General features: G+C 42.6%; 2 protein-coding genes and 1 long non-coding RNA gene across 13 annotated transcripts; 2 read left to right on the top strand and 1 right to left on the bottom strand.

The window, feature by feature from the left end:
• Positions 1–210,530: 210,530 nt before the first annotated feature.
• LOC106603640 (neural cell adhesion molecule 1) lies at positions 210,531–516,471 on the top strand. Of its 11 annotated transcripts, XM_045717229.2 has the most exons (21): positions 210,531–210,846; positions 445,046–445,120; positions 445,848–446,057; positions 446,518–446,661; positions 448,051–448,188; positions 448,570–448,687; positions 453,171–453,331; positions 454,024–454,166; positions 461,454–461,483; positions 466,185–466,335; positions 468,342–468,526; positions 469,157–469,253; positions 470,263–470,430; positions 476,013–476,138; positions 484,776–484,823; positions 491,664–491,788; positions 492,203–492,383; positions 502,205–502,412; positions 502,612–502,725; positions 503,272–503,829; positions 513,046–516,471. In XM_045717229.2, the coding sequence occupies exons 1-21, from the start codon at positions 210,795–210,797 to the stop codon at positions 513,173–513,175; spliced, it is 3,162 nt and encodes a 1,053-aa protein (XP_045573185.1). In that variant the 5' UTR covers positions 210,531–210,794; the 3' UTR covers positions 513,176–516,471. The 11 variants fall into 11 exon arrangements, with proteins under 11 accessions (XP_045573185.1, XP_045573187.1, XP_082830802.1 ...); XM_045717231.2 differs by lacking the exon at positions 484,776–484,823 and having other exon boundaries at positions 210,533–210,846; XM_082974676.1 differs by lacking the exon at positions 461,454–461,483 and having other exon boundaries at positions 210,534–210,846.
• Positions 311,381–313,937, bottom strand: LOC123742493 (uncharacterized). Its single transcript, XR_006769661.2, has 2 exons — positions 312,092–313,937; positions 311,381–311,787 (listed from the first exon to the last, which is right to left on the bottom strand). It is a non-coding gene; the product is annotated as an uncharacterized LOC123742493 (long non-coding RNA).
• A 7,622-nt stretch (positions 516,472–524,093) lies between the features above and the next one.
• LOC145878524 (uncharacterized) lies at positions 524,094–552,736 on the top strand. The gene is made up of 4 exons (XM_082973818.1): positions 524,094–524,110; positions 524,455–524,505; positions 525,511–526,561; positions 552,539–552,736. Exons 1-4 carry the CDS (start codon positions 524,094–524,096, stop codon positions 552,734–552,736), a joined length of 1,317 nt encoding a protein of 438 aa, XP_082829944.1.
• The last annotated feature ends 23,980 nt before the right edge of the window (positions 552,737–576,716 follow it).

Below are 576,716 nucleotides of genomic sequence, written 5' to 3'. Positions count from 1 at the left end.
GCAAAGCAGAATTAAAACATTTTAATATGAGGCAAACTCCCAGCAGATCTCCAAGTTCAATCAGTATATCCTTTGGCGTGTTAATGTGTTGATATCCTTCGTGTCCATAGCCAGAATTATTTTGTGGTGCATGGTGATTGAACAGGTTTCCAGTTATATTCATTAGCGGTGTAGGGAGGGTGAAGTCTGTCAATTCAAAAATAATAATTATACAGATGAATAACAAAACGTCAACACGACAGTATTCATACCTTGTTTTTTTTGTGGTAAATTAATAAAAAATAAAAACCTTCACTTTTGACAACGGTTTTCATACATATACCTTGTCCATAATGTAGAGACCTCCAGGATCTTCATTGAAGAGGTCAGGGAGGAGGAAGATGGTTGCTGTGACTGAGTCCTATAAGGTTTTTGAGAAACCATTTTTGAGAAACCATAATTATCAATTTTGTACTTCACACTTTTTTTTCTTAAAACTTCTTAAAGCATTGTTGGTTAAGGGCATGAAAGTAAGCATTTCACTGTAAGGTCTACACCTGTTGTATTCGGCGCATGTGACAAATAAACATTTTATTTGAAATATGGAATATTTAGTTATGCCACTGCCTGTCAGCTGACTTGTTATACATATTGTGGTGATAGAACTCAACTGTAACGGTGTTACATCTGTGTGGTGTTTGAAATGTGGTGAACAGACATGACGCCATCAAATCCTAGCTCTACTGCCTCTGCCTGTGTATTTGTTAGAGGAGGAGACACTGACATCACCATTAATTTTGTTTGCCTATGCGTCTGACTAGTCGTTAGCAATTTTGGGGCATGATGAAGTGAAGCTACCATTATCCTACCTTATATGCTTTTGATAGATGGCAATGATTTCTCAAGTGCCACCGTTTTTGGCAAAACCTCATATGGTTGAAAATGCATGACAATCTGCTGTCAAAGAGATCTGCTCCATAGTTAACATATTTTTCTCTCTTAAATGTTGAATTTTCAATCAGTGTTACACAATTTTGAAAGACTGGAAAATGTTATGGGTTTCTATTGGGTAGATGATTGCATGGATCTGTGCAGGACACTATTTTAAATCAAGTGAACTAGAAATGGAAAATTACCAATTATCATTCTTATGACAACACTGAAATGGCTGGATACCAAAGTTGGAAATTCCATCAGTCTGCATGGCTTTTGTAACCTAGATACGTAAAGAGAGGCATTTCCAACTACTTATCTTGAGCTCCTCGTCAGAATTGTCCTCAACTGGAAAATAACTCAGCCAAGACAAGGTTCCACCTGGCTGGCTCTTGATGGCTGTATTACTGAAAATGATCCATTGCATTCGATTTGCTGACAAGGTTCTCAGACCCTTTGTGCACTGCGAAATTACCTCTTATTGCTCGGTCACATCTACTGCTGGCCAGCACATCTCACTGTTGCTTGCTCCCCCAAAAATATCCCTTTTCAGTCTGTCAGTGAGATATGTGCAGTCTTAAGGTGACAGCATATCAAGCCTAGTGATGAAACCAGGGAGAGGGTATGAACAGTCCCGTTGCAGAAGCACTGTGTTCTAATCATTGCGCCAAGCGTTGCATTTCAAATGTCTTCAAATTATATGTGATTGCATTATTTCAGATCGAGCCTCTATAAATTACATAGTGGGATTATTTGCCTAAATTAGCACTTCCACTGTAACGGAGGGAGTAGACCAAGGCGCAGCGTGTTGAGTGCTCATCAGGTATTTATTGTACTGAGAACACATAAACAAAGAAACCAAAACGACAGCCAAACAGTTCTGTCAGGTAAGCAACACTAAACAGAAATTAACCACCCACAAAACCCAAAGGAAAACAGGCTACCTAAGTATGGCTCCCAATCAGAGACAACGATAGACAGCTGTCCCTGATTGAGAGCCATACCCGGCCAAAACAAAGAAATACACAAAACATAGAAAACGGAACATAGAATGCCCACCCTATTAACACCCTGGCCTAACCAAAAACCTCTATGGCCAGGCGTGACAGTACCCCCCTCAAAGGTGCGAACTCCGGCCGCAAAACCTGACTCTAAAGGGGAGGGTCCGGGTGGGCCTTCCTTACGGCGGTGGCTCTGGTGCGGGACATGGACCCCGCTCCACCTTCGGCTTAGCCCACTTAGGTGGCGCCTCTGGAGTGGGGACCCTCGCCACCAACCCCGGACTGGGGACCCTCGCAGCGGGCTCCGGACAGGCAGGCGACTCTGGCGGCTCCGGACAGGCGTGCGACTCTGGCGGCTCCGGACAGGCGTGCGACTCTGGCGGCTCCGGACAGGCGTCAGGCACAGGACTCACCAGGCTGGGGAGACATGCAGGAGGCCTGGCTCTGGGAGCAGGCACAGGACTCACCAAGCTGAGGAGACTTGCAGGAGGCCTGGTTCTGGGCGCAGGCACAGGACTCACCAGGCTGGCGAGACTTGCAGGAGGCCTGGCTCTGGGCGCAGGCACAAGACTCACCAGGCTGGGGAGACTTGCAGGAGGCCTGTCTCTGGGCGCAGGCACAGGACTCACCAGGCTGGGGAGACATGCAGGAGGCCTGGCTCTGGGAGCAGGCACCGGATAGACCGGGTCCTGGAGACGCACTGGAGGTCGGGAGCTCACGGCCTGCACAACCCATCCTGGCTGAGTTGTCACTGTAGCCCGGCACGGGCGAAGCGCTGGCACAGGGCGAACTGGGCTGTGCTGGAGAATGATGGCTGCCGTGCGTAGAGCAGGCACAGGGTAGGCTGGACCTAGGAGACGCATTGGTGGCCAGATGTGCTGCGCCGGCGCACTTCTCCCTGGCTGAGTGCCAACTCTAGCACGGCATCGCTGAGGAGCCCGTATCGACCGCACCGGGCTATAGCTGCGCACTGGTGACACAGTGCGTAACTCAGCATAACAGGGTGCCTGCTTGATCCGTTGCTCCCCATAATAAGCACGGGGAGTTGGCTCAGGTCTTCAACCTGACTTACCCCAACTCCCCGTGTGCCCACCCCCAATTTTTTTGGGGGGGGCTGCCTCTCAGGCTCCTGTAGCTGATTTGCCTGTTCCTCCCAGTATCGCCGTTCCGCCTTCGCTGCCTCGATCTCCCACTGCGGGTGGCGATACTCCCCAGGCGTTGTCCAGGGTCCCTTTCCATCCAAAATCATCTCCCAAGTCCAGGTGTCCATAACCCTCTGTTGCTCCATACCACGCTGCTTGGTCTTCTTGTGGTGGGTGGTTCTGTAACGGCCATCAAAGGGAGTAGACCAAGGCGCAGCGTGTTGAGTGCTCATCATGTATTTATTGTACTGAGAACACATAAACAAAGAAACCAAAACAACAGCCAAACAGTTCTGTCAGGTAAGTAACACCAAACAGAAATTAACCACCCACAAAACAGGCTACCTAAGTATGGCTCTCAATCAGAGACAACGATAGACAACTGTCCCTGATTGAGAGCCATACCCGGCCAAAACATAGAAAACAGAACATAGAATGCCCACCCTATTCACACCCTGGCCTAACCAAAATAGAGAACAAAAACCTCTCTATGGCCAGGGCGTGACATCCACGATGTGAAGACATTTCACAATGTTTTTTTTTAGCTAGCGCTACATTTGTTGATATGCAGCCAGCCATTTGGAATTGATTAGTGGTGCTCGATTTGTAGATGAGACGGTAGGATGTTAAACTATTGAACTTGAAACTAAAGCACTCCAGTATCTGTGAATGATAACAAGTTGTGAAGTAGTGATCCTGTGATATGCTATAGCTTACATCCTAAGTGGATTTGTCCTACAAGGGGTGTGTGACTTGAACTGTAAGTGATTTGAGCCTAGTTATCCTCCTAAATTCACCGCAGTAGCTCAAAAGGTTCCCAACCTCCCATACTGTGTTATGGTCTTGAATGCAGAAGAGGCCATTTTCCCCCACTGCCTGTTTGAAATTTCAATGATTGACCGTGCCATTGAATGAAACTGCCATTATCTGGCCAGTCACACATGTAAAATGTTGATATCGACAATTGAATATCCATAGTACTTAGCTAAATTTTGTCCAAAAAAACTCTTATCTAAGCCTATATGGAGATGGTCAAACCCCTAACAACAAACAGCTTGAACATGAACAGAGGCGTTCTCTTCCGTAGCTGCTCTGGTCTATCCGCATGCATAGATACTAATTCATGAATCCAATTATATTCCTTTATTTAGAGATACATAATGGAACTATAGGGAACAATTAATTATTTCAGAAGCAGAAGAAAAACTTGAAACAACATTGCATACAAACTAATGTTGCGCACAGAAGTTATTGGAAAAAAACTGTAATGCCTAAATGTTTACCAGAATCATCTTGATGTTGTCAGTTCACAATGGGTACAGTATGGGGCACTTGATGCTATAACAGTGATTTGCAATACTATGAAACATGTTATCATTAACGTATCTCTCAACTGTTCATTGTCAGAGGACATAGTGTACCTTCAATTAGCACAGAGACTATAGGATCTTGTCATACTGTGATACACTTCTGAAGTGTCGGCGAGCTGGGACTTCGATCTGTCACTCTCATCATATGGCCACGCCCCCTAACAATGGATTGGGCGCTAAACTTGTCAGAGAAGATCAAGAGAGAAGAATATTTTCTATTAGCTTCTGAATACCAAACATATTTGGCATAGATATTAGAACTGCCTGTGGTCGTGTGCTTTTATACCAGGTACATGGTGATTACATAAGTAATTCCCCTGTAGTTAACCTGGAATAACACCACTGATGTAATGCATTTGTCTTTTGTGGAGGCCAATGAAGGTCATGGACTGGTGCATGAGCCAGGCTTGGATGAATATGGGGTTGGAGAGGAACCTGGGCTGATAGTACTGTAATAGTATGTGGCGAGGTTTCTCCGTGGTTCTAGGTTATTCTTTAAACCTGGCCTTTGAGGCAGACACATCATATATGAAGACACCACACTGCTCTGACTTCCAAAAATAGTGTATTCTAAACCTCCAGCCCCAGCCATCCTGTACCTGACACTGCAGGGTATTGGAAAGAGAAGAGAGCATCAGTATTTCATCAGGCAGCCATGCACAATAGGATCTGAATTCAGTTAGGGGAAAGCACACTGTCTGTAGACAAGATGACAGCCAGGGAGCACGGCGCTGTGTTTACACTCGGCAAAGGTGAAGAAGTATCACTTTGAGGTTTTCCCTGAGAGCAAAAAGGTCAAATATACCCTTCACTCTCAAGGAGAAAATATACTATACTTGAGACATTTTATTAACTCCGTATTTTGATAAGCCTACAGTACCACACAAACACTGTTCCCTGGATATTGCTGTTGAGTTGAGCTTTTTTCAGGAAAATGTCATCTTAACTTCAAAGTTTGCATTTTCACATTTTAAGTAAGAAGACGCAATCTTAAACAAAGGCATTTGGGAATAAATGAAAACTGACTAAACGGGTATGTGACGTATGAGTTATTTAAAAGGAAAATCTGGCATTCAACTCTATTTTCCAGAGTGTACAGTAATACCGCAACGTGCCTCCAGTCTTCTATTGCTACATCTGGAAAGTATAAACTCCTGGGGTAGCATGCCTCAGTGGAGAGCCTTCTAAATACTTCCTAATGTGCGTATGAGACATATGTCAGAAGCGCGTGATAGGAATGTGTCGAGGAATCCCACAGCAGAGTGTCATACTGTGCCGAAACACTTCAGACAGACACAGAAAGCTGTGACTCCATCTTTCCATGGATGGATTACCAAGTTATGGAAACGACATGATACCAACGTATACGCTCATTCCTTCAGCCTTTTGCATCCCTTTACTGCTATGCCACGTTGTACTGTATTTCTCCTCCTGTACATTGATAAGCAGAGATGGTGAAAGTTGGAAACAGGAAAATTCTCCAACGAGATGCTGTGTGTGTTTGTGGCCAGTGGGGAGCAGTCTTCCCTCTGTACTGTAACATTGTGGAACATACTCTTTTTCCTTCACTGAAGAGGATCCTTTCAGTGTTTCCATGTACCATCATCACTTTCAGAGATGTCTTGTCTGTTCTGTCAGCAGTTTAATTGACTGACTCGGGCACACCCACCGACATCCAAGAGAATTGAATCTGAAGAATAGCTACTGTAAATTCTCAAACCATTTCAATGCATGGACAAGTAGTCAGCTACTACATATACTGCATTTAACAGCATTTTATAAGTAAGGAAGAGCCGTTTGAGACTAATGCTTAAAGTGATAGACTCCCTGGCAGAGCACTTCAACCTTTCAATTTAAAGGAACTTCATCCATGAACGAGGCAGTCTGGTCTGGGCACAGTAATGATCCAACTGGATTAGTCTGCCACAATTCCTTGTCTCACTAAATGCATCACAACAGCTATGTTAACATTATAGCATATCTGATGACTGATCTTGTCACACCCTGATCTTATTCACCTGTCTTTGTGATTGTCTCCACCCATCTTCCCCATTATCCCCTGTGTATTTATACCCGTGTTCTCTGTTTGTCTGTTTGTTTTATTCATTCAGACCTACCACCGTTTTTCCCTTTGCTTCTGTCCTATCTATAGTGCCTGTTTTCATGGATTTGACCTTTCTGCGTGCAATGAGCCTGCCTATAATCCTGTACCTTTGCCCCACTACTCTGGATTAGCGACCTCTGCCTGACCTGAGCCTGCCTGCCGTCCTGTACCTTTGCCTACCCTTGTTTGATTTAATAAACTTTGTTACTTCGACATTGTCTGCACCTGGGTATTACCTTCAAACCTGCCAGATCTAAGGGATACGGTACATCCTAGCTAACTTGAAGGAAACCCCCAGAGTGTCTATTCTGTTTCACAGTGGACATTCTCCCATTGTGATGCACCGAATCCTTAGGTCTGCAATATGGCGGTGAGCAGTGGTGGAAAAAGTACCCAATTAACACACTTGAGTAAGGGTAAAGATACCTTAATTTAAAATGAGTAAATTAAAAGTGAATGTCACCCAGTAAAATACTACATGAGTAAAATAATTCACGCAGTCTCCTGTGCAGCAGGTAGCCTAGTGGTTAGAGCGTTGGGCTAGTAACCAAAAGGTTGCTAGATTGAATCCCTGAGGCAGTTAACCCACTGATCCTAGGATGTCATTGTAAATAAGAATTTGTTCTAAACTGACTTGCCTAGTTAAATTAATTAAGGTAAAAACATATATATTCAGTTGAAGTTAAAAGTTTACATACACCTTAGCCAAATACATTTAAACTCAGTTTTTCACAATTCCTGACATTTAATCGTAGTAAAAATTCTCTGTTTTAGGTCAGTTAGGATCACCACTTTATTTTAAGAATGTGAAATGTTAGAATAATAGTAGAGAGAATGATTTATTTCAGCTTTTATTTCTTTCATCACATTCCCAGTGGGTCAGAAGTTTACATACACTCAATTAGTATTTGGTAGCACTGCCTTTAAATTGTTTAACTTGGGTCAAACGTTTGAGGTAGCCTTCCACAAGCTTCCGACAATAAGTTGGGTGAATTTCGGCCCATTCCTTATGACAGAGCTGGTGTAACTGAGTCAGGTTTGTAGGCCTTGTTGCTCGCACACGCTTTTTCAGTTCTGCCCACAAATTTTCTATGGGATTGAGGTCAGGGCTTTGTGATGGTCACTCCAATACCTTGACTCTGTTGTCCTTAAGCCATTTTGCCACAACTTTGGAAGTCCCATGTGCGACCAAGCTTTAACTTCCTGACTGATGTCTTGAGATTGCTTCAATATATCCACATAATTTTCCTACCTCATGATGCCATCTATTTTGTGAAGTGCACCAGCCCCTCCTGCAGCAAAGCACCCCCACAACATGATGCTGCCACCCCCGTGATTCACGGTTGGGATGGCGTTCTTCGGTTTGCAAGCCCCCCCCTTCTATTTTTGTTCTACTTTTGTTTCATCAGACCAGAGGACATTTCTCCAAAAAGTACGATCTTTGTCCCCATGTGCAGTTGAAAACTGTAGTCTGGCTTTTTTATGGCGGTTTTGGAGCAGTGGCTTCTTCCTTGCTGAGCGGCCTTTCAGGTTATGTCGATATAGGACTTGTTTTACTGTGGATATAGATACTTTTGTACCTGTTTCCTCCAGCATCTTCACAAGGTCCTTTACTGTTGTTCTGGGATTGATTTGCACTTTTCGCACCAAAGTACGCTCATCTCTAGGAGACAGAACGTGTCGACTTCCTGAGCGGTATGACGGCTGCGTGGTCCCATGGTGTTTATACTTGCATACTATTGTTTGTACAGATGAACATGGTACCTTCAGTGGAGGTCTCCACTTTATTTTCTGAGGTCTTGGTTGATTTTCCCATGATGTCAAGCAAAGAGGCACTGAGTTTGAAGGTAGGCCTTGAAATACATCCACAGGTACACCTCCAATTGACTCAAATGATGTCAATTAGCCTATCAGAAGCTTCTAAAGCCATGACATTTTCTGGAATTTTCCAAGCTGTTTAAAGGCACAGTCAACTTAGTGTATGTAAACTTCTGACCCACTGGAATTGTGATACAGTGACTTATAAGTGAAATAATCTGTCTGTAAACAATTGTTGGAATAATGACTTGTGTCATGTACGAAGTAGATGTTCTAACCGACTTGTCAAAATTATAGTTTGTTAACAATAATTTTGTGGAGTGGTTGAAAAACGAGTTTTAATGACCGCAACCTAAGTGTATGTAACCTTCTGACTTCAACTGTATAGATAATAATATGCGCATACCATATGCACCAGGAACAGAGGCGTGCTACAAAACAGTGAAAAATGAAAATATAATGAATCTGATGTATGAGGTGTCTTTGTACAGCCCAATTGCAATATAGTTTGGCTGTTAGGAATGTTTTGAGACATTTCATTTTCATAATATTTCTTGATAGCGGTGTTCAAGGTGGGCAAGGTCTACTGACTGATATTGAGCTCTCCAAACAAATCCAATTATTTAATTTAGAGGGGAGGAAACCACTTTGCTAACAAGTGATTATCTTTCCTCCTCTTTCCTTCCATGCTTGGCTGCATAACGGTGTAATAATCCTTTTACCTTGCCCATATTAGTTTACTCGCCATGTGCCTTTTAGAGACCTTTAAAATGGGACCGTCTAAGCTTACTATAGGTGGAAAGTGAACATTTTCATAATCTAAAAAATATACCAAAATTCTCGTCAAGCCACAGAAAGACGGAAAAATACCCAATTTTGCGTGAAATAAATTACATTTAGCAAAATTGTTTGGGGTCCCCAGCTCTCGATTGTCTATGGAGCTCGGAGCAGAAATGTGTTTACGTGAGAATTATCCTGCACACCAAATTTCATATTTATGTAGTAGTCAAAAGTTTGGTCGCACCTGCTCATTCAATGGTTTTTCTTTATTTTTACTATTTTCTACATTGTACAATAATAGTGAAGTCATCAGAATTATGATATAACCTGTATGGAATCATGTAGTAACCCACAAAATATTTAATATTTCAGATTCTTCAAAGTAGCAACTCTTTGCCTTGATGGCAGATTTGCACACTCTTGGCATTCTCTCAACCAGCTTCATGAGGTAGTCACCTGGAATGCATTTCAATTAACAGGTGTGCCTTGTTAAAAGTTAATTTGTGGAATTTCTTTCCTTCTTAATGCATTTTAGCCAATCAGTTGTGTTGGTATACAGAAGATATACCTATTTGGTAAAAGACCAAGTCCATATTATGGCAAGAACAGCTCAAATAAGCAAAGAGAAATGGCAGTAAGACATGAAGGTCAGTCATTCCGGGAAATGTAAAGAACTTTGAAAGTTTCTTAAAGTGCAGCTGCAAAAACCATCAAGCGCTATGATGAAACTGGATCTCATGAGGACTGTCACAGGAAAGGAAGACCCAGGCGTACCTCTTCTGCAGAAGATAAGTTCATTAGAGTTAACTGCATCTCAGATTGCAGCCTAAATAAATGCTTCACAGAGTTCAAGTGACAGACACATCAACTAATCAGAGGAGACTGCGTGAATCAGGCCTTCATGGTCGAATTGCTTCAAAGAAACCACTACTAAAGGACACCAATAATAAGAAGAGACTTGCTTGGGCCAACAAACACGAGCAATGGACATTAGACCGGTGGAAATCTGTCCTTTGGTCTGATGAGTCCAAATCTGAGATTTTGGGTTCCAACCGCCGTGTCTTTGTGAGACGCAGAGTAGGTGAACGGATGATCTCTGCATGTGTGGTTCCCACCATGAAGCATGGAGGAGGAGGTGTGATCATGTGGGGATGCTTTGCTGGTGACACTGTCAATAATTTACTTAGAATTCAAGGCACACTTAACCAGCATAGCTACCACAGCATTCTGCAGCGATACGCCATCCCATCTGGTTTGCGCTTAGTGGGACTATCATTTGTTTTTCAAAAGGACAATGACCCAACACACCTCCAGGCTGTGTAAGTGCTATTTGACCAAGAAGGAGAGAGATGGAGTGCTGCATCATATGACCTGGCCTCCACAATCACCCGATCTCAATCCAATTGAGATGGTTTCGGATGAGTTGGACCGCAGAGTGAAGGAAAAGCAGCCAACATGTGCTCAGCATATGTGGGAACTCCTTCAAGACTGTTGGAAAAGCATTCCAGGTGAAGCTGGTTGAGGGAATGCCAAGAGTGTGCAAAGCTCATCAAGGCAAAGGGTGGCTACTTTGAAGAATCTCAAATCTCAAATATATTTTCATTTGTTTAACACTTTTTTGGTTACTACATGGGTGTACTCAGTCTACTGTTGTCCAAATTGTGGTTTCCATACTGTGGTTTAAGGGCCTTTGTCTGAGCGTTGGTTGGCTTAAACATAATATTGCAAAAGAGAGCAACAGCATGAAATGTTCTTTCTCACAGGGAAAAGAGAATGTGGATCTGTAGTGTCTTTTTTTCTTAATTACACAGTGTGGGAAGGCTCTTTAAAATATAATCAAATTGAATTGGCAGTGCTGGGTGGTAGTTTCATAGAGAAACTGTGGTTTACATTCTGTGTACCAGAGGAGAGCGGTGTATTGTTGAGCACAGCACACTGAGTTAAGAGAGTTGAGATCAGGGACTGAGTGAACAGTGTTTTTCGAGTGCATTGGGTCTGTCTTCTTCAGGGGTCCGCAAATTGTTTCTTTTTTTTTTTAAAGTGGATTTATTTTGGGGATTTCAATATTTTTATGAGTATCACAAGCAACAACAAAATAAGCATATTTTTAATGACATACAGTAGAAAAGAGCAGAATATCTTATTTCTAATTTTGTGAACTCTTAATATGGAGCAAATTATCCTCACTGGCGCTAATTGCGCTCACTGGAGTATCTGAACTCCTGTAGGCTTTGAAAAAGCACCAGCAATAAGCTTTCTTGACTTGGACTTACATTTTTGCCAGCACATGGCTAACCTTTGTTTACCAGCTAAACAGCTGATACTAGCAAAAACGTGTTTGGAGTTACAGCTAATAGGCTATGTTAGTGGTGAAACTGTAGGGAGGTCAAAATAATGAAAAACTCGGCTCGTGAGACCACTTGGAAATTAATCTTAATCACCAAAGCTTTATTCAAACATCAAGTTTGGGAGCAGCAAAACAGTGAGCAGTCATCTCCTTTTTATCTTTGTAGGCTATTGTACATTAATATATCCAGCTCCTGTTATTTGGACTCTTTCAGCTCCGGACAGGCGGGCGACTCTGGCAGCTCCGGACAGGGAATGCGCACTGGAGGCCTGATGCGTGGGACTGGCTTTGGAGGTGCCAGACTGGTAACACGCACCTCAGGGCTAGTGCGAGGAGCAGGAACAGGACGTACTGGACTGGGCAGGCGCACTGGAGGCCTGATGCGTGGGACTGGCTTTGGAGGCGCCAGACTAGTAACACGCACCACAGGGCTAGTGCGATGAGCAGGAACAGGACGTACTGGACTGGGCAGGCGAACTGGAGGCCTGATGCGTGGGACTGGCTTTGGAGGCGCCAGACTAGTAACACGCACCTCAGGGCTAGTGCGAGGAGCAGGAACAGGACGTACCGGGCTATGGAGGCGTACCGGAGATCTGGAGCTCACCGTCCTGGCTGGATGGTCACTATAGCCCGGCAAGGGCAGAGCGCTGGCACAGGGCGAACTGGGCTGTGCTGGGGAATGATGGCCGCCTTGCGTAGAGCAGGCGCAGGGTAGGCTGGACCTAGGAGACGCACTGGTGGCCAGATGTGCTGCACCGGCACACTTCTCCCTGGCTGAGTGCCAACTCTAGCACGGCAACGCTGAGGAACCCGTATCGACTGCACCGCGCTATAGCTGCGTACTGGTGACACAGTGCGTAACTCAGGATAACAGGGTGCCTGCTTGATCCGTCGCTCCCCATAATAAGCACGGGGAGTTGGCTCAGGTCTCCAACCTGACTTACCAACTCCCCATGTGCCCCCCAAAAAAAGTTTTGGGAGGGGCTGCCTCTCAGGCTCCTGTAGCTCCCTTAACTTGTCCTCCCAAAATTGACGTTCCGACTTCCATGTCCATCCTTCTCCCCGGTGCTCCAATCCATGCTGCTTGGTCTTCTTTTGGTGGGTGGTTCTGTAATGGCCATCGAAAGGAGTAGACCAAGGCGCAGCGTGGTGAGTGCTCATTATTAACTTTTAATAAAACAAGAAAATGAACGACAGCTAAACAGTTCTGTCAGGAACATGAACTAAACAGAAAGTAACCACCCACACAACCCAAAGGAAAACAGGCTGCCTAAGTATGGCTCCCAATCAGAGACAACGATATAATGCTGTCCCTGATTGAGAACCATACTCGGTCAAAACATAGAAAAAAGGACATAGAATGCCCACCCTAGTCACACCCTGGCCTAACCAAAATAGAGAATAAAACCCTCTCTATGGCCAGGGCGTGACAATTGCGTTCGGTTTGTTAAAATAGAGCCCAAGAATTTTAGGGATCCTGGGCTGGGATCCCTAAGCAAGAAAAGTTTGAAGACCCCATGTTGAAAAAGTCATTCTCATCTTGCCATATGGGTAGATTGGAGCCAAGGAAGCTTGCCGATCTTAATTTGATTTGAACTAATTACTTGATGTTTTGGGTGATTTTAATGACTTAGAAAAGCAGCGGATCTCGTCCTAATATGTGGGTATTACTGCTAATTGCACTTGGCCTTGTGTTAAACATTCCTCGTTTCCTGAACTATTATGTACTTAATGTTGCTATTTTGTATCATATAAAATGTTTAATGACAGAATCTCATGCGTATGGATAATTTCATAATTTATAATATTAATCCATCATGACGTTACAATGTTAGCTCACAAACTATCCTTTTGCAACTTTCAGCACATTCAAACACATGCATAGCTCAATGTGGGGCAGTTATTAAGAATTGTTGTGTGTGTTGTTATGCCTATGCCATACTATGCTTTTAAAGATCAATGAGAATTGGTGGGTTTGGTCAGAGAGGAAGAGGTGAAGCGAGAGGTTTGACTCTGCCACCACATCTGTCTGCGCAAAAAGCATTAACCAGCTGTCACAACGTCCACAGAAGGTGGCGCCTCTCCCCAGTCGGGTGGTGCTCGGCGGTAGTCGTCGCCGGCCTACTAGCTGCCACCTAGTAGTAGGCCGGCACGAAGGGAAATATTGTAATTTCCTTATTACGCTGCGTGTTTTAGGCATTAGGGTTGCCGGGCTGCGTCCCGTCCCTTAGTATTTTTGGAGCCGTTCTCCTATTGTATTATTGTGCACCCTGCCTTGTTGCGGCATTTTTTCAAGGACATCAGTCTCCTGCGCCTGACTTCACCCCTCCTGCTATCGAAGTGTTTCGTGACACCAGTGAAAGATGGGGTCAATGAGAAAGTGTCGAATGTGGTCAACATAACATTAAATTGCTAAGTTGCTACGTGAGACTTAAATAAAAAAATTTAACTAGGCAAATCAGTTAAGAACAAATTCTTATTTACAGTGACGGCCTACATGGTATTTCTAAATTGTATTTCCATGTCTAGTCCTCAATTCAAAATGTATTTATAATATACAACATTGAAAATTGAACTTAAAAAAACGTTGTTTTTCAGCTAACCTAAAACAATGAGATGGGGGGCTGGATGTCCTCAGTATTTGCAATGTACTCAAAGTGGAGTATATCATACGAAGAAGGAGAAAGCAACAAAAAGCATGAAACTTGCAAAAGCCCAAGTAATGGTCCAGAGTCTTGAACCTAGTGTCCATATTTCTGAATCTCCCACTCCGTCTTTTTGATCAAATAAAAGTTTCAGAATGTTTAGGGTGTTACGAATGTACTGTTATAAGTGGACTAGTGGCATTCCGGTAACTGTGAGAGAAATTCTGTCTAGAATGTTCCCGCCTGATCACACCTTCTCTTGCTTGCCTTCTGCCATTGCTGATATTTATTCCGCAATGGCAGTATATATCTTGGCAGTATATAGATACTCTTTGGTTTGGTTGAGTTTGAATCTTCGTAGGACACTCCCCTTGAGATGAGACAGTTTCCCTGAAGGTCAGACATATTAATCAAGCCCTGTCAGGAGTATCACACAAGCCATGATGCTCAGAGTGATCTCTCTATTCAGCATGTAATGATTGGAAGTTGTTGTTAAGAAACGTGCTGATGATGGGGATGATAATGACAACATTGTTTTACGTGATAATAATGAAGACGATCGAGATGATGATTTTGGCTGTGGTGGTGGGTATGACGATAAGGGTGAAAGTGAGGATGATGATCATGTTGATGACAGAAAAGCATAGTGTGTGTGATACAAACACCTCGATACAATAAAGACATACAGCCAATCTGAAATATGGTTAGTCCCCACTGCTTAGTTATTTTTGGAGGACTGTGGGTTGTCTAGCCTTGGACAAGCTATACATCATGCCCAGTGGCTTGGACACAGGGTGCTCGACAACAAAAAAACAGTTTGTGTCACCAACTCGGTTGGATTTCAGCAACACTGTGCACTTGCAGCAATGATACTTCTCATTCCTCTCTCTGTACAGCCCTACAAATAATCTGCGTCAATACAGCGACAGCAACCTGAAAGCAGCAGCTGCTTTCTTGTATCCTATAACACAGACTACTCGCATTTGAGGGTGTCGTACATCACATAAATGGTGGCATGGATCTCTTATGAGTTTGTCAGCTTGTTGGTGTTTTGAAGTAGATGACCTTGGCATCTTCAATGAAGCAGAGAGACACCTCTTTGCTCACCTATGATGAGAAATACAGATGACTATGTCTGACAAAGGACTTAAATGTCAACAGGTTAAAGAAACAAATGTAGCAAATACTTATAAGCCACTGTTTAAAAAGAGGGTGCATTACTTGTAATTGTTATTGTTGAACTTTAGGAGACATTTCAATGTTTTGAAGCACCTTCATACTATTAATTAATGTGTAGAGTCATACAAATGCACCCTTGAGTATTACTTTTGGCATTGTGTGCATTTTGTATTTATTTCTAGTTCATTATGTGGATTCATATTTTGGCTAAGACAAGGAATGAATTGTAATTGCTTAGAGGCAGGGGTTTATTGATTTCTAACAACAGCACGGTTGACTCCTTTTAATACACAGTTTGGGGTTAGCTCCAGCAGAAATGGCTTTATTGTATTTCAATAAGAATGCGTAGTTGAATTTGAATAGCAAAATCTCCTGCTCTCGACTACTGAAAGCACTGACACCTGTTGTGGTGAGTGTATGAGGTCTCTAAAAGGCTGCTATAGTAAATTAGGCCAACATTTCTCCTCTGCACTGAATGTTGCTCTCACCATCGGGTTATTTTAGTGCAGTGAAAAATGGATAAGCACAAAAGAAGTGAACACATTTTCTTGGTTTTAAAATATTGCAGGAGAACAAATAAGCATGCACTGTTTAATTCAATTAAAATATATCTCTGTAATTATTATCTCCATTGTCTGTTTCAATGAAATGCTTAATTATCACAATCAAAATATCTTACATCTTAGACTTCCTACAAACAAACCCCTTTGGGGTGGTAGGCTAGAACAGCTTTGCTTCTGGGCTTCCTCACATCATTCCAACACAGTTTAATTTCGTATAACCGCTCATCTAAAAATAATAGTTTATTGCATATTTGTTCCTCTGTCCTATTCAGTGTTACCATATTAAGACCGAAACTTGCACAATGATGGATTCCCCACCATGTTGCCGTTTTGTCTGGTGGGCTCAGAAAATTGAAAAGGAGCGACATGGCCAATTGTTCGAATGAATGTGAACTGTTTAAGAACAGCTGGAAGAGGGTTTGTCTGATAGGGGTTTGGAGGCCCATGCTCAGTAATGTATGGCTCCAAACAGTCATGCGAAAAGAGACCTCTGTTCTGTGGAGCTAATGGATATTTCATTTTCCCTCATTACACTGAAATGTTCTGTTAGTCCATGCTGGCTGCTTAATCACTTTCTATCAGAGTCCATTTGGAATGGCGGTCCCCACTTTGTCCCCGTCCCCACCCACTCAGACAGACGCTCACACAGCCACTTCCCAGGGAACCGGCCTAATGTTGTTTCAACCATTCTGTGCAAGCCACATTGACTCATTAAAAGGACTGAATTCATCAGTCACTTGGTTTGATGGATTGAGAACAGCCATGCAGAGAATTCAGTGTGCTCCTGTGACACAGGAAGTAAATTCAGACCAAGCCAATGGGTGTCATTGGCTGAATTGTGGCGGACCTCGTCAAAATACTTTTTAAAGAGCATGACCAGGAAATTGCTTTAACCAAAATGATATGTATTTTATTTAACCTTTATTTAACAGTTAAGAACAAATTCTTATTTACAATGACGGCCTACCCCGGCAAAATCCTAACCCGGACAACGCTGGGCCAATTGTGCGCTGCCCTATGGGACTCCCAATCACGTCCGGTTGTGATACAGCCTGGTATCAAACCAGGGTCTGTAGTGACGCCTCTAGCACTGAGATGCAGTGCCTTAGACCGCTGCGCCACTCAGGAGCCCATTTGAGCCTATTACTGTGTCATTTGCCGCCCGCAAAATGTGATCATTCCACTCCAGCTTCCAGCTCCCCCTTCACAGCCACAGGGCGTGACAGTTTTGAAGGAGACATCGGACTAAATAATATGGATTACCAATTAATTTCACGTTGATGGCAGTGTAGGTGAAATAAATGACCTTGTTAGCTAGTGTTTAGACTTAAAGTCAGGTTAAAGTGCATGCATGATCAAGTCATATTTAAGTCAGTTAATATTAAAATCAGTCTTTGACTCGAAAATGAATACATGAACAGTGCAAATATCAGGCTGAGGGATATTACAAGCTTTCCAGCATTTTCGAGTTTGTCCTTTTCATTATATTCTCCTCTGGCCTTTAAGCACTGATATCAACCTGCACTCTGCAATGAGGTTGATAACATGTAGCATAAGAACGTCTTCATCCAGTCATCCCAGTATTCTCTGAACTTTTGATTTGCCTGGGCTGTCTCGTCATTGCTGATGATCAGGCCTACTACTGTCATGTCGTCAGTGAACTTGATGATGGAGTTGGAACTGTGTGAGGCCACACAGTCGTGGGTATACAGAGAATACATTTTTACATTTTAGTCATTTAGCAGACGCTCTTATCCAGAGCGACTTACAGTAGTGAATGCATACATTTCATACATTTTTTTCTCCGTACTCATCCCCCGTGGGAATTGAACCCACAACCCTGGCGTTGCAAACACCATGCTCTACCAACTGAGCCACACGGGACCATGGAGGGGGAGGGGACTGAGGATGCACCGTTGTGGGGCCCCTGTGTTAAGGATCAGTGTGGAGGATGTAATGATACCTAACTTCACCACCTGTGGGCAGCCCGTCAGGAAGTCCAGGACACAGTTACATAAGGAGGAGTTCAGACCCAGGGCTGTGAGCTTTGTAATGAGCTTATAGGGCACTATGGTATTGAAGGCCGAGCTGTAGTGGATGAACAGCATCCTCACATATGCATTCCTTTTGTCCAGGTGGGTAAGGGCAGTGTGCAGTGCAATGGCGATTGCGTCGCTTGTGCATCTGTCAGGGCGGAAGGCGAATTGGAAAGCGTTCGAGTGTGTCGGAGAGGAAGAAGGTGATTTGGTCTCTTGAAGCAATTCATGATGACGAAAGTGAGTGCTACTGGTCGGTAGTCATTCAGTTCAGTTACTTTCCCTTTCTTGGGCACAGGGATGATAGTGGACATCTTGAAGCAGGTGGGTATAGAGGCCTGAGCTAGGGAGTGATTGAAAATGTCAGTGAACACAACAGCCAGCTGATCTGCACATGTTCTGAGAGCACGGCTTTTTGTTATCTGGGCCGGCAGCCTTGCGAGGGTTAACACATTTGAATGACTTACATACGTCCTCAGCGGAGACTGTGTGTGTAGCCCACGTTGTCATCGGGGGCTCTCCTCAGCAGCTCAGAGTCATTGTGCTCGAATCTTTAGAAAAAGGTGTACAGTGTCTGATCTTGTTTCACCATTTCCCCCAGATGCACGCCGCAGCGGCTCTGCTGGTAAAACCACAGCTTGGCACTTTAATTGTGAAACTCACAGATACTTTTTGAAATGAAAGTACCGTTGTGCTCCTGCGTCACAGTCTGCCGTGTGTGGCAGTGTGAGGCGTCACCATTAAAAGGAGCCCGAGATGGAATGAATCGTATTAGCAAGACAATTAATTTGTGATTAATACTCTTTTATTCAAAGAGCCAAAGGGATTAGGGGAAATTATACCATTATGCTGGGGGAAAAAATGTCTCAATTTTGACAAATGGGCAGATAAGAGATTTCCCTTCCAGCCACACCTCAGGACACTCGGTTGCAGGCAACGTGGGGGATTCACCACAGGTTCTCACATTTCTCCTGGAAGTCCTGGTTTATTGTTGTTAGTGGAAAGCCAAAGCAATGACACATGTTTGTGTTTATTGTCAGCTGGCTCATATAAAAAAATGGGCTACACAGTAAAACTATGGTAGTTATAACTGGAGTGAGGGACAATGCATGAGCAAGCAAGGGGGGTGCAGCAACATGGTGCTTGTAGACTGCTAAAATATGAGAGGGAGAGGGAACTTTGTACTAAGATTTTTATTTGTAATTATCAGTGGATTAAGTGTGTTAAGTAGCAGCCCAATCGGCTACCTTCACTTTTACTAAACTGCACAGGTGTCTAGTTCAGAAGGACATTATGAGAAGGGGTGAAGTAGAGAGATTCTACATTTACATCATTTAGCAGACACTCTTATCCAGAGTGGCTTACATCAGCAATTAGGGTTAAGTGCCTTGCTGAAGGGCACATAAAAAAAAGTCACCTCGGGGATTCGAACCAGCAACCTTTCAGTTACTGGCACAATGCTTTTAAACGTTACCTCAAGACTTACCTTTCCATTTCCTATATAAGCTGTATTACCCAAAGTGTACAGTATTTCCACTTAAGAATAATTCTCAAAAACAAAATCAGTTTATTCAAACAAATGGCTATGGTTTCATGTGCCGTTCACATGCTCCATCACTCCATTAAGCAAATTAAATAAAGGTCATCTCTATTCACTGAGCGATGATTGAATGCGCGATAAAAATTATATTAGGTCGGCATAAATTGTGAAGGTTCTTAAGTAGGGAAGCATTCACACTGCCATTAATAAAGGTCAGTTAATTTGATGGAAAGTACTAATGTCGCCCTAAATTCTCAGTGTGGAGTCATGGCTCTGCGTTTGCTAGTCCTAAGTGTCTGTGCCCACTCAGATGTAGATCTACTGAGAATTTCAAATGTTGTTTTGGTGTGCATTAAGATAAGTCAGAGAACGAATGTTTCAAATGTTAAGAATTGGCTATAATGGAGACAATCAGGGATAATGTGCACTTGAACAACTGCGGGTGGTGAAATGTATGCTGAACAAAAATATAGAACGCAACATGCAATTTTACTGACTTATAATTAATGTAAGGAAATCAGTCAATTGAAATAAATTCATTAGGCCCTAATCTATGGAAGTGGAGGGCCTGGGATGGCGTAGTTACACGTGGTCTGCGGTTGTGAGCCGGTTGGACATACTGCCAAGTTCTAAAACAATTTGGGGGTTGCGGGTTTATGGTAGAGAAATTAACATAAAATTCTCTGGCAACAGTTCTGGTGGACATTCCTGCAGTCAGCATGCCAATTGCATCTGTCACATTGTGCTGTGTGACAAAACTGCACATTTTAGAGTGGCCTTTTATTGCCCCCAGAACAAGGTGCACCTGTGTAATGATCATGCTGTTTAAAATCAGCTTTCAGGTAAGACCCAAGTGCAGACTGTTGAAGACAATGTTTATTGCAACAGGGGCAGGCAAACGACATGTCAAGGCAGGCAGGATGTCACGGGTGTCGTACGGATTAGAACAAACTGCAGCGGGAATATGTATACTCATCTTTATTAAAAGAAGGAAAAACAAAAGAAACACATATACAAAACAACACTAAACAGGCCTGTCAGGTGCACAGACACAAAACAGGAGACAAACTACCCACAAACCCCCATAGTACAAACACCCCTATAATCAGAGGCAACGAGGAACAGCTGCCTCCAATTAAAGGTCAATCAACAAACATAGATGTACAAAAACTAGACTGAACATAGAAAAACACTAACCTAGAACATAGACCAAAAATCCCAAAACACTCTAAACAAACACCTCCTGCCACGTCCTGACCAAACTACAATAACAAATAACCCCTTTACTGGTCAGGACGTGACACAGGAGTCAATAATCCAGAGTAGCGGCAAAGGTACAGGACGGCAGGCAGGCTCAGGTCAGGCAGAGGTTTGTAATCCAGAGGTGGAGCAAAGGTACAGGACGGCAGGCAGGTTCACAGACAGGCAGGCGGGTACAGGGTCAGGACAGGCACAGGTCAAAAACCAGGAGGACGATGAAAAACAGCGACTAGGGAAACCCAGGAGCTGAGACAAACTGCTTGTAAGCTTCAACAAACAAGACGAACTGGCAACAGACAGACAGAAAACACAGGTATAAATACCCAGGGGATAATGGGGAAGATGGGGGACACCTGGAGGGGGGTGGAGACAAGCACAAGGACAGGTGAAACAGATCAGGGTGTGACAAGCTTCTTGATATGCCACACCGGTCAGGTGGATGGATTTTCTTCACAAAAGAGAAATGCTCACTAACAGGGATGTAAACAAATTTGTACACAACATTTTAGAGAAATAAGCTTTTCGTGTGAATGGAACATTTCTGGGATCTTTTATTTTAGCTCATGAAACATGGGACCAACACTTTACATTATTTTTGTTCAGTGTATAATTGGCAGTGCTCTTCGAGGGTCATGTGGTGAAACCACTCAAGTGGTTAATACCACAGGTAAATATTTTTTATGAACTGAAGAAGAAAAAAAGTTCCTTACCAATGTTTTCAGGGCAAATGAGTGTGTTCAGATATTGTAAAGTTCTATGTTTAAAAGCAGCAGTGGAGAAATTAAAGTTAGAAGTTCTAGACCAATTCTAAATGCTCTGTTGAAACTGGGAACTCGGTCGACTGTTCATGGGTAAGAGCTCTAGACATTATTGGAGATTAATCTTTCCTCAATCTCTTTCGAGATGCATGTTTCATAGAGGTTAGGTCTACCTTTAACCCACACACAGTCTGTGGTAATAGTTCAGTCAAAAGGAAGTTCAGAAAAACCTTGGATTATTTCTAAACAGACGCCTCACAAGTCCTCAACCGTCAGCTTCATTAAATAATAACCGCAAAACACCGGTCTCAACATCAACAGTGAAGAGGCGACTCCGGGATGCTGGCCTTCTAGGCGGAGTTCCTAAGGCTTTTTCTTTGCAACTCGCCCTAGAAGGCCAGCATCCTGGAGTCGCCTCTTCACTGTTGACGTGGAGACTGGTGTTTTGCGGGTTCTATTTAATGAAGCTGCCAGTTGAGGACTTGTGAGGAGTCTGTTTCTCAAACTAGACACTAATGTACTTGTCCTTTTGCTCAGTTGTGCACCGGGGCCTCCCACTCCTCTTTCTATTCTGGTTAGAGCTGTTCTGTGAAGGGAGTAGTACACAGCATTGTACGAGATCTTCAGTTTCTTGGCAATTTCTTGCATTGAATAGCCTTCATTTTTCAGAACAAGAATAGACTGATGAGTTTCAAAAGAAAGTTATTTGTTTCTGGCCATTTCGAGCCTGTAATCGAACCCACAAATGCTGATGCTCCAGATACTCAACTAGTCTAAAGAAGGCCAGTTTTAAGCTGTGCTAACATAATTGCAAAAGTGTTTTCTCATGATCAATTAGCCTTTTAAAATGATAAACTTGGATTAGCTAACACAACGTGTCATTGGAACACAGGAGTGATGGTTGCTGATAATGGGCCTCTGTACACCTATGTAGATATTCCATACAACAAATCAGCTGTATCCAGCTACAAAAGTCATTTACATTTACAACATTAACAATGTCTACACTGTATTTATGATCAATTTGATGTTATTTTAAAAACAAGGACATTCCTATGTGACCCCCAATCTTTTGAACGGTACACCTACTCATTTAACATGTTTTATATTTGAGATTCTTCAAAGTAGCCATCCGTTAACTTGATGACAGCTTTGCACACTCTTGGCATTCTCTCAACCAGCTTCATGAGGTAGTCACCTGGAATGCATTTAAATTAGCAAGTGTGCTTTGTTAAAAGTTAATTTGTGGAATCTCTTTGCTTAATGTTTGAGCCAATCAGTTGTGTTGTGACAAGGTAGGGGTGGTATACAGAAGATAGCCATATTTGGTAAAAGACCACGTCCATATTATGGCAAGAACAGCTCAAATAAGCAAAGAGATATGACTGTCCATCATTACTGTAAGACATGAAGGTCAGTCAAAGCGGAACATTTCAAGAACTTTTAAAGTTTCTTCAAGTGCAGTCACAAAAACCATCAAGCGCTATGATGAAACTGGCTCTCATGAGGACAACCACAGGAAGGAAGACCCAGAGTTGCCTCTGCTGCAGAGGTTAGGTTCATTAGAGTTACCAATCTCAGAAATTGCAGCCCAAATAAATGCTTCAGAGTTCAAGTAACAGACACATCTCAACATTAACTGTTCAGAGAAGACTACATGAATCAGGCCTTCATGGTCGAATTGCTGCAAAGAAACCACTACTAAAGGACACCAATAATAAGAAGAGACTTGCTTGGTCCAAGAAACATGAGTAATGGACATTAGACCGGTGGAAATCTGTCCTTTGGTCTGATGAGTCCAAATTTGAGATTTTTGGTTCCAACCGCCATGTCTTTGTGAGACAAAGAGTAGGTGAATGGATGATCTCCGCATGTGTGGTTCCCACCATGCAGCATGCAGGAGGAGGTGTGATGGTGTGGGGGTGCTTTGCTTGTGACACTGTCAGTGATTTATTTAGAATTCAATGCACACTTAACCACCATGGCAACTGTGAGAGAAATATTACGTATTTACCTGCTTGGTTTTATTAAAGGGATGGTTCCACTCTAGCTCCCTGCAGCTGGTCTGGGCGTATCATCGAGGACATGGGGTGACTCGGGTTAGAGAGAGTTTTATTAACAGAACAGACCTGTTATCATCTTTGCTTCTGAGAAGCTAAGCCACGGGTGGGTAAACAACACCCTGTGCACATAACCACAAGATGAACCCGAGGTGGTTTGTGATGCCCCTAGCTGCCGGGAGGGATTTGAACCAGCCATGACTAAGCATTTTTAGGTCTACATTAAAAGACCGCAGTTTTTTCCGATATGGTTGGCCTCTCAACGATCACCAGCTCCAAAATTGCAGTAATGAATCGATATTAAATATAGGTGATTGTTTGAAGAAATTGAAAGTCTCTTCTCCCTTACTTGATTATAATTTCCACGACACTACCACAGCATTCTGCAGCGGTACGCCATCCCATCTGGTTTGCTCTTAATGGGACTATTATTTGTTTTTCAACAGGATAATGACCCAACACAACTCCAGGCTGTAAGGGCTATTTGACTAAGAAGGAGAGAGATGGAGTGCTTCATCAGATGACCTGGCCTCCACAATCACCCGACCACAATCCAATTGAGATGGTTTGGGATGAGTTGGACCGCAGAGTGAAGTAAAAGCAGCCAACAAGTGCTCAGCATATGTGGGAACTCCTTCAAGACCGTTGGAAAATAATTTCAGGTGAAGCTGGTTGAGAGAATGCCAAAAATGTGCAAAGCTGTCATCAAGGCAAAGGGTGGCTACTTTGAAAAATAAAAAAATATAAAATATATTTTGATTTGTTTAACCTCTATGGGCTAGGTGGGACGCTTGCTCAACAGCCAGTTGAATCCTGTGGCGCATTATTCAAATCCTTAGATATGCTATTACTTCAATTTTTCAAAAATATGACTATTTTACACCATTTTAAAGATAAGACTCTCGTTAATCTAACCACACTGTCCGATTTCAAAAAGGCTTTACAACGAAAGCAAAACATTAGATTATGTCAGCAGAATACCCAGCCACAAATAGACACCCATTTTTCAAGCTAGCATATAATGTCACATAAACCCAAACCACAGCTAAATGTAGCACTAACCTTTGATGATCTTCATCAGATGACAACCCTAGGACATTATGTTATACAATACATGCATGTTTTGTTCAATCAAGTTCATATTTATATCAAAAACCAGCTTTTTACATTAGCATGTGACTAGCATGTGACTAGCATTCCCACCGAACACTGCCGGTGAATTTACTAAATTACTCACGATAAACGTTCACAAAAAGCATAACAATTATTTTAAGAATTATAGATACAGAACTCCTCTATGCACTCGATATGTCCGATTTTAAAATAGCTTTTCGGTGAAAGCACATTTTGCAATATTCTCAGTAGATAGCCCGGCATCACAGGGCTAGCTATTTAGACACCCAGCAGGTTTAGCACTCATCAAAGTCAGATTTACTATAAGAAAATTTTTATTACCTTTGTTGTCTTCGTCAGAATGCACTCCCAGGACTTCTACTTCAATAACAAATGTTGGTTTGGTCCAAAATAATCCATCGTTATATCCAAACAGGGGCGTTTTGTTCGTGCGTTCTAGACACTATCCTAAAGGCTAAATAAGGGTGACGAGCATGGCGCAATTCATGACAAAAGAATTCTAAATATTCCATTACCGTACTTCGAAGCATGTCAACCGCTGTTTAAAATCAATTTGTATGCCATTGTTCTCATAAAAAAGCGATAATATTCCGACCGGGAATCTGCGTTTAGATAAACAGACAAAGGAAAAGAAAGCATTCGGGCGAAGCGGGCACGCGCCTAAGCCCATAGTACTCTGAGTGGCCACTTGCCAAAAGCGATAAAGTGTTTCAGCCAGAGCCTGCCTCGATATCGTTCAACTTTTTCCCGGGCTCTGAGACCCTATGGAAGACGTAGGAAGTGTCACGTTATTGCACAGATCCTGAGTCTTCAATAGAAAGAGCCAAGATGAAACACTACTTCTCAGACAGGCCACTTCCTGCTTGAAATCTTCTCAGGTTTTGTCCTGCCATAGGAGTTCTGTTATACTCACAGACACCATTCAAACAGTTTTAGAAACCTTAGGGTGTTTTCTATCCAAAGCCAATAATTATATGCATATTCTAGTTACTGGGCAGGAGTAGTAACCAGATTAAATCGGGTACGTTTTTTATCCAGCCGTGTCAATACTGCCCCCTAGCCCTAACAGGTTAACACTTTTTTGGTTACTAGATGATTCCATATGTGTTACTTAATAGTGTTGATGTCTTCACTATTATTGTACAGTGTATAAAATAGTAAAAATCAAGAAAAACCCTTGAACGAGTAGGTGTGTCCAAACCTTTGACTGATACTGTATGTATTTAGGTTTTTCTCATTCCCTTTCGACAATGGGAGACAGCAAAAATGTACAGTATGTCAGTCACTATGAGAGGACTCTCATTCTCTTTTGTTAGTGGAGCACAAAAGGAAATAGTGTTTTTGTTCCTCCATTGTGCAGAATTACTTAGGCTGTGATGTAAGCACTCTCTGTAATACGTGTGGTTGCTCTGCGATGTTAACCCCAGGTTATCTCAGCAGACATAATTTTACAAATGTTATTGTTCTCTACAAGACCCTGATTTCACAAGGTCTCCCTGTGCGCTGTTTAACACTGGGATTTGCAGCTTAAACATCTATTTCTGTTTCAAAGGTTGAGCGGAGAAAACAGGGATTAGTGTGATATAAAACAGTGTGGCTCATCAGTTCAGCTTATCTCTTCTCAGGCTACCTTCAGAGGTGCCCCTAAGGGCCAAACTCGCCCAGCCTCAAGCATGGTCTTCGCCAAAATAACCAACACTATTTAGATTGGCCTGAAATGTATGGGGCAGTATTTTGACTGAATAGCACTTTTGTTGAAGGGGCGCTGTATAATGGCTGTCTTTATTAGCAAAACACCTTCATAAGGAGTATGGATAGAAAATTGTCTGACAATTGTGAATTCTTCTTGGGCTAGCAATTGTATACTCCAGGCTTCTCTAGGTGATGTGAAAAATGTTGTGTATTAATGTGCTTATGGAAGTGACGCTGTTGTTATGGAGCACTGTTGGTATGGAGCACCAGTCTCAAAGTCAACAGTGAAGAGGCGACTCCAGGATGCTGGCCTTCTAGGCAGAGTTGCAAAGAAAAAGCCATATCTCAGACTGGCCAGTAAGAAGACAAGATTAGGATGGGCAAAAGAACACAGACACTGGACAGATGAACTCTGCCTAGAAGGCGAGCATCCCAGAGTCGCCTCTTCACTGTTGACGTGGAGTCTGGTGTTTTGCGGGTACTATTTAATGAAGCTGCCAGTTGAGGACTTGTGAGGCGTCTGTTTCTCAAACTAGACACTCTAATGTACTTGTCCTCTTGCTCAGTTGTGCACTGGGGCCTCCCACTCCTCATTCTATTCTGGTTAAAGCCAGTTTGTGCCGTTCTGTGAAGGGAGTAGTACACAGCGTTATACGAGATCTTCAGTTTCTTGGCAATTTCTCACATTGAATAGCCTTCATTTCTCAGAAGAAGAATAGACTGACGAGTTTCAGGAGAAAGTTATTTGTTTCTGGACATTTTGAGCCTGTAATCGAACCCACAAATGCTGATGCTCCAGATACTCAACTAGTCTAAAGAAGGCCAGTTGTATTGCTTCTTTAATCACGACAACAGTTTTCACCTGTGCTAACATAATTGCAAAGGGGTTTTCTAATGATCAACTTGGTTCTTAACCTATATATGTTTTACGGGCACAGTGTGCTTTACATTAGTTATCTTGTTGTTATTAGTCCCAACCTTCAGCTCCATTCAACCCCTCCCATCTATGTCACGCCCTGACCGTAGAGATCCTTAGTATTCTCTATGTTTGGTTAGGTCAGGGTGTGACTCGGGTGGGCAAGTCTATGTTTTCTGTTTCTTTGTTTGTGGGCTGAGTGTGGTTCCCAAACTGAGGCAGCTGTCTATCGTTGTCTCAGAACGATTGGGAATCATACTTAGGCAGCCTGTTTTCCACCTGTATTTGTGGGAGTTTATTTTCTGTTTAGTGTCTGTGCCTGACGGAACTGTTCGCTTTCGTTTTGTTGCTTTTGGTTATTCTTGTTTGAGTGTTTCTTGAAATAAAGTATCATGAACACTTACCACGCTGCGCCTTGGTCCACTTCTCCTTCTAACAACAAGCGTTACAATCTATCTATTTGCCATATATTTTTCAACTGTGCTGTCATGTTTCACAAAAGTTCTGAACTTTTCTATTCTCATGGTTTCAACAGTTTGTAAATACATTTTTTTGCTCTAAGTATTATTATATTATTGATTGATTGCAGGGTTAGCTTCAGGTAAATATTACAATTCCTCAGCCATTCCAGTACCTGTGACCAAAAACAAGCTACTTATGGACAGTACCAAAACAAATGATTTTGCCTCTTCGCAGCAAAATCTGCAGAGCTGGGAAGGTTGTATCCCCCATATAAATAACATTATGTTGTATGCAAGAATTCTGTATAATAATTTAAATTGAAAAATTCAATGTTTTGATTCCGGCATTGTTTTGCGTATCAGTTCATAAACCATGTGCCATGGAATCAGTACATCGAAAATCACTTCCCAACTATTATGCAATCTGTTTGGCACGGCTGTCAATTTTTTGGTCCTTAAATGAAACTGGTATACTTTTTTATTTATCACACTTTTCTTTCAACAATTATGGTCTTTAATCAGGGCTGACAGACAAGTTCCTTTCTTTTTACCCCTTCCACTTTCCTCTTCCATTTTTGCGGTAATGCTGCAATTAGTTGGTTGTAATTTTGGGTAGAGCAGACATTTCCATATGATTTAGTTAGCTGCATGTATGACATAACTCCACCAGTAGTATTTATGAAGATAATCCCCTTTTTTTATTTATTTTTTATCAATTAGTATATTTGAATTTAACCACAATATTTGTTGTATTATTTGTTCTGTATTTTTCGGTGAATTAAATTGAAATTGCAACCATCTTTCTATGGCTTGTTTTAAAAATAGCGATATTTGGGGGATGATTTCCTTTTCAAAAAACTGAAAGTGAGAGGTTGTAATCTTAAGAAAGGACTTTTCCCCTTTATTGAGCATACTGTAGGGTGAGACATTCTTACTAATTTGCTAGTATGTAAGACTGAAGCCTTTAGTGAGAGGTCTAATGCCTTAATATTTAATCATTTCTGCCCTCCGAATTCATATTCATTATATAAATAGGCCCGTTTAATTTTGTCTGGCTTGCCGTTCCAAATAAAATTGAACATTTTATATTGGACAACCTTGTTTTACTCCTCTTGACAGTTAACCATTTTCAGAGAAGTAGCCATTATAAGAGATTCTCCACAATTGAAATGTTTCAGGCATTTATATATAAACTCTATGAATAGCAGGCCTGGTTTCCCAGATGTTTCATAGTGTTCTATTGTTTCCAGTACAGGCCTTATATTATCTCCAATATATCGTCCATGTAAAAAACCTGTCTGATTAGAATGAATAATGTCCGGCAATACCTTTTAAATTCTATGCGGTATAGATTTTTCTAGAATTTTGCATTACGAGACTGAAGTGTAAGGGGCCTTTCAAAATATAATTTGGTGAATCATAGGTGACTCCGTCATTTGTATCAAGTTTCAATAAATTATTTTTGGTAACATTTCTATGTTGAAGATTAAAAAATAATTTGGTGCATTTTTCCCCATATTCCATCCAGTTTGCTTTATTATTATAATACATTACACTTTATCTTTGTTGAATAAGTTCCTCCATTTCTTTTTTTTCCCCCTCTAACTTATTCTGTGGCTCCATTATTCACTTTGTATTGCTATCTATCTGTTCTGTTAGATCTTCTATTTCCTTTGTTAGTATGGACTCCTAATTTGCTTTTGTTTTAAAGTTGAGTACTGAATTGCATGGCCTCTAAAGGCACATAAAAAAAATGTCCCATACAATAAGTGGATTTGCTGTACTTACTGTATGTTATGTCGAAAAATTTCAGTTATAAATTCCTTTGTCCTAGTTAAAAACAAGTTATCGTCAAATAGGCTTTGATTAAATTTCCAATATCCTCGCCCTCGCCCACGGGTAATGTATATGCCAATTATCTGATGGTCCGAACACATTCTATCCCCCTATCAACACTTTTTTCACTTTTGGTGCCAACGAGAACAACATAACAAAGAAGTCAAGACGACTAGCTTGATTGAGATAAATCTTTATGTGGTAAAATTGTATCATGTGCCATCATCCAAATACAACTTTTCTGTATTGCCGTTGAAGCACTTCTCCAAGAATATACCAGAACATGGCTGGACCAATGTTTTGTGACTAACATATTTATTGTGATTTAGCACTGCTGTCAAAACTGTTGACGTTCCCATATCTTATATCAACCTGTGAAGTGAATACATTTTGTTAATGCCCCTTATTTAATTTCCCCATTTAATGATTCACACCAACATCTGACTCAGCTTTGGATGCTGAACTGAAGCTTTAGACTGTAAACAACAGAGTGATAATTTCCCAAAGCTATTGTTTGTCTCACTAGCCTTGCACTGTACTGAACTGTATAACAGTAGAGTTGTCAAGGAAGTGTGGAAATAATGCTGTGTTGAGGGATATCATATTGTATGTTATGTAATGTGATGACTCCGTTGTCCCAGTCACCAGTCATTTATATGTCATCATGGCCAAGTGGATCAGTTCTGATGGCCAGGATGATCTGCTGGAACTTTATGCGGTATGTGAGGGACAGTGTAAAACGTTTGGCCTGCAGCTCCTGTGAGACAGCAGTCCTGTCAAACTCTGGGGGAATGGATTCCTTAGTTAGATGCCGTTTATACACCCAGGTATCAAAAATTCACTGCAAAATGTAAGTTATCTAGATTTGCTACAAGGAAAATCGCCTGATCACAAATTGGAATATCTGCAGAGAAATCTGTCTTCCTGAAATGACCTTGTTTGAAATATTCGCCACGTTGAGACGAATTGTAGTGTAGATAAGGTAATCAGGAAAGATGTACGTAGATTTGCTACTTTGCAATAATGTTGAGAGCCCATTTGCGTGCCAGAACGCATTGCGCTATTGAACATGTCACCTATTGACCTATCACACTGTCACATCCTATTAGTTCAGACAAATCCTCTTAAAGGTTTTACAACCTTTGTGTAGCTTTCACTGTAGACTATGAATTGAGTGTGGAGATGGCACAAACTACTCGATTTAGACACTTGAGGGCCATTACCCAACAGCATGTTCACTAGTGCCCTGTAAATTGTTAATCCTTGGGCTACTGGAGAGAGTGGATAAAGTGTTGCTAATTGAATGTTAATGGAGCTCAATGGTTGTTAGGTACTGGCGTAGAAGCCTGTTAGCACGGTGACCCTTAAGGTAAAGAAGGACTCAAGGACAGGGTTCTAGAAGGGAGGAGGAGGCATGATCCACCTGTTCATTTTGTCTGTCTCTAATGCTCAATAAGCTTAGAAAGAGTCATTCTTTGAAGATCAAGATTTATACACCTAGATAGTGGTTGTGAGATAAAATGTATTTCCAGTTTATACCTTTTAAATCCTTCCATCTCTTATGTTTACTTTTTGGTCATATTATAACATTTCCTCAGTGGTCTATGCACATGGGAAAAAAAGCACATTAACGCATCTTTGTCAAAGTTGAACTATCTTACACAGATATTTTCTTCTTATGAATGAGACTGAGGACTCATGGTCTACACAGAGACAGCCAGAGATGGGCACAGTCCATGCACATGTCAGTGTCACAGCCATGGCCTTCGTTTCTGTGGAGACACAGGGCCCGGGTGTTTGTGACCTCCATCCCCACTCAGCAGCCTTGTATAGCGACTCAGTTACTATGATTGATTTACGACCTCCCAAGACTCTAAACACTCCCTGTCTGAGAAAAGGGTGGCCTCTGTCCAAGGCAGCACCAGATACCGTACTGCTGGCAGCAGCATCACCCACTCAGATGTGGTGACAGCAATGCTGTTGCCAGTTATTACAACACCTCAAAAAGCACTTTATGAAGAAGTATGGGGGTGATTAAGAAGGGTGCAGCTGTAGCATGTTATAATGTGGTGTAGTCACCCACTGTGCCTATGGTACTGTTTCATTTTTGGGCCATGGAACAGTAGGGCAGACAAAGGAAGAAGGATTAAATATTTTAGCTGTGTGCTTTTATAAGGTACTGTGGGACATCCCTCCCTTTTGAAAGATCACTACTTTTCTTAGAACTGATGAATATAACTTCTCCATACAGTGTCATAAGATACTAAATGACACAAACCATGTGTTAAAATACTGTAAAGCGAAATATGATTAACTTTACAAGGTGTCTTTTTGGTAGCTTACGTTTGTCTCAAATGTGGCCAAGATCATGTCACTGTAAGAGAGTGGAGTTTATTGTCAAATTAACATGGCAAATAGACCCATTTCTGGGCCATGTTATGAAAAGTTGGGCATGCCGTTTGGAATCAGAAAACTCTTTGTTTACCTAGCAGTGGATACGATCACATGTAACTTCAAATACAGCTCATGCATGTTAACAAACACGTAATCAAATGGTTATTGCCTACAACATCGCAGATGTCATCAGAGGATTGATTACCTAGCAAGCCAGCGAGGCAAAGTCAGTTGAAGTCAGAGGTTTACATACAGTTAGGTTGGAGTCATTAAAACTTGTTTTTCAACCACTCCACAAATTTCTTGTTGACAAACTATAGTTTTGGCAAGTCGGTTAGGACATCTACTTTGTGCATGTCACGACTTCCACCGAAGTCGGCTCCTCTCCTTGTTCTGGCGGGGTTCGGCGATCGACGTCATCGGCTTTCTAGCCATCGCCACTCCATTTCTCATTGGTTTTGTCTTGTTCCATTACACACCTGGTTTTCATTCCATAATCACTGCATGTATTTAGTTCTCTGTTCCCCTCCATGTCTTTGTGTGTAATTGTTATGTGGATATTGTCAGGCGCTATACTTTTGCTATGTTATTGTTTTAATGTGCTGTAATTTTTGGACCAGAATTAAAGTGCGCCTGTTTACTACACTCTGCTCTCCTGCACCTGACTTCGCCTCGCGTACACACCCCTAACAGAATTACACACCCCACCATGGAGTCAGCAGGAGCAGGGACCCCGGTTAGAGGAGTCGAGGAGTGCGTCCAGGAACATTCTGCTATGTTACATCATCTTGGTACCATGATGGATCGCGTTGTCTAGACTATGGACCGCTGGGAGAGACAGGAAGTCTCCCCAGTGCCTCGACCAGCGCAACCGGGTTTACCTCTACCCGTCCCGTCCGGAACCAGTCCCAGTGGGATGTGTCTCTCTCTTCCCAGGGAGAATGATGGGACGGCAGCACAGTGCCAGGGATTCCTTTCACAACTGGACCTCTACCTGGCCACTGTTCACCTAGCTCCCTCGGAAAGGGAGAGAGTGTCTGCCCTCGTCTCATGCCTCTCGGGGAGAGCTCTGGAGTGGGCAAATGCCATGTGGGGAGAAGAAGACGCGGCGTTGGACCACTTCGGGGAGTTCACCCGTCGCTTCCGGGCCATCTTTGACCATCCACCCGAAGGTAGAGCTATGGGGGAACGGCTCTTTCATTTGAGGCAGGGGACGAGGAGCGCCATAGAATTCGCCCTGGAATTCCGGACCTTGGCCGCCGGAGCAGGCTGGAACGACAGGGCCCTCATCGACCACTATAGGTGCAGCCTGCACGAGGACGTCCGACGTAAGCTGGCCTGCAGGGATGCCACCATCTCCTTCGACCAACTGGTGGATTTGTCCATCCGGTTGGATAACCTGCTGGTTACCCGCGGACGTCCAGAGGGGGCTCTGTTGGTGCCATCTTCCAGCACCCCCGTTCCGGTGCCCATGGAGTTGGGAGGGGCTGCGCGTAGGGAGACTGGAGGAGGAGCCATCACGTGCACCATCTGTGGCCGCAGAGGGCACACTGCTGGTCGGTGCCGTGTTGGTTCCTCTGGGAGTAGAGGCAACAGGCAGGGCACTCTGGCGTCACCCCAGGTGAGTCTGCACCACACTCATCCAGAGTTCTCTGTTGACCACCTGTTTGTCTCCCTGATTTTTCCCCGCATTCCCAGCATAAGGCGCTCGTCAATTCAGGCGCAGCTGGGAATTTTATCGACAGAGCGTTAGCCCTTAGTTTAGGGATCCCCATTATTCCTGTAGTTAGACCTTTCCCGGTTCACGCTCTGGATAGTCGACCATTAGGGTCCGGGCTAATCAGGGAAGCCACCATCTCCTTGGGCATGGTGACGCAGGGGAGTCACGAGGAGAGAATCCGTCTCTTCCTCATTGACTCTCCTGCATTTCCCGTGGTTAGCTCAACATAACCCCACTATCTCCTGGCAACAAAGGGCTCTTACGGGGTGGTCGCGAGAGTGCTCGGGGAGGTGTGTAGGGGTTTCCGTTGGTGCTACCACGGTGGAAAGTCCAGACCAGGTCTCCACCGTGCACATCCCCCCAGAATATGACGATTTGGCTCTCGCCTTCTGTAAAAAGAAGGCGACTCAATTACCACCTTATCGACGGGGGGATTGTGCGATACATCTCCTGGTAGAGCTGCGCTTCCCAGGAGTCATGTGTATCCCCTGTCGCAAGCGGAGATGGTGGCTATGGAGACATATGTCTCTGAATCCCTGCGTCAGGGGTACATTAGGTCATCCACTTCACCCGCCTCATTGAGTTTATTTTTTGTGAAGAAGAAGGATGGAGGTCTACACCCGTGCATTGACTATAGAGGTCTAAATCAAATCACAGTGAGGTATAGTTACCCGCTACCTCTTATCGCCACGGCGATTGAGTCAATGCATGGGGCGTGCTTCTTCACGAAACTGGATCTCGGGAGTGCGTATAACCTGGTGCGTATCCGGGAGGGGGACGAGTGGAAGACAGCGTTTAGTACCACCTCAGGGCATTATGAGTACCTCGTCATGCCGTACAGGTTGATGAATGCTCCATCAGTTTTCCAATCCTTTGTAGACAAGACTTTCAGGGACCTGCATGGGCAGGGTGTAGTGGTGTATATCGATGACATTCTGATATACTCCTCTACATGCGCTGAGCATGTGTCCTTGGTACGCAAGGTACTTGGACGACTGTTGGAGCATGACCTGTACGTCAAGGCCAAGAAATGCCTGTTTTTCAGCAGGTCGTCTCATTCCCAGGGTATCGCATTTCCACATCAGGGGTGGAGATGGAGAGTGACTGCATTGCAGCCGTGCGTAATTGGCCGACTCCCACCACGGTAAAGGAGGTGCAGCGATTTTTATGGTTTGCCAATTACTACCAGAGATTTATCTGGGGTTTTGGCCAGGTGGCTGCTTCCATTACCTCACTACTGAAGGGGGGTCCCGTACGGTTGCAGTGGTCGGCTGAGGTGGACAGGGCTTTTGGGCAGCTAATAGCTCTGTTTACTTCGGCTCCCGTGCTGGCCCATCCGGATCCCTCTTTGGCGTTCATAGTGGAGGTGGACGCGTCTGAGGCTGGGATAGGAGCCGTGCTCTCACAGCGCTCGGGCACGCCACCAAAACTCCGCCCCTGTGCTTTCTTCTCGAAGAAGCTCAGCCCAGCGGAGCATAACTATGATGTGTGGGACTGGGAGCTGTTGGCTGTGGTTAAAGCGTTGAAGGCATGGAGACATTGGCTTGAGGGAGCTAAACACCCTTTTCTCATCTGGACTGACCACCTCAACCTGGAGTACATCCGGGCAGCGAGGAGACTGAATTCTCGTCATGCAAGGTGGGCCATGTTCTCTACCCATTTTGTGTTTCTCCATTTCCGGAGACCTTCTCCCCTACCTCACCTCGCTCATCAACTCATCCTTGACAGCTGGCTACGTCCCTTCCGTCTTCAAGAGAGCGAGAGTTGCACCCCTTCTGAAAAAACCTACACTCGATCCCTCCGATGTCAACAACTACAGACCACTATCCCTTCTTTCTTTTCTCTCCAAAACTCTTGAACGTGCCGTCCTTGGCCAGCTCTCCTGCTATCTCTCTCAGAATGACCTTCTTGTCCTAATCAGTCAGGTTTCAAGACTGGGCATTCAACTGAGACTGCTCTTCTCTGTGTCACGGAGGCTCTCCGCACTGCTAAAGCTAACTCTCTCTCCTCTGCTCTCATCCTTCTAGACCTATCTGCTGCCTTTGATACTGTGAACCATCAGATCCTCCTCTCCACCCTCTCCGAGTTGGGCATCTCCGGCGCGGCCCACGGTTGGATTGCGTCCTACCTGACAGGTCGCTCCTACCAGGTGGCGTGGCGAGAATCTGTCTCCGCACCATGCGCTCTCACCACTGGTGTCCCCCAGGGCTCTGTTCTAGGCCCTCTCCTATTCTCGCTATACACCAAGTCACTTGGCTCTGTCATATCCTCACATGGTCTCTCCTATCATTGCTATGCAGACGACACACAATTAATCTTCTCCTTTCCCCCTTCTGATAACCAGGCAGCGAATCGCATCTCTGCATGTCTGTCAGACATATCAGTGTGGATGACGGATCACCACCTCAAGCTGAACCTCGGCAAGACGGAGCTGCTCTTCCTCCCGGGGAAGGACTGCCCGTTCCATGATCTCGCCATCACGGTTGACAACTCCATTGTGTCCTCCTCCCAGAGTGCTAAGAACCTTGGCGTGATCCTGGACAACACCCTGTCGTTCTCCACTAACATCAAGGCGGTGACCCGATCCTGTAGGTTCATGCTCTACAACATTCGCAGAGTACGACCCTGCCTCACACAGGAAGCGGCGCAGGTCCTAATCCAGGCACTTGTCATCTCCCGTCTGGATTACTGCAACTCGCTGTTGGCTGGGCTCCCTGCCTGTGCCATTAAACCCCTACAACTCATCCAGAACGCCGCAGCCCGTCTGGTGTTCAACCTTCCCAAGTTCTCTCACGTCACCCCGCTCCTCTGCTCTCTCCACTGGCTTCCAGTTGAAGCTCGCATCCGCTACAAGACCATGGTGATTGCCTACGGAGCTGTGAAGGGAACGGCACCTCCATACCTTCAGGCTCTGATCAGGCCCTACACCCAAACAAGGGCACTGTGTTCATCCACCTCTGGCCTGCTGGCCCCCCTACCTCTGAGGAAGCACAGTTCCCGCTCAGCCCAGTCAAAACTGTTCGCTGCTCTGGCACCCCAATGGTGGAACAAGCTCCCTCACGATGCCAGGACAGAGGAGTCAATCACCACCTTCCGGAGACACCTGAAACCCCACCTCTTTAACCTCTATGGGACCGGCGGGACGAATTCGTCCCACCTACGTAACAGCCACTGCCAGCCTGTGGCGCGATTTTCAAAATCTTCAAAATCCTATTACTTCAATTTCTCAAACATATGACTATTTTACAGCCATTTAAAGATAAGACTCTCGTTAATCTAACCACACTGTCCGATTTCAAAAAGGCTTTACAACGAAAGCAAAACATTAGATTATGTCAGCAGAGTACCAAGCCAGAAATAATCAGACACCCATTTTTCAAGCCAGCATATAATGTCACCAAAACCCAGAAGACAGCTAAATGCAGCACTCACCTTTGATGATCTTCATCAGATGACAACCCTAGGACATTATGTTATACAATACATGCATGTTTTGTTCAATCAAGTTCATATTTATATCAAAAACCAGCTTTTTACATTAGCATGTGACGTTCAGAACTAGCATACCCCCCGCAAACTTACGGGGAATTCGCTAACATTTTACTAAATTACTCACGATAAACGTTCACAAAAAGCATAACAATTATTTTAAGAATTATAGATACAGACCTCCTCTATGCACTCGATATGTCCGATTTTAAAATAGCTTTTTGGTGAAAGCACATTTTGCAATATTCTAAGTACATAGCCCAGGCATCACGGGCTCGCTATTTAGACACCCGGCAAGTTTAGCACTCACCATAATCATATTTACTATTATAAAAATGTCATTACCTTTTGTTGTCTTCGTCAGAATGCACACCCAGGACGTCTACTTCAATAACAAATGTTGGTTTGGTCCAAAATAATCCATCGTTATATCCGAATAGCGGCGTTTTGTTCGTGCGTTCCAGACACTATCCGAAATAGTAAAGAAGTGTCGCGCGCTTGGCGCAATTCCTGACAATAAAATTCAAAGTATTCCATTGCCGTACGTCGAAGCATGTCAACCGCTGTTTAAAATCAATTTTTACGTCATTTTTCTCGTAGAAAAGCGATAATATTCCGACAGGGAATCTCCTTTTCGGCAAACAGAGGAAAAAATCCCAAAGGCGGGGGCGGTCGGGGTCACGCGCATAAGCTAGTGTCTCTTGATGGGCCACTTGAGAAAGGCGATAATGTGTTTCAGCCTGGGGCTGGAATGACGACATTCTCTTTTTTCCCGGGCTATGAGAGCCTATGGAAGACGTGGGAAGTGTCACGTTAGAGCAGAGATCCTTAGTAAATGATAGAGATGGCAAAGAAGTTCCAGAAATGGTCAGACAGGCCACTTCCTGTAAAGGAATCTCTCAGGTTTTGACCTGCCATTTGAGTTCTGTTATACTCACAGACACCATTCAAACAGTTTTAGAAAATTTAGGGTGTTTTCTATCCATATGTAATAAGTATATGCATATTCTAGTTACTGAGTAGGAGTGGTAACCAGATTAAATCGGGTATGTTTTTTATCCAGCCGTGTCAATGCTGCCCCCTAGCCCTAACAGGTTAAGGAATACCTAGGATAGGATAAAGTAATCCTTCTAACCCCCCCCCCCTTAAAAGATTTAGATGCACTATTGTAAAGTGGTTGTTCCACTGGATATCATAAGGTGAATGCACCAATTTGTAAGTCACTCTGGATAAGAGCGTCTGCTAAATGACTTAAATGTAAATGTAAATGTGTTTACCCTGTCCTTCAGATCAGGTTCCCAGAATACGAAGGCAGACGCACTGTCCCGGCTGTATGACACAGAGGAGCGGCCCATGGATCAGACTCCCATACTCCCGCTCTCTTGCCTGGTAGCGCCGGTCATGTGGGAGCTGGACGCAGATATTGAGCAGGTGTTGCATACAGAGCCTGCTCCCCCACAGTGTCCTGTCGGGCGTATGTATGTTCTGTCTGCTGTCCGTGACCAGTTGATCTATTGGGCCCACACGTCACCCTCCTCTGGTCATCCGGGGATCGGTCGGACAGTGCGCTGTCTGACTGGGAAGTACTGGTGGCCCACCTTTGCTAAAGACGTGAGGGTTTATGTTTCCTTCTGCTCGGTGTGTGCCCAGCGTAAGGCTCCGAGACACCTGCCCAGAGGGAAGCTACACCCCTTACCCGTTCCATAACGACCTTGGTCACACCTGTCTGTGGATTTTTTTACCAATCTACCTCTTTCACTGGTCGTTGTGGATTGTTTCTCTAAGTCCTGTCGTCTCCTCCCTCTGCCCGGGCTACCTACGGCCCTACAGACTGCAGAAGCCCTGTTTACTCATGTCTTCGGGCACTACGGGGTGCCTGAGGATATAGTGTCTGATCGGGGTCCCCAATTCACATCGAGAGTCTGGAAGGCATTCATGGAACGTCTGGGGGTCTCGATCAGCCTTACTTTGGGATTTCACCCCGAGAGTAACGGACAGGTAGAGAGGGTCAACCAGGATGTGGGCAGGTTTCTGCGGTCCTATTGCCAGGACCGGCTGGGGGGGAGTGGGCAGCGTTCGTGCCATGGGCCGAGATGGCACACAACTCGCTTCACCACTCCTCCACTAACCTCTCCCCCTTTCAGTGCATATTGGGGTACCAGCCGGTTCTGATGCCGTGACATCAGGGTCAGACCGAGGCTCCTGCATTGGACGACTGGGTCAGGCGTGCGGAGGAGACATGGGAGGCCGCCAATGTTCACCTCCAGCGAGCCGCGCTTCGCCAAAAGAACAGCGCGGACCGTCACCGCAGTGAGACCCCGGGACCGGGTCTGGCTCTCGACCCGTTACCTGCCCCTCCGCCTGCCCTGTCGGAAGCTGGGTCCGCGGTTTGTGGGGCCATTCAAAGTCCTGAGGAGGGTGAACGAGGTGTGTTACAGATTACAGCTTCCCTCTGATTACCGTATTAACCCCTCGTTCCATGTGTCTCTCCTCAGGCCGGTGGTGGCTGGTCCACTCCAGGAATCTGAGGTGCGGGAGGTCCCTCCGCCCCTTCTGGACATCGAGGGGGCCCCGGCGTACTCCGTTCGTTCCATCCTGAATTCGAGGCGTCGGGCAGGGGGCCTTCAGTACCTCGTGGAGTGGGAGGGGTACGGTCCGGAGGAGAGGTGCTGGGTTCCGGTTGCGGATGTTTTGGACCCCGAACTGCTGCGGGAGTTTCACCGTCGCCGGCCGGATTGCCCTGCGCCTCGCCCTCCGGTGTCGGCGCGCCGCTGGAGCCTCGCGTCATGGGGGGGGGGGCACTGTCACAACTTCCACCGAAGTCGGCTCCTCTCCTTGTTCGGGCGGCGTTCGGCGATCGACGTCACCGGCTTTCTAGCCATCAACGCTCCATTTCTCATATGTCCATTGGTTTTGTCTTGTTCCATTACACACCTGGTTTTCATTCCATAATCACTGCATGTATTTAGTCCTCTGTTCCCCTCCATATCTTTTTGTAATTGCTTATTGTTATGTGGATATTGTCAGGCACTATACTTTTGCTATGTTATGTGTTTTTGGCACGTTATTGTTTTTATGTGCTGTCATTTTTGGACCCGAATTAAAGTGCGCCTGTTTACTACACTCTACTCTCCTGCACCTGCCTTTGCCTCCCGTACACACCCCTAACAGTGCATGGCACAAGTCATTTTTCCAACAATTGTTTACAGATTATTTCACTTATAATTCACTGAATCACAATTCCAGTGGGTCAGAAGTTCACAAACACTAAGGTGACTGTGCCTTTAAACAGCTTGGAAAATTCCAGAAAATGATGTCATGACTTTAGAAGCTTCTGATAGGCTAATTGATGTAATTTGAGTCAATTGGAGGTGTACCTGTGGATGTATTTCAAGGCCTACCTTCAAACTCAGTGCCTCATTGCTTGACATTATGGGAAAATCAAAAGAAATCAGCCAAGACCTCAGAAAAAATTGTAGACCTCCACAAGTCTAGTTCATCCTTAGGTGCAATTTCCAAATGCCTGAAGGTACCACCTTCATCTGTACAAACAATAGTACGCAAGTATAAAACACCATGGGACCACGCAGCCGTCATTCCGCTCAGGAAGGAGACGCGTTCTGTCTCCTAGAGATGAACGTACTTTGGTGCGAAAAGTGCAAATCAATCCCAGAACAACAGCAAAGGACCTTGTGAAGATGCTGGGGGAAACAGGTACAAAAGTATCTATATCCACAGTAAAACGAGTCCTATATCAACATAACCTGAAAGGCCGTTCAGCAAGGAAGAAGCCACTGCTCAAAAATTGCCATAAAAAAGCCAGACTACGGTTTGCAACTGCACATGGGGACAAAGATTGTATTTTTGGAGAAATGTCCTCTGGTCTGATGAAACAAAAATAGAACTGTTTGGCCATAATGACCATCGTTATGTTTGGAGGAAAAAAGGGGAGGCTTGCAAGCCGAAGAACACCATCCCAACCGTGAAGCACTGGGGTGGCAGCATCATGTTATGGGGTTGCTTTGCTGCAGGAGGGACTGGTGCACTTCACAAAATAGATGGCATCATGAGGTAGGAAAATTATGTGGATATATTGAAGGAACATCTCAGGACATCAGTCAGGAAGTTAAAGCTTAGTCGCAAATGGGTCTTCCAAGTGGACAATGACCCCAAGCATACTTCCAAAGTTGTGGCAAACTGGCTTAAGGACAACAAAGTCAAGATATTGGAGTGGCCATCACAAAGCCCTGACCTCAATCCCATAGAAAATTTGTGGGCAGGCGGAACTGAAAAGCTGTGTGCGAGCAAGGAGGCCTACAAAATTGACTCAGTTACACCAGCTCTGTCAGGAGGCATGGGCCAAAATTCACCCAACTTATTGTGGGAAGCTTGTGGAATGCTACCCAAAACATTTGAGCCAAGTTAACAATTTAAAGGCAATGCTACCAAGTACTAATTGAGTGTATGTAAACATCTGACCCACTGGGAATGTGATGAAATAAATAAAACTGAAATAAATCATTCTCTCTACTATTATTCTGACATTTCACATTCTTAAAATAAAGTGGTGATCCTAACTGACCTAAGACAGGGAATTTTTACTAGGATTAAATGTCAGCAATTGTGAAACTTTTGTTCCGACTTCAACTGTATATGTAAAATATCACAAATAGAGCTAGATAAAGCCAGAAGAATAATATACTTGTTGAACAATAATAAACAGTTTTCTCCCTTCAGTCTAAGTTTGTTAACGTCCCGACTTTAGCATTAGCTATCCTGTAACAGAGCTTTTTTGGTGCGGGATGCACGCGCACCGCTCGAATATGACGTTTGCATGTAACCAAAGAAATTATCTGTAAGCCCATGAATTTCATCCACTCCACATAATTGAAATAAAACCAATATAAGGTCAAGGGTTAATAGAATGCAGTAGAAAACAGTTATTTGTTTGTGCAAAGGAACTCCAATTATCATATACCCCCGCTCCAGAACAGCCTGAATTAATCTTGGCATGGATTCTACAAGGTGTCGAAAGCATTCCAAAGTGATGCTGGCCCAAGTTGACTCCAATGCTTCAAACAGTTGTATCAAGTTGGCTGGATGTCCTTTGGGTGGTAGACCATTTTTGTTACACATGGGAAACTGTTGATGGTGAAAAACCCAGCAGCGTGCTGTTCTTGACACAAACCAGTGCGCCTGTAACTAATCCGCTCAGGAACATTCAATGTCGTCTTGGTAAGCAACTTAAGTGTATATTTGACCTTTAGGTTATTGTCCTGCTGAAAGGAAAGGAAAGTAGAATTAACCAGGTTTTCCTCTAGGATTTTGCCTGTGTTTAGTTTTATTCAGTTTATTTTTATCCTAAAAAACTCTAGTCCTTGCCGATGACATGCATACCCATAACATGATGCAGACACCACCATGCTTGAAAATATGAAGTGGTAATCAGTGATGTGTTGTGTTGGATTTGCCCCAAACATAACTCTTTATATTCAGGACATAAAGCAAATTTCTTTGCCACATTTCTTACAGTTTTACTTTAGTGCCTTATTGCAAGTAGCCTAAATGCTTAGAGCGTTAGGCCAGTAACCGGAAGGTTGCTGAATTTAATCCAGAGCTGACAAGGAAAAAAATCAGTTGTTCTGCCCCCGAGCAAGGCAGTTAACCCACTGTTCCCCGGGCACCGAAGATGTTGATTAAGGCAGCCCCCGCACCTCTCTGACTCAGAGGGGTTGGGTTAAATGCGGAAGACACATTTCAGTTGGACAACTGACTAGGTACCCCCTTTCCAAACAGGATGCATTATTTTAAACATTTTTATTCTGAACTGAACCTTCTTGGAATTCACTTTTCACCTTTCACTTAGTCATTTAGGTTAGTATTGTGGAGTAACTACAATGTTGTTGATCTCTCCTCAGTTGTTTCCTATCACAGCCATTAAAGGGATACTTCGGGATTTTGGCTATGAGGCCTTTTGTCAAGTTCCTCAAAATCAGATTAACTCATGAATACCTATTTAATGTCTCTGTGTCCAGTATGAAGAAAGTTAGAGGTAGTTAGCATAATGGCTGGAGGTCTATGGGTATTTGCTAGCATGACTCTGGGGAAGTAGGTAAAGGGCCTCATTGCCAAAATCCCGAAGTTTCCCTTTAAAGTCACCATTGGCCTCATGGTGAAATCCCTGAGTGGTTTCCTTCCTCTCAGGCAACTGAGTTAGGAAGGACGCCTGTCTCTTTGTAGTGACTGGGTATATTGATACACTATCCAAAGTGTAATTAATAACTTCACCATGCTCAAAGGGATATTCAGTGTCTGCTTTTTTTATTTGTGCCCATCTACCAATAAGCGCCCTTCTTTGCAAGGCATTAGAAAACCTCCCTGGTCTTTATGGTTGAATCTGTGTTTGAAATTCACTGCTCGACTGAGGGAACTTACAGATAATTGTATGTGTGGGGTACAGAGATGAGGTAGTCATGTTAAACACTATTATTACACACAGAGTGAGGCCATTCAACTTATTATGTCAAATCAAAGCAAATGTTATTAGTCACATGCGCCGAATACAGCAGGTGGTAATCAGTGAAATGCTTACCTACGAGCCTCTAACCAACAGTGCAGTTTAAAAAAAAAATACAGATAAGAATGAGAGATAAAAGTAACAAGTAATTAAAGAGCAGCAGTAAAAAAATAACAATATATACAGGGGGATGCCGGTACAATGTATGGGGGCACCGCTTAGTTGAGGTAGAATGTACATGTAGGTAGACTTATTAAAGTGACTATGCATAGATGACAACAGAGAGCGGCAGTGGTGTGGGGAGGGGGGGCAATGCAAATAGTCTGGGTAGCCATTTGACTAAATGTTCAGGAGTCTTATGGCTTGGGGGTAGAAGCTGTTTAGAAGCCTCTTGGACCTAGACTTGGCACTCCGGTACTGCTTGCCGTGTGGTTGCAGAGAGAACAGTCTATGACTGGGGTGGCAGGAGTCTTGACTCGTTAAGCAAATGTTTACTTATTTAGGCTTGCCATAACAAAGGGGTTGAATACTTTGACATTATGGGCTATTGTGTGTATGCCAGGGACTCAATCTCATTTTAAATTCAACAAAATGTGAAAAAAGTCAAGGGGTGTGAATACTTTCTGAAGGCACTGTAGAATACCAAATACTCTACATTATTCCTCACACACGTCCTTCAGTTTTTGTAAATACTTTTCTAATATTGATTGATCATTAGCAATCAAATACATTTATAAAGCCCTTTTTACATCAACTGTTGTCACAAAAGTGCTTATACAGAAACCGAGCCGAAAACCCCAAAGAGCAAGCAAATGCAGATGTAGAAGCATGGTGGCTAGGAAAAACTCCCTAGAAAGGCAGGAACCGGGGTGGCCAGTCCTCTTCTGGCTGTGCCAGGTGGAGTTAAGAGTACATGGCCATTAAGGCCAGATCGTTGATCAGTTTAATTAGTGATGGGTGAAAAATGTATACAGTTGAGTATAGCGATATTCTCTTTGACGATATTATATAGATATTCTGACTCGGTAGTTAACGTTTGCTTGTCAGCTGTACCTGCGCCAAAACTCTGGTATTTTTCATCCTATAGCTTGTTCCCCATCTTTTTAAATAGTGAGTCAACATGTTTCCAGCACTTTCATATCCATGACTGTTTTTCTCTTGTCACTCTGCAGCAGACAAATAGTGAGCATATTGTTTGGAACATAAAATCGCAGTATCGAATGTTAATACATATAGAATCGTGATACATATATACTGAGTGTAAGCTATGATCCCTTATTGATGTCACCTGTTAAATCCACTTCAATCAGTGTAGATGAAGGGGACGAGACAGGTTAAAGAAGGATGTTTAAGCCTTGAGACGATTGACACATGGATTGTGTATTTGTCACGGGTGTGGTTGTGCAGAGAGGACCAAGGCGCAGCGGGTTGCATGTTCATCATTATTATTTATTAAGTAAATGTGAACATGGGAAAACCAATAAACAAAGAGCACGACGGACGACAGTTTCACAGGCTACGACAACTAGCAGTGCGAAATACAACTACCCACAATTAACAACCCCAAACACATACCTATATATAGGACTCTCAATCAGAGGAAAATAGAAACACCTGCCTCCAATTGAGAGTCCACACCCAAACCTAAACATAGAAAAACTAAACTAGACAGAACGTAGAAAATACAACCTAAAACATACCCAACACCCAGAACTAATAAATCACACACCCTAAACACAACCAACCACCCCGAACCAACCAAAACAAATACCCTCTGCCACGTCCTGACCAAACTACAATACAAATAATACCTAAACTGGTCAGGACGTGACAGTATTTGTGCCATTCAGAGTGTGAATAGGCACAACAGAATATTTATGTGCCTTTGAACGGGGTATGGTAGTAGGTGTCAGGTGCACAGGTTTGAGCGTCAAGAAATGCACCACTGCTGGGTTTTTCACGCTCAACAGTTCCATGTGTATATCAATAATGTTCCACCGCCCAAAGGACATCCATCCAACTTGACACAACTGTGGGAAGCATTGGTGCCAACATGGGCCAGCAGCCCTGTGGAACGCTTTTAACACCTTGTAGAGTCCATGCCAAGACAAATTGAGGCTGTTCTGAGGGCAAAGGGGGGTGCAACTTCATATTAGGAAGGTGTTCCTAAAGTTTTGTACACTCAGTGTAGAATCACAATACATATTGTATCAGCACCTAGCATAAGTACCGTGCTAATATTGTATCGTGATGTCCTTGTCATTTCCCAGCCCTAAGTTTCATACTCCTTTTGTATGCACCATCTATCCCTAAGGGCCATTGAAAAGAAATCCCATTCTTAATATTGCATTTTAAGCTGGCAGTACTGTTTCTCTGTGCAGTAGATGCATATCATGAATAGCAATGGCTGTTTTTTTATCTGCCTTTTTTCAAAAGCACCACTCTACTCAGGAGAGTATGGCCTTGTCTGTTTATTGCATAATGTATGGAATTTATAATCCAGCATATAAAAAAGCTTGACAGACAGGACTGTATTTTCAGTCTCGGTGCCTCCAGTGTAACTGATTTTCTGACAAGATTTATTTGATCACTGGAGGGAGACAAGCCGATGCTGTCTCATGACCAAGGTCAAGCCCTGTCAATACTGATTGTTAAGGCAGGGGTTGGAGTGTCTGTCTCTCTCTCTCCTCCCCCCTCCCCGCAGATGGATTTTCAAGAAAAGTTAAAACCTTGCTCAGGGTACAACTAAGTGTTTAGTAGGAATTCACTGTGTTTGGCATCCAAGGCTGCCTTCCTGTATGCCATAACGTTGGAAATTAGCACATCGATTCAACCAGGATCACTTACTTAAAGCACTTGACCTTTTTTGTTTCTTGAAAGTGATGGTAAACTGTATTAAGGTAAACTGTATTAAGTACATGCGAAAGGCGAGAGCATGCACTTCAGTTGATTTGGTCCTAAGATGAAGACGTTTACTGCTTGGAAGAAGTGAGGAAAACCGTGTTCACAGCATAGTGACTTATTTCCTCCCGTTTGAGTTACTGGTTACAGCAAGGTTAATAGAATAGCTAATAATAATAAAAAATACAGCACTAAGCACGCAATCTTAGTTCAAATAAGTTTTATATTCATGCAGGTGCACAGGCTGAACGAACAATGTTTGACATAATGTATTGTGACACCTGCTTTTGACTTTTAGTACATCTACATTTTTTGTACTGGCCCCCCGTGGGAATCGAACCCACAACCCTGGCGTTGCACACACCATGCTGGCATTGCAAACACCATGCTCTACCAACTGAGCCACAGGGAAGACTAGTACCATTATTACTGTCACGTCCTGACCAGTAAGGGATCATTTTGTTATTATAGTATGGTCAGGGTGTGGCAGGGGGTGTTTGTTTTGGGTTTAGATCTATTCTATTTCTATGTTTAGTATCTAGTTTTTCTATTTCTATGTTTGGTTTTGGTAATGACCTCCAATTAGAGGCAGCTGGTCGTGGTTACCTCTAATTGGAGGCCATATTTAGTTGTGTTTGTTTCACTTGTGTTTTGTGGGTGGTTACTTTCTGTTTAGTTAAAACCGGTTTGGGCTAGGGGGCAGTATTTGCATGGCCGGATAAAAAACGTACCCGATTTAAACTGGTTACTACTCTTGCCCAGAAACGAGAATATGCATAGAAAACACTCTAAAGTTTCTAAAACTGTTTGAATGGTGTCTGTGAGTAGAACAGAACTCATATGGCAGGCCAAAACCTGAGAAGATTCCATACAGGAAGTGCCCTGTCTGACAATTTGTTGTCCCTCTGTTGCATCTCTATCAAAAATACAGCATCTGTGCTGTAACGTGACACTTTCTAAGGCTTTCATTGGCTCTCTAAAGCCACCAGAAAGTGGAATGGGGTGTCTGCTGTCTCTGGGCAAAGTACAACAGCTCTGTTTGTGAGTGGTCAGCCTGGGGACAGTGAGATTGAGATGCGCGTTCACGAGAATTCTAAAAAATTTTCTTTCAGCCTTTGAATGAATACAACGTTGACCGGTCGGAATATTATCGCTATTTTATGAGAAAAATAGCATAAAAATTTATTTTAAACAGCGTTTGACATGCTTCTAAGTACGGTAATGGAATATTCTTTTTTTTTTGTCACGAAATCGCTCGCGTGTTCCCCTTCGGATAGTGACCTGAACGCACGAACAAAACGGAGCTATTTCAATATAACTATGGATTATTTGGAACCAAAACAACATTTGTTGTTGAAGTAGAAGTCCTGGGAGTGCATTCTGATGAAGAACAGCAAAGGTAATCCAATTTTTCTAATAGTAATTCTGAGTTTAGTGAGTCCCAAACTTGGTGGGTGTCAAAGTAGCTAGCTGTGATGGCCGAGCTATGTACTCAGAATATTGCAAAATGTGCTTTTGCCGAAAAGCTATTTTAAAATCTGACACCGCGATTGCATAAAGGAGTTCTGTATCTATAATTCTTAAAATAATTGTTATGTATTTTGTGAACGTTTATCATGAGTAATTTAGTAAATTCACCGGAAGTTTTTGGTGGGTATGCTAGTTCTGAACATCACATGCTAATGTAAAAAGCTGTTTTTTGACATAAATATGAACTTGATTGAACAAAACATGCATGTATTGTATAACATAATGTCCTAGGAGTGTCATCTGATGAAGATCATCAAAGGTTAGTGCTGCATTTAGCTGTGGTTTTGGTTTTTGTGACATATATGCTTGCTTGGAAAATGGCTGTGTGATTAATTTTGGCAGGGTACTCTCCTGACATAATCTAATGTTTTGCTTTCGCTGTAAAGCCTTTTTGAAATCGGACAATGTGGTTAGATTAACGAGAGTCTTGTCTTTAAAATGGTGTTAAATCTTTGAGAAATTGAAGTTAGAGCATTTTTGAGGTATTTGTATTTCGCGCCACGCGATTCCACTAGCCCAGGGAAGTTAATGTTCCTGACAGAACTGTTTGGCTGTTGTTCGTTTTTTCTTTGTTTATTGTGTTCTCAGTAATAAATATTTAATGATGAGCACTCAACGCTGCGCCTTGGTCTACTCCTTCAGGCGGACGTTACAATTACCTTATATTATTAATCTATATGAACTGTTGAGCATGATGAGCACTCAACGCTGCGCCTTGGTCTACTCCTTCAGACGGACGTTACAATTACCTTATATTATTAATCTATATAAACTGTTGAGCAAAAGAAAAACCCATTTCAGGTGAAGAGGGCATCGTGTTCAGTGGCTGGGTATCCAGATTTCCTTTGATCTTTATCATTTTTTCTCTTTTCGCATATCCAAAGTGCTTTAATGACAGTCAACACTGATAGGTTTGTGGCAAGGCCTCCATTTTTTGGGGATACCCCTACCCGAGGTAGAATAAAACACAACTAATGTCTTCCATTTATGAAATGGATGGTTGTGTAACAATATTTGACTGCAAAAGTGGTTACATTTATAGATATTGTGCAGAATAATGCCTCGCTGGAGGGGGAATGGGCCACATAAACTCTTGTAGCGCAACACCGCAAGCTCTGAAATTGCTAAAATGTGGAATACAAGTAGTCAGTTGTCTGCTGTATATACACAAACAAACAACATTAGGTATGTTAATGCATATTGGAAATATAGACCTGTAAACACAGATACAAAAGGCGAAAACAACAACTGTGAATATTTATGATGAATGTAAGCTTTACTTTTTGGTAGCTGATTAATAGACAACTTTCCAAGTCAAACTTGCTCTCATTCAGTGCAGTATGGTCCTGCCTAACAAACATACAGTTACACGTCTTTTGATGTTGTGGCTATTGTAATCAGCTCTAAGGAAAACAACAGGAAACAAAGTTCTTTGAAGAATTTTGTATCTTTAGCCTCTGATCTTGCAATTTAGTCAGGGGGCCACCACAGATTATCTTTCAGGCCACTTTTTTTGGCCTCAAATCCAATATGACTGCCATTTGATGGAGGTCAAATCACATGTAAATATGAATTTTGTTGATTTTTTTCAGAATAATGTACAACACTCATGCCCATAAAGACTGTTTTGGTGTGAATACAATTGTATTCTGAATCCAATATGGCCAACATAATTAATCTCACACACCTTTTGCCTACATATAAACTGCCCTGTTTTATTTTGTATTGTCTTACCCTTTTAAAGACAGAATATCATACAGCTCTTGGTATAACCAGGACTATGAGTGGTACTGCCATGCCTCTGTTGTGTTTGAATAGCTGAAGCCAACTAGCTTTTCAACGTGTGTTCATGTTTTTCACGAAAGAAGCACATAGAAGCATAACCAAGTTAAAGGAAAGCAATCTGTAATACAACAGTCAGTCACTTGTAACGTATACTGTATGTAAAGCTCTAACATTTCTCTTTTCCCCACTGAAACTAAGTGTGCAAGGTTGATTCAAAGTCTTGGAGGTGACCAAGGCATGAGTGTGTCCTAATGGTAAGTATCCAGTAGTGGTTGTAGTTCTGGGGCCTGACCAGGTTGCACAGCTAACTGATCATTCTGGACAAGCTGCAGTGACAAAGGCAGTATCCGTATGACTGGTCGGGTATTCAAGGCTGTGCGGTGACCAGTTTTACAACAGTTGGGTGCAGGCACTTAGCTGATGCAGCTTGCATGCCAACGAGAAACGTTGACTAACTGGAATGTTATCTCAGCCTTAATGCTGAGAATACTCCAGAAGTGGAATGTTGGTTGTCTGGTTATGAGGGAGAGTCTGGGAAAGGGATGTCACAAACAGACATGCCCTTAGATCTTTCCAATACCTAATTTATATTGAAAGTGGCAAAAAGTCCTGCTGGTCACATCCTATATATTCCTTTATATTCCTTTGGAAGTCGGGTAGGATGAATATTTGGCAGATATTTACTGTGGGTAGTTGCCTTTGATTACGGTTTGGGGCAGGCCCAGCAGGAGATGAGGAAAGTGACAGAAGTTGTGAGAGTGACCTCAGGTTACCTAGAGATTGTAGGTCATAGACTACAACTAGGAAGTGTTGATTATGAGGGAAGTAGCATAGCTCCACGCATCCATCTATCTATCTATCTATCTATCTATCTATCTATCTATCTATCTATCTATCTATCTATCTATCTATCTATATATATATATATATATATATATATATATATATATATATATATATTTGAAGATGATCCCTGGGCTTTGATGGAAAGTAAAGGGGTTGCAGAGGTGGTGGAACTGATCAAGCATGGTGCACAAAAAACATTATCTTGGCAGCAGCTAATGGGGATCCTAATAAATACTAAATACTAAAATACTAAATATCTCAGTCAGTCCCCAGCCGCCATACACGATCACATACAGCATCTTTGTTTAAGTTTGACTATCCTAAGGGGCCTCTTGTTTGACGTTGATGACATTATGTCCTTATAGGGATGCTGGGATTACTGAACAGTTTCCCAAACTAATGCATGAATCACCACTGCATGAGAGCTCATTTTTCACATACGAGTTCATCTCAGGTGTCACATGGCTGGCAAGCTATGGGTGGTAGCAAAATAGGTACATATGAGGGCAATGCACGCCAGCAATTTCCAGATGGCATTTTGGCTGTTGAATGGCCTCCTGGCATGTGGCAGTCCACTTACATGGTGTCTCTGTCTTTATTAACAGCCAGAGGTGGACTGATGGTGGAGTGGGCCTATCGAGGACAGTTCCTCTGAGATTCAGGATGGCATTGAAATTGGAGAGGTGTGTTGGTTCAATGTGGTGAACACCTGTCTTGTGAGCTTGTCATCATATGTGGTTGCATCCTCCCAATACACCATAATGTCACCAAGTCAACATATACGACAACTCCATGGCAGATTCAAGATGGCATTGACATCGGATAGACACAATTCCTATGACGTGTTAAGGACCACTAAGATGATGGCATTTCTTGTCAATGCGTTTCAGGTTGTGTTGGTTTATTGTTGTGGACACTTACCTTATGCGCTTGTGTGCTTGGTTACGTCCACTATGGGGATTTTTCAGTAGCATATTGTGAAATAATAATGTAATGAAACAGAATCATTAAAAGCTTTAAAGGAACCTGTAAGCACACCTGTATAGCATAAGAAAAACCAATATACAAAAGAAACAGACACACATTGTAATCCAGATGCATGCCTGGATAAGAAATGTCATAATCAATATAATGAATGTTCTTGTAACTATAGCCTGGTGGTCGCTGATATAATCTATATAATGAATGTACTTGTGACTGCAGCCTGGTAGGGGCCCCTATTATTTTTTAACCAAACTGTCACAGTTGCGCCACAAATATAATCGGTCCAGTGATTTGTAGAGTGTTAAATGATTTGTTGAGGCGGGAAAAAGCCAGCCTCAAAGAAGAACTTAGGGTGGGAAAACAATAGTGGTGTGAAGCCAAAAAGAGTTGATCATTAACATAAAGAGGAGTAACCATGTATGTGATGTAAGGATGAAAACTGTATAAAAGGCGTGTGCCGAGGCTGGGAAGAGTTGATCGATGGACCAGCTCGGTGTGTTACTTTGTTATAAAATCTATTTGAATTCACAAGTTCCGGTATCTTAGAAATATTATTGGACCAATACTCCTACGAAACCACCCCAACACCATAATGTCACCAAGTCAACATATACATATATTTCTCTTTTAAGAAATGTGTGCCAGCTCAACCCAAACAGCATAAGAGTGCACCGGAACATACCAATGCAATGAGCCAGCGGAAGGTCATTTTTAATTCAGGCAGTCGTATTGGACTAGCAATGAATCAAACCTTACTTCTAAATAATGAGGTGACTTAATTAAGAGCCCATTCCTGGAGACACAAGTTATACCACAGTTGGTATACCGCAAGTTGTAGAGCTAGGGAGAGGGTGTCCAGGGTTCTTTTTCTTTTCGTTGGAGCCTCCGAGTTGCCTCATTGATCCTCAAAGAGGCTTGTGACTTGGATTACTTACCTTTTCTATTTCCAGACAATGGTGTTTGAGTGTAATTATGGAAGGGTCAAAAATAGTTGAATTACACAAAACTAGTATTGAATACAGTTCATAAGTACAGTACACAAATCTGAAAGATGTCTCTCATTTAAAACATGTATACAGGGGATTAAACCACGATTTAATGGTATTGTGGCAGCAATATAGGATTTTTGACTACATAATGTATTTGGAGTCAAATCTCCAAATATATGGGGCTGAAAAAATAAATGTTCGTAGGCTGAACATATAAAATCCACAGAGGAACATTTTACTGAAAATAAATCACTATTTTCACTCAGCCCACTTGTTCCCTTAGAACTGATTAGATTATAATAGCCATAACATCAAAAACTGTGTAACTTTATGTATGTTTGTTAGGCAGGACCATATAGCACTGAAAGAGAGTACATTTGACTTGGAAAGTTGTCTATTAACCAGCTACCAAAACGTAAAGCTTACGCTCATCATAAATATTAATAGTTTATATCTCCGCCTACTGTATCACTGTGTTTACAGGTCTATATTTCCAAGATGCATTAAGATATCGTAATTATGTTTCTTTGTTTATGTAGGGTAGACAATTTCCTACTTGTATTCAACATTTTAGCAATATCCGAGCTTAAAATACCCAGGGATTATTCTGCACTTTTTTAGTTTAGGGGTGGTTTACAATATATACCCAATTTAACCACTTTTACAGTAGAATATTTCTATCTGGAACCAACAAGCTTTCTTCAAAGATTTTCCTATGGGGACAGCTGAAGAACCCTTTTAGGTTCTAATCAGCACCTTTTTCTATGATCCACTGTTACACAGCATTGGGCTGTAGCCTATCCCACAATCCCTCCTCCCCCGGCTCCTGAGAAAGCATGGTTCACTCCATTCCACATTATCAGCAGGGAATAATCAACAGAATTTATTTGCAATGCAGAGATCAATGTGGCACCTCTTGGCTGTAATAAAGGACACTGTGGGGGGTGGATATTGGCCTCACACCAAATGCCCCCCCCCCGCACCCAGATTACCCACTGTAGTCATCGATAAACTGAATGGATAGCTTGGCTGCAGGTTCGCGGCTTGACACAGTGAACTGTAAGTGTATTGGATGCTCAAAGGGAATTGTAAGAGGGGGAGAAAAGCTTTAGCCACAGAATACACACCCATTAGTTCCCTTGATCCTTACAGTATGGAGGATTCCAAACACTGATGTACAAGCCATGCACACATGTTCTCTAATTAATGATATGTGCTTATAGGCTTCCCCTAGCACGTAAAAGCTGTCAAATGATGCAAGTGACATGTTTGTTTTAATGTTTATTTGTAAAGGTTTCATTGGTTTACAGTGTTCCCCAGTGAACTATCTATTTTTTTCTATTAGAATAGTTTTTCTTGATGGCTTGAACAGTGATTATAAATTGAAGTGGTCCTTTAAGTACTGTACATCTCTGTTTTGGATTTTAATTCTCTGTTTTGGATCTTAACAAATTGTGTTAGGTGCAGCATTACTCAATGTTTATAAAGTTAATATAGAGTCTGGTGAATCTTGAATATGAAATCTCCTCTATGCATTCATTACATTTCTATCTGCAATATTAAAAAGCACTACATTGCGTTGTAAACCAACAAGGTATAATATGGAGACATCAAAAGAGAGAGCAGTCCATATCATTTGTTAGGCGATTGCACCTTTGCCCCAAGTGCAAATATTGATACATAGTTCCTAGCCGAGCGCAAAAACTCCAAACTTAATATTTAGCCATAAACAAGATAATTAATTCTTATGATTCAACCTGCATAGCGCAAACAATACTGGTCGAAGTCTTGTATTATAGAACCTAATGCAGCGGCATGATTTGTCATATCGATTTCGCCACCAAACTCTCTGCCTTGATTTATGACAAAAACAAAGGAGAGGCACACTGCGGTTGCACCCAGCATAAGGAGTGCACTGCACACACACAAACTTTATAAAGCTCTACTCGCCTTCAAGGTTAATAGACCTCAAATCATACAGCGCAGAGAGGGTGGCACTCGCAAAGAGCCAAGTGAAGTGGTTGTCAGGATGGAAATGAAAGAAGTTAGCTACAGTGGTCTGCTCATTATTCCAAGGTATTGACTATTACAGGCATGCGTGTAAAGTAGTGAAACACATTTAGTATGCGTGCCTGACCCACTGCAGATGTTGAAACAAAAAAATACCTATGATTCTGAAAATCCCATAGGCTGTATGTTTAATAGCCTCTCCTTATAATCAGAGTAAATCAAATATTGTTAGATAATAAACATACCTATACACCGCCATTCCATAAATTGTACAGTGCTGAAAATTATTTGATATTCATACATGTGTAAGATGTAAGGATATGCCATTTGGAGGTTTTCCATGTGCTATCAATCATCAAATGTTAGCCCATTGAAAGCTTGTTGATGCAAAGCGCAAGGGAACTACCATTGGCTAACCTTGTACATGACATTTACGTTAGTTCCTTCACATGTTGGCGTCATTATGTTGATGATGATGAAGTGTTGACAATGAGGAACAAAAGTCAGGCAGAATCTCCAGTGGAAATGTTCTGTCATTGGCGCTTCATCATTTCATTAACACATAATTATCAAGTCCCATTTCCTCAGTGTCAATGGAGCAGCAACAGTTCAATTATTCCAACAGACAATGCACAGAAAGTGATAATTGCATGTGGGGTGATAGCATTGCTCTGATACATACATGACTGAACCATAGTGAATGGGAAAGAGACACACTAAAGCCAGAATTCAACCCATCCTCAAACACTGCCTGGCGTAGGTGTGATGTATTGGGTCATCCACGCCACCCTCTGTAGAGCCTTCCGGTTGAGGGCAGTGCAATTGCCGTACCAGACAGTGATGCAGCTGGTCAAAAATGTTGTAGAACTTCCTGAGGATCCGAGGGCCCCACGCCAAATTTATTTTGGCGCCTGAGGTTGAAGAGGTGCTGTTGCGACCTCTTCTCCATGGTGGTGGTGTGATTGGTCCATGTCAGGTCCTCTCCACTGCAGCACTGTCGATGACAAGTGGCGGGGCACTTCAAATGTTGATAAGACAAACTAATATTCGGTCATGTAACCTTGCAAGGGGTTCACTGTTGAGGAACATTCTCAGTTTGGATGGGATGCGGTGGTGCAATTATTTATTTAACCCAGAAATTAAGGGATACTTTTAATCTCATCTACCCATCTGCGCAACATGCAACACAGTAGATAGAAAATACATTTTCCAAGCAATTTATTCAGCTTTTGTGTATACATGTATTCTGCTGGACGATTTAGCATAGGTAGTTAACTTGCTAGCATTTGCCAGCTAGCTAGCATTTTACAGCAGTGTCGACTAGCTAGTTAACTGTAGTTAGCTAAAGTCCAGGATGGCACATCAATGCGAGCTGTGGCAAGAAGGTTTGCTGTGTCTGTTAGCGTAGTGTCCAGAGCATGGAGGCGCTACCAAGAGACAGGCCAGTACATCAGGAGACGTGGAGGAGGCCGTAGGAGGGCAACAACCCAGCAGCAGGACCGCTACCTCCGCCTTTGTGCAAGGAGGAGCAGGAGGAGCACTGCCAGAGCCCTGCAAAATGACCTCCAGCAGGCCACAAATGTGCATGTGTCTGCTCAAACGGTCAGAAACAGACTCCATGAGGGTGGTATGAGGGCCCGACGTCCACAGGTGGGGGTTGTGTTTACAGCCCAACACCGTGCAGGACGTTTGGCATTTGCCAGAGAACACCAAGATTGGCAAATTCACCACTGGCGCCCTGTGCTCTTCACAGATGAAAGCAGGTTCACACTGAGCACGTGACAGACGTGACAGAGTCTGGAGACGCCGTGGAGAACGTTCTGCTGCCTGCAACATCCTCCAGCATGACCGGTTTGGCGGTGGGTCAGTCATGGTGTGGGGTGGCATTTCTTTGGGGGGCCGCACAGCCCTCCATGTGCTCGCCAGAGGTAGCCTGACTGCCATTAGGTACCGAGATGAGATCCTCAGACCCCTTGTGAGACCATATGCTGGTGCGGTTGGCCCTGGGTTCCTCCTAACGCAAGACAATGCTAGACCTCATGTGGCTGGAGTGTGTCAGCAGTTCCTGCAAGAGGAAGGCATTGATGCTATGGACTGGCCCGCCCGTTCCCCAGACCTGAATCCAATTGAGCACATCTGGGACATCATGTCTCGCTCCATCCACCAACGCCACGTTGCACCACAGACTGTCCAGGAGTTGGCGGATGCTTTAGTCCAGGTCTGGGAGGAGATCCCTCAGGAGACCATCCGCCACCTCATCAGGAGCATGCCCAGGCATTGTAGGGAGGTCATACAGGCACGTGGAGGCCACACACACTACTGAGCCTCATTTTGACTTGTTTTAAAACCTGTTAGGGCTAGGGGGCAGTATTGACACGGCTGGATAAAAAACATACCCGATTTAATCTGGTTACCACTCCTACCCAGTAACTAGAATATGCATATACTTATTACATATGGATAGAAAACACCCTAAAGTTTCTAAAACTGTTTGAATGGTGTCTGTGAGTATAACAGAACTCAAATGGCAGGTCAAAACCTGAGAGATTCCTTTACAGGAAGTGGCCTGTCTGACCATTTCTTGAACTTCTTTTCCATCTCTATCTTTTACTAAGGATCTCTGCTCTAACGTGACACTTCCCACGTCGTCCATAGGCGCTCAGAGCCCGGGAAAAAACAGAATGTCGTCATTCCAGCCCCAGGCTGAAACACATTATCGCCTTTCTCAAGTGGTCGATCAAGGGACTCTGGGCTTATGCGCGTGACCCGACCGCCCCTGCCTTTGTGATTTTTTCCTCTGTTTGCCGAAAAGGAGATTCCCTGTCGGAATATTATCGCTTTTCTACGAGAAAAATGGCATAAAAATTGATTTTAAACAGCGGTTGACATGCTTCGAAGTACGGTAATGGAATATTTCGAATTTTATTGTCACGAATTGCGCCATGCGCGCGACACTTCTTTACCATTTCGGATAGTGTCTGGAACGCACGAACAAAACGCCGCTATTCGGATATAACGATGGATTATTTTGGACCAAACCAACATTTGTTATTGAAGTAGACGTCCTGGGAGTGCATTCTGACGAAGACAACAAAAGGTAATCAAACTTTTATAATAGTAAATATGATTATGGTGAGTGCTAAACTTGCCGGGTGTCTAAATAGCGAGCCCGTGATGCCTGGGCTATGTACTTAGAATATTGCAAAATGTGCTTTCACCAAAAAGCTATTTTAAAATCGGACATATCGAGTGCATAGAGGAGGTCTGTATCTATAATTCTTAAAATAATTGTTATGCTTTTTGTGAACGTTTATCGTGAGTAATTTAGTAAAATGTTAGCGAATTCCCCGGAAGTTTGCGAGGGGTATGCTAGTTCTGAACGTCACATCCTAATGTAAAAAGCTGTTTTTTGATATAAATATGAACTTGATTGAACAAAACATGCATGTATTGTATAACATAATGTCCTAGGGTTGTCATCTGATGAAGATCATCAAAGGTGAGTGCTGCATTTAGCTGTCTTCTGGGTTTTGGTGACATTATATGCTGGCTTGAAAAATGGGTGTCTGATTATTTCTGGCTTGGTACTCTGCTGACATAATCTAATGTTTTGCTTTCGTTGTAAAGCCTTTTTGAAATCGGACAGTGTGGTTAGATTAACGAGAGTCTTGTCTTTAAATAGCTGTAAAATAGTCATATGTTTGAGAAATTGAAGTAATAGGATTTTTAAGGTTTTGAAAATCGCGCCACAGGCTGCAAGTGGCTGTTACGTAGGTGGGACGCCAGCGTCCCACCTAGCCCATAGAGGTTAAACAACACATCCTAGATCTGAATGAAAGAAATAATCTTATTAAATACTTTTTTCTTTACATAGTTGAATGTGCTGACAACAAAATCACACAAAAATAATCAATGGAAATCCAATTTATCAACCCATGGAGGTCTGGATTTGGAGTCACACTCAAAATTAAAGTGGAAAACCACACTACAGGCTGATCCAACTTTGATGTAATGTCCTTAAGTGTTCCCTTTATTTTTTTGAGCAGTGTATATAGGCCTGTTCAGCATTGATAAGAGTAAATTACAGGGTTAGTTCAGCAAAATTACAAATGGATAGATTTGTTTATTTACCTATAAAGCAGTTTAGGGACAAGGAGTGAGTATAATCCACATATTTGTTTTCTTAAACTAGCCACTGCCACCGACCGCTAATACTAAAAACCCATGTAACTCAAGGTCCCCTAGTTATAGTAATATGCTTCAATCATACCTAAAGTTTCAAAGTTTGAGCCATGCAATCCCTTTCAAAGATTATTCTGACAATAATTATATCCTCACATACTTGTTTACGGCATAGAGTAGTAGCTAGTCTAGTTGGTTTGTGGCATGTAGTTTAGGATAATCTTTTTATATTCTTAATCACTGCCCCTCTTAAAGATTTTTTGTTAGCTCTCTTTCCCATCCTTGTTTTCAAAGGTCAAAAAATGGCTATCCTCATCAGAGGGAAGACATAATTTTTTATCCACAAAGGGGTTTCAAGTCATTTCAAAGGGTAAGCATCAATAATAACATTAATTTAAATATCATGCATCTAATTGAAGTTGCTAACAAGAATATCCAAGCAGTCATATTTCTAAAGTCAAGGACACATTTGATGTGAACTTTCAAAAATAGAAAGTACAAGAAAATTAAGAGATTCCCAGGGACTTGTGTGTGGGAAAACTGGTGAGGAGGAAACACTGGGGACAATCTGTGAAAAAATTAAATCAACACAGTGATTAATACATTTACTCAGCAAAGAGCTTAGGCCTTATCTCACAGGGTGTCGTAGGGTAAAGACCAAGACGCAGCGGGAAAATATATACTCATCAGATTTTTATTTGGTGAAGAAGGAAAACACAAATAAACGTATACAAACCGCAAATGAACTGGACAGTCTTGTCAGTCACACAGCTAAACAAGCACAATCTCCCACAAACTAACAGGTGAAAACAGGCGACCTAAGTATGACTCTCAATCAGCAACAACGATGTACAGCTGTTCCTGATTGAGAGCCACACCAGGCCAACACAGAAATACAACACTAGACCAGCCCCCTAGAAATACAATACAAGAACATACCCAACAACCCGGAACACCTAAATCAAACACCCCATCTTACATAAATACATATCTAATAAACCCCGAACCACTTAAATCAAATACCCTTTCTACATAGATACACCACTAAACCCAGAAACACTCTACACAAAATAACCCTCTATATAAACACATAACCAAAAACATGTACAACAAATACCCTCTGCCACATCCTGACCAAACTACAATAACAAATAGGCCCTTTACTGGTCAGGACGTGACACAGGGTGACGTTTACACTGAGTGTACATAACATTAAGAACAACTTCCTAGTATTGATTTGCACTCCCTTTTGCCCTCAGAACAGCCTCAATTCATTGGGGTATGTACTCTACAAGGTGTCAAAAGCATTCCACAGGGATGCTGGCCCATGTTGACTAAAATGCTTCCCACAGTTGTGTCAAGTTGGCTGGATGTCCTTCGGGTGGTGGATAATTTCTGATACACGCGGGAAACTGCTGATCATGAAAAACAGCGGTGTAGTTCTTGACACACTCAAACCAGTGCACCCTGGCACCTACTACCATATCCCGTTCAAAGGCACTTAAATATGTTGTCTTGCCCATTCACCCTCTGAATGGCACACATACATAATCCATGACTCAATTGTCTTAAGGCTTAAAAATCCTTCTTTAACCTGTCTCCTCTTCATCTACACTGTTTGAAGTGGATTTAACAAGTGACATCAATAAGGGATCATAGGCTACACCTGGTCAGTCTATGTCATGGAAAGAGCAGGCGTTCCTAATGTTTTGTACACTCAGTGTATGTCTGAGCCCCTGTGAAGTGCTCAGATTTTCCCCTAACAAAATACAGGTTCAATATGTGGTCATTACCATAAATAAACATGGGCGGTATTTTACTTTATATCATTATGTGTAACTGAAAAAGTTATTTTTGCAGTTGTACCCATTTGACAATACAATGGTCAGTGGTCCCTTTCGTAGGCCCCCACCCAACCCCACTCCCACCCTTATCTAGGGATTGAAATATGTTTACTTACAACTACTGGACAGTTTTTGAAATATAAAAATGTGTTCTGAAAAATGCTTGAAAGGAATTACGCCTATGCAAAACACTTTTCTGGCATATATTCCAGCCTAGTGTCCAGTTATGGTGGTTTTGAAGTTTGGAAAGCCTTTTGCCTCGATCCATCTGGATGTCGTTTTCTCTCAGAGAACTACAGACCCACAATTCATCCCCTCAAAAGCTACCTCCCAAATTGACCATTTTTGATTCACAGTGCCATTGACTTTGAGGTTACATTTCATGTTGGTTGGGTTCTGGGATACTGGCTCTACCATATAGCTGAAACAGGAGGTTTGTGGAACCTTAATTGGGGAGGACAGGCCTATGGTAATGGCTGGAGGGGAATAAGTGGAATGGTATGAAATACATCGAAGATATGGTTTCCATGTGTTTGATGCATTCCATTTGCTCCATTCCAGCCATTATTATGAGCCATCCTCCCCACAGCAGCCTCCTATGGTAGCTGAAATGTCTAAGGTATTTGCACCAAACTATCATTTTAATAACATATTGCTCAATGACAACCAGGACTTCAGTCTTCTTCAATCCCTTCACATTGCGTATTTTTTAATACATCTGTATGGAAATTATATTTTTTGACAAATAAATGCCATGGACATTTGTCATTATGTGTGTCTCATCATTTGACCTCTTATTAGGATTAGTTCTCGTCGAGTCAGAATGAGGCGATTGTGGCTTTTTCACTAGATATCAATTTTAATTCAAGGTTACTTTATTTAGATTTGTGGTGACAGTTTTGCCTTTAAATTGTAAACAACCTGCTGAAAATTACATGTCTGCCACACTGGCGAGGTTTGGTCATGCATTTTATAGTGTCTGGTTTCTCTTAATCTCTGTCTGGGTTCTCGTCATTTTTTTTGTATCCGGCCTTTTGCACTTTCAACGATCCTCATTATATGTTTCTATCAAGGTTAACCGAAAGCCACTGATTATTTCCACCTGCTAGCTCTTTTGGCATGGGGGACTCAGGTTTCAGGGTTTGAACTTGTGTGTGGACTGTGAATAAGTGGTTGATGAAGTGAACCCTAACCCTTTGGTGTCTCTTTTTTGAAAAATAACTTCATATGGGCCTGCTACAGTTCTACCATCCTCAGCATGCATGTTCCTTCTTCTGGAAGTAGGAAGACAGGAAGCCTGTCAAGATAGTGGGGTGAAAGTTTTGTTACTTTCAGTTTATACAGATTAGAAAGGGGCTTTTGGTGTTTTATTCCTGTTTGAAATAATACCAAATAAGTATCAAGTGTTCTTTTCTTATCTCATGAAATGCATTTGGTTAATTGAGAGGTGAGAGGTAAAAACTGCATCAATAGATAAAATCAGTGGCGGTTCCAGCTTGTATGGCTCCCTAGGCAAACCCCACCTTCAGCCCCCTCCCCCCAAAAATAAATAATCATAATGTCACGTCCTGACCATAGTAAGATGTTATTTTCTATGGTAGATTAGGTCAGGGCGTGTTTTGTGTTTTTCTATGTTTTGTATTCTATGTTTAAGTTCTAGTTTTCTATTTCTATGTTGTTGTTTTTTGGGATGATCTAGAGGCAGCTGGTCCTCGTTGTCTCTAAATGGAGATCATACTTAAGTAGGTTTTTTTTTTCCACCTGTGTTTGTGTGTAGTTCTCTTCTGTTTGGTCTATGTACCTGACAGAACTGTGCGCTTTTGTTTTTTGTCTTTGTTATTTATCCTTTAGTGTTTTGAGTTTTGTGTGTTAAATAATCATCATGAGCAATCAACACGCTGCGCTTTGGTCCCCTCTCTACGACAGCCGTTACACATAACCTTTAACTATATAAATATATACAAAAATAAGACTCGTAAATATCAAAAAGAAGTAACAAAGACAAATGTTGATTTGACACTCAAGCATCAATGCATTACCCTTCCCAACACTGTCAACCAAGAGTCAAGACTAAACCAATTCACCTTGGTAGTGTGCAGACTGGTTTTATATTATTCTGAACGATTTCGCACAAACCAGAAAAATGCAACAATATGTCTGTGAAACTATATATTCACAGTATTATGAATGAATTGTGGTTTATTTGGTAGCATTTCGTAGTGTGACTGATTTTACTAATTGCATTAGTACTGTACAAAGTTAGAGGTGCGCTATTTGATAGATTCCCCACTCCCCCTACCTCGGGCTTCCAGTGGGGAGACCTGAGGTCAACCTACCCCCACAGTCCCACACGGTGACATGATATCATTGACGTGATGTGCAAATGAGCGATAGAAAACCGATTGCGCAAATGTCACCATTCCAAATTGTTTGTGCGGGCACCCCGTGCCGCCCCCGGCAAGATGCCGCCCTGGGTGGCTGCCAATGTCGCCTATACCTAAATCCGCCACTGGAGAAAATAATCACATCTGCAAATCAAAATGGCAGGGCTAAACCTTTCTCCATCTTGACTTCACTCCAGCCCTTGGCTTGGATGCCCTATATCTCACTCGCTCGGTTTATGGCAAGTTCTTCTAGGACGATGGCAGTCTGAAGACAGCAGTGCAGAATGACTCAAGACAAAAACGTAATATTCAATATCTGTAAATCTGACTAAATATTAACACTTCACTCCACATACTCGATAACTGGATACTGGATAACAAAACAAATTATAAGGCTAGAGAAATGTATCTACCAATATTACCAACACAGTCAACACCAAAACATGTCGGAGAGTAAGCATGGAGAACCAATCCCCAAATGAAAATGAGACTCCTCGACTGACACAGACGATGCTTTTCACCACCTGGTATGGTAAGTGTAGAAACCGACTTGCTAAAGTCGATAAATTGTCGATTGGGAATACTTGAACTAATCAGTAAATCTATAAAGGAGTAGAGGGCGAGGGAGATGAATGATAAAAAAGCTGCGACAACGGAGAAAGAAACAAACAAGCTAAAAGGTACAGTAATTACTATTGAAACAGATGTTAAAGATCTTAAAAAAGAGAACATGTTTCTGAGAGAAGCCTTACTTGAAATACAGACTAGATCTATATAAACTAAAATCCAGGACGTACTGGTATTAAAGAGAATGAGGGTGAAGATCCAGAACGGCGCAAAGTGCTGTACCCTCTCTTTAAAGTGAATAGACTAAAAGGGAAACGTGTAGCTCTCGTAGTTGATAAATTGTACATTGATAACAAACTGTTCCGAGTCACCAAGACCAATCCATGGTTTTTCTAAATAATACAAAAGGTTCCCATAGAGGAGTCGAATAATGGAACACCCAATACTATCCATGGTAGAGATTGTAATAAAAAACAGGAAAACAATAAAATACAACAATTAATAAAGAAATAATACTTCAAATACACTATACCGTTCAAGATAGGGAATGTTGTAAAATAATTAGTATTCGACTTTATATTTATAGTATTTATAAAAAGATAAAAGACAACATTATAATAAAAGACAATTATTGAAAAACTACATCTTCATATATAAGGAACTGGAACACAAAAGTACTCAAAAGCCCAAAATTAGGTAGGAATCAACATGGTAGAGATAAAAACAGAGGACATAGAAGGAACAGTACGTGGGTATGTGCGGGTGTACATGTGGGGGGAGTGTGGTTGTGATGGAAGATGGGGTGTGTGATTTTGTGATTGGAAAAGTATGGTGAGTTAAGTGAGTGAAAAAGGAAAATGGTTACAAATGCCAGAGCCCATGTGTATCTGCGAGCAGGAGTTGTGACAGAGAGTATTCCATGTTGTGAAGATATTGGATATACATTATAAAATAAATTAAACATTATTTATTTATTGTCCTACCATGATGGAAGGGTCCCCAACCCTAGACACCCACCTGATCGAACCACACACTAAGGATAAATCCTTATCTGTTTTATAGGCCTACTGCAATTAGAAAAGTGTTACCAAGATTATACAATTCCCAAAATTCTAACCTCTGTTGTCATTGGTAATGGTGAGAGGTTAGCATGTATTGATGTAGCCTCTAACTTTCTCACACATCATTATTCAGGATTTTTGTTAATCAGGATTAATTTAGAAGTGTTCAGAAAGAAAATTACTCCTGTCTATATAAAGCGCTTATATTATATAAAGTGCTTTCATTTCTAAACAGTAAAACAGATATGTATGAGAAACACCCTAAAATAAAAGGTACTGTCACCTCATATGAAACATTTGATCTAAAATCCAAAATGCTGGAGTATAGAGACAAATAAAACATGTAGCTTCAATGTCCAAAAACAGTACATATTGAGGAGAGTGTAGTTTGCAAATCGCTCATACACTCTTTTTCTAGCTATCGTAGCACTCTCACTAAAGGCTTCAGTCATACAAAAGCTATACTTCAATCCAAACTGGTTCTCTAGCAGATTCGTAAGAATGGCTCACCCCATGTTCAACAATGGCCTTTTTCCTTTTATTCAGATTATAACCTCTCACTTTCGATTATTTGAAAATGAAATAATCTCTAAAATAACGCTTTTTTAAAACAAGCCATAAAACTTGGTTGCAATTTCAGTTTAATCCACCAGAAAAGACAGAACAAATATTACAACAAATTCTGTGGGTAGACACAACTATACAAATTGATTTTAAAAAATTAAGATATTATCTTTGTAAATTATATCATAAATAAGACTGGCAGAGTTATGTCACACATGAAGCTAACAAAATATGGAAATGTCTGCTCTATCCAAAATTACAACCAACTAACTGCAGCATTATAGCAAAAATGGAAGAGGCAAGTGGAAGGGGGAGGAAACTAGGCATATGTCGCGGGTCACTACTTTACAGGAGAGCCATTTCAACGTAAACTTTAAAAAAAGATTTGTTTTTGGGCAGAAATGCCTTCTCGAACATGTGACCTTTCATCTGCCTTAATAACAAACTTGTATGCCATCTGTAAATACGAATAAAATTGTTCAATTACGAGCCTAGTTGGTTTAGCCACAGACAAAGCCAGCAACCTTCCTGCTGGCCATGATTGGCTGAGATAATGAGTGGGCTGGACATGCCGAAAGATGAGTTTGGATTGGTCATCCATATAGCATATTTGGTTAAAGAAAATTATGATAAATAAAAAAGTAGACTAGTTTAATTTAAGGCCCAAAAAATTGACAGCTGTGCCATACAGATTGCAAAATAGTTGGGAAGAGATTTTCGATGTACCGATTCCATGGCACATGGTTTATGAACTGATACACAAAAGTTTTTCAATTTAGATTATTATCTAAAATTCTTGCAACCAATAGAATTTTATATAAACTCAGCAAAAAAAGAAACATCCCTTTTTCAGGACCCTGTCTTTCAAAGATCATTTGTAAAAATCCAAATAACTTTACAGATCTTCATTGTAAAGGGTTTATACACGGTTCCCTATGATTGTTCAATAAACAATTAATGCACCCGTGGAACGGTCGTTAAGACACTAACAGCTTACAGATGGTAGGCAATTAAGGTCACAGTTATGAAAACTTAGGACACTAAAGAGGCCTTTCTACTGACTCTGAAAAACACCAAAAGAAAGATGCCCAGGGTCCCTGCTCGTCCGTGTGAACGTGCCTTAGGCATGCTGCAAGGAGGCATGAGGACTGCAGATGTGGCCAGAGTAATAAATTACGATGTCCGTACTGTGAGACGCCTAAGACAGTGCTACAGGGAGACAGGAGGGACAGCTGATCATCCTCGCGGTGGCAGACCACGTGAAACAACACCTGCACAGGATCGGTACATCCGAACATTACACCTGCGGGACAGGTACAGGATGGCAACAACAACAACTGCCCGAGTTACACCAGGAACGCACAATCCCTCCATTAGTGTTCAGACTGTCCGCAATAGGCTGAGAGAGGCTGGACTGTTGTAAGGCAGGTCCTCACCAGACATCACTGGCAACAACGTCGCCTATGGACACAAACCCATTGTCGCTGGACCAGACAGGACTTGCAAAAAGTGCTCTTCACTGACGAGTCATGGTTTTGTCTTACCAGGGGTGATGGTCGGATTCGTGTTTATCGAAGGAATGGAAATGAGCGTTACACTAAGGCCTGTACTCTGGAGCGGGATCAATTTGGAGGTGGAGGGTCCGTCATGGTCTGGGGCGATGTGTCACAGAATCATCGGACTGAGCTTGTTGTCATTTCAGGCAAACTCAATGCTGTGCGTTACAGGGAAGACATCCTCCTCCCTCATGTGGTACCCTTCCAGCAGGCTCATCCTGAGATGACCCTCCAGCATGACAATGCCACCAGCCATACTGCTCGTACTGTACTTGATTTCCTGCTAGACAGGTATGTCAGTGTTCTGCCATGGCCAGCGAAGAGCCCGGATCTCAATCCCATTGAGCACGTCTGGGACCTGTTGGATCGGAGGGTGAGGGCTAGGGCCATTCCCCTCAGAAATGTCCGGGAACTTGCAGGTGCCTTGGTGGAAGAGTGGGGTAACATCTCACAGCAAGAACTGGCAAATCTGGTGCAGTCCATGACAAGGAGATACACTGCAGTACTTAATGCAGCTGGTGGCCACACCAGATACTGACTGTACTTTTGATTTTGACCCCCCCCCCTTTGTTCAGGGACACATTATTCAATTTCTGTTAGTCACATGTCTGTGGAACTTGATCAGTTTGTCTCAGTTGTTGTAACGGTCGTCGTACGTCACGGACCAAGGCGCAGCGGGTTGAGTGCTCATTATGACTTTTATTGAACACAAACGAAACAAGAAAACGATCGAACGCACAGTAATGCACAAACACAACCTCCCACAAAGGGACAGGTGAAACAGGGCTACCTAAGTATGACTCTCAATCAGCAACAACGATGTACAGCTGTTCCTGATTGAGAGCCTTACCAGGCCAACACAAAGAAATACACAACATAGAAATACAAAACAAGAACATTACCCAAAAACCCCGGAACACATAAATCAAACACCCCTCTTACATAAATACATATCCCATTAAACCCCGAACCACATAAAACAAATACCCCCTGCCACGTCCTGACCAAACTACAATAACCCCTTATACTGGTCAGGACGTGACAGTTGTTGAATCTTGTTATGTTCATACAAATATTTACACATGTTAAGTTTGCTGAAAATAAACGCAGTTGACAATGAGAGGACGTTTCTTTTTTTGCTGAGTTTATATATTCTAGGTGTCACCAGTTTTCTCCATCTTGTCCCATATGTAAATATCCAAATAAACAGTCCTCTTGGGTAATATTTCTGTAAATACAGCCTTTAGCCACTTTTCCCTAGATATTGAATGCAAGCTGCCATGAAGAGGCCAATCCTTTTTTTTATGGATATACTGAAAACCAGCAAGGGATATTCATTAACAAAGAGATAGCAAAGACATGCTCTAGTATCAGGATTTTCTCTGATTTGTCAGTTACTAATGGCATCCTATTTAATACTTGATTTTGAGTGTGAATTAAGTTGTCATTACGATGGAATTCCCCTGTCACATCCTGACCAGTAAAGGGGTTATTTGTTATTGTAAGTTTGGTCAGGACGTGGCAGGGGGTGTTTGTTTTAGGTGTTTCGGGTTTTTTTGGTTAATGTTCTATGTTAGTCTATTTCTATGTCTGTGTCTAGTTATTCTATTTCTATGTTTAGTTTATTGGGTTGACATTCAATTGGATGCAGCTGTTCCTCGTTGCATCTAATTGAAGGTCCTATTTAGTAGGGGTGTTTTTCTATGGGTTTTTGTGGGTAGTTGTTCCATGTGTAGCTGTGTCTCTCACAGGACTGGTTTTTCATCGTTGTTTTTGGTTTTCTTCGTAATAAAGAAGATGAGTTTACACATTCCCGCTGCGCCTTGGTCTAATCAGTATGACGAACGTGACATCCCCACAACCAATCTACATACCCCTGGCTAGTTCTGAATGCACTACTGGTCTTTCAGGTAGCCAGCAGGTGTGAGCTTGAATCTTTTTTCTCTGCAGGAGAAGTGTATGTGTGTGTGTGTGTGTGTGTGTGTCGGCAATCTAAAACAGATTACTTGCCAGTAGACACCCACTGGGCACACCACGTAATGTGGAGAATTGGGTAATATTTGATAGATACGTTGATCAATGAGAACCTTTTTTCACCCGCTCAAAAAGACAGACAATTTGTTGAATGATCAATGTGTTATCACTATTCTTTCAACCATCTAAAAGCACAGCCAAATTCCAATGGAAAATCAATGTTTGATTTTTGGTGTAGTTTTCACCTAAAGGATTTATCACTGCGCTTTCACCCATTTAAAAGCACACAAAAGGTCAATTGGGAATACAATGTCAGATATTTTGTTTATTTATACAACAACTTAATGTGTTATCATTGTGCTTAATCTAATACCACAACCAAATTACCTGGATTGCAGTTAGTTCTGTGCAGCTGATTATAGAAATAGTGAAGATTTCCACAGACCTGCGGCCCTGAACACTTTCTATGATTACATTTATTCTTACAGTAAACTCAATGTGGTCTTGGATGTGTTACACATTTTAAGGTTGAATAAATACTGTTACATTAAGGGAGTATGCGAGTGTGCTTTGGCTCCTTTGGCTCCGGCTTACCTCTAGAAAAACTGTTGTGTGCCCGAACAGCCTAAAAAACCCTCACCGAAGTCCAAAACGAACAAAAACATCACAAAATGTAGTCAAAATATACAGTGCCAGTCAAAAGTTTGGACACACCTACTCATTCAAGGGTTTTTCTTTATTTTTACTATTTTCTACATTATAGAATAATAGTGAAGACATCAACACTATGAAATAACGTAGTAACGCAAAAAGTGTTAGATTCTTTAAAGTAACCACCCTTTGCCTTGATGACAGCTTTGCACACTCTTGGCATTCTCTCTACCAGCTTCATGAGGAATGCTTTTCCAATAGTCTTGAAGGAGTTCCCACATATGCTGAGCACTTGTTGGCTGCTTTTCCTTCACTCTGCAGTCCAACTCATCCCAAACCATTTCAATTAGGTTGAGGTCTGGTGATAGTGGAGGCCAGGTCATCTGATGCAGCACTCCATTCTCCTTCTTGGTCAAATAGCCCTTACACAGCCTGGAGGTGTGTTTTGGGTCATTGTCCTGTTGAAAAACAAACTATAATCCCACTAAGCGCAAACCAGATGGGATGGCGTATCGCTGCAGAATACTGTGGTAACAATGCTGGTTAAGTGTGCCTTCAATTCTAAATAAATCACAGACAGTGTCACCAGCACATCACCCCTACACCATCACACCGCCTACCTCCATGCGTCACGGTGGGAATCACACATGCAGAGATCATCTGTTCACCTACTCTTTATCTCACAAAGACGCATCAGAGTCGGTCGGTCTAATGTCCATTGCTCGAGTTTCTTGGCCCAAGCAAGTCTCTTTTTCTTATTGGTGTCCTTTAGTAGTGATTTCTTTGTAGAAATTCGACCATGTCAGCTTCATTAAATAGTACCCGTAAATACCAGTCTCCACGTCAACAGTGAAGAGGCGACTCCGGGATGCTGGCCTTCTAGGCAGTGTCATGACGTTGGCCTGTGGGTAAGGTTTTTGACCCCCCCCCCATAAATACCTTTCTCCCTTCCCCTCTCTGAATCTACTGAAGGACTTGAATAGCCTGTGTTAAATATAGAGAGTCTGGGAACATCAAACAAATGGGGAAAGGTACCAAATATTTTGTTAATAAAACCAGTTGGAAATATGCTTGGGAACGTAATGAGTATGTATGTCAGTTCGGTTGTCATCTGAGACATTATGACTGATGACAGGACGACATAAACTGTACCTGAGAAAAGTATACGCCCTCTAGTTATCAGAGTCACATGGAATTGTTATGCAATTGAAATGTTTGATATTGAAAATGTTTGTTAGGAGATGAAATTTAATTTTAGCTTCCGAATGAGAGATTTGGGTTTTCATAAGGAAAGTGCCCTGCTCGATCAGTGGCCCAACCCTGTGAAGAGACAGGGGTTATAAACGATGAAACACCTCCCTCCCCCTCTCCACTATATAAGCCTTTGACGAAAAGATAACCAGTGGTTCCAGTACGGGAGGTCTGCAGCCTCTACATTAGAAGGACACACATGTCAAGTACAGAACTAAGCCAACCTCGGCGTGAGCTCTGGTATGAACTGGTATGAACTTTGAGCTTATTCACTACAGAAGTGCTACTACCTAGCCGTTGAGTTAGCAGCGGCCGCTGTAACGTGGGCTAGGAAAGGATGGACGACGGATCCAGTCTAACAGACGGACGAAGATACCACCACGTATCCAATTTACCACCAGAGACATTCTTGCGAGGACAGGAAGGTCTGTTGGCCAACCCGGCCAGCATCTACCGAAGCGCAGCTCAGAGTAAATATTTATTGCATTTTCCTTTTCCAAATGGGCGGCAATTTAGAATGCATAAGATAATGTATTTACGATAGCATAGCTGCTGTTTCTCTGTTCCTAAATCTTCCCGCTCTTTCATTCAAGCCCAACCCCCTTTCCTTTGTGTAACCAGCCGTCATATCTGTTCCGTCTACCGGGACGTTTTCTGTATGACATCATTGTATTCTGTGTATTTGTAATTCTGTGTGATTAGTTAGGTATTTAGTAAATAAATAATTAAACCCAATTTTGTATTGCTGATTCAACTTGTTAGCCAGGGTTCTAGAAGATAGCCAAGAATTTACAACTTTCATTATGAGACTGAAAATAAGACAAGGGTTAATATTGACTGCTATCGATGTAAAATATTACAAAGTATTTTAAGAGTTTATTCGGAAGATAACAGCTCTATAAATGTTCTTCCGTGGTGCCCCGACTTTCTAGTTAATTACATTTACATGATTAGCTTAATCAGGTAATATTAATTACAGAGAAATCATTTTATAAGTTAGCATGTCATATCACTTAATCCGACATAGCCAAAGACACGACAGCAGAGTTGCAAAGAAAAAGCCATATCTCAGACTGGCCAATAAGAAGAAAAGATTAAGATGGGCAAAAGAACACAGACACTGGACAGAGGAACTCTGCCTAGAAGGCCAGCATCCCGGGGTCGCCTCTTCACTGTTGACGTTGAGACTGGTGTTTTGCGAGTACTATTTAATGAAGTTGCGATGGTCGAATTGCTACAAAGAAACCACTACTAAAGGACGCAATTTAATAATTAAAGAAGCTGACAATTGAGGACTTGTGAGACGTCTGTTTCTCAAACTAGACACTAATGTACTTGTCCTCTTGCTCAGTTGTGCACTGGGGCCTCCCACTCCTATTTCTATTCTGGTTAGAGCCACTTTGCGCAGTTCTATGAAGGGAGTAGTACACGGCGTCGTATGAGATTTTCCGTTTCTTGGCAATTTCTCGCATGGAATAGCCTTCATTTCTCAGAACAAGAATAGACTGACAAGTTTCAGAAGTTATTTGTTTCTGGACATTTTGAGCCTGTAATCAAACCCACAAATGCTGATGTTCCAGATACTCAACTAGTCTAAAGAAGGCCAGTTTTATGCTTCTTTAATCATAACAACAGTTTTCAGCTGTGCAAACATAATTGCAAAAGGCTTTTCTAATGATCAATTAGCCTTTGAAAATGATAAACTTGGATTAGCTAACACAACGTACCATTGGAACACAGGAGTGATGGTTACTGATAATGCGCCTCTGTACGCCCATGTAGATTTTCCATTTACGTCTACACTGTATTTCTGATCAATGTTATGTTATTTTAATGGACAAAAAATGTGATTTTCTTTGAAGAACAAGGAAATGTCTAAGTGACCCCAAACTTTTGAACCGTAGTGTATATATTTTTTATTTACTAAAAATGTGTCTCAGCCCCACCTGCCCTGAATGACTGATCGCCACTGGTTATTTCATAGTTTTGATGTCTTCACTATTATTCTACAATGTAGATGTAACGAGTGTGCTGAGAGTCGGGAAGCAAGTTCAGGGAGTGAGTGTTTTAATAAATAAATGTAACATAATACAAAACAAGAAACCACGAACAACGCACAGACATGAAAAAGAAACAATGACGCCTGGGGAAGGAACCAACGGGAGTGACATATATAGGGCAGGTAATCAAGGAAGTGATGGAGTCCTGCTGAGTCTGACAACGCGTGTGTCCATAACAATGGTGACAGTTGTGCGCCATAACGAGGAGCCTGGTGACTTAGAGGCCGGAGAGGGAGCACACGTGACAGTAGAAAATAGTTTTAAAAAATAAAGAAAAACCCTTGAATGAGTAGGTGTGTCCAAACTTTTGACTGGTATTGTTTGTGCAACCTCTTTCGAAGTATTTCGGCTGGGAAGCATGCGGATGCCTTTAGTTTGTAAGATAGCTTTAACATTAGGATACTTACCATACTGCAAAAGTGATATTTAATTGTATTTGTGTCACATGGATGATGCTGGAGAGACAAAGCAGGTACGGGGAGTCATTTAGTATAGAACGGACATGGAACGAGACAGGAACAGAGTCAGCAAATGAGTAATACAGACAAAAAAACAATTAATGCAGCAGCGGGGAACAGAGTAAGGGAACTGACAAATATAGGGGAGGTAATAAACAGGTGATGAGTGAGTCCAGTATCGCTGATGCGCGTGACGAGGGAAGGCAGGTGCGCGTAATAGATGGCAGGAGTGCACAATGCAGGGCAGCCTGGCGCCCTCAAGCGCCGGGGGTGGGGGCGAGGAGAGGGAGCAGACGTGACAGTTTGGTTGTCAACGCAACCAACCAAATATCAATGTTTGAAGGAGTATCTTTTGCTTGGATAGGTCCATCTCTGCCACTGAGTCTAAAAAGTTGAAGATCTGACATTGTTTTAAAAGGTACAAATTCAACATATTTTACACAAGGTTTATCTATGTTATAAAATTGGTTACTATTATGACAAATCCTGGGGTTTAAATTTTACCGTCAAAATAAGAGTAGATTACTTTTTTTTTTAAATCCAAATCATTTTCCATGTCAAAATACATTGACAAATTACGTTGAAACAACATTGATCTAACCAGTTTGTGCCAAATGGGCAGCAATTTCCCTTTCCAGCATTGCATTTTCTCCAAACTTACTCCGCTTTTGACAGGTTTCAGCTTTATCACACTGTCTTTGAGTCATCTACTATCTCACTTTTATGTATTTCCAGTCGATGCTCCCACAGAATATTAGATGCATTGCCTCTCAGCTCTGCTCCATCAACCACTGTGAGAACCTATGCAGAGGCACAACTTGCATATTTTAAACTTGATAAACAGAATGTATGTTAGAATTCATTATTCCACCACTAAGCAATATCTGAAACAATTAGTTTGTTTTTGTAAAATACACTTTGAGAGAAAAAAATTATAATTCTGGTATTTTCTTTGCCCACATCTGACTACTCTTTCAGAGGCAAATGGTTTACGGAAGGTCTCTTAATGAGACAATGTGTTGTATTGAGAAACTGACATTTCTGAGGTCCCAACCCAGCTTTTACTGAAAACAATCTGCCCTCATGACTGGCTTTTCTTTTTAAAGGAAATAAATCTCTAATATTTTTCTGTGACAACTGTTTAACCTTAGGAGTGCCTTTTTTCTTTATCATTATAAATGGTTCAACCAAGATTACATGTGAACACAATTATATAACTACATTTAAATGTGTTTCAAGAGTTTATTTCCAAAATGCTATATCCACCAATTTTTCACCAGAAATGATTGATTATGGGTGCCTTTGTGTGTGTGTAAAATATGACTGTTTTCAGATTTTTCATTCACAGAGCTTAGATGTGAATTAATACGTTTTTTTGCTAAACTCTATCTGAGAGTGAGGTGGATATGTAGCATTCTCAGCAGGTCCCTTGATTTCCATGGAAGCATCACTTATCAGCAGAGGTTGAACCAGTTCAGGGAACAAAAACCGAAAACCGGACAATATCACATTTTTTTGAGGAACAGAATCAGAACTGAGAACTAAAGTGATCTAGATGTAAACTGTTGTGGAACCGTTATTTTGAAAGTATGAGAACCGGTTAATAACGTTCTTTCACATTCCTGACATTTTTTCCCCAGTCCCACAAAAAAACGCAACAAAGCACCTATGCAAAGCCCTTACTCTGTCACTCAGAAAGTTATTCCAGTGTCTGCCTGCTAGCCTGTTGGGGCTAGGGGGCAGTATTGAGAATTTTGAAAAAAATTTGCCCATTTTTAACTGCCACCTACACCAACTCAGAAGCTAGGATATGCATATTATTACCAGATTTGGATAGAAAACACTCTGAATTTTCTAAAACTGTTTGAATGGTGTCTGTAAGTATAACAAAACTCATATGGCAGGCGAAAACCTGAGAGAAAAAAATAATTTTGTGGCTGTACTATTTTTTTTTATCATTGTTTCATAGATACCACAGTGAGAAAGGATTCATTTCGCAACTCCTACGGCTTCCACTAGATGTGAGCGATCTTTATAAAGTTGTTTGAAGCGTCTATGATCAACAGAGACCGGATGACAAGGAAGGGAAGTTGACCTCCCTGGGATGTCGTCACTTCATTAGTGGCTGCACCTACGCAATCATGTGATGCGATACATTTTTCAAAGACGTTTTTCAAGACACAGGAGAGGTCGGGTTGAAACATTACTGATGTTTCACGTTAAAAATGGCTCTAAAGATTGATGCTAAACAACGTTTGACATGTTTGAACGAACGTAAATAGATTATTTTTTTTACTTTTCGCCGTGACTTCCCCCCCCCCCGCGCTACTTTTTAGTAGCCTACCGAAGCGCTAACAACTTGGAGTTATTTGGACATCAATTATGAACTTTGTTGAAAGAAACCACATTTGTAGTGGACCTGGGATTCCTGGAAGTGCCAATGGATGAAGATAATCAAAGGTAAGGGAATATTGACAATAGTAATTTTGATATTACATGGTTACAAGATGGTGCTAACCTGTATAGCCTAGCCTATTGTTCTTAGCACAGCACCCGGTTTATTGCAAATTGTGATTTCCCAGTAAAGTTATTTTGAAATCTGGCAATGCAGTAGCATTTACGAAATGTTAAACTATGAATATTTGAATGACAATATTATAATTTACCAATGTTATCGAATAGTAATTTTGTAATTTGTAACGTTGTTCACCGGAAGCATTTGAGAGAAGAAAAAAATCTGATTTTCACCGCTTCGGTAAAATGCTGTTTTTGGATATAAATATGAACTTGATGGAACAAAAATTGCATGTATTGTGTAACATAATGTCTTAGGAGTGTCAAAGGTTAGTGCATAATTCTAGCTGGTTTCTGCTTTTGGTGACGCCTGACCTTGAATTGAAAATGGATGTTTGTACTTTTGTGGCTATGTACTGTCCTAACATAATCTAACTTTATGCTTTTGCCGTAAAGCCTCTTTGAAAATCGAACAATGTGGTTAGATTAAGGAGATGTTTATCTTTTAAATTGTGTAAAATAGTTGATTGTTTGAGAAATTTAAATTATTAGATTTTTGATGTTTTGAATTTCCAGCCTTGTTAGCAATCCCGACTCGGGTTCATTGCTAACCTGTAGCCCCAACAGGCTAGCTGAAAATCTTTTACAGTGTGCATGTGCAGGCTACCTGCACCTCCCCCTCCGAAGCATAGGCTACTGTAGCCTACTGACATTACAAGCATGATTCAGAAATTAGGGAGAGATTTTTAATTAGAGAACAATGGATTCACTTTTTCAATGTTAGTTAAGGATACTATAGTTATTACATTTCACATTGGATTTATTAACTACAAACAGGTAAGACCTGTATATATTTTTATTCTGGTGCCATTCTGCACATGCAGGCTTGTTAGCTCGCTAGCTAGCTCTGGTCCAACGTTCAGCCCACTCTCTGAAGTTTAAATACACTCAAAGTTCCATCATAGAAGCCGCTCCTCCGTAGGTATAATTCTGTGAGCCTAATTCAGAAAATGCATGTCATAACAAGATACCCAGTGCTTCAAGCCAAGCCTCCTCCCCTACCCTCTCTCGCTCTCTCCCCTCCTGCAAAATTTGAGTAGCATCTCACGCCCTACACTTGTCTGGCCAATTCCTGTAGGCTAAACAACTATAGCTTGCCCGCTCCATAGCAAGATCAAGCTGCTCTATGAAGTAATTTAATGTTGTGTTAAATACATTTTGAAAGGATTTCAGAGGTTTAAAAGGAACAGAAAGGAATGTTATGAAGTGTAACTTTTTGGGGGTTTGAATCGGTTCAGAACTTTATTTTGCTGGTTGGAACAGCAAAATAAAATAATGTTTCTGTTCAGAGCGAACCGATTGGAAAATCATTTCGGTTCCAGCCCCTGCTTATCAGACATCTTAAATTGAAGTGGACATCCCACAATGTGCCCCATAATGACAATACAGCAAACATCGGTGGCTGCAATAAAACATTTTATTTAAACATTATTTAACTAGGCAAGTCAGTTAAGAACAAAAACGTATTTACAATGACAGCCTACAAGGGAACAGTGGGTTAACTGCCTTGTTCAGGGACAGAATGACAGATTCAGTTTGGGAATTTGATGCAGCAGCCTTTTGGTTACTGGCCCTACGCTCTAACCACTAGGCTACCTGTCACCCCTGAAACATGTGTCATAGGTGGGATCAGCACCACCAATGCGTAAAGGGTTAATTGGGGGACTGGTTTCAATTGGATGAAGATTTTAACCTTTGACTCTCTTTGACTTAAGGAAATTCACTCTGTGTGGAGATGGGGTTGGGTTGCTTTGTCCAATCAATACCCCGAGGGGCTGTAACTTAGTTTGTAGCCCATTCCAATATTTAAGCAATGTGCTTCTTTCTTATGGCATTTCGTAAACACACTAAATAAAATGTTAGAGAAAGACCAAATACACTCGATTCCAAGTCAGATGTCACCTTGAGGCCGTTATGGCCCTCATTTTTGCTGTCTGAATAGAGGGTCCGTCATAAATTCCACAGTGATCAAATGCGTATTTTATTCTTCTGCGCTTCACAGCCTATTCAAGGTTTTATTGCCTACAAGATCCACATCACAGCCGAGGGGGTCATTACAAATGAACTTGCAATAACAGATAGATATTTCAATGAGGATGTTTGCCATTGTAACTGTAATTTGAGAATAACAAAGGCTCAAATGCCCAGAAAGTTGGGGATATAATTACTGAGCGAAGATTTCTTGTAATCTGAGACTGTAAATCTTCAACTACAAAAAAAATCCAGTTTGCCACTTATCATATTCAATCGTTATTTTTTTATATATTTTAAAACTTTTTTTAATTAAAAAAAATATATATTTTTTTAGGGGTGGATCAGCTTAATATTGCTTCCATCAATGTAATTGTCTGCATCATTTCCAATCCCCCATATATTTTTGGGGTAAATATATATATCCATACACGCATGCATACATACATATAAACATATAGACTTTTTAAAGAATATACCTTTATTATTATTTACATCATTTAGCAGACACTCTTATCCAGAGCAACTTACAGTAGTGAATGCATACATTTCATACTTTTTTTAATTTTTCTTTCCCGTACTGGCCCCCCGTGGGAATCGAACCCACAACCCTGGCGTTGCAAACACCATGCTCTACCAACTGAGCTACAGGGAAGGCCTACCACCAATCCCCCAATTGAAGTAAACTAATAAACACTTCGGCTTTTACCTTCCATTTATTCATCTTATACACATTTTACAGACAGTCTATTTTACAATAGTTCTTTTTTTGTTTGTTTTTAGTCCTTCCTCTATGTCTGATGTCCATCCAGTTTGATTTCTATTTGTAACTGTGCTATATCACAAAAGTTCTGAACCTATATACATTTTACAGACCTCGTATGTTTTACATTGTTTATCTTGTTATTAGTCCCACCCTTCAGCTCCATTCAACCCCTCCCATCTATCTCTCAACATCATCCATTTCAGATTTCTATTTGCCATATATTTTTCAACTGTGCTGTGATGCTCACAAAACAATTGAATTTCTATTCTCATAGCTTCTACAGATTAAAAATAAACATTTTTGTTACAATAATTATTATATTATTGATTGGTTGACTATGGTTTTTCAAATCACCCAGTATTGCTATCTGCAGCGTTAGTTCTAGGCAAATGTTGCAATTCTTCAGCCATTCCTGGACCTGTGACCAAAAACGAGCTACATATGGACAGTACCAAAATAAATGATCTAATGACTCTGCCTCCGCACAGCAGAATCTGCAGAGCTGGGAAGATTGTATCCCCCATATATATAACATTCTATTAGTTGCAAGAATTTTGTATAGTAATTTAAATGGAAAAATTCAAAGTTTTGAATCCGGCGTTGTTTTGCGTATCAATTCATAAACCATGTGCCATGGAATGGGTACATCGAAAATCTCTTCCCAACTATTTTGCAATTTATATGGCACGGCTGTCAGTTTTTTGGTCCTTAAATGAAATTGGTATATGTTTTATCACACTTTTCTTTAACCATTTATGTTCTTTAATACGATATTCAATCGTTATTAGTTATTAAATTTAGGTCCAGTACAGACTCTTTGGCTCAACAATATGACACTGGGATTGGAGCACTAGTGGACTCACGCTGGTGAGATGAGGTCAGTTATTTGAGACATCTCAGAGATTTAAAAGGACACCAAGCTAAATATTGTCACCAAGATTCACAATATTCAACCTCAGCTGGAGGCAAATAAATCTCTTAAATTAAATATTCAAACAACAATGGGAGGGTAAACAGCCACTGGTTTTCACCAATGGGAAGCCAAAAAAGCGATAGATGTGTGTCTGTTGGGATTTTTTTATTACTCAGTATTCACTGTGATGACTGGCACACAACCTGCATTTCAAATTCTGCTTTGGGATATTTCCATGCTGTGTTTTCGCTGTCATCATTGTGTTATTCCCTGGAGCCCTACCACCAGTCACACAGTAAACAGGTCTGTCCAACAACAGTTGGTGGCCCGATTATTATCTTGGCAGCCATAAGGTTTTGAGATAATGAGAATTAAGATGACGGTAATTCTCTCGCTCTCATCACAAGCCCTGTAGCAGGTTTTAGCTCTGAACCGTCTGAACGTCCACAGAGGTTTAGGCCTGTATATCATTCCCAACCTTAGCAATTCACTGATAACGTAAGGTGGGTCTTCACTGTATATGGTAAAATACTTCACTGAAGAATGTTAAACCCTGCCATGGCCAAGTCATTATAGTGGCAGGTTTAGGGAAGAGGCCAGGGCCATGATGAGTTCACGACTGATAAATCTCAGACATTAATGACGATAACCCCATATGACCTCCAGCTGTGTCAGTACAATATCCTGCAGTATAATGTTAAGTAGGTTGTGAGGTCAAGGTCTTTGAGAGGGTCAGATGTTTTTTCTAAATTGCAAAACCTCTTGATTTTCCTTAGACCTTAGAGTCAAAGTCATATTCAATATGTTTTGAACAAAAATAAGGTGATCTGCTCCATTTAATCCTCTTGCTGAACTGTCAGCTTTTCTGTAACATAGCTATCAGGTTTGCCTTGTAACCAGTATGTGAGCCAATTCCAAATCATTTCTGCAAGGCATTCAAGTGTAAATAGAACTGATGTTCACCTCAAACATTTTGAGTGACACAATTGCTAGGGACTTTCAGAGTAGCCTTCATGCCAATTAAATCTGAAAAGTTTAACACTGTAATCCTTTTAACCTTGCATGAAATCCAAGCAGACAGTGCAAGTTATAGCCTTGATTCCAAAAATGGAAATGTTCTGTTCATGAGCTGCGGGTCCCCATACTTGTGCAGCGGGTTGGGGGTCAATTAAAATTCAATGAAATTGCATTTGGCCTTTATTTTTTAATGAGGATTTCTTTAAGTGTTGAATTGACCAAGACTCTGAAGGCCGGGTCCATCTTAACCTGCATACGTATCACAGCAGCTAGGACATACAGTACCTCTTGGGTATACAGTGCATTCGGAAATGTTGTTACGTTACAGCCTTACAGTTACGTTACAAAATTGATTGAATACTTGTTTTCGCTAATCAATCTACACACAATACCCCACAATGACAAAGTATAAACAGGTTTTTAGACATTTTTGCAAATTTATTAAAAGTAAAAAACAGAAATATGAAACTCGAAATTGAGCTCAGGTGCATCCTGTTTCCATTTGATCATCCTTGAGATGTTTCTACAACTCGATTGGAGTCCACCTGTGGTAAATTCAATTGATTGGACATGATTTGGAAAGGCATACACCGGTCTATGTAAGGTCCCACAGTTGACAGTGCATGTCAGAGCAAAACCAAGCCACGAGGTCGAAGGAATTGTAAGTGCAGCTCCGAGACAGGATTGTGTCGAGGTACAGATCTGGGGAAGGGTACCAATAAATGTCTGCAGACTTGAAGGTCCGCGAGAACACATCGGCCTACATCATTCTTAAATGGAAGAAGTTTGGAACCACAAACACTCTTCCTAGAACTGGCCACCTGGCCAAACTGAGCAATCAGGGGGGGCCTTGGTCAAGGAGGTGACCAAGAACCCAATGGTCACTCTGACAGAGCTCCAGAGTTCCTATGTGGAGATGGGAGAACATTCCAGATGGACAACCATCTCTGCCGCACTCCACCATCTCTGCCGCACTCCACCAATCAGGCCTGAACCTGATTGGTGAACCTACTCCAGAGCGCTCAGGACCTCAGACTGGGGTAAAGGTTCACCTTCCAACAGGACAACGACCGAAAGCACACAGCCAAAACAGCGCAGGAGTGGCTTTGGGACAATTCTCTGAATGTCTTTGAGTGGCCCAGCCAGAGCCCAGACTTGAACCCGATCGAACATCTCTCCAGAGACCTGAAAATAGCTGTGTAGCGATGCTCCCCATCCAACCTGACAGAGCTTGAGGGGATCTGCAGAGAATAATGTGAGAAAGTCCCCAAATACATTTATTGGTGTGTCAGTGTCCCTAGTGAATGCACTAAATTAATGGTTTGTTTCTTCCAGCATATAGACTAAAATGAATATTAATTGTGGCGGGATTAAGCTTGTTTTCACTATCATTCAATAAAATGTGTGAATATTTTGTAAAGGACTAGATAGAAAATTCTGGAACTTGAATAGCTCATCCAATATTCTTGCACAATGGCAGCTGAATCTGTTGAGAGTTGGATGGTAGGCCTACAAATCAAATCAAATTTATTTGTCACATACACATGGTTAGCAGGTGTTAATGCAAGTGTAGCGAAATGCTTGTGCTTCTAGTTCCGACCATGCAGTAATATCACCTAACAATTTCACAACAACTACCTTACACATACAAGTGTAAAGGAATGAATACGAATATGTACATAAAAATACACTGCTCAAAAAAATAAAGGGAACACTTAAACAACACAATGTAACTCCAAGTCAATCACACTTCTGTGAAATCAAACGCAACACTGATTGACAATAAATTTCACATGCTGTTGTGCAAATGGAATAGACAACAGGTGGAAATTATAGGCAATTAGCAAGACACCCCCAATAAAGGAGTGGTTCTGCAGGTGGTGACCACAGACCACTTCTCAGTTCCTATGCTTCCTGGCTGATGTTTTGGTCACTTTTGAATGCTGGCGGTGCTTTCACTCTAGTGGTAGCATGAGATGGAGTCTACAACCCACACAAGTGGCTCAGGTAGTGCAGCTCATCCAGGATGGCACATCAATGCGAGCTGTGGCAAGAAGGTTTGCTGTGTCTGTCAGCGTAGTGTCCAGAGCATGGAGGCGCTACCAGGAGACAGGCCAGTATATCAGGAGACGTGGAGGAGGCCGTAGGAGGGCAACAACCCAGCAGCAGGACCGCTACCTCCGCCTTTGTGCAAGGAGGAGCAGGAGGAGCACTGCCAGAGCCCTGCAAAATGACCTCCAGCAGGCCACAAATGTGCATGTGTCTGCTCAAACGGTCAGAAACAGACTCCATGAGGGTGGTATGAGGGCCCGACGTCCACAGGTTGGGGTTGTGCTTACAGCCCAACACCGTGCAGGACGTTTGGCATTTGCCAGAGAACACCAAGATTGGCAAATTCGCCACTGGCGCCCTGTGCTCTTCACAGATGAAAGCAGGTTCACACTGAGCACATGTGACAGACGTGACAGAGTCTGGAGACGCCGTGGAGAACGTTCTGCTGCCTGCAACATCCTCCAGCATGACCGGTTTGGCGGTGGGTCAGTCATGGTATGGGGTGGCATTTCTTTGGGGGGCCGCACAGCCCTCCATGTGCTCGCCAGAGGTAGCCTGACTGCCATTAGGTACCGAGATGAGATCCTCAGACCCCTTGTGAGACCATATGCTGGCCCTGGGTTCCTCCTAATGCAAGACAATGCTAGACCTCATGTGGCTGGAGTGTGTCAGCAGTTCCTGCAAGAGGAAGGCATTGATGCTATGGACTGGCCTGCCCGTTCCCCAGACCTGAATCCAATTGAGCACATCTGGGACATCATGTCTCGCTCCATCCACCAACGCCACGTTGCACCACAGACTGTCCAGGAGTTGGCGGATGCTTTAGTCCAGGTCTGGGAGGAGATCCCTCAGGAGACCATCCGCCACCTCATCCGCACATTCAACTATGTAAAGAAAAAAGTATTTAATAAGATTATTTCATTCATTCAGATCTAGGATGTGTTATTTTAGTGTTCCCTTTATTTTTCTGAGCAGTGTATATAAATGAGTGATGGCCGAACGACATAGGCAAGATGCAGTAGATGGTATAGGGTTCAGTATATACATATGAGATGAGTAATGTAGGGTATGAAAACATGATATAAAGTGGCATTGTTTAAAGTGGCTAGTGATACATTTAATTACATCAAGATGGCATAGCGTACAGTATATACATATGAGATGAGTAATGTAGGGTAAGTAAACATATATATATATATAAGGTGGCTAGTGACAAATTGATTACATAAATGTTTCCATCCTCCTAAGGTTGAAGAGGCGCTGCTGCGCCTTCACCACGCTGTCTGTGTGGGTGGACCATTTTAGTTTGTCCGTGATATGTACGCCGAGGAACTTAAAACTCTCCACCACTGTCCCGTCAATGTAGATAGGGGGCTGCTCCCTCTGCTGTTTCCTGAAGTCCACGATCATCTCCTTTGTTTTTTTGACATTGAGTGTGAGGTTATTTTCCTAACACCACACTCTGAGGGCCCTCACCTCCTCCCTGTAGGCCGTCTCGTCGTTGTTGGTAATCAAGCCTACCACTGTAGTGTCATCTACATAGCTGCCTGCACAGTGCACACCCAATTCACATGTGATAGATTGTAAATAACCACTTGAGGAAGGCACTAGAGGTACATATTTCAAATGGTGGTGTCGGTATTGGGTGTCATCAGTTCAGAGCGAGTTAAAATAATGAATGCAGTGCAATATAGGAGCGTTAAAGCAGATGCTGATGTGGAGTGGTACAATGACTCGAGTCAAATCCCACTGGGACAGTTTAGTATGACAAATAGGTTGGATGAAAACATGACTCTTTTTTAAGGCGTCAACTTCAATCAGCATTCTGTTTATGTTCAGTGGAGAAAACTGTAGCAAATGGTTTTGAAATGTATGTATGATACACAATTAACTAAAGCATATCATAGTAGGCACAAATATGGTTGAGTCAACGTTGTTTCAACATAATTTGTCCACATATTGTGATGTGGAATCTACATTTAAAATACATTGGACTTAAAAAAAAGTTATCAATGTAAACTGTTATTATATCTTCTTTAAGAAATATTTTGGCTGGGCAGCACCTACTACTGGAGAATTGATCTATCTACAGATACCATTTGGTCTCCCATCCAGTGTTTTAACCAAGCCCATCGCTGCACAGCTATGATATATGTTACTGACTATTACCAATGTGCTATTGTGAGATGTGCTATCATTAAAAAGTCAAAAAATGTACTGTTGCTATTGAAGTAATTCCAAAGGGTAGGTTTAACCGAGCAAATTAAATGTAACCATACTCAATCATTCATATATTGTCAATGATGCTATTTAGGACTATATAGGCATTTGCAAAGTCATCAACAGCTATTGTTTCAATTCAACCCAGGATTCACATAGTCCTAGGGTTTCAAGCTCTGGTTGATTAAAAATGTAACGATATTTAGTGATATTGAATTGTGTTTGGTTGTCAACACAACCAAATATCAACATTTGAAGGAGACGTATCTTCTGTGCCACTGACTTAGTTTGGCTTTAACTCCAGTTTGTCTACAAATAAAAAATGTATATGTTGGATACATGTCTCCATCTCAACCAGAAATCTAAGTTAAATAATAGGGCTAAATAAAAAATATTGATTTGATTTAGTCATATTTTTTAACTTTGATTTTGGTTGAGATGGAGATGTGAATCCAGCATATCGATTATGAATTTGTAGACAAACTGGAATTAAAGCCAGACAGTGGCAAGCGAAAGATAAATCTCCTTCAAATGTTGATATTTGGATGCGATGACAACCAAACACAATATAACTCTATCACTTCTGGAATACAATAAATAGCCTATTAAGTTGTCGACAAGTTAACAAATTATACTCAAGTCTCCAACTCAACCAAGAGTAAAAGAATGGGCATAAGCCAGTTGCTCAAATGGAACTATCCAAGCAGTACATACATGGTGTTCAACCTTCCCATGTCACCCTGCTCCTCCGCACACTACACTGGCTTGCAGTAGAAGCTCACATTCACTACAAGACCATGGTGCTTGCCTACGGAGCAACAAGAGGAACTGCCCCTCCCTACCTTCAGGCTATGCTCAAACCCTACACCCCAACCCGAGCACACCGTTCTGCCACTTCTGGTCTATTGACCCTCCCACCCCTATGGGAGGGCAGCTCCCACTCAGCACAGTTCAAGCTCTTCTCTGTCCTGGCACTCCAATAGTGGAACCCTCTTCCCCTTGAAGCTAGGACAGCAGAGTCCCTGCCCATCTTCTGAAAACATCTGAAACCCTACCTCTTCAAAGCGTATGTTAAATAATCCCGCAGCCTCCTCACCCCAAAATCTTTTCATGAACTAACACTCGACCCTCATTTTATTCCCACTTACTAGCTCTGACTTTGCTGATAGCTACTTTTTTGAGGAAAAATGTGGTTGTCCTATCTTAAGATGAATGCACTAACTGCAAGTTGCTCTGGATAAGAGTGTCTGCTAAATTACTAAAATGTAAATATAAAATCTCCTTTAAAATGTTAATATTTGGTTGCATTGTCAACCAAACACAATTCAATATTACTTTTGTAATACAATAAATAGCCACAAGGCTATCTTACAAACTAATGTAACATTCAACCTTAAAAGGAGTATCACACTGTTACTATAAATGTATTTTTATGTAATAGGTCGTCGCAGGTCTGTGGAGATCTTCACAATTGCTGTAATAATCTCGAACGGCATTGATCACTTGCAACATGTACTTTTAATGTAATCTCAACTGAAATCCAGGTTGTTTGGTTCTGCTATTACATGAATCACAGTGATAAGTAACATGTTAATCTGTTGTATAAATAAGAAAAATATCTGACATTGTATTCCCATTTGAACTTTGCTGTGGTTGAAAGCTCTGTTATAGACATTTGGGTGACAACTAAACCAAAAATCAGACATTGTTTTTCATTGGAATTTGGTTGTGCATTTAGATGAATGCCTAGTGATAATACATTGGCAGTCTTTTTGAGTGGGTGAATATAGGTTGTAATCTCATCGATCAACGTCTCATCCAAATGATCCATGTTGAAATGACATTGTGTGCCCAGTGGAACTAGTCTATAATCCCAAAGTTTTTTAAAATAGATTGTGTAGCTTATTTAATTTACTTTAAGACGATTTTACATTAAATGAAAAATGATAACATCGGGAGACTAACTTGCATTGGTTTTTGGATGAAAATGCTAAAACGTTTGGAGACAGTGGCTAGGTTAACAAAACCAAAGCATGGATTGCTGTTTTACCTAGTCTAGAGACTGCTTATCTCTCATTTACAAAGGATTTAACATAAATGGTATCAAAGCAGCTGCCAAAAGACTGTACAATGTGTCAACAAACAAGCAACAATTTCCCACAGCCTCCTCACCCTAAAATCTTTTCATGAACTAACACTCGCCCCTCACTTTATTCCCACTTAGTAGCTCTGGACACTTTTGAAGGTAGATATGACATCATTAGCAATATGAGATCATCATAGACAGCAGGATGACTTCCTGCTCACAGACATGAACAACATGACTTAAATCTGCCCCAAAAACTTTTTAGGAGATAGACTTTGCTTGCTAGCAAAGAGTGGTGAGCAGCTAATTAATGGTCAATAGCTAGATTTTTTTGCCTCAGTTAGCCAAGATGGTTAGCTATCTATGCTATCTATCCAAGGTTGTTTAAATATACACTCCCCTTCATATCTATTTGGACAGTGAAGCAAACATAAAACGTGGCTCTATACTTGTCACACCCTGATCTGTTTCACCTGTCTTTGTCTCCACCCCCCTCCAGGTGTCGCCCATCTTCCCCATTATCCCCTGTGTATTTATACCTGTGTTCTCTGTTTGTCTGTTGCCAGTTCATTTTGTTCATAGACCCTACCAGCATTTTGTTTCCCTGCTCCCGCTTGTTCCTGTTTTCTAGTTTCCCGGTTCTGACCGTTTAGCCTGCCCTGACCCTAAACCTGCCTGTCGTCCTGTATCTTTTCCCCACTACTCTGGATTACTGACCTCTGCCTGACCTGACCCTGAGCCCACTTGCTGTCCTGTACCTTACACCCTCTCTGAATTATTGACCCTTGCCTGCCTTGGCCTGTCGTTTGCCTGCCCCTGTTTGAGAAATAAACGTTTGTTTCTTCAACACTGTCTGCATCTGGGTCAAACCTTAAAACGTGATAATACTCCAGCATTTTAGATTAGGTGACAAATAGCTTTTATTTGTGGGTATTTTCATACATACCTGTTTTACTGTTTAGAAATAAAAGCACTATATGCATTTAATCCCCCCATTTGAAGAGGTCATACAGAGAGAACATCTGTCTGAAATTCAAATCATCTTACAGTTAACACCTTATGACACGGTCATAACCGGCTTTTTCTTTGCAACTCTGCCTACGGAGGCCAGCATCCCGGACTCACCTCTTCACTCTTGATGTTGAGACTGGTGTTTTGCGGGTACTATTTAATGAAGCTGCCAGTTGAGGACTTGTGAGGTGTCTGTATCTCAAACTAGACACGTCCTCTTTCTCAGTTGTGCACTGACAAAAGGACATTTCTAAGTGACCCCAAACTTTTGAACTGTAGTTATTATTGCGTTATTTTAAGGTTGGTTATGACACCTACAAAACCTACCACAAAAGGCAAACATTACATTAAACGTTTATATTCCTGTACTCCTTCAAACATTCAACCTCCAGCTGTGAACCCCCTCTAGCACCAGGGTCAGCGCAATCTCAAACTATACGATACATTTATTAAACATAATAATGAGTGTGAGTTTTTGTCACAACCCAGATCGTGAGAAGCGACAAAGAGCTCTTATAGGACCAGGGCACAAATAATAATAATCAAGAATTTTGCTCTTAATTTACGTATAAAACCGTATTTGTTCATCAGAAATTGTAAATAACTCACCACAGGTTAATGAGAAGGATGGGCTTAAAAGGATGCACATAACTCTGCAATGTTTGGTTGTGTTGGAGGGAGTCGCAGTCTTAAATCATTTCCCACACACAGTCTGTGCCTGTATTTAGTTTTCATGCTAGTGAGGGCCCAGAATCCACTCTCACGTAGGTATGTGGTTGCAAAGGGCATCAGCATCTTAACAGCCGATTTGCCAAGGCAGGATACTCTGAGAGCAGCCCTATCCAGAAATCTGCAGTGGCTTTTGATTAAATTACATTTTCACAGAACCGCTTGTTGCAATTTCGATGAGGCTCTCTTGTTCAGATATCGGTAAGTGGACTGGAGGCAGGGCATGAAAGGGATAATGAATCCAGTTGTTTGTGTCATCCACTTTCGGGAAAGTACCTGTGTAATTGCGCACCCAGCTCACTCAGGTGCTTCGCTATATCACATTTGACATTGTCCATGAGCTTGAGTTCATTAGCACACAAAAAAAACATACAATGATGGAAAGACCAGTGTGTTGTCCTTGTTAATGCAGACAGAGAAGAGCTCCAACTTCTTAATCATAGCCTCAATTTTGTCCCGCACATTGAATATAGTTGCGGGGAGTCCCTGTAATCCTAGATTCAGATCATTCAGGCGAGAAAAAACATCACTCAGATAGGCCAGTTGTGTGAGAAACTCGTCATCATGCAAGCAAGCGGTCAGACAAGTGAAAATTCTGGTCAGTAAAGAAAACTTTAAGCTCGTCTCTCAATTCAGAAAAACATCCCTTGATAACCAGCACACTTCTCTGTTGTAAAAGCGTTACATGGTCGCTGCCCATATCATTGCATAATGCAGAAAATACACGAGAGTTCAGGGGCCTTGCTTTAACAAAGTTAACCATTTTCACTGTAGTGTTCAAAATGTCTTTCCCTTGGCAGCAAGTGCCTCTCGGTGGATAATGCAGTGTACCCGCGTTACCACTCCACTATGTCTCCCTGTCATGGCTTTTGCACCATCAGTACAGATACCAACACATCTTGAACACCAAAGTCCATTTGATGTCACAAAGCTGTCCAGTACTTTAAAAATGTCCTCTCATGTTGTCCTGGTTTCCAGTGGTTTGCAGAAGAGGATGTCTTCCTTAATTGACCCCCCTCCATAAACGTATCGGACATATACCAGGAGCTGTGCCAGGCCCGCCACGTCTGTTGACTCATCAAGCTGTAACGCAGAGAATTCACTGGCTTGTATGCGAAGCAGTAACTTTTTTTTTAAACATCTCCTGCCATGTCACTGATGTGTCGTGAAAGTGTTGTTTGGTGAAGAAATTGTCTGTATAGTTTTTTGGGCCTTTTCCCCCAGCATTGTCCCAGCCATATCCGCAGCAGCAGGAAGAATGAAGTCCTCAACAATAGTATGGGGCTTGCCTGTCCTAGCTACTTGGTAGCTCACCATATAAAACATATCTGTTGCTTTTATACATGTCTTACTACTCGAAAGTCGTCTTTATTCTCACTCCAAAAACTCTGTGACTTATTTTTCAAATTGGCATGTTTAGTTTCTAAATGTCTGCGCAAGAGTGAAGGTTTCATCGAGTTGTGAGATAGTACTTTTGCACATATAACACACCATTGCTGAGGAAAGGCAGTACTCCCAAAATAAGTGAACCCCAAATCAATGTAGTTCTCATCATATTTGCACCTCTTCAAAGGTCCAACGTCACTGTTTGTTGTTCAATGCTTTCCCAGGTAAGGGGGCAGTAGCTCTTCAGCTGCATCAGATTCACAACTGTCAGTGTCCATGCTAGCTGAGCTAGCAACAAATGTAGAATTACTGATGCTAGTATTGGATGTGCTCGTGGAAGCAGAACAACTTGTGTTGTCGACAGGTTCAGGTGTAGTACTGCTGTTAGTAGCAGTACTACCAGTAGAGCTGGTATGTGTCTCTATGTCTCTTTTTTTAATCATCTATTTTCAAGCAAACGTAATGAGCAGCAGCTACGATTGGCTACATACGAACTGTTAGTAGAATTTCCGCACGAGAGTAACGGTTAATGTGATTGGATGTTAATTTGACTAGGCTACCTGTATTTGCCACTTTGCAGTGAAACAAGACTTCTCAGAAAAATCTTGCTAACACTTTGCATGACACCCAGTGTAATTTTTGTGATAATGCCCTCGAAGCCGGTGTTTGGAGGATATATTGGCACGGTTTCCCGACCCTCGACTCTGTCAAGGGCCTAACAACACCCATGCCTACACACCAGCCACTTGGGCATTATCACTTCAATGACACTGGGTGTCAAGCAAAGTGTTACCGAGATTAAACAATCCCAAAAATCCTAACCTCCCTTGTTATTGGTAATGGTGAGAGGTTGGCATGTTTTGATGTAACCCCTGTAACATCATTATTCATAATTTTTCTTAAACATGGCATTTTCAGGATTAATTTAGAAATGTTCAGAAATAAAATTACTTACATTATTTAAGGTGCTTTCATTTCTAAACAGATATGTATGAACGTACCCTAAAATTAAAGGGGACATTATGTACTGTCGCCTTATGAAACATTTGATCTCAAATCCAACATGGAGTATAGAGACAAATAAAACATGTAGCTTCAATGTCCAAGTACAGTACATATCTCGAAGAGTGTAGTTAGCAAATCGCTCATACACTCTTTTGCTATCTATCGCAGCACTCTCACTAAAGACTTCAGTCACACAAAAGCTATACTTCAATCCAAACTGGTTCTCTAGCTGATTAGTAAGAATGGCTCACCCCGTGTTCAACAATGGCCTTTTCCCCTTTATTCAGATTACAACCTCTCACTTTCGATTATTTGAAAATGAAATAATCTACCAAAATATACCTTTTTTTAAAACAAGCCATAGAAAGTTGGTTGCAATTTCAATTTAATCCACCAGAAAAGACAGAACACATATGACAACAAATATTATTGTTCAACTAAAATACAATAATATAATGGTATAATCTTTGTAAATTATATCATAAATAGGACTGGTGGAGTTATGTCACACATGCAGCTAACAAAAATACAACCAGCTAATTGCAGCATTACCGCAAAAATGGAAGAGGCAGGTGGAAGGGGGAGAAAGTAAAAGGAACTTGTCGCATGTGTCGTAGTGGAGAGAATACCAAGGCGCAGCGGGAATGTGGATACTCATCGTTCTTTAATGAAAAAACACGCAAAGCATCCACAGGGAAAACAATACTCAGGATGACAGGAACAGTTTGCAGGCATACAAACACAGTGCAAAAACAATTACCCACAAACACACCCTACTAATATAGGACTCCAAATCAAAGGCAACTCAACACACCTGCCTTCAATTGGGAGTCCCACCCCAATTAACTCTACATAGAAAACCAAAGCTAGACAGAACGTAGACACACATACCAAAAACACAAAGACCTCTGCCACGCCCTGACCAAAACTAATACAATTACTCCCTCTGCTGGTCAGGATGTGACAGAACTTGTCAGTTGGCCCTGCATTAAAGACCAAAATTGGTTAAAGAAAGAAAAATACATTGTAATAAATAAAAAAGTAGACCAGTTTCATTTAAGGACTAAAAATGTACAGCTGTGCCATACAGATTGAAAAATAGTTGGGAAGAGATTTGCGATGTACCGATTCCATGGCACATGGTTTATGAACTGATACACAAAACAACTCTGGATTCAAAACTTAAGAGTTTTTCAATTTAGATTATTATACAAAATTCTTGAAACCAATATAATGTTTTATTTATATATACTTTATATTTATATATTTATATATTTATATATATATTTATATATATTTATATATTTATATATATTTATATATTTATATATATTTATATATATATATATTTATATTTATATATATATATTTATATATATATTTATATATATATATTTATATATATATTTATATATATATAAATATATATATATATATTTATATATTTATATATATTTATATATTTATATATATTTATATATATTTATATATATAGATACATAGATACATACAACTGTCCCAGCTCTGCAGATTTTGCTGCGAAGAGACAGAATCATTAGATCATTTGCTTTGTGCTGTCCATTTGTAGCTTGTTTTTGGGATGCAGGTTCAGGAATTCCTGAAGAAATGTAACAACATTTACCTGGAATTCACTCTCCAAATAGCACACTGGGTGATCTGAAAAGTCATAGTCAATCGATCAATAATATAGTAATACTCTTTGCAAAAAAATGTATGTTTAATTCACAATTTGTAACTAGGAGAATAAAAAGGTTCAGAACTTTTGTGAAACATCACAGCACAGTTGAAAAATATATGGCAAATAGAAATCAAAACTAGATGGTGTTCAGAGATAGATGGGAGGGGTTGAGGGTAGCAGAAGGATGGGACTAAAAACAAACAAAAGATAACTAATGTAAAATATACTGTGTCCGTAAAATGTATATGTATAAGCTGGAAGTAGAAGCTTAAGGGTTGTTGTCCATTAGTTTACTCCAATTAGGGGAGTGGTGGTAGGGTTATGGGAAAATAATAAAGGGGGGAGAATAAATAAATAAATATATATATATATATATATATATAAATATATATATATATATATATTTATATATATAAATATATATATATATATATTTATATATATATATATATATTTATATATATATATATATATATTTATATATATATATATATAAATATATATATTTATATATATAATATATATATTTATATATATAAATATATATATTTATATATATAATATATATATTTATATATATATATATATAATATATATATTTATATATATAATATATTTATATTTATATATTTATATATAGATATTTATATAGATATTTATATATAAATATATAAATATAAATTATATATATTTATATTTATATATTTATATATAGATATTTATATAGATATTTATATATAAATATATAAATATATTATATATATATTTATATATAGATATTTATATAGATATTTATATATAAATATATAAATATATTATATATATTATATATAAATATATATATTATATATATTTATATATATATAATATATATATTTATATATATATATATTTATATATATATAATATATATATTTATATATTTATATATATATATAATATATATATAATTTATTTATTTATATATATAAATATATTATATATATATAAATATAATATATATATTTATATATATATATATATATATAAATATAATATATATATTTATATATATATATATAATATATTTATATTTATATATATATATATAATATATTTATATTTATATATAAATATATAAATATAAATATATTATATATATATAAATATATATATTATATATAAATATATATATTATATATATTTATATATATATTATATATATTTATATATATATATATAATATATATATTTATATATATATATATAATATATATATTTATATATATATAATATATATATTTATATATATATAATATATATATTTATATATTTATATATATATAATATATATATTTATAATATATATATTTATTTATTTATATATCCGCAAAAATATTTTGGGGATTGGAAATGATACAGACAATTGCATTGATTGAAGTCACCATCTATTTGCAATATTAAAGCTGATCAACCCCATACATTTTTTGGTTATTATTATTAAAAAAGCACCAGTCTCCAGAAATGGCAAGGCGTCTCCAGCTTTTTATTAAGATATTGTGACGCACCTTCCATTTACTTTGTGTATTTGTGCCCTTCTTTGAGGCATGTCCACATTAGGAAGAGCCAATAGTGGCAATAAGTTTGGAATTATTTTATTGTGACTAGGAAGTCTCCCGGGCTGTTTGATGATAAACTGTAAGATGGTTGGAATTTTCTGTACCAAATCAAGTAATACCTGAATCTGGTAGAAATACTTAATATTGTGCTTCAAAAATAAACATACTTTACCATACTGAACTTACAGTATTTCATTATACTAGAAGATTTGAAACTCAGATTAAAGCCCTGCATGAGGGAATTACCTCAGACGACAAAAGACAAACAATTAGAACATGGCATAAGTTGAAGTAATTTGATTGCACAGTACATATTTAAATGTCAACTAATAGGAAGCCTTGCTTCTTATTATCCACTGTGGACAGCACTCCTTGAAATGTTACATTAATGACAACCAAAAAATGTCATGTAAAATCTAAAAGTACTATGCAGTAACATGAAAGTATTGCAAATAAAACTGAGTGTGCGCATTGCTGGTCAGAAGAATGAGAAAAATGAGATGGTGAATAACAAGGCATACTGTACCAACTAATTAGAGTAGAAGACTCACATCTCCTATTTAAGGAAAAGTCAATAGGCTACATTATATAGTTATGAAATTAAACTCCCATTAGTAGGACTCTGAGGTGTATTGTATTTTACTTGATTGAACATTTTGGGAAAAGATGAGCTGTGAATCATAAACATGCCCACTGTGGCTACTCTCTGATCGAGTTAATCAATTGATATGAATTAAACATAGATCCCGCTTTGCTGGCATTAAAATGATGATTTCCATCACAGAGTCCACTGTTTTCATATTCTACCTTTTCACCTTGTGCTTTATGGGATTTAGCTGTGCAGTTTGAATGCACTGATGGTGAAAATTATGCACTGATAAAATAGTTTCTAAATGACCTATTCTGTACATGTAGTTTGTGGTCGCTGAACAGCCGCACTACAAACAGACCTTAGTGTTTCGTTGTTTTGCCTACCTCCAGACATCGAGGCACAGGGTAAATTGATTGTGGTCTGCACACAAGCCATGGTTATAATACCTTGATTGCACAGTACAACATATTTTTTCTATATTATTATTTGCTTTCCCCATCACAAAAGTATAGCATTTGTAAGACATTTGCCAAGTGCTTTGGTGTCTATCTCTGTCACTGAATCACACAATATGTCTGATGTGGTTGTTGTTTTGTTCAGGAGGAGCTCATTAGGGAGGTTGCTATTTATTCCGCAGTGACAGTTGAAACTACTCATCCCCCTACTGTGTCTGTCACAAGTTCTTCTGATATTCATAACACAGAGATCCAGCACCGTGTAGCCTAGAGGGGGCTATACAAGTTTCATTTTCTTGTTGTTTTGACAGTTCATGATAATATACTGCATAGATACTGTATATACACTGAGTGTACAAAACATCTTTCCATGACAGACTGACCAGGTGAATCCAGGTGAATGCTATGATCCTTTATTGATGTCACTTGTTAAATCCACTTCAATCAGTTTAGAAGAAGAGGAGGAGACAGGTTAAGAAGGATTGTTAAGCTTTGAGACAATTGAGACATGGATTGTCTGTGTGCCATTCAGAAGGTGAATGGGCAAGAGAAAAGATTTAAGTGCCTTTATTTATTTATAGGGGACAAGGCACATCAATATAACAATAATGCAACATCCATGTAAATGTGCCGGGGTTAGCCGAAAGCTAATTTACATTACATCCAATAATATATCATTCTAAACGACAACAACAACACTGTCATCAACTCTCGTCTTACATATGAGGAACCACAGATAACTCATGTGTACAGGTTTGGATAGATTTTAGTCATGTTTTCAATTCAAATTTAAAAGTACAATAATCAGTGCAGCTTCTCAAGTCCATGGGCATTGCATTCCAGTATTTTATAGCTCTAACAGAGAAGACCGATTGGCCGATTTTACTGTGTCGAAAAGGGCCGACGCAATCCCCTCTAGTTACTGCCCTTGTTATCCTGGAGATGCTTTTCTTGAACATGATATGCCGACATAGGGGTGGAGGGGCAAGACCATGCAGGATCTTAAAGACAAGGCTTGCATCTACATTCTCCTTAAAGCTAAATTATGTTTGTAAATGATATGACAATGGTGGTAACTGTTTGGTTTGTTATAAAATCTGAAGTGTTTGTTTGTAGAGTGATTTAATTGGTTTCAGAATAGTAGCTCCTGCTTGTGAGCAGCATGTGAGAAAATCATAGCCCTCTGAACGGGGTATGGTAGTGGGTGCCAAGCGCACCGGTTTGTTTCAAGAACTGCACACTGCTGGGTTTATCACGCTCAACAGTTTCCCGTGTGTATCAAGAATGGTCCATCAGCCAACTTGACACAACTGTGGGAAGCATTGGAGTCAGCATGGGCCAGCATCCCTGTGGAACGCTTTTAACACCTTGTAGAGTCCATGCCAAGACAAATTGAGGCTGTTCTGAGGGCAAAAAGGGGGTGCAACTTCATATTAGGAAGGTGTTCATTAGGAAGATGTGCCATTTAGCTGATGCTTTAATCCAAAGCGACTTCGAGTCATACGTGCAGTGACCCCAGCGGGAATTGAACCCACACTCTTGGCATTGCAACATGTCATCAGAGGGATTAAAGCAAACACACTGAATGATTATACAACTGTCAGAGCACTTGTCAGAATGTTAACCACTGTGTTAGGCAACTTTGATTTTTTTGTAATTAGTTTCTTGCAACTCGGAAGGATACAGCGAATGTGGAATTGCAACTGATATTATAGAAGAGACATGGCAAAGGTGGCATGAAGGTAGTTGACAAACCTCTGTCCATGATGACAAGTCAAGGTTGGAGCATTCAACCCAGCATTTCTCATTGGGGACTACTTTGTCTTACTATGGCCTTGATATTGACACAGGGAAACATCCCACTGGGCACAAACTTGTTGAATCAACGTTGTCAACGAATGGTTGAATCAATTTGTCAACATTTTGTGACATGGAAAATACATTGGATTTGAAATAATGTCATCAACCAGTAGTGTTTTCATCTCATTTCAACCAGCGTTGTAAACATTATAATGAGGGTAAAATTCTAATGTAAATACATTGACTTAACCTGACTAACAGTTACATCAGTCTAATTTCAACATAATCATCAGAACTATGTATATATTGGAATTGAAAATTATACGTAGAAATGTAAAAAATATTTATCATCCTATATTCAATATATACACTGAGTATACCAAACATTATGAACACCTTCCTAATATTGAGTTGCGACCCCCCCCCAGAACAGCCTCAATTCGCTGGGATATGGACTCTACAAGGTGTGGAAAGCATTCAACAGGGATGCCCATGTTCACTCCAATGCCTCCCACAGTTGTGTCCAGTTGGCTGGATGTTGTTTGGGTTGTGGACCATTCTTGATATACATGGGAAACTGTTGAGTGTGAAAAACCCAGCAGCGTTGCAGTTCTTGACACTAACCGATGCACCTGGCACCTACTACCATACCCCATTCCAAGGCACTCTTTTCTCTTGCCCATTCACCTTGTCAGTCTATGGCATGTAAAGAGCAGGTGTTCTTAATGTTTTGTATACTCAGGGGTTGAAATTATGTTGAATTTCATGTATGATTAGACATACGGTATGATATTTTAACTTGTTTCAATGTTGACAGTAAAATGGTATGTTTTAAATCAACGTAATTTTTTCAACGTCATGCCATCAACCTAAATAAAGCAGAATATTGAAATAAAATGTCAAAACCACAGTCCCACGTTTCCTTCCTGAACAGGCATTACTAATCAAATAACAATTTCAACCACCCAATATACTGTATATTGAATAAAAAATATTTTACATTTGTGGAATTTTCAACACAGTTCCAACACATACAATGCATTTGGAAAGTATTCAGACCTCTTGACTTTTTCCACATTTTGTTACGTTACAGCCTTAGTATAAAATGTATTAAATGAACTGTTTTCCTCAGCAATCTACACACAATACCGCATAATGACAAATCAAAAACAGGTTTAGACATTTTTGCACATTTATTAAAAATAAACTGAAATACCTTATTTACATAAGTATTCATACCCTGTACTGTAAGACTCTAAACTGAGCTCAGTTGCATCCTTTTTCCATTGATCGTCCTTGAGATGTTTCTACAACTTGATTAAATTGATTGGGACATGATTTGGAAAGCCACACACCTGTCTATATAAGGTCCCACAGTTGACAGTGCATGTCAGAGCAAAAAACAAGCCATGAGGTTGAAGGAATTGTCTAACATTTCCACAGCATTGAAGGTCCCCAAGAACACAGTGGCCACCATCATTCTTAAATTGAATACGTTTTGAACCAGCAAGACTCTTCCTAGAGCTGGCCGCCCGGAGTTTGAGCAGCCGCATGGAGTTTGCCAAAAGGCACCTAAAGGACTCTCAGACCATGACAAACAAGATTCTTGAACTCCTTGGCCTGAATGCCAAGCGTCACGTCTGGAGGAAACCTTGCACCATCCCTACAGTGAAACACGGGGGTGGCAGAATCATGCTGTGTGGATGTTTTTCAGCAGCAGGTACTGGGAGACTAGTCAGGATCAAGGGAAAGATGAATGGAGCAAAGTACAGAGAGATCATTGATGAAACCCTGCTCCAGGGTGCTCAGGACCTCAGACTGGGGTGAATGTTTACCTTCCAACAGGACAACGACTCCAAGCACACAGCCAAGACAACGGAGGACAAGTCTCTGAATGTCCTTGAGTGGCCCAGCCAGAGTCCAGACTTGGACCTGATCGAACATCTCTGTAGAGACCTGAAAATAACTGTGCAGTGATGCTCCCCATCCAACCTAACAAAGCTTGAGAGGATCTGCAGAGAAGAATGGGAGAAACTCCCCAAATACAGGTGTGCCAAGCTTGTAGCGTCATACCCAAAATGACTCAAGGCTGAAATCGCTGCCAAAGGTGTTTCATCAAATCAAATTTTATTGGTCACATACACATGGTTAGCAAATGTTAATGCAAGTGTAGCGAAATGCTTGTGCTTCTAGTTCCGACCACGCAGTAATATCCAACAAGTAATCTAACAATTTCACAACAACTATCTTTTACACACAAGTGTAAAGAAATGAATAAGAATATGTACAAAGTACTGAGTAAAGTGTCTGAATACTTATGTAAATGTGATATCAGATTTTTATTAAATTAGCTAAGATGACTAAAAACCTGTTTTTGCTTTGTCATTATGGGGTTATTGTGTGTAGATCGATGAGGGGGGGGGGAAACAATTTAATCAATTGTAGAATAAGGCTTTAACATAACAATATTTTGAAAAAGTCAAGGGGTCTGAATACTTTCCGAATGCACAAGTTGATCATTGTTGATTAGTCAGGTTAAGTCAATGTATTTAAGTTTGTTTTACCCTATTTTAAATGTTTACAATGCTGGTTGAAATTAGATGAAAAAATAAACGTTTTCAGATCTAATGTATTTTCCACGTTGATTACACATAACAATAAATTGACAAATTACTTTGAAACGTTGATTGAACCAGTTTGTGCCCAGTGGGATAGCCCCTAGCACAAAGCACCCCAGGAGGGCTTGGGAAGGTTCCTGTCAAACTCTGACTATATACCGTCCTGGATGCTGTAATGGTTCATAGGCCACATACTACAGAGAGTCACCAGAGACAATGATTAGAAAAGGGTAGGAGAGAGCATACTCCAAGGCCATATCGTATTTCATTGATTTACTATAAACTACGGTTCTTCACATGCCTGGCACTGGGAATCGATGTTTCAATTACTGTTTTTTGTCCCAGTTGTCTCAGATAAAACGTGATGCAACACTTTAATAGAGTTAATAAGTGTATGCTAAATACACTTGGTGCTTGTGGAGATATCTCAGTCAATAAAAAGATCAACCACCAATCACTTGAGTTGATTAAAGTAGCATACCGTTATTCAAAGTGTCATCTAAAAGATACAAACTTGGGGTTACCCCAGACCATACCTTTTGACCATTATATATCAGTATCGCCTTTCTCTGGGGATCACCTTTCAAAAATAGAGGCACTTTTAGGCTCCTAAACCCATATTAATGATATATGCTACTGTGATACCGTCAGCCATACCTCTGCTCCAGATGGATTTTTAACAGACAACACTTACTATGTCTCTGAGATTTATCTCAGCTAGCATACTTCCCGTTCCTGTGAAATGAATACTCAGGTTATTAGGTGCAGTAATAAATTGCTTAGGCTGAGAGATCCTCTGTAATGGAAGGCATGGTCCAATATACTTAATGGTTTACAGATGTAAAATGTTGGTCTTTAAAGCCCTAAGATGGACTTGGAGGCAAACAAAAAGAGTTGAGTGCACTTTTGGAGCCAACGTTGTGAAGTTTCACAGCTTGGATTAATGAATCGCTCTCTCCCTCATCAACTTCTCATTCAGTCCCTCTCCAACTTCCAACACTAAAATGGCTGGCTGTCAACTATACATTTCTTGTTAGGTCTTAACCCCCGTAACATAATTAAAATTAACATTTTTACAGCACAAAGTCATGAAATTAATACATTTAATAACACTTTTCAATTTCAACATAAGCTCCATCGCTCCCTCACTTTAATTATTTAAAAAAGTAATATCAAACAAACAATGAGCCACATGCTATTACTTCAATCAGCACATTCTGTAGCTTAATTTCCATGAACTGTGAGTTCAGTTCATATGTAATTTCCAAAGTGAATAAAGACTTTTATAATGTGACTTCAGAATTACTGATACGGAAAGTCAGGAAGTAAAAAATATAAAATAATGGTTCCACTTATCCAGGGGAAAGAAGGAATTTCTACTCCTGAGCCCACTGTGGTGTCTATATATCAGTTCCAATATTCAGCAGTCAATGCTGGAGAAGAAGGAAACAGCATCCACTCAATGGAACGAGACACTAGATCATGGAGAATAACATATCCCCCCCAAAAAATCTCAAAAGCCATATCTGCATTGAGAACAGATTGGATTTGGATGCCCACTTATGTTGAATCCCCAAAGAGAGCCACAGACAGTGAATGGTAACGGATTTCATTCAGAATGTCTAACTTGGGAACATTTATGGGAAATTACAGCAGCTCTATTCAGCCTGCCAGCCATATTCAACGAAACTAACTGCAGGTGGAGCGGATTATAAGACCCCAAGTCATTTAGCAATGCGACAACGTCAACAACAATGGACCCAAACAGAATAAATCTCACTTTTCTCCCAGTTCGCAAATATTGTCAAATTACTGGTTGATCACTAAAGTGTGGTGCAATAATTCACAATTCGCTTAATGTACCAGGGTGCTCTGAGAGGTCGCACTGATTGTCATTCCAGTGCGCCGCACACATTGCTTTCAGTCCAGCATCTGGCCATTGATTTTGAGGAACCTGTATTTGACCTTTTCCCTGGATGCAAACTTGCCCGACTGTTTCCAAGCTCTATAAGTGACAGGCGGAAGGCGAGAGTTGCTGACACAATGAGCCTCTTCAGGATATCAATGGACCTGGCTTACCTCAGATTGACAGAGTACCTGTCTCTTCCTCTCTCTCTCCTGCTTTATTTCCCCTCCTCCCCCTCTCTGTCTCTGTCTCTGTCTCCTGATTTTTTTCTCTCATCCTCCTCCTTGTCTTTTTTTGGCTAAGGCCCCTCTGTGTAATGGAGTGAGCTGCGGCTGCACTCCAATCACCTCCCCTTAATCCCAACTTCACACCACAATCCAGGGGCTCACTGTCACAGCCAACCCTCTCTACAAGCAATGACTCCCTCCCAACCCCCATCCTCCTCTCGCTTCTGACTCCTGCACAGCCTGCTTGCACCTGGTTTATTCCATGTCACCCTTATGATTTGTCACATACTGTATACTGCGACATACTCTTCTGTCTGTATACCCTGCTGTATCTCTCACACCTACTGTAACAACATCACACTAACAGACAACACACATGTGCGCGCACACACACACACACACACACACACACACCATACTGCTATACAATTTCTGACACACTTCTCCTCAGCCTCACACACTATTCCCTATCACACCAGTCACATGATGACACACACTTACACACTTCCCAACCTTCAGCTCTGTGTGTTTCATCACCCCTCCCTCCCGCCGTCCCTCCCTGCCTCACAGAGCTCCAGCGAGTGAGCAGGTTGTTTACTGCGGCTTGCCGAACTTTCACCGGCTGAGTCTGCAGGGACTGTGCAGTAAATATGGTGACAGACAGAATACAGGCCTCATGTCTCATCACATCCCCGGACAGCTCGGAGCTAGGAAGAGGAGAATAGTAGGAAGGGGGCAGGAGTACAAGGCAGAGAGTGAACTAACTGGATGTGAAGCCATTCCCCTCAGGAGGGGTTGTGTGCTGAGCCCGTGGTGCTCTCCTACAGCCGGCACAGCATGTACCGCCACTGATAGTTTTTAAATTGATATGATATCTAATGCATTATGAAAACGCTCAGCAGAACTGCTTGCTTTTCTCGCTGGGACACCACAGTAATATGAATTATGGTAAACACATTAGCCTTGATTGGTGGAACAAAAAAGATGTAAAATCTTTTGGATTTGTGCTGACGTGCTCTGACAGAGAGGACGGGAGAAAAAAGAGAACTCTGTATAAGGAGCTGCCCACTCTCTCCTTAAACTCTGATTGTAAACAAAGGGAGCGTGATGGACTATAAAGTATGTCCATGCAGAGCCCGTTTGTCTAATTTTGTAATGGTATTTTGGCAGTGACCCCAGTGGATAGGCTATATTTGTGATGTTGTTTCCCATAACAGAAAGTAGGTAGTCACATAGTTAACATGATTGATAATGGTGCAGGAACAGCAACAACAAAAAATTCTGTCAACATACTTAGCCAGGGTTAGAATGGAAAAATACTCCTTCAAATTGGTAGCCTGAGAAGGGAGACACACCAGACTATCTGTGGCCGATTCACTGTACAATCAACCAAAATACCACGAGACTGGAAGGCCAAAACCTAGGACATGAGTGTACTTACGTGGCCCTAACTGTAATTATATCGTTAAACCATTGACCATGAAATATGAGTTTTCACTTTAAGTCGTCTCATTGGGGGAAAATGCTCAGAGTGGAATGTCAGTAGGAAACGGCAGTAAATAAACACGTTGTCAACAAAAACATAAACAAGTGCTGGAGGGAAACTAGACTGAAGGCAGGGTCAATGGTCAAAAAGGGAAATCGAAGGGTCAGTGCAGTACAGTTGATAGTGTATATTACAGAAAGCATGGTATAGTCTCTAGTATCCTGCCAAATGTTCTTCTTCAAGTTATAGGTGAAATAACTCAAAATTGGCTTTTGAATTCTCAGACTGCAGCGCATACTCAGAGCACCAAATAAGAAGAGTTTAGCTCCAGACTTGGCTTAACTTAATATGCTCAATTATTCTTCAGCAGCCCAGGCCTAAATATGATGTACAGCAGCATCTCTCTGTATGATGAGGCAAAGAGTATGAGAGGGCTGAGCATTTGGATCTGTCAGTGTTATTTCCATGCCCCTGGGCACTGTGCATATGGCAGGCAGCATTCAGAGCTTTCCGGTAAACCGAATCCTATGTTTGATATGCCAGGCTTACTGCAACTCATCTCCGCAATATCCTCCAAAGCTGAGATCAGTACAGCATAGCCCCCATCTGCTCCACACGCTCCCAGCCTCCCAGCTAGAGTAGGGTACAAGTCCAGTTCAACTTTGTTGCATTGCATTATTTGGGAAGCGTTCCTTCTAAAGTAAAGGGAAAGAAAGCATTGGGTGGGTTAGCGCTAGTGTTTAGTGTTTTAATGCATATTCATAGTGATAGCCTTGCTTATTTTTCGCTTCTTTAGCTCGGAACTTTAAATATGCACATCAGCCAACTCTCATCGACTAGGCCCCTGCCATGCATACCAGAGACTTGGATGTGATCCAAGCCACTCTGTGCCAACAACGTACAAAAGTTATTGTTGTGAATTTCCTCCCTCTCAGACTGAAATAGGTTTGTTTTGATTCGCTTTTCATCATATTTATTGTATTTTTATTTACAAGCACCCTATAAAACTGCGTATGCATATACACAAAAAACACTGTTGGTTTGACAAGTGGCAATGAATCACTCATATTGATTAGGACACAACTAAGAAACCACACATAAACTGGAAATATTGTTTACATCACTGGTTAAAGGACAATCTGCTTCGGGGGGGGGGGTCGCCAAAGAGAAACGCAACACTTATTTGTCAATCACTCATATCGATATCACGTTGAAATAAATAGAACAAGAGGGTCAGGTTACACATCCTGTTCAAACAAACTCTACTGAAAAAACACAGAATCGGGGAATAATATGTATATCATTGGTAAGACGATAACTTTTAGAAGAGAGCCAGCTGAATTTTGGATTCTTGCATTTTGTTTCAACTAGGTCACCAACGCACAAAAGTAAATGCAACACAATTTTGATAATCACTCATATCATTGTCACATTGAAATCAATAGAACGGGGGCAAACGTTTGGGTTGTTTAAACTAACAGTATTCAAAGGCCACACTGAATCTGATAAAATGTTTTATATCACTGGCTAGAAGAGACTTTGCTTAAGACAGTAGTCTACATTTTGTCGGATGGAGATTCTGGGAAGAAACAAATCAGTTTCTTTGTTATTTAACTTAAACTAATCACGACCAGACATAGGATATCAACACTGACATGGGTTAGATGTTATTGGAGTAATAGTTTGACTCTCAAATCAATATATTGGTGTGAGGCCAGTGACTTTGATAGAGAGAACGCCCAAAATTCTCTGTACCATTTGTTAGAAAATGATTGCAGAGTTCTGCGACCCCAGTGCATATGATAAAATCAACAGTACAAAACCAAATATATTGATATTTTTTAAGCAATTGATATGGTGTCATCGTGCTGACAAACTTTTATATAAAAATCACCAATCTGATGTGTAATTGCCCCCAATTCGATGTGGTCAAAATGTCAGCTTGTGAAATGCAGTTACACATACTGTCCACAGCAAGGAAAGTAGCGTAATATACATTAAATATAGCAAAATAATTATTGATTTTAATTTAGGATGATAGTAAATGAGGCAAACTCACAGATCTTTACAATAATCACATTTATTTCTCACTAGTTTAACCATTTAGAAAGTAAAAAAATACTCAAGCAGAATTTAACCAGAGATTCTAGGAACAGTGCCCATAGTAGTCCACCCTATCACCAGGTTGCGACGATAATACATTTGGTAAACATCCCGAAACGTTATTCCAATGCAATACACATTTAAGAGAAGGCATTGAATGACCACTGTGGCGCTACCTGGAGAGAACATGCCTCATGAGGATATGATGATGAAATAGCAAAACAAACCCACACATCTCTCTCTTGGCCCCCAGGATTACCTACCTTGTGTGTGTGGAGAAAGTGTTCGTGCACCTCTAAACGAAGCAATAAGGCAGTTTTTCTCAGTATCAGGATGAAATGCAATTCATGCTAGCCTGATCCATCATAACGCTAGTAGTAGAAGTCAGGAAGTTTACTTGATTTGTGTCAGAGAAAACTAAAGTACGAAGCGCCTAATTCAGATTGTGCTACAATACCACCCACACATAGTTAGGAATTTCATCAAGTCCAGTGTTACACATTTCCAATTTCCACACAGATACATACATGTGTTTGTTTAACAGAGGATCTCCAGAGTCACCCTGTTTTGGGGCTACATGAACAAGAATGTAATAACACTTTCATTGACACTATAAGCATTCATGAATGCTGTCTGAACCCTTAAGAAGCTTTATAAAGGATTGAGCACTTAAACGTTAATGTTACACTTGAGAATGTATTCTATAGCTATCACATATGAATGTGTTTCATTGTTCTTCTGTGGGCTCTGAGGCATCACCTGACTCAAAAAGTGAACATTTTGGACTGGACTGGCCTTGTGCCAACGGTGAAAAACTACATGGCAGGAACAAAAGCCATTGGTAGAGAGTGAAACGAAATTCTAGGCTTTGGAGTCATTTTGAAAGCATGGGGGCAGGGGAGGGAATGGCAGGAAGTAAGAGGAGCTAGCCCTAGTGCACAATCAAATCAAAGTGATATTGAATTTGTTCGTGAATAAGTCCATTATCTCTCCCTTTTCAAACCCCTTTTCTCAGTCAGTCCCGCTCTCATATGTCTTTCTTGAGTTGAAAGGCTCCTAAAGAGTATAATTTTCCACTCAGCGGTAGAGTCTTCCATCCTCTACCTGCCTTCCGCTTTGGTTGAAAAGAACCCAGGAGGTGATGCCTGCGGTGTGTGCCAAAACCCTGACACCACTTATACTTGTTTCACACTACTGAGCTTAACTGAGCTTTACTGGTTAAGTTATCCACCCTCAATATGGTATCTTTAGAATATGTCAAAAATAGTGACATAACCATTGTAGTTATACACTCCCCTACATCTTTATTTGGACAGTGAAGCTAACATGTTTAATTTGGCTCTATACTCCAGCATTTTGGATTTGAGATAAAATGTTTTATATGAGGGCACAGTGCAGAATGTCACCTTTTATTTGAGGGTATTTTGATACATATATATTTCACCATTTAGAAATGAAATCCCTTTATGTATCTAGTCCACCCATTTTAAGGTCTTATAAGTATTCACTTATAGTATTGTAGCAGGTTCAAGGGGTGGGGTTTCCATGTCACCAAGTTCAATAACCAAACACGCACGCGAACCACAACTAGAATACAAATAGGTTATTTATTAGGGAGATTTGCAAACTGTGGGAAAGGGAGGAATTCAGCAATCAGTTTACAGTCTACAATCCGTTGTGGTTGTTGTTGTCCATTCCGTAGGGGTAATCCTAAAACTCAGGTCCTCAGACAAACCGGTTTGGGACACAGTAGGGGTAATCAGACAGTCTAGGTCACAACAGGTAATCACACAGCTAATTCTCTCTCTTCTCACACTCTACATAACACACATTTCCCTCTGTCTTCTTCCTGTTTCTGCAGCCCGCTTCCTCTTTTATCCCCAAGCACTCCATGGCTTAATGAACAACAGGCTTGCCTTGTTGGGGCAGGAAGTTCATATAAGGCTCTGGGGTGGAGCCAGCGGGCTGCAAGATATCTCCCTTCAATCACCACTCCCCTTACCTCTCCCTGCCATGTGCCACAGTATATTCAATTTAGTCAAAAGTGTAATATTTTGTCCCATATTCCAAGCTCTTGTTAGATGCATTTGCAGTTTGTTTTGGTTGTGTTTCAGAAAAATGTTGTGTCCAATTGAAATGAATGGTAAATAATGTATTGTGTCATGTTGGAGTCAATTTAATTGTAAATAAGAAAATAATATGAATGTGAAAGTTAGAGGCATAAATATCATACCCCCCCCAAAAATGATAACCTCCCCTGTTATTGGTAATTATGAGGTTAGCATGTTTTGGAGGCATGATCTTTCTGCATCTGTAACATTCTCACTCATCATTATCCACAATTCATTCATGATTATCCAATCATTGTAGCATTCACATTAATGTAGAAATGTTCAAAATCATATGATTTGTTTATTGACAATAAAAGTGACTCCAAAATGACACAATACATGATTTACCAAATCAAATCAAATTTTATTGGTCACATACACATGATTAGCAGATGTTAATGCGAGTGTAGCGAAATGCTTGTGCTTCTAGTTCCGACCATGCAGTAATATCTAACAAGTAATCTAACAATTTCACAACAACTACCTTATAAACACAAGTGAAAAGGAATGAATAAGAATATGTAAATATAAATATATGGATGAGCGGCATAGGCAAGATGCAGTAGATGGTATAGAGTACAGTATATACATATGAGATGAGTAATGTAGCGTAGGTTCCGGAACTCCAATTTGAGCAGCAGCAGCTGAAAAATGAGCTCCTACAAATATTGAAATTTACATGGTTTTTAGAGTGAAGTACATCGGAAAAAAGCAAAAGAAAACTGCAAGACTGAATAGGAGAAAAAACAAGCAACAAACAAAGATAGGCTTTTGAAAAATAACTATTTTTCATAAAATTGTAGTAATCTTAGCTAGCTGAATTGTTTACCAGTTGCTAAGCAGTTGCTAGGGACTCTTTTGGAAGAAGCTAGCTAGCTAACGAAGAACAACAAAGAATATCTAGTTAACAGAAGAAAAGAAAGAGAAAATCAGGACATCAAAGTGAAACAGTTCTCTAAAGACACAAGAGACAATAATACAAGAAACAACACTTCTGTAGCTTGTCAACTATGTGTCTGTCTATCCCTGTTCTCTCCCCTCTGCACAGGCCATACAAACGCTTCACACCGCGTGGCCGCTGCCACTCTAACCTGGTGGTCCCAGCGCGCACGACCCACGTGGAGTTCCAGGTCTCCGGCAGCCTCTGGAACTGCCGGTCTGCAGCCAACAAGGCTGAGTTCATCTCAGCCTATGCTACCCTCCAGTCCCTAGACTTCCTGGCGCTGACGGAAACATGGATTACCACAGATAACACTGCTACTCCTACTGCTCTCTCTTCGTCTGCCCACGTGTTCTCGCATACCCCTAGAGCATCGAGCAAGCGGGGTGGTGGCACTGGAATCCTCATCTCTCCCAAGTGGACATTCTCTCTTTCTCCCCTGACCCATCTGTCTATCTCCTCATTTGAATTCCATGCTGTCACAGTTACCAGCCCTTTCAAGCTTAACATCCTTATCATTTATCGCCCTCCAGGTTCCCTTGGAGAGTTCATCAATGAGCTTGACGCCTTGATAAGTTCCTTTCCTGAGGATGGCTCACCTCTCACAGTTCTGGGTGACTTTAACCTGTTAGGGCTAGGGGGCAGTATTGACACGGCTGGATAAAAAACATACCCGATTTAATCTGGTTACCACTCCTACCCAGTAACTAGAATATGCATATACTTATTACATATGGATAGAAAACACCCTAAATTTTCTAAAACTGTTTGAATGGTGTCTGTGAGTATAACAGAACTCAAATGGCAGGTCAAAACCTGAGAGATTCCTTTACAGGAAGTGGCCTGTCTGACCATTTCTTGAACTTCTTTTCCATCTCTATCATTTACTAAGGATCTCTGCTCTAACGTGACACTTCCCACGTCGTCCATAGGCGCTCAGAGCCCGGGAAAAAACAGAATGTCGTCATTCCAGCCCCAGGCTGAAACACATTATCGCCTTTCTCAAGTGGCCGATCAAGGGACACTGGGCTTAGGCGCGTGACCCCGACCGCACCCGCCTTTGGGATTTTTTCCTCTGTTTGCCGAAAAGGAGATTCCCTGTCGGAATATTATCGCTTTTCTACGAGAAAAATGTCGTAAAAATTGATTTTAAACAGCGGTTGACATGCTTCGAAGTACGGTAATGGAATATTTAGAATTTTATTGTCACGAATTGCGCCATGCGCGCGACACTTCTTTACTATTTCGGATAGTGTCTGGAACGCACAAACAAAACGCCGCTATTCGGATATAACGATGGATTATTTTGGACCAAACCAACATTTGTTATTGAAGTAGCAGTCCTGGGTGTGCATTCTGACGAAGACAACAAAAGGTAATCAAACTTTTATAATAGTAAATATGATTATCGTGAGTGCTAAACTTGCCGGGTGTCTAAATAGCGAGCCCGTGATGCCTGGGCTATGTACTTAGAATATTGCAAAATGTGCTTTCACCAAAAAGCTATTTTAAAATCGGACATATCGAGTGCATAGAGGAGGTCTGTATCTATAATTCTTAAAATAATTGTTATGCTTTTTGTGAACGTTTATCGTGAGTAATTTAGTAAAATGTTAGCGAATTCCCCGGAAGTTTGCGGGGGGTATGCTAGTTCTGAACGTCACATGCTAATGTAAAAAGCTGGTTTTTGATATAAATATGAACTTGATTGAACAAAACATGCATGTATTGTATAACATAATGTCCTAGGGTTGTCATCTGATGAAGATCATCAAAGGTGAGTGCTGCATTTAGCTGTCTTCTGGGTTTTGGTGACATTATATGCTGGCTTGAAAAATGGGTGTCTGATTATTTCTGGCTTGGTACTCTGCTGACATAATCTAATGTTTTGCTTTCGTTGTAAAGCCTTTTTGAAATCGGACAGTGTGGTTAGATTAACGAGAGTCTTGTCTTTAAATAGCTGTAAAATAGTCATATGTTTGAGAAATTGAAGTAATAGGATTTTTAACGTTTTGAAAATCGCGCCACAGGCTGCCAGTGGCTGTTACGCAGGTGGGACGCAATTGTCCCACCTAGCCCATAGAGGTTAACCTCCCCACGTCTACCTTTGACTCATTCCTCTCTGCCTCCTTCTTTCCACTCCTCTCCTCTTTTGACCTCACCCTCTCACCTTCCCCCCCCTACTCACAAGGCAGGCAATACGCTTGACCTCATCTTTACTAGATGCTGTTCTTCCACTAATCTCATTGCAACTCCCCTCCAAATCTCCGACCACTACCTTGTATCCTTTTCCCTCTTGCTCTCATCCAACACTTCTCACTCTGCCCCTACTCGGATGGTATTGCGCCGTCCCAACCTTCGCTCTCTCTCTCCCGCTACTCTCTCCTCTTCCATCCTATCATCTCTTCCCTCTGCTCAAACCTTCTCCAACCTATCTCCTGATTCTGCCTCCTCAACCCTCCTCTCCTCCCTTTCTGCATCCTTTGATTTTCTCTGTCCCCTATCCTCCAGGCCGGCTCGGTCCTCCCCTCCTGCTCCGTGGCTCGACGACTCACTGCGAGCTCACAGAACAGGGCTCCGGGCAGCCGAGCGGAAATGGAGGAAAACTCGCCTCCCTGCGGACCTGGCATCCTTTCACTCCCTCCTCTCTACATTCTCCTCTTCTGTCTCTGCTGCTAAAGCCACTTTCTACCACTCTAAATTCCAAGCATCTGCCTCTAACCCTAGGAAGCTCTTTGCTACCTTCTCCTCCCTCCTGAATCCTCCTCCCCCTCCCCCCCCCTCCCTCTCTGCGGATGACTTCGTCAACCATTTTGAAAAGAAGGTTGACGATATCCGATCCTCGTTTGCTAAGTCAAACGACACCGCTGGTCCTGCTCACACTGCCCTACCCTGTGCTTTGACCTCTGTCTCCCCTCTCTCTCCGGATTAAATCTCGCGTCTTGTGACAGCCGGCCGCCCAACAACCTGCCCCCTTGACCTTATCCCCTCCTCTCTTCTCCAGACCATTTCCGGAGACCTTCTCCCCTTCCTCACCTCGCTCATCAACTCATCCTTGACCGCTGGCTACGTCCCTTCCGTCTTCAAGAGAGCGGGAGTTGCACCCCTTCTGAAAAAACCTACACTCGATCCCTCCGATGTCAACAACTACAGACCACTATCCCTTCTTTCTTTTCTCTCCAAAACTCTTGAACGTGCCGTCCTTGGCCAGCTCTCCTGCTATCTCTCTCAGAATGACCTTCTTGATCCTAATCAGTCAGGTTTCAAGACTGGGCATTCAACTGAGACTGCTCTTCTCTGTGTCACGGAGGCTCTCCGCACTGCTAAAGCTAACTCTCTCTCCTCTGCTCTCATCCTTCTAGACCTATCTGCTGCCTTTGATACTGTGAACCATCAGATCCTCCTCTCCACCCTCTCCGAGTTGGGCATCTACGGCGCGGCCCACGCTTGGATTGCGTCCTACCTGACAGGTCGCTCCTACCAGGTGGCGTGGCGAGAATCTGTCTCCGCACCATGCGCTCTCACCACTGGTGTCCCCCAGGGCTCTGTTCTAGGCCCTCTCCTATTCTCGCTATACACCAAGTCACTTGGCTCTGTCATATCCTCACATGGTCTCTCCTATCTTTGCTATGCAGACGACACACAATTAATCTTCTCCTTTCCCCCTTCTGATAACCAGGCGGCGAATCGCATCTCTGCATGTCTGTCAGACATATCAGTGTGGATGACGGATCACCACCTCAAGCTGAACCTCGGCAAGACGGAGCTGCTCTTCCTCCCGGGGAAGGACTGCCCGTTCCATGATCTCGCCATCACGGTTGACAACTCCCTTGTGTCCTCCTCCCAGAGTGCTAAGAACCTTGGCGTGATCCTGGACAACACCCTGTCGTTCTCCACTAACATCAAGGCGGTGACCCGATCCTGTAGGTTCATGCTCTACAACATTCGCAGAGTACGACCCTGCCTCACACAGGAAGCGGCGCAGGTCCTAATCCAGGCACTTGTCATCTCCCGTCTGGATTACTGCAACTCGCTGTTGGCTGGGCTCCCTGCCTGTGCCATTAAACCCCTACAACTCATCCAGAACGCCGCAGCCCGTCTGGTGTTCAACCTTCCCAAATTCTCTCACGTCACCCCGCTCCTCCGCTCTCTCCACTGGCTTCCAGTTGAAGCTCGCATCCGCTACAAGACCATGTTGATTGCCTACAGAGCTGTGAAGGGAACGGCACCTCCATACCTTCAGGCTCTGATCAGGCCCTACACCCAAACAAGGGCACTGCGTTCATCCACCTCTGGACTGCTGGCCCCCCTACATCTGAGGAAGCACAGTTCCCGCTCAGCCCAGTCAAAACTGTTCGCGATAGTCGTTTAGCTCAGTTACCTTAACTTTCTTGGGAACAGGAACAATGGTGGCCCTCTTGAAGCATGTGGGAACAGCAGACTGGGATAGGGATTGATTGAATATGTCCGTAAACAGACCAGCCAGCTGGTCTGCGCATGCTCTGAGGACACGGCTAGGGTTGGCGCCTGGGCTGGCAGCCTTGCGAGGGTTAACACGTTTAAATGTTTTACTCACGTTGGCTGTGGTGAAGGAGAGTCCGCAGGTTTTGGTAGCGGGCCGTGTCGGTGGCACTGTATTGTCCTCAAAGTGAGCAAAGAAGTTGTTTAGTTGGTCTGGGAGCAAGATATCGGGGTCTGCGACGGGTCTTGGTTTTCTTTTTGTAGTCCGTGATTGACTGTAGACCCTGCCACATACCTCTCGTGTCTGAGCCGTTGAATTGCGACTCTACTTTGTACACTGTTTGTATTCGGTCATGTTTCCGGTCGCCTAGCCCTGATTAAAAGCAGTGGTTCGCGCGAATGCTGCCATCAATCCACGGTTTCTGGTTGGGGAAGGTTTTAATTGTCACCAATCACCGATGCATTTGCTAATAAACTCGCTCACCGAATCAGAGTATACATCAATGTTGTTGTTCGATGCTATCCGGAACATATCCCAGTCCACGTGATCGAAGCAATCTTGAAGCGCGGAATCAGATTTGTCGGACCAGCATTGAACAGACCTGAGCGCCTGTACATGACTGATTATAATCGAAGAGAATTCTCTAGGTAGATAATGCGGTCGGCATTTGATTGTAAGGAATTCTAGGTCAGGTGAACAAAAGGACTTGAGTTCCTGTATGTTGTTATGATCACACCACGACTCGTTAATCATAAGGCATACATACACCCCCGCCCTTCTTACCAGAGAGATGTTTGTTTCTGTCGGCGCAATGCGTGAAGAAACCAGGTGGCTGTACCGACTCTGATAACGTATCCCGAGTGAGCCATGTTTCCGTGAAACAGAGAATGTTACAAACTCTGATGTTTCTCTGGAAGGCAACCCTTGTTCGGATTTTGTCTACCTTGTTGTCAAGAGACTGGACATTGACTAGTAGTATACTCGGGAGCGGTGTGCCCGTCTACGGAGCCTGACCAGAAGACCGCTCCGTCTGCCCCTTCTGTGACGCCATTGTTTTGGGTCGCATGCTGGGATCCGATCCATTGTCCTGGGTGGTGGACCAAACAGAGGATCCACTTCAGGAAAGTTGTATTCCTGGTCGTAATGTTGGTAAGTTGACGTTGCTCTTATATCCAATAGTTCCTCCCGGCTGTATGTTATAAGACTTCCTGGGGTAACAGGTAGAGCAACTAGTGTTGAGCTGCCTTTTAGTAACCCATGGTTCAGTGTTTGGGCTCGTCTCAGTCATTTACTTTGGTAAATAAATACCAGGGCTGAGATGTGTTAGCCAGAAGGGCTGGTGTCAGTTAGCTTTATCGATAGCGATAAGCGGCATGTCATACATTACGCCCCATTCAAACATTGTATGTCCTTAATTAGATCTATGCCCCATTCCAACAACTTCTTGTCAGTAGGAGTGAGTCATGTAGATCACACACACCCTCACTACTCACATAAAACTCACAACTATGTACAAGTAAATATACTTTTGTCATTGCTGTGCAGTTTTTAAGGGGTGGTTGAGTTTGAGATGGACAGGGCTCAAATCAAAGGTGGTTTGTGGATTGCATAACTGTCAAGATTGCTTTGTGATAACTCACTGAGTGTATAAGGATTTGTATGTGCTCATTTCTAAAACCACTCGTTTTGGACTGCACATAAACTGGTTAGAATGTGTTCTTCATAAGGAGAGTGTCTTCTTCCCACAAAAACAGACTTCCTAAAGGAGGTTTGGACATTTTGGCATCAACGATGACTGCCGAGACCACATTTTGGAGCTGTCTGTTTTAAAAGCAAATGCAGTTCGCTGTTTTAGTGCTAATGATAGTCTTTGCCTTGTGTGCAAACTGCCATTACACTCCAAACAGTGCTGTTTGTCCTTGGTTGAGCGTAATTTATTGTGAAATGAGAGACAGATTGTGTTCTCCCCTCATCAACGATGGTCATTCAGAGTTTATCATAATTTGAGTTAATAGTGACAATTTGGCACACAAAAACAAACCCACACACTCTCTGGTGCTGGCCAAAAACAGAACTGTGTTCAAATCCCTTTGCCTTTCCATTCCACTATAGATACACATATTTTATAGCGAGAAATGCCAGGAAATTCTACATTATTTATGTTGCCTTTACCTTATCAGATCATAGCCTTTTATAATTTACATTTCATTTAATATGACAGGAAGAAAGTTGTAGGTCCATTCTTGAGTATTCCAAGGATTAGAAGGCCAAAAACTTACAGAAAGCTCTGTCATTCATATCTGCATAATCAGAGGTTTAGAATGTCTAATTGAATGAGATATATTATTTGTTGCTGATAGTGACTCATGCTTGACCTATGAGTGTTTGCTGAGGGGAAATGTTTTATGAATCAGCCCCCACTGCACTTTAAATCGTCAGTCTGGATAGCTCTAGCAGATTAATGGGACTATGATGGCGTTAGACCAGGTCCATGTGCAGGGAAGAAGAATTTTCCCCAAGTCGTTTCCAGCTCCGCTGTTACGGCACAGTGATCACACCTGGCAAATATTTACTGTGATTGAGGAGTTTTTCCCGCCTTGGATGAGTGAGAAAATCACACCTACAGTCCTAGAAAAAATTGTTTCAAATGGGTTCTTCGGTTGCCCCCATAGAATAACTATTTTTGGTTCCAGGTCGAACCCTTTTGGGTTCCATGTAGAACCCTTTCTAAAGAGGGTTCTACATTGAACCCAAAAGGGTTCTTCAAAGGGTTATCCTATGGGGACAGCAGAAGAACCCTTTAAGATTCTAGATAGCACATTATTTTCTAAGAGTGTAGTAGTGGAAAGTTAAAAACTTCTTTCAGGTGTCTGAAAGTCACACACAATGGATTCCTGAATGTTTGCTCAGGCCCATTAAGTGTAAAACTTCAACTGACCACAGTGTCAACATTCTTAACTTTCTTAGATAAATAGCCCCCAATGGAAATAGTTGGTTCTGGAGCAAAAATATATTCCACTCTCTGGTCTCAAGGTATTATTCAATTTCATAAAGGATATAGCTACATTTATGTCTAAGAGCTTACGTAAGTTGCAGTAAGAACCTAAGTAGTCACCAAGTTATGGGGATAACACTAGAATATGGTCATTACTGCACTATGAGATAGCATGTTTGAATTTCAGGGGTAGTTGTCTAAAAATGCATAATTTCTTAATCTCTTACTAGTCTGCTTTTGATTGAGTGTGGTCCATTGGTCCTCCCGATAACGGCATAGCACAGGGACCTAGTCCCGTATGACGGTGGAAAAGGTTTTTTTGCCCCACAAGAAACAAATCAATAACCAAATTGATGTGCCTCGTGCACTTATTCGAACAAATCTGCCGATGCCATATTAATTGGGACCACATCCAAGCCCCTATAGTTCCCCTCAAGGCTACCTTTCACCACCAATTAGACATAATGACTTAGAGTGCATTAATGAAAATCAAAAGAACAAAGACAGATGGAATACGTCAGAACTGTCATTAAGTTGGGAAGGAACTCCAGAGACTTAAGTCTTTGCTGTCTTTTTCCTTTGTTATAAATGCCTATTGAAATGCTGGCTATGGTGAATGTGTTCATTATTAGCTGTTAAGACAATGCACCGAAATCAGTCAATTTTAATACTCTTACATGGTTATCAGTTTCAGTTATCAAAACCTTTGAGTGGATTTATGAAATCACTTTGAACAGTCAACAAGGCTTTCACTCTTCGATACTCCACAATAATACGCCTGTGGGTGTATGTGGAGTATGCTCAATACATTTCACTACACTTCACTACTGTCTTCAAGACATTATACAAACAAATCATACACTGGGCAGCTTGCTTCACCAACAGAGAGAAAATAGCTTTTCTGATTTCCTATACCCCCCAGTATAACAGTCTCCAGAATTGTACATTGTGAATAAATAGTCATCCATTCTCAAAAATGAAATTCATGACACCTTGGTGGCCGCAACAGACGTGATGTGCACACTGCAATCATTCACAGACAAATGTTCAGTGGCATTCACTTCAAATCTAATGAAGCTACAAATCAGAAATCATGCTTTAGTTCATCACTAATAACAGCTGTTGCCATTCTAACCGAATTGTATCACAGGGGATTAAGGATAATGTTTTTGACTCATCGAATCAGCAGCAAACACGAAAATCACTACCATTACACAAACCAAGGTTAATTTTAAGAAGGGGCATATTATCTATCTTTCTGTTGGTTGTAGGCCATAATTCCTCTCGTTACAGAAATGGACATATATATATTTCTGCAGCCAGATAAACGTATTTAGGGAGCTGTTTCAGACTGTTGCCTCTGATATTTCCATACATCAGATAAAAATGTCCCCTGAAGGATAAGGAGCCTGATGCTATGATATGAAATGCCTGTAAGCCCACTGCATGCTTGGGGATAGCGTCCAACTTATACATATTTCAAATACTGAACATGCCATGCTATACAGGCTTCTGTAAAAATAATATGCTAATGCATGCCACTGCTTGGCTTTGATTTATGGTACGGGGAAAATTGTACCACCACACATTATCATTCAGACGTTACAGTCAACAACTTAATATTCTCTCAACAGTAACCCCTCCATCAGCCAACCTGGCTATACTATTAACAGTGTGCAATACCTTGTGCTTGCTAATGTTCAATGAATAGGGAAAGGCTATGAGTTTGACAGGTCTTTGCCGGGTGTTTCTCCCATTGACAATCAACCAATGGCTAGCTGAATGCAAGGGGGAGATGGAGATACTAACTTGAAGCAGTGCTTTAGAAGTGTTGAAGTGTGCTGCTTCTACTTGCTAGATATAGACGTCAATGTTCCTAATTTGTAGGTTGTTACTACAGTATATGTCTCTTGGACCTTCACAACCCTTAAATATTTCCCAACACTTGTTTGACCTCACCCAATCCCTTGCTTGAACTCACCTTAGTCCTTGTTTAAAACCTCACCCCAGTCCTTGTTTAAAACCTCACCCAATCCCTTGTTTGACCTCACCCCAGTCCTTGTTTAAAACCTCACCCAATCCCTTGTTTGACCCTACCCCAGTTCTTGTTTAAAACCTTACCCCAGTCCTTGTTTAAGACCTCACCCAATCCCTTGTTTAAGACCTCACCCCAGTCCTTGTTTAAAACCTCACCCAATCCCTTGTTTGACCTCACCCCAGTCCTTGTTTAAAACCTCACCCAATCCCTTGTTTAAGACCTCACCCAATCCCTTGTTTGACCTCACCTTAGTCCTTGTTTAAGACCTCACCCCAGTCCTTGTTTAAGACCTCACCCAATCCCTTGTTTAAGACCTCACCCAATCCCTTGTTTAAGACCTCACCCTTGCCCTCGTTTAAGACCTCACCCTTGCCCTCGTTTAAGACCTCACCCTTGCCCTCGTTTAAGACCTCACCCTTGCCCTCGTTTAAGACCTCACCTTTGCCCTCGTTTAAGACCTCACCCTAGTCCTTGTTTAAGACCTCACCCTTGCCCTTGTTTAAGACCTCACCCTAGTCCTTGTTTAAGACCCCACCCTAGTCCTTGTTTAAGACCTCACCCTAGTCCTTGTTTAAGAGCTTGCCCTTGTTTAAGACCTCACCCTAGCACTTGTTTAAGACCTTGCCCTTGTTTAAGACCTCACCCTAGCACTTGTTTTCCAGGAAAAGCAGAGATTCAGATTCAGCCCCCTTTGCTATCCGACACCATAATGAACCTACCGATGATATTAAGAGGTGAAGGAAGGGGATTAATCATTCATGAATTACTCCCCAATGATAATGGCTTCCTGAAGACTGTCATTAAATACTTTAATGGTGACTTTGGCCATTGACGTCCTCGAGATACTGCAGCATGGCAAGTTTTAGCATAGCTTCATTTAAAAGCGATGCCCTTTGCTCCACTAAGAGCAAAAATGAATAGTTCCAGTTGTCAAATTAAAAGCGTTGGTTGAAATTTGAACGTCATATCTTGTGTAGGGTCTGTGATAGTCATTGTACACATTTTGCAACTGAATTAGCTTATTCTTGATTTGATCAAATTAGCTCTTCTACGTTACAATTAATGTATTGGTACAGTTTTATAACACTTATTTATTGCTACTAAATATCTGGTGGCCATCTGATCGTGGACTGAATTTATGTAATGCATTTTTTGGGGGTTCTTTCTTACTGCATAAGCACATCCGTGATCTATCCATTTTAGCGTTATTAGTTGACAATCCTAATTGTATTCATTTGAAATTAGTCATTTCTTTTCAAGGTCATCAATCTGTCTGGTAACCAAATTTAAATTACAATATTCAAATCTGGCTAAAATGAGAATTAGATTATGAAAGCAGGAAAGGCATACAATCTAGCATTTAAATAAATAATTATCGCTCTCTGTCACTCTTAACTTTGCAATCTGGAAAAACAAAGTTAACAGAAGGGAAAAATCTATAAGTATCCCACGGAGAGACACAAGGAAACCCAATAGTAATTTACTTTGACCCAGCCTCCCCTCACTAACTTTGCCCTAATCAGAGTATTGCGGGGCCTCTCCTGGCGTGTGTCCATTTCGGCCCCACACCAGCACTGATGGAGGGGACCCCAGAGGGACTCGCAACCTGAGACATCTGGAAGGGGAGGAGGAGGATGGTGTTTCGGAAGAGGGGGTAACAGACTCCCACTCGGCCTCCCTGACAGCCCATTGACAAGATGCAGCTGCTGGGTAGACTCTCCTGCTGCTCTGCTGCTCTGGGGGCTACTGTTGCGCACGTGCCTGAAGTCAAGAGTCCTCTGTTCCATACTTCCTGGCCCGCTAAGATTCCCTGCATTCCACTTTGTCTTTCTCTCCATTCATGAAATCAAAATAACATAATAAAAAAATAAAACTCTCACTAACACCATTTTGCTCTAGCCTCACAAGACTCCTCTGAAGGTCCCCGGTGTAGTATCGGTGATCTATAGCTTTCTATATTAGTGACTATGCTGTTACTAAGCAGTAATGTATTACGGCAGTGTTCTGTTACGACACCTAATAAGATGTGCACATGCGCACTATTGGGCCAGGGGCTGTACTAAACAACATTAAACTGTACTCCGTCTCTTGCCTGTTGATATTCTCCACAACACAAATATTACACCCGGTACCAGTTTTAAAAAAAATGAATGGAAGTATATATGGAGATATTTTAGGTACTAAACTATGGGAATAAATACATGTACATTTAAATAAAAAAAATCCCTCAGATATAGGACAGACACTTCAGAACAAACTTCCTTTAGATTTTTTGGGGGACTATCTATTGGCTAACAGCAGTAACGCCAAATTCAATATTTCATCCAATAATTTTTAAAGTATTTTTTTTTATACCGTAAGGCAGAGATCATCAACTAGGTTCAGCCACGGTCCAATTTTTTCTTGACCAAATGGTCTGGGGGCCGAAACATAATTACAAATCATTTGTAAACTACAATTTGACAGCAAGAATCCCAAACAGATCATTTAAAACCTTGCTAACATTTTCATACGATCACGTTTCTCTCTATTATGGATGTGAATACTTGGGAACATATTTCCAAAATTAAAACCACTTAGAGCTGATTTCCTGGTGTTTTTACAGTCTTTTTTGCTCAGAAAAGATGGGGGGCCAAATAAAACCACTCGCGGACCGCCAGTTGGGGAACCCTGCCTTAAGAGGTCTTAAAATTCTAAATCAAATAGCTAAACTATCCTTGGTATGACCATATTAAAACATTTCCAGATGTTGTCTTAGAACCCCGGCTAAGACAGAGCTTAGAATCTAGACGGTTAAACATATTGAAGAGTAATAATAGGGGTTAAACTTTGTGCGTCCCCTCTCTGACCCACGCAGCTCAAAAGAACACACAAGAAGTGGTACCTCCACAGTACAGAACTCCAATTTCACTTTATGGAACTTGAAATGAGATCCCACTCAGTGCTATTTTTTCTCCTTAGTTCAAGTAGTCAAGTCATCTGTCAGATGCCTCTCACTTTAATTTCCTGCTTAGTAAGAGCAGTCCACTGGAGAGTTGCTCGAACCAGCAGCCCAGAGTTAATTTATGTATTATGTAAAATGGTCCTTTTCCCTCTCTGTGCCACAGTTCCTGCATGTCACATTTGAGTCTTTGATTCATTCTTTGTCTCCGTCCGAGGCCTGTGCAGTGCCATTCCTCCTGTGTGCTTGGCAGCCTTCGACATCCATCTTATTTGTACATGCATTAATCACCTTGCAGTAAAGTGGGCACCTTTTCAATGGAAGAGGGCCACAGCCACTCACCTCCATGGTAGTTAGTTTATTTTCTGTTTGTTCATTCTGAGTTTCTTTTGGAATGCGTAACAACCTAATGTGTCTATAGTTGCACCATAATATGTTTTTCTCAAGGGTTAAAGGCATTCAAGAGGTTATGGATATACCCCATTGAAGTCTCCAATATTACATTTTAATTTTTCTACTAGTGTTCAATGATATTCTCCTGCTGTATTACTCTGTAAATGCCTGGGTGAAAGTTAGCCGGAATAGTCTGGTACAGAGCGCAACATGCAACAATTTCAAAATACTGAGTTATAGTTCATAAGGAAATCAGTCAATTGAAATAAATTAATTCGGCCCTAATCTATGGATTTCAAATGACTGGGAATACAGATATGCATCTGTTGGTCACAGATATCTTTTTTAAAAAAGGTAGAGGGCCTCCCGAGTGGCACAGCGGTCTAAGGCACTGCATCGCAGACACGAGTTTGTTCCCAGGCTGTGTCACAACCGGCCGTGACCGGGAGTCCCATAGGGCGGCGCACAATTGGCCCAGCATCGTCCGGGTTAGCGGAGGGTTTGGTAAGGGGGTGCTTTACTTGGCTCACCGCGCTCTAGCGACTCCTTGTGGCGGGCCGGGCACCTGCAGGTTGACTTCGGTCGTCAGATGGACATTGTTTCCTCCGACACATTGGTGCGGCTGGCTTCCGGGTTAAGCAGGCGGGTGTTAAGAAGAGCGGTTTGGCGGGTCATGTTTCGGAGGACGCATGACTAAACCTTTGCCTCTCCTGAACCTGTTGGGGAGTTGCAGCGATGAGACAAGATCGCAATTGGATATCATGAAATTGGGGAGATCAAGGGGGGTAAAATACACACACAAAAAAATGGGGGCTCGTGCAGCATCTCCTTTGCATACAGTTGATCAGGTTGTTGATTGTGGCCTGTGGAATGTTGTCCCACTACTCTTCAATGGCTGTGCTAAGTTGCTGGATATTGACAGGAACTGGAACACGCTGTCATACACGTCGACCCAGAGCATCCCAAACATGCTCAGTGGGTGACAGTTCTGGTGAGTATGCAGGCCATGTAATAACTGAGACATGTTCAGCTTCCAGGAATTGTGTACAGAGCCTTGCGACATGGGGCCGTGCATTTTCATGCTGAAACATGAGGCGGCATGACAATTGGCCTCATCACGGTATCTCTGTGCATTCAAATTGCTATCGATAAAATGCAATTGTTTTCTTTGTCCGTTGCTTATGCCTGCCCATACCATAACCCCACTCTGTTTGCAACGTTGACATCAGCAAAACGCTCGCCCACATGACACCAGCGTTTGTGAGGCCGGTTGGACAACGTTGGAGGGGCAGTTTATAGTAGAGAAATGAACAATGAATTATCTGGCAACAGCTCTGGTGGACATTCCTGCAGTCAGCATGTCAATTGCACACTCCCTCAAAACTTGAGAAATCTGTGGCATTGTGTCGTGTGACAAAACCGCACATTTTAGAGTGGCCTTTTATTGTCCCCAGCACAAGCTGCACCTGTGTAATGATCATGCTGTTTAATCAGCTGCTTGATATGCCACAGCTGTCAGGTGTATGGATTATCTTGGCAAAGGAAAAACATTCACTCACAGGGATGTAAACAAATTCGTGCACAAAATTAGATAAATAAGCTTTCTGTGAGTATGAAACATTTATGGGATCTTTTATTTCAGTTTATGAAACATGGGACCAACACTTTACATGTTGAGTTTATATATATTTTTTCAGTGTAGTATTCTAGACAAGCATTAAGTAATAACAGAAGAGAAGCTGCATGAAGAAGCTGCATTTTTTTCCCACACACCCTGTCATTCAACTGTCCCTGAGTAACGTGCTGTAGGTAGCCTACATGAGCCTTTGAAGTAATTGTTTGACAAATCAGATAAAAACATCATGACTCGTTGGTGTTCATGCCACATTAGAAGTTAGACTAATACATTTTAAAAGTTAAACAACAAATCTTTACTATTAGGCCCACAGAGATCCTATTCAATTAATAGGGATTCTAAAGTGCCTTCAGAAAGTATTCACCCCCTTGACTTTTTCCACATTTTGTTGTGTTACAGCCTGAATTTAAAGGGGATTACATTTTGTTTTTTTTGTCACTGGCATACACACAATACCCCATAATGTTTACAAACTAATAACAAATGAAAAGATGAAATGTCTTGAGTAAATAAGTATTCAACCCCTTTGTTATAGCAAGCCTAAACATTTGCTTAACAAGTCACAAGTTGCATGGATCTTTCCTCATCTCTGTACCCCACACATACAAGTATCTGTAAGGTCCCTCAGTCGCGCAATAAATGACAGATTCAACCACAAAGACCAGGGAGGTTTTAAATGCCTCGCACAAAAGGCCACCTATTGGTATAGAGGTTAAAAAAAAGCAGACATTTAATATCCCTTTGAGCATGGTGAAGTTATTAATTACTCATTGGATGGTGTATTAATACACCCAATCACGACAAAGATACAGGCATCCTTCCTAACTCAGTTGCCGGAGAGGAAGGAAACCACTCAGGGTATTCACCATGAGGCCAATGGTGACTTTAAAACTGAATTTTACTCCACAATACTAACCTCATTGACAGTGAAAATAAGGAAACTTGTACAGAACAAAAATATTCCAAAACATGCATCCTAAGGCACTAAAGTAATACTCTAAAAAATGTGACAAAGCAGTTGTACTTTTTTTCCTGAATACAAAATGTTACGTTTGGGGCAAATCCAATACAACACATTACTGAGTACAACTCTCCATATTTTCAAGTATAGTTGTGGCTGAATCATGTTATGGGTATGCTGGTAATCGTTAAGGACTGGGTAGGTTTTCAGGATAAAAAAAATACAGAATGGAGCTAAGCACAGGCAAAATCCTAGAGGAAAACCTGGTTCAGTCTGCTTTCCAACAGACATTGGGAAATGAATTCACCTTTCATCAGGACAATAACCTAAAAATCAAGGCCAAATCTACAGTTGCTTACCAAGACTGTGAAAGTTCCTGAGTGGCCGAGTTACAGTTTTGAGTTAAATCTACTTGAAAATCTATGGCAAGACCTGAAAATGATTGTCTAGCAATGATCAACAACCAATATGACATCGCTTGAAGAATTTTGAAAAGAATAATGGAAAAATGTCTTAGAGACTTACCCAGAAAGACTCAGATCTGTAATCGCTGCCTAAGGTGCTTCTACAAAGTATTGACGTTGGGTGGGGTGTGAATACTTATGTAAATTCAACATTTCTGTATATAATTTTCAATAAATTTGCAAAAAAAAATCTAAAAACATGTTTTTGCTTTGTCATTATGGGGTATTGTGTGCAGATGAGTGAGAAACTATCAATTTAATAAATGTATTATTCTGACTAACACAAGAAAATGTGGGATAATTCAAGGGGTATGAATACTTTCTGAATGCACTGTATATGTAATTCTATGATTAAGCCCATAAAAAAAATATTTATAAAAGCTCATGCACACATAGGAGGTCCCCGTACCTTGAAGAAATTAAATCTACTTTCACCCCTGTGTAAATGTGAAGATCACTTTTACTCAATGCTCATACAAAAGTTATTTACAGTACTGCAATGTTGTCGTCAGAGAGCCAGCAATGCAAACATTACTACCACCATTGACAAATGCAATTTCACAACTACAATCACAGCACTGTAAGGGACAGTAGGCCACAGAAGTGCTTTCATTCATTGTTTCCCTTTCATGGGCAGAGTAGCATTCCTATTAATTCACTGTTTGTCTGACAGAAAGAGTCCTCTGCCTGGAACTTTTTGAAGTCTGTGTATGACCTCACATAATATGGAGAGCATCGTTGAAGAGAGACGGGCCTTAACATTCCAGAAATTACCCCCTTGACAAACTGCACAATTAAATACAGGTTTCAAGCAACATTAAATCCACTCACCACAACTCCTGCTTGGGTTGAGCTCTAGTTTTCCTTATGCTGAAGGTGTATTTTTTATTAATTCACCATGACACCCCATTTTATTTTAACATACGAATGATAGAGACTTTACCAAATTGACTTTCGGGGATGGAACAACAACTAAAATGTAAATGTGTCCCAAACTTAAACTGTTGTAAAACATGGGTTAGGATAGTTCTTGTGCATGTTGGGTTTGTAATAGCTTTAGGGCCTAAACTGTTGCACTGTACATTTTTGGGGGGAGCTCAAGAACATTTCCGATAAGCAATACTATCTACAGTATACAAAGTTTTCATTTAGAAAAAGTCCGGAAAAGGTTTCAAGCAAAATACCAATGGTTTTGTTTAAATGTTATTCTTCAACCTTGTGGGGTTGTCCCTCACAAACAAACAAAAATGCAGATTCCTGAACTATAGAATAGGGTGTACCTATTAGGAAAGCCTCAGAGTTCCTGGAGATAAGTTTAGATCTCACATACTGTCTTGAATAATTTTGTGGATATTACACAGTTGTAGGCCTATGCACTAAAGTAGTGACTGACAACTGTTGCTTTGCCAGAACTTTAACAGGCACACAGAAGCAGTACACTGGTTCGCTAACTCCTGGGAGATCTACATGATCCAACCTACTGTAGCGACCCATCTGGAAGCACTTCCCCATTTCCCCTGCTGGAGTTTCAGATCCCAGTCACGGTGGGTCATCGGAGTATGATTTATGTTCGCACATGTGAACGCTTTCCAGCTTCAGCTGCGGCCATCAGACTTTCAAATCTGACAGCCAGCTCTTTTGGTCCTGAAATGTGGTAAAAACAGATCTAGAAAGATAAGAGAGAGACAAAGAATGAGGGAGGGAGGGAAGGAAAAAGAGTGAAGGGGGGCAGTAGTTTGTCATGGGGGGGCACATGTGACAGGATAGACAAGATGTATTGGATGGGAAGGGGAAGGAGGGAGGGAATGCTGTCAGATGGTTCTGATTTCACAGCTCAGTGAGCAGTCTCTCTGCAAACACACAGAGCCAGATCTGTTGTGAGGCAAGGCGGAGAGAAATAACAGTCCCTCCATAATTCATTCTAATTACCTCCGCTGTCAGACCTGGTTACTTATCAGTACAGTGAAAGCTTATTATTCCCCCCCTTTTACTTTTATCCCTAGTTCCCAGCAGTGTGTTGATAGTCACTTTTAACACTCCTTATATCTCTTTTCAAAAGTGCCTTGCTCATTCCCCCTCATTCCTCATGCTGAACACTAGTTCAGTTTGACAGGTAATTAGAATGGTTCATTTGAGCAATGTGTTGTTACATTCCCCCTAAAATGTGTTTTAAATGGAAATGTCGTCAATTTAGCATTGTGGGAAAGGTAATTACTGATTTAAAAGATGTTATGGAACTTAACACAGAGCTTGCAGGTGGATCAAGGATCATTGTTTGACTGAATGATATGCATGATTTACTGTTCGAAATCTGACGTTAATTTAGAGAAATTGTAATGGGGTCTAGGATTAGCCTACAGTGTTTAAATTCAACAAACAATGTTTGACCACATTACCTTACTGCTCGATTTAGTCATTAGCACAGCCAGGAGACCTGCTCCACGGACCCTAAAAAACACAGCTAAGCACACTCAATAGCTTACATTTTACATGTTTATATTTTAGTCATTCAGCAGACACTCTTATCCAAAGCGACTTACAGGAGCAATTAGGGTTAAGTGCCTCGTTCAAGGGAACATCGACTGATTTTTCACCTAGTTGGCTCGGGGATTCTAACCAACGACCTTTCGGATTCCAGCCCAATGGCCTTAACCTCTAGGTTACCAACCTGTTGCCATATACTGCAGCATAAATGAGAGCATAAATTGTAAACTGCAGATAAATACTGAATGAAAATCAATACCTTACATTGAGGACCGTTGAATGTGGATAGCCTTCAATTACAGTAGCTAACTGGACCAGTTTCAAGATGCTGACAAGACCATTATATTTTGAAAAGCAAAAACAATTTCAAGTGTTTTAATGCAATATGAACAAGGGGCATCTGATGGAGTAAGATAAAAGACACTTATGCCATGCACCTGTACTCCCACGGCAGAAACTATTTCATCTGGGTCTGTTTATGAAGGAGCACTTTAAAAGAGAGCGCAGGTGTTGCACAGTCAGTGACGCCAACTCTATCTGAGAGGGCAAACTGCGAAGATACACAATTCTGAGCTGCGTTTCAAACTCATAAAAGAAACACTCTCGTCCACTTACCCTCACCTTCTGCCCTTGGGGGAATCCCCATCACCATCTAGGATGTTGGTCCAAACGATTAGCCAAACAAGTGAAGTTCACAACGTAAGCCCTTCAGCCCTCGTTTTTGATTGAGTTTGCGAGTGTACAATTATGTTCACTTCGGGGCCTGAAACGCCCCATAATTCAATTTGCAATGATTGTACATCTGCAAAGAAAAGTAAGCCGAAACTTAAAATCTTATGTCAATATGGATAAGTCAACATATAAGTATAAGTAAAAACTAATGTGAAAAGGTTCAAAATTGTGCTACTAATGCACATGACGGCACAAGCACGTCTCGTAAAAGTAATGATCTTTTTGTTTGGTTAGCTTTTGGAAATTGTAGAAATAAAACATTTTCCTTCTTCAGAAGTTCCAGCTAGGCAGGCTAATGTTAGTGAGCTAATTAATTAGCTAGCTATCATACAGTAGGCGTATATTAATAATGATATAGTTAATATAAGTACACATGCAATCATAGTTGACTGTAGCGCATATAAAGCACCCACAAACTACCGGTGGCTGAAAACGCACTCATCACTGAATGAACGAGTGACGAATTTCCAGGCAAGGGCGGTCCATTTAAAAATCATTCCTTCCTTCTTAGGCCCTTGCCCTGCAAGGGTATACTCTTCAGAGGTCATGATATCAATCAAATCAATCAAATTTATTTTTATATAGCCCTTCGTACATCAGCTGATATTCTCAAAGTGCTGTACAGAAACCCAGCCTAAAACCCCAAACAGCAAGCAAAGCATGTGAAAGAAGCACGGTGGCTAGGAAAAACTCCCTAGGAAAAACTCCCTAGAAAGGCCAAAAACCTAGGAAGAAACCTAGAGAGGAACCAGGCTATGAGGGGTGGCCAGTCCTCTTCTGGCTGTGCAGGGTGCATATTATAACAGAATATGGTCAAGATGTTAAAATGTTAAAATGTTCATAAATGACCAGCATGGTCAAATAATAATAATCATAGTAGTTGTCGAGGGTGCAACAAGCACGTCCGGTGAACAGGTCAGGGTTCCATAGCCGCAGGCAGAACAGTTGAAACTGGAGCAGCAGCACGGCCAGGTGGACTGGGGACAGCAAGGAGTCATCATACCAGGTAGTCCTGAGGCATGGTCCTAGGGCTCAGGTCCTCCGAGAGAAAGACAGAAAGAGAGAAAGAGAGAATTAGAGAGAGCATATTTAAATACACACAGGACACCGGATAAGACAAGAGAAATACTCCAGATGTAACAGACTGACCCTAGCCCCCCGACACATAAACTACTGCAGCATAAATACTGGAGGCTGAGACAGGAGGGATCAGAAGACACTGTGGCCCCATCCGATGATACCCCCGGACAGGGCCAAACAGGCAGGATATAACCCCACCCACTTTGCCAAAGCACAGCCCCCACACCACTAGAGGGATGTCTCCAACCACCAACTTACCGTCCTAAGACAAGGCCGAGTATAGCCCACAACGATCTCCGCCATGGCACAACCCAAAGGGGGGGCGCCAACCCAGACAGGAAGACCACGTCAGTGACTCAACCCACTCAAGTGACGCACCCCTCCCATGGACGGCATGGAGGAACACCAGTAGGCCAGTGACTCAGCCCCTGTAAAAGGGTTAGAGGCAGAGAATCCCAGTGGAAAGAGGGGAACCGGCAAGGCAGAGACAGCAAGGGCGGTTCGTTGCTCCAGCCTTTCCGTTCACCTTCACACTCCTGGGCCAGACTATACTTAATCATAGGACCTACTGAAGAGATAAGTCTTCAGTAAAGACTTAAAGGTTGAGACTGAGTCTGCGTCTCTCACATTGGTAGGCAGACCATTCCATAAAAATGGAGCTCTATAGGAGAAAGCCCTACCTCCAGCCGTTTGCTTAGAAATTCTAGGGACAATTAGGAGGCCTGCGTCTTGTGACCGTAGCGTACGTGTAGGTATGTACGGCAGGACCAAATCGGAAAGATAGGTAGGAGCAAGCCCATGTAATGCTTTGTAGGTTAGCAGTAAAACCTTGAAATCAGCCCTTGCCTTAACAGGAAGCCAGTGTAGGGAGGCTAGCACTGGAGTAATATGATCACATTTTTTGGTTCTAGTCAGGATTCTAGCAGCCGTATTTAGCACTAACTGAAGTTTATTTAGTGCTTTATCCGGGTAGCCGGAAAGTAGAGCATTGCAGTAGTCCAGCCTAGAAGTAACAAAAGCATGGATTAATTTTTCTGCGTCATTTTTGGACAGAAAATTTCTGATTTTTGCAATGTTACGTAGATGGAAAAAATCTGTCCTTGAAACAGTCTTGATATGTTCTTCAAAAGAGAGATCAGGGTCCAGAGTAACGCCGAGGTCCTTCACAGTTTTATTTGAGACGACTGTACAACCATCCAGATTAATTGTCAGATTCAACAGAAGATCTCTTTGTTTCTTGGGACCTAGAACAAGCATCTCTGTTTTGTCCGAGTTTAAAAGTAGAAAGTTTGCAGCCATCCACTTCTTTATGTCTGAAACACAGGCTTCTAGCGAGGGCAATTTTGGGGCTTCACCATGTTTCATTGAAATGTACAGCTGTGTGTCGTCCGCATAGCAGTGAAATTTAACATTATGTTTTCGAATGACATCCCCAAGAGGTAAAATATATAGTGAAAACAATAGTGGTCCTAAAACGGAACCTTGAGGAACACCGAAATTTACAATTGATTTGTCAGAGGACAAACCATTCACAGAGACAAACTGATATCTTTCCGACAGATAAGGTCTAAACCAGGCCAGAACTTGTCCATGTAGACCAATTTGGGTTTCCAATCTCTCCAAAAGAATGTGGTGATCGATGGTATCAAAAGCGGCACTAAGATCTAGGAGCACGAGGACAGATGCAGAGCCTCGGTCTGACGTCATTAAAAGGTCATTTACCACCTTCACAAGTGCAGTCTCAGTGCTATGATGGGGTCTAAAACCAGACTGAAGCGTTTCGTATACATTGTTTGTCTTCAGGAAGGCAGTGAGTTGCTGTGCAACAGCTTTTTCTAAAATTTTTGAGAGGAATGGAAGATTCGATATAGGCCGATAGTTTTTTATAATTTCTGGATCAAGATTCGGCTTTTTCAAGAGAGGCTTTATTACTGCCACTTTTAGTGAGCTTGGTACACATCCGGTGGATAGAGAGCCGTTTATTATGTTCAACATAGGAGGGCCAAGCACAGGAAGCAGCTCTTTCAGTAGTTTACTTGGAATAGGGTCCAGTATGCAGCTTGAGGGTTTGGAGGCCATGATTATTTTCATCATTGCGTCAAGAGATATAGTACTAAAACACTTTAGTATCTCCCTTGATCCTAGGTCCTGGCAGAGTTGTGTAGACTCAGGACAATGGAGCTTTGGAGGAATACCCAGATTTAAAGAGGAGTCTGTAATTTGCTTTCTAATGATCATGATCTTTTCCTCAAAGAAGTTCATAAATGTATTACTGCTGAAGTGAAAGCCATCCTCCATTTGCGAAGGCTGCTTTTTAGTTAGCTTTGCGACAGTATCAAAAAGAAATTTCGGATTGTTCTTATTTTCCTCAATTAAGTTGGAAAAATAGGATGATCGAGCAGCAGTAAGGGCTCTTCGATACTGCACGGTAGTGTCTTTCCAAGCTAGTCGGAAGACTTCCAGTTTGGTGTGGCGCCATTTCCGTTCCAATTTTCTGGAAGCTTTCTTCAGAGCTCGTGTATTTTCTGTATACCAGGGAGCTAGTTTCTTATGACAGATGTTTTTAGTTTTTAGGGGTGCAACTGCATCTAGGGTATTGCGCAAGGTTAAATTGAGTTTCTCGGTTAGGTGGTTAACTGATTTTTGTCCTCTGACGTCCTTGGGTAGGCAGAGGCAGTCTGGAAGGGCATCAAGGAATCTTTGGGTTGTCTGAGAATTTATAGCACGACTTTTAATGCTCCTTGGTTGGGGTCTGAGCAGATTATTTGTTGCAATTGCAAACGTAATAAAATGGTGGTCCGATAGTCCAGGATTATGAGGAAAAACATTTAGATCCACAACATTTATTCCATGGGACAAAACTAGGTCCAGAGTATGACTGTGGCAGTGAGTAGGTCCAGAGACATGTTGGACAAAACCCACTGAGTCGATAATGGCTCCGAAAGCCTTTTGGAGTGGGTCTGTGGACTTTTCCATGTGAATGTTAAAGTCACCAAAAATTAGAATATTATCTGCTATGACTACAAGATCCGATGGGAACTCAGTGAGGAACACTGCATATGGCCCAGGAGGCCTGTAAACAGTAGCTATAAAAAGTGATTGAGTAGGCTGCATAGATTTCATGACTAGAAGCTCAAAAGACGAAAACGTCATTTTTTTTTTTGTAAATTGAAATTTGCTATCGTAAATGTTAGCAACACCTCCGCCTTTGCCGGATGCACGGGGGGTATGGTCACTAGTGTAACCAGGGGGTGAGGCCTCATTTAACACAGTAAATTCATCAGGCTTAAGCCATGTTTCAGTCAGGCCAATCACATCAAGATTATTATCAGTGATTAGTTCATTGACTATAACTGCCTTGGAAGTGAGGGATCTAACATTAAGTAACCCAATTTTGAGATGTGAGGTATCACAATCTCTTTCAATAATGGCAGGAATGGAGGAGGTCTTTATACTAGTGAGATTGCTAAAGCGAACACCGCCATTTTTAATTTTGCCCAACCTAGATCGAGGCACAGACACGGTCTCAATGGGGAAAGCTGAGCTGACTACGCTGACTGTGCTAGTGGCAGACTCCACTAAGCTGGCAGGCTGGCTAACAGCCTGCTGCCTGGCCTGCACCCTATTTCATTGTGGAGCTAGAGGAGTTAGAGCCCTGTCTATGTTCGTAGATAAGATGAGAGCACCCCTCCAGCTAGGATGGAGTCCGTCACTCCTCAACAGGCCAGGCTTGGTCCTGTTTGTGGGTGAGTCCCAGAAAGAGGGCCAATTATCTACAAATTCTATCTTTTGGGAGGGGCAGAAAACAGTTTTCAACCAGCGATTGAGTTGTGAGACTCTGCTGTAGAGCTCATCACTCCCCCTAACTGGGAGGGGGCCAGAGACAATTAATCGATGCCGACACATCTTTCTAGCTGATTTACACGCTGAAGCTATGTTGCGCTTGGTGACCTCTGACTGTTTCATCCTAACATCGTTGGTGGCGACGTGGATAACAATATCTCTATACTCTCTACACTCGCCAGTTTTAGCTTTAGCCAGCACCGTCTTTAGATTAGCCTTAACGTCGGTAGCCCTGCCCCCTGGTAAACAGTGTATGATCGCTGGATGATTAGTTTTAAGTCTAATACTGCGGGTAATGGAGTCGCCAATGACTAGGGTTTTCAATTTGTCAGAGCTAATGGTGGGAGCCGTCGGCGTCTCAGACCCCACAACGGGAGGAGTAGAGACCAGAGAAGTCTCGGCCTCCGACTCCGACTCGCTTAATGGGGAGAACCGGTTGAAAGTTTCTGTCGGCTGAATAAGCGACACCGGTTGAGCATTCCTACAGCGTTTCTCTCCAGAAGCCATGAGAAAGATGTCCGGCTGCGGGGACCGTGCGAGGGGGTTTATACTAACGTTACTATCTGTACTTACTGGTGGCACAGACGCTGTTTCATCCTTTCCTACACTGAAATTACCCTTGCCTAACGATCGCGTCTGAAGCTGGGCTTGCAGCACAGCTATCCTTGCCGTAAGGCGATCGTTCTCCTGTATATTATAAGTACAACGACTGCAATTAGAAGGCATCATGTTAATGTTACTTAGCTTCGGCTGTTTGAAGTCCTGACGAACCATGTCCAGATAAAACCTCCGGGGTGAAAAAGTTGAATGAAAAAAGTTGAGTGAGGGAAAAAGTAAAAATATACGGTAATGAAAAAGTAAAAAACCGTCAGGTAGCAAAGTAAGATCGTCTACAAAACGCACAGCAGCGTAAACAAGTCTGCAAGTTGTGACCGGAAACAGGAATGGCCGACACTGACACTGAACACAAGGGGTGCTGGACCATGCTGGATATGTCACCAGAAGTGTCCACTTAAGTAGAGGGCTGAGGGGATAGGGTGTCTTATAAGTGTTTGGAATTCAACTGGAGTCTCATGAAGTATTATTACCCACAGCACTCTGGGGGATGGAGTGTACATAGAAATAGAATGAATAGAACGGACTTGGAACATTTAACCCTGGCAATTGGACTGGTAAACTCATAATGGCTGCCTGTTATTATGATGCAATAATTTCCATGGTAATGTAGAATGTTCATCCAAAAGATGTTAACCGTTGTGACTCATGCAATAGACCCAGTCGGTATTAGATAGGACGTCGCGACCCTGCCAGCCTGTGGGGAAAACAACCCGTGGTTACATAGGTTACCCCATTGGCTCACAGCAAAAACTATTTTTGTTGTTTGCTTGTTTTAGTCAATTACAAAACCACATTTATGAAAAGTACAACCTGTCTAAAGATTACTTTTCAACATTGCCGGCTCCCTAGCATTCCCACTACTTAGAAAAAAGGCATTTTCATCACGATGCTAGCAGCCACTTGAGTGAGGAAGTGCTAGCTAGCTATCGACCGGAACATTAAGCTAGCCAAGACTGACAACACAAACAAATGGACTATACATCTACAAGAAGTGAGTGGAATTACAAAGAGACTGTACTAAACAAGTTAATAGTCTTACCTGTTATTAAATGTTTTCCACACACATAGCTACCTGTAGCCTACTTGGACACCACGTCCCCACATGTCCCACTGCCACACTGAATAGCCTGAAGCCACAGGGCTCTTCTCTCACACTCTATTTCCCTACATGGGAGTGTTGCGAACCGTAAATGTGGATGTTTTACCTGGCTACATTTACATTGAACAACACAACATCTTTTTGGCGTTTTGTTATTTCTGTATAACAAAAAATCAACGACATAGTTGCCTCTTTTACAATGGGGGTCAATAGGAAATAATGTTGGTTTTCCCCAATTTGTGGGCGTGGTCTAGGGGAATTATTTATTATTAAATGTATACCGACTGGGACTATAGAATGTATTTTTTTGTAATGTCAGTCGAGTTGAATCAACAAATCACAGCACATATTGAAGAGTATATGTCCTGCCCTGATCCTACGGGTACGCTCGCAATGGCCACCAGTCCACCCATTATCATTGACTTGAATGGGGAATCCCATTCTATATCTATGGGAGGGTATCCATAAAGCTGTAGCTGCAACTGCCTCCTAGGGTCTACCACACACATCTTAACTAGGCTACTGTCAATGAATCTCGATTAGCAGCTTTGGAATGTGTGGGGAGGCTGGAATCAGTTGGGTTTGAAAAATCATTGGAGATTCAAAAAACAATATTTCTCACTGAATGAGAGGAGACTATTCTGTGCAAAATACCTCTGTCGTATGGGCCATATACTTTGAGTTGAGTCCATGTCTGATGAACGTGTGAAGCTGTATGACAGGCCTGCTTCAATCCAAATTAAGGCCCTCATTGTGGGATAACCACTAGGGCCATTTCCAAAGCAGTGCACCAGAATCATTGAGTGTTTAAGACAATTTGTTACATGCAAGCCCCCAACTGTACGCTGAAACATGCAAGTGTGCCAATTCTACTTAAACTCATTGGGTCTGCCAATTCAATTAAGGTATTCACAGTTTAAGAATTTGAAGAATGCCTTGGAATGTTTCAAATATGAGGTCTTCAACATGTTTTAAAATCTCATATTTGTTTTGATGTAGTATCCATAGATGCAGCAGGGGAATTTGTGAAAAGGATGGGCAGGTGCAGACCCTGGACCTTTAACCTCAAGCCAAGCTGGAGCGTAAATAAATTATTCTCATCTCTCTCTTGGAGACTGGACCCCATACCACTTGAGCGAAATGAGTGCCAGATCAAAAATAAGGCTTATGGTTATAGTAAAATACAACAATACAGAATAACTTTGGTTGCAGAAAGATGATGTACTTTCTAGTGTGCCAGGAGACAAGTTTGCCCTGTCTGATGTATCAATGTAAAAAGCCTATTTCACAAAGATTTATTGGTTTTAGAAAATGCATCTCTCCAAGTCTCCACTGAGCATTACTAGGCTTCTGTCCTTCATGATTTTACAAGATAGAGTCGATATAATTTTTTGAAGTTTGAAGACTTCCTTTGTTCTTTGATAAAGGAAGAGAAAATCTGAAAATAATGTAATGATAATGTTCCAGGCTATGCAAAGGTTCAAAGTCCTGCGCCTCAAAGTAAAAAACACTGTGATGTCTTTTTATCTAACATAAGGCTCTTGAAACCCTTTTATGTGGCGACTCCAGAAGCAAGGCCCTTTTCCAGTAATCTATTCCATGTCCTCTAGGTGTGCACTGATTGCAGAATATCTTCTTATCAGACGTGGCATGTAACAGACAATGTTTTCAGCTCCTGGATACTGCTGGATCAGGCCAATTCCAAAAATTGGAGGCAAAATTGTTTGAGCTCGTGTTTTGTATCAAAGGATACACATCTTTTGGACAAAGCCATGCTTACAGACATCCCACTGGTCACACCACATAATTTCAACATGGATAATTGGGTAATATTTGGTTGAGACGTTGATCAATGAGATTAAAACCCACTCAAAAATATATTTACCCACTCAACCAAATTCTAATGGAAAAACTAAATCTGATTTCTGGTTTAGTTCTCACCCAAATGTCTATCACTGCGCTTTCAACCATTTAAAAGCACAGTAAAGTTCCAATGGGAATACAATGTCAGATATTTTGTTTATTTATACAACAGATTGTGTTATCACTGTGCCTCATCTAAAAGGCTTTTAGATTTGGATTTTAAAGAACCGATTTTAGCATTAAAAGACAAAAAAAAACAGCCAATCATGTCAGGTCCAGTAACATCGTTGGGCCGCGGGTGTGAAAGAGTCAGCAGAATGCTGGCATTACAGATCTGGCTAAAAGACTACTATAGCTCTGCTGGCGTCACTTTTATAGACAACTTTGCACCTTCTGGAAACAGAAGATACTATACAGCAGTGGTTCCCAAACTTTTTATAGTCCCGTACCCCTTCAAACATTCAACCTCCCACTGTGTTCCCCCTCTAGCATCAGGGTCAGCGCACTCTCAAATGTTGGTTTTAGCGATCATTGTAAGCCTGCCATCATTGTAAGCCTGCCACGCACACATATGATACATAAGAATGAGTGTTAGTTATTGTCACAACCCGGCTCGTGGGAAGTGATAAAGAGCTCTTATAGGACCAGGGCACAAATAATAATATAATAATAATCAATCATTTTTTCTCTTTGTTTAACCATCTTACATATAAAACCTTATTTGTTCATTGAAAATTGTGAATAACTTACCACATGCTAATGAGAAGGGTGTGCTTGAAAGGATGCACATAACTCTGCAATGTTGGGTTGTATTGGAGAGTCTCAATCTTAAATAATTTTCCATACACAGTCTGAGAATCCACTCTCACATAGGTACGTGGTTGCAAAGGACATCAGTGTCTTAACAGCACGATTTGCCAAGGCAGGATACTCTAAGCGCAGCCCAAACCATAAATCTGGCAGTGGCATCTGATTAAATAGAGGCAAGGCATGAAAGGGATAACGAATCCAGTTGTTAGTCATCCGTTTCGGGAAAGTACCTGCGTAATTGCGCACCCAGCTTCACTATATCACATTTGACATTGTCCGTAAGCTTGAGTTCATTAGCACACAAAAAACCATACAATGATAGAAAGACCTGTGTGTTGTCCTTGCTAATGCAGACAGAGAAGAGCTCCAACTTCTTAATCATAGCCTCAATTTCATCCCGCACATTGAATATACACTGCTCCAAAAAATAAAGGGAACACTAAAATAACACATCCTAGATCTGAATGAATGAAATAATCTTATTAAATACTTTTTTCTTTACATAGTTGAATGTGCTGACAACAAAATCACACAAAAATAATCAATGGAAATCCAATTTATCAACCCATGGAGGTCTGGATTTGGAGTCACACTCAAAATTAAAGTGGAAAACCACACTACAGGCTGATCCAACTTTGATGTAATGTCCTTAAAACAAGTCAAGATGAGGCTCAGTAGTGTGTGTGGCCTCCACGTGCCTGTATGACCTCCCTACAACGCCTGGGCATGCTCCAGATGAGGTGGCGGATGGTCTCCTGAGGGATCTCCTCCCAGACCTGGACTAAAGCATCCGCCAACTCCTGGACAGTCTGTGGTGCAACGTGGCGTTGGTGGATGGAGCGAGACATGATGTCCCAGATGTGCTCAATTGGATTCAGGTCTGGGGAACGGGCGGGCCAGTCCATAGCATCAATGCCTTCCTCTTGCAGGAACTGCTGACACAGTCCAGCCACATGAGGTCTAGCATTGTCTTGCATTAGGAGGAACCCAGGGCCAGCATATGGTCTCACAAGGGGTCTGAGGATCTCATCTCGGTACCTAATGGCAGTCAGGCTACCTCTGGCGAGCACATGGAGGGCTGTGCGGCCCCCCAAAGAAATGCCACCCCACACCATGACTGACCCACCGTCAAACCGGTCATGCTGGAGGATGTTGCAGGCAGCAGAACGTTCTCCACGGTGTCTCCAGACTCTGTCACGTCTGTCACATGTGCGCAGTGTGAACCTGCTTTCATCTGTGAAGAGCACAGGGCGCCAGTGGCGAATTTGCCAATCTTGGTGTTCTCTGGCAAATGCCAAACGTCCTGCACGGTGTTGGGCTGTAAGCACAACCCCAACCTGTGAACGTCGGGCGCTCATACCACTCTCAGGGAGTCTGTTTCTGACCGTTTGAGCAGACACATGCACATTTGTGGCCTGCTGGAGGTCATTTTGCAGGGCTCTGGCAGTGCTCCTCCTGCTCCTCCTTGCACAAAGGCGGAGGTAGCGGTCCTGCTGCTGGGTTGTTGCCCTCCTACGGCCTCCTCCATGTCTCCTGATGTACTGGCCTGTCTCCTGGTAGCGCCTCCATGCTCTGGACACTACGCTGACAGACACAGCGAACCTTCTTGCCACAGCTCACATTGATGTGCCATCCTGGATGAGCTGCACTACCTGAGCCACTTGTGTGGGTTGTAGACACCGTCTCATGCTACCACTAGAGTGAAAGCACCGCCAGCATTCAAAAGTGACCAAAACATCAGCCAGGAAGCATAGGAACTGAGAAGTGGTCTGTGGTCACCACCTGCAGAACCACTCCTTTATTGGCGGTGTCTTGCTAATTGCCTATAATTTCCACCTGTTGTCTATTCCATTTGCACAACAGCATGTGAAATGTATTGTCAATCAGTGTTGCTTCCTAAGTGGACAGTTTGATTTCACAGAAGTGTGATTGACTTGGAGTTACATTGTGTTGTTTAAGTGTTCCCTTTATTTTTTTGAGCAGTGTATATAGGCGAAATTGCATCATTGATAATATATGAATGATAGAGTATGGTCACATTTCATTTGCTCTGTTAAACCTACCCTTTGGAATGACTTCAATAGCAACAGTGAATCGATCGAAACAGTGGCGATCTCTCAACTTTCATTCTCACGATAGCACATAAGCACAATGCTAATAGTCAGTGAGAAATAGCATTGCTAAACAGGGCTGGGCTTGGTATAAACCTTGGAGTGGAGACCAGGAGGCACTGCCCAGCAAATTTGTATTTATTAATTGATACTAGATACAACCTTGAAGATCTGATGTTGTTTTAAAGGTACAAATTCAACATATTTTATACAAGGGTTGTCTATGTTGAAATTTGGGTACCATGATGACATATTCCTGTGGTTGAAATTTCACCCTCAAACAATAGTTTACGTTGTTGACTTTTGTTAAAATCCAGTGTATTTTCCTCGTAGATTCCACATCACCATACGTTGACGAATTACATTTAAACAATGTTGATTCAATCAGTTTGTGCCCAGTGGGATTGTTCTGTGAAATAAAACAATTTTGAGTGACATCAATAATACAAAGAAGAAGATAAAGCGCCGTAACATGACAATTTTTATTCAGTGTGATGTAGAAGTGTTTAAGAACAGAGCCTTTTTTAATAAATTTTTTATTTCACCTTTATTTAATTAACCAGGTAAGCTAGTTGAGAACAAGTTCTCATTTACAACTGTGACCTGGCCAAGATAAAGCAAAGCAGTGCGACACAAACAACAACACAGAGTTGCATACAGTAATAACACAATAGAAAAAAGTTTATATACAGTGTGTGCAAATTGCGTGAGGAGGTAAGGCAATAAATAGGCCATAGTAGCGAAGTAATTACAATTTAGCAAATTAACACTGGAGTGATAGATGAGCAGATGATGATGTGCAAGTAGAAATACTGGTGTGCAAAAGAGCAGAAAAGTAAATAAAAACAATATGGGGATGCGGTAGGTAGATTGGGTGGGCTATTTACTGATGGACTACGTACATCTGCAGCGATCGGTAAGCTGCTCAGATAGCTCATGTTTAAAGATAGTGAGGGAAATATAAGTCTCCAGCTTCAGCGATTTTTGCTATTCGTTCCAGTCACTGGTGGCAGAGAACTAGAAGGAAAGGCGGCCAAAGTAGGTGTTGGCTTTGGGGATGACTAGTGAGATATACCTGCTGGAGTGCGTGCTACGGGTGGGTGTTGTTATCGTGACCAGTGAGCTGAGATAAGGCGGAGCTTTACCTAGTATAGACTTATAGATGACCTGGAGCCAGTGGGTCTGGCGACGAATATGTAGCGAGGGCCAGTCGACTAGAGCATAAAAGTTGCAGTGGTGGGTGGTACAGTGGGGGGGAAAAGTATTTGATCCCCTGCTGATTTTGTACATTTGCCCACTGACAAAGAAAGGATCAGTCTATAATTTTAATGGTAGGTTTATTTGAACAGTGAGAGACAGAATAACAACAAAAATATCCAGAAAAACGCATGTCAGAAATGTTATAAATTGATTTGCATTTTAATGAGGGAAATAAGTATTTGACCCCCTCTCAATCAAAAAGATTTCTGGCTCCCAGGTGTCTTTTATACAGGTAATGAGCTGAGATTAGGAGCACACTCTTAAAGGGAGTGCTCCTAACCGCAGCTTGTTACCTGTAAAAAAGACACCTGTCCACAGGAGCAATCAATCAATCAGATTCCAAACTCTCCACCATGGCCAAGACCAAAGAGCTCTCCAAGGATGTCAGGGACAAGATTGTAGACCTACACAAGGCTGGAATGGTCTACAAGACCATCGCCAAGCAGCTTGGTGAGAAGGTGACAACATTTGGTGCGATTATTCACAAATGGAAGAAACACAAAAGAACTGTCAATCTCCCTCGGCCTGGGGCTCCATGCAAGATCTCACCTCGTGGAGTTGCAATGATCATGAGAACGGTGAGGAATCAGGCCAGAACTACACGGGAGGATCTTGTCAATTATCTCAAGGCAGCTGGGACCATAGTCACCAAGAAAACAATTGGTAACACACTACGCCGTGAAGAACTGAAATTCTGCAGCGCCGGCAAGGTCCCCCTGCTCAAGAATACATATACATGCCCGTCTGAAGTTTGCCAATGAACATCTGAATGACTCAGAGGACAACTGGTGAAAGTGTTGTGGTCAGATGAGACCAAAATGGAGCTCTTTGACATCAACTCAACTCGCCGTGTTTGGAGGAGGAGGAATACTGCCTATGACCCCAAGAACACCATCTCCACCGTCAAACATGGAGGTGGAAACATTATGCTTTGTGGGTGTTTTTCTGCTAAGGGGACAGGACAACTTCACCACATCAAAGGGACGATGGACGTGTTCATGTACCGTCAAATCTTGGGTGAGAACCTCCTTCCCTCAGCCAGGGCATTGAAAATGGGTCGTGGATGGGTATTCCAGCATGACAATAACCCAAAACACACGGCCAAGGCAACAAAGGAGTGGCTCAAGAAGAAGCACATTAAGGTCCTGGAGTGGCCTAGCCAGTCGCCAGACCTTAATTCCATAGAAAATCTGTGGAGGGAGCTGAAGGTTCGAGTTGCCAAACGTCAGCCTCAAAACCTTAATGACTTGGAGAAGATCTGCAAAGAGGAGTGGGACAAAATCCCTCCTGAGATGTGTGCAAACCTGGTGGCCAACTACAAGAAACGTCTGACCTCTGATTGCCAACAAGGGTTTTGCCACCAAGTACTAAGTCATGTTTTGCAGAGGGGTCAAATACTTATTTCCCTCATTAAAATCATTTTATAGAATTTTTTACATGTGTTTTTTTGGATTTTTTTGGTTGTTATTCTGTCTGTCACTGTTCAAATAAACCTACAATTAAAATTATAGACTGATCATTTCTTTGTAAGTGGGCAAACGTACAAAATCAGCAGGGGATCAAATACTATTTCCCCCCACTGTATAAGGGGCTTTGGTGACAAAACGGATGGCACTGGGATAGACTGCATCCAGTTTGCTGAGTAGAGTATTGGAAGCTATTTTGTAAATGACATCGGCGAAGTCGAGGATCAGTAGGATAGTCAGTTTTACGAGGGTATGTTTGGCGGCGTGAGTGAAGGAGGCTTTGTTGCGAAAATAGGAAGGCCGATTCTAGATTTAATTTTGGATTGGAGATGTTTAATATGAGTCTGGAAGGAGAGATTACAGTCTAGCCAGACACCTAGGTATTTGTAGTTGTCCACATATTCTAAGTCAGAACCATCCAGAGTAGTGACGCAAGTAGGGCGGGCGGCGAACGATTGAAAAGCATGCATTTGGTTTTACTAGCGTTTAAGAGCAGTTGAATGCCACGGAAGGAGTGTTATATGGCATTGAATCTCGTTTGGAGGTTGGTTAACACAGTGTCCAAAGAAGGGCCAGATGTATACAGAATGGTGTCGTCTGCGTAGAGGTGGATCAGGGAATCACCCGCAGCAAGAGCGACATCGTTGATATATACAGAGAAAAGAGTCGGCCCGAGAATTGAACCCTGTGGTACCACCATAGATACTGCCAGAGGTCCAGACAACAGACCCTCCGATTTGACACACTGAACTCTGTCTGAGAAGTAGTTGGTAAACCAGGCGAGACAGGCACTCAACTGATTATCCCTTAATGTCATGCCCTGGCCATAGAGAGGGTTTTATTCTCTATTTTGGTTAGGCCAGGGTGTGACTAGGTTGGGCATTCTATGTCCTTCTTTCTATGTTTTGTGTATTTCTTTGTTTTGGCCGGGTATGGTTCTCAATCAGGGACAGCTGTATATCGTTGTCTCTGATTGGGAGCCATACTTAGGCAGCCTGTTTTCCTTTGGGTTTTGTGGGTGGTTACTTTCTGTTTAGTTCATGTTCCTGACAGAACTGTTAAGCTGTCGTTCGTTTTCTTGTTTTGTTGAAAGTGTTCTATTAAAAGTTAATGATGAGCACTCACCACGCTGCGCCTTGGTCTACTCCTTTCGACAGCCGTTACAGAACCACCCACCAAAAGAAGACCAAGCAGCGTGGATTGGAGCACCGGGGAGAAGGATGGACATGGAAGTCGGAACGTCGATTCTGGGAGGACAAGTTAAGGGAGCTACAGGAGCCTGAGAGGCAGCCCCCCCAATAATTGGGGGGGGGGGGGGGGCACACGGGGAGTTGGGGTAAGTCAGGTTGGAGACCTGAGCCAACTCCCCGTGCTTATTATGGGAAGCGATAGATCAAGCAGGCACCCTGGTATGCAGAGTTACGCACTGTGTCACCAGTGCGCAGCTATAGCCCGGTGCGGTCGATACGGGCTCCTCGGCATTGCCGTGCTAGAGTTGGCACTCAGCCAGGGAGAAGTGCGCCGGTGCAGCCCATCTGGCCACCAGTGCATCTCCTAGGTCCAGCCTACCCTGCGCCTGCTCTACGCACGGCAGCCATCATTCCCCAGCACAGCCCAGTTCGCCCTGTGCCAGCGCTCCGCCCGTGCCGGGCTATAGTGACCATCCAGCCAGGATGGTGTGTGCCAGCCCTGAGCTCCAGATCTCCGGTACGCCTCCATAGCCCAGTACGTTCTGTTACTGCTCCTCGCACTAGCCCTGAGGTGCGTGTTACTAGTCTTGCGCCTCCAAAGCCAGTACCACGCATCAGGCCTCCAGTGCGCCTGTCCAGCCCAGTACGTCCTGTTCCTGCGTGTTACTAGTCTGGCGCCTCCAAAGCCAGTCCCACACATCAGGCCTCCAGTGCGCCTGCCCAGTCCAGTACGTCCTGTTCCTGCTCCTCGCACTAGCCCTGAGGTGCGTGTTACCAGTCTGGCACCTCCAAAGCCAGTCCCACGCATCAGGCCTCCAGTGCGCATTGCCTGTCCGGCGCTGCCAGAGTCGCCCGCCTGTCCGGAGCTGCCCGCCTGTCCGGAGCTGCCCGCCTGTCCGGAGCTGCCCGCCTGTCCGGAGCTGCCCGAGCGCACGCCTCTCCGGAGCTGCCAGAGTCGCCCGCCTGTCCGGAGCTGCCAGAGTCGCCCGCCTGTCCGGAGCTGCCAGAGTCGCCCGCCTGTCCGGAGCTGCCAGAGTCGCCCGCCTGTCCGGAGCTGCCAGAGTCGCCCGCCTGTCCGGAGCTGCCAGAGTCGCCCGCCTGTCCGGAGCTGCCAGAGTCGCCCGCCTGTCCGGAGCTGCCAGAGTCGCCCGCCTGTCCGGAGGTGCCAGAGTCGCCCGCCTGTCCGGAGTCGCCCGCCTGTCCGGAGCTGCCCGCCTGTCCGGAGCTGCCAGAGCTGCCCGCCAGTCCGGAGCTGCCAGAGTCGCCCGCCAGTCCGGAGCTGCCAGAGTCGCCCGCCAGTCCGGAGCTGCCAGAGTCGCCCGCCAGTCCGGAGCTGCCAGAGTCGCCCGCCAGTCCGGAGCTGCCAGAGTCGCCCGCCAGTCCTGAGCTGACAGAGTTGCCCACCTGTCCAGGGCCCGCTGCAATGGTCCCCAGTCCAGGGTCAGCGGCGAGGGTCCCACTCCAGAGGCGCCACCTAAGTGGGCCAAGCCGAAGGTGGAGCGGGGTCCACGTCCCGCACCAGACCCGCCGCCGTAAGGAAAGCCCACCCGGACCCTCCCCTTTAGAGTCAGGTTTTGCGGCCGGAGTCCGTACCTTTGGAGGGGGGGGGGGGTACTGTCATGCCCTGTCCATAGAGAGGGTTTTATTCTCTATTTTGGTTAGGCTAGGGTGTGACTAGGGTGGGCATTCTATGTCCTTTTTTTCTATGTTTTGTGTATTTCTTTGTTTTGGCCGGGTATGGTTCTCAATCAGGCACAGCTGTATATCGTTGTCTCTGATTGGGAGCCATACTTAGGCAGCCTGTTTTCCTTTGGGTTTTGTGGGTGGTTGCTTTCTGTTTAGTTCATGTTCCTGACAGAACTGTTTAGTTGTCGTTCGTTTTCTTGCTTTGTTGAAAGTGTTCTATTAAAAGTTAATGATGAGCACTCACCACGCTGCGCCTTGTTCTACTCCTTTCGACGGCCGTTACACTTAACTAATTAAAACCTCCAAGATGGGATGTCTGAGACTGCACCTAAATAAAGAGAGAGAACTTCTCGGAGACTGGATATAACACAAATGATGGAGGGAGGAAGAGAGAACTTTGTAAGGATATCCGTCCCTGTCACAGATACACAGCTCTTTTAGGGATTCACAATGCACCGCACCAATGTGTCTGAATGTCAACTAGCCAGATGTCCTGCCTCAGCCCAGATGCCACAACAGACAGATACCCTTGTATCTTTCAAAGTGTCTGATGAGGAGACATTGGGTACAATGTTTATGTGCTTCAAGATGGCAGCTGAAATATTGGGACTTTTTATTGTATTCTTTTGTCATTCTTTTGAGCAGTCCAGTTTATGTGTGGGAATATAGTCCTCAGAACCAGACAGTCACCTTCCATCCCAAAGGCTCAGAACGTCCCCTGGTAATACTTAACAATTGCAGATGACATGCCAGTTGTAGTTTAAAATCAAACATAAGGCCTAGAAGTCTAAAGCATTTTCAGTCTTACTATACTAAAACATTTTCAGTCTTACTATACCACAAAAAATGCAGAGGGGCGATTTCAAAAGTAGGGTGTGTTGTGGGGGGATTTGACAAGGAAATCAAATAAAATCACTCAAGCTCTCAAAAAGAGTCTCCCCCCATTTTACATCAGTGCTGTATACATCATGCCCTGTTCTCCCCTCGTATTAAGTGTGCCTAACTTACTGCTCTGCTGATTGTCAGGATGCTCTATTTAAAGAGCTGAGAGTTAGTGTGTGCGACAAAATCAAAGATGTTTTTCTCCAACTGTAATCCAGTTTTTGGAGCTAGCAGTTTATATGATGACTGACCCAGCTGCTTCATCATGTTATTGTCATCATAAAAGATCTGTACCCTGCTGAATAACAGTAAAACACCTCCTCCTCATTCCCAAACCTTTTATCGGGCTCTATGTGTGGCAAAATACTTTAAAATGAGAACCACTCGTGTTTTTTTAATGCAAAATATCCCTGTCCTTTTGTGAAAACCATAACCATGTTTGGAGCCATGCTCAATGAAATATCTGGGGACAGCACATAGAGCCACACTTGAAATCTCTCAATTCTAATTTTGTGTTTGTTTAATTCAACTGTAAAAGTGAATAACTATGCTAGGTACAGTACAAAAGCTCTGTGAGCTTCAGGCGAGTTCAAGCAGGCAGAGAAGGGAGTGAAAATAACCTCTTCAAAGCAAACAGCCTTATTTAGACAATAACTTAACAAGGTCCAGATTGGCCAAAGGTTGTCAATTTGAAGTGTTAAGGCAAATTCATCAATCTCTCTCTGTCTCTCGGTTGCCAGGTCTATAGGTGTCACATTATCAGCACGGTGTTGACAAGCAATGCATTAACATAGTTTTCCTAGCAAAGTAATTGGCTTGACCTGTACCTTGCTGCTCGTTGGCCATGTTTGTTTTTACGGAACATGTCAATTTTGGGGGGGAAGGTCGGGTCATGTCGTTCGCCTTGTACCAGGAAGAAGAAGGGCAAGGGTCGATGTGGGGGAGTTGCCCAAACCTAAAAAGACTTTCATTTAAATGTGTCTATTCTTCTTTTGAACATTCCCTAAGGGGGGGATTGAACAGTGCACTTTATTATTTGTGTTGATCCTCTGGGAATGCTGACAATATTGTGGCCAAGCTAACTCCACATACAGATTATGACAGTAAGGTCTATGGATTGAATAAACCAGTGCCTCTGTATACAAGCATAATGCAGTTCTCAGGATTATTGGTGTTGTATGATTCTATTCTATTCATTCTATCAAAAAGGAAATCATTATTATCTGTCAGGGACCAGATCCCTCATTCAGCTTGGTTTGATTTATATGGCCATGAAGCAGGAGTGTTATGTAAGATGATCACTGGTAAATTGTCACTTCCATTTATCTCATCTTCTGTAAAGGAAAGTTACATTCTCTTGAATTGAACTGATAATTGTGGTTGTGTTATATCTCAACGTTTATTGTGTTGTTTCATTACAGTATGACATCACCAGATGTTGTCAACCAAATACACCATTCCTTAGAATCAGTGGTGTAAAGTACTACTAAAGTTGTTATTTTGGGGTATTTGTACTTTACTATTTATATTTTTGACACTTTTACTTTACTACATTCCTAAAGAAAATATTGTACTTTTTACTCCATACATTTTCTATCACGACTCAGGATATCAAATCAAAGTGTATTTGTCACGTGCGGCGAATACAGCAGGTATTTACAGTGAAATGCTTACTTACAAGCCTTAACCAACAATGCAATTTTTAAGTAAAAAAATAAGTATTGGGTAAACAATAGATAAATAAAGATAATTGTTTTTTTTAAGTAAAATGACAGTGAAAATAACAGTAGTGGGGCTATATACAGGTTGTACAGGTACAGAGTCACCGGTTAGTCGGGCACCCCCCCTTGTGTCCTCTATACCTACGTCTCTTTCTCTTGCCAATGACAGGGATTTCGGCCTTGTCGGGTTTCTGAAGTATATCCTGTGCATCTTGCTTGTTGAAGAAAAAAATATTTGTCTAATCCGAGGTGATTGATCGCTGTCCTGATATACAGAAGCTCTTTTTTGCTGTAAGATACGGTGGCAGAAACATTATGTACAAAATAAGTTGCAAAAAAACACACATAATAGCACCTTTGGTTAGGCGCCCGTAAAATGGCTGACAATTCTTCAGGCGCCATCTTGTCATATGACCGAGATGCAGACACAGGACGCGGATAGTACAGTTCTCAGATGATGTATTGTAAACACGGGGCAGGCAAAGGGCAGGTCGAGGACAGGCACGGGTTCGTGATCAGGTCAGAGTCAGGCAGGTACAGGACGGCAGGCAGGCTTGGGGTCAGGGCAGGCAGAGGTTCATAATTAGGTCAGAATCAGGCAGGTACAGGACGGCAGGCAGGCTCAGGGTCAGGGCAGGCAGAATAGTCAGAACTGGGAAAACAGAACTTGAGAAAAAGGAAGACGGGAAAGCACGCTGGTAAGACCTGACAAGACCTGGAGGGGGGTGGAGACGAGTACAAAGACAGGTGAAACAGATCATGGTGTGACATTTTCACTGACAACCCAAACCCAAAGTACTCGTTACATTTTGAATGCTTAGTAGAACAGGAACATTTTGAAATGTATGCCCTTATCAAGAGAATACATGGTCATCCCTACTGCCTATGGTCTGGCGGACTCACTCAACACAAATGCATCTTTTGTAAATAATGTCTGAGTGTTGGTGTGCCTGTGGCTATCAGTACATTTTAAAAACAAGAAAATGGTGCTGTTGCTTTGATTAATATAAGGAATTAAGTATATTTTAGCATTTACATTTACTCTTGATACTTATTTAAAACCAAATATTTTTAGACTTTTACTCAAGCAGTATTTTACTGGGTGACTTTCACTTTTACTTGATTAACTTTCTATTATGGTATCTATACTTTTACTCAAGTATGACAATCGGGTCCTTTTCCCAAAGTTCCAGAGATATTCTCTGTAACTTTGGTGACTACTAAGTATCCAAGATGGCGTAGCAGTGCAGACGTGGTTTGTCGTCCTCCCGTTTAGTTTTTGTATTTGTCGTCTTTTTTGTATATTTATTTTCAATCTCTTTTCTATTTTTAAATTAAATATACCTTCTGGTAAACCGCCTCACTCAATGTGACACAGATCCGCAATATTATTTTTTAGACCTTATAGCCAGAACCTCCATCAGCAGCTAGCCATCAGAAGCTAACCAGCTAATTAGCTACTAGCTATTTAGTCATTGTTAGCCACTGCTAGCAGCCTTAACCTTCTGCACAGGCACAAACCGCTTTTTTTAGCCTAGATAAAACCTACCAGCCTCGGAATGTTTTTTTCCACTACAACGCCGGATTCCTGCCGTAAACCCTGGACCATTACCCCTGATCATCACAGCTAGCTAGCTGCCACCGAGTGACCCAGCCCCGAAGCTAGCCCTGAGCCAGGCCCACCTCCCGGACTACTCTGATCACCCGGCTACCCAGCCGATGCCTCCCAGACACGGCTAGAATCCACTACTCCACCGGATACTTTCCGTAAGCTCTGGACCTTTGAAGCGGATCATCGCTGCTAGCTAGCTGCTACCGAGTGGCTAATTCCCCTGCCCCGAAGCTAGCACCAGTTAGCCGCGAGTCAGACGCATCTCCCGGCTAGCAAATTAAATTAATACCTCTCTTGCCATCTGGCCCGGACCCTTTGTCAACACTGCACCCCGCCGTACCACCACGACTGGTCCGCAGACGTAATTCCATCCGCTGTGCCCTCAACCGGCCGATGCCGGACGTCGGAGCAGACGCTTCTACTTACCCCGGCCTGCTAACTTTAAACGCCGCGGCTTCCCTGCTCCATCTATTGCTGTTCACTGGACAATATGATCACTTGGCTACATAGCTGATGCCTGCTGGACTGCTCATTTATCACGGTACTCCATTTTGTTTATTTTTTATTGTTTGTTTATCTGTCGGCCCTAGCCCCAAACTCAGGCCCTGTGTGTAGTTAACCGACCCTCTCTGCCAATTCATTGCCATTTGAGCTGTTATTGTTGTCTTAGCTGATTAGCTGTTGTTGTCTTACCTGTTGTCTTAGCTAGCTCTCCCAATCAACACCTGTGATTGCTTTATGCCTCGCTTTATGTCTCTCTCAAATGTCAATATGCCTTTTCCTCCTTTGTCCCACCCCAAACACATGCGGTGACCTCACCCAGTATAACCAGCACGTCCAGAGATGCAACCTCTCTTATCATCACTCAGTACCTGGGCTTACGTCCACTGTACCCACACCCCACCATACCCCTGTCTGCACATTGTGCCCTGAATCTATTCTACCATGCCCAGAATCTGTTCCTTTTATTCTCTGTCCCCAACACACTACACGGCCAGTTTTGATAGCCTTTAGCCGTACTCTCATCCTACTCCTCTGTTCCTCGGGTGATGTAGAGGTTAACCCAGGCCCTGCATGTCCCCAGGCACTCTCATTTGTTGACTTCTGTTATCGAAAAAGCCTTGGTTTCATGCATGTTAACATCAGAAGCCTCCTCTCTAAGTTTGTTTTAATCACTGCTTTAGCACACTCCGCCAACCCTGATCTCCTTGCCGTGTCTGAATCCTGGATTAGGAAGGCCACCAAAAATTCTGAGATTCCCATACCAACTACAACATTTTCCGTCAAGATAGAACTGCCAAAGGGGGAGGAGTTGCAAAGTTCTGTCATACTTTCCAGGTCTATGCTTCAATTTTTTTAAATGAATCTCTCCAGAAATAAGTCTCTCACTGTTGCCGCCTGTTATAGACCCCCCTCAGCTCCCAGCTGTGCCCTGGACACCATATGTGAATTGATTGCCTCTCATCTATCTTCAGAGTTTGTTCTGTTAGGTGACCTAAACTGGGATATGCTTAACACCCCAGCAGTCCTACAATCTAAGCTAGATGCCCTCAATCTCATACAAATCATCAAGGAACCCACCAGGTACAACCCTAAATCTGTAAATATGGGCACCCTCATAGATATTATCCTGAACAACTTGCCCTCCAAATACACCTCTGCTGTTTTCAACCAGGATCTCAGCGATCACTGCCTCATTGCCTGCATGCATAATGGTCATCCCCCTCTTCAAAGGGGGAGATACTGTAGACCCAAACTGTTATAGACCTATATCCTGCCTCTCTAAAGTCTTCGAAAGCCAAGTTAATAAACAGATCACTGACCATTTCGAATCCCACCATACCTTCTCCGCTGTACAATCCAAGCTGGTCACGGGTGCACCTCGTGACGGGTTTCCGGCTGGTCACGGGTTTCCGAGCTGGTCACGGGTGCACCTCAGCCACGCTCAAGGTACTAAACGATATCATAACCGCCATCGATAAAAGACAGTACTGTGCAGCCGTCTTCATCAACCTGGCCAAGGCTTTCGACTCTGTCAATCACCGTATTCTTATCGGCAGACTCAATAGCCTTGGTTTCTCAAATGACTGCCTCGCCTGGTTCACCAACTACGTCGCAGACAGAGTCCAGTGTGTCAAATCGGAGGGCCTGTTGTCCGGACCTCTGGCAGTCTCTATGGGGGTGCCACAGGGTTCAATTCTCGGGCCGACTCTTTTCTCTGTATATATCAATGATGTCGCTCTTGCTGTGGGTGATTCCCTGATCCACCTCTACGCAGACGACACCATTCTGTATACATCTGGCCCTTCTTTGGACACTGTGTTAACTAACCTCCAAATGAGCTTCGATGCCATACAACACTCCTTCCGTGGCCTTCAACTGCTCTTAAACGCTAGTAAAACCAAATGCAGGCTTTTCAACCGTTCACTGCACACACCCGCCCGCCCGACTAGCATCACTACCCTGGATGGTTCTGACTTAGAATATTTGGACAACTACAAATACCTAGGTGTCTGGCTAGACTGTAAACTTTCCTTCTAGACTCACATTAAACATCTCCAATCCAAAATGAAATCTAGAATCGGCTTTCTATTTCGCAGCAAAGCCTCCTTCACTCACGCCGCCAAACTTACCCTAGTTAAACTGACTATCCTACCGATCCTCGACTTCGGCGATGTCATCTTCAAAATTGCTTCCAATACTCTACTCAGCAAACTGGATGCAGTCCATCACAGTGCCATCCGTTTTGTTACGAAAGCCCCTTATACCACCCACCACTGCGACCTGTGTGCTCTAGTCGGCTGGCCCTCGCTACATTTTCGTTGCCAGACCCACTGGCTTCAGGTCATCTATAAGTCTATGCTAGGTAAAGCTCCGCCTTATCTCAGCTCACTGGTCACGATAACAACACCCACCCGTAGCACGCACTCCAGCAGGTATATCTCACTGGTCATCCCCAAAGCCAACACCTCCTTTGGCCGCATTTCCTTCCAGTTCTCTGCTACCAGTGACTGGAACGAATTGCAAAAATCGCTGAAGCAGGAGACATATTTCCCTCACTAACTTTAAACATCAGCTATCTGAGCAGCTAACCGATCGCTGCAGCTGTACGTAGTCCATCTAAATAGCCCACACAATCTACTTACCTCATCCCCATATTGTTTTTATTTACCTTTCTGCTCTTTTGCACACCAGTATCTCTACTTGCACATCATCATCTGCTCATTTATCACTCCAGTGTTAATCTGCTAAATTGTAATGACTTCGCTGCTATGGCCTATTTATTGCCTACCTCCTCACGCCATTTGCACACACTGTATATAGACTTTCTTTTTTCTATTGTGTTATTGACTGTACGCTTGTTTATTCCTTGTGTAACTCTGTGTTGTTGTTTGTGTCGCACTGCTTTGCTTTATCTTGGCCAGGTCAGAGTTGTAAATGAGAACTTGTTCTCAATTAGCTTACCAGGTTAAATAAAGGTGAAATAAAAAATACAACTTTTTTTTTCAACCTCCCGCTTTTGGCTGGATGTGTCAATTTGTAGTTCATACTTGCATAATCTATCTACTTTCAGAACTACTGGTTAAAAAGTATACAAAAGGTACCTGAGATTCTCTTTATGTTTAGTGGCTGTATTCCTGCATTCTTGAACAGATTAAGAGGCATTAAATGCCGTTATGAATTATGCCTCCATACTGTAACAGCCTAAAAGGAAGTTTGAGCAGCTGGCTAATGGGCGTCATCATGAGTTACATATTTTCACACATCTCCTTTGACCTGTTGTTGCACTACTCCTTACCTCCATCTTCCCACGAATGAAGGCCCTTGACCCCTCCATCATTAGTAATATTGCACAACCGACAAAGGCCCATTTGTTTTGTGCCGAGCAACACTCGGGACAATTTCACTCTTCGCACAAATGGTATGAAAACACCAGCTACAATTATGTGTGACGGAGTGCACAAGCAATTTATCACTAAGTCCAAAACTAGAGCCAGTCTCTTTTGTATTTTACTAGAGGCTTGTTGCTAATCATGTGTTTTTCAAAGGAATACCACAATATGCATTCCATGCATTTCTCACCTTTACAATATCTGGCATAAACAAATTGGAAAAGCATAAACATGAAAGTGAGAAGGCGAATGGAGTATGTTCAAAGCGAATTTCCATGTACATGCTTGGATGAAAGTGGTGAAGGGGATGGAAATATTCCTATCTATCGACATAGACTGACTCCAGTGTGTAGCAGAAGAAGAGGAAGATTCAGGTACATGTTAACAAAGGGTGCTCTTCAGCTTCAGTATAGAACGTATGATGCTACTGTAGATTATCGCCTTTGGTTTCCGTTCTCCGAGGCCTTGGCTCGGTCAAATGGAGAAGAAGAGCTAGGTAACTAGTGCCTAGTTACGAGGCGGCACAGAGATATGGAAGAAGGCTATCGTTCATTAACAGCTCCTCACCAGTTCACCCCGGCTGGCTTCGGGCCACCAAATTTCCCCTTGCTGAGAAACTGAATCAGGCATATGCAAAACCATTGTTTTCCTGTTGGGATTGGGGGGGGGGGGGGGGGGGGGGTTAGGGTTCCTTGAAAGTTTTCCTGGAAGGTTTTATTAACTTTCTGAGAATGGAAATTATAAGTGTGTTTTGTTCATTTTTGAATAACTTATTTCAAACTTTCACTGAATGTTTCAATAAGACTTTATAATAACATCATGAGGAAGCCTGCAGAAAACGTAATGCTGAAGTACTGAAATTCCCATGAATTCCCATTTTAGCCACACCCGTTGCTGACAGGTGTATAAAATCGAGCACAGAGACATGCAATCTCCATAGGATTTACAATGTCAGTAGAATGGCCTTACTGAAGAGCTCAGTGACTTTCAATGTTGCACAGTCATAGGATTCCACCTTTCCAACAAGTCAGTTCGTCAAATTTCTGCCCTGCTAAAGCTACCCCAGTCAACCCGAAGTGCTGTTATTGTGAAGTAGAAACTGGTAGGGCACACAAGCAAACAGAACGGGACCGCCAAGTACTGAAACGCGTAGTGCGTAAAGATTGTCTGTCCTCGGTTGTAACGCTCACTACCAAGTTCCAAACTTCCTCTGGAAGCAACGTCAGCACAATAACTGTTCGTCGGGAGCTTCATTAAATGGGTTTCCATGGCCGAGCAGCCGCACACAAGCCTAAGATCACCAGCGTAATGCCAAGCGTCGCTGGAGTGGTGGATTCTGCAGCAGCGGAAACGTGTTCTGTGGGGAGTGATGAATAACGGTTCACAATCTGGCAGTCGGCTGGATGAATCTGGGTTTGGCGGATGCCAGGAGAACGCAACCTGCCCGAATGCATAGTGCCAACTGTAAAGTTTGGTGCAGGAGGAATAATGTTCTGGGGCTGTTTTTCATGGTTCGGCCTAGGCCCCTTCATTCCAATGAAGGGAAATGTTAATGCTACACCACACAAGTATGTTCTAGACGATTTTGTGCTTTCAACTTTGTTGCAACAGTTTGGGAATGCCCTTTCCCTGTTTCAGCATGACAATGCCCCCTGCACAAAGAGAGGTCCATACAGAAATGGTTTGTAGAGATTGGTGTGTAAGAACTTGACTGGCCTGCAAGAGGAGCCCTGACCTCAACCCCATCGAAAAACATCTGGGATAAATTGGAACGCTGAATGCGAGCCAGGTCTAATCGCTCAACATCAGTGCCCAACCTCACAAATGCTCTTGTGGCTGAATGGAAGCAAGTCCATGCAGCAATGTTCCAACATCTAGTGGAAAGCCTACCCAGAAGAGTGGAGGTTGTCTTCCCTGTGGCTCAGTTGGTAGAGCATGGTGTTTGCAACGCCAGCGTGGTGTGTGCAATGCCAGGGTTTTGGGTTCGATTCCCACGGGGGGCCAGTACAAAAAAATGCATTAAATTAAATGTATGAAATGTATGCATTCACTACTGTAAGTCACTCTGGATAAGAGCGTCTGCTAAATGACTAAAATGTAAATGTATAGAAGAAAGGGGGGACCAACTCCATATTAATGCCCATGATTTTGGAATGAGATGTTCGACAAGCAGGTGTTCACATACTTTGGTCATGCAGTGTATACTGGTGTGTATAGACAGTATGGAGAGCAGGAACATGCCCCCCCACAGCATTCTGCAGTGCTGCGCCATCCCATCTGGTTTGCACTTAGTGGGACTATAATTTGTTTTTCAACAGGACAATGACCAGAAATACACCTCCAGGCTGTGTAAGGGCTATTTGACCAAGAAGGAGAGTGATGTAGTGCTGCATCAGATGACCTGGCCTCCACAATCACCCGACCTCAACCCAATTGAGATGGTTTGGGATGAGTTGGACTGCAGAGTGAAGTAAAAGCAGCCAACAAGTGCTCAGTATATGTGGAAACTCCTTCAAGACTGTTGGAAAAGCATTCCAGGTGACTACGTTATGAAGCTGGTTGAGAGAATGCCAAGAGTGTGCAAAGCTGTCATCAAGGCAAAGGGTGGCTACCTTGAAGAATCTTAAATATATGTGTCCATATGTGTTATTTAATCGTTTTGATGCCTTCACTATTATTCCACAATTTAGAAAATATAAAAAACATTGAAAAACCTTTGAATGAGTAGGTGTCCAAACTTTTGACTGGTACTGTATATGTCCCCCCCCCCCCCCCCCCCCCCCCAGTTCTAAAACCAAAGTTGTGCCCCTTGATGGACAGTATATGAATAGAAAAGGTGTGTACAGCAGTAGTCATATTGGATGAGCTATGACTTGAATACAGTATATACATATAAAGTAGGTAAAAAAGTATGCAAACATTATTAAAGTGGAGGCCGTCTAGGCCGTCGAGTAATGACTGTTTAACTGTCTGATGGCCCCGGAGATACAAGCTGTTTTTCAGTCTCTTGGTCACAGCTTTGATGCACCTGTACTGTCTCAGCCTTCTAGATGGTAGTGGCATGAACAGGCCATGGCTTGGGTGGCTGGGGTCCTTGATGATCTTCTTTGCCTTCCTGTGACACAGGGTGCTGTAGATGTCCATGAGGGCAGGCAGTGTGCCCCCAGTGAGGCGTTGAGTTTGACCGCACAACCCTCTGGAGAACCCTGCGGTTGCGGGCGTTGCAGTTGTCATACCAGGCGGTGATACAGCCCGACAGAATGCTCTCGATGGTGCATCTGTAGAAGTTTGTGAGGGTCTTACTTGCTGACTACACCGGGCACGCATGTTGATTTTGTCCATCCACACGGGACTCGCAGGTTGAAATATCAAAACGAACTCTGAACCAACTATATTATTTTGGGGACAGGTCGAAGCACATGAAACATTCATGGACATTTACTAGCTAGCTTGCTGTTGCAAGCTAATTTGTCCTGCGATATAAACATGGGGTTGTTATTTTACCTGAAATGCACAAGGTAATTTTTTTCATGGATCTTTGTAGAATTTTGACCCATTCTTAGTCACACAAAATCCTGTGTTCTTTACTCCAATAATTAATCCACAGATAAAAGCGGAAACGTAGTTAGTTTCTAGTAATCTCTCCTCCTTCAGACTTCTTCTTCTGTGGACTTTATATGGCGGTTGGCAACCAACTTTAAGGTGCATTACCACCACCAACTGGACTGGAGTGTGGACCTCAGTTCAGTTTTCAATCACCCACCTGAGTATATGCTGCTAAAAATCAATGAGGAGATGGGAGAGGCAGTTTGTATGAAATTATTGAACAACATGTGCGTGTTCATTTATTTTGCACCACTCGTGCACACAACAGGGGCGGGGTGGTCAGCATGTTAGGGCCAAGCCAAATTTCTTCAACCTCCTTAGGTTGGAGAGGCGCTGTTGCGTCTTCTTCACCACGCTGTCGGTGTGGAGGAACCATTTCAGGTCCTCAGTGATGTGCAAGCCGAGGAACTTGAAGCTTTTCACCCTCTCCACTGCGGTCCCGTCAATGTGGATGTGGGCCGGCTATCTCCTGTAGTCCGCGATCAGCTCCTTTGTTTGTTTTTCTTACGTTGAAGGAAAGGTTATTTTGTTGGCACCACTCCCCCAGGGCTCTCACCTCTTCCCTGTAGGCTGTCTCGTCATTGTTGTGTCGTCAGCAAACTTGGTGATTAAGTTGGAGACATGCGTAGCCACGCAGTCATGGGTGATCATAGGAGGGGGCAAGGTGGTGGTGATATGATCCTTAACTAGCCTCTCAAACCCCTTCATGATGACAGAAGTGAGTGCTACGGGGCGATAGTCATTTAGTTCAGTTACCTTCGCTTTCTTGGGTACAGGAACAATGGTGGACATCTTGAAGCAAGTGGGGACAACAGACAGGAATAGGGAGAGATTGAATATGTTCGTAAACACTCCAGCCAGCTGGTCTGCACATACTCTGAGGACACGCTTGGGATGTAATCTGGGCCGGCAGCCTTGCGAGAGGTAACATGATTGAATGTCTTACTCACGAGATCAGGAGCACACAGTCCTTGTGAGCGGCAGGGGCCCAGGTCGGCGGCTCTATTTTGTTTTCCTCGAATGGGGCAAAGAACGTGTTTAGCTGTCCGGAAGTGAGGTGTCAGTGAATGCGATGTAGCGATAATCCGTGATTGTCTGGAGTTCCTGCCACATTTGTCTCGTGTCTGAGCCATTGAATTGCGACTCCACTTTGTCCCTGTACTGTCATTTTGACCTGACACTGGCACTGAGTGAAGCCTGTGTGTCTATGTATGCTGAAGTCTCAACATTATACACATCAGCTACCACAGCAATTGAAATCACTGCAATAATTAAAGAGCTGCAGACAGTTTTAGAATGGGTGGCAAGTAATAAGCTATTTCTAAATATTTCAAACTAAAAGCATTGTATTTGGGACAAATCATTTACTAAACCCTAAACCTGAACTAAATATTGTAATGAATAATGTGGAAATTTAGCAAGTTGAGGAGACTAAACTGCTTGGTGTAACCCTGGATTATAAACTGTCAAGGTCGAAACATATTGATGCAACGGTAGCGAAGATGGGGAGTGGTCTGTCCATAATAAAGCACTGCTCTGCTTTCTTGACATTGCTATCAACAAAACAAGTCCTACATGCCCTAGTTTTGTCACACCTGGACTACTTCGCAGTCAAATTACAGAACAGAGCAGCACAGCTGGCCCTTAAATGTACAAGACAGTTAACATCAATGACATGCATGTCAATCTCTTCTGGATCAAAGTAGAGGACAGATTGACTGCATCACTACTGGTCTTTGTGAGAGGTATTGACATGTTGAAAGCACCAAGTTGTCTGTTCAAACGACTAGCACACAGCTCAGACACCCATGCATACCCCACAAGACATGCCACCAGGGGTTTCTTTACAGTCCCCAAGTCCAGAACAGACTCTGGAAAACGCACAGTACTAGACAGAGCCATAACTACATGGAACTTTTCTACATCAATGTAATGGCGGTTGTCAGGAATGGACCAAGGCACAGCGGGTTGAGTGCTCATAATTAACTTTAATGAAAACACTTACACAAACAAAACAAAACGATGGACGACGAATACAGACTTGACGGCAAAAGACAGCAATTCAAGAGACATCCTCCCACAAATTACAAACACACCCTAATATATAGGACTCTCAATCAAAGGCATCTAGACAACACCTGCCTTCAATTGAGAGTCCACACCCCAATTAACTAAACATAGAAACAGACTAACTAGAAAGAACATAGACTAACAGAGCAGTGACCAAAAAACCCCGGAATACATAAATCAACTACACTCTACATAATACACACACCCCGAACCACATAAAGCAAATACCCTCTGCCACGTCCTGACCAGCCTACACTAACAAAATAACCCTCATACTGGTCAGAACGTGACATTACCCCCCCCCCCCAAAAGGTGCAGACCCTGGATGCACCTCACACACAAAAAAATAAAATAACCCCCAAAACACTAATAAATCCCCAAAAGTACATGGGAGGGAAGGGAGGGTGGCCACCGTCACCAACGGTGCTCCTGCAACACACCACCCCCTAACCCCAATACTCCCCCCTCAGGAGGTGGCTCAGGAGCCGGACGCAGACCCCACTCCACCACTGGCTCACTCCCCTCATAAACTGTCTCTACAGTGATGTCCCTCTCTGTCGACCCCGGACTGTAGGACGACTCTAGGAGCTCTGGACTGTAGGACGACTCTAGGAGCTCTGGACTGTAGGACGACTCTAGGAGCTCTGGACTGTAGGACGACTCTAGGAGCTCTGGACTGTAGGACGACTCACTTGGTTCTGAACAGTGGGCCGTCTCACTTGGTTCCGAACAGTGGGCCGTCTCTCTCCGGGGCACTGTCGCCGGAAGTTCTGGATGAGGCACTGTCGCCGGAAGTTCTGGACGAGGCACTGTTGCTGGAAGTTCTGGACGAGGCACTGTTGCCGGAAGGCCTGGTGCGTGGGGCTGGCTTAGGACGTGCCAGACTAAGGACACGCACCACATGGCTAGTACGAGGAACATGGACAGGACGTGCTGGACTGGGCTGACGCACTGAAGCCTGGTGCGTGGTGCTGGTAATGGAGGTACCATACTGGAGACACGCACCCTAGGGCTAGTGCGAGGAGCGGGAACAGGACGTAGTGGACTGGGCTGACGCACTGAAAGCCTAGTGCGTGGTGCTGGTACTGGATATGCCAGACTGGAAACACACACCTTAGGGCTAGTGCGTGGAGCGGGAACAGGACGTACTGGACTGGGCTGACGCACTGGAAGCCTGATGCGTGGTGCTGGTACCGGATATGCCAGACTGGAAACACACACCTTAGGGCTAGTGCGTGGAGCGGGAACAGGACGGGTTGGACTGGGCTGACGCACTGGAAGCCTGGTGCGTGGTGCTGGTACTGGATATGCCAGACTGGAAACACACACCTTAGGGCTAGTGCGTGGAGCGGGAACAGGACGGGTTGGACTGGGCTGACGCACTGGAAGCCTGGTGCGTGGTGCTGGTACTGGATATGCCAGCCTGGAAACACACACCTCACGGTTAGTGCGAGGAGCGGGAACAGGATATATTGGACTGTGAAGGCGCACTGGCGGTCTCGAGCGCAGTACTGGCTCCACCCTTCCTGGCTGGATGCCCCCTTTCCCCTGACAAATGCGGGGCGCAGGTACTGCGCACACCGGCCTGTGAATACTAGGCCTCGACGCCGTGCACCTCACTCCAACGCACGGGACCTGACTAATAATAGTCTGCCCCCAATAAGCACGGGGATTTCGCTTGCGGCTCAATCCTGGCCCTGCCAAACTACCCGTGTGCCCCCAAAAAATGTTTTTATTGGGGCTGCCTCTCCGGCTTAAACGCCAGTCGTGTTCCCCTGTAGCGTTCCCGGTCTTCGCTCCATTTTCTCCATGGGCCCTCTCCGGCCATAATCTGTTCCCATGTCCATTTCTCCCGTTGGTCCAACTCAAATTCCCTTTGCTCCTCAAAGTCCACCTGTTGCTCCTTCCTCCGCTGCTTGGTCCGGATTTGGTGGGAGGTTCTGTAACGGCGGTCGTCAGGAATGGACCAAGGCGCAGCGGGTTGAGTGCTCATAATTAACTTTAATGAAACCACTTACACAAACAAATCAAAACGATGGACGATGAATACAGACTTGATGGCAAAAGACAGCAATTCAATAGACATCCTCCCACAAATTACAATCACACCCGAATATATAGGACTCTCAATCAAAGGCAACTAGACAACACCTGCCTTCAATTGAGAGTCCACACCCCAATTAACTAAACATAGAAACAGACTAACTAGAAAGAACATAGACTAACAGAGCAGTGACCAAAAAACCCCGGAATACATAAATCAACTACCCTCTACACAATACACACACCCCGAACCACATAAAGCAAATACCCTCTGCCACGTCCTGACCAGCCTACACTAACAAAATAACCCTCATACTGGTCAGAACGTGACAATCAAGTAACTCTTGCAAGCAGTAAAATCAGATTTTTAAAAAATCAATAAACCTACAACCTTAAGTAATAACTCAGACTGTGAAGAGACACACACCACACACACACCACACACACACTGCTAGCACACCTATGTATGGTGGAATTATAAATGTTGTTTTGTAGATATGTAGTGGTGTAATAATGTTATATGCACTGTTTTATTTTTGTTTTTTCCTTCATTGGAGTGGACCCCTGGAAGAGTAGGCAGCAGCTAATGGTGATCCTTGATAAATAAAAAAACAAAAAACAATGTTATAAGTCAGAAGTAGGTATTGGTCTGAAGTTCACATGAGCACCACAATGCTTAGTCCACCCATGCTCTACCAAGTTTTTCCAGCACACAGCTTTGACCTACTACAGTAGCTATGTTGGTCTATTGTACTTCAAACAATGTGTATGCAGGTTGCTTAGTATTAAAATCTTTTCAAACAGCCTAATTCATAAATATTTGCTTGTTTTATAGACTTTAAAAAGCCTTTGGTTCCATATGGCATGAAGGTATGTTCTTAAAACTTCTTCAAAATGGTGTAGGAGGCAAGGTCTATGGTATTATTATTGTGATCTACACTGAGTGTACAAAATATTATGAACCTGCTTTTTCCATGACATAGACTGACTAGGTGAATCCAGGTGAAAGCTATGATCCTTTTTTGATTTCACCTGTTAAATCCACTTCAATCAGTTTAGATGAAAAGGAGGAGACAGGTTACATACAGATGTTTAAGCCTAGAGACAATTGAAACATGGATTGTGTATGTGTGCCATTCAGAGCATGAATGGGCAAGATCAAATATTTAAGTGCCTTTTGAACGGGGTATGGTAGTAGGTGCCAGGTGCACCTACTACCATGTGTGTATCAAGAATGTGTGTATCAAGAATGGTCCACCACCCAAAGGACATCCAACCAACTTGACACAACTGTGGGAAGCAATGGAGTCAACATGGGCCAGCATTCCTGTGGAACGCTTTTGACACCTTGTAGTCCATGCCCCGGCGAATTAAGGCTTTTCTGAGGGCAAAATGGGATGCAACTCAATATTATGAAGGTCTTGCTAATGTTTTGTACACTCAGTGTATACGGAAAACAAATGTGTAAAAGTTGACAACAAAAGAACACAATTCTTAAGTCAGGACAGAAGAGTAAGACAAGGTTACAATATTAGTCCAACCTTATTCCATATTTATATAAATGGATTGGCTAACATATTAGAAAAATCTACATCTCTGGGACTAACCCTAAATAAAGTTTATTTTATATGCCGATGACTTATTAATGTTGTCACCAACAGTACAGGGGCTACAACAAAGCCTGTCCTTGCTATAACAGTATTGTAAGGACTGGGCACTATCCATTAACATAGAAAAAACTATGTAATCGTCTTTCAGAAAAAGTCCAGATCTCAGGATAGTAGATACCATTTCACCATAGGAGAAACAACTCTGAAACACACTATACTTACCTTGGTCTGACTACAAGTTAATCTGGGCAGTTTGACATGGCCATAAAGTCTCTAAAAGATAAAGCACGCACAGGATATTTTGCAATTGGAAAGAACCTGTATAAATTTAATGTGGCAGTAAAATGTGGGGGCCCTTTACAATTTAAAATATACATCATGGGATAAAAGCCCCACCAAAATTGTAGACCTGGATGTTTTGTTAAATGTTCTAGGTGTGCACAGAAATGCCCCAAACCTACCCTGTAGAGCAGAACTTGGGAGATTCCCCCTCCCACTCCAAATTGAAAAAAGATCCACCAACTTCTGGACTCACCTTACACACTGTGATCCAGAATATTATCATCACAAGGCTTTCTTATGCAAACACCACAACCCAGAGAATGACCCATTACAGCAACTGGCCCAAAAGCACCAGCTAAATTCAAACCTTCAACCACAAATAAGAAAATTCAAACAAATAGAAATCACCAAAATACATACGTTAATTATCAGCCAAACAAAATGTAATTTAATCAATGTTAAATGTTACAAAACTCTAAAGATATATCAAAATGCAACAAAATACAACACATTGTCAAACTCAAATAATTCAGACAAAGGAAGACTTTAGCAAAGTACAGACTCAGAGACCATAGCCTGGCAACAGAGATAGGACGCCATAGAAAAACATGGAAGGTCGGAAAATAAAGACTATGTAAGCTCTGTGGGTCGGGTGAAGTAGAGAATGAGCAGCACATCCTACTGCACTGCCCAAAATACACTGCTCAAAAAAATACAGGGAACACTTAAACAACACATCCTAGATCTGAATGAAAGAAATAATCTTATTAAATACTTTTTTCTTTACATAGTTGAATGTGCTGACAACAAAATCACACAAAAATAATCAATGGAAATCCAATTTATCAACCCATGGAGGTCTGGATTTAGAGTCACGCTCAAAATTAAAGTGGAAAACCACATTACAGGCTGATCCAACATTGATGTAATGTCCTTAAAACAAGTCAAAATGAGGCTCAAGAGTGTGTGTGGCCTCCACGTGCCTGTATGACCTCCCTACAACGCATGGGCATGCTCCTGATGAGGTGGCGGATGGTCTCCTGAGGGATCTCCTCCCAGACCTGGACTAAAGCATCCGCCAACTCCTGGACAGTCTGTGGTGCAACGTGGCGTTGGTGGATGGAGCGAGACATGATGTCCCAGATGTGCTCAATTGGATTCAGGTCTGGGGAACGGGCAGGCCAGTCCATAGCATCAATGCCTTCCTCTTGTAGGAACTGCTGACACACTCCAGCCACATGAGGTCTAGCATTGTCTTGCATTAGGAGGAAGCCAGGGCCAACCGCACCAGCATATGGTCTCACAAGGGGTCTGAGGATCTCATCTCGGTACCTAATGGCAGTCAGGCTACCTTTGGCGAGCACATGGAGGGCTGTGCGGCCCCCCAAAGAAATGCCACCCCACACCATGACTGACCCACCACCAAACCGGTCATGCTGGAGGATGTTGCAGGCAGCAGAACGTTCTCCACGGCGTCTCCAGACTCTGTCACGTCTGTCACATGCTCAGTGTGAACCTGCTTTCATCTGTGAAGAGCACAGGGCGCCAGTGGCGAATTTGCCAATCTTGGTGTTCTCTGGCAAATGCCAAACGTCCTGCACGGTGTTGGGCTGTAAGCACAACCCCCACCTGTGGACGTTGGGCCCTCATGGAGTCTGTTTCTAACCGTTTGAGCAGACACATGCACATTTGTGGCCTGCTGGAGGTCATTTTGAAGGGCTCTGGCAGTGCTTCTCCTGCTCCTCCTTGCACAAAGGCGGAGGTAGCGGTCCTGCTGCTGGGTTGTTGCCCTCCTACGGCCTCCTCCACGTCTCCTGATGTACTGGCCTGTCTCCTGGTAGCGCCTCCATGCTCTGGATTCTAAGCTGACAGACACAGCAAACCTATCTTGCCACAGCTCGCATTGATGTGCCATCCTGGATGAGCTGCACTACCTGAGCCACTTGTGTGGGTTGTAGACACCGTCTCATGCTACCACTAGAGTGAAAGCACCGCCAGCCTTCAAAAGTGACCAAAACATCAGCCAGGAAGCATAGGAACTGAGAAGTGGTCTGTGCTCCCCACCTGCAGAACCACTCCTTTATTGGGGGTGTCTTGTTAATTGCCTATAATTTCCACCTGTTGTCTATTCCATTTGCACAACAGCATGTGAAATGTATTGTCAATCAGTGTTGCTTCCTAAGTGGACAGTTTGATTTCACAGAAGTGTGATTGACTTGGAGTTACATTGTGTTGTTTAAGTGTTCCCTTTATTTTTTTGAGCAGTGTATGACTTAATAAGAGGTATTTATCTCCTGAAATTTAAAGAAAGAATTTCAGGATTTCTTATACTGCTGTCACAGTATCCACAGAAAATGGTGCCCCTCCTTGGCCGAGCGGCGCTCGCCGGTCTACTAGCTGACGCCGATCTGTGTTTCTGTGTTCATTGTGTTTTGTCTGTCTAGGTCCGCACCCGTTGTCATTTCTGTCATTAGTGGGGGGGTATTTAGTTTGTTCCTTTGGGGTTGTGTGTTGTGCGGGATTGTTTGTTTGTCACGGGTTTACGCTGTGGCCGTTTCTTCTCTATCGTTTTTATATTGGAGGATTTATTTTCTCGCCGGGCTGTGCCCCGTGCGTGATTTTCCCTTGGTGGATTACCTGTTTCCCTTTTGGGTATTGTGCACTCCCAGTGCCTTTTGATCACCTAGTGTTTGGGTGTTAATAAACTTCGAGCTACTGGATGATATCTCCTGCATTTGACTCTACTCCTTCCTCCTGCCCTAAGTACCCGTGACAGAATCCCGCACCACCAATTATTATGGAGTCAGCAGGACCCGAAGCAACTTCAGTAGCTGAGCAGGTGTCGCAGCACGCCAGCCTCCTCCACCGCCTAGGCTCGGCGATGGACCAAGTACTGACCCGACTGGAGAGCTGGGAGAGAGGTACCTCCTCCACCAGACCAGCTCCAGTGGCTCAGCTGGCGCCCCTACCGACACCCCCTGAAGTGGGCTCGAGTGGGATTCGGAATACGCCACCGAGGGAATTTGATGGGACGGCCGCTGGGTGTAAGGGGTTCTTACTCCAAATCGAACTGTACCTGGCGACCGTCCGCCCCTCTCCCTCCGACGAGGAGAAAGTGAGCGTCCTCGTCTCCTGTCTTACGGGTAGAGCCCCGGAATGGGCCAACGCGGTTTGGGAGGGCCCAGACTCGGCTCGGGACGAATACCCGGAGTTCACCCGTCGCTTCCGGGCGGTATTCGATCATCCCCCGGAGGGCAAGGCGGCGGGTGAGAGACTGTTTCATTTGAGACAGGGGACGAGGAGCGCTCAGGGCTTCGCCTTGGAGTTCCAGACTCTCGCCGCGGGATCGGGGTGGAATGAGCGGGCCCTGATGGATCACTATCGCTGCAGTCTAAATGAGGATGTCCGTCGGGAGCTGGCTTGTAGGGACCACGGCATCACCCTCGACCAGCTGGTGGATTTATCCATCAGGCTGGACCACCTACTGGCTACCCGGGGACGTTCTAGTCGGGGTCTGTTCATTCCACCTCCCAGCCCTCCTGCTCCACTGCCCATGGAGATAGGAGGAGCTGCTCCGAGGAAGACCGGAGGGGGGGGCCTCTCCTGCACCCACTGTGGATGCAGAGGACACACTGCGGACCGGTGCTGGAGGGGTCCCCCCAGGAGTCCAGAGGGCAGGCAGAGCACTACATCAACCCCCCAGGTGAGTCAGCACCAGACACACCCAGAGCCTCCTGTCGACCACATGTACACTTCTGTTTGTTTTCCCGATTTTTTTTCCCCTCACTCCCAGTATAAGGCACTAGTCGATTCAGGTGCAGCTGGGAGTTTTATGGACCGTGGGGTCGCTAATAGGTTAGGGATTCCCCTGGTTCAGCTGGACCACCCCTTCCCTGTGCACGCCCTAGATAGTCGACCGCTAGGGTCCGGCCAAGTGGGGGAGGTTACTGTGCCACTGGTTATGACGATGTGGGGGGGTCATGTGGAACGTATCAGCCTATACCTCATCGACTCCCCGGCGTTTCCGGTGGTACTGGGACTCCCCTGGCTAGCCACTCACAACCCTCAGATTTCGTGGAGACAGAGGGCTCTTAAAGGGTGGTCAAGGGAGTGCTCAGGTAGGTATGTAGGAGTTTCCATCGGTGCAACCACGGTGGAGAGTCCAGACCAAGTCTCTACCGTGCACATTCCTTCTGAATATGCCGATTTGGCTATCGCCTTCAGTAAAACGAAGGCGACTCAATTACCACCCCATCGACAGGGGGATTGTGCGATAAATCTCCAAGCTGACGCGGTCCTTCCTAGGAGTCATGTGTATCCTCTGTCTCAGGAGGAGACGGTGGCTATGGAGACATACGTCACGGAGTCCTTGAGACAGGGATACATACGGCCATCTAAATCACCCATCTCCTCGAGTTTCTTTTTTGTGAAGAAGAAGGGGGGAGGCCTGCGCCCGTGCATTGACTATAGAGGTCTAAATTCCATCACAGTGGGGTTCAGTTACCCACTACCTCTCATTGCTACGGCAGTGGAGTCATTCCACGGGGCACGCTTCTTCACCAAACTAGATCTCAGGAGTGCGTATAATCTGGTGCGTATACGAGGGGGAGACGAGTGGAAAACCGCATTTAGTACCACATCTGGCCATTATGAGTACCTCGTCATGCCGTATGGGTTAAAAAATGCTCCCGCTGTCTTCCAATCCTTTGTGGACGAGGTTCTCCGAGACATGCTCGGACAGGGGGTGGTGGTGTACATCGATGACATCTTGATCTACTCCGCCACCCGTGCCGAGCATGTGGCTTTGGTGCGCAGAGTGCTTGGGCGGCTGCTGGAGCATAACCTATACGTCAAGGCTGAGAAATGTGAGTTCTCCAAACGAGCCGTCTCTTTCCTAGGATATCGCATTTCCACCACAGGGGTGGTGATGGAATGTGACCGCGTTACGGCTGTGCATAATTGGCCTACCCCTACCATGGTGAAGGAGGTGCAACGGTTTTTGGGGTTCGCCAATTATTACCGGAGGTTTATCCGGGGTTTTGGTCAGGTGGCAGCTCCCATTACCTCACTGCTGAAGGGGGGTCCGGTGCGGCTGCGGTGGTCGGCGGAGGCGGACAGGGCCTTCCGTCATCTGAAGGTTCTGTTTACTGACGCTCCGGTGCTGGCAGATCCGGATCCCTCTTTGCCATTCGTGGTGGAGGTGGACGCGTCCGAAGCTGGGGTAGGAGCAGTTCTGTCACAGCGTTCGGGCGCTCCTCTGAAGCTCCGCCCCTGCGCTTTCTTTTCTAGGAAGCTAAGCCCGGCGGAGCGCAACTACGATGTGGGGGACAGGGAGTTGTTAGCTGTGGTCAAGGCTTTGACAGTGTGGAGACATTGGCTTGAGGGGGCACGTCACCCTTTTCTCATCTGGACCGACCACCGTAACCTGGAGTACATCCGGGCAGCGAGGAGACTGAATCCTCGTCAAGCCAGGTGGGCTATGTTCGTTACTAGGTTTCAGTTCACCCTTTCATACATTCCGGGTTCTCGGAACCGGAAGGCCGACGCACTGTCGCGTCTCTATGACACCGAGGAGAGGACCATCGATCCCGCTCCCATACTCCCTGCGTCCTGTCTAGTGGCGCCGGTAGTATGGGAGGTGGATGCGGACATCGAGCGGGCGGTTCAGTCAGAACCCATTCCGCCTCAATGTCCCGCGGGTCTGAGGTTCGTTCCGCTTGGTGTTCGCGATCGCCTGATCCGATGGGCCCACACTTTACCCTCCTCGGGTCATCCTGGGGTGGAACGGACAGTGCGAGGCCTGAAAGGGAAGTACTGGTGGCCCACCTTGGCTGAGGATGTAAGACACTGTCTCTTCCTGTTCGGTGTGCGCCCAGTGCAAGGCTCCTAGGTACCTGCCTCGAGGGAAACTACAGCCCCTCCCCGTTCCACAGCGACCTTGGTCTCACCTCTCGGTGGATTTCCTAACTGATCTCCCGCCATCTCAGGGGAACACAACGATCCTGGTTGTTGTGGATCGGTTCTTGAAGTCCTGCCGTCTGCTCCCGTTGCCCGGTCTTCCTACGGCCCTACAGACCGCGGAGGCCCTATTCACCCATGTCTTCCGGCACTACGGGGTGCCCGAGGACATCGTATCTGATCTGGGTCCCCAGTTCACCTCCAGAGTGTGGAGGTCGTTTATGGAGAGGCTGGGGTTCTCGGTCAGCCTGACCTCGGGTTTCCACCCCGAGAGTAATGGGCAGGTAGAACGCATCAACCAGGATGTGGGCAGGTTTCTGCGGTCATATTGCCAGGACCGGCCAGGGGAGTGGTCGAGGTTCGTGCCATGGGCCGAGATGGCCCAGAACTCTCAACGCCACTCCTCCACTAACTTGTCACCTTTTCAAGTTGTATTAGGTTATCAGCCGGTCCTGGTGCCTTGGCAGCAGAGCCAGACGGAGGCCCCTGCGGTGGAGGAATGGGTACAGCGCTCTCAGGAGACCTGGAGGGCTGTCCAGGAGTGCCTGAAGCGGGCTATCGGGCGACAGAAGGAGAGCGCTGACCGCCGCCGCAGTGAGGCTCCCGTATACAATCCAGGGGATAGAGTCTGGCTCTCGACCCTCCGCCTGCCCCTCCGCCTGCCCTGCCGGAAGCTGGGTCCGCTATTTGTGGGGCTGTTCAAAGTCCTAAGGAGAATAAACGAGGTGTGTTATAGGTTACAACTCCCTTCATATTACCGCATTAACCCCTCGTTTCATGTGTCTCTCCTCAGGCCGGTGGTAGCTGGTCCACTGCAGGACGCTGAGGTGCGGGAGGTCCCTCCGCCCCCCCTGGACATCGGGCCATCCTGGACTCCCGACGTCGGGTAAGGGGGCCTGCAGTACCTCGTGGACTGGGAGGGGTACGGCCCGGAGGAGAGGTGCGGGGTTCCGGTGGAGGACATTTTGGATCCCACTATGCTCCAGGAGTTCCATCGTCTCCGTCCGGACCGGCCGGCGCCTCAGCCTCCGGGTCGTCCCCGAGGCTGGCGTCGGCGCGCTGCGGGAGCCGCGCGTCAGGGGAGGGGTACTGTCACAGTATCCACAGAAAATGGTGCCCCTCCTCGGCCGGGCGGCGCTCGCCGGTCGTCGTCGCCAGTCTACTAGCTGCCGCCGATCTGTGTTCATTGTGTTTTTTCTGTCTTGGTCCGCACCTGTTGTCATTTCTGTCATTAGTGGGGGGGTATTTAGTTTGTTCCTTTGGGGTTGTGTGTTGTGCGGGATTGTTTGTTTGTCAGCGGGTTTACGCTGTGGCCGTTTCTTCTCTATCGTTTTTATATTGGAGGATTTATTTTCTCACCGGGCTGCGCCCCATGCGTGATTTTCCCTTGGTGGATTACCTGTTTCCCTTTTGGGTATTGTGCACTCCCAGTGCCTTTTGATCACCTAGTGTTTGGGTGTGAATAAACTTCGAGCTACTGGACGATATCTCCTGCATTTGATTCTACTCCTTCCTCCTGCCCTAAGTACCCGTGACAACTGCATGTTGAGGAGAATGTCTGCATTTTGTTAGGAGAAAATGTAGAGACAGTAGATCTTTCTGCAGATTATGTCCTGGCCTGTCATAATATACGTAATAGAGAAAATATCTCCCGACATGTCATACACATGAGCCTTTGTAGATTTAATTCCTCATTTGTTGCTGTTTGTTTACTTTCGTGTATTATTTTTCATGTATATATAAATCATTGTTTTTGTTAATTAATATATATTATTATTGTTGCTCAAACATATTGTTAATTTATGTAACACTTCATATACATTGCTTTGGCAACAGTGGCAACCACCCATTTATGCCAATAAAGCATTTATTGAATAGCCGCAACATTAAGCCATTGATCTATTATTGATCAATATCAACAACAAAAAATCCTGTTGAATCAGCATCAAGGGCAATTGTTTTCTTAGTGATCAAACCTTTCAGCTTTTCCCACTGCAAATCTCTATAATGCAGTAGTGCACTTTCACATCAAATCAAAAGGTGCTTGATGTTTGGGAATTCATATTTTTAATAGAGCTGTGCTAAGCTCAACTCAATGGCTTTCATCGAGGTGTTTGGTTCTGCCGCTGCAGAGCGTCAATGTACTGTAACAACCGAACACATAGGTACACGCACGCAGGTATAGTCGTGGCCAAAGGTTTTGAGAATGACACAAATATTAATTTCCACAAAGTTTGCTGCTTCAGTGTCTTTAATATTTTTATCAGATGTTACTATGGAATACTGAAGTATAATTACAAGCATTTCATAAGTGTCAAAGGCTTTTATTGACAATTACATGCAGTTGATGCAAAGAGTCAATATTTGCAGTGTTGACCCTTCTTTTTCAAGACCTCTGCAATCCCCCCTGGCATGCTGTCAATTAACTTCTGGGCCACATCCTGACTGATGGCAGCCCATTCTTGCATAATCAATGCTTGGAGTTTGTCAGAATTTGTGGGGTTTTGTTTGTCCACCCGCCTCTGGAGGATTGACCACAAGTTCTCAATGGGATTAAGGTCTGGGGAGTTTCCTGGCCATGGACCCAAAATATTGATGTTTTGTTCCCCGAGCCACTTAGTTATCACTTTTGCCTTATGGCAAGGTGCTCCATCATGCTGTAAAAGGCATTGTTCATCACCAAACTGTTCCTGGATGGTTGGGAGAAGTTGCTCTCGGAGGATGTGTTGGTACCATTCTTTATTCATGGCTGTGTTCTTAGGCAAAATTGTGAGTGAGCCCACTCCCTTGGCTGAGAAGCAACCCCACACATGAATGGTCTCAGGATGCTTTACTGTTGGTTGCGCTGACTGATGGTAGCGCTCACCTTGTCTTCTCCAGACAAGATTTTTTCCGGATGCCCCAAACAATTGGAAAGGGGATTCATCAGAGAAAATTACTTTACCCCAGTCCTCAGCAGTCCAATCCCTGTACCTTTTGCAGAAAATCAGTCTGTCCCTGATGTTTTTCCTGGAGAAAAGTGGCTTCTTTGCCGCCCTTCTTGACACCAGGCCATCCTCAAAGTCTTTGCCTCACTGTATGTGCAGATGCACTCACACCTGCCTGCTGCCATTCCTGAGTAAGCTCTGTACTGGTGGTGCCCTGATCCCGCATTTCAATCAACTTTAGAAGACGGTCCTGGCGCTTGCTGGACTTTCTTAGGCGTCCTGAAGCCTTCTTCACAACAATTGAACCGCTCTCCTTGAAGTTCTTGACGATCCAATAAATGGTTGATTTAGGTGCAATCTTACTGGCAGCAATATCCTTGCCTGTGAAGTCCTTTTTGTGCAAAGCAATGATGACGGCACATGTTTCTTTGCAGGTAACCATGGTTGACAGAGGAAGAACAATGATTCCAAGCACCACCCTCCTTTTGAATCTTCCAGTCTGTTATAACTCAATCAGCATGACAGAGTGATCTCCAGCCTTGTCCTCGTCAACACTCACACACGTGTTAACGAGAGAATCACTGACATGATGTCAGCTGGTCCTTTTGTGGCAGGGCTGAAATGCAGTGGAAATGTTTTTGGGGGATTCAGTTCATTTGCATGGCAAAGAGGGACTTTGCAATTGATTGCAATTCCTCTGATTAATATTCTGGGGTGTATGCAAATTGCCATCATACAAACTGAGGCAGCAGACTTTGTGAAAATTAATATTTGTGTCATTCTCAAAACTTTTGGCCACAACTGTACACCCCAAAAAATTTGTATTCCATAAAAAGACCCACACTTTTAGAAAACAAAGGGTTATTTGGGGTTCTATATAGAAGCTTTTGGTTCTTTGGACGAGATTAAAGAACTCTTTACTAAAAAAGGTTCTATATACACTGAGTGTACAAAACATTTTATACTAATATTGAGTTGAACCCCCCCCCCCCCCCCCTTGCCCTCAGAACAGCCTCAATTCATTGGGGCATGGACTCTACAAGGTGTCGAAAGCGTTCCACAGGGATGCTGGCCCATGTTGACTCCAATGCTTCACACAGATGTGTTAATTTGGCTGGATGTCCTTTGGGTGGTGGACCATTCTTGATGCACACGGAAACTGTTGAGTGTGAAAAACCCAGCAGCGTTGCAGTTCATGACACAAACCGGTGCACCTGGCACATACAACCATAACCCGTTCAAGGCTCTTAAATCTTTTGTCTTGCCAATTCAATCTCTGTATGGCACACATACACAATCCATGTCTCAAGGCTTAAAATCCTTCTTTAACCTGTCTCCTCCCGTACAATGATTAAAGTGGATTAAAGTGACATCAATAAGGAATCATAGCTTTCGTCTGGACTCACCTGGCAAGCCTATGTCATGGAAAGAGTTCATAATGTTTTGTATACTCAGTATATACACTGAACAAAAATATAAACGCAACATGCAACAATTTCAAAAAGGAAATCAGTCAATTGAGATAAATTCCTTAGGCCCTAATCTATGGATTTCACATGACTGGGAATACAGATATGCATCTGTTGGTCACAGATACCTTAAAAAAATAGGTAGGGGCATGGACCAGAAAACCAGGCAGTATCTGGTGTGACCACCATTTGCCTCATGCATCTCCTTCGCATAGAGTTTATCAGGCTGTTGATTGTGGCCTGTGGAATGTTGTCCAACTCCTCTTCAATGACAATACAAAGTTGCTGGATATTGGCGGGAACTGGAACACACTGTTGATCCAGAGTGTCCCAAATAAGTTCAATGGGTGACATGTCTGGTGAGTATGCAGGCCATGGAAAAACTGGGACATTTCCAGCTTCCAGGAATTGTGAACAGATCCTTGCTGTCACCTGATAATGGCGCCGGGGGAGATGACTACCGTTTTACGATCCCTTAACCAATTGTGCTATTGTGTGTGTTTTTCACGTTATTTGCAACTTATTTTGTACATAATGTTTCTGCCACCGTGTCTTATGACTGAAAAGAGCTTCTAGATATCAGGACAGCAATTACTCACTCCGTACTGGAGCAATGCTTTTTCCTTAACGAGTCGGACGGGAAGGATTTACTTCAGATGCCCGACAAGGCCCTCATCCCCGTCATTCGCAGGAGAAAGACACAGAGATATCGGGGACGAAGGTCTGGGTACCTTGTAAGGATCCGACGGCGAGTGTGTAATCTCCCTTTATTATCGGTCCTATTAGTCAACGTACAATCAATGGAAAAAAATAGACAAACTACGATCATGTATATCCTACCAAGGGACATTTAAAAACTGTAATATCTTATGTTTCACCGAGTCGTGGCTGAATGATGACATGATTAAACAGCTGGCGGGTTTTACACGTTTTCTTCCGTATAGAACAGCGGCCTCTGGTAAGACAAGGGGTGGCGGTCTATGTATATTTGTAAACAAGAGCTGGTGCATGAAATCAAAAGAAGTCTTGAGGTTTTGCTCGCCTGAGGTAGAGTATTTCATGATAAGCTGTAGACAACACTATTTACCTAGAGAGTTTATCTATATTCTTCGTAGCTGTCTATTTACCACCACAAACCGATGCTGCAAACAGGAAAATGCTCATCCAAAGGCGGAAAACGCTCATCCAAAGGCGGCGCTCCTAGTAGCTGGGGACTTTAACGCAGGGAAACTTAAATCCGTTTTGGCTAGTATCTACCAGCATGTTAAATGTGCAACCAGAGGGGGAAAAAAACTCTAGACCACCTTTACTCTACAAAAAGAGACGCGTACAAAGCTCTCCCTCGCCCTCCACTTGGCAAATCTGACCATAATTCTATCCTCTTAATTCCTGCTTACAAGCAAAAACTAAAGCGGGAAGCACCAGTGACTCGGTCAATAAAAAGTGGTCAGATGAAGCAGATGCTAAGCTAGAGGACTGTTCGCTGCCGCGCGGATTCTTCCAGTCACTGGCTTCAGCAATAAATGAAGTCGTGCCCACAGTGACCGTACGTACATACCCCAACCAGAAGCCATGGATTACAGGCAACATCCTCACTGAGATAAAGGGAAGAGCTGCCACTTTCAAGGAGCAGGACTCTAATCCGGACGCTTATAAGAAATCCCACTATGCCCTCCGGCGAACCATCAAACAGGCAAAGCACCAATACAGGACTAAGACTGAATCATACTACACCGGCTCCGACACTCGTCGGATGTGGCAGGGCTTGCAAATTATTACAGACTACAAAGCGAAGCACAGCCGCGAGCTGCCCAGTGACACGAGCCTACCAGACAAGCTAAATGACTTCTATGCTCGCTTCGAGGCAAGTAACACTGAAACCTGCATTAGGCCATCAGCTGTTCCGAACGACTGTGATCACACTCTCTGTAGCCGATGTGAGTAAGACCTTTAAACAGGTCACCATTCACAAGGCCGCAGGGCCAGACGGATTACCAAGACGTGTACTCCGAGCATGCGCTGACCAACTGGCAAGTGTCTTCACTGACATTTTCAACCTGTCCGTGACTGAGTCTGTAATACCAACATGTTTAAAGCAGACCACCATAGTCCCTGTGCCTAAGATCACTAAGGTAACCTGCCTAAATGACTACCGACCCGTAGCACTCATGTCTGTAGTCATGAATCGCTTTGAAAGGCTGGTCATGGCTCACATCAACACCATTATCCCAGAAACCCTAGATCCACTCCAATTTGTATACCACCCAAATAGATCCACAGATGATCCACTCTCTATTACACTCAACACTGCCCTTTCCCAGCTGGACAAAAGGAACACCTATGTGAGAATGCTATTCATTGACTACAGCTTAGCGTTCAACACCATAGTGCCCTCGAAGCTCATCACTAAGCTAAGGACCCTAGGCCTAAACACCTCCCTCTGCACCTGGATCCTGGACTTCCTGACGGGCCGCCCCCAGGTGGTAAGGGTAGGTAACAACACATCCGCCACACTGATCCTCAACACGGTGGCCCCTCAGGGGTGCGATCTCAGTCCCCTTCTGTACTCCTCGTTCACTCATGACTGCATGGCCAGGCACGACTCCAACACCATCATCAAGTTTGCCGATGACACAACAGTGGTAGGCCTGATCACCGACAACGATGAGACAGCCTATAGGGAGGAGGTCGGAGACCTGGCCGTGTGGTGCCAGGACAACAACCTCTCCCTCAACATGATCAAGATAAAGATGATTGAGGACTGAGCACGTCCCCATTCGCATCAATGGGGCTGCAGTGGAGCAGGTTGAGAGCTTCAACTTCCTTGGTGTCCACATCACCAACAAACTATCATGGTCCAAACACACTAAGACAGTAGTGAAGAGGGCATGAAAAAGCCTATTCCCCCTCAGGAGACTGAAAAGACTTGGCATGGGTCCTCAGATCCTCAAAAGGTTCTACAGCTGCACCATCGAGAGCATCCTGACTGGTTGCATCACTGCCTTGCATGGCAACTGCTCGGCCTCCGACCGCAAGGCACTACAGAGGGTCTAGGTCTAAAAGGCTTTTTAACAGCTTCTACCCCTAAGCCGTAAGACTCCTGAACAGCTAATCAAAGGGCTTTCCAGACCCGTCTTTTATGCTGCTGCTGCTCTCTGTTTATTATCTATGCATAGTCACTTTCATTCTACCTACATTTTACCTCAATTACCTCGACTAACCGGTGCCCTAACACATTGACTCTGTAACGGTACCCCCATATATAGCCTCGCTATTGTTATTTTGCTGCGACTGCTTAATTATTTGTAACTTTTTATTTTTATTGTCATCTATTTTTTTACTGAACACGTAACACAAACTGCATTGTTAGTTTTGGGCTTGTAAGTAAGCATTTCACTGTAAGGTCTACACCTGTTGTATTCGGCGCATCTGACAAATACAATTTGATATGGACGGCAGCGGATGAAAGGCACACCAATGAGCCTCAGGATCTCGTCACGGTATCTCTGTGCATTCAAATTGCCATTGATTAAATGCAATTGTGTTCATTGTCCGTAGCTTATGCCTGCCCATACCATAACCTCAGTCACCATAGGGCACTCAGTTCACAACGTTGAGATCAGCAAACCCGCCTGCCCACACTCCGCCATCCACGTTGTCTGCCATTTGCCTGGTACAGTTGAAACCGGGATTTGTCCATGAAGAGCACATTTCTCCAGCGTGTCAGTGGCCATCAACCATGAGCATTTGCCCACTGAAGTCGGTTACAACGCCGAACTGCATTAAGGTCAAGACCCTGGTGAGGACAACGAGCAAGCAGATTAGCTTCCCTGAGATGGTTTCTGAGAGTTTGTGCAGAAATTCTTTGGTTGTGCAAGCACACAGTTTCATCAGCTGTCTGGGTGGGTGGTTTCAGATGATCCCTCAGGTGAAGAAGCCGGATGTGGAGATCCTGGGCTGGCGTGGTTACACGTGGTCTGCGTTTGTGAGGCCAGTATAGTCAAATTTCTGGGATCTTTTATTTCAGCTCATGAAACATGGGAACAACACTTTACATTTTGTGTTTATATTTTTGTTCATTATAAGTTAAAAAAAATGATGTTCTTTGGCTCACATAATGTATTATTCGGTTTCCCAAAAGGATCTTAAGGCTAAGTTTTGTAGGTGCATCGTTAAATCTCAGAGCTGTTTCCCAAAACCAGTTACTAAAGTTTCACTTGAAAACACTTGTTATTTACCGACTGCCTCACACCACTCGTAAAACAGATAACTGTCTCTTTAGATGCATTTTTGCCCTTCCACTTCACTTTATAAAAATAATAAAATCAAGATGTTTCTTTGTCTGTCGATAATTTCCGAACTAAGTTGACTACAATAAAAAAGTTTCCAATGACTTTCCAAGACCCCTTACCTTTTTCCACATTTTGTTACGTTACAGCCCTATTCTACAATGTATTCATATTTTTTTCTCTCAACAATCTACACCGCATAATGACAAAGTGAAAACAGGTTTTTAAAAATTGTTGCAAATGTATTGAAAATAAAAACAGATACCTTATTTACATAAGTATTCAGACACTTTGCTATGAGACTCAAAATTGAGCTCAGGTGCATCCTGTTTCCATTGATCCTCATTGAGATGTTTCTACAACTTGATTAGAGTCCACCTGTGGTAAATTCAATTGATTGGACATGATTGGAAAGGCAAACCTGTAGAGCTCTGAGACAGGATTGTGTCTAGGCACAGATCTGGGGAAGGGTACCAAAAAATGTCTGCCGCTTTGAAGGTCCCCAAGAACACAGTGGCCTCCATTATTCTTTAATGGAAGAAGTTTGGAACCACCAAGACTCCTCCGAGAGCTGGCCACCCGGACAAACTGCTCAATCGGGGGAGAAGGGCCTTGATCAGGGAGGTGACCAAGAACCCGATGGTCACTCTGACAGAGCTCCAGAGTTCCTCTGTAGAGATGGGAGAACCTTCCAGAAGGGCAACCATCTCTGCCGCACTCCACCAATCAGGCCTTTATGGTAGAGGGGCCAGACTGAAACCACTCCTCAGTAAAAAGGCACAGGACAGCCTGCTTAGAGTTTGCCAAAAGGTACCTAAAGGACTCAGACCATGAGAAAAAAGATTCTCTGGTCTGATGAAACCAAGATTGAACTCTTTGGCCTGAATACCAAGTGTCACGTCTGGTGGAAACCTGGGACCATCCCTACAGTGAAGCATGGTGGTGGCAGCATCATGCTGTGGGGATGTTTTTCAGCAGCAGGGACTGGGAGACTAGTCAGGATTGAGGGAAAGATGAACAGTGATATCCTTGATGACAACGTGCTCCAGAGTGCTCAGGACCTCAATATTAGGAAGGTGTTCTTATATTTTGTACACTCAGTGTATTTAAATCATATTGAAATACATTTCATGTTAAATCAATTGAGTTCTATTTTGCTATTTGTAGGCTACTGTAATTTTTGCCAAAATGTCATGATGTTTAGGCCTAACAACATGTGTGCAGTGATCAGTGGCATGTATTCATGGATGCCAAGGGAAGCCAGGGTTCCCCAAATATTTGATCAATTAAAAAAATATTTATCTTACATCACTCTGAAAACACTCTGTGTTTTCATAATTTTCGGTCAATTTGCAAGTGGCTGAATCACACCGGAGACATCATCTGAGCCCCCCTCTGTCTGGAACAAAAGAATTTGACATGTTGCCGCCGTAGCATTTGATTGATTGATGCCAGCAAGCATTTGGCCTACCTTGATAAAAAAATTATAATAATCAGCTCAACTATGGGTTGTCCTGGGGGCCAGTTTGGATTTGGCTTCACACCAATCAGATCATATCCTGAGCAAAATGTCATCACTGTCAGAAAAACGTGTCTCTTTCTGGTTTGCTTGTGTTGATGTCCTGCAGTAGCTAGCTTGCTAAATCGGCACTTTCTTGAGCCATGGATGGAAATGGTGATTTGGACTTGTGGTTTTGACTTATCTGTACAGGCCAATGATTATGACGGTTATTCTGATCTAACCAGAAATTCATACCGTATATTGTGCCACAGGCCTGAGAAGATTGAAGTTCAATATGTACCCTAGATGTAGCCTAGTAGGCTCACATTAACTAGCTAGCTAACTTAGTTGGTTCATTGTTGCCTGTCAAATAGAGTTGGCCAGAAGGCTAAACTGATAAACCTAATCTCTATCAAATAAAAAGATGGTAGAGCTGCAAAAGTACTTCTGTGCAAGGGTGTTTATTTACATAGTGAATCCAGAAGAAAAACAACAGTACTGCCACCAAAAGTATACATACATTATGGGACTGCTAAAAACAATGCTGCCCCATCAACAGCTCAATCCAAAATGGTCCCTCCTTTGAACTGAAAGAGAGGCTCCTTTTGTAGGTGAGAACATACCAAACACTAATTAATTAAGCAATTACCATCATCAAAGGCTACATTTTCCACTCAGATAAACATAATTAATTATATATATTGCACCTTTGCAATCCGTTTCTCATGATACAATATAACACATTTACAAAATCCCATCCCTACTGACATGGTGTCTTCCAATATGCCCAGTCACATGAATGAGCCATTCGGGACAGGCACTACAAAGCCAGCCCAATTGCTGTAGCTCAGGTCCTTATCCCAGCATACCCGGAAGCTACAGAGACGGAGAGAGAGGAACAAAACATTTTCTTTTCATGCCTTGTGATGGACACAGAACCTGAAGGCCTGGAGCTCCAGATACCACCTGGTCACGCGAGAATTCCGGTCCTTCATGATCCAGGTCAGGGCTCTGTGGTCCGTGTGCAGGTCAAATTCTTGGCCAAGAAGGTAGTACCGGAGGCTATCTAGTGCCCACTTTATAGCCAGGCACTCCTTCTCAATTGTCGAATACCTGGTTTCCCTGGGCAACAGCTTTCGACTCAGGTACAGCACGGGGAGCTCTTCTCCTGGCTCCCCTTTGGCCAGTACAGCTCCAATTCCCACAGCCGAAGCGTCCAGCTGTACACGAAACCTTTTCTGAAAATCAGGGCTCTGGAGAACGGGATGAGCACAGGTGTTTTCAGCATCATGAAAGCTTCCTCACACTCCTCAGTCCACTTCACAGGGTTTCTGGCCACATTTGAAGTGAGGTTGGTCAGAGGGACAGCGATGGTCGAGAACTGCGGTACCACCCTGCCAGACCTAGGAAGGACTTCACCTGTGTTTTGGTTCTAGGTTGAGGGTTGTTCCTGATGGACTCCACTTTGTCCACCTGAGGCCGAACTTCACCCTTCACCAGCTAGTAACCCAGGTACTTTGTCTCCTGTTTCGCCCACTCACACTTCAGGAGGTTGGGCGTGAGGCCCGCATCGTAGATCTTCCCCAGGACTCTGCTAATATGCTGTATGTGCTCCTCCCAGGAGTGGCTGTAGATCACCACGTTGTCCAAGTAGGCAGCAAAGCAATCGTTACAGTCCTGGAAGACCTTGTCCATCAGCCTCTGGAAAGTCGCAGGGGCCCCATGAAGGTTAAACAACATAACCTTGAACTGGAACAGGCCCATCGGCGTCATGCAAGGAAATTAGGCTAGCAAACTAGGTAGTCTATTAAAACTGAAAGTGTACAGAGCCATAGACCACTTTGCCAACATGATAGAGATGAGAACGGCATTCAACTAGTCTATAAGTAGAGTGTGTCCCTAAAAGTTGTTTTACTTGCGCGAGCATGCAAGCACACACACGCACATACAGATAGAAATCAGTACCATAGACAGCCACATAATATTTAGCAACATTGATTGGACTAAATTGTTTTTGGTATCTTTAAGTTTGTTATCATTGTGTTCAACTAAGCATATATAGCTTTGTTGATTTGATGATGTTAAAATGTTTAAGTTGAAAAGGTGCTGGAATAGCAGAGGTAGTGCTCCTGTTGTCTTTGTGTTGACTTGCCTTAACTCTGTGGTTCTAAATCAGTAGTTTAGTAAACTGTTGAAAACATTAACTTGCTAGACCATGCTGCAGGTCATAGAACTGTTTGTTACATGCAATATCTGCTTTGTGGACTTCACTGGACAGATGTTGCTCTCCGGTTTTGTGATGAAACAAACATATGTGTAGTTTATGTTATTCTGCCATTGTGTGACTTGTCTTTTTGTTGTCACGGCCTTATTGTATATATATATATATATATATATATATATATATATATATATATATATATATATATATATATCTCCTTGGCGTATGAACGAATGGGTTATAGAGCAAACAACGCAAATATCACAGCATAGGTTGTAATATGGATCTTCTTACTGGCTTTGCTTGGCTTCCCGAATATTACATTTAGTGCATAGCCTAAGCATTAGTATACGCCACCTCAATATTTGCAGCCACAGGTGATAATGCTTTCAAGAAGTTGATCCATCTTCAGTATCTAATGTTAAGGTACAATTTGAATGGAGAATGCTGATCTGAGAGCCACGCTACCTTTCTTTCGATCCTATCAGTATCGACACGTGCTCTAACGGTGCACTTATTAAAGGTTCTCCCTACATGGTATTTTGGGAAACGCATGTGAGTTCTTCGCCCGTTATAGAAACGATGCTTCGTTAAAACAATCGTAAGGTTAAGTTCCATCGCTATCGGGAAACCGGACCCTGGCTATTACTTCATAGACATGGCTATTTGCATTTATGCAAAGCATATGGATTCTCCCTTTAAAGAGGGGAAGAGGACGAATATCAAAGGCTACTTTACATTGAGCTCATACCAGTTCCTGTAAGTGACTCTCAAAGTACTGAATAAGTTGGCTGAGTGAATATTTGGAAAGAAATCGCCCCAAAATCCTGGGTAGTCCCCCCAGACCCCCACCAGTTTTTTTTCTAAATGATGGCTACTTCATACTAAGTGGACCTACGCTGACATCTTTTGGACGTCTGTTTTTTTATCACGCCACTTCAATACAAGTGACTTTTCGTAGCAGGTTAGAAGAGCATTTTGAAAACATAGACGTCTATGTTTGGTTCAGATTTGGTCCAATCCAGACTGGCCTAGATTTTGCCCAAACATAGACATCTATAATTGGTTTAGATTTGGTCCAGACTACAACAAATCTGAACCAATCATAGACATCTGTATTTCACCAGTTTGGACAGCACAGTACAGTATTGTAATGGTTCTCAAACATCTCCGTGGGACCCCAGACCATTCCATGTACAGTAATTGATCTATGCCAGAGCTAGCACACCTGATTTACCTCTTCAACTAATCCTCAAGTTCTTGAATAGCTAGTTCAGAGCTACTGCAAAACTGTGAGATGTCTGAGGGGTTCCCGAGGAAAGGTTTGAGAATCACTGCAGTTGAGCAGTAAAAGAAAGTTGAGAAAGTATTTAACATTTATTCAGAACCGAAAATGAACCTGATTTCAACGTCAGACAAATACGTATTTTCAGTGTTGTAAAGTACAGTACTTAAGTAGTACTTTAAAGTATTTTTATGTAAGTAGTTTTTTGGGGTATCTGTACTTCACTGTACTCTCCTCCACCCGTTACGGGGTCTGAGACGCCAACGCCTCTCACCATTAGCTCTGACAAATTGAACACCCTAGTCATTGGCGACTCAATTACCCGTAGTATTAGACTTGAAAAGAATCATCCAGTGATCATACACTGTTTACCAGGGGGCAGGGCTACCGACGTTAAGGCTAATTTGAAGATGGTGCCGGATAAGGCTAAAACTGGCAATTGTAGAGTATAGGAATATTGTTATCCACGTCGGCACCAACAATGTTAGGATGAAACAGTCAGAGGTCACCAAGTGCAACATAGCTTCAGCGTGTAAATAAGCTAGAAAGATGTTGGCATCGAGTAATTGTCTCGGGCCCGCTCCCAGTTAGGGGGAGTGATGAGCTCTACATTAGAGTTTCACAACTCAATCACTGGTTGAAAACGGTTTTCTGCCCCTCCCAAAAGATAGAATTTGTAGATAATTGGCCCTCTTTCTGGAACTCACCCACAAACAGGACCAAGCCTGGCCTGCTGAGGAGTGACGGCCTCCATCCTAGCTGGAGGGGGTGCTCTCATCTTATCTATGAACATAGACAGGGCTTTAACTCCTCTAGCTCCACAATGCGATAGGGTGCAGGCCAGGCAGCAGGCTGTTAGCCAACCTGCCAGCTCAGTGGAGTCTGCCACTAGCATAGTCAGTGTAGTCAGCTCAGCTATCCCCATTGAGACCATGTCTGTGCCTCGATCTAGGTTAGGCAAAACTTAACATGGCAGTATTCGCCTTAGCAATCTCACTGGAATAAAGACCTCCTCCATTCCTGTCATTATTGCAAGAGATTGTGATATCTCACATCTCAAAATAGGGCTACTTAATGTCAGATCCCTCACTTCCAAGGCAGTTACAGTCAATGAACTAATCACTGATCATAATCTTGATATGATTGGCCTGACTGAAACAAGGCTGAAGCCTAATGAATTTACTGTGTTAAATGAGGCCTCTCCTCCTGGTTATACTAGCGACCATATCCCCCGCGCATCCCGCAAAGGCGGAGGTGTTGCTAACATTTACGACAGCAAATTTCAATTCACAAAAACAAAATGACTGCATTTTTGTCTTTTGAGCTTCTAGTCATGAAATCTATGCAGCCTACCCAATCACTTTTTATAGCTACTGTTTATAGGCCTCCTGGGCCGTATACAGCGTTCCTCACCGAGTTCCCTGAATTCCTATTGGATCTTGTAGTCATGGCAGATAATATTCAAATTTTTGGTGACTTTAATATTCACATGAAAAAGTCCACAGACCCACTCCAAAAAGCTTTCAGAGCTATCATCGACTCAGTGGGTTTTGTCAAACATGTCTCCGGACCTACTCACTGCCACAGTCATACTCTGGACCTAGTTTTGTCTCGTGGAATAAATATTGTGGATCTTAAAGTTTTTCAGAATAATCCTGGACTATCGGACCACCGTTATATTACGTTTGCAATCACAACAAAAAAACAGCTCAGACCCAAACCAAGGATCATCAAAAGCCGTGCTAAAAACTCTCAGACAACACAAAGATTCCTAGATGCCCTTCCAGACTCCCTCCACCTATCCAAGGATGTCAGAGTACAAAAATTGGTTAACCACCTAACTGGAATTAAATTTAACCTTGCACAATACCCTAGATGCAGTCGCACCCTAAAAACAAAAAACATTTGTCAAAAGAAACTAGCTTCTTGGTATACAGAAAATATCCGAGTCGTGAAGCAAGTTTCCAGAAAATTGGAACAGAAATGGCACTCCACCAAACTGGAAGTCTTCCGACTAGCTTGGAAAGACAGTACCGTGCAGTATCTAAAAGCCCTCACTGCTGTTAGATCATCCTATTTTTCCAACTTAATTGAGGAGAATAAGAACAATCCAAATGTATTTTTGATACTGTCTCAAAGCTAACTAAAAAGCAGCATTCCCCAAGAGAGGATGGCTCTCACTTTAGCAGTGATAAATTCATTAACTTCTTTGACGAAAATATCATGATCATTAGAAAGCAAATTACAGACTCCTCTTTAAATCTGCGTATTTCTCCAAAGTTCAGTTGTCCTGAGTCTGCACAACACTGCCAGAACCTAGGATCAAGGGAGACACTCAAGTTAACATAAATCTCTTGACACATTGACAAAAATAGTATTGGCCTCTACACCTTCAAGCTGTATACGGGACCCTATTCCAACTAAACTACTGAAAGAGCTGCTTCCTGTGCTTGGCCCTCCTGTGTTGAATATAATAAACGGTTCCCTATCCACTGGAAGTGTACCAAACTCACTAAAAGTGGCAGTAATAAAGCCTCTCGAAAAAGCCAAACCTTGACCCAGAAATCATAAAAAACTATCTGCCTATATCGAATCTCCCATTCCTCTCAAACATTTTTGAAAAAGCTGTTGCGCAGCAACTCACTATCTTCCTGAAGACAAACAATGTATACGAAACGCTTCGTCTGGTTTTAGACCCAATCACAGCACTGAGACTGCACTCATGAAGGTGGCAAATTACCTTAATGGCGTCAGACCAAGGCTCTGCATCTGTCCTCGTGCTCCTAGACCTTAGTGCTGCTTTTGATACCATCGATCACCACATTATTTTGGAGAGATTGGAAACCCAAATTGGTCTACACTGACAAGTTCTGGCCTGGTTTAGATCTTATCTGTAGGAAAGATATCAGTTTGTCTCTGTGGATGGTTTGTCTTCTGACAAATCAACTGTACATTTCGGTGTTCCTCAAAGTTCAGTTTTAGGACCACTAGTGTTTTCAACATATATTTTACCTCTTGGTGATGTCATTCGGAAACATGTTAACTTTCACTGCTATGCGGACAATACACAGCTGTACATTTCCATGAAACATGGTGAAGACCCAAAATTTCCCTCCCTGGAAGCCTGTGTTTCAGACATAAGGAAGTGGATAGCGCCCCCCCCCCTCCCCCCGGGTTGTGCCGTGGGGGAGATCTTCGTGGGCTATACTCAGCCTTGTCTCAGGATGGTAAGTTGGTGGTTGAAGATATCCCTCTAGTGGTGTGGGGGCTGTGCTTTGGAAAAGTGGGTGGGGTTATATCCTGCCCGTTTGGCCCTGTCTGGGGGTATCGTCGGATGGGGCCACAGTGTCTCCCGACCCCTCCTGTCTCAGCCTCCAGTATTTATGCTGCAATAGTTTGTGTCGGGGGGCTTTGGTCAGTCTGTTATATCTGGAGTATTTCTCATGTCTTATCCGGTGTCCTGTGTGAATTTAATATGCTCCCTCCAATTCTCTTTTTCTCTCCTTCTTTTTCTCTCTCTCTTCTCTCAGAGGTCCTGAGCCCTAGGACCGTGCCTCAGGACTACCTGGCCTGATGACTCATTGCTGTCCCCAGTCCACCTGGTCATGCTGCTGCTCCAGTTTCAACTGTTCTGCCTGCGGCTATGGAACCTTGACCTGTTCACTGGACGTGCTACCTTGTCCCGGACCTGCTGTTTTGGACTCTCTCTATCGCACCTGCTCTCTCTAACTCTGAATGATCGGCTATGAAAAGACAACTGACAATTACTCATGAGGTTCCGACCTGTTGCACCCTCTTCGACCACTGTGATTATTATTATCTGACCTTGCTGGTCATCAATGAAGATTTGAACATCTTGGCCATGTTCTGTTATAATCTCCACCCGGCACAGCCAGAAGAGGACTGGCCACCCCTCATAGCCTGGTTCCTCTCTAGGTTTATTCCGAAGGTTGTGGCCTTTCTAGGGAGTTATTCAGAGCCACCGTGCTTCTACATCTGCATTGCTTGCTGTTTGGGGGTTAAGGCTGGATTTCTGTTCAGCACTGTGACATCGGCTATTGAAAAAAGGGCTTTATAAATACATTTGACTGATTGTAGCCTGTCATGCCGGTGGAAAATGCAGTATACAGTGCTCTCAATCAAATGAAGGAAAATCTGCTTTCAATGCAGCGCGAGTCTAACAATCTCATTTTGGGGGTTGTCATCTGATTACCTTGACAACTTATTGAGGGCCGCAGACATAAACAGGATAATTTCAACTGCGGACGTGAGCTATCTGTAAAGGGGAGGACGCAATATGATTGTAGAGCATCCAATACACAATATTGCCATGGCAACAACTGGATCCTCCTTCAATAGTTAATATGAATTCCTTTGTGTAGCTCATGCTCTCGTCAAAGGTGGGGTTAAATGCCCACAATGAAATGGGCTCTTTATCTGCTGAAATGGAAGGAGACAATGTCTGGATGAGCTGTATGGGAAATTTCATTCATTCAGATTCTAAGGTCAATGAAGAAACCAAAATGTTCTCTTTTTTTAGGCCCTGGGTGTAACAACACACTCACCCTCACAGATAAAAACAAAAGTTGACAGTTGGAAAATCACATGATTTCCCATGAAATATGAAAACTTGTTTTTGGGATACTTCACGTGATCACATTTTCACATGTGTAGTTTCATGTTATCACATGTTGCCTGCTTAATGCAGGGGCTCACTGGGCCCAGGCCCGTATAGGCCCCAAGAGGCACTTCTGTGAAATCAAACTGTCCACTTAGGAAGCAATACTGATTGACAATAAATTTCACATGCTGTTGTGCAAATGGAATAGACAACAGGTGGAAATTATAGGCAATAAGCAAGACACCCCCAAGTAAGGAGTGGTTCTGCAGGTGGTGACCATAGACCACTTCTCAGTTCCTATGCTTCCTGGCTGATGTTTTGGTCACTTTTGAATGCTGGCGGTGCTTTCACTCTAGTGGTAGCATGAGATGGAGTCTACAACCCACACATGTGGCTCAGGTAATGCAGCTCATCCAGGATGGCACATCAATGCGAGCTGTGGCAAGAAGGTTTGCTGTGTCTGTCAGCGTAGTGTCCAGAGTATGGAGGCGCTACCAGGAGACAGGCCAGTACATCAGGAGACGTGGAGGAGGCCGTAGGAGGGCAACAACCCAGCAGCAGGACCGCTACCTCCGCCTTTGTGCAAGGAGGATCAGGATGAGCACTGCCAGAGCCCTGCAAAATGACCTCCAGCAGGCCACAAATGTGCATGTGTCTGCTCAAACGGTCAGAAACAGACTCCATGAGGGTGGTATGAGGGCCCAACGTCCACAGGTGGGGGTTGTGCTTACAGCTCAACACCGTGCAGGACGTTTGGCATTTGCCAGAGAACACCAAGATTGGCAAATTCGCCACTGGCGCCCTGTGCTCTTCACAGATGAAAGCAGGTTCACACTGAGCACATGTGACAGACGTGACAGAGTCTGGAGACGCCGTGGAGAACGTTCTGCTGCCTGCAACATGACCGGTTTGGCGGTGGGTCAGTCATGGTGTGGGGTGGCATTTCTTTGGGGGGCCGCACAGCCCTCCATGTGCTCGCCAGAGGTAGCCTGACTGCCATTAGGTACCGAGATGAGATCCTCAGACCCTTGTGAGACCATATGCTGGTGTGGTTGGCCCTGGGTTCCTCCTAATGCAAGACAATGCTAGACCTCATGTGGCTGGAGTGTGTCAGCAGTTCCTGCAAGAGGAAGGCATTGATGCTATGGACTGGCCCGCCCGTTCCCCAGACCTGAATCCAATTGAGCACATCTGGGACATCATGTCTCGCTCCATCCACCAACGCCACGTTGCACCACAGACTGTCCAGGAGTTGGCGGATGCTTTAGTCCAGGTCTGGGAGGAGATCCCTCAGGAGACCATCCGCCACCTCATCAAGAGCATGCCCAGGCGTTGTAGGGAGGTCATACAGGCACGTGGAGGCCACACACACTACTGAGCCTCATTTTGACTTGTTTTAAGGACATTACATCTAAGTTGGATCAGCCTGTAGTGTAGTTTTCCACTTTCATTTTGAGTGTGACTCCAAATCCAGACCTCCATGGGTTGATAAATTGGATTTCCATTGATTATTTTTGTGTGATTTTGTTGTCAGCACATTCAACTATGTAAAGAAAAAAGTATTTAATAAGATTATTTCATTCATTCAGATCTAGGATGTGTTATTTTAGTGTTCCCTTTATTTTTTTGAGCAGTATATATATATATATATATATATATATATATGTATATATATATATTCACTGTATATTTATCTTTTTTTTTACTGCAACCGCCAACCACAGGAGGATTTAGGAGCCCGCTGTCAATGAGTGTAGACAACCTGCATAATAAATAAATGTTACTGGCCAATTGTGTGTCAGGGGCTGGGCCCAAGCCCATACATGGCCCAAGAGGCAAAGTAATTCATATAAAAAGTAGTCTTTTATCCAAACTCAGGAGACCGCTCTCAATGTTAAAAAAAATCAACAGAGCATAATTTGGTCACAAAGAATCAACAGTTTCTAAAAAAGAACTGGACTACATTTTATCACAAGCACATACAGGTATCTGCCAAAATAAAGGAAAACCAACATAGTGTCTTAAAAGGGTGTTTGGCTATCAGGAGCTGCCAGAACAGCTTCAATGCGTCTTGGCATAGACTCTACTAGTGGACCTAAATGCACCCCACACCATAACATATTATTTGTATCCCTCATTTACTCAAGTGTTTCCTTTATTTTGGCTGTTACCCACAGTCGGGAAGGCCTCAATTTGGCCAGCATGAGTGCCAAATATACAGCTTGTCGCATCTTGGCCATAGACATAATTCATTGAAGGATTTTGGAGCCTCTTACCCTGTCAATTTGAGTATTCAACTCATCAGTGCTCTAGTAATGGCTGCCAGTCCTGATTTGAATTGGAACTGCCATTTTGCCTTTTTGCAAATGTCAAAATACAACTGTGAGAAAAACGTAGAGTTTAGAAAGAAAATTCCTACTGCTGAAAAGAGAAGAGTAATATGTCAATAGAATTAGTAGAAAAAAATTAATCTCAAAAACTCCCAATTTTTTGTGAACGGTAACACTGTTTTTCAAAGTAGCTCACCTTGAGATATACTATTGTCAAGACGAACGCATCGCCCATCACCGTGTGTAGTAGCCTATATATGGCTTCATCTTCATCATTAGGTGAGTCGGTGTGACACTGGAAATTGTATTTAGTAGCCTACTGTAGCATACTTTATAAATATATATATATATATATTGCTCAAAAAAATAAAGGGAACACTTAAACAACACATCCTAGATCTGAATAAAAGAAATAATCTTATTAAGTACTTTTTTCTTTACATAGTTGAATGTGCTGACAACAAAATCACACAAAAATAATCAATGGAAATCCAATTTATCAACCCATGGAGGTCTGGATTTGGAGTCACACTCAAAATTAAAGTGGAAAGCCACACTACAGGCTGATCCAACTTTGATGTAATGTCCTTAAAACAAGTCAAAATTAGGCTCAGTAGTGTGTGTGGCCTTCACGTGCCTGTATGACCTCCCTACAATGCCTGGGCATACTCCTGATGAGGTGGCGGATGGTCTCCTGAGGGATCTCCTCCCAGACCTGGACTAAAGCATCCGCCAACTCCTGGACAGTCTGTGGTGCAACGTGGCGTTGGTGGATGGAGCGAGACATGATGTCCCAGATGTGCTCAATTGGATTCAGGTCTGGGGAACGGTCCATAGCATCAATGCCTTCCTCTTGCAGGAACTGCTGACACACTCCAGCCACATGAGGTCTAGCATTGTCTTGCATTAGGAGGAACCCAGGGCCAACCGCACCAGCATATGGTCTCACAAGGGGTCTGAGGATCTCATCTCGGTACCTAATGGCAGTCAGGCTACCTCTGGCGCGCACATGGAAGGCTGTGCGGCCCCCCAAAGAAATGCCACCCCACACCATGACTGACCCAGTGCCAAACCGGTCATGCTGGAGGATGTTGCAGGCAGCAGAACGTTCTCCACGGCGTCTCCAGACTCTGTCACGTCTGTCACATGCTCAGTGTGAACCTGCTTTCATCTGTGAAGAGCACAGGGCGCCAGTGGCGAATTTGCCAATCTTGGTGTTCTCTAGCAAATGCCAAACGTCCTGCACGGTGTTGGGCTGTAAGCACAACCCCCACCTGTGGATGTCGGGCCCTCATACCACCCTCATGGAGTCTGTTTCTGACCGTTTGAGCAGACACATGCACATTTGTGGCCTGCTGGAAGTCATTTTGCAGGGCTCTGGCAGTGCTTCTCCTGCTCCTCCTTGCACAAAGGCGGAGGTAGCGGTCCTGCTGCTGGTTTGTTGCCCTCCTACGGCCCGCTCCACGTCTCCTGATGTACTGGCCTGTCTCCTGGTAGCGCCTCCATGCTCTGGACACTACGCTGACAGACACAGCAAACCTTCTTGCCACAGCTCGCATTGATGTGCCATCCTGGATGAGCTGCATTACCTGAGCCCCTTGTGTGGGTTGTAGACTCCGTCTCATGCTACCACTAGAGTGAAAGCACCGCCAGCATTCAAAAGTGACCAAAACATCAGCCAGGAAGCATAGGAACTGAGAAGTGGTCTGTGGTCCCCACCTGCAGAACCACTCCTTTATTGGAGGTGTCTTGCTAATTGCCTATAATTTCCACCTGTTGTCTATTCCATTTGCACAACAGCATGTGAAATGTATTGTCAATCAGTGTTGCTTCCTAAGTGGACAGTTTGATTTCACAGAAGTGTGATTGACTTGGAGTTACATAGTGTTGTTTAAGTGTTTCCTTTATTTTTTTGAGCAGTGTATATATATATATATATATATATATATATATATATACACACACACACACACACACACACTGTATATACAGTTGAAGTCAGAAGTTTACATACACCTTAGCTAAATACATTTAAACTCAGTTTCACAATTCCTGACAGTTAATCCTAGTAAAAAATTCCCTGTCTTAGGTTAGTTAGGATCACCACTTTATTTTAAGAATGTGAAATTTCAGAATAATAGTAGAGAGAATGATTTATTTCAGCTTTTATTTCTTTCATCACATTCCCAGTGGGTCAGAAGTTGACATACACTCAATTAGTATTTGGTAGCATTGCCTTTAAATTGTTTAACTTGGGTCAAACGTTTTGGGTAGCCTTGCACATGCATCCCACAATAAATTGGGTGAATTTTGGCCCATTCCTCCTGACAGAGCTGGTGTTACTGAGTCAGGTTTGTAGGCCTCCCTGCTCGCACACGCCTTTTCAGTTCTGCCCACACATTTTCTATAGGATTGAGGTCAGGGCTTTGTGATGGCCGCTCCAATACCTTGACTTTGTTGTCCTTAAGCCATTTTGCCACAACTTTGGAAGTATGCTTGGGGTCATTGTCCATTTGGAAGACCCATTTGCGACCAAGCTTTAACTTCCTGACTGATGTCTTGAGATGTTGCTTCAATATATCCACATAATTTTGCCTCCTCATGATGCCATCTATTTTGTGAAGTGCACCAGTCCCTCCTGCAACAAAGCACCCCCACAACATTATGCTACACCCCCGTGCTTCACGGTTGGGATGGTGTTCTCGGCTTGCACTTTTTCCTCCTAACATAACTATGGTGATTATGGCCAAACAGTTCTATTTTTGTTTCATCAGACCAGAGGACATTTCTCCAAAAAGTACAATCTTTGTCCCAATGTGCAGTTGCAAACCGTAGTCTGGCTTTTTTTATAGTGGTTTTTGAGCAGTGGCTTCTTCCTTGCTGAGCGGCCTTTCAGCTTATGTCAATATAGGACTCGTTTTACTGTGGATATAGATACTTTTGTACCTATTTCCTCCAGCATCTTCACAAGGTCCTTTGCTGTTGTTCTAGGATTGATTTGCACTTTCGCACCAAAGTACGTTCATCTCTAGGAGACAGAACGCGTCTCCTTCATGAGCGATATGACGGCTGCGTGGTCCCATGGTGTTAAACTTCTCTGGGATATGTGGGACGCTAGTGTCCCACCTCGACAACAGCCAGTGAAATTGCAGGGCGCCAAATTCAAAACAACATAAATCTCATAATTAAAATTCCTCAAACAAACAAGTATTATACACCATTTTAAAGATAAACGTCTTGTTAATCCAGTCACAGTGTCTGATTTCAAAAAGGCTTTACGGCAAAAGCATACCATACGATTATGTTAGGTCAGCGCCTAGTCACAATAAAACATACAGCCATTTTCCAGCCAAAGAGAGTTGTCACAAAAAGCAGAAATGGAGATAAATTTAATCACTAACCTTTGATGATCTTCAGATGGCACTCATAGCACTTCATGTTACACAATATATGTATGTTTTGTTCGATAAAGTTCATATTTATATACAAAAATCTCCGTTTTCATTGGCGCGTTATGTTCAGTAATGTTTTGCCTCTAAAAAAAACATCCAGTGAGAGAGCCACATATACAGTATCTCATAAAAGTGAGTACACCCCTCACATTTTTGTAAATATTTGAGTATATCTTTTCATGTGACAACACTGAAGAAATGACACTTTGCTACAATAAAGTAGTGAGTGTACAGCTTGTATAACAGTGTAAATTTGCTGTCCCCTCAATAACAACACACAGCCATTAATCTCTAAACCGCTGGCAACAAAAGTGAGTACACACCTAAGTGAAAATATACAAATTGGGACCAAAGTGTCAATATTTTGTGTGGCCACCATCGTTTTCCAGCACTGCCTTAACCCTCTTGGGCATGGAGTTCACCAGAGCTTCACAGGTTGCCACTGGAGTCCTCTTCCACTCCTCCATGACGACATCATGGTGCTGGTGGATGTTAGAGACCTTGCACTCCTCCACCTTCCATTTGAGGATGCCCCACAGATGTTCAGTAGGGTTTAGGTCTGGAGACATGCTTGGCCAGTCCATCACCTTTACCCTCAGCTTCTTTAGCAAGGCAGTGGTTGTCTTGGAGGTGTGTTTGGGGTCGTTATCATGTTGGAATACTGCCCTGCGGCCCAGTCTCCGAAGGGAGGGGTCATGCTCTGCTTCAGTATGTCACAGTACATGTTGGCATTCATGGTTCCCTCAATGAACTGTAGCTCCCCAGTGCTGGCAGCACTCATGCAGCCCCAGACCATGACACTCCCACCACCATGCTTGACTGTAGGCAAGACACACTTGTCTTTGTACTCCTCACCTGGTTGCCGCCACACACGCTTGACACCATCTGAACCAAATAAGTTTCTTGGTCTCATCAGACCACAGGACATGGTTCCAGTAATCCATGTCCTTAGTCTGCTTGTCTTCAGCAAACTGTTTGCGGGCTTTCTTGTGCATCATCTTTAGAAGAGGCTTCCTTCTGGGACGACAGCTATGCAGACCAATTTGATGCAGTGTGCGGTGTATGGTCTGAGCACTGATAGGCTGACCCCCCACCCCTTCAACCTCTCCAGCAATGCTGGCAGCACTCATACGTCTATTTCCCAAAGACAGCCTGTGGATATGACGCTGAGCACATGCACTCAACTTCCTTGGTCGACTATGGCGAGGCCTGTTCTGAGTGGAACCTGTCCTGTTAAACCGCTGTATGGTCTTGGCCACTGTGCTGCAGCTCAGTTTCAGGGTCTTGGCAATCTTCTTATAGCCCAGGCCATCTTTATGTAGAGCAACAATTCTTTTTTTTCAGATCCTCAGAGTTCTTTTCCATGAGGTGCCATGTTGAACGTCCAATGACCAGTCAGTATGAGGGAGTGTGAGATCGATGACACCAAATTTAACACACCTGCTCTCCATTCACACCTGAGACCTTGTAACACTAACGAGTCACATGACACCGGGGAGGGAAAATGGCTAATTGGGCCCAATTTGGACATTTTCACTTAGGGGTGTACTCACTTCTGTTGCCAGCGGTGTAGACATTAATGGCTGTGTGTTGTGTTATTTTGAGGGGACAGCTATTTTACACTGTTATACAAGCTGTACACTCACTACTTTACATTGTAGCAAAGTGTCATTTCTTCAGTGTTGTCACATGAAAAGATATACTCAAATATTTACAAAAATGTGAGGGGTGTACTCACTTTTGTGAGATACTGTATATATACATACACAGTATATATATACTGCTCAAAAAAATAAAGGGAACACTTAAATAACACATCCTAGATCTGAATGAAAGAAATAATCTTATTAAATACTTTTTTCTTTACATAGTTGAATGTGCTGACAACAAAATCACACAAAAATAATCAATGGAAATCCAATTTATCAACCCATGGAGGTCTGGATTTGGAGTCACACTCAAAATTAAAGTGGAAAACCACACTACAGGCTGATCCAACTTTGATGTAATGTCCTTAAAACAAGTCAAAATGAGGCTCAGTAGTGTGTGTGGCCTCCACGTGCCTGTATGACCTCCCTACAACGCCTGGGCATGCTCCTGATGAGGTGGCGGATCGTTTCCTGAGGGATCTCCTCCCAGACCTGGACTAAAGCATCCGCCAACTCCTGGACAGTCTGTGGTGCAACGTGGCGTTGGTGGATGGAGCGAGACATGATGTCCCAGATGTGCTCAATTGGATTCAGGTCTGGGGAACGGGCGGGCCAGTCCATAGCATCAATGCCTTCCTCTTGCAGGAACTGCTGACACACTCCAGCCACATGAGGTCTAGCATTGTCTTGCGTTAGGAGGAACCCAGGGCCAACCGCACCAGCATATGGTCTCACAAGGGGTCTGAGGATCTCATCTCGGTACCTAATGGCAGTCAGGCTACCTCTGGTGAGCACATGGAGGGCTGTGCGGCCCCCCAAAGAAATGCCACCCCACACCATGACTGACCCACCGCCAAACCGGTCATGCTGGAGGATGTTGCAGGCAGCAGAACGTTCTCCATGGCTTCTCCAGACTCTGTCACGTCTGTCACGTGCTCAGTGTGAACCTGCTTTCATCTGTGAAGAGCACAGGGCGCCAGTGGCGAATTTGCCAATCTTGGTGTTCTCTGGCAAATGCCAAAAGTCCTACACGGTGTTGGGCTGTAAGCACAACCCCCACCTGTGGACGTCGGGCCCTCATACCACCCTCATGGAGTCTGTTTCTGACCATTTGAGCAGACACATGCACATTTGTGGCCTGCTGGAGGTCATTTTGCAGGGCTCTGGCAGTGCTTCTCCTGCTCCTCCTTGCACAAAGGCGGAGGTAGCGGCCCTGCTGCTGGATTGGTGTCCTCCTACGGCCTCCTCCACGTCTCCTGATGTACTGGCCTGTCTCTTGGTAGCGCCTCCATGCTCTGGACACTACGCTGACAGACACAGCAAACCTTCTTGCCACAGCTCGCATTGATGTGCCATCCTGGATGAGCTGCACTACCTGAGCCACTTGTGTGGGTTGTAGACTTTGTCTCATGCTACCACTAGAGTGAAAGCACCGCCAGCATTCAAAAGTGACCAAAACATCAGCCAGGAAGCATAGGAACTGAGAAGTGGTCTGTGGTCACCACCTGCAGAACCACTCCTTTATTGGGGGTGTCTTGCTAATTGCCTATAATTTCCACCTGTTGTCTATTCCATTTGCACAACAGCATGTGAAATGTATTGTCAATCAGTGTTGCTTCCTAAGTGGACAGTTTGATTTCACAGAAGTGTGATTGACTTGGAGTTACATTGTGTTGTTTAAGTGTTCCCTTTATTTTTTTGAGCAGTGTATATATATACACACACACACACACACACACACACACACACACACACACACACACACACACACACACACACACACACACACCTTAAAACAATGAGAATAAGAAACAAAAGTTAAAGAGCAGCAGTAAAATAACAATAGCGAGGCTTGGCGCTCCGGTACCACTTGCCATGCGGTAGCAGAGAGAACAGTCTATGACTAGGGTGGCTGGAGTGTCTGACCATTTTTAGGGCCTTCCTCTAACACCGCCTGGTGTAGAGGTCCTGGATGGCAGGAAGCTTGGCCCCAGTGATGTACTGGGCCATATACGCATAACCATCTGTAGTGCCTTGCGGTCAGAGGCCGAGCAGTTGCCATGCCAGGCAGTGACACAACCGGTCAGGATGCTCTCGATGGTGCAGCTGTAGAACCTTTTGAGGATCTGAGGACCCATGCCAAGTCTTTTCAGTTTCCTGAGGAGGAATAGGTTTTGTCGTGCCCTCTTCACGAATGTCTTGGTGTGCTTGAACCATGTTAGTTTGTTGGTGATATGGACACCAAGGAAGTTGAAGCTCTCAACCTGCTCCACTACAGCCCCGTCGATGAGAATGGGGGTGTGCTCGGTCCTCCTTTTCCTGTAATCCATAATCAACTCCTTTGTCTTGATCACGTTGAGGGAAAAGTTGTCCTGGCACCACACGGCCCGGTCTCTGGTTTCCTCCATATAGGTTGTCTCATTGTTGTCGGTGATCAGGCCTACCACTGTTGTGTCATCGGCAAATTTAATGATGGTGTTGGAGTCGTGCCTGGCCGTGCAGTAATGAGTGAACAGGGAGAACAGGAGGGGACTGAGTACGCACCCCTGAGGGGCCACCGTGTTGAGAATCAGTGTGGCGGATGTGTTGCTACCTACCCTTACCACCTGGGGGCGGCCCGTCAGGAAGTCCAGGATCCAGTTGCAGAGGGAGGTGTTTAGTCCCAGTGTCCTACGCTTAGTGATGAGCTTCGAGGGAACTATGGTGTTGAATGCTGAGCTGTAGTCAATGGATAGCATTCTGAAATAGGTGTTCCTTTTGTCCAGGTGGGAAAGGGCAGTGTGGAGTGCAATTGAGATTGCATCATCTGTGGATCTGTTAGGGCGGTATGCAAATTGGGGTGGGTCTAGGGGTTCTGGGATAATGGTGTTGATGTGAGCCATGACCAGCCTTTCAAAGCACTTCATGGCTTCAGACGTGAGTGTTTCGGGTCAGTAGTCATTTAGGCAGGTTACCTTAGTGTTCTTGGGCACAGGGACTATGGGGGTCTGCTTGAAACATATTGACATTACAGACTCAGAAAGGGAGAGGTTGAAAATGTCAGTGAAGACACTTGCCAGTTGGTCAGTGCATGCTCGGAGTACACGTCTTGGTAATCCGTCTGGCTCATCGGCCTTGTGAATGTTGACCTGTTTAAAGGTCTTACTCACATCGGCTGCAGAGAGCGTGATCACACAGTTGTCCGGAACAGCTAACGCTCTCATGCACATTTCAGTGTTACTTGCCTCGAAGTGAGCATTGAAGTAATTTAGCTCGTCTGGTAGGCTCGTGACACTGAGCAGCTCTCAGCTGTGCTTCCCTTTGTTGTCTGTAAAAGTTTTCAAGCCCTGCCACATCCGACAAGCGTCGGAGCCGGTGTAGTACAATTTGATCTTAGTCCTGTATTGATGCTTTGCCTGTTTGATGGTTCTTCGGAGCACAGCGCGATTTCTTATAAGCTTCCGGGTTAGACTTCCGCGCCTTGAAAGTGGCAGCTCTACCCTTTATCTCAGTGCGGATGTTGCCTGTAATCCATGGCTTCTGGTTGGGGTATGTAGGTTCGGTCACTGTGGGGACGACGTCATCGATGCATTTATTGATGAAGCCAGTGATTGATGTGGTGTACTCCTCAATGCCATCGGAAAGATCCTGGAACATAGTCCAGTCTATGCTAGCAAAACAGTCCTGTAGCTTTGCATCTGCTTCATCTGACCACTTCTTTATTGACCGAGTCACTGGTGCCTCCTGCTTTCATTTTTGCTTGTAAGCAGGAATCAAGAGGATAGAATTATGGTCAGATTTGCCAAATGGAGGGCAAGGGAGAGCTTTGTACGTGTCTCTGGGTGGAGTGTAAGGGTGGACTAGAGTTGTTTTCCCTCTGGTTGCACATGTGACATGCTGGTGGAAATTTGGTAAAACAGTTTCCCTGCATTAAAGTCTGTATTGCAGTACTGCCGGTCATTTTGTGTCTACCTGTCCCTTCAAGAGACCTAGCTCATTCGTTGGAGTGAGTACTCTGGTGGGTCTTAAAGATAATTTTTCTTCTCCCCTTACTCGCCCCCCTCTCCATGCCATCCTGCTGTGGTGCAATGAGTCTAGGTCTCTCCAGGTACTCATCGACTCGGGGGCCGATGTGAGTCTTATGGACGTTCCCCTGGCTTCTGAGCTGGGCATCCCCACTCAACCCTTCTCCATTCCCATGGATGTTAGAGCACTGGATGGGTGCTCTATAAGCCAGGTCACCCACCATACCAACCCCCTCAACCTACGAGTGTCAGGGAACCACAGCTAGACAATCCAATTCCTGCTAGTTGAGTCTCTGCAGGTTCCTGTGTTATTGGGATTCTCTTGCCTCCAGCGACACAATCCCTCTATTGACTGGGCTACTGGTGCCATCGTGGGCTGGAACCCATCCTGTCATTGCCTGAAGTCAGCTCTGCCTGCCCCGGGACATCTTCCTGGGGGCTTGGAAATTGCCCCAGACCTCTCCACCAGCCCCGCAGAGTACCAGGACCTCTGGGAGGGGTTCAGCAAGGTCCGGGCCACTTCGCTTCTGCAGAACCGAATGGTATCCAAGAATGTCAAGCCAGATGCGCTGGCACGCCCGCAGCTACACCCCCGGAAGCCAAGGCGTTTTCCCCCGCTCCAAGATCATTAACCCCTCTGCTGTTCGTCCTCTTTTGCTCTGTACCTTCCGTATTCTTCCTACCTTTCCTGTGTCTAGAATTAAAGCTATGTCTTACAGCCCTTTGTCTCCAGTTTCCTGACCCTGAACCTGCCTGCCGTCCTGTAACTTTGCCCCACTACTCTGGATTATCAACCCCTGGCTGCCTTGACCTGTCGTTTGCCTGCCCCGTTGCTGTAATAAACATTGTTACAGTCTGCATTTGGGTCTTACCTGAAACGTGATAGTCAGACTCGTTACAGGAAAAAGCTTCTACCAGTTCGTGGTGAGTAATCGCTGTTCTGATGTCCAGAAGTTATTTTCGGTCATAAGAGATGTAGCAGCAACATTATGTACAAAATAAGTTTTAAAAAAAAGTTACAAACAATGCAAAAAAACGAACTAATAACACAGTTGGTTAGGAGCACGTAAAACGTCAGCCATCCTCTCCGGTGCAATTCTATGTGTGTTGCTTCATTGGCCTGGGCTATTGTTTGTTTGAATTCAAGACCAAATTGATCTCAGTTTGTCAGTTTCAGAGTAGCCGTTCATTTTGGTAATTTGTATGGTATTAAAAAACATTAAGCTAATGTCTTTTGTCATGTAAATGACGTAGAATTGCATGAAATGCATTTTTAAAAGGCAAATAAAAAATCTGACCCTGCTCACAGATTTTCCTCAACTGTAGTCTATGCCACATTTACATTTACGTCATTTAGCAGACGGTCTTATCCAGAGCAACTTACAAATTGGTGCATTCACCTTATGATATTGTCACGTCCTGACCAGCAGAGGGTGTTGTTGTGTAGTTTTTGGTCAGGACGTGGCAGAGTATGTCTGTGTATGTGTGTTCTGGGTGTTGTGTTTCTGTGTGGCTCCCGATCAGGGACAGCTGGTTATCGTTGTTCCTGATTGGGAGTCATATAATTAGGAGTATGTTTGTCACTTGGGTTTGTGGGTGGTTGAGTTAACACTGCTATTCGTTTGTTCGTAAGTAGCCTGTTAGCATGTCGTGAGTGCTTATTGTTTTTCTGTGTATACTTTACTTATATATATTAAAAAGATGAGTATCCACATTCCGCATGCAGTTTGGTCTCTTCAACACGGCTTCAACATTTGTTACAGAACCACCCACCAAAACAAGACCAAGCAGCGGAAGAAGGAGAAGAGGAACGCTGAGTATATGGACTATGCTGAGAGAATGGACTTTGACATGGACAATCGCGAGCAGTGGAGTTGGGAACAGATTCTGGCCGGAGAGGGCCCGTGGAAGAAGGCTGGTGTGGACCAGGAACGCTACCGGGGGACACGTCTGGCGAGGAAGCCGGAGAGGCACCCCCAAGAGAATTTTTTGGGGGGGGCATACGGGTAGTTTGGCTAGGCCTAAGAAGAGCCATAAGCCAGCTACCCGTGAGTATATGGAGGAGCGTATGAGGTGGAGGGCGCTGTGTTTCGCTGAAGTGCGCACTCTCGCCCATACGCACGCATAGTCCAGTGCGCGCCATTCCAGCCCGTCGCAGATGCCGTGCTAGAGTGGGCATCCAGCCTGGTAGGAGGATGCCTGCGCAGCTCGTCTGGTCGCCGGTACGCCTCCTAGGACCAGGCTACCCTACTCCCGCTCTACGCACGGCAACCATCAGGCCCCTCACAGCCCAATTCGCCCTGTACCAGCACCCCGCTCGTACAGGGCTGCTAGATCCATCCAGCCAGGATGGGTTGTGCAGGCGGTGCGGTCAAGGCCACCTGTGCACCTCCATGGCCCAGTCTTTCCGGTTCCCGCCTCTCGTGCTAACCCGGAAGTGAGTTCCTCCAGTCTGGCACGACCAGTACCAGCAACCCGGACCAAGCTTCCCATGAGTCGGCCTAGTCCTATTCAGCCTGTTCCCGCTCCTCGCACTAGCCCTAGGGTGCGTGTCTTCAGCCTGGTACCACCTCTACCAGCCCCACGCACCAGGCTTCCAGTGCGTCGGCCCAGCCTCAAGAGCCCGGCACCAGTGTGCAGTCCAGAGTATCCGGCACCGGTGTGCAGTCCAGAGTATCCGGCACCAGTGTGCAGTCCAGAGTATCCGGCACCAGTGTGCAGTCCAGAGTATCCGGCACCAGTGTGCAGTCCAGAGTATCCGGCACCAGTGTGCAGTCCAGAGTATCCGGCACCAGTGTGCAGTCTGCATGCGACTCGGAACCGAGGGAGTCTGCCTGTGACCCGGAACCGAAGGGGTCTGCCTACGATGCGGAAATAAATATAATTAACTGTGAACTAAAAGAATCTGCCTATGACCCAGAACCCAATGAGTCTGCCTACAGCGTTAACCGGAGGGAGTATGCCTACGACCTGGAATGGAAAGAGTCTGCCCATGAGCCACAACGGAGTGAGTCTATCTACGACCCGGACCCCAATGAGTCTGCTTACAACCTGGAGGGCAGGAGGCCGGAACCAGAGCCACCTCCAGGATAGGTGGGTTGGGGAGGGGGGGGGGGTGTTGACAGCAGCCACCCTCCCTTCCCTCCCTTATTGTTTAGGGGGGTATTTGTATTTTGTTTTTGTTGTGGTTTTGGGGGATTTTGTGGTTTCTTTTTTAGGTGCATTCGGGGTATGCACCTTTGGGGGGGGTACTGTCACGTCCTGACCAGCAGAGGGTGTTGTTGTGTAGTTTTTGGTCAGGACGTGGCAGAGTATGTGTGTGTTCTGGGTGTTGTGTTTCTATGCGGGTCTGTGTGGCTCCCGATCGGGGACAGCTGGTTATCGTTGTTCCTGATTGGGAGTCGTATAATTAGGAGTATGTTTGTCACTTGGGTTTGTGGGTGGTTGAGTTAACACTGCTATTCGTTTTTTCGTAAGTAGCCTGTTAGCCTGTCGTGAGTGTTTATTGTTTCTGTGTATACTTTACTTATATATATTAAAAAGATGAGTATCCACATTCCGCATGCAGTTTGGTCTCTTCAACACGGCTTCAACATTTGTGACAGATATCCAGTGGAACAACCACTTTACAATAGTACATCTATAACATCTCTAATGTTATTATGGTTTTATTATAATGGGGGGCTATTAAAAAAACAAAGCCCCAGGGCCTTTGATTTCTGAATCCGTCCCTAGCTTTACATGTCACATATCTCTTTAACTTCACATAAAATCACCTGATCACGTGTTTTTTCTAAAAGGGCAGACCAAGCCTAGTTGAACTCCTTTCCCCTCCCTTTGTGAGATTGTGACCACTGGAACTTTTTGAAATTATACTTCTATCAACATTCCTTCTCTTCAAATGGTATAACTTCAAAAACGTAATTTGTTCCATTTTGGTGTGTAAATGCCCTTCAGGAGCAAAGTTCCCTGGGGTGTCGATTGAGTAACTATTGCCTTAATCCTTCACACCCTCATTGAACAACCAATCTTTATCAAAGACAATGTGGAGGGGAGGACGTGGAAAGGCTGAAAGAGGAGTGCTCAGGAAACCCATTTGTGTGACGGTATCTAAACAAAATTATGCATACCTTCAGACAAATGGATTTCCTGATCACTCCTCTTTCAGCCTCTCCAAGTCCTCCACGTCACATTGTCTTTGATAACGAATGGTTGTTTGAGGGTGTGAAGGAGTAGAGCAAGAGGTACTCAATTGACACCCCAGATAACTTTGCTTCTGAATGGCACTAACTGACTGCACGGCCAGGCACGAATCCAACACCATCATTAAATTTGCCAATGACACAACAGTGGTAGGCCTGATCACTGACAACAGTGAGACAGCCTACAGGGAGGAGGTCAGAGACCTGGCCGTGTGGCGCCAGGACAACAACCTCTCCCTCAACGTGATCAAGACAAAAAAATGTAAAATATAGTGAAGAGGGCATGAAAAAGCCTATTCACCCTCAGGAGACTGAAAAGACTTGGCATGGGTACTCAGATCCTCAAAAAGTTCTACAGCTGCACCGTTGAGAGCATCCTGACTGGTTGCATCACCGTCTGGTATGGCAACTGCTTGGCCTCCGACCGCAAGGAACTACAAAGGGTCCAGTACATCACTGGGGCCAAGCGAACTCCTGCCATCCAGGACCTCTATACCAGGCGGTGTGAGAGGAAGGCCCTAAAATTTGTCAATGACTCCAGCCACCCTAGTCCATAGACTGTTCTCTCTGTATTTGGTGCATGTGACAAATACAATTTGATTTGTTTTTGAAACTATACCACATGAAGAAAAAGAATGCTGATAGAAGTACAATTTCAAAAAGTTCCAGTGTTCTAAAAACACATGTTTACATGTGATCACATGTGATGTTAATGTGATATGTAAAACAACATGCGCTAACATAAAACTACACGTGAATATATGTGACCACATGAAGTGTTCCAAAAACAAATTTTCACATGATTTCACATGTGACTTTTCTGTAAGGGTGAGTATGTTACACCCAGGGCCTAAAAAACTTCAAATGTTGATTCTTCATTGTTCTTAGAATGTGAACCAGGAAATTCCCACATACAGCTCATCCAGACACATTGTCTCCTTCCATTTCAGCAGATAAAGCAATGACCTCAGTGCTTACTCTGCTTGATTACATAAGTGCCCATTTCACTGTGGGCATTTAATATCACCTTTGACGAGGGCATGGGCTACCCAAATAAATCTACACTGAGTATACCAAACATTAGGAACACCTCCCTAATATTGAGTTGCACCCTCCCTTTTGCCCTCAGAACAGCCTCAATTCGTCGGGACATGGACTCTACAAGATGCCAAGAGCATTCAACAGGGATGCTGGCCCATGTTGACTCTAATGCTTCCCACAGTTGTGTCAAGTTGGCTGGATGTCCTATGGGTGGTGGACCATACTTGATACAAACAGAAAACTGTTGAATGTGAAAAACCCAGCAGTGTTGCTGTTCTTGACACAAACCGGTGCGCCTGGCACCTACTACCATACCCCGTTCAAAGGCAGTTAAATCTTTTGTCTTACCCATTCACCCTCTGAATGGCACATATACACAATCCATGTCTTAATTGTCTCAAGGCTACAAAATACTTCTTTAACCCGTCTCCTCTCTTTCATCTACACAGATTGAAATGGATTTAACAAGTGACATCAATAAGGGATCATAGTTTACGTCTGGATTCACTTGGTCAGTCTGTCATGGAAAGAGCAGGTGTTCTCAATGTTTTGTATATTCAATGTATAACTACTGCTGTACACAGATATTTTTTCTTCCACTTTGACTTCAGAGAATATTGTGTAAATCGTTGACAAAAACATCACGTAAATCCATTTTAATCCCACTTTGTAACAACATGTTTAAAAAATCAAGGGGTATGAATATTTTCTGAAGGAACTGATTATATACCCACTCCGGACTCTGACATTGCTCGTTCTGATTTTTTTTTTAACTTTTTGATATTTGTTATGTTCCCCAGTAAGAAAAACAAAAATTGTTGCTTAAACTGAAGGGGGAACTAACAGACACACTAACCACAACCAAAATAGGTGGGGTTTTAGGAGGGGTTCTGAACGACACTCATGGGGGTGTCCACTGAATGTTGACTAGTAACAACAACTGGAACCTAAAAGACACCCACCATGAGCGCCCACAAAAGAAAAACCCACACCAAATTTAAAGAAATTTAAAGCAAACCAAAAAGTGGAGCAAAACGAAACAGGGAAAATCAGATAAAGGATAGTTTTTCTAGAAATCAAATAGGGAGTGCCAACTAAACGTGCTAACCCTCCATATTACTCAAGCCCTGGGCCAGCCACTCTTAAATATCACCTGGGCCAGCACAGGTGAAACGCCTTCTTACTAACGAGATGGACAAGCCAGCATAGGTGGAACACATACTGACTAACGAGATGACACCAATCGGTGAGCCCCATGTGCTAACATGCTAACGTCCGACCTCAAAATATACATTGAAAAACCAAAGCCTGTAACAGATTATTATGTGTGTATTGTTATTGTATTGCTAGCTAGATATTACTTCACTGTTGGAACTAGAAACTTAAGCATTTCGCTGCACCTGTGAAAGCATCTGCAAAAATGTTTATAATATTTGTTACATTTTGTCGCTGTTTAACATATTCAAATAAACTGATCAAGAACTTAACGCATCTCTTCTTGCAGAACTTTGTGTTGTTCTGACATTTCGTCTTGTCATTTAAGTCTTCACAACTGAAGAATGTCGTATTTGAAGAGACACATTGGTATTTCGTTACCAGCCATACAAACCTCCCTCAAACATTTGCAAAAACAATTTTTAGCTTCCCAGAATTTTGAGTTACGTGCAACAGAGCATTTCCAGAGGTATCTAGCATGGTAGACACCTCTGGAAATGCTCCGTTGCCTGTCATTCAGAATTCTGCTCAAATATTCTGGGAAGTAAGAAACTGTTATTGCAAATGGTTGAGGGAGGCTGGTATGGCTGGTAACGAAATACCAATTTGTCTCCAACTAGTACATGCTTCACTTGTGTAAGATGAAGTGTGAGAACAACACAAAGTTTATATTCCAGTAAACTGCGGGACCGTGGATGCATCTCTATATAAAACTTCAGGATATTGAATGTAGCCTACAGTAGGCCTAAATGGATATTAAAAGACACATTGCATGTTCTAGATCAGTTTATTTGAATACATTATACAGTGACTAAATTTAACAAATATTATCAACAGAAAATATAAAATTAATCAAACATTTTGATTTGGTAGGACTTGGCTCTCAGAAGGTATTTTTGTTCTTAATGCAGAATGATTAAGAGCTGGTGTGGTCCAGAAATACCCACCTCTCACAGACATATAGCTAGACAAGTCAGCTAAGATTTCTCTTTAAGATTTGCACCCCCCCAATTAACAGAGGGTCCCACTTTAAAATAAGTGTCATGAAAATCTGCAAAGAATAACAATGTTTATATGTAACAATGTTTACCGACATTGTAATTACATTGTACAAGATGGCGCTGAAAAACATGGCTGACGTTTTACATTCTCCCAACCAATTGCTCAATTTTGTTTAGTTTTTTTTGCGTTTTGTGTAACATAATTTTTAACTTCTTGTGTACATAATGTTGCTGCTACCGTTTCTTATGACTGAAAATAACTTCTGCACATTAGAAAAGCGATTACTCACCGCGGACTGGAAGAAACTTTTTCCTTTAACGAGTCCGACGAGAAGGATATTCTACTTTCACTGGAACAGGCCCAGATCCACGCCTTTTGCGTGAAGAAAAGAAGCTGGAAAAGGGGACGCAGATCGGGGATCCTTCTGTGAAGCCAGAGGCAAGCGAATAAACTCCCAATGCCTTACATTCTCCTTGCTAACGTGCAATCATTAGAAAATAAAATTGATGACCAACTATTAAGATTATCCTAGCAACGGGACATTAAAAACTGTAACATCTTATGTTTCACCGAGACGTGGCTGAATGAAGAAACGGACAATATAGAGCAGGCGGGATCTTCCATGCACTGGCAGAACAGAGACGCTACCTCTGGTAAGACAAGGGGTGGAGGTGTGTGTATTTTTGTCAATAACAGCTGAGGCACGATGTCTAATATTAAAGAAGTCTTGAGGTATTGCTTGCCTGAGGTAGAGTACCTTATGATAAGCTGTCGGCTCACCCAGAAGCGTCCCTCCTAGAGGCCGGGGACTTTAATGCAGGCAAACTTAAATCAGTTTTACAACATTTTTACCAGCATGTCACATGTGCAACCAGGGGGGAATAAATCCTAGACCACCTTTACTCCACATACAGAGATACATACAAAGCTCACCCCACCCTCCATTTGGTAAATCGGACCACAATTCTATCCTCCTGATCCCTGCATACAAGCAAAAACTAAAGCAGGAAGCACCAGTGACTCGCTCAATACGGAAGTGGTCGGATGACGGGGATGCTACACTACAGGACTGTTTTGCTAGCACAGACTGGAATATGTTCCGGGATTCATCCAATGGCATTGAGAAATACACCACCTCAGTCATCGGCTTCATCAATAAGTGCATCAATGATGTCGTCCCCACAGTGACTGTATGTACATATCCCAACCAGAAGCCATGGATTACAGGCAACATCCGCATCGAGCTAAAGGGTAGAGCTGCCGCTTTCAAGGAGCGGGAGACTAATCCGGACGCTTATAAGAAATCCCGCTATGCCCTCAGACGAACCATCAAACAAGCAAAGTGTCAATACAGGATTAAGATTGAATCCTACAACACCGGCTCTGACGCTCGTCGGATATGGCAGGGCTTGAAAACTATTATGGACTACAAAGGGAAATCCAGACGCGAGCTGCCCAGTGACGCGAGCCTACCAGATGAGCTAAATGCCTTTTATGCTCGCTTCGAGGCAAGCAACACTGAAGCATGCACGAGAGCACCAGCTGTTCTGGATGACTGTGTGATAACATCTCTCGGTAGCCGATGTGAACAAAACCTTTAGAGGTCAACATCCACAAAGCCGCTGGGCCAGACGGATTACCAGGACATGTACTCAGAGCATTCGCGGACCAACTGTCAAGTGTCTTCACTGACATTTTCAACCTCTCCCTGACTGAGTCTGTAATACCTACATGTTTCAAGCAGACCACCATAGTCCCTGTGCCCAAGGAAGCGAAGGTAACCTGCCTAAATGATTACCGCCCCGTGCCACTCACGTCGGTAGCCATGAAGTGCTTTGAAAAGCTGGTCATGGCTCACATCAACAGCATCCTCCCGGACACCCTAGACCCGCCCCAACAGATCCACAGATGACGTAATCTCAATCGCACTCCACACCGCCCTTTCTCACCTGGACAAAAGGAACACCTATGTGAATGCTGTTCATCGACTACAGCTCAGCGTTCAACACCATATTGCCCACGACTCTCTGGAACTAAACACCTTCCTCCGCAACTGGATCCTGGACTTCCTGACGGGCCGCCCCCAGGTGGTAAGAGTAGGCAACAACACGTCTGCCACGCTGATCCTTAACACTGGGGCCCCTCAGGGGTGAAACTTAGTCCCCTCCTGTATTCCCTGTTCACCCACAACTGCGTGGCCAAACATGACTCCAACACCATCATTAAGTTTGCTGACGACACAACAGTGGTTGGTCTGATCACCGACAACGATGAGATGGCCTATAGGGAGGAGGACAGAGAACTAGAAGTGTGGTGCTAGGACAACAACCTCTCCCTCAATGTGAGCAAGACAAAGGAGCTGATCGTGGAATACAAGAAAAGGTGGGCCGAACAGGCCCCCATTAATATCGACGGGACTGTAGTGGAGCGGGTCGAGAGTTTCAAGTTCCTTGGTGTCCACATCACCAACAAAATATCATGGTCCAAACATACTAAGACAGTCGTGAAGAGAGCACGACAAAACCTTTTCCCCATCAGGAGAGATTTGGCATGGGCCCCCAGATCCTCAAAAGGTTCTACAGCTGCACCATTGAGAGCATCCTGACTGGTTGCATCACCGCCTGGTATGGCAACTGCTCGGCATCTGACCGTAAGGCGCTACAGAGGGTAGTGCGAACGGCCCAGTACATCACTGGGGCCAAGCTTCCTGCCATCCAGGACCTATATAATAAGCGGTGTCAGAGGAAAGCCCATAAAATTGTCAGAGACTCCAGTCACCCAAGTTATAGACTGTTTTCTCTGCTACCGCACGGCAAGCGGTACCGGAGCGCCATGTCGAGGACCAAAAGGCTCCTCAACAGCTTCTACCCCCAAGCCATTAGACTGCTGAACAATTCATAAAAATCACCACTGGACAATTTACATTGACTCCCTGTTACTCGCTGTTTGTTTGTTACCTATGCATAGTCACTTCGTCCCCACCTACATATACAGATTACTTCAACTAGCCTGTACCCTTGCACACTGACTCGGTACCGATGCCCCCTGTATAAAGCCTTGTTATTGTTATTCTTATTGTGTTACTTTTTATTATTACTTTTTATTTTAGCCTACTTGGTAAATATTTTCTTCTCCTTGAACTGCACTGTTGGTTAAGGGCTTGTAAGTAAGCATTTCACGGTAAAGTCTACACTTATTGTATTCGGCGCATGTGGCAAATAAAGTTAGATTTGATTAGATTTGAACGACGATATTAATACATTGGTATTATGGACACATTGTAAAGTTGGACCAATTTTGATGCACTTCCACAAGGCGACCAGTGGGGGCATCAGTTCCTATCTTTTTGGGCAACACCCGCAAGAAAAGTTCTGATGCATCAGCCACAGCATGAAGCCACCTGGCCTTCGAACCCACATAGAAATATGAGTATTGTCTAACAGTTCCCAATTTCTTCATACACACCACCTTAGTCTAGTTAAGTTGCGTCACAACAGACGCTGGTTCGATTCCAGGCTGTATCACAACTGGCCGTGATTGGGAGTCCCATAGGGCGGCGCACAATTGGCCCAGCGTCGCCCGGGTTAGGGTTTGGCCGGGTAGGCCGTCATTGTAACTGTAACTGACTTGCCTAGTTAAATAAAGGTTAAATAAATAAAAAAATTAAGTTGATAATCTTTCAATGATTATAAAGCTTAGCTTAGTATGGACCTGGTAATATGGCAGGAGTTTAGCATCAGTTAATGCAGGTTTTTAATCAGCTTTGCTCTTCCCATTTGGGATTTACTTAATAAAGTACTACAAATGTGTGACAGATCTGCATTAACTGGACAGGTGTTGGGCTCCATGAATAAGCATTTAAGGTCAGCTATTTCAGTATTGTCTCTTGCAAATGGGAATTTAATTACAGCTGATAGATCTTACAGTAAGACAAACTGAGATTCTTTATGATTGTGGATTTTATATGTTTTGGACCATGTACTGTGGTCTACATGTTCATGCATAAGTAGGCCTTTTCACCTTTTTCAATCAGATATTAACCATAGGAGCAAGTTCCATTGATCAAATGGATATCACTTGTGTGAATATGGAATATGAGAATGTCTGCTCATGACAGATAGCTGTTGAAGGCATGAAATGGTGTTAAATATATATGGTGTAAAATGCTAAGTAGCCTATTAATCAAATGGCCATAGAAATGCAACTCTCGGTTTTCTATGGACAACGGTTTTCTATGGACAACCTCATGTTGCACCTGCTAATGAATTGTCTGCTCTAGTCGTCCTGAAACATAACATTAAATGTGGTTTGCACTTGGCATAAAGGGAGGCGTGCAACTTGTGTGATTTTTGTGTAGTCCGTTACTGCTAAAAGGAATTGGAAACTATAAAAATATGCAGTTTAGTTAGAGGGGACTTGACGCAGTGCAGAGGATGCCCTATTTTCCCGGGAAGCATTTTAGGCTATTAATTAGGTCGCCGAGTGTCGTCGTGACCAGATGGTGACTGAGCGTCCTAAATAAAATACGGACTTGTTTAAGATTCATGCATTTATGGACTGAGCAGGTACCACAGTGTGGTTAAATTAGGTGCTAAATACAAAACGTGTGAACCAATAAGGAAAGCTGCACAAGGAATACATCCATGAATTTTCATCATGAGAAAGGTGAACTGGTAATTTGGCGAGTCACATGGTGATAAACAGTAGGTGGAGACAATGCACAATTGCGCAAAACTGCACATCTCAGCAGGTGCGGATGTAGACTTACATTTTTTTCATGGTTGAAAATAACCAGGCAAAATATTTTTGGTTAAAGATCTTCTCAAAATGCACTTCTGTTTTGTAAGGCTCAATACAGTTTTCGTGAGATTCCTAATCCGAATTATTCACAAACTCCATGACAAGATTTTCCTAACACACCATCTGCCTTCTCTGTGCAGCCGCAGTGGAGAACGACTAACTGAGCGCACTAGTTTGTGCCTGCATCCCATTGCCCCCATCGAGCGTGTGAGCGCAAACGCTTTGCCCTGGCGGATTAATTCGTGTTGTGTGTGCTACGGCTGCTGCTTGTCACTCATTCTTCGAGCTACTCGCGTGCGTTCCAGGGTAGCTGCAAGGACCAATTATAATATTGCTATCACAATACAATAGTTGGAAAACAAATATTTATTCAGAACACAGAAATCGTCCAGCCAAGTCTGTCTATCTATTCTTCAAGGAGAATAATTTTGTGATATTGCAATGCTTCAAACAATGGATCAGATCTGGGCATTACTCTTCTTTGGCTATGCAGGTAAGATTATGTTTTTATAAAAAAAATCAAATGTTTTATTGGAGATGGCCACCTTTATTCATTGAAAAATGAAAGTTTTCTATTAATTCTGAAAGTTCTGTGTTTTGTTCACTTTATAGTAGCATCCGTATCTCATCCGTGCTAACCGCGTCTCATATGTGTTTCAATGGACAGTTAGTTATATCATATTGGAGCTGTTGCCTTGGATATAGGAAGGACACAGAGGCAATGGAAACATGATTTTCCCATATATGAGAGAAACGGGATAGTAGGGTATGTTCTCTCAATAATGGCTGTGGTAACATGAAGGGAAATTAACTATATTCTTTGGCTTATTTCATCGCGTTATAGACTAAATCCCGAATAGGCTACTGTCCGAGGCACGACTATCAGCGTAATAAGAGAATATCACTTGTCCTTTAATTGAGCTGTATTCCTCGTGATTTGGGCTCTCTAGACTAGACATGGTTTGTTAGGAGCAGTTTGACAACCTGTTTTTCCTAACCCTGAGCTTTGTTGTTGCTGAGGAGTGGGTTAAGCTCCAAGGGGAAGATGGGTGCATTTGGTCTTGGGGAAGCAAGCATTTCATTGGTGCACCTTTGTGTCAGCAAAATCCCCCAAGAGTTTAATTTTGAATGTGTTAGATTTGATGCCTGTCACATTGAATTTATGAGAAACATATAACCATTTACAGTAGTCTAATAAAATGAGTTGGGTAGCTTTTTAGGCATTAAATATAGATGTTGAGGTCTCGCATATATTGTGCTCAAACGTTGGTTGCTAATGGGGATGCTTTGTTTCGGTCCTCAAACGTATGCACATGCAAAACATTTTTTAGAACGCGCTAGCTACGACATTTCTTAGTGGATTATAGTATTCTAGGTTAAACGTGAAAGCCTAATGTCTTATTTTGTTTTCAATGACAAGTGTTTAAGGGAGTTTTTGTTTTTATAAATTCATACGTACATGTACAAAGCGTACAAAACAAGACAGTGAGGTGATTGAAAATATCCCGAGGCTGATTGTCAGTTGCAGCTTTCAATATGATAGGCTACATTGTATTTGATCAATAGAGCTCCGTGCTGACAGACCGTGCATGCTTGTAACGTGAGCCACATAGTAGCATAGTTAGCTACATCAATACATTTTACATTATACATGCATTTGATGGACCTAGCAAGCCCTTCCAGTCAGGGTTATATGACACTTCTGTATTTGCGTCTGAGAATTTTTGTCTCCCCCGAATTGGCCTATTGATTTTTGGAGAGAAAACAGAAACCCATGGCTTGTACAGTGTTTTTCTTTCTGTCTATGGAGAATATATGCTACTATTATCAGTAGCCGGGTGTGGGTAAAATCACTGGGGAAGGCCCCCCCCCCCCCCCCCCAAAAAAGAAATGTACCTATGTGTTGTGATAATTGCGTTGTTTGCTCAATAACCTGTTAAATTCCTATGCTTTGCGACAGTGATATATAGGCCTAAAGTCTGAGACAATAAGAATACAGTGTCAGAATAAATTCAACCACACCTTTGTTTTGTCACAAAACCGGATAGCAACCTCTGTATGGTGAAGTCTACAAAGCATACTGCATGTACAGTAACATGCTGACCAAACCACAAGCGTGCGTGCATCTGCGTGCCCAAGTTGATTTTGTTCACCCACATCAGAAGCGATCAGGACACACAGGTTGAAATGTCAAAACAAACTGTGAACCAATTATATTAATTTGGGGACAGGTCAAAAAGCAATTAAACATTTATGGCAATTTAACTAGCTAGCTTGCTGTTGCTAGATAATTTGTCCTGGTATATATTTGGGTTGTTATTTTACCTGAAATGCACAAGGTCCTCTACTTGGACAACTAATCCACAGATAAACCGAATTTGTTTCTCCTCATCTCTCCTCCTTCCTTCAGGCTTCTTTTTCTTCTTTGGCCTTTATATGGCAGTCGGCAACCAACTTTACAGCATTACTACAACCGACCGGAGTGTGGACCTAAGTTCTTTCAGTCACTCATGTGGGTATATGCTCCTAAAAACCAATGAGGAGATGGGAGAGGCTGGACTTGCAGCACGTTGAGAGTCACAAATAGAACCAATTTCTATTTTAGCGCCTGGCCACGCAGACGCTCGCGAGCAGTGTGGGTGCAATGATTGAATAGCATGTATGTGTACATTTATTTTGCAATGCTTGCGCATGTGACGCGAGCGGTGTGGTCAGCTTTAGAGGTCGACCGATTATGATTTTTCAACGCCGATACCGATTATTGGAGGACCAAAAAAAGCAGACGATTTTTATATATATATTTGTAATAATGACAATTACAACAATACTGAATGAGCACTTTTATTTTAACTTAATATAATAGATAAATACAAATCTATTTAGTCTCAAATAAATAATGAAACATGTTCAATTTGGTTTAAATAATGCAAAAACACAGTGTTGGAGAAGAAAGTAAAAGTGCAATATGTGCCATGTAAAAAAGCTAACGTTTATGATCCTTGCTCAGAACATGAGAACATATGAAAGCTGGTGGTTCACCGTTACCACCGCTCAGTCAGACTGCTCTATCAAATATCAAATCATATACTTTATTAAAATATAATAAACACACAGATATAAATATTGCTGTTACATTGCACAACCTTTAATGTTATGTCATAATTATGTAAAATTCTGGCAAATTAATTATGGTCTTTATTAGGAAGAAATGGTCTTCACACAGTTCGCAACGAGCCTGGCGGCCCAAACTGCTGCATATACCCTGACTCTGCTTGCACAGAACGCAAGAGAAGTGACAATTTCCCTAGTTAATATTGCCTGCTAACATGAATTTATTTCAACTAAATATGAAGGTTTAATAAAATATACTTGTGTATTGATTTTAAGAAAGGCATTGATGTTTATGGTTAGGCACATTGGTGTAACGACAGTGCTTTTTTCGTGAATGTGCTTGTTAAGTCATCACCTCTTTGGCGAAGTAGGCTGTGATTCGATGATAAATGAACAGTTTCTCTGTCAATGACGTTTGGTCTGAGGGTTTTGATTGGAGTGACGCCAAATCCAAGCTGGTTTCCCTTGACAATTTTTTTGGTGCTCCAGGACCGTTCACAGTTGAGCTTGCTCAGTTTAGCTCGACGCTGATTGGCAAATGTTTTATATTGTTTTTGTCAAGGGAGGCCAGATGCTCGCTGGCTTCCTCTGCATTCAATACTACGGGTGGCAGCAATGTCATACTCGTTTGGACCAGACAGTATCAAGAGAGACAGAGGGGCGCTGTTGCGCTCACTCGGGTGCTTTCACCGGTGAGATACATTCAGCCTCTTCAGAATTGAAGGAAAATTATGAAACAGAGAGACGAAAGTTAAAGATGTTTTTACATTTTTTGGGGGTTGGGAAGCCTGGCTTGCTTTGGCAGCCATGAATAAACGCCACTGACTATTTATGTAAAGATCTAAAGAAATGTCTCAGTGGTCATTGTGAATTCCATGGTAAACAATTATATCCAATCAGAGAGTGCTGTCCTCAGGCAGGAGGACACCCCTCCTCGCTCTCTCTGAAAAACATGCACATGCAGATACACATTCCATAAAACTAATTGTTAAGAATAGGCCTACATGTGTGTTTTTGCATAAAGATGAGAATGAGTATGTTTTTTTTATTGACAAACAAAAAACTATTTTGTCTTTGGTTGAGCTAGGGAGGTGACATTGATGTCAGGGAGGTTTAGGAGAAGGGTAGCTCCAGTGAAAATGTGAGGAAGAAAATGGTCATGAGGACTAAGCAACAGTAGGGGGAATATTAAGAGCTCCTCAAAATCAGTAGCCTACTCCAGTGTTCACGAGAAATACCCAGATTCAGTTCATTTTGAGGAGGGAAAGTGCAATGGACTAGAGAGAGAGAATTTAACAATTGTGAATAACTAAGTCCTACTCCATTGAAAGGGAGTTGCGTGGCGCAGCGGTCTAAAGCACTGCATCTCATTGCAAGAGGCTTCACTACAGTCCCTGGTTCAAATCCAGGCTGTATCACATCTGGCTGTGATTGGGAGTCCCATAGGGCGGCGCACAATTGGCCCAGCGTCATCCGGTTTTGGCCGGGGTAGGCCGTCGTTGTAAATAAGGATTTGTTCTTAACTGACTTGCCTGGTTAAATACATTTTTAAAAAGGATCACATTATTTGATTGGCCTGTGAGGTGTTAGTCCTAAGCAAGTAACGACAGTAATATGCTGTTAGAAAGCAGATTTGAAAAATTGTACAGGAACAATGTAATTAAAAATATTCAGTTCCAGTTCGCTGATAATTACATTCCGATGCCAGTGACTAACAAGGAACCATGGCCAACATCCAAGAAAATGCCCAAATCACCGCTAGATTCTTTGCTGGATGAAATGATATATATTGTTTGAGAAAGAAACTAATTGAATATGAAAAGTGGCTTATATTTTACGACTGGCTTGACTAAAAGGCAGCAAGACAAAGGCTTTGGCTGGTTGGGGGAGTATTAACAGTAACTAGTTCTGTGGAATGGAGGTGCATCATCACATCTGTTGCCATCAGTCTGAAGCCAGAGAGCACATAGGAGATCCAACTAGACAGACAGGGAGCTGTTGCTGGTTACATTTCATTCTCTGACTCAGTCAAGTGACAAGCACATTTGAGAATCACTGCCATTCTTCCCTCTTTTTCTTACATCACATTTGTCTCTCGGAAGCTGTTTTAAGGAGGTTTTGTAGTTGGCTCCTGTCACGGTTGGAATATTGCATTGGGGCTGTGTGATTTGTGACAGACGGTAGTGGTGCAAAAACTGTGCCTGTGCTGTTGTCTGGTGTTGTTGTCTGGTGTTGACATGTTATGACCCTTACCATTAAGTGCACATGTGACTGCCAGCCAAACGATGGCTCCCGCCACACATTCCCATCACATTGGTGGCATTCTCTCGGAAGCCCCTGGCTCTGGTGCTTTTTGGCAGGTTCAGGTCCCCATCAATGTCAAAAAAGTAAATCCAGGAGAGAACAAACTTCAGGGAGTTCTTTAAAATTAAGCAAATAAAAAATGGGGAGTGCAAAGACTTTGCAAAAAGCATGTTGTTTTTGTGTTCGGAGTAGAGTTTACCTCAAGAAGAGGGTGAAGTTTAAGATTAGTCAACAGTTGGACAGAAAATAAACAATTCCAAGATGGTTAACATCTGGGATTTCAACTTCTGTGGCAAGTTCAAAGCCACTATGGAAATATGATTCCCTTTTTTGAGGGGGAAACTGTAAAAAGCAGCTTAACAAGGGAAAATTATAAGGCTTTTGGTCTGTTGCTTGGAATGAGATATGAATAAAACATCAAGCTTCAAACCCTGCCCCGTTCCTGTTGGATGAGAGGCATAGCGTTTAAAGGGATATACACACAAGGTTTTAGACTAATCTGTAATGTACATAATAATAATAATATACAGCATTGTGTGTACCAAAGTGGAGGTAAATTGTACTTTAAATTTGGCATAACATTGATAGTCTTCAACGTAGCTCTACTCTTGTTTGTAATGATTGGCTAGGTCTGTGTGTATGAAGTACAGGTCATTCATCCTGTATGTAATACAAATCTGCTCTTTTTTGTGGGCCCAATAAGGGGTTAACCACTCACTACCTCTTTTAAAGTTTATCATTCCTTCTGGCAGCTCACCTGCAGTCCTCCTGACTTCAATTGGAAAGGCTATTCGTATTTTGTCTGCATGATACGTTGATAATGAAGGGGATGTGCTTTTTTACTGATTGGTTCTCCTCTGTCTTTCTCACTTCAACACCCACATGGAAAACCACACACAGTCCCTGAGCGCCGCCTCCTTCCAAACAATGTGAGGTCTCAACACCCCAGGATAGATTATTTTTTTAAGATAACCAATCAAAGCTCAGCACATTTCTGCACGATTCTGCATTTACAATGGCCTCCTGTCCAGACCAGTGTGTCACAGCTCTCCCTCGCTGTAAGTCGAGTCAGATTCTCGCAGCAGATTCTGTGGTCAATGCTGATTTTGTTCACCAAGACGTTGGAGAACCCCTGTGTGTCTAGGATTGTTCAAAAGACTGTGTGAATGTGGAGATGGGCGGCAATTCAATTTAGTGAGCCAAAATGTGATTTTCTGTGGTTCATTGATAAGCCTCATTTGGAAGAATTGATTTCATCCCAAGGATGACTGTTCTTCATGGAACATAAACTTAAGAGAGCCCCTTTGAACCAATCCAGTCAAAAGTATATTTAATTCTTGAGTAAGACCTTAGCAAGTGCATTAATAGACTGAAAGTGGAAAGGCTTAAATTATTTGCTCAATGGGCAGGCTTAAAGGTGATATGATTTAACTACAAAACAGAAATCTCATGGGTGAGTCATTTGTTGCTGCGCCACTTCCATTTGCTGAAGCCTGATGAAGACATTGTAGATTTTATCCTGAAGACTCTTCACTATGTGTTCAAGTCTATAGTATTTATGTGGCTGTAGTGCAGTTGTAGGTCTGCATGTTGCATTGGAATAGTGGGATAGATTTTGGGGGCTGAATAACCTGTATTATGTGCCAAAGATTCTCAATGCTGTTGTGACGTGACTTAACATTAATCTTAGGGCTGTTATTTATCTAACCAACTAACTATGTTTAATTGTTACCCGATTTAAATTAAATTGTAACAATTAACTCATTAGGATCTGGGGCACCACAAGAGTGTTTCTTTAAAGAGTTACCATCTCCCGATATTAAACTCTAAAAGGTCTTTACCTATCACATCTATAAACAGTCAATTTATGCCTCCCGAGTGGTGCAGTGGTCTAAGGCACTGCAGTGCTAGCTGTGCCACTAGAGATTCTGGGTTTGAGTCCAGGCTCTGTTGCAGCCGGCCACGACCGGGAGACCCATGGGGTGGCGCACAATTGTCCCAGCGTCGTCCGGGTTAGGGGAGGGTTTGGCCGGCAGGGATGTCCTTGTCCCATTGCGCACTAGTGACTCCTGTGGCGGGCCGGGCGCAGTGCATGCAGACACGGTCGCCAGGTGCATGGTGTTTCCTCTGGCACATTGGTGTGGTTGACTTCCGGGTTAAGTGGGCATTGTGTCAAGAAGCAGTGCGGCTTGGTTGTGTTTGAGGACACATGACTCTCGACCTTCGCCTCTCCCGAGTCCGTACAGGAGTTGCAGCAATGAGACAAGACTGGAACTACCAATTGGATACCATGAAAAAGGGGTAAAAACAACAACAAAAACTGTCAATTTATTAAATCAGAACCTCGTATCATATCATCCTTCTGAACAGTCTTAACCTCCTTACATCTGCAAAAGCCTTACTTATGATTCAGTACTACACAAATTGGTTTAATGATTTATTTACTAGCTAATTAAATGGTAATACAGGATAAATATACACATTTAATACGTTAAAAACAGGTCCCTAGTAGAATGACACAACATGGCTGCTTGTTACAAAAGAGATGGAGAGGGGGGCAGAGAGGGACAGAGACATAATACTTTGGTACATTTAGAAACTTCTCTCACTTACAGTAATCATATACTTTGCACACGAACCGCCGCCCTGTTTGAGTAAGAAATCATAAATGTATTTACGTGACATGTCTTGGTTCACCGGATCTCTCTCGGTGGACCGGGCCACCTTATAATGGGATTCGGGCCTTTTTGCGGCACGCCTGTAAGGCTCTGATTGTCAAAAATGGTTTCGACAAGTTTCATACCGTTTTCCTTTGTAGTTGTCCGGTGACTTGTCGTGTAGTCCTGAGCAGAACTACAGAGTTTATTTTCCATCCATTCGCTCCTGAAGATGTTTCTTTGAAGATAGGCCAGCCAGCCGGGTCGATGGTTCCCAGTGGGATGATGAGAGTAACGTAATGCGATGGTTTGAGCAGAGTAGTAAGAGGGTCCTACTTAAATTATCTTTCGAAGATACTAAACTTAGGACTGCTAATCAGCCTTACCAGTGATTGTCCAGGAGGTGAGTTTATTGTCTCTACCTCGTGTTGAGATTCAGAGTTCAAACCACTTTTTTAGCGTGCAGCTGAAGCATTACGCTTTTCTGGTCTGATATGTTAATTCTTAACCCATAATTTGATACAGTTTGTTTGAAAGGGTGGTTCCGTCATGCTGACATGCTCTCTGACCTCACTCAGGGGCGTGACTTGTCACTGTGCAAAGTGTATGTAAAACAATGATCTCTTATTGCTCCTAAAATCATATCCCTCTCTTAACAAAAACACTTTCATAATTTTTCATATTACATGCATAATGCATCTGATGGAAACTTCATACATGTAGTGGGTATACTTTCCAAGTTACAGTATTTCCTTTAAAAAATGTTTAATGACATCACAAAATAACAAATTTACATTTACATTTAAGTCATTTAGCAGACGCTCTTATCCAGAGCGACTTACAAATTGGTGCATTCACCTTATGATATCCAGTGGAACAACCACTTTACAATAGTGCATCTAAATCTTTTAAGGGGGGGGGGGGGGGGTAGAAGGATTACTTTATCCTATCCCAGGTATTCCTTAAAGAGGTGGGGTTTCAGGTGTCTCCGGAAGGTGGTGATTGACTCCGTTGTCCTGGCGTCGTGAGGGAGCTTGTTCCACCATTGGGGTGCCAGAGCAGCGAACAGTTTTGACTGGGCTGAGCGGGAACTGTGCTTCCTCAGAGGTAGGGAGGCGAGCAGGCCAGAGGTGGATGAACGCAGTGCCCTTGTTTGGGTGTAGGGCCTGATCAGAGCCTGAAGGTACGGAGGTGCCGTTCCCCTCACAGCTCCGTAGGCAAGCACCATGGTCTTGTAGCGGATGCGAGCTTCGACTGGAAGCGAGTGGAGAGAGCGGAGGAGCGGGGTGACGTTTTCCCTAACCACAAATAAAATGACATTAGTGTTCTATAGATTGCCTCTGACCATTCCCCACGATCTGTGTTAGAATTATTGTTCCAGGATTCACTTTTGAACGTGTTAGTGTTTCAGCATGAAAAGTCTCTTGAAACAAAGCCACATTAGAGACCTGAATCGTCTCTCCTTGATTTACAACAGGGGGTGAGTTGAGAGGGGGTCTGGTTGAAGTTATTCTTTGCAAACCTGATCTGACCTATTTGGATCCTCACAGGACAGTCATGACAATGCCATGGTTTTACTGTCTCATATTAAGATCAGTGAGTTAACGTGGAATAATTGTCAAAACCAAATGGTTTCATATTTCACTTATTGAATTAACCCATTGCAGTTGAAAGACCAAAGGGATGAAAAATCCAAAATGACTCCACTGGCAGCTTGCACTGTATTTTTTTTATTGCTGACTGTTTGATAAGGATGGGCCGTCTTTGCATATTAATCAATCCATGAATAGGGACCCAGACTGATTTCCATTGTGTAAGCTCTGAAGACATTTTATAGAGTATTGGAGGGAGAAGAGAAAGGGGTTTTGGTTTGCTGAAAAGCAACCTCCCTCTCCCCTCGCCCACCCTGGTCTCTGAATGGATTTTTTTCCTCATTGTAGTGGAAAGGCCTTCGAAAGTCGAGAGGCGACCCTGTATGGCACCCCCTCACGCACGCACGCACGCACACACACACACACACACGCCTACTAAAACCTGCTAACCACATCCCCAAGACATATACACACACACCCATACACACACATGGTCTTGTTTTACTAACCTTGTGAGGACACAATTGATTCCCATTCAAAATCTTATTTTCCCTAACCACTAAACTTAACCCTAACCTTAACCCCTAACCCCAAAATCTAACCCTAACCTTTACACCACAATTCTTATCTTAACACAAATTCTTACCATAAAACTCAACCCCCTAGAAATAGCATTTTTCCTTGTTGGGACCGGCAAAATATCCCCAGTTGGTCTAATTTTTGTTTGTTTACTATTTTTGTGGGGACTTCTGGTCTCCACAAATATAGTTAAACATGTCCACACAGATAGACACACAACACACACATTCATTCTTGGTATGGCTGTTGGAAGGGACAGATATAAAGGACTGGGGCATGTGTTGTATTGTCCCCCAAGCCCAGGGAGTGACTCATCACTCTGTTGTAATGCCTAGCAATTGTTCTTAGCTCATCCTGTGGGTTAGATGCACGCCTGCTGATTGGCTAGGTTGGTTTTGCAGGTGCTATAGATGTTGCTGCAGCATCTTTTGTGTGAAGCAAAGAAAACATGGCCTCCTGTGGGAGAGAAGAATATGGCAAGATATGTGCTAGTCTGAAATTTTTACCTTAGTAAATTGGTGCTGCTGTCTCCACACCCTAGGCACAGGCAATGTAGGTGTCTCAATGTTGATGCAAGACTATTCTTAGGTCAGAAATAACTGTTTGCTATGTGATCCATGATAGACAGGGTTGGGTAGGTTACTTCCCTGTAGCTCAGTTGGTAGAGCATGGTGTTTGCAACACCAGGGTTGTGGGTTCGATTCCCACGGGGGGCCAGCACAGAAAAAAAATGTATGAAATGTATGCATTCACTACTGTAAGTTGCTCTGGATAAGAGCATCTGCTAAATGACTAAAATGTAAATGTAATTCGTTAGTTATTAGTTAACCTGTCCAAAATTGTAATCAGTAACATAACTTTTGGATTACCCAAACTCATTAACATAATCTGATTACTTACGTTTAGATTACTTTCCTCTTCATTAGAAGAAGACAAAAATGAATATTACCAATTAAATGACATCTATTGCAGGATAAATCAATGTTTTAGTTTACATAAGTGGCCATAAATTGATGTTCTTCACATAAAGATATAGCATAATTGTAGTCAGATTTCCAGTCATTCCAATTAATTTAATTAATTCTCTGTGATCTTCAAGAATATAAACATGACTTGGAAATATAGAAATATATAGATAGCCAAATAGTTTCTGGTTTATGGTCTGGTAAAAAAAAGGAATTATTAGCCTACTGTTTTTTATGATTTTGTTGTCATGGAGGACTGATTAGGCTTTGAAAAATAAATGCTGCTTTAATGGAATGGTAGGCTTTGAGCACTACTGAAAAGTGCTAGTCGCATGTGTAAAATGAATGCCATATGCTGCATTTGCTATAGGTCTATTGTTTTTGTTGGTGACATGTTGATGTCTCGTTAATTTGCAGCTGTTTAAGTCTATCAAAAGTGTGCGGGTTTCAGCATATATAATTTTTGGTTGTTGTTAATCAGCACGAATTAGATTGAGCATGAAAATCCCTACTCATGGTCTTCCTAAATTAAACTTGTTTTTGACACTATGGAGCACAATACCACTGAGAAGTTTGGAAGGGAGGAAGTCCCTCAAGCTTTTATTCCATAGGCTGGGATCTGCACTATCCAGCTGTTGCAAGAGCATATTTTACACTGGCTGTCCACTGGTTGCAATACACATATACACTGAATATACAAAACATTAGAAACACCTACTCTTTCCATGACAGACTGACCAGGTGAATCCAGGTGAAAGCTATGATCCCTTATTGATGTCACTTGTTAAATCCACTTCAATCAATGTAGATGAAGGGAAGGAGACAGGTTAAAGAAGAATTTTTAAGCCTTGAGACAGTTGAGACATGGATTGTGTATGTGTGCCATTCAAAGGGTGAATGGGCAAGACAAAATAAGTGCCTTTGAACAGGGTATGGTAGTAGGTGCACCGGTTTGTGTCAAGAACAACAATACATCCGCCACGCTGTCCCTCAACACTGGGGCACCTCAGGGGTGCGTGCTTAGTCCCCTCCTGTACTCCATGTTCACCCATGACTGCGTGGCTGCGCACGACTCCAACACCATCATTAAGTTTGCTGACTTCACAGCGGTAGTAGGCCTGATCACTGACGACAATGAGACGGCCTATAGCAGCGGATCCCTAACTGGAGATAGCAACTCCACGTGGCCTGATATGAAAATGAGGTCACGGGAGTTTCCAAAATCCTGAAGAAAAATAAAATATATAGATTATTATATCGTCTTTGTATCTCAATCATAGTAATTTGGTTAACCTTAAAAATCTAAATGAAAATGATAAAAATCTAAAAGATAAAATTCAACCAAAGAGCGCTCTTAGATCATGGGAAAAGGCCACACTTGACCGTTGCACTTGAATTATTCCTACGGTGAATGGCTAGGCCAGCTACGCTATGAAACCACTATTGCAGAGACTTTTATATTACCGGCTGCAATTGATATGGTGAAATAATGTTTGGGGAGGAAGAGGCACAAAAACTCACATCAATACCTTTGTCACATAACACTGTTAAACAGATAATTTATGCTATTGCTAGCAATCAAGAGGAAACTGACTGAATGACTCAAACTCCCCTGCAGATGCTCTCCAAATGGACGTTAGCTGTGAGGGCCGAGTTGCCCATGCATTGACTTTTGTTTGCTATACATGTCATGAGGACATATTGTTCTGTCTCACAATTCCCAAGTATGAAACGGCACAGGGGATGTTTAGTATGCTGCGTGACTATATTGACGAAAAACAGATTCCATGGGATAGAATTATGGGCTTTTGCACAGATGGGGCTCCATCTATGGCGGGACAGTGGGCACTCTAGTTATGAATGTGTCTCCCTCTGCCATATGGACACATTGTATGATACACTGAGATCAACTGGCAGCAAAAGAGCTGAGCACAGAACTCGGCGATATACTGCAGCAGGTAACTTCGATTGTAAACTACATCAAACCATATCCACACGCCTGTTTGTAAAACTATGTGGAGATATGGGATCAGAGCATGAAAATGTTCTATTTCATACCGAGGCTTGGTGGTTATCAAGGGGTAGTGTTGGAAAGATTTGTCGCATTGAGAAAGAAGCTGTTGTCATTCACAATGGATGTTAAAAAAAATTGAAAAAAAAGAAACTGCCTTGGTTGACTTTCTGTGTAACATAAAGAAAATGTGTCCTAGCCTACGTAGCAGACATATTTGGGAAACTGAACAAACTGAATGCAAGCATGCAGGGGAAAAACAAAAACATTCTACAAATGAATGAGTGACCAAATCAGTGGATTCAGAGGAAACAATTCTTATTAGAGAGAGTCTTTCGAAAGTGAACCATGCCTCCTTCCCTCGGCTGTGCATGTTTCTAACAGAAAACAACATCAGTAAGTGTCCCACATGAGTGACGACTGCTCACCTCCATCGCTTGGAAGAGCACTTTGGGACCTACTTCCCAATCCGTTTGACTGTGATCCTGGCTCAGATGACATGCCGGTAAGTGAAATCAAACAGCTGATCGAGCTGTCATGTGACTGATTGCTTTCACGGGTCACTATGGAGGAGTTTTGGTTCCTGACTCAAAGGGAATACCCTGCCGTCTCCCTCTAAGCATTAATGCCATGTTCAAAACACAAAACAACTGGGAACTCGGAAATCTTTGATTTCTGACTAGTGAGTTCAAGACAACTTGGAATAAAATAATAATAAAAACAAGCTCAGACTGGGAAAAATAAGGTCATATCTGTGTGAAGCTGGATTCAGTGCTCTCATCTCCATTAAACCAAATGTCGATCCAGGTTGGATGTGACAGCAGAGATGAGGTGTGCACTGTCAACCACGCCCCATGACTTTGAGAAGCTCTGACGCTACATGCATCATGCACACCCATCTCATTAGTGGTGGTGACTCACAACTGCAAGTTGTCTGACATAATGTATGTGATGGTGAGTTAAGAAGAGAATCAGTGGTTTTCAATTGACTGCCATAGCCTCCAATAAAAAAAGTTAACTCTGGCTGTTAATTACATACTTTTGTTCACATGGTTGGGGTTGTGAGAATTTTCAAATATCTAAATGGCGTCATGGGCCCAGAAAGTTTGGGAACCCCTGGCTCATCACATACACTGCTGCTACTGTTTATTATCTATCCTGTTGTCTAGTCACTTTATCCCTACCTATATGTATAAATATACCTCAATTATCTTGTATCCCAGCACATCGACTACGTACTGGTACCCCGTGTAAATATAGCCAAGTTATCGTTACTCATTGTGTATTTATTCCTTGTGTTATTATTTTATATTTTTCTCTGCATTGATGGGAAAGGCCTTTTATTCGTCGCATGCTTCGTAAACAACAGGTGAAGACTAGCAATGAAATGCTTATTTACGGCCCCTTTCCAACAATGCAGAGAGAAAATAAAGGAATAATAGAAAAGTAATAACATGTATTAATAACACAGGGTTCTAATACTGAGTCAATGTGCAGGGGTGCGAGGTAATTGAGGGAGATACAGTACCTTCAGAAAGTATTCACACCCGTTGAATTTTTCCACATTTTGTTATGTTACATCCTGAATTTAAAATGGATTGAGATTGTGTGCCACTGATCTACACACAATACCCCACAACGTCAAAGTGTAATTTTGTTTTTAGATATTACAAATGAATACAGAATGTAAAGCTGAAATGGCTTGAGTCAATAAATATTCAACCTCTTTGTTATGGCAAGCCTAAATAAGTTCAGGAGTAAATAATTTCTTAACAAGTCACATATTATTAAGTTGCATGGACACACTCTGTGTGCAATAATAGTGGTTAACATGTTTTATGATTACCCCATCAATGTACCCTACACATACAAGTATCTCTAATATCCCTCAGTCGGGTAGTGAATTTCAAGCACAGATTCAACCACAAAGACCATGGAGTTTTCCCAATGCCTTGCAAAGAAGGGCACCTATTGGTGGATGGGTAAAATTAAAAAAGGAGACACTGAATATCCCTTTGAGCATGGTGAAATTAATTATGTTTTGGATGGTGTATCAATACACCCAGTCACAACAAAGATACAGGCGTCCTAGTTACAGAGTTTCATGGCAGTGATAGGAAAGCATTGAGGATGGATCAATAACATTGTAGTTGCTCCACAATACTAACCTAAAAGACAGAATACAAATATTCCAAAACATGATCCTGTTTGCAATAATGCACTAAAGTAATACTGCAAAAAAATTTGGCAATGCATCTCAGTGCTAGAGGTGTCACTACAGACCCTGGTTCAATTCCAGGCTGTATCACAACCGGATGTGATTGGGAGTCCCGTAGGGCGGTGCACAATTGGCCCAGCGTCGTCCGGGTTAGGGTTTGGCCGGGGTAGGCCGTCATTCTAAATAAGAATTTGTTCTTAACTGACTTGCCTTGTTAAAAAAAAAAAAAAAATAAAAAAATATGGTAGGCTACATTAAACGTCACCCAAGGCTCCTCTGTTTTCAACTGGCATGTTTTTTGGGGAGTCTTGCTAGGTTCTCTTTCAGAGCACAAGATGAGCAGAGGAGTTGAAAAACAGACAAACAGCGAACCCAAAAGTAATCACTGAGGCAACTAGAACAGAGAAATAATAATGGGGTCTTCCATTTTATGACAGAAATATGGTTTGTTAAAGCATAATGAAATGAATATTGAGTTTGTGTCTGCAGGCAACAATTTGGATCGCCTGGATATATCCAAGCCAAAATGTGAAAGCAGCTAAATTAATTTAAGATGGAAGAGATAATGCTTCCAGAGCCACCCTTTTACTTATTTTGCCGTCACGTGGAACATTATCGGAAGGCTTGGCAAGGATACTGAATTTATTCCTAGTCGTCCCCATACTGTTTATGCCCCTTAAATTCAAAAGCATCATCTAAATCAAACCAAATGTATTTATAAAGCCCTTCGTACATCAGCTGATATCTCAAAGTGCTGTACAGAAACCCAGCTTAAAACCCCAAACAGCATGCAATGCAGGTGTAGAAGCACGGTGGCTAGGAAAAACTCCCTAGAAAGGCCAGAACCTAGGAAGAAACCTAGAGAGGAACCAGGCTATGAGTGGTGGCCAGTCCTCTTCTGGCTGTGCCGGGTGGAGATTATAACAGACAATTAGACATTTGCTGTCAGTGTGGCATTGCTGTGATGTTCAATCTATGCATCGCTGTGTCAATGTCCTATGTTTTTTAAGGTAAACATTTTTTGCAGCAAAGAAAAGAGGTGAAAGACAAAACAGCACAGATAAAAAATAAACTGTGCAAGCCAAGATCATGTTAGCCGAGGCCAAACATTAGATTTACAGTGGTGGGGGTGGTATTGGGTGGCAGAGGCGCTCCTGCTGTCCATACGTAAATCCAATTTGGACGCCTTAATCATCTCTGTTTGGCTGAGATGAATGGTGGTGTTGTGTTCGGGGGTAGTAGGTGGTTAGTAGATTGATGTTAGATTTCCTGAGAGAGATTTGTAATGTGCCTCCAGTCCCAAAGAATTGTTCCGGAGCCACACTACATTTCAACCAAAGTCTGGGAGGAGTCATTTTTTATTTCTAAGATCTTGTGACCAATTTCTTTTACAAGGTGTGTCTTTGCAGCCAACTTGCAGAAAAAAATTACAAATTTGGAAAGATAAAAAAACTGTGTTGCTACTCCACCAATTATATTCAATCATATAATATGAGGATTACTTTGAAACAGCGTGAGACTTTCCCCCATTTGACCCCAATCTAAAGACCCTGAAGTAGGGCTTCTCATTATGTTGTTCATGGTCAAGCCACTCGGCTTCACAATAATCGGGAAGCCCGTGATTTATTAGGGTTATGCACTAAAAACAATAAAGAAAATCACTTAAAGAAAAACCCTGCTGGGGGAAGAGAGAGACAAACAAAGGTAAAGGGGTGAGGTGGGGGGAAGGGGTGGAGAAAGAGAGAGTGAGGGCACAATGGAGAGTGTCATCAGGGAGGGGCTGCTGGGTCGTTGAGCGAGCGCGCGGCTGAATTGATTGTTGTCAATTGCTGTGTTTGCGCATATCATATGTAATATGCCTCACTCAATGGGTTGTTAAGGCTTTTTTTCTCAGTATAACCACAAATCCATTTATATAATCCTGGACCATGACCAATCTCAGGCCTATTAAGATGCCTACTCTTTCATGTTCCCTATATTAACTTGACCACATTTATGCATTTGAATAAAGTAAATGGTATAATGAACAAAGCTGGTAATTAAAGACAAACATAGGGACTGTAGTGTGTGTGTGTGTGTGTGTGTGTGTGTGTGTGTGTGTGTGTGTGTGTGTGTGTGTGTGTGTGTGTGTATATATATATATATTTTGGGGAAAAAATGTATGTATTATATATATATATATATATATATATTTGGGGGAAAATATATATATATACATATACACACACACACACATTTCTTTTCCAAATGAAGAAACGAGATCTCACAGCCCTTACTTCAATTATGATTACAGAGGTGTCAAGTAAATGAATAGCAAAAAATTGTTCAGACGGGACGCTCAGGCATCGAATCTAAACCACCAAACTCACTTGGCTGGAATTTAATGATTCATTATCCTCGGATTACACCACAGTAGAGCTGCTCAGATGACTGACAGCTGTCTCGTTTCATCTACAGTGGCTGCTGTGTAAGTGGTGCTTTGCTGTTCAGTTAGCCATTGCAGCAAGGTTCTGCATCTGCACACAGAATAAGTCCACTAAGTGGACTGACAATGTTGTATTTTATGAAATAGTATGTTTAGCTCCAGGAAAACTACACTATTTTCCCCCAATATATTAATGTTCCGAAACATGTACTGTAAGAGAGATATTATGTAGCAACAGTATGTGCATCATATATCTAGGTGCCGGAATAATGAAGGTTGTCACGTTCGTCGTATGAAGGATACCAAGTTGCAGCGTGATGCAGCGTGCAGGCTCCGGACTGGAGACCGTCGCTGCAGGCTCCGTGCCATGGACCATCACTGGAGGCTTCGTGCCATGGATCATCACTACAGGCTCCGGGCCATGGATCATCACTGGAGGCTTCGTGCCATGGATCATCACTGGAGGCTTCGTGCCATGGATCATCACTGGAGGCTTCGTGCCATGGATCATCACTGGAGGCTTCGTGCCATGGATCATCACTGGAGGCTTCGGACCATGGATCATCACTGGAGGCTTCGTATGTGGAGCCGGAACAGGTCTCACCGGACTGGGGAGACGCACTGGAGGCCGGGTGCGTGGAGCTGGCGCAGGATATCCTGAAACGAGGACGCGTACTGGAGACCAGGAGCGCTGAGCCGGCACAATCCGTCCTGGCTGAATGCTCACTTTAGCACGGCAAATGCGGGGCGCAGGCAACGAGCTCACCGGGCTGTGAATGTGTACTGGAGACACAGTGTGCATCACCGCATAACACGGTGCCTGACTGGTCACATGCTCCCCACGGTATGCACGGGGATTTGGCTCAGGTCTCAAGCCTGACTCCGCCAATCTCCCCGTGTGCCCCCCCCCCAAAAAATGTTTTTGGAGCTGCCTCTTGGGCTTCCGTCGTTGCCGTGACTCCCGATCTCAACGCCATTCATCTCTCGCTGCCTCCATCTGCTCCCTTGACCGGCAATATTCCCCAATACGCGTCCAGGGTCCTTTGCCTTCCAGGATCTCCTCCCATGTCCAACTATCCTGGCCACGCTGCTTGGTCTGTTTTTGGTGGGATGTTCTGTCACGTTCGTCGTAATGAAGGAGACCAAGGTGCAGTGTGGTTGGCGAACATTTTTCCCTCCTTTTATTAAAATGAACACCGTCAAAATAACAAAATACAAAAACACGAACGTAAAGTCTTGCAGGCTTCTAAGCAGCTATACAAAAACAACATCCCACAATCACAGGTGGGAAAAGGGCTGCCTAAGTATGATCCCCAATCAGAGACAACGGTAGACAGCTGCCTCTGATTGGGAATCATACCCGGCCAACAAAGAAATACAAAATCTAGAATGTTCCCACCCGAGTCACACCCTGACCTAACCAAACATTGAGAATAATAAGGATCTCTACGGTCAGGGCGTGACAAAGGTATCGTATTGACACCATGCGCTTATATCTTGCGGAGTTTAATCATCTTTCTACACTCAGTCGCACTAGATATTACACCGAACTTGGTTAATATGCTTATGGCACTTTCCCCACTGCACTAAAAACTGCTATGGTGAAACCCCTTCGGAAGAAAAGTAATCTAGAGTCTTCAGCTCTTATACATTTTTGGCCAATCTCCAACCTTCCATTTCTATTTGTATTTATTATGGATCCCCATTAGCTGCTGCCAAAGCAGTGTGTTGCTTCACAGTCCCCGCTGTTCCATAAGGTTTTTTTTTTAATCTGTTTTTTAAAATCTAATTTTACTACTTGCGTCAGTTACTTGATGTGGAATAGAGTTCCATGTAGTCATGGCTCTATGTAGTACTGTGTGCCTCCCATATTCTGTTCTGGACTTAGGGACTGTGAAGAGACCTCTGGTGGCATGTCTTGTGGGGTATGCATGGGTGTCCGAGCTGTGTGCCAGTAGTTTAGACAGACCTCTTGGTGCATTCAACATGTCAATACCTCTCATAAATACAAGTAGTGATGAAGTCAATCTCTCCTCCACTTTCAGCCAGAAGAGATTGACATGCATATTATTAATATTAGCTCTCTGTGTACATGCAAGGGCCACTTAAAAAATAAAGGAGAGCCACACACTCTAGGAGCTCAGAGGCAAAGATTGTTATGTCCAAAGTTTCGACAGACAAGCTGTCTCCATCAGGGTATAATGACAAACACTGTGGGGTGACTCATTTATATAGTGTCAAAAGACACACACAGGTGTCTGTAACCATGGCCGGGTGTGGCCTGATATCATTGGTTAATTCTCATATATTAAAATACCATACAAAATACATAAATGGATAGCGTACGATCATAGATACAATTTGGCTACATAAGCCTACAAACATTTACAATAGCAAAATCACAATAATCACAAGAATGGCTTCAGATCAAAGTCTAAATCGGTGTACGTTTCTTTCACCTCTAGATTACATCCATGGGCCAGCCATGCTACCCTGTTCTGAGCCAATTACAAATTTCGTAGATCCTTTTTTGTGGTACCTGACCACACGACTGAACAGTAGTCAAGGTGTGACAAAACTAGGGCCTGTAGGACCTGCCTTGTTGATAGTGTTGTTAAGAAGGCAGAGCATCGCTTTATTATAGACAGACTTCTCCCCATCTTAGCTACTACTGTATCAATATATTTTGACCATGACCGTTTACAATCTAGTGTTACTCCAAGCAGTTTAGTCATCTCAACTTGCTCAATTTCCACATTATTTATTACAAGATTTAGTTGAGGTTTAGGGTTTAGTGAATATTTTGTATGAAATACAATGCTTTTAGTTTTAGAAATATTTAGGGCCACCCACTCTGAAACTAACTGCAGCTCTTTGTTGAGTGTTGCAGTCATTTCAGTCGCTGTAGTAGCTGACATGTATAGTGTTGAGTCATGCGCATACATAGAAACTCTGGCTTTACTCAAAGTCAGCGGCATTATTTAAAAAAATTAAAAGCAAGGGGCTACCGTGGGGAATTCCTGACTCTAACTGGATTATATTTGATAGGCTTCCATTAAAGAACACCCTCTGTGTTCTGTTAGACAATTAAGTCTTTATCCACATTATAGCAGGGGGTGTAAAGCAATAACACATACGTTTTTCCAGCACCAGACTATGATCAATAATGTCAAAAGCTGCACTGAAGTCTAACAAGACAGCCCCCACAATCCTTTTATCATCAATTTCTCTCATCCAATCATCAGTCATTTGTGTAAGTGCTGTGCTTGCTGAGTGTCCTTCCCTATAAGCATGCTCAAATTCTGTTGTCAATTTGTTTACTGTAAAATAGCATTGTATCTGGTCAAACACCATTTTTTCCAGAAGTTTACTAAGGGTTGGTAACAGGCTGATTGGTCGGCTATTTGAGCCAGTAAAGGGGCTTTACTATTCTTAGGTAGCGGAATGACTTCAGCTTCCCTCCAGGCCTGAGGGCACACACTCTATAGTAGACTTAAATTCAAGATGTGGCAAATATGAGTGTCAATATCGTCTGCTATTTTCCTCAGTAATTTTACATCCAGATTGTCAGACCCTGGTGGCTTGTCATTGTTGATAGACAACAATAATGTTTTTACCTCTTCCACACTGACTTTACGGAATTCAAAAGTACAGTTCTTGTCTTTCATAATTTGGTTCGATATACTTGGATGTGTAGTGTCAGCATTTGTTGCTGGCATGTCATCCCTAAGTTTGCTAATCTTGCCAATGAAAAAGTCATTAAAGTAGTTTGCGATATCAGTGGGCTTTGTGATGAATGAGCCATCTGATTCAATAAATGAAGAAGGGTTGGTTTTTTTCCACAAAATTTCAGTTAAGGAAACTGTGGACATATTTAAAAGAGATCTTAAAAACATATTTTTAGCTTTGCTTTTCCTTAGGATGCTTTTTAGTTGTTCAGTTTGTCATTGTTTGTTGTGTTGTAAATATTTCAGCTTTTATTTTCATAGTTTTTTATTCGTTTTTTTCCTGTAAAGCACATTCCCTGGCATTCCATGTCTGAAACGTGCAGTGTAAATAAAGCGTGATTAATGTTATAAATATGCTGTTGAGTAGTGGTAAGAAACATGGGAAACACCAGTGATCTTCCCTTCAGGACATCATAGCATAATAGTCCATAATTTACTGTTGAACACAAGTATCAATATGCACCAAGCATTATTCTTAAGTGACAAATGCACTCCCTAAATTCCTCCCCTTCTCTTAGCCCCTTTAATATCACTTCACTATCAATTTACTCTAACCCGAGTTGTCTGAAGGCCCTCCAAGAACCTGTTTAGCTTTTAATTGAATTTCAGTATCAATTTCTTCCATGCCAAGGAGCCTCACCGGCAGAGAGGCAGACCTGACATTTGCCACTTGCTTGAAATGGGAATAAAGGACTGAGCAGTACAGAGAACAATGTTATTCTTGCTCTTCATAATTCCCCACTACAGGGAATTAGCAACTGGCCCAGTTATCCTTTATCGACACAATCAATCCACCTCTTCAGCAGACCTGCAGAGGCACACCTCTGATTGTACCTGCCACTCTGATTGTTTCCGGTGCCTATACATGTCCAAACCCTTCTTTATCAGAAAGCACTTCACTCTACCTATTCTACATTACATTTGTGTTTGCCCAAAAAACTTTGAATCATTGTGGCCAACCATGTTTTTCAATAGGGTGCTTCGAGCTCTCAGTTCTGGTTGCAAAGTTAGAGTCTCGTAAGCTGCTGCCTACGAACATAGAGCTTGCCAAAATCTGGGCAGATTAAAAGGTGATGACCTCGATGTGCGTTGCCAAATTGTCGTAATATTTGGGGTCATTAATCTAGCCGCTAGCTGCAAACAAGTCGGCCATTTTATCTCCCACCACCTCTTCATCGCTCACCCAATTCTCTTGGCTGGGAAGGCGATAAGATGAGCAGGGAGGCAGGTGCAGATGTGCTGCACCTTCAGAGAGTGGAGGATACCTTCAAGAGCTACCGGCTCCCAAGGAGTTTAACGGATTACAGTGATTAGCAGAAAAAATTGTCAGCACCACCTTGTCTGTGAAAAAGGATGCAGTGCTTTGACAAAATGTAGCTGAGAAATAGGCCTACTTTGGATAATCATTTGGCCAAAATAACCCTTTAAAGGTTCGATGTCACTTGGCACCTACGCACAAGAATAAAGTAGTGGACTTCTTCGGGTTGCTTTTTTTTACTCAAGCAAAGCCCTCATTCCTCTACATAACTTGCGACAGACTGGTTATAGAGAGAATATCAATGGAGATCGTTGCTGGGCCGGAGCCTCTGAGGAAAGACATCTGTTTACATTGGAGGAACAAAGGGGATGTCAGGCAAAATATGATTGATAGTGCCCCGCAATATGGACAGCCAGTTGGCCTGCACTCTGAAGTCAATGGTTGGTGTTAAGGGGTCACCCTTTTACCAAAGCCAAGAAGGCCTCCTTCAGTTTCTCAGTTTATGGGCCCAGGCCCAAAGATTTCAGATGTTCTTGGCATGGCTCATTTGCTTTCTTGCGTCATTGACGTTGTAGTGAATCTGCACATTAACGAGATTGGCTCAATAACATGATCCATATGGATATATTATAGTCCTCGCCCGGCAGTGTGGCTTTCAAATTATTTGTTAGATACTTTATATTCATAATTCTTCTTATTGACATCTTCATGGTGTCAAGGGTTTTCAATCCATGCATACATACCCTCATCTACCCTAAAAATGGCCAACTGGGGCCAGTGACGCACAGTGGATCTCCCATGAAGATAAGTGTTTGTTGAATGATACAGCAGTTGAACATTAATTAGACACCGTTGAACATCATATCCAGTATATCTCTCCTGAAGTAGTGTAAACAGTGGAGAGGGGGTGGGAAGCAACAGAGCAATACTTTGTGAAAGGTACCGTGGTAAGTGTTTCTGTTACGGGACTTGAAACGGTAGCAATTAGCATAAATCGTGTCTCAATTGTTTAGCCCTAATATATTTAAACCCCGTCTGCAATAGCTTCTGTTTGAAAGTCAATAAAATAATTGTAGTTCACACTTCTAAACATACTGTATATCACCTCGGCGGAAATGGTTATCTGGAGTCTGGTATCGCTTTTTAACAGTGGTATGAAGTACTGAAGTAAAAATACTTTAAAGTACTACTTATGTAGTTTTTGGGAGTATCTGTACTTAGTATTCATATTTTTGACAACTTTTACTTTCACTTCACTACATTCCGAAAGAAAATATTGTACTTTTTACAAACATTTTCCCTGAAAAACCGAAGTGCTCATTACATTTTCAATGCTTAGCAGAACAGGACAATTTTCAAATGTGCGCACTTATCAAGAGAATACATGGTCATCCCTACTGCCTATGGTCTGGCGGACTCACTAAACACAAATGCATATTTTGTAAATAATGTTGGAGTGTGCCCCTGGCTATCCGTACATTTTAAAAACAAGAAAATGGTGCCTTTTGCTTTGCTTAATATATGGAATTTGGAATTATTTATACTTTTACTTTTGATACTTAAGTATATTTTAGCAATTAAATTTACTCTTGATACTTAAGTATATTTAAAACCAAATACTTTTAGACTTTTACTCAAGTAGTATTTTACTGGGTGACTTTCACTTTTACTTGATTCACTTTCTATTAAGGTATCAATACTTTTACTCAAGTATCACAATTGGGTCATTTTTCAACCACTGCCTTTTAATGGGGTTGCAGTGTGTCAGGCTTGGTCCAGTTGGAGAAAATCAATCACGATTGACAGCTGTTTAAAGCTAAACCATTTAATCTGGATTCAGGAAGCCCCTAAAACGGCTGCAGGACACATTGTTTCTCTTTATGGTGCTGGAGGCTCCTCATTTGTCAACCTACAGCAAGGATCAACTAGATTCAGCAGCTGGGTCAATTTTTTTCTTGAGCGGATGGTCGGTGGACTGGAACATAATTACAAATCATTTGTAGACTGCAATTTGACTGCAAGAATCCCAAACAAATATAATATTTTACTAAAATGTAATCATTTCAAACCTCTATTGGAGTTGATTTTCCTGGTGTTTTTAGTCTTATGTGCAACTATGACATTTGTTTTAAAAATTATATTTCTTATTTATATATATATATATATTTTTTTTTAAATATTTATTTTTTCTTTTTTCTCCCCAATTGGTAGTTAGTGCCCCTGTCTCATCGCTGCAACTCCCATACGGACTTGGGAGAGGCGAAGGTCGAGAGCCATGCGTCCCCTGAACCACATCCCAACCCAAACCATTCTGCTTCTTGACACAATGCCCACTTAACCTGGAAGCCAGCCGCACCAATGCGTCGGAGGAAACACAGTGCACTTGGCGACCGTGTCAGCGTGCACTGTGCCTCGCCCGCCACAGGAGTCGCTAGAGCGCGATGGGACAAGGACATCCCTGCCGGCCAAACCCTCCCCTAACCCGGACGACGCTGGGCCAATTGTGCACCGTCCCATGGGTCTCCCGGTCACGGCCGGCTGCGACAGCCTGGAGTCAAACCCAGAATCTGTAGTGGCACAACTAGCACTGCGATGCAGTGTCTTAGACCACTGCGCCACTCAAGAGGCCCAACATTGATATTTTTTTAACCTGTTAGGGCTAGGGGGCAGTATTGACACGGCTGGATAAAAAACGTACCCGATTTAATCTGGTTACTACTCCTGCCCAGTAACTAGAATATGCATATAATTATTGGCTTTGGATAGAAAACACCGTAAAGTTTCTAAAACTGTTTGAATGGTGTCTGTGAGTATAACAGAACTCATATGGCAGGCCAAAACCTGAGAAGATTCCATGCAGGAAGTGGCCTGTCTGACAAGTTGTGTTTCATCTGGGCTCTTTTTATTGAAGATTTAGGATCTTTGCAATAACGTGACACTTCCTACGGCTCCCATAGGCTCTCAGAGCCCGGGAAAAAGCTGAAGGATATCGAGGCAGGCTCTGGCTGAAACACATTATCGCGTTTGGCAAGATGCCGCTCAGAGTACTGTGGGCTTAGGCGCGTGCCCGAGTCGACCGAATGCTTTATTTTCTTTCCTCTGTTTACCTAAATGCAGATTCCCGGTCGAAATATTATCGCTTTTTTACGAGAAAAATTGCATAAAAATGGATTTTAAACAGCGGTTGACATGCTTCGAAGTACGGTAATGGAATATTTAGAATTCTTTTGTCACGAATTGCGCCATGCTCGTCACCCTTATTTACCCTTTCGGATAGTGTCTTGAACGCATGAACAAAACGCCGCTGTTTGGATATAACTATGGATTATTTTGAACCAAACCAACATTTGTTATTGAAGTAGAAGTCCTGGGAGTGCATTCTGACGAAGACTGCAAAGGTAATAACATTTTTCTTATAGTAAATGTGACTTTTCTGAGTGCTACATTTGCTGGGTGTCTAAATAGCTAGCCCTGTGATGCCGGGCTATCTACTGAGAATATTGCAAAATGTGCTTTCACCGAAAAGCTATTTTAAAATCGGGCATAGAGGAGTTCTGTATCTATAATTCTTAAAATAATTGTTATGCTTTTTGTGAACGTTTATCGTGAGTAATTTAGTAAATTCACCGGCAGTGTTCGGTGGGAATGCTAGTCACATGCTAGTCACATGCTAATGTAAAAAGCTGGTTTTTGATATAAATATGAACTTGATTGAACAAAACATGCATGTATTGTATAACATAATGTCCTAGGGTTGTCATCTGATGAAGATCATCAAAGGTTAGTGCTGCATTTAGCTGTGGTTTGGGTTTATGTGACATTATATGCTAGCTTGAAAAATGGGTGTCTGATTATTTCTGGCTGGGTACTCTGCTGACATAATCTAATGTTTTGCTTTCGTTGTAAAGCCTTTTTGAAATCGGACAGTGTGGTTAGATTAACGAGAGTCTTGTCTTTAAAATGGTGTAAAATAGTCATGTTTGAAAAATTGAAGTTTTTGCATTTCTAAGGTTTTTGAATAACGCGCCACGGGATTACACTGGCTGTTACGTAGGTGGGACGATTTGGTGCCACCTATCCTAGAGAGGTTAAAATAAAACAGATATTTATTTTTGCTCAGAAAACTTGGGTGGCAAATAAAACAACCCGCGGGCCAAACTCTGTCCCCTCGCAAGATATTCTACAGTATCTTGTGAGAGGACAGATGGTGGGTTGTGGGCAATATGTGGGCAGTGTCATCATAGACAAACCACTGGGATTGTTTTGTGTTAGTCACCCTCCCTTTGGACCAGAATGTCAAACTTTGAGTCCTCTGTCAAACGATCTCATATCTTTTCACCTGGCTTCCAAGTGACAGCATTATCGCATCATGCATCTTCCTAACATTTTCAGACACATTACCGGTTGTATTGCAGAAACGCATGATCTTACACTCTTATCGTCACATTATCACTGCTAATTGATAGGGCTGTCAATAGGCATTGATATCTCACTTATCTTCTGACCCATTGTCAATTTAAAGACCAACTTGAAATGCCACGTCAGGGGAATTTTCCACCATTTAATTCACAGAAACTATTTTCTCCCTTTTATACGACAGCTTTATGAAGCATACCATCTTCCATGAAGGCCAAGCAACACTCTTAAAGCCTAGTATTGAGTCATACTCCACTGTGTCATCAGGTCCAATGCATTTTAATGGCATAGTGCATCAATTGGATACCATACCAGACACTGTGTTCCATAGAAACATCTGGGACTGTTGACCCCCAGGTTCTGGGCAATTCTTAGAAATGGGTACCAGAAAAGGCATTCCTCATTAATCACTGTGTCAGATTTACCCTGGGCAAATTATAACCAGAAATATCCCCAAAGTGTCATGAGGTAAAAAGGATGGTGTACATGAGAAATAGACTACCAGTAAATGAGAGATGAAGAAAGAAAGAAAGAAAGAAAGAAAGAAAGAAAGAAAGAAAGAAAGAAAGAAAGAAAGAAAGAAAGAGAAAGAAAGAAAGAAAGAAAGAAAGAAAGAAAGAAGGAAGGAGGGAGGGAGGGAGGAGGGAGGGAGGGAGGGAGGGAGGGAGGGAGGGAGGGAGGGAGGGAGGGAGGGAGAAAGAGAGAGTTGCTGGGGCTGAAAATGAGGCCGGATTTCTCGCTGGTGAGAATGAACTGGTTGTTAGCTATGCAGGATGCAGGAGACTGGGGCAGATGCAGTAGGCAGACATGGCCAGGTTCCCAAGGACATGGCCTTTTTGGAGGCTCTTCTCATTAGAGGAACAGCGCCTATTGTTTATGGACCTTAATGAGGTTTGCCGCGACCAGGGAGAAAAACAAAGACGTCGCCATCGTTCAGAATATAACATGTCTACTCTTCCAGAGAGGAGAGAGCTCCAAATCTCACCCCTTCCCCCCTCCTTTTGTGTTGACGCAGACAGGCACCTCATGGGTCTGAAGACTGCTCTTTTTCTCTCTATTTCATTCTTTCTCATTACCGTTATTGGGGAAGACAGTCTCAGGGTACCATTTTTCCTAGGACATTGAAGAGCCTTAATTAGTTCATTCCCCAAAATGGTAGTTCTTGCTAGTTCAATGGTTTTTAATGCCTCTGGAGAGCCAATCATTTCAAATTCCCTCCTACAGACAGAACCGTTAACACAAACAATATAATATACATCTCAAGTTAATACGGAGGCACCGTCTCAAGTGGTCACGTTCAGTCTGTGCAATGCATTTATTTATATAATCTGTGCCCTTTTCTTAGACAGATTCAGTTCAATGCACGGTGCACACAGACTTCTGTCTCTTAACACTAGTAGGGACACAGAGAAATAAAAATACAGCAGTTAGCGTGGCAATACATATGGAAGGGAAGTAGGGGAGCCTGCGGTGGGATCTGCATGAATGCCCCAGGGGCTCTTCCTTTGCACAACATTTATCGCTGTCATCTTCATTCTTGATTTGCAGTATTCAAAACTGGTTAAACTAAATGAGGGATTCTTGTGGGAGGGGCAGTCGGATGTAGAGAATGGGGTATACAGAGAGCAAGGTTAAAAGCTAATTAAATAAATTCCTAGATGAAACTACTGTTTATATTCCTTTTTTGTAACTGCAGACAAACTTTGCACACAGGACTATTAGCATGGGTTGTTGTAACTTTAATTTTCATGGGTTAATGCAACTTTCTGGGGTGTAGCTACAATTCAAGGGACACTCAAGTCTCTGCTATCAGTTGGATTTCCTTTGAAAATTAAATCATGTGAAGCATAGAATTATGTTAGTCTAATTGAATGGGAAATCTAGTTTGTAGGCTGGCCGTTGGTGGTGCTTCCTGTAACCCTGCCCTGCTTGTGGATGGGAGGTATTTCTGTAATCATATTCAGTTTCTGGGCAATGCTGTGAATGGCTTTGTAAGGGGGGGGGGGGGGGGGGGGGGGGGGGGTGAAAGCCCTGTGTCCATGGGAGCCTGGGCCAGGCCTATCGATGCAGCTGTGTTTGAACAGCCAGATTACACTTCGATCACAGGCCCCAGGGACCCTGTGTGTGATACAGGCTGAAGTAAAGAAATAACTTTATACATTTCCCTTCTTGAATATTTCAACAGTGAGGGAGTTGGCATAGCCCCAATTATCTTCAGAGAGTCAGGGGCAACAGGGTAGTCTGAATGAATGATAATTACACCAGTAAACCTTGTCTCTGAGAGATGAGGAAAGTCTGCAGTAAAGAATGCACATTGCAATGACTTTAAGATGTAAGGGCCAACTGAGCAAGGACCCAATCTAGGAAATGCCCACTAGCTTTTTGTTTATTGATATCTCTCACCACCCTTACTTTGGATGCTCCAGGAGGGATTTTAAACTAACAGCAGCTCACTGCACCATAACATCATTAAATGCTGACCTTTATTTCATTCATGGTTGGGGATGGCTGTGGTGGTGTGAGGGGATGGGGGTGGTGGGACAGGTTTTGGGGAAGGGGTGGTCGTCTGTACCGGCGTGTGTGGGTCATAGAGAGTTTGTGGCCCAGGCTCTAATGCCTGCTCTATATTTGACATGCTATTAGGCACATTTACGCTGTGCCTCCTCATCAGTGTCAAAACGAGGGGCCCATTATCTGCATGGCACTTACGCCACATCAGCTGCCAGTTTGCCTGTGGGCAAAAGGGTGTGCAAAGCAGGGGTCTGTTACTTCTGAGTGACTCGCTATTCTTGTAGCCTAGTAGCTGCTATCCCAGTGCATCATACAGTAAGCAACATACTGTATCTACTGCCTCTATTCACCTTTTGCTGCACCAAGCTATTAGGTATGGTCAGCACGGTAACAGTTTTCTGTCAAACCTTAGACAGCTGTCAAGTCACTTGTCAAGAAAACCAGTTGTCACTGTGTAAATATGTTTTATAATGGCACAGATTATAGGTCAACCACTGTATTTTCCCTCCAACAAAATCCTTGAAGTCTCTACTGTGATAATTCCTTGAGTGTGTTACAGTATTCACATTCAGAGACAAGTCTGTAGAAAAGGTGCTGTGCTTATGTGATTATGATTATTGGAAGGTATGAATGGGTACCACAGCATGGAATGGATCTTGTGATTTTGTTCAAATAAGCGATGGGTAAACAGATGAGTCACACATCCAAATAATCTGTTGTGAATTATCAGAGAAGCCGGTAAACAAAACCCAATTAGATATAAAAAAAACATCACCTGAGGGGACACCCCCAGTTCCCTGTGGGCTGTAGAACGGTGGCACCAGCTATCCCGCTGAGATACCAGGCGGTGGCGACAATGGTGTGCCCATGTCTGGCGAACACTGCGATCCACTTGTATGATGATTAATGAAGAAAACATGAATAATAAATACAGAACCCGGTATCCCCTGTGCTGATTGTGGCATTTAGTCTGGCTGGGGCTATGGATGCCCCCATCAGCCCATTCAGCAGGGACTGCCAGTGCCAGACTGGCGTCATGCTGGGAGGCAGGGTGTGACCACCATGGGGGTGGCTGGTTCCCTCTAGTCAGGTGAGGGTGGCAGATGGCGAGGCACGCTGTAGCCCCCCTGTGGTTAGCAGAGTGGGAGAGACAGCCTGAGCCAAGCTGATGGCCGCCCCTGGGAGCCCATCTTCTGCTTGGCCTCACCCGAGACACTGAGCCAGCCTGGCAGATTCGTGCCGAAAGGGGGCTGGAGGTGACACTAAGCCAAGAGACAAAAACAGTGCGAACAAAGGACCATACACTTAAGCACACACACTCTTGAGCCAGCACTTGTTGACATCTCAGTCGACCAGACAGGTCCTACAGGTCCTAGTTTTGTCGCACCTTGACTACTGCCCAGCTGTGTGGTTATGTGCGGCAAAGAGGGACATAGGTAAATTGAAGTTGGTCCAGAACAAAGCAGCACATATTGCACTTGATGTACACGGAGGCCAAGTGTCAGTAACATGCATGTCAGTCTCTCCTGGCTCAAAGTTAAGGAGAGATTGACTGCATCTCTATTGGTCTTTGTGCGAGGTGTTGATGTGTTGAAGGTACTGAACTGTTCAAGCATTTGGCACACAGTTCAGACACTCATTGGTACAACACAAGACATGCAACATGCAGAGGTCTCTTCACAGTCCCCAGGTCCAGAACAGAGGCTGGGAAACACACAGTATTAAATAGAGCCATGACTACATGGAACTCTCTGCCACCATCTAGCAATAAAACCAGATTCAAAAACCAGATGAAAGAACACCTTACTGCATGCACAAAGGGGACTGTGAGGAGACACAGCCATTTTATATACACTATATATATACAACTATGTCGACACCACTTCAAATTAGTGGATTTGGTTATTTCAGCCACACTCGTTGTTGACAGGTGTATACAATCGAGCACACGGCCGTGCAATCTCCATTGACCAACATTGGCAGTAGAATGGCCTTACTGGAGAGCTCAGTTACTTTCAACGTGGCACCGTCATAGGATGCCACCTTTCCAACAAGTCAGTTCGACAAATATCTGCCCTGCTAGAGCTGTCCTGGTCAACTGTAGGTGCTGTTATTGTGAAGTGGAAATCTCTAGGAGAAACAACGGCTCAGCCACAAAGGGGTATACCACACCAGCTCACAGAACGGGACCGCTGATTGCTGAAGCGCAGGTAAAAATCGTCTATCCTCTGTTGATTGCTGAAGCACGGAGCAGGTAAAAATTGTATCCTCGGTTGCAACACTCACTACCGAGTTCCAAACTGCATCTGGGAGTAACGTCAGCACAAGAACTGTTCGTCGAGAGGTTAATGAAATGGGTTTCCATGGCCGAGCAGCTGCACACAAGCCTAAGATCACCATGCGCTATGCCAAGCATCGGCTGGAATGGTATATAGCTTGAAGACATTGGACTCTGGAGCAGTGGAAACTTTTCTGGAGTGATGAATCACACTTCACCATCTGGCATCCGATGGAGAAATCTGGGTTTGGCGGATGCCAGGAGAACGCTACCTGGCAAAATGCATAGTGCCAACTGTAAAGTTTGGTGGAGGAGGAGTAATTGTTTGGGGCTGTTTTTCATGGTTTGGGCTACACCCCTTAGTGCCAGTGAAGGGATATTTTAACGCTGCAGCATATAATGACGTTCTAGACGGTTCTGTGCTTCCAACTTTGTAGCAACATCATTTCCTGTTTCAGCATGACAATGCCCCCTGTGCACAAAGCGAAGTCCGTACAGAAATGGTTTGTCGAGATCAGTGTGGAAGACTTTGACTGGCCTGCACAGAGCCCTGATCTCAACCCCATCGACCATCTTTGGGATGAATTGGAACGCCGACTGCGAGCCAGGCCTAATCACCCAACTTCAATTATGCTCTTGTGGCTGAAAGGAAGCAAGTTCCTGCAGCAATGTTCCAAAATCTAGTGGAAACCTTTCCAAAAGAGTGAATGCTGTGATAGCAGCAAAGGGGGGACCAACTCTACAGTGGAGGAAAAAAGTATTTGATCCCCTGCTGATTTTGTATGTTTGCCCACAGCAGTGGTAGATCTGATCACCGACAACGACAAGACAGCCTATAGGGAGGAGGTCAGAGACCTGGCCATGTGGTGCCAGGACAACAACCTCTCCCTCAACGTGATCAAGACAAAGGAGATGATTGCGGACTACAGGAAAAGGAGGACCAAGCACATCCCATTCTCATCGATGGGGCTGTAGTGGAGCAGGTTGAGAGCTTCAAGTTCCTTGTTGTCCACATCACCAACAAACTAACATGGTCCAAGCACACCAAGACAGTCGTGAAGAGAGCACGACAATTCCCCCTCAGGAAAATGAAAATATTTGTCATGGGTCCTCAGATCCTCAAAAAGGTTCTACAGCTGGTATGGCAACTGCTCGGCCTCCGACCGCAAGGCACTACAGAGGGGAGTGCGTACGGCCCAGTCCATCACCGGGGCCAAGCTTCCTGCCATCCAGGACCTCTATACCAGGTGGTGTCAGAGGAAGGCCATAAAATTGTCAAAGACTCCAGCCACCCTAGTCATACATAGACTGTTCTCTCTGGTACAGCAAGCGGTACCAGAGCGCCAAGTCTAGGACCATGAGGCTTTTAAACAGCTTCTACCCCCAAGCCATAAGACTCTTGAACATCTAATCAAATGGCTACCCAGACTATATACATTGCCCCCTTCTTTTACACTGCTGCTACTCTCTGTTATTATCTATGCACAGTCACTTTAATAACTCTACCTACATGTACAGTGAGGGAAAAAAGTGTTTGATCCCCTGCTGATTTTGTATGTTTGCCCACTGACAAAGAAATGATCAGTCTATTATTTTAATAGTAGGTTTATTTGAACAGTGAGAGACAGAATAACAACCAAAAAATCCAGAAAAACGCATGTCAAAAATGTTATAAAATGATTTGCATTTTAATGAGGGAAATAAGTATTTGACCCCTCTGCAAAACATGACTTAGTACTTGGTGGCAAAACCCCTGTTGGCAATCACAGAGGTCAGACGTTTCTTGTAGTTGGCCACCAGGTTTGCACACATCTCAGGAGGGATTTTGTCCCACTCATCTTTGCAGATCTTCTCCAAGTCATTAAGGTTTCGAGGCTGACGTTTGGCAACTCGAACCTTCAGCTCCCTCCACAGATTTTCTATGGGATTAAGGTCTGGAGACTGGCTAGGCCACTCCAGGACCTTAATGTGCTTCTTCTTGAGCCACTCCTTTGTTGCCTTGGCCGTGTGTTTTGGGTTATTGTCATGCTGGAATACCCATCCACGACCCATTTTCAATGCCCTGGCTGAGGGAAGGAGGTTCTCACCCAAGATTTGACGATACATGGCCGCGTCCATCGTCCCTTTGATGCGGTGAAGTTGTCCTGTCCCCTTAGCAGAAAAACACCCCCAAAGCATAATGTTTCCACCTCCATTTTTGACGGTGGAGATGGTGTTCTTGGGGTCATAGGCAGCATTCCTCCTCCTCCAAACACGGCGAGTTGAGTTGATGTCAAAGAGCTCTATTTTGGTCTCATCTGACCACAACACTTTCACAAGTTGTCCTCTGAGTCATTCAGATGTTCATTGGCAAACTTCAGACGGGCATGTATATGTATTCTTGAGAAGGGGGACCTTGCGGGCGCTGCAGGATTTCAGTCCTTCACGGCGTAGTGTGTTACCAATTGTTTTCTTGGTGACTATGGTCCCAGCTGCCTTGAGATCATTGACAAGATCCTCCCGTGTAGTTCTGGGCTGATTCCGCACCGTTCTCATGATCATTGCAACTCCACGAGGTGAGATCTTGCATGGAGCCCCAGGCTGAGGGAGATTGACAGTTCTTTTGTGTTTCTTCCATTTGCGAATAATCACACCAACTGTTGTCACCTTCTCACCAAGCTGCTTGGCGATGGTCTTGTAGCCCATTCCAGCCTTGTGTAGGTCTACAATCTTGTCCCTGACATCCTTGGAGAGCTCTTTGGTCTTGGCCATGGTGGAGAGTTTGGAATCTGATTGATTGATTGATTGCTTCTGTGGACAGGTGTCTTTTTTACAGGTAACAAGCTGCGGTTAGGAGCACTCCCTTTAAGTGTGTGCTCCTATTCTCAGCTCGTTACCTGTATAAAAGACACCTGGGAGCCAGCAATCTTTCTGATTGAGAGGGGGTCAAATACTTATTTCCCTCATTAAAATGCAAATCAATTTATAACATTTCAAACATGCGTTTTTCTGGATATTTTTGTTGTTATTCTGTCTCTCACTGTTCAAATAAACCTACCATTAAAATTATAGACTGATCCTTTCTTTTTTTTCTTCATCAATATACACCATACCCCATAATGACAAAGCAAAAACTGGGTTTTAGAAATGTTCGCAAATGTATTACAAATAACAAAACAAAATTCCTTATCTACATAAATATTCAGACACTTTGCTATGAGACTTGAAATTGAGCTCAGGTGCATCCTGTTTCCATTGATCATCCTTAGAATGTTTCTACAACTTGATTGGAGTCCACCTGTGAAAAACTCAATTGATTGAACATGATTTGGAAAGGCACACACCTGTCTATATAAGGTCCCAGAGTTGACAGTGCATGTCAGAGCAAAAACCAAGCCATGAGGTCAAAGGAATTGTCTGTAGAGCTTCGAGACAGGATTGTGTCGAGGCACAGATCTGGGGAAGGGTACCAAAACATTTCTGCAGCATTGAAGGTCCCCAAGAATGCAGTGGCCTCCGTCATTCTTAAATTGAAACATTTTGTAACCACCAAGACTCTTCCTAGAGCTGGCCGCCCGGACAAACTGATCAATCGGGGGAGAAGGGCTTTGGTCAGGGAGGTGACCAAGAACCCAATGGTCACTTTAACAGAGCTCCAGAGTTTCTCTGTGGAGATGGGAGAACCTTCCAGAAGGACAACCATCTATGCAGCTCTCTGCCATTCAGGCCTTTATGGTAGGGTGGCCAGACAGAAGCCACTCCTCAGTAAAAGTGACACGACAATCCCGCTTGGCGTTTGCCAAAAGGCACATAAAGGACTCTCAGGCCATGAGAAGCAATATTCTCTGGTCTGATAAAACTAAGATTCAACACTTTGGCCTGAATGCCAAGTGTCACTTCTGGAGGACCATCCCTACATTGAAGCATGGTGGAGGCAGCATCATGCCGTGCAGATGTTTTTCAGTGGCAGGGACTGGGAGACTAGTCAGGATCAAGGGGAAAGATGAACAGAGCAAGGTGCAGAGAGATCCTTGATGGAAATCTGCTCCAGAGCGCTCAGGACCTCAGACTGGGGTAATGGTTCAACTTCCAACAGGACAACGACCCTAAGCACACAGCCAAGAGAATGCATGAGTGGCTTTGGGACAAGTCTCAATGTCCTTGAGTGGCCCAGCCAGAGCCCGGACTTGATCCCGATCGAACATCTCTGGAGAGACCTGAAAATAGCTGTGCAGCGACACTCCCCATCCAACCTGACATACCTTGAGAGGATCTACAGAGAAGAATGGGAGAAACTCCCCAAATACAAGTGTGCCAAGCTTGTAGCATCATACTAAAGGCTGTAATCGCTGCCAAAGGTGCTTCAACAAAGTACTGAGTAAAGGGTCTGAATACTTAGGTTAATGTGATATTTTTTATTTTTTTTAATTACTATTAGCAAAAATGTCAAAACCTGCTTTTGCTTTGTCATTTTAGAATAAGGCTGTAACGTAACACCGTGGAAAAAGTCAAGGGGTCTGAATACTTTCCAAAGGCACTGTATCTACCAGCTAAGCCTCCGTACCCCTTGCTGTAGTACTGAGTCAGAGTAAAAATACTTTCCTGTCATCAGTCTAAAGTGGAAGCTTGCTGCTAAGAATCACTAATGCAGGGGTGAGTCTTGAATCAGCCTTGCTGACTGAACTAAGAGGTGTTTCACTGGGACCGTCTGTCTTCGAGGCTGTGCACATTGTGCTTGTTAGCCCTGTCTGCACACACTAACCTGTTAATAATGTGCTGATGTCATGGGCCTCTAGCCCTCTCCGCCCTTCCTCTCTGTCAGATTCTGTCTTCTCTAGTCGACCATTCCTAGTGAGTCGACAATTCCTTGTGAGGGACTATGATCACAAAGGGATGTGATACTAGCCAAAAGCTTCCATTGGGGGAACCTGACCCATACTTCTAGCACCATTGGTGATGACTTTTGCTGAATGTTTCTATTCTGTAAGTTTAAAGTCAGTCAGGGGTAGACCAGTGATCGTGTCTTTAACCCTTGGCTATTATGAAGGTGTGATATCCCAAGCTTACAATCAATACATTGTAGTCCCATTTTATCACCCATCTCTCTAAAGGCAGACAATAAGCTTGATAAGATTAGGCGTGGCTCGCAGTCCACTAGAGGCCTCCATGCATCAGCTCCCCCTCCTCCGGAAGATCCCAAAATAGCCCCAAGGAGAGAACCCAGAAATGTGTCAAGGTTTGCTAGTGGAAACGGCTGATCTTACTGAGATTAATCTACGTGACTACTCTTTGTTCGGGGGAGATGTGATAAATCATGAGAGAGTGAAATATGGCACTCTGGGTATTTGTGTGGGCTTCAGTGCAGTTTGTCTCCCCTTTCCTCTAAATGAAAGTGTGAGTCATCACAGTTTATTCTGTTGGGAAGAGGGCATTTTGACAATTGCAATAGTGCTTATTTATAGTCATATTAATCTTCATGCATGATAGGCTGTGACATTTCTCTATTTTCCCAATGTAGGCCCTTGCCTTCAGTAAGCCAGAATGATAATATGAATAATGATATTAGTAGTAGTAGTAGTAGTAGTACTAATCATATCATTTTAAGATACTTATATCCACTGATCTGACTAAGATATGACTCAAATGCACATGGTAATGATCATTATCTAAGTCCCTAGATGCCTGGCTGCCTTCAACCGTGTGTGTGTGTGTGTGTGTGTGTGTGTGGTCTTGTTATCCTATCCTCGTGTGAACCTGAAATCCCCAAAGTCCCGACAAGGATAGTAAAACAAGAAATTGTCCCTCCTGGGGACATTTCCCACGTCCCCACAAGGACAAAAGCAATTTTAAGCTTAAGGGTTAGACGTTTGGGTTAAGGTGAAGGGTTAGGGAAAAATTGGATTTTGAATGGAAATAAATTGTGGGTCCCAACGAGGATAGAAAAACGTGTGTGTGAAAGTGTGCGCAAGTGTGTTCAAGTGTGTGCGTACATGAGATGACTGATTCCCGGACAGCTCACACAATTGTTTTTACTGTTTACTCTCCTGGCTCCAGGGGAACATGTGTCATTTTGGCTGAGATGCTGGACAATGTGTTAAAGTAGCAGCTGTATAGTGGATTTATTTTCACTCCAGTCCCAGATTGGATTTCAGTAAGAGGCTAGTAAGGGAGGCTATGACTGAGATACTTCAGTAGTATGTTCTATCAAGGGACAATTATACTGTAGAGTGAGAAACAGTAATTGGATCTGTTTTTTTTTTACATTTATCTTTTATCTTTTGCTCTTATCTTTTTATGAAACACTTTTGGAACACATTAAATCCAGTTATGGATTGCTTATCCGTAATCAAATGGCATGTTATGACAATAGACCAAAACATTTGATTCTCACTGAACTTGGGTAGCATGCAGAGATTTAAGAGTTGTCCTTTCAAACCCCTTTTGCTCCAAACCTTTGAATACCAGACCAGAGAGTGAGAGAACCCTCTCATCTGGTATTCCCCGTACTAATAGTCTTTTTTACAGCCCTCGTGCTACTTTGCACTTCGGACACTGATCTGTCACTCCAAATTGCTACTGACATTACAGCGAAGCCCTACTGGGTTACCTCTCCCCGGTATACCCCTAATGATATTTTCATGCCTGTTATTCTCTTTATGGCCAGATGTATTTAGAGTTTCCAGTGCATTGGGATTTGGAGTCTTCCAGCAGATGAAGAGAGTACAGTAGACCCCATTATACTCAGCTAAAAGGAATGCTATTATTTAACTTTTCGCGCTCAGCAAGCAGAAATAATGCAGAACATTATTTATTTACTTTTTGGTGGGTGGAATAAACCCATCCCAGCCCTCCATCCCGTCCACCCCAAACAGTTTTAACCATTTAGGATGCCCAGACAGTGGCACTGTGTGTTGCTGTCACACTGGCTTACAGTAATTGCTTTTTCTCCAGCATCACCCTGTACTGCGTAGAGCTGATCCCTGAGTATAAATCGCCTGAACTGGTGACACAGTCACTCTAGTTGGGAAGGATAACAGCTAGTCCTATTCCATTAAACATGCATCGGGAAAAGCCCTCGTCCCTTCAAAGAGAAGATCAAAAGCAACATTTATGCTGCACCTGTCTGCAATAGTTATACATATATTTTTATATTCCAATATCTTCCCTCTACTGTTTTTTTTTCTCCATAAAAATATAGTGAATAGCCAATGATGGCCTAATGGGTGGACTGGCGGCCAATGCGAGTGTACCCATAGATGCAAAGCAGGAAATATAAGCTAGGTTCAAAATATACAGGTTAAGACAAGAGGAGTCTAATATCCAGTTAATCTTTGTGCCACTATTCAATAAAGGACCAGCTTCCACATTCGTAATGACTGGGAGTGAATGGTAGCAGCACAGACAGTTCGCCATCAAAGTGAAAAATAAACACAATCGTAGTGAATTTCAGCTAACTACTAATTGAACACATAGCCTAACTGCTTTACTGTCATTTTATTCATTGAGACGTTTTTAAAATAATGTAGACACTTTATTACTGGATACCCTGACTGCTGGTCACGTTTTCAATGCTAATCCTGTAGAATCCAGCAAGGGAGCTGGTCCCATGAATTTGTTTATTTACGAAAGGTTCCTTATGGAATTATTACATTGTTGACTAGTGGCCTCATGGGTGGAATGTTATAAATACTTTTCATAATTAATAAACATCATGTTTTTTTTTTTTTTTTACAAATTCCGGTCTTTCTATGTCAAACAGTTGTTATATTTCAGTCATCTGTGATGTGTATATAAAGTGTACTATTAGGATGCAAACAAAAAATGTAATACATTTCAACTCTATATCTGACATGATACAGGTGTCTTCTTTTTTTAAGCACAGCTATGTGTGTGAGGTGTATAGTTTTGTTTCAAAGTAGATTTAAGACCAAGAAACACTCTATTTGACCCTGATTTAGCCCACTACAGTAAAAGGTTAACCTTCTCATCTTCAACCTAGAATAAAAGCAATAAGTAAAAACAGGAAGTGTACCCATCAATATGTGTTGTGATTTGTTGAATCAACTCAACTGACATTACAAAAAAATATATTCCATTGCATGAGCCATCGGTTAAAGATGCAATATGCAGTAATCACTCTCCATTTCCTAGTTTAATTTTTTTTTGAATAGTTTGCCTAATTTCTGTTTGTGACAAAACAAGCAACGAAAGTGTAGAGAATCATTTTACAATCTAAGACGCTGTGAAATATATTTTCAACAACTACAAATATTATATTTTTAGCTGTTTGAAGCTGGTGTACAAAAGCAAAACTAAAATACGCAAAAACTAAACCAATGAACGGAAGTATAGAAATAGCGAGCAGATCCTCTGTTTATTAGACTTGAGTTCAATGAGTGACAGATCTATAACTCACAATTCTATGTGAATTTGGTCAAGTTGCCCAAAAAGTTACGTATTGTAGTTTTAACATTGTTCATTCAAATTTTCTTCCTGGAAATTATTGCATGAGTGTACCCATGAGTTTACTTACCAGTCAAATTGCCATGGTTAGAAGTTCCAAGCCCGTTCTATTCATTCTATTTCTATGTTTTTACTCCCCTCATCTCGGACTAACTGATTTGAAACAGCCTAGTTTGCTAATCACAATTGTAATGAAGAAATCTAATTTACAGAAATGTAATCTACGTCCAAACGTACCTGCCAATTCTTGCTTTAGCATTTAGATGTATTCATTATGATTTATTTCATTCTAATCAATTTGGCTAATGCCATTCTAACACTACATGTGACTTTACTGAGTGAAACATTGTGATGTGGTGAGAAAGGTTGAATTTGCCCATAAGGGGGTGGGGTGGTGGGAGGGTAGATTACATTTCTGTGAATTAGATTTCTTCATTACAATTGTGAATAGCAAACTAGACTGTTTCAAATCAGTAAGTCCGAGATGAGGGGAGTAAAAACACAGAAATAGAATGAATAGAACGGGCTTGGAACCTCTAACCATGGCAATTTGACTGTTGGTGGTCAGAACCATAGAAGTCCCTGAATGAGGGGCATGCGTTAAGATCTAAGAGTGTTAATGTTGAGGAAGGGGGTTTACTCCTACTCCTTCCCATGTGAATTGTCGTTGCAGGAGTTACATTTATCAGTGGAATGCCCCATTGGTATATTTATACTGTACTTCTGGCTAGAAAATGCAGCAAGTCTTCTGTTTCTTTTGTTAAGTGTCTTTCAATGCTTATAGCCTAGACTTTTTGTTGTGTCAGGGCTTTTTAGCATGCAGTGTTTATATAGTAGAATACAGTGTTGAAATCGGTCTACCCATTATCGCCCTTGATATCTCTGTGTGTGTCTTTTAAGAGTTTCTGGCAAAAGGCAGCGCTATGAGATTTCACAAAAACATATAAATGGTCTCATCTTAGATAGTTTTTTGGGTAGAGTCCCAAAACAATTCACAGTGGGCTGCCTGAAATGCCCCATAGCCCCACACTTTGAGCTAGTGATGGTGAAGATCTTGACGACTCGCAAAGAATGCTAATGGAAAAGCAATTACCGCTAAAGGGCAGATTGAACATGATACCTGTCAATATACTGTAGCTGGTCTCATGCTGCTTGTCAAAGCAGACCGGTCTTTGCTCATGTTATTTGCAGTAACTCATAGATGGGTAATAGGCCTCCCTTATCTGTGTTTTTCAGCATTTACAGTAGTGTTGTGGACAAATGGCATAAGGATGCCTTTGAGATGCAGGACAACAAAGGCACTATTGAGAAGTCGTCGTAAGCCCTAGCAAGCCAGAGAAATGGACAGGGTCTGTGTAGCTGTTGTGGAGACCACTGATGGTTGCCAGTTGGACTCTGGACCATCTTGGACATGTTTCTTTCAATGTTCACATTTTTGTTTGTCAACAGCTGTTCATGTCTGGTTTGTGAACGTGGTTGGCTCAACACTGTTAGACACCACCACTGGCAGACAAAGAGAGCACCTATGGTCTCCAAAGAATAGTCGAGCAGACACTGAATGCTAGTTCTTGTTCCTTGTTTATTACTGCGAATTGGAGCAGAGCTAGTTCAAATTTGGATTGATTCCCTAAATTTAGGCCATGCCAACTATAATCATTCATGCATAAAGTGAAATGTCTCCAATTTGACAACCAGGGAAATTGTGTGTTCCATTGACTGGTCTTTCCGGCTACATTCATGAATATTCCCATTTGTAGACTTCAATGTTCCCTGTTCTGATTTCTGTATCTGCTGAATGCTCAGAATAGAAGAAACTTGACTATCACCATAGCTCTACTACGACAGCTGTACTATGATTGAAATTCAAGAGGTGAAATCTGGTTTAGACTAGTTTTGAGGGGTTCTCAAGGCCATAAAATATATCTTGGAGCCTAATGCCTGCTGCCGCTTGCTTCATTCTCACTTCAGCCCACTAAGTGTGATTGAGTGTGTCTTCATGCCTGACCTGTGTGCTGTTGACTCTGCAGCAGGGAAAGGACTGTGGGGAGAAGGGAAGCCGGGGCGAAAAGAAGAAACAGCCCACCGGAACTTTCTTAGTCACTGCAAATCATGTGTTTGCTCCCCAGAAAGCATTCAGAGGGAACTGCTCATCCCTTGGCTTGGTGCCCACGGGGGCTCTGAGAGCCTGCGGGGGGTCTGGGACAGTCTGCGGTCTCCGCTCTCCACAGGAAGTCAAAGAGCCAGAGAAGCACTAGGTAAAGGAGGGAGCATTCTTTGTGTGACATTTTTGGCCCAGAGTGCAAGCCCATACACCCACCAACATTCAGACTCGCCTCCTATGGGCTGGACTCATCTCTGGGGCAGGATAGTCATTGAGAGCCTCAGCGATTATAATAGGCAGTTATAAGTTCAGAGGTCAATCTTACAGATCCACCTGTACCCGAGACCCGATCCAGGACCGAAGTGGGTCCGGATCCAGAATTTGAATTAATGTCACGAGCCTGATATGATTGTCCTGGGTCTCGGGTACAGTACCAGTCAAAAGTTTGGACACCTACTCATTCAAGGGTTTTTCTTCGTTTTTACTATTTTTTTACATTGTAGAATAATAGTGAAGACATCAAGAGTGTGCAAAGCTGTCATCAAGGCAAAGGGTGGCTACTTTTAAGAATGTTTTTGGTTACTTCATGATTCCATATGTGTTATTTCATAGTTTTGATGTTTTAACTATTATTCTACAATGTAGAAAATAGTAAAAACAAAGAAAATCCCTGGAATGAGTATGTGTGTGCAAACTTTTGACTGGTACTGTATGTGTAATGTTAACTGACTTGTACAGAAGGACCCGTACAGATCCGACCTCGACTGCTGCAGTAAAGAGAGATTGTATAATTTGTGCTGCTGCTCTTTGATTTTCATGAGAGTGGCACGTGGAGCTTGTTGTTGTTGTTGACCAACCATAAGTCAGCAAAGTGGCAATAGGCTACAGTCATAGAGCCTCCATGTGGGGAAAGTGTTAGGAGATATCAAATCAATGAATGATGGAATTAGAAGTTAAAGGAGAAGGATAGGCTACAATGACCAAGAGCCAACAGGTAGGCTGCTAAATTATATTCTGAATGGAGTTGTTGTTTCTAACTGTGTAGGACGGGAAAGCGCATACAGCCTCAATAAGCCTTGCTAGCTAGGTAGCTTAACTAGCTTCTGCCGGTTTGATGCAGTCAGGTACTACGTAATCATATTGGATGATAAATAACCAAGTTATGGCAGCTATTATTCTACTATACTGTGAGTCGCCTTGGTTGGTTGCTATCTCTCGTCTCTCCTTCCTGTTGTCCTTGCCCTGCTGCAGGGCCGTGTCACTCGCTCACACTCACAGTAGCCTACACACACAGCATGGCCCCTGCTAGAGCATCACCTCTAACTCCTCTCCCTTATGCTTAATCAGCTTTGGTTAATAACGTAGCTTAAAAATATACTTTTCTGCTACTTCGCTCACTTGGTCTGGATCCGATAAGGTCTATACGGAACTGGTCTATTTGTCTTCGGGTCCATTCAGAACCTCTATGTCAGACCCATCGTAATTACACAGAAACCCTGCCCAACTTCGCTCCAGGAGGCAATCTAAGCTGAGTGACCTCTCAGAGCCGCCCTCCTTTCTGTAAACACTGCGGGAATTTGGGGAAACAATCCTTATCTGACCCCCCTCTGTAAGGGACCAGAGGGACACCTTCATAGCATATCAGCGCTTCCACAAAATTCATTAACTTTACCATGGTATCAAAGGCTGACTTCATGACATTTGATATTGAACTATGCATCTGGACGTATTTCAAGCCTGCACCCCCATATATCCTGGTAGTGAGTGTAATTTGTTCCCAGTCGTTGTTTACATGCATCACGGAGAGGCCCAGTACTAAAGTTTGACAGTCAGGCCAGGTTGTTGGCCTTGTTGTTGGCCAACTTCAGTACTCTCAGCACAAGTAGTTCACTCTTAACGGCAAGTAATAGCAAGCACTTTTCAAGGTCGTGATCTGTACTGAGGAGTAATTCTAGTCTGTATGGATGACAGGAGTCAGCGAGTGTTATTGGACTGCAGCCTTTTGGGGAGTTAATTTCTGACTATTGGAATGCAGTCAGTCTAATCACTAAGGCTGCAATCGTGAACTGTCACAATGATTACTGAACATGTGGAGATTGAGAACACATACATACACTGAGCGATCTTGTTTGTTTGATCTAAAGTAACAACACGTTATATGACGTGAGTTTCCCAGAAATATTGTACGTCAGAGCTGATCCCATTCACTTTACAATGTCCTGTGTAGCTCCCAAGCTTGGTGTACTGCAGATCTCCAATCCTGATTTGTTCGACGTCATGTTAACCAAGTCATCATCAATTTTGCTTGGTCAAGCTCTGATCACATGATCTTTTGCTGGGGGATTATAGGGGAGCTAAACTCTAGATTTTCCATCTTCTGTGGCTCAAATGAATCAGGGTAAAACTCTAGCGTGGAGCTTAACTTTTCCCTTGCTCTCGCCCTGCGTACCCAATGTGCTTTGCCTAATTTAGTCCTAGTTATCATCACACTATGGACACTATCAGATCCCATATGAGACATATGTTGATCAATCAATCAATCAATCAATCAATCAATCAATCAAGGTGTCCAAATACTGTCTTCGATGCAATTAAATGCTATATTTATTAGGTTAACGAAAGAAAACACACAGACACACACACACACACACACACACACACACACACACACACACACACACGGATCATAGCTTGATCACCTTGTTGCATGAGAATTTAAAACTTGTAGTGTATTTGAGGTATAAAAAGGGTTCTGAAGTTTGTAAGTACCACTTTGAAATTTCAGGCTAGATTTTCCACTACGAAAAATATATCAACCCCTACAAAATGTTCCATTATTAATTATAATCCACATAATTAGCATTTCCTGTTGCTGCAGGATTATTTTCCTGCTGTAGCAAACTGGCTTAAATTAAGATCCTACACCTGTACACACACACAGCAAATTCCCTCCCTCCCACACAGACAGACACACCCACACAAACACAAATTGAATAAATACCTAGTGCCTTGTATCTCACGGACCCAGTCCCTTTTCATGTGAGGGAGCTCCCAAAGAACATATAAAAATGTAAGCTCACTTATCTCTTGCATATCCTAATGAGGGAATGCGTTAACTCATGTCAGGTTCATCAGACTCATTTAATAGCCTTGTTTTCAGGAGGGCTTGAAGCTAGTGCTAATGGACTGACAGCTATGTCCCACTTCCTTTATCTTTTAATGAACCACACTGTCACGGTCAGCTCGGGTTAATAATGGAGGCCAGTTGTTGTTATTGGTCAACTGCTAGTCATAGCGGTGCCACCGACTACATGCCTGAAGCAGTGCAGTGTTTATTTGTGAGCGGCTATTGTGAGACCTTATCTTCAGCTTTCCCCCATGACACTACTGTACGCACACACACCACACACACACACACACACACACACACACACACACACACACACACACAATTTCTGCCTTAACACGTCACGGCTCACTGTGAAGGTTAACGTCTTTAGCCTTGCATTGGGACTCGGTTTATTAGAGTCTTGGTGGCTCTGAATCGATACATTAGTACCCTTTTAAGAGAGCAGTGGGAGGCAAACTCAGGCCAGGGCCAAATCCAGGGGGACACCACGAGACCAACCACCTTATCAGCTTTTTCTCTTCTCTGATTGATCATCCCCTCATCTCATTAGTCCGTACGAGAGACACTGACATGAAAGGTACCAGAGAAGACAACAAAGTATCACTCGTTTATATTGAAATATTTATTTGCGGCCTGAAGTTTAACACCCCTCTGTACTCCTCCTAGTCCAAAACGCAACATCTGAAAGCATTTATATTTATTTTCTTCTAATATTATTATATAATACATAACAATGCGAGTGTGGATGCCGTTGAATGGTACAGTTGATTGCATTCTTGTGCCGTAAGGAGCAAAAGCTCATTGCATGTGTTGAATCTAACGGTATTTTCTTTGGCATCTGTTGACTGCAAAGCTGTAGGGCTATCGCCGAATCAGTAGTATGTTTCAGTTTTACTGGCTCATGTTCAGCAGGGCCGTTTATTTACAATATCCTGAGAGGGGGATCTGAGAAGAGGAACATCTGTGAGTGATTGAGATGAAAAAATGTAAAAAAGATGACAGGAGCCTCTAAAGTGCTGCATGCACAGACATTACGCATCATAGACCCTTCGCGGTGTGAGGAGCATCCGTATAAATAAACTACCGTTCAGCCTGACAGTAATGAGCCTTAAGTAATCGCAATAGGCTACTGTGACGAAGGTTGAAAGTAGAAGCAAAAAAACAAGTTACAGCTAACGTCTCTTAAGGTTAATTTAAACAAGTTTTAAATCCCTGCTCTATCCACCCATACATAACCTCACCTCAGGCAGACAGATTGTTGGATTCAGAAGTCAGCCACACTGCTATCTTTGGCAATATAAATCAGCTCAGAGTTCTGGACCACTTTCAGAGGGCTTTGATTGGCTGCTGGACTTTGTAAACTCGCAGGGCCGTTCACCTTTGGGAGAAAGTTGGACAGGCGGCAGCCAACATTGAAATGATGATAATAGAAGAGAAGAGGGCGAGAGGGATGATTTAGCTAGCCTAACCAAGGTGGAAGGCACAAGATGGTTTAGAAGTGATAAGCCCAGGGAGATAGCACTCTTGTTTACCAGAGGGATAGAGATATGGTGAGAGGCTTAAGGAAGGGTAGGAAGATGAAGGGATTGAGTGGCAATCTTCAGATCAACAAGGTTGTGGAGACTATGAGAATTAACCCACAATGGGTTTGGAGAGAAATAAAGGGTAGTGTGCAGAGGCTTATTATTTGAGCCGACGGCCCCCTCATCCGCCACTTGTTTCAAATTTTCGCCTAAAATTACATACCCAAATCTAACTGCCTGTAGCTCAGGCCATGAAGCAAGGATATGAAAATTATTGGTACCATTTGAAAGGAAACACTATGAGGTTTGAGGAAATGTGAAAGGAATGTAGGAGAATATTACACAATAGATCTGGTAAAACATAATACAAAGAAAAAAACAACCGTTCTTTAAACATTTTTTGTACCATCATCTTTGAAATGCAAGAGAAAGGCCATAATGTATTATTCCAGCCCAAGTGCAATTTAGATTTTGGCCACTATATGACAGCAGTGTATGTGCAAAGTTTTAGATTTAATCCAATGAACCGTTGTATTTCTGTTCAAAATGTTGTATCAAGACTGCCCAAATGTGCCTAATTTGTTTATTAATAACTTTTGATGTTCAAAATGGTGCACTCTTCAAACAATAGCATGGTATTCTTTCACTGTAATAGCTACTGTAAATTGCACAGTGCAGTTAGATTAACAAGAATTTAAGTTTTCTGCCAATATCAGATATGTCTATGTCCTGGGAAATGTTCTTGTTACTTACAACCTCATGCTAATCGCATTAACTTACATTAGCTCAACCGTCCCGTGGATGGGACACCGATCCGAAATAAGTTTTAGTGTCCTACCAGAAGAAGCCTGACTTTGTTTGATAATTTCTTGTTGTCCTCTGCTGATTGTTCTGTTTTCATTTCCAAAGTGGAGAATGTATCGCAGGTGATGAGCTTGATTCAATCTAATTCACTGTTTCCCTACACATGAGCCACACCTCTCCTGGATAGAGAACTGTTGGGGTCGTTAAAGACTTCCTCAATAAAAAGTTGTGGCTCTCAGTACCATCATACAAAAAAATTGCCTCGCCTAATAACAGTAGGTCGGAAATGGGACCTTTAAATCTGAGTTCTCCATCTTGCCGTAGCAGATATTGCTTGTCTGCCTCCACCAGCTACTTTTGTGACAACAGGGCATTTGTCACCGCACAAACCTGTTAAAACAGGGTGCACCAAGCGTGCACTTTTAGAATGACACAGCATTAAATGTGTGACAGGTGTATTGAAGAGGCAATGTTATCGCGACAGGGTTCAGAACCGTATTCTTTGTTACATGACAGGTGACTGATGGGAATCACAACTATCTCTCGTCTGTCTTGGGTGAAATGTATTTTTATTCTGAATACAGCCCACGTCTAGTATTTCTGTCCACGGCAATTGAGATATGAGGGGTTTTTCATTTTGAGTATTGACAAAGCCCATGTGTTCCCTGCCGTAGCCCAGCAGTGGGGTAACATGCATGGGCACCCCTTCGCTTTGTAATTTGGTATTTGGCCGGTGTTGACATTAGCTCTATCACTGTAAGCCAAGCTCCTCACCCAAACAAACTATAAAAGAGCTGAGTAAATGGTCGCTTTCATTTGCCAGAGAAGCAAAGGTGTCGTTTTGCCTTCTAAAGTTTTCGCAAATTTGAAACTGCTGCTGTTTGTTTTCTCAAGTCATTCAATTCCTGCATGTTACAGAGTCCCGAATAAAAGCTCATCAATTATGTGAACAAGTACAATAGGAGGGCAATAGTACAGCAGGCGGGATAGCAGCAGCAATGCTGTCCTCCATAAAGCACATTGGAAAACCAAGTACATTGGAAAGATGCATGTCTGCTGGCTGAATAGATGCTGAACCCAGTCTATCATAATAAAACTGGACTCCATAGAATGGAGTTCGATGAGGAAATAGACTGGCCTCTTAAAGAGCGGCGTGTGTATAGGGCCTGCAGATCAGTGGCCTGGGAGTCAAGAGTACCAGGGCCTGGATGAACCACAGATAAGGAGTTAATGATGATGGTTACAATTAAATTCAGCAGCGAGCGAAACAAAAGATAGCAGGGGTGATAGTGTTTCCCATTAGGGGTCTGACAGGCTGTCAGCAATGATTGTCTGTGCACAGGTTGAAGGGCAAAATGCACTGTCATATTGATAAAAGTAATTGCGTTTTCTGTAATCTCTGAAACGCTCGAGGTTCGGATTAGCATATTTTTCTAAATGGCCTGATACTTCAGACACACATTAATTGGTGTAGGCTTGATAGCTCTCTTTCTCTCTCTCTCTACAAGATGCAGGATCTCAGGTGTGCCAGCTTGCGAGGTAACAAAAATAACCCCAAAAACAAACCTTGTCAATTTGAATAAGAGGACATAAGTCATTTTGAGGGAAGTTGTTAAATCTCGGGAAAAGTTGATTTGTTCCCAGCGGAACGCAAGAGAAGATTGGCACATGCGAAACATTGAAAAAAATCTAGGACTCAGCACAAGGATTAGCATGCCAATTAGATTTTGCAAACATATAAACCACATCTGTCATTACCAGCCAGTGTTTTCCAGGCAAAAACACTCAATTCTGGTACATTTCTTTCTCCACTAACCAGTTTGTTTAAAAAAGTTTTTAAAGTCTTTATATTTCATTGGCCGCCTTACTTTCCCTGGCAGTCTAGAACTTCTTTGTTACCCAGAGCTCATACATTATGGATGTTGTAGGGCGCTCCACTCACTTTGTAGCAGGAGGATTCTGTGTTGTAAAGGGTTATTAAATAAAAATGTCACTGAAGGAAACATGAGATCCCAATGGAATATGCCGAAAATGCCTCACCAGATATAGGCTTAGGCCTACTACCAGGTTTTTGTTAATTTATGGTCAGAACTATTATCAATATTTCACAATTGTCAATGGCAATAATGTCACATTATGGCACTCATGCAGGAAAATCATTGCTTTTTTATGCTATGTTGTTTACTAAGGTTCTGTGAGCTGTTAGCCAGTGTGCTTTTGGCTTGGCTTGAAGCGTTTTAGCTTACCTTACCTCAACCTGTCAGGGGGAGTGCTAGTAATGATGAAGAGGGGCCTCAGTGGGCCAGTGGTGTCTGTCTGATTTTAAGTGTGGGTTAGTCGAAGCAGGGCTCTTATCTGTTTGTAACTGCTTCTTTGGAATGACTATCTCACCTGTCTAGCCCCTTTGAACAGTTCTTTTGGCACAACCACAATTTTGCAGGAACATATTAAGCAGTCAAAGACAGGTTCATCGAGAGGCTGCAGATTGCCATTGTTGACACAAAAAATAGTTAACTCCAGATGCTGAGATTGTCCAGAAATAGAACTCTCTGAAGAACACTGTTTACATTTTTATTCCCTTTAATACAATATCATGATTCCATTCAAGGTTTGTTGTTTCCTCAGCTGTTGTGTTTTTGTTGTGGGTAAATCTGTCTCAGTATTGTTATTATTCCCGTATTCCTACAAAAACTCTACTCTAAATGGTTTAGCTGGGTCTTTAATGTTATTTCTCCACAATAAAATGTCCGCTTACTTGCAGAGTCTGTTAATATTTTTGAGTGCAGTGCTGTAGAGAGACATATTAATGTTGAGCTTTTTTATCCAATTATTAGGAATAGCACTTTTCTTCAAATCAAAAACATTTTGGCTTCTTTCTCAGTGGACAAATATCTCAGATGTAAGAGTGGCTCTTATAGAGATGTCCCGCCTCTGAACAACACCACCACTACCACCAACCTGCCTGGTCAAGCCTTTCCTCTGTTCAGCCTATTCTTACACAGCCTCACACCCACTGGATTCCCCTGAGATATTTTATTGATATGTAAGCCTCCAGCTGAATCGTGATGATTGTTTTCATCCCATCCCCTCTGCCCCCTCTACCCTACTTCATTCTTAGCCCCAACTTGTATTACTGTGTGGTAAACAAAGACCACATGGATCCCCTATCTCCTCCTCCAACCTCCACTACCCACACATCTTGTAGAATAACTGGTACCAGCTGCCAAGTAACATTGGCCCAGGTTTCTGTTGTGGAAGTGCATCCCGAGACGGTACAAAGTTTATGCGTCCTCACTGCTAATCAACCCCAGCCAGACAGTGTGTGTATGTACCTGTTGCAGTCTCCAAGGCCAGTCCTGTCGGGGTTCAGTGGATGGCATAAGCTATTTCGAGGAGTGAGGCAGCTCTTGCGGGCGACACCGAAACAAATCCCTGCTCTTTGGCACTCCACTGCGCCTGCTGCAATATGAGATTGCATTAAGTGAGCAGTATCCCAGAGCATACAGCGCTCTCCATGAATCTAGGTTGATGGGTAGAGAGCGAACCACTGTAAGAGACTGAGACCTGCTACAACCCACCAGGAGGTCAGAAGGATGTACATGAAACATCGATTACATCAGCTTAGCTGAAACAAACTGCTGAATGAGGACAACACAAGTGGGAGAAAGAGAGAGAGGATCAAGTGTCTGCATAGCTGCTGTAAGTAGGGTGGGGGTGGAGGTGCTGCGATAGGGGGATGCAGAAGAAATAAATGCTCCCGTTGAAGACGTCTATATCAGTCCGCTAATACAGCCTAGTAAAGGCCCAGTGCACTACTTTAGTCAATTGTTTTTAACTAAATGTATTTGAGTGTTTATCAGCATTTGTAACTTGAGTCTGATATTATCTGTACAAAACAGTTCATCTGACAATACTTGTGGAATATAAAAATACTTGCTTGATATACAGTTTCTTGAAATACAACTTATTTCTATGTGAAAACTGAAATCGTCTATTCATTCCTTTTCCATTTTAGTAGACACTCTTATACAGAGCAACTTACAGTTGTGAGTGCATACATTTTCACACTGGTCCCCTGTAGAAATGGAACCCACAACCCTGGCATTGCAAGCACCAAGCTCTACCAACTGAGCCACATCATCACATTACATCACCACATTACATCATCACATCATCACATTACATCATCACAAACCACTTGATGTCTCAATGTACTCAGTTGCTGTATTGGTCATTGATTTCCTTCATACTGATGGAAAGTCTACAGGTACAAACCTAGATGACCAGCCTATGTACAACACAGTAATGTGTAAGGATAGTAAATGACTAGTGCACAAACATGTTTTTTTCCCCCATGTTATTTGTTCAAGAAAAATATTAAATTTGATGTGGATGTTTTGTGTCTTTGCCCATAACTTTGCACTTTTTGATGTAAATGTTTGAGGACAGGGTTTTGTTCTATCTGGATTCCATTAGAAAGGGGCAGGGCAACAACTCTTACAATTCCAAAAATTTAATCCTACAAGACACTGTTCTTAATTACACTACCTTTTTTGCCAAAGCATAGATGCTGCAAAAAAAAAGAAGTTGCCCCTGCTACAGATGTCCATATAGGTCCGCTAATACTGGTAAAGGCCCAGTGCACTACTTTTGTGGAAAAATAATATTTCACCCCTAAAAAATGTGATGTAATAAAAAAAAAATATTCCGATTTTTTTAGGGGGTGCTACAGCTAAAATGTCAATAGCCCCCCGCATTGTGAGTGGGAAATATGCTGAGTGTTGTCGGCCGACACTGAGAAGAGCCCCTTAGATTTTACAGTGTTCATTATCATTAGTCAGAGATATGGAGAAGTGCACAGCTGCCTCTTGCCATGGTTTTGAATCTCAATGGCAGTCCCCTTTTTGCCAAAATATTCCAAATGCATTCCCTGGCTAAAAGGGAGTACAAGATCAAAATGTTGCTAAATTTGAGCTTTAAATGCTACGGTCCCAGTGCTGGCAGCATTGGGCTGGCAATGTGCAATCAAGACAGCGGGCGGTCTTTTAAAAGCACTTTACAGTGAATACCAATGAACTGCATGTGTCAGTTTATGCGTCCATCGTTAAATAACTGTTTTTGCTTGGCCCTTTGTACCTCTATATCCCGGCAAGCACTTGAATAAGATGTACTACCTGCCACTTATAACCTTGAACTGAAAATATGTTTTTGCAGAGATACAGTCAACCCTGGCATTTGCCACAGGCCTTCACGTGTGCAAATTCCTATGTGTCCGATTGGCTCGTCAGCTGAATATTCACTGTGAATCTGAAGTTTATTAGAGGATGAATGAGCGAGTGTTCTATGGTGTTGCTGGAATTTAGGAAGTGGTCTGGAATGGTCCAGACTATTGGCTAAGGGGCCTAAATTCATGCCTTTTCCTGCCTTTAATAAAGATCTCCAGTGCTCTTCTGCAGAGCCTATTTGGAGCTTTGGGTTTTTGGAATAATTTTAAAGAATTTATCAATTAACAATAAACTAAACCAGACAGTAGAATTCCAATCTGAGGAAAAATCTACAGCTGTGTTTCTCACTCCTTTTTGTGTAATAAAGTGACCATTGCACAAAAGATAATGAGAGCTATTTTCGAATGACGTTCACAGTGAAATTTTGCGAATGCTGACCCAAAGTCTGTTGTAGAGCAGGATATTGAAATCTCTCGCTTATTGCTGTGTGGGGATCCCTGATTATAGTGTGACCTCGCCGCTGAAAGGATGCCATGTAACCTGAGATAGCGTTAATCTCTTAAACCAACACAAATTAAATTACCGACAAGCAAACACAATGATGCTTTAGCTGCAGTGATTTTACCAATTGTAGATGGTATATCCATGACAATACCCTTAAAAGACACACCGTTGTAATTCAGATACGGTTCGCCATGTCTTTCTCCACTGCGTCGCAACAAATGTGAGAGTATGATTAACCTTGGGCACGTAGTCTCGATTCACCTCTGTTATTTCTCACATGATGATGAACAATCACAAGATATGAGGACAGTCACATGAAGGTGAAAACAAAGTTCTGAAGAACTTCAGCTTATTGGCTGATGTCTCAATTAGCCATTAGTCTCAGGTACAGAAGCCTTTTCAAAAGCTTCTTAGGAAGTTTTCTCATGAAGATGACAGGTGAACTTTGTTGTTAATGGTACTGTAGACTTTCTGACCATGACTATCTTTTAGAAACTTTTCCATTACTGCACACCCAAAATCAATGTATGTTTTACAACCAGTATGTTACCATGAAAATCATAAACCGATGACTAATTCAGTTTTTGGTCTTCTCTCTCTTTTCTCCTCTCCTCCACATCCTCTGGTGTATTAATGGTGTTTTCTTGGTATTCTGTCTCCTTCTTAAGGTAAGCCATTTTATTATTTACTAGTAACTTTTAAACTTTTCATCTAGGCTATTGCTTAGGTTGATCATACTATTTCTACTTCTTTCACATTACTCCTACTTTTAAAATCAATTATGCAGAAAACTCCTTGAAACATACTATTAAGTAATGCAAATGACCCAGCCACACCCAAGCGAAATGGCACCCAGAAATAACCCAGACATACTGACAAATGGTTCAAATCACAAGATATACACCAATGTCATTGGTAACACTTCTCTTCCTCTATCTTCTTTTCCACAAAACATAGAAACGCTCCATTTTCACATATGCTGATGTTGGGTTGGTGCTGGAAATGATGAATATGAAGTTCACGATGAAATTCCCCTTTAACACCCATGAACCTTGCAAGCTTTTTGAGTTTTTTTTTCATCTTAATGCTCCAAATCTGGTTGCTATTAATTAGCTCAGCAAGACCCTCTGGACGTCGTCCATGCGCTGCCTTTCCTTTCTGCTCACTCCACTCCACCATTCACCATTGCACATTTCTCGAGAGGGGCCTCTGGCCTACTCCAATGTTCATTTTGGCACTCTTTTTTTAGATTTAGTCTAGTCTTAGTAATTTTGTCTTACTCACATTTTGTCATTTGAATAATGATTTAGTCTAGTTATTGTCAAAATGACAAAAACATTGGGCTATTTTAGTAAATAAATCCTCTTTTTAGTCACATTTTAGTCACATCACGTTTGTATTGCCTCGAGTCCTGGTCCAAGTGCTGAAGTCTGAGTCACTGGGTCCACATTAGCTTAAAGTTTTACACAGTCAGATATAGTGTAGTGGCAAGAGGAATTTAGCCTTTCCCTTTTCTTTTCCTTCTATGCCACCAAATGTTTGCATATAGGCTACTACCAATGTCACCTGGGCCACATTCCGTTGCAAAACATTCTTGGAACGTTGCAGATTCAACATGTCAAAGAGGCATGTTTGTTCTACATAGCATATTTCTATCTGAACGTTCCAAAACGTTGCGTCCTGCTGAACGCGCCCCAGGTAGTTAACTATAGCTAGCTAATGAGGTAAAATGACCGAACAAGGTGTAGCCTAAACAAACGCTTAACTGTCCGGTCCGCAAGTAGCCTAGTTTTAGAACAGCATGCGATATGCTTTATGAATGTAAAATGCGGCACGATAGAAAGAAAAAAAACGTAGGGTCATTATGGGTCATATCTTTTGAATGGTAATCTTTCAAGCCGTTTTCTATGAGGAAAAGAGGGAGATTTGACTACGTAGGCTACAGAACCTGGCTATGAAATGCAGTGGGGAATGTGGGAGGGTTGAGCGAGACTACAAATTCAAAGATACCATACTTTTTTATTCTCAAGAGAGAGAAACTTAGCTAGACTGTTGTTTTACGATTGAACTCGATGCTACACTGAAAAAAAATATATAACACAACATGTAAAGTGTTGGTCCCATGTTTCATGAGATGAAATAAAAGATCCCAGAAATGTTCCATATGCACAAAAAGCATGCAACTGGAATGTCCACCAGAGCTGTTTCCAGATAATTGAATGTTCATTTCTCTACCCTAATGGTGTTTTAGAGAATTTGGCAATACGTCCAATCGGCCTCACAACCGCAGACCACCTGTAAACACGCCAGCCCAGGACTTCCACATCCAGCTTCTTCCCCTGCGGGATCGTCTTAGACCAGCCACCTGGACAGCTGATAAAACTGGTTTGCACAACCAAAGAATTTCTGCACAAACTGTCAGAAACTGTCTCAGGGAAGCTCATTCGTCCTTACCAGGGTCTTGACCTGACTGCAGCTTGGCGTTGTAACTGACTTCAGTGGACAAATGTTCACCTTTGATGGCCACTGGCACGCTGGAGAAGTGTGCTCTTCACTGATGAATCCCGGTTTCAACTGTACCAGGCAGATGGCAGGCAGCGTGTATGGTGTCGTGTGGGTGAGCTTTTTGCTTATGTCAACGTTGTGAATGGTATAGGCAGGCATAAGCTACGGACAATGAACACAATTGCATTTTATCAATGACAATTTGAATGCACAGTGATACCATGGCGAGATCCCGAGGCACATTGTTGTGCCATTTAATCCGCTGCCACCACCTCATGTTTCAGCATGATAATGCACAGCCCCATGATCTGTACAGAATTCCTGGAAGCTGAAAATATCCCAGTTCTTCGATGCCTGCATACTCACCAGACATGTCACCCATTGAGCATGTTTGGGATGCTCTGGATTGACATGTACGACAGCGTGTTCCAGTTCCCGCCAGTATCTAGCAACTTCATACAGCCATTGAAGAGGAGTGGGACAACATTTCACGGGCCACAATTAACAGCCTGTTCAACTCTATGTGAAGGAGATGTGTCACGCTTCATGAGGCAAATGGTGGTCACACACACTGGTTTTCTGATCCACTCCCCTACCATTTTTAAAGGTATCTGTGACTAAAATATCCATATCTGTATTCCCAGTCATGTGAAATTCATAGATTAGTGCCTACCGTAAATTCCGGACTATAAGCCGCAACTTTTTTCCCAGGCTTTTAACCTCACGGCTTAAACAATGACACGGCTAATATATGGATTTTTCCCACTTTCAAAAAAAACAAAAAAAAAAAAACACATTCTGTGACGTGCTCAGTTTTTTGACGGCATGAAGCTTTCATTAGACCAATGAAATTACCGAACGGGTTAAGGTCAAACAACTTTTTTGTTTACTGTTTAGATTAAATCGAGCACTCTTAAACTTCCCATCATTCTGATTACGGTAGTCATTTTGTCACCCTCATCATGGCAAAGACACGGAGAAATGCATATGATGCAGCTTTCAAGTTGAAGGCGATTGATCTGGCTGTTGGAAAAGGAAATAGAGCTGCTGCACGGGAGCTTGGTCTTAATGACGTTGAAACAGCAGCGTGAGGAATTGACTCAGTGCAAAAAGACAACTAAAGCTTACTGCTAATTTTTTATTTTTTGTTACAAGCCGTGTTTCGTTAAAGCCTATTTATTTTTGTTACAAGCCGTGTTTCGTTAAAGCCTGTGTAAAGTTTATTTGTTTCAATGTACCGGTAGGCACCTGCGGCTTATAGACATGTGCGGCTTATTTATGTTCAAAATAATATATTTTTTTTAATTCAGTGGGTGCGGCTTATATTCAGGTGTGCTTAATAATCCGGAAATTACGGTAATTAATTTATTTCAGTTGATACATTTCCTGTAACTCAGTAAAATCGTTTTTCAATTTCGTAAAGCAGCTTGTGTTTCTTAACCAGGCAAAGGGTAGCAAACTGCTGCTAATATTTATTGTGCTTTTCACTGAAAAGCTCTCAATTTCTCCGAAACGTATTGTCCAGTCCCCTTAGTAGTCAGATTGTAGTCACAGAGGTAATTTTGTCTCGTTTCAGTCAACTGAAAAATCCTTTTATTTTAGTTTTCATTTTTTCTGGGTCTATTTAGGCAGTTATAGTTTCGTCAATTGCCACAGAAAAATGTGTGTTTGACGAATATTTGAGTCCCTATTGTTGTTGACGAAAGGAACACTGGCCTACACACTGTCTGTGTGGTATGGGGCCTTGTTCTGGGCCATAGGCGGTGGCCACTGTATTCTTCTCTATCAGCAAGGTTATGCACTGTCTAGCTCTGTCCATAACGATCAAGTTTCACCCCCAGAATGTATCATGTCTTCTTCGCTCGTGCAGGGCAGCTTTTTTTTTCTCCCCATTTTCAGCTCTCATTCTGGGGACTTCCAACAGCTATAAATATGGGTAACATAAAATCAGCCTTGCGTGTTTTTAATTGCTTCATAATGAAATGTTTTAACAAACGTGCCTTAATGCTCAAATCCACTAGTTACTCCTAATTTCACCTTGCGTATATACATAGCAAGTGATTTGTAGCTTTGATGATTTTCAAGTGCAGTGGTAACGGAATACTTACTTCCCCACATAAAGTTAGTGTAGGTTAAAAACCTGTTACTGTTGTTGAGTGGACATTGTATTGGATGGTGGCGAGACCAGACTGAGTTAATAAACAGGAGCAGAGGGGAGTGGCGACCCGGGGATAGCATTTCTGTCTGATGTCGCTAGCTGGACTTGGCTAAGTGTCTCTGGGACCGCAGAGATCCAAAGATCCCTCTAGCCTGGGTGGTGTTGTGTTGATACCAGGCCCAAGGAGAGAGAATCCACACGATGGGTGGGTTCTCCATAGACACCCAGTGCTCAAACGATATCCGGCCCCCTGGTAGTCTTCTTAATGTGGGTAATAATCCTAGATCCTATAATAACCCAGCTCAGGGTGTGAGGAAGTTGGCCTCGATCTGTAATTGGCTCACAGCCAACATGTTTGTTTGTGTTGGGACACACACACACAATAAAGCTGATTGGAACACAGATGGTAACCTTGGTTACAAAACATAGGGCAAGCGTTGTATAAATCCAATACATTAATATTATTGGATTTATTGTACACATTCATGAGTATGACAGTCGCTCAGTTAACTGAAAATGTCTGGTTTCATAAGAAAAGTATTGGAAGACACTTTTGAGAAAAACAATCATGGTATCAGTAACTGAGGCCTAGGTGAGCTGGCAGGTATGTTTATTGTTTTTCTTAGTGTGGGATCTCTTTAATTAGGCTAGCGCCAGGATGGGAGGCTCCTGGTACATTTTTACATTTTAGTCATTTAGCAGACACTCTTATCCAGAGCGACTTACAGTAGTGAATGCATATATTTCATACATTTTTTTCTCCATACTGGTCCCCCGTGGGAATCGAACCCACAACCCTGGCGTTGCAAACACCATGCTCTACCAACTGAGCCACACGGGACTGGTACAGCAGGAGGTATCATCACAGAGATGTCTGTTTGCCTTGTCAGCTTCCTGCTGGGACACTACTTTAGACATGTAAAATGCACTGTTACAGGATTGGAGGATATTCTGGACATGATAAAATTGCTAAGAGAGCATCCGAGGCGCCGAGAGCTAACCTAAAAATATGGAGAAAAATGCTCTAAAATGTTTTTAACAGCATGGCACTTTTCCCTTTTATTTTGACTCCAGTAAAAAATGCATTATTTAACAGCTTTGACAGCTGATTTATCTTTAGGAAAGGAATATAGTCATGGTCTGAAGTGGGGTAAAATGTATTTAAAAAAACACTGACTTCCTAGTAAAATATGGATTGTCTGTTCATGGCCAGTGTCTCCCCTCAGTTGTTAATTTATTTAATCCGTGCTTCTCTGCCTCCACAACACCACCGGAAATGAGAAACATACCCCTGGCTGTTCACCTCTCTCTCCCTCCCTATCTCTCTCTTTTAAAAAAAATTATACTTTTGGACTCGATTGTCCCTTAAGTGTGAACTTGAAGTGCTCAGAACTGCCAAATCAAGGTGAGGTTGAAGGTCTCGGAGAACCACGAGACAATTCACCCCCTCCGCCGGTGTGTCAGAGCTGCGAGCTAAGCCTCGTCTGTGTCAGAAGGTATGGAAGAGCTGCGAGCTAAGCCTCGTCTGTGTCAGAAGGTATGGAAGAGCTGCGAGCTAAGCCTCGTCTGTGTCAGAAGGTATGGGAGAGCTGCGAGCTAAGTCTCGTCTGTGTCAGAAGGTATGGGAGAGCTGCGAGCTAAGTCTCGTCTGTGTCAGAAGGTATGGGAGAGCTGCGAGCTAAGTCTCGTCGGTGTCAGAAGGTATGGGAGAGCTGCGAGCTAAGTCTCGTCTGTGTCAGAAGGTATGGGAGAGCTGCGAGCTAAGTCTCGTCGGTGTCAGAAGGTATGGGAGAGCTGCGAGCTAAGTCTCGTCGGTGTCAGAAGGTATGGGAGAGCTGGCGTAGGATGCCAGAGAGTAAGCGCTGAGGATGTTTTCCCTGCTCCACATTCCCAGCGAAAACGCTCCGCTCTACTTACGGCCCGCCCCGTCTATTTCTGTAAGCCCTCTCCTGATTGGCCACTTGGGAGGGATCGGTGTCGGTAAACAGGTTGTAGCACATGGAATTCCCTGCCATCTGTCGTCCATTTGAGACGGCTGCAAAGCAGGTCGACCCCCTTTGCAGCTCTGTTTGGTAATGACTCCCCGCCCCTAAAGACATCCCGACAATTTCCAAGATACTCCCTCAGGGTTGGCACACCCTGGCAGCCAGTGAAGGCCCCAAAATGGAGGTCAAACATGCAAAGACCTTGTGGTAAGGCCTGGGGGTTTTGGTGACATGAGGAACAGGACGGTTTCAAAGCCAACCACACTACTCGCACTCCAAAAAAAGGCAACACAGGGATGCTGCCTTCAAAATTATCCTGGAGCAGCCACAATTACAACCTTTAGAGTGAGAGGGGAGGAGAGCAGAGAGGGGAAGAGAATTTAAAAAAAAAAGAGGTCATATGAATGTGGGTGAGTCAGGGATTTGACTGGTGTTGTGCAGGCTTTCATCTTCGGGGCTATTTTGAGAGCATGTCATTACACACTGAGGGCAGAGTATGCCGTTTGAAAAAATATAAAATATATAATAATTGTTGCAATCAAGTTGTGAACACATTGTCTTCCCATATACATAAAACAATGTTTCATAACAGTCTATCCCATTAATTAATTGTGAGTTAATTGTTTTACAGATGATGCATTAATATCTCTTGAGCTTGAGCTGACGTTGGCATTTTTTATCTCCTGGAACTTGTAATGTACTTATGTACTGTTAACTTAATATAAGCCAATATCTTCCCTGCAACGCTGTATATCATAACAACCATAATCACTGAGGCTCAGCCCTTTTCTCTTTCTGGCTACAAAGGGAATCGTCTTGAACCGGTTCTAATCGGGGCTGACAGTACAGGATACGGAGCTGTTAATGTTCCGAAAAACCAAATGTAATTGTGTCCGTCTCTCTAAATAGATTACAGCTTTGGTGAACCCTACATGTCTGGGTTGTCAAACTGAAAAAGAAAACACGTTCAAAGGGCGATTGAAAAGCAAGCTTACTCGTTAAAAATGAGGTCTAATCACCTCTAATGAAATGTCCTCCATTGTAAACATGGATGGTGTAAATTGTAGTAGAGCACAGGTCAGGATGACTATCTATTCCAATGTCTGTTGACCGAGTGATACAGAGAGAGAGGGAGTGGGATGAGAGAGAGGGAGTGGGATGAGAGAAAGAGGGAGAGCGAGACAGAGCTTCTTTAGCTGTCAAGACATTGCAGATCCAACTACTTGGAGGTTGCTCTGAGTGTGTTGCAGCCAGGCAGGTTTAATTGCATTGAGGCTAATATCAGCTTAATGGAAAGCATCTGCAGAGAGGGCTGACAGACACAGAGCTGATTGACATGAACTATTTGGTCACAGGAACGCCTGCTAACAATAACATGCACGTCTTCATCTCGGACTGCCAAGGGTGAGCAGCTCAGTCAATATACCCAGGCTCTACATCACATAGAGAGTGAACACTTTCTTGGAAAGAGAAGGACTGGAAGCCAAGGAAAGCTTCCATCTCCAGCTGCTTTCCAGTGCCCCCCCCCCTCACACTTAACTTGACTGTTTATGAGATTCTCAATAAGCATTTACTCTCCGTTGCTTTCTTGTTCTCTCTCTCATTCTCTTACTGACTTATTTCATGATTCCTCTGAGCCATTTGGTGTTGTGTACACTGAAGTGATAGAACTAGGGTTGCGAAATACTGGTAACTTACCCAAAATTCCCAGGTTTCCAGAAATCATGGTTGGAAGATTCCCAGAGTCAGGAAAGAAATATGCAGGAAATCCGGAATCCTCAAACCAGGATTTCTGGAAAACCAGGGAATTTTGGGAATGTTCCCGAAATTGTGCAAACCTTGTTCCACCACTTCAGTGTACACAACACCAAATGGCTCAGAGGAATCATACATTAAGAGAGTTAGTGAGAGAACAAGAAAGCAATGGAGATCAAATGCATATTGAGAATCTGATAAACAGTCAAGTTATTTTGCAACCTTATGTAGAACATTTGAGCTCATCAAAGATATGGGCTGTTGTGGAATAAACCAAGTCTGTTGATCCACAAGCACAGTATGGGATTGAAAGCCCACCCACCCTTGAACAGCCTGGTAACAGCCTGAAGTTCTTACGTCGACACTTTCTACACATTTGTTGCTTGGGTTCCCGTGAAAACAAAAGACAGCGTAGAAACAAAAACAGAACAGACCTACAGCACTGGGGTAAGCAAGCCAATCTGCCTCTTGAAGAAGTTTCAGTATAGCAGAGGCTGGCAGGGGCTGAGGTGATCACTGAAGCCATATGCCTCAGCCAGGCAGGACAGGTGGAGATCATTGCGTTCAGGGAGCCTCTCGGCTGTCATTTTATGTCTGTGCTTCAGAGAGAGAGTAGTGGGAGTAGATGGGCCCCATCCATCCCATTCAACACTCCCACCCTGCATCTAATCAGATCCCTGCCTGAGCGTCACCGAAACTCGATTAAAGGTTTGGCTCTGGCTTTTTAATGGCTTTTCTGTCACTTACCGAGTCGTCCCTGTAAAACTATCACCCACCGTAATGTTTATTTATATGTTTATTGCTACTGCTTTGATCCATTAAGGCACCCCTCTCTCATTCTCCTTCCACCCCCCCACTCTCTTAACAATTTCTGCCCATAAACCGGCACACCATGACTGGGCAGTGGACTATGGGAGAGCTGTGTAATCGTAAGAGGGAGCCAGGATTCTTTTAAGAAGATTCTTAGGTGCCTGAGTGTCATTGTTGTGGAATTACCCGTACAATTGTTCTTTTGAAAATGGGGGTGAGCCCATGCCTGCTTCCACTGCAGGCAGTTATCAGGCAGCTATGATGTGCATCCCTAGTTTTACCCTCTCCTGGGTTTGTTCTTCCTGTCTAGACATTGTTGTGTGCCAGACAATGACCATTGAGTATTACAGCACATTTTATGAGGACCATTTATTGAATTGCATCAGCTATTCATCTGTCCAACAAATAAATGCACATGTTCTTGGCTCTATTGAATCGAGACCCTGATTTTTGGAGGGTTATTTTGTGAAGAGGATATGTTTTCAATCCCACCACTGTAATAAACATATCAAAGATGTTTCAGACTGCCTTTGGTGTTAGACAATAAAGTACAGCAAATGAAAACAACACTTGTGTTATATTTCAGTTGTATTTTCAGGGTTAACCCCTCCCTTGACATGTACCAACACACGGGTGTGAACATTCTACAGTGGTCCCTGCAGCGTACGCTCAAACTGCTGTGATTAGAACACTTATTTAGAACATCCAGTTTCGATTGACGCAACAGTCAGTGTTTGAGCTGGCCACACTGTTTTGTCACAGAAACATTTTGCACAAACGCAGTCCTTACAACGTTATGTCCTGAATGTGACCAGTTTATTTTTGGTTGCAATGTTCAGGCATTCACAGAAGTATCAACAGCATAACCCAATCATCCAAACTGTAAAATGTAGGCTACATTAGTCCTAACGCTGACTGAGGAAAGATAGAGGTAACATATTTATCTAACTCTCGGCTGACATAAACCATAATATGAATTAGCTAAAAGCAATTACTATTTTCAATTCATCACATCACGGGTGAGCTCACCATTGATTGAAATAATTAAGTAAAACACTTTAAAAAATCTAAAGTAATCCGACAATGGGTAGTTTGCACGCCGCTATGTTAGTTTTTTTCCTGTCAACCAAAGATAAGAAAAGGAGAAGATGAATTTATTGTGTTTGCAGTATGCATGTTGATGGGGGTGTGTCGTCAACCATCATTCACTTCTGGAAGTTTACTCTAAAGATGGGAAACAACCCTTCACCTAATTTTGTTATAACATTTTTGGTCTGACAGACATTTTCGTGATACCCAAAATGCATTGTATAATGTCAACAAACATGGCGCCACACATAGCTGGCAAATATCTTAGCATTAGCTCATCATAATCAGTTCAACCTTTGAAAAAGTATTTTACACACATCATACGTGTCCATTACAATCTATGCAAGAATCAGAATGCATGATTTGTCACCAGTACTTGAAAACGTGAAAAGCTGTAAATATATTATGCTCCATACGTACATACGGTATGCTACAGTAGAAATGACAACAAGATATAGAAAATAAGGCACTTACTTTGATAGGAACACACATTTGTAAGGAAAACAACAACAAAGGCAATGCGAGTGCCAGCCAGAAAATGTGCCAGAAAATGTGCCAGAAGAAGTTTGTGCATTACTGCGTAAATGTCTGTGTAATTGATCCACGGAAACACTGGGGAAGTGCTTTGGCTGTCGTGGAGAGAGAAGTTTGTCCGGCTCAGTAAAGCATCAAACATAAATTCTGGCATCTGCGCATAAAGAAATTCACACTGGGGCGACCGTTAGATATATTTGGAACTCACACGTGAAAAGTTGAAATTATTTAATCTGTTTCCGTATTAAGTTGATTGACAGGCACTGTGGCTTTAACTGTTTTAATGCTGATGAGCTCGACAATTGGGACATTACGCCAAGAAATGCAATACCCATAAAAAAAGTAGCCTCACTAGATGTTTTTATTTCAGGGGAGTACATGCAATGATTTGCTGTCATAACTAGGCCTACAGTAAGACATTTCAGCCCATTACACATAATGGCTCAAAGATTAAGTTAATAAAATGTATTGTAATGACATCACCACACAGGATTTGGAGCAGCTATGAGACCAGGTGGCATAACGATGGAAATCGCTGTGCAGACGTCTAGTTTGTCTGCTACTGTATTCCCAAAAGCTTGAACTGTCGGTGAAGTGCTCTATTCCAGATTTGTTTTGGAACTGCTTCATCTTTCAGCTGTCAATAAATGACTGCTATGTAAATAGAATAATCTCTTGCCAATTTTCACTTCTGCTCCTGTTAGCTAAGTGTTTCCAGTTGAGGTTTGAAGGGACAGTCAACTGTCCACTTGTGATTGTGCTCAGACAATGTGCACTGCAGGCAGATTATATTTAAACCAGTGGTGTAATTAAGTAAAAATCATTTAAAGTACTACGTAAATTGTTTTTGGGGGTATCTGTACAGTACTTTACTTTACTATTTATATTTTTGATTACTTTTACTTTTACTTCAGTACATTCCTAAATAAAATAATGTACTCATCTTCCTTACATTTTCCCTGACACCCAAAAGTACTGAAAATGGTCCAATTCACGCAAAATGATTTCATCCCTTCGTCCTCTGATTTGGCAGACTCACTAAAAACAAATGCTTAATTCGTAAATTATGTCAGTGTTGGAGTGTGCCCCTGACTATTCGTAAATAAAAAAAAAGAAAATTGTGCCATCTGGTTTGCCTAATATAACGATTTTGAAATTATTTAGACTTCACCTTTTGACACTTCAGTATATTTTTGAAATTACATTTACTTTTGATACTTAAGTATATTAAAAAGCAAATACTTTAAAAAATACTTTTACTCATGTAGTATTTTACTGGGGGACTTTAACTTTTACTTGAGTCATTTTCTGTTAATGTATCTTTACTTTTACTCAAGTATGACAAATTGGTACTTTTTCCACCACTGATTTAAACCCTGTGGTACTGTAGATGTTGAGACTTATGATTTCAGTGACTGTATTACTGGCAGTTGTGGTCCGCTAATTTTCAAGGTAATCTGAGCAACCAACATATTGCCTGGAATTGAGGCTTCTGGGATGTGGGGAGAGGTCATTAGCGTTTATCCGTTGTTTCAGGCTTCTTACGTCAAGATGTTGTAGGATATTGGATGTAACCTTGTTTCTTTACTAGAACACTTACATGATAGATGGAATAAATCAGAGAAGAGGGAAGAGCATGTTGAATGCATGCCAAGAAAGAAGAGCAAATACTGTATCTACTCTTGGTGGGTGTTGGTTGTCATGGCTAAAACACACAACAGTTAATGAGGAGGGAAGGAATGGTCAGCTTATCGGCTCTAGTGTGTGTGCTGTGTGTTTGAACAGCTTTATAGACTCAGCTCTCATCGGAGGACCTTGCCAGTGAACGACTGTCTGGCCAGAGTGAAAATAGTGTCACATACTGTAGTCTTAACCTCCCTGGGCACCTAGTAAACAGCCAGTGGAATTGCGTGGCGCGAAATACAAATACCTCATAAATGCTATAACTTCAATTTCTCAAACATATGACTATTTTACAGCATTTTAAAGACAAGACTCTCGTTAATCTAACCACACTGTCCGATTTCAAAAAGGCTTTACAGCGAAAGCAAAACATTAGATTATGTCAGGAGAGTACCCTGCCAAAAATAATCACACAGCCATTTTCAAAGCATGCATATATGTCACAAAAACCAAAACCACAGCTAAATGCAGCACTAACCTTTGATGATCTTCATCAGATGACACTCCTAGGACATTATGTTATACAATACATGCATGTTTTGTTCAATCAAGTTCATATTTATATCAAAAACCAGCTTTTTACATTAGCATGTGATGTTCAGAACTAGCATACCCACCGCAAACTTCCGGTGAATTTACTTAATTACTCACGATTAACGTTCACCAAATACATAACAATTATTTTAAGAATTATAGATACAGAACTCCTTTATGCAATCGCGGTGTCAGATTTTAAAATAGCTTATCGGCGAAAGCACATTTTGCAATATTCTGAGTAGATAGCCCGGCCATCACGGCTAGCTAATTTGACACCCACCAAGTTTGGCCCTCACCAAACTCAGATTTACTATAAGAAAAATTTGATTACCTTTGCTGTTCTTCGTCAGAATGCACTCCCAGGACTTCAACAACAAATGTTGTTTTGGTTCGAAATAATCCATAGTTATATTGAAATAGCTCCGTTTTGTTTGTGCGTTGAGGTCCCTATCCGAAGGGTGACGCGCGGGCGCATTTCGTGACAAAAAATTTCAAAATATTCCATTACCGTACTTTGAAGCATGTCAAACGCTGTTTAAAATCTATTTTTATGCGATTTTTCTCGTAAAATAGCGATAATATTCCAACCGGGCGACGTTATATTAATTCATAGACTGAAAGAAAAACATGGAGTCCTCTCGTGGACGCGCACTGCAGTGTCAGTGTTCTCAGCCTGACCACTCACAAAATGCCTGCTTTTTTTCGCCCAGAGACTGCAGAGACGTCATTCCACTTTCTGGCGCCTTCTGAGAGCCAATGGAAGCCTTAGAAAATGTCACATTACAGCAGAGATGCTGTATTTTTGATAGAGATGCCCTAGAAGTAGAACAAATTGTCAGACAGGGCACTTCCTGTATGGAATCTTCTCAGGTTTTGGCCTGCCATATGAGTTCTGTTATACTCACAGACACCATTCAAACAGTTTTAGAAACTGTAGAGTGCTTTCTATCCAAATCTACTAATTATATGCATATTCTCGTTTCTGGGCAAGAGTAGTAACCAGATTAAATCGGTACGTTTTTTATCCGGCCGTGCAAATACTGCCCCCTAGCCCCAACAGGTTTTAAGTCAACTGACTCGTTTCCTATTACCAAGGCTGGGTATGGCGGTCTTCACATACTGAGGAATGAAGCATGTACTCTGTACTTGAGATTCATGGTCTGTTGCTGAAACATCTCTAGGTCAAACATCCAACTAGGCTTTGAAGTGTATCAGTTAATAATTAGTTCACAATCCTTAAGTAAGAAGATTGCGAAATCCCATGTATTCCATGTTGGGGCACATTTACACAATTTTGTTCATTGAGCCCATCTAATGAATGATCATAAAACCATATTTGCGATCGTGGCACTGTTATTTGTGCGAAAGGTGAGGAGCCATTCACAGCACTGTAAAAAAAAAGAGATGTTGATTCAACTTACAGTTGAACCAGCTGCAATAAGACTGAGTTTGCTCAACAAAATAGCATTGAATAGGATTGTGAGTTTGCTCAACATTTGGGCATATACTGTAGCTGAACCAACGTAAATTCAGAAATGTAATTTTATGTTCACTCAACTTGAATTCTAGGTTCAACTTGAGAATTTACTCTACCTTATTTGCATATTGCCCAGTGTCCTTTGCCTTTCGAGTTAATTGTAGTTACCACCCATTACTATTTGTAGCGTTTACCAAGTGAGTGTCTAAGGCTGCATTTACACATGCAGCCCAATTCTAATATTTTGTTCACCAATCAGATCACCTCTGAAAAAGATCTGATTTGAAAAGATTTCATTTGATTGGTCAAAAGACCAAATAGTGGAAAACAGATTTGAATTGGGCTGCCTGAAACAGCCATCTCAGTAATGGGTGCAATAAGTCCAACTACTAACAGGTTGGATTGGTTTAGAAAAATGTATGTTATTTATGTTTGTGTTTGTGTAGCATAATATTAATCAAACAATCAATGTACATGCAAAAACACAGGTATTGAAACAAACAATTCTGAAAATCAACCTGCTACAGAGCATGCTGTGAAATATGATAATGATGAGCGTGGTTTTGAGCAAACATGAATTTGTCATTTTATTCAACAAGATGGTTCGAATGCAGCTCACTTCGAGCTGAGTTTGTTGAGTAAACTAACACATTATCTAAAATTCTTCTCCTTTTGAAGTCCACTCAACTCACAGAATAACGCTAAGTAAGTTGGCTTTTTTACAGTGTGAGAGGGTTCTGACTTTTTTGCAGCAGGTTAGGAGAATTTACACAGCAGGTTAGGAGAATTCATGTGGCAGGTTAGAAGACTTAGGTTAAGGTTAGAGATAGGGTTAGCAAAATGCTCTCCTAACCTGCTATGAAAAGTCACGTCCGGTCATAGCTGTACTTCCTCTAGTCACAACTGTGTGAGACGCCTCCTCAGAATGCAACAAATAAGTATTCCCTTAATTTATGTTTCTACGCCATGCTGTCCTATTCTAATAGGACCATTTAATCGCTTTGATCCTCGAAAGGCAATCTACAAAGACCTGTCAGCACCCCTAAACCTGCTTATTCAAGGGGAACATCCTCACACGCAGAAAGGCCCTTTTGACTGTTCTAAAGTACCATTAATTTGTGAAAGCAGTGTTTTCTTTCTTTTTCCCCGCTGTCAATATATTTATTTATATTCCCAGCGGCAGTTGACATATGAGTCTGTCTAATAGGCAGGGGGACGGGGGGAAGAGGTTAAAACACCTCAGACAGTGAGATTGGGTTAAGCCGAAATAATTGTATGCATAAACATTAGGCCAAAAGCTGCTCATTGACTGCTGAATGTGCTTTCATTAGCATGAGTCATGCGTTGCCTTGAACACATTCGGGTAACAGAACTCAGTTTGCTGAGCTAGGGATTAAAAAGAGAGAACTAACAGGTTGGTAAAGCCAAAAAAAGACACCTAATTAGACTTCTGGATCTCAATCAGAGTGTATTAAATGAGCTGGCTATGTGGTTTACCTTAACTAACTCTAAACAGAGACCCAGAGGCTTAGAGAGGTGAAGGTCACAGCCTTTTAGCTCCTCATCACTTCTCTATTGCTCGGGCTGGGTCGAACCAGAGGATTTAACAACCAACTCGGAGACCATACTGTGAAGAACTTTGTTAGAACTCAACAGGTAGGATCAGGTCCTTGTTGACAGTATTATTAGTGCTCCCTGCACACTCGCAAGCTTTAGAAGATAACTACCTTCTTAAGCAAATGTAATTTGTCAAATTATCCGATAACATTAACCCACATTTTCAGAGTTGAAGGCACTCCAAAGAACAATAGCAAATTCCTTTAGTCATGAATCAGCTATTGCTACTGAGGACAGATGGATAATTTTCCTGGATTGTTTTCCACAAATACACATTTTTTAAGTCTCAGCACAGTTCGACTCCAGTGGTCATCTGCGTCGTGTTTTTTTTCCTGCTGTGGTCTCAGACTTGGCAGTGAATAGATTTCCCTCATGTGCTCTATTAAAAAGACATTCAAATGCCTTTTCCCCCCTTCTTGGCTCGGTGAACAAAGCAAAATAAACCTTAGCTTCACCAAACTTGAAGTTTCCCAGGAGTTCAGGCTTGATAGTGTATCTGATAAACATTTAAAAAGTTGAACCGAGCTCCCGCACAGACACTCTTTTTTTCCTGAGGAGAGAAGAAAACAAAATGAAATGACAATACTTTGCTACAGGCCCTAATTGATGTCTTTATCTCTTTCCTTCAGCTCGTTAGTAATTATAAAACCAGTCAGAAATAAAGTGAAAACTGTGGAGAAGTTAGCTTTTTCTGGTATTGTTATTGAAATGTGCATCTTTTCAAATGCTTGTGTATATATCCATCCCTTAAGCACTTCTCAGTAATGAAAGAAATTGGTTTGACACTAGTAGACATGCTTCCTCTTCACTAAGTGACAGACTGCATATTGATTGATGAAGGGAAATGGTCAATCCAATTAGAGTTGGATTGGTTTAACATCAGCGTGATTGAATCAAAAGTATTTCAGCTTTCTCATCGATCCTGCCAGAACTTAGGCCTCGTAGCTGTACATATCTAGAATGCCACGCCCTCTTTACAGAATATATGTAGTGCACTCCAAGGCCCTCATTAATGTGATCAGTGGTGCACAGCAGACTTCCGGAGGTACAATACATGTGGATAAGAGCCCGGGGTAAATTGCATTTGGCCTGCCTGTACTGTTTAAAGTAACTGTCCACTGAAAATCTCAATTTTAAATCCATATTCTGTTCATTTATACCCATATAATGTTTTTGACTCGTCCTATACTCATATTTGTGGCTAAAGTATAAATTGGAGAAAAACACTTCAAACACTTTTTGTATTTCAAACAAAAATTGTATTTCCTCAGAGGAGGATATGTTGGCCAATCAGCGGTCTAGAGGAGGATGAGTTGGCCAATCATTGGTCTACTCGCATTAATAATTTGAATGACCGGGATACTCCCACACAATTCCAGCACAGAAAAGCTGCTTTTTAACATACTTAATTACCATTTTTGAAAGGAAAACTATTTCACTCATATTGTAAGTAATTATAGGTCATATTTCATAGAAATCTGGAAACACTGGACAGTTACTGTAGATCAGAATGCACCCTGACAGAGGATTATGTCACCCAGTTTTTTCGATACGGTTGCTGTGACCACTTACAAGAAAAAGAAGAGTAATCGCCAATGTGTTTGGAATTTTTTTGTGAGAATGATCAGGTGATGTTATTGCTCTGTTCTCAAGTTAATTCATAAAAATAGTTCCTTGGCTGCACCCGCCATTTGTGTTGCAGTTGTTCCCTCACAAAGAACATATTGTTCTGAGGTTCCACTCGCCGCTGAGTTTTTGTTATTGTGTTACATAAGTGGCATAGCCAAGTCAAGGCTATTCTGTTCTCTTTCATGTCCACATTTGAGCTGGCTGGACTTCTGTGTTCACACTGGCCAGTTGCCTCCTACAAACACCCTTACCCCCCACATACAAGCACCTCCTCGAAACATGTGTTGGAGAACAAGGTTACATTATCGAGCTGTACACCTTTGGAGAGCCAGAAACTCGAAAGAAACCTGCCTCGGGTGCATAATTAATTTTGAACTTTAGTTGGGGACAGCTTATAGCTCTGTAGCATATTGCTTAGCTCAACAAAGTGGCTCTAAGTTTGTCCTTCATTCTCTCCCTCCTGTCAATTTTAATACGGCCTGTCTTTTTGCGTCGGAAGCCTTGTGTCCAGTTCTACTTCATTGGCTTTTCCCTCCGTTTTGGTAAAAATAACCTTTATTTCGGTAATGATAATAAGCTAATTCTAATGTATAGTCAATGAGTGTGCTGTGCTGGTAACTTTAATTATTTACTAGGAGCACTGCTTATACCTATTGTGTAGATTTTTTGTAAATCTTTGTTTTAAGTTATTTGATTAAGTATATGTTGTCAAGAAATATGGGTGTATAAACCCCATTTAATTTACTTAAAGCCACAATCTTGAGTTTGTGTTTCAGCAAAGAGCTACTCCTCCATGTTTACTTGTTTTAGCACTTACCTATACTGTTGTTTTGATATCCCAATACAGTTTTTGGTCCACATCCCAAATACATAGATACTTTAAGGGCATATCATGTTATGACATTTGCCCATAGGATTCCATTCAATTTAGAAATGCATCTAAAATACCTTACACATATCCATGTCCCACCAAAAACGTTGGAGAAATAACGTTTTCAAAATAAAAGTCCACTTTTTAATTACAGTACTTATACTTTTGCTAAAATAAGGAGTATTTTAGTAAATTTCATTAGGATCAGTGATTTTAGTTTTATGCAAGTCATTTGGGATTAACACACGACACAGTTTGATGATGTATTGGGTTAGTGCATCTCTAATAGAGGTCAGTACAATTTTTCAATTGGAAAGTATGCAACACTCATTACCGAAACATGCGTTCACATCTCAGAAACCTGCTTATTACGTAATGCACCAATATTTAGGAAATATACAACTTAATCTGATAGTGTGCCTCTTGTTTAACCAAATATGTGTACATAAAAATAGCATGTATATCCAAGTAATTATGACAAAAAACGAGATTCAGAAAAAGGTTGTGTAATGAGAGAAATTACAAAATACATTGAAATAATTACATTTTGATGATATTTGTTTTCAGTGTTACATATAACTCCGGCCTTTTCATTAGGTGAGCAACGTAAAAAATATAAAAAATCGATTTGTTTACTTTTTGGACTTATAAACTGTTTGCGGTAATGAGAATTTTTGCAGTGGAAATTGTGGTAAATGCATAATATCTGATCAATAAACATTAACAATAATTATGAAATAAATTCAGATCCTAATCATAGTGATCCAAGAGGAATTATGGTGGAAAGTTTTATTTAAACATGTTTTTTTTTGTTGTCAAGTTCCAGTTTCGTGAGAATCGCCCGGGTGGGTTTTGCACCCATTATATATGGCCTCTCATATATAGTCGTATTCTAACCCTGTTTGTTACAGGGTAATAGTCGCAGAGACCAGCTGCATCTGCTACACACTCCCCCTTTTTAAGAGTGTCCTTTATGGTAGAAGACTTCTCTTCATTTATGGCTCTTGGCTGGCCTCTTAAGTAGCATATGAACCTGAGAAGAGTAGACACAGAGACGTGGGGAGTTTGTGTCATCTCACGCCCCCTGTGGATTTAAAAGCCTTCCTTAGCTCTCTGGTGCAGACGGACACATAAGTGGTCAGTTCCACCAGCCTAGTATGGCTCGGTCACCCAGCTCTATATTAGCATCTGATTCACGCTGCTCCTCGCCACCCATTTACACCCGCAACAGATGTTTTATTAGGCCTTTACATATTTTATGGCCTCATTTGGGTCATTTTGGTACTATTTGCCAGTCCAGAGTCCAAGGGGGCTTTATTTGGCCTCCTTTGTGCCTGAGTTAAAAAACAAAAAGAAGACCTTAAACAAACCCCATTTGGAAGGCTTTAACTCACAGCCTGCATGCTGATAAAAAATAATAATTTCAATTTTTTTTAAAGCCATGACCCTGACCATCAGAACCGTTTATTGGAATGATTTCAAGCCATCCCTGAAGTGTTTGTTTCCATGCAAATTCACATTTCTGCGTGTGGAGAGAAAATATGCTCACCTCGGTTCATTTGTTTTTAATATCACAGGTTATGGTCTGCTAAGCTAGGCTAATGCTGGTGAGCTATAGATTTTTGTCAGTATGCAGATGAAGTGAGTATTTGCACTCCACATGAGCTCATAACAGAGCCATATCTCCTTGATATCGATTAACCATTTTTAGAGAGCCATTCTTTTTCCCTCAACTTTCAGAAGTAGAATTTTGGTAGTATGATATTTAGTAGTATGCTATTTCCATCCCCAACCACATCTAGCTGGGATACCAAAGTGGAAAATTACATTGCGGGCCTGTTCTGTCACCATCAAATTGGACATCACTGACGAATGACATCATTCCAAAGCAGCGTTGGTTTGCGTATCCTTGGGCCATTGTACATAGTGCACGGTTTGTTATAACACTCAATGCTTGTACAAATGCCTTTCAAACTAGCATGTCATTCCCCACAGACAGAATGAATGGGGATCTGTTTAGGAGTCAATCTTTGTTTGCATAGCTAGATTGCAACTGTAATGCTGGTCATTTTGCAAATTTGTTTGAAGAATAACATAAATTATACTCAAGGGTATTTCACAATGATGATATGGAATGCAATATTCAGCAGCAATAGTGCAGAGATGTTTTCTACTGCTTCTGTGACCTGACTCAGTTAATGGTTTCATATGTTAAGTTGAGATTTTTTTTTTTTTTTTTTTACCTTGTGCCCCCGCCAGGCTTTGACATACAGAATTCTGACTGCAGTCAACGTCTGCTCGAATGGAGGCCACCAGCAGCAGACTACAGAAATGCAAGAAGCCCCCATTTGATCTTTAACTATGGGGGATATTGCTTGCTAAGCTTTTTTACATCTCCTTCAGTCTCCTCGACTTTACAGCTGTGCACACTTAACCGGATCTTGACGTCATCTTCCAGACCGCACAGAAGTGGTTTTACATCACTGAGAAGAATCGTACTGGAATAAACGCATCAGACCCTGTGATAGTGTGAAGACTTTAACAGACAACACTGTGGAAATGAAATATGTGCCTGCTCCATTGTGCTTGGGGGGACTTCAAACGACAGACCTATAATCATTTCTCCAGTGCTTTACAGCGCAATGGGTTGACTGTCCCAGGTTCTGCCATGCTGCCCACACTCTAGTCCTAGCCTGCCAGCCAGGCAGCCCTCGGTCCTCCTCTCCCACATATAGGCCAGAGCCAGAGACCTCATGGAGTTTGTAGAGTTTAGTGGAGCGAGGGGTCAGGCAGGGAAAGGGTGGAGGAGGTGGGGAAGGAAGGGGGGTCCCTCCAGTCCCCTTGAAAACAAGTGCTTCCTCCTAACATCTGTCTAGACAGAATTAACATTCCGGGGAGTCGGGCCCTGATATGAAGGAGTGTCATCTGGAATATATGTGCACGTCTCACATGATCTAATTCGGATTTGAGGCTCCATTTCTGCCCCGTTGGATAGCTATAGGCCGTGGCTATTTCAAAGGTGTATATTCGCTTGATTGATAAAAAAATGCTCTGACTAGGGCGCCTTGCATTCTTGCAGAGCTGTTTGTCAGTTTAAATCTGCCGATCTCCCCCTCCTGTAGTTTTTATTCCTCCCACCACCTCATATGATATAGTCAGTCTACAAGGATCAATAACTTTGAATCATTAAAATCTCCCCTTAAAAAGTATTTACAGAATAGAATGCTTAAGAAAACAGATTATTTTAAAGATTAGATTAAGTGGCTGTAAAGCAAATGTTACTATAATCTCCCGATATAGACTTCCAAGGAGAGTTGGTTGTGTTGAGACTTCCAGGGGCACAATTTCACGCTGCCCTTCCTTATGAGACATTTTAAAACAATAACAAATAAAGACACAGGAGAAGCAGTTATCGTGAAGTGGAAATGTCTAGGAGCAACAACGGCTCAGCCTCAAAGTGGCCGAAGATCACCATGCGCAATGCCAAGCGTCGGCTGGAGTGGTGTAAAGCTCGCCGCCATTGGACTCTGGAGCAGTGGAAACGCATTCTCTGGAGTGATAAATCACGCTTCATCATCTGGCAGTCCGACTGACAAATCTGGGTTTGGCGGATGCCAGGAGAATGCTACCTGGAGGAATAATGGTCTGGGTCTGTTTTTCATGGTTCGGGCTAGGCCCCTTAGTTCCAGTAAAGGGAAATCTCAACGCTACAGCATACAATGGCATTCTAGACGATTCTGTGCTTCCAACTTTGTGGCAACAGTTTGGGTAAGGCCCTTTCCTGTTTCAGCATGACAATGCCCCGGTGCACAAAGTGAGGTCCATACAGAAATGGTTTGTCGAGATCGGTGTGGGAGCACTTGACTGGTCTGCACAGTGCCCTGACCTCAACCCCATCAAACACCTTTGAGATGAATTGGAACGCCAACTGCAAGCCTGGCCTAATCGCTTAACATCAGTGCCCCACCTCACTAATGCTCTTGTGGCTGAATAGAAGCAAGTTCCCGTAGCAATGTTTCAACATCTAGTGGAAAGCCTTCCCAGAAGGGTAGAGGCTGTTATAGCAGCAAAGGGGGGACCAACTTCATATTAATGCGCGTTATCTTGGAATGAGATGTTCGACGAGCAGGTATCCATATACTTTTGGTCATGTAGTGTATAATGTCACCTCAGAGGAGAGAGGGAGGGGGGTGCCACTGTTCTACCATGGTGGAATTTGTCATTTCAGAATTGTCAAGAGAACAAAATGGTGGGCCTACATACACAGTGAAGGCAACAGAATTTAAATCCTTGTTCCACATTTTCATGAATAGCCAGTCAATATTACAGTATTGTGTAGGATTGCAATTGCCGGTCCCCACACAGATCACAATTGCGTCGGGCAGACCGTGTCAATGGACGGTGGACCTTTGAAGCATGGCATGCGTGAATGTGGGCCGCAACCCCACAATACCGAATGTAATGATATGTTAGTGGAATCGGCTAGAAAGCTTTGCAGCACCTCAGTGAGCACATACAGTGAACACACTGGGGTTCACTATAACTCTCATACCGTTGTTGGGCCAGCAATTTTTTTACATGCAAAGCCTGACAGTTGGAGGGAGAGAAGGTGTATTTTACAGTGGCAATTGGCTGAATGGCTGGCTGAACATGTTAACAATGAATTCCATCATGGCTTCTCATTCCACCGTCATCTACAGGACTCAAGATAAGGTACAGTTACTGTTCCCTGGGGCTGCTGAATCCTCTGACTCATTGTGATTGGCTGTGTTTGGACCCTGAGCTACGTGCAAATGCAGATTTTATGTAGCATGTAATTAAGGGACTGCTTAAGCATGGACATTCGAGCATTCAGCATTCAAGGCCGGGAGCGGTCAGTGAATCGCAATAGTTCCGCGAGGACAGCCTTACCTCTCTCCCAAAACACAATCCGCTGTGAAAAAGCCTGTCGGGGAACTGGCTGCCATTATCATAGTCGTCTCAGCTAAACGGAATGCGATTTATGTCTGTCAGCTTCTTTCTCTTCTCCATACAGGACTCTTCAGAAGACAGCCCCTAACATGGCTGAGGATGTGCACAGTCTGGCAATGGAAAGGTGCCTAAGCTGTGTGAATGGTCTTTTGGTCTAAATACATAGTCATCTATTGCGCTTCTTGATGTGGTGCGCATTGAAAGTGCTGTGATATGGAAGAAGGAAGACAGATCCAGAATGTGAAAGGACATCAATGCAAATCAGTGGAGTCTCTTCAGAGGATACATAGGGTAGCACCATGGTGTAGCCGGAGGACGGCTAGCTTCCATCCTCCTCTGGGTACATTGACTTCAATACAAAACCGAGGAGGCTCATGGTTCTCACCCCCTTCCATAGACTCACACAGTAATTATGACAACTTCCGGAAGGTGTCCTCCAACCAACATGAACTGACATGATGTCCACCCAATCAAAGGATCAGAGAATGAATATAGTACTGAAAGCATAAGCTACAGCTAGCTAGCACTGCAGTGCATAAAATGTGGTGCGTAGTTGACTCGGAGAGAAAGACAATACTTGAACATTTTTTAAGAAATAGAGAGAGATTTTGCTATAAATCGAAAATATGAGCTATGCCATGACCTTTCTATCAAGAAAGGCATGTTTGAGATTAACCCTTGATGCTGTAGTTGCATGTCACAAAACGAGGGTTTCCCTAAGCCCCCTCATAACAGTGAAGAACCGGATGTAGAAGTAAAAAAACGAACAAATCAGAATTTGACCTTTTGCTGTCGATAAGCTACAGTATCTGTCACGCCACGAGAGTCCACGAGACTAGCATCAGTGCACACGACTGGCCGCAGCAGTGCCGCCAACAGATTAACAGGCTCGCCCGGGGAATTGATGCAATTTCCCTACAAGTCTAACCCTGGTTAATAGGTGCTTATGAAGGCTCTGAAGGGTGATGATACTGACAAATAATCTAGACTTACTGATGACAAGGAGGCTATTTTGAGAGTTTGAAAACAATCAGTTTGACATTTTCCAGATTGTTTTCCCATTGGTCTATCCTGTTAGCATTTGCTACTTATGGTAAACATACAAAGAACATGATACAGTTGGTTCAAAGAGTTTCAGTAACTCCTGAGTTATGAGCTAATCCTTTACACAGTGTTCTCTTACTCTCCCTGTCTACATAGCTGCTTCATATTCTGCTCATTTATTCTGGGGATAGATCTCAAGTATCTGAGTCATGACACCAGGGGTAACTTGCACAATAAAGGCAGCAATTGAACCTGTGAACTCTGCTACCACACACCGCATTCCTAACCTAAATCCACAGGGGAGAAATTTCTCAGAAGAGCCCTCTACACAATGAGCCATGGCAGCAGAACAATATTTATGTGTGTCTAACCCCATACTGAATACTTGATACATACAGCCATACTCTGACCCCTTGACATTTATCTGGGGTATTAGGTAAAATCAATATTTGGCTTTCAAATAACAATTTTTAACATCCACAGAGAATGTTCCCTATTGCTTTATTTTCGTAAGATAATATATATTTCTGGTGGGCGCATTCCACGGAGTAAAAACAGCAGAGCTTTAGGAAATTCTGATTTTAATCAAGGCTAAGAAACCCTTGGATAACTTTAAATCCAACCTGACTCAATGCAAGCTTTGACCAGACAGCTTTGTTTAGTATGAAAGTATTTTTACTGAAGGAATGCACTATAACATTTCTCTGACTTCGGCTCGCAGTGAAGTCTCCATTGAGGCGAGATTTCTAATTGCCTTAAACTCAAAGACCTCTTTTACTAAAGATGTGTTCAACCAATCAACTTTGTGGGTTGTTTCCAAGCGTATGTAAGCATTGTATTGCTTTGTAACTTTCTGTTTAGAGTTAACAGTTTACTGAATGCCTCTGGTATTGGAAGCCAAATATATGTGGTAGAATGTTGTCTTCTCTCCCAAATGGAAATTGATCATCATTACATTGTGGTTGGTCTCTGCTGTTGTTGTTTTTTGAAACTGTTCCATTGGATCTCCACTCTGCTACAACCTTCATCTATTTTTGTCCTGTGTATTGGGCAATATCTCACTGTTCACTCCTTAATTAAAGTCACACAAACCAAATGCCAATGCTCTTACCAGCATCGGTGTTATTGACCAGAAAACATGGTTTTCATTTTGGCGGGAAAATGCCTTCCATAAATTGTACTCTTGTCAGATGTCTTTGCCTTCTAATCATAGCTGATTTTAAGCTCGTCCATAATATTTTAGGATTCTGCCTCATCACATTGCCAGAGGATGGCTAAGTAGACCAGTTAAGCCAGTATTTGCCACCTCAGTGCTTGGCTTTTGATCAGTCAGTCCTCGTGCCCTCCTGCAACATGGTTTGTATTATTACTGCAGTGTTTAAGGAGACCAGAGATAAACGCACTACTGTTAGCATTCAAAATAGCGCACACATGCCAGTATTCATAAAACTTGGCTATGAAGAAACGTTGAATAAACATGGCTGTCTTTTGTTAGCCTCTAAACCCCTTCAGTAGAAGGATCAGAGATGGTGTACATATAAATCCAGACACAATGTGGATTATTGCTTTCAGGAGGGTTGTAAGAAAGAGACTGACTCAAAATACGTACTGAAGCTTTAAATCTACTCGTTAATGAGATGGAAGAGTGTGAGGAGAAATTAAAGAAAAATATACTATCTTTTAGAGAAAGTCAACCTTTGTTAGTGCTATGTTTTTGTTTAGCATGTCTCCCTTATGGCCCCCGTATTGAAATCATTCATTTTCACACATTGTATATCCCCCTTTAAATATCCACTGCATGCTTTTGACAATTTAGACTCGGTGCCATTGTGTGTGCTCTTGTGAGTGCTAATAATCAGCCATTAATGGTGCTCTGAGGCCAGTAGCCATGCAAATTTATATGTATTAAATATACGCCTTTTCGTCTTGGTGTGCGCTAATGGGCTTGTGAGGCAGTGACTTTTTCCCCCTCTTTTTTTCCCTCCTCTTTCTTTGACCTTTCACATGGAGTTTTCTAGAAGAGCCCTATAAGAACTAATTTGCATAAAATCTCCCACTTGTTCAATAGCCAGGCCTCCCTGATTTATGGTGGCCATTTAGAAAGGTGTCATATTAAATATACCCCATAAAGTTCCCATGCTATGTCATAGGGCAAGGGGGCAACGCTGAGAGAAATAAACTGATTTGTGTAGATAAAGATTACTCAGAGGAGTCATTTGAAGGTTAAAGACTACGTCATAATTATATATCATTTGATAGAGATGGAAACTCGAGTCTGAGACTCGGACTCGAGTCGCACTTAAGTGGCAAAGAAAATGACTTGCAACTTGACTTAGACTCGTGATCAGTAGACTTGACTTGGGCTAGACGAGAGACTTGTGAACAAGTCAGTACTGGGATAAGTTTTAGTTGTGCATTCTACAGCGAATCTGCAGTATAATGCCAGTGGCAAAAAACTAAATGCTGTTTGCAAAACTTGTGGAATTAACATTAAAGATGCTGGCGAAACTACATCTAACCTCATCCGACATTTGAAAATTCACCGCGAAAGGTCAGTTAGGTTAGCTAGCTAATCACGTTACAATGTGATTAGACTAATAACAGCTTGCTTAGCAGATGCCAGCTTGATATAGCTAGCTTGTGTGTCATCTTTTAGTTAACTGGAAATGTATTACTGTCGAATATTTCTTGAAAGGTTAAGAGGTGGGTTGTCAGATAGCTAGGCCTACTTGTTAGCAGAGATTATTAAGGTGCATCTCGGCAATATGCATATCACTCTGAGATATAATATACCGTAAATTCCGGACTATAAGCCGCAACTTTTTTCCCAGGCTTTGAACCTCGCAGCTTAAACAATGACGCGGCTAATATATGGATTTTTCCCGCTTTACATTTTTTTTTTCTCCCAAAAAACACATTCTGTGACGTGCTCAGTTTTTTGGCGGCATGAAGCTTTCATTAGACCAATGAAATTGCCGAACGGGTTACGGTCAAACAACTTTTTTGTTTACTGTTTAGATTAAATCGAGCGCTCTCAAACTTCACATCATTCTGATTACGGTAGTCATTTTGTCACCCTCATCATGGCAAAGACACGGAGAAATGCATATGATGCAGCTTTCAAGTTGAAGGCGATTGATCTGGCTGTTGGAAAAGGAAATAGAGCTGCTGCACGGGAGCTTGGTCTTAATGAGTCGATGATAAGACGTTGGAAACAGCAGCGTGAGGAATTGACTCAGTGCAAAAAGACAACTAAAGCTTACTGCTAATTTTTTATTTTTTGTTACAAGCCATGTTTCGTTAAAGCCTATTTATTTTTGTTACAAGCCGTGTTTCGTTAAAGCCTATTTATTTTTGTTACAAGCCGTGTTTCGTTAAAGCCTGTGTAAAGTTCATTTGTTTCAATGTACCGATAGGCACCTGCAGCTTATAGACATGTGCGGCTTATTTATGTTCAAAATAATGTTTTTTTTATTTTTTATTCAGTGGGTGCGGCTTATATTCAGGTGCGCGTAATAGTCCGGAAATTACGGTACTTTCTGTTGTAGCCTGGTCCTAGGAAGTAACTTAGTATAAAATGAGAGTTCAAAGCATGCAACTTCTTGGACATTTCTGCAGAAAAATCCCATAGACCATATATATTTGTTTGTGTCCTTGTAATTCCATCTCCAGTCAGCAACAACTATCCATCATGTTGTTCATCTGCAGGTTCACTGAATTCTGCAAAGCAAAGGTGGCCAGCGCAGGGACAGAAGGACAGGGCAGCATCGACTCATTCTTGACCACCACAGGTGTCCATGTGTACAGACAGTGCCACCCCAGGTAGAAGACCATAACATAGGCTATACTGCAAGACCTGATCATTTCCTAGAAAACCCTCACTTTAGGTATTTCATGTTAGTGGTAGATGACAAATATAGACCAGTAAGTAGGCCCACGTTGACCAGGTGCCTGCATGACTTAACACTGAACAAAGAGGCTACAATCAAAAGTGCCCTAGAGAAGACAGAATCAGTGTCTGTCACTGTAGATATATGGACTGACAAGACCATGAGAGGCTTTATGGGAGTAACGGCCCATTATATGGTCCACAGAAGAGAAAAAAACTCCCAGACGAGTCAGTTATGTTGAGCTGTGTTAGATTCACAGGGTCACACACTGGGGGAAAGGAGTCAGTTCTGTTGAGCTGTGATAGATTCACAGGGTCACACACTGGGGGAAAGTAGTCAGTTATGTTGAGTTGTGATAGATTCACAGGGTCACACACTGGGGGAAAGGAGTCAGTTATGTTGAGCTGTGATAGATTCACAGGGTCACACACTGGGGGAAAGGAGTCAGTTATGTTGAGCTGTGATAGATTCACAGGGTCACACACTGGGGGAAAGGAGTCAGTTCTGTTGAGCTGTGATAGATTCACAGGGTCACACACTGGGGGAAAGGAGTCAGTTATGTTGAGCTGTGATAGATTCACAGGGTCACACACTGGGGGAAAGGAGTCAGTTCTGTTGAGCTGTGATAGATTCACAGGGTCACACACTGGGGAAATAATCAGTAATACATTTGAAGTAATATGTGATAATTTTGGCATAAAACAAATTAGATTGTATCATATGTGATAATGCTGCAAATATGAAAAAGGCCTTCACAGTTTGTTTCCCCAAAGCAAGCAATGATAATGATGATGATGATGTGGATAACCCCAGCCTATGGGAAGTATTTGGTGAAGAGTACATTGCTGATGTAGAAGTATCTAAACCAACTGCAGGCAACAGCGCTTGCAGTGCTTTGTCCCGTTCATTACAACTGGTGATTAGAGATGGACTAAAGGAAACAAAAGTCATAAACAGTGTGATGGCTAAGGTAATTAAACAGCTTACTACATACTACCTGTGCTCTGAAAGAAGCATTTGAAGATGAGTTCGGAGCCAATCGTAGTATCCCTGCTGCTTTAACATCCTCCGGCTTGTTAAAGCAGTCACCAATCTGAATCAACAAGGACACAAGGAGCTCTGCTTATCACCAAGGGAATGGAGCCAGCTATTGGAGCTAGTGTTCATTTTGGACCCTTTTGTCCAGGCCTCCGACCTTACTCAGGGGGAGAAAGTGGTGACTCTCAGTGCTGCCCTTCCTTGTGTACTGTCACTAAACTATTATCTGCAAAGTATACTGAGCACAAGTCGTCACCTAGTCAGTCTAGTAAAAGCACTGCAGCAGTCACTCAAACGCCAATTCCAGGGGTTGTTTGTGAATGTCAGAATGGAGCACTCGGATGAACAGGCAACAAAACGTTCATTTGGTGACAAAGTATACATAATGGCTGCACTGCACTCTTTCTGCCTGTTCTGGCTTGATCATGATGTCCTCATACCACATGAAGATAAAGCTGAATTGAAGGAGAGTCTGGTAGGTACAATGCATTGCAACATGCAACATTTTCTATGTCACTTGCATTCAAATAATGTTATTTTTTTTCATGTACTGTTATATTCTTGAATATTACCCTTCACTTCATTCTGTCACACAAACAAACTATCATATACATCATTTTCAAAAAAAATAATTCAGACCAAGTTTTGGCTGATGCACGGAAAGTCACCGTTACGGAGAGCAGTAGTGGAGAAGAAGAACCACCACCTGCCAAAACCTCAAGACTGTTCTCTGACTACCGCAACAAGATCAGCAAGAAGAAAGGAGACAAAGTCATGTCAGAGCAGAGATTATTTGCTACATTGAAGTATCTTCTGATGAAAATTAAGTTAATTGCCTGGATTTTTGGAGAATCCATGCAAAAGACTTTCCAAGGCTCAAGCAGGTAGCAATGACAGTGTTGGCTGTACCTGCCACCAGTGCCTCAGTGTTTGGCGTGTTTAGTCATGGAGGCCTCATCATGCGCCCTCATCGTGCCAGGCTCAGTGCAAGAACGCTGACAAACTTGATCTTTCTGAAATGTAACCTGTCTGCAACATAAATGTTCTCTGTCTTAGAGCACAAGACGTAATTTGCTACTTGTTACAGGAAATTGTATTTCTGTTAAGTGTCCAGGTCAGTAAGTATATTTTAGGGATAAAGGTCATTACATTTGATATATAGGACACTTTAGTAGTGCAGTTATTGAACAGTTTGTTGTCATTAATCTTCCCTCACCAAAGATTTTCTGTTTGTGTGACAGAATGAAGTGAAGGGTAATATTTTGTGGCAGACATTGTGTCTGCCACAAAATACCATGCGCTTTAAAAGGTTATGTTAGCTTTTTTTCATATCCGGTACAATGACTTTTATTAATGTAAACTGTCTACATTTTAAAAGGAAATGTATTTTGATGTAAATAGTTCCTGATGCGTTTTCTTTCATTCAAGTATGGACGAATGAACAAGGGAGTCTTTTCAAATAACTTACAATGTTAATAGACCTAACCCACAGCAGGCAGAAAGCCATTGCCAAAAGGGACTTGAGACTTGACTTAGACTTGGCCCTAAAAGACTTGAGACTTGACTTGGACTCTACCTCAAAGACTTGTGAACATCTGTCATTTGAATCCATTGAGTGGATAGGCCTACCCATGTCAATTTATTTGAAGCATTATCTTCCATTTACTCTATAAGGAATACCCTATGTGTGTATGTTGTCTTAATATAGCCACCATACTGTATGACCATGTTGGTCACATTGACTTTGTTCATAATTCCCAGTCTTTAGTCACAAAGTTGGTTGTTTATCAGCTGGAGGGATCAAATAACCCCACAATTCCAACAAATGTCATGGGAATACTCAGACATTTTGTGTCTTGTCCTGGACTTGTAGACATGTATGTGGTGTGAGTTGAGGTAATGTTGGCTGGTTTCGGAGCTAATGCTGAGCGGGGCCAGTGTGTGGCACATGCTCCCAAAGACAAAAGGAAATCAGTGAAACTCCTGTGGCAGATCTGTAGAAAGAAATGTAATACAACTCCACTCTCCCCTCTGGCCCTATTCATTTCACACTTGATAGCCTGCCGCCGTAACATGTGACCTAATCCTCCCCAACCTTCAACTTCAGGTATCAATGGCTTATAAGTTTTGTCAGGGCTCCAAACTCCGTTCCGCCTTCGCCGAAGGTCTTTCACATCAAATGCTGTCATTTGTGGGGAGGTGTCGACCGGGACGCTTCAGTGAGCTCAATAACACCTAATGACTTAATTACCCTACACTCTGTCATGTTATTTACTGTCCAAATGTGTGAAGAGGCAGAACAACTCTTCACTCAGTAAGGATACTGCAATCTTGCCTCACTGGTGGCTCTTTAGCTAATGCTAATGCATGGTGTATAGGTTAAAGATGTTTTTTGGCACTTATCTACTTTTTATCTCTTCTCTTTCTCCCATGATGCTGTGCTGAATTTGGCTGTACTTTTCTTCGCCATGTTAAGGCATGAGACCTATTCTCTTAAAGATAATTAAATAAACATGCAAGGTGTTCCTTGCAGTCAAACACAACAGTTAATGAGATCCAGTGCCACAACTCTGCATGGATGCATTATAGCCTATTGATTAGCAACTCATCTTAAGATCATAATTTGATCATGAGTTATACACATCCTATTGTGAAGACCATCCTTGATAATGTCAACATAACATACCCCAGCTTATCATTCATCATATGAAGATCGCTATGACATTCAAGACATAGAAGGTATGTCAGATAAGACGGAGGAAATAGCCTTCTGCCTTTGCCCTCATCACAGGTTCAGTAGCAATGTCAACTCTGAGTTCAGTTCTGGGGTTAGCTTTACAAGGCTCCTTGAACGTCCTCCTGTAGGCTCCAGGGAAGGTTTGATGTTCAAAGGATCCCCCTGAAGCCAACTTCTATACTTCCACAGAAATAAGGATAACATTTCCTCTTTTATTTTGTTTTTCTACCAATCACACTTGCCTCGTATTCTCCCGGGGCACTAATAGAAAGTGTTAAGTGGACACTGGGTTTTTAATTTATCTGGATACTGCTTTATGTACTTGCAAATCTCCTGGGAAAGTGGAAATCTCCACTGTTGAAAAACAGGCATGTGTGTCTGTGACAGCCAGTGTGTTTGTGTGTCCATCCATTCAATCCCGATAAGTGGAAGTGAGAACTTCAACAGAGGTTTTTGCTCAGGGCTATATCCATTGTCATCAGAGAGAAGCCACACATGGTGTCGGAGCGAAGGCCATTTTTCCAACATTGTTTCAGCTCCGGCAATGCAGCCAGATAGAAGCGCCTTTTACCAGAGCTATGTCCGTAGACTTGTTCACTGCATCACAGATGCATTTTTTCTAATGCTCCTTTATGTCTCCACAATCACTGAATACAAAGACATTTGTGCTACCAATGTCCAAAATGAAAGGAAACACTGACATAGTGTCTTAATAGGGCGTTGGGCTGCCAGAACAGCTTCAATGCTCCTTGGCATAGATTCTACATGTTCTAAGTGTCTGGAAGTCTATTGGAAGGAGGTGACACCATTCTTCCACAAGAAATTCAGTAGTTATTGATGGAAAACATTGTCTCAGGCACTCCAGAATATTGCAGAAGTGTTTAGTGGGGTTGAGATCTGGTGACTAAGACATACACACACCCTTTACACCCCCTATGCTCCTTTGACACCTCTTTCAAAGTCACTGACTTCTCTTCTTCTAGCCATGGTAGCCAAAATAATGGGCAATCAGGCATTTTTATACATGACCCTAAGAATGATGGGATGTTAATTAGTTTAATTAACTGAAGAATAGAGGTCGACCGACTAATTAGGGCCGATTTTCAAGTTTTCATAATTATCGGTAATCGGCATTTTTGGACACTGATTGTGGCCGATTTTTATTTTATTTTATTATTATTATTTTACTTTATTTAACTAGGCAAGCCAGTTAAGAACAAATTCTTATTTTCAATGATGGCCTAGGAACGGTGGGATAACTGACTTGATCAAGGGCAGAAAGACAGATTTTTACCTTGTCAGCTCAGGGATTCGATCTTGCAACCTTTCGGTTACTAGTCCAACGCTCTAACCACCTGCCTTACATTGCACTCCACGTGGAGCCTGCGTGGCAGGCTGACTACCTGTTACGCGAGTGCAGCAAGAAGCCAAGGTAAGTTGCTAGCTAGCATTAAACTTAACTTGTAAAAAACAATCAATCTTAACATAATCACTAGTTAACTACACATGGTTGATGATATTACTAGTTTATCTAGCGTGTCCTGCGTTGCATATAATCGATGCGGTGTCTGTTAATTTATCATTGAATCACAGCCTACTTCACCAAACGGGTGATGATTTAACAAGCGCAATCGTGAAAAAAAGCACGGTCGTTGCACCAATGTGTACCTAACCATAAACATCAATGCCTTTCTTTAAAATCAATACACAAGTATATATTTTTAAACCTGCATATTTAGTTAATATTGCCTGCTAACATGAATTTCTTTTAACTAGGGAAATTGTGTCACTTCTCTTGCGTTCCGTGCAAGCAGTCAGGGTATATGCAGCAGTTTGGGCCGCCTGGCTCGTTGCAAACTGTGTGAAGACCATTTATTTCTAACAAAGACCGTAATTAATTTGCCAGAATTGTACATAATTATGACATAACATTGAAGGTTGTGCAATGTAACAGCAATATTTAGACTTAGGGATGTTGTTTCTGAAATGATAGTTTCCGGATTTGACCATATTAATGACCTAAGGCTCGTATTTCTGTGTGTTATTATGTTATAATTAAGTCTATGATTTGATATAGCAGTCTGACTGTGTGATGGTAGGCAGCAGCAGGCGCATAAGCATTCATTCAAACAGCACTTTTGTGCGTTTGCCAGCAGCTCTTCGCTGTGCTTCAAGCATTGAGCTGTTTATGACTTTAAGCCTATCAACTCCCGAGATTAGGCTGGTGTAACCAATGTGAAATGGCTAGCTAGTTAGCGGTGTGCGTGCTAATAGCGTTTCAATCGGTGACGTCACTCGCTCTGAGACCTTGGAGTAGTTGTTCCCCGGCTGTTGTCAATGTGTTCTTGGTTCGAACCCAGGTAGGGGCGAGGAGAGGGACGGAAGCTATACTGTTACACTGGCAATACTAAAGTGCCTATAAGAACATCCAATAGTCAAAGGTATAGGAAATACAAATGGTATAGAGAGAAATAGTCCTATAATTCCTATAATAACTACAACCTAAAACTTCTTACCTGGGAATATTGAAGACTCATGTTAAAAGGAACCACCAGCTTTCATATGTTCTCATGTTCTGAGCAAGGAACTTAAACGTTTGCTTTTTTACATGGCACATATAGCAGTTTTACTTTCTTATTCAACACTGTGTTTTTGCATTATTTAAACCAAATTGAACATGTTTCATTATTTATTTGAGGCTAAATTGATTTTATTTATGTATTATATTAAGTTCAAATAAAAGTGTTCATTCAGTATTGTTGTAATTGTCATTGTTACAATTTTATTTATTTATTTTTTTTAAAAGTTTTTAATCGGACGATTAATCGGTATCGGCTTTTTTTTTGGTCCTCCAATAATCGGAAATGGTATCGGCGTTGAAAAATCATAATCAGTCGACCTCTACTCAGGAACCACACCTGTGTGGAAGCACCTGCTTTCAATATACTGTACTTCGTATCCGTCATTTACTCAACTGTTTCCTTTAGTCAGTTACCTGTATTTCCCTGTCTTTCCCTGTTGCTCACTGTTCTCTCCAGTTTTTCTCCTCTATGGGATGGTACTGTGAATAGGCTTAGGCCTAGTCTTGTGTGGATTGACAGTAGTGTACAGAAATAAAGATGTGAACATAATGAATTGAACAAAAGCAAACAGACAGTTGGTTAATTGGTACTCTCAGTCATGTGATAGGTGGGAGCTTATGGCTCACTAGTCTAAAGTGGCTTCCTCTCCTTGTCTCCCCTTACTTTCATCCCTTTTTTCGCATCAGCTCAGACTAAGGTGACTAAGGAGACTATTGACTTCTTTCCTTTCACTTTCAGGGTTCTCTGCCTTGCCACCCTTAGCCATGCTAGTCACGTTTCCAAGGAGCTGATAGGACAGGAATTTGAAATGTTGAAACGGCACTGATATATTTATTTATTACTGTCACTTTTTTAGTCGTGAAGATTTGTGACAGGGCATTTGCAACATTATTGAGGGTGTTTGCCCAGGCAGGCTAGGGGCCTCGGCAGAGGATGTCGCCAGTGAAAAGGCTCCAGGTTCTCTCATTACTCCTGAATGGTTAAAATTGCAGGGGAGTGGGAAGTTTGACGAGACAAGATTGCTACTGCTACTACCAAGGAAAGATTCCTCAGAAGAGGAGGTGATGGGAGGGGGTACACACATTGCCTCTAGTAATGTTTTGTGGCTAATCATAGTGTAGGAAGGTGAGAGAGCAACACTGCAAGTGTCAGGGACATCTCTTGTCATCAAGGGCCTGTTATATCTCACTGAGCCACCATTTTGGATGATGAAGAGGAGCAGGCTTGTGTCCTAGTGACAAAATAACAAATCTGGGCTGGCTCAACTGTACTACAGTACAAAAGCACAGCTCTCTGTACTGTAGCATTTGTCACTTCATGTAAGCTATCAAGTACCTTATCCCTGACCTTGTGGAAGCATTCACCATCTTTCTGAGGTACTGTGGAACAGAGGCACGGGCCAGAGGACATGTGGAATGCAAATGTCTGCAGCGCCGGAACCTCCAGTCTCCTCTGGTCTCTGAAAAACAATAGGCCAATTCTTTGTTAGACATATTGAGCATTGTCCCTCTCTATCTCTCATCTCCACCCCTCCCCTCATAAAAGATCTCCACTTACCCGCTGTTGTAGTGGATGATGGGACCTCATTGCGGATGTTAATAGTCTATTGTTGAGCGTGATGTAGTGTCTGCTCAAGAGGGGGAGAGTGGTGGGGAAATGAGCCAGTCAGACATAGACAGTGGTGGACAATGAATGGTGAGGGAAGGGGCAATGTGGACTCAGAGCATTTTGTATTATTCGGTATGTAAATCTGAGATACTCCATTTACTTTACAGTGTATTCTGAAAGTATTCAGACCTGTTCCCTTTTTCCAAATGTGGTACGTTACAGCCTCATTTTAAAATGTATTAAATAAATCATTTTCCTCAACACAATACCTACCCATAATGACAAAGCAAAAACTGGATTTTAGAAATACTTTCAAATGTGTTAAAACTAATAAACAGAGATACCTTATTTACATATGTATTCAGACCCTTTGCTATGAGAATCGAAATTCAGCTCAGGTGCATCCTGTTTCCATTGATCATCATTGAAATGTTTCTACAACTTGATTGAAGTCCACCTGTGTTGAATTCAATTGACTGGACATGATTTGGAAAGGCACACACCTGTCCATATAAGGTCCCAGAGTTGACAGTGCGTGTCAGAGCAAAAACCAAGCCATGGGTCAAAGGAATTGTCTGTAGAGCGCCGAGACAGGATTGTGTCGAGGCACAGATCTGGGGAAGGGTACCAAAATATTTCTCCAGCATTGAAGGTCCGTAAGAACACAGTGGTGTCAGGAGTGTGCGTACTTCTGGTGAAGTCAGGTGCAGGAGAGCAGAGAATTGTGAACAGGCACACAATTTATTTTGGCAGGAGAAAGATTACAGACGGACGCAGCTGTGTCAAAAACCTCCAGCCAACAAGGCAAAGTGTAAAGCGCGCAAAAACAGTCACAAAACATCAATGTTTAACAATTCAAACAAGCTTTGTGAAAATAACACGGAAATAACGACCGCCAGCCTGGCGCGTTACAGAACACATAACACACAAACAATATCACACAAAGACATGAGGAGGAACAGGGGAATAAATACATGCAGTGTGATTGGGAAATGTAAACCAGGTGTGTAAAACAAGACAATACAAATGGATAAATGAAAAATGGAGCGGCGATGGCTAGAAATGCCGAATGCCGCCCGAACAAGGAGAGGAGCCGACTTCGGCGGAAGTTGTGACAAGTGGCCTCCATCATTCTTAAATGGAAGAAGTTTGGAACCACCAAGACTCTTCCTAGAGCTGGCCACCTGGCAAAACTGAGCAATCAGAGGAGAAGGGTCTTGGTCAGGGAGGTGACCAAGAACCCAATTGTCACTCTGACAGAGCTCCAGGGGTTCCTCTGTGGAGATGGGAGAACCTTCCAGAAGGACAACCATCTCAGCACTCCACCAATCAGGCCTTTATGGTACAATGGCCAGACGGAAGCCACTCCTCAGTAAAAGGCACATGACAGCCTTCTTGTAGTTTGCCAAAAGGCACCTAAAGAACTCACCTGCTCCAGAGCACTCAGGACCTCAGACTGGGGTGAAGGTTCACCTTCCAACAGGACAACGTCCCTAAGCACACAGCCAAGACAAGACAGGAATGGCTTCGGGACAAGCTCTGAATGTCCTTGAGTGGCCCAGCCAGAGCCCGGACTTGAACCCAATCGAACATCACTGGAAAGACCTGAAAAAAGCTGTGCAGCGACATTCCCCATCCAACCTGAAGAATGGGAGAAACTCCCCAAGCTTGTAGCGTCATACCCAAGAAGACTCGGCGCTAATCGCTGCCAAGGGTGCTTCAACAAAGTACTGAGTAAAGGGTCTGAATACTTACAGTTGAAGTCGGAAGTTTACATAAACCTTAGCCAAATACATTTAAACTCAGTTTTATACAATTCCTGACATTTAATCCTAGTAAAGATTCCCTGTCTTAGGTCAGTTACGATCACCACTTTATTTTAAGAATGTGAAATGTCAGAATAATAGTAGAGAGAATGATTTATTTCAGCTTTTATTTCTTTCATCACATTCCCAGTGGGTCAGAAGTTTACATACACTCAATATAGTAATAGTATTTGGTAGCATTGCCTTTAAATAGTTTAATTTTGGTCAAACGTTTCGGTTAGCCTTGCACAAGCTTCCCACAATAAGTTGGGTGAATTTTGGCCCATTCTTACTGACAGAGCTGGTGTAACTGAGTCAGGTTGTAGGCCTCCTTGCTCGCACACGCTTTTTCAGTTCTGCCCACACATTTTCTATAGGATTGAGGTCAGGGCTTTGTGATGGCCACTCCAATACCTTAACTTTGTTGTCCTTGAGCCATTTTGCCACAACTTTGGATGTATGCTTGGGGTCATTGTCCAGTTGGAAGACCCATTTGCGACCAAGCTTTAACTTCCTGACTGATGTCTTCAGATGTTGCTTCAATATATTCACATAATTTAGCCTCCTCATGATGCCATCTATTTTGTGAAGTGCACCAGTCCCTCCTGCAGAAAAGCACTCCCACAACATGATGCTGCCACCCCCGTGCTTCACGGTTGGGATGGTGTTCTTCGGCTTGCAAGCTTCCCACTTTTTCCTCCTAACATAACGATGGTCATTATGGCCAAACAGTTATATTTCTGTTTCATCAGACCAGAGGACATTTCTCCAAAAAGTACGATCTTTGTCCCCATGTGCAGTTGCAAACCGTAGTCTGGCATTTTTATGGCGGTTTAGGAGCAGTGGCCTTTTACTTGCTGAGCGGCCTTTCAAGTTATGTCGATATAGGACTCGTTTTACTGTGGATATAGATACTTTTGTACCTGTTTCCTCCAACATCTTCACAAGGTCCTTTGCTATTGTTCTGGAATTGATTTTCACTTTTCGCACCAAAGTACGTTCATCTCTAGGAGACAGAAAACGTCTCCTTCCTGAGCGGTATGATGGCTGCATGGTCCCATAGTGTTTATACTTGCATACTATTGTTTGTACAGCTGAACGTGGTACCTTCAGGCGTTTGGAAATTGCTCCCAAGGATGAACCAGACTTGTGGAGGTCTACAATTTTTTCTGAGGTCTTGGCTGATTTCTTTTGATTTTCCCATGATGTCAAGCAAAGAGGCACTAAGTTTGAAGGTAGGCCTTGAAATACATCCACAGGTACACCTCCAATTGACTCAAATGATGTCAATTAGCCTATCAGAAGCTTCTAAAGCCATGACATCATTTTCTGGAATTTTAAGGCACTGTTTAAAGGCACAGTCAACTTAGTGTATGTAAACCTCTGACCCACTGGAATTGTGATACATAAGTGAAATCATCTGTCTGTAAACAATTGTTGGAAAAATGACTTGTGTCATCCACAAAGTAGATGTCCTAACTGACTTGCCAAAACTATAGTTTGTTAACAAAAATGTGTGGAGTGGTTGAAAAAAATGTAAACTTCCGACTTCAACTGTATGTACATATGCTCATTCACCCCTATATGACTAATAAGGAGAGTGATAGAGTGCTGCATCAGATGACTTGGCCTCCACAATCACCCGACTTCAGCCCAATTGAGATGGTCTTGGATGAGTTAGACCGTAGAGTGAAGGAAAAGCAGCCAACAAGTGCTCAGCATATGTGGGAACTCCTTCAAGGCTGTAGAAAAGCATTCCTGGTGACTACCTCATGAAGCTGGTTGAGAGAATGCTAAATGTGTGCAAAGCTGTCATCAAGGAAAAGGGTGGCTATTTTGAAGAATTTTAAATCTAAAATATATTTGATTTGCTTAACGCTTTTTGGGTTACTACATGATTCCATGTGTTATTTCATAGTTTTTATGTCTTCATTGTTCTTCTACACTGTAGAAAATAGTAAAAACAAAGAAAAACCCTTGAATGAGTAGGTGTGTCCAAACTTTTGACTGGTACTGATCATCCCCACACCATCCTCCCCTGTATCTGGGCATCCAGACTGTCTTACGATGCATATGTGCTTCCCCCCTCCTCTCCCCTACTCCCCTTCTCCATATAACAATCACTCGCTTCCACCATTACAGTTACCATCAAGAACTATCCTGGGCGTCTGAGAAGAGGATAATCCATTAGACAATAGAGTGGAAGGAGAGAGCGGGACAAAGAAGTCTGTTATGCAATAATAATGAATTAAGCACTTTGTAAGGGGGGCTTTCCGCCCTCGCCCCCCTGTCAAACTCCTATGGAGCCAATTCAATTGTTTCATTGTCTAGACTGGCAGTGGTAGTGGGGAGAGCGGGACAGCTTTGGCTTCCTGAATGGAACATACTATACAGTAGTGTAGCGCACAATGTGACAACAGTCCAAAAGTCTAACTTGACAGGGATCTGGAAAATCACCTTGATGGCTCTACTAATGATGATGCTGAACTCCTCAGCGCAGGAGCTTATATTGCGGCTGCTTGTCAACCAGATTAGTGCTCCCAGCCCTCCTGGGATGTGATTTTAGAAGTATATAGGACACCTCTCTGTTCCTCCCAGTAGGGAAATATACAGTACATGTCGAGAAATGACATGTAGGCCGATATTGGTTATCATCCTTTGTGGATTTCCATCTCAGACAACTGCCACAGGGCCACCTGATGCTACAGTGATGCCACTGTGGTACAGCATGGATTCATTTGGAGTTATGAGTTGGAGTTATTCCAGAGAAAAGGCTTGCTGAATGATGACTCAAAGTTTTCTGTTGTTTGCACATCTCTTCCCAGTACTATCCCGATAAAAACCACAATAACATTAAATATTACATTTACTACAGTAGATAATCAAGTAAAATGTACTATCTACAGAATACTGAACAAAAATATAAATGCAACATGCAACAACTTAAAAGATTTTACTGAGTTACAGTTCATATGAGGAAATCAGTCAATTGAAATAAATTTATTAGGCCCTAATCTATAGATTTCACAACTGGGAAAACAGATATGCATCAGTTGGTTACAGATACCTTAAAGAAATGGGCCTCACAATGAGCCTCAGGATCTCGTTGCGGTATTTTTGTGCATTCTAATTGCCAATCGTTAAAATGCATTTGTGTTTGTTATCCGTAGCTTATGCCTGCCCATACCGTAACCCCACCGCCACCATGAGTCACTCTGTTCACAACGTTTACATCAGAAAACCACTCACCAACACAACGCGATTGTGAGGCCGGTTGGACGTCCTGCTAAGTTCTCTGAAACGACGTTGGAGGCGGCTCATGGTAGAGAAATTAACCTTAAATTCTCTGCAACAGCTCTGGTGAACATTGCTGCAGTCAGCATGCCGATTGCACACTCCCTCTAAGCTTGAGACATCTGTGGCATTGTGTTGTGTGACAAAACTGCACATTTTAGAGTGGCCTTTTCTTGTCCCCAGCACAAGGTGCACCTGTGTAATGATCATGCCGTTTAATCAGCTTCTTGATATGCCACACATGTCATGTGGATGGATTATCTTGGCAAAGAAGAAATGCTCACTAACAAGAATGTAAACAAATGTGTGCATAACATTTTAGAGAAATAAGCTTTTGGTGCATATGGAACATTTCTGGGATCTTTTATTTCAGATCATGAAACATGGACCAATTACATGTTGTGTTTATATTTTTGTTCTGTGTATTTACTTTGAGTGGAATTTAATGCCATTGCGGTAAGAGATTTTTTTGGACTGCAGCCAGAATAAATGTTCCAGTGGAAATGGAATATAGTATCAGATTTATCCAACCAGATAAACAATAACTCAGTTCATCATTGCACTCCCATTTAAAGCTTTGCAGGCCATGCATTCCACCGGTTTGTGTGTCTTTCTAAACACAGAATAAACAGAGTAATTTAATGAGAATTACAAGTTTTTATGACCTAGTAAGAGATGCTCCATTTATGTATTGCAAATTTTCCCATATAGCCTCAAACAATACACTTAGAATGTTAATTTCCTATTAAAAATGTTCCCAATAAATAAATACAAATAATTATAACTTAAAACCTTTTGAGCTGACAAAACTCCTTGTCCCTGAAATCGCGTACTAGGCAGTTTAAATAACCTCCCCAAAATCTAGTCTGACATTGTGTTTCCGCTCGCTGCTGTGCGTCCAGTGGTGTGTATTATCTAGTGGATGTAAGCGGTACTACACAACCTAGTTTTCCTAAGAGTCCCTGCTAAATTTTCATTGGCTAAGAGAGGCTCGTGATGTCAACAGCTATTGACTGAGTTCCATGTGAGGTAGATTGAATGAACTGCAAGATACTGTTTTACTTGTCTGATCATGGAGAATCCAAAAACATGTATAGACTCTGTAGGACTTGACATCAGCCCCCCAGACCTCTTAAAAGGTAAAATACAAGAACATTTTCAATAAATATGTGTTTGTTTGTCTAATATGGACACAAATTGTACCAAACGAAGCGCTTGGGCCTTGTGAGTTGTATGTTGTATAATTAGTCCGTGTCCGACAGAGGGGGCCAATGCTACAGTGAAATTAATGGATCTAGTACCCCCCCAACAACAAAAAAGTATATATATATTTACAATAAAAAAAGATTTTTAGGATATATTTGAGCCTGTGCTGTACCAATTCTGTAAGACACACACAAATATGGACAAGTCCATTGTTTTTACATCTCCCAAGCTTTCTGTGGATATAATGGTTTACTTGTCTATTCTTCATGGCCCTCTCTATACTTTCTTTTATACGGGCATAGCAAATATAAGAGAAAATCACTCGAAGGCATTAAATTTCAAAGGTCAGTCAGTGTGTTTTTGATGCCGTTTGACAACAGTGTCTAGAAATTCGCTACCTGCAGCCGACATTAGGACTCGGACTAAACAAGCTGGCTTGACATTTTCATCAGCCAGCCGTGATGGATGGCTTTGAAAGGCCATGCCCTCCAACATATGTGGGCTAGAGTAATATGTGGGCTAGAGTAATATGTGGGCTAGAGTAATATGTGGGCTAGAGTCATTGGAGAAGCTGCTACACCTTTGAAACTCATAGCCTACAATGAGGAATGTGTTCATTTTATTTAGACCTACAATTTGGCAACCCCATGCTATCTTGATTTTTAAAAGCATGGTGTTGAAATTAAAGCTAAGGAAAATCTTACATCACTCATGTCACTGCAACAGCTTTTTGAAACCAGGAACATCCAGATTCTTTCTTTGTTTTGCCACAGCTGTCTTGGTAGGCGATTCAGTTTGCCAGGTCATAAATTAACGCCTGTGTGCAATGAATCCATTTCAGCCAGGCAGACCCAGCATCCCCCTGCTGCCGTGACTGTCCAAAAGAAAGAGTGTATTTGTAAACTCTCAAATCCCCTTTGATGGGATGCAGAAGTGCGAGCACAACTGAGAGGTTTGAGCCTGCTTGCTCTGTCTTTCTCTCTCTGTCCCTTTTTCTCTCTCTGTCCCCCCTCTCTCTCAGCTGGTGTTTGGGATCAGCAAGGCATTTTGGCAACCCGACCATGACTATACTTCACGTTAATAAAAGGATCAGTTGAAAGTATAGTGGGAGCCATGCAGGATAAGATTTGTCCAACTACCCTGTCACCTTGTCCTTTCCCTGCTGCCTTGCCTTCCTCGCCCTGCTTCAGAGAGTATATACCAGGCTCCCGGAGAGGACCATTTATAATGATTAAGCTCTCTTATATTCAAAGTTCACTGGAAAGATTCTTACTTTGTGTATGTCTAGCTTCTTGGAATTAATACATAAATGATACTAGTCTTATCTCCTGATCGAACTGACCTCCAAGCAGCAAGTTTCTACTGGCTCAGGGGCGGCGCGACCTATTCCGCTCCACCCAACTGTGTATCCGGCATGATATGTTTCAGTTGGCAATATGATTTTGAACTAGTTATGTTGTCATTGCACAAGGGCTCTGTAAACCTACTCAGTCCTTCCTTTGTAAAACACATGGTAACATGACTGATTCATGTTCAGATAAAGTCATCCGAGTCAGACACTGTGTAACCTTAGAGGTGGAGTCATCACTACTGTATATCCCACAGGTATCCTCTTACTCTCGAAGCCTATTGCGGAACAGAGAGCGTCTCGACCCAATTAGTCTTCCTCCATCACATAGGCCCCACATTGTTTTTTGTTAAACAGGTCCTGTAAAACTATCCACACACTTTTCATCGCAGCTTAATTGTGGTAAAAAGAGCTCGCCTTAGTTTCCCCCCTATGTGCCAAGGGAGGTGTTGAGTGCTGGAAGTGAACGTATACAAACCCATCCATTAGATGGGCGGGCAAGGGATGAGGGTGGGGGCTGGGGCCTGCTTTCCTCCTCTTCTCCTTCTCTTATTGTTCTCTTCTACTCCCTTCGATCTGAGCATGGCACGATTTACTTCTGCCTGGCCATCACAGTAGTCACCACACTGGTCTCACCGTCTGTATGTGTAGGGAAATGATCTTAATGAAAGGCACTCGCCTTCCCATGACGAGTTCATGTTATTAGAAGTGTACTGTACTTAAAGGGAGCGAGAATATTCCATTTCCGACCCTAACTCCAGAAATCCATCAGCATGAAACGGGAAACTCTGTGTTATTGCTGATGTTAAATTAGTAGGTGTTCCTGAATTTTGTAACATTGCGAGTTACATTACGTTGATGAACAGTTTGGCATGACCAAAATTAGAAAGGAAATATATTGCCTAGGCAAGTCTGAAACAGCCGTTATTTTGGGGGGCTGTGCAAAATCACAGCTAATATCTTCCTTGTTCAAACAAGATGTAAGGACATGTACCGGTAATTTATCAGACCGGTAAATCAGTCAGTGTTTCAACCTTGTGAGAAATCTTATTAACCTAGATGCTACCTGACACCATCCTTGTCACCATGCCCGCCCGGGTGCTTCGGCAAGTTAAGAACCCCTCACTCTTGTCGAGCCCTACCTTTCCTTCGCACCCAGCGGCTCTCCAAATCCGTAGCCTTTGAAATGTTTCATTACAATATCCCTCTCATTTATACACTCCACTTAGTCTGGTAGCGTTCAGCAAAATACTGTTTCGTCGCTCTCCCCACCTCACACGGCCTCTATTGAAAACCAATTCCGTTGACACACACACTAAAGTCACTGTTGTTGAAAAAGCAGAATAAGGCTCAACAATAGAGAACGATCATCTTTGTTTATGTCTGCTGAGTGTAAGATGAGCAAGGGTGTAGGATGATACTGTAGCACAAAGGCTGGTTGGCAAAAGGTAGGATTAGTGACAGTAGTAATAATTCCTAGGTACTTTCAGTGCCTATTTCGGGCTCTATAATGTCACTGTTCCAATCTTTGACCTTTTGACTGTTACCTTGGTACATTGACAAAAGCACAAGTTAAAAGGTCTTTCTCTAGTACTTTGGAAAAAGTGCCCTTTGAAAAATAAATAACATTGGACATGTTTTAACCTCTGATAATACAATATGTACTGTATATCCTAATTATGCCAAAACTGACAAATGATCACCCAGAACACAAGAAGTGCGGCCAGAGTTGGATGCTTGGTGTGTGAATGATATGTCACCAAATAATAAGTCTGGTGAAAAACGGCCTACCATTCTCTGAAGTCAGCACTGCCCCCGTTGTTATTCAGCTAGTGTGTTTCCGACTCTCTTAGTTGCAAAATATGTTGCCATGGCAACCAGCGCAGACTCCTGTTGCTGATGTTGATCAAAACTGTTGATGGAAATCTGTGTGTACGAGAGGTGAGCGATTCTGTTCTTTTATGGTCTAGGTCAAGCCTGTAGGAGGCCCATCGAAACCACTTTGCTTGCCAATGATCCAAGACGATTGATGTCCCCAATAATCTCGAATTAGAGTTCCATAACAAAAACGTCTGTGCAAAAATTATCAGATCATTAGCACTTGAAAAGAAGACAACTCTTGAAAAAAAGTATTTTCTTTCCAGGAAGCCTGTTCTTTCCAGGACAAAAAAGCTTCTGATGCAACAGCAACAACACTAAAAAAGAGAGCCTACACCTGGAAGTATTTGAAGTCTCGAATACAGTATACATTTGCATGTGTGAGATGTTTTCGAGATGGTCTCTTGTAGAGTGCCCTAGTTATGTTCCCTAACCTGTCTGCAGCTAATTCAGAGTCTCTCGTAAACGGAGTGTAATTTTTTACGAGCTTTAATTTGTTGTGTCTGCACCTATTAGCTGGTGACAAATCGGAATGCGTTTTGTCCAATGAGACTGGATTGGTCTAATTTATGCCATTAGAGGCCAATGAAACCTGAGAGCTGACACCGGGTCAGTGGAATTCAAACCAGACCTCTGGGCTGCTTCAGGTTCTAGCTGTGGCTCTCTGTCTCTCGTACCGTCGAGTGGAGAGGTTTCTATTAATTCAGCCCATTTACCTCTAATGCCAGCTTGGTATGTTTTATCAGTCACCAGGACAGCTTCATGTCGAGAGCCATGTGAGTTTTTAATACAGGCATTCGGAGCATCAGCTTTCCAACAAAGCCGTAGCCATGGCCCTATAACCATTGGCAGATGGTTTATTTTTAAAGTGACAGACGGGGGAAGATTGACACGAATATGGTGAACCACAGTCTATTCTGTTACTCATTTAGTTTAGACATCCTGTCTGGAGCATTTGATTGTGTATTTCTAAGGGGTGGTCGTATTCGCTATGTGCTATTTTGGAATCACTTCCTCCATTGAAATACTTTTTTCTACGTAAAGTAATTTGCTTATTAAATTATAGCTACAAACTACTGTCCGTAGGTACACTGTCTAAATGTAATACTATAATTACTAGGTAGGATGTCTACCTAGTGTGTATCGATTTGGCCTAGAGGTAAAAAGTAATGCTAAAAACGGAACCGACTGAACTCAAATCAAATCAAAGTTTATTGGTCTCATACACAGTTCAGCAGATGTTATAGGAGGTAAAATGTCAAAACAAGAACACAAATTATCAAAAACAAGAAATCAAGAATGAATCCAATTAACAACCCAAATAACTCAATCAGTAATCTAAATGCCATCTATGCGTATATACACCAAAAATATATACGAAGAATGATACTGTATGTACAGCAGTAGATATATTACAGTGACGCATGTCAAGAATCCAGTATAGAAGTATGCGGTACTCTGAAAGTTTCTGGGTAGATTCAGTAATTGAGCTCGACCCATCAGGGTGTTTTGGAGGCCTCTGTAGGGTTTCATGGGGGGACTATAAATGGTGGTGTCTGTGTTGGGAGGGCAAGCCAGCAGCTCAGCTAGTCCTCTCCTGCCTGGATCAATGGGAACAGGGCAGCATAAGCTCATTAATGGATCACCGCTAGCTACCTCACTCTGCCTCACATCACCCCATTATCTGCTCTGTCAGATCAGTCAATAGCTACTGATTCCCCGGCAGAGGCACACTGATTCCCCCCCCCCCCTCCCCTCCCCCTCCCTCCCCACACACACACACGTTTATGAACAAGCCACTTGAAAAACATTGAAATTACTTTTGGACTAAATTAGCAGAATTTGCAGCACTGTACTGACTAGCTGCAGTTGACTTTGTCTTTTAGTTAGGGAACAATGCATTACCTATAAAGGTGCTATGAAGTACGTATGAAGTGACTGGTTTGTCAACTGCCATTTCTCTCTGAGGTTGCATGAACTTCATAACCTTGGTTATGCCATTTGAAGTTGCTTGAGGTTGCTTGAACCGCTCTTCAGTTTCTCCTACACCTGCATGGAAGAAGAAGAAGAGGGAGAGTTAAGAGTGACAATATCCAAGATGGTAGCAGTATCAGAATGTTAACCTTTCTGGCGCAGGCGTTCCGCTAGTGACCCACCTCGACAACATCCGGTGAAATTGCAGAGCGCCAAATTCAAAATACAGAAATAGTCATAATAAACATTCATATAAAATACAAAGTGTTATACACCGGCTTAAAGATTAACTTCTTGTTAATCCAGCCGCTTTGTCAGGTTTCAAAAAGGCTTTACGGCGAAAGCATACCATGCGATTTATCTGTGGACAGCGCCCTGCTTTCAAAAGCATACAAACATTTTACAACCAAGTAAAGGAATTACAAAAGTCAGAAATAGCGATCAAATGAATCACTTACCTTTGAAGATATTAATATGGTTGCAGTCACAAGAGTCCCAGCTACACAATAAATGTTTGTTTTGTTCGATAAAGTTCCTCTTTATATCTCAAAAACTCTTTTGTTGGCGCGTTTTGTTCAGTAATCCGCTGGCTCAAAGGCGGTCAACACATGCAGACGAATACATCCTAATAGTACCAGTAAAGTTCGTCAAAACATGTCAAACAATGTTTATAATTAATCCTCAGGTTGTCAATTGTCTAAATAATCAATAATATTTCAACCGGACAATAGCATCTTCAATAGAAAGGAAAAACAACGAAGGGTGCGCACTGGGTCATGCGCCAAACGAGCTCTGCATTCTTCCTCAGTCCACACACAGAAAGGTCTCATTCTTCTTCATTTTTCAGAAAACAAGCCTGAAACAATGTCTAAAGACTGTTGACATCTAGTGGAAGCCATAGGAACTGCAATCCGGGTCCTAACCCATTAGAAACTCTATAGGCATTCAATTGAAAATACCCACTTCCTGGATGGATTTTCCTCTGGTTTTTGTCTGCCATATCAGTTCTGTTATAAACACAGTCATTATTTTAACAATTTTGTAAACTTTAGAGTGTTTTCTATCCAAATCTACCAATTATATGCATATCCTAGCTTCTGGGCCTGAGTAACAGGCAGTTTACTTTGGGCAAGCTTCTCATCCAGATGTCGAAATACTGCCCCCAAACCATAAGAAGTTTTAATGAAGTCGTTATTCCCCTTTACCCCCTTTACCCTCTGTATAATGTCCCCCACTTAGCATCCTTCCATACAGCAGTGGGACACCCCAGTGTGGTGGGGTCAGTCCAGAGAGTAGGCACCTAACAAAACAGGCAAAAACCCCACCACCAACAACACAGCCATGACAGAGACTATACCAGGCAGTTTGAAACCAACGCTGAATAAGGTTTCTGCTTGCTTGCTTCATCTTCATCTCAGCTCAGTCTAGCAGAAACCCTTCTGCTGATTCATGGCCGTGGATAAGCCAAGACAGCATTGTTCTACTCCCATTTGCATTGATAAAATTTATAGAGGTATGGAAATTGAACAATTCTTTGCATGGAGAGGGTGGGAAATAAGTACAGTTGAAGTCGGTAGTTTACAAACACCTTAGCCAAATACATTTAAACTCAGTTTTTCACAATTCCTGACATTTAATCATAGTAAAAATTCCCTGTCTAATGTCAGTTAGGATCACCACTTTATTTTAAGAATGTGAAATGTCAGAATAATAGTAGAGAAAATGCTTTATTTCAGCTTTTATTTATTTCATCACATTCCCAGTGGGTCAGAAGTTTACATACACTCAATTAGTATTTGGTAGCATTGCCTTTAAATTGTTTAACCTCTCTGGGGTATGTGGGATGCTAGCAAATACTAATTTGCCGCCCTGCTATTTCACTGGCTGTTGAATAGTGTGTCCCACCCGCGGGACACACTATTCAACAGCCAGTGAAATAGCAGGGCGGCAAATTCAAAACAACAAAAATCTCATAATTCAAATTTCTCAAACATACAACAATTATACCCCATTTTAAAGGCTTTACGGTGAAAGCATAACATTAGATTATGTTAGGACAGCGCTGAGACAAGAAAAACCACACAGCCATTTTCCAAGCAAGGAGAGGCGTCACAAAAACCAGAAATACAGCTAAAATGAATTACTAACCTTTGACGATCTTCATCAGATGACACTCCCAGGACTCAATGTTACACAATACATGTATGTTTTGTTCGATAAAGTTCATATTTATATCCAAAAACCATTTTACATTGGCGCGTGATGTTCAGAAAATGTTTTGCCTCCCAAAACCTCCGGTGAATGAGCACATCAATTTACAAAAATACTCATCATAAACGTTGCTAAAATTTACAACAGTTATTGAAAGAATTATAGATACACTTCTCCTTAATGCAACCGCTGTGTCAGATTTCAAAATAGCTTTACGGCGAAAGCACATTGTTCCATATTCTGAGTACAGCGCTCAGCCATCAAAGCAAGCTATACAGTTACCCGCCAAGTTCTGGAGTCAACAAAACTCAGAAATAGTATTATAAATCTTCACTTACCTTTGCTGATCTTTGTCGGAATGCACTCCCAGGACTCCCACTTCCACAAGAAATGTTCGTTTTGTTCGATAAACTCCATATTTATGTCCAAATACCTCAATTTTGTTCGCGCGTTCAGATCACTATTCCAAAGGCATAATGCGCAAGAGCAAAACCAGAGACGAAAAGTCAAAAAGTTCCATTACCGTTCGTAGAAACATGTCAAACGATGTTTACAATCAATCCTTAGGGTCTTTTTATCATAAATATTCAATAATATTCCAACCGGACAATAGCGTATTCATTACAGAAGAAAAAGAAGGAACGGCGCGCCTGTGTGACTGCGCAGTAAACAACTCATTGGTCTCAGGCAGTAATCTTGTTGAGTCAGCTCTTATTCTCTCCCCAGTAACAGTAGAAGCATGAAACAAGGTTCTAAAGACTTGACATCTATTGGAAGCCTTAGGAAGTGCAAAATGAACCCTAAGTCACTGTATACTGTATAGGCAATCACTTGAAAAACTACAAACCTCAGATTTCCACACTTCCTGGTTGGATTTTTCTCAGGTTTTTGCCTGCCATATGAGTTCTGTTATACTCACAGACATCATTCAAACAGTTTTAGAAACGTCAGCGTGTTGTCTATCCAAATCTACTAATGATATACATATCCTACCTTCTGAGCCTGAGTAGCAGGCAGTTTACTACGGGTACGCCTTTCATCCGGACGTCAAAATACTGCCCCCTACCCTAGAGAAGTTAACTTGGGTCAACCGTTTCAGGTAGCCTTCCACAAGCTTCCCACAATAAGTTGGGTGAATTGTGGCCCATTCCTCCTGACAGAACTGGTGTAACTCAGTCAGGTTTGTAGGCCTCCTTTCTCGCACACGCTTTTCAGTTCTGCCCACACATTTTCTATAGGGTTGAGGTCAGGGCTTTGTGATGGTGTCACGCCTGTTCGAATGATCGGACCAAAATGCAGCGTCGGTTTCGTCCCACATATTTATTGGACAGTGAAACTTAATGCAATACAAATTAAACTGAAGGAACAAAACAACAAACCGTGACACAGGAGGAACAAACACACTCACAAAATATAATCACCCACAAAACACAAGTGGGACAAACATCAACTTAAATATGGCTTCCAATTAGAGACAACGACAACCGGGTGCCTCTAATTGGAGGTCGTGCCAAACAAAACCCAACCTAGAAATGCAAAACTAGAAACTAAACATAGAAATACAAAAACAGACAAACACCCCCCCGTCACGCCCTGACCTACTCTACCATAGAAAATAACAACTTACTATGGTCAGGACGTGACAGATGGCCACTCCAATACCTTGACTTGTTGTCCTTAACCTCTTACATCTAGACGTTCCGCTAGCGGAACACCTGCTCCAATATCCAATGATGGGCGTGGCGCGAAATACAAATTCCTCTAAAATCCGAAAACTTCAATTTTTCAAACATATGACTATTTTACAGCATTTTAAAGACAAGACTCTCGTTAATCTAACCACACTGTCCAATTTCAAAAAGGCTTTACAACGAAAGCAAAACATTAGATTATGTCAGCAGAGTACCCAGCCAGAAATAATCAGACACCCATTTTTCAAGCTAGCATATAATGTCACAAAAAACAAAACCACAGCTAAATGCAGCACTAACCTTTGATGATCTTCATCATATGACAACCCTAGGACATTATGTTACACAATGCATGCATGTTTTGTTCAATCAAGTTCATATTTATATCAAAAACCAGCTTTTTTACATTAGCATGTGACGTTCAGAACTAGCATACCCCCCGCAAACATCCGGTGAATTTACTAAATTACTCACGATAAACGTTCACAAAAAGCATAACAATTATTTTAAGAATTATAGATACAGAACTCCTCTATGCACTCGATATGTCCGATTTTAAAATAGCTTTTCGGTGAAAGCACATTTTGCAATATTCTCAGTAGATAGCCCAGCCATCACGGCTAGCCATTTAGACACCGACCAAGTTTAGCCCTGATCAAACTCCGATTTACTATTACAAAAGTTTCATTACCTTTGTTGTCTTCGTCAGAATGCACTCCCAGGACTGCTACTTCAATAACAAATGTTGGTTTGGTCCAAAATAATCCATCGTTATATCCAAATTGCGGCGTTTTGCTTGTGCGTTCCAAGACACTATCCGAAATGGTAAATCAGGGTCGCGAGCATGGCGCAATTCGTGACAAAAGATTTCTAAATATTCCATTACCGTACTTCGAAGCATGTCAACCGCTGTTTAAAATCCATTTTTATGCCATTTTTCTTGTAAAAAAGCGATAATATTCCGACCGGGAATCTCCGTTTAGCTAAACAGAGGAAAGAAAACAAAGCTTTCGGTCGACGCGGGCACGAGCCTGAGTCTCACAGTACTGTAACCAGCCACTACCCAAACGCGCTACTTTGTTTCAGCCAGAGCCTGCAAAGCCACGATTCAGCATTTTGCCACCTTCTGAGAGTCCATGTGAGCCGTAGAAAGTGTCACGTAAGAGCAGAGATCCCCTGTAATAGATGGAGATAATCAACAAGGCCAAGAAATGGTCAGACAGGGTACTTCCTGTACAGAATCTTCTCAGGTTTTGGCCTGCCAAATGAGTTCTGTTATACTCACAGACACCATTCAAACAGTTTTAGAAACTTTGGAGTGTTTTCTATCCAAAGCTAATAATTATATGCATATTCTAGTTTCTGGGCAGGAGTACAAATCAGATTAAATCGGGTACGTTTTTTTATCCGTCCGTGAAAATACTGCCCCCTAGCCATAACAGGTTAAGCCATTTTGCCACAACTTTGGAAGTATGCTTGGGGTCATTGTCCAGTTGGAAGACCCATTTGCGACCAAGCTTTAACTTCCTGACTGATGTCTTGAGAGGTTGCTTTAATATATCCACATAATTTAGCCTCCTCATGATGCCATCTATTTCTAGTGCACCAGTCCCTCCTGCAGCAAAGCACCCCCTCAACATGATGCTACCAACCCCGTGCTTCACGGTTGTGATGGTGTTTTTCGGCTCTCAAGCCTCCCCCTTTTTCCTCCAAACATAACGATGGTCATTATGGCCAAACAGTTCTATTTTTGTTTCGTCAGAGACAGAGGACATTTCTCCAAAAAGTACAATATTTGTCCCTATGTGGTGTTGTAAACTGTAGTCTGGCTTTTTTATGGCGTTTTGGAACATTGGCTTCTTCCTTGCTGAGCGGCCTTTCAGGTTATGTCGATTTAGGACTCGTTTTACTGTGGATATAGATACTGGAGGAAACAGGTACAAAAGTATCTTCACAAGGTCCTTTGCTGTTGTTCTGGGATTGATTTGCACTTTTCACACCAAAGTACGTTCATCTCTCAGGAAGGAGATGCGTCCTGTCTGCTAGAGGTATGACGGCTGTGCAGTCCCATGGTGTTTATACTTGCGTACTATTGTTTGTACAGATGAACGTGGTACCTTCAGCCGTTTGGAAATTGCTCCCAAGGATGAACCGGACTTGTGGAGGTCTTGGCTGATTTATTTTGATTTTTCCATGATGTCAAGCAAAGAGTCACTAAGTTTAAAGGTAGGCCTTGAAATACATCCACAGGTACACCTCCAATTGACTCAAATGATGTCAATTAGCCTATCAGAAACTTCTAAAGCCATGACATCATTTTCTGGAATTTTCCGAGCTGTTTAAATGCACAGTCAACTTAGTGTATGTAAACCTCTGACCCACTGGAATTGTGAATTGAATTAATGAATTAGTGAATTAATTATAAGTGAAATAATCTGTTTGTAAACAATTGTTGTAAAGATGACTTGTCATGCACAAAGTAGATGTCCTAACCGACTTGCCAAACTATAGTTTGTTAACAAAAATGTGTGGAGTTGTTGAAAAATGAGTTTTAATGGTGTTACTTAAGTGTATGTAAACTTCCGACTTCAACTGTATATAGATTTGTAGAGATATGGGAACGGAAATACTCTTGTCAGGGCGATGATGAAAATATAATGATCTGATACGACAAAGTTGAAATTAAATGCTTTCACGTATTTTTTGTCCAAAGTCGTGCAGGTCAAGCTTCTGTGGCAAGTTAATAATGCTTTGATTTTGCTCCTGACCGAAAACACCCTTTATCAATCAGGCCCCTGTTTGATTTGCTTTTAGCACTCTTTGAAAACATTACCATCCTATGACAAACCGCCCCAAAACAGGGATCTCAAGTCGAGCAGAAAATGTGGAGTTGCGAAACAATGGCGCCTGTGTGGGGAGATTTTAACAGTGGGCTGATTGGCGCCCTCAAGGTTTAAATCCACTGACCACTAATGAAAACAGCCAAACAGTATGTTTATTTCCCAGCTCACATATAGTAGTTGTCTACTGAGCTGTGTGTGTGTGTGGGAGACAAACTCTTCTACCCGGCCCAAGCCACATCGGTATGAAGGTCAAATAGTCCTTCTGAAAAAAGCACTCAGTTTTTTGAAAGACTGTTTAATTTAATTTTTTTTATCTCCCTGATTCAAACATAAATGGAGATCAGAGTCACTACTGTAGCCCAACTAGAACCCAATTTATTCCTCCCATTTAATGCATAGGAGATTAGGATTAGGAGTCAGGACACCTTAAACAGCATGGAGGGTACTAACAGGGACAGTTAATGATGTTTGTGAACTTCTATTGCACTCACATCTGGCCCAGAAATGAACGTGTGTATGGTGTGTGTAGAACCATGTTTTAGGGGGCTTTGTGGGGTGAGACTTCAGAAGGGGGCTGCTCTAGCTTTTGAAGTTATGCCAGAAGAAATGTGAAAGCACAGGTAAAGTAGCCATGCAAAAGGAAGGATTCATCCCATACAATGCATCAGTGTTAATGTAGGAAGAAGACATAGCAAACATAAAGGAACACTGGCATGCTAACACAAGCTGACTATTGTGGTATGTCAACCATGACTGGTTCATGTATGTAGTGTTTATTAATTGAAGTGTATGAGCGAAGAAGACAGGGCTCAAGCTATTTGCTGCAAATCATTACTGTATAAGGAGAACATCTCTTTCTCTCTTGCTATCTATATCTCTTTCTCTTCCTGTCTCCCTTCTCTGTCCCTCCAAAAATATTTCTACAGAGGCCCTGAAGCTCCCAAATGTAGTGCTCCAGATCTGATGCAATCTGTCTAAATCATCCCTCTATTAATTCAGCGATGCAATATTTTATTTATAGGCCACGTAGCTCTCAATATATGTTGGTAAATTGTGGCACTTTTCAAATAGAAGCCATGTCGCTTTTATGGAAAACTATTTTCAAGAACAGGACATTTCAAGCCTTGAGGTGTTACACTCAGAGCACAGAGAAAAATGTGGCATTTTCCATTTGAGTTGTATTAAAAGGTATTCTGCTATTGTGCCAAACAGAGGCACACACCATTGACCATCCCAGTCTACCACCACATGTACTTTGAATATGTACAGTTTGAATATGGAGCAATCCAGATCAATATTTTTCATTAGCAGCTGCGCTGAGATTGGATTGCTGTGTATGGGTCACAGATGGGCTGTGGCACACAATAACTTAGTTAATGATTATACTACACACTCTGGCTGTTCTGTTCTCACACAGCAGAGAGCCTGAGCACTGAGAGGTGCTGCTTAGCTTGTTAGCTCCAGTTTCCTCTTCTTTGCCCATGTTATCCTTCCAGGAAAAGGAAGCAATAAGCACGCTCTTTCTGTTGTATACTGTACATAACAGCCTTTTACTATTACAGGAAATCAGAGAATGTTCCCATGTGCTGGTGCTGGAACAGAGTGGTCAATTAACTGCCATGAGCTAAAGTGGACAGTGTGCTCGCTACGCACTGTAACCAGGAGGGGTTCCAGGGAATGAGAGCAGCTGCCCCGCTGCTGGCACAGAATATACTATTTTAATGTGATCACACAGCCCCATGCCGATTTACCTTGTACTAATCCAAACATATATGGGAGTAACCCCCTCCCCCCACACACCAACTCTGCAAAGTTTATAATACTCTAATTAAACAACATTCGCCCAAGGTTATACATTTACGGAGTAGCATATTAACAGGCAGGTGGAAAAGCGGGACGATCTGCTAATCCTCTCCTCTAATATGCGATCACAATGAATTAACCGCATACTGGAAGAGTTGCATTAGTCTTAAAAGCAACTTTGTGCACTTTAAAAGCAGTAAATCAACTTTTAACTTGTATATATTTTTGCCACGTCTATGAATTAACGGGGCAGGATGTTGCTTGCACGGCTCTTTCCTAGGGCGGAGGATAAGTTAGAGACGCTGTCTGAAGTCCGTATAAGGCTGCAGGAGAAGAAAACAGTCTTATTGAACAACTTTTATATATTTCCAGGACTGCCCTGCAGCCAGAGGAAAGCCAATGAGACGATGACGAACCTCTAATCCGGCCCAATGGGCATTAATAAAATGTAGTGGAAGTCAACAAACTTTTCTGGCCAGAAATCTTCACAGAGGATGTTATCATCTCCCTGCAGAGGTTAAGACAGAGATTATCCAGTATTTATTTAACCTTTATTTAACTAGGCAAGTCAGTTAAGAACAAATTCTTATTTTACAATGACAGCCTACCCCTTCCAAACCCTCCCCTAACCCGGATGACGCTGGGTCAATTGTGCGCCGCCCCTATGGGACTCCTGATCACAGCCGGTTGTGATACAGAGCCAGGGTCTGTAGTGACGTCTCTGGCACTGAGACAGTGCATTAGAACGCTCCGCCACTCGGGAGCCCTCTAAGGAGAGGAGAAACCCATACTTCAGAATTGATTTGTTTTGTTTTGATATTTCACAGACAAAATAGATGAGCAATTACAATGTAAAGATGTGTTGGTGTCCCTAGGTCTACCTACAGTCTTAGTTACGGCAGATGATTGACAGTAGTATCAATTTCCTGTTTGTCATGTTTTCTACAGCCTGCTGTGTGAACATGTTGGAGATATAATGCTATCAACATGTTATGTTTGTGATTGTATTGTCTATCTGCATTGAGGGAACTATCCTCTGTCATCACCATTTCCACTACAGTGATTGTGTAGGTCAGTAGTGCTTTGCTTGAGACTGGGGACTGTTTTGCCACGCTTGCTATCAAAGCTCTATATATTGTATTGGATACACTACGGGACACTACATGGATAAGCCATCATATCTGCAGTTGGGTGATTGAAGCTGACTTAGATGTCAAGTGAATTCTAATGCCGTCTTATTCCAAACAGGTGTATCTGGCACCTCTGGGGGACACATTCAATTGCATAAAACACATAATGATAAAAGTTAGTGTGAAAGTTGAGATGTCGAAGAGAATAATGTAACTCAACGCCAGACCATTCTAATTTGTTATGGGAATATATGCTTACATTTCAACCCCTGAAAGATCTACTTTAATGTAAAGTATAGCCTATTACATGTATTGTGATCGTAGGCCTATATTCAAATCTCTCACTTACAAACAGCGAGAGACAATCCAATTAAACGTGTTTATTCTGGAGCATTGACAGTGGAATTTATTGTATTAATGTGGCTAATCTGAAATATGCTGTCAAGAAGGAAAGACTTGGGTGTATGTAATCGGGTGTAAGTAATGTGATGAATAGTTAAATCTGAGTATGGAGGTGCCACTGGGTACGTCCATCCATAAACTCCAGAGAAGAGGAAGAATGACATGGGGACGGGATCATTAAAATATCTCTAGAGTGTGAACCGCCTCGGCGAATGAACCGCAAGACTCTTTTCAGAAGCAGTGTGCTTGTGTAAATGAATGTTGGCATTTGCTGACAATGGAAAAATCACCTAACGTCGGATACATGGGGCTGTCCTGAGAAAAGAGGTTTGCAATTGGGATTCAGCAGTGCCAGCAGCAGTGACAACACACAGTGCTCATCGCCAAATAACGCATCATTGTCTCCCTCTCTCTCCTCCATTCTCACCAGTTGTCAATTACATTTTCCAAAGTTTGTCGCTGAAACATGCACTTCCTTCCAACATCTCTTTTTGAAATATAATGTCTACCCCCTCCAATCCACCTTTTATTTCAGGAGAGATGTGCTTTGGGTTGAGACGCCACATAGCTAATACCTCCATCTGTTAAAATAAAGTTCCTGGAGTTTTTTTATTTTCTCCCTCCAGACTTCTGTTGCTCAAATACCCGTATATAGAAAAAGCAGCTGCGCCTAATTAGAAAAAAACGTGTGAAATTTAGGAAAGTATAGGCTGAGAGAACAAGAGACAAACAATGCCTTTTATCAGCCGGGCATAAGTACGGGGAGGATAATGTATTCTGTTTGCAATCCCGCTTGTCTGTCGAGAATGAAGTGAATGCCCCTGTTCTGTTGTGGGCTCCCCCATTTTATTTTTCAAACCTCGAGCAGGATGGTCTTTGTTTCCTGCTGCAAGATCCACATGGAGCCCATGTGAGGTATGCTGTTTATTCACCACATCTGGAGGGCCCCCCCCCCCCCCCCACAAAAAAAAAACTCTTAACTCTTAACCTGACGCTGGCAAACAAGTCTTGGAGTGTGAAGTCTGTTAGCGATCCAATAATTTTTGTGCTTAAGAATATTTGACAAACCTAGGTGATAATGTATCTTGAGCTTCCCAGCATTATTCGGCTGTTAATGTTTTTCAAGATCCAAGTAATTAGCGTCAAGTTATTTTGCTTGGCATGGGTCATTTTAGATCATACCTCATAATAAATAATTAACTGATGTGTGGTCTTTGATCTCTTCTCTCACTTTCTCCAGTGTGGCGTCAATGCACATTCTCATTTTACGCCAACAGAGAGCAAGGAACGCCATAGGCTTCAAATAACTCAAGGCCTTTAGGTCCTAGTCATAACACTGTCAGAATCATTACATGTCTGGACCAAAGGAAATTAGTTTTGACCAGTGCAGGGCTCTACGCTGATCTTTTTTACAAGAAGCACGTTTGCACCTACAGTAAGTTGAAAAATGTAGGCGCAGATAAAAATGTAGGAGTACAATGAAAAATATTTCAGGTAATAAAGTTACAGTGCCTTCAAAAAGTATTCACACCCCTTGACTTTTTCCACATTTTGTGGTACACCTTGAATTTAAAATGGATTAAACTGAGATTATGTGTCACTGGCCTATACACAATACCCCATAATGTGGAATTAAGTAGACATTTTTACAAATTAAAAAAAGCTGAAATGTTGTGAGTCAATAAGTATTCAACCCCTTTGTAATGGCAAGCCTAAATACGTTCAGGAGTAACAATGTGCTTAACAAGTCACATTTATAAGTTGCATGGACTCACTCTGTGTGCAGTAATAGGGTTCAACATGATTTTTGAATGACTACCTCCTCTCTGTTTCCCACAGAGATAATTACACTTTGGATGGTGTATGAATACACCCAGTCACTACAAAAATACAGCTGTCCTTCCTAACTCAGTTGCCATAGATGAAGGAAACTTCTCAAGGATTTCACCATAAGGCCAATGGTGACATTAAAACCGTTAGTTTAATGGCTGTGATAGGAGAAAACTGAGGATGGATCAACAACATTGTAGTTACTCCACAATACTAACCTACATGACAGTGTAAAAGAAGAAAGCCTGTACAGAATAAAAATAATCCAAAACATGCATCTTGTTTGCAATAAATCACTAAAGTAAAATGCAAAAAAAGTGGCAAAGAAATTAACTTTATGTCCTGAATACAAAACATTATGTTTGGGGCAAATCCAACACAACACATCACTGAGTACTATTCTTCATTTTCAAGCATGGTCGTGGTTGCATCATGTTATGGGTATGCCTGTCATCGGCAAGGACTAGGGTTTTTTTTTTGGATAAAAAGAAACGGAATAGAGCACAGGCAAAGTACTAGAGGAAAACCTGGTTTAGTCTTCTTTCCAACAGACACTGGGAGACAAATTCACCTTTCAACAGGACAATAACCTACAGCATAAGGCCAGATATACAGTGGAGTTGCTTACTAAGACAACACTGAATGTTTGAGTGGCCTAGTAACAGTTTTGACTTACATCAGCTTGAAAATCTATGGCAAGACTTAAATGGCTGTCTAGCTTTTATCAACAACCAACCTGACATAACTTGAAGAATTTTTGTAATATTTTTGCAAATATTGTACAATCCAGATGTGCAAAGCGCTTAGAGATTTACCCAGAAAGACTCACAGCTGTAATCGCTGCCAAAGGTGATTCTAACATGCATTGAGTCATTGGGGTTGAATACTTATGTAATCAAGATATATTAGTGTTTTATTTTTCATAATTTCTTTACAAATGTTAGTATTTTTTTCACACTTTGACATTGCAGAGTATTTTGTGTAGATCGTTGACGAAAAATTACAATTAAATCCATTTTAATCCCACCAAACACAACAAAATTTGAAAAATGTTAAGGGGTGTAAATACTTTCTGAAGGCATGTACTGTAGAGTGCTTAATTTCCAGGTCGCACAGCTAAGTATTTAGGCACATATGCGAGTAAAATGGTTGCACTGTAGAGCCCTGCTGTTGAGTGCTTATGTTTAATTTTTCTGCCACTGGCAAAGGCATTGTGAAGATGCAGGAAGCCCTTTAAAGCCTGAAACATAGCACCCGTGACAGTACGTTGGACCACAAAAATTCCATAACTGTATTCAAGATGAAATAATTACGCATATATTACTAAAAACACCTAATGCAATCAGGATTCCCCCATACTCAGTTTTGCTGTGTGGGCTTTTCCACTCAGAGAGCGCAAGCAAGCGCTTTTGGGAAATATGAGCAGGCCAAGTGGTGACCAAAGCTGCGAGATCTCTGAGTCAAAGGCAGTGCCCTCATCCTTCAGCAATGTGAAACTGCATGAGCCAAAGCTGTCAGGGCCTTGCTCTATAAAGAGCCATTAGAATCAGCAAGTCTAACATTTTGGGCGCTACTGCTTACGAGAGTTGAATGGGAGTGCAGCTCTTATAGGAAATGGTCTCATCACAGAAATGGTTGCCTCAGTTCAGCTATAAATTGGAAGCAGATTCAGACCACTTGAGCTAGTTGTCAACATCAGACATCAAGCCTTGTCATTTGGAGAAGGCTACACACAGCCTTTGCCGATGGAGACTTTTGGCTGACATATCACCCTGCCCATCCTATATAGTTGGCAGTGCATTTGGAAGAAAAAAGATCATAGTCATTTTACCAGCCAACCTTTGGCGGTTTAGAATCGGAGTCAACTCATTTGTCTCCCCTGACTTATGTAATCGATATGCAACGACTTGTGTCATGGGCTTGTTGAAGCCGGCGGTAAAGATAAAGTATCGTTGCTCCTGTTCCCCATCACTATTGGGCTTTAAAATCTGATATGCCGATGTCAGAGGATGTTTACTGTACTCTGACAAGACTTCGGGGCTGTCAAAGTGTGCATTGCGAGTTGTTTTCCAATTAGTTTTCATATTCATTTATTTATAAACCTCATTTGAAATTCAAATGAGGCCTGGTGCACAATCAAGCTATAATCAGAGCCAGCAGACTGACTTTGAAAACTCCTCTGCTTTATTGTGAAATATGTCCCATTCCCCCAACTCGTCCCACAATTGACAAGGCAGTGTTTGAATCCAGACATATTGCCTAGTCAACAGAGGGCTCAAGATGTATTATCTGGTCCTTGAATGAGCATGTTCTCCCAGTCACACTTTGTCTTGATGGCAGTACACTGCATTTAAACTGTAATGGTTTCCACCTTCATTCGTCAAAATTACACTCTCTCTCCATCACCCCTAATATTAGCCTCTGCATCAGCTTGAAGCTAACGGCTAACTTGTTCAATTAACGGTGATGAGTTAAGAGAGAGAGAAAAGATGTCAGTGAATGAATATTCGTCTTGGGGATACAGTTGTGGAGGGAGGTGATATTCTAGAGGGAAACCAATAAACTGAAATGTCTGTATTACTGAAGCTATTGGTTTATTGGTGCAAGTTTTTTCTCAAGGTTCTTCAAGTATTGTTAATCTTTAACTGTTCCTCTCGTGGCTGGAAAATCCTTGTATGACATGTTTACATCCTCCTACGCTGGCTTGATGTGACTACACTTTCCATGTTTACTGGAAAACCCTCATTAATGAGACGCTAGTATGAAGGAGGTTCTTAGCATAATGCATATTCAAGGATTTCCATTTCTAGGTGACTTGCAGTGGACGTGTTGTCGTCAGAGAACAAGCATGTTATCGTTGAGGGGGGAGTTACAGCCATGGGCAATTGCACTGCAGTCAGACAAATGTATATTTTGAAAAAGGGCTTGTCTTCCTCCGTTTGGCACAAGCATCAGTCTGTGTTCTAGGACCATCCTCCTAGTTTCTTGATCTATCGGGGGAATCTTAGGACAGTTTGCTGTTCTTTGTCCAGGCCCCAACAAAAGGCAGTGAGTGAGATGGTCCAAGAGGACCCAGAGGAAGTGATGACCATGGAAGTGTTTGGCAGTGGTCTGTGGTGAATAAAAGGCCCCCGCTGACTCTGTCCCATCTCAGGCAGAAGTGAAGGGCACTATATCTTTTTCATGGCGGACAGGCTTGGCAGGGGTGTGGTGGAAAGGGGGAGAGAGGGAGGGAGAGGGCGATAACATGTTTTCATCTATTGATTTCTCTGATTTGAACATATTGTCTCTTTGGACTTTCTGTGACATGCATGGTTGAGGGGGTATAAGTGTACACATAAAACAATGTAGGTGTGATCCCTCCAAGTCATGACACTCCACACTTTGACTCAATAAGGAAGGCAACGTGATGATAGGATACTCATTGATTCGTTCAAGCACCTTCCCCTAATTTTCACCAGGAATAATTAGCTCTGTTGCCATGGTCGTGTCACGAGGCCTTACCGGTTTGTGACTGAAGTAGCACAATGACATCAGCTCCGGTGTCACTGGGGGCTCCAGGGTCCAATGAAGGCCTTTGTTTTTCCAGCGTTCATTAGTGCCGTGGGTGGCACTCTATGTCCCTGAAGGACTCGCACGGTTGCTTTTCTGTCTCTGGGTGATTATGGAGAAAGTGCATGTTTTCTTCCAGGGGATTTGAGACTACCTGATGCCATACTTCAGTAAGAATCGGAGCTCCAATGACAAGGGGACCGGGGAAGCAAGGCTGTTCCTTGGTTGTCAGTCAAAAGACGTGTTACGATGTGAGAAACATATGTTTGCTCGGTTGCATTCATGCTGTATCTGTAGAGAGGGTCTATCGCCGGCGCAGTGCACCGTGTTACATAAATATTCCCCGGTGGCGCCAACATGATTTATTGCTCAATGTGTATGCCACACCTTCCACAGCTCATGAATCTCTCCGCCAAATATCTGCCAGAGTATTTAAAGACAAACCCTCTCCCTCTCTTCCTCCAATAGAGTCAGTGCATTGGCCCCATATGTCATCTGTTACAGAAATTAAACTTGTTGCACCACTGGTTCTGTCCATTTAACCAAAACAATGTTATTGTCCTTGGTACATGGCACTTTATTTTTGAAAAATGACAACAGATAGCATGGCACTCAATTCCAAATATTCTCCACCAGTCCTGTGTGTGTGTTGTCAGAGGGGGACCAACCCCCTCCCCGTGCTCCACCCCCCTCTCTTCCCTAAGAGACAATTGGGAGCAGGAGTGTGGAGAGACAAAGGGAAGTAAATCACAGGAGGGGGCTGGCTGTCTCGGGGGCTCCTGGGGGGATGACAGACACTACACAGTACCACAGAGCCATGTAATGGAGTCCACTGGACGCCAGATGTGAGAGCTGGAGAGAGGATGTGACCTCTGCGCATGTTAAACAAGTCTGCGTGTGTCTCGTGTGTGAGTGAGGCAGTGTGTGTGAGAGTGAGGGAGTGTGTGTGCGTGTGTTTATCTGTTTGTAAGCACTTCTGCTTAATTGTGCATTGTATATGTGGGCAGGGTTTTAGCTGGTGTCTGAGTGAGTGGGTCAAGTGTCTATGTGTGGCTGTCCATGTGGCTGTCCATGTGGCTATGTTTGCCAGGCTGTGTGTGTGAGAATGAGTGTGTATGTCCTGGGACTGGACCCTGACCATAAAATACAATCTGTATCCTATTGACACATGAATGAATGGAAAATAATCCTATAGAATATGGAAATCATCATCCTGCAAAATAGTGTCCCAAGCACAATGAGTTGAATTAAAGACACATGCGGTTGGCTGGGAGCTCAGTGCTAGTGTGGTAATACGCTAAGGTTAGCCTAGCGCTATAGCTTACTACAAGATCTACGCTAATGCAAGCTTCAGAGTGTTGCAATGTCGTTTTTCTTCACAATACGCTCCGGCATTCAACATACTTTTTTACTACCTGAAAATTGAGACGCCGTATCATTCCTTCCGCAGCTGTTGGGGCAGTGTTGTCGCAATAGCTACAGTACCTTCAGAAAGTATTCACACCCCTTGACTTTTCCAACATTGTGTTGTGTTACAGCCTGAATTTAAAATGGATTCAATTGAGATTTTTTGGTCACTGGCCTACACACAGTACCCCATAATGTCCTAGCGGAATTATTAAAAATGGAACGCTGAAATGTCTTGAGTTAATAAGTATTCAACCCCTTTGTAATGGCAAGCCTAAGTTCAGGAGTAAAAATGTGCTTAACAAATAACATAATAAGTTGCATGGAATAATAGTGTTCAACATGATTTTTGAATGACTACCTCATCTCTCTACCCCAGACATACAATTATCTGTAAGGACCCACAGTCGAGCAGTGAATTTCAAACACAGATTCAACCACAGAGACCAGGGAGGTTTTCCAATGCCTTGCAAAGAAGGGCACCTATTGGTAGATGGGTACAAATGTAAAAAGCAGACATTGAATATCCATTTCAGCCTGGTGATGTTATTAATTAAACTTTGGATGGTGTATCAATACACCCAGTCACTACAAAGATGGTCACTACAAGAAAACTACCTCAGACACTGGGAGCTGAATTCACCCTTCAGCTGGACAATAACCTAAAACACAAGGTCAAATCTGCACTGGAGTTGCTTACCAAGAAGATGGTGAATGTTCCTGAGTGTCAGCGTTACAGTTTTTACTTAAATCTACTTGGAATATATGGAATATATTGTCTAGCAATGATGAACAACCAATTTGACAAGGCTTGAAGAATTTTGAAAATAAGGTGCTTCTACAAAGTATTAACTTAGGGGTGTAGATACTTATGTAAATGATATGTTTCGGTATTTAATTTTCAATAAATATAAAAAAAGAAGAAATATTTGACTTTGTCATTATGGAGTAGTGTGTGTAGAAGGGTGAGAAATTGTATTCATTTAATCGATTTTCAATCTAGGCTGTAACACAATAAAATGTGGAATACATCAAGGGGTATGAATACTTTCTGAAGGCTATTTATCAAAGTAGCCTATTTTGCAATGATAACCAAATATAATCTCATCGACTGTTCAAACAGTAAACCAAACAGCAAGAATCCACCCAATAAGGTATTTTGTTAAATAACTAATAACTAGTGATTACAGGTTATTGTGAAATGGTAGAACCTGCTGTAGCCAACTAGCTTTCTCAATGACCAAAACATGATGACGTTCTATTTTAGCTGATATGGGAATGAATACACAAGCAGCATATCAAACTGGGATCATGTTTTAGGTTACACCAGCAAGTAGAAGAATATTTGGCAGGGCTTCTTTTAAAAATATATACATCTGATTATTTCACATGAGATGTGGGAAGCTAAAAAGGCTAACTAGTTTACTATGTTTTTAGCCAGACTAAATCCAGTTAGCCAGGCTGCCAGGTAGCTGCTACTAGCAAGGGAAGGAGGCTGTTCCTATCGCCCTCTTGTGGATGGGAGTGGGACCGACGAGGATGTCATGTTACCAAACGGTGTCCACTACTCCACCCACATGCACACACACACACACACACACACGTAGATCAACGGAGTGAAGCTTGTAGTAACCTTATGCTAACAGAGGGAAACAACACCGGGAGCAGTTGGCTCTGGGGCTCGACCAGTCCTGATTGAGTAATAAAGTGACTTTAAGGCTCAGTCCTCCCCTCACATTTCACACCCAGAGAAATATCCACTTTATCGGAATGTCAATACACCCCTCTTTATTAAGGCATTCTGCACCAAAATGAAATACGGGGTCTTAGTTTCTCTGTCCAGATAATGTATATGCCACTATTATTGTTGTGCACATGCCTGTCCAGGATTGTAGAACCGATTCAGTCTACCAAATACGTTTACCAAATACGTTTAAGGACTTATTTGGCCTATAGACCTACAACATTTCTATTTCTTCTGCAGCTTTGTAGGACAAGTGGGGTATATATTTTTTCAGAGTATTCATCAAACAGAACCTATTATTTTCTACCATTTAAGGGGCTGGACTACATTAGACACAATACACTTCTTATATCAGGGAGTGCAGTTTATAATACCAAAGGTTGTCGTTATAAAGAATTGTAATGCTAGCTAGGATGATGCTCAGTTTTTGTTTATGACAGGGTGGTAGTTAGGGGTTGCTGTGTGTGAGAGACACATGGGGGTTGTTATACGGTGTGCGCATGGGTGAGCGTGTTTGGCTATCAAGGTGCCTAAAGGCGTCCGCATGCTTCCCAGCTGAAACAGTTCGGAAGAGTTTGTGCATATACAGTATTATGATCGCATTATATAATGCATTTTGGACTTCGGGCACACAACCCTTATGAAAAAAGATTGCGGTCAGAGTGCAGTACACTGCAGTTATTCTGCAATCACTACGTCCAAAATACCACAGTCGACTGCAGTTACTGCACTTTTACTGCCGTTTCAAAACTGCAATATTTTTTTGTAAGGGCATTTTTTCTCGAGGCCAGCCGAAGTTCAAGAGCCGAAGTCTACGCCCCTTCGTCCGTGATTGGTGTACTGTAGGGATTCTTTAATAAAGTCTTTGTTGTCATTCAACGAGAGACAAGTCATTTTCATGTACATTTTTTCATTGAGAAATACTGCACCAAACAGCTTATTATTTTTAGCTGCTAGCATTAGTGGAGGGAAAAATCTATCCTGAGACCTACCGTGCTGTGGAGGAGTCATCCATTACTCAGGGCCATTCTGACATGGTATCAATGATTTAAGATAATAATGAGAGCATATGTAGCCTACGACATGTGCATTATGTATGACCGGTATGAATTGCAAGGTCTTTCAATTTATTGTAAATGTGGATCCATTGAAATTATATGATGCTTAGATGCATGCTTTCTGTCCTTATTTGATTTTCCATCATTGTATAATCTTGCACAGTATCTTGCAATGACATGCAAATGAACTGCATTGAAAAAAAAGAGAAACGTACCATGTATCTGTAACTTAGTATTTGGCCCACTAAAGCGGAGTAAGTGTGCCCCCCCCCCCCCCCCCCCCCACACAACGTTGAGAAATTGTCTCGCTCTCTGTCAATGAAAGGAATGCTGTGGGCTTTGCTTTAACTTTCTGAAATGGAAGAGCGATGCTGCTACTCCATACCCCATTAGGACTAGTCAACCAGGGCACTGCTCCTCCGTCTCTCTCTCTTTCTCTCTCTGGCTGGGAAGCATCTGTCTCTCCGGATTGAAATTATTCCCTCCTCCCTCCTTTTCTCTCTCCCATTGATCCCCTTCCTTGTCAAGTCTCCAGCATCTCTTATCCCCCACCAGCACATCATCACCATCCTCCCTTCAATGTCTCCCTTCCCTGCCGCCCCCCCATCCCTCAGCAGATTCCCACAGCTTGTTGCCTATCGAGAGAGACATGATCCTCAGACTTCCTGCCAACGTGGAGGGGAAAAAAGGGGCCTGGATTTTGGGCAGAACATCTTGTGCCAGAGTGAGCAATCTGTGGGCATTGTGCTCTAGCTTTGTTTCCTCCCTCCCTCTCTCCCCGTTTGTCACAGTGGGTCTGCCGAGGGTTGCGGCGAGTTCCCAGAATCTAACACTCTAGAGGGAACACAACACGGCCTCGGAGAGGAGGACTTGGAGGGGATAGTGGTAATCTCCTTCATAACTTTGTTGTTGTAAACAGTATGTTGGGACCAGGGAAAGAGTGGGTTGGAAGAGAGGACAGGGCAGAAGTTGACAGCTCTACTCCCTATTCCACTAGTCAAATGAAAATTTGAGATTCATGACTCGCTATTGTCATTTATTCCTAAAAATGCAAAGATTTCCTGGACAACAAGAGCTGCCCAAAATGCTTAATATGACAAATGACTTCAATGTATGCAGATTATTATATTTGGAGGATTTGAAAGAATTGAATTTGATGCTGAATCCTAAATTAATATATAAATGATATATTCAGAATAATACAATTTATTCACTAAAGTCCTTGAATGTCCCTCGTGTGTGTGTGCACCACCTGCACCTGTGTAGTTATCGATAATCAGTAGTGGTTGTTCAGTGTTTTTCTTTTAAGGATATCTCTGCCTAAAGACATTCTGCCCAACGGGAGTGTTAACATTCTAAGATCCCAAAATACTTTTACAAACTCGTGTAGATGCCAGATTTAATCTCTCTTTCAGTATGAATTGAGACTACGTGACTATCCCTATGGATCAAACCTGCAAAAAATAGCACCGGCCTCATTCAGTTGCAGGAGATGTAGATGAAGATGAGATGAAAAATCCTAGAATATGAAACCATACTCTATATTTACTGAGAATATATTGAAGTCTGAAAAGCCCAATAATGAAACCAGCCCGGGTAATGATAATGAACAGCTAAAATGTAAAACAAAGTCCGCCGACAGACTCCCAGGCACCATGGAGAGAGGCCTCTCCGGGTCCTCGTGGTAGTCAGACAGGCCTCCTCCTCATCAAGGATCTGTCGGGTCATACTGCCGACGTGGCTTTTATGTCTGACGTGGCAGGTATCTCCCAGCGGGAGAGAACGCTCTCGATCCATAGTTATGAGAAGATTCACACACACAAATGTTTAACATCTGTGTGTAGACCACTGACACTGATAACTCACCACAATCGTTGCTTAGAAATGCAATAGTACTTTTTTAATGTGACCAAGATGGAGTTATGTAGCCTGTGTCGATGCATACCAATATATTATATACTACATGACCAAAAGTATGTGGACACCTACTCGTTGAACATCTCATTCCAAAATCATGGGCTTAAAAAATAGAGTTGGTCCCCCTTTGCAGCTATAACAGCCGCCACTCTTCTGGGAAGGCTTTACACTAGATGTTGGAACATTGCTGCGGGGACTTTCTGCTATTCAGCCATGAGCATTAGTGAGGTCGGGCACTGATGTTGGGCGATTAGGCCTGGTTCGCAGTCGACATTCCAATTCATCCCAAAGGTGTTCGATGGAGTTGAGGTCAGGGCTCTGCGCAGGCCAGTCAAGTTCTTTCACACCGATCTCAACAAAACATTTCTCTATGGACCTCGCTTTGTACATGGGAAATTGTCATGCTGAAACAGGCAACTGTTGCCACAAAGTTGGAAGCACAGAATCGTCTAGAATGTCATTGTATGTTGTAGCGTTAAGGATTCCCTTCACTGGAACTAAGGAGCCTAGCCCGAACCATGAACCATTTATACACCTTTCAGCAATGGGTGTGGCTGAAATAGCCGAATCCACTAATTTGAAGAGGTGTCCACATACTTTTGTGTATATATAGTGTAAGTCTCTTGATTTGAATTATAAACTCATCAGCAAGCTACAGAAGCCAAAATACGGCTAATGTGAGTGAACAAGGCCCTTCCTTGTTAAATTATTAAATTTAAATTAATATTAAATTAATCACAATTGTCAGCAAGCTGGAGAGGTCACAGTCAAACAGAGTTGAAGTCGGAAGTTTACATACACTTAGGTTGGAGTCATTAAAACTCGTTCAGATATGCTACAGTAAATGTCACTCCAAAAGAAAACATTCTGCCAACACCTCCAAAGACATTTGATCAAGTTCGCCATTGCTATTTCCTTTTGAACTGTCTTTGCCTAATTTCAACTTCCAAAGTATAGAGCAAATGAGGGTGTTATTGTCACCATAAAAGGTGAATGATGGACATTTTTCAGGTAGAGATAAAATGCCAATGCGCGCGTGTACAGATTCATGATAGGTCTGATTTATAACGGGAAACCTGCGTATGTATGGCCTGCACCAAGTTTTAGAAATCTCAATATTTTTTGGCGTGCGCAGTCTTTCCAGAAATGTCGCATGCAGATATTTTGTGAAAAATGTATGCAACGGTTATAAATGAATCCCCTGTTGCTGGGGAGAAGTGTGTGAAGAGCTAGTGCTTTGAGAGAGGGAAAATGTATTGGCGGTATGGGAGAGAGGAGCCTTCTGTCTCTTATTGGCCTGATTAATTAAGCAGTGCCCCAATTGTAAGGTGTACTTAGGTGGAGTGGACCACTTTACTGCAGGGGGAGAAGAAGTTCTGCTTAGCACATGAAGCCTGATTTACTAGCAAAGCAGTTGAACTAATGCAAAGTTCTCACCTGGGTCATATTTGTTTACAAAACACTTTTGCAATGGGAAAAGAAAACAGCGTTTCCTATTGGACAAGTTCAGAAAGCCCCACCCCGTTGTGGCCAGTTTGCTTCTGTTCGGTTCCCAGTAAATATGACCTTGTTGATTAATACCTGACATTTTAGGCTATTGTTTTCATCTTTATTTTTGTGTCGTCTTTTACTCCCTCCTGAAAATAAAACCACATTTTCCACAGGTACGAACGCTTTGTAAATCTTCTTCATACGGTGGAGTAAATATTCTAGAGAAGAAATACCCACCTGTAATTCCATAGACATTAAAACCAGTACGTAGTGATAGCGCTGATGTTATCCACGTATTCCTATATAAAACTCCCGATGGCGCATGAAGCCGGAACTATTTGAATTTGAAGCGCTCTATATTGCTGAATGGGGCTGAATAGCACCAAAAAAATCACTAAGGATCATGGTGAAAGTCACCGTAACTAGCAAAGGATCATGGTTGATGTAGTCGTTTTCATCGTGTCTGAGAGAGTCAATCTGGTTTTAATGTCTATGAACCTGATGTTAGGCTATTGTTAAACCTTTTCAGCAGAAGGTTAATTTGAAAGCTCAGCGTTACCTAGAACCTATCCAGGTCAACATTGGAAAACAAAACTGACAGCAAATATTAACTATGATAATCACAATTACGACTGACTTAGCAAAAAAAAAAAAGAAGATTAGACTCTTTCGAGTAACGATTAGTACAGTTAAATACAGAACATGCCTGCATGGTGACTCCCTTTGTAAAATCTAACTGAAATTGGTGCAAAATTAAGTGTGCGCGAGTACCCTATCCAGTCTAGATATGAGCATGATCCTTTCACCTGAAATGTTTTAAAGTTTATGGCTACCATCACAACAACCGATCACTACACAGGCTAGATTGGATTACACCACTATATATAAATTATTAAATCATTTTATCCCGATTTTGTATTTTTATATGATTGAAGACAATCATTATCATTTGTGCAACTGCATCATTTTGTCATCATAAAAAACAACCTTAGACATATGATGTAGTTTGGAAAAAAACATTTATTAAATTATAATTGCATACTAAATTGATATTTCAAACATAGTGTGAGTGCAATCCTCCTTCTCCATGGCCATCCTCTGTTCTCATAGACATTGGTTAGCCCCTCCATCTCCACTTGACAGGCTAGTTGAATCCGCGGTCTCATCTGGATAGTACACCACACCCACTTAGGTGCACGTGCAAAGAGCGAGCATGAGGGCGCGAGCCTCCTCGTAGCCTGCCGGCCCGGGATTGGTCTGTCAGCACAAGTAGTCAGAATGTATCACTATTTAATTAAATATCTCAATTTGTGGCGAACTTTAAAAGAATTCACTGTGGGGATCGAACTTGATCATAATAATCACATTTTAGAACCCAAAAACAAAAATGTTTGTTTTACCGTTCTGGCAATGGTAATTCATAGTGAGGCGCCGATACCGATATCCAATATTTTCCTTGCCAAAAAAAAATGATACCGATAACCGATATTTAAAATGACATATGTTTCTGTAGCTATAGTTAGCTAGCTAACTATATAGCTAGGTGTCATCATCTAAAATAACCATCATTTATAAGACAGTTCTTATTTGATTAATGGTGGTCATCCAAGATGGCGTAGCAGGCAGACGTCTTTGTCCTTCGTCTTGTTGAGTCCCATATATATATCTTTTTATATATTTTTCTAAACCTCAACTTCAAAATACTCTCCTGCAACCCGCCTCACCCAATGTGGTGTGGATCTGTTTTTTCTAAAGTATTTTTATTTACCTCGGAACCGGAATCCCACAACAGGAGCTAGCTAGCTCACTAGCTACTAGCTAGTAGTCAGCTAACCACTGCTAGCGGTCATCAGCTAACCTTTAGCTCGGAAAGCTCTCACCAGTTTGTACAACGTGATTCAAACCAGAGCATACCGGACCTATTTTCTCTCCATATCTCCGGATTCCTATCGCAAGCTCTGAACCTTTTCACCTGGATCATTGGATCATCGCAGCTAGCTAGCTGCAATCCGAGTGACTACTTTAGGCTAATGTCTGTCCCGAAGCAAGCACCAATTAGCCTGGAGCTAGCCCATGCTAGGCCCATCTCCGGGCTAGCTGAAGAGGCCCATCAGCCACTCCTGGGCTACAATACCCGAACCCCTTCTACTGCTGGTATGGACCACGGACCACTGGACTACCGACGTAATCTGCTCGAGGGGGTACTCAACTGGCCCCTACATCGTGACGTCCAGAAATGCCCATCTGTTAGCCGTGGCCCGCTAGCTGTCTAGAGCATATTGGACTGTTAGCTGAATAGATCCATTGGCCAATTTCTTGGGCCACTATACCTATTTTGCCAATTGGACTTGGACCCCTCTGCTACCCGGATGTCCTAGCCGTGTCTGAACCCTGGCTTAGGAAGACCACCGAAACCCCTGAAATTTCCATCCCTAACTATAACATTTCCCAACAAGATAGAACTGCCGAAGGGGGCGGTGTTGCAATGTACTGCAGAGATAGCCTGCAGAGTTCTGTCTTTAATATCCAGTTCTGTACCCAAACAATTCGAGCTTCTACTTTTAAAAATCCACCTTTCCAGAAACAAGTCCCTCACCGTTGCTGCTTGCTATAGACCACCCTCTGCCCCCAGCTGTGCCTTGGATACCATATGTGAATTGATTGCCCCCCATCTATCTTCAGAGCTCATGCTGCTAGGTGACCTAAACTGGGACATGCTTAACACCCCGGCCATCCTATAATCTAAGCTTGATGCTCTCAATCTGACACAAATGATCAATGAACCCACCAGGTACAACCCCAAATCTGTAAACACAGGCACCCTCATAGATATGATCCTAACCAACTTGCCCTCCAAATACACCTCTGCTGTTTTAAACCAAGATCTCAGCGATCACTGCCTCATTGCTTGCATCTGTAATGGGTCTGCGGTCAAATGACAACCCCTCATCACTGTCAAACGCTCCCTAAAACACTTCAGCGAACAGGGCTTTATAATCGCCCTGGCCCGGGTATCCTGGAAAGATATTGACCTCATCCCGTCAGTAGAGGATGCCTGGTTATTCTTTAAAAGTGCCTTCCTCACCATCTTAAATAAGCATGCCCCATTCAATTTTTTTTTAACCAGGAACAGATATAGCCCTTGGTTCTCTCCAGACCTGACTGCCCTTGACCACCACAAAAACATCCTGTGGCGTACTGCATTAGCATCGAATTAGCCCCAGTGATATGGAACTTTTCAGGGAAGTTAGGAACCAATATATACAGGCAGTTAGGAAAGCTACGGTAAGCTTTTTCAAGCAGAAATTTGCATCCTGTAGCACAAACTCAAATATGTTCTGGAACACTGTAAAGTCCATGGAGAATAAGAGCACCTCCTCCCAGCTGCCCACTGCACTGAGGCTAGAAAACACTGTCACCACCGATAAATCCACTTTAATTGAGAATTTCAATAAGCATTTTTCTACCGATGGCCATGCTTTCCACCTGGTTACCCCTACCCGGTTAACAGCCCTACACCCCCCACATCAACTCGCCCAAGCCTCCCCCATTTCTCATTCACCCAAATCAAGATAGCTGATGTTATGAAAGAGCTGCATAGTCTGGACCCCTAAAAATCAGCCGGGCTAGACAATCTGGACCCTCTCTTTCTAAAATTATCTGCCGAAATTGTTGCAACCCCTATTATTAGCCTGTTCAACCTCTCTTTCGTATCGTCTGAGAATCCCAAAGATTGGAAAGCTGCCGCGGTCATCCCCCTCTTCAAAGGGGGAGACACTCCAGACCCAAACTGCTACAGACCTATATCTACCCTACCCTGCCTTTCTAAGGTCTTCAAAAGCCAAGTTAACCTCTTACATCTAGACGTTCCGCTAGCGGAACACCTGCTCCAATATCCAATGATGGGCGTGGCGCGAATTACAAATTCCTCAAAAATACAAAAACTTCCATTTTTCAAACATATGACTATTTCACAGCATTTTAAAGACAAGACTCTCCTTTATCTAACCACACTGTCCGATTTCAAAAAGGCTTTACAGTACATAGCCCAGCCATCATGGGCTAGCTATTTAGACACCCGGCAACTTTAGCCTTCACCAAAATCAGATTTACTATTATAAAAGTTTGATTACCTTTTGTTGTCTTCGTCAGAATGCACTCCCAGGACTGCTACTTCAATAACAAATGTTGGTTTGGTCCAAAATAATCCATCGTTATATCCGAATAGCGGCGTTTTGTTTGTGCGTCCCAGACACTATCCGAAATGGTAAATCAGGGTCGTGCGCATGGCGCAATTCGTGACAAAAAAATTATAAATATTCCATTACCGTACTTCGAAGCATGTCAACCGCTGTTTAAAATCAATTTTTATGCAATTTATCTCGTAAAAAAGCGATAATATTCCGACCGGGAATCTCCTTTTCGGCAAACAGAGGAAAAATCACAAAGACGGGGGCGGCCAGGGCACGCGCCTAAGCCCACAGTCCCTTGATCGGCCACTTGAGAAAGGCGATAATGTGTTTCAGCCTGGGGCTGGGATGACGACATTCAGGTTTTTCCCGGGCTCTGAGCGCCCATGGAAGACGTAGGAAGTGTCACGTTAGAGCAGAGATCCTTTGTAAAAGATAGAGATGGCAAAGAAGTTCAAGAAATGGTCAGACAGGCCACTTCCTGTAAAGGAATCTCTCAGGTTTTGACCTGCCATTTGAGTTCTGTTATACTCACAGACACCATTCAAACAGTTTTAGAAACTTTGGAGTGTTTTCTATCCAAAGCCAATAATTATATGCATATTCTAGTTACTGGGCAGGAGTAGTAACCAGATTAAATCGGGTACGTTTTTTATCCAGCCGTGAAAATACTGCCCCCTAGCCATAACAGGTTAACAAACAGATTACCGACCATTTCGAATCCCACTGTACCTTCTCCGCTATGCAATCTGGTTTCAGAGCTGGTCATGGGTACACCTCAGCCACGCTCATGGTCCTAAACAAAATCATAACCGCCAATGATAAGAGACATTACTGTGCAGCCGTATTCATCGACCTGAATGTGGCTTTTGACTCACCACATTCTTATCGGCAGACTCAACAGTACAAAAAAATAAAAATGCATGAAATGAGATGTGTGAAATGTAAGCATTCACTACTGTAAGTCTACTAAATGACTAAAATGTAAATGTAACAGCCTTGGTTTCTCAAATGACTACTTTCTTGATAGAGTTCAGTGTGTCAAATCGGAGGGCCTGTTGTCCGGACCTCTGGCAGTCTCTATGGGGATGCCACAGGGTTCAATTCTCGGGCCGACTCCATTCTCTGTATACATCAGTGATGTCGCTCTTACTGCTGGTGATTCTCTGATCCACCTCTACGCATATGACACCATTCTGGATACCTCTGGCCCTTTGGACACTGTGTTAACTAACCTCCAGACGAGCTTTAATGCCATTCAACTCTCCTTCCGTGGCCTCCAACTGCTCTTGAATGCAAGTGAAACTAAATACATGCTCTTCAACCGATCGCTGCCTGCACCTGCCCGCCCCTCCAGCATCACTACTCTGGACGGTTCTGACTTAGAATATGTGGACAACTAAAAATACCTAGGTGTCTGGTTAGACTGTTAACTCTCCTTCCAGACTCACATTAAGCATCTCCAATCCAAAATTAAATCTAGAATCGCCTTCCTATTTCACAACAAAGCATCCTTCACTCATGCTACCAAACATACCCTCGTAAAACTGGCCATCCTACCTATCCTCGACTTCGGCGATGTCATTTACAAAATAGCCTCCAACACTCTACTCAACAAACTGGATGCAGTCTATCACAGTGCCATCCATTTTGTCACCAAAGCCCCATATACTACCCACCACTGCGACCTGTACGCTCTCGTTGGCTAGCCCTCGCTTCATACTCGTCGCCAAACCCACTAGCTCCACGTCATCTACAAGTCTCTGCTAGGTAAAGCCCCGCCTTATCTCAGCTCACTGGTCACCACAGCAGCACCCACCCGTAGCACGCGCTCCAGCAGATATCTCACTGGTCACCCCCAAAGCCAATTCTTACTTTGGCTGCCTTTCCTTCCAGTTCTCTGCTGCCAATGACTGGAACGAACTGCAAAAATCACTGAAGCTGGAGACTCATATCTCCCTCACTAGCTTTAAGCACCAGCTGTCAGAGCAACTCACAGATCACTGCACCTGTACATAGCCCATCTGTAAATAGCCCATCCAACTACCTCATCCCCATACTGTATTTATTAATCTTGCTCCTTTGCACCCCAGTATCTCTAATTGCACATTCATCTCTTGTACATCTACCATTCCAATGTATAATTGCTATATTGTAATTACTTTGCCACCATGGCCTATTTATTGCATTACCTCCCTTATCCTACCTCATTTGCACACACTGTATATAGACTTTTTCTACTGTATTATTGACTATATGTTTGTTTATTCCATGTGTAACTGTGTTGTTGTATTTGTCGAACTGCTTTGCTTTATCTTGGCCAGGTCACAGTTGTAAATGAGAACTTGTTCTCAACTAGCCTACCTGGTTAAATAAAGGTGAAATACATTTTTTTTAAATCTATGTGAAGACCAATCTATGTGAAGCTAGCCACAATAAGGATTAGCTACAATAGTGGACTTTGCCATAATTCTACTATTTGTATTCATTTGCATCACTGTCAATGACATACTTTTATTTTGAAGGCTAACCACAAATTCCACTATTGTGCCTAATCCTTATTGTGGCTAGCTTCACAACACATGATCCGATCGAGCCTCACTAGCCAGATGAAGCTAGCTGGCTGCTTATAACGTTAGCTTTGGGCAACATGGTTAAGTAGCTGGCTAGCTATTTATTGTCATGAACTGAAGTTCAATTTCAATAGGCGAACAACAAGTGGCAACCTAGCTAATACTTACTCACAAGGATTCCTAAATCATTGCTTAGAATAATGAAAATGACCGCAGTTTTTACTGGTCATTGTTTTCAGGCTGGTTGTATTGGTGCTAGCTAGGTTCCAAGCTAATGCTAGCTACCCCAGAAGTTGCGGTCGAACAAATTATGCTTTATTACAAACGCGGTATTGTAAACACATCGTTTGTGGCCGGTGTTTGCTTGTTTGCTGACTTTTTTGAACAGCTTTAGCAGTGCTACTGTATATTTTTTGACACACAAAGACCCAAACGGCGTTCCATAGTATGTATGTCGTGAAGCTAATAGCAGTGACGCTATTACTGTGTAACTCCGGTGGGGCAACATCAGAAAAATAGTGCACTTGGTAGTGTTAACTGGTGCTCGACCAGTCGGCGAAAGCCAACATCACCCACGACAGAGAACGGTTGATTGTCAAGGGCAATGAATTACATTATCTTGGCTTTAATGGATTTTGCCTTTGAGTTGTCTCGTTGAAATGTTGTTACTCTTTCAAATGACTGCTTGACTTGTTGTCTGCTTGATCCACACAGCAGACATTGTGGGCTAATTTAGGAATGCTGTTTTGCACAATAACGCAACATTTTACGTTGCGTTATTACTTCATGTACCTTCGTTATATTGCGTTGACATCAGTTTTGCTAATATCGGACGATTCCGATATGTTCACCGATATATCGTGCGTAACAACCTAGTAATTTACATAGGCTTTCTAGGTCAGACCAGGGCTTTTGGCACAGCTAGGTTGTTACGCAGTGGCCAATCAGCAGGTCTCTTGACTTCATGCTTTAAATCAAATCAAATGTTATTTGTCACATACACATGGTTAGCAGATGTTAATGCGAGTGTAGCAAAATGCTTGTGCTTCTAGTTCCGATCATGCAGTAATATCTAACAAGTAATCTAACCTAACAATTTCACAACAACTACCTTATACACACAAGTGTAAAGGAATGAATAAGAATATGTACATAACAATATATGAATGAGTGATGGCCGAACGGCATAGGCAAGATGCAGTAGTTGGTATAGAGTACAGTATATACATATGAGATGAGTAATGTAGGGTATGTAAACATTATATAACGTGGCATTGTTTAAGGTGGCTAGCGATTCCATTTATTACATCAATTTTTCATTATTAAAGTGGCTAGAGATGAGTCAGTATGTTGGCAGCAGCCACTCAATGTTAAGTGATGGCTGTTTAACAGTCTGATGGCTTTGTGGTAGAAGCTGTTTTTCAGTCTCTCGGTCCCCGCTTTGATGCACCTGTCCTGACCTCGCCTTCTGGATGATAGCGGGGTGAACAGGCAGTGGCTCGGGTGGTTGTTGTCCTTGATGATCTTTTTGGCCTTCCTGTGACATCGGGTGCTGTAGATGTCCTGGAGGGCAGGTAGTTTGTTCCCAGTGATGCGTTATGCAGACCTCACTACCCTCTGGAGAGCCTTGCGGTTGTGGGCGGAGCAGTTGCCGTACCAGGCGGTGATACAGCCCGACAGGATGCTCTCGATTGTGCATCTGTAAAAGTTTATGAGTGTTTTTGGTGACAAGCCGAATTTCCTCAGCTTCCTGAGGTTGAAGAGGCGCTGCTGCACCTTCTTCACCACGCTGTCTGTGTGGGTGGACCATTTCAGTTTGTCCGTGATGTTTACGCCAAGGAACTTAAAACTTTCCACCTTCTCCACTACTGTCCTGTCGATGTGGACAGGGGCCTGCTCCCTCTGCGGTTTTCTGAAGTCCACGATCATCTCCTTTGTTTTGTTGATATTGAGTGTGAGGTTATTTTCCTGACACCACACTCCGAGGGCCCTCACCTCCTCCCTATAAGCCGTCTCGTCGTTGTTGGTAATAAAGCCTACCACTGTAGTGTTGTCTGCAAACTTGATGATTGAGTTGGAGGCGTGCATGGCCACGCAGTCATGGGTGAACAGGGAGTACAGGAGAGAACACACCCTTGTGGGGCCCCAGTGTTGAGGATCAGCAGGCGGGAGATGTTGTTACCTACCCTCACCACCTAGGGGCGGCCCGTCAGGAAGTCCAGGACCCAGTTGCACAGCTTAGTGACGAGTTTGGAGGGTACTATGGTGTTAAGTGCTGAGCTGTAGGCGATGAACAGCATTCTTACAGACTGGACACTAGGGACCTGGTTAACCTCTATGGGCTAGGTGGGACGCTAGCGTCCCCCCCGTGGTGCACTCCATCAACAGCAGGTGCATTTCAAGAGCGGCAAATTTGAATCCAAATAAATGTCAAAATTCAAATTTTTCAAACATACAACTATTTTACACCCTTTGAAAGATAAACATCTCCTTAATCTAACCACGTTTTACGATTTCAAAAAGGTTTTACGGCGAAAGCATAAATTTAGAGTATGTTAGGACAGTACATTTACAAGAGTTGTGTGTAATGTTTTGTCAATTCAAAGACAGGGTCACCAAAACCATAAAATCAGCTAAAATGATGCACTAACCTTTTACAATCTCCATCAGATGACACTCCTAGGACATTATGTTAGACAATGCATGCATTTTTAGTTCTATCAAGTTCATATTTATATCCAAAAACAGCGTTTTACTATGGCATTGATGTTGAGGAAATCGTTTCCCTCCAATAACCGGCAGTCAAGTCAGCATCACAAATTAAATAATTAAAATTAGAAAACATTGGTAAAATATTATATTGTCATTTAAAGAATTATAGATTTACATCTCTTGAACGCAATCAACTTGCCAGATTTAAAAATAACCTTACTGGGAAATCACACTTTGCAATAATCTGAGCACTGCGCCCAGAAAAATACGCGTTGCGATACAGACTAGTCGTCATGTTGGGGAGATCTAAAATCGAAAATACTATGTAAATAATCCATTACCTTTGATTCTCTTCATCAGATGTCACTTCCAGGTATCACAGGTCCATAACGAATGTAGTTTTGTTCAAAAAAGCTCATCATTTATGTCCAAAAATCTCCGTCTTGTTAGCACATGATCTAAGCCCGCCGGACTTCACTTCATGAACGAGGGGAAAAAATATATTTACGTTCGTTCAAACATGTCAAACGTTGTATAGCATAAATCATTAGGGCCTTTTTTAACCAGAACATGAATAATATTCAAGGTGGACGAATGCATACTCTTTTATAACGTATTGGAACGAGGGTACCCAACATGAACTCGCGCGCCAGGTGTCTAATGGGCCATCATCGTTCCATGGCTCTTGTTCGGTCAGATCTCCCTCCAGAAGACTCAAAACACTTTGTAAAGGCTGGTGACATCTAGTGGAAGCAATAGGAAGTGCCAAAATATTCCTCAGCCCCTGTGTTTTTCAATGGCATAGGTTTAAAGGTAATACAACACATCAGGTATCCACTTCCTGTCAGAAAATGTCTCAGGGTTTTGCCTGCCAAATGAGTTCTGTTATACTCACAGACACCATTCAAACAGTTTTAGAAACTTTAGGGTGTTTTCTATCCATATATAATAAGTATATGCATATTCTAGTTACTGGGTAGGATTAGTAACCAGATTAAATCGGGTACATTTTTTTTATCCAGCCGTGCAAATACTGCCCCCTAGCCCTAACAGGTTAAATTCAGTGGTGTTTACACATTTTACTCAGTGAAGTTTGAGATAGACATACATGTATGTCTATCTGAAGTCTCAATTTGAGGGGTAAGAATAACTTTTCTCTTTGTCTTTGGTCTGCCAGTGTCATGTCTGTTAAGTTGGTTTCCTTGCGTGGTTAAGCGCAGAGGCCAGCGGGCACTTGATGAGCAAATTTACTGAATATGGTCAAGACTCGTTGGCTCCAGGCTGGTATTAGAGCTGTATAGGCGGTGTTTGGGTTTTGAGGAATGGGGGGGTAGATTAGCTCAGGAAATCATTTTACGCTTTGATTCTGTGGTATGAGGATTTCCCAGTAACGGACAAGGCTGCTTTCCCAAAGTTGGGCTGGTCGGTGAAATGAATATTAGTCTCTTTGAGGCCATTCGAAGGCTCCGTTGAGGGTTTCTGAGTTAGCTCATTGACAACAACCTCACATCTCTCTCCTTATGTCATCACACAGTCTGGTGCAAACCAACCACATATCAGCCAGTCGGTCCCTTTCCCTTAGGAGGAATACTGCTCAAAAACTAAACTATCCAAATAATTCATAAATGCCAAACAAAAGTGTTAATATAACCATCTCATATTTAATTTATGAGACTCTTGTCTATCTCTATTATTGCAGCATTGTTTACAGAAATCAGACACACACTGGCAAATTGTAAGCAGCAGCCTAATCAGTTTTTACATGGCATCCTAGTAACCCTGCAGGTCTTCTTCTTCCCTGTAAAATAACAAGTTACAAATCATCCTTTATGGGACAGCGTTTCACTAAGAGGCGTTTAGATGGCCGACGAGGAGGCAACACAATTTAATCCTGTGGGCAAAGGGAGATATCTATGGCAACGACAGTACCTAGACTCCTCTATTAGGGACGAAGCATGTGAGTAATGAGGTATTAATATTTCCAACAGGACTTGGTAAACAGATTAACAGGACACTGTGTTAATTAATCAAGGTTAGTTGATACACCGCCTTCCCAAGGAGAACATTTGTCAGAATCTGGCACTCGACAATGTGCAATATTTATCGGAATTCCAACTTTATCCCTGAACCTGCCGAGCTGAGTTTTCGATGACTCATGCTTTCTTTTGAAAATGGCTGTCGATTTTCTCAAGGGGACTCAAAAGCAATCGCAGAAAAAAGAGGTGGGAATCTTTTTTTTTTAAAGGATGGTCCTCATGTTAAAAGGCAAATCAGGCACTGTATCCCTAGAATGGCAGAATTCAATAATTCAGAGGGAAATCACTCCTGCGAAGATGATGTGAATAATTCAGAGTATTATGACTTAAAAGATCTACCATCTGCATTCAGAATGGAGAGGACAATGATTAATTCAACAACTGGACTAATAGAGTTTCTGTCAGAAACCTTGATTTACATTGGCGGGCTCCTTCTCTCACTGTCTACCTACTTTGAGGAGAAAAGAAAGGGCTCATTTGCCTGAGTCTATATTTCGACTGTGCGGCGGGCACAGTGCCCGTTCATTCATTCCAGCAGCACTGTTCGGTCTTGAAAGAAAACACAAAAATTGGGTGAGCTTAAAGTCTGCGTCTCTCATCGCTTTTTGTGAGTGGCGCATTAGAAGAGAATCTGTCTGTCACTGAAGACAGATATGAGTTTGAGATTATTGGAGGACACATATCTGCATCCCAAATTGCACCCTATACATAGGGAATAGGGTACCATTTGGGATGGACCCTCTACACAGTACAGTATTGGCCTGTGGTTTGTTATTATTTTTGTATTTTTCTCTCTGCATTGTTGGGAAGGGCCCGTATGTAAGCATTTCACTGTTAGTCTACACCTGTTGTTTACGAAGCATGTGAAAAATACATTTTTTTTTTATTTGTGGGCGAATGTTAAAGAAAGTGGTGCAAACATATCTTACAGTTAAAACGCTGTGGTGCAGTATGATGTGACTACAACAAATGGAAAATAAAAATAAACACTTCTGTCATCTCTCTGATCATGAAAAGAGGCATGGAGTACGGTGTCCTTATTAGGAGAGCATCTCAAATAACACTCCCTCTGATACGTTTCCTTTTTGTCCTGAGTCATTGGTTTCGTGTAAAGTCATTGGTTTACAGATGTTGGTTAACCTACTAATACATTGGAGTGGGTTCAATAATCCAGATGTTTCTGTGTGGAGCATTTGAGGTTGGAAGTGAAAGTTGAAAATATGTCTTTCTCAGGTCATTAAAAATGCATATTTTTTATGTCGTTGAAACAACTGGATTTCAATGTACTTGCAGCCTATACACATGGACTCAGTATTAAAAAAAATGGTCAATGAACAATTTGATTTACAATCATACGTCACTCCAGTATTCACACACAGTATTTCTTTACAACATTCAATTATTAATAATTTTTATTCCACTACTGAAGAAGCATGACTCGAATTATCATACCTACTCATATTTCAAACATCTAGCGTGACAAAGGATACATTTTTTTTATTATTCCATGCCTCAACATGAAGTTAATTATTGCCAATACATATTAACAAAGGGGTTCCATTGGGTTTTGAAATGTCATATATATATTTCATGTAACTTTTAGCAGTCATCATTACTTATTCAACCGAGAATTCTTTTGTACAATTATATTGTTTACAAACAATGGAGTAAAACAAACGTATATTTTGGGTTGGACATTGCATCCTATTCTTATAATCAATGGCAACAACATTTTGCTAATTTATTGAAAATTAAATACAGAAGTCTCATTTACATAAGTATATACACCCCTGAGTCAATGCTTTGTAGAATAACCTTTGGTGGCGATTGCAGCTTTGAGCCGATTTTGGTATGTCTGTATCAGCTTTGCACATCTGGATTTTTCCTTTCAGATTTTGTTAAACTCTGTTAACTTACGTGGGGAGCGGCGGTGAACAGCAATCAAGTCTTTCCACTGATTTTCAATGGGATTCAAGTCTGGGCTTTGGCTGGGCCACTCAAGGACTTTCACATTATTGTTCTGAAGCCATTCCAGCATTGCTTTGGCTGTATGCTTGGAGTCACTGTCTTGTTGGAACGTATCTTCGCCCCCAGTCTAAGGTCGTTTGCAATCTGAAGCAGGTTCTCATCAAGGATTTGCCTGTATTTTGCTCCATTCATTGTTCTCTCTATCCTTACCAGTCACCCAGTCCCTGCCGCTGAAAAGCATCCGCATAGCAAGATGCTGCCACCACCATGCTTCACGGTAGGGATGGTGTTAGACAAGTGATGAGCTGTGCCTGGTTTTCTCCAGACATAGCTCTTTGCATTCAGGCCAAATAGTAACATTTTTGTCTGTCTTTCATGTGCCTTTTTCTCGTTGATGCAAGAGCGGAGACACTCCCCCAGCACCATGCCCGTGCGCCTCACACGCACTACGCTGCTGTCCAGATGGCTCTGCATCCCTCCCAAGATGGACACACACACGTACTGCTCTGTTATGGACATGTTCGTTCTTGAGATACCTCTTAGCATCCACACTCCTGCTGAATAGTCCAGAACAGTACACACACACACAAGCATGTCTGATACAGTTTGGAATACATGGCATAACCAATATCTTTGAGTGTTTTGTTTTTCCTATAACTCACCGAAGAGCTCTACTTGCTGAGTCGGCCAGGGCAGATGTGCCGTATAGAAAGATCATATATTAATAAAAAGAAGGACCCAGATATTTATAATTGCTAGAAAACTCAAAAATGTCTTCATCAAAACAAAACTGAAAACCACTTCTCTTAGTACCTGGTTTTCTAAAATGCATTCTCTGTTTTTTTCTGGTTATGGACACCCCTTCAAATGAGTGGATTCAGGTATTTCAGCCACACCAGTTGCAGACAGTTGTATAAAATTGAGCACACAGCCATACAATCTTCATAGACAAACATTGGCAGCAGAATGGCCTTACTGAAGAGCTCTGTGACTTTCAACGTGGCATCGTCATTTACATTTTACATTTAAGTCATTTAGCAGACGCTCTTATCCAGAGCGACTTACATAGGATGCCACCTTTCCAACAAGTACGTTTGTCAAATTTCTGCCCTGCTAGAGCTGCCCTGGTCAACTGTAAGTGTTGTTATTGTGAAGTAGAAATGTCTAGGATCAACAACGGCTCTGCCGCGAAGTGGTAGGTCACACAAGCTCACAGAATGGGACCGCCGAATTGTCTGACCTTGGTTGCAACACTCACTACCGAGTTCCAAACTGCCTCTGGAAGCAATGTTAGCACAAGAACTGATCGTCGGGAGCTTTATGAAAGGGGTTTCCATGGCCAAGCAGCCGCACACAGGCCTAAGATCAGCATGCGCAATGCCAAGCGGCATAGGATGCACAGCTCTCTCATCTTCAATTGCTCATCCCCCCTTCTTAATGCCCCTCTTTCACGAACTTTGATAGAAAAATGGCTAGTTAACCCATACCTCAAGCTATTCAGTTTGCAAATCAGTTAGCTGTGCTTTCCCTTTTGTATCATTAGCTAGCTATAATTCGATGTCAGTGGACATCATGTGCTGAGTGGGCTTAGTTTGGAGACCTTTTCGTGACCCTGGTACCTACTGTGCCTTCAAAAAGTATTCACACCCCTTGACTTTTCCACATTTTGTTGTGTTACAGACTGAAATTAAATAGATTAATTTGAGATTTTGTGACACTGGCTTGCACACAATACCCCATAAGGTCAAAGTGGAATTATGTTTTTATAAATGTTTACTAATGACTCAAAAATGAAAATCTGAAATGTCTGGGGAATAAGTATTTAACCCCTTTGTTATTTCGAATAAAAATGTGCTTAACAAGTCACATAATAAGTTGCATGAACTCACTCTGTGTGCAATAATAGTGTTAAGAATTAATTTTTTAATGACTACTTCATCTCAGTACCCCACATATACAATTATCTGTAAGGTCCCTAATTCGAGCAGTGAATTTCAAACACAGATTCAACCACAAAGACCAGGGAGGTTTTCTAATGCCTCGCAAAGTAGGGCACCTTTTGGTAGATGGGTAACAAATGACAGTGAATATCCCTTTGAGCATGGTGAAGTTATTACACTTTGGATGGTGTATCAATACACCCATTCACCACAAATATACAAGTGTCCTTCCAAACTCAGTTGCCGGAGAGGAAGGAAACCACTCAGGGATTTCACCATGAGGCCAATGGTGACATTAAATCAGTTAGAGTTTAATGGCTGATAGGAGAAAACTGTGGATATATCAACAACATTGTCACATCCTGACCAGTAAAGGGGTTATTTGTTATTGTAGTTTGGTCAGGACCTGGCAGGGGGTGTTTGTTTTATGTGGTTCGGGGTTTGTTGGGATATGTAATTATGTAAGAGGGGTGTTTGTTTTATGTGTTCCGGGGTTTTTGGGTATTGTTCTATGTTTTGTATTTTTATGGTTTTTCTATGTTGTATATTTATTTGTTGGCCTGGTATGGCTCTCAATCAGGAACAGCTGTACATCGTTGTTCCTGATTGGGAGTCATACTTAGGTAGCCCTTTTTTCACCTGTCTTTTGTGGGAAGTTGTTTTTGCCCTGCTATGTTTATCCTGCAAGACTGGTTGTCGTTCGTTTGTTTTCTTGTTTTGTTATTAAGTGTCTCAATAAAAGTAAATATGAGCACTCAACCCACTGCGCCTTGGTCTACTCCATACGACGACCGTTACAAACATTGTAATTACTCCCAAAATATTAACCTACATGACAGTGAAAAGAAGGCAGCCTGTTTTCAATAAGGCACTAAAGTAAATCTGCCAAAAATATACTTTATGCCCAGAATACAAAGTGCTGTGTTTGGGGTAAATCCAACATAACATATCACTGAGTACCATTCTACATATTTTCAAGCATGGTAGTGGCTGCATCATGTTATGGGTATGCTTGTCATCGGCAAGGACTAAAGAGTTTTTTGGGGGATAAAAAGAAACGGAGTAGAGCTAAGCACAGGCAAAATCCTATAGGAAAACCTGGTTCAGTCTGCTTTCCAACAGACACTGGTAGACAAATCCACCTTTCAGCAGGACAATAACCTAAAACACAAGGCCAAATATACACTGAAGGTGCTTACTAAGACAACATTGAATGTAAGTTTTGACTTAAATCTGCTTGAAAATATATGGCAAGACTCAAATGTCTGTCTAGCAATGATCAACAACCAACTTGACAGAGCTTGAAGAATTTTTTTATATAATAATGTGCAAATATTGTACAATCCAGGTGTGCCTAAAGCTCTTAGACTTACCCAGAAAGACTCACAGCTGTAATCGCTGCCAAAGATGGTGTATTGACTGTAAATAATACTTATGTAAATTATATACATTATTTTTGATCCAATGTATTGATGTCAGTGAGGAAGTGTGTGAGTGTTAGGGTTGCATTTGAGTAAACATGTAAATTGACAGATTTAGTTCATTACCCCCAAAATCAATGGCACACACACACACCCTCTGAATCCATGATGTGTCACGTCCTGAGTGCAGCCAATGATGAAGTTCTTTCCCACGATCCGCATAGATCGCCTGTCTCTTCTCAAGGTCACCATGCCACAGGCTCATTTAGAGTGTGTGTGTGTGTGTGTGTGTGTGTGTGTGTGTGTGTGTGTGTGTGTGTGTGTGTGTGTGTGTGTGTGTGTGTGTGTGTGTGTGTGTGTGGGCGCGCATTTCTTATCAGGGCAAGTCAGGTCTTTAAATGGTCATTAAGTTCAGTATAGCCTCCATATATGTGGGTGGACTCATTCTCTCACATATACCTTAGCACAGTCTTCAAAAACAATTCCACTCTCTCCTAGTGGTAGTTTAGTAAAGTTGCATTTCATATTCCACACTGCCAACTTTATCAAACTGACTCCTAAAGTATTTGGACTGCCCTGATTCTGCTTCTCTCCGTGCAGTTCATTGTTTGTTGAAAGCTGACAAAACTGCTGTGACATTTTGAGACCCAAAACAGCCTTGAAAGTAGATGACTGGCAGAGGAGGTTTTGATCTTGTGCTGCTGTTGAACACACCCAGCTGGCTGTTTGTGTGCAGAGAGGACGGGACTCTCCACACAGTGTAATGTGTTAGCTATACTGTATACTTGGGTGGAGCAGGGAGACAAGAGGAGAGGAGTGGATGGGAGGCCCAGTGTCAGAGCCAGCCCTAATTTGATGAAACGAGTGCAGTCATGCATAAGTAAATAAGGATGGGGGGCTGTTCACAAGGCAACCCACGTCTCCATCCCTCCCTCCCTCAAGTCTCTCTCCCCGACCGTTCCTGTAGCCAAGTGCAAACAGATTGGAGAGATACAGGAGGGGAAATGAATGGGATTTTCAGTTCTCCTCTTTTCTCATTTAATCTTTTTGTTATTTTTTGTCATCGGAGATCACTCGTTTTGCGCTATCGCTCTTCTCTGGGCAGACCGGGGCCTTTTGCGCTAGTGTCTTGGACCCCGTCGGTACAACTCTCACCTTTATAATGAGTGCACTTTCTTTTTTAAAGGGGGAGCGTGTTGCTGTGAAATGGTCAGTTCTCCAGGTCCTCCAGAGCTCAGGCCAAGATTATAGAACCATAAATTGGATTTCTTATGGATTACAAGTATTGCTTTGCTGTGTCGTTTTTTTTCTCTGAATAAATAGAGTGGGAGAGAAAGACAGGGAGGGCGAGAGAACACAGTTTGGAGCAGGTATTCAACATTTTTCTAGACTCTTAGAAATAAAGGTGCTATCTAGAACCTAAAAGGTTTCTTCGGCTCTCCCCATAGGAGAACCCTTTGAAAAACCCTTTTCGGGTTCAGGTAGAGCTCTTTACGCTGTGGAAAGGGTTCTACATGTAACCCAAAAGGATCGTCCTTTTTGTAAATAGCCATTTCAGACAGAAGATGTGGTATATTACCTGAAAAAATATAAGGCAATGTTTAAATGGCCCCCTTTCAAACAGCCCCTTTTTTTAAAACCACTTTCTTGTAGGTATACCGCTTTTATACATATAATTTGGTAACTGGCAATTTGGGAGGGGTGGGGAGTGTTGTTAAACTTTTAATTTGCCATGTTTTTTACACCCATACCCTTTACAGACAGACTTTACTGTATGTTGCCTGTAAAAACAATTCTGGCAATGTTTTTTAGAACCCAAGTCATACAGTCCAATTTTTTTTACCTCATTCTTGCCGGGATAAGCCTTTTATATTGTATCTCCCTTGCACAGGAATGGGAGTAAACATGGGCCATTGTGAGTGGTCTATTTTTATTAATCCATTGAATATACACCATCACAAAGAAATCCATCATTAATATGATTTAGGCAGGTCCTAAGAAACATTATATGACTAATAAAGTGTAATTTCAAAAGAATAGAATGTCAGATTTTGACTATGTTATTGGTCTGTGCAGCCTATAGGCTACATGGCTGTGCCATGCACATTAAATCAATAGTTATTTTGTTCACTAAACATTTAGTCAACTGGCCGATTGTTTGGTCAAATAGTCAGTCGCAAATGTTTATTTTTTATTGTGCACAAGACACCGGTCTGATTCGCGCCTGTCTGAGTGGACTAATCTGTTGCGGAGGCCATGGGGATGGCAGAATCCATCACTGATATTGTATATGGTTAGATTATGTGAGAACAATGGTGCAACACTAATAAAAATAATAATATTTAAAACAAATGCGCTTTCTCCCGCGTTGGATAGCGGTTGCTGTCCGCTGCAGTTTGTTATAAACAATTTATTGATGCAATTATGATAGGCTATCATTTAGAATTCAAGGCACACTTAACCAGCATGGCTACCACAGCATTCTGCAGTGATACGCCATCCCATCTGGTTTGCGCTTAGTGGGACTATCATTTGTTTTTCAACAGGACAATGACCCAACACACCTCCAGGCTGTGTAATGGCTATTTGACCAAGAAGGAGAGTGATGGAGTGCTGCATCAGATGACCTGGCCTCCACAATCACAGGACCTCAACCCAATTGAGATGGTTTGGGATGAGTTGGACCGCAGAGTGAAGGAAAAGCAGCCAACAAGTGCTCAGCATATGTGGGAACACTTTTTTGCTTACTAAATGATTCCATGTGTTATGTCATAGTTTTGATGTCCTCAAAATTATTCTACAATGTAGAAAATAGTAAAATAAAGATAAACCCTTGAATGAGTAGGTGTGTCCAAACTTTTGACTGGTACTACATGGAAAAATAAAAAATTTTTAAATGTCAACCAATCGATTGGTCAAAAGAACAGACTACTCTCGGTCGACCAATTTGACATTGATTGAGTTATCAAGAGTCCCCACGCTTGTCTCAATGCAGCGCAAAACATGCTGAAATAGTTGACCACACGTGGGTAGGCTAATGCTTGAAATGTATTATAGCCTAACAATTGGATGACTTTGGCAGTTTCAGTAAGCAACAATTTGATGCCTTCAATTGCATTAGCCTTTTTTATTCCAATATTTTAATCCTTCAGTGATATTTATAATGTAATTCTTTATGGATCCATCCAATTGTGGTTAAGAAAGCAGTGCATGTGGTGGGCTATGTGAAGAGATGGGTGAAGTGTCATGCCTCGTAAAGTTTAGAACTGTCAGGAGTATAGTAGTAATGGGCGCTGCCTAGCAACCATCAAATGCTTGTGAACGTAGTGCGTGCCAATGCAGCCTCAGCATTACAGCTACATTTCATCCTAAGCCATAGGCAATCACCCTGGTGGATAAGGCTTGTCAAACATGGGGGCAGGCAGTACAAGCATTACACGTCTATTCCTTACCCGCTCTTCATCGGCCTACGTTCTTGATGTTATTTAGCACTCCATCTATTACACACAAAAGGTTATTTTACATACAGATGAGCCCACTGTCAATATCCACTATGGATGTGGATGGGGGAAATCTGTTGAACATCTGAGACTTCTGTATTTGCTTAAAACTGTGTTTACGCAGCTAACAAATCGCTGTGTTCCCAGAGCAACAAATATGGCTGCCCCAGGGTTCAGAACATACTCTGATGCAAGGGGTGAATTTAAAGGCAAGCGCTCCTTAGAGAGTAGAATATTTATTTGAGAAAGCCTGTCAAGTGTCAGTGTGTAGCGGGTCGGACGAAGTCAGGCACAGGACACGGAACTGAGTAAAAACGTAACTTTACTCGAAAATGAACCAAACATATATTCCACACTGGGAAACACACCAGCTCACAGAAATACTGACCACTTCACAATGAACAAACATGCACAAAACCATGTGGGAACCAGAGAATTAAATAGGGAGTAAATTATAACGTAATGGAAACCAGGTGTGTACAATCAAGACAAAACAACATAGAAAAAGAAATGTAGATCGGTGGCGGCTAGAAAGCCGGTGACGTCGACCGCCGAACGTCGCCCGAACAAGGAGAAGCACCAACTTCGGCGGAAGTCGTGACAAAGCCTTTCCCCCCTTCATGCCCTACATCCAATAAACTTTAGTAAGGATGTTTACAAATGAGGTCTATCTTGGGGAATCCTTTTTAGTTTTTGCTGTTGACTTGTTTATTTTGTCTGGATGTGTTAAATGCTGCTTATTCAGATACTATGGTGACTTTAGCATCTGTGAAACAGTAGTTGCTTCCATCTGAATGATAAAGGCACAGCGACCACCCACTGGGAATAGTTACACTGATACTACACAGTAAAGCCTCAGCCTCGTAAAACATGTCTACCCTCACCATATACTGCCATGGAAACTGTTTATATGTGGGCAGTGGGCTTGATAACAAGCTACACATTTTTATAGATTTTTCCAACAGTGTCTTCTACCTCATCTCTATAGTAACCTTAAACTCTGTTGCTCCAATGGTGCATGGTAGCAAGCCAGTAGGGTACTTTTAATTTAGCCCTGAAAAACACAGAACTCTGTCAGTCTTTCAGACCCTTTGTATCTATCTAGTAGTTTTATAACATCACATAAGTGCTCATCAAGGAAAAAACATAAGATCATTTATCTAGATGGAGGAAAGCGTTACATAACAGGGAGCACTAAGTTGTTATGAGGGCGGTGACCTTAACACACCGTGTCTCTCTCAGCTCTTTGACATGGTCTGCCCTCTGTGATGACATCATGCTCTGTCACCATGTCATTGGCTGCGTGTAACAGTAATACCGCCTGGCATTTAGCACGGCTCCATCCTCCCACAATTGATTTCTGAGCTAGCCCTGATTTGTTTCTCACAGTGAGATGTTTGATTCTCTTTGCTTCCATCAAGAGGACATTTCCTATGTTGTATTAATGATTCTCTTCCCCTCCCTCCCTCCCTCCCTCCCTCCCTCCCTCCCTCCCTCCCTCCCTCCCTCCCTCCCTCCCTCCCTCCCTCTGCGTACTGGTGATTGGTGCCTTCCCTTTGTCTGCCATGACGCCTCGCCATGTCTGGATGAAGGTAAGAGTTGTGTGCTTTTAATCAACTACATATACAATAGCATCCCCGCCGTAAATCCCCTGCCCTGATCACAAGGAGACATATAACAAAATGGTTACCCTTGTGCTCGTGATGTATGGACGAGCTCCAGTGAATTGGAGCGGGATCTTAACCTCTTGGGGCTAGGTGGGACGCTAGCGTGCCACCCGTGGTGCACTCCATCAACAGCAGGTGCATTTCAAGAGCGGCAAATTTGAATCCAAATAAATGTCAAAATTCAAATTTTTCAAAAATACAACTATGTTACACCATTTGAAAGATAAACATCTCCTTAATCTAACCACGTTTTACGATTTCAAAAAGGTTTTACGGCGAAAGCATAAATTTAGAGTATGTTAGGACAGTACATTTACAAGAGTTGTGTGTAATGTTTTGTCAAGTCAAAGACAGGGTCACCAAAACCATAAAACCAGCTAAAATGATACACTAACCTTTTACAATCTCCATCAGATGACACTCCTAGGACATTATGTTAGACAATGCATGCATTTTTAGTTCTATCAAGTTGATATTTATATCCAAAAACAGCGTTTTACTATGGCATTGATGTTGAGGAAATCGTTTCCCTCCAATAACCGGCAGTCAAGTCAGCGTCACAAATTAAATAATTAAAATTAGAAAACATTGGTAAAATATTATATTGTCATTTAAAGAATTATAGATTTACATCTTTTGAACGCAATCAACTTGCCAGATTTAAAAATAACCTTACTGGGAAATCACACTTTGCAATAATCTGAGCACTGTGCCCAGAAAAATACGCGTTGCGATACAGACTAGACGTCATGTTGGGGAGATCTAAAATCGATAATACTATGTAAATAATCCATTACCTTTGATTCTCTTCATCAGATGTCACTTCCAGGTATCACAGGTCCATAACGAATGTAGTTTTGTTCAAAAAAGCTCATCATTTATGTCCAAAAATCTCCGTCTCGTTAGCACATGATGTAAGCCAGCCGGACTTCTCGTCATGAACGAGGGGAAAAAATATATTTCCGTTCGTTCAAACATGTCAAACGTTGTATAGCATAAATCATTAGGGCCTTTTTTAACCAGAACATGAATAATATTCAAGGTGGACGAATGCATACTCTTTTATAACGTATTGGAACGAGGGTACCCAACATGAAGTAGCGCGCCAGGTGTCTAATGGGACATCACCGTTCCATGGCTCTTGTTCGGTCAGATCTCCCTCCAGAAGACTCAAAACACTTTGTAAAGGCTGGTGACATCTAGTGGAAGCAATAGGAAGTGCCAAAATATTCCTAAACCCCTGTGTTTTTCAATGGGATAGGTTTAAAGTCAATACAACACATCAGGTATCCACTTCCTGTCAGAAAATGTCTCAGGGTTTTGCCTGCCAAATGAGTTCTGTTATACTCACAGACACCATTCAAACAGTTTTGGAAACTTTAGAGTGTTTTCTATCCATATATAATAAGTATATGCATATTCTAGTTACTGGGTAGGATTAGTAACCAGATTAAATCGGGTACATTTTTTTTATCCAGACGTGCAAATGCTGCCCCCTAGACCCAACAGGTTAATTCCTCCTACCTCTCTATTGTCTTCTTGCATCGCTAGGAGGGGATAAAAAAAGTAGATTTGATTAATGGAGTCCGTTTGTTTGGACGGAATTACTACATAAGTAAATAACGTACCTTTACAGAGGCATTCGATTTTCTCCCACTTTCCTTTTCTTAAAAAGGAACTGATTTCTTAATATAATGAAATACTCTTGTCCAGTCCCTTGTGACTGTGTTACTACTATGTATCCGGCCTATTTCATTAGTTTAGCTATACAGAATGACAGCAATTCATAAACAAGACGGAGCGCTCCACTGACTTTGCCAAGTTCTGTTAGGCCCCCATTGACGGCAATCAGATGAAATACACACACCTCAAAATATCCCACAACCACTTCCTTCCTCTTGGCAATGCCCCTGACTTTTGTTACTGTATTTGCTTTCCTCGCTCTCTCTTTCTTGTTAGAATACACATTATGTCAGAAAAACAAAGCGCAGACTCAATTAGCCCGGTGCAAGAGGAGCGAGAGAATATGAGAGGAAGAATACGGTAAAAAGGAATATGCCTTCCCTTTGTAACTTATCTCCTCAGAGCCCGCTGTAGCAATCCTCACTCTAATCTCCTCTTTGTTTTGATGCCTTTTTATTCTGCAGTCTTTTGTACTCCACAGCTTTATCTAAGATTTAGTGAGATGCACACAAAAACACCTTACAGGAAGAGTGCGGATTGCAAACAATAGATGCGAAATGCGTTTAGCCATCGGGTATAATCAAGACCCTTTCACTCGCTCACTTGTTCACTCTCAGACTGCCTGCGGTGGCTAAGGTGTTTGTTTTGAAGACGAACAAAATGGCTAATCAGTGTACTATTCCCTCAACCCACACCTCTCTCCATTTCCTCAACCTCCCGCCCCCTTGCCCTTTACTTGAACACAGCTGACTTGAAGATGCGAGGTACAACTATGGGTCACCTGACCCTGACAGTCTCCTCCCATTCGCGGGGGTTGATTGGTGTCATGGTAATGGGGGTGAACACAGGGCTGTAATGACAGAGAGAGAACTCCTATTGACAGCACTCTTTCTAGGCACTGACACCTGTGTGACAAGTCTCTCATAGCAACCCAGCCAACAGCTACAGCACAATACAGGAAATAGATAGAGTGCAGCTGGGGTTGCATTGAAAACAGCCCCCCTTCATTTCCATACTGTCCCCCATTGATAAGCACTGTTGACAAAATGAGGAGATTCTGTAATTTGTCATTTGTAAACAGTGCCCATTCAATGCTGCTCTGAATTAGTCCTGTAAATGTAGTTTTTTTCAAAAATAAGCACCCCATGTTTGTGTACTTTGTCCTGTTTTCTGAGCACTTTTCCCCTGATTGTTCTAGTGAATGAATGCTGGTTCACTGAGAGCTGAATCCATCTTGAACTGCAGTAAGTGAGCGGTGGAGGCAAAGTTAGATCGAACCTGAATGGAGCAACATTTGTGGATTGTGTATCTCAACTGTTAGTGGAGGGAATGGATTGCAAAAGTAAAAGGAGAGAGGAGAGAGGGAGGCAGGTGTTTCCATAGCAACCAGAGCAGGAACTAGGACTGCGCTTTCTGTGGCAGTATCATCAGCAGCAGGAGTGTGCAAGAAACACAGGGCCTTGTTTTAGCAACTAACCTCTGTTCCAGTGTTGCTGCTTAGTTCTACAGCTGGAGCCTTGCCTTGGTCTCGCCACTCTCCATCTATCTCTTTCTCCCTCCCTCTTTGTCTCCCTTTCCCTCCCTCATACACCATTTCTCTTTTTCTCGTTCCCTTTCTTTTTTGATAATTTTCTCTTTATTCTCTGTCTGCTTTTATCCGCTTCAGTGGAAAAGCAAGAGCTCCTCTGACTCCAGTATGTTTATTTGTATCCCGTCGGCGCCTACGAATTTTTCATACAGCCGATTGATTTCTTTGTCACAACCATTAAGATGTTTAGAATGGCAGTTAGAGAAGCTCTGACAAATCCAGAAAACGATAAGCCACCTCCGGGCCCCATGCTGTGAATGCTGCTCCTTCCCAGGCGTAATGCTTCCTCTCTCATGTCATGTGACTGCTGATATCACTGCTCAGCAAGGCTCAGTGAAAGCATGCCAGGTGCTAATCACCTTAGCCCTCCAAATGTTGTGTGTGCCTGCAGAGGTGTATCTACTCATTGGAGTAGATAGTAGGGCTGTTGCGGTGACCATATTACCGCCACACCGGCAGTCATGATTCATGACTGCAGTAAAATTCCACTTGACCGTTGCATCACGGTAATTTCATTTTATTCCCTCTGGACATGCGTTGGTAGTACTCAACTCGCTAACTACCATCAGGTCCTAATGGCCTGGTACTCAGTGCTCTATTGTCCCTGTAAGCAATGGAAATGCTATTGAAATCACATCAAACACTTATCATCAAAACAGTATTGTTCTGTGAGTGATCAATTTGAAGACAGAAATTCAACAACAGGTTGAAACTAAGTGGAAAACATGGTCATTGTGGATGTTGTTTCAAAGCCTAACAACGAACTGGACAGCGCTTTCTAAGGCGATGATTGATTAATTCAAAACACCCATATGCATATTAGAGCTTATGCATATGCATAGGCCTATGAGCCTAAGCCTCCCCCCCAAAAAACGGAATTAAAATAATGATTGTGGCGTTATAAAATACATAGCCTGATGCATATTACGCACGGCAGAGAGACGTAAATAAAACTGATTTTAAGATGTTTGGTACATACTTCAAAATTAAACAAATTCTAGTAATTGCCTTTGGTATTTGTGGTATTTTATTAGGACCCCATTAGATGTTACAAAGCAGCAGCTATTCTTCCTGGGATCCACACAAAACATGAAACATGACATAAGAACATTAATAGACAGGAACAGCTCAAGGACAGAACTAAAAATGTAAAAAAATGGCACACAGCCTACATATCAATACATACACACACACACACACAATATCTATATAAAATACGGGAGAGGCGTTGTGAGGTGGTGCATTATGTTTTTTTAAACCAGGTTTGCTGTTCATTTGAGCAATATGAGATGGAAGGGAGTTCCATGCAATAATGGCTCTATATAATACTGTACGCTTTCTTGAATTTGTTCTGGATTTGGGGACTGTGAAAAGACCCCTGGTGGCATGTCTGGTGGGGTAAGTGTGTGTGTCAGAGCTGTGAGTAAGTTGATTATGCAAACGATTTGGAATTTAACACAATGTTTCTTAAAAAAAGAAGTGATGCAGTCAGTCTGTCTTCAACTCTTAGCCAAGAGAGACTGGCATGCATAGTATTTATATTAGCCCTCTAATTACAATGAAGAGCAAGATGTGCTGCTCTGTTCTGGGCCAGCTGCATCATAACTAGGTCTTTCTTTGCAGCACTTGACCACATGACTGGACAATAATCAAGATAAAACAAAACTAGAGCTTGCAAGACTTTCTTTTTGGAGTGGGGTGTTAAAAAAGCAGAGCATCTCTTTATAATGGACAGACCTCTCCCCATCTTTACAACCATTGAATCTATATGTTTTGACCATGACAGTTTACAATCTAAGGTAACACCAAGTAATTTAGTCTCCTCAACTTGTTCAACAGTCACACCATTCATTACCAGATTCAGCTAAGGTCTAGAGCTTAGGGAATGATTTGTACCAAATGCAATGCTCTTAGTTTTAGAGATGTTCAGGATCAGTTTATTACTGGCCACCCATTCCAAAACTGACTGCAACTCCTTCTTATGGGTTAAAATGACTTCATTAGCTTTGGTTGCTGACCCGAATATGGTTGAATGATCAGCATACATGGACACACAGGCTTTGTTTAATGCAAGTGGCAGGTCATTGGTAAAAATAGAAAAGAGTAGAGGGCCAAGAGAGCTGCCTTGTGGTACACCACACTTGACATGTTTGACATTAGAGAGGCTTCCATTAAAGAAAACCCTCTGAGTTCTATTAGATAGGTACAGTAGCTCTGAAACCATAATATGGCAGGTTGAAAATCCATAAAACATACAGTACCGTTCAAAAGTTTGGGGTCACTTAGAAATGTCCTTGTTTTTGAAAGAAAGGCATATTTTCGGTCCATTAAAATAACATCAAATTGATCAGAAGTACAGTGTGGACATTGGTAATGTTGTAAATTACTATTGTAGATGGAAATGGCTGATTTGTAATGGAATATCTACATAGGCGTACAGAGGCCCATTATCAGCAACCATCACTCCTGTGTTCCAATGGCACGTTGTGTTAGCTAATCCAAGTTTATCATTTTCAAAGGCTAATTGATCATTAGAAAACCTTTTTGCAATTATGTTAGCACAGCTGAAAACTGTTGTTCTGATTAAAGAAGCAATAAAGCTGGCCTTCTTTAGACTAGTTGAGTATCTGGAGCATCAGCATTTGTGGGTTCGATTACAGGCTCAAAATGGCCACAAAAATACCTTATATCTGAAACTCATCAGTCTATTCTTGTTCTGAGAAATGAAGGCTATTCCATGTGAGAAATTGCCAAGAAACTGAAGATCTCGTACAATGCTGTGTACTACTCCCTTCACAGAACAGCACAAACTGTCTCTAACCAGAATAGAAAGAGGAGTGGGAGGACCCGGTGCACAATTGAGCAAGAGGACGAGTATATTAGAGTGTCTAGTTTGAGAAACAGATGCCTCACAAGTCCTCAACTGGCACTTTAATTAAATAGTACCCGCAAAACACCAGTTTCAAGAGTGAAGAGGCGACTCCAGGATATATATATTTTATTTACCCCTATTTTCTCCCCAATTTTTGATCTTGTCTCATCACTGCAACTCCCCAACGGCCTCGGAAGAGGCGAAGGTGGAGTCATGCGTCCTTCGAAACATGACCCGCCTCACCGCGCTCCTTAACACCCTCTAGCTTAACCCAAACGCCAGCCCCACCAATGTGTCAGAGGAAACGCTGTTCAACTGGCGACCTGGGTTAGCCTGCAGACACCGGCATGCCACAAGAAGTTGCTAGAGCGTGATGAGCCAAGTAAACCCCCCCCCCCCGGCCAAACCCTCCCCTAACTTGGGCCAATCGTGTGCCGTCTAATGGACTCCCGTTCATGGCCGGTTGTGGCACTGCCCAGGTCTGTAGTAACACCTCTAGCATTGCGATGCTGCGCCACTTGGAAGGCCCTTAACCTCAGAATCTTTACCACTATTGGCCTGGGCCGGTCACCTGGGCCGGTGTTGGGTTTTCCAATCCTGTGGGCGTGCTCCACCTCAATCTTCCTGTGGTCCATCTTCAGTTTCTCCGAGATCATTTCCCTCACTTTGTCCTCAGACGTCCAGGTCTCATGTGGAGATTCTGCAATTCCGTCCACAGCAATGTTTTTCCGCCTTGATCGTCCCTGTAGATAATCTGATTTATCCTTCATTGTTATCATGGATTCACATACAGAACTGATGTCCTCTCTCAATGACTTACAGATTGCTGTCATTTGCAGGTTTTCCTGTTTAACCTCTCTGGGCTAGGCGGGACGAATTCGTCCCACCTACGCAACAGCCAGTTGAATCCCGTGGCGCGATTTTCAAATACCTTAGAAATGCTATTACTTCAATTTCTCAAACATATGACTATTTTACAGCATTTTAAAGACAAGACTCTCGTTAATCTAACCACACTGTCCGATTTCAAAAAGGCTTTACAATGAAAGCAAAACATTAGATTATGTCAGCAGAGTACCCAGCCAGAAATAATCAGACACCCATTTTTCAAGCTAGCATATAATGTCACATAAACCCAGAAGACAGCTAAATGCAGCACTAACCTTTGATGATCTTCATCAGATGACACACCTAGGACATTATGTTATACAATACATGCATGTTTTGTTCAATCAAGTTCATATTTATATCAAAAACCAGCTTTTTACATTAGCATGTGACGTTCAGAACTAGCATACCCCCCGCAAACATCCGGTGAATTTACTAAATTACTCACGATAAACGTTCACAAAAAGCATAACAATTATTTTAAGAATTATAGATACAGAACTCCTCTATGCACTCGATATGTCCGATTTTAAAATAGCTTTTCGGTGAAAGCACATTTTGCAATATTCTCAGTAGATAGCCCAGCCATCACGGCTAGCCATTTAGACACCGACCAAGTTTAGCCCTGATCAAACTCCGATTTACTATTACAAAAGTTTCATTACCTTTGTTGTCTTCGTCAGAATGCACTCCCAGGACTGCTACTTCAATAACAAATGTTGGTTTGGTCCAAATAGCGGCGTTTTGCTCGTGCGTTCCAGACACTATCCAAAATGGTAAATCAGGGTTACGAGCATGGCGCAATTCGTGGAACAAAAAAATTCTAAATATTCCATTACCGTACTTCGAAGCATGTCAACCGCTGTTTAAAATCCATTTTTATGCCATTTTTCTCGTAAAAAAGCGATAATGTTCCGACCGGGAATCTCCGTTTAGGTAAACAGAGGAAAGAAAACAAAGCTTTCGGTCGACGCGGGCACGAGCCTGAGTCTCACAGTACTGTAACCAGCCACTACCCAAACGCGCTACTTTGTTTCAGCCAGAGCCTGCAAAGCCACGATTCAGCTTTTTGCCGCCTTCTGAGAGCCTATGGCAGCCGTAGGAAGTGTCACGTAACAGCAGAGATCCTTTGTAATGGATAGAGATGGCAAAGAAGGCCAAGAAATGATCAGACAGGGTACTTCCTGTACAGAATCTTCTCAGGTTTTGACCTGCCATTTGAGTTCTGTTATACTCACAGACACCATTCAAACAGTTTTAGAAACTTTGGAGTGTTTTCTATCCAAAGCCAATAATTATATGCATATTCTAGTTACTGGGCAGGAGTAGTAACCAGATTAAATCGGGTACGTTTTTTATCCAGCCGTGTCAATACACCGGAAGTTTTCGGTGGGTATGCTAATGTAAAAAGCTGGTTTTTGATATAAATATGAACTTGATTGAACAAAACATGCATGTATTGTATAACATAATGTCCTAGGAGTGTCATCTGATGAAGATCATCAAAGATTAGTGCTGCATTTAGCTGTGGTTTGGGTTTATGTGACATATAAGCTTGCTTGGAAAATGGCTGTGTGATTATTTGTGTCTATGTGCTCTCCTAACATAATCTAATGTTTTGCTTTCGCTGTAAAGCCTTCTTGAAATCAGACAATGTGGTTAGATTAACGAGAGTCTTATCTTTAAAATTGTGTAAAATAGTGATTGTTTGAGAAAATTGAATTCTGGTATTTTAGTTGGTTTTGTATTTTGCGCCGTGCGATGCCATTGGATGTTGGCTAGGGGTTCCGCAGGCGGAACGGGGTTCCGCTAGCGGAACGTCTGTCCTCAACAGGTTAACTCCACCAGTATTTGGAAACAACACTTGAAGCTATTTTCTTGTTGTTGTAACAACTGCTTGTTGAAATGTTTTTGTTCTTTTAAAAGATCCTTCACCTGTGATAGAGAGATACAATTGTCCTCATCGGTACCAACGGCTTTGGTCTTTGTCATGGTAGCAACGTAGGCTATGCTTTTACTCCTCGTAGTTCCAGACATTGCAGGTCGCAGGGAAGATGGGAACAGCAACACACAGCAGGGATCTAGACAGTCGCAAGCCTGGGACAATCCTTGGTCCCAGCCACAAGGTCTAACCGCATCACGGGCTGCATTCAAGCCCTCAAGGAAATCCCGCTAGCTTGATAGGCAGCTAACAGTGGCAGCTAGGCTTGCTGCTATGCCAGGTAGCTCATCAGACTCTTGGTCGGCAGGATCCCTGGACAGATAGCAGCTGTCCTAACAAAAGATACCAACCGTGTTGTGGGATCCAAACTCAAAAAGGTAGCTAGCTAGTAACCAAACTTTTTCAATATAATTTTTTTTCTGAGACTTTCAAAACTTTCCAAAACAGCAAACTGAGCTCTCCCTCGTTCTGCGTTCAACAGGAAGTAATGAAGACGCGCATGAACTGGAATGCCTTTGAGTGTGGACTGTATTATTATGCATACTGGGTGGACTGGTTACTTTATGCTGCGCTCCAAACTTTCTATCCATGAGTCTGGGAGAGAACGTATAGGTCTTGGCGATGCTGTTGGTTCATTGATTGTGCAAGGCGGCTAAGCCTACAATTATAGTGAATAGCCTAGTAATAGGGAATTTTATATACTTTCATAATTAATAGGCTGACACATTACCTTTAACTACAGAATATCTCACCACTGTGCGTTTCTATCTTCTCCTCTCTCCTTTATTCCTTTCTCGAGTGCGCAGAGAGTGTGGTTGTCAACAGTTTAATGTGTTTCACTGTAAAAACATGTTACTATCAATGTTCCCTAACAGATTTCACTGGGTAGCTGCAGGAACAGGGTTGGAGAGCCCATGGCATACAGAGTTTCGGCGGAATATAACATGTCACGCAATGAGAGGCTGCATGCTCTTCAAACAGTGGTTGATCCATAGAGTGAAATAACCGGAGTAGCCTACATGGCATGATTGAAAAGAAAAACAGCGGGAAAGCAGCCTCCATTCACTATTCGAATGCGTATGGTTGACGTGTATTTTATCCTCTGACCATGTTCCTGCCCATTTGATAATAGGCCATTGTAAATCAAAAGACAAGATTAAATTGAGAAATAGTGAAAGTATGATCACTTGATGAGAGAATAGCTGTGCAGCCTGAGGGATGGAACAGAGGGCAAGTGTTTAGTTTTTTTTACAACTTTCGCAAATAATCAATAGCCTATAGTCGCATCATGCAGCCTATGTTTGATTTCTAAAACATTCTAAGGTTTGCTTCATTCACAACTAAAGTTGCCAAATAACTCTAAATCTAGTGTATAGAACCTGTTTCAAATGATCACTTTTACACTCAACATAGCCACTTCATATGCACACTCACTCCCGAATGGGAAAAATAGCAGAATAAAAAAAAAGATAAGTTAAATTATATTCTTATTATAAAATCATATTATTTAAAATAATGGCACGGGACTTCTTGTCTGCTAAATGAATAAGCCTACAGCCTATGACATGGTACATAGCCAAACTCATATTCGGTTCTTCTGAACTAAAAACAAATCATAGCCTAATCTTTAGACCAGCCTAATATAAATAATGGATTTATTGTGATGGTGTATATTGCATTCATTTATTAGACTTTTTAAATGTGGTGTTCCAAAGGCACGCATCAGTGGCTTGTATGCGTGGAGGCCTGGAGATGCTAAACATGTTTTTATGTTAATTAACGATCAATTACTGTGAGACAGGCAGTGTTTTGCATGACAATAACCGGCTGAAATAATTTCATGACCGCCACAGCCCTAGTAGATTCACTAAGGCAATCCCCTCCCCTGAAACTGAAACTGTCTAGGCAATCCCCTGAAACTGTCTAGGCAGCAGCCAGAGAATTAGTGAACCGATGACATCATTGTGTATGATTTTGAAGTTTATATTGACACACTTATTTTAAATTGGGATGGAAGCTAAATGATATTTATACCCTCTGTGTTCTTTCTTTAGAATTTGTATCTTTGTGTAACACGTTTCCAAGGAGGTCAGGTTAACACTAAGCAGATAGCAGATTGTTGCTATCAAGAGGATGTGAAAGTAATGGAGATTGGGATAATGAGCGAGAAACGAGCTGGATGTATCACCAAGTCGTTTGGTGTTGAAGCCGGTGTTGGTGTTGGAGAGTTCAGTTGAAGGTCTTTAAAGGAAGGAAATGAGTTTGGTTGTTTTCTAAAATAGTCTTTGTTATTAGATGAGTATAACCCTTCTATTTGAAACTAGTGTGGTAAACCGTAGGGTGTTGGGTTGAGATGAACACAGAGACGGGGAGGTTTTAGTCCGCAAACACAACTTTACTAGGACATAAAATAAACATAACAAAGAAAATCACGTATGTTTGGCTCGGTCCTTCTTCTCAGCTTTTGCTCTGTGTCGGTCTTTCCCCGTCCTTCCTAACGGTGTGCCACAGTGCTCCTTTTATTTGGCCTCCACGGCTGGTTGGCACTGTCCCCTAATTACCTTCACTTGGAGCTATCCGTGTCGGGGTGCCCAGCTCATGTACTCCCAGCAGAGGGAGCCAATGTCGCATCACGTACCTCCCCTCTATTACCATCCTCCGGGGTAGACCTCCTGGGATACCCCCCCCCCCCCAGCCCTGACTGGGAGGGAGGGAGGCATGCTCAGGGCTAGGTTTGCATCCCTCCTGGAGAGGGTGTCCGCTTTGCCGTGTTGGGCCCCCGACCTGTGGATGACAAAGAAAGAGAATCGTTGTAAGGACAGGAACCAGGGGGTGACATGGTCATTAATGTCCTTACCTCTTGCCATCCACACAAGGGGGGCATGGTCAGTGATCAGGGTGAACTTCCTCCCGAGGAGGTAATACTTGAGGGTGTCCAGTGCCCACTTCACGGCGAGGCACTCCTTCTCGACAATCAAGTACTTCTTCTCCCTCGGGAGGAGCTTCCTGCTGACATACATGATTTGGTGCTCCTCGCCTTCCTGCTCTTGGGACAAAACGGCCCCTACCCCTGTGTCAGACGTGTCTGTCTGGACCAGGAGGTTTTTTGAGAAGTCCGGGGTGATGAGTACCGGGTGCGAACATAGCGCATCCTTCAGGGCCTGGAATGCCGCCTCTGTGTCATCCGTCCATCGCACCGTCTGGGGTAGTCGTGCCTTCATTAAGTCTGTGAAGTGAGAAGCTATTGCGGAAAAGTTAGGTACAAATCGACTGCAGCAGCCTGCTAACCCCAGGAATGACTTCACCTGCCTCTTGGTTCGGGGGACAGGCCATCCCCTAATGGCAGTGATTATTTTTCTTCTTGGGTTTCCCCTCCCGATCTGATAGCCCAGGTACTCCACCTCGGCGTAGCCCAGTTTGCACTTGTGGGGGTTCGCGGTCAGACCTGCATCCCTTAGCGCATCCACCATTGCCTGTAACCTACAAAGATGTGACTCCCAACTGTCACTGTGCACAATTATGTCATCCAAATAAGCAGCCGTGTACTCACTGTGCGGCCGCAAGACTCGGTCCATGAGTAGCTGAAAGGTCGCTGGTGCCACGTGGAGGCCGAAAGGAAGAACCCGGTAGTGGTATAGCCACCCGCTCGGGATGGAAAGGGCAGTCTTCTCCCGGGAGGTCGCTGCCAGCGGTACCTGCCAGTACCCCTTTGTCAGCTCCAAGGTGCTGACGTAGCTCGCCATCCCCAAGTGGCCAATCAGTTCGTCCACCCTAGGCATGGGGTAGGCATCGAACTTACTGACCTCGTTCAGGCCCCGGAAGTCATTGCCGAAGAGGACAGTTCCGTCAGGTTTCGGAACCAGCACTATAGGGCTAGACCACTCACTGTGGGACTCCTCCAGAACCCCCATCTCTAGCATTGTCATCACTTCCCACTGGACTGCCACCCTCCGGGCTTCTGGTATCCGGTATGGCCGTTTACGCACTTTTTCTCCTGGACGTGTGTGGATATGATGTTCCACGAGATCCGTGCGCCCCGGCACCTCGGAGAACACGGCCGTATTCTGCTGGACCAACTCTCTGAGCTCTTGTCGTTGGGTCAGGCTGAGGTCTTCCCCCATTGCAACTTCGACAGAGGGCGGGCTCTACCCGGCTAAATAAATGGAAGAGCTCCCATGCGATACGTTTTGCTGCCGCCGTGCGTAGCGGGATTGCCTCAGGATACCGGGTGGCGTAATCCACGATTACCAGGATGCATTGGTGTCCCCTCGCGGTCTTCACCAATGGACCCACCAGATCCATGGCCACCCGCTCAAATGGCACTCCTATAATGGGCAAGGGAACCCAAGGGTTTCTATAATGTACCCTCGGAGCTGTGATCTGGCACTCCACGGCGCGCTTGACTCCGGGCCAGTGGAACCAGTTCTGCACCCTGGTTTTCTCCATCCCCAGGTGTGCCCCAAGCAGGTGGGTGTGGGCAAGCTGCAACACAGTCCTAACATACTGGCTGGGTATGAGTAACAAGTCTTTTGTCTCCCCATTGTGCATTACTACCTGATACAATAAGTTACAGTTGAAGTCGGAAGTTTACATACACCGTGGCCAAATACATTTAAACTCCCTGACATTTAATCAGAGTAAAAAGTCCCTGTTTTAGGTCAGTTAGGATCACCACTTTATTTTAAGAATGTGAAATGTCAGAATAATAGTAGAGAGAATTATTTATTTCAGCTTTTATTTCTTTCATCACATTCCCAGTGGGGCAGAAGTTTACATACACTCAATTAGTATTTGGTAGCATTGCCTTTAAATTGTTTAACTTCGGTCAAACGTTTTGGGTAGCCTTCCACAAGCTTCCCACAATAAGTTGGGTGAATTTTTGCCCATTCCTCCTGACAGAGCTGGTGTAACTGAGTCAGGTTTGTAGGCCTCCTTGCCCGCACACGTTTTTCCGTTCTGCCCACACATTTTCTATAGGATTGACGCCAGGGCTTTGGGATGGCCACTCCAATATCTTGACTTTGTTGTCCTTAAGCCATTTTGTCACAACTTTGGAAGTATGCTTGGGGTCATTGTCCATTTGGAAGGCCCATTTGCGACCAAGCTTTAACTTCCTGACTGATGTCTTGAGATGTTGCTTCAATATATCCACATAATTTTCCCTCCTCATGAAGCCATCTATTTTGTGAAGTGCACCAGTCCCTCCTGCAGCAAAGCACCCCCACAACATGATGCTGCCACCCCCATGCATCACGGTTGGGATGGTGTTCTTCGGCTTGCAAGCGTCCCCCTTTTTCCCCCAAACATAATGATGGTCATTATGGCCAAACAGTTCTATTTTTGTTTCATCAGACCAGAGGACATTTCTCCAAAAAGTATGATCTTTGTCCCCATGTGCAGTTGCAAACTGTAGTCTGGCTTTTTTTATGGTGGTTTTGGAGCGGTGACTTCTTCCTTCCTGAGCGGCCTTTCAGGTTATGTCGATATAGGACTCGTTTTACTGTGGATATAGATACTTTTGTACCTGTTTCCTCCAGCATCTTCACAAAGTCCTTTGCTGTTGTTCTTGGACTTTTCGCACCAAAGTACGTTCATCTCTAGGAGACAGAATGCGTCTCCTTCCTGAGCGGTATGACGTGGTCCCATGGTGTTTATACTCGCATACTCTTGTTTGTACAGATGAACGTGGTACCCTCAGTTGTTTGGAAATTGCTCCCAAGGATGAACCAGACTTGTGGAGGTCTACAGTTCTTTTTCTGAGGTCTTGGCTGATTTCTTTTGATTTTTTTTCCATGATGTCAAGCAAAGAGGCACTGAGTTTGAAGGTAGGCCTTGAAATACATCCACAGGTACACCTCCAATTGACTCAAATGATGTCAATTAGCCTATCAGAAGCTTCTAAAGCCATGACATCATTTTCTGACATTTTCCAAGCTGTTTAAAGGCACAGTAAACTTAGTGATTGTCAACTTCTGACCCACTGGAATTGTGATACAGTGAATTATAAGTGAAATAATCTGTCAGTTAACAATTGTTGGAAAAATTACTTGTGTCATCCACAAAGTAGATGTCCTAACCGACTTTCCAAAACTATAGTTCTTAACAAGAAATTTGTGGAGTGGTTGAAAAACGAGTTTTAATGACTCCAACCTAAGTGTATGTAAACTTCCGACTTCAACAGTATATTTTCGGACTTGATATACAGCCATTGATTCTTGAATAATATAACTTTTTGGGGCCTAACTATATCTTTACAATAGCTACCATCAAACACTTCTGTTGGTGTTTTACTTCCTTTTGGCCCTGACAGTCGCTCTAAAGAGGCTCATAGAAATGCATGAGATGTCTCCGGTCTTATTTGCACTCCGTCCACATCAGCATGAAAGCCTCTTTCTGAGCGCCTACAAATGTATGACCTTCTAAATGGATTGTGTTTATTATCAGAGGGCCCACAACTCAAAAAGGAAGTTCTTTATGTATTCTTTATCCATTCCCTGAATGTAGTTTATTTTTTCTTTCTTAATACATATGGCTTTTATTTTATCCAAAATGATTTAACTGAATAAACAGCCTCACACTTTTGTTGTGGATCAGAGAGAAACTTGGCCAGGACGTGAAGGGTTTGGAACAAGATGAAAGCAAAACAAACAGCTAACAATGAAACACAAAACATAGTCCATAGGAGTGTTCTTTCTAGTAGTATTGTTGTTTTTTAATGGCAGTCTATTTGAAATTTACACATTGTCAAGAGAGTAGTGGTGCACGCTCTCGTGTCTGGGGGAGCACATGGGATTGAACAGCGAAAATATATATTATATGCATACATATATATGACCCGGAGTAATTCCTGACAGCTGCCGAGTTGAATAAATGGCTCTGGGAATTGGGGAACACTCCACATAGCCATTGAAAGGGGTAAATTTAGCTGGTCGGAAAAGAGGGAGCAGCGAAGGGATGACTGAAGGGAAATAGTACTGCACAGAGAACTCTCTTTCTCTCATTCTCTTCTATAGGCTCTCTGTTCAGAGAAAAAACTCCAATGTTGAGTGCCTTGTACAGTACCAGTCAAAAGTTTGGACACACCTACTTCCAGGGCTTTTCTTTTTTACTATTTTCTACATTGTAGAATACTAGTGAAGACATCAACACATATGGAATTATGTAGTAACCAAAAAAGTGTTAAACAAATCAAAATATATTTTATATTTGAGATTATTTGAAAGTACAGTGGTTCCTCCTTTAAAAGTTGTGTCATACTGCGACACATCTTGCGTGCTGCATTTTGTGGCACGTAAATTAATTGTCAGCCATTTTTTCCGTTACTGCAAGTTATTGCTAGTTTGACAACCAGAGGGCATCTTTGAGAAGCATTTGATAGTATTCCGTATTGGCATTACCAGAGAATTTAAAACCTTTTTTGTAATAACATAGTATATGGGATTGATTTTAAGAAATTTGGGTGAATTAATATTATGGTGTTTCTATTCAGAGAAAAACGAAACCCTCAGGGTTTCCGTTAGGATGGAATGGAAAATATGGCGCTGTACAAGTGACGGTTGGGAGTAGGCTACAGGATTGGAGGATTCTAAATTGTTTGCCTTTATTAGACAACTTTGTTCCTATATTTCTGTAAATCAGGGATATTTATTCCCATAGTAATTCGTTATGGATCATAACTAAATCAACATCTACATTTGAAAGAGTTTATTGTTATCATTATTAAATGTGTTTATTTGTTTATTAGGCTACTGTGCAGTCTACAATACATACTGTAGTAAACATAGGAGGGTGCCTAATTCCTTACATAAGAGAGAGCAGGACACCGGTGTTATTTCATAGTTGTGATGTCTTCACTATTATTCTACAATGTAGAAACTAGAAGGTGTGTCCACTTTTGACTGGTACTTGCTTAATTAATCATATTAATATTCTGTTTTTTCTATTACAAGAAAATGAAAAACCATCTGGGTTTCCATTAGGAGCTGTACAACGTGATGGTCGGCAGTACAGTACTGGGCTATATTTTTGAGATTTAGTTTTCATTTAACCTAGAGTGAGCGAGAAAAAGGCAATTCTGGAACATGGGGTGAGACATTCTCACCAATTTGTAAGTAAAGCCAGTTTGTTATTTAGAATTATTTATTTCTAGAGAAACCTAACTTGATTATTTAGCAGACACACATCTTAAGAATATCATGGAATATTTGAACATTTTCATTTCTCCATGCTTGTCTCAGAGCAGCGCGAAACGGTGCTAAAATAGACGCCCACACGTGGTATCTTGCTTCGGTTACACATCCATGGAATAGCAGAACAGCATAACGGTCCGGGCTGCCCTTGCTGTGCTTGGTGAGCAGTTGGTCAAGTTCTGTTGTCAGAAGAGGAATGGAAATGTCAGGGTGAACCAAAGACCTGATGAACCTGATGTGGAGTTCCAGAGCTCACAGGTGTGCCTGGCATGGATTGTGACTCCATCTCGTTCCTCGCCCTTTTCAACGCGTGAGTGAGTCAATGATTCCAATGATTCGTCTGACAAACAAAGAACTTTGCGTTCTGCAGGCCCAGGCATGGATCAAAGCTGGCGAAACATTCAATAATGTCATCTTCACATACGAATCAACCATGGCCCTTGAGCAATTTGCTCAAAATTGCTACAGAAAAAAGGAAGAAGATCAAGAAGATTAACGAAAGCATAAAGATGTTGATGAGGAAATGCTGTGTTGCTGTTTTGAGTCAGAAAGTACTTAAGTACTTAAGCATCAAATACATTGCAAGTTGAGGGATTTTCACAACAGTAGCCAGGCTATAAAAAGTCTATTGTCCTGCAAATAGGAAACATTTGCATGATGGGCTACATCCTTTATTGTAACCAGAATGTCACACATATTTGTATCTACCTTTCCAATTACTTTCAGAGTTTGGGATTTACAAATGTGCGCTTTTAATTATTAGTTACATTGTTTTAGTTCGAACGTGCAGACTTTTTTTTTCTTTAAAATATTTAAACAATTAAGCCCTCTTGTTGTTTGTAAAGTCAAATTAAAATGAAGAATATTGTTGAAATGAATTGCTCGACTGGTGTAGGTTTTCTCCATCTGTTGGTGTGCAACACTTGCATAACAAGTTAGCTGTATTTTCAGCACCAGCCACTGTTCACCTCCATCTGATTGTGCTGCGGTTGCCGCCAGTTGTTTTTAAACTGAACCTTTATTTAACTAGGCAAGTCAGGTAAGAACAAATTCTTATTTACAATGAAGGCCTACCCCAGCCAAACCTGGATGACGCTGGGCCAATTGTGCGCCGCCCTATGGCACTCCCAATCACGGTCAGATGTGATACAGCCTGAATTCGAACCAGGGACTGTAGTAAAAGCCTCTTGCACCAAGATGCAGTGCCTTAGACCGCTGTGCCACTCGGGAACCATGACATATATATATATATATATATTATTATTATTATATATATTTTTTTCCCCAGAACATTAACCATGTGTAGGTAGATGTGGAAAGATCGATACAAATTATTTGTCGGGGGGGTTCAGGGGTTCACACCTAGTTCGAGGGGGGAGGGTGTTACACCGAGCTCGGCTATTAGACAAGTCTTTAGTAAAGGTTAGAGGTCGACTGATTATGATTTTTGAACGCCGATACTGATTATTGGAGGACCAATAAAAGCCGATGCCGATTAATCGGACGTTTTTATTTATTTATTTATTTATTTGTAATAATGACAATTACAACAATACTGAATGAACACTTATTTTAACTTAATATAATACATCAATAAAATCAATTTACCCTCAAATAAATAATGAAACATGTTTAAATAATGCAAAAACAAAGTGTTGGAGAAGAAAGTAAAAGTGCAATATGTGCCATGTAAAAAAAGCTAACGTTTAAGTTCCTTGCTCAGAACATGAGAACATATGAAAGCTGGTGGTTCCTTTCAACAAGTTTTAGGTTGTAGTTATTATAGGAATTATAGGACTATTTCTCTCTATACGATTTGTATTTCATATACCTTTGACTATTGGATGTTCTTATAGGCACTTTAGTATTGCCAGTGTAACAGAATAGCTTCCGTCCCTCTCCTCACTCCTACCTGGGCTCGAACCAGGAACACATCGACAACAGCCACCCTCGAAGCAGCATTACCCATGTAGAGCAAGGGGAAAAACTACTCCAAGTCTCAGAGTGAGTGACGTTTGAAACGCTATTAGCGCGCACCCGGCTAACTAGCTAGCCATTTCACATCGGTTACACCAGCCTAATCTTGGGAGTTGGCAGGCTTGAAGTCATAAACAGCGCAATGCATTGCGAAGGGCTGCTGGCAAACGCACGAAAGTGCTGTTTGAATGAATGCTTACGAGCCTGCTCTTTTGTTAAATCATCCCCCGTTTGGCAAAGTTGGCTGTCTTTGTTAGGAAGAAATAGTCTTACCAGTTCGCAACGAGCCAGGGGGCCCAAACTGCTGCATATACCCTGACTCTGTTTGCAAGAGAAGTGACACATTTTCCCTAGTTAAAAGAAATTAATCTTGGCAGGCAATATTAACTAAATATGTAGGTTTAAAAATATATACTTGTGTATTGATTTTAAGAAAGGCATTGATGTTTATGGTTGGAGCAACGTGTACCTAAGCGATTATATGCAACACAGGACAGGCTAGATAAACTAGTAATATCATCAACCATGTGTAGTTAACTAGTGATTATGATTGATTGATTGTTTTTTATAAGATAAGTTTAATGCTAGCTATCAACTTACCTTGGCTTCTTACTGCATTCGCGTAACAGGCAGGCTCCTCGTGGAGTGCAATGTAAAGCAGGTGGTTAGAGCGTTGGACTAGTTAACCGTAAGGTTGCAAGATTGAATCCCCCTGAACAAGGCAGTTAACCCACCGTTCCTAGGCCGTCATTGAAAATAAGAACGTGTTCTTAACTGACTTGCCTAGTTAAATAAAGGTCTAAAAATACCGATTTCCGATTGTTATGAAAACTTGAAATCGGCCCTAATTAATCGGCCATTCCGATTAATCGGTCGACCTCTAGTAAAGGTTGAATAGTCTATTGTTCAGCTAATAGCCCGTCCTGCTATGCTTGTGAGAAACGAATAATAATACTTTTTCCCCTTTCCACATGTTAAAGATTCCAATTGATAAAGTGTTTTTGCCACAATCGGCCCCAACCACAATTAATACATTTGGGCACAGTCGATAGCGTGCTGGACTTCGGGCTAGAATGTTGAGGGTTCAAAACCTGCTCCCTGCTTGTTTCATTACATTATTATGCCGGTCTCAGAGCAAATAGCCTGGATTGTTACTCCCATCTGGTTCCCCGCTCTCTTCCACGCGTCATTCAGCACGCTTCTGAGCGTGTTGGCAGGATGTACTGTTTTTTTATTCTGTATATATAAATTACAAATCAGCCTTCACTTAAATCATGTTTCTAGTCTCTTGCATAGTAACAATGTGTAATCATTGATGTCCCAGGAGCAGGAGTGGTAAACACTGTTGAAGTGTATAATTGTAATACATACACGCAGACACAGCATCATTCAAATAATGGAGTTTGATACACCTGCTATTGGATATGACGGGAAAAAAACTTGCTAAATAGCGATTTTTGTAAATTAACTTCATGACAAAAAAAATGCACAATCGTTTGTCTCTACATTAACTAACATATTCCTCTCAATTGTACATTTTTTGCTTGACTCGTTATGACTTTATAACTACTTATATTTGCTTCCCCCGTAATGTTTTGTCAGCCATCTTTGCTGAAGAAAGTCACCAGGGATGGGTGGCTCGCGTCAAATTCGTCATTGGAACCACTCGATATGATTGGTCATATAAAAACCTTGGGACCCAAATGCATAATGAGTGCTCTAACTCCCCCTTGCGGTGGTCTGCAGCAATGAGGCCGTGATGCTGGGTACCTCTAAGTCCTGCGATGTAAGCTCGCAACTTTTAACGGAGGAACCACTGTAGCCACCCTTTGCCTTGATGACAGCTTTGCACACTCTTGGCATTCTCTCAACCAGCTTCATGAAGTAGTCACATGGAATGCATTTCAATTAACAGGTATGCCTTGTTAAAAGTTCATTTGTGGAATGTCTTTCCTTCTTAACCTCTCTAGGGTAGGTGGTACCAAATCGTCCCACCTACGTAACAGCCAGTGTAATCCCGTGGCGCGTTATTCAAAAACCTCAAAAACTTCAATTTTTCAAACATATGACTATTTTACACCATTTTAAAGACAAGACTCTCGTTAATCTAACCACACTGTCCGATTTCAAAAAGGCTTTACAACGAAAGCAAAACATTAGATTATGTCAGCAGAGTACCCAGCCAGAAATAATCAGACACCCATTTTTCAAGCTAGCATATAATGTCACATAAACCCAAACCACAGCTAAATGCAGCACTAACCTTTGATGATCTTCATCAGATGACAACCCTAGGACATTATGTTATACAATACATGCATGTTTTGTTCAATCAAGTTCATATTTATATCAAAAACCAGCTTTTTACATTAGCATGTGACTAGCATGTGACTAGCATTCCCACCGAACACTGCCGGTGAATTTACTAAATTACTCACGATAAACGTTCACAAAAAGCATAACAATTATTTTAAGAATTATAGATACAGAACTCCTCTATGCACTCGATATGTCCGATTTTAAAATAGCTTTTCGGTGAAAGCACATTTTGCAATATTCTCAGTAGATAGCCCGGCATCACAGGGCTAGCTATTTAGACACCCAGCAAATGTAGCACTCACCAAAGTCAGATTTACTATAAGAAAAATGTTATTACCTTTGCTGTCTTCATCAGAATGCACTTCCAGGACTTCTACTTCAATAACAAATGTTGGTTTGGTTCAAAATAATCCATAGTTATATCCAAACAGCGGCGTTTTGTTCGTGCGTTCAAGACACTATCCGAAAGGGTAAATAAGGGTGACGAGCATGGCGCAATTCGTGACAAAAAATGTCTAAATATTCCATTACCGTACTTCGAAGCATGTCAACCGCTGTTTAAAATAAATGTTTATGCCATTTTTCTCATAAAAAAGCGATAATATTCAGACCGGGAATCTGCGTTTAGGTAAACAGACGAAAGAAAATAAAGCATTCGGTCGACTCGGGCACGCGCCTAAGCCCATAGTACTCTGATCGGCCACTTGCCAAAAGCGATAATGTGTTTCAGCCAGAGGCTGCCTCGATATCGTTCAGCTTTTTCCCGGGCTCTGAGAGCCTATGGGAGCCGTAGGAAGTGTCACGTTAGAGCAAAGATCCTCAGTCTTCAATAAAAAGAGCCAAGATGAAACACAACTTCTCAGACAGGCCACTTCCTGCATGGAATCTTCTCAGGTTTTGGCCTGCCATTTGAGTTCTGTTATACTCACAGACACCATTCAAACAGTTTTAGAAACTTTAGGGTGTTTTCTATCCAAAGCCAATAATTATATGCATATTCTAGTTACTGGGCAGGAGTAGTAACCAGATTAAATCGGGTACGTTTTTTATCCGGCCGTGTCAATACTGCCCCCTAGCCCTAACAGGTTAATGCGTTTGAGCCAATCAGTTGTGTTGCGACAAGGTAGGGGTGATATACAGAAGATGGCCCTGTTTGGTAAAAGATGAAGTCCATGTTATGACAAGAACAGCTCAAATAAGCAAAGAGAAATGACAGTCCATCATTACTTTAAAACATGAAGGTCAGTCAATGCGTAAAATTTCAAGAACTTTGAAAGTTTCTTCAAGTGCAGTTGCAAAAACCATCAAGCGCTAGGATGAAATTGGCTCTCATGAGGACCACCACTGGAAAGGAAGACCCAGAGTTACCTCTGCTGCAGAGGATAAGTTCATTAGAGTTACCAGCCTCAGAAATTGCAGCCCAAATAAATGCTTCACAGAACTCAAGTAACAGACACATCTCAACATCAACTGTTCAGAGGAGACTGCGTGAATCAGGCCTTCATGGTCGAATTGCTGCAAAGAAACCACTACTAAAGGACACATGATTCCGTATGTGTTATTTCATAGTTTTGATGTCTTCACTATTATTCTAAAATGTAGAAAATAGTAAAAATAAAGAAAAACCCTAGAGGGCAAAGCAGAGATGAGGGCAAGGCATTCTCCATGAAAAATGACCTCTCTCACACGCAGCCACTCCACTCTTCCATGTGCTATATGCGTGTTATCGCTGAACATAGCAGGTAAAAAAAACAAACAGGCCGGAAAATTGTTTGTAGTGCTTGGGCGTAAATGGCCCTCCAACTAGGCAGTCACACACACACACACACACACACACACACAGTGGTTGTTGGTGTTTTTGTAAGCTATTGTCCAAGCGTAATTTAAGTTTACCAGATCAGTAGTGGTTTATCTACTTGTTGCCTTTTTCACCCGAGGTTGATTTCTACTGGATGCCACTCTTTGTTGATAGATTTCAGATAAGGAGAGCGTCTCCTGCCCATAGCGTTGCTGCTGTCATCAGAATTCTAAATGAGAAACATGGTCAGAGTTCCCAGCTGTCGTAGATGGAAGCAGTGGGATGTTTTTGATCTAGCTATATCTGGTTACCTACCCCCTCAGAGGGAGGGAAAACGGCCAGGGGTGGGGAGTGTGTGTATGTGTAGGGGGTGTTACTTGACAGACAAGCAGCATTTGATTACATTTTCTCCTTGCTAAATGGGACTTCAGGTCTGTTTTTATAGTCCTGGGCCTTTCGTATGTACATCTGGACTGCCCAGTCCCCTTTGTCTCAGCCCATTGGAAGACAATGGCCACAGGATAGAGGCTGCACCACAGGTCTCTATTTACCATGGTAAAGCTGGGGGCAGCAGAGGGTCACGGCCGAGGCCACCACTTCATCCCGCCAGCGAGTTTAAACCTCTCCACACACAATACTCCAAAGCAACACATTCAGCAAACCACAGATATGTTGTTGCGCGCACACACACACACACACACACACACACACACACACACACACACACACACACACACACACACACACACACACAGAGAGAGAGAGCTCCAAAATTTGAAGCACTCGAAGCCAAAAGCTTTTTTCCCTCAGACTTTGTAGATTAGCAACAGAGGTCTGAGAAGCAATTTAGCATGACATTCGTAAACATTTTAAAAAGGTAAAGTTATTGCGCTAACGTTCGCACAACTCTCGCTGATGGAGGTCTTCCAACCCAGAAGTGCTGTTTTCCCCTTAGTCAGACATATTGCTACTATCTGTCTCCTCTCTCTGATTCACAGTTTCCCATCGTTCCACCGACATGCCTCGTTTGATAAGGGCGGCATCGTATTGGTGATCTTCGCCGCCTCATGCATTCAGTTTGGAAAATAAATGGCAAAAATGTATTTATGCCACTGGGTGAACCGGGGCTGCCATTTTTTCTCTTTTTCTCTGTTTTATCATACGCTCTGTGAATGTTAAATCCTCCACGACTGTGTGAAGACTAACTGGCCTCATTTTTCTCCCTCAGCCGGGCTCTCTCTCCTCAAAAAGCAGCCATTGTACACACTTTTCAAAGCCCCAAAGTCTGAGGCGCAATGAGAGAAGAAACCACAATCTCCTCCTCCCAGCAACCCCACAGTAAAGATTCACCTTGAAAGGAGATGGAAATGAAGGGGGAGAGAGGCGCCAGATAGAGATTGGAGAGAGAGAGAGAGAGAGAGGGGGGTGGGATAGGGGAAGAAGAGGGGGGAAAACACTAACACAGATATCAGAACCTTTACTTTTAAATGGTTTACTGAATCTGGAGGCAATTATAGGTGGCGGGCCTCCTAATCTGGAGCTGTCTCTCTCTAAGTGTCAGCAACTTGACAGACAGGGTTAATCTGGACCAGGGCTATAGTTCACCTCTGCTCTCCAGTAGCACAGCACAGCATGGTAAACAGTCCAACCGTTTCCACTCCCACTCTATACAAATCAAATCAAATGTTATTGGACACATACACATGGTTATCAGATGTTAATGCGAGTGTAGCGATATGCTTGTGCTTCTAGTTCCGACAGTGCAGTAATATCTAACAAGTAATCTAACAATTCCCAACAACTACCTTATACACACAAATCTAAAGGGGTGAATGAGAATATGTACATATAAATATATGGATGAGCGATGGCCGAGCGGCATAGGCAAGGTGCAATAGCATATACATATGATATGAGTAATGCAAGATATGTAAACATTATTAAAGTGGCATTATTTAAAGTGGCATTGTTTAAATTGACTAGTGATCCATTTATTAGTGTTCAGTGGTTGGGTCTCAATGTTGGCAGCAGCCTCTCTGAGTTAGTGATTGTTGTTTAGCAGTCTGATGGCCTTGAGATAGAAGCTGTTTTTCAGTCTCTCGATCCCAGCTTTGATGCACCTGTACTGACCTCGCCTTCTGGATGGTAGTGATGTGAACAGGCAGTGGCTTGGGTGGTTTTTGGCCTTCCTGTGACATTGGGTGCTGTAGGTGTCATGGAGGGCAGGTAGTTTTCCCCCGGTGATGCGTTGTGCAGACCACACCACCCTCTGGAGAGCCTTGCGGTTGAGGGTGGTGCAGTTCCCATACCAGGCTGTGATACAGCCCGACAGGATGCTCTCGATTGTGCATCTGTAAAAGTTTGTCAGAGTTTTGGGTGACAAGACCAATTTCCTCAGCCTTCTGATGTTGAAGAAGCACTGTTGCGCCGCCTTCACCACACTGTCTGTGTGGGTGGACCATTTCAGTTTGTCTGTGATGTGTACGCCCAGGAACATAAAACTTTCCACCTTCTCCACTGCTGTCCCTTCGATGTGGATAGGGGGGTGCTCCCTCTACTGTTTTCTGAAGTCCATGATCATCTCTTTTGTTTTGTTGACGTTGAGTGAGAGGTAGTTTTCCTGACACCACACGCCGAGTGCCCTCACCTCCTCCCTGTAGGCTGTCTCGTTGTTGTTGGTAATCAAGCCCACTACTGTTGTCGTCTGCTAGCTTGATGATTGAGTTGGAGGCGTACATGGCCACGCAGTCGTGGGTGAACAGGGAGTACAGGAGGGGGCTGAGAACTCACCCTTGTGGGGCCCCAGTGTTGAGGGTCAGCGAAGTGGAGATGTTGTTTCCTACCTTCACCACCTAGGGGTGGCCCCTCAGAAAGCCCAGGACCCAATTGCACAGGGCAGGATTGAGACTCAGGGCCTCCAGCGTGATCAAATCAAAATAAATAAAAGTTTATTTGTCACGTGCGCCGAATACAACCAGTGAAATGCTTACTTACAGGCGCTAACCAATAGTGCAAAAAAGGTATTAGGTGAACAATAGGTAAGTAAAGAAATAAAAACAACAGTAAAAAGACAGTGAAAAATAACAGTAGCGAGGCTATATACAGAAGCGAGGCTATAAAAGTAGCGAGGCTACATACAGACACCGGTTAGTCGGGCTGATTGAGGTAGTATGTACATGTAGATATGATTAAAGTGACAATGCATATATGATGAACAGAGAGTAGCAGTAGCGTAAAAGAGGGGTTGGCGGGTGATGGGACACAATTCAGATTGCCCGGTTAGCCAATGTGCGGGAGCACTGGTTGGTCGGGCCAATTGAGGTAGTATGTACATGAATGTATAGTTAAAGTGACTATGCATATATGATAAACAGAGAGTAGCAGCAGCGTAAAAGAGGGGTGATGAGCTTGGAGGGTACTATGGTGTTGAATGCTGAGCTGTAGTCAATGAACAGCATTCTTACATAGGTATTGTCCAAATGGGATAGGGCAGTGTGCAGTGTTATGGCGATTGCATCATCTGTGTACCTGTTGGGGCGGTATGCAAACTGAAGTGGGACTAGGGTGGCCGGTAAGGTGGAGGTGAAATGATCCTTCACTCGTCTCTCAAAGCACTTCATGATGACAGAAGTGAGTCCTACGGGGCGATAGTCATTTAGTTCAGTTATCTTTGCCTTCTTGGGTACAGGAACAATGGTTCCCATCTTGAAGCATGTGGGGACAGCAGACTGGGATAGGGAGCGATTTAATATTTCCGTAACCACACCAGCCAGCTGGTCTGCGCATGCTCTGAGGATGCGGCTAGGGATGCCGTCTGGGCCAGCAGCCTTGCGAGGGTTAACACGTTTAAATGTTTTACTCACATCGGCCACAGAGGAGAGGGGGAAGCGCAGTCCTTGTTAGCGGGCCGCGATGGTGGCACTGTATTATCCTCAAAGCGAGCAAAGAAGGTGTTTAGTTTGTCTGGAAGTGTGACGTCGGTGTCCGTGACGTGGCTGGTTTTCTTTTTGTAGTCCGTGATTTCCTGTAGACTAGGCAACAGGATATAAGATAAACAGAGTATTAGCAGCTTGTATGTGAGTGTGTGTCTTGGTTTGTAGAGTCAGTATAAATGTATGTGCATATTATGTGTGAGTGAGAAAATGATGGAGTGAGTGTTTGTGTGTGTTGGAGTGACTGTGTGTGAGTGTGTAGGACCCTGTGAGTGTGCATAGAGACAGTGCAAAGATTGAAATAAGAGGTTAATTAAGATACAAGGTAAACTCATATAGTCTGTATAGCTATTTTGTTAGCTATTATCAGTTGTATTGCTTGAGGATAGAAGCTGTTCAGGAGCCTGTTGGTGTCAGACTTGATGCACTGGTACCTCTTGCCGTGCGGAAGCAGAGAAAAATTGTCTATGGCTTTGATGGTTTGAGTCTTTGACGATTTTCCTGGTCTTCTTTTCACACCGCCTGATATAGATGCCCTGGATGGCAGGGAGCTCAGCCCATCCCTCTGTATTGGTTATTGGTTTTTAGGCATCACCCCTGGAAGCATCTCACATGCATTTCCCACCTCTGTGTTGAGAAATGGAGGGGTTGAAAGTCCTTCAGAAAATAAAAAATGGATTAGCTCATTTTAGCTGTTCTCCTGCCTTCATTCCCTGGTTACACTGAGCCATCTGTTCGCTTATCTTTTGATGTAGCATTGTGTGATTAATAGTTCTTCCCTTTGGGCCTTTTTCCCTCGTAATGAAGCACTCACGCTTCTGTTGCTGCCAGCCAAGGCACGCTGCATGCTAACTGGTTAATTTATCCCCACAACCCATTGGGGATGAGGCAATGAGCAATAGATAGCTTTGTACTTCGATAGCTTGGCGGCTTTGCTGATAGCACTTGCTGAGAGGGTTAGTGTTAGGGGCTAGTTGTGTATTAACGCACTAGGTCACAACATCAGATGGAGGAGATGCAGGGGAACCAATCCTGGGTCATCCTGTTGTGAGGTCACAGGGGGGCCCTTTTTTCTGACAGAATTCTAGGATTGGACAAATGAAATGCCTTTTCAGGTTCTCACATACAGTACATGCTTGTTTCTTCAGGGTCAATCATAGAGCCTCCGATTTAAAGCTATTTTATGTGGTTAAAGCCGGCATAAAAAGTTAAATTACAGCCATATCTAATTTTTTTAAACTTTTTACCCTTTTTTCTCCCCAATTTCGTGATATCCAATTGGTAGTTACAGTCTTGTCCCATCGCTGCAACTCCCCTACAAACTCTGGAGAGGCGAAAGTCAAGAGCCATGCGTCCTCTGAAACACAGCCCTGTCAAGTCGCACTGCTTCTTGACACACTGCTCGCTTAACCCAGAAGCCAGCCGCACCAATGTGTCAGAGGAAACACTGTCCAACTGGCGACCGTGTCAGTGTGCATGCCCCTGGCCCGCCACAGGAGTCACTAGTGGGCGATGGGACAAGGATGCCCAGGCCGGCCAAACCCTCCCCTAACCCGGATGACGCTGGGCCAATTGGGTCTCCCGGTCGCCGCCAGCTGCGACACAGCCCAGCTGCGACACAGCCCAGCTGCGACCCAGCCCAGCTGCGACCCAGCCCAGCTGCGACACAGCCCAGCTGCGACACAGCCCAGCTGCGACACAGCCCAGGATCAAATCTGGATCTGTAGTGATGGCTCTAGCACTACGATGCAGTTCCTTAGACCGCTGCGCCACTCGGGAGGTGCAGTAACTTTTTATTTAACTTTTATTTAACCCAGAAATCTCATTGAGGTCAGAATACCTCTTTCTCAAGGGTGACCTGGTGCTCAACTGAAGATGGTCTACTTGAGTCATGTGTAGAACATTGAGTGGCAGCAAGCAGCTTTGTGTGCAAGTGCGTCCCCTGCAGAGGTCAACAGTCCATGACAGGTGTCCTTACCACTAAAGCCATGTATTGTCAATGGGTTGTGAAAAAAGGCCCAACTTCCTTTTGCAGCCAAACATTCTAAACCCTAATCACTTTTCCATTTCCAAACCGAGTACACAGACCGCTGTCTCCACATTTGAGAGAAAAACTACTTGTCATTACAGGAGACAATGGTGTAATGAATGATAGTCATTCTCCTCCAAAAACACAGCCCCTAATAAAACTCTCCACACAGTCTCTGTAGCACAGGCTCTCTGAAATCAATGTGACATACTAGCCTCCTAGTCATTGCTATATATACTGTATCTGGATGGGGAGTGAGTGAGTGAGCGAGCCAGCAAGGCGATGATTGGGCGAGCAGGCACGCTGCACTCGTTCACATCGCCGACCAGAGCCGTCAGCCTAGTTCTGGGCTCCCGTCCTCCTTTTTCAAAGGCAAAGCGCCCGGTAAACAGCTTGTTACACCGCTGCCAGTGGAGCCGACAGGAGTGGCTGCCGCTGCCCTCCTCACTTCCTTCCTCCCTCTCTCCTCTGACGTGGTGTGTTGTCTGCCCTCCTCACTTCCTCCCTCTCTCCTCTGACGTGGTGTGTTGTCTGCCCTCCTCACTTCCTCCCTCCCTCCCTCTCTCCTCTGACGTGGTGTGTTGTCTGCCCTCCTCATTTCCTCCCTCCCTCCCTCTCTCCTCTGACGTGGTGTGTTGTCTGCCCTCCTCACTTCCTCCCTCCCTCCCTCTCTCCTCTGACGTGGTGTGTTGTCTGCCCTCCTCACTTCCTCCCTCCCTCTCTCCTCTGACGTGGTGTGTTGTCTGCCCTCCTCACTTCCTCCCTCCCTCCCTCTCTCCTCTGACGTGGTGTGTTGTCTGCCCTCCTCACTTCCTCCCTCCCTCCCTCTCTCCTCTGACATGGTGTGTTGTCTGCCCTCCTCACTTCCTCCCTCACTCTCTCCTCTGACGTGGTGTGTTGTCTGCCCTCCTCACTTCCTCCCTCCCACTCTCCTCTGACGTGGTGTGTTGTCTGCCCTCCCCACTTCCTCCCTCCCTCTCTCCTCTGACGTGGTGTGTTGTCTGCCCTCCTCACTTCCTCCCTCCCTCTCTCCTCTGACGTGGTGTGTTGTCTGCCCTCCTCACTTCCTCCCTCCCTCTCTCCTCTGACGTGGTGTGTTGTCTGCCCTCCCCACTTCCTCCCTCCCTCTCTCCTCTGACGTGGTGTGTTGTCTGCCCTCCTCACTTCCTCCCTCCCTCTCTCCTCTAACGTGGTGTGTTGTCTTCCCTACCCACTGCCAGGAGGCTGTCTTATGTCATACATTATTTAACAAGAAATGGAAAGGAAAAATAACTGAGGCCGTCAGTCTACAGCTCAGCTAGCAAGCACATCTCCTTCTACAGTACACAGAGAATATGGATGTTAATGGTGATGGTGGGATCTGTGTTCAGTGGTTGAGTGTCAGTACGTGGTCATTAGGACAGATACTAATGGCATCCACGCGTCACCTCAGTTGTGGATGCAGCACAGTGGGAAAATGAGAGGTGTCCTTATTGTTTGTTTACTGACACTGCTACATTATTCAAGTGGGAGGGGCTAGCTAGAATGTATTGCGTTTTTAGTCCATATACAGTAGCTACCGTTCTCAAGTTTGTTTTCATTCAAAGCGTATTGACTGGCACTTTCTAGATGTTACTACTCTGTCTCCCTTTAGTTTGACACAGGAAATATGGTAGAGTGGATATCACAGTCATAACTATGCACTGTGTCCCCAAAAGTATGTCACTTTGAAATAATCCTACTTTCATTTGAACATGCAGTCAGAACACTAAAGAAAGTGAGTGTTAGAATGTGCCTCACGCTTGTTACACTTATCGTTGATATTCATATCAACCACCTGCCGTAGCTCTACCAGAATGATACATTTGTTTCTCTCTTCTACCTACGGCAACCATGTGCCTCTTGTTCCTTGCCTATTGTACGCTTAAAATAAAAGTTATCCTAGTGTAGTAGCCATAAAGGCCACTAAATCATGACATCTCACATGACCTTGTGTCCTGGAAGCCTGCTCGGAAGTGAGTTAATACATGCACACAGATGAATCAGCACAAATGCCCCATGATACTCGGCAACAGAACAGGTACCGTGCGCTGCGTTCATATGGAGATGACGCTCACAAACATGTGAACAAAATAGAACCTCTCACAGGTTTTAAATGAGCCCAGAGCAGAGACTCAAAATAATAAGGCTCTTCTATCGTTCCTAATGTTTCCATGCATTGCCTCCTACTGGCTTTTGTGATGCACGTTAACAAGCAGAATAAAGAAGTTAGTGTAGTTGCCTGTTGTTATTCATGAACATAAGTGGTATTCAAAATGCGCTCAGTTTAAAGAGCTTTCAGATGCTGTTGTAGCCCTTCTGTAATGACAACGGAGCGTGTCAAAGTACGGAGCTGTGTGAGGTACCCTGCCGACTCGGGTGATGACACACCATTGACTCCTAGGTGAACAGGTCATGATAAGTGACAGGGAGCCTTTGTCAATATATTCCCAGTGACAAGGACACCATTTTCCCCTTCCAAGAGTTACTGTCATCTGTCATGATGCTGTCTATGGGGGAATTCAATGGCACACAGTGGTGCTATCAAAATACTGAAGATCCTTCCATTTTTAACACATATTGGGAGAATATACATTTGTGTTTGTAGCATGATGTAGAATATGCTATCAGCGATATGCTAATAGAATACTGTATGTTTCTAAAGAAAATATAATGCTAGCAACCACAATTCCATTGTTTCAAACTGAAATGAACTCTATCAGGAAGTGCAACGTCTGTGCGTATTGCACTTTTGACATCCTACATCTGTAATAGACTGAAACATTAAGTTCATGATGTTGTACATTATGCCTCTCAGGATATGAAACATGAATGTTTTCTGAATTACAGTTATTACTTTTCCATTAGCCGCAATTAGTTACTGACGGCACAACTAGTAATGTATTCGCTTCATTGTTTTTATGCCTTTTGATATCTGTATTTGAACTTGGGGAATGAAGCTAGATTAGAGTAATTGCCCCAGGTGAGAGGTGATTATTATATTCTATCAATGTCATCAGACTCTGGCCAAAGTATTGAACAGGCAGATTTTACTACTATCAGGACTACGTTCTGCAGTGATCTCTTTGCATTGAGTAATTTGGGCTTCTCATGTTCTATGGAGGGTGTGTTAGATCTTGTGGAGTAGAAAATTGTTGTCAGTCACGGCACATTAAAATCCCCTTGCACATGGTGGAAATCAGATTGAACATGAAAATAAACAAGCTTGTGTCATGAAAAATTCATTCAAATGAGTTTCATAGCTTTACAATTTATAGAACGTATCAGCATTTCTCTCTGATAGCAAGAATATTTGTCGAGTTGGAGATAATGAAAAAATTCTCCAATCACAAAAAGCAATCAAAATGCTGCTATGTTGGCTTGATATATATATATTCATATTCAGTGATTATTCTTGAAATAGCATTCATGCACTACACAGCCAGTGCCATCAGCTTATTATTGGTCTTAACAGGCCCCCCCAAACAGTCTTGAGTCTGATCCAGCGATGGATGCTGTCACACAGTGTGAATAGCAAAGAGAAATCCAATTGGAATCAAATGTCTCTCAGTGACAAAAGCCTGTTGATTTGAATACAGCGGGGCAGACAGGCTCTCTCCAAATCACCAGGTGACTTGCAGATGGGCGTGTGCCACCATTTTAACGCATGACCAGACAAACCTATCCCCTGTCTGTCCTCACTTTTACCCGCCGTGTCATCGAGCTGCACATCCTGTCCCCAAGCTCAGGAGGGCGCCCTGCCGTCTCAGACAAAGATGGATGACTCAGTGAGGAGGATAATGTTATCCTGTATGTTTAATCTGGACTTCCAATCTCACCTTTGTTTTTAGATTACCGTACCCCAAATATTAAGGAAAGATTATAACTGGGGATGATATATAAAAAGAGTTTGACGATGAGCAATCTCTTTGTTACTTTTATCAAATACTGAAATAACTTTATAGTTGAAAATACGCTGTTTTAGCCATCCAATGTTTCCTCTGAAATGTTTTACACACCCTAAGAATATCTATAGTACAGTATACTCATCATAGCCTCAAGGTCGGAAGTACTGGTCTGTTCTTTTCTAAATGGTAGTTATTTAATGGATTCATGCGATTAGCCGGAGGTTCCACTCACCTGGTGTTCCAGGTCTGAATCAGTCCCTGATTAGAGGAAAGACTGCAAACCAGCAGTGCTGTAGACCTCGAGGCCCAGATTTGCGAGGGGATCTATACATGATACAAGAAACTTGGCAGCCCACAACTGACCTCATTAAATCCGAAAGTTGTTGCGTGGCTGTCACACAAATCTAGTAAGACTTTTTCTACTCCCACTCCAGTCCCAATGTACAATGTAGATTATATCTGCAAAAGAGGATTGTACAGGTGGGGAGTTAGCCTATTCAACATCTGTGCACTTTCTTATTTAGATGTATTCATTTGAAGAAATAGGGGGGGAGCCCAAGCACTTTGATAAATCTAGGAATTATGTGCATAATGTGATTTTAGCATAGCAATGAATTACTGATAAATCCATAGAGAGAGCTTACTCATCTCTCTAGACTAGTGTGTTAGCAAGTTCACTTAAAGACAGGGGGTAAGGGAGGAAGCATTTATAGCAATAGAAATGCCAGTAAAACTAAAAATGCAAAAGATTCCTTCTATATGGTTGGTCTTACAAAGAATTTTAAAACTCCACAGCCATTCTGAAATACGCAAATTACCACTTAGATTGGTCAAATAATCAACCTATTCAGCAAATAATCCTAAGTGACCATGTCATTCAAGAGCCAGCAGATATAGCTGATGTTTTTAAATCAGCATTTCTCATCTGTTACCTCAAATAATAATTTCATCCACAATTCTATCAATGCTAGGTATACATGGAACCAGGAGATCAACACCCCAAATCAGACAATTAACTTCAGAAGGATCAAACCAACTGATATACAGTCTGTCCTCAATGAAATAAATATCAGCAAAGAAGCTGGCCTAGATGGACTGGAACCCAAATGTATAAGGTGGTCCGCTAATGTTATGTATCCTCTAGCAGATCTATTCAACAACCTTTTGTATGGAAATGTACCCGAGTGATCCCTCTTCATGAAGGTGGAAACTCCTTAGACCTAAATAACTATAGACCTATATCTATAATCTGTTCTATAGCAAAAATCCTTGAGAATTTAATATATTCACAAATGTATCAGTACCTAGATTAATTTAATTTCATCCTTTCAATCTGGTTTTAGACCCAACCATTCTACCACTATAGCATTAGTGAAACTTAACAAGGATATAAATTGTTCATCTGACCAAGGAAAACTAACTGGTGCCAGCTACATTTGATGATCAGCTACATTTGATGTAGTTGATCATTCTATCTTACTAGGAAAACTTCACTAACGGATCACTAAAATGGTTCCATGCATATCTTAGCAATAGAAAACAATGTGTTTTCATAGAAGGACACAAATCACAACTTCTTCGACTCAGTAGAGGAGAACCTCAAGGCTCGGCATTGGATCCCTTCTTTTCTGTATATTCATAAATGAATTGCCTATAATTTATCATAATACTTATGTTTACTTATACGCTGATGATACAGCGCTCTATACATCAGGTTTTGCACAAACAAGCAACTCTCCAAGATGATTTTAACACTTAAAAAAAATGGTTTTATAGCAAAAAAAGTGTGGTTTTAAGGAAAACAAAGTTCTATATCATTACTATTTTGTAAACGGCAAAGAATAAGCTCCACAGCTGACAAATTCCAAATTCATGCAAGTGATGGGACAAAGCTTGAAAGTGTTGATTGTTTGAAATATCTGAGTTTGAGGATGGATGTTGAATGATCTTTTGGAAAGCATATTGATTATATTAGAAAAACAATTAAGTATACAACTTGGATACTATACAGATCTAATATTTTTTTTAACTTTATCCATTAAAAAGACCTTAGTAACTCAACTGCAGCTTCCTAGACTATGGCGACATCATTTATCAAAACACAACCAAGACCTTACTTTGCGAATTAGATATTTATAACTATCTTTGCATATTCATTATTAGATGCCATTATAAGACACATCATTGCACAATGTATGAATCACTAAATTGGCTTTCACTTTCAAACAGATGTCAACTGCATTAGTACCTATTGATTTTTAAATGTATCAACTTAAATGTCCCTGTATATATTAAGGATCACCTAACTTTACAATACTCACACTACTCCTTTCAACAACAGCAGCAATTACAAACTCCAAGGGTACATCATGAGGTTGGAGTAAGATCTTTCAGATACAAAGGCCCAACTGACTGGAATCATTTACCTATAGAAATCAGGGCAATGAAATCACACAGTGAATTTAAGAAAGCACTTTTTCAAATGTTAAGATCAAACTGTTTGTGTTTTTAACTAATATAAATATCACCATGTGAAGATCTTTGGAAATATATATGTATATATTGTTGGAGCCAAAGCACAGAGAGAGAATCTGGCCGCACATTTTAATTCACAGGCAATAAAGATAAAACAACAGGTAAAAAACCGAGGTGTTATTTTAGATTCTGAACAAAATTTGAATCACACATTAGGAATGTGACCAAAACAGATTTTTACCACCTGATGAACATTGCCAAACTGTGGCCATTTCTCTCTGAGGCTGATACAGAGAGGCTCATCCATGCTTTTATTACAAGCAGGCTTGACTACTGTAATGCTCTCCTGTCTGGTCTACCCAAGAAAGCCATTGGTCAACTGCAAAACATACAGAATGCTGCAGCACGGGTGCTGACCAAGACCAGACAGAGAAAACACAGTAATTACACCGGTTTTAAGGTATCTGCACTGGCTGCCTGTGAGTTTTAGAATTCATTTTAAGATTATGCTATTGGTTTTTAAACCAATACATGATTGTGCTCCCTAAAACATGTCAGACATGCTTTTAAGTTATGTACCCAGTAGGTTCCTCAGGTCCTCTGGCACTGGCCTTTTAACTATCCCAAAGCTTAGGACTAAGAGGCATGGAGATGCAGCCTTTAGTTATTATGCCCCCAGCCGCTGGAATAGCCTGCCAGAGAACCTGAAGGGCCGAAACTTTGGACATATTTAAAAGAGATCTTAAAACGCATCTTTTTAGCTTTGCTTTTCCTTAGGATGCAATTTAGTTGTTCAGTTTTTGTCATTCTTTTTTGTTTTTAGTAGTTGTAGCAGTAGTTTTTATTAGTTGTAGGCTTATTAGTTGTTGCTCATTAAAAAACTTTAATGAGCAAGCCTTCCTTCTTGAACTGGCCTCTGTTAAATGGTATCGAATCAGCTTGAGCCCCTGTCGAAGTCGCTTGGACCTTCTTTTTTATATTTTCAGTGGTATTGTTAACAAACCCGCCCCCATAAAGAAAATGAGAATTAGAAACAGGTTCAGCCCCTGGTTCGACTGTGATCTTGCAGAGTTACTCCACCTCAAGAATTACATTTGGCGAAAGGCTCGTCACACGCATACTCAGGCTGACTGGCTCTCGTTCAGGCAAATGAGAAATAAGTGCACTCAGGCTATCCAGAAGGTCAAAGTTAGTTACTTTAAGGCGCAGTTCTCGCTCTGTGGGTCTAACCCCAAGAAGTTCTGGAAAATGGTTAAAGACCTGGAGAATAAACCCTCCTCCTCACAGCTGCCCATGTCACTTAATGTTGATGATGTGGTTGTTGCTGACAAGAAGCATATGGCTGAGCTCTTTAATCACCACTTCATTAAGTCAGGATTCCTATTTGACTCAGCCATGCCTCCTTGCCCGTCCAACATTTCCTTATCTCCCACCCCTTCTAACGCAACTATCTCCCTCTTTATCACCTGCCCCGCAACAAAATTTCTCCCTGCAGCCAGTCACTGAGTCCGAGGTGCTAAAGGAGCTCCTGAAACTTGACCCCAAAAAAACAATCTGGGTCAGATGGTTTAGACCCTTTCTTCTTTAAGGTTGCTGCCCCTATCATCGCCAAGCCTATCTCCAACCTTTTTAACCCGTCTCTCCTTTCTGGGGAGGTTCCCCATTGCTTGGAAGGCAGCCACGGTTCGTCCTTTATTTAAAGAGGGAGATCAAGCTGATCCTAACTGTTATAGGCCTATTTCTATTTTGCCCTGTTTATCAAAAGTGTTTGAAAAACTTGTCAATAATCAACTGACTGGCTTTCTTGATGTCTATAGTATTCTCTCTGGTATACAATTTGGTTTCCGCTCAGGCTATGGATGTGTCAACCTTAAAGGTCCTCAACGATGTCACCATTGCCCTTGATTCTAAGCAATGTTGTGCTGCTATTTTTATCGACTTGGCCAAAGCTTTTGATACGGTAGACCATTCCATTCTTGTGGGCCGGCTAAGGAGTTTTGGTGTCTCTGAGGGGTCTTTGGCATGGTTTGCTAACTACCTCTCTCAAAGAGTGAAGTGTATAAAGTCAGAAACTCTGCTGTCTCAGCCACTGCCTGTCACCAAGGGAGTACCCCAAGGCTCAATCCTAGGCCCCACGCTCTTCTCAATTTACATCAGCAACATAGCTCAGGCAGTAGGAAGCTCTCATCCATTTATACGCAGATGATACAGTCTTATACTCAGCTGGCCCCTCCCCGGATTTTGTGTCAAATTCTCTACAACAAAGCTTTCTTAGTGTCCAACAAACTTTCTCTAACCCTTAACCTTGTTCTGAATACCTCCAAAGCAAAGGTCATGGGGTTTGGTAAGAAGAATACCCCTCTCCCCACAGGTGTGATTACTACCTCTGAGGGTTTAGAGCTTGAGGTAGTCACCTCATACAAGTACTTGGGAGTATGGCTAGACGGTTCACTGTCCTTCTCTCAGCACATATCAAAGCTGCAGGCTAAAGTTAAATCTAGACTTGGTTTCCTCAATCGTCATCGCTCCTCTTTCACCCCAGCTGCCAAACTGACCCTGATTCAGATGACCATCCTACCCATGCTAGATTACGGAGACATAATTTATAGATCAGCAGGTAAGGGTGCTCTCGAGAGTCTCTAGATGTTCTTTACCATTCAGCCATCAGATTTGCCACCAATGCTCCTTATAGGACACATCACTGCACTCTATACACCTCTGTAAACTGGTCATCTATGTATACCCGTCGCAAGACACACTGGTTGATGCTTATTTATAAAACCCTCTTAGGCCTCATTCCCCCCTATCTGAGATATCTACTGCAGCCCTCATCCTCCACATACAACACCCGTTCTGCCAGTCACATTCTGTTAAAGGTCCCCAAAGCACACACATCCCTGGGTCGCTCCTCTTTTCAGTTTGCTGCAGCTAGCGACTGGAACGAGCTGCAACAAACACTCAAACTGGACAGTTTTATGTCAATCTCTTCATTCAAAATCATGGACACTCTTACTGACAGTTGTGGCTGCTTTGAATGATGTATTGTTGTCTCTACCTTCTTGCCCTTTGTGCTGTTGTCTGTGCCCAATAATGTTTGTACCATGTTTTTTTTCTACCATGTCATTGTCGTCATGTTGTGTTCCTACCATGCTGTGTAGTTATGTGTTGCTGCCTTGCTATGTTGTTGTCTTAGGTCTCTCTTTATGTAGTGTTGTGTTGTGTCTCTTGTTGTGATGTGTGTTTTGTCCTATATTTATATGTTATATATATTTATATGTTTTATATATATATACACTGCTCAAAAAAACAAAGGGAACACTTAAACAACACAATGTAACTCCAAGTCAATCACACTTCTGTGAAATCAAACTGTCCACTTAGGAAGCAACACTGATTGACAATAAATTTCACTCGCTGTTGTGCAAATGGAATAGACAACAGGTGGAAATTATAGGCAATTAGCAAGACACCCCCAATAAAGGAGTGGTTCTGTAGGTGGGGACCACAGACCACTTCTCAGTTCCTATGCTTCCTGGCTGATGTTTTGGTTACTTTTGAATGCTGGCAGTGCTTTCACTCTTGTGGTAGCATGAGATGGAGTCTACAACCCACACAAGTGGCTCAGGTAGTGCAGCTCATCCAGGATGGCACATCAATGTTAGCTGTGGCAAGAAGGTTTGCTGTGTCTGTCAGCGTAGTGTCTAGAGCATGGAGGCGCTACCAGGAGACAGGCCAGTACATCAGGAGACGTGGAGGAGGTCGTAGGAGGGCAACAACCCAGCAGCAGGACCGCTACTTCCGCCTTTGTGCAAGGAGGAGCACTGCCAGAGCCCTGCAAAATGACCTCCAGCAGGCCACAAATGTGCATGTGTCTGCTCAAACGGTCAGAAACAGACTCCATGAGGGTGGTATGAGGGCCCGACGTTCACAGGTGGGGGTTGTGCTTACAGCCCAACACCGTGCAGGACGTTTGGCATTTGCCAGAGAACACCAAGATTGGCAAATTCGCCACTGGCGCCCCGTGCTCTTCACAGATGAAAGCAGGTTCACACTGAGCACGTGACAGACATGACAGAGTCTGGAGACGCCGTGGAGAACGTTCTGCTGCCTGCAACATCCTTCAGCATGACCGGTTTGGCAGTGGGTCAGTCATGGTGTGGGGTGGCATTTCATTGGGGGGCCGCACAGCCCTCCATGTGCTCGCCAGAGGTAGCCTGACTGCCATTAGGTACTGGGATGAGATCCTCAGACCCCTTGTGAGACGATATGCTGGAGCAGTTGGCCCTGGGTTCCTCCTAATGCAAGACAATGCTAGACCTCATGTGGCTGGAGTGTGTCAGCAGTTCCTGCAAGAGGAAGGCATTGATGCTATGGACTGGCCCGCCCATTCCCCAGACCTGAATCCAATTGAGCACATCTGGGACATCATGTCTCGCTCCATCCACCAACGCCACGTTGCACCACAGACTGTCCAGGAGTTGGCGGATGCTTTAGTCCAGGTCGGTGAGGAGATCCCTCAGGAGACCATCTGCCACCTCATCAGGAACATGCCCAGGCATTGTAGGGAGGTCGTGGAGGCCATACACACTACTGAGCCTCATTTTGACTTGTTTTAAGGACATTACATCAAAGTTGGATCAGCCTGTAGTGTGGTTTTCCACTTTAATTTTGAGTGTGACTCCAAATCCAGACCTCCATGGGTTGATAACTTGGATTTCCATTGATTATTTTTGTGTGATTTTGTTGTCAGCACATTCAACTATGTAAAGGAAAAAGTATTTAATAAGATAATTTCTTTCATTCAGGTCTAGGATGTGTTGTTTAAGTGTTCCCTTTATTTTTTTGAGCAGTATATATATATATATACTGTAACGGCTGTCTGGAAGAGGGAACCAAGGTGCAGCAGAGGATGTGTTCATCATTAGAATTTTAATTTAAAAAAACAAGAGAACACTACAAAATGAACAAAAACGACAGCAAACAGTCCTGTTAGGAAAATACTCAAAACAGAAACAATTACCCACAAAACCCAAAGGAAAAACATGCTCCTTATGTGTGACTCCCAATCAGCAGCAACGAGCTTCAGCTGTGCCTGATTGGGAGCCACACACACATGGCCCAAAACAAAGAAATACCAAAACATAGAAAAAGGAACATAGAACGCCCACCCAATGTAACACCCTGGCCTAACCAAAATAAAGAACAAAAAACCCCTCTCTATGGCCAGGGCGTTACAGTACCCCCCCCCCAAAGGTGCGGACTCCGGCCGCAAAACCTGACTCTGAAGGGGAGGGTCCGGGTGGGCCTTCTTACGGCGGCGGCTCAGGTGCGGGACGTGGCCTCTGCTCCACCCTTGACGTCGCCCTCTTAGGTGGCGCACCTGGCCGCGCCGAAGGTCTGGTGGGCGACGCTGACTGCGCCCGGCTGGCGGGCGGCGATGGTTGCGCCCGGCTGGCGGGCAACCCTTGTTGCGCCCGGCTGGCGGCCGGCGATGGTTGCGCCCGGCTGGCGGGCGACCCTGGCTGCGCCCGGCTGGCGGGCGGCGATGGTTGCGCCCGGCTGGCGGGCAACCCTGGCTGCGCCCGGCTGGCGGGTGTCCCTGGCGGCGCACGGCTGGCGGGCGTCCCTGGCGGCTCCGACGGCACAGACCCAGGATTCACCAGGCTGGGGAGACATGATGGATGCCTGGCCCTGGGCACAGGACTCACCAGGCTGGGGAGACATGACAGAGGCCTGGCCCTAGGCGTAGGCACAGGACTCACCGGGCTGGCGGGTGTCCCTGGCCACTCTGGCAGTTCAGGGCAGTCTGGCCACTCTGGCAGTTCAGGGCAGTCTGGCCACTCTGGCAGTTCAGGGCAGTCTGGCCACTCTGGCAGTTCAGGGCAGTCTGGCCACTCTGGCAGTTCAGGGCAGTCTGGCCACTCTGGCAGTTCAGGGCAGTCTGGCCACTCTGGCAGTTCAGGGCAGTCTGGCCACTCTGGCAGTTCAGGGCAGTCTGGCCACTCTGGCAGTTCAGGGCAGTCTGGCCACTCTGGCAGTTCAGGGCAGTCTGGCCACTCTGGCAGTTCAGGGCAGTCTGGCCACTCTGGCAGTTCAGGGCAGTCTGGCCACTCCGGCAGTTCAGGGCAGTCTGGCCACTCCGGCAGTTCAGGGCAGTCTGGCCACTCCGGCAGTTCAGGGCAGTCTGGCCACTCCGGCAGTTCAGCGCAGTCTGGCCACTCCGGCAGTTCAGCGCAGTCTGGCCACTCCGGCAGTTCAGCGCAGTCTGACCTCTCTGGCGACTGTTGACTGGCGGGCAGCTCTGACGACTGTTGACTGGCGGGCAGCTCTGACGACTGTTGACTGGCGGGCAGCTCTGGCGACTGTTGACTGGCGGGCAGCTCTGACTGCTCTGGACAGGTGAGACCCACTGGAGGCCTAGTCCTGGGAGGTGGCACAGGACAGACCAGGATGGGGAGACCCACTGAAGGCCTGGTCCTGGGAGGTGGCACAGGATGGACCAGGATGGGGAGACCTACTGGAGGCCTGGTCCGAGGAGGAGGCACAGGATAAACCGGGCTGTGGGGGAGCACTGGAGTTCTGGTACGGACACTCTTTACCCACACTCCAGGCTGAATTCCCACTTTGGCACGGCACCGGCGGAGAGCAGGCATTGGGCGAACTGGACCCTCCCAGCACTCTGGAGACACAGTGCGCAACGCCGGCGCAGGATAACCTGGACCGAGGAGGCGCACTGGAGACCAGACGCGCTGAGCTGGCACCATCCGCCCTGGCTCGATGCCTGCACTCGCATGGCACTTGCGGGGGGCTGGTATGTAGCGCACCGGGCTTTGAACGCGCACTGGGGACACCGTGCGCTCCACAGCATAACACGGTGTCTTACCAGTACCACGCTGCTTCCGGTAAGCACGGGGAGTTGGCTTAGGTCTACCACCTGACTCCGCCAATCTCCCCGTGTGCCCCCCCCCCCAAAAAAATTGTGGGGCTGCCTCCCGTGTCCGTTGCGCTCCTTTTCCTCATACCAGCGCCTCTCAGCTCTCGCCGCCTCGATCTCCCACTGCGGGCGGCGATAATCCCCAGCTTGAGCCCATGGTCTTTTCCCATCCAGGATTTCCTCCCAAGTCCATGACTCCAGATAGCTTCTCTCCTGGTGCCTCTCCTTGTGCTGCTCCTTCCTCTGCTGCTTGGTCCGTTGTTGGTGGGTAATTCTGTAATGGCTGTCTGGAAGAGGGAACCAAGGTGCAGCAGAGGACGTGTTCATCATTAGAATTTTAATTAAAAAAAACAAGAGAACACTACAAAATGAACAAAAACGACAGCAAACAGTCCTGTTAGGAAAATACTCAAAACAGAAACAATTACCCACAAAACCCAAAGGAAAAACATGCTCCTTATGTGTGACTCCCAATCAGCAGCAACGAGCTTCAGCTGTGCCTGATTGGGAGCCACACACATGGCCCAAAACAAAGAAATACCAAAACATAGAAAAAGGAACATAGAACGCCCACCCAATGTAACACCCTGGCCTAACCAAAATAAAAAACAAAAAACCCCTCTCTATGGCCAGGGCGTTACATATACATACACATACATACACACACTACCGGTTATTCAAGGGTTTTTCTTTATTTGTACTATTTTCTACATTGTAGAATAATAGAGAAGACTTCAAAACTATGAAATAACACATATGGAATCATGTAGTAACCAAAAAAGTGTTAAACAAATCAAAATATATTTTATATTTCAGATTCTTCAAATTGCCACCCTTTGCCTGATGACAGTTTTGCACACTCTTGGCATTCTCTCAACCAGCTTCATGAAGTAGTCACCTGGAATGCATTTCAATTAACAGGTGTGCCTTCTTAAAAGTTAATTTATGGAAATTCTTTCCTTCTTAATGAATTTGAGCCAATCAGTTGTGTTGTGACAAGGTGAGGGGTGGTATACAGAAGATAGCCCTATTTGGTAAAAGACCAAATAGACCAAGAACAGCTCAAATATCAAAGAGAAACGACAGTCCATCATTACTTTAAGACATGAAGGTCAGTCAATACGGAACATTTCAAGAACTTTGAAAGTTTCTTCAACTGCAGTCGCAGAAACCATCAAGCGCTATGATGAAACTGTCTCTCATGAGGACCACCACTGGAAAGGAAGACCCAGAGTTACCTCTGCTGTAGAGGATACGTTCATTAGAGTTACCAGCCTCAGAAATTGCAGCCCAAATAAATGCTTTACAGAGTTCAAGTAACAGACACATCTCAACATCAACTGTTCAGAGGAGACTGTGTGAATCAGGCCTTCATGGTTGAATTGCTGCAAGGAAACCACTACTAAAGGACACCAATAATAAGAGACTTGCTTGGGCCAAGAAACACGAGAAATGGACATTAGACCGATTAGAAATTTCTCCTTTGGTCTGGAGTCCAAATTGGAGATTTTTGGTTCTAACCGCCATGTCTTTGTGAGACGCTGTGTGGGTGAACGGGTGATCTCCGCATGTGTATTCCCCGACGTAAAGCATGGAGGAGGTGGTGTGGGGGTGCTTTGCTAGTGACAATGTCAGTGATTTATTTCGAATTCAAGGCACACTTAACCAGCATGTCTACCACAGCATTCTGCAGTGATACGTCATCCCATCTGGTTTGCGTTTAGTGGGACTTTCATTTGTTTTTCAACAGGACAATGACCCAACACACCTCCAGGCTGTGTAAGGGCTATTTTACCAAGAAGGAGAGTGATGGAGTGCTGCATCAGATGACCTGGCCTCCACATATCACCGAACCTCAACCAAATTGAGATGGTTTGGGATGAGTCGGACCGCAGAGTGAAGGAAAAGCAGCCAACAAGTGCTCAGCATGCGTTGGAACTACTTTAAGACTGTTGGAAAAGCATTCCAGGTGAAGCTGGTTGAGAGAATGCCAAAAGTGTGCAAAGCTGTCATCAAGGCCAAGGGTGGCTACTTTGAAGAATCGCAAATATAAAATATATTTTGATTTGTTTAACACTTTTTTGGTTACTACATGATTCCATATGTGCTATTTCATAGTTTTGATGTCTAGAAAAATAGTCAAAATAAATAGAAACCCTTGAATGAGTAGGTGTTCTAAAACTTTTGACCGGTAGTGTATATTGTTTAATTGTTATCATTATTGGACAGTAGTTGCCATATTATTGTTCATAAGTATTGTTTGTTTTAGATTTTTTCATTTGGACAAGTGTATGTTTATCCTCATTGGGAAAGCAAAATAATCTTGGAAGGTCTCATTTATAAATCAGTTTGAGGAGGTGTAACACAAATCGCTGTTCATAATGTTATTTGTATTGGGTCTCCTAAATGCAAGCTGGCACAATCTGCCTCAGGACCCCCCTTGATGAAAGTCATGCAGTCAACTGTTGAAGCCTGCGGTTTTTCAACTTCTCAAAATAGCTACCATTGGCAACTTGTCATTTGGTTCTAGTGTAACAAGAAAAAATGTGGTTATTCCCAAACACTTTAATGTTAATGTATTTTTTTCTAATTTGCCATTCCTTCTCAGGGATCATGGTCTGGACAAAGCCCCCTTTCTCCTCTTGATTTTTTTTCTTCTTAACCAGTTCCAGGACGTCTGCGGGGGGTACTTCAGTTCCGAATAGCTGGAATGTGCTTCTCTGGACAGCAGTAGTGGTTTTGTTGTCAGCCTTAGTGGGCCCCTTCAGAAAACATGGCACACTCCTAGCACCGTCTCTCTCAGCGCACCATTATGCCATTACACCATCACACCGGGCTCTGGGTCGATTTAATGACATGGACAGCTGCCAAAAACACCGGCTCCACACATCCACGGGCGCTGATTGATGACATGGGGGCCTGGCCGGCGGAAGCAATAATTTTTAGGAACGCTCCTACAAATCACAGTGGGGAGAATAGTGGAGGAGGTGCGATTCACTAGGAGACTGGCCAATCGAGAAGCACAGCCACAAATCTTTCACCAAAAAGAAAATAATAAGTCTAGATAGTCGTTTTTTTGGCATCTCTTAATTTATCCTTGCCCTTCCCCTCAGAATACCGCAGAGCTCCCTAGGTACTGAAAGTCTAGGAAACCCCATGAATTACCCTGGCATGAATTCATTTGGGTTGTAAATGTGACTCTTTAAGACTGGTTTGTCTTGATTTTTGTTGTATTTGTGTTCCAGATTTCTTTATTTCCAGCTTGTTACTGACTGAATGCATATCAAAGCATTGGCATTTGTACAGCTGCTGTCTTACAGTAGTTAGCTTAATTTTACTGCCTTTCTATGGGTATTCAAAGTTTATTTTTGCATCTAGGCGCGACGGAGAGGGACATAGATGTAAGGATTAAGATGGTCTCTCACAGCTGAGGGATAACCAAGTTGCTGCAGTTTGTGAGTGATATCAACAGTGTCTCTGCAGCTGAAGAACATTTCTTCTCTAAGGGGATTGGTATCATAGACCAGCACAGAAATAGGCCTCCAGTATGACTCAATAAGTTCCTATTTTCACACACTTCTTGACCAGCCCTCTGAAAGTTACATTGGCTGTGTAAGAAATGCTAACTCATCAACAGCCAAGTGTTCCTTGGGACTATAGCATCTCTGTTTGCTACTAACATACAGAGACCTCATGCTTTAAATTCATGGTCAGAGTGTGAGGATTGAGAGTGGGGAATTTGTATCCCATTCTTGATGAGCCAAAAAGTTTTCTGCCATTTCAATCAACCAGGATGGATTCCCATCAGTTTTGCTATGGGCCATTCCACACACGGTGGTTATGGTGTCTCCATAACATTCTTCACCTTCATTATTCTCCCAGTGCTATATCCATGGAGAGATTCATAGGAACAGTGGTGATGCATCATTCAGGGCAGGTGGGGCAGAGCCTGTTTTGAGCCCTGCCTGTTGCCGGTTTTGTATGTTATTTTGGCATTAATACATGTCACGTATCAGTTTGCAAACAATGTAAAAAAAGATTTAATTGAGTTAATAAAGCCACATACAAACATGGTCTCTTTTTTTGCTTTCTTGAGGAAGGCAGCTCCAAAATGCAGGTGTTGCAGGTGCTTTCTTTGGTGGTGGGGCAGCCAGTGGAAATTACGGAGCGTTGGGGTTGGTAATGTTCTCTAGTTGCGCCATGATTTGCTGTGTTCTCTCACTCATGTGGACACTACGTCACCTCAAAATCTACAGGCACAGCTCGAAAAGTCAAGCTCCTTGGGTGCTGCCATAGACTAACATTACAAGTGCCCATCCAAGAAGCTCAAGGTCATTGGCCACAAATAAAATTAAGTCAAATCACGTTATATCTACCGTAGCTTTGATTGGACCGATCATGTCAACGTCATACTTTCAAAATCTTAGCTAGCAAGCTAGACAAGCAGTCATCATCATGCATCAAGTTGGCAATCTACTGGCAAATACTTTTCAATACTTGTCATATGAAGAGAAATTATAAATGAAACGTATCGGTGCTCATCAGCCATTGGACATAAACATTACACAACAAGTTGAAACTCGCAAATTCAACAATGAGTGCTAAGACACCACTGCAGCCCCGGATTTGATCCCATGAGACGGCGCACAATTGGCCCATCATCGTCCAGTTTAGGGGAGGGTTTTGCCAGCCGGGATGTCCTTGTCTCATCGTGCTCTCGCCACCTTCCTGTTCAAGTGAGCACAGCATAACACGATGATTCCAAAAATGTCTTGTATGCTGCTGCATAAATGATGTAATATGCCAGGGAGATATATATACTGTAGCCAAGAAAGTAATACTAAGTGTATGTTGTTTAGTAAGCTGTTAGTAGCCCATGTGCCTCATCCTAATAATTTGGTATATTTACCCCTACTGTTCTGACTAGATGGTGCACATGTAGCCTAAAGCCTGTTTTAGAGAAATGTAATCATTGAATATTGTAAGAGCTTTCATTAGAGGTCGACCGATTATGCTTTTTCAACGCCGATACCGATTATTGGAGGACCCAAAAAAATCGGTACCGATTAATCGCCCGTTTTTTCTCCATTATTATTATTATTTATTTTTTTAAGTAATTTTTTTGTTATAATGACAATTACAACAATACTGAATAAACACTTATTTTAACTTAATATAATACATCAATTAAATCAATTTTGCATTAAATAAATAATGAAATATGTTCAATTTGGTTTAAATAATGCAAAAACAAAGTGTTGGAGAAGAAAGTAAAAGTGCAATATGTGCCATGTAAGAAAGCTAACGTTTAAGTTCCTTGCTCAGAACATGAGAACATATGAAAGCTGGTGGTTCCTTTTAACATGAGACTTCAATATTCCCAGGTAAGAAGTTTTAGGTTGTAATTATTATAGGAATTATAGGACTATTTCTCTCTATACGATTTGTATTTCATATACCTTTGACTATTGGATGTTCTTATAGGCACTTTAGTATTGCCAGTGTAACAGTATAGCTTCCGTCCCTCTCCTCGCTCCTACCTGGGCTCGAACAAGGAACACATCGACAACAGCCACCCTCGAAGCAGCGTTACCCATGCAGAGCAAGGGGAACAACTACTCCAAGTCTCAGAGCGAGTGACATTTAAAACGCTATTAGCGCACACCCCGCTAACTAGCTAGCCATTTCACATCGGTTACACCAGCCTAATCTCGGGAGTTGATAGGCTTGAATTCATAAACAGCGCAATGCTTGAAGCATTGCGAGGAGCTGCTGGCAAACGCACGAAAGTGCTGTTTGAATGAATGCTTATGAGCCTGCTGGTGCTTACCATCGCTCAGTCAGACTGCTCTATCAAATCGTAGACTTAATTATAACATAACACACAGAAATACGAGCCTTAGGTCATTAATACGGTCGAATTCGGAAACTATCATCTCGAAAACAAAACCTTTATTCTTTCAGTGAAATATGGAACCGTTCCGTATTTTATCTAACGGGTGGCATTCATAAGTCTAAATATTCCTGTTACATTGCACAACCTTCAATGTTATGTCATAATTATGTAAAATTCTGGCAAATTAGTTCGCAACGAGCCAGGCGGCCCAAACTGTTGCATATACCCTGACTCTGCGTGCAATGAACGCAAGAGAAGTGACACAATTTCACCTGGTTAATATTGCCTGTTAACCTGGATTTCTTTTAGCTAAATATGCAGGTTTAAAAATATATACTTCTGTGTATTGATTTTAAGAAAGGCATTGATGTTTATGGTTAGGTACAGTCGTGCAACGATTGTGCTTTTTTCGCAGATGCGCTTTTGTTAAATCATCCCCCGTTTGGCGAAGTTGGCTGTCTTTGTTAGGAAGAAATAGTCTTCACACAGTTCACAACGAGCCAGGCGGCCCAAACTGCTGCATATACCCTGACTCTGTTGCAAGAGAAGTGACACAATTTTCCTAGTTAAAAGAAATTCATGTTAGCAGGCAATATTAACTAAATTTGCAGGTTTAAAAATATATACTTGTGTATTGATTTTAAGAAAGGCATTGATGTTTATGGTTAGGTACACGTTGGAGCAACGACAGTCCTTTTTTGCGAATGCGCACCGCATCCATTATATGCAACGCAGGACACACTAGATAAACTAGTAATATCATCAACCATGATCAACTAGTGATTATGATTGATTGATTGATTGTTTTTTATAAGATAAGTTTAATGCTAGCTAGCAACTTACCTTGGATTCTTACTGCATTCGCGTAACAGGCAGGCTCCTCGTGGAGTGCAATGTAAGGCAGGTGGTTGGAGCGTTGGACTAGTTAACCGTAAGGTTGCAAGATTGAATCCCCGAGCTGACAAGGTAAAAATCTGTCATTCTGCCCCTGAACAAGGCAGTTAACCCACCGTTCCTAGGCTGTCATTGAAAATAAGAATGTGTTCTCAACTGACTTGCCTAGTTAAATAAAGGTGTAAAAAAATGTATAATAATCGGCCAAATCGGTGTCCAAAAATACCGATGTCCGATTGTTATGAAAACTTGAAATCGGCCCTAATTAATCGGCCATTCCGATTAATCGGTCAACCTCTAGCTTTCATTGTCTGCTTAAATGCCTCCTTTATTTATCCTACGGTTCTGACTTGGTGTACAGGGAGAATACTTTAAGAATGGCACATGTTCTGAATTCTGTCGCTGTTCATTTCAAAAGTCATTGTACAATTAATTATATTGACTACATCCGTCCTAGCTCACTCATTAACCTGTTAGGGCTAGGGGGCAGCATTGACACGGCTGGATAAAAAACATACCCGATTTAATCTGGTTACCACTCCTACTCAGTAACTAGAATATGCATATACTTATTACATATGGATGGAAAACACCCTAAATTTTCTAAAACTGTTTGAATGGTGTCTGTGAGTATAACAGAACTCAAATGGCAGGTCAAAACCTGAGAGATTCCTTGACAGGAAGTGGCCTGTCTGACCATTTCTGGAACTTCTTTGCCATCTCTATCATTTACTAAGGATCTCTGCTCTAACGTGACACTTCCCACGTCTTCCATAGGCTCTCATAGCCCGGGAAAAAACAGAATGTCGTCATTCCAGCCCCAGGCTGAAACACATTATCGCCTTTCTCAAGTGGCCCATCAAGAGACACTAGCTTATGCGCGTGACCCCGACCGCCCCCGCCTTTGGGATTTTTTTCCTCTGTTTGCCGAAAAGGAGATTCCCTGTCGGAATATTATCGCTTTTCTACGAGAAAAATGACGTAAAAATTGATTTTAAACAGCGGTTGACATGCTTCGACGTACGGCAATGGAATACTTTGAATTTTATTGTCAGGAATTGCGCCAAGCGCGCGACACTTCTTTACTATTTCGGATAGTGTCTGGAACGCACGAACAAAACGCCGCTATTCGGATATAACGATGGATTATTTTGGACCAAACCAACATTTGTTATTGAAGTAGCTGTCCTGGGTGTGCATTCTGACGAAGACAACAAAAGGTAATGACATTTTTATAATAGTAAATATGATTATGGTGAGTGCTAAACTTGCCGGGTGTCTAAATAGCGAGCCGTGATGCCTGGGCTATGTACTTAGAATATTGCAAAATGTGCTTTCACCAAAAAGCTATTTTAAAATCGGACATATCGAGTGCATAGAGGAGGTCTGTATCTATAATTCTTAAAATAATTGTTATGCTTTTTGTGAACGTTTATCGTGAGTAATTTAGTAAAATGTTAGCGAATTCCCCGGAAGTTTGCGGGGGGTATGCTAGTTCTGAACGTCACATGCTAATGTAAAAAGCTGGTTTTTGATATAAATATGAACTTGATTGAACAAAACATGCATGTATTGTATAACATAATGTCCTAGGGTTGTCATCTGATGAAGATCATCAAAGGTGAGTGCTGCATTTAGCTGTCTTCTGGGTTTTGGTGACATTATATGCTGGCTTGAAAAATGGGTGTCTGATTATTTCTGGCTTGGTACTCTGCTGACATAATCTAATGTTTTGCTTTCGTTGTAAAGCCTTTTTGAAATCGGACAGTGTGGTTAGATTAACGAGAGTCTTATCTTTAAATGGCTGTAAAATAGTCATATGTTTGAGAAATTGAAGTAATAGGATTTTTAAGATTTTGAAAATCGCGCCACAGGCTGCAAGTGGCTGTTACGTAGGTGGGACGAATTCGTCCCGCCGGTCCCATAGAGGTTAATGTCTTAATCGAAATTACGGATTGCCTCTTATTCACTCGTTGTTCCCTTATGCCATAGTTTGTACATCTCAATTGTCAGTAGAAACCACATTTGTTTAACCTCTATGGGACCCCTTCCCGTTCTCATCCCGTTAACGGGATTGATTTTGACAACAGCCAGTGGAAAATCAGAGCGCCAAATTTAAAACAGCTAAAATCTCATAATTCCATTTTCTCAAACAATCAACTATTTTACACCATTTTAAAGATAAACTGATCATTAATCTAACCACATTGTTCAAAAAGGCTTTACGGCGAAAGCATAAAATTAGATTATGTTAGGACATAAACTTCACAAGAAACACCACACAGCCATTTTCCAAGCAACTAGATGCATCACAAAAACCCAAAACACAGCTAAATGAAGCACTAACCTTTGACAATCTTCATCAGATGACACTCCTAGGACATTATGTTACACAATACATGTATGTTTTGCTCGATAAAGTTCATATTTATATCCAAAAACAGCATTTTACATTGGCGCATAATGTTGAGAAATGTTTTCCCTCCAAACCTGCCGGTAAATGAGCACAATGAGCACACATAGTACGTAAATTCTCATCGTAAACATTGATCAATATAGAAGTGTTATGCACAGAATTATAGATACACTTCTCCTAAATGTAATTGCTTTGTCAGATTTCAAAAAAGGTTCACGGCGAAAGCACAATTTGCAATAATCTGAGTACAGCCCAGATGACACTAATAACTAGCAAACAGAAACCCGCCATCTTGGAGTCAATAAAACTAAGAAATTACATTATAAATATTCACTTACCTTTGATTATCTTCATCAGAAGGCACTCCCAGGAACCCCAGCTCCACAATAAATGTTCGATAAAGTTCATATTTATTTCCAAATACTCAATTTTGTTCGCACGTTAGGTTCACTATCCAAATCCACTACGTGCGTGCTTACTTAGTCCAGACGAAAAGTCAAAAAAGTTATACTACAGTTTGTAGAAACATGTCAAACGATGTATAGAATCAATCTTTAGGTTGTTTTTATCATATACCTTGAATAAAATTCCAACCGGACCTATCTGTTCTCTTTAGGAGTGAATATGAACTCAGCTCGCTCCCAAGTCCTTGCGCGTGACTTGAGCCCATGCCTTATAATGGGACACCAGTTTACCATAGCTGGTATTCCCTTCAAATTCACCATAGAATCTTCAAACACCGTTCTAAAGACTGCTGACATCTAGTGGAAGCTTTAGGAAGTGCAAAATGAACCCTAAGTCACTGTATACAGTCAAGGCAATCACTTGAAAAGACTACAAGCACCAGACTTCCCACTTCCTGCTTGACTTTATCTCAGGTTTTTGACTGCCATATGAGTTCTGTTATACTCACAGACACCATTCAAACAGTTTTAGAAACGTCAGAGTGTTTTCTATCCAAATCTACTAATAATATGCATATTCTAGTTTCTGGGACAGAGTAGTAACCTGTTTAAATTGGGTACGTTTTTCATCCGGCCGTGAAAATACTGCCCCCTAGCCCTAAGAGGTTTTTAAGCAAGTCAGCCATATCAGCTATGTTTTTTTTAATACAGTAAATGAGGCCGAATTAACTGTTTCGCTGCATTATAAGGCCCCGCTGATAGCCAGGTGTAGTGGGATAAGGATTCACTCCATGGTGCTGAAAGTATAGCGCTGCTGTTGGGACAGCTTTATGTAGGCCCAAACCGTTTGTGGGCACCATTTGTCACCGTTATAGTGCAATTAATGTATTTTTTTGTGTTGTGTTGTGTAGTGGTTTTGCTGGCATGCATAAAAAAAATTGAATAATTGTTTACCCCACCAAGATTTACATGCTAAAATCGCCACTGCATAGGAATTCACTCAAACTCTTAACTCAAATCTGTGTGTAAGTGACATTAAAACCTCTTGACAAGATTTCTTTGGTATTTTTTGAGGAATGAAGTACGGAATAGCTTCAATAGTGCCCGCAGGATGAAGACAGTGTTGAAGAGATTTAGTTAGATTTAGAGTTACCTCAGACAGTGTATGCTACATATCCTCACTGAAGGATCTGTTTGATTCTGTGCAGTGAGCATAGATATTATTGCAGACCTGCATACTATTGCAGACCCGTATCCTGGACAGACCCGTATCCTGCAGAACAGGTAGCTAGTGCTAATAGGGAATCAAAGTGTGGGCATCCTCCAGGGACAGCAGTACACATTTGGCACCATCTACAGTATAAGAGCTCGCTAGAGCAGCTCCTCCCATTTTTCAAATGTCAAACATGCAAAACCAAAGCTGTTTTCTCTGGCTAATTAACACATCAGAGACTTGAGGAGATGAGGCCTGGAACTGGTTTCATACTTCTCGTTGGAGAGTATATAGGCGCTATACTCTATCTTTGAGAGACCTCCATCAATACTCACTTTGACATACCCCTCAAGCACGGTGCCTGCTGCACTGTATGGCCCGTTGCTAGGTAACAAAGAAAAGATAAAGCGCTCCTCGACCTTACATTTCAACCTTAAAGAGGAGGCCATCCGGCACATGGATCTATCGGGCTGATAATGGAGAGATATTCTCCTGAGGAGGGTTTTTCTGCCTGGGAGAGAGAAGATGGATAGATATAGACACTTCTTAAGGTTTTTTCCCCCCCTCCCCTCCATGAACTGTGTGATTATGCCCCCATTGATAGAATGCTCAGACGGAAGAGTCAATTCACTGCACCGCCCAGGTTTTGTATTGGAATTACAGGCTACCACATTGGTATTAATGGTTTGGATAGAATCGACTTTCCCTTTGGACTTTACAGAAAGACATTATCCCTTGGCACCCAGAGTGTCAGCAGAACTGTGCACAAGGTTGCCTGCAGACCTCCTCCAGATCGATCACGTACTGTTGTCACGCACGGTGATTATCTGTGGTCGCTACTTTTGCCCTGACCTTTCCAAAGCCTCCACTCGAAAACAATTATTCGAAAGTAAAGTATTTGTGTTTTCAAAGTTTCTAACAGAAGAGTTGCCCCTGTATCTAGGGATGCTTTGGTTCATTTGTGAAGGTAATATGTTTTCTTCAAAGAACTAGCCGTGCTTTGGTGCTACTTCCAGGTTCAAGCTGTGCTGGGCTGCAAAAGATACCCTCTTGAAGGGCTTGTGATGACAAATTGTCAATTGGGCTTCTTTAATACAGGCCCTGGGCTCGCAGCATAACTTCCTCAATTGCAGCGAGTTTACCTAAGCTACTCGCTGCCTAGACAGCCGCTCAGGTCATTTAACCACTGTCAACATTCGGATGAGATTGCTGGCCCATGAAGGATAACACAACCCCGTCTCCCCCAGCCTCGTATCATGCTTGGAAACATTTTAACCGAGAGGTACAGTACCCTTGCATACGAATCGGTAAACATACAGGTCAAAGTGGTGCTACCGGATCACACTTTTGTATTAGCTTAATTTGTCTCACTCATGTTCTATTCCCACGGAAACACAAAGGTTACGGCACAAAGGTTTGGAGGATACTTAATGGGTTATCACTGCTCCCCTGAAACACACAGAGAGCCAACTCAAGTTAGCTAGATGCACTTAGATTCAGTTGATTCTCATAACATACCTTTTTTATCAAATCAAATCAGATTGTATTTGTCACATGCTTACTTACAAGCCCTTAACCAACAATGCAGTTTTAAGAAAAATACTTTAAAAAATAAGAAATAAAAGTAACAAATAATTAAAGAGCAGCAATAAAATAACAATAACGAGGCTATATACAGGGGGTACCAGTACAGAGTCAATGTGCGGGGGCACCGGTTAATCGAGGTAATTGAGGTAATATGTACATGTAGGTGGAGTTATTAAAGTGACTATGCATAGATAATAAAGAAAGTAGCAGCAGCGTAAAGGGGGGGGGGGCAATGCAAATAGTCTGGGTAGCCATTTGATTAGATGTTTAGGAGTATTATGGCTAGGAGGTAGAAGCTGTTTAGAAGCCTCTTGGACCTAGACTTGTTGCTCCGGTACGGCTTGCCGTGCGGTAGCAGAGAGAACAGTCTATGACTAGGGTGGCTGGAGTTGTTGACAATTTTTAGGGCCTTCCTCTGACACTGCCTGGTATAGAGGTCCTGGATGGTGGGAAGCTTGGCCCCAGTGATGTACTGGGCCGTACGCACTATCCTTTGTAGTGCCTTGCGGTCGGAGGTCGGGCAGTTGCCATACCAGGCAGTGATGCAACCAGTCAGGATGCTCTCGATGGTGCAGCTGGAGAACCTTTTGAGGATCTGAGGACCCATGTTGGTGATGTGGACACCAAGGAACTTGAAACTCTCGACCTGCTCCACTACAGCTCCGACGATGAGAATGGGGGCGTGCTCGGTCCTCTTTTTCCTGTAGTCCACAAGCATCTCCTTCCTGTAGTGCACTTTCAAGCGTTTGAAGTGGCTGCAAAGGGGAGAAATTAAAGTTTCTTCTTGGTCAAATAGAGAAATGGAGGGTTTAACTACAAACGGGATTAGGGGACTATTCTTGGTCCTTAGTGATATTTGCATAACATCTCAACAACATATTAAATTATGCATATATAATGTGCTCTCTTGGAGGAAAATACATCTCTGCAGAACAGTTACAGAGATGAAAGGCTGTGGCTGAGGGAACTATGTGTCCCTGGTTTGAACATGACATTCTAATAAGGGCACAGGGCATGTCCAGCCAACTGGGGAGGGGGGGTTGGGAGTCCATTTCTTCGTTACTTAATTAGAGTACAGGCCTGAGACTTCGCTCACTCACACAGACACTTCTGTACCAGCATACCCCGTTCCAGAAATAGAATGAGAATTATTGAGAGAGAAAAAGTGAAAAAGAGAGTGAAGGGAAAAAGGCAGAGGGGACATTCACACACTGGTCAGTATCACTGATTAGTTGACATTCTGAATGCTGACACCATTGAACTCCAGGACCCCAGAACCTCAGTTAGGGTCATACGGATGGCCTGCAGATGTTACATTAGCAATTCAATGTACCATCTCTAGTTAACTATGTAGACTATTTCTAGTTGTCTCTCCGGAAATGTTTGGTAAGGCAAGTTGGGGCACGTAGTGAGCCACAGTGGCATCGGAAGCATTAATATGCTTTGATATGTAGCCATTTATGAATCTCTCTTGGAAGTCATACAACAAAAGAGGTCACTGAAAAACAAGTTTCAACAAGAGGCATAATTTACTTTCACATGCCAGGTTTCTTGTTGACTTTACCCTGGCAGCATATTCAGAGAATCTTTTTAAAGTTAACAGTCACTTTGTAGTTTCTGGCATCAGCAGACTCCCCCCTCCACTGTTCCTCAGCATGTCCGTGTCCTCAAGAGCCTCAGACTGTCAGATCGCCTTTTGTCCTGCAGTTTGTTCCACCGAGGCCATTGTTAAAATGCTTAGACCCCACAGCCTGTTCTAGTGCACAGTGCCTCTGTTAAGTGTCCCCTTGTAGTCAATGAGGCTTTGACATGAGTCTCAGTTTAAAGTCACGGTGCCTTCAAGTCAAACCAGATGAGTGCCAGATTTTCCCTTCAGGCAACTCTTAATGCAGAAACAGTTGAAGAATGGAAGCTTCACTACTTGCAATGAATGTTTCAAGAATCACTGGAAGAGTTAGCTGATGCTTTTCCTTTACATTTCATTAACTGTCTTGAATACATTAAAATACAGTTCCAGGTCTGGTTAAGTGGCAGATACTGTACCTACAGTCCATTTCATGTCTTCAGACCTAGGCAAAAAGCAGGTGAAATGGAGATTGATAAGGCTATATCAGACTTTGGGTCGAAGTTCCATTGGGCTCTATGAGTTCGACCTGCAAAGCCCAACGGAGTAGAGAAGCATCAGTATTCAATGAGCTGGTCCACATCAAAAAAGAGTGCACTGGTGCAGGAGTCTTTGATTAGTTGGGCATCGATAAGGCAATGGATTCTGTGCAGCTTAAGGAGACTGTCTCTGGAGGACAGTTTTTGTTTTTAGAGGGGATTAGAAATTATAATTTTTAAAGGTGGGTCTTTTACTTTTTTCCCAGTAGATTTTGGAATAGATTTGTATTTTGTGGTCCTAAAACTTCTAGAATACAAGTCATTCAACATGATACAAAGGAAGAAGCCTAATTGCCAAGTTAACAGCCTTCCTGGCTTACATTAATTTTTGACATTCATGATATTACTTTTAATGTCAGACAAAACAAATTAAGCTCATTTCAGTCGTTGGTATTCCGTTAGAAAGGCTGTAAAGAGGAAACTTGCACAGTACTTCTACCATGTGCGTACATTTATTTAGAAAGACACACAAAATTGCTTTACAGTAAAAAAAAAAGAAATGTCAAAACATCAGATTAAACAAAAACATTAACAAAGAGAGGGGTGGCTCAAGGAAGGATGTATAATCTATAGTCTGTTGGTCCCTCGAGTATACAGCATATTTCACTTTCACTTTAAATGTGTAGCTATAGAACTTTGAATGAATTCTATTGTGTAGTTTCTGTGTTTTCATGTTTTATGTACCGTCTTTTTAAGCACATGACCAAATGAATTTCCCCCTGGTGGGATTATAAAGTTGATCTAAGTCTCTCTGGAAGGGAAAGAGTGTGATGTATCAGTGTACGGGGAGGGTAGAGTTGGGGTTTGGATACAAACCCCGGTTTAGGGTTTGGGGAGGATAGGGTTGGGGTTATGATACGAACCTGGCAAGATACGAACCCGGCAAGAGCTTTGTAATGTTGGTCAGAAGGAAGTAATGAATGCGTTGGGAGACGGGGAGCCAGTGGTGTTCACAGAGGACAGGGGTGATGTGCTGCCAGGACTTAGTCTGAGTGAGGATTTGGGCTGCAGAGTTTTGAACCATTTGGAGCTTATGGAGGGAGTTTGAGTTGATGCCGGAGAGTGGTGAGTTGCAGTATTCAAGACGGGAGAAGATGAATGCATGTATGAGGGTTTCAGCGGCAGGATTGGAGAGGGAGGACCTGACATTGGCAATGTTGTGGAAGAATGAGGATTTGACAGTCTGTCTTATGTGATGGTCAAAGGAGAGGGTGGAGTCCAGGATGATGCCAAGGTTATGTGTGTGGTGGGAGGGAGGGACAGTGGTGTCGTCAGTGGTGAGGGTGAGGTTGCCAGCTTTGGTGAGGGCGGATTTGGTGCCTATGAGGAGGAGTTTCGTTTTACCACTGTTGAGGTTGAGGAAGTTATGTTGCATCCATGTTTTTATTGCAGAGAGCCAGGATTCAGTGTGGGTTGAGGAGGGATTTGGTGCTGAGGTTGATCTGGGTGCCATCGGCATAGCAGTGGAAGTCAAGGTTGAAGTGACAGAGGATCTGACCAAGGGGGAGGATATAGATGATGAAGGGCAAGGGACCCAACACAGAGCCCTGGGGGACACCATGTGTAACTGCAACTGAGTCTGAGGTGTGGCTGTTAACTTACATCTAGACGTTCCGCTAGCGGAACACCTGCTCCAATATCCAATGATAGGCGTGGCGCGAATTACAAATTTCTCAAAAATACAAAAACTTCAATTTTTCAAACATATGACTATTTCACAGCATTTTAAAGACAAGACTCTCCTTTATCTAACCACACTGTCCGATTTCAAAAAGGCTTTACAGCGAAAGCAAAACATTAGATTATGTCAGCAGAGTACCAAGCCAGAAATAATCAGACACCCATTTTTCAAGCTAGCATATAATGTCACATAAACCCAAACCACAGCTAAATGCCGCACTAACCTTGGATGATCTTCATCAGATGACAACCCTAGGACATTATGTTATACAATGCATGCATGTTTTGTTCAATCAAGTTCATATTTATATCAAAAACCAGCTTTTTACATTAGCATGTGACGTTCAGAACTAGCATGCGGGGGGCAAACATCCGGTGAATTTACTAAATTACTCACGATAAACGTTCACAAAAAACATAACAATTATTTTAAGAATTATAGATACAGAACTCCTCTATGCACTCGATATGTCCGATTTTAAAATAGCTTTTCGGTGAAAGCACATTTTGCAATATTCTCAGTAGATAGCCCAGCCATCACGGCTAGCCATTTAGACACCGACCAAGTTTAGCCCTGATCAAACTCCGATTTACTATTACAAAAGTTTCATTACCTTTGTTGTCTTCGTCAGAATGCACTCCCAGGACTGCTACTTCAATAACAAATGTTGGTTTGGTCCAAAATAATCCATCGTTATATCCGAATAGCGGCGTTTTGTTCGTGCGTTCCAGACACTATCCGAAATGGTAAAGAAGGGTCGTGCGCATGGCGCAATTCGTGACAAAAAAATTCTAAATATTCCATTACCGTACTTCGAAGCATGTCAACCGCTGTTTAAAATCATTTTTTATGCCATTTTTCTCGTAGAAAAGCGATAATATTCCGACCGGGAATCTCCTTTTCGGCAAACAGAGGAAAAAAATCACAAAGACGGGGGCGGTCAGGTCACGCGCCTAAGCCCAGAGTACCTTGATCGGCCACTTGAGAAAGGCGATAATGTGTTTCAGCCTGGGGCTGGGATGACGACATTCAGGTTTTTCCCGGGCTCTGAGCGCCTATGGACGACGTAGGAAGTGTCACGTTAGAGCAGAGATCCTTAGTAAAAGATAGAGATGGCAAAGAAGTTCCAGAAATGGTCAGACAGGCCACTTCCTGTAAAGGAATCTCTCAGGTTTTGACCTGCCATTTGAGTTCTGTTATACTCACAGACACCATTCAAACAGTTTTAGAAACTTTAGGGTGTTTTCTATCCATATATAATAAGTATATGCATATTCTAGTTACTGGGTAGGATTAGTAACCAGATTAAATCGGGTACGTTTTTTATCCAGCCGTGAAAATACTGCCCCCTAGCCCCAACAGGTTAAAATCAATTTTTATGCAATTTTTCTCGTAAAAAAGCGATAATATTCCGACCGGGAAAGCCTGTATACGTACAAAGAGAGAGAAAATAAATACATCTCGTGCCCTCGTGCACGAGCGTGAGTCTCAGAGTACTCTGACCAGCCACTATCCAAACGCGATAATGTGTTTCAGCCAGAGGCTGCCTCGATATCATTCAGCTTTTTCCCGGGTTCTGAGAGCCTATGGGAGCCGTAGGAAGTGTCACGTTACGGCAAAGATCCGCAGTCTTCAATAAAAAGAGCCAAGATGAACAACAACTTGTCAGAGAGGGCGCTTCCTGTTTGGAATCTTCTCAGGTTTTTGCCTGCCATATGAGTTCTGTTATACTCACAGACACCATTCAAACAGTTTTAGAAACTTTAGGGTGTTTTCTATCAAAAGCCAATAATTATATGCATATTCTAGTTACTGGGCAGGAGTAGTAACCAGATTAAATCGGGTATGTTTTTTATCCGGCCGTGTCAATACTGCCCCCTAGCCCTAACAGGTTAAGGGAAATCGGAATGTTGAGGGCTCCAGCATCAGCAGAGGTGAGGATGTAATTGACAACTTTGAGGAGTGCAGTTTCACTACTGTGGAAGGGGTGGAAATCAGACTTTAGGGGCTCGAATAGGTTGTCCATTAGCGGGTGGGTTTGTAATTGGGAGGCAACAGTCTGTTCCAGAGTCTTGGCAAGGAAGGAGAGGTTGGAAATGGGGTGGAAGTTATTGAGGATGGTGGTGTCCAATCCTTGATTTTTTAAAGATGGGGTGACTGCAGCTGTTTTGTAGTTGGAGGGGACAGTTCCGAGGGAGAGGTTGAAGATGGACAGAGATCAGGCTTGCAGGCTTTGATGAGAACAGTGGGGAGAAGATCCAGGGAGCAAGTTGTAGTCTTGGATGACATGATGAGTTTTGAGATATAGGGAAAGTCAATTGGGGGCGAATTCAGAGAGCCGGGTTACAGGGGTGACGGTTTGGAGGTTGACAGGGGGAGGGGCGTCTGAGGGAGGTTGATCAGTCAGTGATGAATTTATTTTGGTGATCTTTTCCTTGAAAAACTGAAGGAAGTTGTTGCAGAGATCAGTGGAGGGAGTAGAGAAGGTGTCTTCACGGGGCCTTCAAGTAGTTTGCTGCCAGTGGAGAACAGTCTGGGAGTACTACTTGGAGCTGCGGATGATGTTGGAGAAGTAGGCCAACCTGGCACCACTGAAGGCATCTCTGTAGGTGGAGAGGTAGAGTTTGTAGGCCTAAGTGTGGACAGTTAGCCCAGACTTCCTGCTCAGGCTCTCCAGGCAGCTACAAGCTTGCTTGTACGGAGCTCAGGGGTAAACAAGGAGAAGGAGAAGGAGACCAGCTTTAGTTTGGAGGGGTCCAGAGAGTTGAGGGAGACAGATAGAGCAGTGTTAATTGGGCAGCTAATTCATCAGGTGAGTTGGGGGCGTGGTCAAGGAGCAGGGCAGAGCAGATGGCATCAGAGACATTGAGGGGGTCGACAGCTTTGATGTTGCGGAAGGAGAGTGTGGAGTGAGTATGAGGGAAGAGAGAAGCTAAGGATCTTGTGGTCAGACAGACGGAACAGGGAGGGGGAAATGTGAGTTAAGTTTAAGCCAACCGAGAAGACGTGATCAACTATGTGTCCCTTACAGAGAGTGGGAAAATGTACATGTTGGGTAATATTGAAACAGTCCAGAACAGCAATAGAATTAGAGGCAAGTTGGCCTCCTGAGTGCCGCAGCGGTCTAAGGCACTGCATCACAGAGTTGCGGCGTAACTACAGCTTGGAGTTCAATCCCGGGAGTCCCATAGGATGGCTCACAATTGGCCCAGTGTCGACCTGGTTAGCGGAGGGTTTGGCCAGGGGGGCTTTACTTGGCTCATCGCGCTCTAGCGACTCCTTGTGGCGGGCCGCGCGCCTGCAGGCTGACTTCGGTTGTCAGTTGAACGGTGTTTTCTCTGACGCATTGGTGCGTCTGGCTTCCGGGTAAAGCGAGCGGGTGTTAAGAAGCGCGGTGGGCGGGTCATGTTTCAGAGGACGCATGATTCAACCTTTGCCTCTCCTGAGCCCATTGGGGATTTGCAGCGACGAGACAAAATCGTAATATCATGACATTTCGGAGAAAAAGGGGGTAATTTTTGTAATAAATCATTGTAGATATTCATATTGCCAAGCAACTGTAAGCAGGGCGAGAGTGGGACAGCAATGTTGAGTAGTTCAGACAGGAATTATTAATTTCCTTTTGGAGGACGGTACACAAGCAATGTATTCAAATAAGACAGTAGGGAGAGAGTTCAGTTATTTTGATTTTGAAGTTGACATGCCAACTCTCCCCTGTGCGGATTGTAGAGTCGAGGCTACTTCAGGAGTCTCACGCCTCATCACACGAGGAGAAAGGATAAACTGATGGCTTTGCCAGTCGCCTCGTCCTCAGCCAACCCCCAGAGTCCCACAGCGCTTATGATCCAGGCTCCTTCGCCATTTTCCCCTGTTCTTACCACCCATCATAATTAATGTCCCCAAATGTGATTTTCCTTGTCTCCTTGGAAGTTTCCTCCAAGGATATGGGCACTTGACAAACACGTACCAGCTCCTCATGGCTTTTTCCTGAGTGCAGTTTTGTATTTTTTCTCTCAGCTGACCAGACACATGGTATTCCCCTCACATGCTTTCCACACACTGCAAGGTCAGAGACCCCTGACCAGAGGCCCACGGGTCAATGATTTTTGTTTCAGGTATAGCTATTTCCATGGCATCCTTGAGCCGGCTTCCTAGCTTGCACCGTTGCACAGCGAATGAAATCGAAATCCTCCACGGCCATGAAATTGGATCCAGTCTGTGTTGACTCTGTAATATATAACTTTTCCATTGGTTTTTATATATTGTTATGGAACGTACAGACAATGTTTGTTTGTGTGAGAGACAAAGACAGAGTATATATATGACCTTCTCAAATACTTGTCTTGTATAGACAATTCCCCTAACCCAGCATACTTATAGTTTGATTGATTATTATATATCTCTTAAGGAAAATGCATACTGTGTATTGTGTAATACAAGTATGCAATTAAAGGTTTCAAACATAACTCAAAGTAGGCCTCCAACTTGTCAGAGGGGTTGAGCTAGCAACATACTGCAGATAATGCTTGGCATACTCCCTGTGTAACAGTGTTGCTTCTGTCCCTTTTCTTGCCCCAACCTGGGCTTGAACCAGGGATCATCTGACCACATCAACAACTGCCTCCCACAAGCATCTATCTATCGCTCCACAAAAGCAACTGCCCTTGTAGACCAAATGAAACAACTACTTCAAGGTCACTGAGTGAGTGATGTCACCGATTGAGACAGCACTAGCATGCACCGCTAACTAGCTAGCCATTTCACAGAAGTTACACCTGCCGGCATCCGGACGGTCCCTGGGCGTCAGATCTTAATCAAGCTGAAGGCCGTGTCAGCCCTAAGCCAATGTAACACCAGCGTCCTTCATTTGTTCACTGCCAGGCTTTGCCTGGATTACGTCCTGTACCATCACTCCCCCCGGCACCTCTCTAACTTGTCATCTGAGCCCAGTGCTGAGGGACACCGAAGGGGGTTGGGGGATGACTAGGCTGTAGCAATTACAAATTTGAGCCTTCCTGAACTTAAATGCCGATTTATAGTCCTCTCAACAAAAGGATAAATCAGCTTTAGTCCAAGGGCTTCTAGGAAGTCAAATGTACCTCTGTCGATTGAGCCAATTGCAAGAATATTTTTTTAGGGGGTAGATCAGCTTTAATATTGCAGATAGATTGTGGCTTCTATCAATGTAATTATCTGCATCATTTCCAATCCCCTATATATTTTTGGGGTAATATGTATATTTTATTATAGATTTTCCTTTATTATTTTCCCCTAGCCCTACCATCTCTTCCCTAATTGGAGTAAACTCATGGACAACTTTTACTTCCAGTTTAAACATACTATATACATTTTATGGACACAGTATATTTTATATTAGTTATCTTGTTTTTTGTTACTTTTAGTCCCACCCTTCAGCTCCCCTCAACCCCTCTTAACAGCATCCAGTTTTGATTTCTATTTGCCATATATTTTTCAACTGTGCTGTGATGTTTTACAAAAGTTCTGAACATTTCTATTCTCATAGTTTCTACAGATTGTAAATATTTATTTTGGGGGGCCTAAAAGTATTATTATATTTTTTATCGATTGACTATGACATTTCAAATCACCCAGGAGTGCTATTTGGAGAGTTAGCTCCAGGTAAATGTTGCAATTCTTCACTAGGCTACCTGGGGCTTCAGGTATCCTGGTGGTTAGAGTGTTGGACTAATAACCGGAAGGTTGCAAGATTGAATCCCCAAGGTACAAATCTGTCGTTCTGCCCCTGAGCAAGGCAGTTAACCCAGTGTTCCTAGGCCGTCATTGAAAATAAGAATTTGTTCTTAACTGACTTGCCTAGTTAAGTAAAGGTAAAATACATAAAAAAATTCCTGAACCTGTGACCAAAAACTGTGACCAAAACAAGCTACATATGATTGTGTGACAAAACTGCATATTTTAGAGGCTTTTTATTGTTCCCAGCACAAGGTGCACCTTTGTAATGATCATGCTGTTTAATCAACTTGATGATATGCCACACCTGTCAGGTCGATGGATTATTTTGGCAAACTAGAAATGCTCACTAACAGGGATGTAAACCATTTTTTAGCTTTTTGTGCGTATGAAACATTTCTGGGATATTTTAGCTCATGAAACATGGGACCATCACTTTACATGTTGCATTTATATTTTTGTTCAGTGTAATACACTTATCATAATTCGGTTGTAATCCAGAGGTTAGAAAAATTATCTTGATCCTCGATGAGGCTGAATGTAGGGATCCAAATTGTGGATTTAAAAGAATATGAATCATCAGCGTACAATGACTCCTTTGTTTTTAAGCCCTGGATTTCTAGCCCCTTGATATTATTGTTGGATCTGATTTTAATAGCAAAAATGTTGATGGCCATAATAAATAGAATTGCAGATAGTGGACAACCTTGTTTTACAGTTCTATTGTTTCCAGTACTTGTCTTATAATTATTGTCTCCAACTTATCGTCCATGTAAAAAACTGTTCTGATTAGGATGAATAACATCCGACAATACCTTTTTTAAATTCTATGCACTATGCATTCACAACACTGAAGTGTAAGGGGCCTCCAATTTTTTAAATGGACTGGATCTTTAATATTTAGCACCTGGGTCCTGTTTCAGTAATAGTGAAATCAGACGTTGTTGACTATCGGATAGTCTACCATTTTTATAGGAGTGGTTAAAACATGCTAATAACGGTCCTCTGAGTACATAAAAAAACATTTGATATACCTCAACTGGTATGCCATCAAGCCCTGGAGTTTTCCCAGACTTAACCCTCGTGTGGTGTTTGTTATTCACCCAATGTTTGTGGGTCTGATGGACCCACAATGTTATTTGGTTTTTAAAACAATACAGCCATAACAATTTACGTAAAAACATTTAGTCCTTAGATGCTGACTTATATCAATTAGAAGCAATATAGACAGCATACATGGCTAATATTTGCCATTTACCTCTGCTAGATCACATTTATCAATAAAAGCACCATTTTTGGAGGGGGTGAAATGCAATTTTTGTAAACAAAAAAAATCTATTATAATCAAGACATGGGTAGAATAAATCATGTTTATCTTGAGCAAATATAAATGAAACAATGTTTTCATCACTATTGATGTTTAACTGAACAAATTTGGAAGGACAAATTTTACATACAGTATTTTATGGAAATGATAAATGAGCCCCATTGAACACAAATTAAGGTCGGTCTACACACAACGTGAGGGACAGAGTTTTACTGTGTGTGTGTGTTGCAAATGTATTTATTGCACTTGATTCATGTGTACTGTGTCTTCCTGTCCTTTTTGGTTCCACACTCATTGCAGCGCTTCTTCTTGTTGCTACCGGCTGCAATCTAGAATGATGAAAACTTAGAGACCCCTTCACGCTCTAATCCCGTTAACGGGATTGATTTTGACAACAGCCAGTGGAAAATCAGAGCGCCAAATTCAAAACAGCTAAAATCTTATAATTCCATTTTCTCAAACAATCAACTATTTGACACCATTTTAAAGATAAGACTCTCATTAATCCAACCACATTGTCCGATTTCAAAAAGGCTTTACGGTGGAAGCATAAAATTAGATTATGTTAGGACATAAACTTCACAAGAAAAACCACACAGCCATTTTCCAAGCAACTAGATGCATCACAAAAACCAAAAGTACAGCTAAAATATTCACTAAACTTTGATGATCTTCATCAGATGGCACTCATAGGACTTCATGTTACACAATACATGCATGTTTTGCTCAATAAAGTTCATATTTATATCCAAAAACCCCATTTTACATTGGCGCATAATGTTCAGAACTGTTTGGCTCCAAACCATCCAGTGAATGAGCACAATGAGCACACATATTACAGAAATACTCATCATAAACTTTGTGTTATACACAGAATTATAGATACACTTCTCCTAAATGTAACCCTTTGTCAGATTTCAAAAAAGGTTCACGGCGAAAGCACAATTTGCAATAATCTGAGTACAGCCCAGAAGACACCAACAACTAGCAAACAGAAACCTGCCATCTTGGAGTCAATAACAAATTACATTATAAATATTCACTTACCTTTGATTATCTTCATCAGAAGGCACTCCCAGGAACCCCAGCTCCACAATAAATGTTCGATAAAGTTCATATTTATGCGCAAATACATCCAGTTTGTTTGCGCGTTAGGTTTACTATCCAAATCCACAACGCGCATGCTTACTTATTCCAGATGAAAAGTCAAAAAAGTTATACTACAGTTTGTAGAAACATGTCAAACGATGTATAGAATCAAACTTTTGGTTGTTTTTAACATATATCTTCAAGAAAATTCCAACCGGACCTATCCGTTCTCTTTAGGAGTGAATATGAACTCAGCTCGCTCCCAAGTCCTTGCGCGTGACTGAGCCCATGCCTTATAATGGGACACCTACTTCCTTGGGCTGTTATTCCCTTCAAATTCACCATATAATCTTCAAACACCGTTCTAAAGACTGTTGACATCTAGTGGAAGCTTTAGGAAGTGCAAAATGAATCCATAGTCACTGTATACAGTCAAGGCAATCACTTGAAAAAACTACAACCTCAGATTTTCCACTTCCTGGTTGGATTTTTATCAGGTTTTTGCCTGCCATATGAGTTCTGTTATACTCACAGACATCATTCAAAGATTTTTAGAAACTTCAGAGTGTTTTCTATCCAAATCTACTAATAATATGCATATCCTACCTCATGGGCCCGAGTAGGAGGCAGTTTAATTTGGGTACGTTTTCCATCCGGCCGTGAAAATACTGCCCCCTATCATCTCACTCACTCACATATATAGTTACAGCAGACCAAGGTCGGAGAGTCAGACGCACACACATGCAACAACATCACTCACACTTACTTCTGATATTGGAGTTGTTGGTTCTGTGATTCCGGCAGATGGGGCACCAGCATCATCCTTCTGAATCCTCCTCACGGTGGCTGCAGAAGCTGGGGTCTTTGGGACATGTTACATCCTCTGGATTTTAGGTCTTACCAATGTCTTGCCCAGCTCCTTGAGAAAGAGCTGTCTCCTCTGGAGCTTCCCTCTGTTCCAATCTGGGTTCAACGCCATCCAGATGACAAACACATTGTTTGCTGAGATGTTGAAGAATATCACTAGTGGCAAGCGTAGGGTTCTTCTTTTGCAGCTGTAGCCAGCCACCATGATGATGATTTCTGGTTTTTGATGTTCCTGGCCACAGATTCTCCCATCCCTATGCAGCATACACGTTTTTGATTTTCCTTCGCACGTAGGACACTAGGGATGTGTTTGGCCGTGAACACAGGCTTAGAGGAATCGATAGGCCTGTTCCGTTTATTCAACAGCTGAGTTGGGAGCACTAGTGTGTTTTTTACATTTACATTTTAGTCATTTAGCAGACGCTCTTATCCAGAGCGACTTACAGTAGCGAATGCATACATTTCATACATTTTTTCTCCGTACTGGTCCCCCGTGGGAATCGAACCCACAACCCTGGCGTTGCAAACACCATGCTCTACCAACTGAGCCATACTGTTCTTACCATTGTCAGCTTCCTCTTGAGGTGCTCCTGTCCCAGCTTGTGTGAAGTAAAAAAGTTATTGCATGTGATGTTGTGGTCACGGAGTCCCTGTGTCACGTCCAGGACAACCCGCGTCCCTTGGTTCTTCTTAGGGGCTCCTCCCTCTGGTTTCCCTGTATACACTTGCAAGTTCCACGCATATGTGACTCACCACCTGGATTCGGTCTTAAGTAGCAACATTTGATATTGTGTTTTTTTGCATCATATAAAAGTAGAGACTCAGAGCTACAAAATGGTATATCATTTGAGGAACAATGGGAAAGTAATTCTGCTTTGAAAGTTGATGAACTTGTAAAATCACTTTTGAGAAAATCGCCATTGAATGTTTTGCTGTCTAGTGAAGGGCTCTTCTTTGTCTACACCCATTCACCATCGTTCACACCCTCACCCTAAGCTTTAGGCCCACCCATCTCCTTTCGCTCTCGAAGCGCACACTTGACGCTCTGGACGATGATTTGTTTACCTCTGGATAACATGTAAACAGCCTAACCAGCCCTGCTGGCAACAATTTCATTACCCTTTTTTGGGTTTACTGACACCGGCAACATTCAACGGGTGTTGTACACACATCACGTAACGTTAGCTACCGAGCCAGCCAGCCAACATTCTCTAGTACAGCCACTATTGAAGGCTATCAAATGCTTCTCAAAGATGCCCTCTGGTGGTCAAACTAGCACTAGCAAGCATTAATGAATGGTACCAGTGGTTCACACTTAAATAACGTGCCATAGAATTCTGCGGTACCATGCAAGCTGCGCCGCAGTACGCTGCAACTTTTAAAGTAGGAACCACTGTAGGTAAACAAAGTAAGTTCACACACATCACATAACGTTAGCTAACGAGCCAGCCAGCTAATGTTAGCTAGTTAAACAACAATGAACAGTGCCAACAATGCCATAGTTCTGGGAGCTAACCAACCATGTTCAATATTAGCTAGCTAACATGAGGCTCTAACTAGAACAGCAAACGGTTCTGGGAAACAAATAATAACATCAGCTAGGGAGCCAGCCAGCTAACGTTAGATAGCTAGCTAACAGTACACTTTAGCTTGAAATGAAACCACTTTCTGTCAAAATTAGAAAATGTGTATTATCTGAAAATGTAACGCTAGCTAGCTAACGGTAGACTATCTTACCTGTATACATCCTCGTGCACAGATGTGTCTCCCTGTTAGGAATGCCATGCCACGGTTGCCCTTAGTTTGAAGATGTAATCCGGAGACAGGTGTTTCCTCCATCTCTTTAGCTAGCAAACTCTAATTCCACTGATTTCAAAACTTGATCCTCCAGAAAGAGGAGAGTCACAATGCAGCTCCACTACACAATACATTTTTAAAAAATCAGCGTTCGACAGGATTACCTACACAGTCTGACGAGATTCTATGGCAAACCAATCCGAACTCCTCTCTCTGCATGTCCAGCCCACTCATTATCTCAGCCAATCATGACTAGTGGGAAGGTTGCTATGGCTTAACCAAAAAGGCTCATAATTTAACAATTTTATTTATATTTACAGATGGCATACGGGTTTGTTATTAAGGCACATGAAAGTTCACATTTTCTAGAAGGCATTTCTGCTCAAAAATGCATTTTGAGAAGAAAAAAAAAAGTTTTACGTTCAGATGGTTCTCCTGTGAAGTCGTGACTTGCGACATACGCCTAGTTTCCTGAATCAGGTCACATATGATGAAGCAGCATCACAGGCAGCCCAGATCTTGATTCCGTATTTGCGGGTTTAGACGGTATGTACTGCTTGAAGTGGCAGCGGCCCCTAAATGGTATAAGCTGCTCATCAACAGTAACGTTGGGCACAGCGTTGTAAAACAGGGGAAGGTGGTCCACCCACTTGTCCCACACTGACCTGATTGCAGCTACCTTGTCTCTCTGCCGCCTTGCTGGTCTGGTGTCTCGGTTATCAAAACAGATAATCCTCGAAATAATGTGGAAGTTTTCCAGAGTGATTGGAAAACTTCTGCCAGTTTCTGCATACCACAGGGATTATGTGGATTCCCCATTGGATCTAAAAACACCAGCAAGGATAAGAAACCCAAAATATGCATGCAAATGAGTTTGGTCCATCTCCTTCCATCTCTCTCCAAAAACATGCCTTCCCTCCCAAATTAGTGCAGTCCAGAATTACTTTCTGGATGGTGTCTGGAATGAACAGTTCAAAATAAGACTTTATGTCCTGCACATAAGTAACCGCCATCTGTGTCGGCCCTGGTTGCATCCTTATCCTCATTGGCAGCCATGCGGGATGGCTCATTCCTTGGGCAAGAAGAACATTCAATTATTTCTCCTCCTGCAGGCTGCTGATGAGCTGGTTGCTGATGAGCTGGTTGCTGATGGGCTGGTTGCTGATGGGCTGGTCCTGGGGCTGGCTGCTGACGGGCTGGTCCTGGGGCTGGCTGAGGGTCAATCTCATCCTATTCTTCCAACCTCATATTCTGAAAATTCTTCATCTTCCATAGTGGAAGACGTTCCTTCCACACTAGCTTCTCACTCTGCAAAATGTTTTCTAAAGCCCTCTGAACAGAGATTATTTTTGCCATACTGATTGATTGTGGTAAGGAGCCTCACATGCAAAGCTATTTATTTATTGTGCCCCTCCCCCAATTTGCCCCTGGCTGGGGTAGAGTGTGGGGAAATACTGCATTTTTTCAGTGTATCGAAATAATCTATTGTAATAACATTGTGCAGGTTCCTGCAAGACATTGTGTAGTTTCACACTACAAAGGGTAAAGAGTGCGAGAAAGGCGGGAGACTGGCAGACAGGCAGGGAGATAATACCAAGAACCTGTCTATGTTGAAACCGCAGGCCCAGGGAGGAGGAAGACAGAGTGAAGTCACACAGCAAACCTTTTTGTTTCATTTTTACTTGTTTTCACCTACACCCTTTCCCACACTTTTATCCAGTGGACCCGAACACCACATAATATAAATGTGTAGGGGGTTGCAGTGGACCCGAACACCACATAATATAAATGTGTAGGGGGTTGCAGTGGACCTGAACACCACATAATATAAATGTGTAGGGGGGGGGGGGGGTGCAGTGGACCCGAACACTACATAATATAAATGTGTAGGGGGTTGCAGTGGACCCGAACACCACATAATGTAAATGTGTAGGGGGGTGCAGTGGACCCGAACACCACATAATATAAATGTGCAGGGGGTTGCAGTGGACCCGAACACCACATAATATAAATGTGTAGGGGGGTGCAGTGGACCCGAACACCACATAATATAAATGTGTAGGGGGTTGCAGTGGACCCGAACACCACATAATATAAATGTGTAGGGGGGTGCAGTGGACCCGAACACCACATAATATAAATGTGTAGGGGGTTGCAGTGGACCCGAACACCACATAATATAAATGTGTAGGGGGGTGCAGTGTACCCGAACACCACATAATATAAATGTGTAGGGGGTTGCAGTGGACCCGAACACCACATAATATAAATGTGTAGGGGGGGGGGGGGGTGCAGTGGACCCGAACACTACATAATATAAATGTGTAGGGGGTTGCAGTGGACCCGAACACCACATAATGTAAATGTGTAGGGGGGTGCAGTGGACCCGAACACCACATAATATAAATGTGCAGGGGGTTGCAGTGGACCCGAACACCACATAATATAAATGTGTAGGGGGGTGCAGTGGACCCGAACACCACATAATATAAATGTGTAGGGGGTTGCAGTGGACCCGAACACCACATAATATAAATGTGTAGGGGGGTGCAGTGGACCCGAACACCACATAATATAAATGTGTAGGGGGTTGCAGTGGACCCGAACACCACATAATATAAATGTGTAGGGGGGTGCAGTGTACCCGAACACCACATAATATAAATGTGTAGGGGGTTGCAGTGGACCCGAACACCACATAATATAAATGTGTAGGGGGTTGCAGTGGACCCGAACACCACATAATATAAATGTGTAGGGGGGTGCAGTGGACCCGAACACCACATAATATAAATGTGTAGGGGGTTGCAGTGGACCCGAACACCACATAATATAAATGTGTAGGGGGGGTGCAGTGGACCCGAACACCACATAATATAAATGTGTAGGGGGGTGCAGTGGACCCGAACACTACATAATATAAATGTGTAGGGGGGTGCAGTGGACCCGAACACCACATAATATAAATGTGTAGGGGGTTGCAGTGGACCCGAACACCACATAATATAAATGTGTAGGGGGGGTGCAGTGGACCCGAACACCACATAATATAAATGTGTAGGGGGGTGCAGTGGACCCGAACACCACATAATATAAATGTGTAGGGGGGTGCAGTGGACCCGAACACCACATAATATAAATGTGTAGGGGGTTGCAGTGGACCCGAACACCACATAATATAAATGTGTAGGGGGGGTGCAGTGGACCCGAACACCACATAATATAAATGTGTAGGGGGTTGCAGTGGACCCGAACACCACATAATATAAATGTGTAGGGGGTTGCAGTGGACCCGAACACTACATAATATAAATGTGTAGGGGGTTGCAGTGGACCCGAACACTACATAATATAAATGTGTAGGGGGTTGCAGTGGACCCGAACACCACATAATATAAATGTGCAGGGGGTTGCAGTGGACCCGAACACCACATAATATAAATGTGTAGGGGGGTGCAGTGGACCCGAACACCACATAATATAAATGTGTAGGGGGGTTGCAGTGGACCCGAACACCACATAATATAAATGTGTAGGGGGGTGCAGTGGACCCGAACACCACATAATATAAATGTGTAGGGGGTTGCAGTGGACCCGAACACCACATAATATAAATGTGTAGGGGGGTACACAGTGTGCACTCAATGAAAATGTGTTATTTTACATGTTCTTCACAGAAAATGAGCCAAGGCCAATGAGTCTCAGGTTAAAGGCTTTAATTGCATCAAGAAGTTCCTCCTCTGTAATTTCACCTTCACATGAGTTTTTCTGTACAGCTGTTCATTTTACATTATTAATAGAAAAACAATCCTTACAATTAACTTTGTTTAGTGGAGATGGAGGAGACTGAAACGAAAACCTTCAGATCTTTAGTTGATACCACTAGGCCTTTCGCAGCTCTCTAACCCAAGTCGTTCTGCCCCATGTTGTTTTATTGAATGACGCAGAGAAGAAAAGACCGTCCCACGGGGGGCCAGTACAAAAAGAAATGCATGAAATGTATGCATTCACTACTGTAAATCGCTCTGGATAAGAGCGTCTGCTAAATGACTAAAATGTAAATGTAAATGTCTCTATCTTCTATTTATTGTTTACCGATTTGGGATTAACACTTCAATGAGCAAATGTATGATTTTGAAGAGGGGGATGAGGAGAGCTGTCTGTGTGCGGCAGAAAAACAATAAACAAATTTGTTTCCAATCCGGTGCTACTCCGTTGTCTTGTGAAGATTTCCCTCTCTGGCCTTCAAATAAAATGTCAGACTAATTATCAAATCGCTTCATATGGAGAACGCCAAGTATAGCACAGGTTTCAAAATGGCTGAGGGGGCCCGAGTAGAAGAAAGGGAAAAGCATGTTATTTTAAGCCACCCCCAAGGGAAACCTGCATTGGTTTAACCTTTTCCTGCTCTTTCGCTGACACCGCACTCAAGCCACCAGTCTCGATGACTTTCAATAGTGAGTCAATTAAGCCTAATTATGGCTCAGTGGAGGCCCCCGCTGTGGGAAACCTGACTTCAGGGCCCGTTCCTGGGGGCCCCATACCAAGACCTATTAATCTGCTTCCACAGCTACTCCCCCTTTTCATCGTTATCCACACAAACAAGCTCCCTGCTACTGTTTAATAAGCTATTCTCACACTGTCATGATCTATATCTCCAGTTATCAGGAAGGAGGAAAAGCTCCCCTTGCCTCGGCTACATTACACTAGCAGGCTAGCAGGAACTTCTAAGAGCTAGCCTGAACCCTGGGTTTGTAGCCATGGCCGTTGTGCTATTAGAAAAGAAAACAGTTCATTTGTTTAGGTTGTTAATTATTTAAACTGCTGTTGGAAAAAATTGGCGGTGCTGTGTTATTGATAGAACTATTACTCACAGAGACAGAGCTTGACATTGCTAAGTAGCGGCAGTGTCAGAGTTCTGTCACCTAAATCTCCCCAACTCTGTGCAATTAGAGTCCTGCAGGATCCCTAGCCTTGTGTCAGTGAAAGGAAGCCATGGTTCTTCCATTGAACTGAGAGGGCAAACTGCAGACATCGTTATCATTAATGCTAGGATTACTGAGCCGAGCAGTAATTTGGGAAGAAAGGACTTATTTAAAAAAAAATGTGTGTGAGAGAGAAAATAACAGAGCCTTAAAAGAGCCAATGGTGTGTCTCAATTAGGACGAGAGGAAGCGTATGTTTGGGATCCCTGTAGCTTTGATCACCTAGAATGTTTTCTGATGCTTTGAAGGACAATATTGGCATCACACGAGTGGTAATGATGCATGACAATGCTGTGCACTAGAAAGAAGGGGAGAGGGGGGAAGAACAATAGCAGTTTAAAATTGCTGTTACCCAAATCCGGCGTAATGACTATTACGGATGTTAATGAAACAAGGACATTGACCCTGGACATGGCGTGCTGCGTGGTTCAATGACTGGAGTGGACGCAATTGTTGGCTCCAATAGCTTTTGCAATATTCATTTGCAAACCATTTTATTGTTGTTGTGCCACCCAATAGCTTTAAGTGCATTCACTATAGATTAGTAATTTAGTGCTGCACAATTTTAGCTCTCCTTTCCTTTCACCTGTAGACTTGGATTCCCTTTTTACCTATGATTGTTTGTTTTTTGGTCAACGCTGGGCCCCTCAACTCATCCGAAATGGCGTCAAAGCCTGATGTTGAGTCAACTTGACTGAAATGTCACCATGAATCAGTCTCCTGTCTCTTTCTTTCTCTCTCTCACTTTCTCTTTTTCTCTCTCGCTTTTTCTCTCTCTCTCTCTCTCTCTCTCTCTCACGCTCTCTTCCCGTGGCCCCCCCCCCATCTCTCTCTTAACAGCCCAGATCAGAATGCGGTGCCTCTGGCCACTCCCACCACACCCCGTTGCCATCCCCTTTATCTCCGTGCTCCTCCAATGTGGGGGAAAGCCTAGCTCCATGGAATGCGAAGAGCTTTTGGCTCTCTGGGGTGCTGATGTGTCCACAGTGACTTGTCAGTGTTGGGGAACCCCATGGGTCCCTGGCTCTCTGCTCCCTCTCCATTAGCCATCCTCTCCTCTCTGCCCCAGTGGCTGGCTGACACATGTATGACATCCACACATAGAGCACTAATGCTGGGATTAGGTCAGAAACAATCCCTCGGATCAGTCTCTGATTTATGCTCCACTTGGGTGTATCTGGCCTCTGATCACGTAGATATATAAGCCTCAAAGGCATTGGTGGGAATGTTAAGGAGGCTCTATATTCAAGCATTGTTGTTTTTAGGAAATTATGTTCCAGTGACATTGATTATATTGTATTCTACAGTAAAGTGTTATCTATTTAGACTCTACAGATTCATTAAATCATCTCCTCAATTTATTCATGGCCGTTGTTTACGTGTGCGGGTTTGTGCAACGCAAAGTTTTGATATTACCTTTTGAAAATATGATTTTCATTGACCTTTCATTTGAAAAACATTGCAGAGAAAACCAACTAACATCCATAACAATTAGTTTAGTTTGAAAAGGCACATTTTTCCACTTTTCTTTATTGGCATATTCATTAAGGTGCATTAATGCGTGATGGCCATCGCTCCACCTCATCTGCATTGATCCCCCTCCATTTCTTACGCTGTAATTGTGCAAACCTCGTTGACAGGGGAAAACGATTGCCATTGGTGTGCTTTCTCCCTCCACCAGCTCTTGCCCTTGATGCAATTAGTCAGGCCTGACGGGCGCTGAAAGTAGTCTGGATGGGCCGTGTATAACACTCACAAAGTTATGAGCGCACTAATAATTGCACTGAAGACAGAGCATTGTGGCAGTCCCTCCATTGTGACGACTTCTTCCTGTAAAATAGAAAGAGGGAAACCCTAAAATGCCAGACAGTAGTGCATTGTGGGAGCTCGCAGGATGATAATAGGAGGGCCCTAGAATGTAATTGTCATCAAGAGAGGTGTAAGTGCAGGGTTGGTTAGGTTACGTTCTTAGTGCAGTCCGATACAGTTACTAGTTACCTGTGCAAAATTTTAATCGGTAACATACCTTTTGGATTACCCAAACTCAGTAACGTAATTTGATTACTTTCAGTTACTTTTGGATGACTTTCCCCTTAAGAGGCATTAGAAGAAGACAAAAAAGGATCCATCAAATGCATTTGGTGTGTCATCATAGTGGTCTCTGACTTGTGATCAGACTCGCTCAGGAGGAACAAAGTTAAACTAGCGCCTTTTTTCTATGCTGAATTGAATGTCATTGAGAAAACATAAAGGTGTCATAATGTTTTTTTTCTCTCGCAAATGTCATTTCTAAATTAAACAGTAATCAAACGTCATTTCTAAATTCAACAGTAATCAAACGTCATTTCTAAATTCAACAGTAATCAAACGTCATTTCTAAATTGAACAGTAATCAAATGTCATTTCTAAATTCAACAGTAATCAAATGTCATTTCTAAATTCAACAGTAATCAAACGTCATTTCTAAATTCAACAGTAATTAAATGTCATTTCTAAATTCAACAGTAATCAAACGTCATTGAGAAAACAGAAAGGTGTTATAATGTATTTTTTTTTGCAAACATCATTTCTAAATTCAACAGTAATCAAACGTCATTTCTAAATTGAACAGTAATCCAAAAAGTGATAATCTTGTTTTTCAACAGTATCTATAATCTGATTACAATATTTTTGCTGGCAACGTAACTGATTACAGAGTGGATGGATGGAAGGGGAATCGCTAGCTGTATCTGTGGCTATAGTGCCTCTCCTCATCATTGTCATGTTTATAATGGAATAGTGCAGCTATAGTGCCAGCAGCACTGACACAGTGTACAAGTGGAGAAATGTATTGCTGCCTTATGAGCGTGACAGTTTATATCGTGGTAGACTATTGATCGGTCAGCATTCTTTCCAATGCTCTAGTCTACCATTATTACTTTTTACAGCCTGTTCTTTTGTGGGGTGCCCAGTTGGACCCGGTAATAGAGAAGCATGACTAGGCAAGCGAACAAAAATAAACTGGAGGGAAAGGAATTTCCAATGATGCGGCATCGTTTTATGCCAGTTTGAAGCTGTGTGAGACAATGTCAACGGGGTAAGACCATTACCAGCCCCATTATCAATGCTGGCTCTTTTTTCTCCCTTCCATGTCTTGCCCAAGGACACTGCATGTTGCTGCTGCATGGTTGGCGCATCCCACACACCTGGTTGGAGAGGAACAGTGGAAGTGGAACAGTCGGACAATTATGTGATTGGGTTGAGCCCTGCCAGGGAGGCCCCTTAATGAGGGCCACTCTTTCCCCCCTTCACCCCACGCGGCCCTCACCCCTGGCACTTGACACCCATTTTTTTATAAAGGAAAAAAGATTGCCCATTCTCAATGTTCTCTCCCCCACCACTTTGTTTCTTCTAAGCAAATAGGATTATAAGTAATTGAAAACGTGTATCACTAATATCACTTAAGAACATGCTTTTTTAATGAGTTGAATTTGAAGGGGGAGTGCTATTCTCTGCTGAAGGTCTTTTTCATTACTTCCAGCCAAATAAATGACTGAGGAAAATGTGTGCGTTAATGAAATGTTGCAAGGCAGGGGCACTTGAACAAGAAGAAATATTGTGTACAAAGTAGACAAACTTGGCAGTGGTCGCTTGGCAGCAGGTGTTGGATCTGCTATTTGCTGTATAAAGGCATACTGAGGAACTAATATGGACAGTGAGTAGAGTTTACCTATAATTAATGGAGATTACCAATTCAGATAAGTAGATATGCTGTCAATTTAGCAGTCTATTTAGCATCCAGGTGGAGAACCTAAATGTACAATTTGGAAGTGCATGAGGTTTAGCATACATTAGAATCTCTCCCTGAGCACCTGAAAACCGAGGGAGTGACATAAAGAGGCATGCTCCCAGGCTTAGAGCCTATCCTCTGCCTCTCCTTACTTTGTCTAGGAGTGTGTGTGTGTGCATGCGTATGTGCGGCAGTGTGTGTTTGTCTGTGGGGCCTTCATCTTGTGATTGGAAATGACTGCGTCTTCGTAGGATATTGTCCATGCTCTTTGATAAGTGCATTGTGGCCTGATTGGCATGGCATTCTAAAGCACCACGTTCCCGCCTGAAAGCAGTGCAAAAGTACATTCTCTGTCAGAAAAGTTTGTTTCTGGTGGAATATTTTTTATCTTGGGCCTTCAAAGTTCTTACAAGAACTTACCTGACACGGGGCGGCTTAAATCACATAGAACCCTAAATAAGAGCATAGATATTGAAGTAATAAGGGTAGATTTGCAGTCTCTGGTTTGTACGTTTCTGGCTTACACACCAGTGCCACCTGTCTTGCAGAGGTTAATAGGTCATATATGTATATATTTTTGTATCTTTATTTAACTAGGCAAGACAGTTTAGAACAAATTCTTATTTTCAATGACAGCCTAGGAACAGTGGGTTAACTGCCTTGTTCAGGAGCAGAATTTTTACATTGTCAGCTCAGGGATTCAATCTGGCAACCTTTCAGTTACAAGGCCAACGCTCTAACCACTAGGCTACCTGCTGCCCCAGGAAGATTTGAAACCTTGAGGCCAAATTGCATCATACATCATGAACCAAATCCACCCCTCCCCCATTCATTAACAGTAATTCAATGTCAGTTTCAACCATGTGTTCCAACCGTGAGGATTGTTGTTAATCCCTTGCTCTCATGCTCATTTTCTGTGCTGACTTGATTATTTTGGCTTGCATCAAATGTTCCATAAGTGAATGACAGGTAGAAATAATGGTGAAGTTCAATTGAATAGTGATGTGTGAAAATCTTGAGTTTGTTTTACGTCAGAGTTGATTCACATGAAAACCTTGATGATCTTTTATTTTCATGATGAATCGATATGGCTGTCTCCAGTGAAAATATACTAAGTGATTTATGAGCAAAAGCACACTTGGGCTCATGTGAATTTACAGGTTCAATGTATGGCCTGTGTTCGTTTGCTACCCAAGATTAATGTTCTCATTCAGCTAGGTAGAAAGGTTGTTATCCAATGTATATGGAATGAAAAAATTAAATATATATCTCCAGGAATGGCTAGTGTGCAAATGCTTTATGCTTGTAACATTCTCTAGTGTAACATGCGGAGTGCCATAGAGAAGTTGCATCTTTATACCGAGTAGCGCAGCAGTCTAAGGCACTGCATCGCAGTGCTAGAGGCGTCACTACAGACCCGGGTACAATCCCGGGCTGTATCACAACCGGCCATGAACGGGAGTCCCATAGGGCGGCACACAATTGGCCCAGCGTCGTCTGGGTTAGGGGAGGGTTTGGCCAGGGTAGGCCGTCATTGTAAATAAGAATTTGTTCTTAACTGACTTGCTTAGTTAAATAAAGGTTAAATTAAATAAATAAATTAGACTTTAAATGGAACATAGCCTATGGTCTAGTTTCTATACTGACTACATTTCTAACAATGGAGACACAGCCCTGTTTGATTATAAGCTATTAGCAGTTGAACATTTCTCTGATTGAAGTTGAATCATTTCAAATTGACATTTGAGTTATCCACTCTTGTTTAATGTGTGACATGAAAATGTGGAGGGCAGATATAGATTTGTGTGTATTGTTGTGAATTGTTAGATATCACTGTTGGAGCTAGGAACACAAGCATTTCGCTACACCCATGATAACGTCTGCTAAATATGTGTATGCAACCAATAAAATGTCATTTGATTTGATGTTATGTTTGTTCTATTAGGTTATGGCTTTTACATAAATTGGTCAGGAAAACTTTTATGGGCAGTCTCAGGTCTGCTCTTTGCCCCAATAGAGATACCCTATATATACAAGGGTATGTGGACACCCCTTCAAATTAGGGATTCAGCTATTTCAGCCACACTCGTTGCTGACAAGTGTATAAAATCGAGCACACAGCCATGCAATCTCCATAGACAAACATTGGCAATAGAATGGCTTTACTGCAGAGCTCAGTGACTGTCAACGTGGCACCGTCATAGGATGCCACCTTTTGAACAATTCAGGTCAACTGTAAGTGCTGTTATTGTGAAGTGGAAATATCTAGGAGCAACAACGACTCAGCCTCAAAGTGGTAGGCCACACAAGCTCACAGAACTGGGCCGCCGAGTGCTGAAACGCATAGAAATCGTCTGTCCTCGGTTGCAACACTCACTACCGAGTTCCAAACTGCCTCTGGAAGAAAAATCAGCACAAGAACTGTTCGTCAGGAGCTTCATGAAATGGGTTTCCATGGCCCGAGCAGCCACAGACAAGCCTAAGATCACCATGCGCAATGCCAAGCGTCGGCTGGAGTGGTGTAAAGCTCGCCGCCATTGGGCTGTGGAGCAGTGGAAACACGTTCTCTGTAGTGATGAATCACACTTCACCATCTGGCAGTCCGACGGCGAATATTTGTTTGGCGGATGCCAGTAGAACGTTACCTGCTCCAATGCGTAATGCCAACTGTAAAGTTTGGTGGAGGAGGAATAATGGTCTGGGGCTCTTTTTCATGGTTCGGGCTAGGCCTGTTAGTTCCAGTGAAGGGGTATCTTAACAGTACAGCATACAATGACATTCTAGACGATTCTGTGCTTTCAACTTTGTGGCAACAGTTTGGGGAAGGCCCTTTCTTGTTTCAGGATGACAGTGCCTCCATGCACTAATCAAGGTCCATACAGAAATGGTTCATTGAGATCAGTGTGAAAGAAATTGACTGGCCTGCAAAGAGCCCTGACCTCAACCTCATAGAACACCTTTGGGATGAATTGGAACGCCGACTGCGAGCAAGGCCTAGTCTCCCAACATCAGTGCCCGACCTCACTTATGCTCTTGTGGCTCATTGGAAGAAAGTCCACGCAGCAATGTTCCAACATATAGTCGAAAGCCTTCCCAGAAGAGTGGAGGCTTTTATAGCAGCAAAGGGGGGGATCGACTCCATATTAATGCCCATGATTTTGGAATGAGATGCTCGACGAGCAGGTGTCCACATACTTTTGGTAAATGTAGTGTATGTTCAGTTGGCTTCCTCGACATTTAAAACTGTCCAATAAACTACCTTATCGTATCTGCTTGCTGCTCCAAACAATGAGCTGTTTCCAACTTGCACAGCACATGCCTGTGTGCATGTTCTATTAGGAGTTTTTTCTAGGCCGTCATCGTTCAGAAATGCATACCCAGAATAAAGCGCTAGAGTTATCTCTCCATTAAATTACGGGCAGAATTGCTTGGTGTGCAGGGACTTTGCTCTGGGCCCTATGTGCTGGAACATTCGAGCAGGAGCAGAAGCAGGCAGCAGCAGTAAGGGCTGAAGTGTTTGGGATTTGTGTTGTAATTAAGATTATCGATCTCCTGCCCCAGTATGTTTCGTGTGCTTATTTGTTTCCTATATGCTCTCAGCAAAGGACACATCATCTCACTTTTTGCTGTGTCGACAGTTGGAAGTGTACGAGGTTAAAACACTACCCTGTTGTTGTATTCACTCTGCTGTATTCACTCTGGAGTTTCAGCCTCCTTTTAAACAGTTTGGAACACCGATAAAAATATCATTTTTACCCTATTAGCCTGAAATACATTTGGTTTGTTTTTCACCGGTTGTCTTTGTCCTCAGAGTTCGTGTTTGTGGTGAGGTTTTGCCAATGCCCAACTTGGTGAGAGCCGGAATAAGAGCTGTTATTGTTGTCCCTGTACGATACCTCATAGAAAGCAGTGCGAACATGCTTTAGACAGCTCTGTTTTCACTGCCTCTGAGGATGTGTTTCCATCTAACAAAGCACAGATAATGTTTATGGAAAATATCGATTTTATGACTTCTGCAGGGGGATATAGTTTGGATTTCAGTAAGTCTTTCGAAGCAATATTCTTTTCTTTTTGTCAGCATCATCATCTAGATGTCTGGAACTGAAATCGAAGCCAAAAACCGTATGAAACCTATGAATGCTTATATAAATATCTGAGAGGGTCGTTCCACCCCAAAAACACAAGAAAGAGGATTTCGACATCCACCATCTCAGATTGTTCTGAAATCGTTTCTGTTGTTAGAAACAGATAAGATTAGCATTCCTGCAACATTATATCTCCCTCACTAACATTAAGCATCAGCTGTCAGAGCAGCTTACAGATCATTGCACCTGTACATAGTCCACCTGTAAATAGCCCATCTTACTACCTCATCCCCGTATTGTTATTTAAAATGTTTTTGCTCCTTTGCACCCCAGTATCTCTACTTGCACAATCATCTTCTGCACATCTATCACTCCAGTGTTAATGCTAAATTGTAATTACTCCGCCACTACGGCCTATTTATTGCCTTACCTCCCTAATCTTACCTCATTTGCACACACTGTATATAGACTTTTCTATTGTGTTATTGACTGTACGTTTGTTAATTCCATGTGTAACTCTTTGTTGTTGTTTCACACTGCTTTGCTTTATCTTGGTCAGGTCGCAGTTGTAAATGAGAACTTATTTTGTTGAAATATAATTTGATCTCTTGAGAAATTATTACATTTATAAGATTCATATAATTGTCAATAAATATAGTACCAAACATTCAATTTGGACCAAACTTTTTTCTAACAATAAATTACACACGAGGGATCGAAAGAAATTGTAAAAAGCCACCCATGTATCCCCCAACACCAACCCCACCCCAACAACGAGTATATAGTATCAGTTCTCTGTTTGACCACTAGTATGGAGTTGCGGCTATGAGTATTTTTTCTTCATCCTATGTAATGTATTCTCAGTGAATTTGGTGATGTTTTTTCCCTCTTTTTAGAGAAATTTGCTATTGACGTTGTTGGGTTTATGTCCCATCCCATCCAAATGTGCTGGTTGATAAAATACCTGTATTTATGGGAAAGATGTTTGAAAAGGGTATTTTGTTTTTAAATGATATTGGAAATTGGAATGGTAGAGTTATGTCCTTCATGGAGTTATCACAATTGTACGGGAAGGTCTGCTCAATCCAAGAGTACAACCAATTGATTACAGCAATACCCCAAAAATGGAGGAGGCAGGTGGCAGCGGGAGGAGGTAGGGAACTGGTCTGTCTGCCCAATATAAAGGATCAAAACTGGCAGGGGAATAAATAGGAAAGTATACCAGTTTCATTTGAGGACCAGTATGTTGATAACTGTGCCATACGTATTGCAAAATACTTGGGAAGAGATTTTTGATGCACCGATTCCATGGTACAGGGTGTATGAGTTGATATATAAAGCAATGCAAGATTCAAGACTTCGTGCTTTTCAGCTAAAATTATTATATAGAATTCTTGCCACCAACAAAATGTTGAATATTTGGCGGCATAAAATCATCGAAGCTCTGCAGATTTTGTTGTGAGGATACAGAATCAATAGAACATTTATTTTGGTATTGCCCTCAGGTAGCCTGTTTCTGGTCTCAGGTTCAGGAATGGCTGAAAATGCAAAGCATTGATCTAAAATGGACCCTAGAAATAGTACTGTTAGGAGATCTGGAGAGACCGGGTCAGTCAATTACTAATACTCTTAGTAAAAGTATTTATCTTCAACTCGCTTTCTGTGGATTCTATTCGATTAGATAGATTGAAATTGTACGTTAAACATCACAGCATACTTGAAAGATATCTGTTGCGTAGAAACCTGAAGTGAGTGGCCAGCAGAGATAGATGGGATGGGATGAGGGAAGCTGAGGGTTGCGATGTGGAATTGCAGACAAGTGGGAGTGGAGTTGCTGTGCGAGAGATAGAATGATGGTCAAAGATAAAAGTAAAATAAAACATAATAAAAAGTAGGTTTGAATGACACTGAGGGGCAGTGTTTTTACAACCAATGCCGGTTTGCCTAAGGCTGATGCCGTGCAGGTGTTTGTACACATGCATATACACACACACTCTCATTCAAATAAACACATACAATAACACACACATACATGTAATAGTGGCAGACATGCACACAAACATATACATTTGGCATTGCTGTTATGATTTTAGTTGTCCTTGATGTCCTTTGTTTTAAATGTATTATTATTTGTAATTTTTTTTGCATTGTTTGCTGTTTTCTGTCTTTCTCTTTTTTCTCTTTAGTTAATTCTCTTGTTTGTTGGTGCATTGGGGGGTTCTTGGGGGTGGGGAATAGAATTAATTGTAATTTTTCTTCTTGGGGGGGACTGTGGTAGGGGTCTCAAATGGTTGAGGGACAGCTATTGGGGGGGGATCTTGGAGGTTTCGGGTTCACGTTTTTTGGCCTGGTGGAGATCTGTCAACGTGCCCTTGAGCAGGACATTGACCCTGGATGTTTCTGTGTGTCGCTCTGAGTCTGTTGGATGACTGGTATGATGTAGTTGTTGAGCGGCTTCACTGCAAGTATATTGTATGTTTCGGATATTCAATCAAATAAAAATAATAAAAAACTCTTTAGTCATATCCCAGTTTACCTATTTGCTAATGGTCTTGCCTACACCTAGCAACCAGTTTCTTTAATTATATGAGCAAAAAATATTCAATTTTATTTGGAACGGCAAGACAGACAAAATTAAACGGGCCTATTTATATAATAAATGTGAATTCAGAGGGCAGAAATTATTAAATATTAAAGCATTAGACCTCTATCTAAAGGCATCAGTTATATAAAAGTTATATTTAAATCCGAACTGGTTCTCTAACAGATTAGTAAGAATGTCCCACCCCCTGTTCAAGAATGGCCTTTTTCCATTTAAAACCTCTAACTTTTGGTTATTTGAAAATGAAATAATCTCCAATATATCGCTAATTTTAAAACAAGCCATAGAAAGTTGGTTGCAATTTCAATTTAATCCACCAGAAAAGACAGAACTAATAATACAAACAATATTGTGGTTAAACTCAAATATACTAATTGATACTAAAAAATATTTAAAAAATATATGGAAATGTCAGCTCTACCCAAAATTACAACCAACTAATTGAAGCATTAGCACAAAAATGGAAGAGGCAAGTGGAAGGGAGGAAAAGTAAGGAACTTGTCTGTTGACCCTGCATTAAAGACCAAAATGTATTAAATAATATTGTGATTAATAAAAAGTATATGGGAGGGGTTGAGTGGAGCTGAAGGGTGGGATTAAAAACAACAAGATAAATGTAAAATATACTGTGTCCGTAAAATGTATGTAGATTGAGAACTTTTGTGAAACAGCACAGTTATTAAAAATATTTAACAAAATAGAAATCAAACTGGATGGACTTCAGAGAGATAGGAGGCGTTGACAGTAGCTGAAGGATTCAATTATAAACAAACAAAAGATACCTATTGTAAAATACATTGTGTCCATAAAATTGATATAGTATGTATGAGCTGGTAGTAGAAGCCTAAGTGTTGTTGTCTATTAGTTTACTCCAATTAGGGGAGGGGTGGTAGGGTTAGGGGAAAATAATAAAGGGAAATATATTTAAAAGAGACATGTATGTGTATGTATACATACAGTACCAGTCAAAAGTTTGAACACACCTACTCATTCAAGGTTTTTTTTTGCTATTTTCTACATTATAGAATAATAGTGAAGACATCAAAACTATATAAAAACACATATGGAATCATGTAGTAAACAAAAAAAGTGTTAAACATATATATTTATATTTTAGGTTCTTCAAAGTAGCCACCCTTTGCCTTGATGACAGCTTTGCACACTCTTGGCATTCTCTCAACCAGCTTCACCTGGAATGTTTTTCCAACAGTCTTGAAGGAGTTCCCACATATGCTGAGCACTTGCTGGCTGCTTTTCCTTCACTCTGCGGTCCAACTCATCCCAAACCATCTCATTTGGGTTGAGGTTGGGTGATGAGGAGGCCAGGTCATCTGATGCAGCGCGCCATCATTCTCCTTCTTGGTCAAATAGCCCGTACACAGCCTGGAGGTGTGTTGTGTCATGGTCCTGTTGAGAAACAAATGATAGTCCCACTAATGGTGGGTATGGTGTGTCCACGGTATGGTGTGCTACCACTATTTATTTTGCCAGGATGCCGTACCGGACCAGACATGCCTACTTTCACCCCTGCTCTTGAGGCACAGATCATGGCAGAGAGAGTACCAGACCTGATTTGGTAAGAGAAACGTTTATCGGAGAATTTTTAAGAAAGATTCTTCTGCCGTTGTCCAGGCACACCTTGGGTTAAGAAGATGTATATCTTTAAGTTATGCTGTCCTGAACTTTGGAGTATGTCTCTCCTGTCTCTCACCAAGTTGGAAGTTGATTCCTCTTTAATTTATCCAGCAGAGCTGAAGAGAACAAACACCAGCTGCTTCTCTCCGGTACATTCTAAATCTCATCTCTGTCACCCGCTTTAGTTGATGCAGAAATATTAAATGTATTCGGCAGCATTTTAGGAAGCTAATATGCTTTGATTTATGGCATTACACTTCCTGAGCGGACACTGTGTCAGACGAAAAAATTGTGAGAACACAGGGATAGCTCGGTCAGGTGCGATTATAAAATCTTATCGACTCGCCGGACGCCTGGGTAATTTCAAAACTAAAATACGTTTGAGAGGCATATAATTAATGGTCCTTTAAGATAGTGCCAGGGCCTAATTGTCATATTTTGTCAGAGAATCTGCCTATCCAACACAGAGGTTTTTCAATAAGTGGATTTGACAGGACTTGTGGTTGCCATGGCTACGTGTTGTTCCACCACATTTCATTATGTTACCCGCACACCCCTACCATCATCCCAACCTCACTAACAATCCCACTAAAGCCGATGGGAGCTGCCTAATGCATTAGCAATGCTGGGACCTTGCCAGAGCGCCAACAATTAACACATTGTTATCTAAATACATGCTACTGTGGCCTATACGGCTACAATGTGGGAATGTTGGGTGTGGAGTGTTTTCATTTGTTGACTTAGCATACCAACTCTACGACTATGTCTGCCCCGGGTTTTTTTGTGTGACTGCTTTTACTAAAATGAGGCTGCAAATAATAAAATACTTCTTTGTTAACTGAATCCAATTAACGGCATAGATGCAGCATCATATTGAAAAGTGAAGGGTGGGAAACGGCTCATCTTAGGTTGATCAGCAGCAGATGTTCAGTCAAGCTGTTGATGCATTAAAGTGTGCCATGCCTTGTCTCACTGTGCTTTGCCGCTGTGTCATCCTGTCCCTCTCCCCTTGGTCACGCCTGTTATAGGACCTGCTGTGTGTAAAGTGTATTGGGACGATGTAAAAATGCAGAGTTTGACTTGAACTGTTCTGAGACCTGCTCTGTCTGTGTTTTTCTCTTCTAGCCTCCCTGCAGGTGGAGATCACACCGATGCAAGGAGAGATCAGCGTGGGGGAGTCCAAATTCTTCCTCTGCGAAGGTAGGTGTGGTACAGATACCATCCCCTCCATAACTGCAAACTCCCAAATAGCTACAGTATTTTAACAGCTTGATATAGAAAATAACTCTAAAGAAAGTGAAGGTGCTACAGCAGTTCTCATGGCTGCAATAGCATGGGTTTCCCGGGATGCTGACCTGCAACTGTGGTCAGTTACCCCCCACTACTGACAGACTTCTGCAGGCCAGCATCATGTTGTTGAATAGCAAAGAGAAAATAGAGGCTCAATATGTCATGGAACAAAGATGAGAACATTTCACTTTAACAATGTTTCCTTTAGATGAAAAGAACTGTAGATAGCTGTGTACTTTTTTTGCAGTAAGATGTCAGCAAAATACTGTTTGCTTCAACACTTCTTTATTCCATTATGAATGAGGGAGTGAAAGATTTCAGAAAATGTGACTTGGCTTTGCCCTTCTTTCAAAATATCAATGGCAGAGTTTTTATTTCAGTCTTTTTTCAGGTAGTACATCATCTGAGCAAATATGTAAAATAGTTATCCTTTTGTGCATATTGGTATGAAGATGGACTTCATACAGCAGAGAAACCCGTTAACCTAGGCCAAAAAAGCTATAATGCATACCTCAGATGCAGCATCACCTCGCAAGGCAGCACATACTTATCTGTTTGGTTATCATTCATACTAACTGCTGAAGACACATAAACAGTGCATTCGCACTCTGCTCACACATCCACTCTGCCTCCTCAGTTGTTGGAGACGCAAAGGACATTGATTGGTTTGCCCCGAACGGCGAGAAGCTCTTACCGAACAGACAGGACATCATCGTGAACCGCAACGACGAGTCCTCGTCCACCCTCACTATCTACAATGCTGATGTGGACAATGCCGGTGTCTACAAGTGTGTGGCCAAAAATGCAGACAAGGAGTCTGAGGGCACTGTCAACGTGAAAATCTTCCGTAAGTTCCCTCTCAAACTCAGTCCTTGAAAAGTGTTGATATTATTAATTGTAATTTAGTGGATTACCACCAAATGAAATCCCCTTACTGTATTATCTGTACATATGTGGCGTGCACAATGTAATTTTGAAGAATGTAATTTAAGTGTCTGTGCATATTTTATGCATATTTGGTTTCTTCAATTGTCCTCCTTCATACAGTATTGTTGATTGTATCTTCGCCCTAGTATCATTGTAATGGTATCCAACTATTTCTCTCCATTTTAGAGAACCGCGTATACAGAATATACAACTACACTAACTGTATAGTATGTTCCATCATGGACAGGTGGAATGCCATGACAAATGCATAGACTGGGTAACAAAGGGAGCACTCACCATAGAACATGTTGGTCTATTAAGTTTGTTGACTGGTTCGGGAAATGCAGTTGACAGTGGACTTCTATTCTTCTCCCCTACAGAAAAGATAACCTTCAAGAACGCCCCTTCCCCACAGGAGTTTAATGAAGGGGATGACGCTGACATCATCTGTGACGTCGTCAGCTCGCCTCCCGCCAGCATCATCTGGAAGCACAAAGGCTCAAAGATCCAGGTTACAAAAGACGGTAAGGCTTGTTCACAATGGATGTGCCAATGTGTGGGTTGCCTACTATCCAGAGTCGTGGAGACCCCCACTTCCCCTGTTTTTTTGTTTGCTTTCATTATATCTGCCAGCTCTTTTTTTATTCTCCCCCCATTCATTCGCTCTCTCCTTAAGAGCACAGCCCTCCCTGCCTTTTGGTAATTTGAGTGTTTCGACATAATAGATGAAGTGAGGACAGGAAACAGGATATTTCTAGATCAAGAAAAATGGTGGTAGTCAGTTGTGAAAGGATATTTGAAGGCTTCATATTTAGATGATTTAGTCAAGTCGAGTGGGATGCTGTCAGAGAGGCATTCTGAAGGATTTAGTTTTTCTCCGGACTGCACTATTCTAACCTTAGAGGACCCCTCCCTCTGGCAACCACTGGGAGGCTCAGGGTGACCACAGCGCTCTGGTGTGTGGCGTTTTCTTGGACCCTGGACAGGGATGTGTTTTTCACTAGAAAACCACTAATTGTAGCCCAGACTGAAACCCATACTGCTTATGTAAATACAATTTTCCACATTGCTCCAGTTAACTTTTTCAATATCAAAGCTGCATGTGCTTATAGCTCAAAGTACATGTCTTTTTCATGGTAATATGTGTTTCACAGCTCAGAGAGAGCTATTTAAAAAGTCTGGTTAATGAATTCAAAGCTTTTGCCCAAATACAGATTCACTAAACCAGATCTACATCTGGCACCACTTCAGAAGAGGGTTGACTTAACACAGTTGCGATACAATATTTCTACGCTGGCTGCCAGATGTTTGAACTTACAGAGTAAAGCGAATTCATAGAATATTTACATAGTAGAGCTTTGACAATGCAATTCAAGTAGTAGTAGTAGTTGCTTTCAGCGTCTGTATGTTTACATGGTCCATGTTTCACCACATTTACTGCAGTATGGATATAAAGGATATAGAATAAGAGGCACAATGCTATGGCAATGCTCTGTTGAGCAATGTAACGAAATCTCACGGTGAATAGTACAGCACTTAATTATCTAAGTAAACATTGAAACAATGAACATACTGTATGTAAATTAACATTTTTCCAGTGGAGGGATGGTAAAGCTTTCTTTTGATGAGTCTATATGTCACTAGTTTTTCTGGTGGCGAGTTATTGACTGTATCATGTGGTTCTAAAGATCATCTTCCCTCCACACCTATGTATAACTCATGACTATTATTATTTACATTGTAATATTGCTGCTGGGAGGGGGCAAATGCAGCATTCCTCTGTAACTCAGACCACGCCTCCTGAAGTCTCATTGTATGTATGTCTTCCCATGTTGCCTAGTGTTAAACCTGCATCACCCGTTATTAATGATGATTGAGCCTTCTCTCTTTCCTTTTCTTGCGATTGTTCACAGTTCGATTTAAGATCATGGGCAACAACCACCTCCAGATTCGAGGCATCAAGAAAACGGATGAAGGGGCGTACACCTGTGAGGCTCGTGTTATGGCCAGGGGAGAGATTGACCTGAAGATCATCAAGGTCATCGTCAACGGTGAGTACCACATCCTCCCTCTCAACCTACCCCCTCTTTCTCAGCCTATGCTCTCACCCTGGGATTTGGATCTGAGCACACTTAGAATATAGTGTAGTTATAGATCCAATACTGTGCTATTATGAACACCATTACAGAATTTAAAAAAATAACAATCCTGTAACAAGCTTACAGTAACATTTATTTTCTCCTATCATACTTAAAGCCAACCAGTATAGGGCATCATGATCTGATTATAAAGCATTTTAAGACTTGTTTGAAGCATTTAACACCCTTACAATGTCTTATCTTAGTATCATATTAGTATAATTAATTTCCTACTCACGTATGACCTCTGTATCTTTGAATAATGCTTATATCTACTGTATGTCTGTGTTTCAGTGCTACCTAGCATCCGCACCAGGCAGTCGGAGGTGAATGCCACGGCTGACATCAACCAGTCTGTGATGCTGGCCTGTGACGCTGACGGCTTCCCTGAACCCACAGTCACCTGGGCCCGGTAAGTCACACCGACTCTCTTGTCTTTCAAATCAAATGTTATCTGTCACATGCGCCGAATACAACAGGTGTAGTAAACCTTACAGTGCAATGCTTTCTTACAAGCCCTTAACCAACAGTGCGGTTTCAAGAAAAATAAGTGTTAAGTGAAAAATAGATAAGTAACAAATAATTAAAGAGCAGCAGTAAAATAACAGTAGTGAGGCTATATCAAATCAAATACATTTTTATTGGTCACACACACATGGTTAGCAAATGTTATTGCAAGTGTAGAGAAATGCTTATGCTTCTAGTTCCGACAGTGCAGAAATATATAACATGTAATCTAACAATTCCACAAGAACTACCTAATACACACAAATCTAAGTAAAGGAATGGAATAAGAATATATGCATATAAATATATGGATGGGCAATGACAGAGTGGCATAGGCAAGATGCAATAGATGGTATAAAGTAGAGGTCGACCGATTTATGATTTTTCAACATCGATACCGAGGACCAAAAAAGCCGATACCGATTAATCGGCCGAATTATTATTGTTATTATTATTTTTATTTCTTTTGGGGGGGGGGGGGGGGGTAATAATGACAATTACAACAATACTGAATCAACACTTATTTTAACTTAATATAATACATAAATACTATCAATTTAGCCTCAAATAAATAATGAAACATGTTCAATTTGGTTTAAATAATGCAACAACAAAGTGTTGGAGAAGAAAGTAAAAATGCAATATGTGCCATGTAAAAAAGCTAACGTTTAAGTTCCTTGCTCAGAACATGAGAACATATGAAAGCTGGTGGTTCCTTTTAACATGAGTCTTCAATATTCCCAGGTAAGAAGTTTTAGGTTGTAGTTATTATAGGACTATTTCTCTCTATACGATTTGTATTTCATATACCTTTGACTATTGGATGTTCTTATAGGCACTTTAGTATTGCCAGTGTAACAGTATAGCTTCCGTCCCTCTCCTCGCTCCTACCTGGGCTCGAACAAGGAACACATCGACAACAGCCACCCTCGAAGCAGCGTTACCCATGTAGAGCAAGGGGAACAACCACTCCCAAGTCTCAGAGCGAGTGACGTTTGAAACGCTATTAGCGCGCACCCGGCCAACTAGCTAGGCATTTCACATCGGTTACACCAGCCTAATCTCTGGGGTTGATAGGCTTGAAGTCATAAACAGCGCAATGCTTGAAGAATTGCTAAGAGCTGCTGGCAAACGCACGAAGGTGCTGTTTGAATGAATGCTTACGAGCCTGCTGCTGCCTACCATCGCTCAGTCAGACTGCTCTATCAAATCATAGACTTAATTATAACATAATAACACACAGAAATACGAGCCTTTGGTCATTAACATGGTCGAATCCGGAAACTATCATTTCGAAAATGAAACGTTTATTATTTCAGTGAAATACGGAACCGTTCCGTATTTTATCTAACGGGTGGCATCCCTAAGTCTAAATATTCCTATTACATTGCACAACCTTCAATGTTATGTCATAATTATGTACAATTCTGGCAAATTAGTTACGGCCTTTGTTAGGAATAAATGGACTTCACAGTTCGCAATGAGCCAGGCGGCCCAAACTGCTGTATATACCCTGACTGCTTGCACGGAACGCAAGGGAAGTGACACAACTCCCCTAGTTAAAAGAAATTAATGTTAGCAGGCAATATTAACTAAATATGCAGGTTTAAAAATATATACTTGTGTATTGATTTTAAAGAAAGGCATTGATGTTTATGGTTAGGTACATTGGTGCAACGACAGTGCTTTTTTCGCAAATGCGCTTGTTAAATCATCACCCGTTTGTCAAAGTAGGCTGTGATTCGATGAGAAATTAACAGGCACTGCATCAATTATATGCAACGCAGGACACGTTAGATAAATTAGTAATATCATCAACCATGTGTAGTTAACTAGTGATTATGTTAAGATTGCTAGTTTTTTATAAGATAAGTTTAATGCTAGCTAGCAACTTACCTTGGCTTCTTGCTGCCCTCGCGTAACAGGTAGTCAGCCTGCCACGCAGGCTCCTCGTGGAGTGCAATGTAAGGCAGGTGGTTAGAGCGTTGGCGGAAGGTTGCAAAAACGAATCTCCGAGGTGACAAGGTAAAAATCTGTTGTTCTGCCCCTGAACATAGCAGTTAACCCCCGTTCCTAGGCCGTCATTGATTAATCGGTCGACCTCTAGTATAAAATACAGTATATACATATGGGATGAGTAATGCAAGATAGCTAAACATTATTAAAATGGCATTATTAAAGTGACTAGTGATCCATGTATTAAAGTGGCAAATGATTTCAAGTCTGTATGTAGGCAGTAGCCTCTCTGTGTTAGTGATAGCTGTTTAACAGTCTGATGGCCTTGGGATATAAGCTGTTTTTCAGTCTCTCGGTCCCAGCTTTGATGCACCTGTACTGACCTCGCCTTCTGGATGGTAACGGGGTGAACATGCAGTGGCTCGGGTGGTTGTTATCCTTAATGATCTTTTTAGCCTTCATGTGACATCGGGTGCTGTAGGTGTCCTGGAGGGCAGGTAGTTTGCCCCCGGTGATGCGTTGGCGGTGCAGTTGCCGTACCAGGCAGTGATACAGCCCGACAGGATGCTCTCAATTGTACATCTGTAAAAGTTTGTGAGGGTTTTAGGTGACAAGCCAAATGTCTCCAGCCTCCTGAGGTTGAAGAGGCGCTGTTCCGCCTTCTTCACCACACTGTCTGTGTGGGTGGACCATTTCAGTTTGTCCACTGCTGTTCCATCGATGTGGATAGGGGGTGCTCCCTCTGCTGTTTCCTGAAGTCCACGATCATCTCCTTTGTTTTGTTGACATTGAGTGAGAGGTTGTTTTTCTGACACCACTCTCCGAGTGCCCTCACCTCCCTGTAGGCTGTCTGATTGTTTGTAATCAAGCCCACTACTGTTGTGTCATCTGCATGGCCACAGTCATAGGTGAACAATGAGTTCAGGAGGGGGCTGAGCACGCACCCTTGTGGGGCCCCAGTGTTGAGGATCAGCGAAGTGGAGGTGTTGTTTGCTACCTTCACCACCTTGGGGCGGCCCGTCAGGAGGTCCAGGATCCAATTGCACAGGGCGTGGTTGAGACGCAGAGCCTCAACGGGGGTGTACAGGGGGTACCGGTACAGAGTCAATGTGCGGGGGCACAGGTTAGTCAATGTATTTGAGGTAATATTTACATGTAGGTAGAGTTAAAGTGACTAGATAATTAACAGAGAGTATGCCTAGATAATAAACAGAGAGTAGCAGCAGCGTAAAAGAGGGGGGGACAATGAAAATAGTCTGAGTAGCCATTTGATTAGCTGTTCAAGAGTCTTATGGCTTGGGGGTAGAAGCTGTTAAGAAGCCTTTGAGACCTAGACTTGGCGCTCCGATACCACTTGCCATGCGGTAGCAGAGAGAACAGTCTATGACTAGGATGGCTGGAGTCTTTGACAATTTTTAGGGCCTTCCTCTGACACCTCCTGATATAGAGGTCCTGGATGGTAGGATGTACTGGGCCGTACGCACGACCATCTGTACTGCCTTGCGGTCGGAGGTCGAGCAGTTGCCGTACCAGGCAGTGATGCAGCGCTTTATAAGCTGGTTGGGGAGATCGAAGTTAATGTTTTTTTTTTTTTGTAAACAACAGGTAAGCATTCTCATAATAAAAGAAGAAATGGGTCAACGGTATGAATTCCATTTATCTAATTCCTTGAAGATGGCCAAAGCTCTCTTGTTTGATCTATACTTAGCATAGCTGTTGTTGACACAACTAGTATAGCGGGGGAAGAATTCCAACACTACAGAGTTACTGTAGTGTTTCTCTAGTTTTTCTTGGAGTTTAAATGAGTGAGAAGGATAGGAGGATGAGGAGACACATCCGATCAGGGCTTGGCCTCGCCGGAGGAGGAAGGAGAAAAGTGGGGTCGGGTGTCTGGAGGGGGGCCAGCAGCTCCCACCATTTGTCATCTATTTCATGGGCCGCTGATAGGCCTGTCATTTGGTATCCCTTGGAGAACGCTTCAGGATTGAAGCTCCTACAAGCATACAGATGAAGGACTGCAGTCCAAACCCAGTGAATGCACGTCTGATTTCGAGTTCAAGGAAAGCTCAGGCATGTCGTGGTTCAAAGAGTGCTCATTCAAGGGTGCCGAAAAATTCCTTAACTTGACATCATACAGTCTATCACCATCTTATGGATGTAGTCCCTTTGTAAAACAGCCATGATATAGTTACGGTGCAGAGCCAGAGAAAGAAGTAAAAAAAGCTTTGTGTACGATTTCTGACGTGGAGATCTGGTCCGACACTTCAAAGACTTACGGTTCTGAGCCAAGGTTTTTGTTTACCCACTGCTCAACTTTTTGATAAAGCCCCCAAACCGATCTTAGTCACAGACTGAAGAGGACTATTTTTAGCTTCATGTTGTGGAGACAAAAGTCTGTGATGTGAACTGTGTTTCTGCCTCTCCCCCCTCAGTAACAACATTGTCCTTGAATCGGACGATAAATACAGCTTGAATGACGACGGCTCGGAGCTGATAATAAAAGATGTCAAGAAAGTGGATGAAGGAGATTACACATGCATCGCCCGGAACAAGGCTGGGGAGAAGGAGGAGGAAGTCAGCTTGAATGTGTTCGGTAAGAGTAAAATGATTCCCATTAACTGCAGTAAAAGAACGTTGCGTTTTTGTGCTTTTGAAATGTTTTTCTTGGTTTTACTATAGCGATGTGCATACAAGCAATACACATAACATTAGGAACACCTTCCTAATATTGAGTTGCACCCCCTTTTGCCCTCAGAACAGCCTCAATTCGCCGTGGCATGGACTCTGTATGGTGTCAAAGGCGTTCCACAGGGATGCTGGCCCATGTTGACTCCAATGCTTCTCACAGTTGTCAAGTTGGCTGGATGTCCTTTGAGTGGTGGACAATTCTTGATACACATGGGAAACTGTTGAGCGGGAAAAACACAGCAGCGTTATTGTTCTTGACACACTCAAATCGGTGCACCTGGCACCTACTACCATTCCCCGTTCAAATTTACTTAAATCTTTTGTATTGCCCATTTACCCTTTGAATGGTACACATACACAATCCATGTCTTAATTGTCTCAAGGATTAAAAATCATTATTTAACCTATCTCCTCCCCTTCAGCTACACTGATTTGAAGTGGATTTAACCAGTGACATCAATAAGAGCTCATAGCTTTCACCTGGATTCACCTGGTCTGTCTGTCATGAAAAGAGCAGGTGTTCCTAATGTTTTCTACACTCAGTGTATATTCCATTGGCATCCATCAATTTATTGTATTTTTTTTATTTTTCTCTAGTGCAACCCAAGATCACCTACCTGGACAATCAGACTGCATCAGAGCTGGAGGAGCAGATCACCCTGACCTGTGAGGCCTCTGGAGACCCCACCCCCACCATCACCTGGAGCTTTGGCCGGAGGTTCTTCACAGAGGGAGAGCAGGTACTGGTGTCTGGGGACCAGGGACGGGCATGGAACCAGGGGCCCGAGCTGTGGTGGACAGGATGTGTCAATCAGAGTGCCAACTACTGCCAACTGAATATTGATATAAAAACTTAAAAGCAAGCACAGCTCCATTTCATCCATGGTATTATACCAAACGCCTTTCAAAAGTCCCATTGAGCAAGTCCAACAGTAATAGCCAGTGGACATGTACTAGTCTGTCCTGGTGGTTTCATGCATGGTTTCTTCCTCTAAAGGAGCCTCTAAACAGAATTTACCAGGTATGATATTCAGATGGTCAGGTAATGCAACTCCATATACATGAAAAATAAAAAAAATAAAACCCTGATTGATTCGAGCTGATGCAAGTCCTGTCATCCGCTAAAAAAATCCCTGTCACTTTTTGACCCCTGACACAAGGGTCGTCGAAAGGGGACCAAGGCACAGCGTGTAAAGTGCTCATATTTCCTTTATTAATGAAAACACAAACCAAAATAACAAAAACGACAGCCAACAGTTCCGTGAGGTAACCTGACAAAACGGAAAACAACTACCCACAAAACCCAAAAGAAAAACAGGCTGCCTAAGTATGGCTTCCAATCAGAGACAACGATAGACACCTGCCTCTGATTGGAAACCATACCCGGCCAAAACATAGAAAACAAAACATAGAAATAGAAATCTAGAAAAAGCCCACATATAAACAGAAAACCCAAAACCACCCAAAACAACCACCTGTCACGCCCTGACCACTCTGGTATGGAAAATGACCTCTTCCAAGGGTCAGGACGTGACAACCCCATAACTTCTGATCTCATTAGGGTTCGACACTTTGATGCAAACATGGTCACTGTGAATCATAGATTACACTCAATTCCCCCCACCTCTTTCATCCTCTACCCAGTGTTCATTTGGAGGCATGTGTTTCAGGGCTGGTTCTATCTGACGCTCCACTAGAACACTTTCATATCCCTTTACAACCAGCCATTCCAAGTTATACTGTAGCTTTACTCAAACAATGAAAGAAATGCAGCAACATCAGCGATCGCTGAACCCCAGGTGCAGCTGCATCTCTCAGCATATTTCACCCAGACAAATGTAATTAGAAATTCCACATCAGTTGTTAAGCATCATTTAATGTTTTCTCATCCAAACGCAATCAAACAATATCTATCGACAACTGCTAACAGCTCTTATCAATATTCAGCCAAGGGCAGAAACTCTTTTCCCACTTTACACTTTCACTTTTACTCTCACTTTCACACTCTTCCTCTGCTTTGCTCTTTTTCTCTCTCTATCTCTCTTACTAGGATAGAGGCTTATCAAATTCCCCTGCAATTACTTTAGTCTCTTTGCACCTCTGCAGTTCCACTCTGTGTTGCTAACAGCACACTTACTAATTATTAGCACTTCGGAAGGGGCATGTGTGTGCATTGGATTGATTGGAGCAGAAAGCATTTTATAAAAGAAAGAAATAGGATTTATATGTGGACTCAGAGTAAAGTTGTATTTTTTTATATATATTTTTTTATCCACTCACTCAATCCCTAGGTCAGTGTATCCCGTTCAGTATAGTTTGTACCTTGTTTCTTTACTTTAAAAAATGTGGATGTTTACATAGGCACCCGATGCATTTGACAAGTCAAGGTATTTCTAAAACTATTTGTGACTAAGACTATGCTTTATCTTAAGGACACTGAGCAGCATTAGCATTTTCTTCAAAGGGCAGATTTGATTCCAGATTGTGCGTGTGTATCTACATGCGGTTATGCATCTCTGTCACCACCAGCATTATGCTCCTGTCCTCCTAAAAGGAGAACAGGAGCTCTCAGCAGAATGATATGATATATTACACACCATCTACTGTATATATGAATAGCCCACCTCTGTGTATATTCCTATCGTGCAAGGATGTCAGATTCAAAGGCATTATCGCTGTTCTGCATTTAGAGTAAAGGCAAAGAACCTAATTTCAAGCCTATTTTAGTGTTCGATTCTGATTGTGAGTTGTGTAAGAAAAGTGTGCTGGATTAGTCAGTTGAGAGAGATAATGTTTCCTTCTAGTTCAAGTGGTGTTTAGATATTATAAGCACTTTATAATTACCTTTTCATTTATAAGCGACCTGGTTTATTCACTACACCGTATGTCAGTAATTATCCCTGGAATAAAACTTTGAAAACTAGCTCTCTGCTTCTTGTACAGCATCTCAAAGCATGTTTCTCCACAGAGAATCTTACTATTTATGGTGTTTTTACACCGTAAGATATGAGTCTGAGGGGGAAAGTTTCCAAAGTACTTCAAAAGTACATGAATAATTCTCTGTGAGACAACAATGTGGTGCGTTGCTTTACATCAGAAAGTGCAAAGAGAATATTTGATTCATATTTGCTATTGGAATAAACAAGATCTTTGGTGATGTATATAGTCATATATACAGAGCCTTCGGAAAGTATTCAGACCCCTTGACTTTTTCCACTTTGTTACATTACAGCCTTATTCTAAAATGTATTCAATTCAACAAAAACCTTATTTAGATACACTACCGTTAAAAAGTTTGGGGTCACTTAGAAATGTCCTTGATTTTGAAAGAAAAGCACATTTTTGTACATTAAAATAACATCAAATTGTAAATGACTATTGTAGCTGGAAATGGCAGATTTTTTATGGAATATCTACATAGGCGTACCGAGGCCCATTATCAGCAACCATCACTCCTGTGTTCCAATGGCAGGTTGTGTTAGCTAATCCAAGTTTATCATTTTAAAAGGTTAATTGATCATTAGAAAACCCTTTTGCAATTATGTTAGCACAGCTGAAAACTGTTGTTCTGATTAAAGAAGCAATAAAACTGGCCTTCTTTAGACTAGTTGAGTATCTGGAGCATCAGCATTTGTGGGTTCGATTACAGGCTCAAAATGTTCAGAAACAAAGAGCTTTCTTCTGAAACTCGTCAGTCTATTCTTGTTCTGAGAAATGAAGGCTATTCCATGCAAGAAATTGCCAAGAAACTGAAGATCTCGTACAACACTGTGTACTGCTCCCTTCACAGAACAGCGCAAACTGGCTCTAACCAGAATAGAAAGAGGAGTGGGAGGCCCGGGTGCACAACTGAGCAAGAGGACAAGTACATTAGAGTGTCTAGTTTGAGAAACAAACTCCTCACAAGTCCTCAACTGGTAGCTTCATTAAATAGTACCCACAAAACACCAGTCTCAACATCGACTTTGAAGAGGCGACTCCGGGATGCTGGCCTTCTGCAGCAGAGGTAACTCTGGGTCTTCCTTTCCAGTGGCGGTCCTCATGAGAGCCAGTTTCATCATAGCGCTTGATGGTTTTTTCACTGCACTTGAAGAAAATGTAAAAGTTCTTGAAATTTTCCCCATTGACTGACCTTCATGTCTTAAAGTAATGATGGACTGTCGTTTCTCTTTACTTATTTGAGCTGGTCTTGCCATAATATGGACATAGGGCTATCTTCTCTATACCACCCCTACCTTGTCACAATACAACTGATTGGCTCAAATGCATTAAGAAGGAAAGAAATTCCACAAATTAACTTTTAACAAGGCACACCTGTTAATTGAAATGCATTCCAGGTGACTACCTCATGAAGCTGGTTGATAGATTGCCAAGAGTATGCAAAACTATCATCAAGGCAAAGGGTGGCTACTTTAAAGATTCTCAAATCTAAAATATATTTTGATTTGTTTAACATTTTTTTGGTTACTACATGATTCCATATGTGTTATTTCATAGTGTTGATGTCTTCACTGTTATTCTACAATGTAGACAATAGTAAAAATAACAAAAATCCCTGGAATGAGTAGGTGTGTCCAAACTTTTGACTGGGACTGTATATACACACAGTATATTCACAATACCTAGTATAATGTGGCATCAACTACTAATATTTTAAGTGGCCAGGCCCTGAATATACAGTACCTTAACACACTTAGTCGCCTCTCTTGTGTGTAGTCTCAGGGAGACGCAGTTATCTCAGCATTCTACATCTGGGTCACGCTGCCCTACTTTGGTTTAGATGGACAATCCAACCATTTTAAAGTAGATGACAAGAGAGTGTGCTGAAAGAGGCCCTGTGAACAACAAGAATAAAAGTTGAAACCAAAAGCGATTAGAGGAGAAAGGAAGAGAGTGTTACATTTAAAATAAAACATTATCAGGGAGACAGTTATTTTATTGGTGGTGGTAGGGTGAGAAGTGGCTTGAACAGAGATGGTTTTGAGATTTTGGCCTGTCATGAAAGACGCCCTGCATCCTGTTCAGTGGGATGGACTGTCTGCAGGAAACGTACATTAGATGCTAAATTTCAAATAGACCCCTAGCCCTATAGCCCCTGCAGACACTCACTTTCTCCCTTCCACTTTTATAGCTCTGTTGTGGTTTTGTGTTGTTTCCACACCTCTCTTATCACCGGTATATGCTCCATGTTTTAAGAAGTGTTTTCACAACTGGACACCTATTAAAACATGGTTCCCAAACCACTATGAAAGAAGCTTACAATTGTAGAGGAAATTAACAAGCGTCACTCAAACACCAACCACTGCTGTTAATCTTCAATGACCTTTATGGTGGCTCGCTACCTGAGATGTTGCTTTAAACACACGACTGATACCCTATTCAATTCACAGGACCATAGGTTAATGCATATGCATGCAGTATGACAGTCACAAGCCCATAGAGATCATCAAGCCATTGCTATTCCAACAAACACAGAATAGATAGCAAATTTCCAACGTAGCATTTATCATCAGTTGACCTGGGACTAGTGGTTGCCAGGCTCAAATAACATTATTGAAGCTTTCTTATGCTGATGGGTCTCTTGGCTTCTTTGACAGCGCCGGTAGCTGGAAGCTTAGACGTTTAAAGAGGATGTGTGAATGTCTTGCAGCATTTCCTTCACTAAAAAGTCATGCTTGACTCCATAATAATTAGCCGGGTAATGCTTTATAACAGGCTGGCTGGGCAGGAGGCACATCATGATGAAGTTTACTCTAGACTCTGATCTTTGGTCAGTTTTGTATTTTCCCCATGAATGTTTAGGTTTAGTGTTAGGGGAGGGGAATCTGATCCTAGGTCTGTATCTAGGGGAAACTTCACCCCAGAGCCATCAAGATGATGTGGATGTCAAAACACCTCCCAGTTCACACTCCCCTCAATGACCATGCAGGAGGAAATTGATAACTGGAAGTCAGTAGGCAACACAACCATCTCTTGCTTGAGATCACGGGAGATGCTATATTTATCACATATGACTTGAGCAGATTTTGAATACATTTTGTAATAATAATAGAACTAACTATTAACGCTTTATTTTCACTTGATTGATATTTTAGATTGTATTGTCGTATCTGGACCATCTTCCCTTCTGGTTAGTTGTATTACTCTAGATTAAAGGAAGTCACTTTAATTAAGAATCCCAAGCCACTTACAATTCCCAATGTCATATATCAGTGGCAATCAATGGAACCAGTCCAAGTCAACAGTGCATACATGACAGTCTTGTCTAAAACTTATAACACCGTCCTCCACTAACACGAATGATCCACCTGGATAACATTGCTTCGTCACTGCTCACTAACCCCAGTGTCTATCTCCTCCCTTTCACTCCGTATCTGTCTGCCTCTTTTTTTTCTGGGTGTCACCGAGGATTTTATTTACCGCCCTCTGTAATGGGAAAAACCTGCTGTTCCTGTGATAAAAGCTGTCAAAGATTGCATTGGTTCTTTGTCATTCCGTCATCTATCATTGAACCAGTTCCTTCCTACCTCTCTCCATCTTCCATTCATGTCCCTTTTGATTTATCAGAGTTGTGGATCAAATCTATGAGATTCCGCATGCATATTCATCATGACACGTTCCACAAAAGAATTCATCTATTGATTTCTAATGTGTCTCAAACTAAAACGGACTGCATGAAAACCACCTGGCAAGAAATAATGTTTTTGTACAATCTTTCAATACAGCAAACATCAGGGGTTGTATAACAAATTATTTTAGGAAGAAAAGTTAACATAAGGGGTTCTTTAAATATGTGGCGTTAATTAGTATTAATGTTAAAACCTAAAGGTAATAATCAAGGTGTAGAATATCCTAACAACAATATTGGCTAGGGATTAGGCAAACAATGTCTTGCTCAAAATTAGTGCCAATGCCCTCATATTTCATTAATTAGCATTTAGCATCTTAATAAGAGAGCCTCCCATCATGCATTGCAGAGCTTCCTTTCATGGTTTGGCATTTTGATCACTTGTCAGCGTACATGTCGCGTGGTGCAGGTGGCCTTTGGGATGGGGTGAAAGAACAGCCTTGTCAGAATGCTGTTGGTTTGACACCTTTCGTCACGGAATATCACAAATTCCCCTTCAAAAAATGTTTTCATCCTATTCCAGCCTTGAAACTGCGCATCCAGTGTGTGTCCTTTGGTTGTTGATGATGATGCTGTTGTTTTTGTTATTGCTTGTGATGAGATGATAACTTGGAAAACTAAAAATGACTTAAAGCTGAAGCTGTTAAAGTAATAAAAGTAAAATGTTTGAGGGCAATTTTAAAACAAAATCTAGATAAGTCATCATTGGAAGTGAGGGCTTATTCACCTAAAATAAATGTTTAAATGTCCATGTCCGATTACCCAGACTTGCATTCAAAATGTAAGGCATTTTGAGTGTGAAAAAATATATTGTTTTATAGAATGTGAAATTTTGAACTGTAGTATGCTTTAAACGGCTGGATGCTATACTCTTTTCAGCTTTCATTTAGTATTAATTCGATGCATGCTTTTGAGGTAGGGAGTAATCTTTTCATACCCACGACTGTACCAGACACGCAGTACCAAAATGAATGAATGGCGGGAAAACAACACAGTTGTGCATTAGATGGCACCACCTCAGTTTGGGTGTCTAGTATGTTGATATTTGTTGCTTACTGCATACAATTTTACTAAACAGTACATTCTAAATAGCATGTAAAATAATTAGTACAGAGTGTGTAGTTTTAGTAAGTCATAGGCAAGACAGATTTCGGACACGGCCATGTTTGAGTAACGGTTCTTTAACATGTATTTTCTCATTAAACCCCATGCATCTTTGTTTTGAACATGAGCTAATTTCACTGGACTACTACAGGTAAAATACAGCCTGTATCAGCAGCAACTAACATGTGCATTTCAATGCAATGCATGTCTTGAGCTTTGTGTTTGAGGGTTAATTTTTAAAGGCTTTTTTCCCCGCTGTTTTGTGTGTTGTTCCCTGTGTGTTTGTCCTCTCCAGGCTTCTTGGACTCGGCCCGAGACGTTCGAGGTATGGCTACTGAACACGTAGCCAGATCCAGTGCTTCACACGGGATCTAGACAAACCCTGTTCACTGCAGAGCATCAGTGTTGGCTTTTTTCCCCACAAAGTATTTTCTCAAACTCTCCAAAATCTACCACAAATACGATTCCAGACTAATGAAGTCAAATTCGGGAGTATGAAATGAGACGCTTCCTTTTGAACATCCATTTTTCATTAGATGTTCTGATTGCTAATTTGCAACTTGCCCTCAAGTTCAGTCCCTCCTCATTTTGCATTCATTCCTCTCATATGGTTGGTTTCATAACCACTTATTAGGAAGGTGTCGACAGTTCCCCCAAAGCTGCAGACGCTCCAGGTCTACTTCCTTGTAGCTGTTTTCATTCCCATTCATGGTGTGGTAACTGCCAGGCTCGTCCCAATGACTGCGAGTCCTGTTTAGGGACTGGGGCTAGCCAGGCAACATTGAAAAACCTCAATTAGCCAACACTCTGTGCTCTGCTGTGGATCAAGCCAAACCAATCTAGCTGAGCCTTTTGAAAACACTAACCAGCCAAGCTGTAGACTGCACAAGAAAACCCTAAAATAGAGATGCACCTTAATATTGTCAACTTCACTGCTTGTTAGAAAGAAAGAAAGAAAAATAAATAATATAAGAAAAAAAATTTGAGGCATTTACTCAACAATCTCAATGTCTCTGTCACGTTAGGCATAACTGTTGATTTTGTTTGGTTCAGTGTATGAATATTCATCAACATGTGTGCTGTGTTTATAATGAATGATTCAGTGACATATGGATGGTGTGGCTTGGGGAAAATAAGTTTCCCAGAGTTTTAACTACAGATGAAAACTCACAGTTATCATCTTGCAAGCCGTTATTAATGAATCCCGCTGCATGTACCAAAAAAAAAAAATACTCTGAAGTTCCATTCATTGGAAAACATAGCTTCTTGTATCTATAACATTTTCATTATTAATTCAGGTCTCAGTTGATCTTTACTCTGGCATCCAACCATGAATTCACATCAGAAAACCCAAACGTCAGTTTTTAGGTTTTGAGTATCAGTTCAGGAAGATGGACTCGTGCCATGTAGCCTAGATAATCGCCCCACAGCCAACATACTGTATCTTCATAACTGAAATGTTGATAATTCAGAATTCAAATAATTTGATACACTATATATACAGAAATATGTGGACACCCCTTCAAATGTGTGGATTCGGCTATTTCAGCTGCACCCGTTGCTGACAGATGTATAAAATCAAGCACACAACCATGCAATCTCCATAGACAAACATTGGCAGTAGAATGGCCCGTACTGAAGAACTCAGTGAATTTCAACGTGGAACCATCATAGGATGCCACCTTTCCAACAAGTGAGTTCGTCAAATGTCTGCCCTGCTAGAGCTGCCCCGATCAACTGTAAGTACTATTATTGTGAAGTGGAAATGTCTACGTGTAAAAATCATCTGTCCTCAGTTGCAACACTCACTACCGAGTTCCAAACTCCCTCTGGCAGTAATGTCAACACAAGACCTGTTTGTCAGGAGCTTCATGAAATGGGGTTCCATGGCCGAGCAGCCTAAGATCACCTTGCGGAATGCCAAGCGTCGGCTGGAGTGGAGTAAAGCTCGCCGCCATTGGACTCTGGAGCAGTGGAAACGCATTCGCTGGAGTGATGAATCACACTTCACCATCTGACAGTCCGACGGACGAATCTGGGTTTGGCGTATGCCAGGAGAACGCTACCTGCTACAATGCATAGTGCCAACTGTAAAGTTTGGTGGAGGAGGAATAATGGTCTGGGGCTGTTTTTGATGGTTCGGTCTAGGTCCCTAAGTTCCAGTGAAGGGAAATCTTAACGCTCCAGCATACAATGACATTCTAGACGATTATGTGCTTCCAACTTTGTGGCAACAGTTTGGGGTAGGGTCCTTTCCTGTTTCAGCATGACAATGCCCCCGTGCACAAAGCGAAGTCCATACAGAAATGGTTTGTCGAAGATTTTGACTCGCCTGCACAGAGCCCTGAACTCAACCCCCTCGAACACCTTTGAGATGATTTGGAACGCCGACTGCGAGCCAGGCCTAATCGCCCAACATCAGTGCCGAACCTCACTAATGCTGAATGGAAGCAAGTCCCCGCAGAAATGTTAGTGGAAAGCCTTCCCAGAAGAGTGGAGGCTGTTATAGCTGCAAAAGGGGGACCAACTCCATATTAATGCCCATGATTTTGGAATGAGATTTTAGACGAGCAGGTGTCCACATACTTTTGGTTATGTAGTGTATTTTGGCCCTCCCAGCTTAGCTAATTTTAGCGTAGCTTCAGTAGATAACTAGTGTTGCTAAATCCTTCTTTTCAGATGCCCAGCAGTGTTCCACCTGTCTTAGTCCCTGGTATTACAGACACATAGTTTGTAGGAAAAGCAGTTTGCATTCCACATAATGTCATACCATATCTTTGCTTTTGATATTTCGAATAAACTGCTCTGATCTTTTAACCATTGTTTGAGTCAACATTTGCCTCGTGTACGATTGTAGTGTCAATTACTGACATGGGCACCATGGGTAGAGGATTTATCCGTGCTTTCCTGGGTTCACCCTCAATACGACGGGTCAGTTGGTCAGTTTAGCAAAACCCCACTGTAAGTGTGTCACGGCGTCCATAGCACACTCTAGTCTGGCCTCATTCAGACATGACACCTTTTGAGAGAGAAACGAGACACCTGTCCCCAGCGGGCACGACCATTTCTGACGGCTCGGAGAGACATCCAGCTGGGTTTTTCACTCTTGTTCCTGGGCTCAGCCAGCCATCCTATTTTCCTTTAACTTTTATTAGAATGAGAAAAGGGGTTGGCAGAAGGATGCTTCTGCGCTTTTTATTAGAGGAGATAAGAGCCACAGACACAGAATTGTATTATGGGACCACGCTGCAAAGCCTCCCTTTTGCAAAGCTCCCTCACTCTCTCTCTCCTGTTTCTCTTGATATGTGACAACACAAGAAGATCTGCACGAGGGGAAGGTGTGACATGAATCGTGCCTCAGCTTTGCTAGCGTGCGACCGACCCTCAATGTAAAGCAATGTGCACACTGCATATATATTACATTTCCCCCCCGCCTCGGAACACATGTAATGAGAAAGGCCCTGCATGTGTAGCTTACCGCCAATTACTTGGCGAGGAAGCTGCTATGTAGACAGCCCTGCATACTAACAGGTTATGGAGCGTGAGGCATAAACGGGATGGGATCCATGCTCCAAAAAGCCTGTCTATAATTTAAAGCACTCAATGTCTTTGGATCATGACTAAGCCATCCCACCTTAAATCGACTTACCGAATAGATTGAATTGCAAAGCCCCAAATGTGCGACACAGACCAAATCCCCTCTGGCCATTGAACAAGTCATTTGTGGACTTAAGAAGACCTCCCAAAGGGTGTTACATGATATCATTCATACAGTAATAAACAGGTTCTGTCTCAGAAACATTGACCTGAAGATCATTTGCTGACTATTCCCCACAACTGATCCAATAATTATATTGATATAGATTGATGATGTACATGTCAGTGCTATTGATTTAGTGATACTGTGAGGTGCATAGACTTTCCAGATAAGTTATGATGCACCCTTTACTCATTTGTTAGGGTCACCACACCTATTTTGATACTGGCGTCCTGCTTGCCATAAAACATTTGCAAGATGGCGTGACTTAGTTTAATGCGTTTAAGTCTACTACTGACAGTACGAGCATGATGAACATCTTACATCTTTTGACAGCTTATCTAATAGGGTTTCAGCTGGCATGACTAATACATCTATTAAAATGTGTCATGGAAGAGACTTCTTGGCGGTTAAAACGGGTCAATTAACTTTCATGTTTTCCATGATATCAGTGTGTGCCATTCATTAGCCAAACTTCCCATTAAATGCCATATTGAGTTTCAGTACCATTTTGATTTTGTCAATGAAATTAGCTCTTTATCATAGAATAAATGAAAACAGTCTTTGCACTTAGATGTGTTGCATTATTTATATTCAGGCTCATAAGACACAGGAGCAGATGCTTGCTCTAAAATTCCCTTAACACAAGATTAATGCTGCCCTTTGAAAAGGTTGTAGGGCACTCTTTAGATCCTCAGCCAGCTGTTTTTACAGTGCTGCACAGCCATTCTCACTACACAGAGAAGATAACACAATACGGATGGCATCACGTATCAATTCTGAATCTATTATGCAAATAAAGCAAAAGCTGAAGTGTGTGGAATGCTGTTTAGAAAATAGTCAGAGAGTGTTAGTAGCTTAACAAGTAGATGTATTTCTGCTCATTGGTGTGAAGCTGTGTGTAGCCCAAAGCAAGCTGGAAGTATAGCTGTTGGAATTTCTTTCAGCCATGCTTTTAGAAAACCTGCTGCATTGATTTGCTCCATTATTGATGTGTTTGGTTTTCCCGCCACCTCCTGCAAAGCAGCCCAGATAATATCTAAAAACATCCGCTGGATGATTGCCATCTTTATTTGGCAGTATTTTGTTAAGGAATTGTGTAGAAAAAGACAAATCTAGGAAAATGAAATTCTGTCCAAGTTCTGACAGGTGCACAGAAAAAAATACATTTTAAAACCGAAGAAAGAAGGTTGCACCTTGAGTGGTCAAGTAATCCAAAAACATGAAATGGTCAAAGTGTTCATTGTTCTTCTCTTTTCTTCCTCGTAGAGTCTTGATGGGAACGTAATGGTGCGTAGTCACGCACGGGTGTCCTCTCTAACCCTGAAGTACGTCCAGTTCACCGATGCTGGCCAGTACCTCTGCACTGCCCGCAACTCCATTGGTCAGGACCAGCAGACCATGTACCTGGAAGTGCGCTGTAAGACACCTATCTTATCTATCGATGAGATTGTCATGGAGAGTGATAGTCCAATAAATTCTAGCTAGATCAGAAGTTACCAAAAGACACCTACTCTTGAATTTGACACACTTTACACCAGAAGCCATGGACCCATGACCTTTGACCCGTTGATTTTTCCTTTCTGCTGTGTCAGTAGATTTTAATGGATTGTTCACAGTATCTAGAACTTTGTAAGGACAGCTTTGTAGGCTTGCCAAAGATTGAATAGAATTTTCTGGCTTACAAACGGAATATTAGCTAGTAAATTTCAATGTTAATGAGTTCCAGACGCATCAGATTACAGTCACAGCCTGCTAACGGTACATAACACAGAGCTGTGCACAGGCAAGTGAGAGCCAAATCATGCTTAATCTCATTTTTGCACATTCAAACGCACCATGAATATGGAGAAGGAAGAGAGAGGAAAAAAATACAGTATGTACCCAATAATGAACGTCTAATTGGATTAAATTCCCTTTCCCCCAAACACAGGCAATCTGCTCCGAAAACCAGATAGCATCACAATAAACAATTGATATGATTGTGAGGACTAGCGTTTAGCCGGAGTCTGGCTAGTGGGTAATCAGGTTGTTAGTTCAGTGTTGCACAGTAATTAGTGAAAAGAAAAGGTGCTTTGTCTTGAGCAGAGCTCTCTCCCTCCAAGATTAAACTCAACCAGATTGTACAATCAGGACAGTATCTACACATAGGAGGATTGAGACAATTGAGACACTCAATTCCCATTATCTGGGGTGTGCGATCTTTGTTTGTGCTACCCATGTGCTGATAGGAAAGTGTTCACGTATTTTCTGTTTGGCCTTGGCTCTTTTGGTGCACGTCAGTCTGTTTGGCATGAATATCTTATTAAAACAATGATTGTTTTAGCTCTCCTCTCGATAAGCAGGGTTTATTTTGAGAAATCCATTTAGCTGGGCCAGTCTAGAGTAATTGAATGGCAGGGTCGTGGGCACAGGCTTGTCACAGACTCAGAGAGTGGGATGAGATTGCGGAAAGGGAGCAAGGCCTTATAGGGGGAGCGGGATGGAGAATCTGCCGATTTAGCGATGTCCATCAATCCCAACAGCTGGGGACAGCAATGGCATAAAGTACCCAGGGTTGGAACTTGAACCAAGGCCTAGCAGTGTCATGGGAGACCTTAGTGTCAGGGACATATTAGAGAGAAGTACAATATTTTACACAGTTTATGTGGGGCCAGTGAATCCCAGGGTTACTTTCTTACAATATAAAACATGCTTGACTAAAACACTTGAGGGGTGTGTGGTAGATCAATAAATTGTGATGCTCTATAGCAATTGTAGTGAATCGGTTGAATAGAGTGCATAGAGTGGCAATAAGTGAAAGTGTTTTACCACTGGTTGATCTATGCTTGCCATGTGACATTAAAGGCAAAGCAAAGAAACATATACACCAACAAATAAAAAGTATTTCTTACACGGTAGCTTTACTATTCACCTTGGTGCACAAATTGCATAATAAAACAAATGTATGTATCATGTAGAGGTGACGAATGAAGATTCAGCCTCTGTCTTATCTAGCATTATTTTTACACTGAGTTGCTGGCTCAACACTTCTTCCTTGAATGCAACTAACCACAGCAGCTTCTGTGATTGTATTTCATGGTGTAGCACAAAGTTATTATGCTCACAATATGATGTATACAGCCTTATGTCCTCATAGAAAAAAAAAAAACAGAATGGGCAACTTTTTGAATGTAAAATGTATTTATTATAGTGCTTAAACCTAGGTACTGTGGGAGACGTATCCAGATATAAACAATAAAAAAACACCCTGAGTACTAGTAATATAGTATTCTAGTATTTATTCAGTATAGTGTTTCAGCTATTTATAGACTTTATGTCTGTGGTGGACGGGTTGCTATGTCTGGTGCAGTATGTTTATAAACAGAAGTCTGTGTGTCGACCTTCTGGTGACCCCCCCCCCCCCCCCCCCCGTGCCCGCTGCAGATGCTCCTAAGATCCAGGGCTCAGTGACGGTCTACACCTGGGAAAGGAACGCAGCCAACATCAGCTGTGAGGTTCTGGCCCATCCGGGGGCCTCGGTGGTGTGGTTCAGAGATGGCCAGCAGCTGCCTAGCACGAACACCACCAACGTCAAGATCTACAACACACCAGCCGTTAGCCACCTCGAGGTATGGTACAATAGTGCTACGATGGTTTAAGTGCCTTTCTAAAGGACGTAACCTCAGTAGTTACGTTCCTCCTGGGATTGACAACTATTTTTGGGTTATACAACTTCCAGATGTTAAAACGCAAGCTCACTCAAACTGGGTAACTCAAGCAGAACATAGAACATATTGGCTGCATCCCAAATGGCGCCCTATTCCCTATAGTGCACTACTTTTGACCCTATGGGCCCTGGTCTAAGTAGTGCACTATAATGGGATTAGGGTGCCATATGGGACACAACCCTTGAGTCTGTTCCCAGGACCTGGGTAGACACAGTCAGCATGCATGACCTGCTGTGCTGAATCTCGGGCTGTGAGACTTCCCATTCAAAAGTGAGTTTCATGCCCCGAGTCCCCTGAACCCAGAACACTCTCTGTGGCACAAAGAGGCCTGTATGAGCCGCTGGCACATTTACACTAAGATGCCTGGTTAATGGTGCCACTGGAGGGTCCAACCGCCCCCACCACTTGATAATTATTGAGCAAGACGTGTGCCAGTGGTGAGGAACAAAAGGCACTGCTATCGTCTGGGGTACGTCAGATCACTGAAGGAAGAAGATGTTGTTGATGCAGATGTCTTATTTCTTCTTCTAGGTCACCCCAGATTCCCAGAATGACTTTGGAAGCTACAACTGCACAGCCACCAACTTAATCGGAACAGAGTCCAAGGAGTTCCTCCTCATCCAAGCAGGTCAGTAAACAGGGCTTACTCTGTAATATACTGTACACAATGATTTCACCAAGATATATTCAGATTCATATGTATTTGTTATTGTTTAATTGATTGTGAATTCATAATGAAACTGTATGGCTGAACCAAGATAGCAATAGAAGTTTGTATTTTCATTTAAATGGAAGGAAAATCCAATGCGTATAGTACAGCTGCCCAGTGTCGTTACCACACCTCAAGCAGTCTCAACCATTTCTGGAACAGTTCAGCGGAGGCCCACCGTGAAGTTTGGTCTTGATTTTACTTTAGAAACCTCAAGTATTTTTCTCTGTTAGTTTCATACATCACATCTGGAGGTTGACTTACTGTTTTTAGCTTCAAGATTAGTTACTTTTCAGTTGTTAAGGTGAAGTGCCATTGTGATAAAAACATAATGGGTATAATTTCCAGGGCGTTTTCAGACATATTGGCGTTAAGTGCAAATTGAGGGCTGCTATTTTGGCGGACTATAAAGCAGTGCAGATGTCATGGGTAGTTGGCCAAGTGGTTTTTTTGTCATCTGCAGCACAGTGGTGACATGCACTTTAACACCTTTTTTAGTAGAGTGGGAATGTGTGCTTGTGAGTGCACCAGTGGGAGAATCATGCTTACATTTTTTAAGCTCGTTTTTTAAGCTCACTTTTTAAGCACCCTGTGTCAGTAAACCATGTGCTTCTCAGAATATTATCCCAACATGTTCTTGAGTGCCTGAGACTTGCCAGAAGGATTTGGAAGATATCGTTTGCATTATTACATTGCAGTTGGGACAGCATGTACTGTAGCTCCCATCACCTGTAGTAACATGGGACTGCCAGCACCTTGAAACCGTTATTGACTGATCTCTTCACAAGTGACCCTATGATTGGATGAATCTGGCACATTTCTCTTTATGATTGGTTGAATCTTTGAAATCCTTGATCCTGATTGGCTACACATTCTGTGGGTCTCCAGGGACAGGATTAAACCTGTATGTTTCCGTGGTGTTGTGTAGATGTGCCGTCGGCGCCCGCCATCGAGCGCGTGGAGCCTTTCTCCAGCACAGCCGTTGTAGAGTTTGAGGAGCCCGATGCCAGCGGCGGAGTTGCCATCCTCAAGTATCGGGCCGAGTGGCGCATGAAGGGCCAAGACTGGACCGGCAGGGAGTACGACGCAGAGGATGGTGAGTCTCACAGACAGACAGACAGACAGACAGACAGACAGACAGACAGACAGACAGACAGACAGACAGACAGACAGACAGACAGACAGACAGACAGACAGACAGACAGACAGACAGACAGACGAACAGAACAGAACAGAACAGAACAGAACAAGATGATATTGCCAGTAGACCAGAGCCATATACATACAGAAATGTTTCTGGAGTAGACTAGTTTATCAAAGCAAGCCAGAAATGTGAATGTCAGCATTCAGTTTGAATAAGTATTGTTTGTAGAAACAAGCCTAGTGTCAGAGCGTTATTAATAACTGTCATATTGAGTCTTGGCCGGTGTTCTCTTGGAAGAGACAAATCCACCTCAATGGGTCCTGGATAAATAACGTGTAAATAAAATATAAAGGGAAAGGGGGATACCTATTCAGTTGCACAACTGAATGCATTCAACTGAAATGTGTCTTCCGCATTTAACCCAACCCCTCTGAATCAGAGAGGTGCGGGGGGCTGCCTTAATCAACATCCACTGCACCCAGGGAGCAGTTGTTGTTGGGGGTTAACTGCTTTTCTCAAGGGTAGAATAGCAGATCTTTCCACCTTGCCGGCTCGGGGATTCAAACCAGGGACCTTTCGTTTACTGGCCCAACACTCTTAACCGCTAGGCTATATGCCGCCCATCAAAACCTATGTAGGATATTGGGGTAGATATTAGAATTTGATTATCAGTGCGGTCAGCCCAACACACCAAATCTGTCAGGGGCTAGAAGTCTATGTGGGCTAGAATCCTGCGCATGTCTATTTTTTTGAGCCACACTCACCACACACCGGCCACAGCAATTCCGAGCCCCACCTGATCCGACATATTTTTCTCCGCAACCTGACCTACCAGCATAGATTTGTTCCGAGAGCCAATCTGTGACCTGCCAAATAGCACCAATTTTATAGTTTTTCTGACTCCAGAGTAGGAGTAGTAGCTATTATTCCCCTCCCTGCATGAATTGATTTTTCTGCATGACTATTCAACATTTGGTTAAAAGGAAACCATGCCATGAATTAACGATATCTTTTTAGTTTTACAGTGAGATGCGGCTCATTGACATCTTAAATCACTCTGTTAAAATGGGCCTTCTAGTTACCTTTATTACCTAATGAAAGGTAATGAATATAAGCTTCAAGATCGAGAGGGCAATTCACCTATTCCAAACAGCCTATGTGAATGCAGTGTACACACAGCTGTCTTACCAAAATAATGCAAACGCAATGTTGAAAGTAGTGGCCTAGTTATTCATGCAGGCAAACAAAAACACTGAATAGCATCAGTTATCAGTTATCTTGGCCCATTGATCATCAGTAATCTTGGCCCATTGATCATCAGTTATCTTGGCCCATTGATCATCAGATATATAATAAAAAAATCTTCTCTCCGCCCAATGGCAAAAAATGCAAAATTGCAGGAAATGAACATTAAAGCTAAAAAAAAATGTATATTCGCTGGCACAAAGAGGGCCGCTAAAATGTTTTTCTCGCAAGGTGGGGGGGTGAAGGATGTGGGCCACTGAGGACCCATGAGCCACTGCGGCCCCTTATGATGAGTTCTGTTTTTTGGCCCCCACCCCTATCAAAGTTGCCCATCCATGATTTACAGCAACTAAAACCAGTAGGCTACGTAGAAAAACGGGGTGGCAGGTAGCCTAGTGGTTAGAGCGTTGGACTAGTAACTGAAAGGTTTCAAGATCGAATCCCTCAGCTGACAAGGTAACAATCTGTCGTTTTGCCCCTGAACAAGGCAGTTAACCCAGTGTTCCTAGGCCGTCATTGAAAATAAGGATTTGTTCTTAACTGACTTGCCTAGTTAAGTAAAGGTAAAAAAAAAAAAAAAAAACTGTAATAGCATCTGCAGTAGTCCAACCACTCTCTTCCTATGAACCAATTGCTATTAAATGAATGTTTTTGGACGTAAAACCTGCAGCTAGGGTAGGATTCTAGACTAACCTGGGCCGGCTCCTCTGTTCCAAGATCAGCAGGAACAGTCGGAGGTGGCTGTGGAGCCATTATCCTGGTGGTGCTTGTGGAAGGGTGGGTAGGCTCTGCACACGGAGCTAGCTGGAGCTCGGCAGCATCATCACTGCTGGGCTTGGCGGTGGCCTTTGTGGTTTGATGCTGCTGCTGCTACTCATCGCTCTCCTTGGGTACTTTGGTGAAGCTACTTTCTGATATCCATCGTGGCAAATTTGACCCCACTACCGGTCAAAAGTTTTAGAACACCTAAACATTCAATGGTTTTTCTTTTTTCTTACTATTTTCTACATTGTAGAATAATAGTGAAGACATCAAAACTATGAAATAACACATATGGAATCATGTAGTAAGGAAAAAAGTGTTAAACAAATCAAAATAGATTCTTCAAATAGTCACCTTGATGACAGCTTTGCACACTTAAAAGCATTTTTTCCACGCTTTTAATGGAAACAAGAGGAGTCATACCTAACTGCCCAGTGGCTTTCCATAGCCCCCCAACACACATCGCGGTGCGTGCTGTCCATTATACTGACAAAGCGCAGCGGAGAAACCGCCAACCTGGCACTCAATCATTTTTACTTTTTTGATATTTTTATATAGGGACATAAAACTACAACTGAGGGGGTTAAAGTTTGAACTGAGGGGGCTAAGCCACTTTAGCCCCCTTGTGGAACCGGGCCCGCGACATAACAAAACAATACTTTTACGTTCTATATTGTTTAGATAATCAAATAGTTTAATTGAAGCTGAAATAAACAATTCCCAGAATCGAATATTGTCTGCAAAAATACATTTATTTACCCACTCAAACTTTTACCAGCACACTGGTTTAAACTTGATATGACTGTGTATGGTCTGAATGAATGAAAGCCTGAATGAAAGTAATAATTAACTGATAATAAAACTGAATTAGCCTATCGTCAACAAATACCTGCTTGCACTTTTTGCTGGCTGTGTATCCAGCTACCGGGTTGTTGTCCTTGTCCACAATGAGTCCCAAATCCTTCCAAACCAAACTGGGGATTTTACTTGTGCAGCACCTGTTTCCACGATGGTGTAGGTCTATTTCATAACCTTTTTATTTATCCTACGTTAGACATTTGGAAGCATTACCTTTAAATTGTTTAACTTTGGCCAAACGTTATGGGTAGCCTTCCACAAGCTTCCCACAATAAGTTGGGTGAATTTTGGCCCATTCCTCCTGACAGAGCTGGTGTAGCTGAGTCAGGTTTGTAGGCCTCCTTGCTCACACATGCTTTTCAGTTCTGCCCATAAATGTTCTATGGGATTGAGGTCAGGGCTTTGTGATGGCCCCTCCAATACCTTGACTTTGTTGTCCTTAAGCCATTTTGCCATAACTTCGGAAGTATGCTTGGGGTCATTGTCCATTTGGAAGACCTATTTGCGACCAAGCTTTAACTTCCTGACTGATGTCTCGAGATGTTGCTTCAATATATCCACAGAATTTTCCTTCTCATGATGCCATCTATTTTGTGAAGTGCACCAGTCCCTCCTGCAGCAAAGCACCCCCACAACATGATGCTGCCACCCCCGTGCTTCACGTTTGGGATGGTGTTCTTTGGCTTGCAAGCCTCCCCCTTTTTCCTCCAAACATAACGATGGTAATTATGGCCAAACAGTTCTATTTTTGTTTCGTCAGACCAGAGGACATTTCTCCAAAAAGTACGATCTTTGTCCCCATGTGCAGTTGCAAACCGTAGTCTGGCTTTTTTATGGCGGTTTTGGAGCAGTGGCTTCTTCCTTGCTGACCGGCCTTTCAGGTTATGTCGATATAGGACTCGTTTTACTGTGGATATAGATACTTTTGTACCTGTTTTCTCCAGCATCTTCACAAGGTCCTTTGCTGTTGTTCTGGGATTGATTTGCACTTTTCGCACCAAAGTACGTTCATCTCTAGGAGACAGAATGCATCTCCTTCCTGAGCGGTATGACGGCTGCGAGGTCCCATGTTCCCATGGTGCGCACCCACTGGAATTGTGATTCAGTGAATTCATTATAAGTGAAATAATCTGTCTGTAAACAATTGTTGGAAAAATTACTTGTGTCATGCACAAAGTAGATGTCCTAACAGACTTACCAAAACTATAGTTCGTTAACAAGAAATTTGTGGAGTGGTGGAAAAATAAGTTTTAATGACTCCAACCTAAGTGTATGTAAACTCACCGAATGTGATTCGCAACACAACACAACAAGCTCCTGGGTTTGTAAAACATTTTTTTATTTTGTTTAACGTTTCCGACCTGCAATATAATTGTTCTGAACCGCGAGCTGACCTGCAGGTTGAAATCATTTTTTCCTTCCACCGTGGGTATCCAACCTGATGCAGGACTCTAATGTGGGCACATCTGTTTGTCATCTTGTTCTGCAATATCATCTTGTTCTGGTCTGTCTGTCTGTCTGTCTGTCTGTCTGTCTGTCTGTCTGTCTGTCTGTCTGTCTGTCTGTCTGTCTGTCTGTCTGTCTGTCTGTCTGTCTGTCTGTCTGTCTGTCTGTCTGTCTGTCTGTCTGTCTGTCTGTCTGTCTGTCTGTCTGTCTGTCTGTCTGTCTGTCTTACTCTCACATGGGATATATCAGCAGATTGTTGACAGAACCAAGGGGCCACTTGTCACAGGCCAGCCTGATGCACACTCACACACACACACACGCACACACACACACACACAGAAGCACCCAAACTAAAAACAACTTGGTTCACACACCAGTGACTGCAATTCTGCACACAGACACACACATAACGGCCAGCCAATAGACATTTGCACTGTGAAAGGCCTGCCAACTAACACACGCAGATACCTACTTATGGACTAGAAAATACACACACACACACACACAGAAACAAAACACAGACAACCTGAACATATGGCATCCTCACACACACTCCCCACGCACACACAGCGTCAAGCAATAAACCTCCCCACTCACTCACTCAAACAGACAAGGGCCAGCCTCTACGCTCGCTCATACACAAAAAACAGTGCCAACATACCCCCTCTCAGATCACTCTCTTCTCCACCACACTGTCTTGCTCCTCGACAGAGAGGAGATCACAATAACAGCCAGCACTCTGTCCTGCCCTCTGCTTCTCTTAGCAGAGGCCTCCCATTGCATCACTCATCCTAGAGCAAGGTTCCCCAACTGGAGGCCCCTGGGTAATTTTATTTGGCCCTTAAAGTTTTCTGAGCAATTTTGGGACATAAGACTGTAAAAACACCAGCAAATCAGCTCCAAGTAATTTTAATTTAGGAAATCTATTCCAAAGTATTCCTATGCATAGTAGAGAGATATATGTGATCGTATACAAATGTAAGCAAGGTTTGAAATTATTATGTTGCGGTCAATTTGTAGTCTACAAATGATTTGTAATTATGTCTGGCCTGCTGACCATCCACTCAACAACAAAAAAATCGTCCCAGGGCTGAATCTAGTTGATGATCCTTGTCCTTGAGCCATCCAAGACATTACAAGTGGTCTTCATCAGCCAGCCGGGTGACTAGGTCTGTGTCAATATCTTTAATGGCGCTTTGTAAAATCCCCCTTTTCTCCGACAGGCCTCAGCATGATCACCATCGTGGGCCTGAAGCCCGAGACCTTCTATGAGGTCAAGATGTCTGCCATCAACGGCAAGGGTGAGGGCGAGAGCAGCACTCCCCTGAACTTCAAGACAGAGCCAGTCCGTAAGTGCTTCCCTCCTTCCCTGTTCCCTCCTGCAGAGAGATAGCACTCACCTGACCCGAATGCTTTTCCTCCCTATCACCACCTCGTGCAGTCTAGCCATCCAGCCGCAACCACCTATCCCCCCCAAGCCCCCAGCGCCACATGCATAATGCATCTTCCTTCTGATCTCCTTGAAGGACCAGCCACTGTGCTCCAGGGATGCATTGCCAACTGTACCCAGCCTGTGTGTCTGTTTGCATTAGCCTTAGCATTAGCCTTAGCGGAGTTACCAACAACGGGATGTTCTGGTTTTCAGGGATACATCTATTTTCAACCTAGCTTCCTTTTCCTCTGAAAACTGGATGTGGGAATTCCACTGAGGTGTTTCTCTTATGCCTGTTACGTTAGGTTAGTTTGCATAGAAAGGTTGGGGAAGGAGGGGTGGGGGCCTATGTTTTTCAGCTAATGGGTTGTGGAAGGGGGGTGCCATCCAGGTTTCCGTCCTCCCCCTCCCTTTCGTTGGTCCTGGTGACCGTAGTGTCTGTGTGTGTTTGTCACACACACACATCACACACATAGGCCTACAGTGTTTTACCCAGTTCTGGTGTATTTTGTGCTTCTCTCCCCATGGGATGTTGTTGTTTCTAGAGGGCTAGACAGCCCCCTTCCCTACCCCACATACCACCCCTACCAACCTTCAGAGCATAATTTGCTAGGTGCAGAAAACATATTGTCTCGTCTCTATCTCTGTGTGTCGGCATTCTCAGTCTACACAACTCAAACTTTTTCCATTTATTGTGAAGCTAACTTCAGTCTGTGCATTTCTGCAAGCTATTTTGGTTCTTCATGAGGACAAAGAAAAACAATATCTACGATGACAACTGTAAATGTTATCAGAGCACAATTCTTTGTCGTTTTGAGATTTTCTCTTGACAGGTAGCTGATAGATCAATTCATGCTAATGCCTAATCATTAAATGAAAGGAACAATGCTCGCATCACTCACACTACACAACACAACATCAACAACAATTATGACAAATGTAATTTAAGGCTGCTATTTTGGTGGACTAAAAATCAGTGTAGATGACAAGGTAAATTGGCATCATCAATTTATTTTGATCATCTGCAACACAGTGGTGACTAGCACTTTAACACATTTGTTAGTAAAGAGGCGCTGTGTGCTTGTGAGTGCACCAGTCGGAAAGCCATGCTTACATCTTTCAAGCAAGTGTTTTACCCTGTTCTGGTAAAACACACATTTACAATTAGTCTGGACACTGAAGAGTCAATTATTAAGCAATTACTAACTTCAAGATTGGCAAAAATTTGCCCGGATCTTCAAAACGTATAAAACATAGTGAATTTGGAGTTAAACAATACATTGTGCCTATGCCAGTATAATGGAAGATTTTATTTTTATTTATTTTAATTTTACCTTTATTTAACTAGGCAAGTCAGTTAAAATAAAATCTGTGGTGTATGACTTAAAGATTGCTGTGCACCAGCAGAACCCATCCAACTTGAAGGAGCTGGAGCAGTTTTGCCTTGAAGAACGGGCAAAAATCTCAGTGGCTACAGTAGATGTGCCAAGCTTATAGAGACATACCCAAAGAGACTTGCAGCTGTAATTGCTGCAAAATGTAGCTCTACAAAGTATTTACTTTGAGGGGGTGAATAGTTATGCACGCTTAAGTTTTCCGGGGTTTTTTTCTTATTATTTCTTCTTTCTTTCACAATAAACCCCCTCAAAATCCATTTTAATTCCAGATTGTAAGGCAACAAAATAGGAAAAATGCCAAGGGAGGTGAATACTTTCGTAAACCACTGTATGCGTAGAGTAGTGTATAGGGGGAACATTCAATCTGAAAATCTAGACATTAATTTACTCCCAGAACAGTTTATGATTGCACCTATTTTTGGATGTTTTATTAAGGCCGATTTACACATTTAAGTCACTGGATCTAATTTGTAAGAGCTGCGTAATAAAATAGCATAATATGAATCTGCCTAGATTCACACTCTGTGGTAGCCATCTCAAAACACTGAAGGAATTAGAGAGTTGGAATGGAAAAGCGACCACATCTTTTATTTTCTCCCTCCTAGTTTGTCAGTCAGTCTGAGCGGTGTTGCTGTACGTGGTAGTTAAGGTTATTTTGTCTAGGTTTATTCACTTCTGATTCAACACATTTAAGGCATGAATCAGTCTGATTCTGTTTTGCTTCTGCCACGCTTCCATCTGTGCTTTTCACCCTCTGTGCTTCTGTAGCAACCACCCTTAGTTCCCACTTAGATTGACCCTTTTTTCAGTCTATAGTCTAGAGGGATGCCTTGTCCTGTTACTTCATCGTCATTTGGAGCATTGAGTACCTTAATCAGATAAACAGCGACCTAAAGTCATAATTCACTATTACTCTATTTCACAATGTTCTGAATGTTTTCTCACCTTGAAAGTACTGTGACATTATTTGAAGTCTGTCCAGAATGCTAAACATGCCTAATTTACAAGGTACATTGATTAGGTATGTTTATTTTACGGCTCATGAGCTCTATAAATCGATTAAATATGTTTTACTGATAATAGTTACAGTGCCTTCAGAAATTGTTAATACCCCTTCTCCTTTTACCCATTTTGTTGTATTGCAGCCTGAATTTAAAATGTATACAATTTTGACTTTTTGTCACTGGCCTAAACACAATACCCCATAATATCAAAGTGGAATTTAAACAAAGTAATTCAAAATGAAAAACTGAAGTGTCTTGAGTTAATAAGTATTAAACCCCTTTTTATTGCACGCCTAAATAAGTTCTGGAGTAAAAAAGTCACATAATGAGCTGCATGGATAGTGTTTCACATGATTTTTTAATGACTACCTCATCTCTGTACTCCACACATACTGTACAAGTCTCTGTCCCTCAGTGTCCTCCAGTGAATTTCAAACCCAGATTCAACCATAAAGACCAGGGAGGTTTTCCAATGCCTCGCAAAGAAGGGCACCTATTGGTAGATGGGTTAAAAAAAAGCAGACATTGAATATCCCTTTGAGCATAGTGAAGTTATTAATTACACTTTGGATGGTGTATCAATATACCCAGTCATTACAAAGACAGCAGCATAGCACCCTGCATCCCTCTGCTGGTTTTTCTCTGAAACGAAGCAGGGTTGATTCTGGTTGGTCCCTGGATGGGACACCAGATGCTGGGCCAGTAGGAGGCACTCTTTCCTCTGGTCTGAAAATAAAAAATATCCCAATGCCCCAGGGCAGTGATTGGCCTGTGTAAGGTGGTGTCTTTTGTCCTGACTCTCTGTGGTCATTAAAGATACCATGGCACTTATTGGGCTTAATTCCCAATCTTGCCCTCATACCATCATGACCACCTAACCATCCCCAGCTTTCAATTGGCTCATTCATCCCCCTCCTCTCCCCTGTAACTATTCCCCAGGTTGTTGCTGTAGATGAGAATGTGTTCTCAGTTAACTTAGCTGGTAAAATAAGGGTTAAATATACTGAACAAAAATATAAATGCAACAATTTCAAAGATTTTACTGAGATGAAGTTCATATAACGAAATCAGTCATTTGAAATCAATTAATTAGGCCCTAATCTATGGATTTCACATGACTGGGCAGGAGTGTAGCCGTGGGTGGGCCTTGGAGGGCCTTGGTGGTGGCTGCATCATCTTATGGGTGTTCTGGTAATTGTTAAGAACTGGGAAGTTTTTCAGGATAAAAATAAACAGAATGGAGCTAAGCACAGGAAAAATCCTAGAGGAAAACCTGGTTCAGTCTGCTTTCCACTAGACACTGGGAGATGAATTCACCTTTCAGCAGGACAATAACCTAAAACACAAGGCCAACTAGAGTTGCCAACCAAAAAGACAGTGAATGTTCCTGAGTGACCAGGTTACAGTTTTGACTTAAATCGTCTTGAAAATCTATGGCAAGACCTGAAAATGGTTGTCTAGCAACGATCAACAACCAATTTGACAGTACTTGAAGAATTTTTAAAAGAATAATGGGCAAATGTTGCACAGTCCAAGTGTGGAAAGCTCTTAGAGACTTATCCAGAAAGACTGTAATTGCTGCCAAAAGGTGCTTCTACTACAAAGTACTGACTCGGGGGTGTGAATACTTATGTAAATTTGATATTTCTGTATTTAATATTCAATATATTTGCAAAACTTTCTAAAAACTTGTTTTCAATTTGTCATTATAGGGTATTGTGTGTAGATGTTTTTAATCCATTTTGAATTCAGGCTGTAACACAACATAATGTGGAATAGGTCAAGGTGCATGAATACTTTCTGAAGGCACTGTATACTTTACCAAAGTGAACTATCCCATTATCACTGTTTGTCATGGTTCATATTTAGTTGTGAAGTGACAGGACCTTCTACCATTCTGTACATTTCTGTTTGAATTGTTTCTGTTTCTTCTGATTTTGTTCATGTTTACCCATCTATTTTTGTTCAATTGGACTTCTCAGGCTATACTTTCACAAGTAAGTTTCTCATCTCCCTGTCTTTGCTTCCTTTTCTTTGACTTTTGTTTTCATTTCATCCATTTATTTTAAATATTTATTATGTAAAAAACGGAATTAACAATTGCTAGTTGTATAGATGAAAAAACGTATTTTCAATGGACAATTGAATTTGCTTTGTTTCGTTATCTCATTGAATTAAGAATTCTACTTGGCCAATTCCTCAAAGCTTTGATTGGGGCATTTTGGTATTTGTTTTCAATAAATTAAAACGCTCACGCAATAACTCTTGTCTCAAACATTTCCAGACGGCATACCATTTCATTACTCTAACGTGGACTCAGGTTTGTTTTAGTCATATTGTAGTTTCTAAGCAGACTTTGAGCGTGTAATACATAAGTGACCATGTACCGTGCAATCCCATAGTTCCATAGCTCATTTTTAGCCACTTGCTTCTCCCGTGTGCATCTTGTCCCCTCTCCCTTTGTACAGTGAACTGATTGACCCCTGATTGACTTCAAATAGTCACTCAAACCTTAGCCAATTGTACAGATACTCAGTAATTCGTATGAACATAATGAGCAATAACAACATGTTGGACAGTGTTATTGCCCGTACAGCAGCGTATACAACCAAAGACATAGAACTGAGCCGCATTATCAGCCAAAGGGAAATCTAAATATTCAGTGCCATTAGTTTCTCAATGATGACTCATTGTTTATGTGGCACAATTGAAATGTAGCCTGAGATATCGGCAACAGACTGGATCCAGCCGTGGTTGGGTTTGATGGTTTGTTGCCATTCTTAAAGGGATACTTTGGGATTTTGGCAATCTGCATCCGGTATGAAGGAAGTTAAATGGTAGTTTCGTGAGCCAATGCTAACTAGCATTAGCACAATGACTGGAAGTCTATTGTATCTACTAGTATGCTAGCAGTTACCATAGACTTCCAGTCATTGCACTAATGCTAGTTAGCAATTGCACTAACACTATTCAGCAACTTCCTTCAAACTGCACGCGAGACATAAAAATGGTATCCACAAGCTAATCTGACTCTGCCAAAAATTGGCAAAATTCTGAAGTATCCCTTTAAGACATCCCTAATTCACCAGGCATCAGCTTTTCCACCGGGTTTATTGCATCTCTGTTCAGCCATGACAGTGTGAGGCACCATTACAGAGAAGCCTATTTTTCCCCCTCATAAGACCCTGGTACAAAAGGCAGAGAAGCGCAACAAAGACTATCTCATAATTATGCTGATTCTCTTATGTGGTTATGTTTGGAGGAGATGGATACCATCATCTGTTTTTATTGTGGAGGTTAACCTACCTGGATGGGAGAGGTGATTGGTGGGATAATGGTTCGAACACTCCAAACACCCACTTAACATTCATCAGGGCCTGCATGACTAGCCAGGAGCACAGGGATGGCATAGACTTTAGTCTTCTCCGTTGCTGTATGCAGTTACGGTACTACTGTATTTCCAGGGTGTAAGGGACAACTTGTAAATCTAGACAAAAGCTGTTGATATTAAATGGCATATAATTAAATAATTACTTTAAAAACATACAGATCAGATATATTTCATATATATAATTATGTTATACAAGTTTTAAACTAATCTCCTTTAGTTAGTTTGTGTGTGCAGGCGTGTGTCATAGTACTAGTTTAGGAGGACTCAGGGTTTACAAGATGGGCCATAGTGAATGCTCTCTTGTACATTTCTGTGCCATGACATTGTTCTACACAGTGTCTCCATCAATTGGGAACAGAAGACATGTCTTAGTTTTTGAAATACAGTGACCCAAGTTAAAACAATTAGAAGTCCATAGTGTCCACAACCACCCTTATAGAAGTCCTACTAGAATAAGAGGTAAGCCAGGTGTCCACAGAACCTGCAAAGGGATATGACGATTCTCTAAGGGCTAACCCGATGCTCAAGGTTCCTAACCAGATCCCCAGGACATTTCAACCAAAGCTGAGGACCAGGGAGGTGTAGTCATGGGCACCATGTCAGAGACAGAGCCCCCTGTGTTGAGGTTCCCCGTTCCCTCTGGGGACTCCACCCGATGACCCACAGAGGGCAGCGGGTAACACAGCTGTTCCTGTAGCAGTGCCCCTCCTTGTTGCCATGACAACACAGAGCCTCCCTCCAGTCAAGGCAACAGAGACCCAGTGACCCATGGTAGTAGCCTTGAGGACAACTCTGTAGATTGCATGTATAAGGGGGTCTTACCTCTGTAGGTAGAGGAAGTCACCATTGAGCCGGCCATGGTGGTCGAGGCTGAGGTGGTGGAAGGAACTATGGAGACTGTTCTAACGTCAGCAACCACACCTCAAATTACATATACAACAGCAGCTACCTCACAAAATGCTCCCTACACACTCACGCAGCATTCCAGCTGGTGATCTGACGTAATTGGAGGGTGAGTATGCCTTTCTAAGGGATGGCTCAGCCTCTTTCTCCCTGTCTCTTGGCATTTTTCAACTAATTGGTTTTTCAGAAACCCTTCTAACATGATGTGCCTTGGCTATGGCACCATGGAAACCTGGCTATAAATACCTCGGCTTCCTCTCAGCTTTTATGCAATTGCAGTGAAAAAATATATAATGTTCATTGGTTATTATGTAGCTATCCAAAATGTGATTTCCAGTCTGCTCTAAGCGTCCGTCTCTCCCCAGCATGCTTGTGCGGACCGAATCCCTATTAATAATTAAAATGTTGAGAAGATTTTTCTTTAGGTCATTTTTGCACTCAAAATATATTATCTGCCATGGACCTTACCACAAATATGTGGATTGCAATATCTGCGGTTTGCCAGACATAGTTGCTGGCCTGCTCATGCAAGACGGATTATCACTCAAATTCTAAGCGGTGAAACAACTCTATTATGAATTTCTGATTGTACTTCTGTTTCTTAACTGATGACAACTTAAAGGCAGTCAAGCAGTGTGAAGCTTCTTTGCGAAGTCGATGGCTTATGAGCGTTTCTTGCAAATATGTCAAAAGCAGGCATGCTTTTTTCAAAGATTTGTGGAATGGATTATTGCTTTCTGCAATGCTGCTCTACTTTCAAATTTTAAAAAATTCTCCTTTTTAAATTGACAGTGTTCTACAAAGTCTTTTTCACTCTGGGTGGAGTTGTTCTGTCAATGGCCGCAGTGTTGCTTTTATCACTTGGTGTCTTTGTCTGCCATACCATTCCTCACCACATTTACAGTATATCTAAGGAAAGCCTGACCAACTTGAAGCAACAACTTAGGTTCCCTTAGACAGTTCTACCCTCACTTGTGTACAAATAGAGCCTGGTAAATTAGGCGTATTGTACATTGATAGTCCATTTTATGGTTCACTTACACAATATGCTTTTGTCACTAATAACAAGATTTTAGATGTTCACAGTTAATTGAGTCATACAAGAGAATAGTTTCTCATATAACTATTTTCAGCTGACTACCAATGATACATTTTCATTGTCATGAGTCTGCACAAATCTGTGGTTCTTACAACAACACCTACCCTGTGGGTAATGGCTCATGATTATCTTGAGAAAGCAGCTTGGTTGGAATGAGTTGTGTTTGTGTTGATAAAGTGGGTTCAATTCTAATGATAATTGTCGAACATAGACCAACAGCTATACTACCTGCTTCAAACGAGGCTTATGGAAACTCATCTCCTGCTCTTAGGAATTTTAATGTGGGGAGGTCAATATATATTTAGAAGTTAGAGGGCTACCTGCTGGTGTTCCTAATGAAGATAAGAATATGATAATCTAGGTTAAATGAGTGTGAAACTTTAGTTTATTACAGTACAATGTAGATTCCAGCTGATTTTAATGATAAAACACAGTTAAATACTTTCCATAATAGAAGCATCTCAGGTAATGGTATGAGCAGACCTATGGTATGACACATTCTTATGATGAATGTGATGTTGTACTGTACATCATGATTTTAAAGTGCTCTTGTTCATGAGGTGTTTCATGCTGCTCAGCATAAGCCTTATGTGAAAGTCGATATGACGCTCTATGGTGTGTTGGTGCCAGTGGATGACTGATGTGTACCGGGGGGGGTGCTCTGTCATCAGGACGTTCAGTCGTCTGTAACACTAACGACTTGCACTGTCCTCTCTGGGCAATCACGGGCACCTCTCACCATGTTTTCACCATCTTGCAGTTTCGTCAGTGACACCAACCTTCATTCCTTCAACCAGTGCAGCCCTTAGTGAGTATGCCGGTGTGTCTCCTCTACCCCCCAATCTCCCTCTCTATGCCTGCTTGGTCTCACCACTGCTTAGTGCTACTCGCTCCGCTTTAGAGACGAGGAGCTACTGGTGTACTGTCATTAGTTATAGGGTTGGTCAGTGATACAGAGAGACAGTCAGGCAGTCACTGACTCTGCTCACTGCCTCAATCCTTAGTACAGTTCCACTGACTAACCTCAGCCAGCAAGAAACAGGTTGCCCTCTACTTAAAACAGGTTGCCCTCTACTTGATATGAATTCAGTTAACCCCAAACGCATGTATTACAAAACACTGTGCTTTTGGTATCGTCCCCCAGGGAATTTAGAGTGGGTTTTACAGACATTCTTCTTTAATGTCGAAGCAGTGCAGTGCAGCATGCACCACACATCTGATTACAGGATTGATCACTGTAACATTAGCTAACACTGCTGCATGTTGTCTGATTAGTCTAAAGAAGGAAGCTACCGTCCTGCCATTAACTAACATCACCACCATTATTAGCTTTAGCACACCTAGAGCTTCTCTGCCCTTTAGATATATAGCTAGTCTCCTTATTTTGTACATTCCTTTCTGTGCGTCTGTGGCTCCTCGGCTATGCCAGGTGTTATGTCTGAACACTCTTCTAAGATGTAGGCAGCTCCCTCCCTTGACCCCTTCTGTCTTTCCCCTGGCGGCTATGGTATTGACAGTGACGTCAGGTAATATTTGGGGTTTTCCATGGCTAGCTTTTGTGGCGCGATGGGTAACGATGCTTCGTGGGGTGTCAGTTGTTGATGTGTGCAAGGGTCCCTGGTTCGAGCCCAGGTTGGGGCGAAGAGAGGGACGGAACCTACACTGTTACATTGATGCTGTTGACCCGGATCGTTGGTTGCTGCGGAAAAGGAGGAGGTCAAAAGGGGGGGTGAGTGTAACCGATGTGAAATGGCTAGTTAGTTAGCGGTGGTGCGCGCTAATAGCGTTTCAATCGGTGACGTCACCCGCTCTGAGACTTGAAGTAGGGTTGCCCCTTGCGTTGCAAGAGCCGCGGCTTTTGTGGCGCGATGGGTAACGATGCTTCGTGGGGTGTCAGTTGTTGATGCGTGCAAGGGTCCCTGGTTCGAGCCCAGGTTGGGACGAAGAGAGGGACGGAACCTACACTGTTACATTGATGCTGTTGACCCGGATCGTTGGTTGCTGCGGAAAAGGAGGAGGTCAAAGGGGGGGTGAGTGTAACCGATGTGAAATGGCTAGTTAGTTAGCGGTGGTGCGCGCTAATAGCGTTTCAATCGGAGACGTCACTCGCTCTGAGACTTGAAGTAGGGTTGCCCCTTGCGTTGCAAGGGCCGCGGCTTTTGTGGCGCGATGGGTAACGATGCTTCGTGGGGTGTCAGTTGTTGATGTGTGCAAGGGTCCCTGGTTCGAGCCCAGGTTGGGGCGAAGAGAGGGACGGAACCTACACTGTTACACATAGATGTTTGGGAAAGGTAAAGGCTATATAGATGTTTGGGAAAGGTAAAGGCTACATAGATGTTTGGGAAAGGTAAAGGCTACATAGATGTTTGGGAAAGGTAAAGGCTACATAGATGTTTGGGAAAGGTAAAGGCTACATAGATGTTTGGGAAAGGTAAAGGCTACATACATGTTTGGGAAAGGTAAAGGCTACATACATGTTTGGGAAAGGTAAAGGCTACATAGATGTTTGGGAAAGGTAAAGGCTACATACATGTTTGGGAAAGGTAAAGGCTACATACATGTTTGGGAAAGGTAAAGGCTACATCCATGTTTGGGAAAGGTAAATCAGGTTTCCCTAAGGTATTGTTAGGATAAACATAGCTGATTTGATTGGCTGTAAATTAGGAAGCTGCTATGGGTCAACATTGGGTCCTCGTGTGTGGTGTGTGTGTGTGTGTGTGTGTGTGTGTGTGTGTGTGGGTGTGTGTGCGTGCGCGTGCGTGCGTGCGTGCGCGTGCTATGTATTTGTTGAATTGCTGGTATCTATCTACTGTGAAAAATATAAGGAAGCCTGAGTAACTATTTTGTAGGTCATGTACCAGGCTAACCAATATACATCATATAACAGCTGTAATATAACACTGCTCTATTAGTTACTAATTAGATTTTGACTTACCTGTAGAATGATAAGTTGTAGAGCTTATGTAACTAATATTAACAAATCAGTCATTATTCAATACTGATTGCCTTCACGTGTGATTAGTATTCTAGTTAGCTAAATGTGAATAATGGCATGAGGGATTTTTCCTCAAGGCTTCAGGTGTGTTAACAAGTGTGCGTTCTTTATATGCATTTGATACCAGGTAATTGGAGTAAGTATGTTGCATGTCTAATGATGTTTATAATTCATAAAACGAGGTTCAGAGTCCACTCAGTGTTTATTTCCGCTATGAACATATTGAACATTATTTCTTAAAGTATGGGACTTTATACTATGGTATGGGTTTATTCTGCATTCTCATACATCGAGGCCATATCTTTTGACAATATGCCCTCAGAGATACAGTATGTATCCTAAAGTCCTACAATGTGTGAGGACTTCAGCTATCTCATTTAGCTATCTCATCTATTGCTGATCACCCCCCCCCCCCAACTGTCTATCTCATCTGTTGTTGATCACCCCCCCAACTGTCTATCTCATCTGTTGCTGATCACCCCCCCCCCAAACTGTCTATCTGTTGCTGATCACCCCCCCCCCAACTGTCTATCTCATCTGTTGCTGATCACCCCCCCAACTGTCTATCTCATCTGTTGCTGATCACCCCCCCCCCCAAACTGTCTATCTGTTGCTGATCACCCCCCCCCAAACTGTCTATCTGTTACTGATCACCCCCCCCCCCCCCAAACTGTCTATCTCATCTGTTGCTGATCACCCCCCCCCCCCATTTAGCTATCTCCTCTGTTGCTGATCAACCCCCCCCACCCGCAAATGTGGTCATATTGTTGTTGTCATATACCATATTTAGTTGCACATATGACATTTGACAATGTGCTTTGTCAATCAGTATTGTCAATACTGCAGAGTTTCCTCTGGTTTTCTTTTCTTTTACACAACTTGGTTGGAGCCAAAATGTACAATGTTCACAGAAAACAAGGTTCTATGAAGACCCTTTAAGGTCAAGAGTTTTCCTAAATATATGCTACAGTCTTATACAAAGCCATTATTTAGTTTGTGTAGAAATAGAGTATGAAACATTTATATTCGCATGAATTCCAGTCCAGAGGAAATACTGTTTCAAGGAAAGATGCATGAGGCAATTTTGGACAGACAGCATTTCATGGAATTGGCATCTAGTTCACACAAAAACATTACAGTGACATATCTTAGCCTGCATATATGAGCCTGCTTATTCCTGGTCATGACATATCTATTCAATACACTGAAAACCCGAAACTGGATGTCTTAAAATGCTTCATGTATCTAGTTGCTGTACATGTTTTCTATGTCTATTTGATGTGTAAAGAAGTTCTGTTGTGAACTTATGTATTTCTTTTTGTCGTTTGTGTTTCTGTTTTGTATCATTTTGTCTTTAACTTTCTTATTGTTTTGTACCTTACCCATGTTTACATCATTTAAAAAATGTTTTGTATTTTCCATGTGACCCCCCCCCCCCCCCCTCCACTTTCCTTTCAACCAATCATGTGCCTGCGTATGATATGACTTTGTCATGTGGCTCTTGCATGGTGCTGATGATGTCGTCTTCGTTGGTGAACAGAAGGTAATTTTTTTGGTTCTGTTTGGTCAATTCGTATTATATCAATAAGCAGCAGTGGGAAACTAGATTTGATTTTAAGCTAAAATAATCTACTTTGGTAGAACAATAGAGAGCAACCATTGAATAGATTTTGACCTTAGGTCAACCTGCATTCTATCCAATCATATTGCTACAATTGTATGTAGATTTGTGTATGCTTACTTGGTATCCCACTAAGAGAGAGGGTATAATTCACGTTTTTTCTGAGAGATGTATATTTCCCTCATTGCCTTCTTAAAAGCTATACATCACATAATATATTAAATATGCTGCTATATAGCTATCAGTGAGCATTACATAATGAAGTTGGAGATAAGCAAACGGTTGACCTCTAACCCTGATGTATTTTCTAGAGTTTTCTTTTTTGGTGGCTATCATATGCAAACAGAACATATTTTTAAAGCACTTTTTTGAAACCATCACTTATAGCAACTGCATCGCACTCTCATTGAATTTTATTTATCTGGATTGACCTACTCAGCGATGGAGTTAATTCCTTTTCAAACTCTGTCTCCCAGAATGCTTTTCTGGACAGACTAACAGTGGTATTCACCCCACATTACTGCATGCATGCAAGTTCACTCCTCTTTCCTCCAACTCCCTTGTTTCTTTTCTACTGTCTCACCAGACAGAAAGTTCTGGCCTGTCTGCATGTATGTCCTGTCTGTCTGTGTTTGTCTTCCAGAGTGCCTCTGTGTTATTCACATGTATTGATACAGACTGAAAACTTACAGTCCCATTTACAATTCATGACTTCTTTAACCCATCTGGTGTGACAATAATCTTTCCATTGCATTTGGGCACAATAAACCTAGCAATAAGCTAATTTGTTCACACATGCGGGGATGCCTTTAAAAGAGCTGAAAAAGTGAATAAGAATTTAGGTGATTCAGTGAAGGTAGCTCAAGTTTTATTTACTCCAGAGCATAATTGCATTTAACCATGTCAGTTCATGTCAGTTAGAGTAAAGAATCTGACACATAAAGCCTTTTTGTCTAATGTAACGTTCAGAAATTGATATGACGTATGTATGCACTACTGTGCAGACACACTTAAAGTAATGCTATCTGTACAGTATTTATTTAGGGAGACCAATAAAAAGATTGAGTTATTGTTGCATCAGATGAAAATGGGGATGATCATGCGACTATCACAAATTGATACTTCAAATATACCCGAATCACTACATATTGAATAAAAGCGGTGTTTGCATGATAGAGCATGTTTTTGTTAATATCTCTAATTCATGTATAACCTTAATGACTATTCTTTCTTCTTAGCATTTGGAAAAACCTCACCTAACTGGGAATGATGCTCATGACTGGATAAACTATGAATATAACTCTCTGTATATGCCACCATTTTGACTGCTTTTTCTTATCACTAACCCTGTTTATTTCAATTCCGGCATCAAATCATGCTTACTCCAAGACTATTTATTCGAATGCATTTTCAAGAGAATGTAATCAGATAATCTGAGTTCAAGAACAAGTGCCTTCACGCATGCCTAATTGACTAATTGTGTAATCCCTGCAATTAATGTTTGAAGTGTCATTAATTAAGATACAACTCAATTTAAATAAAAATGAAAGTACTCAGCTTTTCAGGGCCAAGGTAGAGGATAAAAATGAAAAATACAATCCAATCATCATAGGATTCAGTCAGGTTGAAGTCAGGGAGCTTTAGGCCAAGATCCACTTGATCGGGGGGGCAAAAGTGGAGCAGGTTTCATCTGTCTGTCTTTAACCCTATGATTTCTTATTTTTCTTACCTTATTTTGGCTGAAGTCAAAGGAGGTGGTCCAAACAGACTTCCATGCTGAAGTATAATTGAAAGTCCAACATTAATATTCCCTCCTGCACTTCCATAGGTTTCTTTCAGAATGCCTGGAACCATTGCTGTTGTCTACTGCTCTTTCACTGCCCTCTGTGGGAATGATCCGCTCTCAGAGTTCATTGGTGGATAAATATCATCAGGGTGATCATGGGCAATAATGCTCCCTCAAGCATGGCACTGAGCTTCAAAACTTGTACCAGTTGTGACCTAAGGTCAGGGTGTCTGACTGCAAAATTTCAGAAAAAAATACATACAAATGGGACAGTAAATAATCTCCTTTGATCTCAGCGAAAAACAAACAATTCGGTGTACATTGCAGATGTGCTGCAGCAGCCAATTGAAACCTGGTACCACCTTTTGGGCGGTTAGTGATAGTGGGGAGTAGAATACTGGAGCTGTATGTAACATTCTGTGTTCTGCATGAGTTATTTTAATAGCATATTCACACCACTAAATGTGTGTAACCAATGTGCCCATGTTGAATGAGTTATGGTGATTGATGTCTCCTCCCTACACTCTCTGTGACTGAGGTGACATGGCTGTAAATTTGAACGCTAACATCATTAGACACGAACACAGGCACTCTCAAAAGGTGCACACACACACACACACACACACACACACACACATACCGTACACATGCTGGAACACACCAACCCTCACTTCCCAGCAGATCATGATTATGTTATTAAATGTAATAGAGTAACATGTCTAATCAAGACGAGGAGGCTAATTAGTATGTGTCCCTGTCATTAGTCTGGAGGAGAGGCCAGATAACGAGCTGCTCCTGAAGGAGAATTACATCTCCTCATCGGCTCACCCCACTACCCACGGCCCTCACCCCACTACCCACTGCCCTCACTGTCCCTTTGTCATAATACCGCCCTTGAGTCTGAGGGACAAAACTTAATTGTATCGTCTTGTAACATCCTCTGCCACTGCCACTGTAAAGACAATCCATTTGTCCTCTAGATGTATGACATTTAAAGCAGTAAATACACAAAAACCAGAGACAAGGGATTGACATTAAGTGCGTATCCCACAGTGGTTTGAGCTCCTGAAGCGATGGGGCAGATTTGAGGACGTGTGTTGGTTCTCCGACAATGGGCTTTAATGAGGGACAGATGCATTCAGCCATGCCACCTGCATTAAGGGCCAAGGGCAGGAGACTGAGCTGAGCATGTAGGTCGTTGCCATGGTAACTGACTGACCGCTGTGTCCCGCTATGTCCCGTTTAGGGGAGCCCAGTCCCCCTAAGCTGGAGGGCAAGCTGCAGACCATGGGCAACGCCCTCAAGGTCAACTGGATCAAGCAGGACGATGGGGGCTCGCCCATCAAACATTACCTGATCAGATACAGGGCTGTGAGTATGACAGGACAAGGAGGTAACGCTGTGTATACCGCTTTGCTTCCTGGTTTTCCCCAAAAATATGATTTTCAGCGTATTTATTACGTATCTCCCCTGTTTGATTGTACTGTGATGATTTCAGTTCAGCAAAATGCACATAGACTTATGGATATACATATGAAAAACTGAGGAATGGATCAGATGATTTGAATAGATTGACAACAGATCACTATTGTGTTTATGCCTAGATTGATAAATGGTTAGGGATTCATGTAGGAAGATTCATGGATGGCCAAATAAGTGTGAATGCATAGAAACATTTTACAGTGATATAAAGTGATGGGCAGTTTGCTTGAGTGTCATAGCCACGGATGTCTGAGTCCTGTCTGAGTGTTTCACCCTCCCCCCCTTTTCTGCGACCTTCCCTAGAAGCACGTTTCGGACTGGAAGCCGGAGATCCGCCTGCCCCATGGCAGTGAGTACGTGGTGCTGAGCAGCCTGGACTGGAACACGGAGTATGAAGTCTACGTGGTGGCCGAGAACCAGCAGGGCAAGTCCCAGCCCGGCACCATCTCCTTTAGGACTGCAGCAGAGCCTACCGCCATCCCAGGTACTGCCCCCCCACCCTGCACCTCAATGACACACACACTGCCAACAGAAACACTGCCACCGTGACCAGATGTATCTATGTTTATTCCTCCAATCCTTCACCCAAATGGACTTCTAGTTAGGTCTTGAGACAACCGTAGCGCTGACACAGATGTAGACGTCATTCCTCTGTCCTGACATGTTGGGTTAACCTGTTGGGGTAATTGATTGGTTTGAACCTTTGTGCTGGATGATATTTTCATTCGTTCTTGATTTGAAGGTGGAGTTGTAATCGGCACACCCTCATCAAGTTGTTCATCCCAAAAGAAGGTGGGAAAAAGACAAAAGTTAGACAGATAAAGAACAGAGTAGCAAAGTTCTCTTCTGACTTCTGTCAGGGCTACCTCAGGGATCATATTTATTAATCTGGAAACATTTTTCCCACCATTGCACAAAGCTTTGGGGTGATACGATAGACAGAATTGAAAAAGGACTGTGGCAGTTACATGCTGAATACACCGGGCTGAATACACCGCGCGACTGCATCTGCGCGCATGTTGATTTTGTCCATCCACACCAAATGCGATCAGGTTGATATATCAAAACAAATTCTGAACCAACTATATTAATTTGGGGACAGGTCGAAACACATTCATGGACATTTAGCTAGCTAGCTAGCTTGGTATTGCTAGCTAATTTGTCCTGGGATATAATTAAACATTGGGTTATTTTACCTGAAATGCACAAGGTCCTTTTTTTCCTGGATCTCAATTTTGAGTCACACAAAATCATGTGTTCTCTACTCTGACAATTAATCCACAGATAAAAGGGGAAACCTAGTTAGTTTCTAGTAATCTCTCCTCCTTCAGTCTTAGTCTTCTTCTTCTTCTGTGGACTTTATATGGCGGTTGGCAATCAACTTTAAGGTGCATTACCACCACCAACTGGACTGGAGTGTGGACCTCAGCTTAGCTTTCAATCACCCACCTGGGTATATGCTCCTAAAAACCAATGAGGAGATGGGAGAGGCGGGACTTGCAGCGCGTCAAGAATAGGACCAAGATATATTTTAGCACCTGGCTACGCAGATGCTCGTTGACGCACGCGAGCAGTTTGGATGAAATGGTTTAATAACATGTATGTGTAACATTATTTTTGTAACTCTTGCGTGCGCAACACGAACGGTCTGGTCAGCATTTTAGTCTCACTGTTTTAGGCAGAATATTTTTGCCCACTGTGAGTCTTTGTTGCCGTAGGGCAGGGCTGTTCAATGTGGGTCCTGGAGGGCCAAAACACTTCTGGTTTTCATCCTCTCCATCTAATAAGGGACTGTTTTAGACCTAGGAGCACCAGAGTGGAATTAAGTACCAAGTAGAAACAAAAAATGGTGTTTCGGCCTCCAAGACCGGAAATTGAACAGCCCTGCTGTAGAATGAGATTAGTCCTTTGGTCTCTGCGGGCCTATAACGTCTTGGCTGACACTGCTGCACAGGTTCAGTGAGCAATAATGTCAGGACAAATTGTATCTGTCAGGCCTAGAACATTCTCTTCAAGTCCATAGCGATGCCCCTGCCTCAGTGGTCATGGTCAGCTGATGTTCTGTTGACAGTGTTGTGGTCTGAGAGGTTTGCATTTTAACTTGGGCTGCCTCCCCACTGACCAAACCTGAGCTTGGAACCCGTCTCTTTCTATTTATCTCTTTCTCTATATCTCTATATGTTTTTGTCTCTTACTTTTCCACCCTCCCTTCTGTCTTTTTCTCTTTCTTATGCCTCTATTGGTAGCTCCCTCTATCTCTTTTGAGCTCTCTTTTTCCCCATCTTCCATGCTTCCTCTCTCTTCAATTTATCTCATGCACATTCTCTCTCTCTGGCTTTTTTGATGTTTCAATGAAAGAGGATCAAAAGTCAGTGTCTCTCCATCTTGCTCTCCTCTGTCTCTCTTTCTTTTTCTCCCATCTTTCTATTTCAAAGCCAGGTTTAATGGGTCTCAGTTCAGGCTCACTGCTGTATTTACTGACCTGAATATGTGCCTTGGCTCGATGGGGATGCAGCCTCCGTGGGGATGCAGCCTCCAGTCTTGCATGGTGACGCTTCAATAGGATTAATGTGTTAATGCTTTACTTGAGACCTAACAGGCATCTGCCAGTGCATGGCACAAGGACTGGCTTTTTCACGCACTTTGTGGGAACCATCCATATACTGTAGCAGTGGGAGGTTTGGATCACTCGTTATTCTGCCAGAGCAGGTTCACGGACACTGTCCAAGTTCCCTTTTTATCTACTGCTTTATTACATTTTTTCATTTGAGTTATTTTGCCACTACATGTGTCGCAGTGCTAATGCCAGTGCCAGTTGTTTTTATGCGAAGCGTGTGGGGGTTTGAGGAAAAAAGAAGGGGTATATTTTTAAGCTAAACATCTGCACCGACTAAGGTCCACAGCTGTTCTTGGTAAATGTGGCCGAAAACAGCTGCTGCGTCATAAATCCTCGTTCTGTGTTATATATTGGCTATGCAACTTATTAGCTAAATAAATATAGGTGAGTGCATATGATATGAAGTTTACTTTAAATGTTTTGTTTACTTTATTCTCTTCATACAGTTCCTGTCAAAAGTTTGAACACACCTACTCATTCCAGGGTTTTTCTTTATTTTTAGTCTTTTCTACATTGTAGAATAATAGTGAAGACATCAAAACTATGAAATAACACATATGGAATCATGTAGTAACCAAAAAAATGTTAAGCAAATCAGAATATATTTTATATTTGAGATTTTTCAAAGTAGTCACGCTTTGCCATGATGACAGCTTTGCACACTCTCTAGAAAATAGTAAAAATAAAGAAAAACCCTTGAATGAGTAGGTGTATCCAAACTTTTGACTGGTACTGTATATAATATATATATATATATATATATATATATATATATATATATATATATATATATATATATATATATATATATATATATATATATATATATATAAAGTAAACTTCAATCGATGTTCCTCAGTGCAGGTCAAGTTAAAAACAAGGTAAGGTTGAATAAAGAAAATACTGACCCACTTGATTTCACGTCTCCTCGAGGGGTTGATATTTTGAGCGTGCTCAATACTGAGCGTGCAAGGGTCACTGGAGTTCTAAATTGACCAATCCAAATCTCCCTGGCTAAGGTTGACATGGAGTAAAGCTATTAAAAAGCAATTCACTTTTGCAGTTTTAGTAACATGAGATCACCCATTAATCCATTTCACCTGCCATTTGATATCGCCTTGACATTATAACCAGTTTTTATTTTTGAATGTGTGTTTTGCTTGGGCAACTCTCCCGCATGGAGAATTCGATTTAATTACTCTCTCCTTGATGTGCTCTCACATCCAGGGGATTGCCCATTATTTAAATTATACAAACAGTATGATCTGTACTGTAATTTTTGTGAGAACACACCTGTTGTTAATTAACCAGGGAGAATGTCCTATATGTGTTATTATAAACTGGGTAATTTGGGTCTTGGATGCTGATTGGCTGAAAGCAGTGGTATATCCGACAATCTACCACAGGTATGACACAAAATTACTTGTTGACTGTTCTAATTATCTTGGTAACGAGTTTATAATAGCAATAAGGCACTTTGTGAGTGTGTAGTATAAGCAATAAGGCCAGAAGAGGTCAGGTATATGGCCAATATTATACCACGGCTAAGTGCTGTATCCAGGCAATCCTCGTTGCGTCGTGCTTCAGAACAGCCCTTTGCCATGGTATATTGGCCATATACCCGACCTCCTCGGGCCATATTGCTGAAATATATGTCTCTGTCGATATTTCCCGTCACGCAGCACCTTTAACTATTCTCTGACCTTTCACCTTTGCTTGCTGTGATACATGTCATTTGTTGTGCTACTAACATGCTATTGATTTTTTTTTTTTTTTGATCCTCTAACTTGCTTGGATTTCCTTTTTTATTCCCTTGTTTAGTCTCAATGAACCTTTCGAACTTGCGTTTCTGTATTTCTGACCTATTTTCTATCTCTCTTTTTTCTCTCTCCCTTTTCCTATTTCTCTCCCACCTCCCCTTCTCTCCTTGTCCTGTCTTCATGTGTGATCTTGGGCACCTCTGGACCTTTACATTTGTCATATACTAAATTGTATTTTTTTGTTGTTGGTGTAAACTTTTATTTTTCACTTTTTTACTGTGAATATCTGTGAACAATCTTTGTGTTTTGTGTGGTTTTGTCTGTGTTTTTTGGTCTCAGCTACCCTTGGTTGCTTGTGTGTGAAATACACTCTGGCATCTCTCATCCTCTCCATGCTGACAGTGTTCTTGCTCTCATAAACTGGGTTTTGCTTAAGGAGAGAAGATAGCTTGGCCTTCAAATCTTGGCCAGACCCCTTTGTTTTTTATGCCTTTTGACCCTTGTGCAGACATACACACACACAAAAGACGAAGAATCAAGATATCAGTTTTATGTTAAAGGGTTAAAATGGGGTGCTTGGTACTTATATCATTCTGAATGTTTTAGATTTTTTTGTCATACATTTTTATTTTACATAAAGTAAAAATTATGGATTTGAATAAGGCAGCATTGAAAAAGTTTTGTTATACCACACAATGGACATGAGTCATATTGGGACATTGTAGGAAAAAAACAGTGCTTACCTTGTGTTTTTGGATAAAAGCTTCAATTGTCATTGTTCCTACTTTACATAACAGAGAAGGCACATTTTTCAGAAGATTTTTGCATTGGTTAAGATTAGTCATGAAGATTTCATGACATCTCAAGTTTCTTACGTCTTCTAATTTCTTTTCATAGTCAAGGCTTGTTTTGAACGGGATGATTATATGACGAACAAGCTACTGCCTTGTCCGTTTGAAGGTCATTCAAATGATGTTTTGTGACAAAGTGTACATAATATTTTCAAAAGATCTTCAGAACAAAATATAGGCTGTTCTTTTTGTTGTTTATTTTGTTCTCTTTTTACCTGAAAACAGAAAATGCTCAAAATTAACGCTACAGCTGTTTACAACTAAAATCTGTCAGTCATTTTCAATAATGTGAAATGATTATATTCTATGACACATTTTTGTAGGTACTTACCAGTGTGTTTCCATGCTGTAATCATTGTAGGTTTTAAGAAGAAATTATAAAATAATGTGTTATGACTTTTTTGAAAAAATAACAGCTAGAGCTGGAGACTTGCATACTGAAATGCAAGCATGTGCCACAGTGCTGACTTCTGTTGACTGTTCATCCTCAGAAATGCTAAGTTTGTTTTAGCCCATATCTTGTGCTCGTCTGATACTTGAACAAAGTGTCATATATCATGGGGTTGTAAACCAAGGTTAGGACTATCCCTAAAGCCTGACTGCACTGAAAACACTCTGCCATGGGAAAGAGAGATCGATGTCCTTTGTTCAAAACTCAGATGAGCATTTTGTGATGAGTCTTCTCGCAGTTTTACACCCCCACCCCCTTCCCACATTTTTAAATTGACTCTGAAGGTAATAAAGTGATGCGCCGGGAGTTTGGCTCCTGGGTTCGCATGTGCCAATCTCATTGTTTGGTTCTTCTTTCATACAAGCAAGTGCTACTCCTTAAAGACGTCCGCCAAGTTTTCATAGGTGACAGCAGATTGAGTTGAAACTTGTCGCTTTTATGATATCAAGTAGGGAGAGTAATCTGTCTAGAGATAAAAAGCACACTATGTGGATCGTTTTGAACCTCTGTGGGTACCCATATGTTCACTTTTTGAATCCATGCAGTACCTTAACCGTACTATACTACTATGCTTCCTATCTTCAAAGTCATACCCAGAGGGCAAAACAGGTTGCAATGATGTCAGGCCGTCGTCTTTAGTGCCCTACATAGTCAGGTTAAATAATGATTGTAAAATGACAAATGACCAGAAAAAATAACATGTTAATCTTGTTGTAATCTGACCAGATAACAAATTATTATGTATTTCCCAGGCATATTGATGCCATGAAAAAGACAGCAAAACCTGGTTCTATTTGACCAGATAACCAGTTTACAACCAGAGAACGACAACATTATGACATCTCATGCCAAATGTTGCCCGCTGGTAATGTTGCCCGCTGGTGTTATTGACTGTGTTTCTATCCTACTTCCTGTATTCTGTTTGTTTGAGTTGTTCCCCAGCACTGCAGCAGTCGCTGAAAAGTATGTTCCTATCAGCTCCCTGGTGCATGGTATTAATAAATGAGCTGCCCTCCAATACATTAGCTGTAGCCATATGAGGGGTATATTGAGGTTTATATCAACAACGCCATCATTAAAGCCATTCCAGCAGAGGCAGAAAGCACACATCTCAACTCTCAGTTGCAATATACTATGTGCTAGACTTATAGAAATGTATGCCATGGGTATCCATTTTGAGTCAAATCTGGTGACTCACTCAGGTAATGACATTTACGATCATTTCCCTGATGAGATTTTTACATTATTTGAACATACCATTTGCAAGGTATTGGAATATACAATACAGTTCTGCACTGCATGGTGCTAAATCTTTGTCAACTATTGCCAGTATTACTTTTTACTACTGTCATATCATCCCTCTTTATGCGTAATGTAGACTGGTGGAATTACAGTATGCAGTCACCAACATGATTTCAAAGAAGAGCAATCAGTGACAGTGACAGATATTGTAAACTCTGGTCTGACAAGACGCTACAAATCTACAAATACATAAATCAAGTGTGTGTCTGAATTTGTGTTTCTGCCACACAAAGTATCCTCCTTTTCAAGGTACCAGTGTTGAGCGGATTTGCATAAATGATCACAAATCAAATCATCAAATGTTATTTGTCACATGCGCCGAATACAAGTACTGTTAAATGCTTACTTACAAGCCCTTTACCAACAATGTATTTTTAAGAAAAATAAGGTTTAAGAAAATACTGACTAAATAAATAAAAAAAGTAACACAATAACGAGGCTATATACTTGGGGTACCGGACCGATTAAATGTTCGGGGGTACAGGTTAGTTGAGGTAATTGAGGTAATATGTACATGTGGGTAGGGGTAAAGTGACTGCATAGATAATAAAGAGTGAGTAGTAGCAGCGTAAAAATAAATTCTAATAAAAAAAGGAGGGGTCAATGCAAATAGTCCGGGTAGCTATTTGATTAACTGTCCAGCAGTCTTCTGGCTTGGGGGTAGAATCTGTTAACGAGCCTTTTGGACCTAGACCCTCCGGTACCACTTGCCGTGTGGTAGCAGAGATAACAGTCTATGACTAGGATGGCTGGTGTCTTTGACAATTTTTAGGGCCTTCCTCTGACACCGCCTGGTATAGAGGAAGCTTGGCCCAGTGACGTACTGGGCAGTACGCACTACCCTCTGTAGCGCCTTGCGGTCCTTTCTATGCAGCCAAGTCTCAATCAGTCTCCTTAAACATATTTTATTGATCCTGGAGTACAAACATTGCCTACTGTTTGCCAAAATCACTTTGTGTATTACAGTAAGATAAGACCCAGGCATCCTGGTAATTTGGAGGGAATGCTCTCAATACATTTCAATGGGAATGAGCACTTTGATTGAATTTTTTAATAAAGGGTGCAATATGAAGAAATCGCTCCGTGATTTCCTGGTTGCTAAAGTTCGAATAGTTTGCCAAAAATGTTTTTTGTCAAAGTAAGCAATATATAGCGTCCCATCTAAATCGCTGTGAAATATATTTTCAATAACCAACAATTTAGCATTTTCAGGTGTTTTAAGCTTGTGTACAAAACCAAAAGTAAAAGAAGCGAAAACCAAACTTAAGAAGGGGAAGCATAGAAATAGCCCACATAGAACACATCTACCGCTTCTTAGTCTTGCTTTCAATGAGAATGACATATCTATAACTCACATTTCTATGTGAATTTGGTCGGGTCGCCCAAAAAGTAACAAATTGCTCCCTTAAAGTCTCTTCCTGTGCATTTCATTGAACTCAGAAAGGGAACAATGTTGATGAAATTGCATGACAGGTTCATATGACCCAACTATATTGGACCAGATCTCTTATTGGACCAGGCATCTCTTGGAAAAGAGATGTTATCTCAATGAGAAAAACCTGTAGAAATAAAGGTTTAAAAAAATGCCTACCCTGGAGCCTTCCCTGTTTTGATGATGGTTTTCCAGTAATCATAGAATTATTCAAGTACCGGTTCATTTTATTGCATTGATTCTACTGTGAATACTGTGTGGTGTATGAGTCTGACATTTGGACAACCTGACATTCTCAATATGACAAGAGCAAAGAGTAAGTCCAAATCGAGGATTGCCTGTGTTTTGCTTTATTTCAGAATACAAATTGTCTCATATTTGACCCCTAACAAAGCTAACAAAGATTGGAATTGAACTTTGATCCGTCATCATAATTCTAGCTAACATGTTTGTCATATGTAGAGCATTATGTGTCAAATCAACCATAATCCAAATGCTCTTGATTGTATTGAACTAACAGGAGTTTTAGATTATTCTGTCAGAGCAAATCTCTGATCTCTTTGTGTGTCGGTTTACTAAATGCAAATTAGGTGCAAATGATTTCAACATTTGATTGTGTGAGATTGATTTGACACAAAGCATAGCAATACATTTTGTGTGAAACATTCATCTGTTTAACAGTTTCGTGGTTGGGTTACTAGCTCGCATTAACTCATGTTCATGATAATGTATGGTGTGTGTGTTCATGTAGAACGAAGTGTGTGGAAGGCAGAGTATAAACAGTGTGGATGCATGCTCATCCATTGTAGTGGAGCAATGCATATTATAGATTCTTATTCATATTAATATTGTAGTATTTTTCATAGTCCTGAATATAACCTTGTTCATTTTCTGGTAAGTACTGTAGCTCGTGTATGTTTACTTTATGAAAACGCAATGCATTGCCCTAATGATTGGCTTTATTTCCGCATTGTTTGTTTCTGTGTGCATTTGTTTGTGTGCAGTATTCATCTGTGTAAAAGAGATTGAAACGTATTTGCACAATGTTTGATTTGACTGTCTTTCCACTGCTTTTTGCTGTCAACAATAGTGAGAGTGGGTAAGCGAAATACACATATGGGGTCATATAGGCATATAGACCCTTACAGGCAGTAATGATATGAAAACAAGCATATTTATCTAATGTTGCTGTATCTTATTTTGGGAAAGGTTGGTAACATGAACCAGGTTTTCCAATGGTTGACCTGTTTATGAACTCAACTTTATGATTTTTGATTGACGCACCATTAGATTGCTTCATGTTCTAATGATTAGATTAGTATAGCATGTCGTGATTGGCATGTCTGGTGTGTTGTCTTAATATGGGTAATATATGTATCAGCTCACCTCTAATATAGTATCGTACATGGCTGATACATGCAATGGTGTGTCTAACATATTAACTTAGATAGTAACTGACAGTTGTTTATTGGTTGAATGCAACTAATGAAATGCTGTGTGATTTCCCTAGGCCCAAGATTGTGGTGTTTGATAATCAGACCATCAACCTATTTTTAATCATAACAGATTAAATCAAGTGCAGAAATTAGTTGTGTCACTCTGATGTATTTGGAGTAGAATATGTAATGATTTGGCCCAGAGCCTACTAAAAGAACAACAACACACTTGAGGCCTGGAGGGAAGCAGTCTGACATTCTGAAGTTATGGATGAAAGGTTTGAGATAAAGGCTGACTCCGCATTTCTGTCTCTATCTTTTCCTCGCTCTCTGTAACTTTCTCTTTAACTCCCTCTCTTCCCATTTTTTCTCCCTCCCTCTAACTTTCTCTCTACTCTCTCTGTCTTCCTTATTCTCTCGCTCTTCTCTCTCTTCCTTCTCTTTCCTTCGTTCCAGACACCATGACTAGTGGCTCAGGCCTGGGCACGGGGGCCATCGTGGGGATCCTCATCGTGGTCTTTGTGCTGCTGCTGGTGGGCGTCGATGTGACCTGCTACTTCCTCAACAAGTGTGGCTTCCTCATGTGCATTGCCGTTAATTTTTGCGGCAAGTCTGGACCTGGAGCAAAGAACAAGGACATCGAGGAGGGCAAAGCGGCATTCATGTGAGTCTCTCTTCTTCTCTGCTCCCTGGCTCCCTTGCTTTTCTCTCTGAAATGCTGTATGCACTTTGAGCAGTAGCTACTCCCAGACACTAGACCACAGTTTGGCAGTGCAGAATTGCAGTGTTTTTAACCAAAACGACTCACTGCAGTATACTTGCACTGCACCAGCATTTATTCAAAACTCTTTTTCCCCTTACAGGAAGGACGAGTCAAAGGAGCCCATCGTGGAGGTGAGGACAGAGGACCGCACCCCTAACCATGAAGGGGGGGGACCCACAGAGCCCAATGAGACCACCCCTCTTACCGAGCCCGAGTGAGTACTCCAGTACTGGCTGTAGGTAGACCCCCTGCACTAGGGTTGCCTTACACTGGAAAACCCATACTAATCGTGTGATATGTCTATGTATAAGATATACTTCTTATTCCATGACAGCAGTTGAGCGTTTTGATCATGTGTTTGCTGACATATTGGCTAAACTAATTGATGAAAGAATGTGAGAATGGAATATGAACACCAAATACTGAAGATGTGCTCTGATGTTTGTTGTTTACGCTAATGGTAACAAACATAGCTAGTTGTTGTGTGTACCAGCCTTAAACACTTAATAACCTAGACCCTAAACTGATTTTGGTTTAATTTGCTTTAGTTTGCTGAAGATAGTGTTTGTGTCTATCCCTCACTGCACTTTAACGTTTTGAATCTCTAGTTCTTTGCTTTATCACTGCATGTAGCACTCACTTTGGATGTGTGTTTGTGCCTTGGTCTCCCCTCCCTACCCGTCCCTGCTCTCTCTCTCCTCTCTCACCCTCTCGCTGCTCGATGGCTCGTCTCTTTCCTGCTCTCCTCCTCTACTCACAGGCCCACTGCTGACACTACTGCCACGGTGGTGGACTTGCTCCCCTCTATCGCCACTAACTCTGACCCCGTCACTGAGAGCTTTAGCACAGCCCAGAACAGCCCAGCTAGCGAGACTACCACCCTCACTTCCAGCACAGCTGCTCCAACTCTTGCCCCAACCGAGGCCAAAACTGCCCCTAATAGCACCCCTGCCCCCATCATCCAGTCCAGCACGCCCAAAGCTAGCACTCCCGCCGCTCAGCCTGCCGCACAATCTGACGTGGCTCCCCTCGTCGACCTAAGCGAGACTCCAAAAGCCATGCCCTTGTCCGACTCCAAGCCCGCCACCCCCGCAACCGCTTCCTTAGAGCCAGCCAAGGCCACCTCCAACCTCCCCTCTGCCAAAGCCAATGCCGTTTCACAGAGCCAGCCCGAACCCGTCCAAAGCACCCCTGCCAGCGACAGTCAGAATAAGGACTTACAGATAGACTGCCTGGCCAAGGATGTGTTTGATACACTGGGCAAAAGCTCAGAGGCCCCAGCAGACTCCACTGCTGCTCCCGCACCGGCCAAGGACGAGTATGACCTCCTCCCTTCCTCAGAGTCTGTTTTACTGTGTGTATGTTTTCGCTCACCCACCTCCACCACCACCAGCTACTGTATCCTCTGTCTGTTCTCATGGTTTTGGGCAACCTCCCTTTCTGTTACACTCTTTCTCTCAATCACTATGTTACTACTGCAGCCATTCAATGAGCTACATCGCCACGGATGACACCTAAAGCTTTAAATAGAAACAAAATACCTTTTTTTCTCAATCATTTTGTGTTGTTTTGTATCTTTTGTTTTTTTATTTTACATATCATGTCATGATAAATGCCATATCAGACGTTTTACCAAATCTGATAGATACGACAGAATTATGGCCTGAATGTTACTGCCACAATCATCTTCTGTGGTTGTTATCTCCTGAAAACAATCCTTCTTCGTAACAACAGTAAAAAGCCATTATGATCATCGGCAGTATGAAAGGGCTTTGTTCTACGTTTCAGTCTTATCTCAGACAAACCCTTAGGATGATGAGGCGAACTCTGGGGAGAGATATTCCAGGAGCTTGCTCTAGTCCCACGCTTTTCACCCAGAACACCCCAAACAAAAAATGAAACATCAGTGATGGATTATCAGGACTTAATGTATACGTTCATTACAATGAGGCTGTCATCAACGGAGCATCAGCATGATGAAGCAGGACTCATCAACGAATAGATTTGTCTTCATAAGTCTAGTGGATCTGAGGCACCTCCTCCCCCGTCTCCACGGTGATTTGTCTTCCACACAACAACCAACCAGTCTTGTCAGGCGTCTTGAAAGCTCACTACATTCCTGGACTTGTCCACTGAGGACCCCTTCTTCCTCTTCCCGGGGTAGAATAGTCTCCTCCCCAGGCTGTGCTATATCCGGTGTATGTGACAATAAATAAAATTAAAATAAATAAACAATTAATTATACTGATCCCTCTGTACATTCAAAGGACTAGTGTTAACAAGGCTGGCATGGTGTCCGTGGACAGTTGTTAGATGGTACTTTGATTTGACTGAGACTTGTTTGAAAGAAAGCCTTGATGGCTGGGTTTGAAGGCCATCCCTTAGAGGTTGTACTTTGAGATCCTAGGATCATCAATGTGTGAAAGCCCATTGGGCTCTTGTGGGTAAATTATTTCCCCATTTGGTTCCTCTCAGCCAAGGCAGTAAGTTCATCTGCATTCTGTCCGTGGTGGTCATGTGTTGGGAAGTAGTGAACTACAGGTAGTTCAACTAGTAATTTAACTACATTTTGCAGTAGCTTGATGGTACAATAGTTGAACTCAATTCAAATCTAGGTAGTGTTGTGCAAATTTGGACAGTAGTTAATAACTTTTTTGCCATGTAGCGGTGTAGCTAACTCCTGGAACTACACAATACTTTTAATAAAAAAAGTAATAAATATGGTTGAAGTAGGCAATCATTTCCTTTCTTTTTCGGCATCAGACCTGCTTAATTCTCACTTGAAACATTGTTTTTAAGTTTAATAGGCTAAATTACACATTCTGTTCACATGACCCCAAAGTGATTTGTTGTTGCAATTTGTAGTCTGACATTTCAGATGTACACTGCATTCGGAAAGTATTCACACCCAGTTGACACATTTTGTTACGTTACAGCCTTATTCTAAAATGTATTACATTCATGTATTTCCTCATCAATACCCCATAATGACAAAGCGAAAAACTGTTTTTTAGAAATGTTTAAAAAAACATTTTTAAATGGAAGAAGTTTGGAACCACCAAGACTCCCTAGAGCTGGCCGCCTGGCCAAACTGAGCAATCGGGGGAGAAGGGCCTTGGTCAGGGAGGTGACCAAGAACCTGATGGTCACTCTGATAGAGCTCCAGAGTTCCTCTGTGGAGATGGGAGAACCTTCCAGAAGGACAACCATCTCTGCAGCACTCCACCAATCAGGCCTTTATGGTAGAGTGGCCAGACGGAAGCCACATGACAGCCTTCTTGGAGTTTGCCAAAAGGCACCTAAAGAACTCTCAGACCATGAGAAACAAGATTCCCTGGTCTGATGAAACCAAGATTGAACTCTTTGGCCTCAATGCCAAGCGTCACCTCTGGAGGAAACTTGGCACCATCCCTATGGTGAAGCATGGTGGTGGCAGCATCATGCTGTGGAGATGTTTTTCAGCGGCAGGGACTGGGAGACTAGTCAGGATCGAGGGAAAGATGAACGGAGCAAAGTACAGAGAGATCCTTGATGAAAACCTGCTCCAGAGCGCTCAGGACCTCAGACTGGGGTGAAGGTTCACCTTCCAACAGGACAACGACCTAAGCACACAGCCAAGATAATGCAGTGGCTTCGGGACAAGTCTTTGAATGTCCTTGAGTGGCCCAGCCAGAGCACGGACCTAAACCCGATCGAATATCTCTGGAGAGACCTAAAAATAGCTGTGCAGCGACATTCCCCATCCAACCTGACAGATCTTGAGAGGATCTGCAGAGAAGAATGGAAGAAACTCTCCAAATACAGGTGTGCCAAGCTTGTAGCGTCATACCCAAGAAGACTTAAGACTGTAATCGCTGCCAAAATGTACTTCAACAAAGTATTGAGTAAAGGGTCTGAATACTTAGGTAAATGTATTATCAAATTTTTTATTTTTAGTACATTTGCTGACATTTTTAAAAACCTGTTTTTGCTTTGTCATTATCGGGTATTGTGTGTAGACTGATTTTAGAGTAAGGCTGTAACGTAACAAAATTTGGAAAAAGTCAAGGGGTCTGAATACTTTCCGAATGCACTGTACAGGGACAGGAAGAAACAAAAGATTGTTGTAAATATTTTAAGAGTGCCCATCCCCATTTATGTCCCACGGACATCTCTATTTGCAGCCAAGTTCGGTGGGGTACAAGCCCTGGGTACTAAAGAGGCCGACATCAGTGTTGGGGAATTTACTCTGAAAATATAGTTTACAAAGCTACCAATTACTTCACACTGGAATATGTTAAGCAACACTAAAGCTACCCTTAAGAAAAATGTTGTTTATGTAACTTTTTATTTTATTTTACCTTTATTTAACTAGGCAAGTCAGTTAAGAACAAATTCTTATTTACAATGACAGCCTAGGAACAGTGGGTTAACTGCCTTGTTCAGGGGCAGAACAGCAGATTTTTACCTGGTCAGCTCAGGGATTCAATCTTGCAACCTTTTGGTTACTAGTCCAACGCTCTAACCACTAGGCTACCTGTCGCCCCAAGTTACTTTTTGAAAAAGTCGTTCACTAAATCAAAACTACTTTGTGAAAAATTATCATACAGTGCCTTAAGAAAGTATTCACACCGCTTGACTATTTCCACATTTTGTTGTGTTACAGCCTGAATTTACAATGATTTTTTTGTCACTGGCCAACACGCAATACCCTATAATGTCAAAGTGGAATTTTGTTTTTCAAATTACAAATTACAAATTAATAAAAAATGAAAAGCTAAAATGTCTTGAGTTAATAAGTATTCAACCCCTTTGTTATGGCAAGCCTAAATAAGTTCAGGAGTAAACATTTTGCTTAACAATTCACATAATAAGTTTCATGGACTCTGTGTGTAATAGTCTTTAACATGATTTTTGAAAGACTGCCTCACCGCTGTACCCCACACTTACAATGATCTGTAATTATCAGTTGAGCAGTGAATGTCAAACAGATTCAACCACAAATATCAGGGAGGTTTTCCAATGCCTCGCAAAGAAGGGCAACTATTCGTAGATGGGTACATTTTTAAAAAGCAGACTTTGAATATCCCTTTGAGCATGGTGAATTCATTAATTTAACTTTGGATGGTGTATCAATACACCCAGTCACTACAAAGGTACAGGCGTCCTTCCTAGCTCAGTTAACGGAGAGGAAGGAAACCACTCAGGGATTTCACCATGAGGCCAATGGTGAATTAAAACAGTTAAGAGTTTAATGGCTGTGATAAGAGAAAACAACTCAGGATGGATCAACAACATTGTGTTACTCCACAATACTAACCTAATTGGCAGATTGAACAGAAGGAAGCCTGTAAAATGTCAAAAAAAATATTCCAAAACATGCATACTGTTTGCAACAAGGCACTAAAGTAATAGTGAAAAAAATGTGGCAAAGCAATTCACTTTTTTGACCTGAATACGAAGTGTTATGTTTGGGGCAAATCCAATACAACACATTAATGAGTACCACTCTCCATATTTTTAAGCATAGCGGTGGCTGCATCATCTTATGGGTGTTGTTGTAATTGCTAAGGACAAAAAATAAACGATATGGAGCTAAGCACAGGCAAAATCCTAGAGGAAAACCTGGTTCCCTCTGCTTTCCTCCGGACACTGGGAGATTAATTCAAATCTACACTGTAGTTGCTTACCAAGAAGTAAATGTTCCTGAGTGGCCGAGTAACGGTTTTGAGTTAAATCTACTACACCTGAAAATGGTTGTCCAGCAATGATCAACAACCAACTTGACAGAGCTTGAAGAATTTTGAATAATGGAAAATGTACCAAAATCCAATTGTGGAAAGCTCTTAGAGACTTACCCAGAAAGACTCACAGCTGTAATCACTGCAAAAGTTGCTTCTACAAAGTATTGACTCAACGGTGTGAATACTTATGTAAATTAGATTATTTTGTGTTTCAGTTTCAATAAATTTGCTAACATTTCTAAAGACATGTTTTCACTTTGTCATTATGGGGTATTGTGTGTAGATGGGTGAGAAACAAAATAAATGTAATTGATTTTGTTAATCAGGCTTTAACTCAACAAAATGTGGAATAGGTCAAGGGGTATGAATACTTTCTGAAGGCACTGTGTGATAATTTTTCACGATAGGCACTCTTAAAATATTTACAACAATCTTTTGTTTCTTCTTGCCCCTTCTCTTTTTGTTGCTCAGGGGTTTGTTCGTCCCCCTTCCTCACTTCGCTGCCTTTGAGTATTGGGGCTCCCTCTTCGTTGACTGCCGCTGTCAGCTCTGAGCACCGGGCACCATGGGAAGGATCCCTTTGCAATCTGGTTTAACCAGTACAGAAAGCAAACAGTCTCTCCACCCTCCCATCTCAGAATGGAGGACAGTTTTTATTTTACCTAGGCGGAAGGAAACTGTAGGACTTTCGGATGGCTTGGCCCCCCACTGCATGCGCGCACACACACATACACAAACACACACACACACACACACAAACACACACACAGCTCTCCCCTCCAGCTGACATGTAGCTACACTGCAGCTGGCAGGTGTAACTGCACCTCTGCATCTGGGTGCTAAAACAAACCAGCAACTACTCTGTTTTCATCCATTATATCATCATATTGGACAGATAGGATCTATCTTCCCTGGCTCCCAGTATTACCCAAACCAGGGTTCCCATAGCAACAGGGGCAGAGTTCAAATAAAAATCGAATGAAATGTTGTTTGTCACATGCGCCAAATACAACAGGTGTAGACCTTACTGTGAAATGCTTACTTGCAAGCCATTAACCAACAATGCAGTTCAAGAAATAGAGTTAATAAAATATTTACAAAATAAACTAACGTAACACAATAAATGTACATAACAATAACAAGGCTATATACAGGGGGTACCGGTACCGATTCAATGTGCGGGGGTACAAGTTAGTCGAGGTAATTTGTAAAGTGCCTATGCATAGATAATAAACAGCAAGTAGCAACAGTGTAAAAACAAGGGGGGGGGTCAATGTAAATAGTCCGGGTGGTCATTTGATTAGTTGTTCAGCAGTCTTATGGCTTGGGGGTAGAAGCTGTTAAGGAGCCTTTTGGTCCTAGACTTGGCACCCTGATACAGCTTGCAGTGCGGTAGCAGAGAGAACAGTCTATGTCTTGGGTGACTGGAGTCTTTGACAATTTTTTGGGCCTTCCTCTGATATCGCCTAGTATATAGGTCCTGGATGTCAGAAAGCTTGGCCCCAGTGATGTACTGGGCCGTATACACTACCCTCTGTAGCGCCTTACGCTCAGATGCCGAGTAGTTGCCATACAAGGCGGTGATGCAACCGGTCAGGATGCTCTCGATGGTGCAGCTGTAGAACTTTTTGAGGATCTGGGGACCCATGCCAAATCTTTTCAGTCTCCTCAGGGGAAAAGGTGTTGTCGTGCCCTCTTCACAACTGTCTTGGTGTGTTTGGACCATGATAGTTTGTTGGTGATGTGGACACCAAGGAACTTGAAACTCTCGTCCCGCTCCACTTCAGTCCCGTCGATGTTGATGGGGGCCTGTCGGCGCTCCTTTTCCTGTAGTCCACGATCAGCTCCTTTGTCTTGCTCACATTGAGAGAGAGATTGTTGTCCTGGCACCACACTGCCAGGTCTCTGACCTCCTCCCTATAGGCCGTCTCATCGTTGTCGGGGATCAGGCCTGCCACTGTTGTGTTGTCAGCAAACATAATGATGGTGTTGGAGTAGTGCTTGGCCACGCAGTCGTGGGTGAACAGGGAGTACAGGAGGGGACTAAGCACACACCCCTGAGGGACCCCCGTGTTAACAATCAGCGTGGCAGATGTGTTGTAGCCTACCCTTACCACTTGGGGGCGGCCCTTCAGGAAGTCCAGGATCCAGTTGCAGAGGCAGGTGTTTAGTCCCAGGGTCCTTAGCTAAGTGATGAGCTTTATGGACACTATGGTGTTGAACGCTAAGCTGTAGTCAATGAACAGCATTCTCACGTAGGTGTTCCTTTTGTCCAGGTGGGAAACGGCAGTGTGGAGTGTGATTGAGATTGCGTTTGTTTGGGCAGTGTGCGAATTGGTGGGGGGGTCTAGGGTTTCTGGCATGATGGTGTTGATGTGAGCCATGACCAGCCTTTCAAAGCACTTCATGGCTACCGACGTGAGTGCTACGGAGCGGTAATCATTTAGGCAGGTTACCTTCGCTTTCATTGGCACAGGGACTATGGTGGTCTGCTTAAAACATGTAGGTCTTACAGACTTGGCCAGGGAGAGGTTGAAAATGTCAGTGAAGACACTTGCCAGTTGGTTCACCATTATTAGTGAGACTTATGGTGTTGCATGTGGAATAAGGTGCCTCATTTTTCCCTCCCACTCTCCTGCTAGTCCAGACCAGCCTAGCCTACTTTCCCCTGCCCTGGCCAAGCACAGGCTGGTCAGTTTGTCGTCCAGGCAATAACAACGCCACACTTTAATAGCCATCCAAGGTTGTTACCCTAATTAGCTACATTTACAGTATGCCACCATAGCAGGATTCATGGAGAAAAGACTTTTAGGCTCCCAGTTTATCTGCATTGTTAGGCAGTTTATTAGGCCAACTTACCAATTGCTTAGGTGGTCCTGTCATGGCGCTACGCTGAGCTGTTTTTGTTTTCCTACGGCAACTTTAGTTGTGTCCCTATTTATACCATTCCTGTTCTACTCTCTACTGCCAAAGTCAGCCAGTGCTGAGATAAATGACCCTGTGACTTTTTCCCCCGTCAGCCAACCTGGTAATTTTATCGCTACTCTAACAAATTCAACCGCAAGGCGATACAGCACCAGACCTCTGACAGAGAACACCACCCCTGAGGTCACAAAATGTCCACCGCAATAGTCCTGTCCTTGTCAGGTTGAAGGTAGCCGGCGGGTTTTCCTCTCTTTAACTGCAGCCGGCAGAGTGCTTTGTCCCTGACACCGCCAAAGAGGAAAGTGCCTTTTCACGGATGCAACTGATGCCCGCTGAGCCACAAGGTGTTGGGTGGTGTTGTTGAATACACCCCCTGCATGGGCGGCCGGGCGGTCACCCACTGTGCCCAGCAGCAGCAGTCCTCCCAGAGAGGGTTATTGTGGACAAGGTAATGGAAGTCCTGATGCTGTCATAATCAAACCCAAATCTCTGGGATCAGATACCTGTTGTGGAGTCTAGCTAACAGTAGGAGCCAGATCCCAGTGGACTCCAACAAAGCCCAGTCCACCAGGCGGATTGTGTCGATATTGTAGATAGTAACGTAATACCTTTTCCGCTTTGAGGCCGCCACAATGACCCACAATGCCTCTCTGTCGCTAACAGAGGAGACCGGAGAGACTCAGGTCTTGATCAGCAATCAGTCATCCCACTTCCTTGTTTTCTCTGTCACTGTGCCCCTATATACAGGGGCTTTTCATTAAGGGGGTTTCCTGGCAGTAGAATACATGGTTTCCCAGGTATGATACAATGCCATGGTAGGTGAAATTCTCCAACATGGTTCTTTGCCATACAGAAGATCAGTACCATACTACTCAGATAGCCTGGGAGTCCTCAGGCTTAGTTACTACCAGAGAGAGACCCAGGTGACAAGTCCATCCTTACTATCTAGCCCATAGCCGTTATTCGTCACCTGAAGTGTTTGAAGAATATCATTGAACATAAAAGAGACAGTGGAGGAGGTTTGTGAAAAGCATAGGTAAACTGAGGCACACCGCACCAATTAAGACTCACTCCAAGTCACTTCAGGATTCTCAGCTCTACGGCTTGACCCATTTTGATCATTCATTAGCCGTTATGATTGGACTCACAGATACAGGATCGGAAGAGTCTTTTCCCTTGACAGTCAATCAATACAAACTAACCCCTGACTAATCACAGGGTGAAAACAATTTGATGAGAAGTGCACTACCCTGCTCTGTCACATCTGATGAGATACAAGTTTGACTCCATTTCATTGAATTATCAAAGTGCGATCTAAAGCCATTTGTGAAGTTGCATGACTAGGCAAAAATGTCTGACCCTGTCACAAAGCTATTGTACTTTACTGCACTTTTGGAGAGAATGAACTATAGTAATCAGTGCCATCATTTTGTTGCAGTCTTGAAGTGGATGTTTTGTAGTACAGTCAGTAACTTCATGTGGGAAGATTCCTCTCCATTCTCTGTTCTACTCATCATTTGCTCCTCCTTCAATTCAGACCAACTGTATCTCCTCGCACAATTGTATTGATGTTCTGTTTGTGTGCCATTCCCTCATGTACTGTATCTCTGCTCTGTCATTTCCCAAATCACCATGCATTCTCCCATGAAATGTCTGTGACATCCGTATGGCTGTCTTTGATGTCAGGATAGGATAGCAGAGCATATCCTGTTATGTGTGAAACACGTTTGGTTCCAGGGGAAACAAATTCCCAGAAAAACCTCAAGCAATTATTTTACCTATTTTCTGAAGACAAAAGGCAGCTTAGAACAGACAGTTGTGTACTACAAGAGATTGTATATTCATCCCTTAAAGAATCTCTCTCTCCTCTGTGTGGTTCTCTCCAGTGGGAAAATCATGACAGAAGATAAAAGTAAAGCGCCAGAGATGGAGACAGAGGTGAAGAAAGCCCAGACCGAGGTGAAGACCATCCCCAATGAAGCTGCTCAGACAAACGGCAACGAGAGCAAAGCATGATCCCGACCGCGAGAAGGGAGGAGGGATCAGGGGAGGGTTCACGACAGTCCAGAGGAAACCGTCAAACACCACTCCATCAAATGACAAAAAGCAACAAAAAAAAGGGTCTCTTTCTTCAGTGTCTTCTATTAGTTTTCCAAACAAAAGATGAGTTTGTTAGACATGTAGATTGGGAATAAGACCTCATGCACATGCCTTAGTGTTTCTTTCTTTCCTTCTTTATCTCTTATTCCTTTTGTAGTTTTCTCTCTTTGTTCACGGGAAGAAGGAAAATCCTTACCTCTAGTTCACTCTCCTTGTCCTCCTTTTGTATATAACATCAAAGTTACCAGTCTTTTAAATAGGACAGAAGCTAAATATCAGTTGGCATAGATAACCATGGGGGATTGTAGCTTTATTTCAGAACCATGCCTTTACGATGTGCACACATATAAATCCAACACCTTATCCACACACTATTCTCCAGTTATGTTTTCACTTTGTTATGCAGTATTGCCATCAATATTTCCACTGCTAATGGATTATGAGTAGGTTTTTAATGTTTGTCATGTTTAAATCATGTGCAAAAGTAACTGCCTTTTATTGTATCTTTATTTTTCATGTATAATTTTCGAGAGCTAGAGATTAGCATTAGCATGTCTACTTTGCGGAAAAATATTTTTCCATATGTTCTTGTCTTTTTTCTTTTCTTTTCGTTCTTGAATGTTTACACTGTGTTAACTCTATCCTAAGATTGTGTAGACACAACAAAACAAAAGAAGACACCGCAGAAAGACAATGTTTCATTCCACAGAAATTACGCAATTTATTCACTCTAAGATTCCATTTTTTGGTTAATTTGCTTTGGTTTTAATTTGGCAAGAACACACATTTTCTCTCTTTCACACACATACCTCTATATCTTTGTCATTAAGTCTTCTATTAGAAGCGCTTTGGACCTGTTCCACACTCTAAGGGTTTCAGGGATCACCTTTAATCCCGAAAATGTTGCAGGTCCCAAGGGCTCACAGGGAGTGACGGGTATACAGAGTAGCACGGCCCACCATCTTGGCTTACGGGAGAATGATGTAATCAAAGGCCAGATATGAGTGGTAGCAGTTGAATGTATGAACAGAAGCCCTTAAAATAGCCTAGAAACATTCCTGTTTATTCCCCTGTTTGATGGCTTTGTCCCATAAATTCAGATTACTGTGCCTGTTGCAAACAGCACTTCCGAATTAGTGATTGGGCCTCATCTCAAAATGTAAGGGAAGAAAAAAAGTTGGTGTTGTGTTTTTAAGCATATTTTTAAGCATATAAACAAATTTAGTGGACAGATTTATTCATTTCTTATTTAAGCCATAGTACTCCAGTGTAGATTTGGGAAAATCAAAACAAATATTCAATCTGAACTTTTTGTACAGTGTTTCTCTTACTTTAGACTGCAAGCTTGTGCACTGTGAATGCGTGAATATCCTAGTGTGAATACAATGTGTTCTTTGTCATAGAATAAAAAAATATGCATAGTTTGGTTATGAAAGGTATAGCTAATAGTACAGACGACAAAAAAGTTGGCAGCAACGAGCAAATAGACAATGACAACATCAAAAAGACAATAAGGAGATGGTGCCTTCTGAAACATGTCAAAATGGCGGCATGCATTCCATCCTGCTCAGTGTCTGCCTGTTCCACCTCTAGGAGGCGACGGCGTAAGGTTTCACATCCTAACAGTTCTGTCCATCGCCATGCCTTTTCTGAACGGTCCAAGGAAAACACAGGAAGAGTATTGACAATGTAACTGATTTGTAAAGTGTGAAAACAACTCTAAACAGCTATGTCATTGTGTTATTGAATATGGAGGTGGTTGGTTGTGTCCACATTGTTTTCTCATGGCTCCTCATTCACTATTTCTCCATGTGACTAATGCAAAACACAATTTCATCCCCAAGAAAACACCATTCATTCCAAAAACACCATTCATTCCAATGATTAACTCATGATAACTACACCAAGAGTTACGTTTCAAACAAACACATAACCTTGGACATTATTAAATACTTCCGATCTCAATTGGATCAAATTACTTGTAGTGCTCACGGTTTGTCCTCAAAACCGAGCATCCAGCAATGAAGGTAAAATGTGTTTTTTCTTGACCTAAAAACAAGCATGCAATGTACTTTTATCTTGGATTTAGATGGATTTCATTGGTGTGGCAGCACTGAAAAGTTCCTGAAATAGGAACTGACCAAGGCTTTATCTGTTGTACATTGATCTTTTGAAGTGTTCTATAAACTGTTGTCTGTTCCAAACTTTTAGTTTTCTTCAAAATAGACATCAAGTGCTTTTACTCCACAAGGTTATGTAACTAAAGGGGTAGGTGTGTCAAAATGACACTGTTTCTGATTAAATGTGTATAAACCATACCTAACGATTATGTAATTTAAAAAAACAATATGGGTTTCTCTTGTCCCCAAAAAAGCTGGAGACTGCTGTGGCTTTTGACCTGTATTTTCAAATGCAATTATGATGTGGGACCAATTTCTATATACGTTTACATGAAAATGTTCACCAGTGCACCGTGCCATGGAACTTATTTCAGGAAAGAAGTCAGGGAACAAAAAATGCTATACATTTATTTTGTTGAAAATTCAGTAAGAAGGGAAAACACTCTTTCTCTGACTTCCTCACTTCCTGAAAGTGACCACTTACCTGACACAGTTGGCTTGGTGAAAGTGAGGTGTCATCATATTGCTTTCACCTCACCAATCATGCCAGACTATTTCAAGGAATAGAGGAAGTATTAAAGTGTTTTTCAAGTGTTTGAATGGAGACTAGGGCCATATTCAGTAAGAAAACACTGTGGAACATTGCAGATAGAAATGCCATTGCTTGAGCTGATGTGATTTCTTATTATGTGTAGGCCCTACGAGATAGAAATGTATGATGTAGAACAAAAATACCTATCTAAACGCTGGTGGGTGTTGTGTCCTGCTGAACGCTGCCCAGCTATTTCAACAAGCTTTGAAGTCTCTTACTCCGATAGCCAAACAAAAGTCTGTAATGTTTCATTTTCAGTCAGATAGGGGCCTTGTCCCTCCATACCAAGACCTTTCCCAGTAACTTCCATTTTCATTCCTACCCACCATTCCTTGCTTTTGGGGGCCTTCTCTCTTGTATACAGATTTTTACTAAGTGAAACATTGGTACCACCTCTCTTTCCACTGACACTGGTGTAAATACTGAGTACTAACCGAAAAAACATTTTGACTTTGCATTCTGTCAGAAATTGTGTTCAATAAAGTTAAAGAAAAAAATAATTGCGTGATTGACGTTTCCTTAGCCACAACAATGGCAAGAAGAAGCCCCTCGAAGAAAGTATTCTGAAGATGTTTTGTTGGAATTTGTGTTGCTCATGACTTCAGTAATAGTGTCAATAAATAAAAAAATATTTAATGGTAGTTTGTAGTGTACCGCTTGTTTGAAATTTGGATACGATGAATGAAGACACTTTGTTTACCAAAAAAGTGTCATTTAATGTTCAGTGACTGCTCAAATTTGCTGGAATCCGTTGTTGTTCACAGGGTTTACTCAGTCACTTTGTAGCTCAGACTGTAAGTAAACAACAATGGGCTTTAAGTACACTGCTACGCTCAAACCTGAGTAAATGATTGTCATTCATGACTAATTGTTAGAATATGCTCTAACCAATGACTGTATGGCTGTAGCACAGACAACCATATATTGCCCATACAATACAACCACAGAGGCCTTTAGCTTCTGAGGATTACAACTCTAGATGGTGGTATAGTTACACTATGTTTAATGAAGACCAACTGAATGAAGACCAAAGACAGGTTGGTGTGTAATTGTTTATATATCCATTTACAGTGGTGTCATTAGTCCTGGTCTTCTTGGGCTTCAGCCACAGATGTTTTTGGTCCAGCCCCAAACCTTTTGATGGTACCAACAAACAAAAAAACATTTCAGTCTGATATGAGTTTTCATAACCACACATCATTTGTGCTATGCAGTATAAAAATGTTTAAAAAAATGTTTCACTGACAAAAATAAACTGCCCTAGCAGGCCAGGCACTGCAAGAAGCCCCTGAAGGGAAGTGGTGCCTGCTGTGGTTGGTTGAGATTTCACAACACAGTGGACCACTCCTGTCTCTTGACCCCTCCCCCAGCACCTCTACAATGTCAATGTCATCACTCAGAAGTGGGATGTATTCATTAGATTTTTGTCATTTAGCAGACACTCTTATCCAGAACGACTTAAAGTAGTGAGCACATACGTTTTCATACTGGTTCTCAGTGGGAATTGAACCCCCAACCATGGTGTTGCAAGCGCCATGGTCTACCAACTGAGCAACATGGGACCCTGCCAAACAATAGACAAAGAAAAAAACATCTAAACTCATTTATCTTTAGTCTCTGTGTTTCATAATTTTCCTTCAATTCACAAGAGGCTGAACGTATGTCCCCGGAGAAAGCATCTGAGTGAGCGAAACAGCGCCCCTCTGTCTCTGAGTAGCCCATCTATCTGATGCTGTCTGGTCAAAAAGAGTATGACATTGTTGCTGCCCATAGCATTGAATGCAAGGGAAGCTAGCGAGCATTTGGCCTCCCTTGATAACAAAAGTATTAAGAAAATAGCCAATCAGTGTTGAGCTAAACTGAGTGAGCTTAACTGTGAATGGTCCTGGCGCACCAAAAAATGGTGTCAAGGGAAGCCAATTTGGATTTGGCTTCACACCAATCACAGCAAAAGCAAAACGTCATTGACAGAAAAAGCTTGAATTGTTGCATCTCGTTGTGTTGTTGTCCTCTGGTGGCTAGCTAGCTAAAATGGGACCTTTCCTAAATGGCCCTGGATGGAGATAGGGATTGGGACCGGTGGCTTTACTTAATTCTCCGTTCTGGCTAATGATTATAGCGGCGATTCTGATCCAACCATAAATTCATACATTGCCCTGAGAGGATGGAAGTACAACATGTAGCTAGATGTTTTTTTATTTTTATTATTGAACCTTTATTTAACTAGGCAAGTCAGTTAAGAACAAATTCTTATTTACCAGCATAGCCTACCAAAAGGAAAAAGACCTCCTGCGGGGAATGGGGGCTGGGATTAAAAATACAAATAAATTAAATAAAAATATAGGACAAAACACACATCACAGACAACACAACACTACATAAAGAGAGACCTAAGATGACAACATAGCATGGCAGCAACACATGACAACACAGTATGGTAGCAACATACGACAACAACATGGTCGCAACACAACATGGCAACAGCACAACACGGTAGCAACAAGATAGATAATTAACAGTCACAGCAGCGTATGTGATGAGTCAAAAGCGATTAGTGCAAAAAGGGTCAATATAGATATTCCAGGTAGCTATTGGTTAACTATTTAAAGATGCATTTTGCAGAAATCACTCCGCCATTTCCTGGTTGCTAAAATTCTAATAATTTGCCTAATTTCAGTTTATGTGACAAAACAACCAGTCATTGTGAAGAGAATCATTGTATAATTTAAACCGCTGTGAAATATATTTTCCATAACCAAAAATATTGTATTTTCAGCTGTTTGAAGCTGCTGTACAAAACCGAAATTAAAAGATGCAAAAAACTAAACTTAAGAGGTCTACCACTAAACTTAAAAGGTCTACCACTTCTTAGACATGCTTTGACTGAGAATGTCAGATCTATAACAAACATTTCTATGTGAATTTGGTCAGGTTGCCCCAAAAAGTTAGATATTGTAGCTTTAATTAACTATTTAGCAGTCTTATAGCTTGGGGGTAGAATCTGCTCAGGATCCTGTTGGTTCCAAACTTGGTGCCTCCTCCCGAATGCCTTCCCATTTTGAAGACATTTATTTTCATTGTTAGAGCAGGCAATTGAGTGTCTGGTCAATATAATGGATAATCTGTGCTGAAGCACATATTATCTTCTGACAGTGACACAGTGCCCCCCTGTGGATGGAAGCTGAACTTTACAACAAATTGATATTTAACCCTGTTTAAAGTGGGCAATTTTGAGGTGGTAGAACTGACAAAATGAAATGAATCACTAGCACCATTTATACCTGGTTCTAACATGCGTATGTTGTCCTGATCTTGTCCACATTCTGATTGTGCCCACATTTGTTGTCAAGTGTAGACAATCAAAAGACTCATTGCTATCCGATTGTGATTAGATCTTCCTGACCACCTCTGGAGGTAGTCGAAGACGCATCTTGTACGGATATCCTTGAAGTGTAAACCAATCATGACAACGAAAGTGTATATTATTTTGCCAACGTCACAGTTGTCACGCCCTCTCAAAAAAATCACCGGCCAGTTGAGGTAGTAATTATGCACAAGTTCAACGATACCGCTACAATTCCTCCAGAATTAAGATCATGGTCTTCATTAGAAACCAAGTTCTTACTGGCACTGTGGTCGGATGCCACAGACCAATCTAAATTTGATCACGCATATAGAAATAAAGATATTTATGAATGAGAAAAAGGGTTCCACCTGTTCCCACGTCCAATGCTAGCACAAAATCAAATATTTAAAAACATTGTACAGAAAGGCCAATGCCCATTTTCAAATTAAATACAATTTGATTTCTCACATGCCTCATAAACATCAGGTGACTAGCAGTGAAATGCTTACTTATGGGCCCTTCCCAAAATGCAGAGAGAAAAATTATAGAAAAAAGAATAAAAGGAATAAATACACAATGAGTTCCATCTGTTATTGGTTCAGGGACACCATCCCTCCAATCAACGGCAATTACATTAGTGTGTTTGGACTTTGGCAATTTTTATGCATTTTTATTGACTTTACAGGAAAAATACTTCCTGAAAACTTCAATAGCTTCCGTCCCATAAGACTTTTATGAATACCAGCAAATGTTATTGTTCATCCCTCCAATCAACGGCAATTACTTTCATTTTTTTTTTTACTTTGGCCATTGTTTATGGATTTTTATTGACTTTACATGATAAATACTTCCTGAAAACTTCAAAAGCTTCCGACCCATAAGACTTTCATGAATACAATGAACTGTTATCGGTTCAGGGACCTCATCCCTTCAATCAACAGCAATCACTTTTGTATTTTTGGAGTTTGGCTATTTTCTATCAATTTAAATTTACTTTACATTAAACTTTTTAACTTCAATAATTTCCACCTCATAAGTCGTTCATGAATACAACCAAATGTTATTGGTTCAGGGATCTCAGCCCTCCAATCAATCGTAATTATTAGAGTTATTTTTTATTTATTTTTTTGTACTTTTACCCCGTTTTTCTCCCCAATTGGTAGTTACAGTCTTCCCTCATCGCTGCAACTCCCGTACGGACTCAGGAGACGCGAAGGTCGAGAGCCGTGCGTCCTCCGAAACACAACCCAACCAAACCACACTGCTTCTTGACACAATGCATACTTAACCCGGAAACCACCCGCAACAATGTGTGTCAGATGAAGCACCGTGCACCTGGCAACCGTGTCAGCGTGCACTGCGCCCGGCCCACCACAGGAGTTGCTAGTGTGCGATTAGACAGGGACATCCCTGACGGCCAAACCCTCCTCTAACATGGATGGCGCTAGGCCAATTGTGCGCAACCCCATGGGTCTCCCAGTCGTGGTCAGCTGCGACAGAGCCTGGACTCAAACCCAGGATCTCTAGTGCCTTAAACCACTGCGCCACTTGGGAAGCCCTGAGTATTATTTTTACTTTGGTGATTTTTTATGAATTTTTATTGACTTTACATGAAAAATACTTCCTTAAAACGTCAATAGCTTCCACCCCGTAATACTTAAATGAATACAACCAACGAAAATTTGTTCAGGGACCTCATCCTTCCAATCCAAGGCATTTCCTTTTGCGATTTTTTACTTTTTCTATTTTCTATTCATTTCATCAAATTTTAAGTCAAGAATACTTTCTTAAAACTTCAATAGCTTCAATCCAATATGACTTGAATGAATACAACCAATTGTTGTATTCATCCCTTCAATCAACGGCAATTACCTTTGTATTGTTGGAGTTTGGCTATTTTCTATAAATTTAAATTTACTTTACATTAAAACCTTTAAACTTAAATAGTTTCCACCTCATAAGACTTTCATGAATACAACCAACTGTTATTGGTTCAGGAACCTCAGCCCTCCAATCAACGGTAATTACTTTAGTATTATTTTACTTTGGTGAATTTTTATGAATTTGATTGACTTACACAAAAAATACTTCCTTAAAACATCAATAGCTTCTATCCCGTAGTACTTAAATTAATAGAAACCAACTGGTATTGGTTCAGGGACCTCTTCGCTCCAATCCATGGCAATTCCTTTTGCGATTTTTACATTGTATTTTTTTTAAATCAATGTTATTTGTATTTACATGACCAATACTTTCTTAAACTTCAATTACTTCCATCCCATATGACCTGAATGAATAAAAAAATTACAGAGACCAGCTTTCGCTCCACTGGCTGTTTTAGAGCAGTGTGAAACCATTTGGCTACATTAAAGGGATAATCCACCCCAGAAATAAAAATCATGGAACTCCTGTCAATTTGGTGAAAACCTATGCTCTATCAATGAGTAAAATAAATGTTTTCCCATGATTTAACTTCTAAGTGGTTTGTCTGTGAAATCAGGAAATCGTGAAGGAACGCATCGTAGCTACATGGTCTCGTCACTGGCAATATGGCATAACACACTATCACATTTCTTAATGCTTTTAAAACAATTACCTGATCGCCAAATCAGCCAATGATTTTATGGGCGTACTTGTCTAAAAAACATTCATCTGTTCATATTGTCATGATAACAAAGTATATATTTTGCTTAGATGTGCTCAATCTAAACAGTGTAGCAAATAATTAAACTGTTTCGCCTACAAGTACCATCTTGCAATGCGCCCTGCTTGTCTGTGGGAACTGTGGGAAAGAGTCGTTGTTGCCATAGCAACATACTCTGCACTCGCTATGGGCAGAGATGAACCGCAATTTGAGCTTTGTGAGATTGATAGTGCAGGTTGATTAAGCGATTTTACAGCTAGCTAGCTACTTCACATGTTAATATTGAGCCCAGAGCGAAAGCATTACGTTGTGGGTTTTGTAATCGACTTGAAATCCAAAACAATTTTCACATGTTGCTACAAACCTTGTTATAAAGGCAAATTAAAACATTTGTTCACAAAAAATATTGTTTTCGCATATTAGTGTTGTTTAACTTCGTTTAACACTGTTAATCATAGGAATTAGTGATTTGGGGTGGATTATGCCTTTAAGTAGGTACTCATAGTTACTCCCGCCCTTCATCCGCACTTGACTGCATTGAATGAGAGAGCTCCAGAGGGCCAGGAAGGTCTGGGCCGACCCCCCTCCCCGCCCACGGTGAAGGCAGTCAGGGGGCTCCACTCCATACAGCCAGCTTCCTGCCCCAGGGAAAGGGCCAGGGACCCTGCTCTGCACCCCAGAAGGACAGTGTCACTCACCAAGTAACCCAGCCCCAGCTTTAGGCCTCCACCCAGACTCCTTGCTCCGGCCAAACGCTATGGCACACCCACGGATGTTAGTTTCTTGAAAAACGCACAAGTAGTTGTAGTTATTCCAAGGTGTTCTCATCAGCACAGGTAAACTTTTGGCACGTGTGAACGAGGGCGCGCTCTTCGTTATTTTCCTTTTCTATTGAACACCGTTCTTTCCGTCTGAAATATTATCAGTTATCTACATATTAGGGTACCTACCTGAGCATTGATTAGAAACATTGTTTGACTTGTTTGGCCGAAGTTTACCGGTAGCTTTTTGGATTCCTTTGTATGCACGTTGAAGGAGTGGATTACTGAAATCAATGGCTCCAACTAAACTGACTTTTTGGATATAAAGAAGGACTTTATCGAACAAAACAAACATTCATTGTGTAGCTGGGACCCTTGGGATTGCAAACAGAGGAAGATCTTCAAAGGTAAGTGATTTATTTTATCGCTATTTGTAATTTTTGTGAAGCCGGTGTTGGTCGAAAAAATATTTTGATGTGGGGCGCTGTCCTCAGATAATCACATGGTACGCTTTCGCCGTAAAACCTTTTTGAAATCTAACAACGCGGTTGGGTTAACAAGAAGTTAAGCTTTTAAATGATGTAAGACACTTGTATGTTTATGAATGTTTAACTTCCCTGGGCTAGGTGGGACGCATGCATTTCGTGACAAAAAAAAATCAAAATATTCCATTACCGTACTTCGAAGCATGTCAAACGCTGTTTAAAATCGATTTTTAATATTCCAACCGGGCGACGCTGTATTCATTCAAAGGCTGAAAGAAAAAAATGGAGAATTCTCATGAACGCGCATCTCCAGTGTCACTATTCCCAGCCTGACCACTCACAAAATCTCCTGCTGTTCTTTGCCCAGAGACAGGAGACACGTCATTCCACTTTCTGGCGCCTTCTGAGAGCCAATGGAAGCCTTAGAAAATGTCACGTTACAGCAGAGATGCTGTATTTTCGATAGAGATGCAACAGAAGGATAACAAATTGTCAGACAGGGCACTTCCTGTATGGAATCTTCTCAGGTTTTGGCCTGCCATATGAGTTCTGTTATACTCACAGACACCATTCAAACAGTTTTAGAAACTTTAGAGTGTTTTCTATCCAAATCTACTAATTATATGCATATTCTCGTTTCTGGGCAAGAGTAGAAACCAGTTTAAATCGGGTACGTTTTTTATCCGGCCGTGCAAATACTGCCCCCTAGCCCCAACAGGTTAATATTACAATTTTGTCATTTGAATTTGGCGCGCTCCAGCTTCACCGGATGTTGTTGATTTTGATGCCGCTAGCGGAGTGTTAAGATTAATTCGTTGAGGTGGATTTCGGAGCCCTACGTGCCCTACGCGATTTCTGGGATTTTCTGTACTCACTCACACAGTCAATGGGGAGTGACACAGAGTGAGTAAGCCTGCAATAGTTACCTGCGTTCGAACCATCAAAGAACCGTTAGACCTAGAGCTCTGAAACATTATAAACCTGTTCTAGAGTTTAAGTCGGTAGTGCGCGGTGAGTTATGTGGCTTTAGAAGGTTCTCAGGCCGAGAAACAGCCTCGTCCATTTGCAATAACTTCAATTAATTTAGAACGTTGCGAAAATTACGACATTTAGAAAAGTCACAGAATAAAAAGACTAGGTGCATTGAAACCACCTCGGCCCATAGAGACAGACCCTAAAGTTTCTATCCGATAGCTCTTTCAGGGAACCCGTAGCAATGCCCAGAAACATTTTCAGCACTAATTAAGTTCGCTGCACCAGCAGGCTCGTAAGCAGTCGCACCACGCTTCGCTCCACAGGTAATATTCCACTTCGCTACATTACAACGGCTTGATTTGTTTGATCTGAGCAATTCTTCTTAGCTAGCTACATAGCCGTCTTTGTATCAAAGATAATTGTGTAGTTTAGAGTAACTGAGTAATTATCGAGGCTAGCTATCTTCGTCCTCCTAACGTAGTCAACACTGCTAGCTGCTAGCTAGCTAGTCATCACTGTTAGCTAGCCAACTTCTACCGACTAACAGTACCGCAGAAACTATTACATTACAACGCAACGACTTGATTAGTGTGGTGTTAGTGTTAGTTAGCCAGCTACATAGTTGTCTGTGCTGTCTCTATCTAAGATAATTGTGTAGCTTGAGTTTGAGTATTATCGAGGTGTGCTAGCCAGCCGCGACGCGGCGCCAGACTTACTCAACACACCTAGTCATCATTAACCCACTGCCAGATAGCCATCCGTTACCGACTAGCAGCGCTGTAGTTACTAATACTTCACAACGGAACGATTTGACTAGTGCAGTGTTACCTAGCGAGCTACCTAGTTGTCTTTGTCATAGCTTGATAATTGTTAATTGATAATTGTTAGCTAGCCAGCCATCGAGGTTAGCTAGCCAGCTATTTCCGTCCCCCGCGACGCCATTTTTCCTAACCTAGCCAACTATTACCGACGAGCAGCATTGTTGAAACTAAATACACTACAAGGAACGTCTTGATTAGTGTTATGTTAGCTAGCTAGCTACAAAGTTGCTTTGTATCATGACAAGGTGTAGTACTGAAACTACCGAGGTTACCTAGCCAGCTACACGTTCAAAGTCAACAACGCAGCCACTGCTAGCTAGCCTACTCCACCAGCCAGCAGTACTGTATCATTTTAGTCAATAACATTTTTGCAACGTAAGCTTAACTTCCTGAACATTCGAGACGTGTAGTCCACTTGTCACTCCAATCTCATTTGCATTAGCGTAGCCTCTTCTGTAGCTTGTCTACTATGTGTCCGCCTATCCCTGTTCTCTCTCCTCTGCACAGGCCATACAAACGCTCCACACCGCGTGGCCGCTGCCGCTCTAACCTGGTGGTCCCAGCGCGCACGACCCACGTGGAGTTCCAGGTCTCCGGCAGCCTCTGGAACTGCCGGTCTGCGGCCAACAAGGCTGAGTTCATCTCAGCCTATGCTACCCTCCAGTCCCTAGACTTCCTGGCGCTGACGGAAACATGGATCACCACAGATAACACTGCTACTCCTACTGCTCTCTCCTCGTCTGACTACGTGTTCTCGCATACCCCTAGATCATCGAGCCAGCGGGGTGGTGGCACTGGAATCCTCATCTCTCCCAAGTGGACATTCTCTCTTTCTCCCCTGACCCATCTGTCTATCTCCTCATTTGAATTCCATGCTGTCACAGTTACCAGCCCTTTCAAGCTTAACATCCTTATCATTTATCGCCCTCCAGGTTCCCTTGGAGAGTTCATCAATGAGCTTGACGCCTTGATAAGTTCCTTTCCTGAGGATGGCTCACCTCTCACAGTTCTGGGTGACTTTAACCTCCCCACGTCTACCTTCGACTCATTCCTCTCTGCCTCCTTCTTTCCACTCCTCTCCTCTTTCGACCTCACCCTCTCACCTTCCCCCCCTACTCACAAGGCAGGCAATACGCTTGACCTCATCTTTACTAGATGCTGTTCTTCCACTAATCTCATTGCAACTCCCCTCCAAGTCTCCGACCACTACCTTGTATCCTTTTCCCTCTCGCTCTCATCCAACACTTCTCACTCTCCCCCTACTCGGATGGTATTGCGCCGTCCCAACCTTCGCTCTCTCTCTCCCGCTACTCTCTCCTCTTCCATCCTATCATCTCTTCCCTCTGCTCAAACCTTCTCCAACCTATCTCCCGATTCTGCCTCCTCAACCCTCCTCTCCTCCCTCTCTGCATCCTTTGATTTCCTCTGTCCCCTATCCTCCAGGCCGGCTCGGTCCTCCCCTCCTGCTCCGTGGCTCGACGACTCACTGCGAGCTCACAGAACAGGGCTCCGGGCAGCCGAGCGGAAATGGAGGAAAACTCGCCTCCCTGCGGACCTGGCATCCTTTCACTCCCTCCTCTCTACATTTTCCTCTTCTGTCTCTGCTGCTAAAGCCACTTTCTACCACTCTAAACTCCAAGCATCTGCCTCTAACCCTAGGAAGCTCTTTGCTACCTTCTCCTCCCTCCTTAATCCTCCTCCCCCTCCCCCCCCCCTCCTCCCTCTCTGCGGATGACTTCGTCAACCAGTTTGAAAAGAAGGTTGACGACATCCGATCCTCGTTTGCTAAGTCAAACGACACTGCTGGTCCTGCTCACACTGCCCTACCCTGTGCTTTGACCTCTTTCTCCCCTCTCTCTCCAGATGAACTCTCGCGTCTTGTGACGGCCGGCCGCCCAACAACCTGCCCACTTGACCCTATCCCCTCCTCTCTTCTCCAGACCATTTCCGGAGACCTTCTCCCCTACCTCACCTCGCTCATCAACGCATCCTTGACCGCTGGCTACGTCCCTTCCGTCTTCAAGAGAGCGAGAGTTGCACCCCTTCTGAAAAAACCTACACTCGATCCCTCCGATGTCAACAACTACAGGCCAGTATCCCTTCTTTCCTTTCTCTCCAAAACTCTTGAACGCGCCGTGCTTGGCCAGCTCTCTTGCTATCTCTCTCAGAATGACCTTCTTGATCCTAATCAGTCAGGTTTCAAGACTGGGCATTCAACTGAGACTGCTCTTCTCTGTGTCACGGAGGCTCTCCGCACTGCTAAAGCTAACTCTCTCTCCTCTGCTCTCATCCTTCTAGACCTATCTGCTGCCTTTGATACCGTGAACCATCAGATCCTCCTCTCCACCCTCTCCGAGCTGGGCATCTCCGGCACCGCGCACGCTTGGATTGCGTCCTACCTGACAGGTCGCTCCTACCAGGTGGCGTGGCGAGAATCTGTCTCCGCACCACGTGCTCTCACCACTGGTGTCCCCCAGGGCTCTGTTCTTGGCCCACTCCTATTCTCGCTATACACCAAGTCACTTGGCTCTGTCATATCCTCACATGGTCTCTCATATCATTGCTATGCAGACGACACACAATTAATCTTCTCCTTTCCCCCTTCTGACAACCAGGTGGCGAATCGCATCTCTGCATGTCTGGCAGACATATCAGTGTGGATGACGGATCACCACCTCAAGCTGAACCTCGGCAAGACGGAGCTGCTCTTCCTCCCGGGGAAGGACTGCCCGTTCCATGATCTCGCCATCACGGTTGACAACTCCCTTGTGTCCTCCTCCCAGAGTGCTAAGAGCCTTGGCGTGACCCTGGACAACACCCTGTCGTTCTCCACCAACATCAAGGCGGTGACCCGATCCTGTAGGTTCATGCTCTACAACATTCGCAGAGTACGACCCTGCCTCACACAGGAAGCGGCGCAGGTCCTAATCCAGGCACTTGTCATCTCCCGTCTGGATTACTGCAACTCGCTGTTGGCTGGGCTCCCTGCCTGTGCCATTAAACCCCTACAACTCATCCAGAACGCCGCAGCCCGTCTGGTGTTCAACCTTCCCAAGTTCTCTCACGTCACCCCGCTCCTCCGCTCTCTCCACTGGCTTCCAGTCGAAGCTCGCATCCGCTACAAGACCATGGTGCTTGCCTACGGAGCTGTGAGGGGAACGGCACCTCCGTACCTTCAGGCTCTGATCAGGCCCTACACCCAAACAAGGGCACTCCGTTCATCCACCTCTGGCCTGCTCGCCTCCCTACCTCTGAGGAAGCACAGTTCCCGCTCAGCCCAGTCAAAACTGTTCGCTGCTCTGGCACCCCAATGGTGGAACAAGCTCCCTCACGACGCCAGGACAGCGGAGTCAATCACCACCTTCCGGAGACACCTGAAACCCCACCTCTTCAAGGAATACCTGGGATAGGATAAAGTAATCCTTCTAACCCCCCCCTTAAAAGATTTAGATGCACTATTGTAAAGTGGTTGTTCCACTGGATATTATAGGTGAATGCACCAATTTGTAAGTCGCTCTGGATAAGAGCGTCTGCTAAATGACTAAAATGTAAAATGTAAAAAATGCTGCTCAGTCCGAATGACCTATCGAGCCGAAACTCGGGATTCGGGGTCGCCTCAGCTAGGCCTATACTGTCAGAACTGGACACGCAGCTTGAAAGTAACTATGTTTTTGAAGTTCTTTTTTATGGTTTTAACAGAAGGCGCTATGAATTGTGGGCCGGCTCTGAAATATGTGATAGTTGGCTTCTAAAAGAGTTGGACAGAGTGAGTTTGGTGTCAGAATGATATCTTATTGACTGATGGCTGACTTGATGGCAGTATAATATATTGGCATTGTACATTTTATATTGCAAATGGACAGTGTACATTTCCAATGTATTTAATGAGGGATTTACCATCACCAAATGGACAGGCAGAAATCAACACCAACGAGTGACGGAGAGGAACCACTATCACTGCTCAGCCATGCCGAGTTCAAAAAGCCAGTAAATTGGCCATTTCATCAGTATATTAGAGCATGTCCAATTCGTGTTGGTAAATGCCCATTGTACAACATTGTAAATGGACAGTGTGTATTTACAATGGATTTAATAATGGATTTACCATCACAGAATGGACAGGCTGAAATCAACACCAATGAGCGATGGAGAGGAACCACTATCACTGCTCGGCCATCGCGAGTTCAACGAGCCAGTCAATTGGGCATTTCTGCAGTATATTAGAGCATGTCCAATTCGTGATGGTAAATGCCCATTGTAAGATATTGCAAATGAGTGATTTAACATCACCAAATGGACAGGCTGAAATCAACACCAACGAGCGATTGGACAGTGTCCATTACACATATGCTATATTGTCAGTGTGAACAATGCTCTTCTGTAAGTTGACTATGTCCATTGCCAATGTATATCCATAAGGACTTCCCATTACGAAATGGACATGCTGAATCAACATCAACAAGACATTCTTACTTTCTATGACTTCCTATGATCAAACATGACAAATAGACCTTCTAGGTTGATTCAGAGCTTAACATAGTGATATACACTGCTCAAAAAATAAAGGGAACACTAAAATAACACATCCTAGATCTGAATGAATCTTATTAAATACTTTTTTTTACATAGTTTAATGTGCTGACAACAAAATCACACAAAAATAATCAATGGAAATCCAATTTATCAACCCATGGAGGTCTGGATTTGGAGTCACACTCAAAATTAAAGTGGAAAACCACACTACAGGCTGATCCAACTTTGATGTAATGTCCTTAAAACAAGTCAAAATGAGGCTCAGTAGTGTGTGTGGCCTCCACGTGCCTGTATGACCTCCCTACAATGCCTAGGTATGCTCCTGATGAGGTGGCGGATGGTCTCCTGAGGGATCTCCTCCCAGACCTGGACTAAAGCATCCTGGACAGTCTGTGGTGCAACGTGGCGTTGGTGGATGGAGCGAGACATGATGTCCCAGATGTGCTCTATTGGATTCAGGTCTGGGGAACGGGCGGGCCAGTCCATAGCATCAATGCCTTCCTCTTGCAGGAACTGCTGACACACTCCAGCCACATGAGGTCTAGCATTGTCTTGCATTAGGAGGAACCCAGGGCCAACCGCACCAGCATATGGTTTCACAAGGGGTCTGAGGATCTCATCTCGGTACCTAATGGCAATCAGGCTACCTCTGGCGAGCACATGCAGGGCTGTGCGGCCCCCCCAAAGAAATGCCACCCCACACCATGACTGACCCACCGCCAAACCGGTCATGCTGGAGGATGTTGCAGGCAGCAGAACGTTCCACAGCGTCTCCAGACTCTGTCACGTCTGTCACATGTGCTCAGTGTGAACCTGCTTTAATCTGTGAAGAGCATAGGGCGCCAGTGGCGAATTTGCCAATCTTGGTGTTCTCTGGCAAATGCCAAACGTCCTGCACGGTGTTGGGCTATAAGCACAACCCCCACCTGTGGACGTCGGGCCCTCATACCACCCTCATGGAGTCTGTTTCTGACCGTTTGAGCAGACACATGCACATTTGTGGCCTGCTGGAGGTCATTTTGCAGGGCTCTGGCAGTGCTCCTCCTGCTCCTCCTTGCACAAAGGCGGAGGTAGCGGTCCTGCTGCTGGGTTGTTGCCCTCCTACGGCCTCCTCCACGTCTCCTGACGTACTGGCCTATCTCCTGGTAGCGCCTCCATGCTCTGGACACTACGCTGACAGACACAGTAAACCTTCTTGCCACAGCTCGCATTGATGTGCCATCCTGGATGAGCTGCACTACCTGAGCCACTTGTGTGGGTTGTAGACTCCGTCTCATGCTACCACTAGAGTGAAAGCACCGCCAGCATTCAAAAGTGACCAAAACATCAGCCAGGAAGCATAGGAACTGAGAAGTGGTCTGTGGTCACCACCTGCAGAACCACTCCTTTATTGGGGGTGTCTTGCAAATTGCCTATAATTTCCACCTGTTGTCTATTCCATTTGCACAACAGCATGTGAAATGTATTGTCAATCAGTGTTGCTTCCTAAGTGGACAGTTTGATTTCACAGAAGTGTGATTGACTTGGAGTTACATTGTGTTGTTTAAGTGTTCCCTTTATTTTTTGAGCAGTGTATATATCATTTGGTCAGTATATATGCCATTTGGACATTTCTCATGCCATTTGGACATAGTTCACTGACTTATGGGTTCGGAAGCCAACTACCTATGATCATGTATTGCAAATGGACATAACATCCTGATTTGGTAACTTTCAATTTTCTCTCCACAGTCAGACCTCTAGGCCTTCCCTCCCTCCCTCCCTCCCTCCCTCCCTCCCTCCCTCCCTCCCTCCCTCCCTCCCTCCCTCCCTCCCTCCCTCCCTCCCTCCCTCCCTCCCTCCCTCCCTCCCTCCCTCCCTCCCTCCCTCCCTCCCTCCCTCCCTGCCTGCCTGCCTGCCTGCCTGCCTGCCTGCCTGCCTGCCTGCCTGCCTGCCTGCCTGCCTGCCTGCCTGCCTGCCTGCCTGCCTGCCTGCCTGCCTGCCTGCCTGCCTGCCTGCCTGCCTGCCTGCCTGCCTGCCCTCTCCTTGAGAGTCCATCTTAATTTCTGGACCTGCAGGTGCCCACCCAGGAAACACCCCTCTCCCTGGGCATCAACCATCACTACGTCCTGGCCGGGGAACATCTACCTCCATTGACGTTTTTGGAAGCATTTTTATGTGAAGTGAATACAAAAATTATTTTAAAAATGATAAAAAGTTTTTAAAAAGTTGTCAAGAGTTCTCTTTACAATGTCAAATTGGTTTGAGATCTCTATACCATGTGGTTGGGAAGATAGTGACTTTTTTCTTTGACATGCAATAGTAGGCATTGCAGTTTTAAGTCGGTCCCTTAACCCTCTGAGCGAGGATAGCAACTGTTTAACTACATTTCGCCTCAAAAGTAAATATGACACGCAATTGGAAAAACAAGGGGAGTAACTTGTTTTCTATTGTCGGCTGATTTAGAATTTTACATTTCTATCATCCTGGCATGTTCCGTTGAAGAGTCTGCTGCGACTCCATCATAGTCCATCCCCAATACATTTGTAGGTCAGTTTAAATTAAGTAATGCTAGTATACAGTCTATCAACCCTCGATGAGGGAAAGAGACTCCAGTGCTGAATTACCACTAATCAATGATTAGATGGAAACCAGACCACAGTCATTCTCCCAGCATGTCACATTTATTTTCCCTTTGGTGCTGTTTATACTAAATACATTTTAGTCATTTAGCAGACGCTCTTATCCAGAGCAACTTACAGTAGTGAATGCATACATTTCATAAATTTTTTCCCATACTGATCCCCCGTGGGAAATGAACCCACAACCCTGGCGTTGCAAACACCATGCTCTACCAACTGAGCCACACAGGACCACACAGGACCAAATCGGAGTACTCCTGCAATATAACGGAATCTTTTTAGACTATTACATTCTATTATATTCTATATTATATTATTTTTGTATTTTCCAGACAAATTGCTAGCAATACAGTGCAGAATATGTCCAAACTGATGCGTAAAGACGCATAGCTTTCTATTACCTTAAGCGCGTCCAGTGTCCAATATGATGTAGAATATGAAGGACTCTTTAGGATACTTTAAGATTTACTCTTTATTTTAAAAAGCAATAGTATTTGCTTTCATAGATGCTCATTTGCACTTTCGATCAATTGCCACTTTTATACATTTTCATAATTTGACCACACATCTTGCGAGACGCTGTCTTGCTAGACACATTTTTGATACACAGGAAACTTTTAAGCATGAAAAACTCAGCAGTGTTGCAGTTCTTGACACAAACCAGTGCACGTGGCAACTACTACCAGACCCTGTTCAAAGGCACTTATCTTTTGTCTTGCCCATTTACCCTCTGCAGTGGCGAACCATCATTCAGGGCAGGCTTGCCTGTTTTGCATGTTATTTTGGCATTAATACATGTCACATATCAGTTTGCAAAGAATGTAAAAAATATATATATATCATTCAGTTAATGAAGCCACATACAAACATGGTCTCTTTTTTATTTTCTTGAGTAAGGCAGCTCTAAAAAACAGGTGTTTCAGCATAGCTCAGTGCCTTCTGTGGTAGTGGTCCAAGCAAGAAGAAAATACGGAGCTTTGCGCTGTGATTGACTCAGTGCTCTGTCACTCATGGGGACACCACATCACTGCCAAGTCTAAGGGTAGAGCTAGAACATTATAGCCCCGTGGGTGCTGCCATAGAGTTACATTAGAAGTGCCCATCCAAGAAGGCTCAAGGTCAATGGCCACAGATAAAATGATGTCAAATAATTTTACATGTACAGTAGCTTTGATTGGACTGATCATGTCATACTTTCAAAATCTTAGCTAGCAGTCATCATCATGAATCAAGTCGACAATGTACTGGCAAATCCTTTTTAATCCTTGTCATATGAAGAGAAATAATGAAGAGAAATTATAGATAAAACGTATTGGTGCTCATCGGCCATTGGACATAAATAGTACACAACAAGTTGGAAATTGCAAATTCAACAATGAGTGGTTTGGAAGGAGTCAGTGACAGTGGCTAACTGCAAGCATTGCAAAGCAATGACTAGCCTGCTATTCAGTGGAGTGGCTGTGTGGTCCCAAATCTGGGATTAAGGAGCTCTTTTCCAAGTTTAAAATGATAAACATTCAACATTGGCAATGCTGTCAATGAAGCAAGATTTGTGCCTTGCTCAAAACAACTTTTAACTCGGAACTGCGAAAACTTGACTTCAGTGAGTTCAAGACAAATGAGAAGTCGGGAATAAACGAGCTCCGACTGGGAAAATACATTTTGAACGGTCATTCAACTTGGAATTGTAAATCCGGCATCGACCTGAAGATCAATGACATCATCATGATTCAACCTTGTTTTTTCAGAGTTCCCATTTGTTTTGAATGCATCATATATCCAGAGAATGCCAGACTTTGATGACAGAATTTGCCCACGAAGGACTGTCGCGCCACCTTCCCAAAGAGCATCTATTGTATGCTGCTGCATAAATGATGTAATATACCAGGGAGATATGTATACTGTAGCTAAGAAAGTAATACTAAGTGTATGTTGTGTAGTAAGATGTTAGTAGCCCATGTGCCTCCCCTAATAATTAGTTCTATTTACCCCTCTTAATTTTGCCTAATGTTCTGACTTGTTGGTGCACATGTAGCCTATAACCTGTTTAAGAGAAATGTAATCATCAAATATTGTAAGAGCTTTCATTGTCTGCTTAAATGCCCCCTTTATTTATCACTACCTTTAAGCATCAGCTGTCAGAGCAGCTTACCGATCGCTGCAGCTGTACACAGCCCATCTGTAAATAGCCCATCCAACCAACTACCTACCTCATCCCCATATTTGTTTTTGTTTTTCTGCTCTTTTGCACACCAGTATTTCTACTTGCACATCCTGATCTGCACATATATCACTCCAGTGTAAATTGCTAAATTGTAATTACTTTGACACTATTGGCCTATTTATTGCCTTACCTCCTTACTTCATTTTGCACACACTGTATACAGATTTTTGTATTGTGTTACTGACTGTACGTTTGTTTATCCCATGTGTAACTCTGTGTTGTTGTTTTTGTCGCACTGCTTTGCTTTATCTTGGCATGGTCGCAGTTGTAAATGAGAACTTGTTCTCAACTGGCCACCTGGTTAAATAAAGGTGAAATTAAAATAAATACAATTTAGTTTTGAAAGATAGATGTTCCAAAGGCAGCGGTTTGTATGCGTGGAGGCCTGGCGATGCTAAAAGTGGATATGTTCATTAACGCTCAGTTAACTTGAGACCGGCAGGCTTTACATGACAATAACCGGCTGACAAAATGTAATGACAGCCATAGCCCTAGTCATGACTGCATCACAATGTAAATGAAGGGTGGATTTGTTTCAATCCTGCGAACACACATGAGACACCCACATCAAACTATACCCGAAACCAATTCACGTTTGAATTCAGTCATGGCCGCTAGCAACAGAATAATAGGTGTACAGAGTGGTGATGGAGAGCGACACATCAGACAAGACACAGAGACCGCAACAGAAGATTAGGTGATGGAGAGCGACACACCAGACAAGACACAGAGACAGCAACAGAAGAATATGATATGATGAAGAGAGACACCAGAAGAACAGAACAGGCCATAAGAGGATAGACAAATGATACAATAACAAACAAGACACAGACAGCAACAGACAAGACACAGAGGGGGCAGATGGAGAGAGAACAGAGGTAGGTTGCGCACACAGTAGACTGTATTGCTTCAAGCTGCTCTATATATTCTAATTTGTTTTGTTTATTTGCACAACTTATAACAGGTGAAATACAGACAGTGAAATGTAAAACATGGTTTACAAAAAATATGCAGGTGAGGTGAAAAAGTATGTGAAATTACTACAGTATTAAAACAGTTGTTTACTTTTACACTTTTTCTAACCAGGACAGGAAGAGAGAGGAGGGTAGACAAGAGACAGGAACAGAAGAGAGCAGACAAGAGCAACAGCAACAGACGACACAGAGAAAGAAAGCTATGGAGAGAGACAGAGGAAGGAGTGAGCACGCAGTAGACTGTATCAATTAAAGCTGCTCTATTAATTCCAATTACTGCACAGTTTGTGTGTGTGTGTGTGTGTGTGTGTGTGTGTGTGTGTGTGTGTGTGTGTGTGTGTGTGTGTGTGTGTGTGTGTGTGTGTGTGTGTGTGTGAACGTGCGTTCTTTAAAACCTCTACAGGATCGTTGGGTCCCCCGCGGGATGGTTGAGCTACTGTAGGCTAATGCGATTAGCATGAGGTTGTAAGTAACCAAAAAAATTCCCAGGACATAGACATATCTGATATTGGCAGAAAGCTTAAATTCTTGTTAATCTAACTGCACTGTCCAGTTTACAGTAGCTATTACAGTGAAAGAATACCATTCTATTGTTTGAGGAGAGTGCACAGTTATGAACTTGAAAATGTATTAATTAGGCACATTTGGGCAGTCTTGATACAACATTTTGAACAGAAATGCAATGGTTCATTGGATTAGTCTAAAACTTGCACATTCACTGCTGCCATCTAGTGGCCTAAATCTAAATTGTGCCTTGGCTGGAATAATAGATTATGGCCTTTCTCTTGCATTTCAAAGATGATGGTACAAATAAATACAAAAGAATGCATGTTCTTTTCTTTTGTATTATCTTTTACCAGATCTTATGTGTTATATTCTCCTACATTCATTTCACATTTCCAGAAACTTCAAACTGTTTCCTTTCAAATGGTATCAAGAATATGCATATCCTTGCTTCAGGTCCTGAGCTACAGGCAGTTAGATTTGGGTGTCATTTTAGGCGAAAATTGAAAAAAAATGGCGGATCCTTGGCTCATTGGACAGGTCAGAGTTATTAAGTGGTATGGAGGTTTTTGGCAATACACTGTAGATATATGCGTTCCAGAATAGAGAGTAGAGAGTGTTTAAGAGTAGAGAGACCCACAGTAGCTACTGTAATTGAATACTGGCAGTGTCTGCTGTGGCATGTGGGAAGGTGCAAGTTACCTGAAAAATATTAAATCTCTCAATGTACAGGCTCTACCCTCAAGCCATAAGACTGCTGAACAATTAATCAAATGGCCACCTGGACTAATCACTTTATCCCTACAGTACCTACATGTACAAATTACCTTGACTTACCTGTACCCCCGCACATTGACTCAGTACCGGTACCCCCTGTATATAGCCTCATTATTGTTATTTTATTGTGTAACTTTTTATTTGTATAACTTTTTTTACTTTAGTTAATTTAGTAAATATTTTCTTAACTCTATTTTTTTTTAACTGGATTGTTGGTTCAGGGCTTGTATGTAAGCATTTCACGGTAAGGGCCACACTTGTTGTATTCGGCGCATCTGACAAATACAATTTGATTTGATTTGATCTCTCAATGTTAATCTCAAAGTGATCCAAATTAATGCATTTAGCTGTTGAAATTCCTAACCTTGTCTATAGATGCTTTCATTTTACAAGTCAACAGAAATACAGCTGACGTGTTTGAGAGACTGTGCTGTAAAGAGAAACCATGATCGATGAATTGGAATCTCTGACCGTATGGATGCATTTCTAACTCTTGTCCACTAGATGGCAGAGTGGGCCTCTTTATTAGCAGTGCTGGATCCACAGGCTGAATTGACCCTAACTGGCTTGTCTCAGATGCATACTGCCATGTAGTAGCAATTCTATTTTATATATGTACCAGCTCAAAATCTATTGATTTCATAGTTTGGACCAGTATTTGTCAGTGCACTGGCCCTTGAAGGGTTAAACAATGACTAGTCCACCTCCAGCCTCAGCAATTGAGAATCACTGTCACATTTCACCAGACAGTACCAAGTGTTGGAAAAACTTGTCAATAATCAACTGACTGGCTTTCTTGATGTATATACTATAGTATGAAATCTGTTTTCCGCTCAGGTTATGGATGTGTCACTGCAACCTTAAAGGTCCTCAATGATGTCACCATTGCCCTTGATTCTAAGCAATATTGTGCTTCAATTTTTATTGACTTGGCCAAAGCTTTTGATAGAGTAGACCATTCCATTCTTGTGGGCCGGCTAAGGAGTATTGGTGTCTCTGAGGGGTCTTTGGCCTGGTTTGCTAACTACCTCTCTCAAAGAGTGCAGTGATTAATGTCAGAAAATCTGCTGTCTCAGCCACTGCCTGTCACCAAGGGAGTACCCCAAGGCTCAATCCTAGGCCCCACACTCTTCGCAATTTACATCAACAACATAGCTCAGGCAGTAGGAAGCTCCCTCATCCATTTATATGCAGATGATGCAGTCTTATACTTAGTTGGCCCCTCCCCGGATTTTGTGCTAAATTCTCTACAACAAAGCTTTCTTAGTGTCCAACAAGCTTTCTACATCCTTAACCTTGTTCTGAACACCTCCAAAACAAAGGTCATGTGGTTTGGTAAGAAGAATGCCCCTCTTCCCACAGGTGTGATTACTACCTCTGAGGGTTTAGAGCTTGAGGTAGTCACCTCATACAAGTACTTGGGAGTATGGCTAGATGGTGCACTGTCCTTCTCTCAGCACATATCAAAGCTGCAGGCTAAAGTTAAATCTAGACTTGGTTTCCTCTATCGTCATCGCTCCTCTTTCCCCCCAGCTGCCAAACTAACCCTGATTCAGATGATCATCCTACCCATGCTAGATTATGGAGACATAATTTATAGATCAGCAGGTAAGGGTGCTCTCGAGAGGCTAGATGTTCTTTACCATTCGGCCATCAGATTTGCCACCAATGCTCCTTATAGGACACATCACTGCACTCTATACTCCTCTGTAAACTGGTCATCTATGTATACCCGTCGCAAGACACACTGGTTGATGCTTATTTATAAAACCTTCTCAGGCCTCACTCTCCACTATCTGAGATTTCTACTGCAGCCCTCATTCTCCACATACAACACCCGTTCTGCCAGTCACATTCTGTTAAAGGTCCCCAAAGCACACACATCGCTGGGTCGCTCCTCTTTTCAGTTTGCTGCAGCTAGCGACTGGAACGAGCTGCAACAAACACTCAAACTGGACAGTTTTATCTGAATAACTTCATTCAAAGACTCAATCATGGACACTCTTACTGACAGTTGTGGCTGCTTTGTGTGATGTATTGTTATCTCTACCTTCTTGACCTTTGTGCTGTTGACTGTGCCCAATAACGTTTGTACCATGTTTTGTGCTGCTACCATGTTGTGTTGCTACCATGTTGTTGTTATGTTGTGTTGCTACCATGCTGTGTTGTCATGTGTTGCTGCCTTGCTATGTTGTTGTCTTAGGTCTCTCTTTATGTAGTGTTGTGTTGTCTCTCTTGTTGTGATGTGTGTTTTGTCCTATATTTATATTGTATTTAAGAAATTAAATAATCCCAGGCCCCTGTCCCCGCAGGAGGCCTTTTGCCTTTTGGTAGGCCGCCATTGTAAGTAAGAATTTGTTCTTAACTGACTTGCCTAGTTAAATAAATAAAAAAGTACCAGACCAGGTCTGTATCAACACCAACCGACTCTGATCTTTCAACAACAAGACATTTTAGGAAACACTTGAACGTCAATTGGCCATTTCTGCCTGACTGACTGTCTGACTGAATGAGAGAGTGAAATGAAGAGCAAAAGTCTGATGATGACAGTGGATGAGATTGTGAGATGTTTGTCTGTAGCTCGTATGGCTGTCTAAAGGCCAAATTTGGAGTTCAATAGAAGCGTCTGGTCTGGTGCCCTGTTATGAAACAATCTGGCAGATACTGGAGAGACAGAGAGACAGAGAGACAGAGAGAGAGAGAGAGAAGTCCCACAGGCTGTTCCACAAATCTGTCTGGCTAGTTCAAAATGTTCCCTCGGAGGAATGCCACTGGCCCATCTCTGCTGTTCCCTTCCATTGCAGTGAGGAGAGAGAGAGTAAACACCCACTGCTTGTCTCTCTCTCTCTCCTCAGTGTTAAGTGGCAGTAAATAGGTTACATAAACTTGGACCTATCAAATTATCCCTGTTTATTATTTTGGGTAAACCATTTACGCAATTATAAGTCTGTGGGAGAAATATTGTATGTTCTTATTACTGTATGTTCTCCTGGAAATGTTTTGGAGTCAACTCTGTTATTAAAATGTTAAAACTATTTAGCCCTTGTGTGGTGTTCGGGTCTGTGAGACCCGTTTTCAATGTTTACTGAAAGAAAAATGATACAATTAATAATTCTTTCAACCTGAGACTCATTGGCCTCATTTTCTGGACCAGAGGGTAATAAAAGTGTGGACAAATGTGTGTGTGTAGGTGAAAACAAGTCAAAATGAAACAAAGGTTTGCTATGTGCCTTCACTCTGTCTTCCTCTTCCCTTGGCCTGCTGTTTCAACTGGGCCTGCTGTTTCAACATAGCACCAAGAACCTGTCTGTCTCCCTGCCTGTCTGGCTGTCTACTTCTTTTCTCCCAATCTTTACCATTTGTATTGTGTGAAAGTACACAATATCTTGCTGGAACCTGCACAATGTTATTACAATACATTATTCAATACATTATTTCGATACATTGTAAAAAAAAAAAAACTGTATTTTCCCACACTCTACCCCAGCCAGGTGCAAATTCGGGGAGGGACACAACAAATAAATAGCTTTTCATGTGTGGCTCCTTACCTCAATCAATCAGTATGGCAAAAATAGTCTCTGTTCAGAGAGACTTAGAAATAATTTTTGCAGAGAGAGAAGCTAGTATGGAAGGAGCGTCTTTGGAAGCTGAAGAATTTTCAGAGTATGAGGATCATGTTTCTGTCAATTTGGAGTCTGACAGTGAGTTGGAAGAAGAGGATGAGATTGACCGCCAGCCCCAGGACCAGCCCATCAGCAACCAGTTCATCAGCAGCCTGCAGGAGGAAAAATATGGATGTCAAAAAATTGAATTGCCCAAGGAATGAGCCACCCCGCATGGCTGCCAATGTGATAAGGATGCAACCAGGGCCGATGCAGATGGCAGCTACTTATGTGTAGGGCATAAATTCTTCTTTTGAACTGTTCATCCCAGACACCATCCAGAAAATCATTCTGGACTGCACTAATTTGGAGGGAAATTGTGTTTTTGGAGAGAGATGGAAGGAGATGGACCAAACTCATTTACATGCATACTTTGAGATTCTTATCCTTGCTGGTGTTTTCAGATCCAATGGGGAATCCACAGAATCCCTGTGGGATGCAGAAACTGGCAGAGAATATTTTCAGTGCAACAATGTCTCTGGAAAACTTCCACATTATTTCCAGGATTATCTGCTTCGATAACCGAGACACCAGACCAGCTCGGCGGCAGAGAGACAAGCTAGCTGCAATCAGGTCAGTGTGGGACAAGTGGGTAGACCGCTTTCCCCTGTTTTACAACCCTAGGCCCAACGTTACTGTTGATGAGCAGCTTATGCCATTTAGGGGCCGCTTCCCCTTCAGGCAGTAGATACCTTCTAAACCCGCAAAATATGGAATCAAGATCTAGGCTTCATCATATGCGTGGAACTTGCACGTGTATACGGGGAAGCTAGATGGAGAAGGCCCTGAGAAGAACCAAGGAATGCGGGTTGTCCTGGATGTGACACTGGGACTCCGTGGCCACAACATCACATGCAGTAACTTTTTTACTCCACACAAGCTGGGACAGGAGCTCCTCAAGAGGAAGCTGACGATGGTAGGAATAGTGCGAAAAAACAAGCCAGTGCTCCCAACTCAGCTTTTGAATACACGGAACAGGCCTATCAATTCCTCTAAGTTTGTGTTCATGGCCGACACGTCCCAAGCATCCTACATACCAAAAAAGGCAAAAATGTGGTACTCATGAGTACGCTGCATAGGGATGGGAGAATCTGTGGCCAGGAACATTAAAAAACAGAAATCAGAATGGATTACAATGCCACAAAGGGAGGGGTGGACAATTTACAAGCTGTTGACTGGCTACAGCTGCAAAAGAAGAACCCTGCGCTGGCCACTTGTGATATTCTTCAACATCTTGGACATCTCAGTGTACAACACGTTTGTCACCTGGATGGCATGGAACCCAGATTGGAACAGAGGGACGCTCCAGAGAAGACTACTCTTTCTCGAGGAGCTGGGCAAGGCATTGGTAAGACCTAAAATCCAGAGGAGGCAACATTTCCCAAGGACCCCAGCTTCTGCAGCCACCATGAGGAGGATTCAGGAGGAGGATGCTGGTGCACCATCTGCCCGACCCACAGAACCAACAACTCCAATACCAGAGGTAAGTGTGAGTGATGTTGTTGCATATGTGTATGTCTGACTCTGCTAACTTGGGCTGCTGTAACTATATACAGTTGGTCGGAAGTTTACATACACTTAGGTTGGAGTCATTAAAACTCGTTTTTCAACCACTCCACAAATCTTTGTTAACAAACTATATTTTTGGCAAGTCGGTTAGGACATCTACTTTGTACATGACACAAGTCATTTTTCCAACAATTGTTTACAGACAGATTATTTCACTTATAATTCACTGTATCACAATTCCAGTGGGTCAGAAGTTTACATACACTAAGTTGACTGTGCCTTTAAACAGCTTGTAAAATTCCAGAATATGATGTCATGGCTTTAGAGTTTTGAGTCAATTGGAGGTGGACCTGTGGATGTATTTCAAGGCCTACCTTCAAACTCAGTGCCTCTTTGCTTGGCATCATGGGAAAATCAAAAGAAATCAGCCAAGACCTCAGAAAGAAAATTGTAGACCTCCTCAAGTCTGGTTCATCCTTGGGAGCAATGTCCAAACGCCTGAAGGTACCACGTTCACCTGTACAAACAATAGTACGCAAGTATTAACACCATGGGACCACGCAGCCGTCATACTGCTCAGGAAGTAGACGCTTTCTGTCTCCTAGAGATGAACGTACTTTTGTGCGAAAAGTGCAGATCAATAACAGAACAACAGCAAAGGACCTTGTGAAGATGCTGGAGGAAACAGGTTAAAATGTATCTATATCCACAGTCAAACGAGTCCTATATCAACATAACCTGAAAGGCCGCTTAGCAAGGAAGAAGCCACTGCTCCAAAACCGCCTGTAACGCTCCTCTTCGTCTGAAGATATAGAGAAATCGCTGTCGGAAAAGGTGGACCAATACGCAGCGGGTTGAGTGCTCATCATTAATTTATTAAACAACGTGAACACGAAAAAACAAGAAAATCAGAAACACGACAGGAACAGTTTAGCAGGCTAACATAAAGCAGCAGTGCTAAAGACAACAACCCACAACCCCCAGGTGAAAAACACACTCCTAATATATGACTCCCAATCAGGAACAACGATAATCAGCTGTTCCTGATCGGGAGCCACACAGTCCAACAAAGAAACAGACATACTAGAAAAACCATACAACACAACACTACTGCCACGTCCTGACCAAAATCTAAAACAATACTCCCTCTGCTGGTCAGGACGTGACACCGCCATAAAAAAGCCAGACTACGGTTTACAACTGCACATGGGGACAAAGATTGTACTTTTTGGAGAAATGTCCTCTGGTCTGTTGAAACTAAAATAGAACTGTTTGGCCATAATGACCATTGTTATGTTTGGGGGGAAAAGGGGGATGCTTGCAAGCCGAAGAACACCATCCCAACCGGGAAGCACGGGGGTGGCAGCATCATGTTGTGGGGGTGCTTTGCTGCAGGAGGGACTGGTGCACTTCACAAAATAGATTGCATTATGAGGAAGGAAAATGATGTGGATATATTGAAGCAACATCTCAAGACATCAGTCAGGAAGTTAAAGCTTGGTCACAAATGGGTCTTCCAAAAGGACAATGACCCCAAGCATACTTCCAAAGTTGTGTCAAAATTGCTTAAGGACAACAAAGTCAAGGTATTGGAGTGGCCATCACAAAGCCATTATCTCAATCCTGTCAAATGTGTGGGCAGAACTGAAAAAGAGGGTGCGAGCAGGGAGGCCTACAAACTTGACTCAGTTACACCAGCTCTGTCAGGAGGAATGGGCCAAAAATCACCCAACTTATTGTGGGAAGCTTGTGGAAGGCTACCCGAAACATTTGACCCAAGTTAAACAATTTAAAGGCAATGCTACCAAATACTAATTGAGTGTATGTAAACTTCTGACCCACTAGGAATGTGATGAAAGAAAGAAATGCTGAAATAAATCATTCTCGCTACTATTATTCTGACATTTCACATTCTTAAAATAAAGTGGTGATTCTAACTGACCTAAGACAGGGAATTTTTTCAAGGATTAAATGTCAGGAATTGTGAAAAACTGAGTTTAAATGTATTTGGCTAAGGTGTATGTGTCACATCCTGACCAGTGAAGGGGTTATTTGTTATTATAGTTTGGTCAGGATGTGGCAGGGGGCGTTTGTTTATAGTGTTTCTGGGTTTATTGGGTATGTTATTATGTAAGAGGGGTGTGTTTGTTTTGTGTTGTAGGGGTTTTGGGGTATTGTTCTGGTTTTGTACTCGAGACCGCCAGTGCACCTCTACGGCCCAGTGTATCCTGTTCCCGCTCCCCGCACTAGCCCTGAGGTGCGTCAGCCCAGTGCGTCAGCCCAGTCCAGTACGTCCTGTTCCCGCTCCTCGCACTAGCCTTGGGGTGCGTGTCTCCAGTCTGGTACCTCCAGTACCAGCCCCACCCACCAGGCCTCCAGTGTGTCAGCCCAGTCCAGCTTGTCCTGCTCCTGCTCCTCGCACTAGCCCTGTGGTGCGTGTCCCTAGTCTGGCGCTTCCTAAGCCAGCCCCACGCATCAGGCCTTCAGTGCGCAGTCCCCGTTCAGAGCTTCCAGCGACAGTGCCTCGTCCAGAGCTTCCGGCGACAGTGCCTCGTCCAGAGCTTCCGGCGACAGTGCCTCGTCCAGAGCTTCCGGTGACAGTGCCTCGTCCAGAGCGTCCGGCGACAGTGCCTCGTCCAGAGCGTCCGGCGACAGTGCCTCGTCCAGAGCGTCCGGCGACAGTGCCTCGTCCAGAGCGTCCGGCGACAGTGCCTCGTCCAGAGCGTCCGGTGACAGTGCCTCGTCCAGAGCGTCCGGCGACAGTAGAGAGACGGCCCACAGTCCGGAACCGAGAGAGACGGCCCACAGTCCGGAACCGAGAGAGACGGCCCACAGTCTGGAACCGAGAGAGACGGCCCACAGTCCGGAACCGAGAGAGACGTCCCACAGTCCGGAGCTCCCAGAGACGCCCTACAGTCCGGAGCTCCCAGAGTCGCCCTACAGTCCGGAGCTCCCAGAGTCGCCCTACAGTCCGGAGCTCCTAGAGTCGCCCTACAGTCCGGAGCTCCCAGAGTCGCCCTACAGTCCGAGGTCTACAGCGACGCACTTTAGCCCGAGGTCTACAGCGACATGCTTCAGCCCGAGGTATTCAGCGGGGGTGGACAGGTTAGGTGGGGGACTAAGGCCAGAGCCTGAGCCACCTCCACAGTAGGAGGATTGGGGAGGAGGGCTGTAGCACGGGAGCCGTCGGTGACGGTAGCCACCCTCACTTCCCTCCCTTTAGTTTGGGGGGTTAATTTTTGTGTTTATTTTGTGCGAGGTGCATCCGGGGGCTGCACCTTTGGGGGGGGGGGGGGGGGGGGTACTGTCACGTCCTGACCAGTACCAGTTCCGAGTCGATGTGCAGGGGTACGAGGTAATTGAGGTAGATATGTACATATAACTAGGAATAAAGTGACTAGGCTAAAAAAAAGGTCGGGTCAATGCAGATAGACATGGTAGCTATTTGGTTAACTACAGTGCATTCGGAAAGTATTCAGACCCCTTAACTTTTTCCAAGTTTTGTTACGTTACAGCCTCATTCTAAAATGGATTCAATTGTTTTCTCCCCTCATCAATCTACACACAATACCCATGATGTCAAAACAAAAAGACGCTTTGAGAAATGTTGGCAAATATATTAAATATAAAAAACTGAAATGTAACATTTACATAAGTATTCAGACCCTTTACTCAGTGCTTTGTTGAAGTAACTTTGGCAGCGATTACAGCCTCGAGTCTTATTGGGTATGACGCTACAAGCTTGGCACACCTGTATTTAGGGAGTTTCTCACATTCTTCTCCGCAGATCCTCTCAAGCGCTGTCAGATTGGATGGGGAGTGTCGCTGCACAGCTATTTTCAGGTCTCTCCAGAGATGTTCGATCAGGTTCAGGTCCGTGCTATGGCTGGGCCAATTAAGGACATTCAGAGACTTGTCCTGAAGCCACTCCTGCGTTTTCTTGGCTGTGTGCTTAGTGTCGTTGTCCTGTTGGAAGGTGAACCTTCACCCCAGTCTGAGGTCCTGAGCGCTCTGGAGCAGGTTTTCATCAAGGATCTCTCTGTGCTTTGGTCCGTTCATCTTTCCCTCGATCCTGACTAGTCTCCCAGTTCCTGCTGCTGAAAAACATCTGCCACCACCATGCTTCACCGTAGGGATGGTGCCAGCTTTCTACCAGAGGTGACTCTTGGCATTTAGGCCAAAGTGTTCAATCTTGGTTTCATCCGACCAGAGAATCTTGTTTTACTTTACCATAACGGCCTGATTAGTCGAGTGCTGCAGAGATGGTTGTCCTTCTGGAAGTTTCTCCCATCTCCACAGAGGAACTCTGGAGCTCTGTCAGAGTGACCGTCAGGTTCTTGGTCACCTCCCTGACCAAGGCCCTTCTCCCCTGATTGCTTAGTTCGGCCGGGCGGCCAGCTCTAGGAAGTGTCTTGGTGGTTCCAAACTTATTCCATTTAAGAATGATGGCGGCCACTGTGTTCTTCTCAATTTTGAGTCTCAACAAACGGTCTGAAAACTTGCGTAAATAAGGTATTTATGTTTTTTATTTTGAATGCATTTGCAAAAATGTCTAAAAACCTGTTTTCGCATTGTCATTGTGGGGCATTGTGTGTAGATTGATTTTTATTTATTTATTTATTTCACCTTTATTTAACCAGGTAGGCAAGTTGAGAACAAGTTCTCATTTACAATTGCGACCTGGCCAAGATAAAGCAAAGCAGTTCGACAACATACAACAACACAGAGTTACACATGGAGTAAAACAAATATACAGTGAATAATACAGTAGAAAAATAAGTCTATGTACAATGTGAGCAAATGAGGTGAGATAAGGGAGGTAAAGGCAAAAAAAAAGTCCATGGTGGCAAAGTAAATACAATATAGCAAGTAAAACACTGGAATGGTAGATTTGTAGTAGAAGAAAGTGCAAAGTAGAAAAAGAGTTAATGGGGTGCAAGGGAGCAAAATAAAATAATGAGGAAAATAATAATTGATGAGGAATTGTTTTTATTTAATCAGTTTTAGAATAAGGCTTTAACGTAACAAAATGTAGAAAAAGGGAAGGGGTCTGATTACTTTCCAAATGCACTGTATTTAGCAGTCTTATTGCTTGGGAGTAGAAGCTGTTCAAGACTTGGTGCTTCGGCACTGCTTGCAGTGCGGTAGCAGAGAGAACAGGAGTAAAGGTTATCTAGAGTTTTTTTTGCCTCTAGTTGCACAGGGGACATGCTGGTAGTACTAAGGTAAGACAGATTTCAGTTTCCCTGCATTAAAACCACCGGCCACTAGCAGTGCCGCCTCTGGATGAACATTTTATTGTTTGCTTATTGCCCTATACAGCTCATTGAGTGTGGTCTTATTGCCAGCATTGGTTTGTGGTAGAATACAGAAAGCTACAAAAAATATAGATCAAAACTTTCTTGGTAAATAGTATGATCGACAGCTTCATCATGAGGTATTTTAACACAGGCATGTAGAACCTTGAGACTTCCTTCATGTTCCAGCTATTGTTAACAAAGAGAGACACACCTCCCCCCTTGAGCTTACCAGAAGCTGCCATTCTGTCCTGCCGATGCATAGAAAAAAAACTGTGGACACCTACTCGTTGAACATCTCATTCCAAAACCATGGGCATTAATATGGAGTTGGTCCCCCCTTTGCTGCTATAGTCTTCTGCGAAGGCTTTTCACTAGATTTTGGAACATTGCTTCGGGGACTTGCTTCCATTCAGTCACAAGAGCATTAGTGAGGTCGTGCACTGATGTTGGGTGATTAGGCCTGGCTCGCAGTCAGCGTTCCAACTCATCCCAAAGGTGTTCGATGGGGTTAAGGTCAGGGCTCTGTGCAGGCCAGTGAAGTTCTTCCACACCGATCTTGACAAACCATTTATGTATGGACCTTGCTTTGTGCATGGGGGCATTGTCATGCTGAAACAGGAAAGGGCCTTTCACAAGCTGTTGCCACAAAGTTGGAAGCACAGAATCGTCTAGAATGTCATTGTATGCTGTAGCGTTAAGATTTCCCTTCACTGGAACTAAGGGGCTTAGCCCAAACCATGAAAAACAACCCCAGACCATTATTCCTCCTCCACCAAACTTTACAGTTTGCACTATGCATTTGGCCAGGTAGCATTCTCCTGGCATCTGCCAAACCCAGATTTGTCCTGTCGGACTGCCAGATGGTGAAACGTGAGTCTAATGGCGTAGAGCTTTATTCCACTCCAGCCAATGTTTGTCATTGTGCATGGTGATCTTAGGCTTGTGTGTGGCTGCTCTGCCATGGAAACCCATTTAATTAAGCTCCCGACTAACAGTTATTGTGCTGACCTTGCTTACAGAGGCAGTTTGGAACTCGGTACTAAGTGTTGAAACTGGGTACAGACGATTTTTACGCGCTATGCGCTTCAGCTCCCATTCTGTGAGCTTGTGTGGCCTACCACTTTGCGGCTGAGCCATTGTTCCTCATAGACGTTTCCACTTCACAATAACAGCACTTACAGTTGACCAGGGCAGCTCTTGCAAGGCAGAAATTTGAACTGACTTGTTGGAAAGGTGGCATCCTATGACGGTGTCACGTTAAAAGTCACTGAGGTCTTCAGTACGGGCCATTCTACTGCCAATGTTTGGCTATGGAGATTGCATGGCTGTGTACTTGATTTTATACACCTGTCAGCAACGGGTGATGCTGAAATAACCGAATCTACTCATTTGAAGGGGTGTCCACATACTTTTGAATATATAGTGTACTTGTGTCAAGAATAAGGGAGCCTGGTTTGACAGACAGCGATGAGAAACAGAGATTCTTCTGACAGACTGGAGATTTCTGAAAGATAACTTGAAAGAAGTTGAACTTGTTCAGCCACGACTCCGAGAAACATAGGATACTACAGTTCTTCAGGTCCAGTTGATAGGATAGTCTAGAACGGAGATCGTCGAGTTCCTTCTCCAGTGACTGTACGTTCCACAATAGAACGCAGGGTAGAGGTGGTTTATCTACTTGCCAACGTAGTTACGTCAAGGTGCCCGCACGTCGGCCTCTCTTGCACCATCTCTTTCTCTTCCTAGTCTTGGGGATTAGGGCCTGGTCCATGGTGAGCAGTGTGTCCTGCGCTGCCGACTCGTTGTAGTAGAAATCTTCATCCAAATCGAGGTTAGTGATCGCTGTTCTGATGTTCAGAAGCTCTTTTCAGTTAGACGAAACGATGGTGGAAATATTATGTACAAAAAAAGTTCAGATCAGTGAGAAAAAAAACGAACACACAAAATAGTAGAATTGGTCAGGAGCCCATAAAACGGCAGCTATCCATTCCAGATCCATTCTCCACAAAATAGCTGTTTGTGTGTGTCTGTGTCACACTGTCACATAAGCAGTCCTGTTACTTCCTCCATAAACCATATTATTGCTAGTCTCCAAACTATCCCACTAACCCCTAACCTCACACAGGCCATAAGATTAGGGCCCTTTCAATGAGGTCACCCCTCCCCCGAGGTACAACAATGGTCCAGTGTAGGCCCAACCCAGAGTAGATCTCATACACAGATAGTAGGGACAGCCTTGGCGTCAAGAGCGTAGGTTTGCGTTAGATATTGTGGGGGGGTCAGGGGGTTCCGGTGCACCCTCCAGAGATTTTTTGTTTTAAATAGCTGTGAAATGGTTGTTTCTAGTGATTTCTGAAGGGAAAATACATCCCAAAATGTCCTGATATACCCCAATCACAACTGAAACACCAATATTTTTCTATATGACTTAAACTGTGTTCTAACTATTAACAGTTCAGAAAGGCACCACCACACTCCTTCTTTAACTACAGATGGCAACATGGTTCAATCTGCTTTGTGTCATTGTTGAGCAATAGTTCCAATCTGTCTGTGATGTAAAATGCTGCTCGGCCTCCCGAGTGGCGCAGTGGTCTAAGGCACTGCATCGCAGTTGCTAGCTGTGCCACTAGAGATCCTGGTTCGATCCAGGCTCTGTCGCAGCCGGCTGCGACCAGGAGACCCATAGGGCGGCGCACAATTGGCCCAGCATCGTTCGGGTTAGGGGAGGGTTTGGCCGGCAGGGATGTCCTTGTCCCATCGCACGCTCTAGCAACTCCTGTGGCGGGCCGGGCGCAGTGCACACTGACACAATCGCCAGGTGTACGGTGTTTCTCCGACACATTGGTGTAGCTGACTTTTGGGTTAAGCAGGCGCTCTCCCGAGTCTGTATGGGAGTTTCAGCGATGAGACAAGACCGTAACTACCAATTGGATACCACGAAATTGGGGAGAAAAAGGGGTAAAAGTAAAGAAATAATAATAATGGCTGTTCAACTTGCTTTACCAGACTGCCTTAGAACTCAAATTCCAGGGGTTCCCATCCCCATTTTGATATCTGAAAATTCTCACAAACCCAACTGTGAAAAAAAATGATGGGGCTTTCGAGACAACTGGGAACTTGGAAAAATATGAGGTCAAATAATGACGTCAGTGATCTTCAGGTTGGAAAGTCAGAGCTCTAGAAAAAGGCCTGAGTTCCCGATTTGTAATTCCGAGTTGGATGACCGTTCAAAACAATTTTTCCCAGTTGGAGCTAGTTTTTTTCCCCAGTTGTCTTGAGCGCACTGAAGTCGGATATTTCTGAGTTCCCAGTTGTTTTGAACGTGGCATTAATGCTCAGAGGCAGACGGCAGGGTATTACCTTTGAGTCCGGAACCAAAACTCCTCCGTAGTGTCCCGTGAATGCATTCGGTCACATGACAACTCAATCAACTGTTCAATTTCATTTACCGCCATGTCACAGTCAAACAGATTGGGAAGTAAGTTCCAAAGTGCTCTTCCATTGTGAATGACAACAGTTCCTCTCTCAATGCGAAAAATATTTCCAACACTCCCCCTCGATAACCACCAAGCCTCAGTATGAAATAGAACATTGTCATGCTCTGATCCCATATTTCCACATAGTTTTGCGAACAGGCGTGTGTGCTGTGGATGTGGTTTGATGTAGTTTACAATCCAAGTTAGCTGCTACAGTACATCTCAGAGTTCTGTGCTCTGCTCTTTTCCCGCCAGTGCCTTCGGTGTATCATACAACGCATCCATATGGCAGAGGGAGACACATTCATAACTAGAGTGCAGAGGCTGGCCTGCTGTCCCACCATAGATGGAGCCCCATCTGTGTAAAATCCTGCCATTCAATCCCATGGAATTGGTTTTTCATCAAAATATAGCCACACTCACACTGAGCATCCCCTGTGATTGTGATGTGTTGTTGTCTCAGCTAGCTATCTTAAGATTAATGCACTAATTGTAAGTCGCTTTTGTCTGCTAAATGACAAAAATGTAAATGTATGCACAGTATGCAAGGCAAATAGCTTTTCAGGACCATATTAAAGCTTAGGCCAGGGATGGGCAACTGGCGGGCCACAGGCCTCACCAATTTGACAGCTTCTCAATTTACTTTTGAGAGTTAAAATAATAGCATACAGAAGGTGCAATTTTGAAAATGCGATTGGGCATCAGCAGTCATTCAATTAGCCCATGTCAGCGATTTTTTTTTTGACTGGTAAGTTAGTCTAGCGGCAAGCTATCTAAACTTGTAGCATGGTCGAATTACTGACTGGGGTATGGCCCACTGATCATCAGTTATCATTATAAAAAACTGCAGACATTTGCCACCACCGAATGGTAAAATATGTAGAATTGCAGGAAATTAGCTATAAACCTACTAACGTTCCTCTCAGCCCGATTGCAAAAATAGTAGGGGGGTGATAAGTACTAAATGAAGACAGTAGTTGTGATTAATACAACCATAGCAAGTTTCCTGTGCAAACATAATCAATTTTAACCGATTTTAGGTGAATTGATTGAGGATACTCTTGGGTTAACTTATTCCACTCCTTTAGGGGAAAGAAACATTATTTGGCCCCCTGATGGGAAACGTCAATGAAAGCTTTGAACTGGAACATGAACACAGCTCATCTTTGGGACACAAGGTATGAAAAGAGCAGACAATATTGATTTGATTGATTGAATTCATATCTCTCATTGCAAAGACCTGATTTTGGGACATAAATTACTGTAACACACTGTCTTGTGCGTATAGGCTATATGCTATGCAAACAGTTTTTCTAATGTGAGCCGTTTTCTGAAAACCCCAGGTGTGTTCAGACAGATTCTGAGGTTCCAGTTTTTGATCATAACCACTTTGCTTCCTAGTCTGAACAAAAAGTCCTCTTGAAATGAATGGCTTTTTCTCACAGCGTGTGGCCGCAGCTGGCAGTATTGTTGCCCACTCTCGTCCTCCGACCAGACAGACAGGGAGAGAAGGCCACGCTACAGGTACACACATGAAAGGAGTGCAATTATACCCACGTTTCCTTAAAACATTGTGTTCACTGCTCTGCTTTGTAAGGCGCTGTTTGGCTGTTTGAACGTTGTTGTTTATAGGTGTGATATTCAATTGCAATTTGTATAATTGAGCAGAAACAACTGATGATTACTAATTTTCAAGGTCTTGAGATGTGGCAACATTTTCAGTGACAACTTATTAACCAAAAATCAGACATTGTTTTTCTATTGGAACTTGTTTGTGCTTTTAGATGGTTGAAAGAAATCTGATGACACATTGGAAATTCAACTTAACTTTTGGCAGTCTTTTTGAGTGGGTATAGGTTGTATAGTTGTATAGGTTGTATACTCAATAGGTTGTAATCTCATTGATCAACTTCTTAACCAAATATGACCCAATTATCCACAATGAAATGGTGTAGTATGCCCAGTGGGTTGGATTCCAAGCTGCTGCTGATGCTGATGAAGATGGTGATGGTGATGATAACGATGATGGCAATGGTGATAATGATGATGACGATGGTGATGACGATGATGATGTCATTGATGATGACGCTATGATAGCAACCACAACAGAGAACTGCATATTCAGCCAACAGAAACTCTCCCAGCAGGCATGAGATCTTCCATCAACAGAAGTAAAATGTAAAGATCACCAATGTATCCATAAGATATCATTATAAGCTGTTGTTGTACGTAAAACAGATACTCTTATCACTAATATAATTTTCCAAACATGAGTGGTCTGTGTGCAATCCCACTACATTAAACACTGTACACTGCAGCCTCAGTCAAGCATACCATCCCTACACTGACTTGTTGGAAAGGTGGCATCCTATGACGGTGTCACGTTAAAAGTCACTGAGGTCTTCAGTACGGGCCATTCTACTGCCAATGTTTGTCTATGGAGATTGCATGGCTGTGTACTTGATTTTACTGTCACAAAGGGTTTTACTGTCACAAAGGGTTTATGAATCACTACTAAACAGCATATGTCTCAGGAGGACAGTGGACATATGACATGACATACTATGATCAATGACATGACATCAGCTCCTGGGTAGTGGATGGGACATCACGTCATCTCACATTTTATATGCAACCAACTGACAGAAAGCAGTACTTTGTGAATGCAAATCATTCATATATGACTCCTGTTGAGTGACTGTGACACCACGTGGCTATAACAGATAAAGTGAGAGTTATGTCTGGTGATTTTACATTTAAATGTAAGTCCTTTAGCAGACGCTCGTATACATTTTTGTACTGTTTTTTTCATACTGGTGATGTTGACATACTTCAAAGACCGTAAATACTGTAAATTCTACATCAAATGGCATTTGGCTGTTTTGAATATGGAATGTAGTGGAGAAGTTTTGTCCTCATCAGGGTAGATTTTGCACATATCATAACGGTTAAGAATGATAATGGTTACGAATGAGAAAACTGTTTGTCTCACAGTAAAGTATGTATCTAGGTGCTTTTGTGGTACAGGTGGGTAAATTATGCAGGAAGCATTCATTCTATGAAGGCACTCTGTTCTATGAGAGAAAGGTAATCATCTCACTACTTGCTGATTGCCTCTTTTTTGTATTTACTCATCTCACATTTACTAAAGAGATCAATATCCTCCCCAAACCCGGTCTCTGAGTCTCTGATGTACTGTACATGATTGATAGTCATCCTCCTATCCCAGAAGGTAAATCGCTCCAGGGGTGCAGCCTGACCCTATATTCCTCCTAAGGGTGGTCTACATTTGAATGTTGAGAGCCAAGCAAGTTGACACGTTTGCATTGTAACATATTGTAGGGAATTCCCCACACTATCCTTGACTGACCTTCCCATTACCCAATCCCCATCCAACATTACCCAGTCCCTGTGTAACATATGGATGATTGCATACCACTAAGTGCTTATCTACACTGAGTGTATAATACATTAGGAACGCCTTCCTAATATTGAGTTGCACTCACGTTTGCCCTCAGAACAGCCTCAATCTGTCGGAGTATGGACTCTACAAGGTGTTGAAAGCATTCCACAGGGATGCTGGCCAATGTTGACTCCAATGCTTACCACAGTTGTGTCAAGTTGGTTGGATGTCCATTGGGTGGTGGACCATTCTTGATATACATGGGAAACTGTTGAGCGGGAAAAAGCATTGCAGTTCTTGAAACACTCAAACCGGTATGCCTGGCACCTTCTACCATACCCCGTTGAAAGGCACTTACATATTTTGTCTTGCCAAATCACCCTCTGAATGGCATACAATCATTGTCTCAATTGTTTCAAGGCTTAAAAATCCTTCTTTAACCCATCTCCTCCCCTTCATCTACACTGATTGAAGTGGATTTAACAAGTGACATCAATAAGTGATCACAGCTTTCACCTGGATTCACCTGATCAGTCTATGTCATGGAAAGAGCTGGTGTTCTTAATGTTTGTACTCTCAGAGTATATTCTACTATTCACATTTTTTATTCAGACATCTCGATTCTAATGTCACCTGGTTACAGTCTAATTACATCAGCGTGGTGGTGAAGTTCTTGGCTGTGTTCCAAATCGCACCCTATTCCCTATATAGTGCAGTACATAAGGAATAGGGTGCCATTTGGGATGCATGTTCTGAGTGTCACCCCCCTACTCCAGCTCCCCTTTGTTACAGTAGTTACAGTCTTTATAATGGCTATTGTTTATTATTCAGTCAGTGCCTTCCTCATGTATATTTAATGAGCATCAGACTCATTTTATTATCACTGGAAATGGTTCAGGGGTGGTAAATCCACACCCGCGTTCTCCTAATGTATTTAATTATGGGTGATTTATCATGGCATATTAATTATTGATAAAAAGGCGATGTGGTGTGCAGTCAATGAGGTGCAGAGAAATGGAGCCCAGGTGATGAAAGGACCCAAATATACTGCTCAAAAAAATTAAGGGAACACTTCAACAACACATCCTAGATCTGAATGAAAGAAATAATCTTATTAAATACTTTTTTCTTTACATAGTTGAATGTGCTGACAACAAAATCACACAAAAATAATCAATGGAAATCCAATTTATCAACCCATGGAGGTCTGGATTTGGAGTCACACTCAAAATTAAAGTGGAAAACCACACTACAGGCTGATCCAACTTTGATGTAATGTCCTTAAAACAAGTCAAAATGAGGCTCAGTAGTGTGTGTGGCCTCCACGTGCCTGTATGACCTCCCTACAACGCCTGGGCATGCTCCTGATGAGGTGGCGGATGGTCTCCTGAGGGATCTCCTCCCAGACCTGGACTAAAGCATCCGCCAACTCCTGGACAGTCTGTGGTGCAACGTGGTGTTGGTGGATGGAGCGAGACATGATGTCCCAGATGTGCTCAATTGGATTCAGGTCTGGCATCAATGCCTTCCTCTTGCAGGAACTGCTGACACACTCCAGCCACATGAGGTCTAGCATTGTCTTGCATTAGGAGGAACCCAGGGCCAACCACACCAGCATATGGTCTCACAAGGGGCCTGAGGATCTCATCTCGGTACCCAATGGCAGTCAGGCTACCTCTGGCGAGCACATGGAGGGCTGTGCGGCCCCCCAAAGAAATGCCACCCTACACCATGACTGACCCACCGCCAAACCGGTCATGCTGGAGGATGTTGCAGGCAGCAGAACGTTCTCCACGGCATCTCCAGACTCTGTCACGTCTGTCACGTGCTCAGTGTGAACCTGCTTCATCTGTGAAGAGCACAGGGCACCAGTGGTGAATTTGCCAATCTTGGTGTTTTCTGGCAAATGCCAAACGTCCTGCACGGTGTTGGGCAGTAAGCACAACCCCCACCTGTGGACGTCGGGCCCTCATGGAGTCTGTTTCTGACCGTTTGAGCAGACACATGCACATTTGTGGCCTGCTGGAGGTCATTTTGCAGGGCTCTGGCAGTGCTCCTCCTTGCACAAAGGCGGAGGTAGCGGTCCTGCTGCTGGGTTGTTGCCCTCCTACGGCCTCCTCCACGTCTCCTGATGTACTGGCCTGTCTCCTGGTAGCGCCTCCATGCTCTGGACACTACGCTGACAGACACAGCAAACCTTCTTGCCACAGCTCGCATTGATGTGCCATCCTGGATGAGCTGCACTACCTGAGCCACTTGTGTGGGTTGTAGACTCCGTCTCATGCTACCACTAGAGTGAAAGCACCGACAGTATTCAAAAGTGACCAAAACATCAGCCAGGAAGCATAGGAACTGAGAAGTGGTCTGTGGTTACCACCTGCAGAACCACTCCTTAATTGGGGGTGTCTTGCAAATTGCCTATAATTTCCACCTGTTGTCTATTCCATTTGCACAACAGCATGTGAAATTTATTGTCAATCAGTGTTGCTTCCTAAGTGGACAGTTTGATTTCACAGAAGTGTGATTGACTTGGAGTTACATTGTGTTGTTTAAGTGTTCCCTTTATTTTTTTGAGCAGTGTATAATGGCAAATGAGACATAGAGGGCACCGTCTCGCAGGAAATACATCCTTACCTGTCAGCACGCTCTGTGTGTGCGTGCACGTGTTTGTGGGTGTGTGTGCGCATGGGTGTGGGTGTGTGTGTTTGTGTGTGCTCAGTCCTACAATGTATTTACAGTACAGTGTATTTGTGTACAGAAGTGTTTATGCAAATGTTTGGTGTATTTAGTCCAGCAGAGTGGCCACTACAAACATTACATCTTTGTTTTCACAGCGTTAAGTGAACATCAACCACCGCTATAGGTGCCGCTGGACAGACAGTGTTTATGTAGACTCTTACTGTATATTCCAGGGGGAATGCTTATGGAGGGGAGGGATCCGGGGGATCCGGGATCCGGGATAGCGGAGCTGACATCCTTGAGCAGTTAAAGGATCCTCCACCTCCAGAGCTGCTCTGAAAGGTGGACTGGAATGAAAAAGGGAGAGAGAGAAAATCCAGGGATTAGCCGAAGGAGCTTCCCTGTGGCTAGCTGTCCCTCTTTCCCAGGAACACTGTAATATAATTACTCTGTTGTTTGCCATCGGTCCAGTGGCTAAGCACTATGGAGAAGAAGGATTGAGTACCTCCACTAATGGACAATGGGTCCAGAGAGAGAGAGATTTTTGAAGGTAATTTTTGGAATTCTGCTCCACTGGGAACAGCTCGGTTCTTACACTGGGAGAGAGAGAGAGACAGAGCTATAGGGGTAAGAGAGAGAGAGAGAGAGACAGAGAGACAGAGAGCGATATAGAGAGAGAGACAGAGAGTGGCTCGAGGGAAAGGAAAGGTTATTTTCTTTTGGCTGAATAAAAGGCAGCTGTGCCCTTGGTCAGCAGAGGTGGATCAAACAGAGTGGAAGGGGTGGATAGTGGCCCTCCACACACACTCAAGGATGTGTGTGAGTGCGCACACACACACACACACATACGTACACGTACACCTACTGCTTTCACACCACCAATGAATACACAATACACAACCAACCACTCATTGGCTAATAGTCATTCTTAGTTTGGCCCTGGCCCCTCTCTCTTGGTCAGCCCAGCTGAAAGATTGGATGCACTCCTAGTGAATGGAGCTATGCAAGACATCCCACAGAAAAGCTTTATCTCAAGTGGTCCAAGGGGGGAAAAAACACATGGATGGACCCTGCAGGCCTCCATAGTTCTAACTCTCCACATTGACTTCACTCAGGGACACTTGAGGCTAAGGTGGTGAAATGGAATCCCGGCCTTTGAAAGATGCACAGCCAGCACAGGATTAGATTTTGATCAGGGACAGCTCAGGGCAGTGTGTTAGATGTGATTGTGCGTGTGGGTGTGTTATATGTAGGTACAAAACAAGAGTATGTACACGACCATGTCAGTGATTTATGTCTGTGTGCGTTCGGTGGTTCCTGTCATGCAATGACATATTGACATGGCACATAATTTACAAACTCAAACACAAACTGCAGCATATTTAACCTGTCCCTATTGGATCCCTATTGTGTGAGGGGGGATACATTTTAGTTTTAGGGGACAGGAACACTGGTGGAGGAAAAAAGCCACACTCAGCAGTGTTTGTTTGGCGACGCCATCGTTGATCATCATTGCCTTTCTCTTAACTGTATTGACTGGTCCAGGACCTGTTCAGAGAGAAGACAATGGCCACTCAGAGCAGGGGAGACACGTGAAAGAAAGTTTATACATTTTTGTCTGAAAGGGAACTGCAGGGAGCCTCCTTTTAAGGAGCTTGGTATTCATTGGTCCCCTGACCAGGCAGGGGACCCAGGGTTCCTTCTTTGAAAGGCTGCCCAACTCCTAAAAGGACCTCTAAACCTCATTAGCCAACAGAGGAGCATCTATGAGATACGAGAGGTTGGTTGGCCATGTGGAAAGGGATAGGAGAGGTAAAGGAGAGAGAGAGAGAGATGTTTACAGTTCATTTTTATTGTTTATTTCACTTTTGTTTACTATCTATGGGAATGTTAACATATGTTTCCCATGCCTGGTGTCAGGAAAACAACCTCTCACTCAAAGTCAACAAAACAAAGGAGATGATCGTGGACTTCAGGAAACAGCAGAGGGAGCACCCCGCTACCCACATCGACGGGACAGCAGTGGAGAAGGTGGAAAGTTTTAAGTTCCTGGGCGTACACATCAGAGACAAACTGAAATGGTCCACCCACACAGACAGTGTGGTGAAGAAGGTGCAACAGCGTCTCTTCGACCTCAGGAGGCTGAAGAAATGTGGCTTGTCACTCAAAACCCTGACAAACTTTTACAGATGCACAATCAAGAGCATCCTGTCGGGCTGTATCACACTGGTACGGCTACTGCACCGCCCTCAACCGCAAGACTCTCCAGAGGGTGGTGTGGTCTGCACAACGCATCACCGGGGGAAAACTACCTGCCCTCCATGACACCTACAGCACCCAATGTCACAGGAAGGCCAAAAACCACCCAAGCCACTGCCTGTTGACATCACTACCATCCAGAAGGCGAGGTCAGTTCAGGTGCATCAAAGCTGGGACTGAGAGATTGAAAAACAGCTTCTATCTCAAGGCCATCAGACTGCTAAACAGCAATCACTAACTCAGAGAGGCTGCTGCCTACACTGAGACCCAATCACTGGCCACTTTAATAAATGGATCACTAGTCACTTTAAACAATGCCACTTTAAATAACGCCACTTTAATAGTTTTTACATATCTTACATTACTCATATCACATGTATATACTGTATTTTATACCATCTATTGCACCTTGCCTATGCCGCTCTGCCATCGCTCATCCATATACTTATATGTACATATTCTCATTCACCCCTTTAGATTTGTGTGTATTAGGTAGTTGTTGGGGAATTGTTAGATTACTTGTTAGATATTACTGCACTGTCGGAACTAGAAGCACAAGCATTTCGCTACACTCGCATTAACATCTGCTAACAATGTGTATGTGACCAATAAAATTTGATTTGATATGATGTACTGTTAATGTCTCTCTTATGACTACCTGACAGAAATAACTGGCCTTGAGGACAATGGATATTTTTGTGTATGTAAGAAAGAAAGAGTTTCGCATTATAGTGGTAGAAATTAAATTGTGAGATAATTACAAGATAATTACATAATGATTACTATTTGGTGTCTTTGTAAATCAGTGAATCACGCATAATTACTATACCATCTGAAATAGGATTGTAAAGAAAGTGCCCCCGAGATTGTCTTCATTTCTAAATGCATATTCTTTTTCACAAGCAGATCTGATGAATTTTTACGCACTTGTCAATTTAACACTGAACCCCATTACTGTGATGTTTTGCATGTAGATGATCATCCACGCAACAGAGGCAACAAGGGGCTGATTTTCAGGTAGATCATAACAAATAATCAAATGACTGCCCCTCTCTCTCTCTCTCTCTCTCTCCTCTCTCTCTCTCTCCTCTCTCCTCTCTCTCTCTCTCTCTCTCTCTCTCTCTCCTCTCTCTATAACTTGAATATGGGCATTACTCTAGTGTGGAGCTCTCACTAAAACAGTAATTAGTATATTGCAACACTAGTGGGCACTTACAAGGCCCATGCCATCACTGAAATAGAATAACTATTATGAGAAACCATTGGTCCATTGACTGTCATATTTGGTCATAAAAATGCAACTGTAGTTATAGATCTGTAGTTATAATGCAATGCTTCAAGAGAAATTCATTGTCCTTACAGATTTTGAGTTAGTGTACCTGGTCATCACAATCATATACAGATGAGAATTATCTGGAACACAAACACACGAACAGCTTAGAGTTGGGAAGACATGAGTCCTTTCATATGATTTGTATTGAATTAGGGTCGGCTCCAGTGCTGACTAATTAGTCATATGGTTAATCAGTCTCCCTGTAAACTCCCCATTTATTGGATAGGCCACATTCCAAACCATCGCCTTGGTGAGGTGCTCCGTTTGGGCCATTGCTGTCATAGTACAGTAACAGCATAGATACCAGCGTACAGTCAAAAATGTCCAGAATGGCACCGGAGCCGTTTTACGGGCTCCTAACCAACTGTGCTATTTTGTTATTTTTTTCACGTTGTTTGTAACTTTTTTTTTTAAACTTAGTTTGTTCATAATGTTGTTGCTACCGTCTTTTATGACAGAAAATAACTTCTGGACATCAGAACGATTACTCACCTCGAACTGGACAAAGATTTTTTCTTTAACGAGTCCGAAGCAAAGGATGTACTGCTTTCTCTGGAACGGGCCAAAACACCCGTCATTTGCGTGAAGAAAAGATGGAGAAAAGGGGGTGGAGGTCGGGCTGCCTTCTGAGAATTTGTAGGCGAGTGTGTAAACATAAAGTACCTTGAGACAGGTAAGGATATACTGTACCCAAGAAGACGACAGTGTGAATGTATTAGAGAACTTTATCTCTCTGTCCTTTTTGTCTTTTATGATATTTTCATTATTAGCATTCCTCTTTTCTCCACTTGGGAACTTGTGTTCAAAGCTGTCGTGAGTCATCATGTAGTGTTGATATAACTAGAGAAATACAATACTCATACTGCTATGCTGAAAATACCCAACTTTGTTTGTCGCAGTCAGAAAGACAAACTGATCTACTGATCTATAGACTAACTGGACATTCATGTAGCCATGCACAAACAGACAAGATCACAGACACACACAACCTCTCTCACCCCAACAAAGTGACTTGAACTGAACTGGCCTTTCATTGACATCGCCCACATGTCCAAGTGGATTGAGCAACTGTCCAATTATGTCCAGGGTTTAACTTTCATAATGCCACTATGAGTAATATAGTCAATAAATGCTCTGATCTTTTTCTTTTTCCATTTTTATTACAAACTATCTATTCGTGGTCATTTTCAGACTTTATTTTTTTTTTTTAAGCTAATGCTGATTGGTTCTTTGCCCACGCCTCAGCCCAGACGTTTGCACATCCAGACAATATTATTCAGACAGATGATGTGTCACGTCCTGACCAGTAAAAGGGGTTGTTTGTTATTGTAGTTTGGTCAGGGCGTGGCAGGGGGTGTTTGTTTTATGTGTTTCGGGGTTTTTGGTTAATGTTCTATGTTAGTATATTTCTATGTTCGTTCTATTTTTTCTATTTCTATGTTTAGTTTATTGGGTTGACCTTCAATTGGAGGCAGCTGTTCCTCGTTGCCTCTAATTGAAGGTCCTATTTAGTAGGGGTGTTTTTTTATGGGTTTTGGTGGGTAGTTGTTCCAAGTGTAGTTGTTTGTCTCACAGGACTGTTTTCTCGTCGTTGTTTTTTATTAAGTGTTTGTTTGGTTTTCTTTGTAAATAAAGAAGATGAGTATTCACATTCCCGCTGCGCCTTGGTCCCAACTTCACGACGAACGTGACATGATGACAGAAGATACTGTCACAGTCGTCGTATGAATTGGACCAAAATGCAGCGGGTTCGTGAATGCTCATTATCTTCTTTATTAAACAAAAATGAACACTGAACAAAAAGAACGACGAAAACAGTCTTGTCAGGTGCAACAAACACTAAACAGAAAACAACTACCCACAAATCCCATAGAAAAAACACCCCTACTAAATAGGACCTTCAATTAGAGGCAACGAGGAACAGCTGCCTTCAATTAAAGGTCAAAACAATAAACTAGACATAGAAATAGAAAAAAATAGAAAATAGAACATAGAAATACAAAACATAGAACACAACCCAAAAACCCCGACAACACAAAACAAACACACCCCTGCCACGTCCTGACCAAACTACAATAACAAATAACCTCTTTTACTGGTCAGGACGTGACAGATACAGTATATATTCACTAAAACCTGCATCACTTCATTTATTACTTATTGAGCTATTTCTATTTTCACAAAATATGACATGCCAATGTTCCAGCTTATCTAATGGTCAGAGTGAGATTGGGACAATCTAGTTGAGTGGTAGTTGTATTTATTAAGAATCCCCATTAGCTGCTTCCAAGGCAGAAGCTATTCTTCCTGGGGTCCAAACAAGATGAATGCAATTACATGACAAAATCATCTAAATAAAACAGTACCACATACAACATTTACATTTACATTTACATTTTAGTCATTTAGCTGACGCTCTTATCCAGAGCGACTTACAGTAGTACACATTGTTACATCACTACTCTACCACTACAATACAAAACGTGCCTGTGTGTGTGTCTCTTCACAATACGCGTTGTTCCATATACAATGCTTTTAGTTTTTGAAATATTTAGGACTAGCTTATTACTTGCCACCATTCTAAAACTGACTGCAGCTATTTGTTGCAAGGATTTCACTTGCTTTGGTAGCTGATGTGTATAATGTTGCGTAATTGGCATACATAGACACAGATGCTTTACTCAGTGCCAGTGGCAGGTTATTAGTTAAAAAGTTGCCCTGGAGTATGCCCGACTCTACCTGGATTATGTTGGAGAGGCTTCCATTAAAAAACACCCTCTGTGTTCTGTTAGACAGGTGACTCTCAAATCCATGATATACTGTAGCAGAGGATGTAAAGCCATAACACAAGTTTTTTCAGCAGTAGATTATGATCGATAATATCAAACGCTGCACTGATGTCTAACAAAACAGCTCCCATAATCTTCTTATTATCAATTTCTTTCAGTCAATCATCAGTCATTTGTTTAAGTGTCGTACATGTTGATTGACCTTCCTTATAAGTGTGCTAAAAATCTTTTGTTTGTTATTGTGAAATAGCATGGTATCTGGTCAAACCCAATTTTTTCCAAAAGTTTATGAAGGGTTGGTAGCAGGCTGATTGATCAACTGTTTGAATGGAGAGTGGGGACAATATACTTTTTTATTTCTTTACCTACTGCTTTTATTTCTTTTACCTTCTGTGTTTTGACCATGTGCCCAACATGGTCAAAACACACACTAATCATGTTTTAGCAAAATTATTATCGCTCTTAAGAATACTTCCTCAACCACTGGAGGGGCCCTTTAAGGTAATGATACTTGTCACCCTAACTGACCAAGCAGCCATGTTGGTCCAACTGCCATTCTTCTGGTTAGACAAAACAAGTGCAGTATTGACTTGGAATCCTCTTAACTGGGACACTTTGTTTACTGACCAGCCAGGTGAAGGCTTGGCTGAAGCCTTGGAATGGTGGGGTAAATATACACTTGGTAAATAAAACACCTAGGTCAACATGACTATTTCACCCATTAACCTAGGCCACTCTTATAGGAAGGACAGTGAATAGCCTACATGGAATGGGGAAACTGCACCCAACTTGACAAACAATTATCAGTTTTGAGTGTTCGTTGTTTTATATAGTGCAACATAAGACAAAATTCATTGTTTAGTAATATCCCAGTTTACCTATTTACTTATACTTACTACATCGAATGATTTGTCTTTTAAGTTATTTGAGCAAAAAATATTTCCCTTTATTTGTAACAGCAAGCCAGACAAAATTAAATGTGCTTATTCATATAATTAATATGAGATCGGAGGCTAAAATTATTAAATATTAAAGCTTTAAACCTCTCACTAAAAGCATCAGTCATATAAAAACTTGAACTGGTTCTCCAGTAGATTAGTAAGAATGGCACACCCCTTCTTCAAAAATTGCCTTTTTTCCTTTTATCCAGATTACAACCTCTCACTTTCAGTTAATTGAAAATGCAACTTTTCTTCAAAATATTGCCCTTTCTAAAACAAGCCATACAAAGTCAATACCAGTTTAATCCTCCAGAAAAGACAAAATAAATATTACAACAAATATTATGTTGTAATATGCTAATTGACTAAAACACTTTTTTTATGGAATTAAAAAAAGGAATTATCTTTGTTAATGATATTATGAATAGAAAAGGTGGACTTATGTCACATTTGCAGTTAAAAATATATGGAAAGTCTTGCTCAATCCAAAATTACAACCAACTGATTGCAGCATTACCGCAAAAATGTAGGAGGCAAGTGGAAGAGGAAGAAGGTAGGGAACTTGTCTGCCCTTTATTAAAGACCAAAATTGGCAAAATTTTTTAGTTCTTGTCATAAAGAAGAAAATATGCCAGTTTTACTTGAGGACCAAAATGTTGACAGCAGTGCAATACAGGTTGCAACATGGTTGGGAAGAGATTTTCGATGTGCCGATTCCATGGCACATGGTATATGAACTGATCAACAAAAGAATGCTTGATTCAAAACAGAGAGTTTTCCCATTTAAATCATCATACTAAATTATTGCCACAAACAGAATGTTATGTACAGCGTATTCTGAAAGTATTCAGACCCCTTGACTTTCCCCACATTTTGTTACGTTACAGCCTTATTCTAAAATTGATTAAATATTTTTGTCTCATCCATCTACACACAATACCCCATATTGACAAAGCAAACAGTTGTTACATTTTTTTTCGCACATTTATTTAAAATAAAAACAGAAATACCATATTTACATAAGTATTCAGACCCTATGAGACATAAAATTTAGTTCAAGTACATCCTGTTTCCATTGATCATCCTTGAGATGTAAATCCAATTGATTGGACATGATTTGTTAAGGCACACACCTGTCTATATAAGGTCCCACAGTTGACAGTGCATGTCAGAGCAAAACACTGTCATGTTCGTCATAAGAAGGAGACCAATGCGCAGCGTGGGTATTGTTCCACATCTTTATTTATATGTGAAACTATGCAAGACATACAATAAACTATAAACAAAACAACAAACCGTGACGAAGAGGTGCAGCATGCGCTAACTCAAAATAATCTCCCACAAACACAGGTGGGAAAAACAACTACTTAAATATGATCCCCAATTAGAGACAACGATGACCAGCTGCCTCTAATTGGGGATCAACTAGATAACCCCCCCCAGTCACGCCCTGACCTACTCTACCATAGAAAATAAGAGCTCTCTATGGTCAGAACGTGACAAAAACAAGCCATGAGGTCGAAGAAATTGTCCGTGAAGCTCCAAGACAGGATTGTGTCGAGGCACACATCTGGGGAAGGGTACCAAAACATTTCTGCACCATTGAAGGTCCCCAAGAACACAGTGGCCTCCATTCTTCCATGGAAGAAATCTGGATCCACCAAGACTCTTCATAGAGCTGGACGCCCGGCCCATCTGAGCAATCGGGGGAGAAGGGCCTTGGTCAGGGAGGTGACAAAGAACCTAACGGTCACTCTGACAGAACTCCAGAGCTCCTCTGTGGATATGGGAGAACCTTCCAAAAGGACAACAATCTCTGCCACACTACACCAATCAGGCCTTTATGGTAGAGTGGCCAGACGGAAGCCACTCCTCAGTAAAAGGCACATGACAGCCCGCTTGGAGCCCGCCAATGGTGAAGCATGATGGTGGTAGCATTGTGCTTTTAGGGTGTTTTTCAGCTGTAGGGACTGGGAGACTAGCCAGGATCGAAGGAAAGATGAACGGAACAAAGTACAGAGAGATCCTTGATGAAAACCTGCCCCAGAGCGCTCAGGACCTCAGACTGGGGTGAAGGTTCACCTTCCAACAGGACAACGACCCTAAGCACACAGCCAGGACAACGCAGGAGTTGTTTTGGGACAAGTCTCTGAATGTTCTTGAGTGGCCCAGCCAGAGCCTAGACTTGAACCTGATCGAACATCTCTGGAGAGACCTGAAAATAGCTGTGCATTGGCTCTCCCCATCCAACCTGACAGAGCTTGAGAGGATCTGCAGAGAAGAATGGGAGAAACCCCCAAATACAGGTGTGCCACGCTTGTAGCGTCATACCAAAGAAGACTCGAGGCTGTAATTGCTGCCAAACAGTGCTTCAACAAAGTACTGAGTAAAGGGTCTGAATACTTATGTAAATGTATTATTTCCGATTTTTGTAAATACATTTGCAAACTTTTTGAGGTCTGTCACACATTCAGCTAACAAAAACATATGGAAATGTCTGCTCTACCCAAAATTGGAACTCGGGTCGTCATGATTCAACCTTGTTTTTTCCGAGTTCCCAGTTGTCTTGAAATCACCACAAATCCAGAGAATGTCAGACTTTGATGACATCGTTTGATGACAAAATTTTCCCATGATGGACTGTCGCGCCACCTTCCTGTTCAAGTGAGCACAGCACAACAAGGTGAGTCCAAAAATGTATTGTATGCTGCTGCATAAATGATGTGGTATGCCAGGGAGTAACTTAACTTAGCCTACTGTTCTGACTTGGTGGTGCACATGTGGCCTATAGCATGTTTAAGAGAGATGTCATCACTGAATTCAGTCGCTGTACATTTCAAAAGTGTTGAACAAATAATAAGAGTGACTACATCCATCCTAACTCGCTCATTAATGTCTTAATAAAAATGACTAATTGCCTCTTATCTGCTCGTTGTCCCCACATTCCAAAAGTGCTGAACAAATAATGATATTGACTACGTCTGTCCTTGCTCGCTCATTATTGTCTTAATCGAAATTAAGAATTGCCACTCGAATGCCATAGTTTGTACATCTCAAATGTCAGTTGAAACCACATTTGTTTAAGCAAGTCTGCCATTTCAGCTATGTTTTTTTTAAAGGCAGTGAATGAGGCTGAATTAATTGTTTCACTGCCAGACAAGGCTCCGCTGATAGCCAGGTGTAGCAGTGGTAAGGTGTTGGGACTGCTGTTGGGACTCTGCTGTTGGGACAGCTTTATGTAGGCCCTAACAGTTTGTGGGCACCATTTGTCACCATTATAGTGCAATGAATGTATTGTTTAGTGTTGTGTTGTGTAGTGGCTTTGCTGGCATGCATCTAAAAAAAATTAGGGGAGTTTGCCCCACCAAGATTTATATGCTAAAATCGCCACTGCATCTATCTAAAATCATCGCTTCAAATAGCAGTGTTGGGAGATATGGAAAGCATAGTCAATCAATCAACAATATAATAATACTTTTAGTAAAAATATTTGTCTTTAACTTACAATCTGTAGATACTATGTGAGGAGAAAGGTTCCGAATTTATGTGAAATATCACAGCACTATTTAAATATATATGTTACATGAAAATCATGGGGGTTTTTTCAATAAAAAAAACATACAACATTGTGAGTTTCATGCAAATTGCAGAAATGCTAAGACAATGTTATGTTATGTAATCAAAACTTGGTCAATCAACACAGTCTAGCGGCTGTTCCTGTGGATAGACCAGGAAAAAGGCTTTTCATAAAGTAAGTTCTACATTAAAGTATAGTGTAGCATGATAGAGCTTGGTAAATAGAGGAAACATTTATTTCAGTTTACCAAAATTTTTATTGATTTGAAAAGTAAATCAATGAATGTAGATCTGTTGCACATAACTTTTTTATATCATACTGCCATTGGTTTTAGAGAAGAGTCACTGACAAACAGTAGTTGGCTTGAGCACATGGGGACGATAATGTGTTCAGGACTAAATCCACTAGAGGTCAGAGGTTAGGGTCAGAGGTCAGAGAGGCGGGCTCCTGTCCCGGAGACGCCCCCAGATTTACACAAGTGGAAAAAGAGTCTATTCAGACCCAGTGTATGGACATAGTTTTACAAAGATCTACTGTGGGCCCCATACATACCTCTCTTCCCCCCTGTACAGCAAGCCAGTAGAGGACACAGACAATGCCTGTGATTCTGGTGATTATGGCCGTGTGTGTGTGTGTGTGTGTGTGGTGTGTGTGTGTGTGTGTGGTGTGTGTGTGTGTGTCTGTGTGTGTGTGTGTGTGTGTGTGTGTGTGGTGTGTGTGTGTGTGTGTGTGTGTGTGTGTGTGTGTGTGTGTGTGTTCACCTCAAATACTTGCTGATGTTGAAACAATGATGGTCGTCAGTCATATTGATCCTGACTCAACAAATAAATGCAAGAGAGAATTGAAAGGAGGGAAATTAATGAAGACCATCATTCTAGTGATCTCTTCAGGGCAAATCTGATATTTATTCTGTGTTCAATGGTTCTGATGGCTCTGATTATCTCTGTATATTAACTGGGATTTGGGTTTATCACCTGTAATAAACCCGATACTTTGAATAAAAAAACGAGTAAATACTTGGTAAATCCGACCACAATTCTATCCTCCCGATTCCTGCTTACAAGCAAAAGTTAAAGCAGGAAGCACCAGTGACTTGGTCTATAAAAAGTGGTCAGATTAAGCAGATGCTAAACTATAGGACTGTTTTGCTATCACAGACTGGAACATGTTCCAGGATTCTTCCGATGGCATTGAGGAGTACACCACATCTGGCTTTATCAATAAGTGCATCAAGGACGTCGTCCCCACAGTGACTGTACATACATACCCCAACCAGAAGCCATGGATTACAGGCAACATTCGCACTGAGCTAAGGGGAAGAGCTGCCGCTTTCAAGGTGCGGGACTCTAACCCGGAAGCTTACAAGAAATCCTGCAATGCCCTGCGACGAACCATCAAACAGGCAAAGCGTCAATACAGAGCTAAGATTGAATCATACTACACCGGCTCCAATGCTCGTCTCATGTGGCAGGGCTTGCAAACTATTACAGACTACAAAGGGAAGCACAGCCGCGAGCTGCCCAGTGACACAAGCTTACCAGACGAGCTAAATCACTTCTATGCTCGTTTCGAGGCAAGCAACACTGAGGCATGCATGAGAGGATCAGCTGTTCCGGACGACTGTGTGATCTGTGCTCTCTGTAGCCGACATGAGTAAGACCTTCAAACAGGTCAACATACACAATCCTGTGGGGCCAGATGGATTACCAGGATGTGTGCTCCGGGCATGTGCTGACCAACTGGCAGGTGTCTTCACTGACATTTTCAACATGTCCCTGATTGAGTCTGTAATACCAACATGTTTCAAGCAGACCACCATAGTCCCTGTGCCCGAGAACACAAAGGCAACCTGCCTAAATGACTACAGACCCGTAGCACTCACGTCCATAGCCATGAAGTGCTTTGATAGGCTGGTAATGGCTCACATCAACACCATTATCCCAGAAACTCTAGACCCACTCCAATTTGCAAACCGCCCCAACAGATCCACAGATGATGCAATCTCTATTGCACTCCATACTGCCCTTTCCCACCTGGACAAAAGGAACACTTATGTGAGAATGCTATTCATTGACTACAGCTCAGCGTTCAACATCATAGTACCCTCAAAGCTCATCACTAAACTAAGGATCCTGGGACTAAACACTTCCTGACGGACCGCCCCCAGGTGGTGAGGGTAGGTAGCAACCCATCTGACACGCTGATCCTCAACACTGGAGCCCCCCAGGGGTGCGTGCTCAGTCCCCTCCTGTACTTCCTGGTACGGCAAACGCAAGGCACTACAGAGGGTAGTGCGTATGGCCCAGTACATCACTGGGGCTAAGCTGCCTGCCATCCAGGACCTCTACACCAGGCAGTGTCAAAGGAAGGCCCTAAATATTGTCAAAGACCCCAGCCACCCCAGTCATAGACTGTTCTCTCTACTACCGCATGGCAAGCGGTACCGGAGTGCCAAGTCTAGGACAAAAAGGCTTCTCAACAGTTTTCACCCCCAAGCCATAAGACTCCTGAACAGGTAATGAAATGGTTATCCGGACTATTTGCATTGTGTGCCCCCCCCCCCCCCAACCCCTCTTTTACGCTGCTGCTACTCTCTGTTTATCATATATGTATAGTCACTTTAACTATACAGTCATGTACATACTACCTCAATTGGGCCGACCAACCAGTGCTCCCGCACATTGGCTAACATTGGCTAACCGGGCTATCTGCATTGTGTCCCGCCACCCACCACCCGCCAACCCCTCTTTACGCTACTGCTACTCTCTGTTCATCATATATGCATAGTCACTTTAACCATATCTACATGTACATACTACTTCAATCAGCCTGACTAACCAGTGTCTGTATGTAGCCTCGCTACTTTTATAGCCTTGCTACTGTATATAGCCTCGCTACTGTTTCTCACTGTCTTTCTAGTGTTGTTTTTATTTCTTTACTTACCTATTGTTCACCTAATACCTTTTTTGCACTATTGGTTAGAGCCTGATAGTAAGCATTTCACTGGTTGTATTCGGCGCACATGACAAATAAACTGTGATTTGATTTGAAAGTCACTATTGCTCACCAATCTTGCAGTAACCCCGTTCTGCTAGTGAAATGAAAACAAATTAATTTATCAATGCAGAATTGGGTTAAAGAGCAGGTTGCAAGATTCTTTGATATTTTTTTCTTTCAGCTTTTTCCCTCCATAAATATTCACACTCTATCCCATGTTCTTAAAGAACAAGTCCAAAAATGCTAATATAGGTACAGTGTCTTGCCAAAGTATTCATCCCCCTTGGGGTTTTTACTATTTTGTTGCATTACAACCTGTAATTTAAATGGATTTTTATTTGGATTTCATGTAATGGACATACACAAAATAGTCCAAATTGGTGAAGTGAAAAAAAAACGAACAACTTGTTTCATAAAATTCTAAAAAATATATATGGAAAAGTGGTGTGTGCATATGTATTCACGCCCTTTACTATGAAGCCCCTAAATAAGATCTGGTGCAGCCAATTACCTTCAGAAGTCACATAATTAGTTAAATAAAGTCCACCTGTGTGCAATCTAAGTGTCACATGATCTGTTACATGATGTCAGTATATATACACCTGTTCCCAAAGGCCCCAGAGTCTGCAACACCACTAAGCAAGGGGCACCACCAAGCAAGCGGCACCATGAAGACCAAGGAGCTCTCCAAACAGGTCAGGGACAAAGTTGTGGAGAAGTACAGATCAGGGTTGGGTTATAAAAAAATATCTGAAACTTTGAACATCCCACGGAGCTCCATTAAATCCATTAAAAAAATGGAAAGAATATGGCACCACAACAAACCTCCCAGAGAGGGCCCCCCACTAAAACTCATGGACCAGGCAAGGAGGGCGTTAATCAGAGAGACAACAAAGTGACCAAAGATAACCCTGAAGGAGCTGTAAGGCTCCACAGCGGAGATTGGAGTATCTGTCGATAGGACCACTTTAAGCCGTACACTCCACAGAGCTGGGCTTTACGGAAGAGTGGCCAGAAAAAAGTAATTGCTTCAAGAAAAAAATAAGCAAACACGTTTGGTGTTCGCAAAAAGGCATGTGGGAGACTCCCCAAACATATGGAAGAAGGTATTCTGGTCAGATGAGACTAAAATTGAGCTTTTTGACCATCAAGAAAAACGCAATGTGTGGCGCAAACCCAACACCTCTCATCACCCCGAGAACTTCGTCCCCACAGAGAAGCATGGTAGTGGCAGCATCATGCTGTGGGGATGTTTTTCATCGGCAGGGACTGGGAAACTGGTCAGAATTGAAGGAATGATGGATGGCGCTAAATACAGGGAAATTCTTGAGGGAAACCTGTTTCAGTCTTCAAGAGATTTGAGACTGGGACAGAGGTTCACCTTCCAGCAGGACAATGATACTAAGCATACTGCTAAAGCAACACTCAAGTGGTTTAAGAGGAAATATTTAAATGTCTTGGAATGGCCTAGTCAAAGCCCAGACCTCAATCCAATTGAGAATCTGTGGTATGGCTTAAAGATTGCTGTACACCAGCGGGACCCATCCAACTTGAAGGAGCTGGAGCAATTTTGCCTTGAAGAATGGGCAAAAATCCCATTGGCTAGATGTGCCAAGCTTATAGAGACATACCCCAAGAGACTTGAAGCTGTAATTGCTGCAAAAGGTGGCTCTACAAAGTATTGACTTTGGGGGGGTGAATTGTTATGCAAGCTCAAGATTTCTGTTTTTTTGTCTTATTTCTTGTTTGTTTCACAATAAAACATATTTTGCATCTACAAAGTGGGAGGCGTGTTGTGTAAATCAAATGATACAAACCCCCAAAAAATCTATTTTAATTCCAGGTTGTAAGGCAACAAAATAGGAAAAATGCCAATGGGGTGAATACTTTCGCAAGCCACTGTACCATTGATTTGCATTGGATTTGTGCCACAAATGCTAAAAGGTTAGCATTTGAAAAGTGGCTAGGTCAACATGGATTGATGTCATACCTCGTCCATAGACTGCTTACAGGGTAAGGAAATCAATATGTCATTTTGTACTTTGGGGGAACTATTCCTTTAAGTTACCACAAGACAATTTGCTCTGGACAGCTGCACAGTCATACCAGAGTTACAAAGGCAGCATTCAACAGCAACCTCTGTATTGTTTTAGTGGAGTGATAATAATAAAGTGTTGTAATTTACCACTGGTCTTTCTTTCCCTTGGTGAAATGGGGATTAAATTGAGATTGAGGCAATGCCTTTTTTCTTTATCCCTGGGTAAGCCAGCACAGCATGCAGCTCAAAGGTAATAAAGCACTCTGTGATCCTCACTCCATTGGAGCTAAAAACTCGCCATGCACCGCTGCATATTAAGACTCCACATCTATCTCATGTTTTCCATCTTAATTTATGTTTCAAATGTAACCATTGGTCAGTATGAAATGACAGACTTGTTGCTTATGAATTTTGTGTGAGGGGGATTCAACATGCCAGCTCGATGTTAAATGGGGAAACTATACTGAACAAAAATATAAATGCAACATGAAATAAGTAGGTTTTGTCGAGCCCTCTTCACGAATGTCTTGGTGTGCTTGGACCATGTTAGTTTGTTGTTGATGTGGACACCAAGGAACTTGAAGCTCTCAACCTGCTCCACTGCAGCCCCGTCAATGAGAATGGGGGTGTGCTCGGTCCTCTTTTTCCTGTAGGCCACAATCTCCTTTGTCTTGATCACGTTGAGGGGAGGTTGTTGTCCTGGCACCACACGGCCAGGGCTCTGACCTCCTCCCTATAGACTGTCTCATCGTTGTTGGTGATCAGGCCAACCACTGCTGTGTCATCGGCAAACTTAATGATGGTGTTGGAGTCGTGCCTGGCCGTGCAGTCATGAGTGAACAGGGAGTACAGGAGGGGACTGAGCACGCACCCCTGAGGGGCCCCTGTGTTGAGGATCAGCGTGGCGGATGTGTTGTTACCTACCCTCACCACCTGGGGCGGACCATCAGGAAGTCCAGGATCCAGTCCTAGGGTCCTTAGCTTAGTGACGAGCTTTGAGGGCACTGTGGTGTTGAAAGCTCAGCTGTAGTCAATGAATAGCATTCTCACATAGGTGTTCCTTTTGTCCAGGTCATCATCTGCATCATCTGTGGATCTGTTGGGGCGGTATGCAAATTGGAGTGGGTGTTGATGTGAGCATTTACCAACCTTTCAAAGCACTTCATGGCTCCAGACGTGAGTGCTACGGGTCGGTAGAAATTTAGGCAGGTTACCTTAGTGTTCTTGGGCACAGGCACTATGGTGGTCTGCTTGAAACATGTTGGTATTACAAACTCGGACAGGGAGAGGTTGAAAATGTCAGTGAAGACACTTGCCAGTTGGTCAGCGCATGCTCGCAGTACACGTCCTGGTAATCCATCTGGCCCTGCAGCCTTGTGAATGTTGACCTGTTTAAAGCTCTTACTCACATCGCCTGCGGAGAGCGTGATCACACTGTCTTCCGGAACAGCTGGTGCTCTCATGCATGTTTCAGTGTTATTTGCCTTGAAGAAAGCATGGAAGTAGTTTAGTTCGTCTGGTAGCCTCGTGTCACTGGGCAGCTCTCGGCTGTGCTTCCCTTTGTAGTCTGTAATAGTTTGCAAGCCCTGCCACCCCCAACGAGTGTCAGAGCCGGTGTATTACGATTCGATCTTCGTTTTGTATTGACGCTTTGCCTGTTTGATGGTTCGCCGGAGGGATAGCGGGATTTCTTGTAAGCTTCCGGGTTAGAGTCCCGCTCCTTGAAAGCGGCAGCGCTAGCGTTTACTCAGTGCGGATGTTGCCTGTAATCCATGGCTTCTGGTTGGGGTATGTGGTTGGGGGTAACATGCAACAATTTCAAAGATTTTACTGAGTTACAGTTCAAAGGGAAATCAGTCAATCGAAATAAATCCATTAGGCCCTAATCAATGGATTTCACATGACTGGGAATACAGATATGCATCTGTTGGATACCTTAAAAAAGGTAGGGGTGTGGATTATAAAACCAGTCAGTAGCTGGTGTGACCACCATTTGCCTCATGCAGTGCGACACATCTCCTTTGTATAGAGTTGATCAAGCTGTTGATTGTGGCCTGTGGAATGATGTCCCACTCCTCTTCAATGGCTGTGCAAAGTTGAAGGACATTGACGGGAACTGGAGCACACCGTTGTACACATCAGTAGAGGCTGCTGATGGGAGGACGGCTCATAATAATAGCTGTAACGGAGCAAATGGAATGGCATCAAACCATGTGTTTGATGTATTTGATACCATTCCACCAATTCCGCTCCAGCCATTACCACGAGTCCGTCCTCCACAATTTAGGTGCCACCAACCTCCTGGTACACGTTGATCCAGAGCTCAATGGGTGACATGTCTGGTGAGTATGCAGGCCATGGAAAAATGTTGACATTTTCAACTTCCAGGAATTGTACAGATCCTTGCGATATGGAGCTGTGAATTATCATTCTGAAACATTAGGTGATGGCGGCGGATGAATGGCACGACAATGGTCCTCAGGATCTCGTCACAATGAATACAATTGTGTTCGTTGTCCATAGCTTATGCCTGCCCATACCATAACCCCACCGCCACCATGGGGCACTCTGTTCACAATGTTGACATCAGCAAACCGCTCGCCCACACGACACCATACACGTGGTCTGCATTTGTGAGGCCAGGTTGGACGTACTGCAAAATTATCTACAATTATGTTGGAGGCGGCTTATGGTAGAGAAATTAACATTCAATTCTCCGGCAATAGCTCTGGTGGACATTCCTGCAGTCAGCATGCCAATTGCATGCTCCCTCAAAACTTCAGACATCTGTGATGTTGTGTGACAAAACTGCACATTTTAGAGTGGCCTTTTATTCTCCCCAGCACAAGGTGCACCTGTGTAATGATTGTGCTGTTTAAATCAGCTTCTTGATATGCCACACTTATCAGGTGTTTGGAACAATATACTCTACAAGTACATCAAATTTCCAGAGTGGGCTCTGCTAATTCTGAATTCCCTCTGCTGCTGACTATTTGAATGTGCAATCCTAAAGGAGGACTGTGATTGGTTAATTACCTATATTGTCCATCTCTATCTATAAAATGGGTCATAATTAAAGGTGCCAGAGAGCCCACTCTGGAAATGTGACCTGTTTAAAGAGTAAATTGTTACAAACAATATGTCTAAAAGTAAGCTACATTTAAAAAGGGTCGTTTTGAGATATTAATATGAATATTTGTAATGTTGAATAAATGAATGTGAAAATGTGTATTTCAGAATATAAACATACCCCATATTTGAGAGAACACTATAAGGAGTATAATGACACCAAGATGTTGTCTGTATCATGTACGGTTCACAGATCATACGGTCTAAAAAATAACCTAAAATGGTCAATTTCATCATGATTTTAAGGAAATTGGTTGTGATACAAATGTAAAAAGCATGTTAAACATCCTTCTTCCCAATTAAATTCCTATGTGAGAATTGCTGGAACAATCTGCGATAGCAAAAATATTTTTCTTCTCCCGCTGGCATGGAATTATAGCCTAGGGGCTATTATAAAACAAGTTTTTAAACACAACTAGCCAGTTATCATTATTGTACTGATACAGTAGCTGTGAGTGTGGCTTAGGACATACAGTATCCCAAGGGTAGAAAACCCTGTTCCTGGAGTGCCTAGCTGGAACAACTAGGCACCACACCTGCCCAACTGAGCTAAATGATCAGTTCAGTGATTGCCTAAATTCAACATACCTGGTCTTCCAGGTTGGTTAAATTTAAAAACATGAAGTGCCTGCGGAACTCCAGGACCAGAGTTGCCTACCCCTGCAGTAGCATATACCTCCTACCTCCCAATAGGCCTACTGTACACAGCTCAACGCCTGTTGGCTACAAGCAAATAAGTTGGAAAAAAACAACATGAAGCCAAGTGACACTGGTGGGGCAAAATAAAAGCCCTATAAATGTTAGGCTATATTTTGATAAGTGATAGAGTAGGCCTAAATATGGGGATTTGTTTTATTATCTATTTTATAGTAGCATATTAATCTGTTATCTTTTTTTTTCAAAAACTTTCTTGGACAATTATCTTCAATATTAGGCATCTTTCTTGTTAGTTTTTCTTACTATGTGGGATAAGAAAACAACTACAAGA

The sequence above is a fragment of the Salmo salar genome, chromosome 04 (assembly GCF_965601325.2).
Source record: "Salmo salar chromosome 04, fSalSal1, whole genome shotgun sequence".
Classification (NCBI taxonomy): Eukaryota; Metazoa; Chordata; class Actinopteri; order Salmoniformes; family Salmonidae; genus Salmo; species Salmo salar.
The sequence above is the reverse complement of the archived record's forward strand: the minus strand, read 5'-3'. Positions and strand labels throughout refer to the sequence as shown.

Coding starts and splice junctions, on each gene's coding strand:
- LOC106603640 (XM_045717229.2), top strand. CDS start 210,795: ATGCTTCAAACAATGGATCAGATCTGGGCATTACTCTTCTTTGGCTAT. Junction 492,384..502,204: donor AGAGCCTACCGCCATCCCAG/GTACTGCCCCCC, acceptor CCTTCGTTCCAG/ACACCATGACTAGTGGCTCA. Junction 502,413..502,611: donor GAGGGCAAAGCGGCATTCAT/GTGAGTCTCTCT, acceptor TTCCCCTTACAG/GAAGGACGAGTCAAAGGAGC.
- LOC145878524 (XM_082973818.1), top strand. Junction 524,506..525,510: donor CACCACGCTTCGCTCCACAG/GTAATATTCCAC, acceptor TCCTCTGCACAG/GCCATACAAACGCTCCACAC. Junction 526,562..552,538: donor CTCGCCTCCCTGCGGACCTG/GCATCCTTTCAC, acceptor GAAATGGTGTAG/TATGCCCAGTGGGTTGGATT.